The 576,716-nt window shown below is 40.1% G+C and overlaps 1 protein-coding gene across 2 annotated transcripts; it reads left to right on the top strand.

Moving 5' to 3' along the window:
• Window positions 1-164,896: 164,896 nt before the first annotated feature.
• Window positions 164,897-512,865, top strand: LOC136885288 (inter-alpha-trypsin inhibitor heavy chain H4). Of its 2 annotated transcripts, none has more exons than XM_067157795.2 (13): window positions 164,897-165,072; window positions 196,603-196,772; window positions 199,379-199,489; window positions 206,544-206,682; window positions 216,625-216,733; window positions 231,460-231,620; window positions 249,635-249,835; window positions 442,575-442,698; window positions 477,607-477,989; window positions 485,167-485,475; window positions 491,154-491,235; window positions 504,081-504,137; window positions 512,343-512,865. In XM_067157795.2, exons 1-13 carry the CDS (start codon window positions 164,929-164,931, stop codon window positions 512,423-512,425), a joined length of 2,073 nt encoding a protein of 690 aa, XP_067013896.2. In that variant the 5' UTR covers window positions 164,897-164,928; the 3' UTR covers window positions 512,426-512,865. The 2 variants fall into 2 exon arrangements, with proteins under 2 accessions (XP_067013896.2, XP_068086508.1); XM_068230407.1 differs by lacking the exon at window positions 512,343-512,865 and adding an exon at window positions 504,773-504,890 and having other exon boundaries at window positions 504,081-504,141.
• The last annotated feature ends 63,851 nt before the right edge of the window (window positions 512,866-576,716 follow it).

Raw genomic sequence — 576,716 nt, 5'->3', positions numbered from 1 at the left:
TATTAATATAATTTATTCAGAAGAAGAGTTTAAATAAATGTTGCCAATTAAGAAGATAAGGTAAACATTCGAAGGGATTTCGTCTTTATCTTGTGTGTTTTTGGTTCGGATTTATTTTATGATATTAAATTCGGGAAGGAAAAACAGATGAATCTAATGAATCAGCCTCGTACAGTATTTCGTTAGTAATAAGCGTTGAGTAATACAGGTTTTATTTAGAAAAATATTAGAGGGTTGACTGAAGTATATTACATGAAATTCACGTTCATAACCCACAAAACATTCTGTAATATCTCCAGAGAATTCCTTATTCTTGATTCCCATCTCGTCACTAATTCAAATCATAATGCCATTCATTTATTCACAGTCTAGTCTGTATTCATCCATCGCTCCATTATTTTACATTGCGGAAAACATTGGTCTAGTGCCCTTTGTTTACCAACGCTGTAGAAATGTGGTGAAAGGGGAAGTGTTATTTAGAAATACGCTTGGAGGGATCGTACGTTCAGTGATTCTAGCTATGTTAGTCTTTGGTGGAATGGTCTACAATCTTGTGTCGGAAATAGACAACAATTTCTCTTTTGCACACAGCACCCTTAAAGGAATAATTGCATGCTTTTTAGCCAGTGGAATATATATCATTGCCCTTGTGTCTATAACATCCAATTCGACAGTGAATGTGAGAAAGTACTCGGACACCTTTCAGAAATTATTACGTGTGGACACTTCATTGCCCAGTACAGATGTTTCTAATGAGTACAGCAATTTAAAACATCGCATAATCTTACAATATGTGGCCATGTTCTCCTTCCTCGGCTCACTTTACATTGCGAGCTCTCTTCTAATTCACGGTGGAAGCAGAAGATACGATTTTATCTTTAACTACTTTGCGCACTTTGTATCCTGCATCGTATATTTGCATTTCATGAACTTGGTGATGTGTCTAAAGAATCGCTTCGAGATTTTGAATCAGCATCTGAGTTTTAAAGAAGAAGAAATTGAAATTAGAAAGGTAACTGTGTCAGTTGAGACATTATTAGAAGAAGTATCTGGGCAATACCATGCATTTCGTAATCATTTAGGTAAGATGATTTATGAGAAATCATTGAGAGAAAATAGACTGTCTATTAGGACATTGAGGACTGTGTATAATAACTTATATCTTACTGGAACTATCATCAATTCTATTTTTGATGTGGATATTTTATTACGATTGTTATATTACTTTGTTTCCATCCTAGCTGATGTTCAAGGCCTGTCAGTGATGATAGGAAACAGTGCGAAAGAGGAAACAGGACGCATTATCACAGTTTTAATGTGGGACTGTCTCCATGTATTTCAGCTAATTTCTATCATGGCAGTTTGTCATCTCACCGTCTCCGAGTCTCAGAAGACAGCATATATCGTCACAAATCTGACACTACAGCAACCTTCAGAAGGAGTTCTTGTTAAAGAACTGGCTTCGTTCTCTGCTCAGTTACTCCATAGCAAATTGAAATTCACTGCTCTCGGGTTCTTCAACCTGAATTTAAATGCTTTGTGTGCCTTTGTTGGTGCTGCTACCACTTACCTCGTGCTAGTTATGCAGAACTGACTGATGCTGACATGCTATTGGACATTAGCGGCGATTGGGAATAACAAGTGGAGGGGCAAACAGTATTTTTAATTTATAACTTCCCTAATTATAAGGTTGCGATTAGGACAAAGAATAGGCTACTTCACTTTTCAATACACAACTTACCATCACTGCCTAAAAGGTTATTTTAAAAAATCCACCCTTCTAGCCCTTCAGGCAAGCAACTCAATGTTGAAAACATCCTAGGGATATGAGTTACGAATTTTAGGTAAATAAAATATAATAAAGTATGAGAATATATTCTTTATTTATTCCTAAAAGTTAGTCCTTTTCTTAATCGTTATCCGGTCGATTTGCCTTTTTCTACCACTGCGAGCGCTAATGTGAGTCAATTCATTGTTTCACTTAAGCACCACTACGAGCGCTAATGCGAGTCAATGCATTGTTTCACTTAAGCACCACTACGAGCGCTAACGCGAGTCAATGCATTGTTTCACTTAAGCACCACTACGAGCGCTAATGCGAGTCAATGCACTGTTTCACTTAAGCACCACTACGAGCGCTAATGCGAGTCAATGCATTGTTTCACTTAAGCACCACTACGAGCGCTTATCTGAGTCATTGCATTGTTTCACTTAAGCACCACTACGAGCGCTAATGCGAGTTAATGCATTGTTTCACTTAAGCACCACTACGAGCGCTAATCTGAGTTTATGCGTTGTTTCACTTAAGTACCACTACGAGCGCTAATCTGAGTCTATGCGTTGTTTCACTTAAGTACCACTACGAGCGCTAATCTGAGTCAATGCGTTGTTTCACTCAAGTACCACTACGAGCGCTAATGCGAGCCAATGTATTGGTTCACTTAAGCACCACTACGAGCGCTAATCTGAGTCTATGCGTTGTTTCACTTAAGTACCACTACGAGCGCTAATCTGAGTCTATGCGTTGTTTCACTTAAGTACCACTACGAGCGCTAATCTGAGTCAATGCGTTGTTTCACTCAAGTACCACTACGAGCGCTAATGCGAGCCAATGTATTGTTTCACTTAAGCACCACTACGAGCGCTAATATGAGTCACGCACAGTTTCACCTAAGCCCTTATTATTACATTCGGTGTGGACATTTTTCTATTTTACATATTTCGTAGTATGGGGACCCCTACTTTGTCTGCTAAAAATGTTTTCAGCATTAAAAACAAGGCTCTACAAGACATAAGGTTATATTTTAAGCCAGTTAAAATATGGGTCCCGCAGCTCGGACGTTTAGGACGTACTATAAAAATCATTTTGCCACTGGAAGAATCGATATCTACTTACATTTTCTTGTCACGAGGGAAACGGAAGAAAGACCGCGAATTTTTCTGCACTTCATAATTATTGCAGCCAAACACAGAACATATCTTTTCACTCATTATGCGAAGGGATGTAAATGAATAGCCCACGCTATTATTTACTGGTTTTAACGTACTACAAACGAATAAATATCACTAAAAATTTCAAAAACTAATGCACGTGCTCTTATGACAAGTTATGTAATTCCAGGTCACACCACTAGACGGAGCTATAATCGCAGTTCCTCGATAATTCTCAGGCTGCCCTGTATTATCTCTGCTGTATTTGGTATCGCAAACGCCCCTCACGTAAATAATTTTCTGGTAGACGAGGAGACCAAGCGAAAATGAACGGGCGTTGGGGTAAAGGTCAAAGAAGAGGGTGGTCCCCGGTAAAATCACACTACTGTTTTCAACAGTTCCTTCATAATCTCTGCGTCCAGGTAATGGATTTTTTTACTGTACCTGCAAACATTAGGGGATCGTTCCCTCTCATCTTAAGTTTATAGTGGCTTGCTTGCTGAGTGGATCTACTATTGCTAAGATGTTTTCATTCCTGCCCTGAAGGGAGAGGTGGTCCACTTAGACCGTAGCGCCATCTCTCAGACCGGGAGATTTGTTACAGGGAAGGAGATGTTCGGAGAAGTTGAGGGGGTTGGTGGCCGTGGCCTATAGTAGGAACTGTCCCGACATTCGTCTTAGTGCAGGAGAGTGGAAAACCGCAGAAAGCCATTCTCAGGACAGCCGACGATTGGGATCAGCCGTGAGGTCCAGCTTTGTCCCGTCTCCCGAATGCAGAGGTGCAGAGCCACGGTAGAGCCATGGCCACCCCTCCTCTGCTCGGTTGGCCGGTCAGATTGCAGAAGAGTTTCATTCCCCTCCCAGAAGGGGAGGGGCGGGCCAACTAGAAGGTAACGCCTTCTCTCTGGGCAGGAGATTCGGCGGATTTGGTGGTTTGATGGAGTTGGTAGAGGGGGGATGGAGGTTTGATTCGGTGAAAGAGCTGGGAGGGTGTCTCGACCTCTTGGCTAAGTGTTTTATTGAATGTTTCAAATTTGTACATTGAATTTTACATGAATTTTCAGTTTACATCATTGTGTTTTCATTTTTACAATGGGTTATAATTGTGTTTTTTACATTTTGTTTCATTTTCTGAGCCGGATTCCGTTTTACATTTACATGGTTACAACAAGGTTACAGTTTGATCTTTTACAGTGTTGTTACAATTTACAGTTGAATTTTACTCCCCTTCTTCTTCTCCTTGTTAATACTTTATTGGGGTTTTTCCGCTATTTACAATATTTACAATTTTACAGTATACACGGGTGCATGCCAGATTACCGACATTATACAATTTAACAATATTTACCAATTTTTACATTTAGATACATATTTTTTACAATATTTACATTGTTTCGAGGCTAGGTATTTACAGCTTTCGGGATACAATTGCTTACGTGTTGTCAAAGGATATTTACAATTTTTCTTGTATTTGTTTGCCATATTTTTATGAGTTTTTGACATGATTATGGTTAGTAATACATTGTACATTGCGAATCTTGGGCTATGCACCCTAGGACCTAAGGAAGGTTTTCATTTCCCTCCCCGAAGAGGAGGGGCGGGCCAACTAGGAGATTCGGCGGGTTTGGTGGAGTTGGGAGAGGGGCGATGGAGGTTTGATTCGGTGAAGGAGCTGAGGAGGGGGTTCTCTACCTCTTGGCTAAGTGCTTTATTGAATGCTTTAAATTGTAAAATTTGTTTTTACATGATTTTTCAATTTCAGTTTACATTGCGTTTTTGTTTGTACAAGAGGTTATAATTGTGATTTTTACATGTGTTTCATTTTCTTAGTTGGTTTCCATTTTACATTTAGATGGTTAAATAAAGATTATATTTGGACTTTTACACTGTCGTTACAATTGTAGTTTGACTTTTATCCCTTATATATATAAATATATACGTACTTTATTGAGGGTTTTTATAGTATATTTACAATAATTGCAGTATACATTAGTACATGCGTGATTACCGGCAGGGAAATGTGACCTTTTACAACATTTACATTGTTTAGCAGCTAGACGCATCATATTTTGCATATATTCTTGGTTTTGAGGCTAGGTATTTCAGTGTGTGATTTTTGAGTTGCTACATAATTGGATTCAGGAGGTCAAATGGACTGTACCACTATTACCTATCCAAAGCTATTTATACGGTAGATCATGGGAGATTACTGACAAAAATGAGAGCGATTGGTATAGACAAAATAGTGGTTGAATGGGTGGCCACATTTCTAGCTCTTTCCGGTCTAACTGCGAGCAACACTCCGTAGTAAGGTTTGTCAATTGACTAAAAGTCTTTAACGAGCTATGCACGCATTCTGATGGCTATATCGTGTTTCTTCATGTATTAGTTACGAGAGTATTTAAGCAGATGGCAGTATTATCTGTTTAAGTCAGAGAATTTACGATCTTTTCGACGAGTGTGCATTAGTAGATGTTGTCACTCAATATGCTCTAATACATAGCTTCCCTCGGCAAACAAGTGTTTGATGAAAGTGATAATTTCGATATTTTATGTGACGATAGTGGCTCGGAGGGTTATGTTAGCGCAGATAATCAGAGTGAAGATGATATTAAACGTATGTAATTATCATTTTTTGTGCAAAAATGTTCGACTTTACATGTCGGATTGTTTTGAAATTTACCACACAAAGACAAATTATGTTTAGAAGACTGTATTCTCACTTGAAAAGAAGTCTTTTATGGTAAATGGAACAATAACTTACTGACAAGTGAGTGCAACTTTTGATAAACTTTATCAATATAAATAAAATTTCGTAAGAGCTCCCATTTTCGGTATTTTTATTACTATTTTTATTTAACAATTATTATTTTTATATCGTTTCATTATTATTGTTGTTTTCTAATAGCAATGAACATTTTATATTATCAAAAATAGGGTAAATATAACAGTACTTCAGAAAAGTGTACTTGCGTAGTAATCCCTCAGACTTTTTTTTCATTCGCAAAACATGGTATAACACACTGAGTTTCCCTCATCGGTCGGCCGGCAGGCGCGCTCAGCTTGTCTGCCTCCCGTTGACTCATCACTTCCCCGTTACACAGCGCAGCGACAGCACGGGAAAGCCCGCACTTCGCAGTTCAGGTCCGTGCTTAGAACGTGTATTAATTGTTGATCTGTCGCTCCAACTGTTCTCGAGTTGTGAAGTGTTACTTCGGGGCGTAATTCTCATAATGCCTCCACGTGTGTATACGGTAGAGGAAAGGGTATTTATGTACGATAATTATGTGAAAACAGAGTCTTGAAGGAAAGTTGTTAGGCGATTTGTAACATAATTTCCAGGTGGACGCCCTCTACACAGAGAGACCGTGCGGAAATTTGTTAACAAATTGAGAGGAAGTGGTTCTTTACTCGATAAGAAGCGAAGTGTTAAGAGCGTATACTTAACGAGGAAAAGTAAATGAAATCGCAGAAAGATTAGAACATACAGTACGCCTACAAAATCCCTAAGACGACTTGGAGAAGAAGTCGGGGTTTCAAAATGCTCAGGATGGCGGGCTACAAAAGTGGTACAATTTTACTTTCTTAATTCTTATTTTCTTAATTTTAATTGTTATCTCATGTCATGAACGGGTAAAGTGAGCGAAGTTCCGTCCTTGTTGCTACTCCGCGGAGCGGGCAGTGATGAGTCAAAGGGAGACAGATAAGCTGGGCCCACCTGCCGGCCAACCCATGAGAGAAACTCACTCTAGATAAACAGTTTGAAAATCTCAAGTGATAGCTGATGTGAAACAAACAACACGCTTTTAAACTAGATGCTCAAACAAGCACTAAGAAGAAACGAATCATGCACATGTGGAAATAGCAATTCTCCTCTCAGAAGTTACGCTCCGACCTCAGAAGTTACGCTGCGAAATCGAGTGGCCATAGAAGTGTTGCTAATGTGGAATAATTATCTGCCGTCATTACGAAGCCTCTGTGGCTCAGGCGGCAGCTCGCCGACCTCTCACCGCTGGGTTCCGTGGTTCAAATCCCGGTCACACCATGTGAGATTTGTGCTGGACTAAGTGGAGGCGGGACAGGTTTTTCTCCGGGTACTCTGGTTTTCCCTGCCATCTTTCATTCCCGCAAACACTCTCCAGTATTATATCATTTCTTCTGTCGGTCATTAATCATTGCCCCAGAGGACTGCGACAGGCTTCGGCAGCCAGCATAATTCGTATCCTCGCCGCTAGATGGGGGCTTCATTCATTCCATTCCTGAGTTGGTCAAATGACTGCAAACAGGCTGTGGATTTTCATTTTTCATTTTTATCTCCTATAGGTAGAGATATAATATTTTTTAAATCCTTAAAAATGTCCAGTCCAGAACATTTGTTAGGGATATTCAAGCTCAGACGGGAATGGGCTAGAAAATAGAACTGAGAGAATTATAATAATAATAATTTCGTGTGGCTATTTCTAGCCGAGTGCAGCCCTTGTAAGGCAGACCCTCCGATGAGGGTGGGCGGCATCTGCCATGTGTAGGTAACTGCGTGTTATTGTGGCGGAGGATAGTGTTATGTGTGGTGTGTGAGTTGCAGGAATGTTGGGGACAGCACAAACACCCAGCCCCCGGTCCATTGGAATTAACCAATTAAGGTTAAAATCCCCGACCCGACCGGGAATCGAACCCGGGACCCTCTGAACCGAAGGCCAGTACGCTGACCATTCAGCCAACGAGTCGGACACTGAGAGAATTAGAGTAGCTTATCTGATCTTGTAATGATTAAGGGGGTTGTCCCCTTTATGTTTTCTTATATATACAGAGTTGTCTGAAACGACGTGAACCGGGTATTTGAGCGTTAGAAAGCTGGTCATACTGATAAAAATCTGAAAGAAATAATTCGATGTCTCGCACCATTGTCATTTTATCATATGCTGCAATTAGCCAATCAGATCACTTCGCGGGGGAATTCAAATGGGCTTTGCGCGGCATTGTTCCTAAATCTGTACGTGGCTTAAAACCGGCTTGAGGGCAGCAGTCGAAGATTAAATCTCCGCCAGTGGAGGGGTTTGAATACAGATCTCCGAGCTGACATGATCAAGCTGTTCTTAAGTCACGTATAGATTTGGCAACAACGCCGCGCAAAGCCCATATGAATTCGCCCGCGAAGTGATCTGACTGGCTAACTCACCAGCTGATAAAATGGCAACAGCGCGAGATATCGAATTATTTATTTCAGATTATGTATCAATATGACCCACGGTAGGTGTCATGCGCAGCCGGCCAGGAGCATGCGACGTCAGTGGACTCCAGTCTTCCAGGCGCTCTAACTTACTGCAAATCAGTGTGCCGAACGCCCCGTTTAGTTTCCTTATCACAAACATGTTTACGTCGTAACACAATATCTTCACATGAAAACCACTAAGATATTGCATAAAACAACTCCGTCCTATTATTTTTATATGCTTTCGTAAATATTGCAGACCTACTTTGAAAGCCAGAATGATGAAACCTTTTTTCTAATATGTTTAATATCATTTTAAGTGTTCTAATGCACCGAAAATTTTAGTATTTACAGTTCCCAGTGACTTGAAAGAATTTAAAACAAGTGCCCTACGCACTTGTATTTTTCTGTGACTTCTTTGTTGATGCAGAAAGTGTAGGAATGTTTAGGGAAGGAACTGTTCTTTTTCAATCAGGGGGGAGAAAATGTTCGGAGGATATACGTAGCGATTTTAGAGTTTAAAATCATGTCTTATTTTACAAAAATCTACTCCCTTGCACAAAGTTGTATCTTTTGGGAACTATAAATGGACAATTTACCGTTCCTTTGCGTTGTTAGGATGGTTTGTACAGCCTGCAACCTCACATCACAGAATTTTAACAGCACAAACATGACATATGCACTGAAATTCACTACACTCATGAACGATACGCACGGGTTCACGACTTTTAAATCAGTCGTAAACTTTGAGAGTAATCAAATAATACAGATCGCAGACAAACAGCAATGCACCGAACTTCGCTGTTTATAATGAAAACACCGACACAAGAGAGTATATAGCCTGACATAAACGCGCAAAACAATGCGTACTGTAATGGGAGGGAGAGTCCAATGACGTCACGACTGCGCATCCGTCTCTTTTCTAGTTAATGACCAACACTCTAACGTTCATATAACCGGTTCACGTTGTTTTCGACCATCCATTATACACTGACTGACAGAGCAAATGCAACACCAAGAAGGAGTGGTTCGAAAGGGATGAAAGTTGGGGAAAAAACAGAGACGGCACGGACGAATAATTGATGTTTATTTCAAACCGATATGCAGGTTACACAATGCGCACGGCATCGACTCAGTAGGATGTAGGACCACCGCGAGCGGCGATGCACGCAGAAACACGTCGAAGTACAGAGTCAATAAGAGTGCGGATGGTGTCCTGAGGGATGGTTCTCCATTCTCTGTCAACCATTTGCCACAGTTGGTCGTCCGTACGAGGCTGGGGCAGAGTTTGCAAACGGCGTCCAATGAGATCCCACACGTGTTCGATTGGTGAGAGATCCGGAGAGTACGCTGGCCACGGAAGCATCTGTACACCTCGTAGAGCCTGTTGGGAGATGCGAGCAGTGTGTGGGCGGGCATTATCCTGCTGAAACAGAGCATTGGGCAGCCCCTGAAGGTACGGGAGTGCCACCGGCCGCAACACATGCTGCACGTAGCGGTGGGCATTTAACGTGCTTTGAATACGCACTAGAGGTGACGTGGAATCATACGCAATAGCGCCCCAAACCATGATGCCGCTTTGTCTAGCGGTAGGGCGCTCCACAGTTACTGCCGGATTTGACCTTTCTCCACGCCGACGCCACACTCGTCTGCGGTGACTATCACTGACAGAACAGAAGCGTGACTCGTCGGAGAACACGACGTTCCCCCATTCCCTCATCCAAGTCGCTCTAGCCCGGCACCATGCCAGGCGTGCACGTCTATGCTGTGGAGTCAATGGTAGTCTTCTGAGCGGACGCCGGGAGTGCAGGCCTCCTTCAACCAATCGACGGGAAATTGTTCTGGTCGATATTGGAACAGCCAGGGTGTCTTGCACATGCTGAAGAATGGCGGTTGACGTGGCGTGCGGGGCTGCCACCGCTTGGCGGCGGATGCGCCGATCCTCGCGTGCTGACGTCACTCGGGCTGCGCCTGGACCCCTCGCACGTGCCACATATCCCTGCGCCAACCATCTTCGCCACAGGCGCTGCACCGTGGACACATCCCTATGGGTATCGGCTGCGATTTGACGAAGCGACCAACCTGCCCTTCTCAGCCCGATCACCATACCCCTCGTAAAGTCGTCTGTCTGCTGGAAATGCCTCCGTTGACGGCGGCCTGGCATTCTTAGCTATACACGTGTCCTGTGGCACACGACAACACGTTCTACAATGACTGTCGGCTGAGAAATCACGGTACGAAGTGGGCCATTCGCCAACGCCGTGTCCCATTTATCGTTCGCTACGTGCGCAGCACAGCGGCGCATTTCACATCATGATCATACCTCAGTGACGTCAGTCTACCCTGCAATTGGCATAAAGTTCTGACTACTCCTTCTTGGTGTTGCATTTGCTCTGTCAGTCAGTGTAAATGACAAAGAACAGGAATCACAGATAAGGCTATTTGCGGAAGATGTTATACTGTATACAGTAGTAAATAAAATACAGGTTTGTAAGCGAATGCAGGGGGACCTAGACAATGAAGTGAGATGGACAGCGGGCAATGGTATGATGGTAAACTGGATGAAATGTCAGGATTTAAGTTTCACCGAAAGAAAAAACCTCTCATTTTTAATTACTGCGTTGATGGGCTGATAGTACCTCATGGGAGCAAAGTACCTAGGTGTTAATATAAGGAATGATATTCACAATATGACGTTACTGCAGTAGCGGCGCCAAGAAGCTCGGGGCTCCGCCGCAATAACTGAAAATGGGCCCCTCGTTTCCTGACAAAGAAACAAGTTAATTTCGAAGTACAGGGTTGTTTATTATTACAACGCCATAACGATAATAATAATAACATAACTTAGTTTTCAAATCCGAAGGAATTAAAATAATTCACTTATATGTTACGAACACACACAAGCAATGCACATTCGAATTATAGTAACCAAAACACGCTGACCGTCACAATATTAAGAAATAATCTAGATCCTAGGACCAATAATTTACAACTCAATCGTCCATCGTACGCCTACTTGGCTACACTGACTGCCGAGAGTTATAAACAGACTCTAAACTTCAGTATTTAGAGTTTAGATAAGGAGGATGTCTTTGTTATCGCATATTCGCTGACTACTGCGTTCTCAGAACTGGCTAACTACTTCAGAAGCCTTGTATATTGTTGCGAGTGGCAGCAAGGGATGGTTATTATTGAAACAGATTGGGAAACACACATTCTTTCAGAAATAACTACCGTACTCCTAATGATGAAAGAAGCTCTGCACTGCGACGGCCAAAGTTTGGAATAACCCTCTGTAATACAAATAATGTTGTGTTGTGTGCTGTAGCTTTTGTTGTTGTTTGAGTCATCAGTCCAAAGACTGATTTGATGCAGCTGTCCATGCTACCCTATGCTGCGCTAACCTTTTCAATTCTATATAACTGCTGCATCCTACATCTGCTCTGATCTGCTTGTCATATTCATACCTTGGTCTACCCCTACCGTTCTTACCTAATAAACTTCCCTCAACAACCAACTGCACAAGTCCTGGTTGTCTTAAGATGTGCCCTATCATTCTATCCCTTCTTCTCGTCAAATTTAGCCACAACGATCTCCTTTTACCAATACGATTCAGCATCTCTTCATTCGTGATTCGATCTATCCATCTCACCTTCAACATTCTTCTGTAACACCACATTTCAAAACCTTGTATTCTCTTTCTGAGCGAGTTATCGTCCGTTTCACTTCCATACAATTCCATGCTCCAAACGAAAATCTTCAAAAACATTTTTCTTTTTCCTATATCAATATTCGAAATGAACAAATTTCTTTTCTTAAGAAAGGTCTTCCTTTTTTTGTGTAGCTTTATCAATATCCAAAATCACTCTTCAGCTACCGAATAAAGAAACAGTCATGGGTCTCTCACAAGTCATGGGCCGCACCGCCCCGTGGAGTCTGCGGGGTCCTTATCGCCGTCACTGCGTCACCGTGTATAAGGTTTGGGCTTTGCTCTGATCTAGACGAAACACCAGTCAAAGACGAGTGGAAACTCATTTAAAACACGGCGCTATTTGTACCTACTGTATATAGAAGGCAGTGTTATGCAGTGGCGTATACTGAAGGCTACCGAGGCTATCGGTGAAGCCCTAACCTCAAATGAGAACAAAGGAAATCTAAAGCACATTATAATATAAGCATCTGACACATTGCTCCATTTACAAAACTTGAACGCAGTGAGATAAAATGTCGCTCGTATTTCTGAGTGCAAGGAATGTGAGAAAGATATTGCAGCCCAGATACTGCGTCCCTCTCCCCTCGCCTCACCTCAAACGGGTTGCTGCTGAATGGCGGAAAGGTGCGGGAGTTATATTCCTTACCCGAAATATTACCTGTATCTAATATTCCTGCTAATTCACAGGAATATTCATTTTAATGTATTGTAGGAAAGGTACCAAATTGTAAGATATGACTAAGATCTGTATATATTGATCACAAATAAGATGACTCTCCCTGTGAGTGAGGACAAGCTTTGTAAGGTCAGTTATGAGGTGGTTACTCACTGGAGAACCAATATTATGACTCGCACTGACCATTGTACCCCATGCGTATATTAGTCATGAGGCCTAATGCTGTTATGACTGTATTCATCTTTGTACATCAAGATAATATGAAAGAAGAAAGGAATCCCTACTCGAGGTTCATTCTCTTCACCACTGTTCTGTACAGTACACGACGGTCACAAATGTGCACACTGCTGGTCTTACGCTATAAGCAGACCATGTAAGCAACTCTGTATCCACACCTTTCTACTTATAATAAAAAGTTATGCTACAAAACATTTTTCATTCCTTTCTGAGTTAAGGAACACGCAGGCACGGTCTGATCTCGGGGGACCGTTAGGCGTAAAAAGTTAAAAACATAACTCGGGGACCGGAGGGATAGGTGTGCTAGGCTTCGGTCCGTGAGATCGCCACTGCTAACGAGGGAGAGATAGCTTAAAGACTCCCAAGTTCTCCGGAAGATTCCGAATTGACACATGCGTTCCTCATCGTATATACTTCCTCACCTCATACTTCTGACTTAATTATATAGATAACAGAGTGCTGGTATTTCACTCGCTTTTGCTTCTATATCCTTGTAGAAAGAAACTGCAGGCTACTGTTATAGGTTGATCTGCTAAAATGAAATCCAATATTTCAAGTTTAGTGTTTTCTTTGGTTCGTTGGAACAAAACCCGGGATCACGGGTTGGACACCACCGCTGATCTCTCAAGGATGCTAATAAACCAGTGGACGATGAGTACGACTGCTGGAAATGCTGTAAACTTCAAATATTTAATTTAATAATAATCATAATAATAATAATAATGGCGTATGGCATGTGTATAGGCTTGGTGTTGACCTAATGAGGATTAAATGAATGGCGAAGACGCGATAAACACCCAGTCCCCAAGCCAGGGGAATTAGCAGTGTGAGGGGTTGATTCTGAGAATTGAGCCGGGGATCGGACCAAAGGCAAGCATTTTATCCATTTCGCCACAAAGCCGGACTTCAATTTGCTAAACCTTAGGCTACCATCTCCACTGTTCAGCTGTTGAGTATTGACCATAGCAGAGGCCAGGGCAGTAGCTAGTGAGACAGCACTGACAACACAGCAGGCTATTGACTGCAGCTCAGAACGCTTAGGGCTTGACATTCACTAAACAAACTAAAAAAGCGGTAACCTAAGTCTAGTGGTAGATCACATCTTGTTCCCACCATACGCCACTGATGTTCTGGTAATAACGTGAGGGAGAAGATGACAAACACTGGTTGTCCGGTTTCCACATTGTTACCAAGCAACCATGCTCACGCAAAATTGTCTACGCTGAATTGATGACGGTAATTCCACATAGATCCTAGTCCAAAAACATATCTATCTTAATAAATGCAATGACGAAATTAAAACTGAAACTACTTTTTCCTTTGAGAACATGAAATTATCATAAATATGTCTCCCGGTCATGGTCAAGTCTCAACGGCTGCTAATGTCGATGACAACCAGCCATAAAACATACATACTCTGCACGGTTGCTTGGTAACAGTGTCTGGCCACCCATCCAAATTTTACAGCAGGGCCTGTCAGGGTGCACGCACCGGTGCATTGCGCGGCGCTAGGTGCAAAAGATGACTTCGATAGGTTGACCAGAGTGCAGACCCTCATTTCTGGATTGTAAGCCATAGTGCTGTCTCTCTCGTTCCCTACGCCTGTCTCGCTCACTCCGCCTATTTCTCCCTTCCTTACCTATTCTGCAGCGCTCCACCATCCGAGCAGAGTTGAGCCGAGTTTAGCCGAGCCGCCCCGAGACAAAACGTTGGTCCGAACGAGTTGGACCGATGTGCGGTGCACAGAACCTTTGCGCCTCGGTTTTCACGCGTGAGATTTTGGGCGTTTGAGAGGCCCTGCTTTACAACATAGCGTGCACAGTTGCTGGGGTTCAACTTCAGTCACAAATTTTGTAATGCTGCTAATTTTCAGACGAACCCCAGCCATAAAACATATTATTTATGTCAATATTAACGTAGACTTGTGTTCCTCGAAGGACGGGTGAAACCGAGATGGCCATACAGATAAAGCGGCGGAAATGGAAATGGATAGGGCATGCGTTGAGGAAAGGGAATGAAGCCATTGAGCGAGAGAGGCACTGGATTGGAAGCCGCAGGGTAAAAGGAGAAGAGGAAGGCCCAAACAAACGTGCCGAAGGTCTGTACACATGGAGGCAATGGAAGAAGGCAAGACCTGGGGAGAGGTGAAGAGGTTGGCTGGCAACAGGATCAGATGGAGATGCTTTGTTGATGCCCTATGTTCCACAAGGAACAACAGGAATTAAGTCAATCCAAGTATTCCTCGATAACGGGTGCTTGGAAAGAAAACTATTAAGATGGTTTTAGTGTTTCGGTAGAACGTGGCGGCTGTCCAAAACCACTCCAGGCAAATCCTTAGATGGTAGCCGATGCAGACACTGCACCGAGAACGAATCGCTTGGACATGTCTTAGGGTTCTGTGATAGAGGAACATTACTACGTAATTCACGGCATCACATATTGAGGTCTATGATCGCTAATGGTTTGGGACGGAAAGAATAACAAGTTCACGAAGAAATCCCATGCGTTTGCTTAGATGGATCTACTAGAAGAGTTGATAATATTGCATATTCTAGCACCTCTAGGCATGTCATAATAATTGACACTTCTCTCCGGTTCGAGGTTTGTCTTCAACAAGCTGAGGAGTTGGATAAAGAAAGCTATCTACCGTTAATTATTTCAAAGACAGGTATAAGCTCAACTGCGTTGATGTAATAGGTCTACTGACAGGGGCACGAGGTGCTACACCTCTATTTTTTTAGGAATTTCGAATAAAATATCACATTCCAACTTCCGTACGAGATGAGGTAATCATCATAGTACTAAAAAAGAGTTGTCAAATCCTGAATCATCATCTTAATCCACACCTCTAGGAGTTGTTTGAAATTTTACATCATATTATTATATTTTAGTATTGTAATTGTAATTGCAATGCTAATTAATATTGCCGTGTGGGTACACTGAGTCTTTTGGGGCTATCTCCATTGGGAGGCAGTTTTGCAAATTAATAAAATAGGAGGCTAACTATTGCCAACAAAAAGCAGCATATATCTGGAACGTAGTTTTCATTGAATAGCGCTTCAAAGAAAGGCAAAATTTGTGCTAAATATGTGACGTCACAAGCATACTCTGTTACAAGATGGCGCTGTGTTGACTCGCGCGCTCAGTTGGAGGTTAGCTGTCATTGTGAATACATCGTGGTCAGTTGTACAGAATAATACATTTAATAATTGAAAAGAAAGATTTGATTATGAAGAGCAACTATCCGAACACAACAGACAATTCATTTGTTGATCTTACTTTTACTCGTAATATTACTCCCGAACTGTTACGTTATGTCTCTCGTTGTTGATATCACAGCCCCATATACACCGAGTTGTTACCTATATTCCAAGTGTACCACGTTCTATTGAATACAATTTATTATCCATATAATATTTGTCTTTTATTTTTAATAAGTAAATCTATGGAAACCTCAACACCCTGCGGTCGTTAGAATAATCACAACCTACCGCCAAGTTTTTAAATGTTGAAAAACTTTCTTAGCAGATAAAGTAGGAGTCCACATACTACTAAAAACGTAACATTAAGCAATTTCCTCAGTTGTGCCGAAAGTCGAAGATCTAAAGGACCCGAAAGTTTTCAAACTATGAGTCATGGATAGTTCTATCAAACTAAAAAACAAATTTTGACAATCACTTCCGCCTAAATGCAGTTCCGGACAAACAGCCTAAACTCGCTTGTTTCTTTACTCATTTTCTTTTTGATTCAAATTCTAGCCAAATTAAGTTATTTACATAATTCTTTCTGCAATGTGCTCCTTGGTTCCATACCCTTAAGTGTTTTTTTTTCATTTTTTCAAAAGTGTGCACAGCGAATTTAATTATAAGGCCTTAAGTCAAACCATCGCCCTCTACTATGACTGCGCTAATACGCCTTCCCAATACAGTTATATGAGCGATATGGGCCTAGTTCCCATTTTTACCACCGAGCGCTGTTTCGCTGGCATTAAAACACGATTGTTCATTACAGCACACGTTAAGTGTTTTGTATATTTCTGTTCAAATATAAAGCCAATCAGTCAATAATTATATTCGAATCACACCTTATACCTTAATAAAGAAATTCAGTGAAGAACGTACCCCTCCGCAGCGGAAAAACCGTACAAAATAATGTTAACTGTAGGTAGTAAATACTGTAGAAAATAATTTCACACACTTTTCTGTTTAGGTGTTTCGCGTTTTTGCGTTCAAATCTTTCAAAGATATCGATTATGTATGTGGCTATGTTATTTAACCTCCTCAGTCCTGAGGGTAGGTTTGAATTTAATTTTTTTGTTTTTTATACTTATTCTGGTGCTAAATAATGTTCATAACACTAGGAAAATGATAAAAAAAATCTTTGACCAAATCTTCATTCGAAACTTTAGTGTATCCTACAGGAGACATTAGGTCTTAGTCACTTAAAATCTGGTGTTCGTACATAATTATATTTTTATTATCATTGACATTCAATGAGCCTTGTTTACAAGAAAATTCAGGGAGAAGATAATCTAATAAACACTTTTCTTAAAATATGAAGTACTGTCTGTACTTTTATTTCTGTACTTGATGAATTGAAGTCCATTTTCTTAGCACTTGACACCTGTCATTACACACACTCTTGGTGACTAAATTAATGCTTCTTACATTTACAATTCGTGAAACAACTTGAAGCACTGTCTTTCTTCTTGCACACAGAGATAGACTGCACATGTTGAACATTTTATTCTTTCAGAATTGGCTTTACATCCTGGCATTCTGCATCTATTTTTGGATGATGGTGTAGGGATCTCTGGAAGATGCAAGACGTTTTTCGTCCTCAGATGACGAGAAGGTAGTGGTGTCCTTGCGTTGTACCTCATTTTCTTGAGAGAAGGTTCACTGGGCTCGTATTCTGAGGTATCCTGTTCATTAACTGATTTACAAATTAAATAATCTGCCAAACCCATTCGAAAACCCAAGTAGTCGAGTACATCCTTCTTTGGAGTTTTCAAGGCAAGTTGGTGTCTTTTATATTCTATCCAACTTGCTGCTATCACAAAATCAATAAAATGCATCATCATTCTGATGGTCCATTTTCTAGTTCTTGCAAAAATTCTGTAATAACTAATTATCCTGTCCAAGAGGTCGACTCCTCCCATGAAAGCATTATAATTTTTTACAGCAAGAGGACGATTTACTAGAATATATTCTTTATCCTTCTTCGACTACCGACGGCAAACATCTTGCGGATCCTTTCCTTCAACAGAGGATGCTAATATAACTGGCTTGTTATCAAACCATTTTAAAATACAAATTTGGCCATCATTTCTCACTTTCTCATCTACAGAACCTCGACCAAGTCTTTTCAGCTCTGCATCAGACTTGAAACTGATGTTTGAAGGGATCTGGAACTTCTTCAGTGTCCCTGTTGCTTGACATTGAGCCTTGCAATGGAGAACATCTAGTAATTGAACTGACGTAAAATACCGATCCATATACAAAGTACAACCTGGAGGCATATGTTTAGCCAGTCTCACGACTACTCTTCCACCAAGATCTAAATTACTAATGTCAGGATCATTATGATCAGTGATTGGGTGTCCATGTCCTGCATAAACAAAAAAATCCAGCGGTAGACCATCCGGGGCAGTTGCCACAAAACATTTGAGACCACATGGGTTTGGCTTCCCTTTCACATACTGCCTTGCGGGTGCATGGCCGTAGAAGGGAATAATCTGCTCATCGATGGCAACATTAGAAGATCTTTCATTCAGCAAGCACGCCGCTTCAATGTATTTCAGAAGAGGTCTCACTTTCCAAAATTTATCTTCAGTACGTTCGTCAGAAACCAGTAAATCATCCCTTAATTTTAAATTTCTCCTAATCAAGAAGTATCTATCCCTCGACATGTTATCTGCGATTTCAGGAACTTAAGTTTTCCGGGCCCAGTACATGCGGATCCTGGGATACTTCAGATAGGACATAACTATTGTAATTCCTAAGAAAGTTGTTGTTTCTGTTTCTGTTAGACCTAAGTTCCTGCCGGTGTCTCTTAGATATCTCTGGTTTGTGTGTTGTGTTAGTGTTTTTATGAGATCGTCTGGAATGTATTTATGGAAGTATTCCTGTGGCTGTAATTCTATGCCGATAACAGCGTTTTCTTCAAAACGAGGAGCTGGGGGTAAAGAATTGAATGCACCTGATGCAACATTCTTCCAGTAATGTATTCTAGATGTATTAGTATCCATAGCTGGAGAAACAGAGTCTGCAGGAGGAGATGTTTCTTGTGGAAATGTTAGTTTCCTTTGTGAGGTCCTGAGGGATGAAGAAGGACAAGAATTTGATGACTCAGGACATATCCGAAATGCATCCTTCGATAGTGAACTGTGTGTGGTAGTCGGAGTTATGGAAATGATAGATGTCTCACAAGAATCTAGATCATCTTCACTTTCGTCAGTGATAAAGCGTCGTCCTGAGGAATGTAAGCTGGATCTATTGCATCCTCGTCATCGGAAAATAGATCACAGTCAGAGACATCTCCATTCAGGTTTTCCATCACAAACTCACTGAAGTGTGGGTCGTCTGCAAAGTAAAGTCAGACTTTGTCAATTGTTGACAGCTGTTTGTTTGCAATTCCTATAATTCTATTAATAACATAATAAAGCAATGTTAATATAACTATTATAAAATAATAAGGGGAATAAGTATAGTTAATAGGCAAATTATCGCATAATTTCCTGCTCATATTCAGAATGTAAAGAAAGGAGTAATATATCAAACATAACAGTACTAATAATATTGGAATTATTGTTGCCTCTGTAACTTCAGTCGTGCCCATTATTACTATTATTACTGTTGATGGAATTATTGTTGCCTATAATAACGTATTCTTCAATGTATGTTATTGTTGAGGACCAAATGATAGACACACAACTTACATTCATGAATGTCAAACCGTACTAGCTTATGGCCTAATGTCTCCTACAGGATACACAAGACAAAAGTGAATGTTTCTAGCCTAGAGGATAAGACTAACGCCGAAGTAATATGGTGTTTATAACTATCAATATCTTAAGTTAAATATTTGGTGGAAATCAGATCTTATGAACAGAAATTGCCAACAAAATAATTACATACCAGCACGAACTTCTGCTCCATCCTTCCTCCTAGAAACCGCCATTTTCAAACAGTTGGCATCACTTCATCAGTACCTCCAGGATGTCCAACTCACTCTCAGAATATAGCGCCAACTGTTGTTAATATCACGCAGTGGTACCAAACTATTATAATAATTATTTGATGGTCTACCGCTAATTTCAAAAGTACATTGTTAGTGTCTCCTAGAGGAGACATCAGGTTAAGAATACAGGAATACCACACTCGCAAGTAACTTCACTCAACTATGAATGTCCGATTTCAGGACAACTTAAGTGAGGAAAATCACGCAACAAAGACACTAAATGGTCACTCATAAACGCAACAGGATTTTTATGTACAAATGGTTGTGCTCTCAATACAAAATCGTGAATAACTTTCAAAATCCATAGTGGCAAATCAGGCCTGCTGTTTTGATCTCTGTTATAAATCAAGTCCATTAGCACTGTTGAACACCTTGGTCTTGTCATAAGAATCAAGCATCTTGTCCGGCTGCAATGTTGCTACATTTGTGCTACTGACACGTATGTCGAATCATTTTTTTTATCGATAACTTGTATTTGACAGTGGTACCTGCATTAAAAAAATCGTGCATATCTGTGTAGGAATGGTCTTTTAAATATCATAGGGCTGTTATTACTTCAGTCGCGAAAATATCATTCGCGTCCAGCACATTCATTTCTTAAACTTAGACGGCTCGATGTTTTTTCATGTAAGAAAAATGAACCCGTTTCGCAGTTTCATTTGATTGCATCTGATACAGTTCCTTGATAAAATCACCATTTATATCCTGGGAACTATCAAACATAGATTTTTTGAGTAAAGAATTTCTTACTTTTCAGAATGTGCCATTTGTCGAAAGCAAGAAGAGGCATTTCACTACCAACAGAATGACAGATCTTCGGTTTAATGTGTTTTGAAGAAGACATTCTTCTTATCCTGCTAACATTAGTCTTATGATTGTCACTCAAAATGCGCAATACGAAAAAACAGCAAGCTTCGATTTCCTTTATTGCTTTGAGTGTTAAACTATGTAGCTCTGTGCCTAAAAGCCTCTTAAAGAACAAAAATGCTGCTGTAACCTTTATTTTGTAGTCACAGCAGAAATTATAAAACAGAAAATGTTATTGACTAGGGTAATTCGATTTCTACTTTCGTTTGGATGACGGTCATCTTCAGTAGATTTTATTCGCTCAACATGGAATGAAGCGTCTTTCTGTTGAAAGAAGGTGCCGAATTTCTTGTCAGATAACGTCTGCTGTTCGATGGACTACCAACAATCACAACCTCTGTGCTTCACTTAGGCACTGACTTTCTGCTATGATGCGTTCCTTATTAAGAGTGTTATTCCAGTCACGCAGTTCATATCTCCTACGTAGCATGAAAGTGTAGATTTATTCGGCGTGGCAAACATATCGTTAGGATGATCTTGAATTGAAATTCGGCGAGAAATGTTTCTTGAAATAACATTTAGCCATTTATGACGTTGTAGCTCGTTGAGAGGAAATTCATGAAACGAAATCCCACTTCCAGATCTGCTTTTCATCATACATTAAGGCACACAGCAGTAAACAATATTATATACTGTATATAAACACTAAAACGGTTCACGGCCAAAGAAATAACGAAATAAGGTAAATACAGGCTCAAATTACACCAGCACTCTTAGCAATGATTACTGAGCGTGCCTCGTCAAGCAGACTAATGCCAGCTTCTCAGCGCTCCAAGCGCCTGAACTGGTAACTACACCGTGTTCGCTCGTTTACATGTGAAACTGGGCGAATGAGAAGGCGTATTAGCGCAGTCATAGTAGAGGGCGATGGTCAAACTCTGCATTGACCCACATTAGCGCTCGTAGTGGTGCTTAAGTGAAACTCTGCATTGACTCACACACTGCCTGCTCGATCTGCATCCGATGGCTGCTTATACTGCCTGCTCATTACATTTTAACATGGCACTAAATGAAACACTCCGTTTACAAATACCCACAGCAGGTGGCAGCACCAACCGGCACCAGACCTGTCGGAATGAAATAACGGGAAACAGGGTAGTACTGGACTTGTTTTCTGTGAAAATGGTGTACTGCTGAGTGCCTTTCTGCAAATCAAAGAAAGGGAAAACCAGATTGGCGTGGTATTTCATTCCATGACACGGGCTTTTTCAGGAGATCCAGTTGAAGCCATGTTTAGTTCTATAAGAATGGGAGGAGGGTGCAATGACATGACTGACTCCCGGGCAACTCAAAATTCCATAAAGGGAATTCTGAAATCCGGTATTTTAATGTCCACCGATGGTGCTAACGTTATCCACAAGCAAAATTCAAAATTTTCTGCCTCAGTATCCTCTCCCGGACTTGACGAAACAGAACCAGTGATGCCCGCTGAGTCAGTGTGTGTCACTTTGGAAACCGCTTCCAATGCATTAGTGTGTGGTTATTTAGTGCGTGTAATCGAAAAAAAAAACAATGCGGCACGTGCTTGAGTAACGTTTCCACCTCAGTTAATGCATCCCCATTGATGAACTTAATCAGACAGTCGATAGAGGAGGCCTGCGCTATCCCCAGCAACGATTTATTGGCCTAATTATGGGGCTACAGAAATTTGTTGAGGCGGCTCTACCGTACTGCAAGAAATCTACAAGTCTGTTCCAAACTATAAAAAACTATGTTATACCCTCTTTGTGCCACTGTAAGATTTTAAAGTGCTTTAGTAACAATAAGCACCAAGAACTTGTGTCAGAAACTGTGGTGGCCAAATTCGTGAAACCTCTACTTAGTAATGTAGGGAAGTACCATATAAAGTTTCCAGGTTTTCTTGTTCGTCGAAATCTCTTTCTCGAAAAGTCCTGAAGCAGTCGCTCTCTAGAGCACCACTTTATGCGTACAATTCTTTAATTTTTCTGTTACTTTCAGATTATACATTTTGCTTGTATGCTTATCTAGCTGTAGTATTCACGCGATAACTGGGCACGTCTGGTGCTGCGATCTAGCGGCAGATTGCTCGTAAGCCGTGTTACACGTTTGAATATGGAATGAGCAGGCAGTATAAGCAGCCATCGGATGCAGATCGAGCAGGCAGTGGACTCACATTACCGCTTGTAGTAATGCCACCGCCGTCTCAATCTCTATATACTGCCCGTTGCCTACGTTATAATACAAGGCCTGGAAATAAAGCCCGTAAAACGCTATCGAAGTGGTCACACTAAAGTTCAATGCCGGACCGCTATGATCGCTTTCTTGCCCCCTGTCTATCAGGTTCGCGCCTTTAAACGTGGTTATTAACTGAGTTGGTTGTGAATGAATTATGTATTCGTCCGATGTTAAGCATTCGCAGTTCCAGTCATGGTTTATTCACGAGAAATTAAAGGTAGTGGAATTTCGTTTCACAACTTTCCAGTGAATGTTCGAAACGTTATACAGAGGAAGTATTACGCATGAGATACGACTTCAAGCTGATCGAAGTAGGCCTCTGTTCCTAAGTTTTGATCCGAGTTACGTCATAAGAATCGGGCGATCCCAAAATTTGTCACTGGACTTTTTTGTAAACAATGCTACCGTGACCGGCGAAATTTAAGAGGCCTCTTCAAACTCAGAAATCTTAAATTAGGAAACCCACCAGAAAAATAATTTGCCCAACAAATTTGGAGAAAATGAATGCAGCAAGTGCTAAAAATATTGCAGGCTATTTTCCCCTGAAACAATCTCTGGTTTGCAAAGTATGGAGGTAGTTTGTCTCGAGAGCATTAAATACGGTTTAAAATAAACCATTTGTTTTATGGAGCATTTTATGACATTGTTCGATGCGCAAGGCGTCTGCAACACCAAACCAAACTCCACGGCACTTAATGCCCTTAAAAGGGCTTTGGCTTGCCCAGCGACCACTGCTCAGCCCGAAGGCCTGCAGATTACGAGGAGCCGTGTGATCAGCACGACGCATCCTCTCGGCCGTTATTCTGGGCTTTCGAGACCGGGGCCACCATCTCACCGACAGATAGATCCTCAATTCTAATCACGTAGACTGAGAGGACCTCGAACCAGCCCTCAGGTCGAGGGAAAAATCCCTGAGCTGACCGGGAATCGAACTCGGGTCCTCCGGGCGAGAGGAAGGAACGCTCCCACTACACCACGGGGCAGGCCTGCAACACCTCACATGGGACATATTCCAGAAATGAGAACAAAAGAGCATCTTTTAGTAGCTACTGAAGATGAACGCCTCAGTTGGTTAATTAATGATTTCCTGTCATGTATTAAGAAAATTCAAATGCATTCAGAGAAAGTAAAAAAGATTCACGAGGGAAATGTATCAGGCATAGATCTTGACTACCCAATCCACTGTGGCCTGCGTAAAATACCTCATAAGTGGCCTATACATTTGCATTATGCATTGACGAAGAACCTAACAAGCGATGACATCGAGCTCTTCTTCAGCTATCTAAGACGCCAAGTGGAATAAAATGACATGGCTCGTGTGGAAAAAGAACAGACAGACTGTAAAGGCTGTTTAGAACATAGCTACTCAAAGTCCAACATTGTGTCTTACTCGTTTTCAAGATCGAGGAGCCCTCAGATACCGAAAATCATCGTCTGTGGCACTTCGGCAGTGAACGACGGAATTTGTCACCTCCGCTACGCAGTACTTGCCCCGAAGAGAGTTACTAAAAGGTGTACAGTTTTTTGAAAGACGTGTTCAACAGTGAAATTAAGTGTAGCAAGTGTAAAGACGACAAACCACCTCTATTTCTACTATGAAAATTTCTTAGACCTTTTTAGGCAACATTGCTTCGAGCCACTCAAGTAGAAGAAAGTTTTAAACTTGATAAGAAGCCCCTCAAAAGGAAAGTTTTGAAACTTCAGTGACATATCCAAGCCAATCCAGCACCGCTCTATAAATAAAGTACCGTCAGTACTCGCAAAAACATTCAGTGCTTTTTATTTAGGATATAATTTACTTATTGACATATACGGCCATGCGAATACAAGGGGGCAAGAACGCGATCCTAGCGGCTGAATAGTGAACTAGGATGCCACCCGTTTCCATGAGTGCATTTCAAGGCCTTGTATTATAGCGTAGGCAACGATACTGCATGCTAGACAATGCAGATGGCAGCACTTACCGCGCCTAGAACACATGCTGCAGTTCGTCCGCAACACCAATATAAAATGAAAATAATCCTTTATATGTTATTAATTGAGAAGATAATGCACACACAGAAACTAACATTTCACATTTGAGTTTGGCTTAAGATATAGAAACGTAAAATATATAAAATATTACCAGTTACAATAGATATGTTAGACCATCCCACTGCTACATGCCACATAAAAATTTCAGAATTTTCTCGACACGAATAACGGAGCAACTTTTCAGTCCTTTTCTTACTGTTATTTACCAGTAGTGGACGAACACATTTTTCTATCACTATTTCGCTGACCCTTTGTTCATGACCAGATTTCAGGATACGCTTTATAGCACACATACTGCAGTGCGTGCGACCGTCATGTCATTATGTACCCCATCCAATCTCGTTGTGATAAATAGAGCTTCCATTGCGTCTTCAGAAAATCATCTAGTGAGAACATAAAAGAACCCATTTTGCAATAGATAATACACCTATTGCACTATAGATTTCACAGTTAGCGAGACAGCATCTGCCGTCTCTTTAGTCAGACACTTCATTTTTACACATTTTGATTGCAACCGAATTATTTTAACGTACTCGATGACATAATCATTCAACTGTTGTATTTTATATGCTGGTGAACAGAAATGCACACACACTGGATTGTTTTGCCGAATGTGCTGAGTTCTGTCAATGACGTCGTGGAATGTGAAAATTTTGTAAATAGATTCCATGAAGCGCACCATCGATTCCACGTATGAAAAGTCTAAACCTGTGTTTATAAACGGGCATGGTTTTCTTTCATGGACTGAATAGCAGTAGTAACCACTGGGGAAATATTTGTACAGCAGAACACTAATCTTTCCTAAATTCCTCTGTTTATTTCGTAATACCGAACAGGCTTGAATGTCAAGTCTCTCTGCAGGCGATAAACTTATCTCACATATTTGGAGGTGATGATGCCACTGCTGTCTTTTCTTGTTCTAGGAACTAGGATCTCACATTTTCTATCAAATGGTAAGAGTCAAAACTGAAAAGAAGTTTACGACTGGGGTAACATGGATGAGTCACACAGGTTCTCACTTTTACCTCTCCAAAATGTTTAAACATAGAAACATTGTTTCTATGATTGTCAGTCAACGGCATTTATCATTTCTGAACTAGAAGGAATAGATGGGAGTCTTCTAAGCCTTTAACGAGGAAGTAGGCAGCACGAATAAGGAACTTTTTTGAAAGTCCATTTACAAGAAAATACAAAAATTTATTCGAGATAGCAGATTTCCAATATCTGTGCCGCATACACCTTCAACATTGACCACGTAAACGAACTTCGATCGCAGAGGAGCCGTACCTAACTAGCCGTTTAATCGGTAATCACTGTTACAATCCTCTCTGTTCGTCTGAGAGTTCTACATTCAGCTCTAAGTCTTTCCTTCATTAGTTGGGAAATCCAGACATCACTCAACATTTCCCATTTAGGCTACCCGTCCAGAGTACTTTGTGATGGAGCTGATATTAGACCAGGAGTCGTTCCCATATCAGTGACCGTTTAGGATACTATTCTCCACGCCATGGATTTGATCTAAAAGATAAACGGTATGTTTATCTTATTATATTTAGCTGCTTTCTTTACTTTATTCAGACGATCAATTTCTGGGTTGTCTTCGAATTTCCTTTGTAGTCTTTTTAAGTTCATTATGGTTACTATAGTCATCAGTTTTTATCGCAGTCTCAGAATTCTCTACCGGAGCCTCTAATGTACGCTGTCATTCGTACTCCTTGGAATATTGATTGCATTGAGAAATCATTGTTCAAATAAATTCTTACTCGTAATGCAATGTATTTCCTGTGACTGAAGAGCTTGTTTCATCGTAGATTTGTTCCGAAGAAATATCTTACCGCTGTCTGGTCTTTCCTGGAGCTATTTTTCTGGTTTGAAGGGAATGCGGATAACCGACTTTGGCTTCAATATATTTTTCTTTCAGTTTTATCTTTTATCTTCGTCTTTAAAATTCCGTCTATACACACGAGAATAATCGTATGGATTCCACTGACTATTGATCCCTGCATTGATATAGCGTTAAGCCAATTTCCCCAAAGTTTTTTACTTGGGGGATTTCAGCAAGCCTTACACCTGAACAATTTGGATTCCTTGTTATGATTTACAGAGAGGAACACAACAATTCATTATTTTACAACCAGAGACACACACACGAATACTCGATGCAAACGTACGGGAACACAACAACGTGGGTAAGGAGATGAACTGGGTGCGTTAACTGGCGCCCCTAGCGGAGGTTTGTGACACTAAGAGCTCACGCTGAGCTCATATCCCTGGATGTTTTCAACATTGTGTTGTTTGTCTGAAGTACTAGAACGGTGGATTTTTAAATTTTAGACGTTATTGCGCGCAAAACTAAATCACTATTGTGTCAACAGAACCACATACGTTACTGCGGCACCAGTAAACGCACTCAGCACATTCAGATCAACTGTAAAGAAACCGCATGCTGTGAAATTTAATGTAGAATGTAGCAACTGCATTGCAAACAATTTCAGTTCCCGCATGTTATAACCACGTCCAGGTTCTTGGAGGATGAGATCAGTGACAATTGATGCTGAACTGTTCGCTTCTTGGCACGCCAAGGTACAGCCACCTGTAATAGTCACCAATTGAAACAGATGAAAACAGTCCCACAAGAGTGTGGCACCTATACCGAAAGCATTTCCCACCGAGTCTTTGGAGTAGAAAGAAATAATGTATTGCACGTCATAGAGAATACACGTAAGAAAATACACCATAAATAACAGGGTTGATGGTCCATAGATAGAACTCACTGATAATGATATATCATATAATGCTTTGTGAATTCTTCTGATTTTAGATAGCGGTATAAGATATTTCCCTCTAACAAAAGGTTCTCTTCGGTCCTTTAGTACACATTTACAACATTTTAGTTGAATGTCAACATTGTTGTGGAAAGTTTCATCTTCGCATAATCGCTGGACGCACCAACGATACCTCCTTAACTGTTCGTTTAGGAGGAAAAACCTTCTCTTTATGAAATATATAAAATTCATAAATTGTACATAAACTAAGCAAGAAATGAAGTGGGCAGAATAGTGGGTTATAAAGTAGTACTTCCCCTCAGGGATGTACCACTTTAAACTGGACAAAGTATATACGATTGTGAGGAAACCTACCAGAAGAATAATCTGTATTACAATATTCCTCCTAAGCCTTTTGTTCTCTACTTCATTGAAACCAATCAGAAACATGTCCACCTCTATAGCAGTCTCAAATATAGTTTTGAACTTATCGAAATGTACGAAAGAATTCACAATCATGGATAAAATAGCGACAGAAAATATCAGGGTTATTAATACTCCTCGAACAATCTGGGACATCGTGCTTCCATAAGATCCAAAACCTTCTCTTACGTCATATATTCCATGATATATGAATCCAGAGAATAAAGTTACACACAGTATTATAGTCCAAACTGATCCAGCCTTGCTCTTACATACATATATTCGTCCGCCGTTTACATTGTTTCTGAAATTCCGTTTAAGATTTGTTAAGCCAAACATTCTCGATGCGTAGTACAATGGAGAAATTGCATGAAGAATGTCACAATGTTGTAGCCTTGAGTCCTTCATGTCTGAATTATACGAACATCCTAAGTTGTTAACAGAGTTAAGAGAGTATTCTCTTCCAGAAAATGGCGCAATCATGGTGTGTGTCTCCTGATGTGATACAATCTACCACTTTAAAATAAATTTCCGCTGCTATCGTGTGTTTCTCACACGTATTGTAAACGCACGTTTAATAAAAATTGAGCTTCATTTCTTCTCGTAAGTTTTGACGTTATTTGGTCTCAAAATGTTCATTTATTTGATAACAAGACACTACGATGATTGGTTAGAATTATTTAGTATAACAGAAACTAAGAATTAACGTGAAGACTGCAAATCAGTCTCTGCATATAATTTATATTAAAGAAACGCTGAGAACATGAAAAGTTTGTTTCTGCCTAGAGTTCTGATACAACTCTATTTCTGATCAAGTGAATGTTTCCTTACAGTGGATTAGAAACAGGAGAACTGCACCCCCACACATAAAAAAAAAAGAAACAGAACTCCACACAATCGTACTATCAAAGTACACCAGCTATGTATAGACTTGATAGGGTGTACAAACACTTTAAGTTAAAATCACTCTTTTGTTACTAATCGTTATACCAGATTTGAATACACACGATTATGGTTTTCTTCCACAAAAGAGACTGTATCGAGATGATAAAAATATGATTCAGGAAGTACTCCATAAACCATTAGTTTTCTTGGTGCTTATACGAATTTGAGGCAGAACATAAGCATGTTATAAGCCCCTCAATATTAATAAAGAAACCATAACGTTAAAGAGAACCGGAGATGTCTAAGATATCCACATAAATTTGGTGAACTTTGAGTAAATGTCACTTGTTCACGGAGTAAGATATTGTAAGGAAATTCCTTTAGGAGTATAAAACAATGTTCTTTTTATGTTTAACTTCGTAGCTGTTCACACACTGAAAATTTCCCTCAGGCAAAACTACCAATGTTTCCTTCTGAATATTATGCAGAAAACGCAATTTTTGTATTTATCAAAAGCGACATCAAACCACAACTCCGGTTTTTCATCGCTGTTAATTTTATAAGATAGTCGGTGTTTTCACACAGTATGTTTTACTTCACAGAAACATGAAACAGACTACTTGTTTCCTTCCAATTACGACGGCTATAAACACATAGCTAGAAAACATTAACTACAGAGGAAATTGGAGTATTTTTCTGAAAGTGAATGATCAGCCATACTATCCTACAATGATAGAACATTTGCCCAGATTATCTGATGAAAGTGGTTGATAACGAACGCTACAAGACAGGTTCACTGACGTGTTCAGTATCTCTGCCATGTTACAAACGTTATCTCAACCCTAGCAATCAATCACGAAAGTGGGGGAATTACATTGTTTGCGAACATTAATTCTAATATCGCATGTGTTACCTTTGAGTCAGGAGCGTAAGCAGTGCGGTGGTTGGGGTGGGGGAGTTGGCGGCTTACTGGAGGTTAGCCGCAGGGGCTCTGAACTTTGGAGCGTGGGTTGGCGACCACGGGGCCCTCTGTTGAGACCTGGCATTGTTTCCATTTCCTTGTGCCAGGCTCCTCACCGTCATCTATGTTATATAGAGGATGGTTGCCTAGTTGTACTTCCTCTTAAAACAATAATCACCACCACCACCACCACTTACTGGAGGTTAGAAACACCCATGGAATTTTAATGTTGAAAACCTTTCTTAACAGACAAAGGAGGGGTCCCCGTACGACGAAAAACGTAATGTAGCAGTATAATTTAAAGGGGGTTTAGTATAACTACTGCCATCTATGACTGTTTGTATGTGTGGAATTCAAAATGTATCGTTTAACAATGCCCCATGAACTGCTAGACAGCAATTGGCTGCAGTTTGGCACATCTAATATCTTGATTGGACGACGTGGAGTAATTTCTACTGCTTTTATTCCTTGACTCCGCTGTGCGTTTGTCAACTGTCGACGTGCGTTGACTTGTGGACCCAACGACATTAAAAACATAGATTGCTAATCTGATGGCCATCTTTGAATCTACTTGAACCACTGGCAGCCATGACACTTGCAGGCAAAACATGCTCTTATTTCCTCTGAATCTGCCATAGAAAGGGTTTGGAGAAATTGTTGTGTGATGAAGTACGGTCTTTGAGAAGGCGTGCAATCTTAAACTAAATAAATAAATAAATAAATAAATAAATAAATAAATAAATAAATAAATAAATGTAGGCTATGAATTCAGTAGAATGAAGTCAGGCGAGGTTTAACCAAGAGAGGTCCGGTAGAAATACTAAAGTGATAAAGCTGGTAGGATACCGTGTGTGGAAGGAAGGATATGCTCAACCAGGGGTCCGGTGGTCTGAACTTTACAATTTGAGGTTACCCCATTTAGTGGCCCCTTACGACAGGCAGAGGATGCCGTAGAGATATTCTTCACCGCAACCAACGGACGTATGCTAGAGGCTTTACTAGGGGCTTTACGTCGCACCGACACAGATAGGTCTTATGGCGACGATGGGATAGGAAAGGCCTAGGAGTTGGAAGGAAGCGGCCGTGGCCTTAATTATGGTACAGCCCAAGCATTTGCCTGGTGTGAAAATGGGAAACCACGGGAAACCATCTTCAGGGCTGCCGATAGTGGGATTCGAACCTACTATCTCCCGGATGCAAGCTCACAGCCGCGCGCCTCTACGCGCGCGGCCAACTCGCCCGGTAACGGACGTATGTGCTGCATGTTGCACAGCAGTTCTTAGAAAGTAGCCATAAGTAGCAAAAAGCATAAAACATAACAAACCAGACCAAGAAACAAAATTAAAAAATTATACCAGAATGACACTGAAGGTATGTCATGAAAAGGTAGTGGTACCTTTCTCTACGCGTGTGAGTTCCTCAATGAACTGCTGTACGTATAGCGTGTCTTTCTGTAGAGATTTACTTTATTGTTAGTGTATGATGCCGAATTATCCATCCTTCAACATACATAATTCTTGTTTTAACCAAGCAAATGCTCACCATATTCACTGCACTTATTTCATTATAACATCAATGCAGCATTAAGCACGTGTTTATTTTTAAATAAATCTTTAATTGGCAATAACATATAATCTCATCAATTCATTGAACTGCTAAGGGCTAACTGTCAAGACCAAGAAGTGGCAGGCGCCATGACAGTTACAGGCAAAAGTAAGTTCGCTGTGCTTCAACCAGGGGCGCTGTAACGAGTATGTCAAGGATCATATAAGAGAAATAGATCCGTCACTCCTGTATAATAAATTCAACTGAGAAAACAGGTCATGGAAGCTATAGTGGCGTCTGTATCTCCGCCAACATAAGGAAATAAGTACCTCGATAATACCTCGTAATAAACTTCATAATGACAGTTGTTAATTTGTTAAAATTTGAATTGTGATAAAGAGATAATCATTGCATTTCGGTAGGAAAGTTGTATCTAAAGCTTCTCTCGTGTCTTTTACTTGAAAAGTATATTGCAATTACCGAATTTGTATGTTGGCGATACTGTTATAACGCTAGCTTGTATCGTTGTTTCACTGTTCGCATTTTAATGTAAATTTACATATATTAAATAATAAATGCAACATTGATTACTGAAAATGTTAATGGAATGCATATAAAACCCCAAAACGCCCATACTTGCCTAAATCACGACCTAACATAACCTCATTCTTTCGTTCGTTGAACCCTTCCCACGACTTTTATGTATGGGAATGGAAAACACGAGAAGGAAAGGAAGAAGTAAAACACAGCATAATGCACACAGTTTATATTTTGAATTTATTTATTCCAAACAGCAGGTAAGAAGCACAATCACACAGACGTTTACTCGCAACAGCTAGGTAGTTCAATGTGAAGTACGTTCATGATCATAATACTAATTCTTCACACTAAGGACGCGTATAATTATAATTTCACACCATACTCTCAAAAAACTGGATCAAAAATCTCGTTCAGTGCGAAAGAATCTCAACAAATTTTCGTCTAACAAGCACTATTACATACCGTACGACCAAGGTCCCTTCGCGCGCAACGATAACGGTGTTGTGTTTTGAATTTGCTGTACCACACAACTGAATGTGTAATGCCAACCTCTGCATTCTAAATTAACCCTCTAAAAGAGAATTTTAGTTCTCACTAGTTGGCGGAGATTGAGTGGCACATCTCGGAAGTGCTTCGGACGCTCCCTATGAAGTGTCACCCCCCTGGAGTATGTTTAGCAGTCTATATCTTTTATGTCGTTGTGTGGACCTGCTCTGTGAACAGGGAGTCAGCAGCTGATCGTCTCCAAAATAGCTGTATTTGAAGAGACACTCTGTCTAGCATTTATGGCTAAGGAAAATGATTATCTTCCACCCTAGGTAAGGGACTGAAGAGGCTGTGGAGCCTCTTACTTACCAGGTGGTGATGGTGATTATTGTTTTAAGAGGAAGTACAACTAGGCAACCATCCTCTATATAACATAAATCAGAGAGAAAACATGGAAAAATGAGGGTATCGACCAAAGGAAGACAAGGGGCACGAAGGCCATGAAAATGAAAGACTCCCTAGGCCTCCATACGTAATACAGTCGGGGTATGAAAAGAACAAGAGTTGACCAAGGAAGGTCGGATAAGATAGATGAAAGTGAGGAGCCTGATACAAGTATGTGGAAGCAATGCCAGGACTCAGCTGAGGGCCCCGTGGACGCCAACCACGCTCCAAAGCTCAAAGCCCCTGAGGCCCCTTTTAGTCGCCTCTTACGACAGGCAGGGGATACCGTGAGTGTTATTCTACCGACCCCACCCACAGGGGGATTACTTATCAGAACCGACCGTGATAAGTCATCTGGTTGTTTTAATTTACTCTTAAAGTGGCTGATTAGTGCTGTGTAATACATATTCTTTCTGTAAGCTATCAATACGTGGTAATACTATTTAATAAAATGTGTCGAAAAGGATTATTACGGACCTCTTCGTCGGTAAGTTTTGTAAACTTCATACCTTGGATAAGGTGTTAGCACAAGGAGTTTCCACGAATTTAAACATGTATGACTGAAATATTTGCTATACAGTGCAAAGGCGATGAATTGATAGTTCCTGTGGTATTGTGTGAAAATGCCTCAAATTTGGTATGCAACGATCGAAATAATATTTGAAGCAGTTTAATAGTGTTCTCCTCTAAATTTCAAGGTGATATCCGATATGTACTTTGACAGCCTTAAAACCAAAACAAATCTGAAGTGTTCTAGTATTATATTTAAAGACTGTTCTAGGCTCAGCTAAGGCCTAATCGCATATTATTATCATTGTTAATATTTAAATTTAACGTTCTCAGATGTGTTATATTTAACTTAATTGTCTTGGTTTTTTTATTATTGTACCCGCGGCTTTGCCCGCGTTTATTAATTCAACTGTTTTATATAATAAAAAACCCATTTTTTCCTTTTAGAGCTCCCGGTTGAACTATATGGAGCTAAGATATATAGTGCGTTCGACTTTCCAACTCGTGAACAAACCACGTACAGTTGACAATGGGAGAAGCAGCTTTTTCTAAGATGGAGTCCTACAACTTTAAGAGATTGTTTATGTGCCTTGTTGATGTTGATAGCGAAAATAAAACAAACGGAGAACTGAAGACATCTAAACTTAAGCTGTATATCCGAATAAATGATTCGAATCCGAGGAATGAATATTACTTCGCTCGCGGCAAGCCCAATCATGAGAGTGGCTTCAATAATATTAGTCATCAGTTTCAGAGTCGTGTTCGTTGCAGAGGGCAGGATTCTTATTCTTAAGAAGGATAATCGTCCGCTCTAAGATGTTCGAGGATACTCCAGGTGACTCCAAGTCTTTCAAAAGCTGTGCCGTGTAGTCGATAGACTTGTAACTTTGTAGAACCAAGACCGATTAGAAGGAAAATGGCGACTTCGTGGGCGAGCGTTTGAGACATGTGGTTGGTTCATATCTGTGTTTACATTCTGTTAAAGAGTGTTATTTTGATCGAGTTATTGAAGTATTAAGTATATGTTTGGTAAAATAGTAATCTACACTGACTGACAGAGCAAATGCAACACCAAGAAGGAGTGGTTCGAAAGGGATGAAAGTTGGGGAAAAAACAGAGACGGCACGGACGAATAATTGATGTTTATTTCAAACCGATATGCAGGTTACACAATGCGCACTGCATCGACTCAGTAGGATGTAGGACCACCGCGAGCGGCGATGCACGCAGAAACACGTCGAGGTACAGAGTCAATAAGAGTGCGGATGGTGTCCTGAGGGATGGTTCTCTATTCTCTGTCAACCATTTGCCACAGTTGGTCGTCCGTACGAGGCTGGGGCAGAGTTTGCAAACGGCGTCCAATGAGATCCCACACGTGTTCGATTGGTGAGAGATCCGGAGAGTACGTTGGCCACGGAAGCATCTGTACACCTCGTAGAGCCTGTTGGGAGATGCGAGCAGTGTGTGGGCGGGCATTATCCTGCTGAAACAGAGCATTGGGCAGCCCCTGAAGGTACGGGAGTGCCACCGGCCGCAGCACATGCTGCACGTAGCGGTGGGCATTTAACGTGCCATGAATACGCACTAGAGGTGACGTGGAATCATACGCAATAGCGCCCCAAACCATGATGCCGCGTTGTCTAGCGGTAGGGCGCTCCACAGTTACTGCCGGATTTGACCTTTCTCCACGCCGACGCCACACTCGTCTGCGGTGACTATCACTGACAGAACAGAAGCGTGACTCATCGGAGAACACGACGTTCCGCCATTCCCTCATCCAAGTCGCTCTAGCCCGGCACCATGCCAGGCGTGCACGTCTATGCTGTGGAGTCAATGGTAGTCTTCTGAGCGGACGCCGGGAGTGCAGGCCTCCTTCAACCAATCGACGGGAAATTGTTCTGGTCGATATTGGAACAGCTAGGGTGTCTTGCACATGCTGAAGAATGGCGGTTGACGTGGCGTGCGGGGCTGCCACCGCTTGGCGGCGGATGCGCCGATCCTCGCCGATCCTCGCGTGCTGACGTCACTCGGGCTGCGCCTGGACCCCTCGCACGTGCCACATGTCCCTGCGCCAACCATCTTCGCCACAGGCGCTGCACCGTGGACACATCCCTATGGGTATCGGCTGCGATTTGACGAAGCGACCAACCTGCCCTTCTCAGCCCGATCACCATACCCCTCGTAAAGTCGTCTGTCTGCTGGAAATGCCTCCGTTGACGGCGGCCTGGCATTCTTAGCTATACACGTGTCCTGTGGCACACGACAACACGTTCTACAATGACTGTCGGCTGAGAAATCACGGTACGAAGTGGGCCATTCGCCAACTCCGTGTCCCATTTATCGTTCGCTACGTGCGCAGCACAGCGGCGCATTTCACATCATGAGCATACCTCAGTGACGTCAGTCTACCCTGCAATTGGCATAAAGTTCTGACTACTCCTTCTTCGTGTTGCATTTGCTCTGTCAGTCAGTGTATAACGGTTTATCAGTATGGTGTTTTGTTAGAAATTTATATGATGGTAGTTTTGATGTATAATAGTGTTTGTATTGTCGTGCTGTAACGTAGCACAAAATGGGTCGTTCCTGCTGCGTTCGTGGTTGTAGATCTAATTATACCGTTGCTGAAGCTTTTAAATTCCCTGAAGATAGATCTCTACAGGAGAAATGGATAAGGAATATTCACCGGGAAAATTTGGAAGTCAAAGACCAAACTATCGTACTAGGCTATGTGTGTAACCAAAATTTGTGGTTAGGGAAGATCTCTTTCCAACCGATAACGGTGAGCCTATTCGTTTTAGTTTTCTCATTCAGTCGGAATAATTTCATGTAAGTTGACGATAAGTATTAGTTTCTATGTAGAATATAAGTGTGTGAGTGTATTTATATGGGTCACTGGTCACTAGGATACGGAATTATACGCAGTCATGTGAGAATATATTAGTTTTGATCTTGTTGTGAACCGGATTTAAATCGAACTATGGCAGTGCCTCTCATACATCTATTCTTAAGTTCTCTACGGAATAAAACATTAAGAGAGAAGTGGATTAGGAACATACATCGTGAATATTTCTACAAAACAGTAGGATGCATATGTCATCTGAGAGTAAGTCTGAGATTAGGGAAGACTATTTTTTCTAATTCTAAATGGTTGACCTATTCGTATTCCTCAAAAAACAATTCATTTAGATATTGATAACTGATATGGTGATGTTCCCTCAGTGTCTATGTGCTTCAGAGTGTCGTGTGATTTAGATGCAATTGTATTTTGAAAGAATCTGTGCTTGCCTGCGGGAACATTTGGCTAGATCTTGGTGTATGACAAAACTTATAGTGTGTTAGATGGAGCAATCTGAAAACTGTTACACAGAAGAAATAGTGATTTGCAGGGATGGTGTTGGTGGTGATTATTGTTTTAAGAGGAAATACAACTAGGCAACCATCCTCTATATAACATTAATCACAGAGAAAGAATGGAAGGGGTCCGACACTTCGAAAAATGAAGGTATCGGCCGAAGGAAGACAAGGGCCACGAAGGGCATGAAAATGAAAGACTCCCTAGGCATCCATACGTAATACCATCGGGGTCAGAAAAGAACAAGTGTTGACCAAGGGATGCCGGATATGATAGATGAAAGTGAGGAGCCTGGCACAAGTAAGTGGAAGCAGTGCCAGGACTCAGCTGAGGGCCCCGTGGTCGCTTCAGAGTTCAGAGCCCCTGGGGCCCCTTTTAGTCGCCTCTTACGACAGGCAGGGGATACCGTGGGTGTTATCTACCGCCCCCACCCACAGGGGGGATTTGCAGGGATTAGATTTGTTTGTAACTCAGGGGTTTTATTGTACCAATACCTTCCGATTCATGCTGCGGATATCTGTTATCAAGCAGTCTACACCAAATTGTAGCTCGTCCATGTAGGTTAAAGACATCATGGTTTAGAGTCAATAGAGCTGTTTTACTCATGTTCTTCAATGGGAAAAATCCTGTTATATATTTCGTGTCTGAACTCTTCATTGCTAAGTTTAACACCATGGTTGGAAGTGCTACTATATCATATGTCAACATATGATATAAGAGTTTCCAGTAAGGAAGGCTTAACATCACCGGGGCTGTCCATTGGGCTGGCATAATCATTTCGGGTGTAGTTCATTTTCGTCATCTTCATTTTCATTTTCATCGAGTGCTGAACATTAGAAATTGTCCACCACTGCGAAACTAAGACAACACGTTATGTTTCATAGTTCTTATGAGAGTGAATAAATCGAGGAATTTCGCACCTTAAATTATTTTTAAACATTCAAAATAATGTTATAAATATCATTTTAACAGTTTTATAATGTATTTCCAGCTATCCAGCGAAGTGTAATCTAAGAGAAAACGTTATTTGACTAAGTAACATTTCGAAATAATCAGCTTGTTGTTCTCTTTTGCTGTGGGGCTGTCCATCAATTCTAGCAGAATATGCGTGATTCTAGTTGATCATATGTGATGAGTACTTGTTCGCGAAGTGTTTTCATAGGTGCAAGAGTGGTTTTCCTTATGATGTTACATTTATCATGTTAAATTACCTACCACCGTTTGCAAAATATGTACGCGATCGTTTCTTAATTTCTGGCGGATTGAACCAAGATATTGTGTAGCTCTTTCAGTGGTATCATCACAAGTAATTTAATGTGACGCCGGGCTGAGTGGCTCAGGTGGTTGAAGCTCTGGCCTTCTGACCCCAACTTCGCGGGTTTGATCCCGGCTCAGTCCGGTAGAATTTGAAGGTGCTCAAATACGTCAGCCTCGTGTCAGTAAATTTACTGGCAGGTAAAAGAACTTCTTTGGGACGAAATTCCGACATCTCCGAAAATCGTGAGTTGGTTTATCGTCGAAATGAAGTTATTGCCTGCTACCCTAACCTTCATCAGTCGGCAGCTACTGCACCCACGACGTCCACCATCTTGGTTTTGATATTGCGGTCTGATATATATATTGTAGTCGGTCTTGGTAGAACATCGGGTAATTCTTGTAAAAGTTGCTTGTTGATGACGTCGACAGCTTCACTTCTTGGAGCAAGAATTGCTCTTCGACATAGCCATGCGTAATTGGCGAAATGCTGTGGCCAAGAATGTTAAAAGTTTCAGATCTGTGCGTGTTTATTATAATCTAATATTCTTTACTATAGCCTATGTTAGTTCTAAATGAAATAATAAAACATGAGATTCAGTTAGTTGAAAGAAAACATGGTAATCGGACAATTCTTGTGAATGCTGCTTCATGTCTTGGTGCAAGAATTGCTCTTAGACACAGCCATGCGTCTTAGGTGAAAACCTGTGCCCACCTATGACAAACATTTCAGATCTTTGTTTGCCGTAGATTTGGATGGGGATCGCACACAGACAGACAGACAGACAGACAGACAGACAGACAGACAGACAGACAGACAGACAGACAGACAGACACACACTTCCTTTTATTATTATATATAATATTGAAGGTGTTATCATCCTTTTAAAGCTTCTTTTTTTCTTAACGTTATGGTTTTGTTCTGTTTCTTGTAACTTTATTTCTTGCTATTGTTGTTGTTGCATCATCTTACAATGGTTGTCATAGTTATGTCAAGCTAATGTGTATTGATAATATATGATATAATTTGGTAAGCACTGCGTCACCGTTACGAGTTCATTGTCCTTCCGGAAGCGTTGTGGTTCGGCCGCTTGTGTGGTGTAGTGGTCAAGCAAGACCTGATTGATGATGATTATTAAGTAACACTAGCTGACCCGACTGACGTCGTTTCGTTCTGTCAAAAATAAGTGACAATGGAACGAACTCAAATTCAGTCTGTACTGCACGCAAAATCAGAACAATGCAAATTACTACATTATCAACATCAAATGAGTTAATTTTCTACTGCTACCAAACGTTAGTACGAAACTACTGGGAAAACGTGTTTTCACTACCTGCAATATTAATATCTTGATTGTGAATAACGTCACAGCTTATCACTACCCAGAAATAACCCTGACTGACTGTAACGTAGATGGGAACTGTTCAGCAGGTCTTCAAATCCCTCACAGAGCCATAATTATCCACCGTTGCAAATCAAGTAATTTGATAAGTTGATGGCGTGAAGATAATGTGGCAAAACTTACTCCTCTTTCTTCGTAGGAAATAACTATCATAGAAAACACTGATTCCAATCAACACTATGAAGATATTTTTCATTGTAAAACTTTAAGGTATACGATATTTTTTGTTTGATTACCTGGCGCGTAAACAAACAAAGTTGATGGTTTTCCAACACGGGAACAGGCAACATACAATTGGCAATGTGAGAAACATGGGTTTTCAAGATAATTGCCACAAACACTCAATGACTGCCCTTGGGATTTATTTATGGTCATAGCAAAAGCGAGTTTTACTGGAAACTGCAGTCGTTTAAATTCAAATGGTATGTCAGTCAGAATTATAGGGATGCGTGGTATCAAAACCTCTTTTCCTGTATACTTCCCCGTTAGAATGGTTGCTTCGATCACGTTGTTCAGTAATGTTTTCACCGCTAGCCATGTGGCTGGCAAACTGAGTTCATAGATCCAATAGCAACGCATTGGTAGGCACTGTAGTTCAATTGTGTAACCGCGGTTTCCAGCGTGTACATAAATAAAAATAAGATAGGAAAATGACGCAGTGGCGGAGAATTCATATAAACCAAATACAGGGAACTCTTACAGGCCTAAAAATGACAACTAAGACAGGAAGTGGAACGTGCTGGGAAGCCCTACTGAGGTCCATGGAAACGTATGACGTTATGGGGGAGAAAAGACTTATAAGAAACACCCTCTAGCTCAACTATATTAAAAATGACTAAGTTTTACAGAATACAGTTCCACGACACGGAAACAAGACATACTTAAGTAACTTAACATACAATTTGATTTAACAATGAAGGTGATGCTACATTAAAGGTATAGTTTAAAACTAAAGTATTTAATGGATGAAAGACTTGAAACTACGGCAATTGGAACCTAGGGTAAACTCGGACACATCAAATTAAACTTTAAAATGACATTAAGCGAAGAAATAATGAAACACAAAAGGAATTAAACTAAATGAAACGAAACCAGAAAACATTGCAAAAACACTGAAATAACACATACCTCGGAAAGGCAGGAGCTCGCGAGGGTAGCCCTCGAGCGCGAACGCTCGCTAGGGCGGTCGGATGGAAAAGACGCCGAGCTCACGCATCATTTTTCGAAGCCGGCCACAAGGCCGGAAATGGCCCGATTACAATTAGCCAATAAGATCAAACTTACCCTAGATTCCTGGACCTTTTTGCCAATAGGAAATCTCGTTACCATATATGGTAATTTTAACATCGTTAGCAATTGCACAAGTTCTGGAACATTACGATTACAACACCCAAAATTTCATCATAGGAAACCACACTTGCAGTACAGGTACAGGATGCTCCAAAACAAATCACCTTACAAATTTTACATCAGATTACATAAAAACTACATTTAAAAAAAATCACTTCAAAACACTTTTGCATGTTGAAATGTTCATACAGTTCAATGTTTCTTGATGTTTCCATAATTTTAAAAAAATTTACAAACATATTTCAGTTACACAAAATTCCAGTAGAGTCCAGAGTTGCAAAAAAAATTAAATCCTTCAGACAAATAAAAAAAATTAAAATTTACATTTCCAAACACACAGTAGTTTCAGTTCTCTGTCCCACCAACCGGTGACAAATTGAAACATCGTAACTGAAAGCAGCTCGATTCAAACCTGGAAGATTATTAGCTGAACGAAGCGCTGCATGGTTATGTGATATCCGAATCCTTTCAGTTTCATTTCGCTCTTCACGTTGTTGTGTCCGATTAGACTGGAAATTAGCATTTCGAGTTCTTCGACCGAAGTTGCTCCGCCCGCGTCTTAAAGGCGGCATGAGTCTTGAAATGAGTATACTGTATTTGGAAGCACACACACAAAATAAACCAATCAACCAAAGAAATCGATGAACTTGTTTGTTGAGAAGCGAAGATTAAAAACAATCGGGGTAGACAAAGGTCTCCAACCATAACAAAACACGACACTGCATGTGACTGTCTGGAGAGTGTATGTTTGGGAGATCCGTACCGGCAGTCGAGGCAGCCAGACAGCAAGTCAGGCAGCAGAGTCACGCGCAAAACCAAAACCCAAGGAGACATTCTTCCTGTCACAAAATGAGAACTAAGCGAGATAAGAACTTGGGGTTTGTTTCAAAAATAACTTCCATATCTGAAGACCATTTGCCTCGCTTTGATACCCCATGCAAATTCAATAGCAAAGAAGTTGGCCAGCGACTGACTTTTTCGTGCCTGCATATAAAATCTCTGAACATGACTGAAAAGAAACACAAATTGTGCATGTTCTTATTTAAATTTAAAAGCAAACTTGTCTACGTCGAGCTGAAATATTCCTTTACCAGCAGTGAAAAAATTACAAATATAGCGAATATAAAAGAGGAGTTATGACATGATAAGTTCTATGCAATGAAGATTTTGCATTTGGGGCAACATTCCATTATATTAACTTTTTCACAGTCAATTATTTTGTTAACCTTTCTTTTGTTAACGGCATCAAATGCGGCTCGAAGTTTTGTACATAATCCGATATTCACTCATTTTAACCGATAACATTGAGATTTACGGACATTTGGCAAACGCGCTTGATTAGAGGAGGACAGCGCTAAGCGCAAACGTGGGAGAAGGCAAGAGAGACGAACAGTTTGAATGGAAAAAGAGAAATGGGGCTTTTACGTTTTTCCTGGATTTATTCCAATTTTTCTCTTCGTAAAAACCTTACTCGGACTTCGGCGAATATTTGAAAAGAAGAATTAGCCAAATTGGTCCAGCCGTTCCCGAGTTTTGTGCTCAGCAACACATTTACCGATTCATTTATATTTATATAGATCGGCGAATATTTGAAAAAAAGAATTAGCCAAATTGGTCCAGCCGTTCCCGAGTTTTGTGCTTAGCAACACATTTAGCGATTCATTTTTATTTATATAGATTGGCGATGTGATTTAAGGAATGTTATCTTTACGATATTTCTTCGGTTTAATTTGCGATGTGAATTTATCTTTTTTTATGTGAATATCTCGTGTTTTGACATGTCACCGACTTGTCAATTTTCTAGTTTCCTTCTTTGCCTTCTACCAGTTGTGGTATTTTGAATTTGTTGGTGGGATGTGTCTTCTTCCCTTCTGCTTTATCTTCTTAATTTCATTTCTTGTGTGATCTTTAAATGGTGTTGTTATTTTTAATGCAATTCTATATTTTAGTAGACAAATTTTGTCTACTAAAAGGGGTACCCCATTCTTAAAAAATTAAATGAGAGCTCTCAAACTAATATAGTCATATGACCATTGATTAAAGGTTTCCTTTTTAAAATGAACTGCAGTTCGTGTGTAAACTATTTTTAATAAAAGGTATTACACGATTTGCGATTTAAAATGGTTTCAGTGAATGAATTTTATTTAATTTACTTAGTTAAATTTCGTTGGTTTCTTAAATTTTATGAATTATTTATGGGTGTTACTCTCCTTTTTTTAAATATTCTTATTTATTAAATGTTTATGGAGTTAAGACGATTCAGTGTTTCATGGTATTTCACATGAATTGCTCTATCCTACTCCACTGGAACAACCCTGTGTTGAGGTTCTTTTTTACCCTTGGGTTCTGCCCAGATTCCACCGCTTCCCAGTCCTGTGCCTTGTGTTTTGATCGAGGCCTACCCTAAGTAGTTGGCAGGATTTCGCGTTGGGATGGCCTCTTGTCTCTCTTGTGGTAGTACTGGCAATCGAAACTGAGTTGTTGCGGTCTTGTGTCGTCAGTTGTTTTGTCGTCCTTGTGTTCGATTGTCGGTACGTCACAGTAAAATTAAGCAATTTCCTTAATTGTGCCGAAAGTTGAAGCGTTAAGGGGACCGGAAAGATTTCAATTTGTGATTTTTGAATAGAGCTATCAAACTATAAAAACAAATTTCGAAAATCACTTCTAGCCTAAATGCAGTTCCAAAAAAACTGCCTAAAATCGCTTGTTTCTTTACTCGTTTCCTTTTTGAATCAAATATTAACCAAAGTAATTAGATAATTCATTCTGTAATGTGTTCCTTGGATCAATTCCCTTAGGCGTTTTTTTATTTTTGAAAAATTCCAAAGCGAATGTTTATAAGGGCTTAAGTGAAACTCTGCATTGACTCACATTGGCGCTCGTAGAAAAAGGCAAACTGCTAATCTAATCAATCGGATAACGATGATTAAGGAAAGGATTGTAATTTTTAGGAATAAATAAAGAATATATTCTCATGCTTTGTTATATTTTATTTACCTAACATTTGTAGCTCATGTCTCTGGGATGTTTTCAATATTGAGTTACTTGCCTAAAGGTCTGTGTATTCTTGTCAAATTCAAAACTTCACAAGACTTCACAAGAAATGTCAATACTTCACATCTTTACTTGTCAAATCGCTTGCAATACTTGAAAAGTCTTGTGAAGTCTTCAAAATTCTTGAAAGTGAATTAGAACATGTTCTAAACGATCACATAATAGCCAAATCTTTGACAGAATTGACTAATGGAATTTGGGTATTAACGCTGAGCACTATGCCGCTAGGCACAATGAGATTGCCGGGACGGAGATCAGAACAACAACAACAAATGGCCGAGGGATGTCGTGTGTGTGTGTGAATTGCTAAGTATGAGGCACATCGCTGGCTACATTCAGTGGACTCCTTAGAATGCCACACTAAAATGAATAAAATGGCAACGTACAAGATTTCAAGAGAAATATCTCAAATTTATTACCGTATGATAACTGTAAGTAAACACTATCAGTGAACATCGATTTATGTCGACCTTTGCATATTATTATTATTATTATTATTATTATTATTATTATTATTATTATTATTATTATTATTATTATTATTATTATTTATTATGGAATTCCTAGTATGTTTTCATATAATAAGATATGCATTTCCGTTGCATTGTTGTCATTTTTATTCAATTAACGAAAGTAAATGCAATATAACATAATCTCTGCAAATGATGTTTTGGCAGAAAGTACATTGCAAAAATTATGTTGAAGATAATCACATTAATCTTTTCCCCATGTAACTTGTGGTTTATTGCGCGTTTCTCTTTTTTAAAGAAAGTATCCCATTGCTAGTCCAAGGATCACAACTGCTGTTTGGCTCAGGGATCATTTGGCTTTTCTCCATGTTAAAACAAAATGCTATCTTCTTCTTCTAGAAAGGTGTGGTTGGACTCATGTGTTATCGTCCAGACACAAACACAGGTTATTAAAGTCAACACTTCCACATATATCACTCACAATTAACAGAAATAGTGTGGTTGTCAGAAAAACACGCCACATGAATCATACGAGACATGATGACCTCACATGATAAGGGGAGGAAGGAGATCTATATACCACCAAAGAGTATGATAGACATTTTGCAATGGAAAAGATGACACAAAAATAGTTGTTAGAGGTTTATAAAATAATACGTGCATCACCAAGAAACTGATTTAAGCTGTTAACAAGAGTAGGAGTGAGGGAGGATAATAAACACGAAACACTTGTAAGAAAGGGGATGTTAATTTGAACCAAAGAGGATAGAAAGCGCTGTCGGGGAACAGCCTAAGTAAAACAGTGAAAAAAGAGGTGATTACTTTCAGCACCAGGCAAGCCACAAACACAGGAAGTTGGGGGAGAAAGATGAAAAAGATTTTTATATTAGGGGTGTAAGAGCATGATTAAAACGTAGACGTATAATAGATGTGATATGGCGCCGAGAGCATATGCCAAAAAAATCCACGATTTAGGAGGAATAACAGCATATAATTGATGATAAAAACGTCCCTTTTCTCGTGACAATTCATTCCAATCGGACTGCCATTGTTGGTACGATATAGCCCGCACTTCGTGAATGAGATCAGAAGGAGAGATCGCTAGAGAAAGAGGGGAGGGGGGTGGTTGTTAACAAAATGCTATCGAACCTTGCGAAATCATTGCAAATATTGTCCTACCTTCAGCAATGTTGAACACTCTTTGACAAGATTTGACAACTTTTCTTGTGAAGTATTGAATTTGAAAGAAACAGTTGATGGTGTACAACAGGCGTAATCAGCTTCGAAAGTTGGATTTTAGATTGTAAACTGAAGATATCTTTCGCTGTATAACTGTTGACCTTGTTATGTATTTTAATGTAATATTTTGTAGTGTACTGCAATCTGAATGTCAACATGATTCATTTGTTATCAGTGTCCTTATAATGACAAGACATGGATGCGCGCAATACACACGCACAAGTACCTTCATTATATAAGTAACTGTAACACCCCCCATCGGCCGATCATGGCTACGCTACTGGTTCTAGAGTTTGATGAAGTGATACAAGAACTGCGAATCATATACATCAGAGATTGAATGTACACAAAGCAAGCGGCACATAAAGAGAACGGGTTGGTTTTACTTCACCAGATGGTAACATTATTATTTAAGTCAGAAGCGTTTATAGATTCATGTCTAGAGCTCTTGAAGAACATTGCATTCATTTCAAAGTGAACTTTCTCAAGTTTTTATCCATGACACTGCAGAAAGGTTCTGACTAAAATTTAGCTTTATATTAATGCTGAAATGTTTTCCTTATTCTACCTTCTTATATAGTATCCATTTCTGAACTCAGCATGGCTTTTCTATAAGTATGTGAAGATAGGACGTTTCAGACAACACATTTTCAGTATTCGAACCTCTGTTTCAACTTGAAGTCACAGATTTAAAGCTTTGAATAACGATATTCTTCGTCAGACTATTGTGCTTCGAGTGTGGTGTAAATTGGTCATCCACCTATAAAAGATCTCGGATGTTCTTCGTTGAGTTTAAACATCGTAGAGGATTGTCTACGCAGCCAGCTTTGTAAAACAGGTGGACACAGGGGCTATTTAGGATCAGGTAACCTGTCCAGTTTCGTGGATCGATCAAAGATTTTAGCGATAACCTTCGAACCTATAAAAAATCACGCTGGTCTTGCCCATTACGGAACAGTTTAAACATTGTAGAAGACTGTTTACGCAGTCAGTTTTCATTAAATAGGTGTGTACGTATGTCATATAAGTGGACTGATTAGTTCAAGTGTTCGGTCCAGTTTCTTGGATCTCAACGAAATGTCTATTAGTAACCTTCGCAGCTGTAATACAGCGTACAACATCCTGCTCTATAGTGACATCCATTGGAGGATGAATTTTCTTTTGAAATATTTTAGACATAGAATTGATAGTCAGGATAGTCCAGCTACAATATTGATACGTGCACTGGTAAATAATTATGTACATAACTAGAAATAAGTTGGTGTGTTTATGGTGGAAAAGTAGTCGGGTGATTATGAATGGATCCGCGAAGACTTAAGCAAGCAAATGTTGAAATTTAAGCGCACGTATAACACTAAAACTGCTTGTTTATATTAGTAGCTTCCTTCCATCCTTCTGACTTGAAAGTACAGTCTTCAAATATAAATAATATTGGCTAAGTTCAATTGAAGCTCCAGTATATGCGTGTACATATTTTACATAATTCTTGCAGTCTCTATACAGTACATTTAAGAATCTATTTCTTAAGGTTTAAGTTTGCAAGGTATTGACGAGTATTTTACCTACCATATAATGCAGCCATGAATCTTGTCTAGCGAAGGTCGCATTATTCTAACTTATCCTATCATAAGTTGAATTTGTTACCGTCGCCTTGCACGTACAATGCACACACAAAAGAACACTCTCCACTCCTTAAATGTTCGCGTTGTCGAGTTGGCGTGTCTGCGTTACCAGACTGTTAACACAAAGCACGTGAACTGAATGAAACATTCTACTGACGTTTAAAAATAACTGACTATCGATAGCGCGCTTCGAGGTTTACATTTCTTCGTCGTGTGATGCTTCATATCCCTTTATATCAGGCGAACAGATTTGCAGAGAGCACTCCTCGCATTTTCCGGGTGCTGGTATAATTAATTCTTTATTAACAAGTGCATTGCAACTGGATGATAATCCTTTATCAGTGTCCGCTTGCAATGGTAGAAATTAAAACTATAATTACATAAGAACAAATATACCCCAAACATTTACATGAAACAAAATACTAAAAGGAATTATATCAAAGTCACATTATTGTATTACTAGTTGTGTACCACAAGAATACAATAAGCAATTAAGAAATATGTTGCTCACAATTCGGAATGAATTGCGACACATGGAGACGGACCTAAATAGGTACATTTCTGTAAGTAGCAGTAGCGGCCGGTCAGTACGTGCTACCGGGCTCCAGCACGTAGCTTGGAACTGTAAGGAATATTATTTATGTACAGTACAATTATCCTGGTGCCTTTTCATTGTTTTGAGTACGATATGAATTTGTGTTTTGTGAAAATCAGGACGAGATCTGTCGAACACCTAGCGCCGTTCTCCCGGGGAACAAGGCTCGTGCTCATGTGAAGTGAGCCCTTGCCTGTAGCCTGAAGGAAGCAATACGCAGGCGCAGCCAAGCTTGCAACACTCCCCCTAGCCGGCGGAGTATACCGTAAACCGGGATCAACTTTCACTGACCCCGTTTATAGTTACTTCTTCTCCCGCAAGGGGGTAGAATTACTCGATGTCTCCTGCTACCCAGAGCGCAGCGAGGGATCCAGTCGGCCGTGCTTATGTTGAACGTGGTAAGCGAATCTGCCACTAGAGAGTAGCATCGTCTGGGTTCGAAAGTAAAGCGTAAGTGGAGGCAATCTATCTCACACATGCTTATTAAAATATCCATCTTCCTTTTGTGTCAAAAATAAGGAATTCGTAGGTGAGTCAAAGAATCTTTGACTGACCCTAAATGTTATCCCGCATTACAATGTAATTTACTCTGGTGAAATGAAATAGCGTATGGCGTTTAGTGCCGGAAGTATCCGAGGACATGTTCGACTCGCCAGATGCAGATCTTTTGATTTGACACCCGTAGGCGACCTGCGAGTCGTGATGAGGATGAAATGATGATGACGACAACACGTACACCCAATGATGGTTAAAATTCCAGACCCTGCCGGGAATCGAACCCGGGATTCCTGTGACCAAAAAGGCCAGCGCGCTAACCATTTAGCCATGGAGCCGGACATTTACTCTGGTAACCTAATAGGGGAGGTCTCAATGAATCAGTTGGCAGCTCTTTCAGTTGCTTTGTGCAGTTTTTAATCTCGCGGTTATATTACTGGTGCGTGTTTTTCCTGTCATTGTGTTAGTGCTAAAGTTTATACGAAGATTTATCAAATTATTTATCCACTGCAGTGTATATAAGGTGAAATTAAATTAGTGTTCTTAGTGGGGATCTATATTCCCACGATTCTATTTGCACTGATGTAAGTTGCGCCATTAGGTTAGTAAAAACAATATTTCTTCAATGAATTATTTATCTCGTAGACAGTTGTCGAAGAATTCATCTGCTTCCAAATTAATGTTGTTTTTGTTTGTTCTGAGTAATAAATTGCGAGAAAAGTTGTATTATTATTATTATTATTATTATTATTATTATTATTATTATTATTATTATTATTATTATTATTATTATTATTATTATTATTATTTCTATTATGATTATTAGTAGTAGTAGTATTATTACGAAGTTTGAAGTATGCGTTGTTCATCATGGCAATATGCAGATTTAAAACAGCGTATTTAGCTTGTTTTTTGTAGCACGAAAGACGATTTTTTCACGAGCCGCCACTGGTAAGTAGTGAACTATTTTCAGTTATTTCACCCTTATGGAAAGTATCTAAATTAATGCCATGTGCGCATCTGTGAAACTAAAATACTCTACACTAGGAGTCATTTGTTCTGCCATGATGGCAATACTTTTGTTTGGAGGAGGTTGTTACAGTGTCCTTTACGTAGTGAATAGGCAGGAAACAGAAGAGCGATCTATCATTGGCGTCATGGAGATCGCACAACTTTTTCAAGTGCTCTCTTTACCTCTCATTTTAATCGTGTCACACGCTTCAGTATAAAGAAAAAGTATGAGAAATGTTTCAGTGCAATCACTGAAATAGACCGCGTAATAATCTTGGAAAATGTTGGTAACGTTAATGAAAAAAATTATATGAATAGTTTTAACATCCATCAGCACAAAAGAAAACTAATTTTACCGAGCTCGATAGCTGCAGTCAGTTAAGTGCGGCCAGTATCCAGTAATCGGGAGATAGTGGGTTCGAGCCCCACTGTCGGCAGCCCTGAAGATGGTTTTCCGTGGTTTCCCATTTTCACACCTTAATTAAGGCCACGGCCGCTTCCTTCCACTTCCTAGGTCTTTCCCATCCCATCGTCGCCATAAGACATATCTATGTCGGTGCGACGTAAAACAAATAGAAAAAAATCTAATTTTGCAATTAATGCTTGTATGTTGTGCATTAATGAGTGGATTCATAGCTGAATGGGTTCTCATTGTCTCAAAAACTGAGTATTGTTATTGTATATTACTGGATGTATCTTATTTTGTGTAAGCTATTTCCCACATTCAGTTCGTAAATACGGTGCTTTTACTAAAACACCGATTTGCAATGCTGAACAAATATCTTTTCTCGTGGAATTACTCTAACAAGTGCAACTATGATAATTTCTTCATAACATCACACACTCTTTCTGCACCATGTTTGAGTAGAATTGCTCCTACTGTAAAACATCAGGAAGGCAGGATGCTCACGAGTTTGAGTAACTGCAGATATGTGCAAGATACTTTGTGTGTTGTGGGAGAAGAAGTTAATTCTATATTTGGTGTAGAATTATTACTTAGGTTTGCCGGTAGTTTTCTCAATCTTCTATGTGATGCTTACGGTATTATGAAAAGCTTTACTGGCGAAGCTGTTGACGGGTTGCAGTTGTATATCTTGTTGGATTTAACCGTTCTGGCTCAGGCAATGAGCATCAAAGCTTCTTGTTACACAACAACACGCGAGGCAGAAAACACATCTTATATCGTGACGAGCCTGATTCTAAGTCACAAAAATGAAAGACGTGTTCTCAATGAATTGTCGTCATTTTCTCTGCAACTCGTTCATGTCAAAGTCACATTCACGGCCGGGTTTGGTTTGCTTACTCTTGATAATTTCTTTTGTGCTTATCTTGCCACTACACTCACATATCTCATCATCGTACTCAACTGATGCTTTCGGATGAGGGTCGAGGTTACTTAACGCCCCGCCGCTAAGAGTGAGCGGCGAGGTAATTACGTTTCTCCCAGGGTATTTTTTACTGTCCATGAATATTCCAAGGTGTTTAAGGCACACATTAGTTTTAGTAAAGTTTCATGCGCAGTGGCGTATCCAGGATTTTCCACTGAGGCATGCAAATAGTTACCATGCTGTAGCACAATATATTAAATAAATTGCAATTCTATTCATCCTTATTACATGTAGGTGAGCTCGATCCTGCGATTCGTTTCTTAAACATTCCTTTGTGACATCACTGTAAAAGCCCCCACGTGCTTTCGTCTCAACAAGAAGTTCCTTTCTCGAAAGATTTTCTTCGCTTTAGGGCTGAGAAAGAGCGTTCTACAGATGATTATGTAGAATGGTTGTAACCAATATTCACAATTTATACAGCTCAGGAAGACCACTATCGGGATCACTAAAAAAAAATGTCGTATGGCTTTTAGTGCCGGGATATCCCAGGACGGGTTCGGCTCGCCAGGTGCAGATCTTTCTAGTTGACTCCCGTAGGCGACCTGCGCGTCGTGATGAGGATGAAATGATGATGAAGACAACACATACACCCAGCCCCCGTGCCATTGGAATTAACCAATTAAGGTTAAAATCCCCGACCCGGCCGGGAATCGAACCCGGCACCCTCTGAACCGAAGGCCAGTATGCTGACCGTTCAGCCAACGAGTCGGACATCGAGATCACTGATCAATAGGAACTTCTGGATTTGAGCCACAGTCTTATCTTTGATGTGTTCAGAAGTGAACATTGCCTTCGATTCCGATTTAAGTCGTACTATATCAAAATATTCAATTAGAGGAATGCTCTATCCTCAGTTGGTGGTTATCCGGGACTGAGAGGGGAGTGTTTATTCATTCATGCATGCATGCTCTAATACAATTCAGTCACGCAATCATTCATTAATTCATTCATTCATGCATTCATGTAGCCATTCAGTTATTCAGTTCATGCATAGCGTCTGTTGAATGTGGAGGAGAACTACGTACAGACTTATGACAAAATATTTTCCATAGACTTCAATCAATTTACCGAATTGCTCTTTAGAAAGATCGCCAGGAAAGAAAACCAAAAATATCTATCACAATCAAGCATTTCAATGAACAGAAGCGATATTTTAACCGTGCTTGAATAATATCACGTATTTCCAGGCAAAGCCTCCTATACTCATCTTTATCCGAAAATGAAATTTCTTCCTTTCTTCTTTTCCGTGGTTGATCGAATTTTTTTTCTCTTCTGTCCCAGACGTTTGCAAATCCACTGTTTCGCATTATTGATACTTTGGTTTCTAAAGAATTCACTTCTCTGGTGTGTAATGCAATGTCTAGTGTCTTAGGTTGAAGTAACATCAATACAATTATGTAACATCAGTCAATGAAAAAATATTTCCTTAAAACATTCAGATGAAAATTGTGCTGAAATTCAGTTAACTTCGCAAGATTGCCTCATTGACTGTAATGTTATCCCAATTCTCGGGTTACTTCAAAAAACTTTGGTAAAGCTCTTGGAAAGGAGCACGAAATTCCGCAATGGTCTGTACTAAACGGCTAGTTGGAGCTAGCTTTGGAAACCTTCTCTTGTGGACGCTGTCCAGAAGAACTGCTAAAAATTGCCGCTAAGCCACTCATCGTTGCGAAGAATATAGGACGTTCTTTCATGCATGTCACGGCTTGAGAGAGAAATAAATTAAGTTTGTGCGCGTATCAGTGTGTGAATACAGCCTCAGGAACCATTTCTTTTAATTGAGCTTGCACACCATTCACCTGTCCTGCAAGCACTATTGAAAGTCAGCGCAGTCATTGATCCAGATACTCAATCGCAAGTGTGACCAAGACATTCGCTTTCCTAACAGAACTCACATTATAGAAATCAACAAATCATTTAACATCACCATTACGTACATATCTGAGGACAGTGGACAACTGTGAAAAATCTATGAATTTACCTTCCCAAACCTGGCCGTTAGTTTCAGTTTCAGCGGTCATTACACTGCAAATGCTTTGAATTAAATCGTTCTGTATGAGTCTAGAAAGCCCTGTAAATACACTCGCTATTGTGAAGTGACTGTCTCATTTTCATTAAATTCTGCTAACAGTTTAATTAGTTCAGTGTAATTTTCCCCATTGTTGGACTCACTAGGCTTATTGTGCCCACGGATTGATAAGTCTTGCTTTCCCAAAAACCATTTCACCACATTTAGCCGTTTCAGAACTTCCCCATTTTTTTAGGGCTTCGTTTACCTTAACACACTTTCCTGCTTCTGCCAATCCAACTGTAAATCTATCCTAGTTTTACCAAAGGCACCTAAGGATATCCATGCGTGGATACGAGAATCTGATAGCATTGCTCAGATTGTTTAGATCTTCATATCTACTCGTATGTTTCTTGCTGTTCCAAGGGGAATTTTCACCAACAAACAATAAGTAAGGCCAAAAGAATAATTTGTTTAGTGATTCAGAGCCGAAGAGCCAAATAGTTTTACTGTAATTTCTAGATTGAACGCGCGAACACAATTCCTGGATTCTATTTTTAAATTTCAAACAGATTTGCAATGATATGTGTTTTAGACTAACACTTTGTTAAGGCAACGTATACACAAACGAGAATCAAATATCGAACACGAGGAATAGCACAGCAACAACACACAATGAATGAACTCAGGAGTCAATAAAACACTACTCAAGCACTGGAGGTAAATCACCCCAATGGTATTGGTCACTTCCGTCACTCTGGGTTCTCGCCAAGGTTAATCCGTGGTTCCCGCTCGCTGTATAATCTTGATCATTCCAACTTTCTCCAAGTTAGTTGTAGATGGCAGAGGGTAACACGTGGATGGTAATCAAGTTTCAATTGCAGTGACACCATTCGGGGGGTTTCAGAGCTAGTCCTGCCACCGAATGCAATGTTAAGATTGAATGCATTTCTCTTTAACTTCTCCATTTATTCTCTCTTTCTTTGTACAGTCAATTATATAGTGAGACTACACCAGCACCATACGTAGTCAAGCAACAGAACTGCTGCAGTTGCGCGGAAGTTTTGAACTTCTGAGTGATAAAATTATTAATACTTGAAACAACCAAAAATCGTACTTCGAACAGTTCTCTGGGCTATCTTAACGCAAGCAATGAATGCCTTTTACGCAAGGAAAATACGTCCCTCTTCATGCGTATTTGTATCTTAAACTGAAGATCATGATGGTTTGAGGCTAAACAAAGAGTAAATTTGGTTGACCTTTAATAAATATTATTATTGGAACGTGAAAAGTCTATATATAGGCCTACATATCCATACGACTTTCTTTACCAGGACACTACTCTTTATCATGTCTTATGTTAAAATTTTCGTAAGATAGTGCCTATCTCTTATGAAGTTGTACCAATGACGACATCCATAGGGTGCATTCGCTTTATCAACACAGTAATTAAAACTGAGCGGAATTTTTGTCTTCGTGAAACATACAACGTGACTTTTCACCCCGTTTTTCAAAATACCATCTCACCACTTGGGCCGAGGTCGTTTTGCAGACGGTCACAATACTGTAACGTGTATTCCATACAGTATCAAATCATCCGCAAAGGAACCTTATCTGTGTTTCCAGTTCTTTATATGCACATACGAATTAAGGTAATCATAGAGTGTTTCCTCATACCTATGGTGACAACGCTGTGACATTAGCTGCACAATACTATACGTCGTCTACATTCTTGTAAACACTGTGATATTGTACACTACTTTCTTAATACACTGAAGAAAATGGAAATTGCAGCACCCAGAAGGAGTAGTGCTGCATTGCTGCAATTGAACATGCAGGACGAGTGTTCGGTTGTGATTCGATGATTACACTTTCAGGTCCCTCTGACCGCACGTTTGGACAACAATCAATACAGGATGTGCCCACCACGAGCTGCAATACATTGATGAATTCGTCGAGGCATGGAGTCAATAAGGCCCTGGATCGCTTCCTGAGGAATTGTGGCCCATGCTTGCTGTACTGCACGGGTCAGTTGTTCCAGAGTTGTGGGTGGCTGAGGACGGTTGGCCAGATGTCGACCCATTATGTCCCACACATGCTCAATAGGACTGAGGTTCGGGGATCTGGCGGGCCATTCTAAGGTTGTGATGTCGTGGAGAGCTTCTCTGGAGATGCGTGCAGTGTGAACCCGGGCATTGTCCTGCTGAAACATCCCATTAGCAATGTTCGCCATCATAGAGAAAACCACTGGATTGAGTACCCTATCAACGTACCGTCGAGCAGTCATAGTGCCCTCAACAAGCACTGATTGTGATTCCACATTAAAGCCAATAGCTCCCCAGACCATAATGCTTGGTGTTTGCCCTGTGTGCCTCTCGACAAAACGATGTGGGCGGCCCCTCTCCACGGTACGTCGGCGCACACGATTCCGGCGATCACTGCGGGCAAGACAGAAGCGCCATTCATCACTAAAGACGACCCTATGCCATTCGTCGACAGCTGGGGATGACTCAGCGCCTAGCGTGCTCCGAGAGCAGGGAACGAAAAGTGCAGGAGCTGAGAGCAGACTTTACCCCTGACTCACAGCTAATAAACCTGACGGGAAACGTTTACCTGACGGGGCAAGCTATGCGCAACTATGCGTGCACCACCACCACCATCACTACCACCACCACGACATCTCCAATAACCACCCCGTCAGCACAGGCCAGCTCGCACATACCAGTGCAGCCGCTCGTCATATGTAGCCGGATCGCTTCATGTGCGTCTACTCTCGGCCTGGAGAAGTAATATTTTCTCTCTTCATGCGGCAGCTTTTTGAGGAGCTCCATTTCAAGTGTCTTCGTGTCTTTGGTGTATACCGTAAGGGGTGGGGGGGTTGACCCCTTACGGGTGACCTGTTTCTTTTGTTGTGGTGGTGGAGGTGGGCTCTGACGAGTCTGCCTCTTGTGTGTGGAGTGCTGGGGTTGGGTTGAGCCGATAGATGTTTCGGTGCTACTATCGACTCGGGTACTTGGCTTATTTCTCCCACCTGCCTGGGCCTTGCGGCTCGCGGGCTGGGTTACTTTCCCTTTCCCTTTCCCCTTCCCCCTCTTCCTCCCCTTTGCCTCCCTGAAGCCGTCGCCCTGGTTTCCCGGCTGGGTGGCTGGGACCTCGGGTTCGGTCACCCCGTGCTGGCTGGGTCTCTCTCCCTCGGAGCTCTCAGATTCGGCCTCCTGGGATGCGCCTGTAAGGTCGATCACAAGTGAGGCCTCGTCCGACTCCGAGTCCGAGTTTCCCGCTCGCCCGGGTGGGGGTTGGACTTTAATTGGCGCCATTCGCCGAGTCCGCTTCTTCATCCTCCTCCCTCCCTTGTGCGCTGATGCCTCTACGCTCAGGTTGGCGGAACTCGTCGACCCACGTCAATCTTTCTCGACACCAGGCCAGCCTTACACGTCGCTGTTGTGGGGTCAATGGAACACCTTCTGCAGGGACACGGGCTCGTAAGCCAGCTGCACGCAGGCGATTGCCAACTGTTTGTTGTGTAACGTGGGGTGCCACAGCTGCTCGAATTTGCGCTGCTGTTGCATGGAGTTCCATCCGGGCCATCCGAATGATGCGGCGATCCTCTCTCACAGTTGTCTGTCGCGTTGGGCCCGTGCCAGGGTTCAACACTACCAGCGCGCATAGCGTCACGCTACCGGCCCTCGCTCCGGTCAATGACCCGGCCGAGCTTTGAGAGCTATGAAACCGCTATCGAGGTGCTAAGACGGTTAAATATTAACTTCGTAAGAGTATTGCCCAATAGCACTATGAGGCGGTTCGTAGTGAGGACCCCCATTAACGGAAGCAATGCGGACGAAATCCAGCTAGCCTTGAAGGCTCAGGATATCCCCGCATTCTCCGTTGTGCGGATGAGAGCAGGGAATAGGCCAGCCAAGGGCAACCTATTCCTAGTTGCCGTGGCGGACACCCCAGGCGCGGACAATCTGCGGAAAATGCGGATGCTCGCGAACATGCTGGTGTCGGTCGAGCCATACCGCCCCCCAGCCGCTGGCCCCCAATGTGGAGTGTGTCAGAGGCATGGCCATCCAGGGGCGGCGTGCCGACTGGAGCCCAGATGCCGCAGATGCGCCGCCTCCCACTTGTCCCGCGACTGCCCCCACGGCAACGACCCCGCGTACTCCAAGTGCGCTAACTGCGGGGGAAAACACGCGGCCAATTTTAAAGACTGTCCTAGCCGCAAGGACTACGAAGCCGCCCATCAAGGCAAAGGACCAAGGGGTAACAAGCGTGGCAACCCTAAGGCCCAAGCAGGCCCTTCAGGCTCAGGCGCTTCACGCAAAAAGAACCTAGGCCCCTCAGGTAAAAAGGACCCTTCAGGTCCCACAGGCCCGTCAGGCACACAGGGCCGAAAACTAGGTCCTTCAGACAACCAGCGCCCATCAGGCGGAGGCATCTTAAATTTCAAGCCCGTACGGACGGTAGGTAAACACAACCCCGGGCCCTCAGCCCAACCAGTCTCCACCACCGTCCGAACTAAGACCTCAAATAACAACAATAACAGGAAGGCCCAGCCCCACGAAAATAAACAAAGGCAGGTTAAGTCCACGCCAGCACCTCCCGAGCTGCTAGAGGGCCCGCCCCAAGCCAGCTCCACCCCCCGCAGAGAACCTGCCGATAGTCAGCCGTCATCCGCACCACCACCCCCCTCGCCCCCCCCTCTCACCACACCAATCTCACCAACTACACAGCTACAAGCACAACAGCCAGCGGGGAACATGGCAGTGAAGGCGTTCAGGGAAAGGATAGAAGAAATCCTGAAAACCTTCTTTCCGAACCTGAACCTCTCGGTAGCCATAACCACTGGTGTTATGATGGCCAACATGCTCCCCTACCCCTGGCTAAGGGACCTGGCTAATGCAATCTCCGAACTCCTAACCCCGGATGGCTGAAGAACCCAACGAAGATATAATAATAATAATAATAATAATAATAATAATAATAATAATAATAATAATAATAATAATAATAATAACAACACGCAGGAGCTTCGAGTTCTAATATGGAACTGCCAGGGCGTCAGGTCTAGGAAATATGAACTCGAAGCATTCCTAGCCGCGAACACCATACACGTAGCCCTCCTAACTGAAACCTTCCTCCCACCGGGGAAGAAGTTCACCATAAGAGGCTATAAAATACACCGTAGCGACAAGGCAAACAAAGTCGGAGGAGTGGCAGTTCTGGTAAGGAAGGACATTAAACATATGGAAATTGACTTACCAGAACTGGTCGAGCTGGAGGCATGCGGAATTGCCATGCCAGTGCGAGGAACACTCGTTAATGTCATATCGGCATACTCCAGACCTAAACATCTAAACACACAAGACATAGAATCAGTATTAAGGCTAAATCGAAACACGATACTAGGAGGCGACCTAAACACGAAACACGCCAGCTGGGGATGCCTGAAACCTAACCCAGACGGCACAAGGCTGTATAACCACATGCTATCCCAGGACTATGTGGTAACAGCCCCCAGCGAACCCACGTTCCTAGCGCCAAACGAACAGGTCGATGATATTCTAGACATAGCCCTACTGCGAAATATTCCTCAAAGACACACCATAAAGGTCATTAACGACCTAGGGTCGAGGCATCAACCAGTAATATTTACACTGGAAGCGAACGCGGAGGAATATGAGAATAACCCCAAGCGCCGACTCAACTATAAAGCAGCCAAATGGGGTAAATTTGAAAGAAAACTCGATACACTCCTACAGGGGACTGAGGACATACAAATAGTAAACCCAGCCCAAACGGATGAATCCCTAAAAACACTCATAAATGCGATCCAGGCAGCCACAACTGCGAGTATTCCGGTTCACAAACCTAGACAAAACACTAACATCGAATTACCGGCCCACATTAAAGATCTAATACGACAGCGCAACAGACACAAGCGCAACTGGGCCCGATACCACCGCGATGAAGACCGGATACGCAAAAATGAACTCAGGGTCGAAATCGAAACCGGAATAGTGGAGTATAGGTCTCAGATCTGGAATAACAAACTGAGTACGTTTGACACTAATACCAGACCGGTGTGGAACCTAGCGAGATATTTCACGCGAGAACCACACGTGATCCCAACAATTAAGGGACCTAACGGACCAGTATACGAAAACCAAGATAAAGCCGAGGTGATAGCCGACTCACTGGAAGAAGCCTTTTCGCCCAATGACGAACCATCAGATCCCGCCTTCATTAGGCAAACAGAGGCCAAGGTAGCGGAATTCCTAGCAAACGCACCTAAGCCCGAGGTTAAGAAGACTAATATCCACGAAATTAAGTGGATAATAGACCACCTTAACCCGAAGAAGGCACCCGGCCCAGACGAGATACAGAACATAATTTTAAAAAAGCTAACTCCGAAAGCCCTCGCACTACTCACTAAAATATACAACGCAATGTTCCAATTGCAGTATTATCCAGAACAATGGAAAAAGGCGAGAATCCTTGTATTTGGCAAACCAGGCAAGGACAAATCTAACCCTAATAACTACAGGCCCATCAGTCTCCTGGACGCCCTCAGCAAAGTATTCGAGAAAATACTGCTGAAAAGGCTAATAGCACATATCAAGGAAAGAGGAATCATTCGAAACGAACAATTCGGTTTCAGGAACGGCCACTCCGCCCCGCAACTGCTTACCCGGGTCCTAGAACAAGCGACCATCGGACTAAACAAGCGGAGGGACACAGGCACGGTATTCCTTGATATCCAGAAGGCATTCGATAAAGTTTGGCACGAAGGCCTATTAGCGAAATTAATAGACCTCGAATTCCACCCAGGGTACATAAGATTAATTAAATCATACCTGGAAGGCCGAGAGTTCCAAGTAGACGTTCATAACACACTGTCAAGCACGCGACCGATCAGGGCGGGCGTAGCCCAAGGGTCACTAATAGGACCAATCCTGTTCATTCTATTTACGAATGACATGCCGACAGCGGAACTCACTACCACGCACCTCTACGCGGATGACACTGCTATCACAGTACAACACTTTCAACTAGCATGCACCCGAAAGAGACTACAAGTAGCACTGCGAACCCTCGAGCCCTGGCTAACCAAATGGCGTATCAAGGTCAATGTAGACAAATGCCAAGCTGTAATGTTCACTAGGAAGAACAGACGCACACACATGCCAGCCAATATAAAACCGCTCAAACTGTTCAATCGAGATATAGCATGGCACGACAAGGTCAAATATCTAGGTGTAGTCCTAGATAGAAAACTAACCATGCTATATCACATTAAAGAGATCCAGCGGAAAACACACGCACGACTGTCACAGCTCTATCCCATACTGAACAAAAGATCCAGTATTAACAAAAGAGTAGCAATCAACATGTACAAGGCCCTAATTAGGCCAATAATAACGTACGCAGCCCCCGCCTGGGGCTACACTGCTAAGACAAATCTGGATAAGCTGGAGCTAATACAAAACAAATGCATTCGAGCAGCGGCTAGACTCCCGTACGACACGCCAATACGCCAACTACGCTCTATTGCGAAAGTCAGCTCGATAAGGCAACACATTCGAAAGCAAACACTCCGAATGTACAAGAAGTCATGGGGTAGTAAGGTCAACCCACTTGTTAGTGGAATCGGACGCTATGACGTCGACCTATACACAAAATACCCCACGCCGAAACACATTCTGTTCAGCCACAGGGTTGGGAGGCCGGGGGGCCAAAGCCGCCCTCGCCCCTAAGCTGACACCTACCCACTACACCGCTCCACTTAACACTACGCCCACACACCACACTGCAGCACCTGTATATATGTACATACCTGATCACCTATATCCTAGATTAAGCTATACTAATAATATTTGCTATGCTATGTTATGTTTTTGCTATGTTATGTTACAGACCTAGCCACCACCGGTAATCAAGCGAGGGAGGATTGAGATAAGAAATACATCTAGACGAAGGCAACTCAGCCTTAATAAGGGACGACCCAATCCACCCCCGCCCCCAGCCAGCGACAAGGGAGTGGACAGATAACCCACCCCTGATAATATCATTTAATTTACGATGTACATGTTTCACAGTACACGAGAGCGGAGGAGAGCGGCCCGCACTCTAAAGTTTTAAATTTTAAATGTATATATGTACAAATTGTTGCAGAGACAAGTGTGTTCCAATAACACCGCATAGAGGGACATCGACAGGCGGAAGAAGATAGCCCCTTGCATTACGTAAGGCTTGGCTTTATTCCCCCCTCTCCAAAAGGAGACTTGGCACCAGGGACTGCTGGCTGCTGGGCAATGGGACGAACCTGTGGCCCAGAGCCCAGACGCTACCAGACCCGAGCCGCACCAGGCAGTGACAAGAAGGACTGATCCCCTCAATAACAGAAAATGGCAAGGAAATGGTTATGTTTGCATGACACATAATCCTAACTAACACAACCTCTGGTCTATCTCCAGCCCACATCCTTGCATGTGCTATCAAAAGAAGTCAGGTTTTACATGTAGGCTCTTTCTTCTTTCTGCCTATGTGGTTTTTCCCTGACCCTTCAATACCATACTTCAACACCATATACCTAACACAATCTCGCCTGGTAACGTGTCTGACATGGAAACAGGCAGATACTCCTTGTATCACTTCCCACTCTACCCAGCTATCTCTTTTCTACTTAGAAATTAATAGCATGTCGGAGGCCATGTAGATTGAGTCGATGGTCACGGCGGGGGAGCGGGCTACGGGGGCCCCCCGTAAATAAAAAAAAATAAAAAAAAGCCATACACGTTGTACCGTAGATGTCTGTCGGCCAACACGTGCAGCGATAATCCAGCCTCACACAGCCCAATTATCCGAGCCCTCTCAAACGGCGACAGTTGTTGATAGCGTGCTCTTCTCTGTCGTCGAGGCATGTTTGACGGGGAACACTTCACTGCACAGACTGCAAGTCAACTACGCTACACCAGAGTCCGTATACTGGAGTTGATTCCTCCGCGACCAATCACATGGAGAGACCTGTAGCAACAATCCAATGGGTCTGAAACTTTGATCGTTTACATACCTACATGGCACGGTTCCATATCTTGAAAATCAACACAAACGACCAATGCCTTCATGGTGTTGCAATTTCCATTTTCTTAAGTGTATTAATGTTGTGGATATTAACCTCTAATACTGCAGTAAAATTACATTTTTGATATATAATAAAATATTTTACTAAAAAAACAGCTTTGTCAAATGCGTCCGTCCGTTCTACTGGACCGATTTGCTTCTTTTTTGTTGTATTCTCTCCGCAGTAAACTGCCGGTGAATTACGAGACATTGATAGGTCTCTAAATTCCGTCAACTTTGATTAATCATAAAATAAATCAGTAAATGATCACGCCGATAATTTCAGGCGAAGATTTACCCTAACCCACAATACATACTCTAGTTGTCAGGTTGCTAAGCGACTAACCCTTTCATTAATGTTCTGATACATGTGAATTTTCATCCTTAGTATTGTCATTGCATATACAGTAGTCATGTTTGATTACAAGCCAGATAATATACACTTTCCTCCCCCTGTGGGTGGGGGCGGTAGAATAGCACACACGGTATCCCCTGTCTGTCGTAAGAGGCGACTAAAAGGGGCCCCAGGGCTCTCTCCCCCTGTGGGTGGGGGCGGTAGAATAACACCCACGGTATCCCGTGCCTGTCGTAAAAGGCGACTAAAAGGGGCCTCAGAGACTCTGAACTTTGGAGCGTGGGTTGGCGACCACGGGTCCCTCAGCTGAATCCTGGCATTGCTTCCACTTACTTGTGCCAGGCTCCTCAGTTTCATCTATCCTATCCGACCTCCCTTGGTCAACTCTTGTTCTTTTCCGACCCCGACATTATTAGGGCTGGGGAGTCTTTTATTTTCACGCCCTTCGTGGCCTTTGTCTTACTTTGGCCGATATCTTCATTTTCCGAAGTGTCGGATCCCTTCCATTTTTCCCTCTGATTAGTGTTATATAGAGGATGGTTGCCCAGTTGTACTTCCTCTTATAACAATAATCACCACCACCACCACCACCCCAGGGCTCTCTCCTTCGGAGGGTGGGCTGGCGACCACGGGGCCCTTAGCTGAGCCCTGGCATTGCTTCCACTTGCTTGTGCCAGGCTCCTCACTTTCATTTATCCTATCTGACCTCTCTTCGTCAACTCTTGTTCTTTTCCGACCCCGACTGTGTTAGAGCATTCGAGGCCTAGGGAGTCTTTAATTTTCACGCCCTTCGTGGCACTTGCCTTCCTTTGGCCGATACCTTCATTTCTCGAAGTGTCGGATCACTTCCAATTTTTCTCTCTGATTAGTGTTAATAGAGGATCGTTGCCTAGTTGTACTTCCTCTTAAAACAATATTCACCACCACAATCAACCCTCTAACCTTTCCCAGATTCCAAGTATATCGAACAGATGGCAGGGCGTTCCTAAAAACTTACATGCTGCTAAGAGAAAAAGTCTACGTACAAACAGACGCCATTCTGCCATACGCCCTAGACATTATCTGGAACACCTGTCGAAGGATAGCCGAGCTACACTACAAAGAATGAAGGCCATGTATCTTGAAAAAATTCTCTGCCCGGCAAAAGACACTCCTTTCAGACTAACCAATGAGCTAACGAGACAACCGTTCTATATAAAAGAGCTGCGATTCAAAGTACCGTTGCCCTCTACGGCACAATACCAAGCTTTACATCAGGAACTGCAGGATTTAGAAAGAGCGATAATATTGATAGATTTTTACCAAACAGACGGCATGTTGACGTCAGAATGGATGAATTCTGACTAAGAACTGCGGCATATCATAACGCGCTTCTAATTAAATATTCATAAAACTATTGAAATGGGCAGGGAAAACAATATGAGTACTACAGGCATATCAATACGAGTTATCTGATCTATTTATAACAAATGCTGCGGAAGAGCTCGGGTCCACTTGTATAGTATTAAAGCATCGATATTTCTTTAACGACATCCAGCATCAAATTCAGTGGAAAATGTTTGTGTCAAACTTTGTGCTTACTCAGTTCTTATCTGACCGGGCCATGGTAAATTTAACTCATGCTTTGACTGCTTTATGGTCAATATTCCAGATGATTATCCATGCTTTCGTGGATCCCTTCAAACTGTACATCACTTGGTTTTTCACCGTTCTGTATTTGAAAGAGCAAGTCATAGACTATCGTTGTCTGTCACCTGAACTCTGGTGTGTGACAAACTGCTGAAAACATTTGGGATTGTTGCACAAGTCATGGCAACTAGTGTTTTTCAGAAAAATGCAGGATCTATCAGACAAATGGAAATAAACTGTTGGGATTGGCGAGCGTAATGTGCAGTGGAATGTAGGCCTATGAATAATGTCGAGTAGCTTTTCTAGGTGTAGGATATACAGCAGGGGTGTCCAATTCGTAGGGGCTCGAAGCCCATACTGGTTCGCGGGCCGCGATTCAATAATAGGCCAATGTTCGTAAAATTCTGCAAGTAACTTAGTACAGAAGTCCCCTTATGAAATAATATGCAGAGTTCAATTGAAATGAAGGTTTGGTTATTTTAATTGATTCAAACACTATTTACAACTTCAGAAAGAGTGAAATTTGGAGCCGGACTGGGTGGCCTTCTGGACCCACCTTGGCAAGGTCGATCCTGGCTCAGTCCGATGGTATTTGATCAGATATGTCAGCCTCGTGTCAGTAGATTTACTGGCACGTAAAAGAACTCCTGTGGGACAAAATTCCGGCACCTCAGCGTCTCTGAAAACCATCAAAAGTAGTAAGTGGGAAGTAAAAACAATATTATTTGAAATTTTTATTTCAGCTTCCTTAAAGTCAGAAATAACTTATTCAGATCAGGTGAATACTTAAAACGATGAAATAATATTACTGAATGAATTACCACAGTTCTGATTTGGGTCTATAAGGGGTATACAATTAATACGCATTTGAAGGATGTATGGAATCATTTTTGTAACTTTTCTTCGCGTATTTCTTAAAATGCCCTCGCAGCGAGATATGATTTCGCTGGCCTTGTTCGGCCCGCGGGATGCCATTTGGAAACCCCTGATACACAGCGACGTTAAATGTCAGCCATCGTGTCGGTAGATTTACTGGCACGTAAAATAACTCCTGCGGGACTAAATTCCGGCACCTCGGCGTCTCCGAAAACCGAAACAGTAGTTAGTGGGACGTAAAGCCAATTAACATTATTTAAATGTCAGCCACGAAATCCTTGTGCCACATATTGTTTATTCTCAGAGAGTACAGTAACTTTTACCTTGAAGGTAGTCCCATAGGTTGTTCACAACACGTTGCCAGCGATGTGGGAGACGTCGGAAACCAGCCGCCTCACCATGTGTGAATTTCTCATTCTCACATTTCACAGCGTTGACCATGTCCTCGCGAGTCCCAAGCCGTCTCCCAAGCCGTTGTACTTTCACTTTGGGGATGAAGCCAAAATTGCACGGAGACATGTCCGGTGAGTATGGCGGATGTCCTTGTACTTACCACTTCTTCACGGAACGTGACTCACTACTGTAGTCCCATCGCACTGCCATCTCGTGTTGTGTCCATGTACTGGGAATGTCATGTTTTCCAGGCCATATAACCATTGTATTGCAGCATCGTACAACTATGATGAAAACAATATTTGCCATGAATTACGGACCAACCCACGTATATTCAAAAAACAATGTTGTTGATTCCCTCAAAAACTCATTCAACTCATCTTTAATAAGCTTTCATTATAATGTTCTATACATGACGAATCTTACCCAATTGTTAAACTATAATCCTTAATAGGCTATATAAAATAGGGTGTATTTTCTATATTGGAATTCATTAAAATAATAATAAAACCAATAATTTTAATAACAATGCATCCACTTTGAACTATTTCTACTTAATTTATTAACAATTATTATTCGGCATCGCGAAGTTGCAGTGGTTTAAAGAAGTTAAATGTTTTGGACTAATAATTTATGGCGCACTCTGCTGGACACCTCATATATTACACTTAAAAAAAGTAAAATCTCTGCCTTGCTTGGTATCGTCTAATTTTTATCACAATGTTTCAATCTCGACTTTCATACATGTGTTTTATTTGGGGCAACGGAACCCAAAAATAACTTAAATAATTACAAATAAATACCGTACTGTTTTATTTTCGTCTACATATTTTACTATTTGTCCTAAAGAGGAAGACAATGAAAGTAAGTTATGAATCAGGTTATGAGAAGCGATGGAGAATGAAAAAAGAAAAGGATGAACGTATTCAATACCAGAAGGACACTTCTACACAAACCGAAGCAGTAATTTAAATATTATAGGAAATATATGAAGGAATATAAGTCAAAGGGCCCCCAAACTGTTCAGTGAGAAAACCCTCTACGCTCCTAATCCTACCTTGACGCGGCCAACTAATATTAATTCTGCTATTTGTAAGGTATTTGACAAGTGAATAAATAAAACAGGACTTGACGTATCTAGGGAATATTGTGAACACACTGGTTCTAATTGAAATGTTACCTCATGAACGCAATTATCTAAGTGACTGTCTAGACATAGCAGTGGTTTTATCGTAACGAAGTAGAGTTTGATGGAGTGATCGGAGAACAGCGGATAATACACCAGGGACTGAATGCAGGCATAGCACGGGACACGTTAAGGGAACGCATAGGTATACGTTTAATGGTAATATTTTATCAGTTGTGTCTAAGGCTTTGTAGTTTCAAGTCTAGTACTCTTGAAGACACTGAAGTCATTTCAAAGTGAAGTTTCTCAAGTTCCTATCCATGTCACCGAAGAATGTTTCTGACTAAAATGTAGCTTTATATTTATTTACCAAGGCACCTCAGCTAAAGCTCACTGTGATACAGTACATTACAATATTATCAAAGCTACAGAGTATTTATAAATACACTCCAGTAATATAAGTCTGTAACATCTAATCAGTTTAACAATAATAATAATAATTATTAGTTTAACAATAATTTTCGTTACATGAATGGATCTGTGTACTACATATCACACGTAAGTTACTATCTGCATCTCACAAGAAGGTCAGCAGCACGGCACGACTAACAGATCCTACACTAAGCAACAAAGATTAGTTGTGATAAAGATAGCGAGCTCTCTGTGAGATACATGTGTTCATTATTAAACTGTTCATTGTGCAGTACTCACCGTAAATGTGTAACTAAAGCGCAATTTCACTACCAATTTGAAACTTCACAGCCGCACCGTAGTTCACAAGAATCACCGCGGACGGAACAGATGTTTGTTGTCAGGTCTTGAGACCTGAGACTGGCACATGCGCAGCAGTGTGCTTACCCTCCGCACTTCTTACCCCGCATGCACGCGACGACCATAGTACGTTAGTATCATAAAATGTTAATATAATGTATCATAGAAATATAATCACATGTATATGTTTTATTTTATATAATTGAATTATTTCATACTGATACACTGTAGGAGTAAACAAGCAGGCAAACAAACAACTAAATATACAAGAAAGAAAATGTAACAGTCAATTTCAAAATGTATTAACTCTACAATTTTCCTACTCAAGATGACTCCTTAACTTCTTTTTGAACTTTTGTATTGAAGAGGGGTTTCTTTATATCTTCTGGCAGTATTTTTCCTGCTTTATCTACTTATGAAGCATCCATCCTTAAACTGATCATTGGTAACTGTATGTATTCTGCAAGTCGGACTGTGTGACGACAGGAAGATTCAGACAGGACATTTTCAGAATCCAAAGATTAAGAATAATATGAACAGCTTTGTTCAAGTTGAAATTACAGTTCTAATGCTTTGACTAACGATATTCTTCGTCAGACTATTGTCTTTGGAGTGTGGTGTAAATTAATCGTCATTATATATTAGACCTCGGTTGTTCTTCGTTGAGTTTAAACATCGCAGAGGATTGTCTTACATAGCCATCTTTGTTAAATAGGTGGACACGTTAGTCGACAGCGAAACTATTTAGGTCCAAGAGTTAAGTTTGTCGCTTAACAAGTTTGTGGTTAGCTTGTTGGGTTGTTAAGCTAGCTCCTCACAGGTTCTCCACGAGTCTGAGTATATCTTATTCCAAATGAAACGAAGATGTCCAATATTGTATTTATTAATTTACTAACACTTATTACATTTGAAGATTTAAAGTCTATTTACAAGTTCTGAGGCCTGACGCCTAACAGCCAACTCAATTAGTTGGTAGTTCTTAACTGACTACATTCCAAGATACCTTTTCCATCTGGAGTCCAGGGTTTTATATGAATTAGGGCAGTCACGTGTCAATCCCTCTGGGTGGGATACATTGTCTTCGTACTGGTTGATTACCAGGGAAGAGGGGGATATGTGTAGCAAAGAGTTAGGAGTTTAGGAAGGGGTTTCTGATGGCACCAGGGAGTGGGGCACATACGTCACGGAAAGGTTTGGGCTGATTCTGCCAAGCCTGAGGATATGTGTCAGGATATGTGTCATCCTGGACTCTGAGTTGTTATTGAAACTTACTCACATCTTGACTCACCAGTATTGGTCACTAGTTTACCTAAGGTCTGTTGAAACTGCTTGACACTCATACAGTATGCCAGCAACAGTAATAATAATAATAAAAGTAGCTTTTAGAAGCCGAATACACTAGTATTAATGGGTGAGGGTTCTATTCCCGGTGAGGGATATAACTCCTCCCCCCTTATTTTCATGTTACTGCCCTCAGTAACATTTACATTTTTCTTATTCCTAATTTTTACAGTTTTACATAATTTATACATTTTCTTTCTGAACATGATTGTAATACTTCCTATTATTAGTAAAACAAGGATGACATTAGTAGACACAAATGTTTTTATATCAATAGAGGTTGTACGGATGGGTTTTAAGTCCAGTTTCATTTTCTTTACATCTAAATGAGAAATATGAAACGTAATTTCATTCTTAATTAAAGGTTCCTTCTGGATACCTAGGAAAGGATAAGTATGGATGTAATTAGTAGGTTTTTGTTGTAAAGTTATTCCCATACTGGAGATAGGGCAAGATTCATTGGAATAAATTACCTGTGGTCCAGAAATCTGGATGGATTTCTGGGATTCTGGACATGTTTGTAAGATTACCTCTGGGTTTCTTGTAAAGAACAGAATATGTTCTTTGTTTAGCGGTCTAAATAATTTTACATCATTCTTTACAGAAGCAAATTCACATCCTGCAGTATTTGTTAAGTTGCAGTTTGTGATTCTGGTGTTATAATATAAACATACGTATGATAGGGTATTCTTAACACATGGTACGGTAGACCATTTCATAATTGGACCTTGTAGGTAGTATTTTTCAGATGGGACAAGTATAACATTATTAATGGTGGGTACAGGGGTTACATCATATAATTTATATTGATTTCCATCCGTGATTGGCATGGAAAGGATTATTATCATTTCTTCGTCCAGCACAAGGACTTGAGTTTTTGACATTTTTAGGTTTTCATACTGATTATATTGATCGGTATGGATCATACTCTGTGTAGGATAGATTGATAACAAATGTTTGACAATGTTAGTTAAGTCTTTTCTTGATAGCATTTTTACATTTGTCATCTCGTGAAATGAAAGACTAATGGTTTCTTGAAGCACTCGTATGATATTTCGGAATTTGTTAATACACAGTAACACGTATTGGATGTTTTCTAGTAGATTTATCTTGAAGTTTTCTGTTCGAAGTATACCTTGAATTACCTTCATATTGTCATTAACATGATTCATTTCATCATAAAATTTTTGAGCAATTGAATTTGTAAATGATACTAGTTTATTTATATGCTTAATTTCATTAGAATGACTTTGTTTTAAAGTGTTTAATTGATTTTGTAAATTATCTGAATCGTCCTGGTCTAGATTGCCAGAGATGAACTTAATTACTTTTCCTAGTCCGTTTATTAAACCTCGTTTAGTTCTGTTAGAAGTATTGGGTATTAGCTTATTTAATTCCTTTTTGGTATCTTTGGTTATTTCAGTTAACTCGTATATTAAGTGAGGAAAAGTATTATTGCTTTTCAATACAAGACTAGAGACAGTATCATCAATAATTTTATATGATTCTTTTAAGGTAGTAAGATTGAAATGAACCATGAATTTATGGTACTTATCGATTACCAATACAGATCCCATGGGGTCTGCATAAAATCCTGATGTGGTTATGGGTTTGGTGTAGATGGTGGCATATCCTGGTAGGAATCTGGAACAGGAAGAGATTTCCTTTCAGGTTTAATGTCACGGAAATTTCTGACATGGGTCTTGCCATTTTTCATTTTACAATATACTCGGTTCTTTTCGATTTTGGTTATTGTGCCTTCATTATATAGGTTTTTGGACTTCCTATTTCTGGTTAGAGTGTCTAGGACATATACCTTTTCACCTATTTGATAGGAGTGTTTGAAAATGGGGTTTGCTGGGTCAGATTTATTCTCATTTAAGATTTTCATCTGGTTTCCTTGTCTCTCAATATATTCATTAATTTTTGGAGACGAGGAGAAGATATGATTTAGTGCTTTGTAATACGGGCCGTATAGAACATTGAATGGTGGATGTTTGGTTGTGGAGTGAATTGAAGAATTATAATTTGTGATCGCAGTGGTTATTAGCTGTGGGAGTGGAGTGAATTTATCATGATCTCTCGAGATTCTCAGTTTTTCGAGGAGGGTTGAGTTCAGTCTTTCTACCGGGGAGTTAGACGATGAATTCAGAGGTGTAGTGGCATGATATTCAATGTTAGTAGCTTTACAGTATTCTGTAATTAAGCTATTCTCAAATTCTCCTCCCTGATCATGGGTAATTCTCTTGGGATATCCATGGTGTGAGAAATACACTTGCAGTTGATTCAGAACTGCCATGGCTGTGCCATTGGATAGTAAATACGCTTGTCCGTATTTAGAGAATACGTCTAGTATAGTTAAAATGCGGTTCTGTTCAAAATGAAAAGTATCAATATGAATCAGAGCGAACGGGTGGTCGGCTGTAATAGGGCCTTGGTTTGGTACTTCGTTAGGGTGTCTTTCATATTTATTTCTCTGACATAAGTTACATTGGTTAATTAGATTTCTAATTTGTTCTTTCAAATGTGGCCAATAGTACTTGGTTCGAAAATGTTCAAATGTTTCAATGATACCATTGTGTTTTATTGAATGGTATTGTAATATCAACTGTTTCTGAGTCTCTGAGCTTTCAATATCTTCTAGAAATTTAGATGTCCTAATGATTATTAATTCTGACGTAAATAATTTCTGACATACCCTGATGAATGGGATTTCGAGTGTTACGTCGTCAAAGTAGGCGGCATATCTGTTTGACGTGTTAATAATTTTGAGTAGGTGACTATTCAAATCTTGTTGGAGGTTCTTCTCTGTCACTATCATGATATGGCGGGTATATTTCTTGAATAGTTTTTGTTCAAGGATTTTGGGAAAGTTACCATATTTTATGATAAGTTGGTTACGGTTTTGATTCAAATTTCTCTCTGATGTTTTTAGAGTGAAAATGGGATCTTCTTGATTTGAATGTACAGTTTCATTGTCCATTTCATTCTGGTATGTATCATCTCCGGGGATGGGTACATTAGAAACTGTTTCATCATTTACATTTACTTGTATTCTGGAAAGAGCATCTGCGACATAGTTTTCCCTTTAACATATTTTATGTCAAAGTCAAATTCTCCTAATTTCATTTTCCAGCGGTAGAGTCTTGAACTGGGATCCTTTAGGGTGAAAAGCCATTGCAGTGGACGGTGGTCACTTTCCACATGAAAGTGTCGTCCCCATAAGTAAGGTTTAAAATGCTTACTACTTTCTACGATGGCAAGCAATTCTCTCTCTATGGTGGAGTAGTTTCTTTCGGCGGGGTTTAGGGTTTTGGAATAATAGGCAATAGGGTGTCCCTTCTGTGTGAGAACAGTCCCTATGGCAAAGTCTGAACTGTCTGTGGTTAACACGAATAGTTCTTCGAAATCTGGGTAAGCTAAGACTGGAGCATTTATTAGAAGGGTCTTTAGTGTTTCAAATGCAGATTTGTACTCAGGGTTTTCTGCATCGATTTTTGATCCCTTCTTTAGGCAACGGGTCATTGGATATGCTACTTTAGCAAAGTCCTTTATAAATTTCCTATAGAAACCCGCTAGTCCTAAGAATTGTTTGATTTCTTTGGTGGTCTTGGGAATAGGGTAACTTTTGACTGCCTTGATTTTTTCGGGATTAGGTTTTACTCCGTTCTGTGAAACAACATGATCTAGGAAGGCTACTTCCTTGTGGAGAGATTCTTGAATATCGTGGTCTGAGATAGAATTTATTTCTAGTGGCTGTATTGTAATGTTCTCTAAAGGTTCAACTAACACTGGTTTGTTAAATTCTTGTTTTAGCTGTGTTTCAGTGGGGTACAGGACCTGGTAGTTTTCTGCATGCAAAATTGCATCTGCAAAATATATTCCTTCATGTTCAAGCTTTGGAATATATACATTCGCTTGTTTGATATTGACAGGAATCGCAATTTTCTGCATGTCTGGTGAAGGTTGAAAATTTACTTGCTTGTTGTTCGAGTGGAAATAGAATGGTATGTCTTTATTGTCTAATGTAACTAGGTTTGATTTATAATCTATTTTTGCACCTAGTTTAACAAAATCAGCTGTTCCGATTAGCGCGTCGAAATATTCGTGCCATTTCATGACTCGAAAATCTACGGGCGTGTCAATTTCATATTCTGAAAAAATGGGGAATTGTATGTTTTCTTCACCCATTGTTTCCGAATGAACAGATTGTATGCAGAATGGTTCTCGGAACAAATATTCTGCAAAATATTCATGTGCTATCGATGGGTTCATTATTGAATGACAAGCACCACTGTCTATCAAGATTTTGAATCCAAATAGAGTGATGAACGGCAGTTTGGGAGCGTTCCTTATGTTATTTAGGTCTTCGCTTGAGATGACGGGACCAAGTGAAAATCCTGACTCTGTTCTTGGTTTTCATAATTATTCTGAGGTAGTGATGAATCGACTGTATCGTATTCGAACTCGTATTCGTGGGGTTGAGTTTCCTGAGTATAGTCTGATGACTGTGCCTCCTGAAAATATTCTGGTGGTACATAGTCACATTCGTTAGACTCCTCTGCGTGTGTATTTACATTCCGTCTGATGGTAGATACCCCTGACATAGGTGTTGGGTACCTTTGATTATTGGTCGTGAAACGTCGGGCAAGGTTATTTGGTGTAGGATAAGGTCGGTTCATTGGCTTAAAAGGTTGTTGGTTCTGTGGTCTGGCAGTAGGTGGGTTCGGACCTTGGAAGGGTCTGAAGTTTGGTTGTTGGTTAGGATTTATGAATTGTTGGTTTGATTGGGTAGCGAAAGGTCGCATTTGAGGAAAGTAATGGTTCTGTAGTCTTGGATACATAAATGGATTGTGAGTGGCATTGTTTAGTGGTTGTGTCGTTTGATTGTTCCTGTTAGGTGGTGTCTGCATGAATGGCTTGTGACTGGCACTGTTATTGAGAGGATATTTCGGTGTCCCTCTCAATTGATCCATGTAATTTTCGTGCGCTCTATCATTGTCATAGGCCCTACAGTGTCTTAATGCTTGACTTAAGTCTGTAACTTGAGCATACCGTAGGTACGCTCGGTACGATTCTAAAATACCTGCTTTAAAAGTGTTCAGACTCAGATCATCTAGCTCTCTCAACTTGAGCTCCAAGATCTGGTCTCTGTAGTTCAATTTGCATAAACTTTTACATTGGAGGACTAAAGTGTCCAACCTGTCATGATAATCTGTGTAACTCTCGTTTCTCTTTTGGAAACAGTTGGAAATTTCCTGTACTAATAATCTCTCATCTTTGACATCACCAAATTTTCTAATTAATTTCTCCTTAAACTTCTCATAACTAGAGTTCGCAACGAGATCCAAAATACTACTAGCTTCTCCTTTTAATTTGGATTTAACGACATTAAATAAAAATTCGTTAATAACATTTGCGTTGGGAACTGTAAGGGTTCTCTTGTGAGTATTTATAAAACTATCGCATCTCGCTATGAAATAGTCTAAACTACAAGATGCGCTTCCGTTAAATTCAGGTAGGTAGCAACTGAATTTGGGCATATTCAAATTTTGAAAGCATTTCTGTCTCAGTCATTGTAGTGAATTTTATTTGACTGATTAGTTGAAATAATTGAAAATGATTATTATTATTATTATTATTATTATTATTATTATTATTATTATTATTATTATTATTGCTCTTGCTCAACTAAAAGAGATGAATGATGTTATTACTGGCAATATTCAGGCATTACAAATAGGTACTTTAAATGTAACTCACAGGCAGGAAATGATGATCAGCATGGACTGCATTCTCCTTGAGCTGTGTAGTCGGTTGGACTTCCTTCTGCGTTGTCGTGCTATCGAAAGGCCCCTCTGCGGAGTTGTCGGTACGCACGTACAGCGATGGCGGTTGGTTGCTGTCGAAAGGCGCTTCTGGAGCGTTGTCGGCTAGCTTCCTTCCTTCAAGCTGGCGTAGTCGGTTGTGGTCGAAAGGCCTCCAGTGAGGTTGTCAGTTCCACTTCCTTCTAGCTGGCTGGTTCAAATGGAATAGATGACTTCAGTATTTTGCGGGAAGATACTGGCTTGACGGACAAGTAGCGAAAGGCGATTCTGGATCGTTGTCTGAATACTTTGTCCAACTAGCACGTAGATCTTGTGGCGATCGTGTATCAAATCCCGGCCACAGGCCCCCAGTTAAGTTTGTCGCTTAACAAGTTCGTGGTTAGCTTGTTGGGTTGTTAAGCTAGGTCCTCACAGGTTCTCCACGAGTCTGAGTATATCTTATTCCAAATGAAACGAAGATGTCCAATATTGTATTTATTAATTTACTAACACTTATTACATTTGAAGATTTAAAGTCTATTTACAAGTTCTGAGGCCTGACGCCTAACAGCCAACTCAATTAGTTGGTAGTTCTTAACTGACTACATTCCAAGATACCTTTTCCATCTGGAGTCCAGGGTTTTATATGAATTAGGGCAGTCACGTGTCAATCCCTCTGGGTGGGATACATTGTCTTCGTACTGGTTGATTACCAGGGAAGAGGGGGATATGTGTAGCAAAGAGTTAGGAGTTTAGGAAGGGGTTTCTGATGGCACCAGGGAGTGGGGCACATACGTCACGGAAAGGTTTGGGCTGATTCTGCCAAGCCTGAGGATATGTGTCAGGATATGTGTCATCCTGGACTCTGAGTTGTTATTGAAACTTACTCACATTTTGACTCACCAGTATTGGTCACTAGTTTACCTAAGGTCTGTTGAAACTGCTTGACACTCATACAATATGACAGCAACAGTAATAATAATAATAAAAGTAGCTTTTAGAAGCCGAATACACTAGTATTAATGGGTGAGGGTTCTATTCCCGGTGAGGGATATAACTCAAGTACCTGGTCCACTTTCTTGGATCTAACGAAGTTTTAGAGATAAATTTCGCACCTATAATATATCGTCCCGTTTTTGAAGACTGTTTAGTTCAAGTGACCGGTCAAATTTCATGAATCTCACGAAATTTCTAGTAATAATCTTCCCACCTGTAATATATCATCCTATTTTTGATCAGGGTAGAACTGAAGTAGTGGCTTCCAATGCAGGCTAAGTTACGTTTTTGAAATATTTTATGGACATAATTTATAGTCGAGCCATTGAGTGGTGAGATTTGTCTGTGCGCTGGTGAAAAATGGAGAAAAGGTAAACTTTTATCACACGGGTAACTAGAAATGAGGTGCTGTGTTGATGGTGCAGAAAATGTCAGGTGATTAAGAGTGGATCGAGGATGCACACTCTCAATGAAAACGAAACCTTTAAGCAAGAGCACCTCTGACCCTAAACCGCAAAATATAAACATTTTTGTTTACGTTTGTAGCTTCCTCCGTCTTGCAACTTAAATGTACCGTCTCCAAATATAAACACTGTTAGTTAAGTTAAGCATAGGCGTGTATGTGTTTAACATAATTCTTGGAGTCTCCGTACAGAACACTTAAGAATTCATATTTCAGTTCTTATATTTGCAAGGTGCTGATGTCTTATCTTGTTTACTCAACATAACATTCAGCCTTGTAGCTTGACTACCAAAAGTCGCTTTATAGTAACCATACTATCACACACCTGACTATCGATAGCACCTTCAAGATTTCAATTTCTTGGTCTCGACGCGCTTCAAATCCCTTTACTTCAGGCAAATATTATTTCCAGAGAGCGCTTCACGGATTCCTCGAGTGATTATATATTTAACTATTTATTTACTAACAAATACATTGCAATTGGTCGATAGTTCTTCAGCAGTGTTTACTTGGAGGGGCAGGGCAAAGAAGTGAAATTAACACATTGCTGTCCGGCCCATCTGACGTATAACTGGCCCCTGTGGCCGAAAGGTTTTGGCAGAGACATGGAGTTATTACAGGTATCATAATTTAATAATTTTAGGTTCATTCACAGTTATATCTGTCCGCTTTAAAAAATTTTGGTGAGATTTTATATTTCGGTTCATTCTGGTATTGATATCTGTTTGATTCCTCCACCATATACGCCAACAAATCATTACAAATGAACAACTTGACATCATAACCTATATTTTCAGGTTCACTTAGCGAAATTTTAACGCCAGGCGTCCAGGAGAAAGACTCTAAAAACAGTATAATATCCTGTTAGGCCACACACTGCCAGAAATAGGGAAAATATTATCAACAGTACCTACATCTAAGACCATCTTTGCTATCTGAAACATCAGGTCATTGCTCACATGGTGCAATAAACGTGTCATTCAACGCATCACTTCCACATAAATGCATGACACTAGCACTAGAATTATCATTAGACAATTCATCTTCAATCTCCTCACAATCACGGGAAACATATGACAAATTATCAGCGTATAATTCATGTATAATATCACCAGAAGTCAGTCCACTGTTTTTGTTTACCGGGGCTGCCATTTTTGTTTACTAGCATTGATGGATACATGGAAGATATTCGAAGGAAAAACAAATGCAACTGACGCACTAAAACGGGCAAACCCAGTACTAAAAGAAGCGTAGTTTTTCTACCATTTAGGCACATCAACGATAATCTCCAAATAGTTCCTCAATAACCGTTAGATGGCATCAGAAGACAGACTTGCACAAACACGTATTTATACGTGATCGGCTGCGGAGCACCGTGCTTGGAAACACGTATTGATACGTGAGCGGACAGCATTGTGTTAAAACGTTAATTACATAACAGCAAATCATACGGCAAGCATATATATGAAACAGGATGTTAAAATAAACTATATCAAAATCAAGAAGACGATTAAGAAAGGAAATGCATTGAAATGGAAAAGCAACTATGAATGATAATTAAAAGGTTATTACGAGTAATGTAACGTAAATATTAGAAGTAGGCTATTCTCATAGAAATTGAAACGAAATTTGAAGATATTCCATTACGTGAAGCGTAAGATGATTACAATGCAGTCATTCGTAAATACACTTACTGTACAATACTCTATTACTAGTTGTGTAATACAAGAAGTGCAATAAGCAATTAATAAATATGTTGACAATTCCGAATGAAGTGCGGAACTTGGAGACAAATACTAAGAAATATTCTTCTATAAGTAATGAACTATTTTCAGTAATTTCACCCTTATGGAAAATATCGAAATTGATTGGTTTAGCACCATACAATATCCCTACGGATGCCGTGCCTGGATCTGTGAAATTGGAATATTCTACACTTGGAGTCATTTGTTCTGTCATGATGGCAATATTTCTGTTTTGCGGTGGTTGTTTCACTGTCTTTTATGTAGGAAGTAGCGAGGAAATTGAACAGCAAGGCCAATTTTACCTTTGCGCATTGGAAATCGCACAACTTGTTCAGACGTTTTCCTTACCGCTCACTTTAATTTTGCCGAATGCTACAGTAAACAGAAAAAAGTACGAGAAATTTTTCGATGCAATCACTGAAATAGATCGCGTATTTTTCATGGAAGATATTGGTAACATTAATGAAAATAATAATATGAATACTTTTAAAATTCATCAGCACAAAAGAAATATCATTTTACAATTAATAATTGTATGTTCTCTATTAATGGGTGGATACATAGCTGAATGGATTTTGATTGTCATAGGAAATGAGTATTATTATGTTACATTACTCAATCTAGCTTATTTTGTGTCCTATATTTCCCACATTCAATTCGTGAATACTGTGCTTTTACTAAAACACCGATTTGCAATGCTAAACAAATATATTTCCTCGTTGAATTACTCTGGCAAGTACACCTATAATAATTTCTTCATATCTTCACACGCCTCTTGTGCACCGTGTTTGAGTCGAATTTCTCCTGTTGTACATCGTCAGGAGGACAGGATGCTCGCGAGTTTGAGTAACTACACATACGTACACCATACTTTGTGCGATGTTGTAGAAGGAGTGAATTATATATTTGGTTTAGAATTGCCGGAAGTTTTATCGATCTTCTGTATAATACCTATCACATTGCGAAGAACATCACTGGCGAATCTAATGAAGACTCCCAGTTGTATATCTTATGGGACTTAATGGTTCTAGCTCAGATAATGAGCATCACAGCTTCTTGTTACACAACAACCCGCGAGGTAGAAAACACATCTTCTATCGTGACCAGCCTGATTCTAAGTCACAAAAATGAAAAACGTATTCTCAATGAATTGTCGTCATTTTCTCTGCAACTCTTTCATGCCAAAGTCACTTTCACGGCCGGGTTTGGTTTGTTTACTATTGATTACAGCTTATTTTGTGCTTTTCTTGCCACTACACTCACATATCTCATCATCGTACTTAATTGATGTGCTTTTGGAGAAGGCTACATTTTACTTAACGCCCAGTTTCTTCCCAGGGTATTTCACACTCTCCAGAATTTATTACGCCACACATTAGTGTTAATAAAATTTCATGTGAATTTTTGTCTTAAATACAGGTTTGAAGCTGAAACAAATGTAAATTTCGGTGACCACTATTAAATTATTATTATTCTCGTTTAGGTTTATTTGAGACCACGTTAAGCAAATATCACACATTACTGCGAACCTTCTTTGCAGTCCAAAGCCTTTTACGTGCTTTCTCTGGCAGCCTGTCTTCTTTCGCCTGTCCCGTCGCCTATTCTTTTTCTGTTCTTCATGGAAGTCTCTGAAATTGTCGATCACTGATTTATACTTTGTTCGGTTTAGGATGTTTTCCCGATTTGATCCAGACTTCTCAAGGTTATTTCTTATCTCCCTTAACCATTTGTCGGAAACTTTAGGTTTACTGTCAAGTATTTAAAAAATCTGTTTTGTTAACCTCTTGTCCTCCATTCTAAACAGATGTCCATAACATTTGAGCCTTCTTTTTCTTCATCGACTCAATAATTCTCCCTTTCCTCGTAACCTATGCAGGCCATCTACGATTTTTGGACCCATTATCTTGTGGAGGGTCTTCCTCTCCAATTTCTCAGCTTCTTTTAGTCCAGGCATTCGCTATCATACAGACACTCTGTTTTGATTACTGCATTGTATTGTCTTAGTTTAGCTCGCCTTGATATGGCTTTCCTCTTGCATAGAGCATGTCCTACGAAACGCAGCGGCCATCTTCTCTCGCCTGGTGTAGTTTACAATTCTCTCGCTAGTTTTCACTTGCACGACTTCTACTACTCTAGTATAATCACATTTTTCTTTTATGTAGTATTAAATCATGGACATCTCTTTCCTGAGATTCAGCATCGAATTCAGTATAAAATATTTGTCAAACTTTGTGCTTATTCAATTCTTATCCGAGCAGGCCATTGTAAATTTAAGTCAGACTGCTTTATGACCAATATTCCGGATATAATAGAAATGGCCTCCGGAGAGGCCTGGTGAAGGTCTTTCGAATTGACTCCGTATGGGCGACCTGCGCATCTATGAGGATGAAATGTAATGCTGAAGACGTTAAAAACCAAGCTCCAGAGCCGTAGGAATTAACTGATGAAAGTTAAAATACCCGACCCGAGAGGGAATTGAACCCGGGACTCACTGAACCAAAGACCAGGCCTGCTAAACACTTAGCCGTGGAGCCGGACAATATTCCAGATGATTATTTATGCTTTCGTGGATCTCCTCAAACTGTACATCACTTGCTTTTTCACCGTCCTGTATTTGCAAGAGCAAAACATATTGTAGTCTGTCACTTGAACTCTCGTGACAATAAACTGGTGAAAGCTGAATTTGACACATACGTCAGTATGTTCGTCTGATATTAACCTACCAACACACACAAGTTGTGTCCGCCAAATACTAGGGTCTGTGTTGTATCGTTCAGCGATCATGACGACGTTTGTGCCTGAAAAACATCATTTGCGGCACGCTTTGGTTTTTCTTATTTAACCGAAAGGAAAAGGCTGTGGAAAATCATCGTTTGCCGGTAGAAACATATGGTGAACACGCTCCATCGATTAGAACATGTGAGACAATTTAACATGGTGATTTCAATGTGAAAGGCAGTGCGCTCTGGTAGAGCACAAAAATACGAAGACGAGCAATTGCAGGTGTTACTGGATGATGGCCCAACTCTAACTCAACGCTATCGCCTTCAAACGGTTAATTTAAATCACGCACTGATCGAAGGACGACCGGAATGGGTCAGAAGACATGGCAAAGTGATTTTGTTACACGACAATGCGCCGTCTTACACAGCAAAACCAGTGAAAGACACCTTGAAATTATTTCTCTAATATTTTTTTAAATTTTCAAAATCACCTTAAAAGTCGAAGGGGTTGTTCTTCCTGTATAGTTACTTTGATGATTATCCACTTACTTAAAATGATGTAATCATCTCCATTAGATAAATAATGATAGTCAAAGCATATGTAAAACCAATATGATTACTCTTTCCCTTTTAGACCTTAGACCTTAATCCGCCATTGTTGTGATTATCTATGTACTGTTCCTGTTGACAGAGCTCTCTGGAACCCTGTTTATAAATAAAATAAATAAAATAAATACTGTTTTATTTTCGGCTACACATTTTACTATTTGTCCTAAAGGTGAAGGATTTGAAAGTTATGAATCAGGTTATGAGAAGCGGGGGAGAAGAAAAAGTAAAAAACGAACGTGTTCAAAACCCAAATGACACTTCTACAAAAACTTGAGCAATAATTTAAAAATTATAGCAAATATATGAAGGAATTTAAGACAAAAGGCCCCAAACAGTTCAGTGAGAAACCCCCCCTTACGCTCTTAATTCTCACTTGACGCAGCCAACTAATAGTAATTCTACTCTTTGTAAGGTTTTTGATAAGTGAAGAAATAAACCAACACTTGACATATCTATACCTCATTCCACGTTAAGAAAACAGTATTGCTCTTGACCTACAGGGAGTGAACACACCCCCCTCTGAGACACCCATAATTCCTCGTGATTAAGGGATATTATATTGTAGTTGGTAATGTATTATGAAAGGTAGATAAAAAGGATGAGGCATTTTGCCCGTGAGTTATTAAAATAACTACATTACATTTTCTTTTTCTAAATACATTTGTAGGGAGGCAGCACTATGGCGGGAACAGGCATCGCTTCGTTGCCTTCCTTCATTTCCTTTGCTCTGGTACAGTCCTCGTGTAGTCCCACACTCTGTGAACCAACGGCGGCCCACTTATATAGTGAAGTCATCTTGTGGCACACCAACAATCGAAGAAGCGGGCAATCAAACGATAGGCGGCGCAACGCCGTAACCCAGGTCTTCGATTGTTAGCACAACCACCAAAGAGGTAAGAGGCGCCTCCCAGCGTGGAATCACGCCAACGAGTGAGGGAAGGGCCTCGATAAAAACACAAGCACAGGATAGGGAGGCGATGGAATCTGGGAAACACCAATAGGTCGATGACCATAACAGAGGGTGGAAGGAGTTAAAGGATAGAGCAGTTCATTAAAATAACACTTACCGTCACACTTAAGGACCAAATTTTAATACTATTTAAGAAATTCAGGAAGTAGAGTGGGTGGTCCAGCATAAATATGTAAAACAAATTGAAATCAATTAAATTTTAAAAAGAAAAATTAATGACAAGGCTCATTTTCAAAAGAACTACCACACCAAGCGTGGTCACCAAGCTAGAATGTCTACAGCCTCAACCAATTAATAAGGTACAATAGGATTTTCTAAAAGAAATAAACTTGAGTTGACATTTAAATTTGAACTCCATCACAAAATACTGTTCGAGTTCGTTTTATACCTTAGATGCACCTTCCTGGGTACGCGCGTTCCTTCCATTTACCCATTTACAATTTATCAATTTGTTATTAAACAATTAAAAGCCAACAGGCATAACTACCATAAATAATTACATGGTTTGAGATACCTCAGTGAAGACGGAAGCGTTTAAATGAAAACATCTATCCGCGTCCCCAAACAGAACGATAATGTCGTGAAGTAACATAAGGGTAGGCTAAAATTTAAATAAGAAAAGAGTCCACGTCAAAGAAAAAAAAATGACTGAAAGAAAACAATCAAAAGGTAACACAATAATATTAAAGGCCGTGACCCAGTTCATCACACCAACGGCATAAGTTCACCACACAACAAGCAGCGTCAGAACATCTCGAGTATTGTTACAACACTCACTCACACTGCGACAATGCGCGCTTATCAAACCGTTATCAAGATAACAAACGACGGAAGCATATGCCAACAATACAATAAAATGGAGGGCACCTTCTGGAACAGTTGTCATCAATCGAAATTTAAAGGAAGGAAAATTTAGTAATATTAATAATAATAATAATAGAAAATGAAGAAATTGAATAAATAAAATGGAATTTAGTAATATTAATAATAATAATAATAATAATAGAAAATGAAGAAATTGAATAAATAAAAGAAAATTGAATTAAATTCAACCCAACGCACATTTCAGTGTTCACTTGGGTGTAAAATTTATAAACATTACATAAATTTAAATATTCAGTAGCCTTTATGAGGCTAATTATACATACGGACTATACACGTTGTAAAACGGTTACCTAGTTTCTTTTCTTTCCACCAGGAGAAATTTTAAATTAATAACCTCAAATACAGCAAGTAAATTTATCACAGCTCCTGTAAAGAGTAGATCGTTTGAAACCACACGTAGAAGTACGTCCCTTCAGTGGAAATTATTCACTCGCCCAAATATAACCTAACAGGTTGGGCATGGTTCAAACCTGCGGAATTAATTAATTTCAACCACGAAACATTCACTTGATATGCTTTCATATGGTCGGAAGGCGAATGGATTTTCAGTCCAAAACATAATATAATTAATACTACATGCCGAGCCGACATATTGAATGCGTATAGCAGCAACTTGAACGAAGTGACGCCGTACAATCTGGCCGAAATAGTTTATATAACATATAAGTTGGACTTACCAAGGTGCTGAAGCAGTTTCGCAATGTAAATATTTTACAACTTACAACCGTGGCGACATTATATGCATGCTCCGATGGTGAAAGGAACGGTCGCATAAAACTTGTCTTTTAAAAGAAAAACTGCACACAAATAATTTTCTTTCGACCACTAAAAGTAATTTAATTCTCGACGAAATCACACGTTAGGGTGGTTTGAAGATACACACGGACCGCTTGCTGGCCATTGTAATAGCAGTCCACAGTACAGACATGGTGTCGGGTGCGAAGCTGGCACACAACTATAACAGTTGCAGCGGCTTACACCAGGGCGCGCTGTGGAAAAAATAGTTGACAGTCAGTTGGCGAGCCAACCAATACCAATAGGGATGTAGGCTGAGATAGTTCGCGCCAGATAGCGCTCGTGTACTACTGGGTAAGCGCAAGGAGATCGTTTTATGTTTATCCCAGTCAGCTGCGAGTAATGTATCGAATGTGACCGACATTTCTGAGCTAAAGCCGATTGTACAGTACCTTCTCTAGTTTTACTCCAAGACTATATTAATTAATTGTGTACGGTAGGTATATTACGGACGATTTTCAGCGTTTAAGCTTTAAACAGCTGCAAAATGAGCTACGGACCAGAAACGCTAAAACTAGCGAGAGGAAGGAAGAATTAGTACCGGTACAGCGGTAATTAGAGAATTCTAACACGCTTTATTATCCAAATAATGAATAGGAGTCAGCATGCCTTTTCCTTAAGATAACAATTACTTGAGTATTGTACATTGATAAATATATAAATGTACCTCCACAAGACTTAAATCATAAATAGATATTTAAACATCCACTTGCTCCCCTTGCTAATAGACTTCGATTCATGTATTTTTTAAGGTTGATGGCTTACATGAAACTGCAGATACAGCCTCTGTCCACCACCAAAGGCATGTGAATATTCTTGAGTTTTCCAGTGCCGGTTCCTTTGAATATTTGACCAACAGCCATAAGGTGAAGATAACTATCACAAATTTGCATCTGATGGATTATTTCGCATTTAGAAAATCGGAAATAGATGGAACACCTGTTTCCAACTACAAATCATTGTGTTATGTTGGATACAGACTTTTCAGTGGAGAGTTTGTTTTGTTTATAAAAGGTTGAAATTCTAAAATGCAGTGCTGTGAAATCTGAGTACACAAAACATAAGACCTATGATGTGAAGTTTATTTTAGGATTACCTGGTGATATTATAGGAGGGGAATGTGAACGTTTTGCTGGAGCAGGCCCCAAGGCATGTTGTAAGCATATTGCTGCTGTAAGCTTCTCATTAGAGCACTTGCCCAAGACTGGTATTATTCAGTGTTCAGAAACACGCAGCCAAAATTTATAAACTTTTCAGCATCGCCCTACCAAACGGTTGAGGCCAGTTAGCCCTATGAAAGTGGAATGTTTGCCCTTAGAACAAGTTTTGCTATATGTAATCTCAGTTGCACCAGCTATAACTCTAGTCGAGGGGCATTTCTGTCTAAAAGCAAGGGGGCTGTTTTCAAGGATATTTTCTCTATCAGGCCAAATGTTCAACTCTTTAAATTGGCAGTACATGAAATTAATCCAAACATTAAATTTCTTCCAACAGTAGTTTTATGGATTCCGAATTTAAGGCCTACTTCTTTGTCAAATTTGTTGTCCTTAGCTTCCATAAGGGTCAAGAAGAAACACAGTCTGGGTTCAGGAGGGAATATCTGTAAATTATATCTGTTTTCTCCCAGAACAGCAAACACCAAATTACGATGTTGGACGTCTACAAACACTGTATAAACCAATATGGCATCACGATTACTCATTGGTTGCTCTTACAACCAAATTACCTGTAGAATTTTTTGAGTGCTGGTGTCTTTGAAAATGGGAGTCACAAATGTAACATTCACATCTTCAGGGATATTGACGATTTCTTCCCGTACTTCAAGGGAAGTTATTTCTGCATATTCCGATATTGTAGGCTTATCGTGGTAATCAGGCAAATTTCTGGTGTATGGTCATCACTGTTTTCGTTGTGTTCATGGTCGACGGAAAAAGCGATGGAAGAGCCCTGTTTTAATCTTGCTCTCTCACCTTTAAATTCAAAGGCATAAATTCGGCGGTTGTTATCAAAATGCCTAATCAGTTTAACAGTAGAAAATAGGAATTATTTCCCTTCGTAAATCGCACTTGCCCAACAAAATTTTCGTGATGTCACCGGGTTGAAAATTATGGGAACATCCTTTAATACTTTCGGTCAGATTTTTCTCACCGAAATTTTTCCTTCTAATAGCATGTAACCATTTCTTCCTCATTTCTTTATTTTGTGGAAACTGGTGAAACGAAAATGGGATTCCCTGATATTTTCAAAGAGGAACACTGCAACTCGACATAGTCACGAAAATAACAATTTAAGCAACTTAAATTCGTGGATATTTAGCGGTATGAGTACACAGGAGATAAATGAAGAGCGCATTGCGCTTACCCAGTAAAACAACAGTGCGCTCTATCGGTGCTAGTTCTATACATCCCTATTTAATAACAATAAAGGAAACAGCCCACCGTTATTTTACAATTTATTCCAATAAGGCCTTCAAATGCACAACAGTTAGCTATCGATGTGTTGCCTTACATGGCACAAAGTAAAATAATAGTTTACATTGTTTTCTTTTAAATTCCACACGAACAGATTTCAGGTGTAGCTGTAATTCCACATAGTCCCCGTAATTATACCGCTACAATCTATAGTGGTATGTATTTGTTGCGTGTGTGTTATAAGGTATACTTGTGTTGGGTGAGAGTTATGCGATAAGCCTAAGTCTACGTGAGTGATTTATTTCTTTAATATTAATACTGTGATCTTTTTAGTGTCATCTAAAGTGTTTATTTGTTGCGTCTGTTTTCTAGCCTTTATTGGCTGGAGAACCTTATTAAATGCAATTAAATGCATCCCTCACCCCTAGATCCCATAAAAATTATCTGCTAATTTTCTCCCCCGATTTGCCTTACACTTCAATGCTGGGGGTTTTTGTGCCGTAGTTTACCTCTGACTCTCTACAAAGCAAATGTAGCCACTGTAAACTCACCATCCCCTTAAGTTCATAACAGAAATCTGCACCTTAGTTTCTTCCGCTTTTTGTCTTCAACCTTAATACTGAATTTCACAAATTAATGTGCCACCGTTTAACCGTGATGGTGTTGAGCAGAGACGATCGATAAGGCAACTCTGTTGTCACAAGAGCAATACTGTTTTATTAACATGGAATTAGTTATAGGGAATATTGAGAGCAGTTCTATTTCTAATTGAAATGTTACCTCATGAACGCAATTACTTAAGTGACTGTCTAGACATAACAGTAGTTTCATCGTAACGAAATAGAGTTTGATGGAGTGATAGGAGAACAATCGATCATACACAAGGGACTGAACGCAGGAATAGGACGTGACACGTTAAGGAAACTAATAGGTTTTACTTTAATTGGAAATATTTTATCAGTTGTGTCTGAGGCTTTGCGGTGTCATGTCTCGTGCTCTTGAAGAACACTGAACTCATTTGAAAGTGAAGTTTCTCAAGTTCCTATCCACGTCACTGAAGACTGTTTTTGACTAAAATGTAGCTTTGTATTTATTTGCCAAGGCACCTCAGCTAAAGCTCACTGTGGTGTAGTACATTCTAATATTATCAAGGCTACTGAGTATTTATAAATTAAATTAATATACTCCAGTAATATAAGTTTGTAATATAAAATCTATTTAACAATAATTTTGGTTACATGAACAGATCTAAGTATTACATATCATACATAAGAAGTCGCGGCAGCTTGTAGGTACGGCGCGAGTAACAGATACTACACTAAGCCACAAACATTAGCCGTGATAAACAGTGCGGACTCTCTAGAAGAGGTGTGTGTTCATTGTGCAGTACTTAGAGTAAATGTGTAACTAAAGCGCAATTCCACTAACAATTTGAAACTTCACAGCAGCATCTCAGTTCACAAGAATCACCAGTGACGGAATCGATGTTTATTGTCAGGCCTTGAGACTTGAGACGGGCGCATGCGCAACGATCATGCTTGTCCTCCACACTCCTTACCCCGCATGCATGTGACGACCATAGTACGTTAGTATCATAAAATATTAAGATACTGTATCACAGAAATATAATCATATGTGTATGTTTCATTTTATATAATTGAATTATTTCATACTGATACACCGAAGGAGTTAACAAGCAGACAAACAAACAAACAACTAAATATACAAGAAAGAAAATGTAACAGTTAATTTCAAATTGTATTAACTCTGCAGTTTTTCTACTTAAGATAATTCTTTAACTTCTTTTTGAACATTTGTATTGAAGAGGCGTTGTTTATATCTTCTGGCAGTATTTTTCCTGTTTTACCTACTTATGAAGCAACCGATCTTGAACTGATCATTGCTTAGTGTAGGTATTCTAAAATTCGGATTGTGTGATGACAGGACGATTCAGGCAAGACATTTTCAGAATTCAAAGATTAAAAATAATGTGCATAGCTTTCTTTCAACTTGAAATTACAATTTTAAGGCTTTGATTAACGATATTCTTAGTCAGACTATTGTCTTTCGAGTGTGGTGTAAATTGATCGTCAAGCTATATTAGATTTCAGTTGTCCTTGCTTGAGTTCAAACATCGCAGAGGATTGTATTACCCAGCCATCATTGTTAAATAGATGGACACGTTAGTGGACAGCGAGACTATTTAGGTTCAAGTACCTGGTCCACTTTCTTGGATCTAACAATGTTTTAGCGATACCATTCGCACCGATAATACATCAGTCCATTTTTGACCATTTGGAAACATATTTCATATTGAATAAGATTGTGTTCACTTAAATAGTTGTGTGCATATGTTAAATAAGTGGCCAGGCAGACTGTTTAGTTCAAGTGACAGGTCCAATTTCTTGAATACTAATAACCTTCGTAGTTGTGATACATCAGCTTGTTCTTCATCAAGTGGGAACAACTGGTTTGAACTGAAATAGTGGCCTCTAATGGATACTAAATTCATTTTTGAAATATTTAGGCACAGAATTGATAGTCCAGATATTCATCCGTGAGATTTTACTGTGCGCAGGTATGGGGGAATGAATCATGTATAATCATTTAGCACACTCATAACTAGAAATAAGTTGCTGTATTGACGATGCAGGAAAAGACAGGTTATTATGAGTGGATCACGATGCGCATATTCAATAAAAACCAAACGTTTAAATAAACTACAGTTGAAAATTTTAGAGGCACGTATAGACCCTAAATCGTAAGTAAATCGAAAAAGCAGCATATGTGTGTATGTGTTTAACATAAATTTTGCAGTCTCTATACAGAACACTTAAGAATTTATATGTAAGCTCTTACATTTGCAAGGTACTGATGTCTTATCTGTTTTACCCAACAAAAAATTCAGCCTTGTAGTATGCCTGACAAAACGCGCAGTGTTATAACTATCCTGTCACTCATCCGACTATCGACAGTGCCTTCAAGATATACATTTCTGATCGCAAGGCACTTCAAATACCTTTACATCAGGCAAACAGTATTTCCGGAGAGCGCTTCACGAATTCCTCGAGTGATTATATAATTAATTATTTATTTACTAACAAATACATTGCAATTGGTCGATAGTTCTTTAGCAGTGTTTGCTTGGAGTGGCAGGGCAGACAAATTAAGTTAAATTAAAACTTTAATTACATAACAACAAAACATACGGCAAGTACTTATATGAAACCGGATGTTAAAAGGAACACTATCGAAATCAAGAATTCTCTTAAAAATGAAGGAAGACGAATAAGAAAGGAAATGCATTGAAACGAAACGCAAATATAAATGATAATTAAGATTTTATTGCGAGTAATTTAACGTAATTATTAGAAGTGTTCCTGTAGAAATTGATACGAATTTAAAGATATTCCATTACGTGAAGCGTAAGACGATTGCAATGCATTCATTCGCAAATATACTTACAATATTCTATTACTAGTTGTGTAACACAAGACATTCAATATGCAATTAACAAATATGGTGAAAGTTCAGAATGAAGGGCGAAGCATGGAAACAGATACTAATGCATATTCCTCTATAAGTAATGAACTATTTTCAGTAATTTCACCCTTATGGAAACTATCGAAATTCATTGGTTTAGCACCATATAATATCCCTACGGATGCCGTACCCGGATCTGTAAAACTAGAATACTCTACACTAGGAGTCATTTGTTCTGCCATGATGGCAATATGTTTGTTTTGCGGTGGTTGTTTCAGTGTATTTTATGTAGGGAATAGCGAGAAAATTGAAGAGCAAAACAAATTTTATCTTCGTGCATTGGGAATCGCACAACTTGTTCAGACGTTTTCTTCGCCGCTCGTTTTAATCATGTCGCATTATACAGTAAACAGGAAAAAGTACGAGAAAATTTTCAATGCAGTCACAGAAGTAGATCGCGTACTTTTCTCGGAAAATATTAGTAATATTAATGAAAAAAATAATATGCATACTTTTAAAATTCATCAGCACAAAAGAAATCTCATTTTACAATTAATACTTGTGTGTTGTGTATTAATGAGCGGATACATAGCTGAATGCGTTCTGGTTGTCATAAGGAATGAGTATTATTATTTTATATTACTCAATGTAGCTTATTTTGTGTCCTGTATTTCCCACATTCAATTCGTGAATACTGTGCTTTTACTAAAACACCGATATTCACTGCTGAACAAATATCTTTCATCGTGGAAATACTCTAGCAATTGCAACTATAATAATTTCTTCATATCTCCACACACCTATTCTGCACCATATTTGATTCGAATTTCTCCTTCAGTGAAAGGCCGGGAAGACAGGATGGTCGCGAGCTTGAGTAACTTCAGGTACGTGCACCATACTTTGTGTTCTGTAGTAGAAGAAGTTAATTCTATATTTGGTTTAGAGTTACTACTTAGGTTTGCCAGTAGTTTTTTAGATCTTCTAAATGATACCTACTACATTGCGAAGAACATTGCTGGCGAATCTGATGATGGTTGCCAGTTGTATATCTTGTGGAACTTACTCACTTTAGCTCAGATATTGTGCATCACAGCTTCTTGTTACACAACAACGCGCGAGGCAGAAAACACATCTTCTATCGTGACGAGCCTGATTCTAAGAAACAAAAATGAAAAATGTATTGTCAATGAATTATCGTCATTTTCTCTACAGCTCGTTCATGTCAAAGTCACTTTCACGGCCGGGTTTGGTTTGTTTACTCTTGATAACAGTTTCTTTTGTGCTTTTCTTGCCACTACTCTCACATATCTCATCATCGTACTTAATTGATGAGCTTTTCCTTCTGTTGCCACTCATCTCCGATAGATAGGTTATTGCTGCTTACCGAGTTTTGTTTTTTAATTTGCCTTACGTCACACCGACACAGTTAGATCTTATGGCGACGATGGGGTAATAAAGGGCTATGAGTGTGAAGGAAGCGGAAGTACAGCCCCAGCATTTGCCTGGTGTGGAAATTGGAATCCACGGGATAACATCTTTAAGGCTGCCGATAGTGGGGTTCGAATCCCTTTCTCCCGGATGCAAGCTCACAGCTGTGCGCCCCTAACCACACGGCCAACTCGCCCAGTCGTACAAGTGTAACAGTCTGCCTAAATATTGGCGGGAAGTAGCTGGGGAGTTAGATAACTTTCTTCTTTAACATGCCATTCCTCTGTTTCATAAATTTTCCGACACTACTGGTACGCAACACACTGGTTCATCATAGCATTCTAGCTATTCAATCCCTAATCTGAGGCACTGATTGGAATGAAAAGTGTGCATATTTAACGGAATAATGGCAAAGGAGTGTTCACGGCTGTTTGCGGCCTGGTCATTCCAGCTTGGAACTTTGGACTGTTTGATCGGCACCGTAGTACTGTTCATTAAAAGTGAGAAAATGTGCAGTTTTTCGTTTGATCGAATATTTTATAAGATGGCATTGCTTTTAATCACTTCATTCCTTTTTTTTTGTAAAGACCTAGGCCTATGTTGACTTCAGTTAGGAAAACTACGAAAATCAGTCTTTCTGAGAATCCCGTAGCGAAGCACGGGTATATCAGCTAGTTATAAAATATTATTATTAGGACATGAACTAATATATGCAGGAGGTCCAATAATACAATGTTGGTTCATCAACGACAATTATTGTGAAATTTGGTGAAAAGGTGGTTTAAATGATTAGTTTTATGTGGCCTTGGGTTGATAACTCTTGTTTTTAGTTTATTTATAGATAGAATTACAATATGGCGGATGCAAGGCTATATCATTCGAAGTAAAGGATGGTGATTTTGAAGTGGCGAAGTCTTTTTTGTAGTACAGAGACAGTGGAGAGTGGAATTTCGGACAACCTTCGATATGCCAATTTAGTGCACCTTAATGAGTGGTGTGGTTTGTCCTCTCAGGGCTTGATTGAACCGTTCTTCTTTGAAGGAACAGTTACAGTGAGATTTATCTCGATAAACTTCTAACTCCAATCGGAGAGGTTTGTATGGAGACGAGAGTTGCCCCAGCTCACTGTCACTGAGACGTCAGAGAGTGCCTTGATGAAATCTTCCTTGAACTATGGACAGGCTGAAGAGGTGCTATCGAATTTCCAGCGTGGTCCCCAGACCTTACACTTCTTACGCCCGGATGCACATTCTGGGTAAACATCAGGTGTGGTAAAACTCTTTCCGTGGTATTGCCAATAACGTGTTGCACCATTGCTAATCCTTGGTTTAAACCACGGTTTCTGGACGCTCGTTTCTCCCGTTGTTATTCGGCTCGGAACTAGTTCACAATAATATTCAGAAGGCGGTGATGAGTTCGACAGTCACTTGTCTTTAATTTGTCCAGAAGGCAGTGATATTTTTGACAGTCATGTGTCTCTAACTTATCCAATTCCCAGTTTTTTAATGTTTTGTCTGGAATCGCCAGCTATCTTTTTATTTCTAGGACGAATATTCTTTTACACTTGTATAAACATATAATCATTTTCCTCCTTGTCAGCATCATTTTAGTCATTTTTATCATATCTTCTTATATAGCCCTTTATTTATAAGATGAATGAGTTTTGTTTCGTTAGGTTAAGTTATCAGTATTAGCAGATATGAGAAAGGAAGGGCGATCGAGAATGCCAAATTTTAGTGCACTTGAAACTGAAATGCTGACTGACCAGCGCGCTTCGAGGTTTATATTTCCTCGTCATGTGATGATTCGTGCCCCAAGGCAAACAATTTTACAGAGGGCACTCTGCGCATTCCCCGGACGACTATGTAATTAATAATCAAAAATGCATTGCAGTTGGGTGATAATCCTTTCGCAGTGTCTGCTTGCAGCGGTAGAAATTATAAACGTTAAATAATAATAATCGTATGGCCTCAGCTACCGTGGGCAGACATTTCAATTTGACGCCATTAAATTATTAGCTTTATGTGGCCTCGGTTTGATAACTCATGTCTGCTCGTCAATTTCGACATTCCGTTTTACTCTAGGTCCGCTAGATGGCAGACAGAGTAAACCGGATCTCTCTTGGGCGTCTATGGCTGAGATTTAATTAATTTTGTCGGGTAAATACCAAATTTATCTCCAGAGAACTTTTACATGCTGATATCGTACGACATGGAGTGTCGAATGGACGTTAATTACATAACAACAAAATACGCCAAGCATTTACATGAAACAGAATAATTAAAGGAATTATGTGAACATCAAGAATTTTCGTGTTCATGAAAGTAGAACCATAAAAGGATATAGACTAAAACAAGAAGCAAAAAAGAAATGAAAATTAAAACTTTCTTACGAGTAATGTAATGTAATAATTAGAGGTATTCGCACAGAATTTAATAAGGTATTTAAAGATACTGCCTTATATGTAGCGTAAGATGAGTAGAATGCAGCCGTTCCGAAATACACTTACAATATTCTGTTACTAGTTGTGTACCACAAGAGTAAAAAAAGCAATTACCAAATGTGTTGACAATCCCGAATGAAGGATGGTACATGGAGACGGACACAAACAGTTATTTTTCTATAAGTAATCAAATATTTTCAGTAATTTCTCCCTGATGAAAACTATCTAAATTAATTGGTCTAGCACCATATAATATCCCTACGGATGCTGTGTGCGGATCTGTGAAACTGAAATATTCTACTCTAGGAGTAATTTGTTCTGTCATGATGACAATATTTTTGTGTGTCGGTTGTTGTTACAGTGTCATCTGCGTAGTGAGTAAGGAGGAAATGGCAGATCAAGGCCATCCTTTTCTTAGTGTCATCGATATCGCTCAAGTTGTTCAGATGTTTACATTACCGCACATATTAATCGCATCGCATGCTACAATAAACAGAAAGAAATATGAGAAATTTTTCAGTGAAATCACTGAAATAGATCGCGTATTTTTCTTGCGAAATATTGGTAATATTAATGAAAAACATAACACGAATACTTCTAAAATTCATCAGCAAAAATTGTATATAATTTTGCAATTAGTACTTGTATGTTCTGTACTAATATGTGGAATCGTAGCTGAATCGGTTCTAATGATCACAAGAGATGGGTATTACTATTGTACATTGCTGGAAGCAGCTTATTTTGTGTCCTGTATCCCTCACATTCAATTCGTGAATACGGTGCTTTTACTAAAACACAGATTTGAAATGCTGAACAGGTACCTTTCCTCGTGGAATTACTCTAGTATGTGCAACTATAATAATTCCTTCATATCTTCACACAGTTCTTCTGCATCATATTTGCGTCGAATATCTCCTCTTGTAAATCGTCATGAGGACAGAATGCTCACGAGCCTGAGTAACTACAGATACGTTCGTCATACTTTGTGTCTTGTGGGTGAAGAAGTTAGTTCTATATTTGGCTTAGAATTGTTACTTAGATTTGCCAGTAGTTTTATCAATGTTCTATCTGATACATACGCCATTACGAAAAGTGTTACTGGCGAATATCATGATGGGTTCCAGTTGTGCATCTTGTGGGATTTAATTGTTCTGGCTCAGACAATAAGCATCACAGCTTCTTGTTATACAACAACTCGCGAGGCAGGAAAAACATCTTCTATCGTGACCGGCCTAATTCTAAGCCACAAAAGTGAAAGACGTATTTTCAGTGAATTGTCATCATTTTCTGTACAACTCGTTCATGCCAAAGTGACTTTCATGGCCGGGTTTGGTTTGTTTACTCTTGATTACCGTTTCTTTTGTGCTTTTCTTGCCACTACACTCACATATCTCATCATCGTACTTAACTGACGTGTTTTGGATGAGGCTCGATATTCCTTAACGCCCGGTCCCTCGGAGTGAGCGGCGAGGTAATTACGTTTCTCCTGGGGTATTTCCACAGTGTCCATCAATATGCCGAGATGGTTAAGGCACATATTAATTTTAGTAAACTTTCATGTGCAGTGATGTACCCTGGATTCTCCACCGAGGCATGCAACTAGGAACGATGCTGTAGCACAATGTATTAAATAAATTGTAATTCTACCCATCCTAATTACATGTCGGTTAACTCGACCCTACGATCGTTTTTCAAATATTCCTTGGTGACATCACTGTAAAATCCCTCACGTCCTTTTATCTCAACAAGAAGATCCTTCTCTATAGATAGCATTTTAATGCAGAGAGACGACTCTTGACTTCGAAAATTGTGGACGAAAGATTTTATTCGCTTTAGGGCTGAGAAAGAGCAATCTACACATGTTGGTGTAGCGTCAATGGTTGTAACTAATGCGCACAATTTATAAAGCTCAGGACGACCACAATGGAGACCACTGTTCAATAGGAACTTCTGTATTTGAGCCACAGTCTTGATCTATGAGGTGTTCAGAAGTGACCATTGCCCTCAATTCCGATTTGAGTCGTACTATATCAAAATCATTTCCATAGACATCAATCAATTTACTGAACTGCCCTTCAGGAACATGGCCAGAAAATTTCTTACAAGTAAGCATTTCATTGAAGGATATTCTCCTAATGAACGGAAGCGATATTTTAACTGTACTACAAGGATATCGTGTATTTTCAAGCAAACGCTCCTATATTCTTTTTTATCCGAAAATGAAATTTCTTCCTTTTTTTCCCTTGGTGGGTCAAATTTCACTTCTGTTCTGTCCCAGACAGGGTTGCCAGACCGTCCCGCATTTTACGGGACAGTTCCGTATTTGTGTTTAATGTCCCGCGTTCCGGACAGTTCCTATCTGGGACGGCAATTGTTCCGTATTTTGAACCGCAGGAAAAATACGCCAGTGTTTCCACCTCTGATAAGTACCAAGAGCTTTTCTTACTTCTTTCTAAGAGGACAAATTTCTTCACTCATGGTGTGAGTTCGTAGATATATGCTATTGTTTGCTGTTCTCGGGTTGTCCACCCTGGCGAATAAGACGCATAATAGCGAACAGTCACCTGAGGTAATCCGAGTTCACCGCATGTACGTGTGAAATTGTCAGCTGTGAGAATTGTTATGTTGTATTGACCTGATTATGTCTGAGCTGTTCCTTTCTGTAAATGTTTCTTCAATTTTTCTATCGTGTACTTGCTAGCACGTGGATGGTGATCAATTTTCAATTGCAGTTGTACCATTCGGGGGGTTTCAGAACTATATCTGCCACCGAATGCAATGTTAAGATTGAATACGTTACGTCTTTAACTTCTCCATTTGCCCCCTCTTTTTACAGTGAATTAGATGGCGAGATTACACCAGGACCATATGTACTCAAGCAACAGAAATACTGCAGATGCTCGGAAATTATTGAAATTATTAATACCTGACATGAAACAACAAACTTTCGTACTTCGAACAGATCATTGCCCTATTATAACGCATGCAATGAATGCCTTGTACGCAAGGGAAATAAGGCCCTGTTCATCCGTTTTTGTATATTAAATTTATCATAATTGTTTGAAGCTAAACAAAGCGTAAATTTGGTTGATCATTAGTAAGAACCTTATATGTGTTTTCAGTTCTTCATGCGCATATGCGAATTATAGTGTTTCCGTATATGCATTGTGAAAACACTGTGACAGCAGCACAAAACTAAACGTCGTATGCATTCTTGTAAACACTGTGCTATTGCACACTACTTTCTTAATATTAATACCGTTCTTGTCGCCGTCTAACTACTCCAGTAAAATCACATTTTTGTCTTCTCTATATAATAAAAGAGTTTACCGTTCTACTGGACGGATTTGCTTCATTTTTGTTTTATTCTCTCCGGAATTACCAGCCGGTGAATCATGAGCCATTGATAAGTCTCTAAATTAAGCCAAATTTGAGTCATCATCAAAGATATCATTAAATGTTCACTCCAATAATTGCAGACAAAGGCTACCCTCCCCGCAGTACATACTGTACTTAGCAGGTTTCTAAGCGACTAACTCTTTCATTAATATTCTGATATGTGTGATTTTCATCCTTAGTAATGGCATTGTATGCAGCCATGATTGGTTACTACCTGTGAAGCTAGAGAGTATACAATTCCTCCTGATCACGGAAGAATACCATTCCCTGCTAGAAACTCTTTGGTTCTGTAACCTTTCCCAGCTTCCAAATATATTCAACAGATGGCAGAGCGTTCCTTATAACTAGAGGCATGATTTTTTCGCATTAATGATAATCGCGAAAACAAATATTTTGAAGCGATTTGAAAATATATTTACGAATCGTATGATTCTGGTTAAGAAATTAGTAATTTTGTTTTCGTGAATTAGAGCGAATTAAAGCGACAAGACCAGTTTAAGACGACATTTACTTATTTTGCGATAAAAGTGAAAATGCAGCGAAATTCATGTAAAATAAATCTTGAAATTGTATTCCAGTATTGCGTGTGTGAAGGGAAACAGAATGAGGATATCTCATTTCGACAGAAGTATCTCTTGATGTTAATATTCTATAAAATCCATTAATAATATGTCCATATAGGGTGAAAGCTACGTCCATGTAGGTTATAATAATGGCTTTTGGCCTCCGGGGAGGCCTGGTGCAGGTCTTTTTCTCGTATATGACCTATTAGGCGACCTGCATGTCTGTGAAGATGAGAGACCCCGAGCCATTGAAATTAACCAATTAAGTTTAAAATCCCCGACCCTGCCAGGAATCGAACCGGGTACGCTCTGAACCGAAGGCCAGTACGCTGACCATTCAGCCAACGAGTCGGGTTCCAAATTAAATGTTAATGAATAATTTTAGGAAATGATTAACGCGGAATTAAAGCGATAGGGTCAGCCGTATTTCGCGAAATAAATGTGTTTCCTTTTCGCGAAATCGAACATAAATTAATGCGAAAAAATCATGCCTCTACTTATAACTTACATGCTGCTAAGAGAAAATAGTCTACGTACAAACAGACCCCATCATGATATATGCCTTAGACGTTATCTGGTAACACCTATCAAAGGCTAACCTAGCTACACTAGAAAGAACGAAGGCCATGTATCTTGAAAAGGTTCTCTGCCTGGCAAAAGACACTCCTTTCAGACTAAACTATGAGCTCACGAGACAACCGTTCTGTTTAGAAGAACTACAATTAAAAATATCATTGCCTTCTACGACACAATACCGAGGGTTACATCAGGAACTGCAAGATTTAAAAAAAGCGAAAATATGGATAGAATTTTACCAAAGAGACGGCATGATGACGTCAGACTGGATGAATTCTGACTACGAACTGCGGCATACCATAACACGCTTCTTATTAAATGTTCGTAAAACATTGAAATAGGCAGGGAAAGCAATATGACTATGACTGGCATATCAAGACCAGTTATCTGATCTATTTAAAAGGAATGCTGCGGAACAGTTCGGGTCAGCTAGGATAGTATTAAAGCATCGATATTTCTTTACCGACATTCAGCATTGAATTCAGTGGAAAATGTTTGTGTCAAACTTTGTGCTTACTCAGTTCTTACCCGAGCAGGCCACGGTAAATTTAAGTGACCGCTGCATGGTCAGTATACCAGGTATAATAATAATGGCCACCGGAGAGGCCTGGTGCAGGCGTCGTATAGGAGACCTGCACGTCTGTGAGGATGGGGCCCTGCCTAAGATGAAATCTAATGCTGAAAACATCACAAACACTCAGCCCCCGAGCCATAGGAATTAACTGATGAATCGAACGCGGAACTCAATGAACCAAAGGCCAGTACACTAACGATTTAGTCATGGAGCCAGACAATGTTCCAGATGACTATTTATGCTTTCGTGGATCCCCTCAAACTGTACATCACTTGCTTTTTCACCGTCCCGTATTTGGAAGAGCAAGACACATTGTAGTCTGTCACCTGAACTCTTGTGACAATAAACTGGTGAAAGCTCTGTATCATTTGAGGTTGTTGCATAAATCATGGCAGCTAGTAATTTCCGCACTTCTGCACATTGTATGGGACAAATGGAAACGTACATGAGAGCGTGAGTTGCAGTGGCATGTATAAATAATGTCAAGTAGGTTTTTCTAAATACATTTGTAGGGAGGCAGCACTATGGCGGGAACAGCCATCGCTTCGTTGACTTCCGTAATTTTCCTTGCTCTGGTACAATCCTCGTGTAGTCCCTCACTCTGTGAACCAACGGCAGCTCATTTATATAGTGAAGTCATCTACAGTATTTATTTGTTGCGTGTGTGTTTTAAGGTGTAATTGTGTTGAGTGAGAGTTATGCAATGTAAGTCTTTTCCGGTTTCATAAGAGATGGCGCCAGCGAACAGTACCCAGCGTATGAATTTGACGCATACGTCAGTTTGTTCGTCTGACATCAAGCTACCAACACACACAAGTTGAGTGCGCCAAACACTAGCGTCTGTGTTGTATCATTCAGGATCATGTCGACGTTTGTGCCTGAAAAAGAACATTTGCGGCACGCATTGCTTTTCTTACTTAATCTGAAGAAAAAGGCTATGGAAAATCATCGTTTACTGGTAGAAACATACGTTGAACACGCTCCATCGATTACAACATGTGAGACATTGTTTTGACAATTAAAACGTGCGAAAGGCAGTGCGCTCCGGTCGACCACAAAAGTACGAAGACGAGCAATTGCAGGCGTTACTGCATGATGGCCCAACTCCAACTCAACGCTATCGCCAATATATGATTAATTTAAATCACGAATTGATCGAAAGACGAGTGGAATGGGCCAGAAGACATGGCGAAGTGATTTTTTGACGCGACAATGCGGTGTCTCACATATCAAAACCAGTGAAAGACACCTTGAAATCACTTGGATGGGACATCCTTCCGCACCCGCCTGGCGCCATCTGACTATCACCTCTTTACATCAATGGGGCACGCGCTCGCAGAGCAGCACTTCCGCAATTTCGAAGAAGTAATTATCTTGGACTAATAATTGATAGCGTACTCTCCTGTAAACCTGATATATTACACTTGAAGAATAAATCTCTGCCTAGGTTGGTATCATTGGCAAGATTAAGTACCTACTCAGAATTGACACTCTTTGTCTAATTTATTTCACAATGATACAATCTCGACTTTCTTACTTGTGTTTCATTTGCGCCAACGCATCCCAAAAGCACTTAAATACTTTGAAGGTCTTACAAAAGCCCGCCTGATGGCTATGGTCGTTAAGGCGTTGAAGTGTAAACGGTCTGACACCGTGGTTAGCCGGTTAGAGTCCCGTTGGTCGAAGAAATTTTCACCATCAGAATGTTGGCCGGCAGGGTAGGGGAGGTGGTGGTAGACAATTTCTAATCACTAGATTGCGCGCCAAAAGCCTGGATTAAATTCCAAACCTCTCCGCAGTGCTCATATGGAATGAGGGCATATGACGCTATTGATGGTGATTAGTCCGTCGGACGGGGACTTGAAGCCTTGAGCAGACCCCTTGGTGCTATTCTAGAGGAGTAGGCTATGTGCCGGTACCGGCTATCACCCTCACCCTTCCTACTATCATAAATCACGTCATTCATTTCATCTCATTTACTCCTCTGATGAGGTTGACGTCAGGAAGGGCATCCGGTCATAAGAACCCGCCACGGCAGATTCATCTCACCTCATACCCGGCCCCGTAGGGAAACGGGACAAGGGTTAGACAAACACACTTTGGAGGTCTTACAAAATAAGGTTATCAAATTTATGTATGGATTCCTTCAATTATATTCTCGAAATAAAATGTACTCTGTAACCAATATATTACCACTTAAGCAATCAATCTCATTAAGTGCATCACTTGTTATTCATAAAGTCTTGCATAATAAAATATTCACCAACTCTGAATTTCCTAAAGTCACTGACATCCATTCATATAAGTCAATGCAAAAAAAAGAATTAACAAAATAATAAAAAAACTTGCACGTTTTTCAAAATTATACAACAAAGTTTGGCACTGAGGGAGTGCAGCACTGAATATAACAGTGTTCCTAACATTATAGCAATAATCTCTGAAACTGTGCTATTTCGTAATAAGCTTACGAACTCACCTTAAAAGTCGAAACAGTTGTTCCTCCTGTATAGTTACTCTGGTTGTAATCCAGTTACTTATAGTAATGTAATCCTCCCCATTAGATAAATAATGATAGTCAAAGCACATGTAAAACCACTATTATTACTCTTTCACTTTTAGACCTTAGACATTAATCCGCCATTGTTGTGATTATCTATGTACAGTTCCTCTTGACAGAGCTTTCTGGAACCCTGATCACCAATAAAATAAATAAAAAATATATATACTGTTTTCTTTTCGTCTACACATTTTACTATTTGTCCTATAGTCGAAGGTATGAATGTAAGTTATGAATCAGGTTATGAGAAGCGATGGAGAAGAAAAAGAGAAAATACGAACGTCTTCAAATCCAAAAGGACACTACTACACGAATCTAAGCAGTAATTCAAAAATTGTAGCAAATGTATGAAGGAATTTAAGACTAAGGGCCCCCAAACAGATCAGTGAGAAAATCCCCCCTACGCTCTTAATTCTCACTTGATGCAGCCAACTAATAGTAATTCTACTCTTTGTAAGGGTTTTGCTATGTGAGGAAATAAACCAACACTTGACATATCTATTCCTTATTCGACGTTAAGAAAACAGTATTGCTCTTGACCTACAAGGAGTGAACACACTCCCTCTGAGACACCCATAATTCGTCGTTATTAAGGGTATTATATTGCAGTTTGTACGGTATTATGAAATATAAATAAACAGGATGAGGCATTTTCCCCGTGAGTAATTAAAATAACTGCCTTACATTTCCTTTTTCTAAATACATTTGTAGGGAGGCAGCACTATGGCGGGAACAGCCATCGCTTCGTTGACTTCCTTCATTTCCCTTGCTCTGGTACAAGCCTCGAGTGGTCCCTCACTCTGTGAACCAACGGCAGCTCATTTATATAGTGAAGTCATCTACAGTATTTATTTGTTGCGTGTGTGTTTTAAGGTGTAATTGTGTTGAGTGAGGGTTATGCTATAAGCCTACGTGTGCGATTTATATCTTTAACATTAATACTGTGATCTTTTGTAGTGTCATCTACAGTATTTATTTGTTGCGTGTGTTTTCTAATCTTTATTGCCTGGAGAAAGTTATTAAATGCAATTAAACGAATCCCTCACCCCTCGAGCCCATAAATATTTTTGGTCTATTTTCTCCCCCAATTTGCCTTACACTTTCATGGTGAAGATTTTTTTATGTGTCGTAGTTTACCTCTGACACTCTACAAACCAAATGTAGCCCTTGTAAACCCACCGTCCTCTTAAGTTCATAATATAAATGTGTAGCTTAGTTTCTTCCGCCTTTTGCCTTCAACTTAAATAGTCCGCTAGTATCATAAAATATTAATATACTGCGCCGTTCCCGCGTCCAGGCATGGACACAAGAGATCCTGACTAGCTCTAAATTCAATTGATCCAGTGACTAAGTTTTATGGGTGTGAGTTCCGTAATAGAAAAACGTCCAGGTCGGTTAATGGTAGACTCTAACTAACGCAGAAAGACGTCTCTTACTCGTAACTAGTTAGATACCATACTCTCATTAGCTCTTAGAGAAATTGTCGCCAATTGAAACTACTATAGTCTTACCACTAATTCTTATCCTAAGAACACAGAGAAAGAATGTTTAGGTTTCACTATCCCATATTTATTGTAAATATTAAATCAAACATTCAAGAAAATTATCTCAAATTTTGCCAATGAAATAGTTCTTGAGGTGAGTGACTCATTGTCATCCCTATAGTCTATATCCGTCATCAAACATTTCAGAAACATTACCTCTTCCGAATTCTTCCTATATAAATATCTTCTCAGATTACATTATTTCCTTTCATAAGTCCATTGATCTCAAAATCGTAGATTATTAGAATAAATACTATGTAACATCTGGGGAACCTTTGAAAAATATATGTTTTCATTCGTATGCAACTCACTTACGAAGTTGGGCGACTATGAAATAAATTAATGTGAACGCAGTTAATTATTTACATGTGCCGTACTGGCAAGAAAATAAACATTAAAGTCAAAAATACTAAGAGTATAGGATGCATCCTCAAAGAAAAAAAAATAAAATTTGTATCAATTATTATTTACAATATTTCTAGCGATACTCTCTTGAGAAATAAAGAACGCTTGTGGAATTGCCGAGTTAATGTTCAGTTAAGAATTGGAGTTCAAGTTGTCTGAATATCAGTTATTCTTGGAATAAGTATCAGATTCTGTTCGTTACCACCTATTCCTTACTCTTTAAACTGCTACATTATTTAATTTTCATTAACTGTCTGTCTGGATGCAGGTTTAAAAATTCTCAATAAAAGTTATCACAAAGTTCTTCTGACTTTGATCTGACAAGTACTCTCTTGTATGTTTTACAGTTAAATATTCACTTTCGTATGCTTAGTTGCCTCTTAGTTACTCATATTTCCCTGTGTCACACACCATAAGCTAAGCTACGTCCATTGTAAGTCGTAATCACCCTTCAAGTAACGTTATCGTAAGATTTAATTTGTGAACTTAAGGTAATGTGACCTTAGCTTATTGATTATTAGACTACGTGCGTATTTGGTTGCAAGAAACGTCACCACACTTATCATATGTAGTTATCATCACACATACTACAACGGAAAATCTACTCGGTCAGATGACACTATCTCCGACTAAAATATAATTCTCTTTTGAAAATCTATGTCACCAGTGATTAGTCTAGTAGGTTGAAGTTTGTCCAGAATATAGATATACACAGTGAGAGTTTCCAAGATCATCCTAAATAAATCAGTGAAGGCTTAAATCTTATCATGACTACATATATGATTCTCTAGGCAATCCTAACATGGATAAAAACATTGCTCTACCCGTCTCGAGATCATATCCTAAGCTATGTAAAAATGCGTAGGATCCAGAATTACTACATGGAATTGGCGAGAATTCAGTGACACTCTCAGAAACATCATTTGAGATCACGAGATCTCACTTCGCACAACTATGACTGTCTTTCTCGAAGAAAACAATAAATACGACCATCATAAATCATTATCATCCTTATATCATATCTATAACGCGTTAATTATTACTCACATTTCACGTATACCAACTCCTTTACTTCATCATATGTAAATCACTTCCTTAACTTGCACATCAACGTGCCGTAACAGTCACAAAATGCCTACTTTACTTCCTACTGTCATAGTGCCAAATTTAACATCACAACTCGGAGTAGTCTACTGCCTTATTCCTTCATAAAACACTTCCTATATACGATCTCGAACTGATTGTCATTGATTAAAATAGGACACACTAGTATTAATGCCAATTTCACTCTTTACTCTTCACTGATAATAATAATAACTCTAACTATCTCTCCTCGCATATCACTGGAAAACATTACGATCGGAAAATCACTTGGTGACCACGCCTACAAATGGAATTGACATTTCATATGGATGAATACCTACTTCCAATCATCTCAGCTATACGTTTATCTACGCACTGTCTTCGCACAAAACAAACATCAACATACAATAAAGAAAATAATATTCTCTTACTTACGAAAACGACTTGGATAATGGACTTAGCTTTGCTCAAGATGGTCTCGATGTCTCCTCATCTCCGGTCATCTGAGATTAGGATCTCGTCATCTGGTTCCTCCACAAGTGATCGGGTACATCGTAGCTTCTCAACACTGATTACTGGTCATCCGGGATAGCCAACATCGTATCGCCTCATCAGAATCCAAATAGCGTTGCCTTGCTTCTTTACAGGCTCATGGTGGAATCTCGTACGTATGCAACAGAACAATAACAAAATATTTGATTCATTGCTAACATTCTTCAACTAATATATCTCTTGTGAAGCTCTGATTGTATAGATTTCGTTATGGTACAGTTGATCCAATACACTAGCTTCAAATCGACTGAGACAGATGTTCTATATATATATTCCAATTTGAAGATGAATTTCTTTCCTCTATATTTTTGTTGGTGTAAATGCACTCAACAGCTGATCAGTAAGTGTCCTTCAACATTCAGCGGTATCGGATACATTTATTGAAGCTCTGCGCCAGTTCGTGACGTAGTTCTATTGTAATCTGTTTATCTCCTTTTTTTACGTATTTAACCTTCCGCGCAGCGATTAAATCTTGATATCAGCTGATTGGCGTGTAGTCACGAATTATCTTTCGTTTCCAACTTATAATATTTAGCTCAGCTGGATAATCCCTTTCAATCTAGTCTTGCGTCTTCTTACTGCTTCGAGGTCAGATTATATAATACATGATGAGCACATTTTTCTTGAATAATGGATTTAAATAATGTCCATCTGTCATTCTTTTCCTGCGCCTTCTATACGCGGTTATTTCCGTAACCGACTGATGAAAGTACTTACATTTCGGCCCGTACTGACGTTAAATGCATTTTATTTAACATTTAGATCGCAGAGACTCCATCTTTGTTCCTACAGCTCTTATAAAGAACTGTGAAACGGCACATTAACTTCCCCTACGTTGAATGAAATATATAGCTTGCTATATATTTATTGTATTAGCCTTCCTTCTTATAATGGGACTTTTCACCGTTCTTTATAAATTCTCATTTATATCATTACTCCTTTCTTCGGAATAATCTGTTCATTCATGATGTAAGTGGCTTCAATCCATACTTCTTTGCTTCGTCATAACATGAGATGGTCTGTCTCTTCTCTATTCCTTGAAATACAACTTGATGTTGGAACTGTTATGTACTCCCTTACTTTTTCCATTTAAATCGTGTATTTCATATGCATTATTTCTTTTACCGCGAATTTTGAAAAAAAAAATAAACTGCGTTCTTCATTCTCTGAGTTTTTCTACAGCTAAGCTAACATTCCTTTTCTTCTTCCGGGTACTCTTGACGTCCATTTTCATTCATCTTCTTTTCTTCTTGCCTTCATCTTCTCCTTCGAAAATGGTTTGTTTTTCTCACAATTGTTTATGTAGTAATCCTCTGAAATAACCTTATTTCTTCCCGAAGTTCGTTTGGTGAGTATCATGTTAGTCTCAAGTAAATGCATTTCTTTGTCTTCTTCATGCATATCTGCTTGATGCATATTTATGTAGTTCTGCATTCGCAAGGTTCCTACATAGTTTGCCTTGGTTTGCATTCTTCTTCTCTTTATTTGTCTCTCCTCCATTCTTACTATCTTCTTCAGCAGCTCTCGCTGCCATTCTTCTCGTATACCTGGTTCTCTTGGTCTTCCACTTCTGCTTTCTTCTCGGAGTAGCTCTCGTCGATTCTTCTCTGGTTGTACATTTATGCTCTGTACCTTTCCTTCTCTCTTCTCCCCGGTTTCTTCTTTCTTCTCCTCCAGTTTCTCAGCTTCTCCTTGTGATAGTTCGTGTTGTCTTTCATGCTCTTCACTTTCCGTTCTCATTTCCTGAGTGACTTCTTGTTTTCCCTCACTTCTTGCTCCTCTCAATTCTTTCAGAATCATTTTACAGTTTTCATCCATTTTGTTTTTGATCTCTTCTTTCATCTCCTCCATCATTATCTTGTGTCCTTCTTCCATCCTTTCCTGACATTTATTCATTTCTTCCTTTTGTTCTTGTTGACCTCTCCTTATTTCCTCCATCATTTCTCTATGTTTTTCTTCCTGCATCTCCCCCATTTTTCTCTCCAAATCTTCCATGAATCTCTGGTATCGTTCCTCTTGTTCTTGCTTCTCTCTCTTCTTCTCTTCTTCCTGCCTCTTCTCCTTCTCCTCACGTTCCTGTCTCTCTTTATTTTTATCTTCTTCCTGCTTCTTCTCTTTCTCCTCTCGTTCCTGTCTCTCTTTCTTAGATTCTTCATCACGTTTATCCATCTTTTCCATAATCTCCTTTAACCTTTCCTCTTACTTTCTCATTTCTTCCTGCCTCTCTTTCTTAGCTTCCTCGTCGCGTCTTCTAGCTTCTTCATCCCGTTTTTCATCACGCTTTCTAGCTTCTTCATCCCGTTTTTCATCACGCTTTCTAGCTTCTTCATCCCGTTTTTCATCACGCTTTCTAGCTTCTTCATCGCGTTTTTCATCACGCTTTCTAGCTTCTTCATCGCGCTTTTCATCACGCTTTCTAGCTTCTTCATCGCGCTTTCTGTTCTCTTCCAACCTCTCCTTTTTAGCTTCTTCCATCATTTCTTTTATAGCCTGCAACATTCCCCGTTGTTCTTCTTTCTGTCTTCTTTCTTTCTCTTCCTGTTCTTTTTGATATTTCTCTTGTTTCTCTTCTTGGTCTTTTCGATACTGTTCTTGTTCTTCTCGTTGTTCCCTTTGATACTCCTCAAATTGAGCTTTCAAATGGCTTAACGTCGTCATATCGATATTCAATTAGTATTCTAAATTCTAAAAATCCTGATAAACTCTATATTTTCCCTAAGTTCTCCACAACTCAAGTTCTCCAGCAATGTTTCTACCACTACTTCAATCAACAATATATATATTCAGTAAATAAACAGACAGGCTTCACTACTTGGATCTGACTCAGCTCACGATGTTGACCCAATCACACTAGGAAATATGAGGTACTTGTTCATGTAATTATGACCCCAATTCTTAACTGAAAATAACTCAAATAACCTCTTACAATCTATCTCTTATACCTAAGTTACATCTAAATAAATTAATATATTAGCGGTAATCTTTCCTTCCTTCCGAGTTCTGACTGCTATCAGCCATTTTCTGCTATTCTCTTCAGAGCAATCATCCATCTCTTCTTTCTCCTATTCCCTTATCTATACTGGGCATCTACTCGTTCTCACAGTCTAATATCTTGCTGTGTCCACTTCGATCCCATAAATAATAATGCATAACAGTCCAGTAAAGAAATTACCATACGACATCTCCATCTCCATGCAATCACCTTGCTGTTACATTCAATAACTCCTCATCCATTAATTCCTAAAATATCTCCTTTATCTTACCCACTTCTTTTGAGTAAATTCTCCCCTTTTACTCTAATATTGCACCAAAGATCCGTCATTCGACTATCATCTCTGTTATCTTCTTAACAAGTTTCCCGATGTTTTCCTCATTCTTATTGCTACCTATGGGAATCAACCTCTTCACCGTTCTATGTCGTATTCTTTCTCTTGGAATTCCCACGATGACTTTCTCTTGAATTTCCACATGCATGAGTATCCCAAAAATTCTACTTGGTTTGCGACCAACAGTTCCCGAGGCGTTTTTCTCCATTCGCAACACGTTGAGGCGCCATTTTCTACTTGCGCCGTCCCCGCGTCCAGGCATGGACACAAGAGATCCTGACTAGCTCTAAATTCAATTGATCCAGTGACTAAGTTTTATGGGTGTGAGTTCCGTAATAGAAAAACGTCCAGGTCGGTTAATGGTAGACTCTAACTAACGCAGAAAGACGTCTCTTACTCGTAACTAGTTAGATACCATACTCTCATTAGCTCTTAGAGAAATTGTCGTCAATTGAAACTACTATAGTCTTACCACTAATTCTTATCCTAAGAACACAGAGAAAGAATGTTTAGGTTTCACTATCCCATATTTATTGTAAATATTAAATCAAACATTCAAGAAAATTATCTCAAATTTTGCCAATGAAATAGTTCTTGAGGTGAGTGACTCATTGTCATCCCTATAGTCTATATCCGTCATCAAACATTTCAGAAACATTACCTCTTCCGAATTCTTCCTATATAAATATCTTCTCAGATTACATTATTTCCTTTCATAAGTCCATTGATCTCAAAATCGTAGATTATTAGAATAAATACTATGTAACATCTGGGGAACCTTTGAAAAATATATGTTTTCATTCGTATGCAACTCACTTACGAAGTTGGGCGACTATGAAATAAATTAATGTGAACGCAGTTAATTATTTACATGTGCCGTACTGGCAAGAAAATAAACATTAAAGTCAAAAATACTAAGAGTATAGGATGCATCCTCAAAGAAAATAAAATAAAATTTGTATCAATTATTATTTACAATATTTCTAGCGATACTCTCTTGAGAAATAAAGAACGCTTGTGGAATTGCCGAGTTAATGTTCAGTTAAGAATTGGAGTTCAAGTTGTCTGAATATCAGTTATTCTTGGAATAAGTATCAGATTCTGTTCGTTACCACCTATTCCTTACTCTTTAAACTGCTACATTATTTAATTTTCATTAACTGTCTGTCTGGATGCAGGTTTAAAAATTCTCAATAAAAGTTATCACAAAGTTCTTCTGACTTTGATCTGACAAGTACTCTCTTGTATGTTTTACAGTTAAATATTCACTTTCGTATGCTTAGTTGCCTCTTAGTTACTCATATTTCCCTGTGTCACACACCATAAGCTAAGCTACGTCCATTGTAAGTCGTAATCACCCTTCAAGTAACGTTATCGTAAGATTTAATTTGTGAACTTAAGGTAATGTGACCTTAGCTTATTGATTATTAGACTACGTGCGTATTTGGTTGCAAGAAACGTCACCACACTTATCATATGTAGTTATCATCACACATACTACAACGGAAAATCTACTCGGTCAGATGACACTATCTCCGACTAAAATATAATTCTCTTTTGAAAATCTATGTCACCAGTGATTAGTCTAGTAGGTTGAAGTTTGTCCAGAATATAGATATACACAGTGAGAGTTTCCAAGATCATCCTAAATAAATCAGTGAAGGCTTAAATCTTATCATGACTACATATATGATTCTCTAGGCAATCCTAACATGGATAAAAACATTGCTCTACCCGTCTCGAGATCATATCCTAAGCTATGTAAAAATGCGTAGGATCCAGAATTACTACATGGAATTGGCGAGAATTCAGTGACACTCTCAGAAACATCATTTGAGATCACGAGATCTCACTTCGCACAACTATGACTGTCTTTCTCGAAGAAAACAATAAATACGACCATCATAAATCATTATCATCCTTATATCATATCTATAACGCGTTAATTATTACTCACATTTCACGTATACCAACTCCTTTACTTCATCATATGTAAATCACTTCCTTAACTTGCACATCAACGTGCCGTAACAGTCACAAAATGCCTACTTTACTTCCTACTGTCATAGTGCCAAATTTAACATCACAACTCGGAGTAGTCTACTGCCTTATTCCTTCATAAAACACTTCCTATATACGATCTCGAACTGATTGTCATTGATTAAAATAGGACACACTAGTATTAATGCCAATTTCACTCTTTACTCTTCACTGATAATAATAATAACTCTAACTATCTCTCCTCGCATATCACTGGAAAACATTACGATCGGAAAATCACTTGGTGACCACGCCTACAAATGGAATTGACATTTCATATGGATGAATACCTACTTCCAATCATCTCAGCTATACGTTTATCTACGCACTGTCTTCGCACAAAACAAACATCAACATACAATAAAGAAAATAATATTCTCTTACTTACGAAAACGACTTGGATAATGGACTTAGCTTTGCTCAAGATGGTCTCGATGTCTCCTCATCTCCGGTCATCTGAGATTAGGATCTCGTCATCTGGTTCCTCCACAAGTGATCGGGTACATCGTAGCTTCTCAACACTGATTACTGGTCATCCGGGATAGCCAACATCGTATCGCCTCATCAGAATCCAAATAGCGTTGCCTTGCTTCTTTACAGGCTCATGGTGGAATCTCGTACGTATGTAACAGAACAATAACAAAATATTTGATTCATTGCTAACATTCTTCAACTAATATATCTCTTGTGAAGCTCTGATTGTATAGATTTCGTTATGGTACAGTTGATCCAATACACTAGCTCCAAATCGACTAAGACAGATGTTCTATATATATTCCAATTTGAAGATGAATTTCTTTCCTCTATATTTTTGTTGGTGTAAATGCACTCAACAGCTGATCAGTAAGTGTCCTTCAACATTCAGCGGTATCGGACAAATTTATTGAAGCTCTGCGCCAGTTCGTGACGTAGTTCTATTGTAATCTGTTTATGTCCTTTTTTTACGTATTTAACCTTCCGCGCAGCGATTAAATCTTGATATCAGCTGATTGGCGTGTAGTCACGAATTATCTTTCGTTTCCAACTTATAATATTTAGCTCAGCTGGATAATCCCTTTCAATCTAGTCTTGCGTCTTCTTACTGCTTCGAGGTCAGATTATATAATAAATGATGAGCACATTTTTCTTGAATAATGGTTTTAAATAATGTCCATCTGTCATTTTCCTGCGCCTTCTATACGCGGTTATTTCCGTAACCGACTGATGAAAGTACTTACATTTCGGCCCGTACTGACGTTAAATGCATTTTATTTAATATTTAGATCGCAGAGACTCCATCTTTGTTCCTACAGCTCTTATAAAAAACTGTGAAACGGCACAATACTGTATCATAGAAATAAGTTTTGTTTTATGTGAATTTCACAAATTTACGTGTCGCCGTTTCCCCGTTGTGGTGTGGAGCAAAGCCGATCGATAACGCAACTCTGTTGTCACAAGAGCAATATTGTTTTCTTAACATGCAATAAGTCATAGGGAACATTTGAGAGCACTTCTGGTTCTAATTGAAATGTTACCTCATGAACGCAATTACTTAAGTGACTAGGCTGGACGCGCAGTAGTTTTATCGTAACGAAATAGAGTTTGAAGGAGTGATAGAACAGCGGATCAAACACCAGGGACTGGATGCATGCATAGCACATGGCACGTTAAGGAAACGAATAGGTTTTACTTTTTTTGGTAATATTTTATCAGTTGTGTCTGAGGATTTGCAGTGCCATGTCTCGTGCTCTTGAGGAACACTGAAGTCAGTTCAAAGTGAAGTTTCTCAAGTTCCTATCCATGTCACTGAAGACTGTTTCTGACTAAAATGTAGTTTTGTATTTATTTTCCAAGGCAACTCAGCAAAAGCTCACTGTGGTGTAGTACATTCTAATATTATCAAGGCTACTGAGTATTTATAAATTAAATTAATATACTCCAGTAATATAAGTTTGTAATATCAAATCTGTATAACAATAATTTTGGTTACATGAACAGATCTAAGTATTACACATCATACATAAGAAGTCGCGGCAGCTTGTAGGTACGGGGCGAGTAACAGATACTACACTAAGCTACAAACATTAGTCGTGATAAACAGTGCGAGCTCTCTAGAAGAGATGTGTGTCCATTGTGCAGTACTCACAATAATGTGTAACTAAAGCGCAATTCCACTACCAATTTGAAACTTCACAGCCGGATCTCAGTTCACAAGAATCACCACTGACGGAATCGATGTTTATTGTCAGGCCTTGAGACTTGAGACTGGCACATGCGCAACGATCATGCTTGTCCTCCGCACTCCTTGCCCCGCATGCACGTGACGACCATAGTCCGCTGGTATCATAAAATATTAATATACTGTATCACAGAAATATAATAATTTGTATAAGTTCTCTTTTATATAATTGAATTATTTCATACTGATACACTGTAGGAGTAAACAAGCAGACAAACAACTAAATAGATAAGAAAGAAAATGTAACAGTTAATTTCAAAATGTATTAACACTACAATTCTTCTACATAAGATAATTCTTAAACTTCCTTTTGAACATTTGTATTACAGAGGTGTTCGTCATATCTTCCGGCAGTATTTTTCCTGTTTTATCTACTTATGAAGCATCCGTTCTTGAACTGATCATTGGTAACTGTATGTATTCTACAAGTCAGACTATGTGACGACAGGAAGATTCAGACAGGACATTTTCAGAATCCAAAGATTAATGTGAATAGATTTGTTTCAACTTGAAATTACAGTTTTAATGTTTTGATTAACGATATTGTCTTTCGAGTGTGGTGTAAATTGAACGTCAAGCTATATTAGATCTCAGTTGTCCTTCCTTGAGTTCAAACATCGCAGAGGGTTGCATTACCCAGCCATCTTTGTTAAATAGATGGACACGTTAGTGGACAGCGAGACTATTTAGGTTCAAGTACCTGGTCCACTTTCTTGGATCTAACAATGTTTTAGCGATAACTTTAGCACCGATAATACATCAGTCCATTTTTGACCATTTGGGAACATATTTAATATTGAATAAGACTGTGTTCGCTTAAATAGTTGTGTGCATATGTTAAATAAGTGGACAGGCAGACTGTTTAGTTCAAGTGACGGGTCCAATTTCTTGAATACTAATAACCTTCGTAGTTGTGATACATCAGCTTGTTCTTCATCAAGTGGGAGCAACTGGTTGGAACTGAAATAGTGGCCTCCAGTGGTGACTAAATTCATTTTTTAAATATTTTAGGCACAGAATTGATAGACCAGATATTCATCGGTGAGATTTGTCTGTGCGCAGGTATGGGGAAATGAATTATGTATAAACATTTAGCACACTTATAACTCGAAATAAGTTGCTGTGTTGACGATGCAGAAAAAGACAGGTTTTTATGAATCGATCACGATGCGTACATACAATTGGAACGAAAAGTTTAAGCAAATTACAGTTGAAAATTTTAGACGCACGTATAGACTCTAAATTGCGAGGTAATATACACGTGTGTTTACATAAGTAGCTCCCCTCCATCCTGTAACTTGGAAGTACCGCCTACAAATATAAACACTGTTAGTTAACTGCAATTGAAACAGCAGCATATGCGTGTATTTGTTTAACATAAATTGTGCAGTCTCTATAGAGAACACTTAAGAATTTATATGTCAGCTCTTACATTTGCAAGGTACTGATGTCTTATCTGTGTTACCCAACATAAAATTCAGCCTTGTAGTATGCCTGACAAAACGCGCAGTGTTATAACTATCCTGTCACTCATCCGACCATCAACAGTGCCTTGAAGATATACATTTCTGGTCGCAAGGCACTTGAAATCCCTTTACATCAGGCAAACAGTATTTCCAGAGAGTGCTTCACGAATTCCTCGAGTGATTATATAATTAATTATTTATTTACTAACAAATACATTGCAATTGGTCGATAGTTCTTTAGCAGTGTTTGCTTGGAGTGGCAGGGCAGAGAAATTAAGTTAAATTAAAACTTTAATTACATAACAACAAAACATACGGCAAGTACTTATATGAAACCGGATGTTAAAAGGAACACTATCGAAATCAAGAATTCTCTTAAAAATGAAGGAAGACGAATAAGAAAGGAAATGCATTGAAACGAAACGCAAATATAAATGATAATTAAGATTTTATTGCGAGTAATTTAACGTAATTATTAGAAGTGTTCCTGTAGAAATTGATACGAAATTTAAAGATATTCCATTACGTGAAGCGTAAGACGATTGCAATGCATTCATTCGCAAATACACTTACAATATTCTATTACTAGTTGTGTAACACAAATATGGTGAAAGTTCCGAATGAAGGGCGAAGCATGGAAACAGATACTAATGAATATTCGTCAATAAGTAATGAACTATTTTCAGTAATTTCACCCTTATGGAAACTATCTACATTAATTGGTTTAGCGCCATATAATATCCCTACGGATGCCGTACCCGGATCTGTAAAACTAGAATACTCTACAGTAGGAGTCATTTGTTCAGTCATGATGGCAATATTTTTGTTTTGCGGTGGTTGTTTCAGTGTATTTCATGTAGGGAATAGCTTGGAAATGGAAGAGCAAAGCAAATTTTATCTTCGTGCATTGGAAATCGCACAACTTGTTCAGACGTTTTCTTCGCCGCTCGTTTTAATCATGTCGCATTATACAGTAAACAGGAAAAAGTACGAGAAAATTTTCAATGCAATCACTGAAGTAGATCGCGTATTTTTCTTGGAAAATATTAGTAGTATTAATGAAAAATATAACATGCATACTTTTAAAATTCATCAGCACAAAAGAAATCTCATTTTACAATTAATACTTGTGTGTTGTGTATTAATGAGTGGATACATAGCTGAATGCATTCTGGTTGTCATAAGGAATGAGTATTATTATTTTATATTACTCGATGTAGCTAATTTTGTGTCCTGTATTTCCCACATTCAATTCGTGAATACTGTGCTTTTACTAAAACACCGATATTCAATGCTGAACAAATATCTTTCATCGTGGAAATACTCTAGCAATTGCAACTATAATAATTTCTTCATATCTCCACACACCTATTCTGCACCATATTTGAGTCGAATTTCTCCTTCAGTGAAAGGCCTGGAAGACAGGATGGTGGCGAGCTTGAGTAACTTCAGGTACGTGCACCATACTTTGTGTGATGTAGTAGAAGAAGTTAATTCTATATTTGGTTTAGAATTACTACTTAGGTTTGCCAGTAGTCTTTTAGATCTTGTAAATGATACCTACTACATTGCGAAGAACATTGCTGGCGAATCTGATGATGGTTGCCAGTTGTATATCTTGTGGAACTTACTCACTTTAGCTCAGATATTGTGCATCATAGCTTCTTGTTACACAACAACGCGCGAGGCAGAAAAAACATCTTCTATCGTGACGACCCTGATTCTAAGAAACAAAAATGAAAAATGTATTGTCAATGAATTATCGTCATTTTCTCTACAGCTCGTCCATGTCAAAGTCACTTTCACGGCCGGGTTTGGTTTGTTTACTCTTGATAACAGTTTCTTTTGTGCATTTCTTGCCACTACTCTCACATATCTCATCATCGTACTTAATTGATGAGCTTTTCCTTCTGTTGCCACTCATCTCCGATAGATAGGATTATTGCTGCTTACCGAGTATTTTTTTAATTTGCCTTACGTCACACTGACACAGTTAGATCTTATGGCGACGACGGGGTAGGAAAGGGCTATGAGTGTGAAGGAAGTGGAGGTACAGCCCCAGCATTTGCCTGGTGTGGAAATTGGAATCCACGGGATAACATCTTCAGGGCTGCCGATAGTGGGGTTCGAATCCACTTTCTCCCGGATGCAAGCTCACAGCTGTGCGCCCCTAACCACACGGCGAACTCGCCCAGTCGTACAAGTGTAACAGTCTGCCTAAATATTGGCGATAAGTAGCTGGGGAGTTAGATAACTTTCTTCTTTAACATGCCATTCTTCTGTTTCATAAATTTTCCGACACTACTGGTACGCAACACACTGGTTCATCATAGCATTCTAGCTATTCAATCCCTAATCTGAGGCACTGATTGGAATGAAAAGTGTGCATATTTAACGGAATAATGGCAAAGGAGTGTTCACGGCTGTTTGCGGCCTGGTCATTCCAGCTTGGAACTTTGGACTGTTTGATCTGTACCGTAGTACTGTTCGTTAAAAGTGAGAAAAGGTGCAGTTTTTCATTTGATCGAGTATTTTATAAGATGGCATTGCTTTTAATCACTACATTCCTACTGACGTTGTTGTAATGGACTAGGCCCATGTTGACTTCAGTTAGGAAAACTACAAAGTCAGTCTTTCTGAGAATCCCGTAGCGAAGCACGGGTATATCAGCTAGTTATTAAATGAGTTATTAATGAGTGGTGTGGTTTGTCCTCTCAGGGCTTGATTGAACCGTTCTTCTTTGAAGGAACAGTTACAGTGAGATTTATCTCGGTAAACTTGTAACTCCAATCGGAGAGGTTTGTATGGAGTCGAGAGTTGCCCCAGCTGACTGTCACTGAGACGTCCGAGAGTGCCTTGATGAAATCTTCCTTGAACTATGGACAGGCTGAAGAGGTGCTATCGAATTTCCAGCGTGGTCCCCAGACCTTACACTTCTTACGCCCGAATGCACATTCTGGGTAAACATCAGGTGTTACGAAACCGTGGTAAAACTCTTTCCGTGGTATTGCCAATAACGTGTTGCACCATTGCTAATCCTTGGTTTAAACCACGGTTTCTTGTCGCTCGTTTCCCTCGCTGTTATTCAGCTCGGAACTAGTTCAAAATAATATTCAGAAGGCGGTGATGAGTTCGACAGTCACTTGTCTTTAATTTGTCCAGAAGGCAGTGATATTTTTGACAGTCATGTGTCTCTAACTTATCCAATTCCCAGTTTTTTATGTTTTGTCTGGAATCGCCAGCTATCTTTTACACTTGTATAAACATATAAACATTTTCCTCCTTGTCAGCATCATTTTAGTAATTTTTATCATATCTTCTTATATAGCCCTTTATTTATAAGATGAATGAGTTTTGTTTCGTTAGGTTAAGTTATCAGTATTAGCAGATATGGGAAAGGAAGGGCGATCGAGAATGCCAAATTTTAGTGCACTTGAAACTGAAATGCTGACTGACTAGCGCACTTCGAGGTTTATATTTCCTCGTCATGTGATGCTTCGTGCCCCAAGGCAAACAATTTTACAGAGGGCACTCTGCGCGTTCCCCGGACGACTATGTAATTAATAATCAAAAAATGCATTGCAGTTGGGTGATAATTCTTTCGCAGTGTCTGCTTGCTGCGGTAGAAATTATAAACGAATAATAATAATAATAATAATAATAATAATAATAATAATAATAATAATAATAATAATCGTATGGCCTCAGCTACAGTGTGCAGACATATCGATTTGACGCCATCTGGCTGTCTGCTCGTCAATTTCGACGTTCCGTTTTACTCTAGGTCCGCTAGATGGCAGACAGAGTAAACCGGATCTCTCTTGGGCGTCTATGGCTGAGATTTAATTAATTTTGTCGGGTAAATACCAAATTTATCACCAGAGAACTTTTACATGCTGACATCGTACGACATGGAGTGTCGAATGGACGTTAATTACATAACAACAAAATACGCCAAGCATTTACATGAAACAGAATAATTAAAGGAATTATGTGAACATCAAGAATTTTCGTGTTCATGAAAGTAGAACCATAAAAGGATATAGACTAAAACAAGAAGCAAAAAAGAAATGAAAATTAAAACTTTCTTACGAGTAATTTAATGTAATAATTAGAGGTATTCGCACAGAAATTAATAAGGTATTTAAAGATACTGCCTTGTATGTAGCGTAAGATGAGTAGAATGCAGCCGTTCGGAAAATTCTATCCTAATTTTTGCTTTTTTATCCTGCAGTTCCTGATGTAACCCTTGGTATTGTGTCGTAGAAGACAATGTTATTTTTAATTGCAATTCTTCTATATAGAACGGTTGTCTCGTGAGCTCACAGGTTAGTCTGAAGGGAGCGTCTTTTGCCAGGCGGAGAACCTTTTCAAGATACATGCATGGCCTTCGTTCTTTCTAAGCGTAGCTAGGTAATCCTTCGATAGGTGTTACCAGATAACGTCTAAGGCGTATATCATGATGGGGTCTGTTTGTTCGTAGACTTTTTTCTCCTAGCAGCATGTAAGTGATAAGGAATGTTCTGCCATCTGTTGAATATATTGGGTTGCTGGGAATGGTTTCAGAATCAAAGAGTTTCTAGCAGGGATTAGGAGGAATTGTGTTTAGGAGGAATTGTATACTGCATGGCTTCACAGGTAGTAACTAAACATGGTTGCATACAATGCCATTACTAAGGATGAAAATCACACATATCAGAATATTAATGAAAGAAACCTGGACAATACAGACGCTAGTGTTTGGTGGACTCAACTTGTGTGTGTTGGTAGGTTGATGTCAGGTTGATGTATCGTTCAGGATCATGTCGACGTTTGTGCCTGAAAAAGAACATTTGCGACAAGCATAGCTTTTCTTACTTAATCTGAAGAAAAAGGCTATAGAAAGTCATCGTTTACTGGTAGAAAATATGATGAACACGCTCCACCGATTACAACGTGTGAGACATTGTTTTGACAATTAAAACGTGCGAAAGGCAGTGCGCTCTGGTAGACCACAAAAGTACGAAGACGAGCAATTGCAGGTGTTACTGCATGATGACCCAACTCTATCTCAACGCTATCGCCAATATATGATTAATTTAAATCACGAATTGATCGAAAGACGAGTGGAATGGTTCAGAAGACATGGCGAAGTGATTTTTTGACGCGACAGTGCGGCGTCTCAAATATCAAAACCAGTGAAAGACACATTGAAATCACTTGAATGGGACATCCTTCCGCACCCGCCTGGCGCCATCTGACTTTCATCTCTTTACACCAATGGGGCACGCGCTCGCAGAGCAGCACTTCCGCAATTTCGAAGAAGTAAGTATCTTGGACTAATAATTGATAGCGTACTCTCCTGTAAGCCTGATATATTACACTTGAAGAATAAATCTCTGCCTAGGTTGGTAACATTGGCAAGATTAAGTACCTACTCCGAATTGATACTCTTTGTCTAATTTATTTCACAGTGATACAATCTCGACTTCCTTACTTGTGTTTCATTTGGGCCAACGCATCCCAAAAGCACTTAAATATTTTGAAGGTCTTACAAAAGCCCGCCTGGTGGCTATGGTCGTTAAGGCGTTGAAGTGTAAACGGTCTGACACCGTGGTTAGCCGATTCGAGTCCCGTTGGTCGAAGAAGTTTCACCATCAGATTTTTGGTCGCCAGGGTAGAGGAGATGGTGGTATATAATTTCTAATCACTAGATTGTGCGCCAAAAGCCTGGATTAAATTCCAAACCTCATATGGAGTGAGGGCATATGACGCTGTTGATGGTGATTCGTCCGTCGGACGGGGACTTTAAACCTTGAGCAGACCCCTTAGTGTTATTCCAGAGGAATAGGCTATGTGCCGGTACCGGCTATCACCCTCACCCTTCCTACTATCATAAATCACGTCTTCATTTCATCTCATTTACTCCTCTGATGAAGTTGACGTCAGGAAGGGCATCCGGTCATAAGAACCCTCCACGGCAGATTCATCTCACCTCATACCCGACCCCGTAGGGAAACGGGACAAGGGTTAGACAAACACACTTTGGAGGTCTTACAAAATAGGGTTATCAGATTTATGTATGGATTCCTTCCGTTATATTCTCGAAATAAAATGTACTCTGTAAGCAATATATTACCACTTAAGCAATCAATCTCATTAAATGCATCACTTGTTATTCATAAAGTCTTGCATAATAAAATGTTCACCAACTCTGAATTTCCTAAAGTCACTGACATCCATTCATATAAGTCAAGGCAAAAAAAGTAATAAACTAATAAAAACTTGCACATTTTTCAAAACTATACAACAAAGTTTGGCACCGAGGGAGTGCAGCACTTACTAATATCTGAATATGTGTTCCTAACATTATAGCAACAATCTCTTAAACTGTGCTATTTCGTAATAAGTTTACGAAGTCACCTTAAAATTCGAAACAGTTGTTCCTCCTCTATAGTTACTCTGGTTATAATCCAGTTACTTATAGTAATGTAATCCTCTCGATTAGGTAAATAGTGATAGTCAAAGCACATGTAAAACCACTATTATTACTCTTTCACTTTTAGACCTTAGATCTTAATCCGCCATTGTTGTGATTATCTATGTACAGTTCCTCTTGACAAAGCTCTCTGGAACCATGTTCACCAATAACATAAATAAAAAAATAAATACTGTTTTATTTTCGTCTACACGTTTTACTATTTGTCCTATAGTCGAAGGTATGAATGTAAGTTATGAATCAGGTTATGAGAAGCGATGGAGAAGAAAAATAGAAAAGACGAACGTCTTCAAAACCAAAAAGACACTACTACACGAATCTAAGCAGTAATTCAAAAATTATAGCAAATGTATGAAGGAGTTTTAGACTAAGGGCCCCCAAACAGTTCAGTGAAACCCCCCCCTCTTCGCTCTTAATTCTCACTTGACGCAGCCAACTAATAGTAATTCCACTCTTTGTAAGGGTTTTGCTAAGTGAAGAAATAAACCGACACTTGACATATTTATACCTCATTCCACGTTAAGAAAACAGTATTGGTCTTGAAATACGAGGAGTGAATACACTCCCTCTGAGACACGCATAATTCTTCGTGATTAAGGGACATTATCTTGTAGTTTGTAATGTATTATGAAATATAGATAAAAAGGATGAGGCATTTGGCCCGTGAGTTATTAACATAATTACATAACATCTTATATATTTAAATACATTTGCAGGGAGGCAACACTATGAAGGGAACAGCCATCGCTTCGTTGACTTCCTTCATTTTCCTTGCTCTGATACAAGCTTCGAGTAGTCCCTCACTCTGTGAACCGCCGGCAGCTCACTTATATAGTGAAGTCATCTACAGTATTTATTTGTTGCGTGTGTGTTTTAAGGTTAATTGTGTTGAGTGAGATTTTTGCAATACGCCTACGTGTGTGATTTATTTCTTTAACATTAATACTGTGATCTTTTGTAGTGTCATCTATAGTATTTATTTGTTGCGTTTTTTATAGCCTTTATTGCATGGAGAAAGTTATTAAATGCAATTAAACGAATCCCTCACCCCTCGAACCCATAAATATTATTTGTCTATTTTCTCCCCCAGTTTGCCTTACACTTCAATGCTGAGGATTTTTATGTGCCGTAGTTTACCTTTGACTCTCTACAAACCAAATGTAGCCCCTGTAAACCCACCGTCCTCTTAAGTTCATAATATAAATGTGTACCCTAGTTTCTTCCGCCTCTTGTCTTCAACTTAAATACTGAATTTCACAAATGTACGTGTCGCCGTTTCTCCGTGATGGTGTTGAGCAGAGCCGATCGATAAGGCAACTCTGTTGTCACAAGAGCAATATTGTTTTCTTAACATGGAATAAGTCATACGGAATATTGAGAGCACTTCTGGTTCTAATTGAAATGTTACCTCATGAACGCAATTACTTAAGTGACTAGGCTGGGCGCGCAGTAGTTTTATCGTAACGAGGTAGAGTTTGAAGCAGTGACAGGAGAACAGCGGATAATACACCAGGGACTGAATGCAGGCATAGCACGTGACACGTTAAGGAAATGAATAGGTTATACTTTTAATGATAATATTTTATCAGTTGTGTCTGAGGCTTTGCAGTGTCATGTCTCGTGCTATTGAAGAACACTGAACTCATATCAAAGTGAAGTTTCTCAAGTTCCTATCCATGTCACTGAAGACTGTTTCTCACTAAAATGTAGTTTAGTACTTATTTGCCAAGGCACCTCAGCTAAAGCTCACTGTGGTGCAGTTAATTATAATATTGTCAAGGCTACAAAGTATTTATAAATACACTCCAGTGATATGAGTTGGTAACATCTAATCAGTTTAACAATAATTTTGGTTACATGAAGAGATCTGTGTACTACCTATCAACACATTAGTTACTATCTGAATCTCAGAAGAATATCAGCAGCACGGCACGACTAACAGATACTACACTACGCAACAAACATTAGTTATGATGAATAGTGCGAGCTCTCTGGAAGAGATGTGTATCCATTATGCAGTACTCACAGTAAATGTGTAACAAAAGCGCAATTCCACTATCAGTTTGAAACTTCACAGCCGCACCGTAGTTCAAAAGAACCACCGCGGACGGAACCGGTGTTTATGGTCAGGCCTTGAGATATGAGACTCTCGCATGCGCAACAGTGTGCTTACTCTCCGCATTTCTTACTCCTCATGCACGCGACGACCATAGTACGTTAGTATCATAAAATGTTAATATAAGGTATCATAGAAATATAATCGTATGTATATGTTTTATTTTATATTATTGAATTATTTCATACTGATACACTGTAGGAGTAAACAAGCAGACAAACAAACAACTAAACATACAAGGAAGAAAATGCAACAGTCAATTTCAAAATGCATTAACTCTACAATTTTTCTACTCAAGATAACTCCTTAACTTCTGTTTGAACTTTTGTATTGAAGAGAGGTTCTTTATATCTTCTGGCAGTATTTTTCCTGCTTTATCTACTTATGAATCATCTGTTCTTGAACCGATCATTGCTTACCGTATGTATTCTACAAGTCGGACTGTGTGACGACAGGACTATTCAGGCAGGATATTTTCAGAATCCAAAGATTAAGAATAATATGAACAGCCTTGTTTCAACTTCAAATTAAAGTTTTGAGGCTTTGATTAATTATATTCTTCGTTGGAGTGTTGTCTTTCGAGTGTGGTGTAAATTGATCGTCAAGCTACATTAGACCTCTGTTGTCCTTCGTCGAGTTTAAACATCCAGCGGATTTTCTTTCACAGCCATCTTTGTTAAATAGTTGGGTGCATTAGTGGAGAGCGAGACTATTTAGGTTCAAGTACCTGGTCCACTTTTTTGGATCGAACAAAGTTTTAGCGATAAGTTTCGCACCGATAATACATCAGTCCATTTTTGACCATTTGGAAACATGTTTAATATTGAATAAGACTGTGTTCGCTTAAATAGTTGTGTGCATATGTTAAATAAGTGGACATGCAGGCTGTTTAGTTCAAGTGACGGGTCCATTTTCTTGAATACTAATAGGCTTCGTAGTTGTGATACATCAGCTTGTTCTTCATCAAGTGGGAACAATTGGCTGGAACTGAAATAGTGGCCTCTAATAGAGACTAAATTCATTTTTAAAATATTTTAGGCACAGAATTGATAGTCCAGATATTCATCGGTGAGATTTGTCTGTGCGCAGGTATGGGGAAATGAATTATGTATAAACATTTAGCACACTGATAACTAGAAATAAGTTGCTGTATTGACGATGCAGGAAAAGACAGGTTATTATGAGTGGATCAACGATGCCTACATACAATTGAAACGGAACGTTTAAGCAAACTACAGTTGAAAATGTTAGACGCACGTATAGACTCTAAATCGTAAGGTAATATACACGCGTGTTTACATAAGTAGCTCCCCTCCATCCTGGAACTTGAAAGTACCGCCTACAAATATAAGCACTGTTAGTTAACTGCATTTGAAACAGCAGCATATGCGTGTATGTGTTTAACATAAATTTCGCAGTCTCTATACAGTACACTGAAGAATTTATATGTAAGCTCTTACATTTGCAAGGTACTGATGTCTTATCTGCTTTACCCAACAAAAAATTCAGCCTTGTAGTATGCCTGACAAAAGTAGCATTATAATAACCATCCTATCATTCATCTGACTAACGACAGTGCCTTCAAGATATACATTTCTGATCGCAAGGCACTTCAAATACCTTTACATCAGGCAAACAATTTTTCCGGAGAGCGCTTCACGAATTCCTCGAGTGATTATATAATTAATTATTTATTTACTAACGAATACATTGCAATTGGTCGATAGTTCTTTAGCAGTGTTTGCTTGGAGTGGCAGGGCAGAGAAATTAAGTTAAATTAAAACTTTAATTACATAACAACAAAACATACGGCAAGTACTTATATGAAACCGGATGTTAAAAGGAACACTATTGAAATCAAGAATTCTCTTAAAAATGAAGGAAGACGAATAAGAAAGGAAATGCATTAAAACGAAAAGCAAATATAAATGATAATTACGATTTTATTGCGAGTAATGTAACGCAATTATTAGAAGTGTTCCTGTAGAAACTGATGCGAAATTTAAAGATATTCCATTACGTGAAACGTAAGACAACTTCAATGCATTCATTCGCAAATACACTTACAATATTCTATTACTAGTTGTGTAACACAAGACATTCAATATGCAATTAACAAATATGGTGAAAGTTCCGAATGAAGGGCGAAGCATGGAAACAGATACTAATGAATATTCCTCTATAAGTAATGAACTATTTTCAGTAATTTCACCCTTATGGAAACTATCGAAATTCATTGGTTTAGCGCCATATGATATCCCTACGGATGCCGTACCCGGATCTGTAAAACTAGAATACTCTACACTAGGAGTCATTTGTTCTGCCATGATGGCAATATTTTTGTTTTGCGGTGGTTGTTTCAGTGTATTTTATGTAGGGAATAGCGAAAAAATGGAAGAGCAAAGCAAATTTTACCTTCGTGCATTGGAAATCGCACAACTTGTTCAGACGTTTTCTTCGCCGCTCGTTTTAATCGTGTCGCATTATACAGTAAACAGGAAAAAGTACGAGAACTTTTTCAATGCAATCACTGAAGTAGATCGCGTATTTTTCTTGGAAAATGTTAGTAACATTAATGAACAAAATAATATGCAAACATTTAAAATTCATCAGCACAAAAGAAATCTTATTTTACAATTAATACTTATATGTTCTGTATTAATAAGTGGATGCATAGCTGAATGGGTTCTGATTGTCATAAGAAATGAGTTTTATTATTTCATATTACTCTACGTTGCTCATTTTGTGACCTGTATTTCCCACATTCAATTCGTGAATACTGTGCTTTTACTAAAACACCGATATTCACTGCTGAACAAATATCTTTCCTCGTGGAATTACTGTAGCAATTGCAACTATAATAATTTCTTCATATCTCCACACACCTATTCTGCACCATATTTGAGTCGAATTTCTCCTTCAGTGAAAGGCCGGGAAGACAGGATGGTGGCGAGCTTGAGTAACTTCAGGTACGTGCACCATACTTTGTGTTCTGTAGTAGAAGAAGTTAATTCTATATTTGGTTTAGAATTACTACTTAGGTTTGCCAGTAGTTTTTTAGATCTTCTAAATGATACCTACTACATTGCGAAGGACATTGCTGGTGAATCTGATGATGGTTGCCAGTTGTATATCTTGTGGAACTTACTCACTTTAGCTCAGATATTGTGCATCATAGCTTCTTGTTACACAACAACACGCGAGGCAGAAAACACATCTTCTATCGTGACCAGTCTGATTCTAAGAAACAAAAATGAAAAATGTATTGTCAATGAATTATCGTCATTTTCTCTGCAACTCGTTCATGTCAAAGTTACATTCACGGCCGGGTTTGGTTTGTTTACTCTTGATAACAGTTTCTTTTGTGCATTTCTTGCCACTACACTCACATATCTCATCATCGTACTTAATTGATGTGCTTTTGGAGAAGGCTAGAATTTACTTAACGCCCGATCCCTGAGACTGAAGGGTGAAATTATTCAGTTTTTCCCGGGGTATTTCGCACTCTTCAGAAATACGCAGATATTGTTACGCCACACATTAGTGTTAATAAAATTTCATGCGAGTTTTTGTCTTAAATAGAAGATAATATTGGTTTGAAGCTAAAACAAAAGCAAATTTCGCTGACCATTATTATATATTATTATTAGAACATGAAATAATATATGGAGAAGGTCCAATAATACAATGTTTGTTCATCAATAACGTTTTAAGAAATTGAGCGATAATTATTGTGATATTTGGTGAAGCGGTAGCTTAAATTGTTAGTTTTATGTGGCCTTGGGTTGGTAACTCTTGTTTTTAGTTTGTTTATATGTAGAATTACAATATGGCGGATGCAATGCTATATCATTCGAAGTAAAGGATGGTGATTTTGAAGTGGCGAAGTCATTTCTGTAGTACAGAGACAGTGGAGAGTGGAATTTCGGACAACCATCGATATGTCAATTTAGCGGGTCTTAATGAGTGGCGAGGTTTGTCCTCTCAGGGCTTGATTGAACCATTCTTCTTTGAAGGAACAGTTACCAGTGAGATTTATCTCGATAAGCTTCTAACTCTAATCGGGGAATTTTGTGTGGGGACGAGAGTTTCCCCAGCTCACTGTCACTGAAATCTTCCTTGAACGGTGGATAGGCTGAAGAGGTGCTATCGAAATTCCAGCCTGTGCACAGACCTGCCACTTCTACACGTCTTATGCACCATTCTCGGTAAACACCAGGTTTTAGGAAACTGTGGTATTGCCATTAATCTGTTGCACCACTGCTAATACTTGCTTTTGAAACCACGGTTTCTTGTCGCTCGTTTCCTTCGCTGTTATTCAGCTCGGAACTAATTCAAAATAATATTCAGAAGGCGGTGATGAGCTCGACTGTCACTTGTCTTTAATTTGTCCAGAAGGCAGTGATATTTTTGACAGTCATGTGTCTCTAATTTATCCAATTCCCAGTTGTTTACGTTTTGTATGGAATCGCCAGCTATAGACGGCAAACTATCGATAGTAATCGTCATCGATATTTTCCGATATTATGAGCTCTACTATCGATAGTAATCGATAGTTTTAAAAAAGTGGAACGAATCATATCATTATGCCCGAAAATAGAAAATTGAACACGATCCACAAAAAATCAGTAGAAAGCACAACTATTTCATGCTATGTAATTTCTGAAATTCAAATCGGAATCACTCATAAATCTCTTCAGTGGCACGTCCGAGACATTCTTGGGCTGCACTTGCTTGCCCATTACGTGACCGCCCAAGAAACTCTCGTTCAGCTGCAGTGTTCGTTTTGCGATCGCCCGACATTTTCTCAGGTATTGTAATATCTTTGGAAAAATGTTTTACAGCGTTCTCAACAGATAGCAGAAGAGTTTTCAGTTGCTTTCATGAAGTCTTTGACCTAAAATGTGCCTTATATTCTCTCGCCTACATACAGTCTCTGACAACATATAAGATACTTTTTTTTTCCGTATTGGCATCAACTCAACTGTCCGACTCGTTGGCTGAATGGTCAGTGTACTGGCCTTCGGTTCAGAGGGTCCCGGGTTCGATTACGGCCGGGTCGGGGATTTTAACCTTAATTGGTTAATTCAAATGGCCCGGGGGCTGGGTGTTTGTACTGTTCCCAACATCCCTGCAACTCACACACCACACATAACACTATCCTCCACCACAATAACACGCAGTTACTTACACATGGCAGATGCCGCCCACCCTCATCGGAGGGTCTGCCTTACAAGGGCTGCACTCGGCTAGAAATAGCCACACGAAATTATTATTATCAACTCAAGTAAGGTTAGGCTGAATGGAGAATCCCACCTTCCAAAATGCTAAATAGTCTTTCTGCCGGCTCTGAAGTCGCAGGTACGCAGAGATACCTATGAATTGAAAGAAACTCCTCACCAGTTAACCGCAAACAGCTGTACAATTTCTTTTAGCGTGAAAAAAACTATCGTTGACTATCGATAATAGGCAACTGACTATCGATGTATGTTGATAGTGGTCGCTATCGATAACTATCATTTGATTTCTAGGACGAATATTATTTTACACATGTACATATAATCATTTTCGTCCTTGTCAGCATCATTGTAGTCATTTTATCATATCTTCTATTACAGCCCTTTATTTATAAAATTAGTTAATTTTGTTTCGTTAGGTTAAGTTATAAGTATTAGCCGGTATGGAAAAGGAAGGGCGATCGAGAACACCAAACTTTTGTGCACTTGAAATTGAAATGATGACTAAGGGGATTATTTCTTTGAGTTCGTCATCTATTAATTGCAGCAAGGATGCCACAGTCTCCTTCTCCCTGTTCATCATCCTCAAGATATTGTAGACACACAATATGTGGTGCCAAATCCATTTTAACGATAACACGGCACCTGGGATGCACGCAATGTGAGATTATGTCGCTCACTCAGGACTGATCAACTTTTAAATCGGATCACGACACTTTTGATGCACGTAATATGCAATTTACTCGTGAGGTTATGTAGCGTACGTACTTCTTACGGCCTCCGTTAGCTGCTTAACCGCTCGCTCAGGACCGGTTAACTTCTAACCGCGGTAAAACGTCACAAATTTCAAAAACGGGCTTGATGCAACAGAAATTCAACTTAACCATTAATAATAATAATAATAATAATAATAATAATAATAATAATAATAATCATCATCATCATCATCATCGTATGGCTTCAGCTACCGTGTGCAGACATTTCAATTTGACGCCACCTGGCTGTCTGCTCGTCAATTTCAACGTTCCGTTTTACTCTAGGCCCTCACTAGATGGCAGACCGAGTAAACCGAAACGCTCTATGGCTGAGATTTAATGAATTTTGTCGGGTAAACACCAAATGTGTCACCAGAGATCTTTTACATGCCGACATCGTACGATATGGAGTGTCGAATGGACATTTTTCCGCCCTTCAAAAATCCGACTACCTCTGCCGGGTTTGAACCCGCTATCTTGGGATCCAGAGGCGGACACTCTACCGCTGATCCACAGAGGCAGCTGACTTAACCATTGTAAGGTATCCATTTTACCCCGATTACGTCGTAACCGAATTTAACGCAACCGGGTATAACTCTGAGGGATCCTGACCGATCGGGCAAAGCCTTCTACACTGGCTGCACTACGTGTATTGTGCACAGCAGTTCCATTGGTCACGTCACAGAATGTTGTTCATGGCATAGACTGTGTTTGCCTGATCACGGTAGCCGCTTCGAACACCTCAAGTACTTCCAATAAGTTGAAGATTAAGCTACATCTTCATTAAATTTCAGATTTGTATCTCGATTTGATGAAAAAATCCACAGTTCTAGGCAAGCAACTCTATGTTGAAAACATCCTAGGGATATGAGCTACGAATTTTAGGTAAATAAAATATAATAAAGTATGAGAATATATTTTTTAGTCTATTTTTATTCCTAAAATTTCAATCCTTTTCTTAATCATCGTTATGCGGTCGATTAGATTAGCAGTTTGCCTTTTTTTTATCACTACGAATGCTAATGTGAGTCAGTGCATTGTTTCACTTAAGCCCTTAGAACTACATTCGGTGTGGATATTTTTTTAAAAAAATAAGGAAGGCCTGAGGGTACTGAACCAAGGAACACACTACAGAAAGAATTATGTTCAAAGTGAATTTTGACTTGGATTTAAAGACATATAAGGAAACGAGTAAAGAGACAAGCCATTTTAGGATTTTTCCAGAACTGCATTTCGGCCGGAAATTATTTTCGAAATTTTTTTCTTTTTTGGTTTGATAGAACTATCCATGACTCAAAATTTGAAACCTTTCCGGGCCCTTTAGCGATTCAACTTTCGGCACATTTGAGGAAATAGCAGCACCGTACAACTATGAGGAAACCAATACCTGCCATGACTTATGCTTCAACCCTCGTATATTAAAAAAAAATGTTTTTTTATCAAATACTTATTTTGCACCTCTTTAATAAGCTTTCAATATAAATATTTTATCTGTAGGGAAACTTATCTAATTGTTAAACTATTTGTTTCTTGTATTGTAAATAAAATAATAATATAAGGGGTGATCAAAAAGTTTCCGTTCGACGGCCATGCCGTCCTGAATCGGGATGCCAATCAGGCAAAACCGCCCCGAGCATTGACGTACTCTTCCCACCGTCGCACCAGATCCCCGTGTGGTAAAACACTGTGACCTGCTGCACATGCTCGTCCGGCAGGAAGCATCCACTCTTCAAGGCCTTTTTGAGGGGTCGGAAGACGAGATCCATTGCTAGCACAAGAATGGTTATGCATCGGTCCGCCTTAAACGCCTCATTCTTCACCCGCTTGTTGTTGTCCGTAATGGATGAGGCTGTCTCCCAGATCGAACGGCGTCTTGTTCGAAAGACGACCTGCACGGAACTTGGTGCACCATTCCACAACGGTGGTTTTCGACAGACATGCTGCCCCATGCACAGTCTTCATTCTCCGATGCATGTCCACCGGTGTTTGTCCTTCGACTGCACAGAATAGAATAACGGCACGTTGGTCCTGTTTGGACGCATTTGGTAATAACGTCGCTATAGTTCATGTGCCAGCACGACACGACTGCTACAGTAATCCCTTTGTCTACATGTCCTTGCTTCGGAGTCACGCTACGTTGTATGTGCGTTGCAGCAACGCCCTCAAACGAAAACTTTTTGATCACGTCTTGTATATCAACATCGCAACAATTATTGTTTTATTTTCCTTCACACCTTTTACTAATTCTTCTAAAGATGAAGGCAGTTAAATCAAGTTATTGAATCAGGTTATGAGAAGCGAAAGGAGAAAACAAAGAATTATGAACGTCTTCAAAGGGAAAATAACACTTCTACAGAAACCTAAGCAATCATTTAAAAATTACAGCAAATGTATGCTGAGTTCCTTAAGACAAGAGGTTACCGAAAAAATCAGTGGGAAAGATTCCCTACACAATGCCTCGTTCGTGGACGTAGCCAAGTTGCGTGAAAATGTAATAAATAGCAATTAAATGGCTCCGCCTCCGCGGTGTAGTGGTTAGTGTGATTAGCTGCCACCCCCGGGGATGATACGAGGGCTGTAACAGGGTCCACTCAGGCCTCGGTAAGTCAACTGAGTTCGATTCCCACCTCAGCCATTCCCGAAATGGTTTTGCGTGGTTTCCCACTTCTCCTCCAGGCAAATGCCGGGATGATACCTAACTTAAGACCACGGCCACTCCCTTGCCTCTTCCTTCCGATCTTCCTATTCCCCACAAGGCCCCCGTTCAGCATTACAGCTGAGACTATCTGGGCGAGGTATGGCCCTCCTCCCAAGTTTTATCCTCCGACCCAATGTCTCGCGCTCCAGGTGGAATCCCAAGGGGAAAACCAGTCCTGGAGGATAAACGGATTAAGAAAGAAGGAAAGAAAGAAAGGAAAAGAAAAGAAAAGAAAAGAAAAGAAAAGAAAAGAAAAGAAAAGAAAAGAAAAGAAAAGAAAAGAAAAGAAAAGAAAAAATATTAAATAGTAATTGCTAAAGCTCGGAATTTGAAAAGCTATACATTAGCTAAGGAACACCTGTAAAAATAACTACAAATATCCAGAAAGAAGTAAAAAACGCGAACCAAATTCATTCATAATTTTAGTTTAATTACACTTTTAATGAAGGAATAACATGTTTTAATATGCAACATACTGTGTAAAACTATATATGTGTTTACTTGATGGTTTTCAAAGTGAGTCCCCTCCTACTTCAATGCACTTTTTATAGCGTCTCTGCCAGTCCTTGAGAATCACCTCACTTTTTTGAGCACTGCTTTAGAGTTCTCAAATCAAATGCGCCTAAGATTTGCCTTTAGTGATGGGGAAAAACAAATCACAGGGTGCAAGATCAGGCCTATAAGGTGGATGCGGTACACAGGTAATGTTGAATCGAGCCAGAAACTGCATGACTTGATTTGCGACGTGAGGCCGTGCATTGTCATGATGAAGTCGCCACCAGATAACTCTGGTCGTTTCATTGCAATGTGCTTATCAGTGTAGCCAATACTGACGTGTAGTAACAGTAGTGAGAGGGGGAACTGCATGCTGGTAAATCATTCCATTGCAGTAAAAAAGTGTGATCACCATCTCTTTCCCTGCAGATGGAACAAATTTTGCCTTTTTTGGCGATTTCCACACTGTGCTGGCTTGTTTTCCTTCAGGATCATAATGATGCTTCAGCTTTTCGTAAGTTTCAGTAGCTGTATGGTTAAACGAAACCAGAATTTGATTACGCTGTACTGCTTCTCTCGCGTAACCTCCATTGTCTGGTGTGCGAAATGCACGTAGCATCTAGAAAATAGAGCATTACTACCAACCTACCGATACGGGAGTGCTGCCGCCTACGTACATTATACATAAAAACCCTACCTTTTCAAATATTTATGTTACAGATAGGAAACTATCACGGAAGCTACAGGAAAAAGATCAGTCTCAGTCTTTGTTGATCATCCCTTGTACTTCTTCCTTCGGAGATCGTATGTTTTTAGATCAAGCTAATAAAAAAAGGGGGGACGATGACCTTCGATGTTAGGCCCCTTAAAACAACAAGCATCAATTAAGAAAAGGAATTCCGTGTTTGTTAAAAGAAAGTACTTGAAGAATTTAGAACGAAATGCTTTTTCCTTCTAGAATGAATTCAGTGAACCTGCATTGGGCATCCTGATGAGAGATATTGAAATTAGTATAACTATAATCATATTCTAGGGGCTGCCTGGCCGAGGCGGTAAAGGCGTGCTCGGTTCGCCCGGAAGGACGTGGGTTCGAATCCCCGTCAGGAAGTCGTAAAATTTAAGAAACGAGATTTCCACTTCCGGAGGTGCATATGGCCCTGACGTTCACTCAGCCTACACCAAAAATGAGTACCAGATGAATTCATGGGGGCAAAGGCGGCCGAGCATAGAGCTAACCACTCTACCCCATCACGTGCCGAGGTTAACAATGGTGGAAGCCTTTACCTTCCACTCCTCCAAGGGCATTCATGGCCTGTACGGAGGTGACTTTGCTTTGCTTTATAATCATATTCTCCTTTCAGTATTTCACTTACCTTGTACATCATTTGATATTCTCGGTTTTGCAAGGATTACTTTCATTTGTCATTTAATTTAATTTTCATTTCTTACCTTTTCACATATGGTTTAAACATATGTGTTTACTAGAGAAAAGATAATAATAATAATAATAATAATAATAATAATAATCGTATTGAGTCCATAATTCTACCTTGCTGAAATTTCAACCACATGATAGAGTGCATCCATATTTTTATTGCAAGCTCATCTCGCGTTCCATGGTATGACAACTCACAGCGGGAGGCGACCCACCAAAACATTCGAAAGAGGTCGGAACATTTCGGAAGACCTCGGGTAATTAATAATAACATTCTGGCTAATAACCCTCATTGTGAGATATTTCAGCACTGTCATTAACAAAAGAAATAAGTAATTAAGAATTTGGGAAATATTTGATGTAGCTTAATTTTATTTTCTCTCTTTCTATAGAAAGGATGTTTAAGAGATGATGGATGAACTAATGATGATTCGAATTGAGAATGGGCAGTACAAATGTAGTCAAGAAATGTTGAATTTTCAAAAAAAAAAAAAAAAACATTAAAACCAATAAAAAAGGGCTAAATAGGACTTAGAAGCCAGAAAACGCCGAAAAAGGCAAAAAGGGACAAATAAGCCCTTCATTTTCTGGCCTACAAAGACCCAGAATGAGCATACATTGGGACTCGTCTTCGGACACTCGGGATATCAAAAAAAGAAAAAAAAAAGAAAGAAAAAAAAGGGATCTTTCCTGAACTTCCGACTCTAGTAATTACACTCTTTGGAAGTTTTTGTTAAGTTCATCAATACAATGGGACAGAAAAGGGCTAGGAGTGGGAAGGAAGCGTCCGAGGCCTTAATTGAGGTACAGCTCCAGCATTTGCCTGGAATAAAATGGGAAACCACGAAAAACCATCTTCAAGGCTGTCGACAGTGGGGAGTTCATAAATAAAACGAAAGCAAAGCAAAGCAAAGCAAAGTCACCTCCGTACAGGCCATAAAGGCCCTTGGAGGAGTGGAAGGTAAAGGCTTCCACCATTGTTAACCTCGGCACGTGATGGGGTAGAGTGGTTAGCTCTACGCCCGGCCGCCTTTGCCCCCAGGAATTAACCTGATACTCATTTTGGTGTAGGCTGAGTGAACCTCAGGGCAATATGCACCTCCGGAAGTGGAAATCTCGTTTCTTAAATTTTACGACTTCCTGACGGGGATTCGAACCCACGTCCTTCCGGGCGTCATAAATAAAACACAACTTGAAATTTAGAGAACTAATTTCAACTAAAATGGTACTTCATGAATTCTATTACCTAATCTTGTTAGGCTACACTCAGCAATAGAGTTGCCTCTACGGAACATGGTTAGTATGGTTGCCACCTGTCCCGTATTGCACGGGGCATCCCGTATTTAAGATGAAAATTTTTGCGTCCCGAATTATGAACTGTTGTCCCGTAGAAATGAGCTTTTGTGTTTTGAAGTTCAGAGTAGCTCCATTACATTTTTCTCTTTGGAACCTCAGAAGGAAAGCTCGTGATATCTCGACATTTGCTGGTAAAGCTGAGCATGCTGGGTTATTTACCTCGGCTTCTATTCCAATTTCTAACGTGGTTGTTCATGCTGTTTGAGACTAAATTGTGACTTTATCAAAGCTCTGTGAAGACATCAGATTCTGATGAATCATAAAGGACAACAGAAACTAACAAAACTAGAAAAACTTGTGTCTTTCGTAATGAGTATTCCTGGCTCAAATGCATTTGCTGAACGCATTTTGTCTAACAAGTGGCCAGACAGAAGAAACAGGAAAATGCATGCGAAAACCTGTTGATAGGCAGATGATGTTGATGCTTGGAAACATGTTGAAAACACTGTTATGCAACCATTTTGCTACATAGACACTCTTTATCTCCGCCTCTATGGTGTAGTGGTTAGTTCGATTAACTGCAATCCCCGGGTTCGATTCCCGGCTCTGCCACGAAATTTGAAAAGTGGTACAAGGGCTGGAACGGGGTCCACTGAGCCTCGGGAGGTCAACTGAGTATAGGGGGGTTCGATTCCCACCTCATCCATCCTCGAAGTGGTTTTCCGTGGTTTCCCACTTCTCCTACAAGCAAATACCAGGATGGTACCTAACTTAAGGCCACGGCCGCTTCCTTCCCTCTTCCTTGTCAATCCCTTCTAATCTTCCCATCCCTTCACAAGGCTCCTGTTCAGCATAGCAGGTGAGAACGCCTGGGTGAGGTACTGGTCCTGCTCCCCCAGTTGTATCCCCTACCCAAAGTCTCACTCTCCAGGACACTGTCCCTTGAGGCCGTAGATGTGGGATCCCTCGCTGAGTCCTAAGGAAAACCCGACCCTGGGGAGTAAACAGATTAAAAACGAAAGAAAGATTATTATTATTATTATTATTATTATTATTATTATTATTATTATTATTATTATTATTATTATCTAGCCCTGCAGTGTAGATATAGGATGCCTATCTGTTATTCCATTTCTCTGGGTTCATTTTCCGGCCAGTTGAAATATTTTAATTCTGGATTGTGGAGTGGAACGGGGTTCAATTGATATGATGTTTTTTCAAGCTCTTGGTTACAGGAAGAAAGAGCAAATGAGAAGATGGCGCTACAGACCTTAGTGTACATAGACGAACACTGGTTGGCAGTGGTTTCGAGAAAATATCTCCACGCTAAAAATGTTCCTTCTAATACAAGACAGGTTTTTTGATAGTTGCTTTACGTCGCACCGACACAGATAGGTCTTATGGCGACGATGGGACAGGGAAGGGCTAGGAGTGGGAAGGAAGCGGCCGTGGCCTTAATTAAGGTACAGCCCCAGCATTTGCCTGGTGTGAAAATGGGAAACCACGGAAAACCATTTTCAGGGCTGCCGACAGTGGGGTTCGAACCTACTATCTCCCGAATACTGGATACTGGCCGCACTTAAGCGACTGCAGCTATCGAGCTCGGTTCAAGCGAGGTTACAGCCTTGTTGATGCCGTTAAGAAAAAAGAGAACTCAACTTATTAGCCACCTGATAAGACACTGCCATTCGCCGGGCTGAGTGGCTCAGACGGCTGAGGCGCTGGCCTTCTGACCCCTACTTGGCAGGTTCGATCCTGATTCAGTCCGGTGATATTAGAAGGTGCTCAAAAGCGACAGCCTCATGTCGGTAGATTTACTGGCACGTAAAAAGAACTCCTGTGGGACTAAATTCTGGCACCTCGGCGTCTCGGAAAACTGTAAAATGAGTTAATGGGACGTAAAGCCAGGAACATTATTAAGATACTCTCATTGGTGTATCACACTACTGGAAGGACGTGTTGAAGACAAGACACAGAGGAAGTCCTACAACAGTATTTCACAAGGATTATCTTATCAACAACAACAAAAAGCCAGCCAATACGCTATTTCCATGTTTCCCCACGAACGTTTGGGTTGAGCAGGTACAAAGTAGGTCTCGGCCCACAAATGCTCACGGTTGGTCCGTGGTCCAACAGCTCTGCACTCCGACCGGCCAACCGAGCAGAGGAGTGGTGCTCACGGCTCTACCGTAGATCTACACCTCTGTATTCGGGAGACGGAGAGGGACTGGTACTAGTGACGGGACTATCGAATGAAAACTACCGAATTATTCGATAGTCGTCAACTACCGATACAACCGATTATTTCCGTTTGCATTCGGTTTTTCATTCGGATCGCAAATTCCAATTGTTTCCACTAGTCAGCTCTGAAATCAACCTCCTCTTTCGTTATGGAGAGAAGTCAGAGTCATTTATTATAAATGAACACATATCTGACTCAAAGTTGTATAATGATAAATGCAATTTTATTGTGTACTTTATCAATATATACCGATAATCATGTTATATTTTTATAAATACTTTCCATATATTAACCATGCACCTCTAATGATTGAACATTAACCTTAAATTGTTTTTTTTTTTTTAAATTAATTTGTGTAGTATTAGTTGGTTCTAAGAAAATATGTTTTTTTTTTCATTTAGTTTAGTTTGCAGTATTCTCATTACTTTAATATGTGGTGTCATTAACAATAAGGTGTAAACCTAATCTTCGTCTTACATTCATTAACTTGTGGCTAGGTACACACACACAAAAAGATGCATTTTATTTAAAATGAAACGTAATGACCACAATTACTTTAATCGGGATATTTATCTTATTTTACAAACCAACGTAGGTATTTCCGTTTCCAATCACTTCACTCGAACATTGTGTAACGTTTGTTACTAGTCTTAATATTTCCGCCAGAGTAAAGTGTAGCTTCCACTGAAGTTCCAGTCTCATCCATGGCTGTGACAATATGGAAGTTGCTGGGGGTATGTGTGGTGCTGAGTAATGACATTCAGAGCACGACTAGTGCATCTGAGTGTTATGAAAGGTGTTGCTCATAGGGTCAGTCGTGCTGCAATAGCACTTTCTGACCCAGTGAGGAAAGCAATGGCAAACTACCTCACTCGTCTTGCCTAGTACGCCTCATTTTGGTGCTGCCATTGGTTTTTGCGGTTTCCTTATAACCGCATAACCTTTGGTGGTGCTATTTGAGGATCCAACCAGCCTCTGGGCTGATGACCTAACAGACAGACATATCATTAGCAAGAAAAGAAACACGTTATAAAAGTCGGTAGTATAATACAACAATCCACATTTCGGTCATTACTAGCAAATGACTTCTTACTAGTTACTAGTACTACCGCAGTACAAAACGTATATTACTGCTTTATAAGCAAGTTTTCATTCGATAGTCACGCTTTACAATCGGTAGTCTACCGATAGTTTAAAACCTTCGATATTCCCATTGCTAGCTGGTACCCACCGTCGGCTGTCCTTAGAATGGTTTTCCGTGGTTTCCCATTCCCCTGCACCAAGGCGAATGCCGGGACAGTTCCTAGTATAGGTCACGATCGTCAACCCTCTCACCTTCTCCACACATTTCCTTCTCCGATACAAATCTCCTGGCCTGAGAGGCGGCGACACCGTCTACGAGGCCCGCCTTCCCCTTCACGGGAGGAAAGAAAATATTTATTATCAGTAGTAGTATTCGTAAAATATGTTGCTACTGATGATGATGATTATCTCTCAGAGAATTCTACTTATTTTCTCGTAAGCTCTGTTACACCATCGTTTAGGCTGACAGATGTAAATCTCTCAATAACCTACTTATTCCCACGCATTCTCGAGTGGTGGTGTTTTATTTGTTTGTTTTAAGAATAAAATCAATAGAGCTGCTGCATCTGCAGTAAAACTCTTCGACCGACACCCGCTGAACTGACGAGACAGAAATCTACACTAACGAATGTCCTAAAGTTCAATTCCCATTGCTTGGATTCAGGGTTTAAATTAAACATTTAAACAGTTAAATATTAGAGCAGTCTTTACGATTATACTTTTGAATTTTTAAACAATACAAACAGTCCGCCTCTGTGGTGCAGTGGTTAGTGTGATTAGCTGCCACCCCCAGAGGTCCGGGTTCGATTCCAGGCTCTGTCACGAAATTTGAAAAGTGGTACGAGGGCTGGAACGGGGTCCAGTCAGCCTCAGGAGGTCAACTGAGTAGAGGTGGGTTCGATTTCCACCTCAACCATCCTAGAAGTGGTTTTCCGTGGTTTCGCACTTCTCTTCCTTGCCTGTCCTATCCAATCTTCCCATCCCTCCACAAGGCCCCTGTTGAGCATAGCAGGTGAGGCCGCCTGGGCAAGGTACTGGTCATTCTCCCCAGTTCTATCCCCGACCCAATGTCTGAAGCTCCAGGACACTGCCCTTAGGCAGTAGAGGTAGGATCCCTCGCTGAGGCCGAGGGAAAAACCAAGCCTGGAGGGTAAGCAGATTAAGAAGAAGAAGAAGAAGACAAACACGTGACATCTCTGGTACTGGTTCAGTGTCCTTCTGCATGGCTAAATGGTTAGCGTGCTAACCTTTGGTATAGGGGTTCCCGGGTATAATTCCCGGTCGCTTCGGGTATTTTGACCGTCATTGGTTAATTCTGATGGCTTGGAGGTGTGCGTGCCGTCATCACCATAAAAATACACCATAGATAGGGCATGATCATCATAGACGCGCAGGTCGCCCAGTAGCGTCAACTCGAAACACCTGCACCAGACCTCTTTGGAGGTCACACGCAATGAAGGCCGAGGGCGATTAGCTTTCCCAATTTTGAAATTTCGTTTCTGCTAGCATTCCCTGACTAGGCTATCGCACTTAATCTCGCAGTCACCATTTAATTACCACAATACCACTTGCTTGACCCTTGATACTTCGATGAACTATTCAATTCCGTTACTGGAACCCACATTTTGATGCAAAGTAATCTCCTTTTGGGTAGTTAGAGAAGATGAAACTGAGTAATTTCTGCAATAAAACTTATTGTTCCTGGTTTTAACGTAGACTAACATTCCTCAACAATGGGTACATGGACAGAAAAATTTTAAGACGCTTTTAGTGTTTGGGTAGGACGCGTATATCGCCGAGAGAATTTACCTTACGGTTATGTTTAATGTCTCAATTGACAGATAAAAGAGTAGGCTTCCTGTCGCAAAAAATAAAAATCCACGATTCCGATTCTATCTCTCCAGGCAAGCAACTCAAAATTGAAAACATCCTAGAGATATAAGCTACGGATTTTAGGCAAATAAAGTATGATAATATATTCTTTACTTATTCATAAAAATAATCGATATCCGGTCGATTAGATCACGGCCGACTTGATGCGTCGCTCTAGGTAGCTCCTGCGAACACATTGCCAAGATTTACGACAGCAAAACCATATACTGTAAATAAAACTGGAAATGCGGCAATTTGCGGTATACAGCTTCCTGTCAGTGGGTAGTAGGCCAGCGCTCCAGCGGCATAACGGTGAAACTTTCCAATTACAGCTTTATGCTGGGCTCCACAAGCGATTGTCAAGGCCGGTATAAGGAGCGTAGCGAGGGATCCAGTCGGCCGTGATTAGATTAGCATTTTGTTTTTTTTAACCACTACGAGCGCTAATGTGAGTTAACGCAGAGTTTCACTTAAGCACCACTACGAGCGCTAATGTGAGTCAACGCAGAGTTTCACTTAAGCACCACTATGAGCGCTAATGTGAGTCAACGCAGAGTTTCACTTAAGCACCACTACGAGCGCTAATGTGAGTCATTGCAGAGTTTCACTTAAGCACCACTACGAGCGCTAATGTGAGTCAACGCAGAGTTTCACTTATAAGTTGGGATTTTAAAAGTTGGGTGGGGGTGGCGGTAGGCTGTCACTACCGTAACGACTCCAGGGTTATGAAAGATTCGTAGACTTACTCACAGGTCCTACCAAAAGTTTAAGGACACCTGCATATTTCATAAATATTATTCATGTCCTTAAACTTTTGGTCTCAGGCAGAAGAATTTTTTTACAGGGAAATAGTACATATTTAGAGGAACTTTTGTTAAAATTGTCATTAAAATGCCACTCTTTGTTTTGAAGTTACAAAAATATTAATTTTTAATGGTTGGAAAGAAAATAGCTATTTTTTTAACACTTGAGGAGATCTGAAGAAAGACGTGTGGGGGTTACATTAATAATCCTTGTTATGGAGAAACACAGATACGTGTGGAATATTTGTAATTGTAACAGACTAACAGAATATGTTTGAATTTAAAAATATCGCCTGTTTTATAGCTCGCAATAGAACCACAAAAGTGGTAAATAGAAGGCGTTACTTGACCTTGGCTGGACAGGGCGCTATTGTGATCGTTTTAATGTTGCATTTTATTGTAAATATCCCGCTATATCGTGCAGTTAGGGGCGCGCATCTGTGAGCTTGAATCCGGGAGATAGTGGGTTCGAACCCCACTGTTGGCAGCCCAGAAGATCGTTTTTCCGTGGTTTCCCATTTTCATACTTGGCGCTATTTCTTGAAAACTATGTTTCAGATTTTGTTTTCTTTGAATGTTGAAAACAATTCTTAGCAGACAACGTAGGGGTCCCCATACTACGAAAAACGTAGCATTAAGCAATTTCCTCAATTGTGCCGAAAGTTGAAGGGATAAAAGGTCTGGAAAGCTTTCCAATTGTGAATCTTGGAGAGATCTGTCGAACTAAAAACACAAAATTTCCAAAATGATTTCCGGCGTAAACGCAGTTCTGGAAAGACAGCCTAAAATCGCGTGTTTCTTTACTCGTTTTCTTTTGCATTTAAATCCTAGTCAAATTAACTTATTTACATAATTATTTCTGTAATGTGTTCTTGGTCCAATACCCTCAGGCGTTTTTTAGATTGTTTCAAAAATGTCCACACCGAATGTAGTTATAAGGGCTTAAGTGAAACTCGGTAATGACTCACATTAGCGCTCGTAGTGGTGCTTAAGTGAAACTCGGTAATGACTCACATTAGCGCTCGTAGTGGTGCTTAAGTGAAACTCTGCAATGACTCACATTAGCGCTCGTAGTGGTGCTTAAGTGAAACTCAGTAATGACTCACATTAGCGCTCGTAGTAGGGCTTAAGTGAAACTCGGTAATGACTCACATTAGCGCTCGTAGTGGTGCTTAAGTGAAACTCTGTAACGACTCACATTAGCGCTCGTAGTAGGGCTTAAGTGAAACTCTGTAATGACTCACATTAGCGCTCGTAGTAGTGCTTAAGTGAAACTCGGTAATGACTCACATTAGCGCTCGTAGTGGTGCTTAAGTGAAACTCTGTAACGACTCACATTAGCGCTCGTAGTAGTGCTTAAGTGAAACTCTGTAATGACTCACATTAGCGCTCGTAGTAGTGCTTAAGTGAAACTCTGTAATGACTCACATTAGCGCTCGTAGTAGTGCTGAAGTGAAACTCGGTAATGACTCACATTATCGCTCGGAGTAGTGCTTAAGTGAAACTCTGTAATGACTCACATTAGCGCTCGTAGTGATGCTTAAGTGAAACTCTGCAATGACTCACATTAGCGCTCGTAGTGGTGCTTAAGTGAAACTCTGTAATGACTCACATTAGCGCTCGTAGTGGTGCTTAAGTGAAACTCTGTAATGACACATTAGCGCTCGTAGTGGTGCTTAAGTGAAACTCTGCAATGACTCACACTAGCGCTCGTAGTGGTGCTTAAGTGAAACTCTGTAACGACTCACATTAGCGCTCGTAGTGGTGCTTAAGTGAAACTCTGTAATGACTCACATTAGCGCTCGTAGTGATGCTTAAGTGAAACTCTGTAATGACTCACATTAGCGCTCGTAGTGGTGCTTAAGTGAAACTCTGTAATGACTCACATTAGCGCTCGTAGTGGTGCTTAAGTGAAACTCTGCGTTGACTCACATTAGCGCTCGTAGTAGTGCTTAAGTGAAACTCCGCATTGACTCACATTAGCGCTCGTAGTAGTGCTTAAGTGAAACTCTGCGTTGACTCACATTAGCGCTCGTAGTGATGCTTAAGTGAAACTCTGCGTCGACTCACATTAGCGCTCGTAGTAGTGCTTAAGTGAAACTCGGTAATGACTCACATTAGCGCTCGTAGTGGTGCCTAAGTGAAACTCTGTAATGACTCACATTAGCGCTCGTAGTGATGCTTAAGTGAAACTCTGCGTTGACTCACATTAGCGCTCGTAGTGATGCTTAAGTGAAACTCTGTAATGACTCACATTAGCGCTCGTAGTGGTGCTTAAGTGAAACTCTGTAATAACTCACATTAGCGCTCGTAGTGGTGCTTAAGTGAAACTCTGTAATGACTCACATTAGCGCTCGTAGTGGTGCTTAAGTGAAACTCTGCAATGACTCACATTAGCGCTCGTGGTGGTGCTTAATCGGGTCAGCAATTGATCTAACTTGGCCTTATTTTACGGGATGAGGTGGTGGTGGTGGTGGTTATTGTTCTAAGAGTAAGTACAACTGGACAGCCATTAAACGCTATCTATTAACACTAATCACATAGAAGTATTTGAAGAGATCCGGCACGTCGAAAAATGAAGTTATCAGCCAGGAAAAACTGGGCTACCAAGGGCGTGAAAATGAAAGACGCTCTAGGCCTCGACTGCTCTATTACCGTCGGGGTCGGAAAAGAACAAGATTTGACCAAGGGAGGCCGGATTGAATAGACGTAAGTCAGAAGCTTGGTACAAGTAAGTAGAAGCGAGCCAGGGTCGCGTGGTTGCCAGCCCACACTTCCTGGGATCCCTTTTAATCAACTCCTACGCCAGGCAGGGGACACCGTGATTTTGTTCTGCCTCCCCAACCAGCAGGGCCAACTTTCTTCTGAAGCGTGGCATAACTAGCTCTAGTTGAAATGTGGTGTTACAAAGGAATGCTGAAGGTGAGATCGGTAGATCGAATCGTGAATAAAGACATACTAAATCGAATTGGTGAGGGGAAATAAATTTGGCCCAGTTTTTACGAGAAGAAAAGACAGAATGATGGGGCGCATCTTAAAACACCCTTGCCTCGAGCTTTTCAGGTGATTCTTGAGGAAATTGTGGGTGGTAAGAACGTGTCCGACTCCTTGGTTGAATGGTCAGTGTTGAGGCCTTCAATTAAGAGGGTCCCGGGTTTTATTCCCGGCGTTATTATGGATTTTAATCGTTCTGATAATTTTTGTGGCTCGAGGACTGGGCGTTTGTGTTTGTCCCAACACTCTCCTCTTCATATTCAGACAACACACTACCAACCACCGCAGAAACACGCAATACTGATTACATCCCTCCATATATGGTCAGCGTCAGGAAGACCATCCGGTCGTAAAACAGTACCAAATCCACATATGCGACACAGTTCGCACCCGCGACCCACAAGGTGTGGGAAAAGCGTTAGAAGAAGAAGAAGAAGAAAATAATAATGTTAGTGCTTTACGTTCCACTAATTACTTTTGACCGTTTTCGCAGTTCGTTTACGTGCCAGTAAATCTACCTACACGAGGCTGACATATTTGAACACCTCAAATACCCTCGGATTGATCCAGGATCAGAAGGCCAGCGCCTCCACTGTCTGAGCTATTCAGCCCGGCAGAAGAAGAAGAAGCAGAAGAAGAATGCTGTGTGAACTGCAGGGGTAGACCAATGCGTGAATATGACAAACATATTAGAGTAGATGTAGGATGTAGTAGTTATGTAGATATGAAAAATGTTAGCCTAGGGTAGGGTGGCATGGAAGGGTGCATCCAATGGAGTGATGATTCAAACAACATAAAATCCCCATTCCGTCTGTAATTCACAGCGATATTGAAGAAAAACGAGAATCTTTCAAAAGTTTGGACTTAAATGCCATATGGAGTGCCATTATTTATTTTTTGTTTTTTGTTTTTTTTGCTAGGGGCTTTACGTCGCACCGACACAGATAGGTCTTATGGCGACGATGGGATAGGAAGGGCTTAGGAGTTGGAAGGAAGCGGCCGTGGCCTTAATTAAGGTACAGCCCCAGCATTTGCCTGGTGTGAAAATGGGAAACCACGGAAAACCATTTTCAGGGCTGCCGATAGTGGGATTCGAACCTACTATCTCCCGGATGCAAGCTCACAGCCGCGCGCCTCTACGCGCACGGCCAACTCGCCCGGTCATTATTTATTTCATCATCATCATCATCATCATCTGTTTACCCTCCAGGTTCGGCTTTTCCCTCGGACTCGGCGAGGGATCCCACCTCTACCGCCTCAAAGGCAGTGTCCTGGAGCTTCAGACTCTTGGTCGGGGGATACAACTGGGGAGAATGACCAGTACCTCACCCAGGCGGCCTCACCTGCGAAGCTGAACAGGGGCCTTGTGGAGGGATGGGAAGATCGGAAGGGATAGGCAAGGAAGAGGGAAGGAAGCGGCCGTGGCCTTAAGTTAGGTACCATCCCGGCATTCGCCTGGAGGAGAAGTGGGAAACCACGGAAAACCACTTCCAGGATGGCTGAGGTGGGAATCGAACCCACCTCTACTCATTTGACCTCACGAGGCTGAGTGGACCCCGTTCCAGCCCTCGTACCACTTTTCAAATTTCGTGGCAGAGCCGGGAATCGAACCCGGACCTCCGGGGGTGGCAGCTAATCACGCTAACCACTACACCACAGAGGCGGACTATTATTTATTTCAGCGACCCCGAAAATGATGGATTCAACACTCAAGTTGACTGAAATTGGAGCGCTATCAATGAGAGAATATCCGGAGAGAATAAAAAAATAATGAAGGAAATCCGTCCAGTAGAACGGACTGACAGACTGGAAAAAGATGATATAAAAAAAGACAAAGTCACCTCCGTACAGGCCATGAAGGCCCTGGGAGGAGTGGAAGGTAACCGCGGCACGTGATGGGGTAGAGGGGTTAGCTGTACGCCCGGCAGCCTTGGCCCCCAGGAATTAACCTGGTACTCATTTTCGGTGTAGGCTGGGTGAACCTCAGGGCCATATGCACCTCCGGAAGTGGAAATCTCGTTTCTTAAATTTTACGACTTCCTGGCGGGGATTCGAACCAACGTCCTTCCGGGCGAACCGAGCACGCATTTACCGCCTCGGCCAGGTAGCCCCTAAAAGATGATATAGATTATCTAATTATTACAGACGCTCTCATCCTTACAGCAACTGCTGTTGTTAATGGCTCTGTCTAAAGGCTGAGAAAAGAAACATATGAGTATGGAATCGATAAGCAGAAAATCACATTTAGGATGCCCTGCAACCTTACTGAAGAATATATTGTAGAATACGTAAGAACCTAAAAAAAACCTAACTCTATATCTCAATGTGTTATTTTGTAAACGTTCAATAAACCATGCGTAAGAAAATCTTTGATCAGTTCTGCAATTTCAAATAATTCCTGAATGAGAATAGCAATGAGCCCAAATATAGCAAGTTACCATGTAGTTAGAAATGAGCAGATCGTAGTTCAGAGTTATTAAAACTTCCAGGATACTATTTTTTATACCAGGGCACAATGCAAATGTAGACAGAGTATTTTCATTGATCTCAACACAATTCACTGATAATAGGAACCGCTTCAAAGTTCAACATTATCTAAAGGGATTTACATGTGTATCTTTTAATATGTTAGACAAGACAGAACTCGTAAAGGCAACTGAATCTTCAAAACAGTACCAGAAAGACGTGTAAATTAGTTTCATTGTTTAAATTTTATAAGGATTTACTGTTTAATACTGTGACCGTTCATCGCATCGTTCTAAGCATGTTATGGTACCCTGCTGTGTGATTATGCCGTTTTCCGTGTGAATTTACGATAAATAGAGCCCCAAACAGCGCATTTTACCCGTCCCAGGATGCGAGCGGCTGGCCGCTAGCCCGAGAGGCCGAGCTCTCATTGCGCGCACTTAGCCAAAATAGGTCTTGTGCTAGCAAGTAATTGAACGGCGATTCTTTTCTCAGCGACGAAGAAAGAAAGAGCCACGCCGAGGGAAGCAGCAAATCTCTGCAAACTTCCCTGCATATTCACTCGTACTAACCCACAATCTTAATTAGTTTATTGCCACTTTTCCGAACGTTCCATTGCCCGATTTGCTCTCCTGAGCCCAGGCGCGGACACACTCTACTAGGGGAGATGGGACTTCGACTCCGGGCTCGTTCGAAGGTCACATCGAAGATATTATATTCAGCCACAACATCTGACATCTACGCCAATTTGATTATGTACTGGAGCCCTAGACAGGTGCAATTTGGAAATAGATACATTTTGTTTATGTATGTGAAAATTAGAATACGAAGTATGTATCTAAATTAAGACTCTCAGTGGGGGAAATTTGTCCTCTCTGTTTTTCGGCATTTTTCTCCTTTTTAAATAGTTTTGTCTTCTTTTTTTTATCTATTTGCATCTGCTCACCCTATTCTGAATTACTTCCCAACTCTGCTCATAAGGAAATTTCATAATACCGGTTACGATTCTATTCAACTGACAACTTTTATTCCTAAGATACAGGGAGTGTAATTAAAGACTTCGCACTTCTTGCCACAGGCCACGGGAATCCCCAAGCGAGCGCCATATGGCTTGTGTCAAGACCAACTACAATATATCAGACCTTAATGCAGCTATCGATATTAGCTAAAATGGCAGCCCGATCGGTTTGTTCAAATGTAAACATGAGCATGTGCGAAGCATCTGTTTATTTCTTTCTGTTGGTTTGGATTGATTAGGAAACGTTAGTGTAGTCATGTTTTTTTGAAATATGGTTTTAAAACTATTTTGATATATTAGGACGTGTCGATCGTATTCTATGCCTGGATGTAATTCATATTACAGGAGATACACTCGCATTTAGATCAAGTGTACTTAATGTATCGTGACGATTTCGTAGTTACAAGTAATTTATTACGGTGCATTAAAACATTCGAGGATAAATTTGTCAATAGAGAGGATGTGTTCCGTGTTCTTGATGAGCTGTTTTTTTCTGGATAAGACCAAAACTCTGTGTTGGTGCCAATCGTAGTACATTTCTCAATTACTATACATTTTGAGGATTTTAAAAGTGAGGTTATAAAAAGTGATAAAGCTATTTATTTATCTGTGAATGGAGATTATATTCTCCTCGTTAAATAAGAGGACAAGGTATCAATTGATGTACTGTCCCTTATAGTACGTATTTACGTTACCAACGATGTGGGTGTTAAAGTGCTTTAAACGAAAATAAATATGCTACCAGAGAATTTCAAGTTCATTCTCCTATAGATTCTCTAAAGTGAACAGATGTAGCAGTTTGGTGGATCATTAGGCCCTATCAGAATCATTGTTATGAGAGAATTGAAATTCGCGACAAGGTCATGTTTCTAAAAAAATTCTTGAACGAGGTAGGCTATTATAGGCCTACTTAAAACATATGGTAATAGAAAGGTCATTCAAATAAATGTATTTCTAAAACAAGTATTGATTTGTAGGAAGAAGAATTACAGTCTGGAATAATTTACCAAGGGTGCTCCCTACTATATCTACACCAATTCGATAAATTTCCAATTTCTTTGAAATCACTTAAGAAAGTACTAAGTAGACAATTGATACGTAATCTGCCACTTGGTTGACAGCCCTAAATTCAGATCATAGGTGAGTTATTAATTAATTGACTGAATTGAAACGTATCAAATATTCCCCCAGGACTGTTATTTTAGAATGCAATCCTATATTAACTATTTCCTTTACCATACTAGTTCAAACAAAATATGTACCGTATATTTTGAATTATCCACATATTGCTTAGCTAAACAGAGGCTATTTCTAGATAGTGTTGGTCTATTACCCAAAGTAGAGTCTCTGTTCGTTATTATTGACAGCTTAGCAATTCAGTACGATAATCAAAAGGTTATGTTTATGTATCACAGGCGTGTTTACATGGAACCGATGCGTCGGCCATGTTGTTTTTGTATTAAGGTCTGATATTATTGTAGATGGTCTTGCTTGTGTTAAGCTTGGCTGCATAAAGAGAGTTGACGAGGCCGACGAGAAAGACAGGCCGCGGCACGCACGTCATACACTGAATGTCACGTGACTCAACCGGTCTTACTGTAGAGAATGCATCCTAAGGCTCACGCGAGAGACTATTGCAGCTTGGTAAATAAAATACATTTCAGCGCATTTCAACCTACTAAAAGAACACTACTGAACTACAGATCAAATGAAACATAGTGTCTCTTACTATCCTTAGTTGAACAAAAACTAAAAATCTTACTGAGGTAAAGATATGGACACTCAGATAATGTTAATGGTTAATGTACAAGTAAGCCTATATTCAAAATAACATTCATGTAAGAAATATCTTATTGAATCCAAGATGAAAGGTTTTACAAGTCTTACATTTGTTCCACTCCATACCTGGCTTCAGCATCATATCTAATACTTAAATTTTGCTGCCTTCCTGGAAGGTATGTTGGAACCACCCTGTTCAGTTAGAAATTAAATGAAATAGAGTGTATGTTACTAGCCTTGGTTGACAAAATCTAAAAATCTTACTGAAGTAAATATATGCACACTCAGATAAATCAGATGTTGCTAATGAAACTGGCTAATGTACAATTAAGCCTATGTTTACAATAACATTCATGTAAGGAATATCTTATTGAATCCAGGATGAAAGGTAGCCTCCTGTAAGCTATTTACAAGTCTTACATTTGTTCCACTCCATACCTGCTATTCTACCAAGTGAGTGACCACGTGGTTTGGGGCACGTAGCTGCCAACTTACAATAGGGAGATAGTGGGCTCGAACCCCACTGTCGACAGCCCTGAAGATGGTCTTCCGTGGTTTCCCATTTTCACACCAGACAAATGCTGGGGCTGTATCTTAATTAAGGCCACGGCCGCTTCTTCCAACTCCTAGCCCTTTCCTGTCCCATCGTTGACCTTAAGACCTATATGTGCCGGTGTGATGTAAAACAAATTCTTCTAACTACTACTAGTAGTAGTATTTCATGTTGTTTACGCGTAGATATTTACAGTACTCTGTTTCTTATATACATAACCATTGGCACCGACTTGGGGCGGGGGCTGGGGGGGGCAAGGCGTTTTCTGCCCCTCCAAAAATGATCTTGGGGGCAAAATGCCACGTTGCCCCCCCCCCCAAAAGGAAATCTCCTCCTAGATGTTAAGTCCCCTTAAAGCGTGGAGTTTCGTAGCCTTCGGAGGCCGCTAAGGCGTTCAATCAGGAGAAGGTGGTGGATGTTTTTATATCAAGAAATGAGATTAGAAAACGGGCATTCCTTCAGAGAACTACATTTCCCAATGGAGACTGTTCAAGCGGTACGTCTGGTGGTAGAGCTTTTCACATTTCATATCGTGAAATGAACATGATATACGATAATAGGACATTTATTAAGAAAATGTATTTATGAATCAAGTTCTATTTTTCTGTTTTCTTATGAATATTATTGAAAACTCCGTATACGAGTATAAGATTTGTTCCAATATCTGCTTGAGAAACAAGCTCTATTATTGTTCTGTTTTTTAAATATTATTATTATATAGGAATGTTTGCTTTAATAGTTGTTCCTCATTTCACATGCCTGTCCCCCCTCTCCGCAATAATTAGCCTACACGAAGTCAGTGCGAACTCTTCTAATAACATTAATACTTTTTAAGAAAATTCATTCACAAATTCCCTAAATCACACTACCGTTCTCAAGTCAATACGTCAGTGAAAAAATTCCGTAGAACTTCCCAATAAAATTAAGGATATCAATTTATTAAAACACGACACACTTTATTTCTTTTATATTATCAATGTATATATGCTAATGTGCCCGTTAACAAAACCATACAATTAATTAACACCTCAAGCCGGCAATTTAATCCAGAGCTGCTCACTTCTCAGGCGGTAACTAAGTCTTACATATATTACAGTACCGGTAGAAGTGAAAATGAAAATCCACAGCCTGTTTCCAGTCATTCGACCGAGTCAGGAATGGAATGAATGAAGCTCCCATCTAGCGGTGAGGATAGGAAACGTGCCGGCTGCCGAAGCCCATCGCACTCCCCTGGGGCAATGATAAGTCACTAACAGATGAAATGTTAATGGGGAGTGTTTGTCTGAATGAAAGATGACAGGGAAAACCGGAGTACCCGGAGAAAAACCTGTCCCGCCTCAGCTTTATACAGCACAAATCTCGCATGGAGTGACGGGAATTTGAACCACAGTATCCAGCGTTGAGAGTTCGACGCGCTGCCATGGGTCTGCTAGTATCGGTAGTAGTATTATTGCCATATTACTACTTAAAATTAATTAAACTTTTAACTATGCCTTTCACTCATCAAATATATTATTAGTATTATTATTGTTATGGTGTTTGCGTGTAACAGAGATGTGAAAGAAGGTGCTGGCTGGATTGGGTCTATCTACGACAGTCAAAAGATTTATTTAAAACTTTAAAAAATTAAGGTTATGTTTCTTTTCAGATATTAAATTTTAACAAAACGATTCGCTTGGCGAGATAACAAGATTTCAGGTACAGAGCTAGTTTCGTACAAACTAGAAAAAAGACAGGAAACCCCAGTAAGGTTAGTTACAAATTTGAGCTTCAAGCTCCCAATTTACACAAGTCCCTACATCACTACTGTTGCGTTTATATAGATAGTCAAGGAGACGATGCTCCTAATTTATTTTACAGGATTCTAAATTACACTTTGCTCCAAAGGTTACAAGTTACGGCCTTCCAAAGGCACCCTTCAATATTTACACAAATATCTCTTACATTACAAGAAAATAGCCTCAATGCTCTATAATTCAACCAAGGAGACTGCGCTTCCAAACCCTACCTTTTACACTAGAGATTAGAGCGTCTTTCTTCAATAAGATTAATAAGATTTACACTTTCAGGCCTCTCCAGGCACAACCTACAAGTTACAAGACCTTATCAGTCGTCTTTTAATTGAAAAGTAATACAGGGATGTCGAGTACCCATTCTACTGGGCCTTTGTGGAAAGCAACAGGTTCAATTACTGGCCCAAAACTCAAAAATGCATGTAGGCGGAAACTTGCGCTCCTTGAAATCAAAGATTAAAACCCTACTTGGGATTGTGCCCCGACGATACAGAGGCTAATCCTAAACTACTGAGGTGACTAGATGGACGAGTTAAGTTACAAGTTACAACAGTAAAAACAGTTACAAAATCGTAGTCACCTCAAGATTAAGTTAAACGGGAATTCGAGAGGGTAACGCACTCTCTATCCCCGGTTTTCAGTTTGGACTTACTTGAACTTTTATATGAGAATAAAGAAAAGTTTACATTTTAGGAAATTTGACAGTTACATTGTTCAAGATTATAAACCTTCCCCTCGAGTCAGCTGTTATACCCTAGAGGAAGGTTCGAGAAGGCTCTGGACTAAATCCAGACACACCCTCTCATTTTATTGGTAGATAAAATAGGTACAAGACAAATATAATTAACTGAAAAATAAATACACAAAATTTCTGATTGGCCAGAATCCAAAGTTGGCGGGGTGAGTAAGAAGTGTTGCAAACTTTGAAGTATCAAAAACAAAGAAAAATCAATTCAGTTCAGAAAACCTATAAATCCAAAATTTCTTTAAATTTTTAGTTGTTCCACTTTGCACCAGAGTGCATGACATCCATTTTTTTAATAGGGACATCTATGGAGAAAAGTTCTAAATTCTTGAAATAGCTGTTGCAGACTTTAATTGTTAGATAGCGTTCTTCAAGGCGCTTCATTTAAATGCACGAGGTTGAGTTGTATCTCCCGGTACAATTCTTCTTCTTCTTGTTTCGTTATGCCCATTCGTAGAGCCCGTTGGGATTTGTTCATTGGCTTTCGCCTTCCTGTTCTTCCAAAATCTCTTCATGAACTCGCTGTTCTTCTGACCACCCCCGGTGGGTGGGGGACGCAGAAAACGAATACACCCACGGTATCCTCTGTCTGTCGTAAGAGGCTACTAAAAGGGGTGACCAAGGCATGATCAAATTAGAACTATGAAACTACTTGTGATTAGTACCACCACACCGGGAACAGCATGGGTCGCTTTTACTTGCGCGTAGTACCACTCTGTTGGGTACCAAATATGTTTGTGATTAGTAGCAAACGAGGGCTCGACGGCTTTTACAGTACCTGTTATTAGTAGCGACACCATGGGACGAATGAACCCATGGTTCTGGCTTGCCTATGATTAGTACCCACTATATGAGGAACACCACGGGATAGTACGAGTCCCTGTGGTTAGTACACTTAGGTGATGAACACCATAGGTTTGCGTTGCCTGTCAATGGCGCCGCAATGTGCGAAACACAGTAGGTCTGTAATACATGTGCGAATTTCATTACCTGTGAGTAGTACCATAATGTGTGGAATACCGCGAGTCTTTCGATTAGTACCGCAACATGGCAAATGCCATGGTTCTACTTTTCTAGCGATAAATACCATCATGAGGGGCGGATGACATAGAGTTTGGACCCGTTTTGACAACGAGCATATTCTAATCGATTCAGCATCGTGTTATAGAGGCAGTCCCTTGGTCCACACTACTGTTTTGAGCCAGCTTCTGTGAATGTGAGGCACTGTGGGTCGGATCCACTGATCGTTTTAAATTCATATTAATCCATCCATTCATTCTTCGTCCTCACGCTTTGAATTCTAGTCAGTGGAGGATTTGGACTTTTAATTTGTCATCACATTTTGTCTAATTTCGTACCATTAGGGTCTGATGACCTCGATGTTAGGCCCTTTTAAACAACAAACATCAATCAATCAATTTTGTTCTTCTGACCACTTTGTACCAGTCCTGTGTGTTCGCGATTTCTCACATTGTTTTCCCCGATGTTCAATTCATTCAGGTCCCCTCTTGTTCCTTCCAAGCAATTTATCTCCTGTTTTGGGAATTTATTACATTGAGTAACCATTTTGGGAGTCTATTAATATCCATCCCAAAAATGTGTCCAAAAAATTTCAAACGTCAGTACAGTATCGGTGAAACTATCTGTGTAACTATAGAGGTCTGCAGTTCGCCTTTTGATCCAAATTTCTTTTTCTTGTCTGAGGCCGAACATTTTTCTAAGAATTTTTACCTTCTTGTTTTTCATTATCTGAAATTTTAGGATGATGTCCTGAAGTTAAGGTTTCTGATGTATATAGAGCAGGGCCTCTCAAACGCCCAAAATATCACACGTGCAAACTGGGGCACAGAGTTCCTGTGCACAGTGCATCGGTCCCATTCGGCTCGGCTCGGACCAACGCTTCGTCTCTGGGCTACTCGGCTAAGCTCTGCTCAACTCGGCTCGGAAGTGGAACGCTACGGAGCAAGTGAGGAAGAGGGAGACAGGCGTGGGGAAAGAGAGAGACAGCGCTATTGCTCCAAATCGAGGAGTGGGGGTCTGCACTCTGGTCAACCAAGCGAAGTCGTCTTTTTCACCGTGCATTCTGAGAGGCCCTGATATAGAGATTCCGGTAGAATAACTGTTTTGTAATGTTTCAAATTAGTATTACGTGGCATTGTTTATTGCAGTGATCCCATGTCAGTCTAGATGCCGTCTGAAGTTTTGAGGCCCTTTCTGTATTGGCCAAACTGTCTAATTCCGAAGGAAGAAATATTTCTCCGAGGTATTTAAAATAAGATAGCTGTGAAATTGTCCCATATGCTGTTTCAATTTGATCTTTCTTGTACTTTTGCTGAAAATTCTGCATACACTTGGTTTTCTCGAATGATATATGAAGGCCTGCCTATGATGCTATGTCCTTATAGCATACCTAGTTTCCTCCCTGTTCTTAGTGATGATAACCAGGTCATCTGCGAAAGCCAAGCATTTCACTTTAATTTTGTTTCCACCAGTCCCGATGGTTATGCCTGTGATATCCTTTTCTCACTCTCTGATTACTTTATCTAAAACCAAGTTATTATTATTATTATTATTATTATTATTATTATTATTATTATTATTATTATTATTCATAACAAAATCACACCAACCTTAACAGAGCCGAGTGAGGATATCCGTAACACTACGTAAGGTGAAACCTTGTGTCTGGTAACTTAGAATGTTACTAATAAAGAATAATAATAATAATAATAATAATAATAATAATAATAATAATAATAATAATAATAATAATAATAATAATAATAATAATGGTATATGGCTTTTATTACCGGGAGTGTCTGAGGACATGTTCGGCTCGCCAGGCGCAGGTCTTTTGATTTGACTCCCGTAGGCGACCTGTGCGTCGTAATGAGGATGAAATTATTATGAAGACGACACATACACCCAGCCCTCGTGCCAGCGAAATCAACCAATGATGCTAACCATTTAGCCATACAGCCAGACACAATTATGAAGAAAGAAATATATTTAAGAATGATGCCTGAAGTACGATTATGGGTATGAGTGTATGATGAGTATGAGTGTGTGATGGGTATGAGTGTATGATGGGTATGAGTGTGTGATGGGTATGAGTGTATGATGGGTATGAGTGTGTGATGGGTATGAGTGTATGATGGGTATGAGTGTGTGATGGGTATGAGTGTATGATGGGTATGACTGTATGATGGGTATGAGTGTGTGATGGGTATGAGTGTATGATGGGTATGAGTGTATTATGGGTATGAGTGTATGATGGGTATGAGTGTGTGATGGGTATGAGTGTATGATGGGTATGAGTGTGTGATGGGTATGAGTGTATTATGGGTATGAGTGTATGATGGGTATGAGTGTATGATGGGTATGATCAACAACGCACGGTGGAGCATCGAATAGAAACTGAATATGATGACGTGATATTTTCATTTAGTTATATCTTCAATAACTGTTTTGTTATCTCTGACAAAGGATTTTAGACGCTTCAGACTCATTTTCTGACTTAAGGAAGTAGTTTGTAAAGAACCTTAAAGGACATTAAAGAAGTTTGAAATAAAGTACAAGAAATTGCCTTTTGTTATGCTAAGTTTGGTTTTGTATACCATACAACGGTGCTAGATCTTATTGCATTTGAATATTCATGTTTAATGTTCTCAATTTTATTTTTGTTAATACATTTCAGGAGCATAGAGCTGCTTTACTTTAAATATATTTGCTTCAGCATAAAATTGACTATTTTTGTACAAAGGGCACTAGGAAAGTTTTGCAATACGCAAAAACGGTTGGCTGGACACGCCTGTTATGGTGAGGGATGAAAAGAGGGGTGAAAACAGGTCTAGACGACAGCAAGGCGCGACCTTCACACCAGTTGTTACCAAGCAGTGGGATTGAAAGCAAGTTAAGATGTCAGTGTGGTCTAAAGGTGAATATCGCGCAATTAGACGCTACAATTTTGCTCATGGATTAACTGTTGACCAGTGCCTGGAGGAAATGACTCCTGTGCTGGAGAAAGACTGTTCACATCCTACAACAATTTTCCGCTGGTACGACGGGTTCCAGAGGGGAAATTTTGAGGATGAAAAGATCCTCGTTCTGGGCGACCGCCTGAATCAGTGACTGAGGGAAACATTGAAGCTGTGAGGAAAATGTTGCAGCAAGAGGGGCAGGTAGAAGAGACCCACATTCCTGCACCAGCTATTCATTCAATTCTACACGACCATCTCCATGTTACAAATATTTGTTTCCTTTGGGTACATCATTCACTTTCAGAGGAACAACTGGCACATTGGGCGAAATGATGCCGAGAAATGCTAAAACAGTTTGAAAATGGGACTTCGCGTAACGTCAATAGCATGGTTACAGATGACGAAACTTGGCTTTATTATTACCATGTCCCAACAAAATCCCAGAACAAGGTGTGGCTGATTGAAGATGAGGGTACTCCTGTGATTGTGCGAAAGTCAAGGTCAGTGAAAAAAAGGATGATTGCAGTATTCTTCACTAAACGGGGCATCCTGACTCGGGTTATGCTAAAAACACAAAGAACAGTTATTGCGAAGTGGTACAGTGAGACTCGTCTGCCTCAGGTCATCCAGGCTCTCCAGCAGCTCTGTCAAAGGTCACGGCTCAACACTTGGCTCTTGCATCATGACAATGCTCCATCACATCGTGCTAATGTAACAATGGATTTTCTTGCCAGATCAGGGCTGACTGTGCTTGATCACCCTCCATACAGTCCTGATCTTGCCCCATGTGACTTCGCACTCTTCCCAGAAGTGAAGATGAAGCTGAAAGGGCGGCGTTTTGCATCCGACGAGGAGCTTCTGGCAGCATGGGATCAAGAGTGTGAAAATGTAACCAAAGGAAGGTGGCAGAGTTGGTTCAGTGACCGGTTTCGACATAAGGAGAAGTGTATTGAGTGTGGTGGAAATTATTTTGAAAAAGTCTAAAGCGTGCACTCACATTGCAAAACTTTCCTAGCGCCCTTTGTGCAATCTTTCATTATGGTACATTATTCCTAATATAATGTTTTGAACAATTTTTATTTTATTGATTACGTTTTTGCAAGCTCCTCCCCATGCCAATATTTCGTAGCTAAGAACAGACTGAACCAAAGTGTAAAAAATCTCTCTTAACAATTTCATACTAGATATGCATTTCAAATTGTGAAATATATAAACAGTTCTTCTGAGTTTCTTTCTTGAATCGATCATGTAATCCTCATATTTTCAATCAAGAATCCGGGAGCATCTTGCATTTAAAAGTGTTGATAGGGTGAACCTATTAGAATTTGTACCGTGGAAGTCTGTAGCTTTCAGAGCCCTTAATGGCTTGTGAGGAGGAAAGGTTACGTCATATTAAAGTGCAAGTGCACAGTATTATGTAATTAACTCGGACGAGGACTGGAGTGCTGCGGCATAATTAAAGTGCTCAGTTACGAAGGTCAGTTTCATGATGAATTCGAAGTGTTTTAGTGGAATAAGGAAAATTGACACGCCCATGTGAATACTGTACAATGTGGAAAGCAGCAAGATCGTCCGCAGGGACACCAGAAAATAAACAACATGTATTCACTTACATTATAAACTGAGACGTCGCACGAGCTGTTGTTATGTCAAATGGTTGAAATCCTTTCTTCTTTCTGTCCTTAACCCGAAGGTTGGTGAGCAGCATGATCTTCTCCCAATGACTTCTGCTATTGAGCCAGATGTTTAATTAGCTGCTAGGGGCGCCTCCTTTTTATTTCATCTAGAAATTCTGTACTTGATCTCCCTTCCACGCTTCCTTCGATTAGTGAGATACACCAGGGCGATGACCAATTGAGTTGTTCCGTTGACTTTCAGTAGCATTTCTCTTCCACTCTATTAAAAAAAGTCATCATTTGTTACCTTACTTGTCCACGGTATTCGTAGGATTCGGCGCCAACACCATGTTCCAAAAGCTCTTATTCTTGCCTTGTCCCTCTTCGACAGAGTCCAGGTTTCTGAGGCGTAGGTTGCAATGCTCCAAACAAAGCTTTTATTTTAGTTAAATGTTTCCTCACTGAAAGTGAGGTAGCCTTTGATGTTAGTAGACTTCTCTTCTTATTGAAGGCTTCTTTAGCCTGAGCACTACGAGAGCGGACATCATTTTCATATCTTCCATCTGACAAGATGAGACTTCCCAAGTATTTGAACCGAGCTCGATAGCAGCAGTCGCTTAAGTGCGGCCAGTATCCAGTAATCGGGAGATAGTGGGTTCGAGCCCTACTGTCGGCAACCCTGAAGATGGTTTTCCGTGGTTTCCCATTTTCACACCAGCCAAATGCCGGGGCTGTACCTTAATTAAGGCCACGGCCGCTTCCTTCCACTTCCTAGACCTTTCCTATCCCATCGTCGCCATAACACATATCTGTGTCGTTGCGATGTTAAGCAAAAAAAAAAATAATAATAATAAAAAAATACCAAGTATATGAACTGTTTCACTTGGGTATGTCTTTCTCTGTGCCTTTGCTGGCAGGACCTAGTGTTTACAGTGCACTATGTCTTCTGGTATGGGCTAGAGCAATTTTGTTACTTTCATTGATCTGTCTCAGCTTTATCCTTGGCTTTGACAATATGAAAGTGACTGAGGTATGAGTGATGCTAGTAATGCCATTACTTCTGCAGCCAGTCCCTGCTATGAATGGCATGAAAATATCGCTCATAGGGTTGGTTGGTGCATGCATTTCAGTGGGCTTGGCAGACTGATATGTAATAGCAACCTCTGGCTCGGTGAGGAAAGCAACGGGAAACTACCTCACTCCTCATTTCCCTAGTACGCCTCTTCGGTGATGCCTAGGCCATCTATGACAGCTGACGGTGGAGCTGTTGAGGATCCAACCAGCCTTCGGGTTGAAGACTAAACATACATACATACATACATACATACATACATACATACATACATACATACATACATACATACATACATACATACATGCGTGTCGTTCTCTATCCAAACAGACATTTGCAGTCTGATTTCCGTCACGTGTTCACAACATTATCTTCGTTTTTTAATTTGTTTATTTCCATGTTGCTGATATTTCTTAAGTGAACATCTAGTTTCTTTAGAGCAGTGGCGTATGCTGGGATCAATACTAGACTTAGCTTACCCCTTTTCGACGGGTGGTTCAGTGAATGTCTAGCCTTCAGCGTTTTGAGCTGCAGCCAGTACCAACGGAGAAGCCTGTTGCTTCACAAGCTACTGCCCTGGCCTCTGCTACTGCCAGTGTTCAACCCCTGATCAGTGGGGATGGTAGCCTAAGGTTTAGCAAAATTAAGTCCGGCTTTGTGGCTAAATGGATAGAATGATTGCCTTTGGTCCGATGGCCCCGGATTATTTGTCAGAATCAAACTCCTCGTACTGTTCATTCCCCTGGATCGGGCGAGTTGGCTGTGCGGTTAGGAGCGCGCAGCTGTGAGCTTGCATCCGGGAGATAGTGGGTTCTTTTTTTTTTTTTTTTTTTTTTGCTAGTTGCTTTACGTCGCACCGACACAGATAGGTCTTATGGCGACGATGGGACAGGGAAGGGCTTGGTGTGGGAAGGAAGCGGCCGTGGCCTTAATTAAGGTACAGCCCCAGCATTTGCCTGGTGTGAAAATGGGAAACCACGGAAAACCATCTTCAGGGCTGCCGACAGTGGGGTTCGAACCTACTATCTCCCGAATACTGGATACTGGATTTATAAATGGAACAACGTGTCAGATGCTTGCATTATAATGTGCTTTAGATTTCAATCGTTCACAATTGAGGTTTGGGCTTCATCGATAGCCCTCGGTATTCGTCACTGCTTTAGATAGATCTCTAGATCTTGTTCATTTTCCGCAAACAGAGCAATGTCGTCAGTAAAGCGTATTGTTTTATATGTTTCACCATTGATTTTAATCTTATGTATGCATTCAGATGAGAACTCATTCATTACTTCATAAATGTATAAATTAAAAAGTAGAGGTGACAGACCGCATCCTTGCTTTATTCCTTTTGTGATTTTAGCTTTCTTTTCTCTCCGCCCTATTAGTGCATTTTGGTTCTTGTATAATTGGAAGGTGATTCTTCGATCTCCATAATCACTTTTAAATTTTTAAGGACTTAAACGCCGCCTCTGTGGTGTAGTGGTTAGTGTGATTAGCTGCCACCCCCGGAGGCCCGGGTTCGATTCCCGGCTCTGCCACGAAATTTAAAAAGTGGTACGAGGGCTGGAACGGGGTCCACTCAGCCTCCGGAGGTCCACTGAGTAAAGGAGGGTTCGATTCCCTCCACAGCCTCCTGGAAGTGGTTTTCCGTGGTTTCCCACTTTTCCTCCAGGCAAATACCGGGATGGTACCTAACTTAAGGCTACGGCCGCTTCCTTCCCTCTTCCTTCCAAACTTCCCATCCCCCACAAAGCCTCTGTTCTGCATAGAAGGTGAGGCCACCTGGGTGAGGTACTGGTCCTCCTTCCTAGTCGTATTCCCCGGCCGAAAGTCTCGCGCTCCTGGACGCTGCCCTTAAGGGGTTAGAAGTGGGATACCTGGCTGAGTCCGAGGGCAAAAAAGAAGTCTGGAGGGTTTCTGTTTTTGTTTTTTCTTTTTCTGTATTTCTACTTTTTAATTCATTTTTAGATATTAAGTATTTTAGGTCATAAGTCCACTTCGAACCTGAAAAATTCTACTTTTTAAATTAATTTTTAGATATTACAGTAAGTATATTTAAACTTGAAAAAGTATTAATGTGCTGTAAATTCCGTTTGCTACTCTACTTGTTAATAATGTTGTATAGTTTTATTTTTAGATATTAAGTTCTTTCTAACAATTGTTATTTTTAATAATTAATGCATAATGACTAAGTCACCTGTAATTGGAGAAATATCTCTGTTGGTGGTATGAAATAAATAAATAAAATAAATAAACGGATTAAGAAATAAATAATAATAATAATAATAATAATAATAATAATAGTTAGACTCTCTGGTGTAGTGGTGTTTGTGATTTGCTGCCACACCCGGAGGCCCGGGTTCGATTCCAGGCTCTGTCACAAAATTTGAAGAGTGATACAAGGGCCGGAACGGCGTCCACTAGGCCTCGGGGGGTCAACTGAGTAGAGGGGTTTGATTCTCATCTCAGCCATTCTCGAAGTAGTTTTCTGTGGTTTCCCACTTCTCCTCCGGGTAAATGCCGGGATGGTACCTAACTTAAGTCCACAGCCGCTTCCTTCCTTATTCCTTGTCTATCCCTTCCAATCTCCCATCACCCACAAGGCCCCTGTTGAGTATAGCTGGTAAGGCCGCTTGGCGAGGTACTGGTCCTGCTCTCCAGTTGTATCCCCGGCCTATGATTCTATGGTCTTCCGTGTAACGGAGAATATTGTACTCGGGCGATTTTTATATTCAATTTGTGTTTTAATATGTATATCATTCTATTATTTTAACACATTCACGCCCATCATCTGAACGGCTATTTAAAGGGCTGGCCCAGCTATTCCAGCTGTTAGTGGCAGAGAAAACAACAACGAATTCTTTTCACAATAAGTTCTAAACGGAACAAGATATGGAAACAAAATTTTCCACATACCTTAATGAAGTCCTCTAGTATCTCTGTAGGGCATGGTAGGTAATGTCACATTTTTCTGGGTGAATGGGAACACTAAACATTCCAAAAAATAGCGTGCTTCGCTAATAATTTTATTTTTGAAGCACACTTTGCACCTTCTTCAGGGGAACTTGTCTATATTTGATGGTGGAAACTTTAAGGGAATATACTCTTTTCTCTTCGCATCTCACCTAAATGAAGGATCCTTGGCCGGTGCCATTTTTGGCGGCAAAATTGCAGGACGTTGACTTGGAGCTGATGACGTAGATGGAGCTGAGATTTCGGAGAGAGGTGATTGTACTTGTATGTCGGGTTCACTTTTTACCCCGTTTGAGAATTGCCTGGTGGTCCTTTAGATCTTTTGGTGTACCCCTATTCGACCGTATTGTTCCACATACGGCAGTGTTCTGTTCCCGTAATTGTTTCGCGAGTCAAACGCTATTTGTAATAATTGTCCATATAGACTGTATACCCCTGGCCAAGATAATTTTCAAGCAGCTGATAAACTGTGCTTTGTAAACTTGCATCACTTGCATCATTTATGTTGTCCCTACACGCCATGGTTATACTTCAGAACGCGACTATACACACGCTTGTGCAATCACAAACCAACTACGCAGCTAGTTGTGCGAGCGTTAGGCTACCTTCAGAAACAAAACAAAGAAAGTGCATTGGGAGGGAAAATCGCCGTGGCCATGTGGTTTTCGGTGAGTAGAAACATTCATAAGGGTATTACTTTCATCTCTCTCGCACATATTTGTGACCAAAATAGATCCCAGCTGCGTAGGAACGGCTCGAGTTCAAGGTTGCGCTTATCCGGGCTAACTCGGATACGGTCCACAGCATGGTCACGCGCTATAGGCTCCGTGCGTTGCTGGGAAAAATGCACCGCTACGCTGCGAGTGGCGAACATTGTAAGTTAATGCGATCACCGCGCACATATCTCTGTCGTTCCACAGCGTGTTGCTATGGCCGACTAAATAATAACAGTGGGATTTCAGAGTGTTTTATGCAACAACAATCGGCCAAATTATTCCAAACTTCAAGAAAGTGGTCATGTATTAAATTTACAAGAAAAACTGTTCGCAGGAAATGGCAATAGAGCGAATAACTGCAAATATGATAAGAGAAAAACGTTGGTTCACTAGAGAGAGTACCATTTCACGATAGAGGCAACATAGTATTTTATGTATTATTTGTGGTGATAACGAAATTAATTTTCATGTACACATTCAATAATGCTGTCGTCAGAAAAATATATTTGGCCCATCTCTAATACGATATCATGTTAGCGTAGGTTAACGTTGAGAGGGAGGCCTTGGTAAAATAATAAAAATATTTCCATGAAATGCAAGCATATTTCTGCTGTTATTTATACAGTTTACTCAGAACATGTCACCTTGTGTACTGATGAACCCTGTGAATTGTCTGGACCTCTCATCTAAAAAGCGCGGAAAGAGAAATACAACAAGGAGGAGAGCTTATAGAGGAACTTTTTCCGATAAAAAGGCACAGGTTTGATGTTGGACCAGTTGAAAATATCAGAATATCTTAACGTTGCCAATAAATGATTGTGTCTGTATTTATAATATGATCGCGACCACCTCTGTAATATACCAGTTTCCTTCGTCAGGGGCCCGGGTTTGATTCCCGATACAGACAGAAATTTAAGATTGACATGAGGGTACATGCAGCTCATGTTCACTAGGGGTTGCTTGAAAAGAGTTGCACCACCTTGAGGCGAAAACAGAACTTTACTTATGTAAAATGCGGTATTTCTGTGAGCTATTGATATTGTGTAATGGAGGCCAATTTCTATAATTACAGTATATTTGTCCACTGCCTTTTTAAATCCATTTCGTGAGGTTGTGACAGAATACTCTAAAATTTCATATTGTGATCTGTCGTACGGTATGTTATTATTATTATTATTATTATTATTATTATTATTATTATTATTATTATTATTTTGCACACTTTCGTGGTAATGATATTCAAGCAATTGTACAGATTTTAGGAAATCAAAGCTGAATAAACCTTAATGTAAACTACAGTTCTACGTAGAATTTGAACCCATAAATTTCCGTACAATTCCAGTCGTGGCAATGACCACCGTCTTCTGCATAGTCTTGTAGATGTTGGTGTTGACATCCAACTTCTTCAATAATTTGTTTGTAATTGTTAACCTTTGCATTGTGTTAAGAGTAACTGTGTATTAAATACTGTAAATGTACAAATCCGGAATCACTTCCTGCGATTTACTACTAACATCCACCGTATTTTCAAATCCATTTCGTGAGGTCGTGAATGAAAGCTCTGTATTACTGTATCTATTAATCAGTGGCGGCGCGTGACTCTCATCACTGGGGGTTCAAAAGAAGAAAAAATTGCCTCCCCCCAACCTCTCCTCTTCCCATCTCCGCCAGCTTCTCTTCCATCGTGGGCCGTAACCTCCTAAACTAAGATGCCATAAGTTCTAGAAAGTGATCAAATACAAGAGGAGCAGAAAATACGGTAGGCCTACATGCCGAGTTTTACCACATGCAAAATAAGAAATAACTGCTTCATTGAAGTCCGCAGAGTCTCGAACAAAGTTCCTTTCAATTGACAACATAGCAAGAGCAATAAGTCTATCCTCGGTCATTGTGCTGCGCTAGAAAGTTTTTATTCTCTTCAGGGTAGAGAAACACCTTTCTGCTTCCGATGTCATGGGAACAGTAACAACTATATTTAAAAGTTTTCATTGGTATTACCTTGCCGCTATTCTTTGCCTCAATGATTTTTGAGTTAAGTTTCTCTCCAAAAGGTAATTATTCCAAAGAAGCCAAATTAATAGGTGTTTAGTAAGTAATAATATATTTGGGACAAGATATTAATTGGAATTTGACAGTTTAATGCGACTTTTGGTAGTAACGATGCTTTTCAACACTAGCGCTAGTTACGTGTTGTATTCTCTGTTGCCTAGTCAAATTCCCGTAAGGCCAACAGATGGCAGGCACATACCCCAACCCCAACAACACGACTAGCTAGTCTTGAGACAGTGGCCTATTGCGCATGCGTAAAGAACAGAGATCCGTTTCTGCGATATCCTGGTCTTGCCTTAGTGCTGGCTTTCGTCCCCCCGCACCTCGCCGCTCCCTTCGCCTATGTACGGACGGAGAGATCGTCTTTGCAAGGGGGTTCATTCCAGACAAGTATCCAGCCACAGACCTTGCGCAGCTCACATGAATTGAAAGCCAGTACGAGTATATTACGGATAGAGGGACTTAGCAAGAGCTTCGAGATTGACAAGGGAGTTATGAAAATTACGTAGTTGAGTACAATTTGATATAAACTGGAGGTTCATTGCTCCATTGCGCTATACCAGAAACCGCCACTGCTATTAATACAGCCAAGAACAAGCACATCATTCTCTCGTAACGTTGTGACATTAAAAAATTATCATCTGAAGACAGCACTGGAAAATAATTGAATAAATGCATGTAAACGCACACATATTCCAGCTTCTTATGGCGAGCTGTTGATGAAGATGACTCTAAGTAATTCACGTAGTATCCACACGCAGCAGCACAGTGCTATACGCACGGAGCCTATAGGCAATAACTCGGATACGGGCGTGAATGTGTTAAAAAGCGGATTTATCTGCTCGAAACATGATTTACTCTGTTTTAAATGTATATGGAATTAATATAATATTCGGTTTCCTTCCTTAAAGTTATTTAATGTTGTGATTTCGATGAAGCCCCTCTCATCGTACAGAAAAACAAGTTGTTGACCTTGCTAAGTGCAGCGACTGCGCGTGGTCTAGTGGTGACATCATATCAGCTGAGGGCGAGGAGTTAGTTGGTTGCGTTGTGCGAAGCAAGATAGAACAAGGCCCCCTTCAACTATGGCTTACTGGGGGTTTAGCGCAGCCCTCTCGCTTTTCGTGCTGTTACACTTGTACCAGGAGGCCAAGACACAAGCGGCTGGCACTCTGGTTGCTATCGCTACAGCACCCGTTCAACACAGGCACAGAAGGGACACCACACAGGTAACTGAATAAAAAGACAACTCTGTACCTGAAGCTAAACCAACGTAAGTCACATTTTATTCATTTTATGCAGCTTGGAGCGAATATAAACTTTAGTCCACTGTCATTTTATTTTTTATGACAATAACATAATAATTAAAACATTTAAGCTCTTAAGGCTTTTTCAATCCTAAAGAGCCTAAAGATCTTAAAGAGCTTCAAAGATTTTAACATTGCAATCGATGAAATTAAATTATGGTTTCCTTCTAGGAATCTTATATTTTTATGAAACAAAAATTAACCATTTCAGAGTGTAAATTATAATAAATGCATATGTTCAGTGATCAAAATTACACAAAGTTTATCAAGAATAATGATGAACATTTATTGCCTAAGTCAAATTCAGCAAAATGCTCTACAACTGGCGTTTGTCCTCTCTCCTGTAAAATGACTAAATGTCACTTACGTTGATTTAGCTCTGAGGTACAGAATCTACAGATCTGCCGACAGTGGGGTTCGAACCTACTATCTCTCGAATACAAGCTGACAGCTACATGATCCAAACACTATTCTTATTCTTATGTCCGTCTCTGTGGTGTAGTGGTTACTGTGATTAGCTGCCACCCCGGAGCCCCGGGTTCGATTCCCGGCTACGCCACGAAATTTGAAAAGTCGTACAAGGTCTGGAACGACGTCCACTCAGCCTCTGGAGGCCAACTGAGTAGAGATGGGGTTCGATTTCCACCTCAGCCATCCTCGAAGTGGTTTCCCACTTCTCCTCCAGGCAAATGCCGGGATGGTACCTACAGTAACTTAAGGCCACGGCCGCTTCTTTCCCTCCTCCTTGTTTATCCCTTCCAATCTTCCCATCCCTCCACCTCCAAAAGGCCCCTGTTCAGCATAGGTGGTGGGGCCCCACCTGGGCGAGGTACTGGTCCTCGTCCTCAGTTGTATCCCCGACCCAAAGTCTCACGCTCCAGGGCACTTTTCTTGAGGCGGTAGAGGTGGGATCCCTCGCTGAGTCCGAGGGAGAAACAGATGAAGAAGGAAATTATTTTTATTATTATTATTATTATTATTATTATTATTAGACTATTATTATTATTTATTGCCATGAAAATAAAATGACAGTGGACTTACGTTTATATGTCGTTTATATAGTTTCATAAAATGTGACACGTTGATTTGGCTCTCCGCTACAGAACTAGTATTCAAAATACTCTACTCTTTTTAGTTCGTCGTCCTTAGCTACTAAACAATGCGTTTAATTTTAGAAGTGTTGTATGTTGGGTATTCAGCCCGAAGGCTGGGTTGATTCTCTACAGGTCCACCAACAGCTGTCATAGATAGCCTAGGTGTCACTGAAGAGGCATACTAAGGAAATGAGGAGTGAGACAGTTTCCCGTTGCTTTCCTCACTGACCGAGCGAGTTGGCCGTGCGGTTAGGGGCGCGCAGCTGTGATCTCGCATCCGGAAGATAGTGGGTTCCAACCCCACTGTCGGCAGCTGTGAAGATGATTTTCCGTGGTTTCCCATTTTCACACCAGGCAAATGCGTGGGATGTACCTTAATTAAGGCCACGGCCGCTTCCTTCCGATTCCTAGGCCTTTCCTATCCCATCGTCGCCATACGACCTATCTGTGTCGGTGAGACGTAAAGCAGATAGCAAACAAACAAAAACACTTTCCTCACTGAGCCAGAAGGTGCTATTACATATCAGTCTGCATGAGCGATATTTTCACACCATTCATAATAGGGACTGGCTGCATAAGGAATGGTATTACTAGCATCGCTCATACCTCAGTCACTTTCATATTGTCAAGGCCAAGGATGAGACTGAGACAGGTCAATGAATGTAAGAAATTTATTCTAGCCCATACCAGAAGACACAGTACACTGTAAACACTACATCCTGCCAGCAAAGGCGTTAGAAGTGAATTGAGAGGGTTTAATTCACAATTCTATTTAATTCACTCCTAAAACTGTAGTCCAATTAGAATGATGTTGTTTGAATCATCAATTCAAAGACTGGTTTGATGCAGCCCTCCATGCGACCCTATCCTGTGCTAATCTTTTCATTTCTACATCCTACATCTGCTTGTCATATTCAATCGTTGCTCTATCCCTACCGTTCTTACCGCCCGCAGTTCCCTCTGAAACCAACTGAACAACCCCTGGGTGTCTTTAAGATGTGCCCCATCACTCTATCTCTTCTCTTCAAATTTAACCAAATCGATGTCCTCTCACAAATTCGATTCAGTATATCTTCATATGAGATTCAATCTATTCATTTCACCTTCAGCATTCTCATGCAACACCACATTTCAAAAGCTTCTATTCCCTTTCTTTCAGAGATAGTTATCGTCCAGGTTTCACTTCCAAAGAAACCCTGGATGGTAAAGGGAATAATAATAATAATTCTTCTTCTTTTCCTGCCGCTTTTCCCACACCTGTGGGGTCGCGGGTGGGAACTGCGTCGCACATGTGGATTTGGCCCTGTTTTACAGCCGGATGCCCTTCCTGACACCAACCCTCTATGGAGGGATGTAAGCACTATTGCGTGGTTCTGTGGTGGTTGGTAGTGTAGTATGTTGTCTGAATATGATGAGGAGAGTGTTGGGACGGACGTATACACCCAGTCCCCGGGCCAGAAGAATTAATCAGAAGCGATTAAAATCCCCGACCCGGCCGGGAATCGAACCCGGGACCCTCTGAACCGAAGGCCAGTACGCTGACCATTCAGCCAACGAGTCGGACAATAATAATAATAATAATAATAATAATAATAATAATAATAATAATAATAATAATAATAAGTACGCCTTTTATGGACACTGCTATGTAAACGTATTTTACCGCCCACACCACTGCCTTCATAATGTACGTACATCACGAAGTTAGTGATCATTTTCTGTCCATATACAGAGACAGGGTAACAAACTTTTATTTTGTTATAACCAGGGCTCATATTTTGATGGCCTAAAAAATGCAGAAAAATTATCTATAAAATTACTTTAAAATCCTCAAAAATGACTTAAAATGTGCGAGAAAATTACTGAAAGTAGTAAATATTTGCACTGTCTGCATTATCTTTAACTCGCAATGAGGTGAATACAATTAATATATTACATCAGTATAATAATGATAATAATAATAATAACCTCATATTAGTTAAAAGAAACAGCAATGTTGTTCAGCTGTACGGTAAAATGGCAATGTTACTAACCTGCCTAGTACCTGTCACCAAACACACAACCTATTATACGTCACCAAACACACGAAACAAGCAGCGACATTCAACAGGTAATATCTGCGTGCAGTCCTAAATTTTGATAAAGAGATGTAATCGAACTTCACTGGTACAAGAACGACGAAATTCTCTTGCCATTATTTATACTAAATATGTATTTTCTTTTTTTTCAAAATTGCTTTACGTCGCACCGACACAAATAGGTCTTATGGCGACGAAGGGATAGGAAAGGGGTAGGAGTGGGAAGGAAGTTTCCGTGGCCTTAATTAAGGTACAGCCCCAGCATTTGCCTGGTGTGAAAATGGTAAACCATGAAAAACCATTTTTAGGGCTGCCGACAGTGGGGTTCGAACCCACTATCTCCCGAATACTGGATACTGGCCGCACTTAAGTGACTGCAGCTATCGAGCTCGGTGTACTGAATATCAAAACTTGTGGTAAGAAAATAGACTTTCGAAATAATCCCAATAATTCAATAATTTCATTACACACACACACACACACACACACACACACACACACACACACACACACACACACACACACACACAACACGCGCGCTCGTAAGGAATGGCAATGTTTAAAGTGATGTTTGTTTATTTATATTCAACATGTGCTTTTCTATTTTCTAGTGCTGTATTAGGTATTGTCTGGCTGCATGGCTAATTGGTTTACGGCTGGCCTTTGGTCACAGGGGCCCCGGGTTAGATTCATGACAGGGTTGGGAATTTTAACCATCATTGTTAATTTCGTTAATTTCGCTGGCACTCATTTCATACACATGACGACGCGCAAGTCGCCTACGGATGTCAAATCAAAAGACCTGCACCTGGCGACCCGAACATGTCCGCGGACACTCCCGGCACTAAAAGCCATACGCCATTTCACTTTACCAGTGGTATTCAAACTTTTTGGTTGAAGTACCCCCAAAATCCAATTGTCTTACCTTCGTACCTCGAATTACGAGTATTTTGCGATTATATCAGAATTAACGAATTATGGTGGCTGGATGCCAGCGTTAATAATAATAATAATAATAATAATAATAATAATAATAATAATAATAATAATAATAATGTTCGCCTCTGTGGTTAGCGTAATTAGATGCCACCCCCGGAGGCCCGGGTTCGATTCCCGGCTCTGCCACGAAATTTGAAAAATGGCACGAGGGCTGGAACCGGGTCCACTCAGCCTCGGAAGGTCAGCTGGAAGTGGTTTTTCCGTGGTTTCCCACTTCTCCTCCAGGCAAATGCCGGGATGGTACCTAACTTAAGGCCACGGCCGCTTCCTTCTCTCTTCCTTGTCTATCCCTTCTAATCTTTCCATCCCCCACCATAGCAGGTGAGACCGTCTGGGCGAGGTACTGGTCATATTCCCCAGTTGTATCCCCCGACCCAATGTCTCACGCTCCAGGACACTGCCCTTGAGGTGGTAGAGGTGAAATCCCTCGCTGAGTCCCAGGCAAAAACCAACCCTGGAGGGTAAACAGATTAAGAAAGAAAGAAAGAATTAATAATAATAATAATAATAATAATAATAATAATAATACTCTTCCGCAGGTTTTCCCGCTTGGTGAGGGTCCGACCACACACTGAGCCATGAAAGAATTGTGGCCGCGGATTTATGGTCGCATGCACTTCCTGACACCACGGGATTTTCATTTGCAAATCTCACCCCAGTAACCCCAGGAATCAAACCAGGGTCGTCGGGATGACATTGTTAAGACCGAAAGCCAAAAATTACAAACAAAAGCAATGGTCGGAGAACTCCCCGCATTTTAATTCCTTAACGATAGGCCCTGGAATATATCATACACCTGTCTATGTTATAAGTTACGCAAACACGTTATCTGAACCGCTTAGTCTGATTGTGATGGTTCCGTCAACTGCCGCTTCGAACGCTAGTCCTGGGGGCCATCTGGTGGCGAATGAACGTACCATTTCCACTACTATAATAACGTCCACATTTAAAAGTGTCATTGTATAAGCAGCCTTTCTGGTGATCAGTCGAGATTTCTTCTGAGGAAGCAGAGCACAGTTTTCTGCGAAATGTTAAGAATTTCACCTTGTTTTCTTGACACGGCATAACCCCAAAAGCCTATACAGTATCATGTCTATAAGTTCGGGCCGTGAAAGCTTTAATGGCAATCTTGTAACCTGTTTATTACTCCATACTGTATAACACCACCCATGCCACGAGAAGCCTTATCTCTGATTCCAGCTCTTTATTCATATATATATATATATATATATATATATATATATATATATATATATATGTTGGGTATTCAGCCTGAAGGCTGGTTTGATTCTCCACAGCTCCACCAACAGCTGTCATAGATAGTCTAGGCATCACTGAAGAGGCGTACTAGGGAAATGAGGAGTGAGGTAGTTTCCTGTTGCTTTCCTCACCGAGCCAGAAGTTGCTATTACATATCAGTCTGCCAAGCCCACTAAAATGCATGCACCAACTGACCCTATGAGCAACATTGTCACACCATTCATAGCAGGGACTGGCTGCATAAGGAATGGCATTACTAGCATCGCTCATACCTCAGTCTACCAGAAGAAGTAGTGCACTTTAAACATTACATCTCACCAGCAAAGGCGGTTACTCATATATATAGTGGAATCTAGTTATCTCGAATCACCTCGAGAGCTAAATTTTATTTCGACTTATAGAAAATTCGAGATAATAGAATACCATTTTTGAGCATGTATAGCACACAATTGGATCATGTGTATCTACGAGCTTATACTCAATACACCGAGCTCGATAGCTGCAGTCGCTTAAGTGCGGCCAGTATCCAGTATTCGGGAGATAGTTGGTTGGAACCCCACTGTCGGCAGCCCTGAAGTTGGTTTTCCGTGGTTTCCCATTTTCACACCAGGCAAATGCTGGGGCTGTACCTTAATTAAGGCCACGGCCGCTTCCTTCCCACTCCTAGCCCTTTCCTGTCCCATCGTCGCCATAAGACCTATCTGTGTCGGTGCGACGTAAAACAACTAGCAAAAAAAATACTCAATACATTATTTTTACCCCTGCTAAAAATATAGTGACAAACTGTATTTTACTGTATCATTTTAATTATAACCCTTATTATAGTAACTTTTTAGAAGACAGGGTACAGTACGTACAGTAGTGAAACAAGAAACATACCTCGGTTAATAGCATTGGAAAAAGTTCCGTTAGTCTCTTCTGTTTGTTACGGTTAACCTTTCCTTCCTTCGCGTTGAAACTTCTCGCGAAAACCACGCAGCCGAGATTCGTAAATGGAGCTTGTCTTCCGGGACTTCCGCGGTTGCTTTCGTATGTGATCGGTAATTAATTCACACCCAAGAAACAGCGATCATTAGAAGATTTAGTTTTTCGGTTCTCGTCATATTAGCTCCCAGCATCAATAAACCTTTCTTCACTTGTTAACTGTTCCTCACAGTTAATATTGCACAACATTCGAGTTAGAGTATTTTTTGCCTCAAGGGACGAAATGTTTACTTCGAGAAATAAAGAAATAAGTACACGTGAAGAATAGGACAAACGGAAATTTAAGTTACTTGGACATACTGAAAATTCGAGAGATGGAGGTTCGACTGTATTATATCCGGGGTGAAGCATTACGTTTGGTTTGTTCCCCAGTTAGCTTTCTGACTGTATGTTATTTGTTTTACGTCCGTCCTAAATGTTAGTCCCGCAGTAGTTGTTTGACGTGCCGGAAGCCAATGACACGGAATTGTCACCCGTAAGGGAACAGTTCTCCATGTGTTACTTACTGAACAGTATACTGATGGAACGCGTCCGCACACACTAGCGACACAGAGGCACCTCTCTGCATTAAGGACTACGAAACTCCACAGCAGCTCCAAATATTTTTGCTCGGCCGGATGGTGCTCATCTTTATTTCGCTACCTAGCCGACTTGATAAAGCATATCGGCGTGACACCCAATAGGAAGTCGGCCTCCCTAACAATGATGTCTACCTGTCTCTTCCCCGATGTTGATCTGGACGTCTCTGAAGACGACATTTTCATCGACCTCCGCACATCCGGCATTCCAGTTCACAACATCTACAGACTGGAGGATGGTGTAGCTTCCACACCATTGCAGATTCTAGTATATCTAGGCAATGAGGATGACCTACGCCGACTGCAAGCCTCCGGCGCGACTAATAACCATAGAACCTACGCAGTGGCGCCAACTTCTTCGTACATCCTAGCTCAGATATCCGCAAACCCCTCTATTGTTCCCTTCGCCAACGTGTCTCAACCGCGGACATCGAATCCACAATCATCGCCTTCCTTCTCTACAACTACAACCACCAGGACCATTACCACGTCCGCCTACACCCCTTCCCAACCTCCAGTTACTACTGTTACGACCTGTCACCCTTTCCACATAATGTCATCTTCCCTGCCAATTTCCTCGACTACTCCACCCAAACAACCCTCTACCACCTCACTGACTTCGACTTCAACCGCCACCGCTTCGCCGCTGCCACCTACACAGGACAACATCACGGCCGCCTCCACCAGCCTTCCACACTATGTCAAGTTGTGTTCTCCGTGGGATAGCACCGGACATCTCAGAACGGGACATCATACAGGCACTCCAAGCAGAAGGCGTTCCAGTTTAACGCGCATTCCGGATTCACGTCAACGGCCCCATATATATGGTGCGACTCCATCTTCCCACTCCAGATGACGTCCACCACCGTATTAGCACCAGCGTCCGAATCCATGGACATCGTTAACGAGTGGAGCCTTCTCGCTCCCCACACTCTACAGTTCGACACAACAACACACATCGTCCCCCCGGCCTGGCCCTCCACCTGTTCCACTCCCTCAACCCCTTTGTCCACCCCCTCCCCAATTTAGTCACTTCCTCCTACCCCTTCCAACATTAGATATAATCAGCCTTCTCACCACATCTCTCAATAATATCACCGCTACTCTCCACCTGCTTTTCATGCATCTTCCCCCTGGCGTTTCCTTCTAATCTTCTCCCATCGCATACACACATCTCCCGTCATTTCTCACTTCGTCTACCCACCTTTCTTCTCCCTCACGTCTCACAGTGTGTCGAATCCCATATCTAGGTGGAAAAAATTCACTGTCGCCAATCAAAGCGCAACCTGGCTTATTCGATAGTAAACAAACCAGATGTTGACCTTCAGTCTTTCTTTTCGCTTTCTGGTACGTAGGATGGAGGGGACAGGTGCTGAAACATCTTCCTTGCAGTTATTAACTCAGTTGATAGGAGGTGTCGGAGAGAACCGAACGTTGTGTTTCTAGTAAGTTCAACGAGGTGTTGTATTCTGTGGTTCATGGAATAGTGAAAAGAGGTATGTGTTCTCATTTTAAGCGTAATACAAGCGTTCTGTAGTAAACAAGTTATTTACAGTGCGTTGTAAAAGGAAGCAGTTGTAGAAAATTAGATTGTTTTTACGATTTGCTCGAAAAAAACTTTATGAGTGCCTCATAGTGCCACTTTACTTTAAACGTCATTCGATGGGAAATTTAATGTAGATTCAGGATCTGTAGTGGTTTGGTTGCGCACGAATGTGCATGATGGTTTATTTCCTTATTTTCAGTGACTATGTGGGCGTTACCGCGAGAAGAATATTTCAACGCGTGGCGGTCCTGTCGTAAAAAGGGGCATTTAGAAATCATATTTCAATATGTTATGGATAAATTAGAGCCTACAAATCTTACTGACACTCAATTTCTGGAGCTAAGAAACAAAATTAAATTGATATCCCGTAATATCAACAAAAATGGGAGAGTGCAGGAAGAAGAGAACAACGATTCCGAGAAAAATTCGGTGATTAGGGAAATGTGACGGATTTCATCGTGTTAAGTGAACAAGACGACATTGATCCAGCGTATGATCCAAAAACAAGTTGTGTACCTAACAAAGCCGGCCGTCACCCTAAGGAATTTAAGGACTCTTCCATAAAGACGAAGAAGCAAAATGTTTGTGATATTACCGAATCGCGTAGTTTGGAGGAAGTCGCGTTTGCTGCTGAAGATTCTTTTCGATCAAGCGGGAAAAGATAAAGGCTTAATAAAAAGATATCGTGTATTACTAGCTGCTCTTTCTTCTGGCTCTGAAATAAATGTGAATAAATTCAAAGAATTTCGTGCGCAAACTGCGGCTTTGTATGTCAAACTATATCCATGGAATTATATGCCCGTAACTGTGCATACCATATTAGTACACATTACTCAAGTAATTAAACATTTTCTTGTGCCAATAGGAACTTTATCTGAAGAAGCTCAAGAAGCTAGAAATAAAGATTGTCGGAGGTTTCGTAAACTTCATACTCGAAAATGTAGCAGCTTAAGATGTTGTTGATTACATCAAATCCCTTAATAAACAAGTACCGAACAATGCCACGTAAAACTCCTGGTAATCTACCTATGGAAGCTATTGAATTACTTACTGACTCCCAAGATCCTTTCACATCAAATGAAGAAGACCAGTATAGCAACGACTACGATTCTCTGGACTCTACAGACGAATCAGGGGACGATTGAACATTGGACATGTTGTTATTATGAACAGGATGAGATTGATGAGACAATTACTTGCAAATACTGTAATATGATCCTTTCACGTTTTTTATGAAATGTTTCTGAGTGTAATCTTAACCTTTTTTATATGGAAATATAATGTATATAATATTGTTTTCGTGTGTAAGGCGTGTTTTACTAAAACGACGTATTTAAAATACGTTTTCAATCTGGAAGAATTTACATACAATGCCTTCGTCTATTCCCTCAAATAAGGTGTAACAAGAATACTGGACTGAAATTCTCATTGTTATTCATATTTTATCCAGTTTTAAATAGTATGTTTACCACTGTTATAAACTATAATATACACATCCAAATCGTGTTTTTACTCCAGTAAATGGACGATTCTTTTGTTGCTTTCGGTCATTTTTTAAATCTCCCCTTGCCCCTCACCCCTATATATTTACCCCCGAACATCGTACACCTTAGACGATGCCAGATATGAATTTAGCGACCTCGAAAACGGTATAGTGCCAACTTTTAATAGGATCCCAGGACTATTAACGACGTTATTAATTTTTTCCACCTAGATCGGGGATTCGGCACACTGTGCGTCTCCTCGACCGCTCCAATCTCTTGGTCCGAGAGATCGCGTACCGATCTAGGGGGCCCGCCCCACTCTTCAGGCGGGCAATGAAAAAATGGGGGGGGGGGGGAAGATGGAACACATTGAACAAAACGTGACATAAGTGTACATGTTTCATCCGAGGGTTGTTCCATGACTGTGTTTTGTGTTGCACGTTTTGGTTATTGCATATTACAGGCTTTTTCACTGAAATGAAATGGCGCATGCCGTTTAGTGCCGGGATGTATCCGATGACTTCGGCTTGCCACGTGCAGATCTTTTGATTTGACTCCCGTAGGCAACCTGCGCGTCGTGATGAGGATGAAATAATAATGAAGACGATACTTAGACCCAGTCCCCGTGCCAGCGAAATTAACCAATTAAGGTTAAAATTCCCGACCCTGCCGGGAATCGAACCCGGGACCCCTGTGACCGAAGGCCAGCACGCTAACTATTTGGCCATGGAGCCGGACTAAAATGAAGGTAACTTCACAGAAACAAGGATGATTGGAGTAACAGACCGAAAAAATCGTAGTTACATAATTACTCTGTTTTGAGCCACCGGAGACCACGGGTCCCTTACACCAATATACTCAGAAGGTATCCCTGAACACCCTCCGAAAGTTTATCGGTGGAATTCGGCTTCATCCTTTATGCAGGGTATCTCAGAAGGAATGGTTTTTGCTTTACGTCGCACAGACACAGATATGTCTTATGGCGACGATGGGATAGGAAGGGCCTAGGCAGTGGAAGGAAGCGGCCGTGGCCTTAATTAAGGTACAGCCCCGGCATTTGCCTGGTGTGAAAATGGGAAATCACGGAAAACCATCTTCAGGGCTGTGGAGAGTGGGGCTCGAACCCACCATCTCCCGATTACTGGATATTGGCCGCATTTAATCGACTGCAGCTATCGAGCTCGGTGAAGGAATGTTCAATATTCAAGAATATGACATGAACGGTTATTTGCAGCAAAAAAAAAAAAAAAAAACCCTCCATATGGACATATGCCTTAATCCAAATTGTTTCCGAGATAGACCGCATTTAATGTAGGCCTACATTTGTTTCTGGGCTAGTGGCATGCATGAATATGTCTTACCCAACCAACCTCTTGACGTTCTGAAAGGTGGTGGTGATTATTGTTTTAAGAGGAAGTACAACTAGGCAAGCCATCCTCTATGTAACACTAATCAGAGAGAAAAATGGAAGGGATCTGACACTTCGAAAAATGAAGATATCTGCCAAAGGAAAACAAGGGTCACGAAGGCCGTGAAAATAAAAGACTCCCTAGACCTCAATTGCTCTAATACCGCTGGGGTCGGAAAAGAACAAGAATTGACCAAGGGAGGCCGGATAGGATAGGTAAAAGTGAGGAGCCTGGCACAAATAAATGGAAGCAATGCCAGGACTCTGCTAAGGGCCCCGTGGCCGCCAACCCACACTCCAAAGTTCAGAGCCCCTGGGACCACTTCTAGTTGTCTCTTAAGACAGGTAGGGGATACCGTGGGTATTATTCTACCGCCCCTACCCACAACGGGGGGGGGGGATGTTTTGAAATGGGCACAAGTTTTCCGTATATAATGTTCGTCATAGACTACGCGTGTTCGTGGGACATTGATACGTGTGTCCGGCTCCATGGCTAAATGGTTAGCGTGCTGTCCTTTGGTCACAGGTGTCCCGGGTTCGATTCCCGGCAGGGTTGGGAATTTTAACGTTAATTGGTTAATTTCGCTGGCACGGGGGCTGGGTGTATGTATCGTCTTCATCATCATTTCATCCTCATCTTGACGCGCAGGTTGCCTACAGGTGTCAAATCAAAAGATCTGCAACTGGCGAGCCGAACTTGTCCTCGGACACTCCCGGCACTAAAAGCCATACGCCATGCTGGTAGTAGGACTACACTGCACAGTTTCAACAATGTGTTGCTGTTCTGCACAGGCTGTTGAACTACTCGTAAAAGGGGAACTTTGAAGAATACCTCTTTAATGCAATGCGCTGAATACTCTTGTAAACACTCTACTATCAGGAATTCGACGTGTGGCAAAGCGCCGACGGTGTTCCTCGACAGCAGGAGGAGCACTACCATCGCAGAAGTCGTAAACATACAGCATATCTGCATATTCTTCATCAGTGTAGAAGGGTGGCATTTTAGTCAGCGCGTATATAAACACAGTTAACCGGCGTTTCTCTCTAATACACTCTCAATTCCTCGCACTATATCACTCACAACACACTGCGGGTTCATCGGGCTACTTTAATGGCGCAGAGAGGTTGGATGGGTAACACAGATACGTGCGTGCCACTAGCCCAAAAACAAATGTACAATAAATGTGTTCTATATCAGAAACCATTCGGAAAAGGACATATGTCCATATCAAGTTTTTTTTTTTTGCTTCAAATGATTGTTCTTGTCATGTCCTTGAATAGTGACCATTCCTCCTGGGTAACTCTGCATAAGAACTGAATGGTTCAATAATACTGCCTTGAGGAATTCCTCACGTGCATGAAGGACTAGTTGAAATATTAAACTTACATCTTAACTTACAAGTTTTTAATTGTACAAAAAATACAAAAACGAAAATAATATGGTACGGTATTATTGTCTGGTGACATGATCAACCCATTTTAAATTAACAGCTATTATTTTAATTTAATGAAATACAATTAAGTTCTAGGAAGCCAGTGGTAATACTCAGTTGCAATTACTTAAGCGATATTGGGCGTGGTCAATACCCAGATGGAATTGACGTCAAGGTTACCACTAGTCTTCAGTTTATTTTATTTTTGCGCGTTCATTGTTTTGACATGAGACTATAACTTGCCTGAATGTATAAGGGATTCGTTAACACGTTCCTTTATTTATTTATTTATTTATTTATTTATTTATTTATTTATTTATTTATTTATTTATTTATTTATTTATTTATTTATTTATTGACTTTATCAGTGGCGAAGTTAGGGCTCATGGCTCTCCCTTACACTTAACCACGTAAATTACAAGATAATAATAATAATAATAATAATAATAATAATAATAATAATAATAATAATAATAATAATAATAATAATAATAATAATAATTGTTCCGAGGTATCTGTGGAACAGCAGAGGTGAAAGAAGGTGCGGGGGTGAGCGGGTCTCAAAATACGAAATTAACGTTAAGATAAAATTTAACAAGGTTATATTTTCTTTTCAAAATCAAGAAATAACAAGCATAGCAGGTACAGAGTAGCAAGGCAACAAAGTACAATTACAGTATTTACAGGATTTGGGCTTCGAGCCCCGAACTCACAATTCTTGAGCAATTAGCCCAGTTTTACCCCAACACAAGTTTCAACAGAGGGGCAGAAAACCCCATTCATGCCCAGGAGCACTTGCTCCAAATTACACAGCAAAGCCTCCTTGAGGCGCGCAGAAAACAAAATTTTCAAGAAAGAGCAACTCGCTCTCAAAATTTAAGCCTGTCAAAGGCCACACCAAATTCCACCTTCAAGCTGTCCTCTAAGGACATAAACACAGGGGTAAAATACCCAACCTACTGAGGCCTATTAAGTGAGAAAAGGTTAATTACATGGCCTCTAAAATACCAATTTGAGAGGAGGTGATCTGCACTCCTAATACATTTGTTTAAAACCTATTTGGCACTAGGCCGTTAATGCAAGGGCTAATCCCATACTAAAGAGGTGACTTTAGAAAGAAACAATTTACATTACGTTAAGGAAGAAACGGTTGTGAAAAATAAGTTCACCTCAATGCAATATGAGTGGGAGCTCGAGAGGGTTAAGCACTCTCTATCCCAATATGTGGCTAAAACAGAAAGAATTGACACCGAGTGTCTTTACATTATTAAAGGAAAGTTACATGGAAAAGGCTTCGGACCTGCCCCGAGAGTTAAACTGCTGAGCTAGCAAGAAAAGAAGTTATTAAAAGGCCATTACCTTGTGGATGAACTGCTGCCCGAAGAAAGAGGCGCTTCCCGCCCCCTGCTACGTACTTTACACACTGAAAGATGTTACAGAAGTGGCCCGGAGACCCGAAAATCAGCAGTTTATATACTCTCGCGGAAAGTTCGAGGCGTTTCAGGAATGAGAACACCCTCCCACAAGAACTTTATTGGCTAGGGTTAAGCAAGCCCCTTTGGAGAAGATACACCTCATTGGTCAGAAATTAATTAAAGAAATTCGGGATTGGCTAAAATCAAAACAAGGGGAAAGAAAGGGTTATACAGCCAACTTAAACAATAACAGAAAGAAATTTAACAAGGAACAAACTTTTGAAATAAAAATTTCTCCAAAAAACAGTTCTTTCACTTCGCACTAGGGTGCACCATTGTAGTTCTTCAGTAGTGTCCTCTAGAAGAGAAAGTTCACACTTCTTACTATAGGTGAAACAAAAATACATCGAAAACGACCCAGTTCAGAAACTTCAAAATTTCCAAGTAGTGACATCTTCTGAGAAACTTGAAAATTAACACCTTAGATAAAGTTCAGACTTCCTCCAGTAGGGGAGTTTCAACAGGCGCAAAGTTTGAATTAGCGACGTGGAGGTGTACCACCCGGTACAATAATAATAATAATAATAATAATAATAATAATAATAATAATAATAATAATAATAATAATATTTACCTGTGGCTATTTCTAGCCGGGTGCAGCCCTTGTAAGGCAGACCCTCCAATGAGGGTGGGTGGCATCTGCCATCTGTAGGTAACTGCGTGTTATTGCGTTGGAGGATAGTGTTGTGTGTTGTGTTTGAGTTGCAGGGATATTGGGGACAGCACAAACACAGAATCCTGGGCCACTGGAATTAACCAATGAAGGTTAACATCCCCGACTTGGGAATCGAACCCGGAACCCTCTGAACTGAAGGCCAGTACGCTGACCATTCAGCCAATGAGTCGGACATTACAAGATAATAGGAAATGCACTGTTCTATTATAAAATCAAAGATAATTCAGTTAAATAACAGATGTGGAGAATATATAAGGGCCATTCAAATAAAAACGAGCTGGAGGCTATAAAAGGAAAACCTCTGGCGACAAAGTACTGCCCAGCACTGTTGAGGCTCTTGTCTCACCGTGACACAAGGCGGCGAATGGCCGTCTCGTAAAATTCCTGGGGCTGCGTTGTGAACCAGTTCCGAACGTACTGCTTGACATTGGTGTCCGAGGTAAATCGTTTGCCTGTCAGAGCCGTCTTTGACTCACCTTACGTTTTTTGGGGTCGCGGTGACCCGGCATGCTTCCAGTGAAGACTTTGTCGCTTTGAGTTGGGTTCAAAGTGATGACACCATGTCTCGTTTCCAGCGACCAATCGTGTCAGGAACTCATTCCCTTCCTTGGCACAGCACAGCAGATGTTCAAGAGAGAGGTCTATTCGACATGCTTCCTGAATACTGAGAGTCACCCATTGGGCGCACTTTTAGCGAAATTTAAATCTGTCCTTAATGATGGCGTGAACATTTCCGACGTTCACTCTGACCTCTGCAGCAATGGCTGTTACCGTAACTCGCCCATCTTGCATAATGAGGGCACCCACTTGCTAGACAATGGCATCGGCAATGTGGCGTGACGTTCCAAACCGTGCATCATCGGCCAACGACATCCGCCCTTCCTTGAATCGCTTGACACTTGCAATGAACATGCAGCGTTCTCCGTACACTTGTGCCACTCTTCAATGAATTTTCGTTCCCTTACTCCTTCTGCTGTCAGGAAACTCTCTACACCCCTTTGCTCTTCCTTTGAAGCCTCCATTCAACGAATTTGAACACGACTTGGCGGCAGTGGACTATCAACGCGTGGCTATGCTCGCTCTGTCGTCACGTGGTGTGCACCCTAGTCCCTCCAGCGGCGAGGTGGGTCCGATTACCACCTCAGCCATCCTGGAAGTGGTTTTCCGTGGTTTACCACTTCTCCTCCAGGCAACTGCCGGGATGCTATCTAACTTAAGGCCACGGCCACTTCCTTCCCTCTTCCTTGTCTATCCCTTCCAATCTTCCCACCCCCCTAGGAAGCCACTGTTGAACATAGCAGGTGAGGGCGCCTGGGCGAGGTACTGGTCATCCTCCCCAGTCGTATCCACCGACCCAGAGTCTGAAGCTTCAGGACATTGCCCTCGAGGCGGTAGAGGTGGGATCCCTTGCTGAGTCCGAGGGAAAACCGAACCTGGAGGGTAAGCAGATTAAGAAGACGAAGAAGAAGAAGAAGAAGAAGAGGAAGAAGAAGAAGAGGAAGAAGAAGAAGAAGAAGAAGAAGAAGAAGAAGAAGAAGAAGAAGAAGAAGAAGAAACGTTTACATTGTTGTTGTATTTTAATCTTGTAGAGTAAATATCAATGTCCTCACTCGTGATGAAACTACCTCGTATTTAGAGGCTAGAATTAGCATCGGACGTTGATAAGTTTTAAATTCTATTTTCAAAATCATTGAACAGGGAAATTCACACAATACAACAGATGTGCAAAATCAGGCAGTAAACTTGTCGAATTATGTAAATATATTACTTTTTGATGAATGAATAGCAGGAATGTTACTGTTTAAGAAATGGAAATACTGTCATTCCCATCCAAGGAATTGTAAATTTTAGGTTCTACGCTTAAAACCTGTACATTTATAAAACGAAGCACAAAAATTATAACGTGTTAGTTTTCTTTTAATGTGTGAACATAAGAAAATAAAACTAATCGTTTGCATCAAGCGTAGCATAAATCAAACCGTAATATTTTGAAAAGGTCGGTTTTCTTGCAATTGCAGCGGCGTTTTCTTTTCTTAAATACTGTCCCTATTCAGCATTTCACTGAGTAATGACAATCGAACGTCACCGTTCCCTTCTTGCAAAGTGGTGTGTTCGGTCTCCCGCTTCACTGTGACGTATGCTGCCCGCATTGACGTCACGCCAGCCCGGCCGCATTGGGCTACCTTTAACGGGCGTCCAGCCGAGCACCTTTGGTACATACCTACCATTGTTTTAAGATAGTTTCTGGGAAGGAGGGGCATTTCAGGTCGTATCCACTGATTGTTTTAAGTTCATAATCATTGTTCATCGACGTCTGTTTGAATTCTAGTCAGTGGACTGATTTTGGAATTATTTTTAACTTTGAATATTGTGAGTTGGATCCGTTGATTATTTTATTTTCCATTCTTCCTTAACCATCTAATTTTGAATTCTGGTCAGTGGATGAAGTTTTGAGTGTTAAATTGATATTACATTTAGTCTCATTTCGTACCATTAGCGGCCGATGACCTAGATGTTAGGCCCTCTTAATCAACAAGCATCATCATCAATAATATGAGAAGATCGTTATAAATCGAACATTGATGATAGTGTTTTCTTATTGGTTACTACACGGAAGTGAACTTTTTTTTTTTTTGCTTTACGTCGCACCGACACAGATATGTCTTATGGCGACGATGGGATAGGGAAGGCCCAGGAATTGGAAGGAAGCGGCCGTGGCCTTAATTAAGGTGCAGCCCCGGCATTTGCCTGGTGTGAAAATGGGAAACCACGGAAACCCATCTTCAGGGCTGCCAACAGTGGGGCTCGAACCCACTATTTCCCGATTACTGGATACTGGCCTCACTTAAGCGACTGCACGAAGTGAACATAACAGCTGCCCACTTCTTTGAGATTCTCTTGTAATCTCCTCGTACGCTAGCTTTTTCTTCCCTCTACGGAGCGCACTGAATATAGGCAGGGATGTATCTCACGCTTAACATTAAAACCCTACACTGCATGGTGGGACGATTCGCGCACATGATAAATATTTCTCTGTAACTACAGTTACAGTCCGCCTCCGTGGTGTAGTGGTTAGTGTGATTAGCTGCCACCCCGGAGGTCCAGATTCGATTCTCGGCTCTGCCACGGAATTTGAAAACTGGTACGAGGGCTGGAACGGGATCCACTCAGCCTCGGGAAGCCATCCTGGAAGTGGTTTTCCGTGGTTTCCCACTTCTCCTCCAGGCAAATGCCGGGATGGTACCTAACTTACGGCCACGGCCGCTTCCTTCCCTCTTCCTTGTCTATCCCTTCCAATCTTCCCATCCCCCCGCAAGGCCCCTGTTCAGCAAAGCACGTGAGGCCGCATGGGCGAGGTACTGGGCATCCTCCCCAGTTGTATCCCCAGACCCAGAGTCTGAAGCTTCAGGACACTGCCCTTGAGGCGGTAGAGGTGGGATCCCTCGCTGAGTCCGGGGGAAAAACCTACCCTGCAGGGTAAGAAGAAGAAGAACTATAGTTACGCAAGAAAAAATGATCCCTCGTCCATGATAAGACGAAACGGGTGGGAATTATTTTTCATAAAGTTGGCAGCACTTTAGTGGGAGGAAACATTTGACTGTACTTTTATCGTATAAGTACAGGGTGTAATTGAAATAAGGTATCAGTCTAATAAGTGACTGAAAAGACAAATAATAATATTAATAATAATAATAATAATAATAATAATAATAATAATAATAATAATAATAATAATAATAATAATAATAATATGGGTTCAGCTACCCTGTTGAAGCATTTTTATTTCCTGCCATCTTGTTGTCTGCTCGTCAATTTCGACGTTCCATTTGACTCTAGGCCTACCATAGAGCACAGTAAACCGAATCTCTCTTGGGCCTCTATGGCTAAGTTGTCCGACTCGTTGGCTGAATGGTCAGCGTACTGGCCTTCGAATCAGAGGGTCCTGGGTTCGATTCCCGTCCGGGTCTGGGATTTTAACCTTCATTGGTTAATTCCAGTGGCTCGGGGGCTAGGTGTTTGTGCTATCCCCAACATCCCTGCAACTCACACATCGCATCACGCAGTTACCTACACATGGTAGATGCCGCCCACCCTCATCGGAGGGTCTGTCTTACAAGGGCTGCACCCGGCAAGAAATAGCCACACGGAATTATTGTTATATGGCTGTTTTAATGATTTTTTTCGGGTAAACACCATGTATCACCAGAGATCTTTTACATGCCGACATCGTACGATATGGAGTGTCGAATGGACTTTTTTTTCCGACCATCAAAAATCCGACAACCTCTGCCGGCTTTAAACCCACTATCTTAGGATCTGGAGGTCGACACTTTGTCACTGATCCACAAGGCAGCTAATTTAAAATTAAATGTCAAAAAGTCAATGTTTTTAGGTTTTCAGTAACTCTTCAGGTAGCAGTGATGAAGTAAGTCTGCTGTAGCTAGATGGGGTTGAGACGGGGCAAATACAGTAGAGAGAATACGCGACACTTCAATTTTGCCTTGTTAAAATGGAAGACAATTCGCAAGTGGCGCTCCTAGTGGCGTGACCTAAAAATTCGCGCTAAATTCAAATATCAATAGAAATGAGTATGCGGAAATGGATAAATTAATTACGTCTAGAAAGAAAGTGTCACCAAGATATTAACAAAGTTGCTAAAGCAATTCTGGATAAATAAATGAATATTTATTTAACAGGTTATTATTTAAAGACTGAAATTAGACATATAACCATAACATATAACATTCAAGATTTCCCTATAAGCAATACTTGCCATTACATTGGGTAAAGCAAATTTGCATCGTCATATTGTTTCAACAAAATATGTACATTTCTTAAATCACCCATATTTCCTTCAGTGCTTGACAGCGCATTACGGCATTCCAGATGGGGTAACTTGGAACACAACCAGCCATACACATATGCATAAGCATTTTCTTGAATTAAATCAAAACCCACAGACCACACTTACAACAACACATCGGTATTGAAGGTTAACTGCTGCACTATACAAAAATAAGATCATATTTTAAACCAGATAAAATATGTATCGCGCAGGTCAGAAATGTTGGAAGTACTATACAAATCTGTATGTAACTGGAAGAATATATATGCTAACACAAAATTTATTTACATTTCCTTGTCACGAGGGAAACGGAAGAAAGACCGCGAATCCTTCTCTACCTCATAGTCATTGCAGTCAAACACAGCATATATCTTTCCTCTCATATTGAGAGGAGATATAAAGGAATGACACACGCTACTATTTACTTACGTCAACTTAATGCAAACGCAGGAACAACGCCAAAAACTTCATAAACAAATACACGTGCTTTTATGACAGAATCAGTAACTCCCAGGTCACTCCGCTAGACAGGGCTCTAATCGCTGACCCTCGATATCTCGCAGTATGTCGCATATTGTCTCTACTGTATTTGGAGGCGGCAAGGTCGGAGAGGGAAAAATGTTGCGCAAACCAGCATGACTGCCTGCAGGCAGGAGTGAGGAGGGGAGGGAGGTTCTGACTAGAGAACAGGGATGCTTGTCTTGTAAAATCCATGGCGGGGGCTGCCCACTTCGAAAGGCCTGACCTACTGGCTCATCTACAGTACCTGAGCGCACCTTGTCTCCATTACACTGACATCCGTACTGGCAAGCATCTGGCGGACAAATTTATCAATGAAGTTGCACAGGGAGCTCTAGTCTTGGAAGGAATGCCGGAACGGTGTTAATGGAGCAACCTCGCAGGAATGGCGCCAACGTCGACGGCGGCTCCAGGCTGACCAGACACTGGAGTAGATCGATAAACTTTATTCCTCTTCATATCATCTCGCTCTGCGACACACACACACACACACTCTCTCTCTCTCTCTTAACCTAGTTCTTTCTGCATTAACCGTTCCTCTTGTCTCGTACGTCAAGCTCTCTCTACATCTCCATTCCTAGTTCATCTTAAGCTCTTTGTACGTCACCTCTAATAGTTATCTTTAAACTCTTTCTACATCTCCTCTCCTAGTTCTCTTTAAGCTCTTTCTGCATCTCCTCTCCTAGTTCTCTTTAAGCTCTTTTATATCTCCTTTCATAGTTCTCTTTAAGCTCTTTCTAAATGTCCTTTCTGATCTTCTTAATCTCTTTGTACATTTCCTCTCCTAGTTCTCTTTAAGCTCTTTCTATATCTCATCTCCTAGTTCTCTTTAAGCTCTTTCTATATCTCCTCTCCTAGTTCTCTTTAAGCTCTTTCTAAATGTCCTTTCTGTTCTTCTTAATCTATTTGCACATTTCCTCTCCTAGTTCTCTTTACGCTCTTTCTACGTCTCCTTTCCTAGTTCACTTTAAGTTTTCCTTCTCCTACCACCTGAGGAAGGGGGATGCAGACGAAGACCACACACGGAATCACCTGCCTGTCATAAGAGGCGACTAAAAGAGGCAACCAAGGGATGGTGACATTAGAACCATGAGGCTATTTGTGATTAGAGCCATTACGGAGATTTGGCCGTGCGGTTAGGAGCGCGCAGCTGTGAGTTCGCATCCGCGAGATAGTGGGTTCTAATCCCACTGTCGACAGCCCTGAAGATGGTTTTTCAGTGGTTTCCCATTTTCACACCAGGCAAATGCTAGGGCTGTACCTTAATTTAGGCCACGGCCGCTTCCTTCCCATTTCTAGGCCTTTCCTGTCCCATCGTCGCCATAAGACCTATCTATGTCGGTGCGACGTAAAGCAAAATAGCAAGAAAATAGCATTACGTGCGGAACACCATTGGTCGACGTTACTTGCGATTAGTATCACGTTGCGATGAAAACCATGAGTCTACGTTACATAGGAGCAGTACGGTTATGTGAGGAACACTACGGGTCTGGGCGTTAGTAGTGTAAGTCAGGGATTCTGCAGCTTCCATCTCCACAGGCCCTCCGCAGAGTCCTCCTCCGCCTCCACCTCCACCTCCACAGGGCCCTCCGCAGATGCCTCCATCGCTTTGGTATGCTGGCTAAGAGGGCGAGGATAATCTCACATCCACCATCTTGGAGGGGCTTAACCTAACTTTTGACGCGCAAGAGAGCAAGACGAACCTCATGGAAGGGCCTAACCTCATTTTTACGGCCGATGCCCTTCCCGACGCCAATTGCACAAGATGGCGGCTGAGACGCCATAAGGGTGCTTGCGCAAGATGGCTGCTATACATAGGCTCTTATGAGACTCCCTAGGGACGCTTGCGCAAGATGCGGCCACAAGATGGGGCTATACACAGCTCCTTATGGCACGGCTTAAGGGCGCTTGCGCAAGATGACTGCTGTTCTTATGAAGAAAGCTAGCTTAGAGGCTAACGTGCCGTGATAGAAACAACGGTTCGATTAATTCAATTTGGGGCTTAAATGCAAAATTTTAAATATCTCGAAAATGGTGCGTCGTAGAGCAAAACGGACAAAATTTTTCTGCCTAATACCGAGGTACGCTTTGTCGGGAACATGCGGGCAATTTGAAAAACATTCTGCGTGGTTTTGCCAGCTGTCATCACCATCTTTAAACAACAACGCATCGTGCTGCTATCTTTACGGCACTAAACCTCATCCTTATACTTGTGGTGGAGGGTAATTTGAAAAATTCTACGTGCCTTTTTGACAGCTGTCATCTTTAAACAATAGCGGCTATACATAGGCTGTTAAGGTCTTCTTCTCCTCCTCCTCCTCCTCCTCCTCCTCCTCCTCCTCCTCCGACTCCTCCTCCTCTGTCAAGGCATAGCTCTATCGAACATGCATCTCGAAGGCAAGAGTGTGCAAGTGTTGCAGCGATAACATCATTGTGCATGTTTAGACTTGCAGATTACAAAAGAAGTGATTGAAACATAACAAGACTAGAATCAAACACTGTACGCGATGTCGTTAACTTCAACATTCGTTCAGAACATTGTTTGATGTGTTCAGATTACTAAATAACTGATTAAAACATTACAAGACTAGAATCGAACACTGTACTCGATGTCGTTACTTACAACATGTGTTCAGAACATGTCGGGAGATACCTTTGTTCTAAGAAGATCAGATCATAAAAGAAGTGATTGAAACATAACAAGACTAGAATCGAACACTGTACTCGATATCATTAACTTCAACATGTGATCAGAACATTGATAGATGTGTTCAGATCACAAAAGAAGCGAATAAAACATAACAAGACTAGAATCGAACACGATACTCGATACAACATGTGTTCAGAACATGTCTAGGGATACGTTTGTTCTAAGAAGATGGATTCGAACAGAGAAAAAAATAATAAGACTGGAATTCTGAACAGCCTGTGAAAGATAGCGGCTGTTATAACGTCCTCCTCCTCTTCCCGCTCGGTTAAGGCATATCTCTGCCGAACATACAACGCGATCTTGTGCATAAGGCAGTGCACATACTGCGTATCCAACTTGCCCGGTAAACGATAATATGAATACAACAAAAGTACAACTTCAAATGATTTGCCTTCTATCATTTGTCTGGTGCGAAAATAAAAAACTACAGGAGAAACCATACTGCGTAGCCACCTCGCTCGGTAAACTATAATAGGAATATATCAAACGTACAACTTCAAATGATTTGCTTTCTATCATTTATCTTGTGCGAAAATAAAAAAGTACAGAAGAAAAACCATACTGCGTAGCCAACTCGCTCGGTAAATGCTAATCTGATTTAGTTACAATAGAAAAAACATAGTTTCAGACCCTGTTCTCTTATAGCAAACACGGAAAGTGAAATTAAACATAACGCTTAGTGCTATAAGAAATACATTGATTACATTTAAGCCCCCTAGCAGTCGGGCAAGTTATCGCATAAACATGTAACATGAAATATCAGTTCGGAAACATATTGTTTCAATCTGTTGGCATGGGTTACAAGCATGTAGCTCACGCGGAAAATACAATTAAACAGAACGCCAGTGCTATAAGAAACACACTGCTTACATTTAAGTCCCTAGCAGTTGAACAAGTTATCACATAAACATGTAACATGAAATATCGGTTCGGAAACATATTGCTTCAATCTGTTAGCATGGTTACAAGCATGTAGCTTGTGCAGGAGAGGGCTACTATGCAAAATGCTGAACCGAAAAATAAGTGTGCTACACACATAATACAGAATAGGACCTGAGGGGTCTATCTTATTAGAAGGGCGAAAGGATGAAAGGACTCTTCCTGCTCCTCCTCCTTGTGAGTAGCACCATAATGTTTGGAACACCGTGAGTTTACGCTACCTTTGATTAGTACCACAACTTGAGAAATACCATGGTTCTACATTTTTCAAGCGGGAGGTACTATTATGAGGGGCCGTTGACCTGGATTTTGGACCCCTTTAGGCAACAAGCATCTTCGATTCAGGATTGTGCTGTGGAAGCAGTCCCTTGGTCAGTAATATAGTTCCTGGGAAGGTGAGGCATTGCGCGTCGGATCCGCTGATTGTTTTATTTTCATATTCATCCATTCATTCTTCATCATCACGTTTTGAATTCTGGTCAGAGGATGAATTTGGGACTTTCAAATTGTCATTGCATTTCGTCTCATTTCGTACCATTAGGGGCCGATGACGTAGATGTTAGGTCCCTTTAAACGATGAGCATCATCATCATCAATAATAATAATAATAATAATAATAATAATAATAATAATAATAATGCAAAACTGAAGTTAAAGAAAAAATTGAACAAATACTTTAAAATAACCATCATCCTTTAAACTTCTCGAAAATTTCATTTGGTCTGGTGGAATCGACTGACTGACAAGTTTTCATTCCCCACCGCGAAGGGGTGGGGCGGGCCACCTAGAGAGCTACGCCCTGTCTCTGGCCAAGAGATGCTGGCGGGTTGGGGAGATTCGATGGATGAGGGGGTGGTAGAAGGATGTGAAAAATGGAGGAGATGGTAGTGGGGTTGGGCCTCTTTACTAAGTGTTATTGAACCTGCATTTCTAAAAGTTACAAAGCAGAATTAATAAATAAAACATAAACATTACTTTCATTATGAGATATTTTTAAAGGGCAGTATGCAAACATTCACACGATAATATAAGAAGGTTTCTGATATTAATGCTCATCTTTTCGATAATATTTCCGGATTTCTTTGTTCAATTTTTTCGTTTTCTTTTCCCATCCTACACCAAATGATACATAAGAAATATCGAGTTATAAATATATGTAGGAATAAAGAGGTTTAAAATGCAAGAATGAGGTGGTTCTGATTGCATGACATCCTTAAATGATTCTAAATCTGGTCGTACATTGTGCATTACTGTTAGTCATTGTGATATGATATTATTGTCCATTTCTTGATGCCGAGAGTAGTATGAAGAGGTTTATGCAAGAGGTTTTAAGAGTGTGAAGTAGATATTAGTATTTTAGACTGAATGGGTAGTGAGAAAATGGAGACTGAGTGTCTGATTAGCTGCAGCCTGAACCAGAAATCCATTGCATGGATGGACATTAGCAAGGAGTTTGTAACAAATCTGACTATATCTTCAATTGTAGGGTGGGGAAAAAGTGGACGGGTGGCGTGGTTCGTGGGTCGATATTGCGAACCGGAGCTATTAATTATTGTGGGTGATTTGAGGAAGGTGTCGGACGTCATCTACAACAGCGAGAATAGACTGGATGGTTGCCCCGCAAGTGTTTCAGCGGGCGGTTTCAAGGGTATTGGGACACTTGGTGGTGACAATGACCGCAGATGGGATGATTTGCTATGCACTGGGCTGATGTATGATTGTTATAGATGAGGTATCTTTCACATCTGATTGACTGTGGAGGTGAAGCACGATAAGGTTCGACTTTGTGATGGTGGCGATGTATGTACATACCACTGGTAAGCAGTCTGTCCACTTCGGCTGGTGTTGGCGGAAGAATTCGCATCATGAATGTTGGACCCGCCGCATTCCGGATGCGAATGGCCTTCCGAGCTGGCACTCTCTCTGTATTGAGCTCGGCGAGAATCATCTCTTCTGAGACTGAAGGATCCACACCATGGATGGCCCAACTTAGTAGATTAAAACGTGATGGTCGAGGTGGTGGTTGAATGGGTGGTGGTGAGAGGGGTTGAAGAGGGATAGCTGATCCGAACGAACTTTCTTCGATTGTGATGGCGAGTTGGTTTGCTGCTGTTTCCCCGTTCACTTGAATGATGATTCCTCTTGAAGTCTTCCTGATATTAGCGAGGTCCTGTCGGCGCATATTGTAGGGAAGAAGCGTGGAAAAGATGGCTTGAGGTGTATGAAATTCTGGGGACGGATTAAGGAGGGGAAATTCATGTGTGCCGGAGGTGGTTTGCTGGAGAAATCGGAGATGGTGGATGGGTCGTCTAGTGCCAGAAGTGGAGGAATATTCCAGCCGGAAGGAGGTGGGGGTAGTGGTGGTATTAGATGGGGGAATGTGCTGTATAGTGGAGTCAATTGGAAGAGATGTTGCGGCGGTGGCGCTGAGTCCACTGCCAGGCGATGTTGATCGCGCGCCCCCTCGCGGCATCCTCTAGTACTGCGTTCGTGGGTTGTCGGGATACTTAGCTGGATATGCTGGCTGTGGAGCTGAACATGAGAGCCGTGTGGAAGGCGTCCACGGCGAACTGTCCGAAACTGGAGGTGGAGGTGGTAGCTGTGGTAGTAGCAGGAGAATATGACGTGTAGGGGTACACGATTGTTATTTACTTCAGAACCCGGAGCGATGTAGGTAAGAAAGATTTGTTAGAAGCGGATCCATGCTAAGTTGCCGACTGATCCTTACTGATTTGCGTTCGTCCACGTGGCTAGTCTACAATTTTCAAGTGGCAATAAAACTCCGTGGCTGCTTTCAGTGTTGCAAACAGTCGGACGGCGAAGGATGTTTTTTGGTGGAATCATCAGAGGCGGGGGAGAAATATTATAATTGAAGTCGAGAATGATAAGGAACTACTATGCTGCGATCTATCTGAACTCGGAGGTTCTCGTTGTACTTTACGTTGATTATAACAGACTTACGATGAAGAGTCCAAAAAAAAAAAAAAAAAAAAAAAAAAACGATATCGCTTATTGCCTTTTCAGCGAAAACTGTTTGTCTGGTCTCAAAAACCAGCAAAATTCTCCCCAAGCTTTAGCAATGGCCGAAATATTGCTCTCAGGGTTCGATGAGGTTTCCAAACCTTTACATCAGGGCCTCTCAGGGTGCATGCGCCTGGTGCATGCACTGTGCACGGTGCAAAAGACGACTTCGCTTGGTTGACCAGGGTGCAGACACCCACTCCTCGATTTGGAGCAATAGCGCGGTCTCTCTCTTTCCCTACGCCTGTCTCGCTCGCTCCCCCTGTCTCCCTCTTCCTTCCTTGCTCCGTAGCGCTCCAAATCCGAGCTGAGTTGAACCGAGTTGAGCCGAGCTTAGCCGATTAGCCCAGAGACGAAGCATTGGTCCGAGCCGAGCCGAGCGGGACCGATGCACTGCGCACAGGAATTCTGCGCTGCATTTTGCACGCGTGCGATTTTGGGCGTTTGAGAGGCTCTGCTTTACATGCTTTTTTGTAAAACGTTCGTTTAGCTTTGAGATCGAACATTGCATTCTTGATTTTGTTTGTTCCGAGGGTGAACTTAACTGAGGATTGGTGGAAATATTGACGCTCACCCCTACACGTTCAATAATATTGACAATATTCCCTCCCCTTTCCAGTATTGATGCTCGAAGAACAGAAAATCCGGATTTCCGTCAATATTGATCGTCAGTCAATTTTTTCACGTCTGGTTGTTGTTTCAGACATCAGACCATATACTGGTTTAATGTAGCCCTCCATGCCACCCTATACTGTGTTAATCTTTTCATTTCAACGTAAGTACTACATCCTACATCTACTGCACTCTAATTTGTTTGATACTTTCATACCTTGGTCTGCCATTGATGTTCTTACTGCCTACACTTCCCTCAAACACAAACTGAACAAGATCTATGTGTCTTAAGATGTGCCCTAAAATTCTGTCTCTCCTTATTTCCTGTTGCTCCCTCTGGAACGTAGGGCCTCGGCAAAATTTCTCCACACAGTACGATTCCTGGCGATTTTGTTAACTTCACTCCAGGTCGTGTCCACTTCTGCGATTTCCTTTTAGATTGTCCTCTTCCAGGTCTTATTGGGTCGACCTCTAAACAGCTCCATCCGTCTTCCTTAATGTGTGCCCTATCTAGCGCATTTTCCTCTCCTTGATCTCGATGCCAATTGGCTGCTGTAATAATAATTTCGTGTGGTTGTTTCTAGCCGAGTGCAGCCCTTGTAAGGCAGACCCTGCGATGAGGGTGGGCGGCATCTGCCATTTGTAGGTAACTGCGTGTTATTCTGGTGGAGGATAGTGTTATGTGTGGTGTGTGAGTTGCAGGGATGTTGGGGACAGCACAAAAAGGTTAAAATCCCCGACCCGGCCGGGAATCGAACCCGGGACCCTATGAACCGAAGGCCAGTACGCTGACCATTCAGCCAACGAGTCTGACAATTGGCTGCTGATTGGTCATGATCCATAGATCTTCATTTAAGATTATGTCCGGCCGCCTACATATTTTTATGTGACACAGACATCTGTTAATGAACACCTGCAGCTGGTTATTGATCTGTTTTGTAACTTTCCATGTTTCACAGCCGTATACAAGAATCGACTTTACATTGTGGTTGAAGAGGCGAGCTTAATCTTCCTGGAGATGTTTCTATTCTTCCACACGGGGTAGAGCTGGAAAAACGCACCATTTGCCTTTCGGTTACGGCTTTGAACATCTTCATCTGCTCCCTCATCCGTTGTAAATATACTTTAAAGGTAGAGGAAGGTTCCAACTCGCTCAATTCCTTTTTCCATTGACTGTCAAGCTGGTCATGCCTTAATCCTCATCTCTTTGGTCTTGTTTGTGTTGACCTTCTGCAGCCTATCCAGTTTGTCCTCTATGTCCCATAAGGAAGATGTCATGTGCGAAGTCAAGATCTTCAAGCCTGTCTCTCATCCGCTATTGAACACCCCTCTTCCGTCCTCCCTTACCTTGTTCATCACCCTATCCAGGACCAGCGGAACAGAGTGGGACAACGCCAAATCATTCTGCTCTCACCAATTCAATTATCTCTTCGTTTGTGATTCGATCTCTTCATCCCATCTTCAGCATTCTTCTGTAACCCCACATTTCAGGTTCTCCTATGCTCCTTGTTTCTGAGATAGTTGTTGTCCAGGCTTCACTTTCATACAGTGCCACTTCTAACTCCCACATTGATGTTCAAAGTGAGCAAGTTTTCTTAAGAAATGTATTCCTTACTTCTGCCATTATTAGTTATTTTACTACCCAAGTAACAATATCCATCTACTTTCTTTTCTAACCCAATATTTCGTGCATCATTTGATTGCACTCCATTACTTTTGTTTTGGACTTATTTATTTTCAGCAATTTCTCCAGATCTTCTGAAGACTCAGATAAAATAAGAGCATCATCAATAAATCTCAAGAGTTTCTATTTCCTCTCCTTGGATTGTTACTTTACTTTACCACCTGTTCTATGTACACATTGAAAAGGAGTGGGAAGAAACTGCAACCTTGTCTCACTCCTTTATAAGATAAGGTAAGGTAAGGTAAGGGTCTATTCTGCCCGAAGGCTGGTCCGAACCTCCGTAGAGGTGTGCCTGAGCGGGAGTTTACGTACGGTACGGTGGCCAGTTCCTTTCCGCTCCTCCATTCCCTTATCCCCACCAACAGCGCGTGGCAACCCATCCAAATCTTGACCACGTCCAATGCTGCTTAACTTCGGAGGTCTCACAGGATCCGGTGTTTCAACAAGGCTACGGCCGTTAGCTCACTCCTTTATACAAGATGAACTTTAATAAAACCGACAAACTGCAGGGACTTATTCCTGACTGGAAATGGAGGAAACAAATGCCCTATGAACATGTGTCCGGAAATGCATCGTTGCGACGAATGGCACTGACGAATGAAATTTGTTTCTGAATACTTGCAGTGTGTTTCTTCTGTTGCAGATAGTGTGATTGAAGCAGCGTACTGTTGGAAGCAGAATGGTCCAGTGTTCATGTCGGGAACAAGCCGAGATGTGTTTGTGTACTTCCAAGCCAATTGAAACAGTCGAGAGGCAGCACGGCTATGCTAATACAAGTACCCTCACAGACACGAAATACATCACACAACGTTTCAAGCCATTCTGGGCATTTGTGTGATCACGGGTCCTTTCAGAGAGACGAACGTGCAGGGAGGCGTGGACTGTGCGTACACCAGATCTGGAGGAACAGGTTCTACAGGACATTAAGACGAACCCTAGTACAAGCTCCAGGCAAGTGGCCCGCCAACATGGTGTAAGCCAGACTACGATTATGTGTATCCTGCATGACAACCGCTATTATCCCTATCACCTGCAACGAGTGCAAGGATTTCCCTCTACGGGAAGGATTTTGTCGATGGTTTTTGCACCAGACCATCACAGTTATGGGATTTCTGTAGTCAGTTCTCTGTACCGATGAAGCAACCTTTACCAGAAATGGCATCGTGAATCTGCATAATCTTCATCTGTGGGCTACAGAAAATCCCCGGGGAATGGTTGAAGCATCTCACCAGCATCGGTTCACCTTCAATGTTTGGGCAGGGATTCTTGGCGACCACATACCTGGACCAGTTATTATTATACAACCCCTCAACGGAGCAACGTACTTGGACTTCCTACAGAATAATCTGCATGGATTCCTTGAGAATGTGCCTTTGGCAATAAGACAGGTTTTGTGGTTTCTGCATGATGGAGCACCACCCCACTTAAGCATTACAGTTCGACAACACCTCAACAACATCTTTCCCAGCCGCTGGATAGGACGCGGAGGCCCTGTTGCATGGCCTCCTAGATCACCGGACTTAAACCCCCTGGATTTTTACCTTTGGGAATATCTGAAAAGCGTTGTGTATACTGAACCAGTTCCCGATGTGCAGACCCTTCAACAGCGTGTTCACGACTCCTGTGACGCTATTCGGCGAGAGGCCGGAACGTGCGAAAGAGTGAGGCAATCCATGATACGACGTCTTAACGCGTGTACTGGAGGCCACTTTGAACACTTACTATGATGTGGATGCGATTCAGCTATGTACTGTGTCCTTGGACTATTATTGTCGTTACACGCACACCGTCCATTTCCGGACACATGTTTGTAGGACATTTTCCCCTCCATTTCCAGTCAGGAATCATTCCCTGCAGTGTCTCGGTTTTATTAAAGTTCACCCTGTAGATTGTGCTTATTTTTTCGTAGCCTTTGACTCCTATCACTTCAGACTGATTTTTCACTTTACACGGTCAATTCCACCTGAAGAAGTTATTCTTTTCTTTCGATCAGTCTGTACTTGAAATGCTTCTGTCTTGTTTTTCCTACCTTTTCAGTTGGGCCTCTTCCCAACTGACATCACTTTAGTCTTAGAAATGCTAATTTAATGTTATACATTCTTTCAGAACGACAATCCGAAACCAGACGTTCAGTCTCTCCATGTCGATTCTGTCGTCTTGTATCGATATGCCAATACAGAAGTCTACAGCAGGATATCAAATGAGGCAGGAGTTGCTCAGCAAGTTTACTTCACAGCCTTGCTGCCGGATAATGCCTTCATCTCTGGATTCGCCATGTAAGTATCTAATAGACATGCATTTTAAAGAATTTTCTTCTTCAAAAATAATGTTCCTACAAGGAAACTATAATTTAATATCATCGATTGAAAATATTAAAAGAATTTAAGTTCTTCAGGCTTTTCCAATGTGAAATTACCAGCGTTTCGCCCCAGTGCAGCAGTGGGCTCATCAGTTGGAATGCTACACCTTTCCATGCCTCTTACGTAGGACAATGCAGTAATGGTGCTCTGGGGCTGGGCCTCTTAGGGTGCATGCACTGTGCACGGTGCAAAAGACGATTTCGCTTGGTTGACCAGAGTGCAGACCCCCACTCCTCGATTTGGAGCAATAGCGCTCTCTCTCTCTTTCTCCACGGCTGTCTCGCTCGCTCCCCCTGTCTCCCTCTTCCTCAATTACTCCGTAGCGCTCCAAATCCGAGCCGAGTTGAGCCGAGCTTAGCCGAGTAGCTCAGAGACGAAGCGTTGGTCCGGCCCGAGCTGAGCCGAGCGGGACCGATACACAGTGCACGGAGTTCTTGCGCCTCGATTTGCACGCGTGAGATTTTGGGCGTTTGAGAGGCCCTACTCTAGGGGAAGTATGTGCCTCCACTTGTATCTACATGCCTTACTTAACGGCTGAATTATGAATAGAAGATAATGACATGACAAGACAACAATTTATATCTTACTATATTTGATATTATATTTAACTTACTAGTAATTACATTCATGCCACTTATCCATCTTACACTTATCCTTTATTATTCTCGTTTGTATTTGTTTTCATATTTTTAATTTCTTTTTCTTTCTTTCTTTCTCCCTTTCTTTCTTTCTTTCTTTCTTTCTTTCTTTCTTACTTAATCTGTTTACCCTCCAGGGTTGGATTTTTCGTCAGACTCGGTGAGCGATCCCACCTCTGCCGCCTCAAGTGTAGTGTCCTGGGGCATGAGACATTAGGTCGGAGGACACAACTGGGAAGGGGGACAAACACCTCGCCCAGACGGCCTCACCTGCTATGCTGAGCAGGGGCCTTGTGGGGGGGATGGGAAGAGAGAAGGCAGCGGCCGGTGCCATCCCGGCATTTGCCTGGAGGAGAACTAGGCAACCACGGAAAACCACTTCCAGGATGGCTGAGGTGCGAATCGAACAACTCTCTACTCAGTTGACCTCCCGAGGCTGATTGGACCCCGTTCCAGCCCTCGTACCACTTTTCAAATTTTCGTGGCAGAGCCGGGAATCGAACTCGGACCTCCGGGGTTGGCAGCTAATCATGCTAACCACTTCACCACAGAGGTGGAATTTTAATTTCTTTTTTTCTGCTTGCTTTTCAGAATATAAAAATGTTTCTATTCTTTCTGGTGTAACCCAATCTTTATTTAATATTTTATCAATTGTATAAAATTTCCTCTCTCTCTCTCTCTCTCTTTCCATTTTTAATTTATATTCACTTCTCAGATATTTGACTCTCCGTGCTTCGGTTGCCCTACAAACTCTTAATAGATGCGCTTCTTCCATTTCTTCCCCACAGAGTAGACACTGATTTTCGTTATTTCTCCCTCTCTGACCCTTAGTTTTGTTAATTCCCTTTTGGCTCTACAACATACCTCTCACTTCTTTGTTAGCTGCCCACAGAATACAATATTATTGCACAAAAATCCGGTTTGTGCAATAAATAGAATCGTGTGGAGATAATATTACTGATTGTGCAATATATTGTTAGCTGCCCACAGACATACAATATTATTGCACAAAAATCCGGTTTGTGCAATAAATAGAATCGTGTGGAGATAATATTACTGATTGTGCAATATATTGTTAGCTGCCCATAGACATACAATATTATTGCACAAAAATCCGGTTTGTGCAATAAATAGAATCGTGTGGAGATAATATTACTGATTGTGCAATATATTGTTAGCTGCCCACAGACATACAATATTATTACACAAAAATTTGGATTGTGCAATAAATAGAATCGTGTGGAGATAATATTGCTGATTGTGCAATATATTGTGCAAAAGCGGTCATAGACGTACAATATGCGTGGCAATATATAGTCATTCCATGCCGGTATTTTGTTTGGTGAACACTCTTTTCTGTATCACGAAGCCACTTCACTTTCTTCCGGAGTTTGTACGCAGAGAACTTCTTGCTTGTCGGCGTTCGGGTATTTTTCGCGATATTTCTTAATAAGCAGCTCGTTCTGTTCACCTTTTTTTAACGCGATTACTGTAATCTTAGCTCTTAACGTCCCATAGAGCCGGAAGACTTCGATAAACTCCAAAATAAGCTTTTTCACCACCTGTTTGTCTGCCATCACGATACGTTCTCCCCCACTTGTTGATACTAACTTGTGGGAGGACGCGATATTGCACAATATTGCCAACACACGGCACAGTATTTTGCGATTTGCGCAATATATTTAAAACATTTTTGCACAACCCTTCAATATTTAATACACACTATCAGTTATTATATTGCACAAACCCCAATATTTCGCAATAATATTGCATATCTACGGGCCCCTTTAGGAAGCCTTTCTCTCCTTATTGTCATATTGTGTTTGGTTTTACAAAATTCCAGTTTATAAGGAGCTAAAATGAAAGTTAATTTCTTTGTTCCAGAACAACGGGTCAAACCGTATACAAAGGCTATGTGACGGAGAAAGGAAGGGCACGAATAGTATATGAAGATGCTATAATCCACGGCAGGACGGCTGGACATGTGGAACTCAGGTGAGTAACACAGTGTGTTAGGAAAGGACTGTCGGTTTTATTTGATTAAAGAATTAGGTAAAGAAAATTACGACAAACGGAAACATATTCTCAATATTTGTAAATGTTATCGCTAAATCCTTCGCGAATTCGCATCTTTCCTCCATTATGTTGCTTAATGCAAAAATTAAATCAACATTATTATTATTTCTCCGTTAGGATCTTCAAGGGACCACGTGACAATTTTAATGCTTCATCCTTTGTTGTTACTTCTTCTTCCTCCAATACTCCTTCACCTGCTAACTATGTCTCCATTTCCTCTCCTCGGAGCATTTTGAACCCGTTTCTTTCCCTGCCGACCTTAGAATCCTTCCACTTTTAATACTTTCTTCCTAAGACTTTCTCTCTCTCTTGCTTCTTCTTCTCTTATGTTGTTGCTTTCCAAATATTTCTTGATTTCATGAATCTAGGTTGTTCCTGACTTCTTGTTCCAAAGATACTTGAAGATCTGTTTGGTTAACCTGTTCTCATTCATTCTGTATAGATGTCAAAAAATATCAATCGCCTCTTCCGCATTGTTTCTGTTATGCTTTCTATGTTCCGGTATATTGCATCATTACTTCTTGATTTCTGTAGTTCTTAGCGGACCGAGTATTTTCTCTATATTTTTTCTTTTCAGTACTTGTAATTTATTCAACTTGTAGACATTCACTCGCGTGTAGGCATTCCGGTTTGACTACTGTGTTGTAGTGTTATATTTGGAGGTTTTTAGATAAACTATTTTATTTTCATTATGAGGCATAGAAGTTATTATGAGGTCATCAGGTACTACAACAAATATGGATCCAGAACACTACAAGCTGTATGTAGTTCCTAAATATTTGAACAGGTTGCCCTCAGAATTGACACACTTACAAACAAAATATTAACTAAAAATGTGAAACTATCAATCCTAGAAAATAAAATTACAGTTTAAATATTTGTTCATGAATGAAAAATGTACCATAGACTTATCTATTTTGAATGATACTTTCAGGGATTGAGAAAAACCCACACCACAGGACAAAATTATAATGCTAATTTAAATGTACAAACCTTATTAATGTTGTAAATAGTAAAGATTGCAACAATGTATACACATATGAAAGAACTTCACCGGCAGATAAGCACATCAAGTGCTTTACAGGTGCAAATAATAGCAAAAGATAGTGTATAATATTCTACTGCATATTTGCAAACGTATTTAAAAAAGCTATAAATAAATAAATAAATAAATAAATAAATAAATAAATAAATAAATAAATAAATAAATAAATAAATAAATAAATAAATAAATAAATAAATAAATAAATAAATAAATAAATAAATAAATAAATAAATAAATAAATAAATAAATAAATAAATAAATAAATAAATAAATAAATAAATAAATAAATAAATAAATAAATAAATAAATAAATAAATAAATAAATAAATAAATAAATAAATAAATAAATAAATAAATAAATAAATAAATAAATAAATAAATAAATAAATAAATAAATAAATAAATAAATAAATAAATAAATAAATAAATAAATAAATAAATAAATAAATAAATAAATAAATAAATAAATAAATAAATAAATAAATAAATAAATAAATAAATAAATAAATAAATAAATAAATAAATAAATATTATTATTATTTTGCCATCGTCGAAGTTTAATATTTACATTAATGCATTTATTTTTTTGATCATAGCACGCCTTTAACAGAGTTTAATGGACCTTAAATATCAATTTTATGGATACTCGGCTGTGGAATATAATATGGATATTGAGTTAACCTCCTGATCCCTGGCGTCCTTTAAAACGACACTGTTCAAATATGGATCATTTATTTATATTTATATTTTAAAAATTAAATAATTAAAAATTTAGCAAAAGTTTGTGTTACCAATTTTCGGAAATTCATTGACCTTGGTGTCGTATGCTTCTCACTTCACTATCACCCACCAAGGCACTGTTAGGGAAGTAAACACTTTTATATTGATTTGACCAAACGAAAAATGGTCTGGGTCTCAGGAGGATAATACTCCAGTTCTAAAATAATTACATTTCACACACAATTCTTATAAATCTATGGCAAGGACATAAAACAACCACCTTCTTCGCTGATATCAATATTAAAGAACACAAATGGGAAAGTAAATGCCAAGCAGGCAGTCATGTTGCCCCCGTTGTCTCACAAGATTCCAGCCAGTGATATTTGTTCCCAGCTGAGGCATTTCATTATATCCCATTGGATGATGAAGTTGTAGGTCATCCCTCTCATAACAAGCTGAGGGCGATAAAAGGAACTCCAAAGGCATAGAAGACTTCCCTTTGTGTTTCTAGGAGAGACGCAGTGGTATCGTGTAGTCTTCGGTCTTGTCTAGTAAAATCTGAAGGATTTCTACCTTTTCCATACCACCCAACACAATATGTTTCACAAGGTTCAATTCTAGGCCCCCTTCATTTTGGTGATTAATAATTTGCCTTCTATCTTTCAGTCGGGCAAGTGTCTGTTATACGATGATGATTTTGAAATATTTAAGGTAATAGAATCTGAAAACTTTTGGAATCAGATACCCTTCGTCTGAGCGAGTGATGTAAGAAGTGGATGTTGCAGGTCTGTGTTTCGAAATGCAATGTAATCAGCTACACAGTGTAGCCGTCCAGGCTTCTCCAGCCCTATTAAATTAGTGTACAATCCTTTTACGCGACATCACTCGATATCAAGATTATCCGCCATCGGAAATTATTCATAATGAGATATTAATTTAACTTCATGTGTAAGTAAGGCTTTTGGAATCATATTGTATATATTAGAACATCATTTATTATTTAAATTATTATATTATGTAGGATAGGAATTCATTATGTACTGTATATATGCCCAATGTTGAGACAGAGTTGGTGTCATTTCATCTCATACTTGTGTACACGGAAAAGTTATTCTTGAAGCGGGGAAGTTGGATGACTCACGGGTTTAACCCATGAGCAAAGTAGTATACATCGACCCGCGTGCGAGGCTAACAAGCCACGCATCTACATCATCGCCACGCCTACTGTTTACTTGTGAAGAATGAAGAGAGGGAGATGATAATGCGATCTACGAATCAGATGCTTCGTTGTATAGAGATTTGGTATTCAGCTGTTACCAAGAGTGGGGAGAGCCCGGGTATATTATCTAGCGCGGAGCAACCCTCAACTCACGACACTACCAGAACCACAATTACTTTATTGATTTTTGAGACAGTGAGTGGTCGCTTCGAGACGTGGTTATTTTTCGTACAGTGTGTTGTCGCTTCGACACAGTACTTAGCTGCTGTGATGCTGTCGGATCAGGGTGAGACGAAACCAGCTTACGGCTTGTGATATATTCAGTAATTATTCTGGACGAAGAACTACGTGTATTTGGATTGAGGTTTTCTGCTAACATGGAAAAATTCATATCTGTGAATTTTCTCCCCCTACGATCAACGGTGATCAATTTTCATAAGTGCAGGGCCAATGTCTAATTTAAAGACTAGGCAATTAGGGAGTGCTAGTCCAGATAGCCCAAACCATATCACAGAAGGAAGGACGGATGTCCATGGAGTCAATTCTACAACGAGAAGAGGGGAACGAGTAACCACGGAATCCGGATGACCTCAACGGAAGCTGTAATTGGTGAGCCTCAATTAGATAAAACAAGAAACAGTTAATTTCAGTAACGTAAATTCTAAAATCCCTCCAGGCTTTAAGGAACTTTTCCGATTCATCTCATTTTTGTGTAATAAATTCATTTTATTTTATATTGCGTTAATTTTCTTTCTCAAGCGATACTTAATGGTTAATTATTTAAAATCCTACCCCTGTGATTTAAGTATAAGTCTCTATGCTAGTAAATATAAATTTTGCTGTACAGTTTTGTTTAAAACTGTAAAGCTGGCGCCCAAACATTACATAGAGAAATGGGAAACCATGGAATGATAATTGATTCTATTTACGTGGCAATTTGCGGGCAAGCCACATATAGTTTATATTTATAGTCATGTGTCCCCAGGTATTAACTTTCGTCTCCCCAAGTGTTAAGATGAGGAGAGCGAAGAGTTACAACTGATAAGATATCCCCTGTCGAGTACAATTATGCTTTAAATGGTGTATGTTTAGACCGTGGCGATATGATCAATGTTTTTTTTTTTTTTTTTTGCTAGTTGCTTTACGTCGCACCGACACAGATATGTCTTATGGCGACGATGGGACAAGGAAGGGCTAGGAGTGGGAAGGAAGCGGCCGTGGCCTTAATTAAGGTACAGCCCCAGCATTTGCCTGGTGTGAAAATGGGAAACCACGGAAAACCATTTTCAGGGCTGCCGACAGTGGGGTTCGAACCTACTATCTCCCGAATACTGGATACTGGCCGCGCTTAAGCGACTGCAGCTATCGAGCTCGGTGATCAATGGTTTAGGTATCACACTAAGCAATACAAATAGCCTCTCCTTCCAGGTCCATATAGATTTTATAACAAGGAAATCTCTTAGGATTTTGGGTTTTGTTAAGAGAAATTGCAGGAATTTTGTTTCTGTTCGAATCCTGCAAGCTGTATATATTTCCTATATTAGGTCAGGTTTGGAATATTGTACCGAGATCTGGATATCATTCGAACAATATTATTTGACTCACTGGAGAGAGTGCAGGTAAAATTTATGAAGTGGGTGAGTTACAGAGGCTTCGGAATTAAGATGACGTCTTCATTTTATGATGAGTTTTGCCAACTGCTGCAAGTGGAGAATTTACTGCTGCGTCACAAATGTGTTAACGCAGTGTTCGCAGTAAAATGCATAACAAATAGCATAGATTGTCCGGAGCTCCTGCAGCTACCATCACTTCATGTTCCGGCACGAAACACATGACAAGGAGTCACCATTCATGAGATCAAGTGTAGAACTGAAAACCACCGGAGTTGGTAGTTAATACAGTCACTGCGGGCACTGAACAGTGTTAGGAGATCTGTGGATTGCTTCACTTCTGATAAAAACACCATTCGAAAGGCAGTAATACATATGGAAAAATTTTAGATCTCTATGGAGTATTGTAAGACGTTAATATTCTTAACATTGCAGTTTGTAATTATTTGTAAATTAGGAAATAGATGATAGGTGCAGTACACCATCTGTAATTGGGAATAGCCTGTTGGTGGTTAATAAATCTTGCTATCTATCTTCGGATCGGTTACGGTATAGCAACGCACACCTCCCCCCACCGCGATGTATACTTGAGGCGGTCGTCTTACTGTGGTACTACACTTCTTTACGGCCTGTGCCGTAGTCTAAAACTTCCGAGTGCCATCTCTGTCATCTTGTAAGATCACGAGTTGTCAGCAGACCTTTTCATCCGTTTTATGAGGGATCGTGCGCTGTATTTATCGTGTATGAAAGTGTATTTTCTATTTGTTTTACGTTTTACTCTCTTGACACTCTTCTGGTTAGTTTTGTTTTAACTTCTACTTTGAATGATATACCTTATACCGAGCGAGTTGGACGTGCGGTTAGGAGCCCGTAACTGTAAGCATGCATTCGGGAGATGGTGGGTTCGAACCCCACTGTTGCCTGCCCTTAAGATGGTTTTCCGTGGTTTCCCATCTTCACACCAGGCAAATACTGGGGCTGTACCTTAATTAAGGCCACGGCCGCTTCCTTCACACTCGTAGGCCTTTCCTATCCCATCGTCACCATTAGACTTACCTGTGTCGATATGACGCAAAACAAATTAAACCCCCCTTGTGGGTGGGGCCGCTGCCTGTCGTAAGAGGTGACTAAGAGGGGTTCCAGGGGCTCCGAACTTGGGAGCGTGGGTTGGCGATCACGAGACTGTTAGCTGAGTCCTGGCATTGCTTCTTCTTACTTGTGCCAGGCTCCTCACTGTCATCTATCCTGTTCGACCTCTCTTGGTCAACTCTTCTTCCTTTCCGACCCCGATGGTATTAGAGCGTTCGAGGCCTAGGGAGTCTTTCATTTTCACGCCCTTCTTGGCCCTTGACTTTCTTCGTCCGTTATTTTTCGAAGTGACTAATACCTTAATTTTTTATTTTTATCTCTCTTTCTCTACCCCGTGTGGGGATGTAGACGAAGAATACAACCACGGCATCCCCTGCCTGTCGTCTTTTTGAAATATAGTCACTTGATCGATTTTGGACTAGTTTTAAACTTTCAGTGTTGTTAGTTGGATCCAGTGATTATTTTAAATTCATAATCATCCATTCATTCATCATCACGTTTCAAATTTTGGTTAGTGCATGAGTTTTGGACTTTTAAATTGTCATCACATGTCATACCACTAGGGGCCGATGACCTAGATGTCAAGTCCCTTTAAACAACAAACACTATCACCATCAAAACAAGTTGTAAAAAAGAACGAATGATATATATGATTTCATTTATTCTGTTTTAATCTATTTGTTCTATCATTTCGTAAGGAAATAAGGCATTGAAAATTAGATCCGCTGATTATTTTAAATTCATAATAATTATCTGATCATGGTTTTGCTTTGAATTGTAGTCAGTGGATGCATTTTAAAATGGTATTGTTATTAAATTTCATACCACCTCGTAGCATTAGAGACCGATGACCTAGATATTAGGCCCCTTTAAATAAAAAGCATCTTCATCATCATCATAATCATCATCAAAATAAATCTCCTCAACAATCTGCCTTTCCTAATCTGACAATGTTCACATCATCAGATGTTACTTAATATAAAAATCACGGGAATAGAACCAGCTTTTGGGTGGTTAGGCCGTGCGCGTTTTCTGAGTTTCGCACAGACCTGTCAGAGTCTTGAAGGGGCGTGCCAATCCAACTGATGAGCACAAACGGCACGTCTGGGCGAAACTCTGCAAACACACACGGCCTAACTACCCCAAAATTGGTTCTATTCCCGTGATTTTTAAGTCTGTAGCCGTGGAAGCCATTGTTGAAGTTACTTAGTATGCTGGCTATTGTTTAGGACTTGGAATATTTTACCAAAGTGGCTTCTTATCGGCAATGTAATGTCATGTGTGTTCCAGTGCTCGCGACTCCAATATGTTCAGAGTGTCTATGAACGTGGAAGCGTACGGTAGAGTGTCCTTCAACATGACGTACGAAGAGCTTCTGGTCCGCGAGCTTGGAGCTTACAGTCTCAAGATCAACGTCGTGGCCGAGCAGGTAAACTTATTGTCGTTATTAGTAGTCTGCTTTACTACTCTAATTAATTCCAGGATGATCCAGTAAATACACACACATAATTCTATTCATTGCAAATAATCAGCTTCATTCCCCTTATCAAATCTTATGTACATTTGAAGGTTTAAACTAAAGACTGAGTTAAACTGTAAGTTGAGTTTAAACCGATGTTGAGTCTCATAATGGCCGGTCTAAGTTAAACTGAGGTGAAGAAGGAAATATACGATCTTGATAGCAGTGGCTTGCGAGGAAAGATGACTATTGATAATGTTTTGTTTACTTCTTGTAGGTAAAATGGCGGATAAAAACAAACGTTGTCCTTGTAAGGAAATAGAATTGCTTGTGCAATTAGTAAAGAAATGTTTATATAGTCCGTGAAACAGTGGCCTTATGAATTCCTCTGAAATATCCCATTGTAATAAACGTACTACCGGAGGCATAAAACCGCAAAGCTATTAGTAGCTGACTGAGGGGTTCTACAGCATGATTTCTGAAATAGAAGGAAGTTACTTTATTTTCTAAAATTTACACCTTTGACATTCAAACAGTTCAAAAAGTCATTTTTACATTCTTACCTTTTCGTTGCATGATTTATTCTAGCGCCAGTTTGGTGAAATGGGGTTATGACAGTCTATTTTGTAAGCCTAAAGCTATTTAAAAACTCTGTTTAGTTCCATATATGAAAGTGACGTGCCCTTGCTCAAAAAACTGGTGGTGCCCGTGGAAGTTCAATAATTTAAACCACTTCTTCATCATCGCTTCTTCAAGCACCTCAAAAATATCTTCGAGATCCATTCGTTCTGCCATGTTGTAAGATTATGTATTCTTAAACTTCAGTTTAAACGGGAGATGAGTGGCAGTAAAATTAATCTCTAGATAAACTTAAGATTAAGTTTTATAATACGCGAACAGATAAACCGAAGTTTAAACTGAAGCAACAGTTTAAAGCTCTATTATAATACCGGCCCTAAATCAATCAAAGTAAACTTCCACTGGTTTGATCCTATATATATGTTTTAAGAAAATTAATTATTTGTAGAACATGTTTCATTCCTTCAGCTACATAACATTGCTTAGGTGAAATTAAATGGAATTTTCTCCTTCTCATAAAACCATCTTAAAAAAGTACCTTTGCTATACTTAAAACAAAACTAATTTAAATAGATTGAAATATGTGGGGAAGGTTGAGTGGAGCGGTGAAATGGAAAGAGAAGATAAATATGCTTATGTTCTAACCTAATTGAAAACAATTTCCTATTCACTTAAATAGATGTAAAAAATTTGGTAGTATACTGAACTTTTGTTCATACGAGAACGGATTTGACCCTAAAATTGCAGCACGACTCCCCTTCTCCTTATGATTCTTCTTAATTGCTGTAATCTTTCTTATATTTGATGTAGAAATTGATCTCCTACTACCAGTCATCGTTATTATAAATTGATCAAATATTACGTCACGAAAAATTATTACCACGTTCTTCTTATTCATTTTATTATTAGGTTTACACCATGAATGAAATCAAGGGGCCTTACAGTGATCCTATTAGGGCTGTAGTTAATTATAATATTTGATTTGCACTCAGAAAGTGTTGATTTTCAATCTACCTTAAATAATAAGCTAAATATTGTAATACATTTTCATTGTCTTCATGTTATTATTGGTAATACTTTACTTTTAACATGTTTAATACGGGATTTAATGTGTCATTTCTCTATTAATCATCATTTCGAATTTGAATCTGCCGCATGATACTGACATGTTGTTGACGTAGTATGATTATTCTTATATATTTATTGATGAGGAAGATAACCTATTTATTTAGTATACAAGTACATTTGACTTCGAATCAAAAAGACTGATTTATTCAAAATAAATAATCTGAATCGTATGTGATGTGTAATGTTTCTCTTAGTTGTTCATTTTTAAAAAAGTTTTCGAAAAGGACTTTTTCATGTCGATGTTACTTCTTAATTAAAAAACTAACTCTTAAGTTGCTCTTCTTTTCCGTAGTGAGTATTGTCGTTTGATTTAACTTGATGAAAATGGGTCTCCTGAAGTTTTGGTTATTAAGGGATCCTGTGAAGCGGTTTGCTGTTTTATTGATGTTATAAAAAAGCTTTCCCCAAAGTCTTGTTATGTCGTCAACCTACTGTGTCCTTGGATGGAGGGGTCTAGCAGCAACTGGTCGTCGCCATGACATATCTGTGTCGGTGTGACGTAAAGCAAATAGAAAAAAAAACCTGATGCGGCTTTCCGTAGAGAACAGTGATACGAGGACGCTGGAACGGGGTCCACTCAGTCTCTGAAGATTAGCTGAGTAGAGGGGGGTTCGATTCCCTCCTCAGCCATGCTCGAAGTGGTTTTCCGTGGTTTCCCACTTCTCCTCCAGGCAAATGCCGGGAAGGTACCCAACTTAATGCCACGGCCGCTTCCTTCCCTCTTCCTTGTCCATCCCTTCCAAACTTTCCATCATCCCACCAGTTCCCTGTTCAGCATGGCAGGTGAGGCCACCTGGACGGAGTACTGGTCCTCCTTCCCAGCTGTATTCCTCGACCCAAAGTCTCATGCTCCAGGATGCTGCCCTTGAGGCGGTGGAGGTGGGATCCCTCGCTGAGTCCGAAGGAAAAACTAACCCTGGAGGATAAAGAGATTAAGAAACAAAGAAATAAAAAGAAAATAAAAATAATATTTATTCTTAGCGACGCAAATCATCCATGTTTGATCCATGCATTGACGTTCTCTTATTCTGGTTTTCGTGTCTTTCTATGAAATATATATGAGAGGTGTGTACAGACTGTCTCATATAAACTAAGATCGAACGCACAATACTCTGCACTGCAGCAGCTGCCTCAGCCGTATTTATTTATTTATTTATTTATTTATTTGTTTATTTGTTTATTTATTTATTTATTTATTTATTTATTTATTTATTTATTACAATACATTGAACAACTGCCAGAGTTACAATATTAAAGACAAACTGAATGATTCATAATATGGAGCGGATACAACTTTATAATAATTTAAACTTAAAATAGAAAATTTTTCAAGGATATAATTATGTGTTTATAAGTTTATATGAACAGAACCATATAACCCGAAATTAAACCTCTTAATAAGTTCATCTAAACAGCTAAACCCGAGAGTATTAAATTGTGTCCTTAAATGTTTCTTAATATTTCTTTTGAACTTGTTGAAATTGTGCAAGTTTTTAAGGAGTCTGGAATGGAATTAAATGCTATCATAAGCCTATACAATACAGCATTAGTTCCATACTTAAGTGTATTCATTCTAGAGATATGTAACTTTCCAGATTGCCGCGTTGCATGATCGTGAATAGATAGATTTCTGATGAATTTGAGTTTTATTTTTCCCCGACCCAAAGTACGTTTAATTTTGAAGGCAAGTGTTACCAAAGAGTATTCAATAGATAACCTAAGCGGAAGAATGCTCGTTGATGAGTATATTATTTATCTGTTCTTTAGGAATAGAAAACTATAAAGAGCTCTGTCTGCTTTACTTTGAATAATTTGAAGTTCTGCTATTTGAACTTGAGTGCAGCAACTCCATATAACATTAGTGTATTGCAGGTGGCTATGAATTAAAGCATAGTAGACACACTTTAAGTTAGAATCAGGAATCATTCTACGTAGTCTGTTGAATGCACCTACCATAGGTAGTGTTTTCCTCTTAATAAATTGAAAATGATGATCCAAGTCTAGTGTGACAGGGCCGCGATACTTTAAGCGTGTATTACGTTATAAAGGATGCTGGAAATGTCGCCCTTCCTGGGTTGTACAGGTATTGTATCTGGTAACCACATTCTGGCTGACGTGAGTGAGTTCTGCCACTGTAATGTTTTCTTTCACTTCCTCCAATGTGTGAAGATTTGTTCGACAGCTTTTTCACTTTACCCCACAAGTAAAAGTCATACACTGTTAGATGTGGAGAACGAAAGGAAAATAGACCAGCACTGATCACTCTGTCTGCAAACACTTCCGAGATTGTAAGAAGGGACTGAATGCTGTTGAAACCACCCACGCGCTTTTTCTTCATCCGTTAGCTGATGAAGAACGGTGTCAAACTGTCATCTTGGTACCACTCTGCATTTACTGTCGTCTCGAAAGAAATATGCCCAACTATTCGTCTTGCAGTAACAGCACACCAAACACCAGTCTTCCTATCGTAATACGGGACTTCTTGAATACCATTAGGATTTTCTGTACATCCATAGCGAGAGTTATGACTGTTCACACGACCATTAAGATGAAATCAGAGTGTTGCAATGATAACTGTCTCACTATGTCAACAGCTGAGATTCAGACTGGCGACTGATGCTTGCCAGGTCGAACATGTCCAGGCTGCGCGCCTCCCATACTGCAACTTATAGATCAGGGAGTAAAAACACCGCTTCGACGATCTTAATTTATACGAGAGATGGTATTCATGGGTTTATGTTGTAATAAAACGTAAAAGTAATGTTACTTGAAACATTGAACAATCCACTAAGCTACCAGAGCCGTAAACATGGTCCTGTAATCCTGGATTAATGAAGCTAATACGAAATGTATGATATACTGTGATATTTATCCGTTGGACATGGATTGTGATGGCTGGTGCAACTTGAGCTGGCAATGCAGAAACGCCAGCTTTTGTGTAGACGGTTTCGGAACCACAGTGCTGCAATCAGGCGGATAAACAATACAACAAGGTTAAAATGGTGTTCGCTGTTTCATAATCTCTCCGTTTGCCTTGGTGACTCTGAATAACTTTGGAGTGATCGCACGGTCCTCGTACTGGCGACGTATTTTTCAAATGTCTGCCTTATCAACTGTCGATGGTAGGTTATCCGCCTACCATGGTTGTAACGAGTAACGGGAATCAGGGTTAGATTCCGGAGAGGAAGTCTGAGGAACGGCTACCACATCCAAGGAAGGCAGCAGGCACGCAAATTACCCACTCCCGGCACGGAGAAGTAGCGACGAAAAATAACGATACGGGACTCATCCGAGGCCCCAAAATCGGAATGCGTTCACTTTAAATCCTTTAACGAGTATCCATTGGACGGCAACTCTGGTGCCAGCAGCCACGGTAATTCCAGCTCCAATAGCGTATATTAAAGTTGTTGCAGTTAGTTGGATTTGTATCCCACGCTGTCGGTTCATCGCTCGTCTGGCATGGTTCGTGGGACGTCCTGCTGGTGGTGGCGAGTCGGAAGCGCGCGGCCGCCATGATTCATCCACGTGCGGTTCCCGCGCTCCGTAAGTGGCGCCGATTCAATGCTACCGTGGTGCTCTTCATCCAGTATCGAGGTGGGCCGGCACGTGAACTTCGAACAAATTAGAGTGCTGCCCCTGAATACTGTGTGCATGGAATAACGGAATAGGACCTCGGTTGTATTTTGTTCTTTTTCCAAACCCGAAGTAATGGTTAATAGGAACGGCGAAAGCATTCGTATTGCGGCGTTACAGGTGAAACTCTTGGACCGTCATAAGACGGGCCGAATTGAAAGCATTTGCCAAGTATGTTTTCATTAATCAAGAACTAAATTTAGAGGTTCGAAGACGATCGGATACCGCCCTAGTTCTAACCATAAACGATACCAGCTAGTGATCCATCGAAGTTCCTCGGATTACTCGGCGGGCAGCTCCCGGGAAACCAAAGCTTTTGAGTTCTGGACGAAGTATGGTTACAAAGCTGAAACTTAAAGGAACTGACGGAAGGACGCCACCAGGAGTGGAGCCTGTGCCTTAAGTTAACTCAACATGGGAAACCTCACCAGGCCCGGACACCGGAAGGATTGACAGACTGACAGCTCTTTCTTGATTTGGTGGGTGGTGGTGCATGGTCCTTCTTAGTTGGTGGAGCGAATTGTCTGGTCAATTCCGCTAACGAACGAATTGCTGTTACCCAGAGTTCAATGGTAGGGACACGGGGTACAATAAGTGGATTTTTTATAAACTTCTGCAATAGATTTGGCTTACAAAAATCTTTTGGTAGTCGCCACTCTACGGAGTTCTTAGTCTATTTTAAAATCGCATCTTTATCCTCAGTAGTTACCTTGAAGTTCCCGTCAATATCCTAAGATCGAATGTGCAGCAGTTTGACTTGTTAAATATTTTCAGTGTTTTAACGTTTCCTTTATTAGTCTTTGAACTTTTGGAGTTATTTATCTGAAGACCACACGGAAAGAACGTGTTTAGTCCAGCCTGCTCACACTGCCAGTGTTACATTATATTGTTCAATTACTTTATCCACGAAAATCTCTGCACTATCTTTTCCACTGCCCCCTTCCATTTTTTTGTTTATAGCGCCACATTCCCAAGTTTCTGATGACTCGATAATAAAATATGAACTAATTTGGTTTACTGGTTCAGGAACTGCAGCAGTCCAGCTCCTAGCTGCATGGTCAGCGTCGTGGCCTTCATTTCAGAAGGTCCCGGGTTCGATTCCTGGTCGTCCCGGGACTTTAATTTCGTCTCGTTAATTCCCCTGGCTCAGGGACTAGGTGTTTGTGGTTGCCCGAATACTCTCTCATACACACACATTACCCACACTACTAAGTACCACAGAAACATGCAATAGTTAATATATCCCCCTACGTAGGGTTGGTGTCAGCAAGGGCGTCTGACCGCAAAACAAGGCCTAATCCACAGGCATGACAGTTCATTCAGCAGAAGAAGAAAAGAAGGATGAGTTCTAGAATTACAACAATCTGAATGAAAAATGAACAGAAAGACAGGAAGAAACAATGACTGATAAACATACACACAGTGTCTAATTTCCATAGTAATTATGTATTGCCGGGCGAGTTGGCCGTGCGGTTAGGGCCGCGCAACTGTGAGCTTGCATCCGGGAGATAGTGGGTTCGAATCACACTGTCAGCAGCTCTGAAGACGGTTTTCCGTGGTTTCGCATTTTCACACGGGGCAAATGCTGGGGCTGTACCTTAATTAAGGCACGGCCACTTCTTTCTCATCTCGCATTAAGAACTATCTGTGCCGGTGCGACGTAAAGCCATTTGTATAAAAAAATGTAATTATGTACCAAGTGCATAGATTGGATAACAATACAAGCAGAGTGTTGTGTAGAATTTTGGAAACGATTTGGGAGCAGGTGTGGAAGTTTTCACGTTTGAAGGTTAAAAAAAATGCTCAACTGAAACTGTTATAAATTGGACTTAGCCCGTTCTTTTCATGTGGTCTTCATATGTGAGATTTTTCTTTATGTACTTAAACATTTTCGTTGTGACAGTCCAGAATGTGTGGAAAGTCGTAGAGTTTCTCATTAAATAAACACGGTGTATCATAACTAAAGCCCGGATTTTTATGCAGTAACAGGTTAGATTGCAAACTAATTTGGTTAGCAGGGAGTGTCGGCCACCCGCTCTTCCATAATGTAGCAAGAGTAACATAAATTATAGGGGTTCTGATCGGCGGTAGCCCTAATGTTTATGCAACCCACATAGCATAGTCGTTGTGAACGTAGACTATACTTGCTACTCGCTTCAGTAAGTTTGCATTCTAACCTATTAATGCATAAAAATCTGGGCTCTAATCATAACTCTACTGACAAAATAAAAATCAGGGATGCTCTGTGTGGTATGTTAGGAACAATGATGCAATCGAGAAAATGAGGTTACTTTGTTACTTCCGGGTGCATGATTCCATTGACGAACTTGCCGTATTTGCTGTGTGTCAAAGTAGGGAGGGTAAGAGGGTGACAGAGGTAATGCTCAAGTTTCTCGTTAGTTTCGCATGGTCGTTTCCCAGCCTCAGAAAGCAGTGTAGAGTTTGTTCTGCCAAAAGTTAACCACTATATGAACCCGGTACAAAGAGAAGGTGAACTTGTACCAAGAATACAGACAGCTTTCCAGGTCGATCGCGACACACCACACATCCTGAACAGAGAGAAAAGGTCACTACTACACCGTTGTGAACTGTGAATCGAAATAGGAGGAGGGAGTATTGTTTCCTTCGTTCAGCATTTGATTCCATTTAGAATGTTGTGAGTGAAGAAATACAAAATCGTGGAGCGGCAACGTTGTAAATAACGTTACTCCTATTAGGAGACGAGAGGAGAAACGATCTGGTTGATTCCTTGACTGACAAGTGTGTCTTAATTACAGTGTGTTCTTTTACTGCGTGTGCAGTTACGGCTGTTTAATAAATGAACTGTGGATATTGCCTGTAAGAGACGAGGACAATCCTGTGCGAGTCGAACGAGGAAACTTGTGCATTATCTCTGTCTTCATCATACACACCACTTCCCCTCCCTCTCCTTCTCTTCCCTTCCTGTACGAGTCGAACGAGGAAACTTGTGCATTATCTCTGTCTCCATCATACACACCACTTCCCCTCCCTCTCCTTCTCTTCCCTTCCTGTACGAGTCGAACGAGGAAACTTGTGCATTATCTCTGTCTCCATCATACACACCACTTCCCCTCCCTCTCCTTCTCTTCCCTTCCTGTACGAGTCGAACGAGGAAACTTGTGCATTATCTCTGTCTCGATCATACACCCCACTTCCCCTCCCTCTCCTTCTCTTCCCTTCCTGTACGAGTCGAACGAGGAAACTTGTGCATTATCTCTGTCTCCACCATACACCCCACTTCCCCTCCCTCCCCTTCTCTTCCCTTCATGTGCGAGTCGAACGAGGAAACTTCTGCATTATCTCTGTCTCCACCATACACCCCACTTCCCCTCCCTCCCCTTCTCTTCCCTTCATGTGCGAGTCGAACGAGGAAACTTCTGCATTATCTCTGTCTCCACCATACATCCCACTTCCCCTCCCTCCCCTTCTCTTCCCTTCATGTGCGAGTCGAACGAGGAAACTTCTGCATTATCTCTGTCTCCACCATACACCCCACTTCCCCTCCCTCCCCTTCTCTTCCCTTCATGTGCGAGTCGAACGAGGAAACTTCTGCATTATCTCTGTCTCCACCATACATCCCACTTCCCCTCCCTCCCCTTCTCTTCCCTTCATGTGCGAGTCGAACGAGGAAACTTCTGCATTATCTCTGTCTTCATCATACACCCCACTTCCCCTCCCTCCCCTTCTCTTCCCTGAAGTACGGCAGTGACTTGTGCTTTGGCATAGTATATACGGCAAATTCGTCAATTGAATCACGCATCCGGAAATAACAAATTAACCTAATTTTCTTGTAAAGAAGAATTTTCTCTGACAATTTGACTGCACCATCGTTCTTAATATAACACGTAGAGCATCGCTGACTTTTTGTCGGTATAGTTATGATACACCCTGAGCCGCGCTGAGTGGCCTTCTGACCCCAACTTGGCAGGTTCGATTCTGGCTCAGTCCGGTGGTAATTTAAAGCTGCACAAATACGCCAGTCTCGCGTTAGTAGATTTACTGGCATGTAAAAGATCTCCTGCGGGACTAGATTTCGGCACCTCAGCGTCCCTGAAAACCGTAAAAATGTAGTTTGTGAGACGTAAAGCGAATAACATTATTGTTATTATTGATACAGTCAGTATCCAGTAATCGGGAGATAGTGGGCTCGAGCTCCACTGTCGGCAGCCCTGAAGATGGTTTTCCGTGGTTTCCCATTTTCACACCAGGCAAATGCCGTGACTGTACCTTAATTAAGGCCACGACCGCTTCCTTCCACTTCCTTGGCCTTTCCTATCCCATCGTCGCCATAAGACGTATCTATGTCGGTGCGACGTAAAGCAAATAAAAAGAGATACAGTCTACATACATGTTATCGACAAAAAAAACACAAAACTGAAAATTGATTTTAAGCGCCAGTTAAACAAAAATTTTAAAAATGGAAGCAAATGTGGCTCAAAAAATCTAAAAGAAATCGTTAATAACATTCTTTCACGTCATACTCCATTGTCTGAACTTATTCCTATGATTATGTCTGAGAGAGTGATTACCTGTAATTTTCTTATGTTCCAGATTATTAAGGAAATGCAGGTCCAGATACGAATTCAGGACAACGCTAACATCACGCTGCTCGAGGTGTTTGATCTTCGTACCAGCAACGAGATTGAGGAACATCCTTCTGGTGAGGTATACTTAATTTGTAGAATTCCATTTATATAAAGAAAGTGATTTTCTTTTTCTGTACAATTCAAAAGTTTGCCCCATACTTCGTACTTATCGGGTTTAGGTATACAGATGTAAAAAAAAAACCGGTGAGCGGAGGGTGCAGACGAATAACAACACCCACGGTACCCCCCGCTTATCATAAGAGGCGACTAAAAGGGGCGATCAAGGGATGATGGATTTGGAACCATGAGATTACCTGTGATTAGTACTATTACTTGAGGAAAACCATGGGTCTGTGTTATCTATGAGTAGTACCACTATGTGAGATACACCATGGGTCTGCGTTATCTATGAGTAGTACCATTATGTGAGGTACACCATGGGTCTGCGTTATCTATGAGTAGTACCACTATGTGAGATACACCATGGGTCTGTGTTATCTATGAGCAGTACCACTATGTGAGATACACCATGGGTCTGCGTTATCTATGAGTAGTACCACTATGTGAGATACACCATGGGTCTGTGTTACCTGTGAGTAGTACCATTATGTGATGTACACCATGGGTCTGCATTATCTATGAGCAGTACCACTATGTGAGATACACCATGGGTCTGCGTTATCTATGAGCAGTACCATTATGTGAGATACACCATGGGTCTGCGTTATCTATGAGCAGTACCACTATGTGAGATACACCATGGGTCTGCGTTATCTATGAGTAGTACCACTATGTGAGATACACCATGGGTCTGTGTTACCTGTGAGTAGTACCATTATGTGATGTACACCATGGGTCTGCGTTATCTATGAGCAGTACCACTATGTGAGATACACCATGGGTCTGCGTTATCTATGAGCAGTACCACTATGTGAGATACACCATGGGTCTGCGTTATCTATGAGCAGTACCACTATGTGAGATACACCATGGGTCTGCGTTATCTATGAGTAGTACCACTATGTGAGATACACCATGGGTCTGTGTTATCTATGAGCAGTACCACTATGTGATGTACACCATGGGTCTGCGTTATCTATGAGCAGTACCACTATGTGAGATACACCATGGGTCTGCGTTATCTATGAGCAGTACCACTATGTGAGATACACCATGGGTCTGCGTTATCTATGAGTAGTACCACTATGTGAGATACACCATGGGTCTGCGTTATCTATGAGTAGTACCACTATGTGATGTACACCATGGGTCTGCGTTATCTATGAGTAGTACCACTATGTGATGTACACCATGGGTCTGCGTTATCTATGAGCAGTACCACTATGTGATGTACACCATGGGTCTGCGTTATCTATGAGTAGTACCACTATGTGATGTACACCATGGGTCTGCGTTATCTATGAGCAGTACCACTATGTGAGATACACCATGGGTCTGTGCTATCTATGAGCAGTACCACTATGTGAGATACACCATGGGTCTGCGTTATCTATGAGCAGTACCACTATGTGAGATACACCATGGGTCTGCGTTATCTATGAGTAGTACCACTATGTGAGATACACCATGGGTCTGCGTTATCTATGAGTAGTACCATTATGTGAGATACACCATGGGTCTGCGTTATCTATGAGCAGTACCACTATGTGAGATACACCATGGATCTGCGTTATCTATGAGTAGTACCATTATGTGAGGTACACCATGGGTCTGCGTTATCTATGAGTAGTACCACTATGTGAGATACACCATGGGTCTGCGTTATCTATGAGCAGTACCACTATGTGAGATACACCATGGGTCTGCGTTATCTATGAGTAGTACCATTTTGTGTGGTACACTATGGGTCTGCGTTATCTATGAGCAGTACCACTATGTGAGGTACACCATGGGTCTGCGTTATCTATGAGCAGTACCACTATGTGAGATACACCATGGGTCTGTGTTACCTGTCAGTAGTACCATTATGTGAGGTACACCATGGGTCTGCGTTATCTATGAGCAGTACCACTATGTGAGATACACCATGGGTCTGCGTTATCTATGAGTAGTACCATTATGTGAGATACACCATGGGTCTGCGTTATCTATGAGTAGTACCATTATGTGAGGTACACCATGGGTCTGCGTTATCTATGAGTAGTACCATTATGTGAGATACACCATGGGTCTGTTTTATCTATGAGCAGTACCACTATGTGAGGTACACCATGGGTCTGCGTTATCTATGAGCAGTACCGTTATGTGAAGTACACCATGGATCTGCGTTATCTATGAGTAGTACCATTATGTGAGGTACACCATGGGTCTGCGTTATCTATGAGCAGTACCGTTATGTGAAGTACACCATGGGTCTGCGTTATCTATGAGCAGTACCGTTATGTGAAGTACACCAAGGATCTGCGTTACCTGTAAGCAATAGCACTATATGAGGAACATCATGGGTATACATCATCTGTCATTAGTGCCAGTATGTAAGGAATACCAGGAGTCTCATGAAGCTATGGATCATGCGTGTCAACAAGGTTGTGTCCAGGTGGGAGGTGGCTGACCTCTGGTCTGGGCGGCGTCCTCATGGTCGCAATTCGGCACCATTCTCGGGCTGTAGGGAGCGCTGACAGGTGCACTTTATGTGGACATTTTTTCAGACCATCTGCATCCCTTTCTGGCCCTAGAGTTCCCTGGTGGAAATACCATGTTTCAATAGGACAATGCGCCATGTCACCGCTCTGTAGTGGCACACAGGTGGTTAGAGGAGCACTCCAGTGAAGTTACGACCATGGATTGGCCCTCTAGATCCACCGATCTTAATCCAATCGAGCATTTGTGGGTAGCAGTGCAAGATGCGTGGATCCAAATCCCTCCAGAACGATCCCAACACATTGTAGAGTCGATGTCTCGCCGTATTGCTGTCGTTCTGAGGGCTCGCGGAGGAGCAACTCGTTATTAACATTGTTACCGAGTTTTTGTGGTAGTTAAGCATGAAAGAAGGTGCTGGGTGGTGAATAGGTCTCAAGCTACTAAAGAGAAATTAAATTTTAAAATTTAACAAGGTTATATTTTCTTTTCAAAATTAGGTAACAACAAATAGAACAGGTACTTAGTAGCCGAAATACAACTTGAAATGTACAATTACAGGGATTAAAGAATTTGGGCTTCGAGCCCTGAAACACAATTCTTGAGCAACTAGCTCAACTTTACGATATACCAATTTCAACAAAAGGGGCAGAAGACCCCACTCAAACCCTGGAGCCCTTGCTCCAAATTACACAGCAAAGCCTCCTCGAGGCATACAACTCCCAGTTTTAGAAAAGAGCCACTCGCTCTTAAAGTTAAGCCTCTCCCAGGCCACACCAAACTCAACTTTCAAGTTGTCCTCAAAGGACATATACACAGGGGTAAAATACCCAACCTACTGAGGTCTATTAGGTGAGAAAAGATTAATACGTGACCTCTAAAATACAACTTGAGAGGAGGCGAACTTGCACTCCTAATACACTTTGCTTTTAAAACCTAATCTGGCTCTGGGCCACTAACGCAAGGGCTAATCCCATACTACAGAGGTGACTTAGAGAAGAACACTTTACATTACATAAACGAAGAAAAGTTTGAGAAAATAAGTTCACCTCAAAACAAATGTGAGTGGGAGCTCGAGAGGGTTAGCACTCTCTATCCCAATATGTAACTTTACAAGAAAAAGATGAAAAGAGTAATTACATTTTAGGAAAAGGTTACATGATGGAAATGCTTCGAACCCGCCGCGAGTGTTAAACTGCCGACCTAGCAAGAAAAGAAGTTATTAAAAGGCCATTACCTGGTGTTGAACGGCTGAAGAAGAAAGAGGCGCTTCCCGCCTCCTGCTATGTACTTAATACACTGAAAGATGGAACAGAAGTGGCCCGGAGACCCCAAAATCAGCAGTTTATATCCTCTCGCGGAAGATTCTAGGCGTTAGGGGAAATAAAACACCCTCCCTCAAAGTTTTTATTGGTTCGGGAAAAGAAACCCCTACATAGAGGAAAAAGAAACACATTATTGGTGGAAAATTAATTAAAGAAATTCGGGATTGGCTAGATCCAAACTAAGGGGAAAAAGAGGGGTATACAGCCAACTTAAACGATAACAGAAAGAAATTTAACAAGAAACAAACTTTTGAAATAAAAATTTCTCCAACAAAATAGTTCTTTAACTCCGCACTAGGTCGCACTATTGTTGATCTTCAGTAGTGTCCTCTAGAAGAGAAAGTTCACACTTCTTACTTCAAGCGAAACAAAAACACATCAAAAGTGACACAGTTCAAAAACTCAAAATTTTCCACGTGGTGACATCTTCTGAGAAAGTAGAGAATTAATAGAATAGATAAAGTTCAACCTTCCTCCAGAAGAGGAGTTTCAACTGGCGCAACTTTTAAATAAACAGAGTAGAGGTGTACCGCCCGGTACAGACCTCCCCCCCCAAAAGTTCCTCCAAGGGGTAACACAGAAGAACATAAGCTTTGTTTCCAAAATAAAGTCCAAGTTTTGATGTTGATATTAAGATTAATTGCGGAAGCATTTATAAGATTTTAGTAATTTGGTTGGTTGCAATTTCAAAATTTTGTTGTTGCAGGTGCAGTAAAGTTTTTCTGTTGTAGTAGTTGAATTTCTGAAGATAAACCTTTAATGCTTAAAAGGTGAAGAAAAGTTTTGCAATGTCCACCAAATATTGTTGTTAACTTCCCAAATGTAATTATTGCTTATGGTGACTGTCCATGTAGTTGATGTAGATTGAGTCGGATGTCCAGACCGGCCGTAGCAGCTTGCGTCCAACGGAGGCCGCTCGGACCCCTCAAGTACCCTGAGATACCGCTCGCCCGCACTATGAGGGGAGCAGAGGTGTTGAAGTACGCCGCGCCCGCGGTGAACAGATACAGGCTGCGGGCATGTAGCAGGTCGTGCGCCGCACATCAGCCTTGGCCGGGAGGTGAGCTCCGGCTCGCCGTGCACATGTCGCCTTCGCTGGAGAGGAGGGGGCCCATCCCCCTCCCCAGTCGCTGCACGGCGCTGCGCGGCTGCGGGGGCGCTGAAACATTAAAGCTAGGCGGCAGAATTGTGTTGGACAATCATTTCCTTTGAGGGTACAGGCTTGTGGAGAGGTTGAGGGGCCAGCGGCGTGTAGATATCCATAGCATTTACTATTATGAAGCCACAGTGTAAGGTGGAGCAGGAGACGGGAGCGTGGTAATGGCCGTGGCAAAGACAGGATGGCAGTTTAATGGGTCGGGGCAGGTTTCACAAACATGCTTACATCTAAAACCAAAATATTACAGAAGGGGCAGAATGCCTTAAAAGTGAAACTCAAAAAAAAAGAAAAAATATAACCTTCCTATCCTTTCAAAATAATATGAAGCAAGTTAACACAGAAATTACACCGGTTTCACCTGGGACAGGTGAACTCTAAATATCCTCTCGGTGGCTGGATTACTTAGCAATAAGGTAACCGGCGTAAGAAAATCGAGAATGATACAAGGCCCATGAAATCTGGGGGCAAGCTTGCCCGCGGGAACAAAATTTTTGACCATAACCTGGTCGCCTACCTTCAAAGGGGTGGGTCTCCGTCCACGATCATACCTTTCCCTAACCTTTTCATGAGACACTTTAAGATTGGCTTTAGCCTTCTTCCAAAGATCTTTAATGTTGTCCGGATCTATTGTCTCGGGCAGAATGTCATTCAGAGACCAGAGGTTAGAGAGCGGCGTGTTGGGAACAAACTTAAACATCAAAGAAGCTGGAGTAAATTTGTGAGATTCATGAACCGCCGAATTCAAAGCAAAAGCTAACCAATGCAGGGACGTGTCCCACCTAGAATGATCTTCATGATGATAGGCAATAAGTGCGGACCTGAGATTACGGTTAACCCGTTCAGCCAGAGATGGTTGAGGGTAATAAGCAGATGTAGTTACATGAGAGATGGACAAGTCAAAACAGAATTTACGAAACAGATTTGATGTAAAAGCTTTAGCATTATCAGATACAATGTATTGGCACGGACCAAAAGAAGCAAAAATGGAATTTAGGCAAGTAATTGTGGACTGAGCGGTAGCCAGCTTAGTCGGAAATAACCAGGAAAATCTTGTAAAACCATCTACACACACAAAGATGAACTTGTTGGCATTACCCTTTGACTGGGGGAAGGGTCCCACATAATCGATATACAGGCGTTCCATGGGGCGCGACGCTTGATGAGAAGACAAAAGGCCTACTTTAGTGGACATGGTGGGTTTACTGATCAAACAAGATTTACAAGCTTTTACAAGTTCACGGATTTCACCGTCCATACCTTTCCAGATGAACATTTCACGAATCTTTTCACGAGTTTTAAAGATACCCAGATGCCCCCCCAATGGGGTCTCATGATAGTATTTGAAGATCATAGGTACAAGAACCGCTGGAACAACAACTTTCATCAACTTATCATGCCTCGAAGGGCAACATAGAACACCATTCCTAAGAACATAAGGGACAGCATGTTCCCCAGAAGAAAGGGTTTCCATTATCGGAGCCAGCGTCGGATCTTCACGTTGGTATTTCTCAATATCCCTAAAAAGCATGGGAGCATCAGTTAAGATGGCATTAACATCAGATAGCATGGACTCGGGAGGTGATGAACTGTCTACCGGTTCATGGGTCTCGACGTCGTTAGAAAACATACGGCTGAGTCCATCAGCAACAACATTTTCAGTACCTCTGATATGTCGTACATCAAATTGGAAGGCCGAAATACGGATGGCCCAACGGGCTATACGACCAGTACGACGCGGCCTACCTAAGACCCAGCTTAAGGCTTGATTATCTGTCTCCAGGTCGAATTTGACATGTTCCAGATAGAGACGGAACTTTTCTAAGGCGAATAAGACTGCCAAACCTTCAAGCTCATATATGGAGTACTTTGCTTCTAGAGCTGACAATGTCCTAGACGCATAGGCGATGGGTCGCCTCCCTAGTTCAGTCTCTTGAAGAAGAACTGCGGCTACTGCTGACGACGATGCGTCGGTTTGGACGATGAATTTCTTCGAGAAATCAGGCATAGCAAGTACAGGGGCATTACAGAGAGCTAATTTTAGATCTTCAAAAGCGGCTTGTTGAGAAGGTCCCCACTCGAATTTGATGCCTTTCCTACGAAGAAGGTTTAAGGGCGCCGCTCTATTAGCGAAGTTAGGAATAAACTTCCTGAAGAAATTCACCATACCAATGAATCTAGCGATACCTTTAATGTCCTTGGGAGGTTTAAAATCACGGATGGCCTGTGTTCTAGAATGATCGACTGCTACACCATCAGGTGACACAATATGCCCTAGGAATGACATAGAGGGCTTAGCAAAGGCAACCTTGGACAACTTAACAGTTAACCCAGCCTTACGAAGGCGATTGAGAACTTCTCGCAAATGATCTAGATGTTCTTCAAAGGTTTCGGAAAATACGACGACATCATCCAAGTAGTGATATAAGTACTCAAATTTGATGTCGGAAAAGACCCTATCTAGTAGCCTAGTGAGCACAGCTGCCCCCGTGGGGAGCCCGAAAGGCACGCGGTTGTATTCATATAAATTCCAGTCCGTGGCAAACGCTGTAAGATGTTTAGACTCTTCGGCAAGGGGAATTTGATTATAGGCCTGATTCAAGTCCAAGATGGTGAAGAACTTGGCCTTACGAAACCATGAAAAGCAAGAATGAAGGTCGGGAAGGGGCACAGATTGCAACACCACCTTCCGATTGAGAGCCCTGTAATCAATGACAGGCCTGAAGCCTCCTTGGGGTTTCGGGACTAGAAAAATAGGCGATGAATACGCTGACTTAGAGGGCCTAATAATACCATCCTTCAACATCTGATCGATGATTTCTTTCAGAGCCTTCATTTTAGGTGGAGATAGCCTATACGGTGGAAAACGGACAGGAATTGAATCCGTGACCTCAATTTTGTATTCAATAAGGTCAGTAACACCAAGAGTATCAGAGAACACCTCGGGAAACGACTGACACAGTTTCCGAATACTATCAGCCTGCTCCTCAGGTAGATGTCTAAGGTCTAACAACATCTCATCCTGGGTAGGCGAAATAGATGAACATGATACAGAATTACACTTTAACAAGGGAATTCTACAATTGGACGCAAATTTGAATATGCACGACCTACTCTGGAGATCGAGCACAAGACCAGTGTGAGAAATGAAGTCCGCTCCCAATATGATGGGGCAAGACAAACGCTTGGCCACAAACAATTTAATTTTCCAGGTAAATTTAAAAATACGAATTTTGACATGTATGGAACCTAGAATTTCTAATGGAGATGAATTAGCCGAAACATATTGAACAGGAGAAGAGACATGGTCAGGGAGTTTACAAACAGATTTCAATTTAGAATACCAATCAGCCGAAATAATGGAACAAACACTGCCTGAATCTAAGAGAGCTGTTATAGGCTCGTTATTTAACTCAATCTTAAGAAAAGGAACAGGTGCGGGGGTATCCGCCGCAATCCTAAGACACTCTTTAGGGCATTCAAAAGATGAATTTGAAGGCTGGTCGTTCTCTGCATTTACAACCTGTTTACTAGGGGCTGAGTCTCGGGAATATGGATTAGTCGGCTCAGCCGACGCCACTAGTCACTTTTTATTATTGGCATAGCTGGAATTTGCACCAGAAGTTGAGCAGGAGGGGGTGCTATTTGAGTTTGGGCAATTCTTGGCGATATGTGAGAAGGCCCCACACTTAAAACAGCCTTGTGATGACCCTGCTCCATTCCTTGTCCCACTTGACTTGATCAGAGGACACTTATTCCGCAGATGGTCAGGCGACCCACAAGCATAACATTTACGGGGATTGACTGGTCGGCGAGGTGGAGGCCGAGTGTTACTGAAGGAAGGCGGGGGTTCTTTCGCGACACGCAAAGAATCGGCGTATCTAACTCCTTCCGCTGAGACGGCCAATGCTTCAAGTTCAGAGAAGGTTTGCGGACACGCCGCGAAACACAAATATGACCTGTAGGATGGCGAAATACCTTCTACAATAGCCTGCACAATCTGATCCTCAGGGAAGTGGAGAGCAAACACCCTAGTATAAAACTTAATATCTTGGATGAAGTCTGCCAGGTTTTCATCCAAGCGCTGTACCCGATAATAGTATTTCTGAATAAGGGAGGACCTGGCCCTAGCCGGGATGAAGTTAGCTAGCAAATGGGCGTGGAAATCCTCAATAGAAGATTGCTCGGCAATGGCTCTAACTATTTTGTCAGATAGAACACCAATAGCATAAGGATAGATAATTTGCAAAATTTGACATGGGGAAAGAGAAAACACAAGGGCATGATCCTGAAATTCCACTAGAAATCTTAAAAATGAAATTACGTCACTGGTGGTGTTGACGGAAAACTTAGAGATACCTCTAAGCAACATTGCCAATGGATGAGGCAAGCTGCTGAACCCAGGTGACATGGTCGTTAAAGGTTTCAATGGCAAAGAAGTTAATTCAGAGCGGATGTTACTCAATGACGCACGGTGTTCAGATTCGTTGTTCGATGGGGCAGAGATAGTTTGAGCAGCAGCGGTTATCCTATTGACTTCTCCCTGAGGAGGCTCTTCCTCGTTACCTACATTCACCGTGGCGGGTTGATCAGTTTTGGGAGGAGCTTCGCCGGTTAGCAATTGAGTGACCTTATTAGACAATTCAGAAATAGTTTCAAGGAGCGTATTAGCGTCCTTCCTCTGAACGTCATTCACCTTTAGAGACAACAGATCATTAACTCTATTTGCAAAGTGATACAGCCTGCCTTGCACACGCTTAATTTGATTAGGAGACGGATCGTTTTCATCAAAAAAGCTGACTACAGATGCTAGCCCAGTAATATTCTCGACGATCGTGGAAAGAGAGTCATCAATTTCTTTCTCTCCCAAATTGGGGATGGAAATGGGCAAATCAAGGGACTCTCTAAGCTTGTTGGTGTCGATTGCAACCGTGCCTCCAGATTGCACATTTCTGATAGTTAACTCATATATCAACTCCTCTTTGCGCAAGTAGTTAAGGAGGAGAACATCGCGAGGGCCGGGCATGATGACAGAACAATTTAGAAAAACTCAAAAAATTCCAGCAACTGAGAAAATTGTTAGAGTTCGAATCAAAGCAATATTTAGCCGTCAAAAGGGGCTAAATTGAGACCCATTCAACCACGCTCTGCTACCACTTGTTACCGAGTTTTTGTGGTAGTTAAGCATGAAAGAAGGTGCTGGGTGGTGAATAGGTCTCAAGCTACTAAAGAGAAATTAAATTTTAAAATTTAACAAGGTTATATTTTCTTTTCAAAATTAGGTAACAACAAATAGAACAGGTACTTAGTAGCCGAAATACAACTTGAAATGTACAATTACAGGGATTAAAGAATTTGGGCTTCGAGCCCTGAAACACAATTCTTGAGCAACTAGCTCAACTTTACGATATACCAATTTCAACAAAGGGGCAGAAGACCCCACTCAAACCCTGGAGCCCTTGCTCCAAATTACACAGCAAAGCCTCCTCGAGGCATACAACTCCCAGTTTTAGAAAAGAGCCACTCGCTCTTAAAGTTAAGCCTCTCCCAGGCCACACCAAACTCAACTTTCAAGTTGTCCTCAAAGGACATATACACAGGGGTAAAATACCCAACCTACTGAGGTCTATTAGGTGAGAAAAGATTAATACGTGACCTCTAAAATACAACTTGAGAGGAGGCGAACTTGCACTCCTAATACACTTTGCTTTTAAAACCTAATCTGGCTCTGGGCCACTAACGCAAGGGCTAATCCCATACTACAGAGGTGACTTAGAGAAGAACACTTTACATTACATAAACGAAGAAAAGTTTGAGAAAATAAGTTCACCTCAAAACAAATGTGAGTGGGAGCTCGAGAGGGTTAGCACTCTCTATCCCAATATGTAACTTTACAAGAAAAAGATGAAAAGAGTAATTACATTTTAGGAAAAGGTTACATGATGGAAATGCTTCGAACCCGCCGCGAGTGTTAAACTGCCGACCTAGCAAGAAAAGAAGTTATTAAAAGGCCATTACCTGGTGTTGAACGGCTGAAGAAGAAAGAGGCGCTTCCCGCCTCCTGCTATGTACTTAATACACTGAAAGATGGAACAGAAGTGGCCCGGAGACCCCAAAATCAGCAGTTTATATCCTCTCGCGGAAGATTCTAGGCGTTAGGGGAAATAAAACACCCTCCCTCAAAGTTTTTATTGGTTCGGGAAAAGAAACCCCTACATAGAGGAAAAAGAAACACATTATTGGTGGAAAATTAATTAAAGAAATTCGGGATTGGCTAGATCCAAACTAAGGGGAAAAAGAGGGGTATACAGCCAACTTAAACGATAACAGAAAGAAATTTAACAAGAAACAAACTTTTGAAATAAAAATTTCTCCAACAAAATAGTTCTTTAACTCCGCACTAGGTCGCACTATTGTTGATCTTCAGTAGTGTCCTCTAGAAGAGAAAGTTCACACTTCTTACTTCAAGCGAAACAAAAACACATCAAAAGTGACACAGTTCAAAAACTCAAAATTTTCCACGTGGTGACATCTTCTGAGAAAGTAGAGAATTAATAGAATAGATAAAGTTCAACCTTCCTCCAGAAGAGGAGTTTCAACTGGCGCAACTTTTAAATAAACAGAGTAGAGGTGTACCGCCCGGTACAAACATCACACTCAGTGTCTTGCCATGACTTTTACCACTCAGTATATCACTCAATAAGGTTTATCAATTATTGTGCTTAACTTCGCAATAGGGCTAATTAACTCTTGTTAATGTCATAATATTTGATTTTTACAGGGTTTCAAATGAACTATCATTACGTTGTTTCTGAAACACGTACTGTTTCGCTTTTTCTGCCGATGTGTATGTTTTGTTCGAACGCGAGGAATTAAGAGGAAATGAGGCAATCTTCATTAAAAACATAGTAAAGTGATTCGTGTTTAATTAAAATATTCATTTTCGAATATGATGCCACGCTCTTTTCTTAATATAATTATGGGAAATGAGAGAAAAATTACTGTAAATGGTATGAAGTGCCGTATACAAGCAAAAGGCAGACTCATTGCTTTCACCCTCTTTTTAGGTGCTTCCGTCTCAGTTATAAATCAAAATTTCGACGTTTTCCGTTGGTTGGCAACATAATGATGAGCTGTCCACACATTTTTGGAACTTCACAAATTTGGTTTTTGACATGAGTGTTGGACAATATTTTTTTAAAAATGAACATCAACTCTGGAGAACTTTTTATTACATCTCACACAAGGTATTTTATGGATTTTAAGGACATCTTAGATTTTTTTGATCATTCCACATTTGTGATTCATTCTTCCTCTTGATGTGTATAATGCAACATTTTAAATTAATTTTTTAATTATATAAGAATGTAAGACTCACTATGTGACATTCAGATATTTCACAGGTTTGGGTATATTGTATAATCTAATGCAACTGAAGATGGCCAAAGTAAGCCGAAACGTGTTCTGATCACTAATTTTGTAATGTTTTTTTAACTTTTAAATGGAAAAAACCAAACCCCATGGCACTACAGCCCTCGAAGGGCCTTGGCCTGCCAAGCGACCGCTGCTCAGCCCGAAGATATGCAGATTACGAGGTGGTCAGCACGACGAATCCTCTCGGCGGTTATTCTTGGCTTTCTAGACCGGGACCGCTATCTCACCGTCAGATAGCTCCTCAATTCTAATCATGTAGGCTGAGTGGACCTCGAACCAGCCCTCAGGTCCAGGTAAAAATCCCTGATCTGGCAGGGAATCGAACCCGGGGCCTCCGGGTAAGAGGCAGGCACGCTACCCCTACACCACGGGGCCAAGAATAACGGCCGAGAGGATTCATCGTGCTGACCACAGGACACCTCGTAATCTGCAGGCCTTCGGGCTGAGAAGCGGTCTCTTGGTAAGCCAAGGCCCTTCAAGGGCTGTAGTTCCATGGGGTTTGGCGGGGTTTCCTTCACTCGAGCAATGTTTTCTTGTGCTTGCACTCTTTTAGGATAGTTTCGTTTTTTGTTCACTGCAGAGCCCGTTTCACGCTATTTTGCCACTAAGTTTTGCATTGTAGACTTTGCTGAAGATTTTGCCCGATCTTGCGCATACAGTTTTTCCAAGAATCCTGCTTCGCATAACACTCGACAATGAACATGTGCTGTTTTATCGCTAGCAACATTTTGTTTTGTGTTACATTCAACTGGTCACTAAAGACGTCTCACCGAGCTCGATAGCTGCAGTCGCTTAAGTGCGGCCAGTATCCAGTAATCGGGAGATCGTGGGTTCGAGCCCCACTGTCGGCAGCGCTGAAGATGGTTTTCCGTGGTTTCCCATTTTCACACCAGGCAAATGCCGGGGCTGTGCCTTAGTTAAGGCCACGGCCGCTTCCTTCCAATTCCTAGGCCTTTTTTATCCCATCGTCGCCGTAAGACATATCTGTGTCGGTGCGACGTAAAGCAAAGAAAAAAGAAAAAAAAGACGTCTCATCTTCTTACTCACACGTAATGACACAGTGACGTATGCTCAGACATGTGGAAGGAACCGATTGGTGCAACGTAATCACTGTTTCCAGAGTTCCTAAAGTAACTGTGAAAAGTAACAGTTAAAAGTAACGTCCAACGTTACTCACCTTTTATTGGTCACAGCCTGCTTACGGCTTCAAGCTTGTCTGTGTAGTGAAGTCCCATTCATTCCCTCGCTCATGCGCGCACGGATCACTACACTGTTGAAAGTCGGTGCAGCAAAACACGCATTCCTGTTTGCTATAAAGTTAACGAGAGGCAGGCATCGGGTGAAATGAGAAGACAACATAGCGTCTTTTCTGGAATCTAGAAGAGTGAGTTTGACAATACCCCGATCAAGGATAGAAGACAAGAAAACATTATCTGTCTGCCAAACCTCGACACAAACCGGTACAAGAGGATCGATTACGTAAAATGAAGTAATGTTATGTTATTTATAACATCAATATGGAAAGTTAGCATACTAATTTGTTTATGGTACAAGAAAAATTATACGGGTGTAACTTACAATACTATTATAAAGTAGGTAGCCCTGCGCGATGTCTGAGTCAACGATTACCTCTGAGCAGTTGAATATGTCATAACAGTTTACAATTTAATTACCAGATGACAGCAGCAACTTAAAGACACTATACAGTGTATTCGACTTAAAGCAATCTCCTACGAAAGCGCTCTCACTTGGAAGACATGCGTACTATCTAAACTCTGAAGGTCACATTCTGTGTCTGTAAGCTGCTACTAGTGACAGTTCCCACTTCCCAGTTACTGTTTTCACTAGTACATTATTCTGTTGTCGTTACTCGGTAACCTGTTATTTTCTGTTCTCGTTACATTTGTAACAGGGATAGGCATGTAACTGTGGCAAAGCAACTGTTACGTTATTTTTCAGCCATCTCTACTGTAATGCGAAGTTTTTCCGTTCATTATCAAGGGTCAGTTCCGAGTCAGTTTTGTAAATATTTTCTGGGCAAGTTTTATTTTGTCCACCTTGTATATACCATGCTACCAAACTGTTACTGTACATGTTACTCTTCCCGCTTCAGGCGTGGTCATAATACAATGGATCATCGGTGTTGTTCTGAGGGCCCTGATAACCCCACAATATCTGCGTAGAGGGTTTTTTAAAACAAACTCGTCACTGAATTTTGTGTTATTATTTTCTGCCTACAAACAAGTAATACCAAACCTCTCTGTAATGACGTCTTCTGTGATTGCAGTCAACCCTCAGACCTCAGTCTGGCGGCCATCTGGTAACAGCGCCCTTATCAAGTGGGTTCCCACACCTGAGCAGCAGACCGCCATCAGCGAGGACGGTGTTCGAGGCCTGCTGGAGGTGCGGTACGATGTGGACAGGACGAAACACTCCAATGAGATCTTGGTAAGTGGAAAATATCAAACCAGGATTTTTTTTTGGATCTTTCCTTTTACCTATGAGTTTGTGGTTCTAACTATACTAGACGTTGTTAAATGGACATGTATTAGAACAATGTTGCACAATAAACACGCAAAATTAATTTTGTTACCATTATTATTATTATTATTATTATTATACTCGATTCAAAAATATACAGATTGTAAGTTAATGGACAAGTCAGTTTGAAGCACACAAAACATCACATGTGAGATCATATTACACATGCCAGTATTTTGCAATGTCCAATGCACTCTGTGTGGCTTGTAGGAGCTCATCCTCTGTGCAAGATGTTGGGCATAGAGGGTACAGAAGCATGTGTCTCCTGGTTTGTTTTTGTCTACATTATCATCTTGTATCAGTTGTGCTGAACCCCCATTTCTTCAAGTTATCCCCGGATCTCCCCACTCCTGATTGTAGCCTGTTCAAGGACTTTCACACCGGCCAGCATTCATTATGTCCAGCTGGTAGGCTTTAATTATCGGCTTTATATTCATCACCCTTTCCGTTGTGCATTGGGGCTACTAAAGCAACTCTCTATTCATTCTGTGTTTATCTTTCATGTAAACAGAAATCAGAGTTTCGTATGGAGTGAGGGCATATAACTCTTTGAATCGTGATTTGTCCATCGGATCAGGACTTCAAGCATTCATCAGACACCTTTGTGTTATTTGACAGGAGTAGCCTTGCGAAAAATCTTGGATTTCGTATCATGCAATGAAATTGCTATGTTTTTGTCAAAAGTAAGCGATTTTTGAAGTAATTACCGAACAGTATGCGCGGAATTTTTATTTGAAGCAATTTAATGGATTTTCGATAGTAATGAATTTCGTGCTGAACAATGGATCGTTTGATGAATGCAGATCGTTAATATCAATATTAATCGCTGGTTGAAGGAAGATCGAACGTTGTGAGATTCTGACGTCATAACGAAAATTACCTCCTCTGAGTGCGTTGCTGACAATTAAGGGGTAATCCCTAGAATCTCGCACATGAAAGGAAGCGCTGACAAACGCAAGAAAGTTTTACACCTATCCCTAATATAATGTGCACTTAGCGGGTTGCATACCGCAAAGGAGCAAAAGCCGTTCCGAAAAAGACTGGCACAGCTACGGAATGCAAAATGGCAGGTGACGATAGGCACACCTGCAGCACAAACTTGACCAAGCGGGTTGCCTAACTACCTATAAATTTAAATACACATATAGAACCAACAAGGTGAAATAAATGCAAATCTAAAAAAGCACACACACAAAAACATCCAAACCACTTTCATTAAGAAGATTTTCGCTGCCCCCACTCCCAATTGCAATGGGACAAAGGACTACAATTAGGTCGGTGGTCCCACCAATCACTAACACTTGTGTGTCTCCATTTGGGGACAATCTTTTAAAAATATTCCGGAAGCTTTATTTTAATGTAATCCGCTGCAGAAGCTGGAGATATTCCATGTGCCCAGGTTAGGTTACCAGAAAAAAGGACGAATTCCAGCAATGATGAATGAGAGGGTGGGAGAAATTAAGAACAACCTTTCAGGACAGAAATAATGGTGATGTATTTTGATGAAACCACAAACAAATGCGAAGAATGTACTTTTGATGTCATATTTACTGCAGTAAAGCCTTCAGTTTCAATGGAAGTATTTGTCCGCGATACACACGCTCGAAACAGCGGATTTAAAAACCTGCTCTAGAGCTATTTTGAGCACACAGAAAAAACAAATCTGACATCCAGTTTGATATCAGCAACCAGAACTTTATTAGGACTTCCCATCTAATCAACACTATACATATATGATTGACTTTTTATTCTACCTCATTAAAAGCATGACAAGTTTCGGTGCGCTATTGGACCGTAGGACAGTAGAATAAACTTAAAAACACGGAAAATGAAAATCTTAAATTATGATCCAGATTGATGATGTTGTAGTCTTTGGGTCGGACGGATTCAGCACGTTATATGGAAAAATGATTTGATACACTTGGAAATATTCTAATTGATGATGTGATCATCCAATGTTGAGTATACAAGCTCATTTTAATGCTGAATGTGTTAGGTAAACCCTTCCAAGACTTTGCAGCTTCTTGTGTTTAAAGCGAAGTCTACATTTTTGAATAGGCGGAAACGAAAGAATTTCTTCAGGAAGTTTTTAGATAAATACCACACTTCCCATGCCCGTTCTCACAAGTTGGTCATCTTGGTAGGAATCGACGGTATATCTTGCATAACACATCATATTAAAAACGTGAGAAATTTGGTGGGCAAAATTCCCCAGTTGATTTTCTTCAGCCCGATGAAGCCGACGAAGAAAAGAATATTCACAGACCATTTCCTATTACTTCAATAAGTACAACCTTGAGGACATCGAGGGCATAGGCTTCATGCTGGGTGCAAGGGGCACCATACCTCAACTATTGGTCACCTACTTGTGATGCTTTGGCGCGCTGAATGAAACCATTGTGAGGTGGGACATATATTGAAAGCCTTCCTAATTAAATCAGTTAAAGCAGGCCATGACAATTTTTTTATATGTAAGAGCCAGAACTCAAAACCTAGGAGCCATATAATGTTTCTAGTACTCGCATCGCTAACATACTGGCGTCTAGTCGTCCGAAAAATAAAACATGGTAGTGATAGCAATATGGATTGTGATTTTATAGTTTTATACACTACAATAGATTACCACAAAATGTAAAGACAGAAGGATACTGAACTAAATAAACCATAAAAAATTATCAAACTAGCCCATTGTTGCATGATCCAAGACACATACGTATGTCTGTCTACTATGGTGAAAACAAATGCAGGTCTTTCAGATAGTTTCCGTGTTGATGTCGATGTTCATCAGGGGTTGGCAGTGATCCCGGCACTGTTCACTATTATCATCAACTACCTGACGGAGCAGCTGATGATAGACTTACCGTGGACCATACTTTATGCAGACGATATTGTTTTGGTTAGTGAGTCATGTCAGGAGGTTGAGGCTGTCTTGGAACGATGGCGAGTAATACTGGAGGCAAATAGATTACGAATAAGTCGCAAGAAAACAGAGTATATCCTCTTCAACTTTGCGCAGCTAGGGCAAGCGTGTCCGCACAATACCGTCTTCCTTGACGATATTGTTTTGGTTAGTGAGTCATGTCAGGAGGTTGAGGCTGTCTTGGAACGATGGCGAGTAATACTGGAGGCAAATAGATTACGAATAAATCGCAAGAAAACAGAGTATATCCTCTTCAACTTTGCGCAGCCAGGGCAAGCGTGCCCGCACAATACTGTCTTCCTTGCTGGGAAACCACTGATGATGACCGACAAGTTCAAATATCTTGGATCAGTCATCGCAACTGATGGTAATATCGATGCAGATGTCAAGTACTGCGTCAGTGTTGGTTGGATGAAATGGCGCACTCTTGCTGGTGTTCTGTGTGATAAGCCAGTGAAATTAAAGGGCACAGTGTACAAAAGTACTGTCCGGCCTGCCCTCATGTACGGCTCCGAATGTTGGGCAAGCCAGAAAAAGCATGACCAGCAAATGAATGTCACAGAGATGCGGATGTTGCGATGATTGGCGGGAGTCACTCTACGTGACAAAGTGCTCAATGAACATGTGCGAGGATTCTTTAAAGTTGTGCCCACAAGATGGAGAAAAAAACCAGCTCCTCTGGTATGGTCACATCAGAAGAACAAATGAATACCATTTGGTACAGAAATCTCTTGCCATCGAAGAGAAGAAGAGCGGTCGTAAGGCAACATGGAAACGAACTGCTGAGACTGCCTTAAAGAAAAGTGAAGTGCCATTAGATCTGGTACAAGAACGTCGAACAAACTCTCTCCGAGCTAGACGAGCCGACACTGTGTGAGTTCGGGAGTGCCCGTTTTATGGATTAATATACGGCCAGGAAATAAGAAGAAGAAGAAGAAGAAGCGAATTATTGCATACTTAATATTTTGATCCTGTTCTAACAAACTTGTAAATAGAAAATGTTAATATGGTTTTCCATGGTTTCCCATTTTCACACCAGGCAAATGCTGGGGCTGTACCTTAATTAAGGCCACGGCCGCTTCCTTCCCACTCCTAGCCCTTCCCTGTCCAATCGTCGCCGTAAGACCTATCTGTGTCGGTGCGACGTAAAGCAACTAGCAAAAAAATGAAAATGTAAATAGCAAAGTGGATGTTGTCATCAACAACACCAGATTATGCAATTCCTATGCGTGTATTAGTCTGATATGTTAAAGGATTAATAACCTAAAGCTTAATCATTATTTATCTACCTATATATAAAAAATATGATACAAGGAACATCCCATACTTTACAAGACATCCTTATTGTTCCTTTAATGTACATGCACATGCCTAAGAGCTTCATATGCTGTCAACATACGGAAATAAATTCCACGAGAGTATATTCTGTTTCACTTTACCATAACAGCTCTGTTAAAATAATCAATTTAATACCAAAACAGATTTATTCTATATTGATCGTAAAGGAGCATTGCAAGATATGATTCATGTCATTTACATGAGAAGTATATTTGAGTTATTTCTGTGTCGGTAATACTTTCTTTACGAGAAGCTTCTTCGACACCCAAACGTTCGTACTTAACATACTTAACATTAATGCTTCTTCTGTTCCTTATACAATGCGGCCTCAAAATGGTAATAACATTAACATCAAGGTAGAAATCGCCCATACTTGTCAAAATTCCCGCCATTACCTAATCTCATTCACTTGTTCTACCGAGTTCGATAAATCGTATGGAGTATTAAGAGTATGTGTATTATTACATGCGAACTGCAACAGTTCAGCGACACCAAACCTGGAATTTAATATGTAAAGGGAGAAATTATACTGAGCTCGAAAAAGAAGGGGCCACAGTAAGAATTTTAGGCGCCATTTCGCTCAGGATTTGTAGTGCGCTGAATTAAAGTATTTTATCTCCTGATTCTTTGTCACTAAGAATTGCTTTGTATACTTTATCATTATAATTATTGTTTATCTTCTATTCTGTACTGTAATTAGATTAGGTAGTAAATTAATATTTCATAATACTCTTTGTAGGTTTGGAAACCTAAATCATTTGAAAAAACATCTATCTATATATATATATATAAAATAAGAGTTTTGTCTGTACATTGCTCAGAATTTAAAAAGGATGGTATTTCTGTATCAGTCGTGTCCACAGTAACAAGGAGATGCATTCTTTTTATTTTCCCTCATCTCTGACTGTTTCTATGTATGTATGTACGCGCATCACGAGATAATGGCTGAAGGGAATTTAATGAAAATCGGTATGTACAGTCGGAAAATGGTACACTACAATCTAGGCTGTAAATAATTTCATTCACGCTGAGTGAAATTGTAGTTTAGGGGAAGGCCTAACATTTAATTCGCGAATATTTGTTATTAGTGGTCCTATCGATAAATACTACATGACTAAAGTTATATTGAATTAAATTTACGATCTTTTCTGTCGTATACATTTTTATCGTACCGGATATGATAACAGATATTCATGAATTTCGATTTTGTTCTTACGTCCATATGAACTCCGAACCACGAGAAAATGGGTGAGCAGAATTTAATGAAAATTGGTAGTAAAGTATGGAAATAAGATAATTTTATTCAAGCCGGAAGAAATGCTAGTTTAGGGGAATGTGCCTAAAATGTATTTTTTAAATTACCTAGACGTATGTTATTGGTTCTATCGGATAGTATTACAAAACTAAAGTATGGAGAATACAAGTTCCTATCATTTATGTCTTATACAGTTTTAGAAATAATGTTATGTAGTCCATATAACTCCGAGCATTGCTGACATGGAAATATTATTGAATCGTGTTTACTGGCGATGGTTTTGTTATCATTGCCTTAAGGTGTAAAACCACACGATAATAAAATATCAGAAAAATCATAAAGGAATGATCTCTGGAGCAATAAGACAAGGCGGGGTCATGAGGAAGGAAGGGTTGCCTTTACACTAGATGCCCTAATATCATATACTTTGAATAAAACTAAATGTGAAGGCCTTCAAAATCGAAAGCTTATAAAACTGATCAACAAAGAACATTACATTGACCATTGTTTGTTGTGATGTGATTTGTCTCTTCTGTTGCTACTCATCTCCGATGGATGGGATTCATATGCTATATGATTGTTCCGTCAGCACGGGTCTACTACAGCTAGTCCGTGCTAAAAAATTGCAGATTGTGAACAATTTCTCTCATATTACAATAATGTATTGACTGACAGGCGCCATCAATTGTCTACATCAAACATCAGTATCTTTTTTCTGAAATATATTTTATGAACCAGTCAAAGGACTCCTTGTAAACAACTTTGCGAACGAAATGGAATTCGATGGGGAGCCATCAACATTTATGGGGCAAACATGGCTTAGCTATGTTGATACCGCTACACGGCTGAAAGCAACGGGAAACTACAGCCGTAACTAACTCCCGAGGACCTGCAGCTCTTTCTGTATGAATTATGTACTGATGATGGCTTCCTCCCGGGTAAAATATCCGGAGGTAAACTAGTCCCCCATTCGGATCTCCGGGTGGGGACTGCACGAGAGGGGGCGATCATCAGGAAGATGGATACTGACATTCTGCGAGTCGGAGCGTGGTGTGTTAGAAGTTTGAATCGTTGTGGTAGGTTAGAGAATCTGAAAAGGGAGATGGATAGGCTAAAGTTAGATGTAGTTGGTATAAGTGAAGTACGTTGGCAGGAAGAACAGGATTTCTGGTCAGGCGACTACCGAATTATCAACACAAAATCAAACAGGGGAAATGCAGGAGTTGGTTTAATAATGAATAAGAAAATAGGGCAGCGGGTAAGCTACTACGACTAGCATAGTGAAAGAATTATTGTTGTCAACATAGATACCAAACCAATGCCCACCACAATAGTGCAGATCTATATGCCTACTAGTTCAGCGGATGGTGAAGAAATCGAAAGAATATATGAGGAGATAGAAGATTTAATACAATATGTAAAAGGTGACGGGAATCGAATTGTGATGGGAGACTGGAACGCAGTGGTAGGCCAAGGAAGAGAAGGTAGTACAGTAGGAGAATTTGGATTGGGACAAAGGAAAGAAAGAGGAAGTCGGCTGGTTGAATTCTGCACTGATCATAATTTAGTCCTTGCCAATACTTGGTTCAAACACCACAAACGACGGCTGTATACGTGGACGAGACCTGGAAACACTGGAAGGTATCAAATAGACTTCATTTTGATTAGGCAGAGATTCAGAAACCAGGTGTTGGATTGCAAAAGTTTCCCAGGAGCAGACGTGGACTCTGACCACAACTTGTAGGACATGAAATGCCATCTGAAGTTGAATAAATTGAAGAAAGGAAAGAATGCAAAAAGATGGGATCTAGACAAGTTGAGAAAAAAGAGTGTGAGGGATTGTTTCAAGGAACATGTTGCACAAGGACTAAATGAAAAGGCTGAAGGAAACACTATAGAGGAAGAGTGGAGAGTCATGAAAAATGAAGTCAGCAGGGCTGCTGAAGAAATGTTAGGAAGGAAGAAAAGATCAACTAAGAATCAGTGGATAACTCAGCAGATACTAGACCTGATTGATGAACGACGAAAATACAAGAATGCTAGAAATGAAGAGGGCAGAAAAGAATACAGGCGATTAAAGAATCAAGTGGATAGAAAGTGCAAGGTAGCTAAGGAAGAATGGCTGAAGGAGAAATGCAAGGATGTCGAAGGCTGTATGGTCCTGGGAAAGGTAGATGCTGCGTACAGGAAAATCAAGGAAACCTTTGGAGAAAGGAAATCTAGGTGTATGAATATTAAGAGCTCAGATGGAAAGCCACTTCTAGGGAAAGAAGGCAAAGCAGAAGATGGCAGGAGCATATCCAACAGTTGTATCAAGGTAAAGATGTAGATAATTTGGTTCTGGAACATGAAGAGGCTGTTGATGCTGATGAAATGGGAGACCCAATTTTGAGGTCAGAGTTTGACAGAGCTGTGAGTGACCTCAATAGGAACAAGGCACCTGGAATTGATGACATTCCCTCTGAATTACTGACTGCCTTAGGAGAAACCAGCATGGCAAGGTTATTTCATTTAGTGTGCAAGATGTATGGGACAGGAGAAGTCCCATCCGATTTTCGGCAGAATGTTGTTATACCTTTTCCCAAGAAAGCCGGTGCTAACAGGTGTGAAAACTACCGCACCATTAGTTTAGTATCTCATGCCTGCAAAATTTTAACACGTATTAATTACAGAAGAATGGAAAAACAAGTTTGAAGCTGAGTTGGGAGAAGATCAATTTGGCTTCAGACGAAATGTAGGAACACGTGAAGCAATCCTGACTTTACGTCTGATCTTAAAGGATCGAATCAAGGAGGATAAGCCCACGTACATGGCATTCGTAGATCTAGAAAAGGCATTCGATAATGTTGATTGGACTAAGCTATTTATGATTCTGAAGATGATAGGGATCAGATACCGAGAACGAAGAATTATCTACAATCTGTATAAAAATCAGTCTGCAGTGATAAGAATCGAGGGCTTTGAAAAAGAAGCAGCAATCCAGAAAGGAGTGAGGCAAAGCTACAGTTTGTCACCTCTCCTTTTCAATGTTTACATAGAACAGGCAGTAAAGGAAATCAAAGAGAAATTTGGAAAGGGAATCACAGTCCAAGGAGAGGAAATCAAAACCTTGAGATTTTCCGATGATATTGTTATTTTATCTGAGACTGCAGAAGATCTCGAGAAGTTGCTGAATGGTATGGATGAAGTCTTGGGTAAGGAGTACAAGATGAAAATAAATAAGTCCAAAACAAAAGTAATGGAGTGCAGTCGAACGAAGGCAGGTGATGTAGGAAATATTAGATTAGGAAATGAAGTCTTAAAGGAAGTAGATTAATATTGTTACTTGGGTAGTAAAATAACTAACGATGGCAGAAGTAAGGAGGACATAAAATGCAGACTAGCACAAGCAAGGAAGAGCTTTCTTAAGAAAAGAAATTTGCTCACTTCAAACATTGATATCGGAATTAGAAAGATGTTTTTGAAGACTTTCGTGTGGAGCGTGGCATTGTATGGAAGTGAAACATGGACGATAACTAGCTCAGAAAGAAAGAGAATAGAAGTTTTTGAAATGTGGTGTTACAGAAGAATGCTGAAGTTGAGATGGATAGATCGAATCACGAATGAAGAGATACTGAATCGAATTGGTGAGAGGAGATCGATTTGGCTACATTTGACGAGAAGAAGGGGTAGAATGATAGGACACATCTTAAGACACCCAGGACTTGTTCAGTTGGTTTGTGAAGGAAGTGTAGGTGGCAAGAACGGTAGGGGTAGACCAAGGTATGAATATGACAAGCAGATCAGAGCAGATGTAGGATGCAATAGTTACGTAGAAATGAAAAGGTTAGCACAGGATAGGGTGGCATGGAGAGCTGCGTCAAACCAGTCTGTGGACTGATGACTCAAACAACAACATGAAGGATAGACAGAAGAACTGGCTGATTCAGTAAAGAGGATGCATCTGGATGTGTCAGGAGTTAATGATATTCGGGTAAGGGGAGATAACGACGAAGAGATAGGAGATTATATAGTGAACTTGATGGGTGTTAAAAAGGGAAGGGCAGAGTGTGGGGTAGGGCTGTTCATCAGGAACACTATTGCACGCAACATAGTTTCTGTTAGTTTAGATTTCGAAAATACTGTGAAGGTAAATTGAAAACACCAATTGCGCTTCTGGCACTTCCAACTCAACAAAGAATTCCAATCTCTAGTTATGGGTGATTTCCGACGTAAGAGTTACGAAAATGTTGCTAAATTTCGGCTGGGAATATTTTTGGAGTAAGGAGACAAGCTGCTCGACTACGTGGTATATGCCGAGCTGTCCGTGGAGATTTGGCGTGCAATGACATTAGTAGATGAATAAGGTTGGGTGGTGCATTTATAAATAATAAAAACCGAGCTCGATAACTGCAGTAGCTTATGTGCGGTCAGTATCCAGTATTCGGGAGATAGTGGGTTCGAACCCCACTGTCCGCAGCCCTGAAAATGGTTTTCCGTGGTTTCCCATTTTCACGCCACGCAAATGCTGGGGCTGTACCTTAATTAAGGCCACGGCCGCTTCCTTCCCACTCCTAACCCTTTCCTGTCCCATCGTCGCCGTAAGACCTATCTGTGTCGGTGCGACGTAAAACAACTAGCAAAAAAAAACCGCAATGTACTGATAAGAAATTGTATACCAGGACGTCACCTACCCTGCCGGCCAACATTCTGATTTTTCCAACAACAGGATTCGAACCGGTGAATCATCGTGTTAGACCATCAACACTTGGCACCTTGACAATCATGGTGGTCAGATGAGCCAATAATAATAATAATAATAATAATAATAATAATAATAATAATAATAATAATAATAATAATAATAATAATAATAATAATAATGAAGATCAGGCCATGAACAGCAGATGCATCAAATTGGAAAATGCCTACCACCTATGTAAGAGTATGTACAAATCCAAATCCCTCTCCCTTAACCTCAAAATCAGGCATTACACTACTGTAGTGAGACCGTCAGTACTATATGCCTCAGAATGCCTAAACATGGTAAGAAAAGGGCAACTTAGAAAACTGGAGCTGAAGGAAAGGAAGATCCTGAGAAAAATCATGGGCCCCATTAAAGAAGAAGGCAAGTACAGAATCAGGCACAACAACGAACTGTACCAACAATTGGAGAGCATTACAACATCTATGAGGAAGAGGAGATTGAACTTCTACGGTCATGTCATGAGAATGGACAATCAGAGGCTCACCTCCAGAATCTTTCACACCATCTCTAGAGGGAAAGCGACTAATGCCAAGTGGGCAAGACTCGTCAGAAAAGACCTTCAAGAATTGGACATTGCTCCCAGTGAAATTTATGACAGGAATAGGTACAGAACGTTGATCAGAACATCAAACTCTCTCCAGTCACTAACAGAAAAAACAGTACGTCCGGGAGGAGGTGTGAAATGGACTCAGGAGCGAAAAGACATTCACAGTGCAAGAATGAAGGAGTACTGGTCAAAGAAGAAAGCTGCTAGAGATAAGAACCACGTGGTCCATAGCAGGCCCAAACGGAACTAAAAAAAAAAAAAAATAATAATGTGTAAAATATAACGGAACATAGAAAACATAACAGAAACAATATGGAAGGATCGATTGATACTTTTTGGCCATTTATACAGAATGGATGACAACGGGTTAACGAAACAGATCTTCCAATATCTTTGGAACAAGAAGTCAACAACAACAACAACAACAACAACGTGTATTCTTGAAGTCAAGAAAGATTTGGAAAGAAACAATGCAAGAGAAGAAGAAGCAACACAGAGAGAGAGAGAGAGAGAGAGAGAGAGACTTTTGCGGGAGACTTTTCAATAGAAACTGATAAAGGGGAAGGATTCCAAGTCGTAAGGGAAAGGAAACAGGCTTAAAATGGTCCGAAGAGAAGAAAAGGAGGCATAGTGAGAAAATGGAGGAGTATTGGAGGAAGAAGAAGGAACGAAATGGCCACGTGGTCCCTATAAGACCCCAACGGGAAAGTAATGATGTTAATAATAATAATAATAATAATAATAATAATAATAATAATAATAATAGTTACAACTATGAATTCTGAACCTTTCCCTATCAATGAAAGTAAAAGACAATTGTCTGCTCGAAGTAGGAAAAGATCTTCGGGAAATATGCATCACAGATGACATTGTGTTAGACAGACTTATGATCATAAAATTAGTCGACAATCGCCGCTTTGCAGACCATCCCAGCACCATCACCAACAAAATCTGGCCGGAAGATTGCAAGAAAAGCCACAGCGAGAATATAAAGAGATTTTGGGGGGAAGGAAAAGGCAACGTCATCAACTAAATAAGTTGGGCATAACGAATAATAATAATAATAATAATAACAAGAAGACAGAGCGACTTGTCTGTGGTAGCAGAGGCTTTGTTTTACGTCTCGCTGACACAGACGATGGCTTTTCATGGAGGCGAAACATGAACAATAACCAGCTCAGACAGAAAGAGAATAGAAGCTTTCGAAATGGGAAGGAAGTGACTCTGGCCTTAATTTTTTTTTTTCTATTTGCTTTACGTCGCACCGACACAGATATGTCTTATGGCGACGATGGGATGGGAAAGGCCTAGGAAGTGGAAGGAAGCGGCCGTGGCCTTAATTAAGGTACAGCCCCGGCATTTGCCTGGTGTGAAAATGGAAAACCACGGAAAACCATCTTCAGGGCTGCCGACAGTGGGGCTCGAACCCACGATCTCCCGATTACTGGATACTGGCCGCACTTAAGCGACCGCAGCTATCGAGCTCGGTTGGCCTTAATTTAACTCGTCAAAACCATCTTTCTAATTCCCGTATAATTTGTCGAAGTAAACAAATTTATTTTCTTAAGAATGTTTCTGTGAAAGCTAGAATTCGTTGATATACTGTACATTTGAAAAAAAAATCAATTATTCACCAGAATTATTATATTGTTCTATTGAATGATAATGTTCACTCACCACTGATCTGCATTTAAGGCAGTCGCCCAGGTGGCAGATTCCCTATCTGTTGTTTTCCTAGCCTTTTCTTAAATAACTGAAAATAATTTCGGAAATCTATTGAACATTTCCTTTGGTAAATTATCCCAATCCCTAACTCCTCTTCCTGTAAACGAATATTTGCTCCAATTTGTCCTCTTGAATTTCAACTTTATCTTCATATTGTCATCTTTCCTACTTAAAAAACACCACTCAAACTTATTCGTCTACTTATGTCATTCCACGCCGTCCCTCCACTGACAGCTCGGAACATACCATTTGGTCAAGCAGCTGTTCTCTTTCTCCCAAGGTTACCGAGCCCAAACTTTGCAAGATTTTCATAACGCCACTCTTTTATCGAAAATCATCCAGAACAAATCGAGCTGCTTTTCTTTGGATATTTTCTAGTTTTCGAATCAAGTAATCCTGGTGAGGGTCCCGTACTGTCGAACCATACAATAGTTGGGGTCTTACCAGAGACTTTACGTCATCTCCTTTACATCCTTACTATAAACCCTAAACCCTAAAAACCCTTAATCCTTAATCCCGTTTAGGTGATTACTCCAATGAAGATATTTCCTTATATTAACACCTAGGTATTTACAATGATCCCCCAAAGGAACTTTCACCCCATCAACGCAGTAATTAAAACTGAGAGGACTTTTTCTATTAGTGAAACTCAGAACCTGACTTTTAGCCCGTCTATTATCATACCATTGCCTGCTGTCCATCTTTTCTGTAGTTTCTCAAAACCTTGTAACTTATTAATTACTCTATACAGTATAATATCATTCTAAAAATCCCTATCTCTGATTCCAGTTATTTACTTTATACTTTATTTATGTACCGTATATAAGAAAACATAATGGTCCAGTAATACTACCTTGAGGAACTCCTCCCTTAATTATTACATGGTCAGATAAAGCTTCTCCTACTCAAATTCTCTGAGTTCTATTACCTATTACCCATGTTATATTAAGCACGAAACCAGTGATCATAACTGGTCACATCAACTCTAAAGACAACTCCTGGGGAAGTCCTGTTGAAGATGTTCGTGGATGGAATTTTTACGATTTCTACAGTGCCAACAGTTTGATCATACTCAATAATGGTGTACAACCAACATATGTACGTAGGAATTCCAAGAGTTATTTAGACGTTAGTAATCAATCGCTTCTTCCATGTACATTTGAATGGAGAGATAGTGATGTACCTACGCTTTCCGATCATGCATTGATAACAATAACTCACAACAGTAACTTCCACCAATTATGTAACAAGACTGAAAGAAGTCTACAGAAAATAATGGAAGACATAGTATCCTGCAGTACAACATACGAGGTAGATCAAGTAGTAATCGGCATTATAATGAAACTTGCTGAAGACAATTTACCCAAAATCTCTCCGAAACCTAGTAACAACGTCTGGTGGAATGAGAAGCTGGATCTGGTACTAGCTTATCGTCGACGATACAGACGAAGTCGTTGTCCGTTGTTATGTGGCAGCCAAACAAGAATATAAGAACTGAATGTTAAAAAGGAAAATAGAAGTCTGGAAGGAATTGTGCTCTATTCCAACAAATAGTAATCCTTGGGGTATGATTTACAAAGTCTCAAATAAACCAGAAAATCTGAATAATAATCTCAGCACAATCAAGACTGAAAATGGATTTACTAAATAATTCAATGATACTGCTGAGTCTTAATCAACGCACCGCCGATTCTGTCTCACAGAGAGCTTTTAGGAACTTCTCTTAATTTCCTCCTGACACTACTGATGACTTGCCCTTCTCATATGAAGAGGTTGAGTACATTATACTATCACAAGATGATAAGAAAGCTCCACGTTGGGATGTACTATCTGCTAACATCATTAAAATGTTCATTTCTGCTTGCCACTCCTATTTGTGACTCTATTTAACAAATGTCTAACCTTGAATTTTTTCCTACCTTATGGAAACTAACTATTGTCCAAAGACAGTCTCCTTACAGAATTAACTGTTAAATCTTTTCGATCGATTTTTTTCCTTCCAGTGCTTAGGGAAGATTTTGGAGAAGTTGATGATTGATCATGTTATGTATTACTATCATCATCTAAGCTCAAAACAATATGGCTTCACGCCACAAAAATCGACTGAGGATGCTGTTCTTGCAGTGGTTGAACGTATTCAGGATGTATTCTCTGGAAAGAAAATAGGTGTACTGATTTCACTTGATATAACCGGCGCCTTTGATAACTCCTGGTGGCCAAAACTTCTTTCTAAGTTGAAGAAAAACAATGCCCTAAGAACTTATTTCAGCTAATACAAGCTTATTTCAGCAATCGGAAAGTAAAACTTCAGATTGGAACTGCAGTCACTTCGAAAAGTATCAATAGAGGATGCCTGCAGTCCTGGTCTTTGGAATGAGCTTCTACAGTTGCCCCTTCCGACTGGCTGCAAAGTCGTAGCTTATGCTGATGATGCTCTTCTTTTAACTGAAGCTGATAGCGCACAGGATTTGGGCAACCGAGCTAGCTCAGCCTCAGATATTCTATTTCAGTGGGGGCACTGAAAATAAACTGCAGTTAATCCTTTAACCCTCTACTGCATGAATTATTTTTCGTTTCCGTTTGGTGAAGAAAATTTCAAGCTTTAATGTTCAACATACGCTCATTGGTTTAGATATACCAGCAATTCTTAACTGGGCCTAGTAGCTTAACACTCGTATGTGATGTGGATTGCCACATTGGAATATATATATATATACGATTTTCCACGATTTTACGCTAAGCTTTTAACATTCAAAGACTGAACATTACTGCCTACTGGCAGGTTGAGCGAGAGGTACTCCTGAAGCCTGTGGTAATGTGATGGGGAGGGCCCACGTAAAATAAACGGTGGTTGGTTCGCGTGGATGTTGACGGGGTGGAAAGAGTACCTTTGGCTGTAGGGCTGTTTTGTCTTATGTTATGTAAAAGAAAAAAGGCATCACTGGGATGTGTGTTTAATTGACTGTACAGTTGAAGGTGTGCCGTAAAACTACCTCTGTCTATAATATTTATCCATTTTCACAGGTGAAAAGTTATTTGTTGCCTAATGGCAACAGTATGCAGTAGAGGGTTAAAAACCAAAACTATGCTCACCACGAGAATAAGAAAACTAGAAAAACCAAACATTATGTTGAATGGTCATAATATACGTTTGGATGATCAGCCAACATACTTGCTTGTCATACTAGACAAACACTTAACCTTTAGAGCACACTTGAACAAACTGCAACTGAAATGCAGTAAATTATTACAATGTCTATCGATGGTTTGCAGACCATCTTGGGGTCTTAACTGGGAGTTTCTACGAGTAATTTATTACACAGCGTACGTTCCACTAATTTTCTACTGTGTTTCCGGTTTTCTAAGTATTTTCGAAATGAAATGGGGTCAGGTTAAACTGCTACAGATTCAAAGGGGCTTTGCTCTTGGAATCACGGGCCTACCGTACAACATCTACCGAAGCTGCTCTGGTAATTGCGGGAATTGAGCCATTATTTCTAACTGGAATAGGTATAGCTGAATTGACTCTGTGCAAGAAAAACAAATTATCACTTCTACCAGTTTTAAACACTCTTGTTGAGAGAAAGTGTCATTTTCTGCAGTCTGGCCATCCTAGCTATTTCAAGAAACTTCTTTGCAACAATTGCTCACATTTTTATGACTGTAATCTATACAGACGGCTCACGCATACTTCATACGGATGAAATTCATAAATTGTATGTGCCTATTTAGACTATCAGGATGGTGTTGAAATTTTTTCATCCCAGTATAGGCTTTCAAATAGCAGCTCAATTTTTCTGGCTGAACTCTGGGTCATACAGATTGCAGTGCTGTGGTGTAAAACTAACAGCAAGAATGTGAAGACCGGGCGAGTTGGCCGTGCGCGTAGAGGCGCGCGGCTGTGAGCTTGCATCCGGGAGATAGTAGGTTCGAATCCCACTATCGGCAGCCCTGAAGATGGCTTTCCGTGGTTTCCCATTTTCACACCAGGCAAATGCTGGGGCTGTACCTTAATTAAGGCCACGGCCGCTTTCTTCCAACTCCTAGGCCTTTCCTATCCCATCGTCGCCATAAGACCTATCTGTGTCGGTGCGACGTAAACCCCTAGCAAAAAAAAAAAAAAAAAAAAAAAAAAAGAATGTGAAGGCACTCAGTGATTCGCAAGCAGCGTTCAGCTCCATTAACAAGTACAACATTAATCCGATAGCCGCTAGTACAAGATCAGAAGCTGAAGAATGTCCTCACATCTGTATGTCTTGGATTCGTGGTCATACAGGATTTGATGTAAATGAAAGAGCAGATACTTTAGCAAAATTAGTCGCGATATCAAACATCGGAATTACATATGATGAACCTCCAGTGTTCTATGTTAAGCGACAAATCAAGAAATATATTATACATCAACGGAGCAATAGCTGGACTTCTAGCTTGAAAGGATCTGTTACAAGAGAACTATTCTTCCCCGAAGTTAAATATCGACTTCAGAGTAAAACCCCAACGCAATTTCTATCGGGACATGGAAGATTAAAATCTTACCTTGAACGATTTAAAACCCAAATTACAGATGGATATTTATGCGTGTGTAGTTCTCCTCAGAGAGTGGATCGTCTACTTTTTTTCCTGGCCCGTGTTTGGAATGAAAAGACTTATATTTGAGTACCACCTTAACGCTGTGATCTTGTATTTTCTAAACTATTGCCTGATATTTTCAAGATGCCTTATTGTTATAAGCAATTCTTAACATTCATTCAGCACATCTTTAACAAATTGAACTCTTGATCTTCCGATTTGATTTTTTTTTAAAGATTATAAACTACATCCGTAATGTACTCACCGGGCGAGTTGGCCGTGCGCGTAGAGGCGCGCGGCTGTGAGCTTGCATCCGGGAGATAGTAGGTTCGAAACCCACTATCGGCAGCCCTGAAGATGGTTTTCCGTGCTTTCCCATTTTCACACCAGGCAAATGCTGGGGCTGTACCTTAATTAAGGCCACGGCCGTTTCCTCCCAACTCCTAGGCCTTTCCTATCCCATCGTCGCCATAAGATCTATCTGTGTCGGTGCGACGTAAAGCCCCTAGCAAAAAAAACCTAATGTACTCTTGTGAAATAGGGCTCCATGCTGTACTGGATATTCAGTCATAATAATAAATTAAGCACGAGAAATTTTATTGAAATATTATGGCATAGATATATTTGTTTCTCGGTGATGAAAAGATCTAATTCACTGAATTTAGGAAAGTGTAAGGGGTATTTCTAATTTGTTTGTTCATTCGTTTGAAACTGTTTGTTTTTTGGCAGAAGCCGCTTCTTTTACTTGTCGCCTGTGTCCTTTCTTTGTATTTTCTCCTCAGATTTCGTCTGTTATTAATACATCCTCGCCTTCTTTCAGATGAACAACGGCTACTTTGTCCACTTCTTCGCCCCACAGAACCTGGCACCCTTGAAAAAACATGTTGTCTTCGTTCTCGATCGGAGTAACTCCATGGAGGGGCGTAAACTGAAGCAGCTCAAGGCGGCCATGATGAGTATTATAGATGATCTTGCTTTTGAAGATACATTCTCCTTGATTGTATTCGCCAGCGAAATTAAAGTAAGTTGAAATGTTCCGTACATTATACCACTAAGATTTCCAGAGACTTGCTTGTGTTCATTATTTGTCATATTTAACTCGAAGGCTTAGATCAATACTTACCAAACTCTCTCCAGCACAGGTACCGCTGCTTGATGTTCATTTGTCGCTAGGGACGTACTCAGACGTAGGCTTTTAGTGCCGGGAGTGTCCGAGGACAAATTCGGCTCGCCAGGTGCAGGTCTTTTGAATTGACTCCTGCAGGCGACCTGCGCGCCGTGATGATGAAGAGGATGGAGCTGAATTAACTAATTATGGTTAAAATCGAACCCGGGACCTCTGTGACCAAAAGTTAGCACGCTAACCATTTAGCCATAGAGCAGGACATGGTAAGCAATAATTTAGTTGTTAAATGTGAATGTAGTATGCCTCTGTGGTGTAGTGGTTTGTGTGATTAGCTGCCTTCCTCGGAGGTCCGAGTTCGATTCCCGGCTCTGTCACGAATTTTAAAAAGTGGTACGAGGGTTGGAACGGGGTCCCCTCTGCCTCGGCAGGTCAACTGAGTAGAGGGGGTGGTTCGATTCCTAATTCAGCCATCCTCACAGTGGTTTTCCATGGTTTCCCACTTCTCCTCCAAGCAAATGCCGGGATGGTACCTAACTTAAGGCCACGTCTGCTTTCTTCCCTCTTCCTTGTACATCTCTTCCGATCTTCTCATCCCCCCCCCCCACCAAAAAAAGGCCACTGTTGAGCATAGCAGTTGAGGCAGCCTAGCCACCTTCTCAGTTGTATCCCCCGACCCAAAGTCTCACGCTCCAGGACACTGCTCTTGAGGTGGTAGAGGTGAGTCCGAGGAAAAACCAACCGTGGTGGGTAAACGGATTAAGAAAGTTTATTGACGTGTTACGTTAATCATGGCCTAATAACCAGGCAAAAATAAACGCAAAAAATGCGAGCATATTATAAAATTGAGTATTAGACGACGAAACACCTCACCTTTAAGCCATTAAGAAATGTACAATTTTGCTACAATGTTTTTTTTCTGCATACGTTAAGACTTTGTTTACGTGTCTGTATGAAAATATTTTCAACGTTTTTAAAGTGGCAATAGCGCAATCTATGTTACACACTGGTGAAATTTCTAGTTAATTATTTCTCCCGTGAAAAACTAAAGCCTGCTGCTAATTAAAAATTATGGCTAGCCCTGGACAATTTAAAAATTCCAGCAGCGCAATCTGTGCTTTGCAGCGTTCAGTTTTTTAATTATTTAAGAAAACAACACTTTATTTGTGAATGTATGATAATTCATATGATTATTATTTCATCCGTAAAATGTAACAAATTATTATAAGAGTGACAGCCGCGCAATCTATAATTTTATCTCCCGTATAGCATTATGGTGATGATGTATAAAGTATAGCATCGAGATTGATGCTGAAAAATTCAGTTTGTCTTTAGAATGTTCAATATTTCAAGAAGAACTCTGTGTTAAATAACGGGCAGTTGAATAGATTGTCACATTTGTAATGCACATATTGGCCGGTTTTTGAATGCAATTCAAGACAAATGTAATTTACCTGCGATAGCTGTTACTAAAAGATCAATATATATTAGAGTCAGTGGCGGCGTGTGACTTTCAGCGGGGGTTCCCCCCACTCCCGCACAGAGCACCATCCCCCACTACCCTCCGACTTTGGTCCAAGTCCGTTCGCTTTCATCACTCACGAAACATAAACAAGAAAAACAAAACAACCTGTTAGTAATTTCGCACCCACAGATCCACTCGGTTCTTTTGTATATATCCATTCTGAATTTACACACCATTTCTTTACTTTTAGTCTGCTTCGTTATATCAAGATCAGACATTGGGCGCCCGGCATTCTTAATCTAAGTTTGCGCTTGAGAGAGAGAGAGAGAGAGAGAGAGAGAGAGAGAAGAAAAGTTTGTCTTCTTAAGTATCTGGACACTGTTCAAACTCACTTTGTAGCTCCTTAGCTATCCCGGGCACGAAGATTGTGGACACAGCTACAATGCAAAAAAAAAAGACATACGGGCAAAATATTGTAACTTCTTTATGTTCTAAAAATTAAGTTCCTGTATGGCACAACAGTGCAGGAAAATACTGACACGCTTGCATAGCGTACAATAATATAACGAATTTTTATGAGTAGTGCAAACATTTGTAAACACTAATATCACATTTGAAAAACGCGAGGAAACTTTGATGTGTGTTCGCATTGTTGACAACGTTGGTAACTTTTTTTTTTTTTTGACCGGGCGAGTTGGCCGTGCGCGTAGAGGCGCGCGGCTGTGAGCTTGCATCCGGGAGATAGTAGGTTCGAATCCCACTATCGGCAGCCCTGAAGATGGTTTTCCGTGGTTTCCCATTTTCACACCAGGCAAATGCTGGGGCTGTACCTTAATTAAGGCCACGGCCGCTTCCTTCCAACTCCTAGGCCTTTCCTATCCCATCGTCGCCATAAGACCTGTCTGTGTCGGTGCGACGTAAAGCCCCTAGCAAAAAAAAAAAACTTATTTTGAGAACTCGTGTTGGCTAGGCAATTAGCATTTTCGTTGGTATTACCTTCCCGCATTCTTTGCCTCAATGATTTTTAAGTTAAGTTTCTCTCCAAAAAGTAATTACGCCAAAGAAGGCAAATGAATAGATGTTTAGTAAGTATTGATATATTTGGGACAAATTATCAATCGGAATTTGTCAGTTTAATGTGACTTTTGTAATTAACGATGCTTTCTATTCTCCGGACCACCTTTTGAGCAGACTAAAGCGGAAGTGAGTGTATAGACCAGGGGATGGCGCGGGCGACAGGGGCAGCGCCTATGGTGTTGTCACACGGTTGGTGAGGGGGCAAGGGGGGTGCGCTACTCAGAGCGAGTTTTGGCAATGGTGCAGTCAATGCGGAGCTGCCATACTTACTCACTCAGTGGATGTCCTGAACACGTGGGTGCAGTTCCTAACATAGTCTGTTTAAAACAGCAGTGAGAGAATTTTATCAATGTGCTTCGCTTTCACAAAAACAGTGTATGTGCGTATTGTGCGCTAATTCATAATTCTTGTAGTCTCTTGTACGTTTGTAGGTTTCTTCTTACTCGTTATTGGATATTATTGTGTAATGGATCCGAACAAATATTCACCAGACTGTTATCAGTTGAAGAAGAAACGCAAGATTTTTACGTGCGGCGAGAGAAATATAATTCTCTCTGTTTATAACCATTTCCGAGCGAATAGTATTGACGGCGGGATTAGTTTACCTCGTGCGCTGACCCCGGCTCTGATTCCGACTTGGGTGTGTAGCCACTCGATAGTGACACAGATTAATTACTACCGCACAAGGTAAGCTGACGCTGAAACGTCCTGCATGACGATTATGATAATAATAATAATAATAATAATAATAATAATAATAATAATAATAATAATAATAATAATAATAATAATAACTCTCACTTCTCTCGCTTATTCATAAATCGCCCGTGAGTAGCAGCTCATTTCAATCAGGAATCAGGCCATATATTTAGATAATAATAGTGAATAATAATTAATAAAATATAATATATATATATATATATATACTCACAAATAATAATAATAGTAATAATTTAATAATGTAATGCTTACTGTTTATGTCAAAATAATTCGTTCAACATGCTTTAAGCGTGAAATTGTAGTTAGTACATTAAAATTGTGAAAGCCTCCATGGCTCAGGTGGCAGCGCGTCGGCCTCTCAACGCTGGGTTCCGTGGTTCAAATCCCGGTCACTCCATTTGAGATTTGTGTTGGACAAAGCGGAGGCGGGACAGGGTTTCCTTCGGGTACTCCGGTTTTCCCTGTCATCTTTCATTCCAGCATCACTCTCCAGTATCATTTAATCTCATCTGCCAGTCATTAATCATTGCCTCAGAGGAGTGAGACAGGCTCCGGCAGCCGGCTCAATTCCATCCCTGACCCGTTCATTGACTGGCCAACAAATAGTAAGTTTTCACGTAAGATTGTCTACATATTAGTAAAGTTGTCGGTTTAGAAGACTGTATTTTCTTCTTCTCAGAAGTCTTTTGTGGTAAATGGAACAATATTTTTACACTTGAGTAACTTTTGACAAAATTTATCAATTAAAATAAAATTTCATAACAATTCCCATTTTCATTAGTGTAATTATTACTATTATTGAAAAATTATTATTTTTATACCGTACTCATTATTGTTGTTGTTTTGTTATTGCAATGCACATTTTATATTAGCAAAATGGGGTAAATATAACAGTATTTCAGAAAACTGTATTTGCTTAGTTATCCGTCAGATATTTTTCCATTCGCAAACAACGGTATAATATATAAACAATTTTAAAATCTCAAGTGGTAGTTGACATAATACGAACAGCGTTTTTTGAAACTAGATGCTCAAACAAGCACAAAGAAAAAAGAATCATGCAAATATCTCCTACAGGTACAGAGATATAATGTTTTAAATATCCTTAAAAATGCCCAGTCCAGTACGTTTGTTAGGGATATTACGGCCCAGAATGGAATGAGTTAAATGCTGGAATTATTAGCACGAGCTTAGGAACGGGTCAATGTATATTGAGTTGCATTAGGCTAACATATTTGATTGAATATTCAGCCCGCATGAAGTGGTGCTATGCCGCAGATGGAGGTAGCTATGACAACGCAGCGTACTTCGCCGTTTGAATGTCAGACTCCAACTGACGTGGGCCCAACCACGGCCAACTCGAGGTAGTTCCGACCTGCTATACTTGACAGTTCCAAGGAATGACGTCACACTTTAGTGCTTGGATATATGTAGGTATGAGTTGTTTACATGGTGGTTTAGTAGCACGTCATTGTTATTGCGTGTATGCAAGTGATAAGTGTACGAAAAATGATCAGTAAAAGATGTACTTTCAGCAATAGTAGACCTACGAGTTGACCACCGGTATTATAGCATTGTAATTTGAGCAGCCTGATGTTAGGATATATTGTTAGGTCATGTAATTAGATTACATGAACCCATTGAACAATTATGAACTGTCTAGTGTACTTTAAAGTGTATTATTCAATTATTATTATTATTATTATTATTATTATTATTATTATTATTATTATTATTATTATTATTATTGGTTACTGTAATGTAGACTGTGCCGGCCCCGTGGTGTAGGGGTAGCGTGCCTGCCTCTTACCCGGAGGCCCCGGGTTCGATTCCCGGCCAGGTCAGGGATTTTTACCTGGACCTGAGGGCTGGTTCGAGGTCCACTCAGCCTACGTGATTATAATTGAGGAGCTATCTGACGGTGAGATGGCGGCCCCGGTCTAGAAAGCCAAGAATAACGGCCGAGAGGATTCGTCGTGCTGACCACACGACACCTCGTAATCTGCAGGTCTTCGGGCTGAGCAGCGGTCGCTTGGTAGGCCAAGGCCCTTCAAGGGCTGTAGTGCCATGTGGTTTGTTTGTTTTTTGTAGTGTAGACTCCTCTTTGCAACATGGGACGAACGTGTAGTGTACCTGGTTGTGCGTCTAATTACCGTTCAAATAAGGAAGAGGCTATCTCAACATTTGCCTTTTCTAGAGATAAGGAGCAGCGAGATATTTTTGGGAAATGCTTTTTTGATCAGTTATTCATAAATAATTAATTAATAATTAATGCATTCTTTTAATGTAATGAAAATGAAAGTTCAAGAATTCGTAATTTCTGTGACAAGCGTGAATGTGTGGTATACAGTTAATGAGGGTTGTTCTCAAGATCTGTCATATTTCGGAAAATGCATTATTTAACAGTTATTCATAAATAATCATCAACAGCAACAACAACATATGCTGAAGCTAACATACAAGAATGGCATTATTTCCTATAAACTACAATTCGCCTAGTGACCATCAGCGCACAATCCAGGTGAGTAGCCTTCGGTCGAGCATATTACAATATGTGATATACCTTGAGGGGATATATTTGTCGATTTGTATGTAATTTCTTCTTATACTGTTTCTTCTATGTTATGTTTTATAGGCTTATTATTACATTTCTTTTGTCATAGTATGGTATAAAGTATCGTATCAATAATATAGCAATTACACACTCACAAGGCCGTGAAAGAACCGTTTTGAAAAGCGGCCCGGCGTTGTTTGAGAATGCACCGCTAGATCGCATTGTTTAGACCTGTTCAACTGTAGGGTTTTATTAGGCAGGGATACGTAATGAATCAAATTTGAATTGAATTAATGCATATGACACATTTATGGGAATAAGAAAACATTAACTTCACCTTTTAATAAATAACTGTTTTAATAACAGGCGTTAAATACTTGTAAATACTCTGCTGAAGTTTACGACTTATAGGCTTTGTTATGAAATTATTCACGAAATCAGTGTCATTTCTGACTTTTCTTGCATGATTGTAAAGTATTGGTTTGAGGGTCTTCCTTACAATAATGCTAATTACATTCCTCGCATATAAATATTTGTATGAATTTGGGAACAACAAACACTTTCAGTTTTTAAAGTACATTTGCGTTTTGTACATATTTTATGACATACGAAGTGAATTTTAAAACATTTCTTAAGAAGAAAACAAAATTTCTACTTCGAAGAATATTACTTTTTCAGAAATTTGTGAAATGAACGACTGTTTTATGGTACAGACTTCGTGTATGTCATGCCAATTGCGGACTATGTATAACTTATAAAAGGCAATTGTTTTCTGGAGATCGGCTAAGGATAGCTTTTCCCAAATAATTTAAATGCCAAAGGTTGCAACACGGTTGGCTGCAGCGGTAAGTAGCGTTAGTGCTGCTCTTATAGACAGTTTATGGAGGTTTTAAATTTTATATATTACTCTGATGGATGCTCCCTCATGTGTATCCCGAGGTAACTGAAGGGATTAATTCTAGCTTCTTTACATTTTAGAAGACAGGAAGGACCCTGGAGCTATCTCCACAATGTTAATTCTCGGCAAGGACAGGAATAAAAACTGCCCCCTAGCGGCAGAAAGACGTAATAGCTGTGCCCGCATTTTGGCTTGAAAAGACTTGCATTTTACGACCTTGTGAGATATAACGTAGGCAACGCGTAGACTTAGCGTGTGACATCACAACTATTGGATATCAAGATGGCTGTGGCCCAACTATAGGAGCGGGTACATATGTCATGCAAACACACACTCCTACAGAACGGTACATTAAGGTTCATTTTCCTTTACATCTTAGGATAGGAAACTGAACTCAATGAAATTTGTTCTGATGGACTGAATAGCTATTTGTGGCTGGGAGGCGTAACCACCCTTAATGGAAATATTGGATAGGAAGAGCATTGTCACATTCGCGGTTTTGACATAGGAGCGATGATATGACAAGTGCCATATGCCATTAGTCAACAAGAAACTGAAAATGTATACGGAGAATATGTGGAATAATCTATGGATAGCTAGCTCAAGAGGTCAGCTTACAAGGAACTAGTTCTTCCCGCAGATTCAGGATAGACTGAAAACTAGATTAAAACACGACCATATTTTAACACAGTTTATATCGGGATATGGAAATTTTGGATCACAATTTTTTTTTTTTTTTGCTAGCGGCTTTACGTCGCACCGACACAGATAGGTCTTATGGCGACGATGGGATAGGAAAGGCCTAGGAGTTGGAAGGAAGCGGCCGTGGCCTTAATTAAGGTACAGCCCCAGCATTTGCCTGGTGTGAAAATGGGAAACCACGGAAAACCATCTTCAGGGCTGCCGATAGTGGGATTCGAACCTACTATCTCCCGGATGCAAGCTCACAGCCGCGCGCCTCTACGCGCACGGCCAACTCGCCCGGTAGGATCACAATTTGAGAGGTTTAGAATCAATATCCAGAAACCCTACACTTGTATCTATGAAATACCATGACCTTTTTAACATCTTTTATTTGAATATCCCTTTTTGAAAGAGGTAGATATGAATTAGAAACACGCTTAAATAGTTGTATGTGTGGTATACAGTATCAGGTAACTTTTAATGCTTTATTTCAAAAAATTGTTAAATTTCTGTAGTTTATTTACAAGTCGCCTCAGTTTAAAATTTTAGTTGTTATTGTATGTGTTAATCTAGTTTTGTTGTTTATAGCCCCTAATATACCATCAGTGAAATAAAGGTTGTACTTGGATAATTAATAATAATACCTTCTCTGAATTTACGCAGCTTCTTAGCCACTCTAGACGTTTTATTAGGTAATCATTTATCACTAAAATAATGTCGAACAAGATTCTCTTTAACTCAGTTTCATACTTTTATTTCAGCACTCATTAACTTACATTTATTACTTAATAATGTTATTATAATAAGGATACTTATAATAAAACACCAAATGCATTTCTACGAATGGCGATGACGGCACAGGAAATTGCACCAGAAAAGTGACGTAACGGGAAGCCAGTTGTACTCACGCCAATGACAGAGACTAGCAAGGAGAGAGGTCGTAATACTGAAGCATTTCATTAAGATAGGTTCTAACTTCTTTGAAGTATTAAAAGGTATAAACAAAATTTAAACGAAATTGTTGCTATATTTCCAAATATTTTCGTCAATTAAATAAAGGAGTCATTTGATAGAATCTGATGATATTCTTACATGAACGAAATATGCCATTCATTTCCTTAATACAGCTTTTGTTTGCAGATTATTATAGTGTTATAGGTGTTATATTTGGTTTAAAGTCACATTATAATATAACTTATCATGAAAAATACTAATTTTACTTTATTGCTAAATTATAACACTACCACAAGTGCGAACACTAGAATACAGTTTAGTGACCTCGGTCTGTCACACCAGGATGCTCAATAACTCTCAACATAGACAAAATGCACAATCAGGAGATAAAAAATAATCTATTTAAAACACAAATACACAAGAAACTTTATTACATCTAGTGTGTGCCCTAATCGTCTCCAGAGTGTGAAATACCCTGCCGCATTTAAGCGAACTCCGGATTCCTCCAAAAGCACGTCAGTTAAGCACGATGATGAGGTATGTGAGTGTAGTGGCAAGAAAAGCACAAAAGAAACTGTTATCAAGGTCAAACAAACCAAACCCGGCCGTGAAAGTGACTTTGGCATGAATGAGTTGCAGAGAAAATGACGACAATTCATTGAGAACGCGTTTATCATTTTTGTGGTTAAGAATCAGGCTGGTCACGATAGATGATGTGTTACCTGCCTCGCGAGTTGTTGTGTGACAAGAAGCTGTGATGCACAATATCTGAGCTAGGGCGATTAAGTCCCAAAATATATATAATTCTGACCCATCATTGCTCTCCGCAGTCTGGCACGTGTCAAACAGAATATTGATAAAACTATTCGAAAACCTAAGTAATAATTCTAAACCAAATATAGAATTAACTTCTTCTACTGCAGCACACAAAGTGTGGTGCACGTACCTGTAGTTATTCAAACTCGCAAGCATCCTGTCTTCCTCACGTTTTACAACAGGAGAAATTCTACTCAAACTTGGTACAGAAGATGTGTGTGAAGATATGAATAAGTTATTATAGTTGCACTTGCTCGAGAAATTCCACAGTGAAAGATGCTTGTTCAGCATTGAAAATCTGTGCTTCAGTAAAAGCACAGTATTAATGAATTGAATGTGGGAAATATAGGACACAAAACAAGCTACTTCGAGTAATATAAAATAATAATACTCATTTTTTATGACGATCATAAACCATTCGGCTACGTTTGCTGTCATATATATAGAACATACAAGTATTAATTGCAAAATGAGATTTCTTTTGTGCAGATGAATATTAGAGGTACTCATATTACTTTTTTCATTAACGTTACCAATATTTTCCATGAAAAATACGCGATCTATTTCGGTGATTGCACTGAAAAACTTTTCATACTTCTTTCTGTTAAGTGTAGCATGTGACAGGATTAAAATGAGCGGCAAGGAAAACGTCTGAACAAGTTGTACGATTTCCAATGCGCAAAGATAAAATTGGCTTTGCTGTTCCATTTCCTCGCTACTTCCTACATAAAAGACACTGAAACAACCACCGCAAAACAAAAATATTGCCATCATGACAGAACAAATCACTCCTACTGTAGAGTATTCGAGTTTCACAGATCCGTACGCAGCATCCGTAGGGATAGCATATGGCGCTAAACCAATTAATTGCGATAGTTTCCATAAGGGTGAAATTACTGAAAATAGTTCATAACTTATAGAAGGATGTTTCTTGGTATGTGTATCCATGTTCCGCACTTCATTCGGAACATTCAACATATTTGTTAATTACTTATTGTATTTCTTGTACTACACTACTAGTATATTGTATTTGCGAATGAATGCATTGTAACCATCTTACGTAAGGGAATATCTTTAAATTTCGTATCAATTTCTATGGGGACACTTCTATTTATAAAGTTACATTAATTGTAATAACCTTTTAATTATCATTTGTATTTGCTTTTAGTTTTAATGTATTTTCGTTGTTATTCGTCTTCCTTCATTTTTACGAGTATTCTTGATTTTGATAGAATTCTTTTTAATAGTTTCATATAAATACTTGCCGTATGTTTAGTTGTTATGTAATTAAATTCTCTCCCGGTCAATGCAAGCAAACACTGCTAAAGCACTATCTACCAATTGCAATTTATTTGTTAGTAAATACCCGAGGAATCCGTGAAGCGCTCTCTACAAAAATTGTTTGCCTGACGTAAAGGAATTTGAGGTGTCTCACGACCAAATAATATAAACCTTGAAGGCGCTGACGATAGTCAGGTGTATGATAGTATGGTTACAATAATGCTGCTTTTGTTAGACATGGCTCATGGCTGCAATATATGATGGGTACAATAGACTTCAGTACCTTGCACATGTAAGACCTGACATAAATTCTTAAGTGTTCTGTATAGAGACTGCAAGAATTATGTTAAACACATACACGCATATGGTGCTGCTTCAGTTGAACTTAACTAACAGTGTTTATGTTTGGAGACGGTACTTTCAAGTTGCAGGATGGAGGGACGCTAACATGTATATTGCTTGCGCTTTAGGGTCTGTACGTGCGCTTAAAATTTTGTACTTTAGTTTGCTTAAATTTTTTTTTCTAATTGAAAATGCGCATCGCGGATCCACTCATAATAACCTGACATTTCCTGCATCATCAACACAGCAACTTATTTCTAGTTAAATGTGTGCTAAAAGTTTATAAATAAGTTAATTCATTTCCCCACTTTTTTTTACCAGCGCATAGACAAATCTCACAACCGAATATCTGGACTATCAATTATGTACATAAAATATTTCGAAAAGGAGATTAGTCTCCATTGGAGGCCACTATTTCAGTTCCAATCATTTGTTCCCACTTGATGAATAACAGGATTATGTATCCTAGCTACGAAGTTTATTTCTAGAAATTGTGTGGGATTCAAGAAATCGGAACTATATACTCTCTCTGTCCACTTATGTGTCCGCCCATTTAACAAAGATGGTGCGGCGTAGACAATCGTGTACGATTTTTAAACTCAACGAAGAATATCTCAGATCTAATGTAGCTTGAAGATCAATTTACACCACACTCGAAATACAATAGTCCAACGAAGAATACCGTTAATCGAAGCCTTAAAACTGCAATTTCAAGTTGAAAGAAATTTATTCATATAATTTTTAACCTTTGGATTCTGATGTTGTCCTATCTGAATCGTCTTACGGTCACGTACTTGGACTTGTAGAATACACACAGTAAGGAATGATCAGATGCGTGATTAGATAGAACAGGAATAATACACCGGCATCGACATAAATCCACATTTTAGTCAGAACAATTCTGCAGTGACATTGGTAGGGATTTGAAAAACTTCACTTTGAAATTAATTCAGTGTACTTCAGGAGCACTAGACATTAATCTACAGAGTCTCTGACACAACTGATAAAATATTACCATTTACTGCAGTAAAACCAACTCTTCTTCACGTGTCGCATGCTATGCATGCATTCAGTCCCTGGTGTATTATCCGCTATCACTTCATCAAACTCTATTTCGTGGCGAAAAAGCTGTTGCTGCGTCTAGCCTAGTCATTTAAGTAATTGCGTTCGTGAGGCAACATTTCAGTTAGAACCATAAGTGCTTTAAATACTCCCGGGATATATCAGGGGGCGTTTTATTTATTAACTTAGTAAAAAGCTTACAAAGAGTATAATTACTATTAGATCTTCCGGAAACTTGGCTACGTTAAGCGAGGATTCAAGCCGTAGGGGCTTTTCTCCCTGAATTTTTTGAGAGCCCTTTGACCTAAATTCTTTCATACATTTGCTATAACTTTGAAATGACTGTTTATGTTTCTGTAGAAGTATAATTCTGCTTTCGAAGACGTTCGTCTTTCTGTTTTTTTCTTCTTTCGTTTCCCATAACCTAATTCCTAACTTGGTTTCATTGCCTTCGTCTTTAGGACAACTATTAAACAGTGAAGACGAAAATAAAACAGTAATTTGTTACGGTGTAGATTATTATTATTATTATTTTCATCTACAATAACAAGAGTTCTACCGGACCGATTTGCTTCACTTTGTTTTATTCTCTCCGAAATTACCTGCCGGTGAATCATGAGACATTGCCAGGTCTCAAAGTTGAGCCAATTTCGAGTAACTATACAATAAAATCATTAAATGATCGCTGCAATAATTAGAGGCGAAGGCTTAACCTAGCCCGCAATAGATTCTGCAGTTAGCGGGTTGTTAAGCGACTAACACTGTCATTAATATTCTCATATATGTGATTTTAATCCTTAGTAACATTGCATGCAGCCATGTTTGATTACCACCTGTCAGGCAGAGAGTATACACTTCCTCTGATCACGGAAGCATACTATTCCCTGTTGTATACTCTTTGATTCCCTTACTTTTCCCAGCTTCTAAATAAATTCAACAGATGGCAGAGCGTACTGACATACTGCTAAGACATAACAGTCTACGTACAAACAAAGCAGACCCCATCATGACATACCCCTTAGATATTATCTGGGAACACCTATTGAAGGATAACCTAGCTGCATTAGAAAGAGTGAAGGCCATGTATCTTAAAAAGTTCTCTGGCTGGCAAAGACGTACAGTAGATACCTGCGATGTTTGACCAATATAAACCGCTCCACAGGAGCAAGGAATCATATATATTCCAGCACAGTCTAAACCAATAGAATCTTTGACAGATCGCAAGCAATTGCCTGTGATGATGTTTGTTTGTTTGTTTGTTTGTTTGTTTGTTTGTTTGTTTGTTTGTCCAACCCTTGTCCCGTTTCTCCACGTGGTCGGGCATGGGGTGAGATGAATCTCTCGTGCCGGGTTTCTATGACCGGATGCCCTTCCTGACGTCAACCTCATCAGAGGAGTTAATGAGATGAAATGAATGACGCGATATATGATAGTAGGAAGGGAGAAGGTGAAACTCGGTGCCGGCACATAGCCTACTCCTGTTGAATAGCACCAAGGGGTCTGCTCAAGGCTTAACGTCCCCATCCGACGGACGAATCATCTTCAACAGCGTCATATGCCCTCACTCCATATGAGCACTGCGGAGAAGTTTCGAATTTATCCAGGCTTTTGGCACGCAATCTAGTGATTAGAAATTGAATACCACCACATCCTCTACCCTGCCAGCCAAAATTCTGATGGTGAAATTTTTTTCAACCAACGGGACTCGAACCGGCTAACCTCGATGTCAGACCGTTTAGCCTTCAACGCCTTAACGATCATGGCCACCGGGCGAAACAATTGGCTATGATGATATTAGGCTTAAAAATGGTTTTGATATTATGACTTCTGAGAATATTGCCAATCCTATCCCGACAGATTTACGTATGGCAAGGAGGCCAGACTCAAAGGACGACAGTCACGTGATAGTCTGTCTTTTGGCTTAGGATGTAGCACTTCGTCAATCTGTTTCCTTGTATAGCCATTGCTCAGGAATGTTCTAGTTAGGAACTCAAGTTCATCCTTAAATTATCCTCCCCACGAACCTCCCTTGCTCGGCTGATAAGGGTGTTAAGCACAGCACGCTTTTGGCAACGATGGTGATGAGAGGACCCATGAAGGTACGAAGGTTTTTTTCAACCTCCGATGGGCTATTAAAAAAAGACACATTGACATAACAAAATGATTTTATCACTAAACGTTTGGTTGTTTCATGCTTATTTTTCCACATGATCGTCAAAATGTTTCATGCATTTGTCGTATCGTGACACCACATTTCCGATGCCCTCTGCAAAAAGTCATCCGCCAGTAAGGAAATGTGCGTCTGGACCGTTGCCTACGCTATAATAATAATTCTGCAGGGGGAATATAGGCAACCTGAATACAGATAGCCTATGTCTAAGGGGGCGAATATTTGTGCAGGGGGAACATAGGCAACCTGAATTCAGGTGGCCTATGTCTATGGGGGAGAATATTTCTGCAAGGGGATTATAGGCAACCTGGATCAAGGTGGCCTATGTCTAAGGTGGAGAATATTTCTGCAGGGGGGTCATAGGGAACCTGAAAACAGATGGCCTATGTCTAAGGGGAGAGTATTTCTGCAGGGGGAATATAGGCAACCTTAATACAGATGGCCTATGTGTAAGGGGGAGAATATTTTTGCAGGGGGGAAATAGGCAACCTGCATTCAGTTGGCCTATGTCTAAGGGGAGAGTATTTCTGCAAGGGGAATATAGGCAACCTGGATCAAGGTGGCCTATGTCTAAGGGGAGAATATTTCTGCAGGGGGGTCATAGGCAACCTGTATATAGGTGGCCTATGTCTAAAGCGTTGCCTACGCTATAATACAAGGCATTGAAATGCACTCGTGGAAACGGGTGGCATCCTAGTTCACCATTCAGCCGCTGGGATCGCGGACTTGCCCCCTTGTATTCGCATGGCCGTATTATGTCAATAAGTAAAGTATATCCTAAATAAAAAGAACTGAATGTTTTTGCGAGTATTGACAGTACTTTATTTATAGAGCGGTGCTGCATTGGCTTGGATATGTCATTGAAGTTTCAAACTTTCCTTCTGAGGGGCTTCTTATCAAGTTTCAAAACTTTCTATCTTCTACTTGAGTGGCTCAAAGCAATGTTGTCTAACAGAGGTCTCAGAAATTTTCATAGTAGAAAAAGAGGTGGTTTGTCGCCCTTACACTTTCCACACTTAATTTCACTGTTGAACATGTCTTTCGAAAAAATAAACGTACACCTTTTAGTAACTCTCTTCGGGACAAGTACTGCGTAGCGGAAATGACAAATTCCGTCGTTCACTGCAGAAGTGCCACAGACGATTTTCGGTATCTGATGGCTCCTCAATCTTGAAAACGAATAAGACACAATGTTGGACTTTGAGTAGCTGGAGAATAGATATGTTCTAAATAGCCCCTACAGTCTGTTTGTTCTTTTGCCACACGAACCATAATGTCATTGTATTCCGCTTGGCGTCTTAGGTAGCTGAAGAAGAGCTCGATGCCATAGCTCGTTAGGTTCCTCGTCAATGCATAATGCAAATGTATACTTATGAGGTATTTTACGCAGGCCACAGTGGACTGGGTAGTCAAGATCTATGCCTGATACATTTCTCTCATGATTCTTTTTTACTTTGTCTGAATGCATTTTAAGTTTCTTAATATATGACAGGAAATCATTAATTAACCAACTGAGGAGTTCAACTTCAGTACTAAAAGATGCTTTTTTTTTGCTAGTGACTTTACATCGCACCGACACAGATAGGTATTATGGCGACGATGGGATAGGAAAGGCCTAGGAGTTGGAAGGAAGCGGCCGTGGACTTAATTAAGGTACAGCCCCACCATTTGTCTGGTGTCAAAATGGGAAACCACGGAAAACCATCTTCAGGGCTGCCGACAGTGGGATTCGAACCCACTATCTCCCGGATGCAAGCTCACAGCCGTGCGCCCCTACCCGTACGACCAACTCGCCCGGTTAAAAGATGCTCGTTTGTTCTCGTTCCTGAATATGTCCATGTGAGGTGTTGCAGACGTTATGCGCATTGAACAATTTAATAAAATGCTCCATAAAACAAATGGCTTATTTTAAACTGTATTTTATGCTCTCGGGACAAAACCACCTACATAGTTTTCAAACCAGAGTTTGTTTCAGGGGAAAATACAATATTTTTAGCTCTTGCTACATTCATTTTCGTTAAATTTGTTGGGCAAATTATTTTCCTCGTTGGTTTCCTAATTTAATATTTCTGAGTTTGAAGATACCTCTCAAATGATTGCCGGTCACGGTAGCATAGTTTAAAAAATGTCCAGTGACAAATTTTGGGATCGTTCGATTCTTATGACGTAACTCGGATCAAAACTTAGGAACAGAGGCCTACTTCGATCAGCTTGAAGTCGTATCTCATGCGTAATACTTCCTCTGTATAATGTTTCGAACATTGAACATTCACTGGAAACTTGTGAAACGAAATTCCACTACCTTTAATTTCTCGTGAATAAACCATGACTGGAACTGCGAATGCTTAACATCAGACAAATACATAATACATTCACAACCAACTCAATTAATGAACACGTTTAAAAGCGCGAGCCTGGTAGACAGGGGGCAAGAAAGCGATCCTAGCGGGCCGGCATTGAACTTCAGTGTAACCACTTCCATAGCGTTTTACGGGCTCTATTTCTAGGCCTTGTATTACAACGTAGGCAACGGTCTAAAGGGAGAATTTTTCTGCAGCGGGAATATAGGCAGCCTTTATGCACCTGGCCTCTGTCTAAGGGGGAGAATATTTCTCGTTACCTACGAGATATACAAGGCCGGGAAGTATGCGCTAGTTCCGAGCATAAAAACAGTCCCCAACCAGGTTTCTCAGTACCGCCGCCAAATGTCTCGACATCGTGTTATAGTTTGCATATGCTGTAGTGAATTAACATATGGAGAAAAGTGTTTCTAATACGTTTACGTATAAATTTCGCTTATTGTTAGTGTTCAAATGAACTCCAAGTAGATTTAATATACACTATAAAATATTGTATGTCGTACTGTAAGTCCAGTTCGTCAAAGAAAGGAGAACATTGGAGTTTTCAATCGTTTTCTGCCGATCCAGTTTTAAAGGAGAAGTGGAGAATTAATATATCCATACAGGGGGCAAATTAGGTTCCCTTTGGTCGCCTAGGATGTCATCCATATTCTGTAATTTACATTTTAAATATTGAGACTTCAGTTTATGGGCAACAGATTCATTAGATCACTTCACTGTCTCCGACTTCCGCATCAAAATACACTTAAGAATTATGTCGGCTTTTCGAATGGAGAAACTGGAATAACATCCCTCATTAAAGGAAGGCTTCATTACGAAACCATGAATTTGACATGCGCGGAGGAAACGTTAGGATCCCTTATCGTAGATGAAATGGCTATCAAGCCCAGAGTATACTATAATCGTAATCTTGACCAACAACAGTTTTGGAATTATTTGATGAGACACTCGAAGGTAAGCTAACTAATCAATACGCGATTATTGTATTTCCTTTCAGATGTACTATTTTAATAGGCCTAAGATATCTGCAAGTTTTATATTTTCCTACTTGCTTTACGTCGCATCGACACAGATAGGTCTTGTGGCGACGATGGGACAGGGAAGGGCTAGGAGTAGGAAAGGAGCGGCCGTGGCCTTAATTAAGGTATAGCCCCAGCATTTGCCTGGTGTGAAAATGGGAAACCACGGGAAACCATTTTCCGAGCTGCCGACAGTGGGGTTCGAACCTACTATCTCCCGAATACTGGATACTGGCCGCACTTAAGTGACTGCAGCTATCGAGCTCGTTAAGTTTTATATTATCTTAGACGCTATTGATATTAAGAATGGCACCATGCCTTTCCAGGGAAACCTGTCACTCTGGAGTTGTCTTCCTCGGCCATGATAGGTGGATATCTTGCTCGAGTTGCGGAAGAAAATTCCAATATTGTTAATCATGCTTGGGACAGATATCCTCGGCCACTACGGACAGTGCGCTGATGTGCCTCATAAGGATGAAAGATCGTGGAGCATTACGCTACCCCTCAAGAAAATTTGTTTACTTTCTGCAAAATAAGTTGAATTTTACGCGTTACTCCTTACGTTATCTGAGAAAAACGAATTTAGTTTAAAAACCTTAACGTTTTCGTCGTTCCAAAGTACATTGGGGAATTCAAGTGTAACGGGTGTGATCAGAGAGCACTGACCGTAACTCTCATTACAAAACTTTTAAAACCGAAACTCGACAAGAAAACTCTTAAAATTACAGATGCCCATGACTTGGAAAATAATTTCAGGACAAAGCGTTTAAGTTAGAAGGTCTTAAAAATGTGAGTGATTTGAGCTGTGATCATGGTAAGTCATTTTAATGTATTGCTTTTATTATGAATTGCACTTGACTTCACCTAAAATAATTCCAAATATGACTTAAATGTGCTTTACTTTACATCTAATCACTCTAAATAACATTTAGGTGGTCTTAATTTTCATTATTTGTAGTTTTTAAGTCTTTAAAAACCAACATGTACTGTTAATTGAATGTACTTCGCGCGAGCAGCGTAGCACAATGTCGAGACCTCTAGCGGACATTCGTAAAACTACTTGCGACCCGCATTTCTATCGGTCCACTTCCCGGCCTTGTACATCTCGTAGGCAACGGCCAGGTTCACGCCTTAAAAGAGTTTGTTAACCGAGTTGGTTGTGAATGTATTGTGTATTCGTCTGATGTTAAGCATTCGCAGTTCCAGTCATGGTTTATTCACGAGAAATTAAAGGTAGTGGAATTTCGTTTCACAAGTTTCCAGTGAATGTTCAATGTTCGAAACATTATACAGAGGAAGTATTACGCATGAGATACGACTTCAAGCTGATGAAATTAGGCCTCTGTTCCTAAGTTTTGATCCGACTTACGTCATAAGAATCGGGCGATCCCAAAATTTGTCGCTGAACTTTTTTGTAAACAATGCTACCGTGACCGGCGATCATTTGAGAGGCTTCTTCAAACTCAGAAATCTTAAATTAGGAAATCAACCAGAAAAATAATTTGCCCAACAAGTTTGGAGTAATGAATGTAGCAAGAGCTAAAAATATTGTATTTTCCTCTGAAACAATCTCTGGTTTGAAAAGTGTAAAGGTGGTTTGTCCCGAGAGCATGAAATATAGTTTGAAATAAGCCATTTGTTTTATGGAGCATTTTATGAAATTCTTCGATGCGCATAACGTCTGCAACACCTCACATGGGACATATTCAGGAACGAGAACAAACGAGCACCTTTTAGTATTGAAGATGAACGCCTCGGTTAGTTAATTAATGATTTGCTGTCATATATTAAGAAAATTGAAATGCATTTAGAGAAAGTAAAAAAAAGATTCATGAGGGAAATGTATCAGGCATAGATCTTGACTACCCAATCCACTGTGGCCTGCGTAAAATACCTCATAAGTATACATTTGCATTATGCATTGACGAGGAACCTAACACGCGATGACATCGAGCTCTTCTTCAGCTACCTAAGACGCCAAGCGGAATACAATGACATTATGGTTCGTGTGCCAAAAGAACAAACAGACTGTAGGGGCTGTTTAGAACATATCTCTTGCCCAGCTACTCAAAGTCCAACATTGTGTCTTATTCGTTTTCAAGATCGAGGAGCCCTCAGATACCGAAAATCATCGTCTGTTGCACTTCTGCACTGAACGACGGAATTTGTCACTTCCGCTACGCAGTACTTGTCCCGAAGAGAGTTACTAAAATGCGTACGGTTTTTTCTTTTTTTTCGAAAGACACGTTGAACAGTGAAATTAAGTGCAGAAAGTGTAAAGACGACAAACCACCTCTTTTTCTTCTTTGAAAATTTGTGAGACCTCTATTAGAAAACATTGCCTCAAGCCACTCAAGTAAAAGACAAAGTTTTGAAACTTCAATGACATATCCAATCCAATGCAGCACCGCTCTATAAATAAAGTACTGTCAATACTCGCAAAAACATTCAGTTCTTTTTATTTAGGATATACAGTACTTTACTTATTGACATATGCGGCCATGCGAATACAAGGGGGCAATGACGCGATCCTAGCGGCTGAATGGTAAACTAGGAAGCAACCCGTTTCCATGAGTGCATTTCAAGGCCTTGTATTATAGCGTAGGCAACGGTCTGGACAGCCTCCTGAAGTTCTTCGTTTCTCCGCCACAAATGGAGGTTTACGATCAGTGAACTTTCTACAGCAATCCCAGACATTTCAAAGTCTTTTCTGTGTACAATTGTGAGTCAACACTCAGGATACTGGAAACTTTGTTCACCTTGGATCCCAACAATTCTGAACTGACGATCACAAAACTCAGCGAATAACTTCAGTCATAACGTTTCTCACGCGTTACCATAGTTCGGGGGAAGAGTTTTAAAGTCTATCGTTACCGGCGATGAAACTTGGTTCTTGTATGACACTCCAGGAACTAAAGGACAGTTTAAGCAGTGGACATATCCTTCTTCTTCAAACAAGCCAAAAAGTTAAAACTGACAATGAGCAACAGGAAAACAATGGCTACCGTTTTGGGGAGCACAGAGGTGTCTTGGTGGACACACTTTACCTCACTGGCGGGAGACTTCTTTGCAGTAGACATCGGAATGCTGGTGTCACGATACGACAAATCCCTAAAACGTTGTGGCGATTATTTGGAATAATAAGAATTAAACAACTAAACATTTAGCGATAAAATAATTTTGTTGTGTCAATGTGTTTTTTATAGCTCATCGGAGGTTGAAAAGAACAGCCCTCGTATCTGTTAGTATGAGTGTGTTTACGGTAAACCGAATGACCTACAGTTCCATCTGATTTCCCAGAAACCAAAACATCCAAGAACGGCAAACATCCCCCACGTTCAGTCTCCACGGTAAATGTAATGTTTGGACGTATGCTGTTGAGGTGATCCGAAAATATAGATAATTCATGCTCACCATGGGGCCGGATAACAGATTAGACATTTAATATTGGAGTACACAAGAACCTCGGACTAAGAGGGACCGGAACTGATCGGGATAATCCGAAAAATACAAAAAATAAAGTACATGTTATATGATCTATTAACATAAGTTCAGTAATACCTTTTTTCAGTTGCACAAACATATAAGAATACTTTTCTTGCATTTACGACTCTGCTTTATTCACTAAAATAGTGTGAGCCTTTTCTGTTTTACATTTGTATAGCGTTTGCGCGCAGCAGATCACGAAGACGTTTTACTAACAACAGTTCTGCGGGTGTAGTTTCAGTCAAGGATTCTAAATAGACCACCAGTTTGTCCAGCTGCATTGTTGCCTCTCCATGAGTCATTCTTTCTTCTGATGGAGCGCCGTTTGATTTTAGAACTCACGATCAGTGAATTTCTAGTGCTTTGCATTCAGAAGAGCGTGGGCTCGAATCCCACCTGGGTCGTCCTGCTGGGAATGGTTTTCCACGGTATCTCGTTATGTATTCCAGTCGAACGCGCGGACGGTACCTTTGATAGACCGTGGGCGAATTGTTTCCAGTTCCTGTCCTTAACTATCCTCGGCGGAAAAGACATTCAAGAAGAGTCGACGTCGTAAAAGGAATACTGTACAAGTAACTTTTTTTAAAATTTTCGATCCGGATTAACCGGAGATCCGAATTAATGAGGGCCGGATAAACGAGGTTTTTATGTATGTATAATCTCATGAAAGAATTATCTCATAGAAGTCCACCTTTTCAATACAATTTGTGATTTATTAAAAGTCAAAGGAACACACTGCAGCACCTACGCAGTTAGCCAAATTGAGAACGTCAAGCGGGTATGCTTAACGCTTATTCTCCGGACTCCATCATATCTCCCCCCACACACTTTTATTGCCCTAGATCTTATAACTAAGGGATGTTCCTTTTCTTTTTTCATTTCAGACCATTCTCCCGCCATAACGGGAATTTCTTTTGCATTAAAACATATCCAGCCACAGGAAGAACTTTCTCTCGAAGTCCCCTTTTCTACTCTAGCCGCATAGGGCTGCTCTGTCTTCATGATGCATACAAACAATAAATCAATCAATCAATCAATCAATCAATCAGTCAATCAATCAATCAATACTGATCTGCATTTAGGGCAGTCGCCCAGGTGACAGATTCCCTATCTGTTGCTTTCCTAGCCTTTTCCTAAATGATTTCAAGGAAATTGGAAATTTATTGAACGTCTCCCTTGGTAAGTTATTCCAATCCCTAACTCCCCTTCCTATAAATGAATATTTGCCCCAGTTTGTCCTCTTGAATTCCAACTTTATCTTCATATTATTATCTTTCCTACTTCTATAAACGCCATTCAAACTTATTCGTCTACTAATGTCATTCCACGCCATCTCTCCACTGACAGCTCGGAACATACCACTTAGTCGAGCAGCTTTTCTTCTTTCTCTCAATTCTTCCCAACCCAAACTTTGCAACATTTTTGTAACGCTACTCTTTTGTCGGAAATCACCCAGAACAAATCGAGCTGCTTTTCTTTGGATTTTTTCCAGTTCTTGAATCAGGTAATTCTGGTGAGGGTCCCATACACTGGAACCATACTCTAGTTGGGGTCTTACCAGAGACTTATACATCTTTACATCCTTACTACAACCCCTAAACACCCTCATAACCATGCGCAGAGATCTGTACCCTTTATTTACAATCATATTTATGTGATTACCCCAAGGAAAGATATATTAACACCTAGAAACTTAGAATGATCCCCAAAAGGAACTTTGACCCCATCAACGCAGTAATTAACACTGAGAGGACTTTTCCTATTTGTGAAACTCACAACCTGACTTTTAATACCGTTTATCAACATACCATTGCCCACTGTCCATCTCACAACATTTTCGAGGTCACGTTGCAGTTGCTCATAATCTTATAAATTATTTATCACTCTATAGAGAATAACATCATCCGCAAGAAGCCTTACCTCCGATTCCACTCCTTTACTCAAAGCCCAGCTACCATGAATCACAAGTTCACGACCTTAAATTGCCACAATCACAACCTAAATCAGCAGTGGCAGATTTTATCCTAAGAGGATACAAGCTTTAGAAATACATATACAAGTGTACGTGAGAGCTTTCAAACGTTAAACCACAAACCTACTACGCTGGCGTAGCAGGGGGACTGCCATGTGGCGCGTACCAGCTGGCGGATAGGGGAGTCCTAACCGGCTTGCCGGCGGACTTCAGGGAATAAAACTACCTCTCGCGGACCAAACACACAACTCCCTGTGGGGGGGGGGGAGAGGACACAGTCGAAGAATACCCCCACGGTTTCCCCTGCCTGTCATAATAGGCGACTAAAAGGGACGACCAAGGGATGATTGAATTAGAACTATGAAACTATTTGTGATCAGTTCCACCACGCGGGGAAGACCATGGGATCCTTTTACATGCGCGTGGTACCACTATGTTAGGTACAAAATAGGTTTGTGATTAGTAGCAAGAGAGTAAGGTGCCGGCTTTTACATTACCCGTGATTAGTACCACTTTAAGAGCGACACCATGGTTCTGGCTTCCTATGATTAGTACCCACTATATGAGGAACACCACGGGATAGCGCGAGTCCCTATGTTTAGTAAACTTATGTGATGAACACCATAGGTTGTGTTGCCTGTAAATGGCGCCGCAATGTGATAAACACTATTACATGTGCGAATTTCATTACCTGAGAGTTGTACCATAATGTGTGGGATGCCGGGAGTTTACGCTACTTTTGATTAGTACCGCAACATGGCAAATATTATGGTTCTACTTTCCTAATGATAAGTACCATTATGATGGGCCGATGACTTGGATTTTGGACTCCTTGCGACTAAAATCATCATCGATTCAGTATTATGCTATAGACGCAGTCCCTTGGTCAGTAATACTATTATTTCATGTAAGTTTCTGTGAACGCGAGACATTGCGGGTCGGATCCCCTGATTGTTTTAAATTCATATCCACCCATTAATTCTTCGTCCTCACGTCTTGAATTCTGGTCAGTGGAGGATTTTGGACTTGTAATTAGTCATTCCATTTTGTCTCATTTCGTACCATTAAGGACCGATGCCCTCGATGTTAGGCCCCTTCAAACAACAAGCATCATCATCATCAAATGTCACACACGACCAACAAAAACATTATTTTACCCACTACGAAGTTTTAATAACACAAATGCTCATTGTATATAAATAAATGTGTTCTTGTAATAATTCCTTTAGGCTGCCTTCACACGTACCACTTTGCAACAACACGCCAACATCGTGACACCCACTCCCTTCAGTCGTTTCCTTCGTTTCTAGCCGATGATACGTATTTCCGCTCTATTAATTAATTATTATTATTAATTAATTAAAAACTTGTCGTCTTACATTCTCAGTGACTGATGCAAAAGCCGGGCGGAGTGGCTCAGACGGTTGAGGAGCTGACTCTGTGACACAAACTTGGCAAGTTCGATCCTGGATCAAATACGTCAGCATCGTGTCTGTAAATTAACTCCTGCGGGACTAAATTCCGGCACCTCGGCGTCTCCGGAAACTGTAAAAGTAGTTTGTGGCACGTAAAGAAAATTATCGTTATTTATTATTATTATTATTACTGATCAGTAAATGAAACTGACTTTCGCTCCTGTTTTCTATAATATGATGGATCCAATAAACTCTATTTCGTTGACGCCGTCTTTGACGTAACAAAAGCAACACCAATGCTTCCACTTCGAAATCCATTTCAGTACGGTGTACCACGTAATTGTGGCTAAGAGGGGTCGATTGTAACCACAGCTGAACCACTCAAGAACCACAGTTTTTCAGTTGCAAAGTGGTAGGTGTGAAGGCAGCCTTAATGTTATAAGCCATTTTAAGTTTAGCCTGATGTCTAGATACCAATGTAATTTTAATTTTAATGTTAAGGACAATACGTCTGAAGATGCCTATTATATTATATTTTAGGCGAAACATGTCCCATTATTTTAACATGTAACATCGATTTTGATTTTTAATAAGTCACAAAGTGTATTGTAAAGGTGGACTTCTATGAGATCATTCTTTCATTGGCTTAAATGTGTCATTGACATTTCTCAACCAGATGGAAGACTTGAGGGTGCAAGATTGAAGACAACTCTCTTCTACATATAGAGATTAGCAATGACTGGTGCCAATGGCGACCCCACGGCAACACCATCCAATTGTTCATATATCGCACCATGAAAACTGAAATATGTGGTGGTGAGGACAAGGTGAAACAGATTAACAATGTCGCCAGGAAATATTTTATCCAATAGAGACAAGGTGTCCACGATTGCAACTCAGTGAGCAGAGACAAAATACGAATATGTGTTCAGTGAGTGAGAAAAACCAACATTGTTTTTAAAATATACGAGGGTTGAGGCTGAAGTTATGAGAATCTCACTTGAACGGTGCTACCAGAGAGCATAGCACATAGACACAGCGCGAGTTGGCGGTGTATTGGACCGGTACCTCGCACAGGGCGATATATTATTATTATTATTATTATTATTATTATTATTATTATTATTATTATTATCTATTTGCTTTACGTCGCACCGACACAGATATGTCTTTTGGCGACGATGGGATGGGAAAGGCCTAGGAAGTGGAAGGAAGCGGCCGTGGCCTTAATTAAGGTTCAGCCCCGGCATTTGCCTGGTGTGAAAATGGGAAACCACGGAAAACCATCATATTATTATTATTATTATTATTATTATTATTATTATTATTATTATTATTATTATTATTATTATTATTATATACACTTTCTTTATTGTGCGGAGGAAGTAAGGAAGAGGGAGCAGTTTTACCTCAGATGGGAGAAGATTCCAGATACGAGCAGACCGTGCGTTGACTCCATTTAAATATGAGGTTTGTTCTGGCGAGGTGTGGAGCAGGAGTAACTCCTTGGCCTCTCTTAACAGAGCGGTAATTAAGCTGCAAGCGGTAGAAAGGAGAGGGGTGTGTGTTGTCTGTCAGTGATTTCTTAAGGAAGGCTACATGTATTTGTTTACATAACGAGTTCTACAATCTGTATACAAATATGTCTGCAGTGATAAAAACTGAGGGCTTTGAAAAAGAAGCAGCAATTCAGAAAGGGGCAGGCAAGGTTGCAGTTTGTTCTTCCTCCTTTTCAACAGTAAAGGACATCAAAGATGAATTTGGGAAAGGAATCACAATCCAAGGAGAGGAAAGGAAAACCCTCAGATTTGCAGATGATATTGTTATTTTATTTGAAACTGCCGAAGATCTGGACAAATTGCTGAATGGTGTGGGCAGAGTCTTGGGTAAGGAGTACAAGATGAAAACCAAAGTAATGGAGTGCAGTCGAATGAAGTCAGGTGATGCAGGAAATATTAGATTAGGAAATGAAGTCGTAAAGGAACTAGATGAATATTGTTACTTGGGTAGTAAAATAACTAACGATAGTAGAAGTACGGACATAAAATGCGGTCTAGCACAAGCAAAGAAGACATATTTTAAGGAAAGAAATTTGCTTACTCCGAATATTGAAATAGGAACTAGAAAGGCGTTTTTTGAATACTTTCGTATTGAGCGTGGCATTGTATGGAAGTGAAATATTGACGATAACTGGCTCAGAAAGAAAGAGAATAGAAGCTTTAGAAATGTATTGTCACAGAAGAAAGCTGAAGGTGAGATCGATAGATCGAATCACTAATGAAGAGATACTGAATCGAATAGGTGAGAGGAGTTCGATTTGGCTAAATTTGACCAGAAGAAGGGACAGAATCATAGGGACCGAGCTCGATAGCTGCAATCGCATAAGTGCGGCCAGTATCCAGTATTCGGGAGATAGTAGGTTCGAACCCCACTGTCGGCAGCCCTGAAGATGGTTTTCCGTGGTTTCCCATTTTCACACCAGGCAAATGCTGGGGCTGTACCTTAATTAAGGCCACGGCCGCTTCCTTCCCACTCCTAGGCCTTTCCTGTCCCATCGTCGCCATAAGACCTATCTGTGTCGGTGCGACATAAAGCAACTAGCAAAAAAAAAAAAAAAAATGACAGGGCACATCTTAAGACACCCAGAACTAGTTCAGTTGGTTTTTGAGGGAAGTTTGCGCAGTATAAATGGTAGGGGTAGACTAAGGAGGTATGAATATGACAAGCAGATTAGATCAGATGTAGGATGCAGCAGTTACGTAGAAATAAAAAGGTTAGCAAACATAGGGTGGCGCGGAGAACTGCATCAAACCAGTCCAATGACTGATTATTTAAACAACAACAACAACCAGAAGTTCACTGATGGCAATGACCAGTGTGACACATGGTGAGGCGAATGGTATCCGATGGCTGCTGCATTGTTGGAAACGTGTTGTGGACAATCTAGGGACTATGAGGGTTTACTGCACTCTCTGAGGGTAAACATTATATAGCACAAGGGCTTCATGGCTGATAATTTCCTACACTTCGTAAAGCCGCTCGGTATTATTCTTACATCACACAGCGCCTGATCCTCCTTACTCCAAACATGTACCTCATTATTCCGGACTAATTGAGGCTCTAGGTTGTCCGAATTAATGAAAGTCTGAATTAAACAGAATAACTTATGAAAAGAGCCAAGACAGATATTTAAACCCTCTGGTCAGTAAAAACACCGTGTACAGTAGAGAAATACAAACGTTAATACAGTATTAGGCCCTACAGAATACAGAATAACTAGTCCAGTACAGACATGGCAATCGAGGCACACATTCACTGACCACAACTGACACGCTTACTGGTTTGAAGAGTCTTATTTAATTTTTTTTGTCTTCCTTTGACATTAATTTTTTTAATGATCAATTCATGCAGATCCCTCAAATGTTCGTAATATGCAGATTTTTCATAGTTGTCATCTTCAACGTATTTAATGGCAATGTTTAGATGGTCTTTCATTTCACTAAGTTTCGGCTTAAGGTTAATAATATCACCTGCTTCATCCTGGTGATATTCATACGTTTCAGACAGCAGTCACACTTTCAACGATCTCCTGCGTAGTTTACAACATCGCTTTCGTAACTCAGCTTCAGTGGCGAAGCTATTAGTTAATTAATGGGTAGGCAGGAAATCTTAACTTAAAGTTTCTTGTTGAGGAGTTCCATAAGTCGAGTTTTCTTGGTCGTAAAATGGTCAGTCACACGTCCCTTCAATACTTGATCGCTCATCAATTCCTTCACAAGCATTTTCTCGATAGAAATGGTACTAAGACTGCTGAGTCTTTCATTGTTCATTGAATTACTCAAAAATGTTTTTATCCTCTTCAGAGTGATCATACTCCTTACAGAGGAAGCCGTGGCCACAGGAAATGTTTTTTGCTAGCGGCTTTACGCCGCACCGACACAGATAGGTCTTATGGCGACGATGGGATAGGAAAGGCCTAGGAGTTGGAAGTAAGCGGCCGTGCCTGGTGTGAAAATGGGAAACCACGGAAAACCATCTTCAGGGCTGCCGACATTGGGATTCGAACCCACTATCTCCCGGATGCAAACTCACAGCCGCGCGCGCCTAACCGTACGGCCAACTCGCCCGGTACAGAAAATGTTAATATTAAATGAATCAATTTTAACACTTCCTCATACACTGGTTCGAGGTCATTGAGGACAATATAATGTAAATGTTTTGAGGGGACAAATGTTTTTCTATATCGGAATAAATGTTAAGCAATTCATTTTCCAATCTTTCCCTATTAAAAAGGGATAAATGTTCATAAGACTGCTCAGTTCAATAGCAGGGAAGCTCTCTTTGTAAACTATGAACTGATTTGCATCTAACAACTCAACAAACCGGATGCTATCAAAATCGCCAAACCGTATTTCCATTTGCATAATTAAGGTGTCACCACCAAACAAAACGCACGTATAACAAAAGAAAGGTTCTTACTTTCGGAACAGGCTCTTAACCACGAGTATCGTGTATACGAAGAAAATTGAAATTTACTCGCTACTTTACCGTCAAAATACGGTACTTCATAAGTCCAAGATGAGAACGGTTTACGTTTTAAAGAGTTCAAAAGACTCGTTAATTTCCCGAAGGGGGCCTACATTACATATCATTTCAACGCGATTTTCAACCGGATGATGTCAGTCTCCTTTTACGCAACTAACAGTCCATGTCCGAATTGTTACAAATAAAGCCAATAACCTAATGCACGGATTTCTCACTAATTCCAAAGGAAAACACACACTTAACAATAGCGTACCGGTACTTCATTGTCACCTTCGCGCTGGGAGTTACTACGCTCTCAAATAACACAGGAGGCTTGCCTCTCTGGGGTCTAGACCTTGCGGAGAGCGGAGTGCGGGCGGTAAACCTAACTTCCATCCACCACCCGGCGCCAGTCTACAAGCTGACTGAAGGGTAGGGATGGGTCCAGTCAGTTCATTTGCTTGAACTAGTTCATTCGATACCGTTCATCGCCTTGAGTCGTTCAAATGAATTAGTTCAAATGAACGAGGTAGTTCATATGCAGGTGAGAAACGTTGCCTACGGTGAGAAATGGGCTGTCACGTGACCATTAACATGGCACGCCATTGGCCATTTTTGAGCGACCTTATTTTGTCGTTCAAATGAACGAGGCAGTTCATTTGTGCTCTCGAGGCATTTCGTTCAAATAAACGAAGTCATTCAAACGAACGAAGTCGTTCAAATGAACGAGGTAGTTTATTATGAGCTCTCTTGGCAACAGCACAAGCGGCGTGAGGAGAGGTAGTTTACCGTACCGCACGCGAGCTAGTACGTAAATTTTACAACAGATGGTACTTGCGTACGTCTTCGTCTTCCTTTAATTGAATGGCAAACCATACAGCCTTGACCCCACCCCACCTCCTACGTTGTTTAAAGCTCGGTGGTTTTAAGGGGCGTATGAATCAGCTGTTTGAGAGAGAAGAAGCTACTGTATTTACTGCCTTTATACATTGCACTAAGGTGATAACTGTTCTTTTTATCTGTTAAAGAGCTGGGAGGACGAACCGTATGAAACGTCCTGTTAATAAGGGATGTTCCTGAATAGCTAACTAATAAAATGTCAGATGTAAGTCCTTTAAGGCGTTTGCTGTATAAAACTAGAGTTTCGTCTTAGGCCTGACATTACACTCATCAGAGTGGAATGCGTCAGGCCCTATCCACTGACGATGATAGGGTGTATGCACGTGAATTTATCAGAAGCCCATTAACTTTTGATATATTCTATTGGTATGAAAAATCTAATTCCCTCATCGATAAACATTTTCCATTAATATTACAACATATTACAGTGAGTTGTGACTGACATTATGAACTTGAAATGCGGTCAGCTGATTCTTAACCCAGACGTAATTAATAGTTTCTTTGTCAGGGAAGAAATGTAGGAGATACACAATTTCATTTTGTCTTCATCACACCATTGTAAAAGCGTAGTTCTTTGCTCTATTCACTTGATCATAAGAATGTATGGTAATTTCGAAGGAATATGATATAAAAACATTTTGTATACGACAAAGTGACGAAAAATACGTACATAGGTTAATGGGAATGAAAAACTCCCTTTGTAGATCAGTAGTCTGCTTCCGATCCGCAAGATTGGGGGTTCAAACCCGGCAGAAGTACTCGGATGTTTGAAGGGCGGAAAGAAATCCGTTCGAAACTATATCGTGAGATATCGGCATGTAAAATATCTCTGGTAACACATATGGTGTTTACCTTAAGTCGGTCAGATCACCCACCTGGTGAAATAAAGCAGAACGTCAAATCAAAATGCCTGTACATGGTAGCTGAGGCGTACTTAAAATAATAATATTAATAATAATAATATTATTAATAATAATAATAATAAATTTTATTTATCTGTTTACCCTCCAGGGTTGATTTTCCCCTCGGACTCAGCGAGGGATCCCACCTCTACCGCCTCAGGGCAGTGTTCCGGAGCTTGCGACTTTTGGTCGGGGGATACAACTGGGGAGGAAGACCAGACCTCGCCTAGGCGGCTTCACCTGCTATGCTGAACAGGGGCCTTGGGGGGGGAGGGGAGATCAAAAGGGATAGACAAGGAGGAGGGAAGGAAGCGGCCGTGGCCTTAAGTTAGGTACCATCCCGGCATTTGCCTGGAGGAGAAGTGGGGAAAACACGGAAAACCACTTCGAGGATAGCTGAGGTGGGAATCGAACTCACCTCTACTCAGCTGACCTCCCGAGGCTGAGTGGACCCCGTTCCAGCCCTTGTACCACTCTTCAAATTTCGTGGCAGAGCAGGGAATTGAATCCGGGCCTCCGGGGGTGGCAGCTAATCACGTTAAGCACTACACCACAGAGGTGGACATTTATTATTATTATTATGATTATTATTATTATTATTATTATTATATTTTTGCTAGTTGCTTTACGTCGCACCGACACAGATATGTCTTATGGCGACGATGGGACAGGAAAGGGCTAGGAGTGGGAAGGAAGCGGCCGTTGCCTTAATTAAGCTACAGCCCCAGCATTTGCCTGGTGTGAAAATGGGAAACCACGGAAAAACATCTTCAGGGCTGCCGACAGTGGGATTCGAACCTACTATCTCCCGAATACTGGATACTGGCCACACTTAAGCGACTGCAGCTATCGAGCTCGGTATTATTATTATTATTATTATTTTATTATTATTATTATTATTATTATTATTATTATTATTATTATTATTATTATTATTATTATTATACAGCAATTGAATGAGTGCACTTGTTACACACATGACCACTTCCTTTTAAAATTTAAAATTTGTGCTTGGAGCTTTAAAATCGGTGGTAGGGTGATAGTAATTATATTTTTATACAAGAAAAACTGAACAGTTTTTAAAGCCCGAAATTGAAATATTGATAGGCCTATTTGAACGGAAATAGCCAAATTTTCACTTCTGATTCACCTTAGCGTAGTTTACGGTATTATTTGGTTAATATGTATTTGTTTAGAGAAAATATTCTTAAGGCTTTTTTTTATGTGGTTTATGATAGTGAAAATGATGAAAACTTTCGCGTATTCTGTGTCAATCGCAGAATCTGAAGTGTAATTCTGTCCCTCGGTAGGAACTTCCCTTTAATTATTTGTATACCAAGCGAGTTGGCCGAGTGGTTAGGGGCGCGCAGCTGTAAGCTTGCATTCGGGAGATAGTGGGTTGGAACCCCTCTGTCGGCAGCCCTGAATATATGTTTTTCCGAAGTTTCCCATTTTCACATCAGGTAAATGCTGGGACTAAACCTTAATTAAAGCCGCTTCCTTCTCACTCTTAGCCCTTTCCTATCCCATCGTAAAGCAAATTGTACAAAAAAATTTCATACATCACTTCCCCTGATTTTGGGTTCCCCAACACAAACTAGCTCATTCAAATCAGTACTAGGTCTACTGATTTTGCCGTAATTTTTCCGTAAATCAATAGGAACACCCTTTCCTATACCATCACCTTGAACTTATTCGCCCTGGCTACTACTGACAAAAATGAGTGCAATTGGACTGGACAAAAGCGTGACTATAGATGGAGAAAAGGCATCTACGTGAGACAGAGAAACAGGTAAACTTTCTAATTTTTTATAACTCTTCTCCCTGCTCCATCACCAGTTGAGAAATGTGCTGTCATGTGATCATTAACACGGCACGCCATTGGCCATTTGCGTGCGTGCTTATTTTGTCGTTCAAATGAACGAGGTAGTTCATTTGTGCTCCTGCGGCATTTCGTTCAAATGAACGAAGTCGTTCAAATGAACTAGGTAAAGCTATCTTAGCAACAGCACCAGCGGCGCAAGACGCGCCGGATGTGAGCTAGTATGTACGTTTTTCAGTAGATGGTGCTTGCTTATGTCTTCGTCCTCCTTTAATATGCTGTATGCTCGCGTGAACGACTCGTTCAAAATATTTGAACGAACTCGTACTAGTTCAAATAAACGAGTCGTTCAAATGAACTAGATAGTTCATGAACTCTACTGAAGGGAAATGAAACAAAAAATCATGGGTAAGACAACTTACAGACTGCCTCCCTGTCACGCTGTCGCCATCTAGCGGGGCGATAAGCGAAGCACATCTGCTGTCATCATGTAGCACATATCAAAGAGATTATTGTTGATTTAACACAATAACAACAGCAGATAAATTTGTTACGATATTTATGTTTAACCATATTTCTTGGGGGTAGGCATTGCCTCAAATGACTCCAAGTAGTTTCGCCACTGCTCAGCTTTATACTGTAATTGCATTTAAGGGGATCGGTGACTAAAGTTTTCAACTTCTAAAGTTTTACAAATATCAGGATGAGATTTTGTGAGCACATTCATCAAATAAATATGACCTATTATACCAAGTTTTAAAGCACTGGGTTGTTCAATTTTTTTTCAATTATTATTTTTCGTATTTAATTATAAATTACTGAAAAAATTACCTGAGACACAATTTTTTTTGCTAGTGGCTTTACGTCGCGGCGACACAGGTAGGTCTTATGGCGACGATGGGATAGGAAAGGCCTAGGAGTTGGAAGGAAGCGGCCGTGGCCTTAATTAAGGTACAGCCCCAGCATTTGCCTGGTGTGAAAATGGGAAACCACGGAAAACCATTTTCAGGGCTGCCGATAGTGGGATTCGAACCTACTATCTCCCGGATGCAAGCTCACAGCCGCGCGCCTCTACGCGCACGGCCAACTCGCCCGGTGAGACACAATTTTAGTTTCTATGACTTCAAAATTTGATAATGCTGTTTGCATACATATATAAACAATACTTACTATACAATGCATTTGTCTTAAACTATGCATCAGACTAGAAATTTTTGAATTCTGGTTTGCTAATTTCGATAGAAATATAATGTACTGTCGTAATCAAGTGCATGTAATGTTGCTTCTAATTAACAAATAACATTCTTTATAAGTATGTTTTGTTACTTAAAGATATTACTATAACTCCAGAAAGTTTCATATCAATCAGAAAAGAATTGCAGCACGTGCAGCTTTTCGCACGAAGCAAAGCACTGACTAAAATGAAAGCTGAGAAAGACATGTGAAGTTCTGAATGCAGAATGAATGAGATACACAGTTTAACATCGTAAAGCGCTGACGCCATACCACTGTCATTTGTCAAACCTTGGAGACAAATTCAAACGGAAAAGGCAAAATACTGTCAAAATATACGATAAAGTGCCACCTGTGTGAGGTGGGGGTGCCCGAGACACCTACACGGCAGCCAATTAAAATGTCCGTACGGCCTTTAAAATGGCGGAACTTAAAATATTCTGCTATTTTCTCATAATAGAAGGATGGATGTAATTTTTAACAATAATTCCGAAAGTAGATTTTTGTAAGGAAATCACGAAATTTCAGTCACCTGTCCCCTTACGTATTATTATTAAACGGGTGTCCGGATCAAGTGTAGTCCGGGCTAATGAGGTTCTACTATATTTGCACTTTCGATTTTTTGTGAGAAAAATAATGCAACAATTATGCAACAGCCCTCGAAGGATACAGAGGTTTTGCCAGTTCATTGCCGTAAGAGTTCAGGTGACAGTCTAGAATACGTCTTGTTCTTTCGAATACAGAACAGCCAAACACGCAAGTGATGTGCTGTTTCAGAGGACCCATAAAAGCATATATAATCATCTGGAGTAGGCCTACTCGTCATAAAGCGGTCAAGGTATGACTTAAATTTAGCATGGCCTGATCGGATAAGAACTGGGTGAGTGCAATCTTTGACACAAGCATTTTACACTGTAGTCGATAATGAACCTCGGGAAAGAGATATCGATGCTTTAATATTATGTACATAACAGAAAAGTGTGATTTTATTTTTTAAAAATATTGTACAATACCACAATGTTTACAAAAATGGTGACGTCGTTTATGCTGCTAAAGTGACAGTGTTGTCACCATGCGTGTACAGACACATTCTATAGTCACAGTAAACTGGAAACACAGATAAGGTTTTGGCTGATGATTTTATACTTTATTATGCTCATAAATAAGTTACAGGAATGTGAGCGATTGCAAAAATATCTGGCCAATTTCTGAGACGATATTTTGATAAACAGTGTGAACAGTCTAATAGTATGTTTCACCAAGACAAAATATTCTTTTCAGTTCTAACTGAAGAGTGTTTGTTCAAAAGGTAGATTCCACTTTCAAACAATAAGTCAGTATGTCGTCCACATGCCTTACAATATTACCTATTACTGTGAGAAATCCAGACCAGGAAGATGTAATTCTTTCAAATTTGTGACCAACCCGACCATGGGTACGTTACATATATCTTTTTTTTTTACGTTTCTTGAGCTTTTTACACAACTATCTTAAGGTCGAAGTAGCGCCATTCTCAACAGAGACTCCACATTACTCAGTTGATGAAGTGCATGTATCTTGGATGTCGCCATTTCGAGAATTGGTTAACAAAACTAAAACGAAGATCTTCATAAGAGATAGAGACTATCTTACGAAAAGAGTAACGAAAGACATGATAAAGCGAAGTGTCCTAGTAAAGAAATCATCGTGCGATGTATACATGTATGTTTTCATGTTATAATAATAATACGAGGTATTTGGAAAAATCCGCTGTAGAAGAAAGGATACACAAGATGGAAAGAGCATACGATACAACTAGGAAAATCTACAACAAAAAGTGTTTATCTAAAAGCCTCAAAATACAACACTACAACACAGTAGTCATACCAAAACGCCTATACGCAAGTGAATGTATAGTACTGAATTACAAGCTGTAAAAGATGCTCGGTCCGTTAAGAGCAACAGAACTCTGTAAATCAAGAAGTAATGATGAAATATACCGGAACATAGAAACGTAACTGATACAATGCGGAAGATGCGACTGATAATTTTTGGACATTAATACAGAATGGATGAGAACAGGTTAAGCAAACAGATATTAAAATACCTTTGGAACAAGAAGTCAACAACAACCTGGAGTCATGAAGTCAAGAAAGATTTCAAAAGAAACAACACAAGGGAAGATGAGATTTTTTAGAAAAGACAAGTGTTAAAAATGGAAGAATTCCAAGGTCGAGAGGGAAAGAAAACAGGCTCAAAATGGTCTGAGGAAAGGAAAAGAAGACATAGCGAGCAGATGGATGAGTATTGGAGGTAGAAGAAGGAATAGCAAAGGATGAAGTATTGAGACTGTCACGTGGTCCCTAGATGATCCTAACGGAGAAAGAAGATAAAGAAGAAGATTTACTAATGATCACCCTAATTTGCACTTGTTGTAGCTTTAAACCAATATGTTACTTAAGACAAAAATACGTAAGAAATTTTTGTAATACTAACGTGTGCCTTAACTAATTCGGCTTATTTCTGGACAGCCTGAAATACCCTGGGATTAACGGAATGACCTCCCCTTTCGGTCTGAGAGACCGGGCGTTATTAACAATGTGTTAAGGGATCTCCTGGCTCCTCCAAAAGCATATCAGTTCAGTACGATGATGAGATATGTGAGTGTAGTGGCAAGAAAAGCACAAAAGAAACTGTAATCAAGAGTAAACAAACCAAACCCAGCCGTGAAAGTGACTTTAACATGAACGAGTTGCAGAGAAAATGACGACAATTCATTGAGAACACGACTTTCACCTTTGTGATTCAGAATCAGGCTGGTCACGATAGAAGATGTGTTTCCTGCCTCGCGTGTTGTTGTGTAACAAGAAGTTGCAATGCTCATTATCTGAACAACAACGACTAAGTCCCACAAGATGAACAACATGGACCCATCATCAGATTCACCAGTAATGTTTTTCACAATATGGTACGTGTCAAATAGAAGACTGATAAAATTACCGGCAAACCTAAGTAGTAATTCTAAACCAAATATAGAATTTACTTCTTCTACGACAACACACAAAGTATGGTGGACGGACCTGTAATTGTTCAAACTTGCGAGCATGCTGTCCTCCCGCCCTTTGGCAGCGGGAGAAATGCGACTCAAATACGGTGCAGAAGAGGTGTGTGAAGATGCGGAGAAATAATTATAGTTGCAATTGCTAGAATAATTCCAGGAGGAAAGATATTTGTTCAGCATAGCAAATCGGTGTTTTAGTAACAGCACCGTATTCACGAATTGAATGTGAGAAATACAGGACACAAAATAAGCTACTTCGAATAATATATAATAGTAATACCCATTCCTTGTCGCAATCAAAACCCATTCAGCTACGTTTCCACTCATTAATACAGCAGTTGCAAGTATTAATTGCAAAATAAGATTCCTTTTGTGCGGATGAATATTAGTGTTATTAATGTCACAAACATTTTGCAAGAAAAATATGCGATCTATTTCAGTGACTGCACTGAAACATTTCTCGTATTTTTTTCTGTTTACTGTAGCGTGTGACACGATTAATATGAGCGGCAAAGAAAACGTCAGAACAAGTTGGGCGACTTTTATGACGCTAACAAAGGATTGGCCTTGGTCTTCCATTTTCTCGCTTCTCACTACGCAAAGGACACTGTAACAACAACCACCACACAAAAATGTTGCCATGACTACAGAACAAATGACTCCTAGTGCAGAGTATTCCAGTTTCACAGATCCGGGGATGGCATGCGTAGGGATATTATATGGCGCTAAACCAATTAATTTAGATACTTTCCATAAGGGTGAAATGACTGAAAATAGTTCATTACTTATCGAAATATACCTATTTGGATCTGTCTCCATTTTCCGCACTGCATTCCGTATTTTAAACATATTTATTAATGTCTTATTGCAACTCATATGGTACACAACTAGTAATGGGATATTGTAAGTGTATTTCCGAATGACTGCATTGTCATCATATTTCGCTACATGTAAGTGAATACCTTAAAATTCTGTGCGAACATTTATTAGTATTACTCGTATTACGAGTATTTCTTATCATTACTCGTAATGAACATTTAATTATCATGGTTTTTTTGCTCCCCTTCTTTCATTATCATGACATTTATTGATTTTGATATATTTGTCTTTAATATTTTGTATATGCCTGTCGTATCTTGTTGATATGTAATTAACGTTTGAATATGATTTCTCTGCTCTATACAGCAAGCAGACACTGCTACAGGATGATCCCTCAAATTCGATATATTTGCTAATACATAATTAAATATATAACATTTCGGAGAATTCGCGAATCGCTCTCTGGAAAATTGTTTGGCAAAAGAAAAGCTTTCTGAAGGCGCTGTCGATTGTAATTATCTTACGCTGTACGTAATGAAATATCTTTAAATTTCGTATTGATTTCTATGCGAACATTTATTATTATTGTATTACATTACTCGTAATCTTCATTTAATTATTATGTGTTTTCGCTATTTGCATTAATTTATTTCCTTTTTTATACTTCTCCTTTCATTATCACGAAACTTATTGACTTTGATGTATTTCCTCTTAATATTCTGCCTCATGTAAATGCTTGTTGTATGTTTTGTTATCTATTTAAAGTTCTAATTTAATATCACTTCTCTGTCATTGCAGGCAGACACTGGCGCAGTGTATTTGTTTATAAATAAATAAATAATTAATTTTATAATCACCCGGGGAATCCGCGAAGCGCTCTCTGCAAAATTGTTTGCCTGAAGCAAAAGGATTTGAAGTGTTTCGCGCCCAAGAAACATAAACCTTGAAGGTGCTATCGATTGTCAGGTGTGTAATAGGATAGTTAAACTAACACGACTTTTGTGAGGCAAGCTTCATGCCTGGATGATAACATCATCATCATCATCATCATCATCATCATCAATGTCCCACTCCAGTCACCCGGGTGCGGTTCCTGGATGATTTGATGGGTGAAATAGACTTCAGTAGCCTGTAAAAGTAATACTTGTGACAGTATAGAGTGCAGAGATAGAGTGATCTCAGTTCAATACGGAAACAATAATGAAGCTTATGTCTTTGAAGAAACAGTATAGAGTGTGCAAGAATTATGTAAAAAGCATACAGGTATATACTGAGACTTCAGTTGAACTTTACTGATGTTGTTTGCATTTGGAGACGGTATCTTCATCTCCTGAGGATGAAGTGAAGCTACTGATTTAAACAAACATGCTTATTGCTTGCACTTTAGGGTCAAGCGAGCACTTTAAGTTTAAACTTTAGTTTACTTAGAGGTTTCGTTTAAATTGAGAGTGCGCTTCGAGGATCCAATAATGATCACCTGATTTTTTTCTGCACCATAAAAACTGCAACTTATTTCTAGTTACGAGTGTGCTAAATGTTTGTACATAATTCATTTCCCCATTTTTAACCAACGCACTGACAAATCTCACCAATAAATATCTGGACTATCAATTAAATGTCTGAAATATTTAAAAAAAAGTAATTTAACCTCCATTGGAGGCCACTATTTCAGTTCCAACTGTTCGTTCTCACTTGATCAAGAACAAAATAATCTAATGAAACTCGAAGGTTATTACTAGAAACATTGTGAAATCCAAGCAATTGGATCAGTCACTTGAACTAAATAGTCCACACACCTACTTAACCAAAACTGACCGCGAAAACAGTCTTCTACACTGCTCAAACTATTCCCACACGGTCAAGAACAAGATGACATATTACAGGCGGGAAGGTTATCGCTTAAATCTTGTTAAATCCAAGAAATTGGACCAGTACTTGTACCTAAATAGTCTCTCAGTCTACTTGTAAGTTCTCGTATTTAACAACGCTGGCTGCGTAGACAATCTTCTATGATGAACATCCGAGGTCTTATATTGTTGAACTATCAATTTACATCACACTCGTAGCACAAGTATTCGACGAAGAGTATCGTTAATCAAAGCCTTAAAACTGTGATTTCAAGTTGAAACAGAGCTTTGAATTCTGAAAATATGTTGTATGAATTGTCCTATCGTCACATACTCCGACTTTCAAAAGATACATACATTACGCAATACTCAGTTTATAAACGAAGACTATATAAGTTGATAAAATAGAGAAAATTTGAGAAAATTCATTTTAAAATGACTTTAGTGATTTTTAAGACCACTATAAATGAGTCAACAAGCTCTACTGGCACAAAATGATAGAATGTTAGCATTTAGACCAGTAAAATAAACTCGATTTCCTTACGTGCCACATGCTATATAGATATTCAGTTCTCGGTGTGCGATCCGCTGTTCTCGTATCACTTCATCAAGTTCTATTTTTATATTTCGTAGCGATAAAAGTAGCGCTGCGTGGAGCCTAGTAATTTAGGCAATTACATTCATGATGTGACATTTCAGCCAGAACCGGAATCGCCCTAAATATTCCCAGAATATTTCAAGTGGTATTTTATCTATTAAATTATAAAAAAGTTACAAAGTGTATGATCCACGTGCAAGGAGGCCCTTCTCACTGAAATTTTTGGTGGCCCCTTGTCTTAATAATAATATCCCATAATATTTAAATGACTGCATAAGTTTCTGTACAAGTGTTAGTAACTGTCCTTTTGCTTTTGCAGACGTTAATATTTCTCTTTTTCCTTCTTTCGTTATAATAAACTGAATCATTCCTTGGGTTTACTGCCGTCACCTTTAGGAGAAATATGGCATGAAAATCAGTACAGATAAATGCAAGATTATGGTGATGCCGAGAGGGGAAAGGCAAGGAAAGGGCACTGTGAAAATTCGAAGTCAGAGTCTGGAAATTATGGACAGCTTTAACTACCTAGGAAGTGAATTAATGCAAAATGCTAGGGTGGACACGGAGATTAGCAGGAGGGTACAGTGCGGCGATGAATTCTATCAAAGTGTAAGAAAACTTGTTTGGAGCAAAGAAGTACCAAGGTAAAGTAAAGATATAATGTACAAACGCACTATGTACCCATACTGAATTCTGCAGCTGAGACTTGGACTTTGACTCGCAGGTAAGAGAGTAGAATTCAAGCCAGTGAGATGAAATTCCTAAGAAGTTTGATAGGAAAGACAAAGAAAGACAGAGTGAGAAGTAAAGACGTTAAGAAGGAAGTTGGGATAGAAAAGCTAAAAGAGAGAATGGAAAAAAATAAACTAAGGTGGTTTGGACATGTAAAGAGGATGGAGGAAAATAGAATTCCAAGACAGACGCTGGAGGCGAAGTGCGAGGGCAACAGATCAGGAGCAAGACAAGGTGGATTGAATCGGTGAAGAGTGGCATAGGGAGACGAAATTTAGACTAGTGCCATAAATACCCCGACTCAGCAGGAGCTGGATAAGGGGAAATGATGATGATGATGATGATGATGAAGACGATGATGAGTAAACATTGTAAACGAAAATAAAACAGTCATTGTTATGATGTTGATATATTATTATTGTATTTCCAATACAAAAAAAACCTGTTTTACAGAGCCTATTAAGATAACATTCATCACAGATAGAACTTTATAATGATTACTTACGTGTTTGATAAATACAACACTGTTTATTGAATAAACGCTATTTGGGTCATAAGTCATGGCAAGTATTGTTTTCCTCATAGTTTTACTTTGCTCCAATACAATGATCATATGCCCTGGAAAGTATGACACTTATAGTACATGGACACAGCATGAGATGGCAGACCGCTAGACAGATATCACGCACAGTGCTATGGGACTGCTGTAGTGAGTCAGACTCGGTGCAGAAGTGGGATGTGCTCGAAGACCCGCCATGTTCACCGGACATGTCTCCGTGCAATTTTGACTTCGTCCCCAAAGTGAAAGACCCATTACGTGGCAGATGAGAGACACGAATGGACATTGCCAACGCTGTGAAAAATGAGACTGCAAAATTCCCGCGTGGTGAGCCGAATGTTATCCGACGTCTCCCGCATCGCTGGTAACGTGTTGTGGGCAATCCAGGGGACTACTATGTGGGTTTACCGAGAATGTTACTGAATTCTCAGAAAATAAGCATTATGTAACACGACGACATCATGGCTGACAATTTCCTCGCTGTTTATCCTACACTTTGCAAACCTATTCGACAATATTCACACTTTCCACAGCACCTTACGATCCACGCTCCCATTTGTGCGGTAGAATCTGCAGTCGTGCGAAAAATAATAGTCCTTGTGACTTATTCGCAACCCTCGAATGATCCAGAGATCTTGCCAGTTTATTGCCGCAATAGTTCAGGCGACATTCGATAATATGTCTTGCTGTTCGAAGTAAAGGGCAGTTAAAATGCAAGTGATGTACAGTTTGAGAGAATTCTCAGACGCTGGAATATTGATGATGAAGCGGTCAAAGTATGACTTAAATTTACCTTGGCACGATAAGAATTGAGTAAGCACATTGTTTGACACAAGCATTTGACACTGAAATCGATGGTGAATCTCGAGTAAAAAATGTCGATGATTTTTTTATTATTAACAAATACATCGCAATTGGAAAATGTCTCGGTGACAATGATCACTTACAGTAGTGTGATAAAAAGTAAAGTTAAAACGTAATTACACAACAACAACAACAAGCAATTCCATAGAAAGAAAATATTACAAGAAATACTACTAGTTTAACATTCTAAATCCAATATCATCATATACAAATTCACACACAACTTAAGTACACTGACTGACAGAGCAAATGCAACACCAAGAAGGAGTGGTCAGAACTTTATGCCAATTGCAGGGTAGACTGACGTCACTGAGGTATGCTCATGATGTGAAATGCGCCGCTGTGCTGCGCACGTAGCGAACGATAAATGGGACGCGGCGTTGGCGAATGGCCCACTTCGTACCGTGATTTCTCAGCCGACAGTCATTGTAGAACGTGTTGTCGTGTGCCACAGGACACGTGTATAGCTAAGAATGCCAGGCCGCCGTCAACGGAGGCATTTCCAACAGACAGACGACTTTACGAGGGGTATGGTGATCGGGCTGAGAAGGGCAGGTTGGTCGCTTCGTCAAATCGCAGCCGATACCCATAGGGATGTGTCCACGGTGCAGCGCCTGTGGCGAAGATGGTTGGCGCAGGGACATGTGGCACGTGCGAGGGGTCCAGGCGCAGCCCGAGTGACGTCAGCACGCGAGGATCGGCGCATCCGCCGCCAAGCGGTGGCAGCCCCGCACGCCACGTCAACCGCCATTCTTCAGCATGTGCACGACACCCTGGCTGTTCCAATATCGACCAGAACAATTTCCCGTCGATTGGTTGAAGGAGGCCTGCACTCCCGGCGTCCGCTCAGAAGACTACCATTGACTCCACAGCATAGACGTGCACGCCTGGCATGGTGCTGGGCTAGAGCGACTTGGATGAGGGAATGGCGGAACGTCGTGTTCTCCGATGAGCCACGCTTCTGTTCTGTCAGTGATAGTCACCGCAGACGAGTGTGGCGTCGGCGTGGAGAAAGGTCAAATCCGACAGTAACTGTGGAGCGCCCTACCGCTAGACAACGCGGCATCCTGGTTTGGGGCGCTATTGCGAATGATTCCACGTCACCTCTAGTGCGTATTCAAGGCACGTTAAATGCCCACCGCTACGTGCAGCATGTGCTGCGGCCGGTGGCACTCCCGTACCTTCAGGGGTTGCTCAATGCTCTGTTTCAGCAGGATAATGCCCGCCCACACACTGCTCACATCTCCCAACAGGCTCTACGAGGTGTACAGATGCTTCCGTGGCCAGCGTACTCTCCGGATCTCTCACCAATCGAACACGTGTGGGATCTCATTGGACGCCGTTTGCAAACTCTGCCCCAGCCTCGTACGGACGACCAACTGTGGCAAATGGTTGACAGAGAATGGAGAACCATCCCTCAGGACACCATCCGCACTCTTATTGACTCTGTACCTCGACGTGTTTCTGCGTGCATCGCCGCTCGCGGTGGTCCTACATCCTACTGAGTGGATGCCGTGCGCATTGTGTAACCTGCATATCGGTTTGAAATAAACATCAATTATTCGTCCGTGCCGTCTCTGTTTTTTCCCCAACTTTCATCCCTTTCGAACCACTCCTTCTTGGTGTTGCATTTGCTCTGTCAGTCAGTGTATTTGCAGTGCTTAACACTACGGATTACAATACTATAAGTTGAGACTAGCTTAGTATTACAACTCCGTCACCTGTTCATATACAAATTCTCACAGACCTTAAATAATTCAGATGCCTCGTACAATTTACAGGGTACTGGGCGTTGTATTAAAATGACACCATCACGTAGATTTTACACACAATTTACAGAATGCTGGAGTCTATTCTTGAATCATCTTACATTTTTCGGAAAAGGCTCCAAGAAAGCCGCATTCCAATCATCATTTCCCCGAATTACAAAGTAATATTAACCATAGTTTGTTTTCTGCAATCTACCTTTTACTTTAATACTACACAACAGAAAAGTATGATTTTATTGGAGTAGTAAGACGTTAACATCCACAGCATTAATATTTATAGAGTAGTGTACAATACCATAACGAGTCAAAAATTTAGACAATATTTAACATTGTGCTGCTAATGTTGTCACAATGTATGTACCGTACTGAAATACTCTATAATTACCGTAACTCCTATGTATTAGTGTTATTTATTTAAACATGACAGGCGATTAGCCCCGATACATGTTTACACAGCCCCTTTCCATGCACAGACAACTAACGACCAAAAGAAAAGAAACACGAGACTCCATGGGCATGCCATGGGGCCCGTCAGATACTCCCGCGTCACCACGGCAGTCATCCTCAGTCCCCCGTGCCACGTCCATCGTCCCCATTTAATATTAAGAAACAAAATCAATAATAAAATCAATAATATCAGCTAATGGTGAGAAAAAGGCCACCCTCCGTGCGATGGACGACCGGCACTGCCCAAAAGAGGACCCCCCCTCTACCTCTACCAGATGTCAGCGCAGTTCTCTCACCATTCCATTTACGGCCGGCCACTTGGGGCTGAAACCGCTCTCGTCCTGTTCCTCCTCACTCCTCATTCCACATTTATCTTCATCATTTTTTTTTTCTTATGGGTAGGCCCGTCCCACCCCATCCTCTTACGAGCATGCCTTCCTCGCCCTTGCCCATCTACTATACATAAATAGTAGTTACTCCTGTGTGTAAATAAAGAACGGGAATCACAGATAGGTATTTTGCGAATGATTTTATAATGAGTAGAGTAATAAAAGGTTGCGTGATTGTGGGCGACTGCAAAAATACCTCGAACAAGTTATGAGATGGTATTTTGATAAACGGGGTGAAAAATCTGATTGTAAGTTCCACAAAGACAAAAAATCCTCCCAGTTTTATTTACTGTGTTGGAGTGAATGTACTCCATGAGGACTGCTGAGGCTGTTAAATGTTGGATGTCATCATTTCGAGAATCGCTTAACGAAACTATAACAAAGAACTTCAGAAGAGATAGACACTATGTCCTAGTAAAGAAAGTCGTGTGCGATTGATACATTTATCTTTCATGTTACCGAGCTCGATAGCTGCAGTCGCTTAAGTGCGGCAAGTATCCAGTATTCGGGAGATAATGGGTTCGAACCCCACTGTCGGCAGCCCTGAAGATGGTTTTCCGTGGTTTCCCATTTTCACACCAGGCAAATGCTGGGGCTGTACCTTAATAAAGGCCACGGCCGCTTCCTTCCCACTCCTAGCCCTTCCCTGTCCTATCGTCGCCATAAGACCTATCTGTGTCGATGCGACGTAAAGCAACTAGCAAAAAAAAAAAAGTTCATGTTATAATAATTGTGCTTACTAATGGTCACCCAAACTTATTCTTCTTTCAGCTTCAGACCATTAGGATCTTCAATTTAAGACACAAATACGCATGGCAAATGAAATTTTACTAACACTAACATGTGCGGTAAATATCGCGACATATTCCTGGACAGCGTAAAATTAACCTCGTCTTTCGGTCTAAGTGACCGGGAGTAATTAACACAGGGTTAACAGAAATCCAGTCTCGTCCAAAAGCACGTCAGTTAAGTACGATGATGAGATATGTGAGTGTAGTGGCAAGAAAAGCACAAAGTAAACTATAATCAATGGAAAACAAACCAAACCCGGCCGTGAAAGTGACTTTGACATGAACGAGTTGCAGAGATAATGGCGACAATTCGTTGAGGACCCGTGTTTCACTCTTGTGACTTAAAATCAGGCTGTTCACGATAGAAGATGTGTTTTCTGCCTCGCGTGTTGTTGTGTAACAACAAGCTGTGACACACAATATCTGAGCTAGCACCAACAAGGTGTTCAACAGGAACCCATCAGGATAATCACCAGTAATGCTCTTCATAATACAGTATGTAACAGATAGAACATTGGTAAAACTACTGGCGAATCTAAGTAACAATTCTAAACCAAATATAGAATTAACCTCTTCTCCCATAGCACACAAAGTATGGTGAACGTATCTGTAGTTACTCAAATTCGCGAGCATGCTGTCCTCCTGACGGTTTACAGCGGGAGAAATTCGACTCAAACGTGGTGCAGAAGAGGTGTGTGAAGATATAAATAAATTATTATAGTTGCACTTGCTAGAGTAATTCCACGAGGAAAGATACTTGTTCAGCATTGCAAATCGGTGTTTTAGTAAAAGCACCGTATTCACGAATTGGATGTGGGAAATACAGGACACAAAATAAGCTGCTTCCAGCAATATATAATAGTAATCCCCATCCCTTGTGACCATCAGAACCGATTCAGCTATGATTCCACATATTAACAGTGATTTCACTGAAAAATTTCTCATATTTCTGTTTATTGTCACATGCGACACGATTAATGTGAGTGGTAAAGTAAATAACTGAACAATTTGAGCGATTTCGATGACACCAAGAAAAGAATGCCTTAGCTCTTCCATTTCCTCGCTACTCACTACGCAAAGGACACTGTAAAAACAACCACCACACAAAAATGTTGCAATCACGACAGAACAAATGACTCCTAGTTTAGAGTATTTCAATTTCACAGACCCGCACACGGCATCCGTGGGGATATAATATGGCGCTAAACCAATTAATTTGGATAGTTTCCATTACTGAAAATAGCTCATTACTTATAGAGATATATCCGTTTGTAAGTTATCTAACTCTTCATTCGGAAATGTCAACATATTTGGTAATTGAATATTGTATTCTTGTGATGCACTTCTAGTAATATAATATTGTAAGTGTATTTCTGAATGACTGCATTGTAATCATCTTACGCTACAGGTAGGGCAATTTCTTTGAATTTCACAGTAATTTGTATGCGGATTTTTTTAAAATTATTATATTATCTTAGGGCCGATGACCTCGATGTTAGGCCCCTTTAAACAACAAGCATCATCATCATCATCATATATTACCTTAGTTGTAAGAAAGTTGAAATTATCATGTGTTATTGCTTTTTGTTTTAATGCATATCCATTTCTTTCATTATCGTGAAAATTCTAGATTTTGACACATTTTCTTTTCACATTCTCTTTCATGTAAATGCTCGGTGTATTTTTGTTGTTGTGTATTTAACGTATCAATTTAATTTTCCTTCTCTACCATTGCAATATATTTGTTAATAAATAATTATATAATTACCCGGGGAATCCGCGAGCGCTATTTGTCTGAAATAAAGGAACATACGCCGAGGTGTGCTATCGATAGTCGGTTATCTTTAGCTTTAAACGTCAGTAGAACCTTTCGTTCAGTTCACGTGCGTTGAGTTAATAGCCTGCTATCGGCCACGTGATCTAGACACGACAAGCAATTAAAGTATTATAATAGACAATTATTATTCTCGAGAATGCAGAAATGTTTAAATTGGAGAGTGTTTCTTGAGTTGTGTCTATCGTAAGTGCAGTGTGACAGTACACAAATTCAGTGTGTGATAGGATAAGTTACAATAATTCGACCTTTGTTAGGCATGCTTCAAGGCTGGATTATATGATAGATAAAATAGACTTCAGTAACTTGCAAATATAAGACTTTAGAAATCGATTCTTATGTGTATTGAGGAGAGACTGCTAGAAGTATGTAAAACACACACACACACACACACACACGCACGCATATACTGGATCTCCAATTGAACTTTACAAATATTGTTTATGTTTGGAGGTTGTACTTTCAAGTCAAAATGATGGAGGGAAGCTAATATTATGAACAAAATCGCTCATTGCTTGCGGTTCACGGTCAAACATGCGCTTAAAAGTTCAACTTTACTTTCCTTAGAGGTTTGGTTTTAATAGAAACTTCGATTCGTGTATCCACAAATAATCCTGCTCCAGCAACACATCAACCAAATTGTTGCCGTTGATGCTTTCACGGTCAGCTTCCGCTTCGAACGCTAGCGCTGTGCCACGTCCGGGGAGCCATCTGGTGACGAATGAACGAACCATTTCCACTTTTATTATAACGTCTAAATTTCAAACACTCATTGTTTAAGAAGCCTTTCTCGTGGACAGTCAAGATTTTCTTCTGATGACGCAGAGCACAGTTCTCTGCGAAACGTAAAGAATTTCACCTTATTTTCTTGACACGGCATAAGCCCAAAAGCCTATACAATATCATGTCAATCAACCAAATTATTTCTAGCTACGTGTGCTCTAAACGTTTATACACAATCCACTTCCCCCTTTTTAAATATCCCACAGACAAATCTCACAGCTGAATATCTGTCCTATAAATTCTACGTCTGAAATATTTCAAAGACGAATTTAGCCACCATTGGAAGTCACATCGAACACTTGGTCAAGAACAGGATGATGTATTATAGGTGCGAAGGTTATAGCTAATACCTTGTTAGACCCAAGAAATTGGACCGGCTACTTGAACTTTAAAAGTCCATCTGTCCACTTAGAACACACACATATAATTAACTAAAACTGAATGTGAAACAGTCTTCTAAAACGTATAAACAATTCCAACATGGTCTCGAACACGACGATGTTTTGTAGGTGCGAAGGTTATCGTTAAAATCCAAAAAATTGGACCAACCTCAACGAAGAACATTCAAGATCTTATATTGGCTGACGATCAATTTACACCAGGTACGAAACACGAGAGTCGGACGAAAAAATCGTTAAACAAAGCCTTAAAACTGTGATTTCAAATTGAAACAGAGCTTTGAATTCTGAAAATGTGTTATCTGAATTGTCCTATCGTCATATGCGCCGACTTTTAGAATGTATACAGTAACCAATGCTCAGTTCAGAATAGGATGCTGTGTAAGTACATAGGTAGAATAAGTAAACTACACCAACATCTGTATAAAGCTAAATGTTAGTGAGAAACATTCTTCAGTGACATGGATAGGAATTTGAGAAACTTTACTTTGAAATGACTTGAGTGTTCTTTAAGAGCACTAGACATGAGTCAACAAACTCCTCTGACACAAAATAAAAAAATGTTATCATTTACAGATGGAAAACAAATTCAATTTCTTTAAGTGCCGCACGCTGTATATACACTGAGTCCTCGGTGAATTATCCGCTGTTTTCATATCACTCCATCAATCTATATTATTGCGTTCATGGGTTAACATTTCAATAAGAACCGGAATCGCCCTAAATATTCCCAGAATATTACAAGCCGCACTTCATCCATTAACTTATCATAAAGTTACAAATTGTGTGATTTCTATTTATTAGATTGTCCCGAATCTTTGCTACGTCAAGGGAGGATTCACGGTGTACGGGATCTTAACGCGATAGTCGACGAAGAATAGACCTAGTGGCGCCATTATGACCTTGCAAAGTAATTTTTCTTTAAATACGTGGTGTAAACTTCATGGGTGTTATTCATCTTCCGATGTTGGCGTTGTGAAGTATACTCATGTTCATAAAAAACAGAACACCTTGAAAGACTAGAGATACGAAGTTCACATTCACAGGACATATTCATTAGTATGTTCTGCAGAAACGTTTAGCATTTCAGTCACCTAGGTTCAGCATGTGTCCTCTTGCCTAGTAGTCACTGGGGCCTCCATGTGCACTGATAACTTGTTCCATGCGTGATGGCATCGACGCGTATAAGGCGCGATTTGCGTCCTGGGGTATGGCCATTTCAGTGGCGAAGCTAAGAGTTAATGAATGGGTAGGCAGGAAACCTTACCTTAAAGTTTTTTGTAGAGCAGTTCAAAACGTCGAGTTTTCTTGGTTGCAAAATGGTCAATCGCACGGTCATTCAATACTTGATCACTCATCAATTACTTCCCAAGTATTTTTTCGATGGAAATGGTACTAAGTCTGCAGTCTCCCATTGTTCGTTGCATTGCGCAAGTATGTCTTTATCCTCTTCAGAATGCTCATACTCTTTTCAGAGGAAGGCGTATTCTCAGGAAATGTTAATACTAAACGAATAAATTTTGACACTCGAGGTCACTGAGGACAATATAATGTAAACATTTTTGAGGGGACAGATGTTCTTATATTTTGGAATAAATGCCAATTCATTTTCCAATCTTTCTCTATTAAAACAGGGGTAAATGTTCATAAGACTGTTCAGTTTAATCGCAGGGAAGCTCTCTTTGTAAACTATGAAGAGAGTTGGATCCAACAACTCAACAAACTGGTTTTTTTCAAAATCACCAAACCGTATTTAACTAACCCCATGGCACTAGAGCCCTGATGGGCCTTGCCCTACCAAGCGACCGCTGCTCAGCCCGAAGGCCTGCAGATTACGAGGTGTCATGTGGTAAGCACGACGAATCCTTTCGGCCGTTATTCTTGACTTTCTAGACCGGAGCCGCTATCTCAACGTCAGATTGCTCATCAATTCTAATCACGTAGGCTGAGTGGACCTCGAACCAGCCCTCAGATCGAGGTAAAAAAAACCCTGACCTGGCCGGGAATCGAACCCGGGGCCTCCGAGTAAGAGGCAGGCACGCTAACCCTACACCACGGGGGCGGCCCGATTTTTTTTTCACGACTTCGTTATGTGTGCGCCTTCGTGGTGTAGTGGTTAGCTTGATTAGCTGCCACCCCCGGAGTCCGGGTTTGATTCTCGGCTCTGCCACAAATTTGAAAAGTGGTACGAGGACTGGAACGGGGTCCACTCAGTCTCGGGAGGTCAACTGAGTAGAGATGGGTTCGATTCCCACCTCAGCCATCCTCGAAGTGGTTTTCCGTGGTTTCCCACTTCTCCTCCAGGCAAATGCCGGGATGGTACCTAACTTAAGGCCACGGCCGCTTCCTTCCCTCTTCCTTGCCTTTCTCATCCAATCTTCCCATCCCTCCACAAGGCCCCTGTTCAGCATAGCAGGTAAGACCGCCTGGGCGAGGTACTGGTTATTCTCCCTAGTTGTATCCCTCGACCCAAAGTCTGAAACTCCAGGACACTGCCTTGATTCGGTAGAGGTGGGATCCCTCGCTGAATCCGAGAGAAAAATCGACCTTGGAGGGTAAACAGATTAAGAAGAAGAAGAAGAAGACTGAGTTATGTTTAACGGCTTGAATTCTTGCCCCTTCAGATATCCTCCTGCGCCCCAGTAAACGGAATCTCTTAATTCTGAATATATTTATTTGAATTTTGATACTTCTCTGTTTCTTTAAGAAAGTTTTTTTTGTAACGATTACCCCATTTAGAGTCCATTCCTTTTCACCACCAAATAAAACACTCTCATAACATAAAAGCTTCTTGCTTTCGGAACAGGCTGTTAACCATGAATATCGTGTATAGCAAGAATATTGAAATTTCCTCGCTACTTTACCGTCAAAATACTCAATATTCAAATTAGGCATACATCTTTTGCTTTTGGCTTCACAGTTCTCTTCGTTAGTCCAAGATAAGAACGGTTTACGTTTTAAAGAGTTTAAAAGACTCGTTAAGTTCCCGAAGGGGCCTACTTCACTCTAAAGAGTTTCAACCGGATGATGTCAGTCTTGCTTTACTAAAAGTCCATGTCTGAATTGTCACAAATAAAGCCAATGGTGCATTGATTGCCTACTAATTCAAAAGAATCACTATCACTATCAGCCATATTCAATCGTTTTTACGATGCGGCCTCTTTAAGTCCGAAGCAAGGTAGGTTTTCATGAGGTCTCTCCATCTGGGACGGTCTTGAGCGATGTTCTGCCAATTGATCCCTGTAATCTTCCGGATGTCTTTATCCCATCTGTCCGGTGGTCTTCCCCTTGGTCTGAGATGATCTTTCGGACACCACTCAAGCACAAGCTTTGTCCACCTACCATCAGTTCTCCGAGCAACATGGCCTGTCCACTGCCATTTTAGGGTAAATACCCTTTCTAAAATGTCACTGACCTTTGTGACTGACCTGATGTAATCTGCTCTCTTCCTGTCTTTCTTCGTCAAGCCTAGCATGAACCGTTCCATAGCTCTTTGGGTTGTTCTGAGTTTTTGCTTAACAAACTCGCTCAATGTCCAGGTTTCACAACCGTAAGTCAGTACGGGGAGAACACTCTGGTCAAAGACTATCTTCTTTTGTGGGGTGGCATGTTGGATTTGAAGACTGAAGAATTTCTTCCGTAGGCTTGCCATCCTAGTTTGATACGTCGGAAGATTTCCGGTCTTAAGTCGCCTTTCATGTTTACAAGTTGCCCAAGATAGACAAATTCATTGACCTGTTGTAATGTGGTGTTTCCCACATGCAGCTTTCCTGCTGGGGCCCATTTGTTAAGCATTACTTTGGTTTTAGAAAGGTTCATGGATAGTCCCACTTTTTGACAGGCTGAGACAAGATCTTGTATTAGAGTTTGTAGTTCATCGATGTCGTTGGCCAAAAGTTTAATGTCGTCTGCAAACCTTAAATTGTTCAGCCTTTTCCCATTGATTTTGATTCCTATGCTTTGCCAGTTGATTTTTGACATGGCCATTTCTAATACGGCTGAGAACAGCTTGGGAGATATGGGGTCGCCTTGCTTAACACCTCTTTGAATGGGAAAATCCGTGGTTGGCACATTGATGTTCACGAAGGCTGAAGAGGTTTCGTAGATATGCTGGAGAACTCTTATGTAGGCAGCATCGACGCAATTAATAATACGATATTTCATTGTCACCTTCGCGCGGGGAGTTGCTGCACTCTCAAATAACAGACGAGACATGCCTCTCTGGCGTCAAGACCGTGCGGAGAGAGGAGCGCGGGCGGTAATCTATCTTTCCTCCACCACCCCGCTACAGTCGTCAAGCTGAAGGAAGAGAAACAAAAGAAAAAGTCCTGGGTGAGACAAGTTACAGACTGCCTCCCTGTTAGAACATTGTTAGAACAAGTAGTCTGCTGTCGCCATCTAGCGCGTGATCAGCGAAGCACATGTAGCACATATCAAATAGAGAGTATTGTTGATTTAACACAATAACAACAGCAGATACATTTGTTACGATATTTGTGTTTAATCGCATTTCTTAGGGTAGGCATTGCCTCGAATGACTCCAAGTAGTTTCGCCAATGGGCCATTCATGGTGCATTCGCCTGGTTCCGCACTCCATTTGTGGTGGTTGGCATTGGCTCACAGCGCCGCACCCATCGATCCACCATATCCCATACAGTTTCGATTGGCGACAAGTCCGGTGATCGTGAGGGCCAAGGCAACAGTCTGACATCTCGTGACAACAAGAAGGCATGTGTTCATGCAGCAACATGTGGTCGTGCATTGTCCTGTTGAAATATGGCGTCTGGGGTGTCGTGCAGAAAGGGTATGGCTACGGGTCGCATGATGTCATTCACGTGGGTGTCCGACTCGTTGGCTGAACGGTCAGCGTACCGGCCTTCGGTTCAGAGGGTCCCGGGTTCCATTCACGGTCGGTTCGGGATTTTAACCTTAAATTGGTTAATTCCAATTGGATGGGGGCTGGGTGCATGTGTTGTCTTCATCCATCATTTCATCCTCATCACGACGCGCAGGTCGCCTACGGGTGTCAAATAGAAAGACCTGAACCTGGCGAGCCGAACCCGTCCTGGGATATCCCGGCACTAAAAGCCATACGACATTTCATTCACGTAGGTCCAACTGGTCGCAGTGCCCTGGACACGCACCAACTGTGATTTGTGGTTGTATGCAATAGCACATCACAACATAAGGCCTGGAGTTGGCGCTGTATGTCTTGCGCAAATGCAATGTGATGCCTCTCCCCCTGTTTCTGGCGAGCCAAAATGCGGCATCATTTTAAAACAAACAGAACCTGGATTTGTCCAAAAATACTGTCTGATGCCAATCCTGTCCCCAATGACGTCGTTCCATACACCATTGCAGTCTAGCATGTTTATGCACATTAGTCAAAGGTAGGTGGAGAAGTGGACGTCGCGCCGGTAATCCAGACCGTAATAAACGGCGACGGACTGCCACTCCTGATAGTGTACGATGTGTTATACTGTTCCACTGTTGCGCCACAATGAGGACGCACATCCATCCTGCAATGCCACTCAGAGGTGGTGGTGGTGATGGTGATTATTGTTTTAAGAGGAAGTACAACAGGGTAACCATCCTCTATATAACACTAATCAGAGAGAAAAAATTGAAGGGGTCCGACACTTCGAAAAATGAACATATCGGCCAAAGGAAGGCAAGGGCCACGAAGGGCGTGAAAATGAAAGATTCCCTACGCCTCCATACGTAATACCGTCGGGGTTGGAAAAGAACAAGAGTTGACGAAGGGAGGTTGGATAGGATAGATGAAAGTGAGGAGCCTGGCACAAGTAAGTGGAAGCAATGCCAGGACTCAGCTAAGGGCCCCGTGGTCGCCAACCTACACTACGAAGTTCAGAGCCCCTGGTGCCCCTTTTAGTCGCCCCTTACGACTGGGAGGGGATACCGTGGGTGTTATTCTACCGCCCCCACCCACAGGGGTTGCCTCTCAGATGAAGTGTCGATCTTCTCGGGGGTGGTCTGGGTGTTATGACCGGACCAATCTCGTCGTGTTCTACGGCCTTTTGTGAACCATTCTGTACACATCCGTTGCACTGCCGACACACTTCGTCCCATAAGAGCAGCAATTTCCCGAATGGAAGCATCACGTTCTCTCATGCAAAGAATGCGCCGTCTTTCAAACGTACTCATTTGACGGTACGGTTGTCGCATACGTCTGCGAGGCATTCTGCACGTCTGCTCAACTCACACTGATCAATTACCTTCGGGTTATAGCGACAATGTGAGCAGCAGGCACATTTTACTAGTCGGTGGTGGTGGGCCTTGAACCTGAGGGTCGACATTGTTCAAATGCTAATCATTTCTTCAGAACATAATATTGCACATGTCCTGTGAATATGAACTTTCTATCTCTAGTCTTTGAAGGTGTTTTGTTTTTAAGAACATGAGTGTAGTTTTGAGTTGAGCATGCCTTTAAGGAGATGGGGAAGGTAGTGTCAGCAGCTTACTGAGTTTAAATGAGGTCGTATAATACCGGTACGTCTACGAGTGGTATATATTCTTTCAGCGTTTATTGCGGAATGATTGAATTAAACTTGCTATTAACCTGCTCTCTTCCTTGTATCATGATCACTTCTTCTTTCAGTTCCTTTATTTAGTGATCGACCTGCGTCTGGAGATCATTCACTTTTAACTTGGCCTTCAGCTCGGTAAACCTTTCGTTAATTTCCGTTCTATTTTCATTAATGGCCATAGTTACTTCGTCTCTTAAGTTCTTCGTTTCTCCCTGTACTTCAGACATCCTAACTGTACTATTTCCTCCTGCATCGCCTTTAAATTCTGTTGAACAACTTCGGCGGTAACTCCGCGTAAATTTTCCTGCATTTCATTCTTCATTCCCTCTAGCATCTTATTCCGAATAAATTCTTGACTTTCTTTAATTTCTCTACTGGTAGCCTCTCGCATTTCCTGATTTTCCTTTCTCATAGCATCTTGAGCCTCACGAATCTCTCTTGCAGTAGCCTCCTGCCTTTCCTGATTTTCTTTTGTAACGGCTTCTTGAGCATCACGAATCTCTCCTGTAGTGGTTTCTTGCGATTCTCGCATTTCCTTTGTGGTAGCTTCTTGTGACTCTTGCATTTTTGTCATTCTCCCTGCTAACTCTTCTAACAAAATCTTAATTTGCGAAAGTGATGCCATATTTATCTCGTTATCCAATACTTGTTATTGACAGAAATATTTCTAAAATGTCTCTATACCTTCTCCTATAAGTTCCTCAAATGTTGAACCTATACACTATCTATCTAACTCCTCAGCTATTATCAATCCAAATGTTAATTGCCTAGGTCCTTGATGGGCCCGAAATTCATGCTGGAACGACCAACAACCAAGATGACAGACATGAATAAACAAATTTGCATATATCTAATTTAAATTATCCACAACTCTTAACCAACAAAGTTTAAAATTATTGGTTTATCCTTCCAATTTCTCATTTAACTAACTGAACCTTATTATTATTATCATCATCTCCATTTCGTACTTATAGGCTTTCGAATCATGTATGCGAGCCTATCATCATGTTAAATGATTGCATCAAAGTCTGAGCTCGTATATTCTCATTGTCTGTATTCCTGTTCCCTCGGAGGACGTAAGAAATATGTTCTGGTTTACACGTTGTGCATCAATTCACATGTAACCATGCAAAATGTACTCTTCCCTTCACGTTGGGCGACCAATAGATCCTCTTGGTTGCGGTAGCCGTGGGCATTCATTTCCATATCATTGCGGTAATTCCAACTGAACTCGGACCCATCAAGACACCAGTCTTGACTTAGGCCCACGTTTCCGCCTTGATTGGATTCATTATAATAATAACAACCAGGTTCGTCGTCCTTCCACCCTGGAACTTGTACAAATGATATTAATACAGTGCAAAATAAATTTTAAATTATCTCAATTTTGTTTACGACACTCGTTATATGTTATCGAATTCTTAAAACGTTACAATATCTTTAAATTCTTTATAATCTCATCTGTTCCTTCTCAACGTGTACCAGAGCTGTTCTTTAGTCAACCTTCTTCGATGTTTTTTTTATTCATTGTCATAAAAACACAATCTTACTTTTATAATATTACAATAATACGTAATTTCGCGTTTCATGATTCCTACTTAAACTACTATGCTGTAATCTCCCTTACATCTGTATTTGACATTTGAGGAACATTTTGTCTAACACAGTCGCTCTCTTCATTCAAGAAGATACGCAAAGGAATACACTTTGCCATTCATTCACCTTCTTAATGCATACAATCCATTACTCCGCATACGCCTTCTTGATGATTAAACTTGCACCATTCCAAACCGTCCCATGGCCTCCGCCACATGAAGTTCTTGCACCTGAATGTTACATTTGAGATTTAACTTCTTCACAGCTGTTGATGTGATCTTTTATTTGCTGCTGTCTATTCGTATCCCAACTCAGTTTTCTTAACTCAATCATCCGAATACTACGGGCTTCTGAGCTTATGAATTTCTCCTGATTTTATTCCATTAAATTTCCTCTTAAATGAGCGAGTTATCTCGGTTTACGTACGTAGTTGGACGTATTCCTGCTGGACGTGTACTTCTGCATAGTTTCTGTTGATCTATTCTTATTATAACTTTCAATGGTTCCTTCACACTCGACCTAGAGACCATTGAAAGGTTATAATATATTCTTTCGATATCTTCATCGTCTGCTGAACTAGTGGGCACATAGACCTTCACTATCGTGTTGGGCATTGGTTTGGTGTTTATCTTGACAACAATAATCGGTTCACTATGCTGGTCCTAGTAGCTTACCCGCTGCCCTATTTTCTTATTCATTATTAGACCAACTCCTGCATTTCCCCTGTTTGATTTTTGCCATCGCCAGACCAAAAATCCTGCTCTTCCTGCCAACGTACCGTACTTCACTTTTACCAACTACATCTAACTTTAGTCTATCCATCTCCCTTTTCAGATTCTCTCACCTACCACAACGATTCAAACTTCTAACATTCCACGCTCCAACTCGCAGAATGTCAGTATCCATCTTCCTGATGGACCCGGAAATCCGAATGGGGACTATTTTACCTCCGAAACATTTTACCCGGGAAGAAGCATTCATCAGTACATAATTAATAAAGAGAGAGCTGCATGTCCTCGGGAGTTACTTACGGCTGTAGTTTCCCGTTGCTTTCAGGCGTACCGGGCGAGTTGGCCGTGCGCGTAGAGGCGCACGGCTGTGAGCTTGCATCCGGGAGATAGTATGTTCGAATCCCACTATCGGCAGCCCTGAAGATGGTTTTCCGTGGTTTTCCATTTTCACACCAGGCAAATGCTGGGGCTGTACCTTAATTAAGGCCACGGCCGCTTCCTTCCAACTCCTAGGCCTTTCCTATCCCATCGTCGCCATAAGACCTATCTGTGTCGGTGCGACGTAAAGCCCATAGCTTTCAGGCGTGCAGCATTATCAACACAGACAAGCCATGTTGATTATTATTACAAGGCCATATCAGTTCATCATCTAGACTGCCGCCTTTGCAATTTCCGGAAGGCTCCTATCCCCCTTTTGATGAACCATTCGTTAGTCTGATCTCTCACGACAGATACCCATCCGATATGGTTGCACCTTCGGCTCGGCTGTTTCATTGGGCCACACAAGCCTCCCCACCGCGGCAAGGTCACGTGGTTCGCATGGGAGGAAATTAAAGCTATTTCAAATAGTACTATGGTTGAATACGCCTTGTCATTACACTTGTTATTACTGAAACTATTTATTCATCGAACATGTTTCGAGAGCAGAATACATTCTCTTCATCAGCGATCCAAGTCGAACTTAACTTGAACATCAAAGAATAAGAAACAACATAACAATTTTCATTTGCCTAGCTTATCAACGAATAAAAAAATGAGAATGAGAATAACTTCTTAAATAAACTGAAGAATTTGAAATCTTACCTCTTTCTTCTTTTCTTCCCTAAATTATTAAATGTTAGTTTACATAATGGATTGTCATCTGTACTTTTCATTTAAATTTGAATGAATTCTCTGCATGGTAAATTTTCGAAAACATTCATGAATTTACCTTTTCGAGCCGCGTGAATTACTTCCATGCCGCAATTAATGTCTGTGAATTTATGATAATTTTTACCACGCGTTCTCCTATTGCTGAATATCTCTTCTGTTTAACAATATTAACATGTTCCTTATAACTTTTATCAAAACTTCTTCCTAATTGTCCAATATATTGCTGCTTAAATGAATGAATGTCAATTTTAAATTGTATTTGAACCTAGAAGCTGCAAATGTTAATCAAATAAATATGTTACCTTTACAATTGTTTTATCTAAATTGCGTTCCTCTATCCTAATATATTCTTGGTGTTGAGATTTCCTTTTCGCCAGAGTAATTGTATCACTAAAAATAATGTGTAACTAGAAACTCGTTCATTCAAATTCATACATTTATTTCAGCAACCATTTACTGCCTAATGATAATAATAATAATAATAATAATTGCAATGACGTTGATGGTGCAGGAAATATAATGAGGAAATGAGGTAACCGGTAATGCCCGGCAAACTAGTCAGCCCGTTCAATGCTCACTAAGAACCCCTACATAATTTCCGAACCAATTAAAGTAAGATAATAACATCAGTAATAATAATGGTAATAACAACAATAACATTAACAATATACCTAAAATTACAATTAAAAGTAGCTTTGGACATCAACCAGAGCATGAGGTAACGGAGAGTTAGCGACAACTAGCCAGCTGACTCCACCTCGCACTTTTTGTTAGACTAGCAAGGAGGGAGACGTACTCCTGGAGCACTTCACTAAAACAAGTTCACACTCTCATGTATGAAAGGGTATAAACAGAATTAAAATAAGAATATATCTACATTTCTAGCATTTTTATCGATTAAATAATGAGTAATTTGGTAGTATCTGATGAAATCCTTACCATAACTAAATATGTCATTCTTCGTTCAACAGTGCGATTTTTTGCAGGTGTGTTATATTCTGTTATATTTAGTGCTCGTAGGATTCAAAAATTTTAAAGATATATCAGAATTTAACTTACCATGCAAAACGCTAAGTTTACTTAGTTGTTTCTAAAACTGCCACAAAAGCAAACAGTGGAATAGAGTTTATTGAGCTCTGTCTCTCACGCCAGGATGCTTAATAGCTCTCAACACAGAGGAAATGCGCAATTATGAACCTATATTAGCACAACTATTGCAGGAAGGTACATTGCAGGTCATCGCTCCAAAGATTCTATATTTTGAGATGTTAACTTGATGGGTAAGGTAGAGTGTGTTCTGTAAGTATAATTATTAGTTTGAAGATTTGTGTAGGTGTCCTGGAACTCGAAATAAGCTCCTATCACAGCAGGTTGCGGTACACATTAGCATCAGTAAAATTTCATGCGTATTTGTGTCGGAAATAGCAGATCAAAATAGATTCGAGGTAAGTCCAAAGTAAATTTGGTGAAATATTTGCAAACCTCAAAATATACATGTACATATCCTATTCGCTGCCCAAACTTCTTCCTTCTTTGGCGTTGCCCGTTAATATATAGTCTCCTGTTTCACAGCAGATATATCATTAATCTGCACCAAACAAGTGGAAGGCTCCTAGTCAAGGCCTAAACACTATGCGAAGAGGTTGGATGTATTGAACTCTAAATTCCTCCCCAACCATATCGACCAATTCATGTGGCTCACATTGTTCGTAACAACTACGAAAAGCCCTTCGATAACATAGTAATACACATTACAGAGAGAGATCGTAAGTAGCACAGGTATTTATATGCTTGTATACTGAACATCTCATTACCTTTATTGAAAGTGCATTATTTCATAAAAAGAATAAAAAACATGAGTCCTGGATCAATAGTTCCAGTAATTAACAAATTATTGTCTATGCGATATTCAGGCTTGTATGTAATCGTTTCGAGAATCAATTTAACAGAACTAAAGTAAAGAACACTATCTTGTAACAAAAGTTGTTTGAGAAGTATGTACTTGTTTCCATCGTCTAATGATAACATTTACTAATGGTCATCCATACTTACTGAAACCATTATGATATTCTATTTCAGACACAAATACACGCGCAATTTTACTAACCATCTCCGTATATTCCTGGACAGTGAGGAATACCCTGGGAGGAACCGGGCGTAATTAACGGCGGGTTAAGTGAACTCCAGCCTCCTCCAAGCACGTCAGTTAAGTACGATGATGAGATATGTGACTGTAGTGGCAAGAAACGCACAAAAGAAACTGTTATGAAGAGTAAACAAGCCAAACCCGGCCGTGAAAGTGATTTTGACATGAACTAGTTGCAGAGAAAATGATGACAGTTCATTAAGAACACGTCGTTCATTATTGTGACTTAGAATCAGGCTGGTCACGATAGAAGATGTGTTTCCTGCCTCCCGTGTTGTTGTGTAACAAGAAGCTGTGATGCTTATTGTCTGAGTCAGAACGATTAAATCCCACAAGAAGTTCAGCTGGAAGCCATCATGATATTCGCCAGTAATGCTTTTCATATAAGAGTAGGTATCAGATAGAACATTAATAAAACTACTGGCAAATCTGAGTAACAATTCTAAACCAAATATAGAATTAACTTCTTCTACTACAACACATAAAGTATGATGAACGTATCTGTAGTTACTCAATCTCGTGAACATGCTGTCCTCCTGACGATTTACAGCAGGAGGAATTCGACTAAAATGTGATGCAGAAGAGGTGTGTGAAGATATGAAGGTATGATTGTAGTTGCACTTGTCAGAGTAATTCCACAAGGAAAGATATTTGTTTAGCATTGCAAATCGGTGTTTCACCAAAAGCACCATATTCACGAATTGAATGTGGGAAATACAGGACACAAAATAAGCTACATCAAGTAAAATATAATAGTAATTCCCATCTCTTGTGACCATCAGAACCGATTCAGTTATGTTTCCACACAATAATACAGAACATACAAGCATTAATTGCAAAATTACATATATTTTGTGCTGCTGAGTATTAAACGTATGTTTTTCAATCACGTTACCAAAATTGTCCACGAAAAATATGCGATCTATTTCAGTGATTTCACTGAAGAATTTCTCATATTTCTTTCTGTTTACTGTAGCATGCGACACGATTAATATGAGCGGTAATGTAAACATCAGAACAATTTGAGCGATTTCGATGACACTAAGAAATGAATAGCCTTGCTCTTCCATTTCTTCGCTACTCACTACGCAAAGGACACTGTAACAACAACCGACACACAAAAATATTGCCATCATGACAGAACAAATAACTCCTAGTTTAGAGTATTTCAGTTTCACAGACCCGCACACGGCATCTGTGGGGATATCATATGGCGCTAAACCAATTAATTTAGATAGTTTCCATAAGGGTGAAATAACTGAAAATAGTTCGTTACTTATAGAGAAATTTCTGTTTGAGTCTAACTCTGTGCGCCGTCCTTGATTCGGAATTGCTAACATATTTGTTAATTGCTCATTCTATTCTTGTTGTGCACGACTAGTAATAGAATATTGTAAGCGCATTTGTGAATAACTGCTTGTAATCATCTTGCGCTTCATGTGGGGCAATATCTTTAATTTGCATATTAATTTGTATGCGAAAACTTCTAATTATTATATTACATTTCACGTAAGGATGTTTTAACCACCATGTGTTATTGCTTCTTGTTTAATGCATATCCTCTTATTATTCCTCCTCTTCTTTAATTATCACGAAAATCTTAGATTTTGTTTTAATTCCCTTTAATAATCTGTAAATGCTTGGTGTACTTTTCTTGTTATATTATTAACCTTTTGATTTCATATCTCTGCTCTACTACTGCAAGCAGGCACTGCTAAAAGATTATCTCTTAAGTGCATTGTATTTGTTAATAAATAATTATTATGTAATCACCAGGGGAATCCTAGGATCGCACTCTGCTAAATTGTTTGTTGAAAAAAGAAAGGATTTGTAGAGCCACACGACGGGGAAATGTAAACCTCGATCTGCGCTATCGATAGTCGAACGTGCAAGGTGCCCATAACAAATTCAGCTTATGGTAGAATTAGTTACAATTATGCGACAATTGTGAGTCATGCTTCATGGTTGGATTGTATGGTAGTTAAAATAGACTACAATGCTTTTCAAATGTAAGACTTGAGAAATAGATTCTTAAGTGTACTGGATGGATACTGCAAGCATTATATAAAACGCATATATTGGAGCTTCAGTTGAACTTAACTACTATTTTTTCTATTTAGGGATGGTACTTCCAAGTCTGGAGGATGGATGCAAGTTGCTAATGTAAACAGACATGCTTATTCCTTGCTGTTTAGGATCAAATGTGCACTAATCGTCCAATTTTAGTTTACTTAAATGTTTCGCGTACCGTATCTACTAATAATCACGTTACGTCTTAACAGGGAAGAGCTTTCTCTGCACCACCAACACAGCAACTTATTTCTAGTTACGTTTGTGCTTAAAGTTTATACATATTACACTGTCACCGTTTTTATCCAGCGCACAGGCGCTGCTGAATATCTGGACTATGAATTCTATGTCTAAGATATTTCTAACAGGAACTTGTCTTCTTTTGGAGGTCACTATTACAGTCCCCACACTTTCTTTACATTTGGTCAAGAACAGGATGACGTGCTGTGGCTGCGAAGGCTATCATTAGAAATTTCATAAGATCCAAGAATTTAGATCAGGAGCATGAAACTTAATATTCTCCCTGTCCGTTTACGTGACATATGCACAAGCCAAGTTAAATAAATATGACGGCGTAAGCAGACTTCGATAATGTTCAAAATGTTTCCACATGGTCAATATCAGGATGATGTACTGTGCTGCGAAGATTGTCACTAAAACTTTGCGAGATCCATGAAACTGGGCTGGTACTTGAACCAAAATTATATGTCCCTGTATTTAAGAACGCTGGCTGGATAAACAGTCCTCTACGACGTTTAAACTCAACGAAGAACATCCATAATCTAATGTAGTTGGACGATAGATGTACACCAGACTCGAATCTCAAGATTACGACGAAGAATATTGTTCATTAAAGCCTTAAAGCTGTTAATTCAAGTTGAAACAGTGCTATTTATATTATTTTTAAGCTTTGAATTATCGTATGTTTTATCTGAATCGTCCTACTGCCACATACTCCAACTTTTAAAAAGTATAGAGTAAGCAATGCTAAGTTCAAAAACGAATGCTACATAAGTTGATAGAACTATACAAATAAATAGAATAGGTAAAATACTCCAGCATCAATATAATGCTACATTTTAGACAGAACCATTCTTCAGTGACATGGTTAGGAATTTGAGAAACTTCACTTTGAATTCAGTGTTCTGCAAAAGCACTAATGTAGAGATGAGTCGACATACTCCTCTGACGCAATTGATAAAATGTTACCATTTAGTATTGTTTATTTACGTGGCACATGCTATGTATACATTCAGTCCTCGATGGAAGACTCGCTGTTATCGTATCACTTCATCAAGCTCTATTATATATATAATTGCGATAATAATGTTGCTGCTGGAAGCCAAGTCATTTAGGTAATTGCATTCATGAGGTAATATTTCAATTACAACCGGAATTGTCCTAAATATTCCCAGAATATTTCAAGTGGTGGTTTATCGATTAACTTAGCAAAACATTACAAAATGGTGTAATTACTATTGTGTCCTTTATTATTTATTTAGCGTATGATGAATACAATATTATATACAATATATACAACTACCATCTCAAGTTCATAACTAAAGTTCCATGTCAAAATTTAATAGCCAGAGAAGAGCTTCGTTTGAGACACAGCTTAAGTCCTCTATAGAGCCTCTGTAACCACGCAAAGGACACTAAAATGCAATGTGATCCACTGTCTGCTCCCCTTGTCCGCAGTCATATTGCGGTGATGTCTTCCATCCCCATTTGAAAGAGTGGCTCCACATCTACCTTGGCCGGTCCTAATTCGATTTAGCATCCTCCACTGCCGTCTGGGAAGAGAAAAACCATCTGGGCACTTGCATGGGTTCTCAATGATGTGATGATGTGGTAATGAGGATTGCTGTTGCCACTGTTCTTTCCAGGCGTCCGATACATTAAAGGAGGAGTCCTATAAATTCATTGCAGTACGCCAAGAAGGGTGTCTGGATTTCAGTCGTTTAGCTGGGGAAGCTGCTATGTCAGAATGGAATTGTATCCTTTAATGTAATAAATATACATTGTATCCTTTAATGTATATTTATTACATTTCCGAATCTTAACCCTTTTTCTTCAGAAGCTTCTGCTTACATTTGCTATATTTTTCAAAACGTTTAAGTTTCTGTGGAATTGTTAATAACTGTTTTTGGTTTTGCAGATGTTAATCATTCTTTCTCTTTCCCTTCTTTCGCTCCTGATAAACTGATTCATTATTAGGATTTACTGCCTTCATCTTTAGGAGAAACAATGAAATAGTAAACTAAAATAAAAACAGTAATTATTATGATGTTGATTTATTATCGTTACTTATTTTACTGCCCAAGTAAACTACTTAATTTACTTCCTTTAAGACTTAATTTCCTAATCTGATATTTCCTGCATCACCTCACTTCGTTCGACTGCACTCCATTAATTTTCTTTGGACTCATTTATTGTCATCATGTAAACTTTCCTCACCGCAAAACTCTGTCTATGCCATTCTGAAATTTATCTAGTTCTTCTGCAGTCTCAGATAAAATACCAATATAATCGGCAAATTTCAAAGTTTTGATTCCCTATCCTTGGGTTGCGATTCCCTTTCCAAATTCCTCTTTGATTTCCTTTACCGTCTGTTCTATATAAACATTGAAAAGTAGGGGGGACAAACTGCAGCCTTGTCTCACTCCTTTCAGGATTGCTGCTTCTTTTTCAAAGCCCTCGATTCGTATCACTGCACATTGCTCTTTATACAGATTTTAGATAATTCTTCGTTCCCGGTACCTGATCCCGATCATCTTCGGGATCTCGCATAGCTTGGTCCAATCATCATTATCTAATGCCTTTTCTAGATCTGCGAATGCCATGCACGTGGGCGTGTCCTTCTTAATCCTGTCCTCCAGGATCAGACGTGAAGTCACACTTGTCACCACAGGCTTTGTTGGGAATAGGTATCACAACATTCTGCCGAAAATCGGATGACACTTCTCCTGTCTCATACATCTTACACACTAAATTTGGTAACCTCGCCATGCTGGTTTCCCCTAAGCCAGTCACTAATCCTGAGGGTATATCGTCAATTTCAGGTGCCTTGTTCCTATTTAGGTCTCTCAAATCTTTGTCGAATTCTGACCTCAAAATTGGGTCTTCCATTTCATCAGCATCAACAGCCACTTCTTGTTCCAGAGCCATATCATTTTCATAATTACCTTGACACAACCGTTGAATATGTTCCTGCCACTTTTCCGCCTTGTTTTCTTTCTAAGAAGTAGTTTTCCCTCTGAGCTCTTAATTTCATACACTTAGGTTTCCTTTCTCCAAATATTTCCTTGATTTTCCTGTATGCAGCCTCTACCTTTCCTAGGACCATGCAACCTTCAACAACCTTGCACTTCTTTTTCAGTCATTCTTATGAGCTGTCCTGCACTTTCTGCCCACTTCATTCTTTAATCGTGTGCATTTTTCCTGCTCTCCTCATTTTTTTCATTCTTGTACTTTCGTCGTTCATCAGTCAGGTCTACTATCTCCTGGGGGTTCCATTGATTCTTACTTGATCTTCCCTTTCTTTCTACCCTTTCTTCGGCAGGTATACTGACCTCATTCTTCACGATTTCCCATTCTTACTCTGTTGTGTTTCCTTCAGCCTTTTCACTTATTCCTTGTGCAACACTTTTTTGGAAACAATCCCTCACAGTTTTTTTCTTTCAATTTATCAGGATCCTATCTCCTTTCATTCCTTTTTTCAATTTCTTCAACTTCATATGGCATTTCATATGTGATCAGAGTCCACCTCTGCTCCTGGGAAAGTCTTGCAATCCAACACCTGGTTTGTGAATCTCTGCCTAATCATAACGAAATCTATTTTCGATACCTTCCAGTGTCTCCAGGTCTCGTCGACGTATACAGCCGTTGTTTGTGGTGTTCGAACCAAGTTCTAGCAAAGACTAAATTATGATCGATGCACAATTCAACCAGACAACTTCCTCTTTCATTCCTTTGTCCCAATCCGAATTCTTCTACTGTATTACCTCTTCTTCCCTGGCTTACCACTGCATTCAGTCTCCCATCACAATTAGATTTCATCATCCTATTAAATATTCCATCTCTTCATATATTCTTTCGATTTCGTCATCATCCGCTGAACTAGTAGTCATATAGACCTGTACTAGTGTGGTTTAACATTGGTTTGGTGTATATCTTCTCCGAAATAATCCTGTCACTATGCTGGTCGTAGTAGCTTACCCGCTACCCTATTTTCTTATTCATGATTAAACCAACTCCTGAATTTCCCCTGCTTTATTTTGTGTTGACCAAAAATCCTGGTCTTCCTGCCAATATACTTCACTTACACCAACTACCTCTAGCTTTAATATATCCATCCTTGTTTTCAGATTCTCCAACCTACCAAATTATTCAAACTTCTAACATTTCACGCTCCGACTCGCAGAATGTCATTATCCAGACTCGTACGGGCGAATATTTTACCTCCGGAGTATTTTACCCGGGAGGAAGCCATCATTAGTACATCGTATAAACAGAGAGAGCAACAATTGTTTTTCTCACATTTTCTCAGTGCTGCCATACAATCGTGATATGTTCTAGAAAGAATGTCCACGGCCGACTTGATGCGTCACTCTAGCTAGACCTTACAAGGAACGCAGCGAGGTATCCAGTCGGCCGTGGAATTCCTCTCACAGTTCATGGACACAGCACGAGATGGCAGTGCGCTGGACAGGTACAACGCACAGGGCGATGGGACTGCAGTAGTGAGTCAGACTCTGTACAGAATGGGTGTGCCGAGGAAATAACAGCGAGAGAAATACTGGAAAACCGCCTAACTCACCGGACCTGTCTCCATCCAATTTTGACCTCATCCCCAAAGTGAAATGTCCATTGCGTGGAAGACGGCTTTGGATACGAGGGACTTGGCCAACGCTGTGAAACGTGAGATTACAAAGTTCACACTTGGTGAGACCACTGATGTCCGATGTCTCACACATTTAAAGAAACTACTGCAAGACATGTCGGACTTTTTGCTTTAGCGATTAATGAATCCCACACGAGGTTACTCTGCCTTACACCTATGAATTGTGAGTTAGGATATTAGTATCTGTAGCAATTCTGTGAATTTGCGCATTGTCAGGGCCACTCCAGACGTTTTAGTATGTTGGGCGAATAATGACATCCCAACAGCAAGAAGCGGTTGTGCTAGATAGACTGTTTGAACATCTAAAAAATGATACCTATTCAGATTTGCATGCTAGTCGACGAAGAATATTGCTAGTAGCGCTGCTATCTCCCTGCGAAACAAGATTGCTTTAAATACAAGCTCTATAATTCGTGAGTGTTATTAACCTGTGCATGGATCGTACTGCGCCTGCAGAAACCATTAGAGCGCCTTTTGGAACTAGAGTGACACAGAGAACTGTAAGAAATCAACTACTTGATACTGTAGGTTGGTACGGAGGAGGTCAGGTCAGCGATTAGAACCAAGCTATATGCGGTGTCGTCACATTGGACCTAATGTTGTGGTCTGGGGAGCGATTTCCTCTGACAGCAGGAGCACGCTCGTCGTTATACCAAAAATCTGACTGCAGATTTGTACGTCAGACTGGTGAGTGAAACGGTTGTGCTGTCATTCTTACACAGCCTTCAAGAGGGTGCCTTCCAATAGGATAATGCTCGTCCTCATAACGCCTCTGCGCTGTCACCCAACGTGCTCTACAGAGTGTCGGAGAGTTGTCTTGGCCTGCGAGATCACCAAACCTTTCAATCATTGAGCACGTATTTCACATAATGGGTTAAAAAATCAAGCGCCATCCAATACCAGCATTAACCATTGCTGATTCGACTGTCCATGTGCAACAGGTTTGAAACTCCATACCACAAACTAATATATCATCATCATCACCCTTATCTAAAGGCTTCGCCTTGTCGCTGCAACCATTGATCTCTTCTCTCTGCGATCCTTTTCATCTCTCCATAACCTTGGCATCCCATCGTCTCAACTACCTCTTCAATGATCTTCTTCCGTGGTTTCCCTATGCCTTTCTTTCCCATCACCTTGCCTTCGAACAAGTTCTTTATAAAGTTATTATGCCGGAGAATGTGACCGAAAACTGACGCTTTTCTCCTTTTTATCGTTGTTATTAAATGTCTCTGGGTGTTTATTTCTTTGAGCACTGCTTCATTAGTTTTCTTCTCAATCCAACTAGTTCTTGTCATCTTCCTCCATAGCCACATTTCCACTGCCTCTAGTGGCTTTACGACGCACCGACAGAGATAGGTTTTATGGCGACGATGGGATAGGAATGGCCTACGAGTTGGAAGGAAGCGGCCGTGGCCTTAATTAAGGTACAGCCCCAGCATTTGCCTGGTGTGCAAATGGGAAACCACGGAAAACCATCTTCAGGGCTGCCGACAGTGGGGTTCGAACCCACCATCTCCCGGATGCAAGCTCACAGACGCGCGCTCCTGATCATACGGCCAACTCGCCCGGTACAAAATGATATAGGGCACCTGTATGACACAATGCATGCATGTTTACACAGTTGTTAATGTATGACAATATCGCATGTCTCCTTACGCATACTTGAACCTGTTACCTGGAAACTTTAATCAGATAAATATGTTACCCAGACTAATTGCTTAGCCAAAATTGTATACTTCGAAACCAGTGTCTTCAAGGTATTTGAATTTAATTTTCCGCCAGTGAATTTATCGCAAAACTTAATGCCTAACAAGAAACTTTTAAATTCAAATTCATACTTTTAATTTAATATTTTACACACCGATGATAATAATAATAATAATAAATAAACTACAATATATATTATACTTCAGTGGAAGGCGTTGACGGAACCGGAAAATGCTCCAGAAAATGGCATAATGGAAAATTACCAGTAAGTTAGCCTTCCCACTGAATGGTCACTAAGAACACCTATATAATTTCCAAACAATTAAAATACGTCAACATAGCAATAAAAATAATTTTAATTATAAATCTAGAGAGGAAAGCAACGGGAAACTAACTCACTCCTCATTTCCCTAGTACGCCTCTTCAGTACTATTTATGACAGCTGTTGGCGGAGCTGCAGAGGATAAAACCAGCCTTCGGGCTGACTACCCAACATACATACATACATAAATCTAGAAGTACAATTCAAAGTAGCAGACCACACCAACCGAAGCGTGACATAAAGGAAAGTAAGTGACAAACAAGCCAGCTAACACCACCTCGCACTCTAGCATGGAGAGAGGACGTGCTAATGAAGCACTCCATTACGCTAAGTTGCAACTTCTACGTCTCTAACAATTTTCATTGAATACACAATTGGTGTGACTTTATAGCATATGATGATATTCTTACAAGAACGAATTTCATATTGTCATTCATGTTGGCTGCCATACTGAATATAGTCGGAAGACAAACAAGCTCCTCAAATAAATACCAAAACTAAGTAATTACGAAAACTAATCTTGTGAAAATAACTTTCCAACATCCTTAACATCTAGACACGGTTGTGCTGTGCTCGCTTTGCTTTCTAGAGCTCGCTATCACCTCGTGCCCGTGTTTACAGAACTGTGTGACTGTATTGAATAATAGTATTATATAGACACGTGCACATAAGGGATTAGTGTTACCTGTGAGTGGGAACGAGGGTCCCCGGGACTTCGTGAGGATGGAGGAATCATCAGACGGTGGCCTAGGTACTCTATCTAACCATAATTCACTTAGCTCAGCTATAGGTACCGCATTAAACTTGTGCTATTCAGACGGACCGTTAAGTGATGTAGACCAAATACCTTCTCAAATATTTACACTACGTAAACGTGGTCTCCCGGACGAGCGTCCTGATTACTGGAATGAAGAGGGCCTAAGTGTGAAGAAGCTATCAGTGTCAATAAGTGCCAGTGAAAATTCTCATGAACATCGAACTAGCTGCCCAATTCCGCCAGCCCCATCTGTGCAGCCTGAGCATACAGCTAGCCAGCTTGCTCCAAGTCAACAGGTACGAAGCAGCGCTCAGCATGAGTCATACCTCTATAAGTTTGATGATGAAGGTTCGTTCATAGTGTATGCTGAACATAAACCCGATGAGGCAGGTGCGGTAACTAAACATATCGGCCGGTTACATCCAATGTCCGTGGGAAAGTGTATTAGGGCCTTAATTCCAGACATGCGTACTTCTATAATGAACATTACTACAAAGGGACGTAATAGGGTTCAAATAGAACTTTCTTCCGCTACCTGTGCAAACAGGCTTGCTCAGTTACAATCCCCCTCACTCAGTCTTTACATACCAAGGCATCTAACGGTGAAGACAGGTCTTATTCGTGCAGTAGATACGTCCTTCTCGGAAGAAGAATTACTTTCAGAAATTCAGTCAGATAAGAAAATATTAGAAGTACATCGCTTTCACCGTAAACTTGTACGAGACGGACAGACTGTACTAGTGCCTCGGCAACTGTTGCGTGTTGTATTTGAAGGTCGCACTTTACCTCCTTACGTGTATATATTTAACACTCGGTGTGGTGTAGAACCTTACGTCCAGAATGTAACCCTTTGCTACCAATGTCTTAAATACGGCCACGTAAATAAACAGTGTCGTAGCAAAGCACGCTGTGCATGCTGCGGCGACAGTCACATCACTGCAGATTGCCTTACTCCAGATCCACATAAATGTATTTACTGCTTTGGACCTCATCGTGCAGATGATCGATCCTGTCCAGAATACGAACGACAGCGTAGGATTAAATATAATATGGCCCATTTAAATATCACCATTGAGCAAGCACTCGAAATGGAATCTACAAGCTCATATGCTAATACTGTACTGTGATGCAAAATAACACTCCTCCAGCAAGTACATCTTATCACAAGGAATTTCCATCCCTTCCTTTCCCTGCACGTGGGCCACTTCCCACCAATAACCTTTCCAACTCTTCTTTCCCTAGTACCTCTAAGGTGTCCTCTCGTTTTACAGCCAAACGTTCTTCCACCCCAAAGTCTAGAGTTCCAGTTCACAACCAGTGGAAAACATACTACAATGGACAGCGTTCTCCTGTCAACTCCACTGGACCTATATACCCTACACAACAAGTTAAACCAAGTCAACAGCCTCAAACAACACCACAGGCTCTACCTTCAACTCCACTGGTTGAAAACATTGTCCAGTTTATTTTGACGCTTAAAAACACGGCCTCCTCGGAAATTGATCCCTCTCATATACGTGACGTTATTTCATCACTTTTGAATCAGAATAACCATGGATACCGCACATCAACTGAATAAAATAATACAGTGGAACTGTCACTCAATACGAGCGCATAAACTTAGCCTTCAGACTCTACTGCGAGATTACTCCGTTTCAATGTGTGTAGTTAGTGAGACCTGGCTGAAGGATACTACCCCCTTTCAGCTTCCAGGCTACAATTTTATAAGAAGTGATCGTGGTGATGGTTATGGAGGGGTAGGAATTCTCCTCCAGAAGAACATCATTTATGATCAAGTAACTCTTAATCTTCGAGGGTCGAAATTGGAAACATGTGCCATCAAAGTTAACTACAGGGGTTCACCGTTAACTATTGTTTCCGTATACCGATCACCTAACCAACTGGTATCTGTACACGAACTGCGTCGACTCTTTTCCCAACTTTCACAGCCTGTACTTATCTTCGGAGACTTCAACTCACACCACTTGAATTGGGGAAGTTCTTCTACTGACTCACATGGAATACAACTCATGGGTGTAGCTGAAGAAGAAAACTTAGTGCTACTGAATGATGGGTCCCCTACCCGAATTTCCCGACGTAATCAAGCTCCTTCGGCAGTAGATGTTACTTTTGCATCTCCTTCAATAGCACTCGACTTCTCCTGGCAGGTTCTACAGGACACTCTAGGATCTGACCACTTTCCAATATTATTAACATCGACTAATACATCAACCATTCCTCACACCATCTACCCAACATATCGTTGGAAAATTCGACAAGCTGACTGGGCAAGTTACAAGGAGGCAATAGATCTCATCCTGGAAGAATACTACGAAACGAATGACATTGTCAGAGACTACGAAACATTCTGCGATTCCATTAATCGAGCAGCCTGCCTTACAATTCCACAAAACAGACCATATGCATACAGCAAACGACCTCCAACTCCCTGGTGGGATAACGAATGTCAAGCTGCGTTGCATGACAGGCGTGTGGCACTCCATCATTATAAACAGGATGCTTCTGAAGCTAATTTCCTCACCGTACAACAAACTCAAACGAAAGCAAAACGCTTATTCAAGCTTAAAAAGCGTCAGGGTTGGCGCCAATATTGTACTTCTCTCAACTCATCTATCTCTCCTGCTACGATGTGGCGGAATATTCGTCGTTTCCGAAACTCACAGAACTGCCCTCAGTTTACATCTACATGTACGATACCAATAAAAGAGGACATCCTGAGAAAAATGGCCCCTCCTTCAGCTCATATAGGTTATTTACCACGCAATGGCCATGAAGATAATTTCCATCCACTACTTCGTCCATTTGAATTTCAAGAACTTATTAAAGCCTTGAAAACGAGTAATAATACTTCCCCAGGCCCAGATAACATCCATTACCCAATGTTACTCAACATGTCTAGTGATGGACATAAGAAACTACTTAAGCTGATGAACAGGATGTGGTTTCAAAGAGTGCATCCTCCGTCATTTAAACTTATTCGTCTGGTACCATTATTGAAGAATGGGAAAAATCCACGACTGTCTTCATCCTATCGCTCACTGTCCTTGATATCCTGCTTGTACAAGACTATGGAAAGGATGATTAAGCATCGATTAGAATGGCGGGTAGAACATCACAAGCTGCTACCACCTCAACAAATGGGTTTTCGACGTGGGAAAGGTACAATAGATACAATTGTACATCTAATTACAGACATACAACTTGGTCTGAGCAATAACAATTACGTTGTGGCATTGTACACTGATCTGTCTTCTGCGTATGACAGCGTGCTTATTCCCGTCTTAGAAGACAAATTACGTTTCCTACATCTCCTAGAGGACTTTATTGGGAACCTCAGTTGCCTTCTACAAGATAGACATCTCATCATGTTTCACAATGGCACGACAATTGGTCCTCGAATGACATCCCAAGGTCTTCCACAAGGCTCTATCTTGTTTCCGTTGCTTTTTAACATATACACAGCAGACCTCATATCTATATTTTCTCCTGAGATTCAAGTTCTTCAGTATGCTGATGATATTTGCATTTATACAGAAACTGAATCCTTGGACAAGTGTCAAGAACAGATGACGGTTGCCATGAGGACTTTCACTCCTTGGCTTCATAACCATGGATTAACGATATCTGCAGGAAAATCAGCAGTCTCTATCTACACTCGACATTCGAGACCCCCACTGGACACGATTCATCCGGGTTCCTACTTATTTCCCTACAAGGTGGTGGTGCCGTATCTAGGACTTCTCATCGATCACAAATTGACATGGTCTCCACATATTCATCATGTGCTCCGTAAGTGTGATATTTCAGTCAATATCTTACGAGCCATTAGCGGCTCTTGGTGGGGCTGTGACCCGAAAATTGCGCTACAACTGTACAGAAGTTTGATTCGACCTCTCCTGGATTATGGAAGTGGATGCTTTGCTACGGCTTCCAAAACATTGTTAACTTAACTAGACAAATGTCAGTATAAGGCCCTTAGACTCTGCATAGGAGCAGTGCAGACTACACCTACAAATGCTCTGCTACTTGAAACACTCGAACCTCCTCTCCATCTACGAAGGCAATATCTAGCGGGGAAATATATTTTCAAACTTTTTCAATACAGGGAGTCTCCAATACTTCACAAGATATCCAAGCTGACTACCCTAGTACTGACTTCACGCTACTGGAGAAAGAAACGTCAACCGATCCTAGTGGATGAATTTACCAATCTCAGTGGTTGCAGGCGTATTATAAGCACTACAGATACCCATCCCAGTTTTAACTGTTCTTTTGAAACTACTGTTAAGAAACTGGATATTCGACTAGAAACATCATTTGAGATCACTGTGAACTGTAACGATGTCAGCCTGAAACGTTATCTGGCAGAATGGCCACACGCCCGACACATCTACACAGATGGATCAAAGGACTGTAATACAGTGGGTAGCGCCTATATCAATGTTCAGTCCGGCAGTTGTGGTAAGTTCAAGCTACCTCCGACAGCATCTATATTTACGGCTGAGCTTACAGCCATTTTGGGGGCCCTCGAATACGCTGCAAATCTTCCTGAGCGGTTGATTGTGGTGTTGTCTGATTCTCTAGATCAGCACTGCAGAGTCTACAAACCATTAACTCACGGACATCATCCTTGATTCTCGTACACGAGATTATTGCACAGGTGCATCGACTTGAGACACAGGGGAAGAAAGTTTCATTTGTGTGGGTAAAAGTCCATGTAGGAATCCCAGGCAATGAGCTAGCAGACAAAGCAGCACGATCTGCTGCCACTGAAGGCCAACAGACTTACACGACAGTTCCAGCATCGGATTACACCTCCTTGCTTCGTCGACGGCAATTGACGGCGTGGAACAACGAGTGGCATGATACCTCCCAACAACGCGGAAAACACTATGCCACTATCCGTCCAGATATTCCAAACGTTCTTTGGCACCATCAGCGTCCCTATTCGCGTCAATTCATCAGAGCAATCGCAAGAATGAAGTTTCATCATGGTTGTTTCCCTCAGCATCTGCACAAAATCCAAGTACTACGATCTCCCTTCTGTTCATGTTCAGCTGATACAGTTGCCGATCTTAATCATATATTCTTTGGATGTCCACACCACTTTGTACGTACTACTTGCCTACTTCAAAATTTATTGGCATTAGGATACCAATTACCCGCTATTCTTTCGTCAATTCTCCACAAAAGTGATCAATCTGCTTACTTTGAGTTATATGCATTTCTTTCTGACATAGGACTGCGAATCTAAGTCCTTCACCTAGCATCGAACTTACCCTATAGTACTACAACACTCCTACCTTCTTCTGATCCACGGCCTAGTCACGCGTACCACTGGATGTCCTCATAGGCATTATGATGAGAAGACGAATCCATCTCTCCTGTCTCCGAGCAACAAATAAATTAAAACATAAGTTCCTATAAAACTCCCTTCCATTCATAATTCACTGGCTGAGTGGGCTTTGACCCGAATGCCAAAAAAAAAAAAAAAAAAAAAAAAAATCATATTGTCTTCTTGTAATGCACTTCTAGTAATATAATATTGTAAGTCTATTCCTGAAAGACTGCATTGTAAACATTTTACGCTATGGGAAAGGCAAAGTCTTTAAACTTCAATCAATTTGTGTGCGAAAACTTAATTATTATATTATATTACTCGTAAGATAGTTTAAATTGTCATGTGTTATTGCTTGTTGTTTTAATGCATATCCTTTTATTATTCCTTTACTTCTTTCATTATCACGAAAATTGTAGATTTTGATATAACTTCTTATCATATTCTATTTCATATAAATGCCTGGTGTATGTTTGTTGTTATGTATTTAATGTTTCAATTTTATTTCTCACCTCTACCACTGTAAACAGACTCTGCTAAGGGATTATCCCCTAATTGCAATGTATTTGTTAAAAATAATTATACAATCAACCCCAGAAGGCTATACGCAAATTTGCTTGAAATGAAATAATATGAAACACCATGTATGTATGTTTAGTCCTCAGCCCGAAGGCTGGTTGGATCCTCAACAGCTCCGCCATTAGCTGTCATAGATGGCCTAGGCATCACTGAAGAGGCGTACGAGGGAAATGAGGAGTGAGGTAGTTTCCCGTTGCTTTCCTCACCGAACCAGAAGTTGCTATTACATATCAGTTTACCAAGCCCACTGAAATGCATGTACCAACCAGCCCTATGAACAATATTTTCACACCATTCATAGTAGGGACTGACTGCAGAAGGAATGGCATTACTAGCATCACTCATACCTCAGTCACTTTCATTTTGTCAAAGCCAAGGATAAAGCTAAGACAGATCAATGAAAGTAACAAAATTGCTCTAACCCATACCAGAAGACATAGTGCACTGTAAACACTAGGTCCCGCCAGCAAAGGCACATGAAGCACCATATGTCGAAGAAATGTAAACTTTGAAGTGTGCTATCGATAGTTGAATATCTTTAAATATCAATAGGAAGTTTCATTCAGTTCATGGGCGTTGTGTTAAGAGCTTCCTATCGGCTAAGTAAAGGAGACACGACAAAGAAATTAAATTATTATAATGGTCAATTATTATTCTAGAGAATGTGAAAATTTGTATACTGGAGATTGTTCCTTGCGTTTTATCTATCGTACGTGCAGTGTGACATTACACAAATTCAGTGTGTGATAGGATAAGTTACAATAATACGACCTTTGTTAAGCATGTTTCGCGGGTGGATTATATGATGGGTAAAATACACTTCAATACCTTGCAAATGTAAGACTTGAGATTTAAATTTCGTACATGTACTGAGGAGGGACACTAAGGATTGTATAAAACACACACACGCACATATACTGGATCTCCAATTGAATTTTACTAATATTGTTTATATTTGGAGACGGTAACTTCAAGTCAAAATGATGGAGGGAAGCTAATAATGTGAACCAAATTGCTCATCGCTTGCGGTTTAGGTCAAACTTGCGCTTAAAGGTTCAGCTTTAGTTTACTTAGAGGTTTCGTTTTAATAGAAACTCCACTTCACGTATCCACTAATAATCACGTGACTTCGTATTGGAGAAGTTTTCTTTGCACCATCAACACATCAACCAACCTATTTCTAGTTACGTGTGCACTATACGTTTATACATAGTCCGCATTTATAAATAGAGCACAGACAAATCTCACAGCTGAATATCTATCCTATGAATTCTATGTCTGAAATATTTCAAAAACGACTTTAGCCACCATTGAGGCCACTGTTTCTGTTCGAAAGTTTTGTTTCCACTTGGTCTCGAACACGACAATGTATTACAGGTGGGAAGGTTATCGCTAAAATACAAGAAAAAGCACCAGTATTTGAATCTATAAAGACTTTCTGTTTATTTCAGGATATATTCACGTATTTAACAAAGTTGTCAGCGTAGACAGTCCTCTACGATGTTTAACCTCAACGAAGAACATTCGAGGTAGGATGGTCGATCATTTTACACCAGATTCGAAGCTAAAGGGTACGACTAACATCATCATTAATCAAAGCTTTAAAACTGTGATTTCAAATTGAAACAGAGCTTTGAATTCTGAAAATATGTTGTCTGACTTGTCTTATCGTCATATACACTGAATTTTAGAATACAGTTAGCAATGCTCAGTTCAGAAAAGCATGCTATGTAAGTAGATAGAACAGGTAAAATACACCACCATCAATTTGAGAAACTTAACTTTGAAATGACTTGAGTGTTCTTCAAGAGCGCTAGACATGAGTCAAATAAATTCGATTTTCTCTAAGTGCCGCACGCTATATATACATTGAGTCCTCGTTTAATTATCCGCTGCTTCCATATCACTTCATCAATTTTTATTATTAAATTTCCTTGCTGTAAAAATATTACTGCATGTAGCCTACTCGTTCAGGTAATTAGGTTCACGAGTTAAAACTTCAATAAGAACCAGAATTGCACTAAATATTCCCAGAATATTAAAAGCCGCACTTCATCTATTAACTTATCACAAAGTTACAAAAGGTGTGATTAATATTTTATCCTTTAATTTATATTTATTGGATTTCCCGAATCTTTGCTACGTCAAGGGAGGATTCACGGTGTACGGGATCTTAACGGGGTAGTCGAGGGAGAGTAGTGCTAATGGTGCCACTATGACTTTGCAAATCAATTTTCCTTTAAATACGTGCTGTAAACTTTGTGGATGTTATTCATCTTCCGATGTTGGCGTTGTGAAGTACACTCATGTTAAAAAAAAACAGAACACCTTGAAAGAGTAGAGATACTAAGTTCATATTCACAGGCACATGTTCATTAGTATGTTCTGTAGAAACGATAAGCATTTCAGTCACCTAGGTGCAGCATGTGTCCTGTTATCTAGTAATCACTGGATCCTCCATGGGTACTGATAACTTGTTCCATGCATGATGGCATCGGCGCGTATAATGCGTCCTGGGGTATAGCCATCCATGCTGCATACACCTGCCTCCGCAGTTCATCTTTGGTGTTTGGCATTGGGACACAGCGCCGCACCCATCGATCCACCATATCCCACACCGTTTCTATTGGCGACACGTCCGGTGATCGGGAAGGCCAGGGCAACAGCCTGACATCCCGTGACAACAAGAAGGCACGTGTTCATGCAACAACATGTGGTCGCGCATTGTCCTGCTAATATATGGCGTCTGGGGTGTTGTTCAGAAAGGGTATGGCTACGAGTCGCAGGATGTCATTCCCGTCGGTGCAACTGGTCACAGTGCCCTGGCCACTCACCAACTGTGATTTGTGGTTGTACCCAATAGCACCTCACAACATAAGGCCTTGAGTTGGCGCTGTATGTCTCGTGCTAATACGGTCAGTGAGAGGCCTCTACCACTGTCTGTGGCGAACCAAAATGCGACCATCATTTTAAAACAAACAGAACCTGGATTCGTCCGAAAACACTATCTGCTGCCATCCCTGTCCCCAGTGACGTCGTTCCATACACCATTGAGTCTAGCATGTTTATGCACATTAGTTAAACGCAGGCGGAGAATTGGACGACGCGCCGGTAACCCAGATCGTAAGAAAAAACGACGGACTGTCACTCCTGATGGTGTACAATGTGTTACACTGCTCCACTGTTGCGCCAGAGGCGAGGAGTACGGAGATCTGTCCTGCAATGCCATTCGAATGGGGTGTAAATATTCTCGGGGGGTTGTCTGGAGGTGCCGTTGCACTGCCGACACACTTCGTCCCATACGAGCAGCAATCTCCCGGATGAATGCATCACGTTCTTGCATACAAATGATGCGCCCTCTTTCAAACTCACTCATTTGACCCGACGGTTCTCGCATACGTCTGCGAGGCATTCTGCACGTCTGCTCAAGTCACACTGATCCATTACCTTCGGTTTTTGTGACAACAGGAACTGCAGGCACATTTTACCAGTCGGTGGTGTTGCGCCATGATATCGAACCTGAGGTCCGACATGGTCCAAATGCTAATCATTTCTTGAGAACATATTAATGCACATGGCCTGTGCATATGAACTTCCTATCTTTAGTCTTTCGAGGTGTTCTGGTTTTTATGAACATGTGTGTAGTTATGAGTTAAACATGCCTTTGAGGAGACGAGGAAGGTAGTGTCAGCAGCTTACTGAGTTTGAACGAGGCCGTATAATACGGCTACGCGGGGTAGATATTCTTTCAGCGTTTATTGGAGAAAGACTTGACAAATTGTATCCACAGTGCATCGGTGTTAGCAACAATGGTCACGGGAAGGCTCTGTCACAAGAAGACCAGAGTCCGGCCGCACACTACGGAGAGGGAGACCGCCATATTTGCCGCATGGCTGTGTTGGATTGTACTACATCTGCAGGAGCCTTTAGATCTTCAGTTGGCACCAGAGTGACACAGCGGAATGTAAAAAATCGATTACTACAGGTAAAGTTTCAAACCTGACGTCCTGTAGTGTTCATGCCTCTAACTCCGAATCACTGCCATCTGCGGCTTCATTTGTGCCAAGGTACACGTCATTTTTTTTTTGCTATGGGCTTTACGTCGCACCGACACAGATAGGTCTTATGGCGACGATGGGATAGGAAAGGCCTAGGAGTTGGAAGGAAGCGGCCGTGGCCTTAATTAAGGTACAGCCCCAGCATTTGCCTGGTGTGAAAATGGGAAACCACGGAAAACCATTTTCAGGGCTGCCGATAGTGGGATTCGAACCTACTATCTCCCGGATGCAAGCTCACAGCCGCGCGCCTCTACGCGCACGGCCAACTCGCCCGGTGTACACGTCATTGGAGGGTGGAGAAGAGATCTGTTGTTTTCTCAGATGAGAGCCGTTTCTGTCTAGCTGCCGTTGATGGCCGTAGTTTGGTAAAAAGGAGGCCAGGTGAACGTTTGGAACCAAGCTGTCTGCGGCGTCGACACCCTGGAACTATGCCAGGAGTTATGGTCTGGTAAGCGATTTCTTATGGCAGGAGGAGCACTCTCGTCGTTATCCCAAGAACTTCGGCAGCAGATCTATACGTCAGACTGGCTACTGAATCTGTAGTGCTGTCGTTCATTGGCAGTATTCACGGGAATGTTTTCCATCAGGTTGGCGCTCCTCCTCATACCGCTGCTGTCACCCAACGTAATCGACATTGTGTCAACCAGTTGCCTTGGCCTGCGAGATCACTAGACCTTCCTCCCATTGAGCACGTATGACACAACATGGGGCAACAAATCCAATACCAGCATTATCCGTTGCTGATATGAGTGACCAAGAGCAACAAGCGTGGAACTCCACTCCACAAAATGACACATGTCACATGTCTTGTCGCACCTACTTGAACATGTGACCTGGAAATTTTACTCAAATGAATGGACAGTCAGACATAAAGATCCAGAATATTTACAATGTTTTGAAATGTGGTTATAGAGAAGCATGGAGAAAGTGAAATGGACCGATAGAGTGAGAAATGAGGAGGTGCTGAGCAGGGCAGGAGATGAGGGAAAAACATCTTGGATTGGTCACATATTACACAGAAATTGTCTACTACAGGGAATCATGGAGGGAAAAGTTGAAGGAAACAAAGAGGGAGAGGAAGAAGACAGTTCGGAATGCTGACAGATGTGAAGAGAGGAAGAAGTTAAAAGCAAATGAAGGAAGATTTTCAGGACGGAGAGAAATGGAGGACATCCAGTTGATACCTGTCTATGGACAGATTTACCGAAAGAGAAGAAATATATTACCCAGGCAATTGTTTGGCCTAATTTCATTTCTCTAAACTAATGTTCTCTTGTTCTTGGGAATTCATTTTCCGCCAGTGAATATATCACTAAAGATAATTTACACCCTAATAATAATAATAATAATAATAATAATAATAATAATAATAATAATAATAATAATAATAATAATAATAATAATTCACAGAAAAAATCACAGATACCATCAGAAAGAGACGACTAAAATTCTACGGACACCTACACAGAATGGATAACAACAGGCTGACAAAGAAAATTCTAAATCTAGCTCTAACCCTGAAAATCCGCAACAATTGGTTAGCAGAAATTCATGAAGATCTAAAAGAAATGGGTATTGAGGACAAAACCATTCAAGATAGAATGAAATTTAGAAGCTTAGTAAACAAACATAAATTTGCAGAGAAACCAACAAGAAAAAATACAGGCTGGACAGAAACACGCAGAAAGGAATACAGTGAAAAAATTAAGAGATATTGGGAAGAAAAGAAGAAACATTGTGCAAAATAAGTTCAAACGCGCTCCACAGTTGGGGACAACGAATCAAATAATAATAATAATAATAATAATAATAATAATAATAATAATAATAATAATAATAAACTACAGTTTATTATATTTCCATGAATGGCGTTGATGCCTCCGAAAAATTAAATAACGTAACATTACCAGTAAAAGAGCCTGTTTTCTGAATGGTCACTAAGAACTCCTATATTACATTATTAGAATACGATAAAATAACAAAAATAACTTTAATTATTAAGCTACCAGTTGTTTGCATAATTTACCGGGTTTTGTGTTAAAGAAATCACGTAATTTTCAAGCGAAATTCATTTTGTTTTGTTCAAAATATTGGCTTCTACACACTTCGCCCATCGTCCATGTAAGTTATGAATACCATGCCAGAAAAACTGCTTCTACTTTGCGGCAAACCAATCGTCAAGCCATTTTTCAACATCCTAAAAATTGCTGAAGTGCCATTCCACTCCCTTTTCCTTTTCATTTAAGCAATGCGTGCCGCAAATGTTCTTTTTCAGGCACAAACGTCGACATGATCACTGAACGACACAACACAGACGCTAGTGTTTGGCGGACTCAGCTTGTGTGTGTTGGTGGGTTAATGTCAGACGAACAAACTGGCGTATGTGTCAAATTAACACGCTGCGTACTGTTCGCTGTCGCCATCTCTTAGTGGAACCGGAAAAAAACTTATGCATAAACCTGGTAAAAATAAAAAATAAAAGTAGCCGTTTACATCAACAAGAGCTGACGTAACAAGCCGCTGAACTCATGCCAATGACAGAGTATTTCTCTCTCCCCTAGACCAACAAAGGGACAGGAATACTCAAGCATTTGATTAAGACAAGTTCAAACGTATTTAAATTATTAAATGTAAACAGAATTTAAACAATCATTGCTCTATATTTCTAACAATTTTCATGAATAAAAATAGGAGTGATTTGATGATATTCTTTTAACAACGAAATATGTCATTCTTTGTTTAACAGTGCAGTTTTTGCAGATATGTTACAGTGTTACAGGTGTCATAATTACTGTTCGAAAGACAAAAAAATGTTTAAAGTTACATTATAATATAGCTTACCATGAAAATTACTAACCACACTGAATTATAACACTGCCACAAATGCAATCAGTAGACTAAAGTCGGCCTATCACACCAGGATGTTAAATAATACTCAACACAGAGAAAATGCACAATATTATGAGATGGAGCAGTTGTTCTCACAACTATTGAAGGAAGGTAAATGAATGTACAGCATCCGCAATTTGGTGCGTCGTATGGGGCTTAGGACGTTACACGCCATCCCTCCTAAGAACATCAGATGTTAAAGTGGTGAACAAAGTAGTGTGTTCTCTAAGTGTAATTATTAGGATTCTGAAGTTCTAATGATAATCTTTACTAATGCTCAACCAAACTTACTCTTGTTTTGGCTTCAAACCATTATGATATTGTATTTAAGACACAAATTCACACTCAATTTTACTAACACTAACGTGTGCTCTAACCGTCTCCACAAGTTGATGGAGAGTGTGAAATACCCTGGGAGCTACTGAATCTCACATTTCTGTCTGAGAGACAGGACGTAATTAACAGAGCGTTAATCCAAATCCAGCCTCCCACAAAAGCACATCAGTTAAGTACGATGATGAGATATGTGAGTGTAGTGGCAAGAAATGCACAAAAGAAACTGTTATCAAGAGTAAACAAACCAAACCTGGCCGTGAAAGTGACTTTGCCAATGACAAGTTGTAGAGAAAATGACGATAGTTCATTGAGAACACGTCTTTCACTTTTGTGATCTAGAATCAGACTGGTCACGATATAAGATGTTTTTCCTGCCTCACGAGTTGTTGTGTGATAAGAAGCTGTGATGCAGACTATCTGAGCTAGAACGAATATGTTCCACAAGATATACAACTGGAACCCATTATCAGATTCACCAGCAATGTTCTTCGCAATGTGGTAGGTATCACATATCAAATTGATAAGCAATAATTCTAAACCAAACATAGAGTTAACTTCTTTACTTACAACAGCCAGTGTATGGTGGACGTACCTGTAGTTACTCAAACTCATGAGCATGCTACCTTCCCCACGTTTTACAGCAGGGGAAATGCTACTCAGACAATGTGCAGGAGAGGTGTGTTATGATATGAAGAAATGATTATAATTGCACTTGCTAGAGTAATTCCACGAGGAAAGATATTTGTTCAGCATTGCAAATCGGCGTTTTATTAAAAGTACAGCATTAACGAATTGAATGCGGAAAATACCGGACACAGAATGAGCTACATCCAGTAATATAAAATAGTAATACCCATTCCTTGAGAGAATCAGAACCCATTTAGCTATATATCCATTCATTAATACAGAACATACAATATTAATTCTAAAATTACATTTCGTTTGTGCTGATGAATGTTAAAAGTATTCATATAATATTTTTCACTAAAGTTCGCAACATTTTCCAAGAAAAGTATGCGATCTATTTTAGTGCTTGCGATGAAAAATTTCTCAAACTTCATTCTTTTTAGTGTAGCATGCGACACCATTAACACGAGCGGTAAAGAAAACATCTGAACAAGTTGAGAGATTCCCGTGGTAGTAAGAAAAGGATGGCCTTGCTCTTCCATTTCCTCGCTACTCATTACGCAAAGGACACTGTAACAACAGCCGACACACAAAAATATTGCCGTCATGATAGAACAAATAACTCCTAGAGTAGAGTATTCCAATTTCACAGATCTGGGCACGGCACACGTAGGACTCTTATATGGAGCTAAACTAATTAATGTAGATAGTTTCCATAAAGGTGAAATTACTGAAAATAGTAAATTACATTCGCAATTTGAAACATATTTGTTAATTTCTTATTGTATACTTGAGGTACACGGAACTTTGAAGTAAATAGTCCACATATATGACATACGCACACGCGTATTTAACCAAACTTCCCCTCGTAAAATGTCTTCTATAATATTTAAACTGTACCCAAATGTTCAAGAACACGTTGTTGAATTATAGAAGCAAAATATATCGCTAAGGCAGTTAATTAATCGAAGAAACTGGACCAATTAGATGAATTAAACAGTAAACCTGTGCACTTATATAACATATGCACACAACTATTTAACAAAACTGAAAGCGAAAAATGTCTTATACATTGCTAAATCTGTACCTAAATGCTGAAGAACAGGATGTTGTATTATTGGTGCGAAGATTATCCTCAAAATCAATGATTGCTCGAAGAAACTGCACCAGTTCTTGAACCTAAAATGTCTCCCTGTTTACTTATAATATATTCCCAGCTATTTAAAAACGCTGGCTGTATAAGATATTCCTCTACGATGTTCAAACTCAACGAAGAATATCCGTGATCTTATATAGCTGGACGATCAGTTTACAACAGTTTCGAAGCACAATAATCCGTCGAAGAATACATCGTTAATGAAAGGTTTAAAACTGTGAATCGATGTTGAAACCGCGCTCGTCATGTTAACCTTAATATTTGGATTATTAAAATGTATTGTCTGAATCGTCGTATCGTCACATCCTAAGGATTTCAAAACACATACAGTATGGAATGATCAATTCAGAAACGGATGCCAGTAGATAGAATAGGAAGAAATCCCAACATCAAAACATAAACTACATTTCAGTCAGAAACATTCTTCAGTGACATGGGTAGGAACTCGAGAAACTTCTCCTTGAAATTGAATCAGTGCATTTCAGGAGCACTAGACAAAGCCTCAGACACAACTGAAAAAGTATTACCATTTACTGCATTAAATCCAACTCTTCTCCTTTCATGCCGCAAGCTATGTATGCATACAGTGCCCGGTGCATGGCCCGCTGTTATCATATCACTCCATCAAACTCGAGTAATTCTCACTTTGCATCGTTGCGATAAAACTATTGCTGCGTGTAACCTAGCCATATAGGTAATTGCGTTCATGAAGTATCATTTAAATTAGGACAAGTCCTCGAAATGTATCCTGAATAAGACAAGCGTTGTTTTATTCATTTAATCAACAAAAACATACAAAACGGTGAAATTATGTTCAAAAACATTCCAAAATATGTATGTGTAAATGATTTTATACTATATAGAAATAATAAGTTAGTGTACTGTGAGCATCTGCAAAATGGTGTGAGCGAAGTTTTGAGATGGCACTTTGATAAACGGGGTGGAAAGCATTTTGTAAGTTTTATTTATCTTATGAAAAGCGAGGTGTCGTAGTGAAAAACGTTGTTTGTTTTGTATACATGTAACTTTTGATGTTATAATAATAGTAATTACTAATGGTAACACAAATTTACTCTTTTTTTCATTCAAACCATTATGATTTTCAATATAAGACATTAATAAATATCCCCAGGAAATTTTACTAACACCAATGTCTGCTTTAACCAATTCGGCATATTCATGGACAGTGTGAATACCATTCCAGAAACGGAATTACGTCGCCGTTCGGTCTGATGGACCGGGCATTACGAACAGAGCGTTAATCGAACTCCAACCACCACCAACAGCACGTCAGTTAAGTACGATGATGAGATATGTGACTGTAGTGGCAATAAAAGCACAAAAGAAACTGTTATCAAGAGTAAACAAACCAAACCCGGCCGTGAAAGTGGCTTTAACATGAACGAGTTGCTGAGAAAATGCCGACAATTCATTGAGAACACGTCTTTCAGGTTTGTGACTTAGAATCAGGCTGGTCACGATAGAAGATGTGTTTACTGCCTCGACTGTTGTTGTATAACAAGAAGCTGCGATGCACAATATCTGAGCTAGAGCTATTGAGTCCCACAAGATGTACAACTGGGACCCATCTTCAGATTCGCCAGCAATGCTCTTCGCAATGTTGTACGTATCACATAGAAGAGTGATAAAACCACCGGAAATCCTAAGTAATAATTCTAAACCAAATAATGAGTTAACTTCTACCACAACACACAATGTATGGTGCGCGTGCCTATAATTACTCAATTTCGTGAGCATGCTGTGTTCCCCGCGTTCTACAGTAGGAGAAATTCTACTCAGACAGTGTGCAGAAGTGTGTGAAGATGTGAATAAATTATTATAGTTCCCTTTTCTAGAGTAATTTCACGAGGAAAGATATTTGTTCACCACTGCAAATCGGTGTTTTAGTAAAAGCACTGTATTGACGTACTGAATGTGGGAAATACAGGACACAAAATGAGCTACATCCAGCAATATAAAATAGTAATACCCGTTTCTTGTGAAAATCAGAACCCATTCTGCTATGTTTCCACATATTAATACAGAACATAAAAGTATTAATTGTAAAATTAGACTGCGTTTGTGCTGATGAATGTTAAAAGTATTCGTATAATATTTTTCATTAACGTTAACATCATTTTCCAAGAAAAGTAAGCGATCTATTTCAGTGATCGCAGTGAAAAATTTCTCAAATTTATTTCTGTTTACTGTAGCATGCGATACGATTAATACGAACGGTAAAGAAAACATCTGAACTAGTTGAGCCATTTCCATGACAGTAGGAAAATAATGGCCTTGATCTTCCATTTCCCCGCTACACACTACGCAAAGGACGCTGTAACAACAACCGCCGCACAAAAATGTTGCCATGACGACAGAACAAATAACTCCTAGAGTAGAGTATTCCAATTTCACAGATCCGGGCATGGCACCCGTAGGGATATAATATGGCGCTAAACCAATTAATGTAGATAATTTCCATAAAGGTGAATTTACTGAAAATAGTTCATTACTTATAGAGGGATATCTGTTTGTATCTGTCTCAATTTGCCGCACATCATTCCGAAATTTCAACATATTTGTTAACTGCTTATTATTCTTGTGGTACACTGATCGTTGAATTAAATAGTCCACATACGTGACATACGTACACACATATTTAACTAAAACAACCCTCGTAAAAACTTCTACAATATTTAAACTTTTACCAAATATTCAAAAACACTATGATGTAGAATAACTCTGAAATTCGTCGCTGTAATATTTGAATGATCGAAGAAACCAGGCCGGTTAGTTGAATTAAACAGTGTATCTGTCCACTTATATAACATATGCACACACCTATTTAACCAAAATTAATGCGAAGAATGTCTTATACAATGTTAACTCTGTTCCCTAACGGTCAAGAACAGGATGTCGTACTATAGGTGCGTAAGTTATTCCCCAAATCTATGATCGATCGAAGAAACTGCACCATAGTCTCTTTGTCTACTTATATTGTATGTCCAGCTTTTTAACCACGCTTGCTGAGTAAGACAGTCTTCTACGATGTCCAGCGTCAACGAAGTACATCCATGATGTTATATAGCTACACGACCAATTTACACCAGACTCGTAGCTCGATGGTCCACCGACGAATATCGTTAAAAAATTAAAACTATGAATTGATGTTTAAGCAGGACAATTCATGTTAATCTTTGCATTCTGGAAATGTCCTGTATGAATCGTCGTATCGTCACATAGTAAGGATTTCAGAATACATACAGTAAACAATGATCAGCTCAGAAACGGATGCTAGTAGATAGAATAGGAAGAAATCCTAGCATCAAGATTAACTACATTTCAGCCAGAAACATTCTTCAGAGACAAGCGTAAGAACTCGAGAGAAACGTCAAATTGAAGTTAATTCGGTGCACTTCAGGAGTGCTCGACAATAATCTACAAAGCCTCAGACACAAGTGATGTAATATTACCATTTACTGCAGTAAAACCAACTCGTCTCCTTACGTGCCGCATGCTATGTATGCATACAGTGCCCGGTGTATGGCCCACTGTTATCGTATCACTCCATCAAAGTATAGCTCTCTCTTCGTTTCGTTGCGATATAATTAATGGTAAGCGTAGCCTAGCTATATAGATGATTGCGTTCATGAAGTATCATTAAATTTGGACGAGAAGTGCTCGAAATGTATCTTGACAAATTCAAGCGATGTTTTAATTATTACGTTAGCACAAACATACAAAACGGTATAATGACATACAAACACACTCTATAATTCCTATGTGTAAATAAAGAACTGCAGATAATTTTATACTCCATGAGTAATAAGCAACTTAGAGGATTTTGAGTATCTGCAAAAAAAAAAAAATGTGGTTGAAGTTGTGAGATGGTATTTTGGTAAACGGTGTTAAAGTCCGTTTGTAAGTTTTACTTATCTTACGAAACTTGTATGAAAAAGCAAGGTGTCCTAGTGAAAAACGTTGTGTGCATTGCATACATATACGTTTTGATGTTCTAATAATAATAATAATAATAATAATAATAATAATAATAATAATAATAATAATAATAATTACTAATGGTAACTCAAATTTACTCTTGTTTTATTTAGCTTCAAAACCTTACGATTTTCGATAGAGGTATAAGGCATTAACGCACCGATATCAACTTTTACTATCACCAATATGCGCTTTAATCATTTCGGAATGTTCCTGGACAGGGTGAATACCCTTCTAGAAACAGAATTACGTCACATTTCGGTCTTATGGGCCAAGCATTACTAACAGAGCGTTAATGGAAATCCAACCTCATCCAAAAGCACGTCAGTTAAGAACGATAATGAGGTATCTGAGTATAGTGGCAAGAAACTGACAAGAAAAAAACAAATCCAACCCGGCCGTGAAAATGACATTAATATGAACGAGTTGCAGAGAAAATTACGGCAATTCATTGAGAACACGTCTTTCAGTTTTGTGATTTTGAATCAGGCTGGTCACAATAGATGTTTTTTTCCTGCCTCGTGAAATGTTTTGTAACAAGAAGCTGTGATGCACAATATTTGAGCTTACAACGATTACGTCCCACAACATGTTCAACAGGAACCCATCATGATAATCGCCAGTAATGCCCTTATCAATACAGTATGTATCAGATAGAATATTGATAAAACTACTGGTGAATCTTACGAGGGAACACATACATGTGTTACACTCGGATTCGGTTGAAATTTGGTAGTAATATTCGTGGGAGGCAGTATAATGCTAAGGTGAAAACTGTATGTGCCCACCGCACGTTTAAACGCCAAAATTGAACAAATAAGTAGTCGTAAAATTAGAAGTGCCACGGGAGTATCGGGGTGTGGCGGAGAGGTAGGGAGGAGCCAAACAGCGGACGTGAACCAACCGGGCTGCGTCGAGCTGCGCCAGCAGCCAGGCAGCGTATAGTTAGCGCGTTCCCCTTAACTTCCCGATGAGATCTGCAAAACGTAAATACGAAAACAGCACATAAAACAAGTGTACAAAGGACGATGTTTGAACAACGATGCCAATAGGGTTTGAAAAATTACAGTGAGTAACAAGAACTCGGACGTGACTTGTCGTCTTTCTACGTTTCATTGTCCATTTAGCACCAAGAAAGGCCATTCGTATGATGTTGGTTCGTATTAAGGGCATCTCTCCATCTATTAGCCCCGTGTACGAACGAGTGCGTAAATCAGATTTTAATGGGTGTCTATACAAGTGATTTCTAATTATTGGTAAATTACGTTGAAATGAGTCGAATTCGTAAAAGTACGACTGTCCACTTTTGATACGGAGATTTTCGACTGGAAACATTCGAATGTTTTTCATGGACTGACTACTTGCGTTATATGAATACTTTCATTCGACTGTTCAATCTTCCCGGCAGGAAGTAATGAATACTTTTGTTCGACTGAAAACATTCGACTTTTTAGTCGATAGTGCCCATCTCTAAGTCACAGATACGCCTGTCACCGATATTCTAAAATATTGGTTAAGCTCATCTCTACAGTAGCAATTAATTATGCCACCAGTTACAATAACTGTGGCTTACCAAAAATTACATTTAACGTGGTCTGCGATTGCAACGATAATTTATGGTAGGACTTAAAGATATATATAGAGATCAGAATGTTTATCAACGATGGGTACCTCGAAAAAATTAAATATAATCAGATTTTAAGAGAAACATCTTATAACTCGATGTATACCACGTGAATGAAAATATTGATATTCACCAAACACATTGAATAATTTTAACAGGAATGAGTAAATGATCCAGCATTGAAGAGTATAAGTTGCACAATATACAGATCCATTCACACTGTTCAATATAAGTAAGCGACTTCGAAGTGTAAGTTTCTCCTGTTACCTTGTTTTCTTTCGGAATTTGTCACGGTTTGGATGAGACGGCAGTGTTGAGATACGGCTTAACGGTGGAGGAATTTCTGTTTCTATAAAATCAGCATTATTTTAATACAGAAAACTTCGACAAGGAGACTCACGCCTAACATATGATAGTCCTGGTATCTAGCGGTGAACGCTGGAACTGGCTGCTACGTTGCGCTGCGTCGGGGCGTTGCCTACGAGATATACAAGGCCGGGAAGTGGACCGATAGAAATGCGGGTCGCAAGTAGTTTTACAAACGTCCGCTAGAGGTCTCGACATCTTGCTATGCTGATCGCGCGAAATACATTCAATTAATAGTACATGTTGGTTTCTAAACACGTAAAAATCTACAAATAATGAAGTTAGGATCACCTAAATGTGATTTCGAGTGATTGGATGTAAAATAAAGCACATTTAAGTGGTATTTGGAATATTTTAGACGAAGTCAAGTGCAATAAATAATAAAAGTAATACATTAAAATGACTTACCAAGATTATTGCTCGTATCACTCACATTATTAAGATCTTCCAACTTAAAGGCTTTGCGCTGAAGTTCTTTTCCAAATCATGAGCATCTGTAATTGTATGAGTCGAGTATTGGTTTTAAAAGTTTTGTAATGAGAGTTGCAGTCAGTACTCTCTGATCACACTCGTCACATTTGAATGCCTCAATGAACTTTGGAACAACAAAAACGTTAAGTTTTTTAAACTAAACTCGTATTTCCCAGATAACGTAATGAGTGACGCGTAAAATTCAACACATTTTGCGGGAAGTAAACAAATTCTTTTGAGGGGTAGCGTAATGCTCCACGATCTTTCATCCTAATGAGGCACCTCAATGGACTGTCAGTAGTGGCCGAGGATATCTGTCCCAAGCATGATTCACAGTTGGAATTTTCTTCCGCAACTCGAGCATATCATGGCCAAGGAAGACAACTCCAGAGTGACAGGTGTTTCTGAAAAGGCATCTTATCATTCTTAATATCAATAGCATCTAAGATAATATAAAACTACCTGGCGAATTGGCCATGCGGTTAGGAGCGCGCAGCTGTGAGCTTGCATCCGGGAGATAGTGGGTTCAAATCCTACTGTCGGCAGCCCTGAAGATGGTTTTCCGTGGTTTCCCATTTTCATACCAGGAAAATGCCGGGGCTGTACCTTAATTAAGGCCACGGCCGATTCCTTCCCACTGCTAGCCCTTTCCTATGCTATCGTCAACATAAGACCTATCTGTGTCGATGCGACGTAAAACCAATAGCAAAAAAGACTTGCAGATATTTTAGGCCTATTAAAAATAGTACATCTGAAAGAAAATAGAATAAAATCGCAAACACTAATCTGAGGGGAAAAAATGGACGTATTCGACACTTTGAAAAATGAAGATATCGGCCAAAGGAAGACAGGGGCCACGTGAAAATGAAAGGCTCCCTAGGCCTGGGGAACCTAATACCGTCGAGGTCGGAAAAAACAAGAGTTGACCAAGAGGAGTCGGATAGGATAGATGAAAGTGAGAAGTCTAGCAGAAATCAGTTGAAGCAATGCCAGGACTCAGCTAAGGACCCGTGGTCGCTAACCGACGCTCCAAAGTTTAGAGCCCCTGTAGCCCCTTTTAGTCGCCTCTAACGACAGGCTGAGGATACCGTGGGTTTTATTCTACCGCCCCCACCCACAGGGGGATTTTTAATGAGGGATGTTATTCTAGTTTTTTTTTTCCATTCGGAAAGCCAACATAGGCCTAATTCGTGTCTTTTGATGCGGTAGTCGGAGGCAGTGAAGTGATCTAATGAATCTGTAACCCATCAACTGAAGTCTCAATATTTAAAATGTAAATTACAGACTCTGGATGACGTCCCAGGCGACCAAAGCGAACCTAATTTGCACCCCCCCCCCCCCTCCCCCGTCCCGACGTAGCAATTGTCCACTTCTCCTTTATAACTGGATCGGCTAGAAACGATTGAAAACTCCAATTGTTCTTTTTTTTTATGACGAATTGGACTTACAGTACGATATATCATATTTTATAGAGTAAATTAAATTTACTTGGAGTTCATTTGAACACTAACAGTAAGTAAAATCTATAAGTAAACATATTAAAAACACTTTTCTCCATATGTTAATACACTACAGCACATGCAAACTATAGCACGATGTCGAGACATCTGGCGGCGGTACTGCGAACCTGGTTGGGGACGGTTTTTATGCTCAGAACTAGCGCACACTTCCCGGCCTTGTATATCTCGTAGGCAACGGTCGGGGCTGCTAGGCGAAGCGAATGTATAGTTTTAATACAATAGCATTGTACTACGCAAACTTTTGCCGCTAGATGGCACGAGAGTACTAATCGGACTAGAATGGAAGTGTTTTCAATAACCCACCTGAGGTAGGCAGGACATCAGCTACTCGGAAAGCTTTTACGCTACCTCTTAATCTAATGATTTTATATCAGAGACGTGTATGTGTTCAACATTCGTAATTCAGGAGTTATTTTGATATCTTAGCGAAGGGATTAAGCAACCACAAGGGGCCGGTATACCACCCCCCGATAGTGGAACTACGGTACCAATCAATCAATCAATCAATCAATCAATCAATCAATCAATCAATCAATCAATCAATCAATCAATCAATCAATCAATCAATCAATCAATCAATCAATCGCTATTGATCTGCATTTAGGGCAGTCACCCAGGTAGCAGATTCCCTATCTGTTGTTTTCCTAGCCTTTTCTTAAATGATTGCAAAGAAATTGGAAATTTATCGAACATCTGCCTTGGTAAGTTATTCCAATCCCTGACCCCCCTTCCTTTAAACGAATATTTGCCCCAATTTGTCCTCTTGAATTCCGACTCTATCTTCAAATTGCGATCTTTCCTACTTTTAAAGACACCACTCAAACTTATTCGTCAGATGACGTCATTCCACGCCATCTCTCCACTGACAGCTCGGAATGGAACTACTTAATCGAACAGCTCCTCTCCTTTCTCCCAAGTCTTCCCAGCCCAAATTTTTCAACATTTTTGTAACGCTACTCTTTTGTCGGAAATCACCCAGAACAAATCGAGCTGCCTTTCTTTGGATTTTTTCCAGTTCTTGAAGCAAGTAATCCTGCTGAGTGTCCCTCACACCACAGTCCAATATATACAGTCGCGGCTCTGATGATATTTTTCATCCGAGGAGACTACAGCGCTCCAAGCGGCGAGATAGAGACAGCTTTCTAGCAGACAACAGGGAACGAATTACCACTACAGTCTAAAATGGTCGTAACTTCTGAACCATTCATGCAAATAATGTCCTGATAAGGTTATTTTAATCTTTATGAAATAGTGGAGGAGGTCAAACAATTTATTTTGATGAGGAGTTCGAGGATAATATAGAAATATTTATTTAATCTTAAAGGAGTCACTTTTTTCCCGCGGACTATAACATAAAAGTGCTTTTAGAGGGCAACCGGTTGGAAATAGGTGTATACCATCGCGGAGTTTTTTGTAGAGGTTTCTATGCTCTGCAATCCGTACGCTTACACTTGGGGTCTATCGTTGACGGTTTACGCAGCGTAAGCCAAGAAAGCAAGTGACCGACCGACAGACAGTAATATTAAAGTCTTTGCATCGAACCTGCCAAGTTGGGCTAAGAAGGCCAGCGCTGTACCGTGGCCGGTCACTTATTTATTACTCTGTACACAATAACATCATTTGTCAGAAGCCTTATCTCTGATTCCACTTCTTTACGTATATCATTGATATATATATATATATATATATATATATATATATATATATATAAGAAAACATAAAGGTCCAATAATACTGTGTTGAGGAATTCCCCTCTTAATTATTACAGGGAGAGATAAAGCTTCGCCTATTCAAATTCTCTTTGTTCTATTTTCTAGAAACATAGCCACCAATTCAGTCACTCTTTTGTTAAGTCAAATTGCACTCAATTTTTCCAGTCGTCTCCCATGATCTACCCTATCAAATGTCTTAGATAGGTCAATCACTATACAGACCATTTGACCTCCTGAATCCAAGGTATCTGCTATATCTTGCTGGAATCCTACAAGTTCAGCTTCAGTGGAATAACATTTCCTAAAGCCAAACTGCCTTCTACCAAACCAGTTATTATTTTCGCAAATATGTCTAATATAATCAAAAACAATGATTTCCCAAAACTGACATGCAATGCATTTCAAATTGACTGGCCTGTAATTTTCATCTTTATGTCTATCACCCTTTCCTTTATACACAGGGGCTACTATAGCAACTCTCCATTCACTTGGCATAGCTCCTTCATGCAAACAATATTCAAAGCTTTCATAAGCTTAATAACTAGTTTACTAGGTAATCTCAAATATAAAAGATTAAAGGGTTTAAGATGTTCCCCAGAAACCTTATCAATTTCAGCTGCTTTTCTAGTTTTCAACTTTTGCATCTTACTGTAAATGTCATTGTTGTCATAGATAAATGTTAATACTTCTTTAGTATTAGTCGGAGCCTCCGTGGCTCAGATGGCAGCGCGTCGGCCTGTCACCGCTGGATACCGTGGTTCAAGTCCCGGTCACTCCATGTGAGATTTGTGCTGGACAAAGCGGAGGTGGGACAGGTTTTTCTCCGGGTACTCCGGTTTTCCCTGTCATCTTTCATTCCAGCAACACACTCCATTATCATTTCATAGCATTTATTACTCATTAATATCACCTCGGGAGTGGCGACCCCATTGTAATAATAGCCTATATGGTTCATTCATGACATCCCTGACCCGGTCAAAGACTGGAAAACAGGTTGTAGGTTTTAATTTTTTTTTTTTTCAGTGTTAGTCACGTCTTCTATCTGGACATTATCCTTGTAACCAACAATCTTTACATACTGCTGACTGAATACTTCTGCCGTTTGAAGATCCTCCCGTACACAATCCTCCTTGTGTTCTAATAAAGTATACAGTAGTGAAAATGAATTCAAAGACAGATTGAAATAAATATACTCTTATAGGTTTGGTAGAGGTTACAGGCGACAATTTGCGTTCTGTGACAAATAATTTTGCATTGTCCCCTGTTGATCAATTATTAATTACGATACCCTTTAAGATTCAGTACTACTGAGTCTTATCATATTTGTATCTGTGACTGCATTCGTGACCATAAAAGCACTGGTACCAGTAACTGAGCTTGACAGATAATTACACATTTATCGTAGTAGACCTACTGTAGGCCTACTTGCATTGGCAGTGAATGTATAATTTTATCGTGGGATTGTTTTTAATTAGCGATATTACATTACAAGGAACTAACAGGTTATATAATTATGTTAATTACCCGATATATATCGTTATACTGTGATCAAACAATGTTCATAGTTTGTAATAACAGAGAAGAGATACGATATACTGGATTGCGTGTGACATGTGCCACTCGTGTGCATATTTAATTAGAAATCCTCAAACAATGTAAAATTCTTCTGACAGTCCTTAAACACCACGAAACTGTCACCCACGTCTGCAAGAACTAGTCGAATACCCATTTCTTGCTTCATGGCAAAGATTGGATTATAGGAGCTGCATAGAAAGCTCAATTACTTGTGCGCATGCGCCTGACAATCTAGGGAACACACCTAATGCACAAAAACAAAGCAGTACGAGGGGGTGGGATCTAGTGTGTATTTATGAAAGTTGCTTAACGAGCCAATAGTTGACAGTTCGATAAGTTAGCTGCTATTTTGCTGTGCAACGCAGCGGAGATTTATCGAGTCAACAGCTGTAACAAAGCAATAGCTATCGGAAAGATATCTCACCATTCCAGAAACCGAGCATAAGGATTGTGTAACACACACACACACACGCGCGCGCGCGCGCGTGTACTGAGGAGGGACCCTAAGGATTGTATAACACACACGCATATACTGGATCTCCAATTGAACTTTACTAATATTGTTTATACTTGATGTGCCCGTGCTTGGCTACGGAATTCCACATTGTAAACAGAATTCTGGACTAGCTAGTGTACATGTTGTGAGCAAGATTGTATTCAATTGCATAGCTCTTAACGTTACCCTAGAAACGTGACGGGGAAGTCACCTAACGTCTTTCCTCATATCAAGACTGGGTTAGGGAATTTTCATTGTAATGGTAGGCCGCTTACCTACCATCAATCACAATCAGGTTGGGGAGTTTTCATAAAAATAATAATAATCGTATGGCCTCAGCTACCGTGTGCAGACATTTCAATTTGACGCCATCTGGCTGTCTGCTCATCAATTTCGACGTTCCGTTTTACTCTAGGCCCCCACTAGATGGCAGACCGAGTAAACCGAAACTCTCTTGGGCGTCTATGGCTGAGATTTAATGAATTTTGTCGGGTAAACACCAAATGTGTCACCAGAGATCTTTTACATGCCGACATTGTACGACATGGAGTGTCGAATGGACTTTTTTCCGCCCTTCAAAAATCCGACTACCTCTGCCGGGTTTGAACCCGCTATCTTGGGATCCGGAGGCCGACACTCTACCGCTGATCCACAGAGGCAGCTGGGGAGTTTCCATTATAATGGCAGATACTCACTCTCCACCTGCCATTTTTACATCCTCAGAAAGTCTTAGCGGTTTTCCCAACTGAAATGAACATATGTCATCAGTAGGAATGGCGCGATTAAAAGCAATGCTTTCATTTGAAATACTCGATCAAACGAAAACCACACATTTTCTCACTTTTAACGAACTGTACTACGCTGCCGATCTAACAGTCCAAAGAAAGTTCCAGAGCTGGAATGACCACGCCGCAGACAACCGTGATCCGTGAACACTCTTCGTCGTTTTTCGGCCGGGCGTCGAATAGTGGAGAGTCCCAGCTGTTTCCTATGAGTACCCGATGAGTCGGAAAATCTCAATTCACTATACTGGAGGCGAAAAAATCTATCTGACTTCGTGGCAAATTTTTCTCCCAAACCAGAGAACAAACCCGCTGTTCGCTGCTAATTTGGAATAAAATTAATGTAGAATTTAATGAAAGTGAAGAGGAAGAAGCTTTTCTTAAGACACGGCTCTTTTCAGGGTAAGATTTTGAGTTATTTAGTGAATTATGGTGCTATAATTTAAGTAGGCCTAGATTGTAATAATAGACCAGGTCATACTACTACCACTAGGTGAGCCTCTGCCTTAAGTGTGCACACTGCTCATTCAAAATAGCGCGTCGGAGTAGGGATCGAATAGCTGGGATATTATGATGAACCAGTGTGTTACGTACCAGCGGTATCAGAATATGTATAAACCAGAGGAATGGAATGCTAAATAAGAACGTTTTCTAACTGCCTAGCTATTTGCCGCCAATATTCAAACAGGCTGTTATACTCGGTCAAGGTCTGTCTAGGGAGGTCAAGTCACGAATGCTACTTATGGAGCCGCCATATTGGGTCTTTAAGCGAGCGTAACCAAAGGCAAGTGTATTCGAATTTAGAGGATTTCGGTACCGTACATTGAAATAAAAACAAAATACCAACAAATTCTGATAAAGAATTTAATTGGGCATCTCCTGGCCATGTATATATAACTGTATAACACTTAAATGATATGAATACATTCACAGCTATTTGAATAGGAAAATAATTAACAGAGCCTGAAATTCTTTTTTTTTTCTTTTTTGAGAAACAAGAATCAACAGAAAAGCTCATGTTCTTCTCTTTTACTTCCTTACAACTTGGTCTTACTGTGTTTCTTATTAATATCATCTGTCAAATACGCAATCTTATTGATAGAAACATAGAAATCTGTACAATACCTGTGTCATATTATGATTACCGGTACATGAAATACTGAACTTGAAGTACTGTATTTAAAGTACTAAACGACGGTTGTAATAAATTACCTTCAGCGTTTTCTTTATTAAGAGAGTAATTTCCGATACTGCGTTTCTAAAAGGTTACCCCAGTATGTTGACAAACACTGAATGCCTATTGAGTTGAGTGCATTAAATTATGTATGGTAACTGTTGTTATCCATTCGTGTGGTATAACTTTCGGTTCTAAGGCAAAAATATTCTGCACGTATACAACAAGAGTGATGTTCTTATCTACTCTTAACTAGTTTTTTGATAACCCATGCAGCTATATAGTACAAAGTGGTGGTGGTGATTATTGTTTTAAGAGGAAGTACAACTGGACAACCATCATCTATAAACACTAATCAGAAGAAAACAAATGGAAGGGGACAAAAACTTCGAAAAATGAAGGCATCGGCAAAAGAAAGATGAAGGCCACAAAGTGCGTGGAAATGAAAAAACTTCCCAGGCCTCGAATGCGCTAATGCCGTCGAGGTCGGAAAAGAACAAGTGTTGACCAGGGGAGGTCGGATGGGCTAGAATAGTGAAAGTAATGTCAAGACTCAGCTAAGGGCGTCGTAGTCACAACCCAAATTAGATTTCCCTCCGTGGGTGGGGGCAATAGAACACCAACTACGGTATCCCCTGCCTGTCATAAGAGGCGACTGAAAGGGGCGTCAGGCTCTCCTAACCAGGGAGCGTGAGTTGACCACCACGGGGCTCTTAGCTGAATCCTGATATTTGTGCATATAATAATAATAATAATAATAATAATAATAATAATAATAATAATAATAATCATAATGGTTAAGAAAATTAAAGCCAATGGTAGACACGATTTCATAAGAAATAGAAATTCAGTCACTATTAAGTTGAGTTAACCTAGGTTAGGCTTTTTTAGGGATTACATTAGGATATTATGTTAGGCTATGGTACATTCAATTACAGTAGTTGGTTAGTGCGAGTGAAGCGAGTGTTGTGATCTTTAAGTATTTGTCCAGCCATATAATGTACTCTATAGAGCATTTAAGATGAATGAAATTTAGCTGTAAATAATAACTACAGTACAGTATAAGACTGCTATTATCAATGCAATTGTTGTAATGATGGCCAGCTGGACATAAATTGTTGGTTTGAAGTGATAGGCCTATTGTTTGTTGTGATTATAATTGGTAACTGAACAGGAACAAGCATTTCAAATATCTGTGAAACATTTCTACGTTGCATGTAGGGTTAGAATGATACTGTCTGTAGTTTACATGAAAAGGAATGGAATGAAATGGCGTTTGGCTTTTAGTGCCAGGAGCGTCAAGTTCGGCACGCCAGGTGCAGGTCTTTTGATCTGACTCCCGTAGGCGACCTGCGCGTCGTGATGAGGATGAAATGAAGATGAAGACGACACATACACCCAGCTCCCGTGCCAGCGAAATTGACCAATTTTTGTCAAAATACCTGAACCTGCCGAGAATCGAACCTGCGACCCCTGTGACCAAAGGCCAGCACACTAACCATTTAACCATGGAGCCGGACACTTGACAAGGAAATTTTCATAAACATGAATACTAGTATTACACATTTCCTGTTACTTTTCTTGCTTGTTTTGAAAGACAATTCTCTTTCTTGGGAGGTTTCCTATTATATGTCAAAGACATAGGTGGATTAGGGACTTTGAAAATTGTTGGGATGGAATTCCACTTGAGTAGTTTCCGTCCATCTGCCCTCTTTAGTTCAAATTGCTATTCTTCAAAATTATGCTAGAAGAAAGTACATCGGGCGAGCTGGCCGTGCGGTTTGAGGCGCGCTGCTGTGAGCTTGCATCCGGGAGATAGTGGGTTCGAACCTCACTGTCGGCATCCCTGAAGATGGCTTTCCGTGGTTTCCCATTTTCACACCAGGAAAATGCTGGGGCTGTGCTTTAATTAAGGCCACGGCCGCTTCCTTCCAACTCCTAGGCCTTTCCTCTCCCATCGTCGCCATAAGACCTATCTGTGTCGGTGCGACGTAAAGCCACTAGCAAAAAAGACATAATAAGACCTATAAATATAAAACAACGTTCATATAAACATACTGTTATTCAGGAATAATACGAATGTATAATTTCACTAACCTCGCACAAGAAGTAATTATCTGTAGGTTGCCATTTGTCACGCCTACAGTTTTGTACCCACTGAGCTCCCCTTTGCTTATCTCTTGGGAAGCGAAACACTCTAATTCCGTCAGTTGTCTTATTTTGACAATTTGGTGCGGCGCAGTATCCCGTTTTCCTTCAAAATACAAGTAATAACTCACATCATTATATCGGGCACGCCCACTTAACAACGATATTTGAGACCCAATATGGCCGCCATCGCAAAGGATTGTGGTAGCGTGACCAGACCTCCCTAGACAGACCTTGTACTCGGTGTGCAGCAATGATCCCATCTATCGGAGTTGAATGGCAGCGTAAGAGACAATGAACATCACAACAAACAATGGCCAGTGTAATGCTATTGTTGATCAGTATTGTAGGCCTTCACATTTAGTTTTCTTCCGACTCTGAAATACCATAGTCGGTACGGTAAACGTGAATAAAACATAAATGATCAGAAATTGTTTTCTTTATAACATTTGTTATGTAGTACTTTTCGGTAGGACCAATAACATAGGTATTTAAAAATTAAATTTTAGGCGCCTTCCCCTAAACTACAATTTTATCCAGGGTGAATAGAATTGTTTATAGCTTAGACTGTATTTTCTTATTCCCCGACTCTATATACCGATTTTCATTAAATTCTGTTAACCCATTTTCTCGTGGGTAGGCGTTGATATGGACTTAGCAACAAAAATACAAATTCATGAATATATTATGTTAACATAGCCGGTCCTGTAAAAATGTATGACATAAATGATCGAACATTTAATTCTAAATAACTTCAGTTATGTAGTTTCATCGATAGAACACTAATAATATAAATATTTGAGAATTAAATTTTAGGCCTTCCCTTAAACTACCATTTCACTCAGCGTGAATAAAACGATTTATAGCCTAGATTGTAGTGGCCCATCCCTCAACTTTTCATACCAGTTTTTATTAAATTCTCTTCAGCCGTTTTCTCGTGATGCGTGTACAGACAGACAGACAGACAGACAGACAGACAGACAGACAGACAGACAGACAGACAGACAGACAGACAGACAGACAGACATTAGGGAAAAGTAAAAAGTGCATTTCCTGGTTACAGTGGACATGACCGATACAGAAATACCATTCTTTTCAAATTCTGAGCAATGTACAGACAAAACTCTTATTTTATATAGATAGATTTGGAGACGGTACCTTCAAGTGAAAATAATGGAGGGAAGCTAATAATGTGAATAAAATTGCTCATTGCTTGCGGTTTAGTGTCAAACATGCTATTAAAGTTTCAACTATAGTTTCCTTTGAGGTTTCGTTTTAATAGAAGCTGCGCTTCGCGTTTCCACAAATAATAACCTGACTTCTTAACAGAGAAGTTCTTTTCTGCACCATCAACACATCACCAACTTCTTTCCAGTTACGTCCTCTAAAAGGTTATACATAATCCACTTCCCCCGTTTTAAAACAGCGCACAGATAAATCTCACAGCTGAATAACTGTCCTATGAATTCTACATTTGAAATAGATCAAAAATGAACTATTTGTGTTCGAACTTTTTGTTTCCACTTGGTCAAGGACAGGATGATGTATTATATGCAGGTGCGAAGGTTATCGCTAATGCTTTCTAAGATCCAAGAAATTGGAACGGCTACTTGAACCTAAATAAACCGTGTGTCCACGTATAATACACACACACACAAACACGTAATTAACTAAAACTGAATGTATAAACTGTTCCTACACGGTCTCGAACACGACGATGTGTATAGGTGCGATGGTTATCGCTAAAATGCAAGAAATAGCATCAGTATTTGAACCAAAAGACTTTCTGTTTATTTCAGGGTGTATTCACGTATTTAACAAAGCTGGCAGCATGGACAGTCCTTTACGATGTTTAACCTCAACGAAGAACATTCCAGATCTTTTGTAGGATGGACGACCAATTTACACCAGCCTCGAAGCTAAAGAGTACGACGAAAAATATCGTTAATCAAAGGTTTAAAACTATGATGTCAATTTGAAACTCAGCTTTAAATTGTGAAAATTTGTTGTCTGATCACCGATTTCTGGAATATACACCGTAACCAATGCTCAGTTCAGAAAACGATGCTATATAAGTAGATAGAATACGCAAAATACACCAGCATCTATATAAAGCTCATTTTAGTCAGATACAGTGACATGGATAGGAATTTGAGAAACTTCACTTTGAAATTACTTGAGTATTCTTCAAGAGCACTGGACATGATTCAACAATCTCCTCTGATACAAAATGATAAAATGTGACCATTTAGAGCAATAAAATAAATTATATTCCTTTACGTGCCGCACGCTATATATACATTGAGTCCTCGGTGAATTATCCGCTGTTCTCGTATCACTCCATCGATCTCTATTAATATATTTCGTTGCGATAAAAGTATTTCTACATATAGCCTACACGTTCACGTAATTGCGTTCGTGAGTTAACATTTCAATAAGAACCAGACTTGCCCTAAATATTCCCAGAATATTATAAGACGCATTTTACCCATTAACTTGTCACAAAGTTACAAAGGATGTGATTAATATTTTATCCTTTAATTTCTATTTATTAGATTTCCCGAATCTTTGCTACGTCAAGGGAGGATCTTAACGGGATAGTCGACGAAAAGTAGTGCTAGTGGAGCCGCTATGAACTTGCAAATCAATTTTCCTTTAAATACGTGCTGTAAACTTCGTGGGTGCTATTCATCTTCCGATGCTGGCGTTGTGAAGTACACTCATGTTCATAAACAACAGAACACCTTGAAAGACGAGAGATAGGAGGTTCCTATTCACACGATATGTTCATTAATATATTCTGCACCGAGCTCGACAGCTGCAGTCGCTTAAGTGCGGCCAGTATCCAGTATTCGGGAGATAGTAGGTTCGAACCCCACTGTCGGCAGCCCTGAAAATGGTTTTCCGTGGTTTCCCATTTTCACACCAGGCAAATGCTGGGGCTGTACCTCAATTAAGGCCACGGTCGCTTCCTTCCTACTCCTAGCCCTTTACTGTCCCATCGTCGCCGTAAGACCTATCTGTGTCGGTGCGACGTAAAACAACTAGGAAAATATATATATATATATATTCTGTTGAAACGATTAGCATTTCAGTCACGTAGGTTCAGCATGTGTCCTATTGCCTAGAAGTCACTGGATTCTCCATGGGCACTGATAACTTGTTCCATGCATGATCCATCATATCCCACACAGTTTCGATTGGCGACAAGTCCGGTGATCGGGCGGGCCAGGGCGTCAGTCTGACATCCTGTAACAACAAAAAGGCACCTGTTCGTACATTAACATGTGGTCGCGCATTGTCCTGCTGAAATATGGCGTTTGGGGTTGTCGTTCAGAAAGGGTATGGCCCTGAATGTTTGTGCGAATGCAGTCAGTGTGATGCATCTGCCCCTGTCTCTGGCGAACCAAAATGCGGCCATTATTTTCAAAGAAACAGAACGTGGATTCGTCCGAAAACACTATCCGCTGCCATTCCTGTCCCCAGTGACGTTGTCCCATACACCATTGCAGTCTAACTTGTTTATGCACATTAGTCAAAGGTAGGTGGAGAAGTGGACGATGCGCCGGTAACCCTGCCGTAATGAACGGCAACGGACTGTCACTCCTGATAGTGTACGATGTGTTACACTATTCCACTGTTGCGCCAGAGCTGAGTAGGACGCAGATCTGTCCTGCAATGCCATTCGTATGAGGTGCCGATCTTCTCAGTGGGGGGGAGGGGGTTGGGTGGTGCGACCATACCCCATCTCATCGTGTTTTACGGCCTTCTGTGAACCATTCTATGCACTGCCGACACAGTTCGTACCATACGAGCAGCAGTTTCCCAGATATGGATGCATCACGCTCTCTCATGCCAATAATGCGCCCTCTTTCAAACCAAGTATTTTGACGGTACGGTTCTCGCACACGTCTGCGAGGCATTCTGCACGTCAGTTCAAGTCACACTCATCCATTACCTTCGGTTTATAGCGACAACGAGAACCACAGGCACATTTTACCAGTAGGTGGTGTTGCGCCGGGATATCGAACCTGCGGGCCGACATGGTCCGAATGCTAATCATATCTTCAGGGCATACTAATGCACATATCCTGTGAATATGAACTTCCTATCTCCAATCCTTCAAGGTGTTCTGCATTTTTGAACATGAGTGTAGTTGAGAGTTAAAGAGGAAGGTAGTACAGCAGCTTACTGAGTTGGAACGAGACCGTATAATACGGCTACGAGAAGTGGATGTTCTTTCAGCGTTTATCGCAGAAAGACTTGACAGGATTGTATCCATAGTGGATCGGTGTTAGAAATATGGTCACGGGAAGGTACTGTCACAAGAAGAGCGGCGTCCAGCCACACACGAGCCACTACGGAGGGGGAAGACCGCCATATTCGCCGCATGGCTGTGTTGGATCGTACTGCACCTGCAGCAGCCTTTAGGTCGCTATTAGCCGTGGGTGACTAGTGGCGCAACTAGTTGCTCAGGCGAGTTGCGGACCATTGAATCAAATGGGACCTATTAGCCGTGGGCGACTAGTGGCGCAGCTGAGCAACTAGTCGCCGGCCGTCATCCGAGCCAGCAACTGCTCTGGCAACGTTTAGTTGCTCAAATGCGTGATGGGGCATTGCAGTAAATGTAGCCTATTAGCCGTGGGCAACTAGTGGCGCAGCTAGTCGCCTGATGTACCTGCCCGCACATACGGAAACGTCACTCAAGTTCGTGTTGTCACACCAGCTTCACGTAATGCGCAAGATGGAACGCAATTGAGTCAGCGATCCGCCTAATCATTAACTTCCTTCATTACCTTGTTTGGTCTCGTCCTGTGGTAGAATGAATATTTTACCTATTGTGATATTTTATTTATTGAACATGCAGACATCAAACAAACTACAACAGCAAATGAAGGATATGGCAAAATTATTTGAAAGTCGAATAAACACTGAAGACTTCATTTTTGGGGTAGAAAGAAAACCGGCCATTTGGGGTTCCAGAACTGAAGCTTACACTGACAAAATAGAAAAACTGAATTCTTGGAACAGCATTTTAAAGAACATTTTTCCAGAATTCGAAGCAAAACCCGTAGGCGAGAAGAATACTCTAGGTATTATAAAACGTTTACCACTCTGATATAGAAATATGTAATACCCATAAAAATTCTATAATCGTTTACATTTACAAGTACCATTGGTCGATTATATGGCCATATTAGTGAATTACAGTTCAGTTGGGAAACACTCGTTTAGTCCAGTGTCGTTTCCCGTTATTTCTTCATTTATGAAGCCGATCAATTCGTAAAATGACGACCTTGACATGCGCAGGTAATTGAAAATTTACTGTCGTCCTCATTTAGATCGTCAAACAATGTATAATATAATCCTCTATTTAGTCGAAAAACAAATATAGGATGTTTCCGCACTTTCCTAACCCTTCCGTTTTCCTTTCTCAATAGAAGAGCAAGGAGAAGAAGTTCTTCGTAGGACGCCATTCTCTCAACTGACTATTCCCCGGTGTGAACTGAGCAATTATTCACAAGTTGCGCCACTGATCGCCCGGTATTTAAATCCTCTGGCACAACTAGTTGCGCCACTAGTCGCTCACGGTTAACAGCGGTCTTAGATCTTCAGTTGGCACCAGAGTGACACAGTGAACTGTAACAAATCGATCACTCCAGGTGCAGTTTCAAACCTGACGTCCTGTAGTGTTCATGCCACTAACACCGAATCACTGCCATCTGCGACTTCAGTTGTGCCAAGCTAGATGCCATTGGAGGGCGGAGTAGAGATTTGTAGTGCTTTCAGATGAGAGCCATTTCTGAACTAGAACGATTAAGTTCCACAAGATGTTCAACTGGAACCCGTCAGCAGATACGCCTGTAATACTTTTCATAATGTCGTATGTATCAGATAGAACATTGATAAAACTGCTGGCAAACCTAAGTAATAATTCTAAACCAAATATAGAATTAACTTCTTTAACTGCAACACACAAAGTATGGTGCATGCATCTGTAGTTACTCAAACTTGCGAGCATCCCGTCTTCTTGATCCTTTACAGCAAGAGAAATTCTACTCAGAAAAGGTGCATAGGAGGTGTGTGAATGTATGAAGATATTAGTATAGTTGCAATTGCTAGAGTAATTCCACGATGAAAGATATTTGTTCATCATTGCAAATCGATGCTTTAGTAAAAGCACAGTATAAACGAATTATATGTGGGAAATACAAGACACAAAGTAGGCTACATTGAGTAATATATAATAGTAACACCCGTTTCTTGTTACTACCATAATATATTCAGCTATATATCCACTAATTAATACACAACATACAAGTATTAACTGAAGAATTATATTTATTTTGTGCTCATGAATATTAAATGTATTCAAATCATTTTTCTCATTAAGGTGACCAACATTTTCCAACAGAAATACGCGATCTATTTCAGTGACCACACTGAAACATTTCTCATATTTCTTTCTGTTTACTGTAGCATGCAACACTATTAATGTGACCGGTAAAGAAAACGTGAGAACAAGTTAAGCGATTAGTATGAGGTTAAAAATAGAATGGCTTTGCTCATCCATTTCCTCACTATTCACTACGACCATGACACTGTAAAACCCCCCGCCACACAGGAATGTTGCCATGACTACAGAACAAATGACTCGTAGTGTAGAATATTCCACTTTCACAGATCCTGGCACGGCATCCGTAGGGATACCATATTAATTTAGTTTCCATAAGGGTGAAATTATTGAAAATAGTCCATTATTTATAGAGGAATAGCTATTTGTATCCGTGTCTGTGCGTCATCTTTCATTCGGAATTGTTACCATATTTGTTATTTGCTTATTGTACTTGTTGTGCTACTCAACTAGTAATGGAATATTTTAAGTGGTTTTTCAGAAAGACTGCATTAGAAACAGTCTTCGTATCAATTTCTATGCGAAGACTTGATTTAGATAAAACTCCTCTTAACCCGGCAGTTGTCGCGTGGTCGGTGGCACATAAATGGTCGCATGTGAGGGTTTCCCTCACCCAGTAATTTTTATGTTTTTGTGATAAGTAGTTTACTTAAATGCATCTGTTAATGATATGGAAGTGTTCACGGACATGCCTCATCCCGTAATGTGAACGAAAATAGTCCACAAATTATTTACGGTGTTAGTTTCCAGCATAATATTCTAGTCTGAGAATTATGATGTCATTCTGATACGAAAGTGGTCGCGTGGTGAGCATTTCGCTCTCTTCAAAACCAATACTTAAATAGGTTTTGTTTATTGTTTATCCTTTCTTTGGTTTTATAATTATCTTCAAGTGGACTTTTAATGTATTTATTTTACAAATGTAAATAATACATAACTACAATATAAAGCAATACAAAGTTTTTAATATGTGTCATCGAAACTATGCCATGTAACGTTTCACAAGGAAAGAATAAATTCCAGGACTCAAGTTGTGATCTGACAAACTTGGCATTTCCTTTCACGCCTAGTAACTTAAGGACAAGGTTGATGTGTCTTGTCCTTGACGTGCTGGGTGCACAATAGATGTCCCACACCGTGCAGTTGTCCTTTCCAATATAACGAGGTACTGGTACACGCTGCTCCTCTTCCAGCTCTTCCCTCGATACCTCTGAATCAGTATTATGATCACTGTTTTCCACGTGGTCACTCTCACCCTAATATTCACCGTCATAAGGATCACCAAACTGTGCCAAATCATCTTCACCAACCGTATTTCTTACTTGCTTTAGTTCCTGTTCCACTTCGTCCATCCATTGCAGGATTCACTGTTCTTGTGGATGAGCCATTGAATAACTACACAATGTTCAGAACTCGGTAAATCACTAATGAAAGAACACCCTAACAAATTAAACAATACATTGTCGTGTTATAATAAAACAGTAACAGTAGTGCTCGCGTGCTGAGCAAATCCCTCACCGAGCGCACTGCATACTAGGAAGAAAAATAACTCTTCTCGCTACGGGCTTTACGTCGCACCGACACAGATAGGTCTTATGGCGACGATGAGATAGGAAAGGCCTAGGAGTTGGAAGGAAGCGGCCGTGGCCTTAATTAAGGTACAGCCCTAGCATTTGCCTGGTGTGAAAATGGGAAACCACGGAAAACCATCTTCAGGGCTGCCGACAGTGGGATTCGAACCCACGATCTCCCGGATGCAAGCTCACAGCCGCGCGCCTCTACGCACACGGCCAATAACTCTTCTCTAGTGAACGGCTAACTCATACTGAACATCCTGATTGTGATTGATGGTAGGCAAGCAGGCCTATCATTACAATGAAAATTCCCTAACCCAGTCTTCATACTGTATGAGACGTTTGGTCACTTCCCCGTCGCATTTCTAGGGTAATGTTAAGAGCTATACAATTTAACACAATCTTGCTCACAACGAGTACACTACTTAAAATAGAGTTGTGTATACAATGTAAAATTCCGTAGCGAAGCACGGGTACATCAGCTAGTCTTATCTAATTATTAAACAATGACCCTAATATGCTATGAAAAATAGGGACTATTTTCTGTTTTGGAAATTCAATATAATAATAATAATAATAATAATAATAATAATAATACATCACCATCGAAACAAATTCTGCTTTTTCTTAACAGATTTTAACTAGTTCCTATAAAGATGAAGGCAGTGAAACCGAATAATGAAACAGGTTGAAGCGATACAAGAAAAAAAGGAGAAATACGAACATATTCGAAAGTAAAAGGACATTACTAACAATTCTACAGAAACTTACGCACATACCGAAAAATTATCACAATTAGATGAAGGAGTTTCCTAAGACAAGGGGCCCTCCGTGCGATAAACCCTCCCTTGATGTAGTTATTATTATTATTATTATTATTATTATTATTATTATTATTATTATTATTATTATTATTATTATTTAATCTCCAAAGGGTTGAGAACCCTATTTTACCATAAGGTATATTCTGGTTGTAGTTTATACAAAATATACAATTTCTCTGATAAAATTCAATAAATAAACAGCAAAATAGATATGAACAGAAATGGAAAGATAAAAGTATATGTACAATCCTTAATACTAGAGTACTAATATTTAAAATACCAGATCGTAATATTTATAATACATTTGTTAAACAGCTAATGAGTAGACTATATCAAATTATATGTGTTTAAATACATAATCAATAAATTCCGAAAATTGAAAAGAGCAGCAATTTTTTTTATAATATATGAAATTTAGTGGTTTTTCGAAATAGCAACTGCATGTTAACAAATGCATCTTAAGTTCGAAACGTGCTCTCTCAAAACCACGACAGCTCAACAGAATGTGTTCTACAGTTTGAATGTCTTCAGTGCAAAAGCACAGTGAGCCTTTTTGTGTTGGAATTTTGAATCGCTCGAAGTATTACAAGTTGTCCACTTCATGACCGTATCGATGTTTAATCAAGAAGTAAGTATAAATAACCACCTAATCGATACTTTATTAATGCCTCAGGCAAAATTGAATAAAATTAAAACTTACAGGACATGTTTAGACCACTTAGTGGTCCTCTTCAGCTGTATAAATAAAGAAATGAAAAGAAAAACATTGACAATAAGCACAAATAAACGTTCTTTGGAGACTCCTTTGATAAAAATGGAGGTCATCAGAATAGGTCATCTTGCCTCTCGTTCTTGTTTGGAAAAGATGTTTATTCTGCGCTGTCTAGAGGGTCTGTCTTTGAGGGCGACCTGGTGAAGTAACGATGTGATACAGTTTGACAATTCATGGAAAGCTCTGGAGAGAAGGGAAGTAGAGTTTCATCGCCATCTAAAATAACATGTGAGGGAGGAGGGAGATTGGGCTGTGCTTCTGCGATGTCGTGTTTGATTAAATCTCTTGTTCGTCTAGTCTGTTTCATGTCTACCCATTCTAAGTATTTGCTAATATTCTCATATAAGATGTTTTTATGCTCGTTGTTTTCGTTGAGATTCTCTTCACCGTTTTCCAATTTATCAAGAACGATGTGGATGTTTTCCAGGTTGTTCATAAGATTACCTTTATTAATCATACAGATAATTTGAAGGTCCTGTTTTATATTGGTGAATTTGTGGTTGGACTCTTTCATATGGGATCCCATGGCAGAGAATCTTTTGTATCTTTCAGCATTGACGTGTTCTTGATATCTAATTGAGAAGTTCCTTCCAGATTGTCCCACGTAAGTTTTTTTACATTCAGCACAAGTCAGCTTATAAATACCCGATTCCTGGAATTCGTCATCTTTAAGTTTATTAGCTTTATTATTACTAAAGAATCTATGTTTCGTGTTGTTGTTTGTAGAGAAGGCTACCTTGGTATTGTGTTTCTTGAGTTAAATAAAAGTTGCACACTATATATTTACATCCCAGCCTATTATATACATTTGGAAAAACAAGTCTGTGGTTACTAAGCCATTTGTGCTCGCTAACCACAGTTCATTCGAACGAGAGATCATGTCATCCTTTACGGTTCTTTTGGAAAAAGAAATTGGGCATTTAGTATAACTCTCTGACAAGTTAGAATTACATATTTCTTTGACCAATTGGTCAGCTCTTTCGTTCCCTTTTATGGCGGAATGAACTCGCACCCAACCGAAACATATGTGGTTATTGTACTTCGATACATTCTCTCTCACATGTACTGCCAAATTATGTAAATTGTATTTTTAAAATATTTATCTGACATAGTTAGATTCGGGAGAAGCTAACACATAAAAATTAAATGATATAATCATACCTTTCGTAAGTTTAGCTTCGTGAATAATTAAAATAACGCTTGAAATATTCTGGGAATATTAAGCCCAATTGTGGTTTTAATTGAAATTTTACCTCATGAACGTAATTACCTAAATTATTAGGCTACAAGCAGAAATATTTTTATCGCATCGAAATATAATAATAGAGTTTGATGAAGAGAGACGACAACAGCGGATCGTACACCGGGCTCAATGTACTGTATACATAGCATGCGGCACGTAAAGGAATAGAGCTCTTTTACTGCTCTAAACATAACATTTTATCAGATTTTTCACAGGACTCATGTTTAGTGCACTTCATGAACACTGAATTCATATCAAAATGAAGTTTCTCAAGTTCCCAACAATGTCACTGAAGAACGGTTCTGACTAAAAAAGTAGCTGCATATTGATTCTGGAGTGATGTTCCTATTCTATCTAATTGTATACCTTATCTGAACTTAGCTTTGCTGAGTAACGATATTCTAAACGTCAGTGAATGTGAATAGGACATCTCAAACAATACAGTTTCGCATTCAAAGCTCTGCTCCATATTGAAATCATCTGAGAACACAACAGGTCTCTACTCCACCCTCCAATGACATCTAGATTCGTATAACTGAAGTCACAGATGGCAGTGATTCGGAGTTAGTGGCATGAACGCTACAGGATGTCGGTCTTGATGAATAACGATATATTTCGTTGGACCCTTTTTCTTCGAGTCGGATGTAAATGGATTGTCCAAATAATACCGGTATATAATATCTCGGATGTTCTTCGTTGAGTTTAAACGTCGTAGCGAAATGTCTAAGCAGCCAGTGTCGTTAAATACGTGGACATATAAGTAGACAGAGAGACTATTTAGTTTCAAGTAGTGGTCCTATTTCTTGGATGTAACAAAGTATTAACCCTAACTTTCGCAACTATAATATGTCTATCTGTTCTTGACCGAGTGAGAAAAACGATGTTGGAACTGAAATTATGGCCTGTAATGGACACTAAATTTATTTTTAAAATATTTCACACATAGAATACTTAGGTCAGATATTTAACTATGAGATTTGTCTGTGCGCTGTTAAAATACTTGTAGAGAACACGTAAATAGAAATAAGTTGGTTGATGTGTTGATGAAACAGCTGTTAAGATGACAGGTGATTATGTGTGGATCAGCGAAGCGCAATTTCTATAAAAATGAAACCTCTAAGGAAACTAAAGTTGAACCTTTAAGCGCATGTTTGCTCACATTAGTAGCATCCTTCCATCCTGCACACTTGACATTACTGTCCTGAAATACAGGCTTAAAGAATATCAGTTAAGTTCAATTGCTGCTCCAGTATATGTGTGTATGTGTATTACATAATAGCAGTCCCTATACGGTACCTGTAAGAGTCTATTTACAAGATAGTGAAGCCTATTTTACTAATTATATAACTTAGTACAACTATGAAGCTTGGCTAGCAAAGGTCACATTATTGTAACTTATTCTATCGCAAGCTGAGATTGTTACTGTCATCTTGCATACACGGTAGATACAGTGAAAGGAACACTCTCCACTTATTAAATTTTTGCATTTTCGGGAATAATTATTTTCTATACTAATACTTATATTTGTTTGCCATGTGTCCATTACGTGGCGTATGGTGGTCTATTCACCCTGACTGAATGACGTTTGAAGATAATCGACTATTGATAGAGCACATGGAAGTTTTATATTTCCTCGTCGAGTGGCGCTTTTTATCCCTTAATTGCAAGCAACCAATTTTACAGTAGCGCTTCGCTAATTCCCCGGGTTATTACATAATTATTTATTAATATATACATTGCAATTGGGAGATACTCATTTAGCAGTGTCTGCTTGCAGTGCTAGAACAGAGGAACTGAATTAAAACGTTAAAAACGTAACAAGAAAATACAATATGTATTTACATAAAACAGAATATTAAAAGGAATTATATAAAAATGAGTTATTCTTGATAATGAAAGAAGGGAATAAAATAACGAAATACATTAAAACAAGAAGAAATAATACGTGATAATTAAAAGTTTCTAACGAGTAAAGTAATAATGAGAAATGTTCGCATATAAATCAATATGAAATTTGAAGATATTTCCAATCATGTAGCGCAAGATGATTACAATGCGGTCAATCACAAATACACCTAGAATATTCCATTACTTCTTGAGTACCACAAGAATACAATAAGCAATTAACAAACATGTTGACAGTTCCGGATGAAGGACAGTATACGGAGACGGATACAATCAATTATTTATATATAAGTAATGAACTACTTTCAGTAATTTCACCCTTATGGAAATTATCTAAATTGATTGGTCTAGCGCCATACAATATCCCTACCGATGGCGTGTGCGGATCTGTTAAACTGAAATACTCTACATTTGTTCTGTCATGATGGGAATGATTTTGTTTGTCGGTTGTTGTTACAGTGTCCTTTGCGTAGTGAGTAGCGAGGAAATGGCAGAGCAAAGCCATCCTTTTCTTAGTGTCATCGAAATCGCTCAACTTGTTCTGATGTTTACATTACCGCTCATATTAATCGTGTCGCATGTGACAATAAACAGAAAGAAATATGAGAAATTTTTCAGTGAAATCACTGAAATAGATCGCGTATTTTTCTTGAAAAATGTTGGTAACATTAATGGAAAACATAATACGAAAATTGCTAATATGCAGCAGCACAAAATATATATAATTTTTCAATTCATACTTGTATGTTCTGTATTAATATGTGGAATCATAGCTGAATCCTTCTATGTTTACAGAAATAATTGTAATGATTGGCTCTGATACGAGCCCTTCCCGATTGTTGGAAAACATGTTACTCATCTTGTATGAATTGTATTGTTTCTGGAATGCTGACGTTCAGTTAGGTAACGGAAATTAAATTTCCGACTACCTATGCAGGGGCACCACGAGCAGGAATCAGCTTAAATCACATCGTTACCTGCCATCATCAGAAATGATTAATGATTATAGTACCAGATTTGTTATTGTCCTATTATTATTATTGTAAGTATAATGTATGTTTCTGACATGATTAAATAAATAAATAAATAAATAAATAAATAAATAGCTGAATCGGCTCTGATGGTCTCAAGAGATGGGGATTACTATTACATATTACTGGAGGCAACTTATTTTGTGTCTTGCGTAAGATGTTACTCTGCTCTTCCTAGACATAAGGAAGGCTTTTGACAACGTGGGTCATTTACACTTAAGGAAAACGTCAACTGCGCCAAGCAAGCTGAGCAATATAATTTGCAAGCTTCAGGAGAATAGTAAAACTCACATCCAGGCCAATTTCAAGAAAAACAATTCCCATTAAATTACGCCGTGGTTTTATACAATCTCACAACAGATCACATTTTTAGAGAAATCGGTGAAAAAGAACTATGTGGCATGCATGGTTATTGTCTTGCCAACGGACTGCAACCTTTAACAATATAAGGCTTCGCAGATGATACGGTCATTGTAGGAAAGAACCGAGACTCGAGAACCGAGTAGAACTGACGAAAATACGTAGCTTTACAAATGTTTCGTGATTTTGGGCTAACAATAAACCCTGAAGAATCTGAAGTTATTAAAATTAGTAGAGGAGAAATAAACGAAGGGCTCATTACAATCGAAGAAGGTATGGATATTAAATGTATTTCTAGGAACAAATTGTCAAATACTTAAGGGTAAATTATGCAGATACTATGTTATTTGATTCCAAGAAATCAATGACACTCCTTCAGTAGAAACTCACCTCGTTATCATCCTATCCCTGGCTTCATGCGGATCAGAAGTTTTCAATTCTAAATTGATCAGTTTGCCCTGCGTTGACTTACCATTTCCTCTGCGTTCCTGCAGGTAAACTACCACGGCGATTTTTGGAAGATGCTGATAAATTTATTAAGAGTACACTAAAGGGGATCTTATCCCTTCCTACTGACACTCCGGATTCTATGATTTACTCAGATAAACGGTACAAAGGGTTAGGTGTTTTTACGGCAAGCTGGGAAGCCTTGATTCAGAATATAACAGCTGCAACATTCTGAAACGGGAGGGGAACCAATATATTGAAGCCACTGGAAATTTAGATGAAGAAATGAACAGATACTTGACTGAGTTAAACGTAAATGGTAAAACTGAGGATATGAAGAACAGGCACAGTGAGTATGACACCAAGAAACTCAGAAATAAATTACGAGAATCTAAATTTGAGAAATGGTGCCAGTTGAGAAGTAAAGGTCAGGGAGTGTGTCTGTACAAGGAGTTCCCTCCTGCAAACCACTGGGTTAGATACCACGCTGGCCTTTCTAGCACGGAGTGGAGAGATGCGCTGGAAATGGCATGAAACATTGCATCTGTAAGAGTTGTACCAGGAAGGTCCCTTGATGGTAACCGCTGCAGAAGATGTAGTGAGACTGAAACATTACCGCACGTCTTGGGTTCCTGTGCCTTCGGTGAAGCTCTTCGAAACACCACACATCACAACATCAGGTCATCCATAGCACAGACGCTCTGTGAGAAAGGATTTCAAGTTCATGAGGAAGTCCATGGCATTGGAGTAAATGGCAGCACGTGAAGGATTGATATGATCGCAGTTAAAGGGAAGAAAGGATATAAGACCCTACAGTAAGACACTACGACCAACCAGACGAAGTGGACCGAGAAAAGAAGTCAATCTACCTGCCTACAATGCCGTGTTATAAGAACAAATACGAACTGGACGACATAGAAGTGAGGAGTCTCATGATCGGTGCGAGAGAGACAGTCCGTAAGAAGACGATAAAACTGATGAAGACCTTCAACCTCAATACCAAGGAGTTCATCGACTGGGGGCTGAAAGCGCTCAGGGGTTCTCTTTTGATACTCAGACACCATAATAAACCGTAAGAATCACTATTCTTTTCCTTTACAATTTTTATATTCGTCGTGAGGAGGAAAATAAGATAAAATAGACGGGCGAGCGTTTTGAAAAGCAAAAAAAGGACAGTCACTAACACTTCCACAGAAACCTGTCCAGTCAGTAGAAAATTAAAGCTAATGCATACAGGAGTTTCTTAAGACAAGAGGCTCATGAAAATTTCAGAGACGAAGGCCCTCTTCGCCATGAATCCTCCCTTGACGTAGCTAGTTTATAACATTTAGTAAGCTATTTCTAGTTAAGAAAAATAATACATCGCTTGAATTATTCAGGATATATTTCGAGCATTTCTAGTTGTAATTTAAATGATACTTCGCGAGCGCAGTTACCTAAATGACTTGGCTATGCACAGCAATAGTTTCATTGCAACGAAACAGAAGTTTTGTCTAGAGTTTGATGGAGTGATATGACAACAGCGGGTCCTACACCGAGCACTGTATGCATACATAGCATGCATACACCCCAGCATCAGTGGGTGGGGTCTGACACATCCCACTCTGAAGAGTCTAGTGTCAGACCTAAGACGAAATGCTGGTTAATAGAGCAAACGCTTGAAAAGCCATACATCTAATTTTTGATCTGATTTTGATATGCTCTATTGGTTGAAAAATATCTAATTCCCTCCATGGGAACTTAGAATTTCCACATAGCATGCGGCACGTAAGGAGACGAGTTGTTTTCACTGCAGTAAATGGTAATATTTGATCGGTTGTGTCTGAGGCTTTGTATATTATTGTTTCCTGAAGAACACAAAGACTAAGTTTCTCAAGTTCCTTCCAATGTCACTGATGTACGTATTCTGAAAGCCTGAGTATGTGACGATACGAACATACCGACAGAATATTTCCAGAATCCAAATCTGAAGAGAAATATGAATAGCTCCCTTGCAACATTCACTGTTTTAAAGCTTTGATTAATGGTATTATTCGGTGGACTATTGTGCTTTGAGTCTGGTGTAAATTTCTCGTTCAACTACATAAGATCCCGGATGTTCTTAGTTGAGTTTGAACATCGTAGAGGAGTGCCTTACGAAGCCAGCGTTGTTCAATAGGTGGATATATAAGTAGACAGAGAGACTATTTTGTTTCACGTTCCGGTCCAGTTTCTTCAATCGATCAAACATTTTAGGGATACCATTTGCACCTATAATGTTCTCGACCATTTGGGAACATATTTAACACTGTATAAGACATTCTTCACATTCATTTTTTGTTAGATAGGTGTGTGATTATGTTATATAAGTGGTAAGGTAGACCGTTTTTTCAAGTAACCGGTCCAGTTTCTTCGAAGGATCAAATATTTTAGCGATAACTTTCACATGTATAATACAGCATCCCGTCGTTGATAATGTGGGAACAGTTTAAACATTGTATAAGAATGTTTAAGCAGTCAATATGGTTAAATAGGTGTGTATCTATGTCATAAGAATGGCGTGTTTGGTTCAAGGGTCTGGTCCACATTTTTGGATGTAAGAAAAGTTTTACCGATAACCTTCGCAGCTATAACAAAATCATCCTGTTCTTGACCATTTGTAAAAAGTTCAAACATTGTAGAAGACTGTTGACGCAGTCAGATTTGGTTAAATAAGTGTGGTGTCCGTACGTCATCAGAGTGGTGTATTTAGTTCAAGGGTCCGGTCCACTTTCCTGAACCTTTCGAAGTTTTAGCGATAACTTTAGCAGCTATTATACAGTATCCTATTCTTGATCAAGTGGAAGCAAACGGTTGGAACTGAAATAATGGCCTCTACTGGAATATAAATTCCCTTTTCAAATATTTTAGACATAGAATGTATAGTCCACGTACTCAGTTGTGAGATTTGTTTGCGGGCTGGTTAAAAATGGGGAAATGAAATAAGTACAAAGTTTTAGCACAAACGTAACTGGAAATAGGTTCGTGTGCTGATGGTGCAGAAAAAGTCAGTGATTATGAATGGATTATGAATGGATTCGCAAAGCACACTATCAAACTTAAACGAAACCTTTAAGCAAACTAAGTTGAAAACTTAAGCGCAGGAGGAGCCGGGCCTTTAAGGAGCCCCGCAGTCTTGTAATAATAATAATAATAATAATAATAATAATAATAATAATAATAATAATAATAATAATAATAATAATAATATGGAGCGTGATTACCTCAATGGCTTAGCTGCTGGCTTCCCATCCAGAAGGCCGAGGTTCAAATCCCAGTCGATCCTGAGTCGATATTTTCATCTCTAGAATCACGTGGCGTCAGGTAGGGCATCTGGCATGTAACCCCGGTCAAAACCAAAATAAACGTGGGTGGATCCAGCGACCCCGAAAATAACTGGGGTAAGCTGAAGTAAGTTTAAGTTAATAATAATAATAATAATAATAATAATAATAATAATAATAATAATAATAATAGTACTAGTAATAATAATTGTACCGCGAGATACACCCGTCCCGTTCATTCAAATGAACCGCCTAGAAGAAAGCCATATTCAAAATAAATTTGCAACAACTTGCGCAAGAAGTGTCTACAAAAAACGTATTGTTATGCCCTCTAGTGTGAAGGGGAACGATTTAGACTGCAAAGTAATTTGTTATTTTTAGGTTTCGTAGACTGAGTTGATTTGTCCTTGCTTTTTTTGTGTATCACAGTTGTCAACACTTCGATCTCTTTCCGCCAACTTCGAAATTGACCAATAGGATATTTTGTATATGTATTTTTCCACCAATAATGTTCATCTTCTACTTATTTGATTATCCAATAAAATTGGGGTGGGAGGGGAGTGTCGGGCCTTAGCCCAGATCTCTCTAGAACCTTCCTCTCGGGTATAAAAGCTGGCACCTCTTCGAGCAACCTTGTCTTATTGATCGTCCAGTTTATTGAGTGTGTGCTAAGAGAGGAGGCGGGGGCGTCTCGCCCTTCATCGAGCTTTACTGCAGATTAAGGTAATGGCAGCTATTTAATATCTATGTGATAGCCTCTGAAAGCTAGCACGAGGGGAACGTTTCCTATCTTTACAAATGTAACCTTAAATTTCCAATCTTTCAAAATGAAAATTTCTACTGTAAATTTCAAACAAGTCTAAAAGCACTTAGCCGCAATTCGGGAATAGAGTGTGTGACACCCTCTCGAGTTCCCTATCAATTCGACCTCGATGTGACTATGATTTTGTAACAGTTTTGCTTTCTGTAATAAAAATTTTCTCCATCTAGTCACCTCAGTAGTATAGGATTAGCCTCTGTAACGTCCGGGTAGTGAACCCAACTAGGGTTTTAATCTTGTAAGTGCAAGTTTCAACCACGAACCTACTACGCAGGCGTAGCAGGGGGAGAGGTGATACTCCCACGTGGCGCGTCCCAGGTGGCGGATAGGGGTGTCCTAACCGGCTTGCCGGCGGACTTGAGGGAAATAAAATACCTCTCTCGGACCAAACACACTACCCCTGCGGGTGGGGGACGCACATGCAGAATACACCCGCGGTATCCCCTGCCTGTCGTAAGAGGCGACTACAAGGGGCGACCAAGGGATGATTGAATTAGAACCATGAAACTACTCCTGATTCGTACCATCATGCGGGGAACACCATGGGTTGCCTGTACTTGCGAGTAGTACCACTAAATTGGTACCAAATATGTTTGTGATTAGTTGCAGTAAAAAGCCTGGCCTGGTGGATTCCAGTACCCGTGCGTTGTACCCATGTGAGCAACACCGCGGGTCTGGGCGTAGCCTGTGAGTTGTACCGCTATATGAGCGGCACCGTGGGTCAGCGTTGCCCGTGATTGGTACCCACTATGTGACTAATACACCTCGGTGAGGAGCCTTATCGGTTTGCGTTGGCTATGAGTGGCGCCATTGTGTGAGAAACACCATAGGTCTGCGTTCCCTATACGAATTGCAATACTTGTGAGTAGTACCATCTTGTGTGGACCACCGTGAGTCTTCGCTACTTTTGATCAGTACCCCAAAATGACAAATACCATGGTTCTACTTTACTCGCGACATGTACCATTCTGTGGGGCCTTAGACGTGAATTTAGCACCCATTCAGACATCAAGCATCATTGTGCTTTATAAATGGTCCCTTGGTCAGTAATACTCTAACTACCTTCTTTTTGAGTCTGATCCACTGTCTTTGTTTGTTTGTTTGTTTGTTTGTTTGTTTGTTTGTTTTTGTTTTTTGTAGGGTTCATGTCCATCCATCCATTCATTCTTCATGACATTTTTTTATTTTGGTCAGTGGATGAATTTGAATTTTTTTGTTATTTCATTTCGTACTATTAGGGGCCGATGACCTCGATGTTAGGCCCCTTTAAACAACAAGCATCATCATCATGTAAGTTTCAAGGAGTGCAAGTGTCCGCCTCTGCATCATTTTAATTTTTGAGCCAGTAACTTTAACCTGTATCTTAGAAGTGAAGCTTCCACGGTATGAAGAATTATTTAATTTAATTTCCGGGTTGAACCGTCTGCACGTCACGTACAGTTGGCCGAAGTTTCGAATACATTGCAGTAGTCTTTGTCAAGGCGACTGAAATACCCCTACTCGATCCGAGGTAATCAGTCTCCCAGGCAGAAATTTACACTACCCCTGGGCAAACTGTACGTGATGTGCAGAGAAGTACAACACGGTTCAACTCGGAAATTAAATTAAATAACTTTAACCTCTGTTTATTTCTTCCCTCTAAGGCCCGGTAGAATGAGTATTCGATACTCCTATAAAATTCAATCATTAGTGTTAAGTGGTTAGACTGTTCAGTGTTTCGAATTCTGTTTGAATTTTAAAATGTAGCTTGTGCCTCGAGAGGCCTGGAAAGTGTAAATTTTAGTGAGCAAAGATGCTCTGGTTGTAAACGTGGAAGGAGGCAGTAAGAGTGTAAGGTTTCTGAGCATTCATAGAGCGTAGATGCTCTTTCTATTCTCGTAGAGGTGTTAGTATACTCTGTGAAGGAAATTGGGAGACCTGTCTCCTTGACTCTTGAGCGGATGGAGCAATAGTGCTCAAGTAACATTTGTACAATTGGGAGCTTTTAAGTTCAGATGATTAATTGACAAATTGTGTTGATTTCCTGATTTCTCCTATTTTGTATTTAAACTACTGTACCTGAAATCTTGTTCTGTCGCTGAGCGACGGGTTTTGTTAAAATTTGGCATTTAAAAAAAACAGTAGAAAAGAAATATAACTCCGATTTTAAAACTTTTAATTAATATTTTGATTGTAATAGGTGACCCATTCAAGCCCGCACATTCTCTCACATTTGTCCATCACGGAACCACGGTAATAATAATAATAATAATATGTATCTAGCCTAATGCCAATCTGCACATAAATGGTCAGGGAAGTTTGGTAGAATCTGTCTAAAGACTTTGTGTTATACTTTGTACGTAGAGGAATTCCCATGTGGTTACATCTAGCAACAGTTATTATAACTCACAAATACACGACACGCTCTTAACAAAAGACCTGTTATTTAAAAATGAAACCTGATACCAATATACCTGAGTGGCCAGAAGACCTTGGAATTGGTGTCCCATAGGAAAATGCGCCGTGTATGACCCCTGAGCATTGCGGCGAAGCTGAGCAGACTGTCACAGACACCAGTGTCGTGAAGACGGCGAAACGTCGTGAGTTAACTGACTTTGAACGTGGAATGATCACTGGTGCACGGCGCATGGGTCATAGCATTGCAGAGATCACACGCGAATTTCGGTTTCCGAGGTCAACAACGTCGAGGGCGGATCTTCAATACTACAGAAACAATGTTACCACACGCGTAAACCGCCGCACGGGAAGACCAAAGGTGTTTAAGGAACAGACATCACTTCGCCTTCGCAGAACCATACTGGGCGCTCGACGAGCTACTGTGAGTCAGATCACCGCCCAGTTGAATGTTGAGTCAGGAACCTATTTCTACTAGGACTGGAAGGAGGCAGCTGTACCGCATAGGCTTCACCAGCCGACGACCAACTCGTGTCCCTTTGCTGACACCTCGACACAGAACTGAACGACGTGCATGGGCCCGGCAGTGGACCATGGAACAGTGGCGGCGTATGGTGTGGTCCGATAAATCCCAGTTTCATTTGTATTGAGAGTGTGAGGCATGCCCCATGAAGCTATGGGTTCTCCGTGTCAACAAGGTTGTGTCCAGGTGGGAGGTGGCACAGTTCTGGTCTGAGCGCCATTCTCATGGTCACAATTAGGCCCCATTGTCCCGCTTCAGGAAGCGCTGACAGGTGCACGTTATGTGGACATTCTTTCAGACCATATGTACCACTATCTGGCCCTAGAGCACGCTGATGGAGACGGCATGTTTCAACAGGACAATGCGCCATGTCACCGCTCTGTGGTGGCACACAACGGTTGGAGAAGCACTCCAGTGATGTTATGACCACGGATTGGCCCTCCAGATCACCCGATCTTAATCCAATCGACCATTATTGCACGTGTACCCCGCACCAACTACACAAGACCAATAGTGGGTAGCAGTGCAAGACGCGTAGGTCCAGATCCCAACCGCTACAGAGCCGATGCCTCGCCGTACGGCTGCCGTTTTGAGGGCTCGCGTAGGAGCAACTCGTTATTAACATCACATGCAGCGCCTTTTGGCCACTCACTGTATATAGCCCAGTAGAATTATAGGTAAGATTAATCACAGATAGAACATTGTATACTTAATTAAAGATCTGCTGAATGAGTGTTTGAGGAAAACAGCTATTGATTTCCTCATATACGTACGGTCCTGCATTACAATGATCTTTTGTCCTGGAAAGCTTGGTTCTCATAGTACATGGATACAGCACGGGATGGCAGTGCGCTGGACAGGTAGCACGCATAGGGCGATGGGACTGCAGTAGTGAGCAACGCTCCATGCAGAATGGATTTGTCGTAGAAAGAGCTGCTGGAAAATAATGGAAAACCCGCCAAACTCACCAGACCTCTCTCCGTGCAATTTTGTGCTCATTTCCAAAGTGAAAGATCTATTGCGTGTGACACGAGAGGACATTGTCAACTCTGTGAAACATAAGACTAAAAAGTTCACACATGGTGAGGCGACTGGTATCCGCAGACTCGCGCATTAGTTACTTCCTCCCCATGTTTGCACTACTTAATTTCCCACTTTTTTTGCTTTAGCGCTCAGTGAATTCCACAGGAGGTCACTCTGACTTAAAGGTCTGGACTATGATTAGGATATTATTATCTGTAGTAAACTGTCTGAATTTCTGCATTGACTTAGCCACTCCAAACGTTTCAGTATGCTAGGGGTAAAATGAAATCACAGCAAAAAGGAAGAGTTGCACTAGATAAATGAAATTTTGGAGACGTGTTTGCATATCTAAGAAATTACACCTATTCAAATCTGCCTGCTAGTCCACGAAGAGTATTGCTAATAGCGCCACTATGCCCTTGCAAAGCAGGTTTGCTTTAAATACGCGCTCTACTTCCTGAACGTTATTGACCGGCGCTTGGCTCCGGTGGATGCCACTGCATTTGCAGGAAGCTCATTTGGAACTAGAGTGACACAGCGAACCGTAAGACGTGGATTGCTTTAGAACGTAGCTTGGTATGAAGAGGGGCAGGAGAGCGCGTTGAACCAAGCTAAAAGTGGCGTCGACACACTGGACCTACACCAGGAGTTATGGTGTGGGGTGTGATTTTCTTTGAAACAGGAGCACTCTCGGCGTCATGCAAATAAACCTTGACAGCGGATTAGTACGTCAGACTGATAATCGAATCGGTTGCGCAGTCATTCATTCAAAATGTTCAAGTAGGTCTTTCCTAACAAGATAACACTCGTCCTCACATCGCTTCCGTCACCCAACGAGCGCTACAGAGTGTCGGCCTGTCGTCTTGGCCTGCGAGATCACCAGACCTTTCCCTTATTGAGCACGTATGGGACAACAAACGCAGCATAATCCAATCCCAGCATTAACCGTTGCTGATATGACTGACCAAGTAAGACAGGTGTGGAACTCCATCCACAAACTGACACAAGGAAGCTGTACGACACAACGTTTGGACGTGATTCTTGCAAACAAAATCCTGCCGAATGGAGCCGTTATTATTATAATACTTTGGCGGAATCGAGTATTAATATATGGATATAAACTTCTTGAACTTTGTTTATGTTTTGAAGACTTCTAATGTTATCTCTATGATAATTATTCATTATTCATGTTGTTGTACGGTCTTTCCCACGATAACTGGAGGGTTCATTGAACACATAAATACATCACCCCTTTCCTATTATTGGTTTTCCATAAACATCATCAATAACATGTCTTATCGCTCATAACTGAAATTGTGATCTGGAAGTTTTAATAAAATAAATACGTTTCTTAGACTATCGCCTTTCCTAAATTGCATTTTCCTAAACTGAAGTTTTCTTATTGATATGATCTTATTTTCCGCCAATGGAATTATTACTAAAAATAATGTCTAACAAGAATTTTTAATTCAAATTCACATTTTTATTTCATCATTATTTACTCGCTAATAATGACAATAGTAATTAAATTCATGATGAAAACTACAAATACTATTCTAAAAATAGCGTTGGTTGCACCAGGAAGTTACGTAACTTCGAAATACCGGTCAGCAAACCAGCGTATTAACTGCTCACTCGAAGGCCCTTTTAATTTCCAAAACAATGAAAATACGAGGATAGTTGACATCGACCACTGCGTGACGTAACGGAAAGTTAGCGACAAACAAGCTAGCTGACACCACCTCGCACTCCTTGTTGGACTAGCAGGGAGGGAGGACGTGCAACTAAAGCACTTCCATAAGATAGGTTCTAATTTATTTCAAATGGAAAACGCCTGAAAAGCCTTACATCTGATATGTTTTTGACATAATTTATTTCAAATACTAAAGTGCTTAAAAAGAATTTTTAAAAACGTTTCTATATTTCTAACAATGTACATCGATTCAAAGAAGTGTGTTTTTATAGAATCTGATGATATGCATTCATGAAAGAAATATGTCACTCCTTGTTTAATAGTGTGCGTTTTTACAGGCTGTTATAGAGTTATACACTGACTGGCCAAAAGTCACAGAAAGGGGTGTCCCATTAGAAAATGTGCCGGAAATGGCCACTGAGCGTTGCGGCTAGCTGCGGCGTAGCTGAGCAGTCTGCCACGTCGCGAGTTAACCGACTTTGAACGTGGGATGATCACTGGTGCACGGCGCATGGGTCATAGCAATGCGGAGATTACACGCGAATTCGGGTTTCTGAGGTCAACAGCGTCGAGGGAGGACCTTCAATATTACAATAACAATGTTACCACCCGCGTAAACCGCCACATGGGAAGACTACAGGTGTTTAACGAACAGACATCACGTCACCTCCGCAGAACCATACTGGGCGTTCGACGGGCTACTGTGAGTCAGATCACCACCCATTTGAATGTAGGGAGTAAGGAACCCATTTCTACCAGGACTGTAAGGAGGCAATTGCACCGCTTAGGTTTCACCAGCCGACGACCAACTCGTGTCACTTTGCTGACACCTCGACACAGAACTCAACGACCTGCATGGGCCCGGCAATGGACCATGGAACAGTGGCGGCGTGTGCTATGGTGCGATGAATCCCGGTTCCAGCTGTACCGAGCTGATGGGCGCGTGAGAGTGTGGCGTATGTCCCATGAAGCTTTGGATCCTGCGTGTCAATTAGGTTGTGTCCAGGCGGGATATGGCTCAGTTCTGGTCTGGGTGGCGTTCTCACGGCCGCAATTTGGCCCCATTGTCCGACTGCAGGCAGCGCTGACAGTTGCACGTTATTTGGACATTCCTTCAGACCATCTGCATCCCTTTCTGGCCCTAGAGCGAGTTCCTGATGGAGATGCCATGTTTCAGCAGGACAATGCGTCATGTCACCGCTCTTTGGTGACACGCAGGTGATTGGAAGAGCACTCCAGAGAAGATACGACCCTGGATTGGCCACCCAGATCCCCCGATCTTAATCCAATCGAGCAGTTATGGGATGCTGTCGGTGCTGGTGCACGCTCCACAAATCCCGTACCAACCACACAAGGCCAGTTCTAGATCTCTCCAGAACGATTCTAACACGTTGTGGAGTCGATGCCTCGTCGTTTTGCTGCCGTTTTGAGGGCTCTCGGAGGAGCAACTCTTTATTAACATCACATTCAGTGTCTTCCCATGAATTTTGGCCACTCTGTGTATGTGTTATATTTAGTGTTCAAGAGTCTGAAAACTTTTGGTGCATTACAATATAATCTTCAACGATAATCAATAGTTTCTCCACTCACACACGAAACCGCAAACCACAGTAGAATTTACATCGATCTGTTTACTGGTCCCTACTACCGGTCAAGGTTTAAACGCTATGCGAGGTGTTTTCGGTTGTTGTATATTAAATTGCTCTGCAAACACATCGGTCAATTCATGTGGCTCGAACTATTTGTAAAAGCAAGGAAAGAGGCCTTCGACATCTTAGTGATACAGATTTCAGAGTGATATCGTAAGTAACACAGATATTTATCTGCCATACATTTCATTTATTAAAAATTCCTTATTTCATAGGAACAAAATAAATTAAAAACGATTTTATCACAGTTTATAATATCAATGAATAAATAATGATTAGTGGTACATTAGGAAATTATAATCTCATAAAATATGCAATATTATGACGATGCTAAATGGGAATATTTTTCAAATAAACTGTACTATTGCAAATCTTATATTTTCTTCTGTTTTCTTTTTTCCATAAAAGATTAAATGCTAGTTTATATAATGGATTGTCATCCGTATTGTTTTCATTTAACCTGAATCAAAATTATTCTTCTGTGCATGATAAATTTCTAGATTTTTGAGCACATTATTGCATTTACCTTTTCGGACCGAATCAATTAATTCCTTGCCACTATTGATGCCTCTGAATTTATGATTCTTTCAACCATGTGTTCTCCCATTGCTGAATATCTCTTATGTTTAGCAGTATTAATATATTGCTTAAGCCTATTGACCACGGTAAAATGTTTCGTAAAATTTGTTGTACAATTAATTTTATAAAAATTTGGTAAAAAGAAGTTGTGTTGCTCACGGTAAAATTATTTTATACAATCTATGAACTCACTCCTGAACTAGGAAGTGCATGTGCTGCCATCTCTCGAGAAACTTTTAAACCAAGAATCACCTGTTCAACTTACAGTGTGTTTGAGAGTGTTGCTCCAACAAGCAAAGCAAAACTTGCTGCTTTCGCTGCAATTACATGTTGTGCAGTGGTAAAAAGGAAGAAAAGAATTGCCAGGAAATGCTGGACTCGGGATTGTATCAAAGGAAGAGAAGAAGGTAGAGGATTGCTGTCCTAGGTCGAAAATTAGTTGAGGTTAGAAGACCAGCATCATATAGGAATTCGGCGATTGTGTTTTCTGCCTCTCTTCTTGCATTTCTGTTGTGGTAAAGTGGTGTTTTAACTTCGTGCAAACAAGGATATTTCTGGTATTCGTCAGTAAAACACTAACAACTTCCTTAGTCCACCCGGATCCTGCCACTTTAGAAAGAAATGTTTGTTTACAATCGAGCTTCACAATCTTCTCACGACGTAGCACCAGTATCATCGTGATGTCAGCTTCGCTGATTGGTTCGTTTCATAAAATTAATTTTACGGAATAGAGCACGTCCTATTTTACAAAAAGTTTTATAAATTGTTTTATAAAACTTGAATTTGACCGTGAGCAACAGAAATTTTATAAAATTAAATTATTGTACAATAAATTTGACAGAAAATTTTACCGTGAGCAATAGGCATTATATCTTATAGCAAAATATCTGCCTGATTGTCCAGTGTATTGCTGCTTAAATGCTTGGCATGTTAATTTGTAAATGCCTGATTTATTAGTTACTAGCTGATGTACCCGTGCTTCGCTACGGAATTCTAAATTTTATACAGAATTCTTGGTTAGGTAGTGTAAACGTTGTGAGCAAGATTGTATTAAGTTGCATAGCTCTTAAAGTTGCCCTAGAAACATGACGGGGAAGTCACCAACTTCTTTTCTCATATGAAGACTGGGTTAGGGAATTTTCATTGTAATGGTGGGCTAGCTTGCCTACCGTCAGTCACAATCAGGTTCGGGAGTTTTCATTATAATGGCAGACACTCACTCTCCGCTGCCTTTATAGATTGTCAGAAAGGCTCTCTTAGTGGTTTTCCCAACTGAAATGAACATGGGTCATTACAATGACGTCAGTAGGAATGGCGCGATTCAAAGCAATGCTTTCATATGAAATACTCGATCAAATGAAAAACCACACATTTTCTCACTTTTAACGAACAGTACTATGCTGCCGAACTAACAGTCCAAAGCTACAGAGCTGGAATGACCAAAACGCAGACATCCGTGAACAATCTTCGTCTTTCTTTCGGTGGGGGGATTCGAATAGTGGATAGTCCCAGGGCAAAAACTATGCCCGTTTACTTATCTGTTTCCTGGGAGTGCCCGATGAGTCGGAAAATCTCAATTCCCTACACTGGCGGGGGAAATAACTATCTGACGTGGAGGCAATTTTTCCTCCAAGCCAGAGAAGAAACCACATCTTCGCTGCTAATTTGGAATAAAATTAATGTAGATTTAATAAAAGTGAAGAGGAAGAAGCTTTTCTTAAGAAACGGCTCATTTCAGGGTTGATTGTGGTACTATAATTTGGAATACACCTAAATTGTAATTCTAGACCAGTTCATACTGCTACTCCTACTACTACTAACTGAGCCTCTGACTTAAGTGCGCACACTGCTCATTCAAAACAGCGCGTCAGAGTAGGTATCGAATAGCTGGCACAGTGTTACGTACCAGCCGTATCAGAAAATGTATGAACCATAGGATTGGCATGCTAAAGAAGAAAGTTATCTAACTCCTCAACTATTTCTAGCCAATATTCAGTTAGGCTGTTATACTCGGTACGCAGCAGTAATTCCATCTATCGGAGTTGAGTGTCAGCATAAGAGACAAAGAGCATTACAATAAACAACGGTCAGTGTAATGTTATTGTTGATCCATGTTACGCGCTTTCGATATTGTAGGCCTTCACATTTTGTATTCTGGTTCTGAAATACCACTCTTATCATAGTCGGTACGGTAAAACTGAATTAAACACAAATGATCGGAAATTGTATTCTCTATAACTTTCCTTATGTAGTACTTTTCCATAGGACGAAGAACATAGGTATTTAAAAATTAAATTTTAGGTGCCTTCCCCTAAACTACCATTTCACCCAGGGTGAATAACATTGTTTATAGCTTAACCTGTAGCTTCTTATTCCCCGACTCTATATACCGATTTTCATTAAATTCTGTTTACCCATTTTGTTGGGGCTCGGCGTTGATATGGACTTGGCAACAAAAATACAGATTCATGAATATCTGTGTTGTCATAGCCGGTACGGTAAAAATGCATAAGACATAAATGATCAGAAATTTAATTATATATAAATTTATATTATTAGTGGTCATATCGATAAATACTACATAACTAAATATTTGAGAATTGAATTTTAGGCCTTCCCCTAAACTATCATTTCACTCAGCGTGAATAAAATGATTTATAACCTAGATTGTAGCGGCTCACCCCCCGACATTACATACCGATTTTTATTAAATTCTCTTCAGCCGTTTCCTCGTGATGCGAGTACATACATACATACATACATACATACATACATACATACATACATACATACATACATACATACATACATACATACATACATACATACATACATACATACATACATACATACATACATACATACATACATACATACAGACAGACAGAAATTACGGAAAAGTAAAAACTGCATTTTCTTGTTACTGTGGACATGATCGATAAAGAAATACAATTCTTTTCAAATTCTGAGCAATGTACAGACAAAACTCTTATTTTATATATATAGATATACTCAATATTATTTGAAATCAGTAATATCCTATTAGCAAAGCCCGGATTTTCATGTCGTAACAGATTATATTGCAAACTAAATTTGGTTAATAGGAAGTGTCGGCCACCCGCTATTCCATAATGTAGCAAGAGTAACATAAATTATAGGAGTTCTGATGGGCCATACCCCTAATGTTTATACAAACTCCATAGCATAATCGTTGTGAAGGTAGACTAACTATACTTGCTGCTCGCTTCAGAAACTTTTCATTCTAACCTATTAATGCATAAAAATCCGGGCTCTACTAATGAGAGTCAGTGGATGAGCGCTAATGTGAGTCAACGCTGTGTTTCACTTAAGCCCTTATAACGACATTCGGTGTGGACATTTTTCAATAAATCAAAAAAGCATATCGGGGTATTGAAAAAAAAGGAACAGAAAAATTCAAGAAACAAAGATATTGTGTAAATAAGTTAATTTTGCTAGGATTTTATTTAAAAAGCTATTTTAGGCTGTTTTTTCGGAACTGCATTCAGGTCGGAAAATGTTTGCTATTTTTTAAAGTTTGATACAGATATCCAAGACTCACAATCTGAAACATTTCTGGATCCGTATCCCTTCAACTTTCAGCACAATTGAGGAAATTGCTTAATTTTACGTTTTCTGCGGTATGGGGGCCAATACTTTGTGTGCTAAGAAAAGTTTTCGTCATTAAAAGATACACATGTGAGTTCCTTCAGATTATACTGAAGCATTTAAGAGGATGTTCACAAATTCTACTTTTAAACGATTCCTAATCTCAGTGCATTGTACTTATATCAATGAAAATAGTCTTTCTACCTTTGCATTGTGCCCTGGTATAGAAGAAAGGTAAGTCAACTGACTTCTGTGAATTGAAATACTTTGCCCATTACTCCGACTTGTTGACTGAATGGTCAGCGTACTGGCCTTCGGTTCAGAGAGTCCCGGGTTCGGTTCCCGGCCGGGTCGGGGATTTTAACCTTCATTGGTTAATTCCAGTGGCCCGGGGGCTGGGTGTTTGTGTTGTTCCCAACATCCCTGCAACTCACACACCACACATAACACTATCCTCCACCACAATAACACGCAGTTACCTACACATGGCAGATGCCGCCCACCCTCATCGGAAGGTCTGCCTTACAAGGGTTGCACTCTCTAGAAAGAGCCACACGGAATTATTATACTGACTACAAAGTAACTTGTTAAGTTCAGAGTCCTTACTGCTCTCATTCAGGAATTGTTTGAAATTGCAGAACTGATCAAAATATTTCAAATTAGTTTAAGAACATGTAAACTTAGTTTGCAAATACAGAATACAATTTTCATCATCATAATAATCAACATTATTTTCCAAAGCAATCCATTTAAAACAGGGTTCATTCAAATCCCGGTTATCTCCAGTCGCTTGTCACGTTGTCACACATTAACACAGCAGTGTTCTGACGGGGTATTCTTGACAGAGAAACATGCAGTATACACAGTGGTAAATACAGAACGCGCAACTTTTAGTAATACCTGGGCTACCTAGTGCTAAATCGGTAGACCTCGGTTATCTTCGAGATTTGTATTTGGCATCCTTTGAAACACAAACTTATGAATCGATCATGCATCGCCGTGGGACATCTGGCGTACACTTTAGGTACTAGTACTGTTGTTGCACGGCCAACTTGATGCGTAGCTAGCTCCTTACCGGCCTTGACAGTCGGGTCCACGCACTGTAATCGGAGTAGTTACATAGCTCGACACGTGAAGCTGGCGCCTAACTATTTGCGGTAGAAATGCATACTTCTTTAAGGAAAATATATTGACTTTGATTGCAGATTTATCATAATTTAGAGTTACGGAGAATGTTACATGGGTTAATACTGTTAACAGGATTAATACTAAAGGCTACTTTCGTTGATATGTGCCAAAATAACGTCGTGAAATGAAACTGCGGAGAGATGGATTAGTCGAACTGACGTTTGAGGAATAATAGTAATCGCTTATAGCAGAACTTATCACAATACTTTTGCCTTATGATGTTAATATTGAGATTAAGAGTCATTGTTCAATTTGAGTTTTAAAATTCTTCAAGTGCTGCTCTCAGAAAGGAGGCTGGACAAAACATAGAAGTACCGGGCGAGTTGGCCGTGCGCGTAGAGGCGCGCGGCTGTGAGCTTGCATCCGGGAGATAGTAGGTTCGAATCCCACTATCGGCAGCCCTGAAGATGGTTTTCCGTGGTTTCCCATTTTCACACCAGGCAAATGCTGGGGCTGTACCTTAATTAAGGCCACGGCCGCTTCCTTCCAACTCCTAGGCCTGTCCTATCCCATCGTCGCCATAAGACCTTTCTGTGTCGGTGCGACGTAAAGCCCCTAGCAAAAAAAAAAAAAAGTCTTGCGTTTTTCTATATTCGTTGTATGGATAACATAAATATTTGGCTGAAACATGTTTAAAACAAAATTTCAATATAAATATAGTTTAAGATTACATTCCATTCATACCTTGCACTAGAATTTTAAATATTGAGCGAGTTGGCCGTGCGGTTAGGGGTGCGCAGATATGAGCTTGAATCCGGGAAATAGTGGGTTCGAACCCCACTGTCGGCAGCCATGAAGATGGTCTTTCGTGGTTTTCAACTTCCACATCAGGCCACGGCCGCTACCTTCCCTCTTCCTTGTCTATCCCTTCCAATCTTCCAATCCCTAACACAAGGCCTCTGTTCAGCATAGCATTTGCGGCCGCCTGGGCGAGGTGCTGGTCATTGATCCCAGTTGTGTCCCTAGACCCGAAGTCTCACGCTCAAGGACACTACCCTCAAGGTGGTAGAGATGGCGTCCCTCGCTGAGTCCGAGGGAAAAGTCAACCCTGGAGGGGTAAACAGATTAAGAAAGAAAGAAAGTAAGTAAGAAGACAAATACCCGAAATAGAAACGGAAAATTAAGATGAAAGTGCTAAGTGCTTTGAGCAACTCCGTAGTTTTGTCCTCGTCTACAGAGATGTCGTGAAATGATAGTGTCCCTTTGCTCCTTTTATTCCTGTTCAAAATAAAAAAGGTACACGGCAATACATATTCGAATATTTCCAAGCACAGTTAAAGAAAAGTGAATCACTACACCATTAAAAAAAACGAATTAGTGCATAAATTAAAATTCTTGTTTAGGACGAAGTTACGAGGAATCACTTTGAGCCACTCATTACATTTGTCCTTGTTTGCAGAAAATTTCGGCTCGAAGTACAACAAAAGGGGCACAATAATGTCACAAATTTCAAGATTTGTAAACACAATTTAAAAAATATAATCACCACACTACACAATAAAAAATTAAACTCACTAGCGGATAACTATCAGCTCTCAATATCAGGCCAACAGTCACCCCATTAAGAACATACTGCCATCATTACGACAGAAAAACAATATAAATAAAGCTGGAAATGCGGCATTTTGTGGTATAGAGCTTTCCTGTCAGTGACTAGGAGGCGAGCGCTCCAGCGGCATTATGGTGAAACTTTCCTTCCAAGTACAGTTTTATGCTGGGCTTCACAAGCGATTGTCAAGGCCGGTGTAAGGAGCGCAGCGAGGGATCCAGTGGGCCGTGGTTGTTGTTTACACAGCAAAGCCAAAATATAGGTTAGGATTGAACATGAGTTGGGGAAAATCCAAGTACAGCACAGGAACCACCTAAAACTCCTACAGGGAAACGACGATCAAGGGCTATAAACAGCGAGTTCATGTTACAGAGTGCTGTGCTATGGAGAAACAGCTGCTCTTCCCCCTCAGCAAGTCTATTCAACGAGGCACGACGGTGTCATGGAAACAGCCATGGACGAGATTGTAATTAATAGTACTGCAGATAGCAGTGACGATTGCGGAAGTGATATTTCAGAGAATTCATGCTAAGATAATAAAGGTTTAGAAAATTCATATCGATCTATCATACTGTCGATTAAATTCAGATTTCATTTCCATTCAGTTGGTAGTATTATCGGAAGCGGAAGAGCTTCGTCCTTACTCGTCACTCCCGTAAAACCAGGTATCACTAAAAGTTGCGCGTAATGTAGCGTCTGTTATCACGATACAAGACATGCATAGAATAACTGCCTGTACTCTAAAACCATAATCACATTTCTATATATCGATACGATTTCGATTATGCCATCGCGTAATGAAGTACACTTGTAAAAAGGAATCAGTAAAACAAATCACCCCAAAATAAGCAGATTCACTAAAAAGGATATTTTGTGTATTTTAAATAATCCATCCAGATCCCGGACAGTGGTCAAAGAACGAGGACATGTCCGGATAAAATATAATGTCTGGTCACTCTACGTAAGACTAAACACTAGACATGAAATATCACGTGCTATTCTCTTGTTTTTAATGGTTTTCACTGTTACCAACTTGATTAGTTACATACTGAAATCATCAGATATAACCATAACAAACTATAACCCCAATGTAAGCATCAATGATGGAGGTTCCCTTACCCAAGTAAAGGATATTCACAGTTAAGTCGGTTTTCTAGCTCAATGAGGAATTAAGGAAAAAAGATTCTCTCACTCTCTCTCTCCAGTCATGTTATCTGTCTTTATTTTGACATAAACATTACTATAACACTACTCTTCCGATGTTTGACTGGTCTTAATATTATTATTATTAGCGTATGGTAACGTACACAAAACAATACAAAGATTAAATATGCATGAACAGTAAGCACAAACTATTATATACATAATTATAAGATACACACATTATAACATTGAAAACAATCATGCAAGCAAAGAGTTAGATCTAAATTATCTAGCCATTGTATGGCCTCAGCAGAAGTCACCACAAAGTCCTGGCTGGATCCAGCGAATGCCCTTCCAATGCATTCAGTGACAATGTGGTCGATAGTCTGTTTAACTGCACCACAGTCACAGGGTGGGGAAGATCTCATACCCCATTTAAACATCATTGATCCACATCTCCCGTGGTTAGTACGGACTCTGTTGAGGGATTTTTGTTTGCTTTCACTGACAGTGATTATAACAGTCCACCACTGACAATTGTTTCGTCCAATGTGAAGGTAAAACCTAAACGTAATCTCATAATGCTTTCAACCCAACACACAGGAGAAGATTTAAGTGACGTGGACAGGTAGAAACCTGATATGATCTTATTTTACAACAGAACTAAATGAGGGGTTGACAAAGTTGAGCAGATGGCTCGGAACTACTCCGTGAACAACAAGATGGCCGCTGTCTGTTTTCTTCAGAATAATTGACATTCTTTGCAAAAACATCTTCACACGGTTCATTTTGAACATCCCACAATGGAAAGAGAAATATCCTAATCGCAGGATTCAATTCTTGCGACAGCTATCACTGGATCTAATACAACCTCAGACTGGAAGCTAGAAAGTGCACCAAAAGTTAAGGCAGCACCGCCAAGTGATGTCAAGCGAGGAGAATGCTACTGCTGTGTCCAAATTGTGACAAAAAAGAGCGAAAAGTGATAAATTAGGGGAGTCCAAGATTGTTTGTGTAAAGTGTTCGAAACATGTTTGTGGCAAACAGAGCAAGAAAACTGAAATATGTTCACAATGTGAGCCTGGAAATGACATTAACATTGTGTTTGTGATTGATATTTGGGTCAATTAAACATTTTATACTGAAGTTTTACTTAAATTTATTTATGAAATGGTGTTTCATAATTTATTTATTTATTTTAACTTTTTAGCTAACATAGGACTACATAGCCAGGTTTATGGAGGTATTTCTTCTTTTCGTCAGCCCAATACTGTTTCATCCTTTCTGAACGTAATTTTATTTCTCCTTTTGTCAATAATCAATCAATCATTACTGATCTGCAGTTAGGGCAGTCGCCCAGGTGATCTGTTGCTTTCCTAGCCTTTTCTTAAATGATTTCAATGACATTGGGAATTTATTGAACATCTCTCTTGGTAAGTTATTCCAATCCCTAACTCCCCTTGCTATAAATGAATTTTTGCACCAATTTGTCCTCTTGTATTCCAACTTTATCTTCATAATGTGATCTTTCCTACTTTTAAAGACGTCACTCAATCTTATACGTCTACTAATGTCATTCCATGCCATTTCTCCGCTGACAGCTCGGAACATACCACTCAGTCGAGCAGCTCGTCTTCTTTCTCCCAAGATTTCCCAGCCCGAACTTTGCAACATTTTTTGTAATAACTACTCTTTTGTCGGATATCACCCAGAACAAATGGAGTTGCTTTTCTTTGAATTTTTTCCAGTTCTTGAATCAAGTAATCGTGGTGAGGGTCCGTACACCGGAACCATACTCTAGTTGGGGTCTTACCAGAGACTTATAAGCCCTCTCTTTTACATCGTTACTACAACTCCTAAACACCCTCATAACCATGTGCAGAGATCGGCACTCTTTATTCACAATCCCATTTATGTGATTACCCCAAAGAAGATCTTTCCTTAACACCCAGATACTTACAATGATCCCCAAAACGAACTTTCACCCCATCAACGCAGTAATTAAAATTCAGAGGACTTTTACTATTTGTGAAACTCTTCCTATTCTCTGCTAGTTGATATTTGCCTGTAGTCTAGTGTGTTTATCTTTCAATATATTGAGTGTATTTATTTTGTCTTCTTTAAGTTCTGTATCCATCTAATATTATTCTTACTCTTACTCTTCCATTACTTTTCTGTTATTTTTCTACTGATTCTGATATGATATTTGTTTCTTCTTCATTGTGCTAGTCACAGATTGTATTTCTTCATAAACTGTCTCATTGGAAGATAGTCTCCAGACTCCGTTTACTTTATAATTTTTATTTAAACAGGTTCTCAGTAATTTCCTTTCTGGCTTGAGTCCTCTGTCCATTGCAACTCTGTTTGTTGTTTTGAATAATGTTTCACATGCATATGCAATTTTTGGCTGGGTGACTGTTTTGTAGTGTTTCAAGTTGGTTGCTATTGAGAGACACATCTTATTATATGTGTACCGAAAAGTACACCTCATCCCCGTGCAATTAAAAGGAAGCGCTTTGAAGAACGCTATCTAAGATACAAAACTTGAAACACGTAGTGCAAGAAGTTGATCAACAGATGTCACTACTATAGTGATAGAGTAATGTGTTATTTTAAAGTTTAATAAACTGACTGGATTTCTTTCTTTTTTTGGTGTACTACAGGTTGCAACAACTATTTCACGAAGTGTGGACTTTTCTCCGTAGATATCTCCACTTAAGAACTGATGACATGCACTCTGGTGCAAAGTGGAATAAGTAGAAATTTAATGAAACTTTGTGTTCATAAATATCTGAACATAATGAACTTTCCTTATAGTAGTAGGGCTATGAGAGTTCTAAATCCTCTGACTCAGCACCCGAGGTCTAGTAGTGTAATTAGGCCGATTACAGACCAAGGCCATTGACTCCTACTATAGTAGGTGTGCAATGTCGTTTTGCGGATTTTGCATAAGTGAGCGAGCCTAACCTCACAGTCGCCATCTTGAATGGCTTAACCTTACTTTAACGGCTAGTTGCCCTTCCCGACGTCAATTGAACAAGATGGCTGCTATGAGACGGCCTAGGGCCACTTGGGCGAGATGGCGGCTGCTCTTATGAGACTGCCGAAGTGTGCTTGCGCAAGATGGCGGCTGCTCTTATGAGACGGCCTAAGGGCGCTTGCGCAAGATGGCGGCTGCTCTTATGAGACGGCCTAAGGGCGCTTGCGCAAGATGGCGGCTGCTCTTATGAGACGGCCTAGGGCCACTTGCGCAAGATGGCGGCTGCTCTTATGAGACAGCCTGTGGGCGCTTGCGCAAGGTGGCGGCTGCTCTTATGAGACGGCCCAAGGGCGCTTTCGCAGGATGGCGGCTGCTCTTATGAGACGGCCTAAGGGCGCTTGCGCAAGATGGCGGCTGCTCTTATGAGACGGCCTAAGGGCGCTTGCGCAAGATGGTGGCTGCTCTTATGAGACGGCCTAAGGGCGCTTGCGCAAGATGGCGGGTGCTCCTATGAGGCGGCCTAAGGGCGCTTGCGCAAGATGGCGGATGCTCTTATGAGACGGCCTAAGGGCGCTTGCGCAAGATGGCGGCTGCTCTTATGAGACGGCCTAAGGGCGCTTGCGCAAGATGGCGGCTGCTCTTATGAGACGGCCTAAGGGCGCTTGCGCAAGATGGCGGCTGCTCTTATGAGGCGGCCTAAGGGCGCTTGCTCAAGATGGCGGCTGCTCTTATGAGACGACCTAAGGGCGTTTGCCCAAGGTGGCGGCTGCTTTTATGAGATGCCTAGGGGCGCTTGGGCAGGATGGCGGCTATACACAAGCTCTTATGAGACGGCGCAGGGGCGCTTGCGCAAAATGGCGCCTGTACATAGGCACTTATGAGACGGCGTTGGGGCGCTTGCGCAAGATGGTGGCTATATATAGGCTCTTATGAGACGGCCTAAGGACGCTTGCGAAAGATGGCGGGTATACAAAGACGGTTTAAGGGCGCTTGCGCAAATGGCGGCTATACATAGGCTCTTATGAGACGGCGCAGGGGCGCTTGCGCAAAATGGCGGCTATACATATGCTCTTATGAGACGGCGTTGGGGCGCTTGCGCAGGATGGCGGCTATACATAGGCTCTTATGGGACGGCCTAAGGGCGCTTGCGCATGATGGCGGCTGCTCTTATGAGACGGCCTAAGGGCGCTTTCGCTAGATTGCGGCTGTTCTTATGAGACGGCCTAAGGGCGCTTGCGCAAGATGGCGGCTATACATAGGCTCTTATGAGACGGCATATGGACGCTTGCGAAAGATGGCGTTTATACAAATACGGTTAAGGGCGCTTGCGCAAATGGCGGCTTTACATAGGCTCTTATGAGACGGCCTACGGGCTTACTGCGCAAGATGGTAGATATACAAATGCTCTTTTGGGACGGCCTAAGTACGCTTCTGCAAGATGGCGGGTATACACAGGCTCTTATGGGACGGCCTAAGGGCGCTTGCGCAAGATGGCGGCTGCTCTTATGAGATGGCCTAAGGGCGCTTGCGCAAGATGGCGGCTATACATAGGCTGTTATGGCCTTTTCCTCCTCGCCCCTCTTATCTTCTCTGACGGGGCATAGCTTTATGTCGCTATCCGACAAGTCTAAACAGGCATAACTATATCGACGCGATCTTATGCTTAAGGCTAGAGTGAGCACGTGTTATTATTCTGTTTTTAACGTTGCAGTGATAACATCATTATAGTTATGCATGTTTCGACTTGTTCGTTATCAAGGTTACTTACCCAAGCCTTTATAGATAGAATAAGTAGGTGTATGGAGGCAAAGGAATGCTATTAGTACAACATTTTGAATGCAATGAAATATTTATTTACAAAATTAAAACAATGTACTACAACAGTCTTTGTTTTAGTGCTGACAAGGTTACTGTGCTCCTTAAGAGCTTTCTGCGAAGACGTAGTAATGCCTCCTGCAACATTCAAATTAAACAAAACATTTAGTGTTTATGAAATATATTACACTACGTATGTCATGCTTTACAAAGAAAATAACGCAGATCTTACCTTGTTGTTATTCATGTGGTTTGTTCCTTTTCTGAATCATCGTCATCATGTACTGAAATGAATAGCTGCCTCTGTGGATCAGTGGTAGAGTGTCGGCCTCCGGATCCCAAGATAGCGGGTTCAAACCCGTCAGAGGTAGTCGGATTTTTGAAGGGCGGAAAAAAGTCCATTCGACACTCCATGTCGTACGATGTCGGCATGTAAAAGATCTTTGGTGACACATTTGGTGTTTACCCGTCAAAATTAATTAAATCTCAGCCACAGACGCCCAAGAGAGTTTCGGTTTACTCGGTCTGCCATCTAGTGGGGGCCTAGAGTAAAACGGAACGTCGAAATTGACGAGCAGTCAGCCAGATGGCGTCAAATTGAAATGTCTGCACACGGTAGCTGAGGCCATACGATTATTTTATTATTATTATTATTATTATTATTATTATTATTATTATTATTATTATTATTTTACTGAAATGAATGAAAAACGTTCATTCAAACACTGTGTACAGTGTTCAATCCTCGGATTTGGTCTATCCCAATCATAATCACCATTTTAACCTCGATGCTTGTAATGACGTTGACAGGTTCTGCATAAAGCTACCTCGATTGACATCTTACTGTGTAGATTAAGGATGTCCCAAAAATCATTTACGTAAGGGGCAGCGTACGTAGATAAAAATCCTCGCGGTAAATATTGAATGAGGTGTTTTGGCACCTCATATAAGGTTCTATTTTTATGGAACATCTTAATGGCCTCACTTACTCGTGTAAGATAAATAAGATGTTGCGTATGAGCATGCGAACAGCATGCGCATTCATAGTTTTGTCTGTTATTAACCGTAACCGTGTACTCTTTCCGTTCCATAGCGTACGATGTCGAAGCACACACTAATGTTGGTGATAAAGGGCTATCATTATTTAAGGTCTTGCAACAATATTCGTTAGTGGATGGTAAGTAACATCGTTAATACGAATAATAAGACAATAGGCTGTTGTGTTAGCAGGAATGTTTTCAGATGTTTCAAATTCTAAACGAATATCAACAGGAGAATCTTTTATAGATTCTTCATGGTAAGAGCAGTCTATAACTACAATCGTTGCTTTATTGTAAATTCTTCAGGAGGAAATAGCGGGTGATCTTCTTTCTGATAATACGAGAATCAGAATTTACAAAACAAGTCTAATCTTATCTTAGCGCAATAGAAATCGCTCATATTGTTCAGACGTTTACTTTATCGCTCATGTAAGTCGTGTCACATGCTACAGTGAACAGAAAGAAATATGGGAATTTTTAGTGCAATCACTGAGATAGATCACGTGCTTTTCTCGGAAAATTTTGGTAAAGTTATTGGAAAACATAAAAAACAAAATTTCTAATATTCATCAGCACAAAATATACCTAATATACCTAATTTTGCAATTATATTCTGTATTAACGAGTGGAAACATAGCCAAATGGATGTTGATTGTCACAAGAGATGAGCAGCTTATTTTATATTACTACAAGCAGCTTATTTTGTGCCCGGTATTTCCCACATTCAATTCGTGAATACGGTGCGTTTGCTAAAACATCGATTTGCAATGCTGAACAAATATCTTTCATCGTGTAAATACTCTAGCAAGTGGAAATATAATGATTTCTTCATATCTTCACACACCTCTTCTGCTCCACGTTTCTCCTACTGTCAAAGTCTGGGAGGACTGCATGCTCGCGAGGTTGAGCAACTGTAGATATGCCAACCATACTTTGTATGTTGTCGTAGAAGAAGTTAATTCTATATTTGGTTTAGATTTGCGAGTAGTTTTATGAATGTTCTGTCTGATACATACTACATTGTGAAGAGCTTTGCGAACGAATCCGATGATGGGGCCCAGTTGTTCATCTTGTGGGATTTAATCGTTCTAGCTCAGATAGTGAGAATCACAGCTTCTTGTTAGACTACAACGCACGAGACAGGAAACACTCTTCTATCGCCAACAGCCTAATTTTAAGTCACAAAAATGAAAAACATGTTTTCGATGAATTGTCGTCATTTTCTCTACAACTCGTTCATGCCAAAGTCACTTTCACGGCCGGGTTTGGTTTGTTTACTCTTGACTACAGTTTCTTTTGTGCTTTTTTGCCACGACACTCACATATCTCATCATTGTACTTAACTGAATTGCTATTGGAGGAGGTTGGAGTTGTCCCAACCCTGCGTTAATGGTATTTCACACTCTCGAGCAGTTTGTGTAGACATTATTATCAGTAAAATTTCATGTGTATTTGTGTGTTAAATGCAAGATCATAATGGCTTGAATCTAAATTAGGATGAAATTTTGGTGACCATTTAGTAAATATCATCATTAGAACTTAAAAACTTATATGAATTATACGTCGCAAATGACTTACTTTACCAGAACACTGCCCTTTATCATAATTTTGGTGTCAATTTTCGGGAGACAGTGTCTATCTCTTACAAATTTCTTTGCTTTGTTTTTAAAACAGATTCTCAAAATGACGATATACAACCCTAGAAGTCATGGACATAATTTGTTAATAACTCGTACTATTGATCAAGGACTCATATTTTTTGTGAAATAAAGAGTTTTCAATACATTTACTGAGATATTTGGTAGTTACTTACGATCCGTCTCTGAAATCTGGATCATTAATTTGTCCGAGATCTCGCTTTTTTTTACAAACAATTCGAGCAGCATAAATTGGTCGATGTGCTTGGGGAGCAATTTAGTGGTTAATAATCCCAATATGCTCATTCGTTGCGTATATTAATAATTCAGAACTTTTGAATGCGTGACACAGGTTTGTACCTTCTACCACCATTTTTCAAGCAGAACTGTTTGCTATAAAAAGGCAGTAAGAGAGTGCTTTCACTGTAAGTATTGTGCTGAAATATCGAGTGATTCTAATACTTCCTTCCCCGCCATAACTGCCAATCAGAACTAAGAGTAGCTCATTTAATTTGTCTGTCGTCCACTACATGCTATCAAAAGGAACAAATTGTTAGGACACCTGAATTACTGCAATGTCATCTTTTCACCGCTAGTTTCATATATATTTGTGAAAAGACGTTGCACAAAAGTTGTTATCTGCTTCTTAGATAATATTTTTAACTCACTGTAATATTCTTTGCAGTATTTTGTTCTACTAGGTAATATGTTAATAACATGTAGTATTGTATCCTTTTAAACTACCCTCTAACATACTTTTAGGTAGAAAAGGGTACCTTCTTTCGAGAGTAAATAACAATATCAAATAATAATAAGTCATTTGCGACGTATAATTCATATAAGTTTTTAAGTTCTAATGATGATATTTACTAAATGGTCACCAAAATTTCATCCTAATTTAGATTCAAGCCATTATGATCTTGCATTTAACACACAAATACACAAAAATTTTACTGATAATAATGTCTACACAAACTGCTCGAGAGTGTGAAATACCATTAACGCAGGGTTGGGACAACTCCAACCTCCTCCAATAGCAATTCAGTTAAGTACAATGATGAGATATGTGAGTGTCGTGGCAAAAAAGCACAAAAGAAACTGTAGTCAAGAGTAAACAAACCAAACCCGGCCGTGAAAGTGACTTTGGCATGAACGAGTTGCTGAGAAAATGACGACAATTCATCGAAAACATGTTTTTCATTTTTGTGAATTAAAATTAGGCTGTTGGCGACAGAAGAGTGTTTCCTGTCTCGTGCGTTGTAGTATAACAGGAAGCTGTGATGCTCATTATCTGTGCTAGAACGATTAAATCCCACAAGATGAACAACTGGGACCCATCATCGGATTCGTTCGCAAAGCTCTTCACAATGTAGTATGTATCAGACAGAACATTCATAAAACTACTCGCAAATCTAAACCAAATATAGAATTAACTTCTTCTACGACAACATACAAAGTATGGTTGGCATATCTATAGTTGCTCAACCTCGCGAGCATGCAGTCCTCCCAGGCTTTGACAGTAGGAGAGACGTGGAGCAGAAGAGGTGTGTGAAGATATGAAGAAATCATTATATTTGCACTTGTTAGAGTATTTACACGATGAAATATATTTGTTCAGCATTGCAAATCGATGTTTTAGCAAACGCACCGTATTCACGAATTGAATGTGGGAAATACCGGGCACAAAATAAGCTGCTTGTAGTAATATAAAATAAGCTGCTCATCTCTTGTGACAATCAACATCCATTTGGCTATGTTTCCACTCATTAAGACAGAATATAATTGCAAAATTAGGTATATTAGGTATATTTTGTGCTGATGAATATTAGAAATTTTCTTTTTTATGTTTTCCAAATACTTTACCAATATTTTCCGAGAAAAGGACGTGATCTATCTCAGTGATTGCACTAAAAATTCCCATATTTCTTTCTGTTCACTGTAGCATGTGACACGACTTAAAAGAGCGATAAAGAAAACGTCTGAACAATATGAGCGATTTCTATTGCGCTAAGATAAGATTGGACTTGTTTTGTAAATTCCGATTCTCGTATTATCAGAAAGAAAATCGCCCGCTATTTTCTCCTGAATAATTTACAATAAAGCAACGATTGTAGTTATAGACTGCTCTTACCATGAAGAATCTATAAAAGAATCTCCTGTTGATATTCGTTTAGAATTTGAAACATCTGAAAACATTCCTGCTAACACAACAGCCTATTGTCTTATTATTCATATTAGCGATGGTACTTACCATCCACTAACGAATATTGTTACAAGACCTTAAATAATGATAGCCCTTTATCACCAACATTAGTGTGTGCTTCGACATCGTACGCTATGGAACGGAAAGAGTACACGGTTACGGTTAATAACAGACAAAACCTTGAATGCGCATGCTGTTCGCATGCTCATACGCAACATTTTATTTATCTTACACGAGTAAGTGAGGCCATTAAGATGTTCCATAAAAATAGAACCTTATATGAGGTGCCAAAACATCGCATTCAATATTTACCGCGAGGATTTTTGTCTACGTACGCTGCCCCTTACGTAAATGATTTTGGGGACATCCTTAATCTACACAGTAAGATGTCAATCGAGGTAGCTTTATGCAGAACCTGTCAACGTCATTACAAGCATCGAGGTCAAAATGGTGATTATGATTGGGATAGACCAAATCCGAGGATTGAACACTGTACACAGTGTTTGAATGAACTTTTTTCATTCATCTCAGTAAAATAATAATAATAATAATAATCGTATGGCCTCAGCTACCGTTTGCAGACATTTCAATTTGACGCAATCTGGCTGTCTGCTCGTCAATTTCGACGTTCCGTTTTACTCTAGGCCCCCACTAGATGGCAGACCGAGTAAACCGAAACTTTCTTGGGCGTCTATGGCTGAGATTTAATTAATTTTGTCGGGTAAACACCAAATGTGTCACCAGAGATCTTTTACATGCCGACATCGTACGACATGGAGTGTCGAATGGACTTTTTTCCGCCCCTCAAAAATCCGACTACGTCTGCCGTGTTTGAACCCGCTATCTTGGTATCCGGAGGCCGACACTCTACCACTGATCCACAGAGGCAGCTATTCATTTCAGTACATGATGACGATGATTCAGAAAAGGAACAAACCACATGAATAACAACAAGGTAAGATCTGCATTATTTTCTTTGTAAAGAATGACATACGTAGTGTAATATATTTCGTAAACACTAAATGTTTTGTTTAATTTGAATGTTGCAGGAGGCATTACTACGTCTTCGCAGAAAGCTCTTAAGGAGCACAGTAACCTTGTCAGCAGCGAAACGAAGACTGTTGTAGTACATTGTTTTAATTTTGTAAATAAATATTTCATTGCATTCAAAATGTTGTACTAATAGCATTGCTTTGCCTCCATACACCTACTTATTCTATCTATAAAGGCTTGGGTAAGTAACCTTGATAACGAACAAGTCGAAACATGCATAACTATAATGATGTTATCACTGCAACGTTAAAAACAGAATAATAACACGTGCTCACTCTAGCCTTAAGCATAAGATCGCGTCGATATAGTTATGCCTGTTTAGACTTGTCGGATAGCGACATAAATCTATGCCCCGTCAGAGAAGATAAGAGGGACGAGGAGGAAAAGGCCATAACAGCCTATGTATAGCCGCCATCTTGCGCAAGCGCCCTTAGGCCGTCTCATAAGAGCAGCCGCCATCTTGCGCAAGCGCCCTTAGGCCGTCCCATAAGAGCCTGTGTATACCCGCCATCTTGCAGAAGCGTCCTTAGGCCGTCCCATAAGAGCATTTTTATAGCCGCCATTTGCGCAAGCGCACTTAAGCCGTCTTTGTATACCCGCCATCTTTCGCAAGCGTCCTTAGGCCGTCTCATAAGAGCCTATGTATAGCCGCCATCTTGCGCAAGCGCCCTTAGGCCGTCTCATAAGAGCAGCCGCCATCTTGCGCAAGCGCCGTTAGGCCGTCTCATAAGAGCAGCCGCCATCTTGCGCAAGTGCCCTTAGGCCGTCTCATAAGAGCAGCCGCCATCTTGCGCAAGCGCCCTTAGGCCGTCTCATAAGAGCAGCCGCCATCTTGCGTAGGCGCCCCTATGCCGTACCATAAGAGCCTATGTATAGCCGCCATCTTGCGCAAGCTCCCTTAGGCCGTCTCATAAAATCAGCCACCATCTTGCGCAAGCACACTTTGGCAGTCTCATAAGAGCAGCCGCCATCTCGCGCAAGTGCCCCTAAGCCGTCTCATAAGGAGCTGTGTACAGCAGCCATCCTGTTCAATTGGCGTCGGGAAGGGCATCTTGCCACAGAACTTATGGCCCGTCAAGGTAGCTTATGTGAGGTTAGGCTCGCTCACTTATGCAAAATCCGCAAAACGACATTGCACACCTACTATACTAGGAGTCAATGGCCTTGGTCTGTAATCGGCCTAGTTACACTACTAGACCTCGGGTGCTGAGTCAGAGGATTTAGAACTCTCATAGCCATACTACTATAAGGAAAGTTAATTAAGTTCAGATATTTATGAACACAAAATTTCATTAAATTTCTACTTATTCCACTTTGCACCAGAGTGCATGTCATCAGTTCTTAAGTGGAGATATCTACGGAGAAAAGTCCACACTTCGTGAAATAGTTGTTGCAACCTGTAGTACACCAAAAAAAGAAAGAAATCCAGTCAGTTCATGAAACCTTAAAATAACGCATTACTCTATCACTATAGTAGTGGCATCTGTTGATCAACGTCCCAACTTCTTGCACCAGGTGTTTCAAGTTTTGTATGTTAGATAGCGTTCTTCAAAGCGCTTCCTTTTAAATGCACGGGGATGAGGTGTACCTTTCGGTACACATATTATAAGAAGTGTCTCTCAATAGCAACCAACTTGAAACACTACAAAACAGTCACCCAGCCAAAAATTACATATTCATGTGAAACATTATTCAAAACAACACAGTTGCAATAGACAGAGGACTCAAGTCAGAAAGGAAAATAGTGAGAACCTGTTTAAATAAAAATTATAAAGTAAACGGAGTCTGGAGACTATCTTCCTATGAGACAGTTTATAAAGAAATACAATCTGTGACTAGCACAATGAAGAAGAAACAAATATCATATCAGAATCAGTAGAAAAATAACAGAAAAGTAATGGAAGAGTAAGAGTAAGAATAATATTAGATGGATACAGAATTTAAAGAAGACAAAATAAATACACTCAATATATTGAAAGATAAACACACTAGACTACAGGCAAAAATCAACTAGCAGAGAATAGGAAGAGTTTCACAAATAGTAAAAGTCCTCTGAATTTTAATTACTGCGTTGATGGGGTGAAAGTTCGTTTTGTGGATCATTGTAAGTATCTGGGTGTTAAGGAAAGATCTTCTTTGGGGTAATCACATAAATGGGATTATGAATAAAGGGTACCGATCTCTGCACATGGTTATGTTTAGGGGTTGTAGTAAGGATGTAAAAGAGAGGGCTTATAAGTCTCTGGTAAGACCCCAACTAGAGTATGGTTCCAGTGTATGGACCCTCACCAGGATTATCTGATTCAAGAACTGGAAAACATTCAAAGAAAAGGAGCTCGATTTGTTCTGGGTGATTTCCGACAAAAGAGTAGCGTTACAAACAGAGACAAACGGAGTGTTACAAGGAGAACCCCTTAGTCCCCTTCTGTTCAATGTAGCCACACATGACGTGGTCCAAGCTATAAGAACTTCCGCTCCGTCCCTCAAGATTTATATATACACGCAGACGGCATGGTGATGGGTTCTCACGATTCTAACGAACTCCAGAAAGGAATAAATGCTCTAGGAACATGGGCTGAATACAACGGACAGAAAATAAACGCAGAAAAGACAGTACACATGGTCTTCAGGAAAGGAGGACGCTTATCCGCAAGGGACAAAATTTACCTCAAACATGAACCTCTACAAACTACGAACAGCTTCAAATATCTGGGCGTAACGGTCCAGACAACAGCACACTCATACAGAATCCACACAACACAACGAGCAGCTGCCGCAACCAAAGCCATCTACGACATCATGCCATAAAGCAAACTTTCCCTGGAGACCGCTATAGCCCTCTTTGAACCCAAAATCGTTCCTATTCTAACATACGGAATAGAGATAACATGGGAAAAGTTAAGCTATAAAGACCTAATAGGAATGGAAAAAGTGGAAGCCAGATTCTTGAAAGCAGCCCTCGGAATTTCAAAGTACACCAAGTCAAGACTAGCGTACGAACTTGCGAGAGAAACATTTCTAATAGAGGAGCTGAGATGGAAATTCAATCTGCCCTGTACAGAGAACTGGAAGAAACTGCGGTTAGAGAGGGAGAAGAAAAAGAAGGAGATATGGCCAGAGTTCTACTCTTCAGAGGCCATGCTGAACAGAGCATGGACCGGCACAAACCAGGAGCTGAGACAATTCCATGGCTACCATCACAAAATCTGTAGGTCGAAGACATACCACGACCCGGACTCGGTGTGCATATGTGAACTCTGTGATAAACATTGTGACCGATATCACGTACTGTCGTGTAAAAATCGTGTGAAATCAATCATAGACCTCTGTATTGATTAATTATCCTAATACTGCACAACTTGTGCGCAATACAGTTTATATAAAAATGTTGCAAAGCTTGGGCTGGGAAGACTTGGGAGAAAGGAGACGAGCTGCTCGACTGAGTGGTATGTTCCGAGCTGTCAGCGGAGAAATGGCGTGGAATGACATTAGTAGACAAATAAGTTTGAGTGGCGTCTTTAAAAGTAGGATATATCACAATATGAAGATAAAGTTGGAATTCAAGAGGACAAATTGGGCCAAATTTTCATTTTTAGGAAGGGGAGTTAGGGATTGGAATAATTTACCAAGAGAGATGTTCAATAAATTCCCAATGTCATTGAAATCATTTAAGAAAAGGCTAGGAAAACAACAGATCACCTGGGCGACTGCCCTAACTGCAGATCAGTAATGATTGGTTGATTATTGACAAAAGGAGAAAGAAAATTACGTTCAGAAAGGATGAAATAGTATTGGGCTGACGAAAAGAAGAAATACCTCCATAAACCTGGCTATGTAGTACTATGTTACCTAAAAAGTTTAAAAATAAATAAATTCCGAAATAAATTATGAAACACCATTTCGTAAATAAATTTAAGTAAAACTTCAGTGTAAAATATTTAATTGACCCAGATATCAATTACAAACACAATGTAAATGTCTTTTCCAGGCTCACATTGTGAACATATTTCAGTTTTCTTGCTCTGTTTGCCACAAACATGTTTCGAACACTTTACACAAACAATCTTGGACTCCCCTAATTTATCACTTTTCACTCTTTTTTGTCACAATTTGGACACAGCAGTAGCATCCTCCTCGCTTGACATCACTTGGCGGTGCTGCCTTAACTTTTGGTGCACTTGCTAGCTTCCAGTCTGAGGTTTTATTAGATCCAGTGATAGCTGTCGCAAGAATTGAATCCTGGATTAGGATATTTCTCTTTCCATTGTGGGAAGTTCAAAATGAACCGTGTGAAGATGTTTTTGCAAAGAATGTCAATTATTGTGAAGAAAACAGAGAGCGGCCATCTTGTTGTTCCTCTCCAGCCATCTGGTCAACTTTGTCAATCCCTCATTTAGTTCTGTTGTAAAATAAGATCATATCAGGTTTCTACCTTTCCCCGTCACTTAAATCTTCTTCTTTGTGTTGGGTTGAAAGCATGATGAGATTACGTTTAGGTTTTTCCTTCACAGTGGACGAAACAATTGTCAGAGGTGGACTGTTATAATCACTGTCAGTGATAGCAAACAAAAATGAATAAAGCGGTATATTTTCTGCTTTGTTCAGTTCCTTGGGTATACGCTTCGGATTTGCCTACAAAGTTCCTAATAAAGTGAGGTGAAGGTCATTCCGTAACGTCTCAGTAAGTTCAACAGATGTCTAGTACCTCTCTGTTGTCACATTTCTACCAGAATTCGTTATAGGCTCTACAAGCCTAATGACCAGTGCCATAGGACGCCTTTCAGTTTTGGGTTCATTTTCCTTTTTCCCAGCGTACGCTTACACTTTCAGGTGTACAGTACCTAATATCCGCAACGCACAATATTCTTATCAAAATTCCTTGTTTCCCTTCATAAAATCTTTAAATGGATATCTCCCCTGAAGCAAAGACAACATTTCTTGAATGGTCACATTCACTCCAGGGGAATAAAATTTCGGCAACATTTATTCACCTTCTCAAATAGTTTTCGTAGAGCTGAAAATTTGTCGGTGGCTCTACGTTTTTCCCTTGTTGATTTATCATCAAATCTAAATTGTTTGGTGATTTCTTTGAATCTACTCCAGCTCATAGTACAAGAAAACGGGGCGGCCATACAGTGTAGGCCACATATCATCCTAACTAACCTTATTACCTTTGTTAGCCCTTATCATAATAAGAAGCCCTGTATACGCTAACATTTCCTTCTCAGTAACTGGTGACAAATTTCTGAAAACAGCCTTTAATTAGTATGCCGTAGAATATGTGATATTCCTTAAGCAAAAAAATCGTATCATAGAATTCTTTAGCGCCATTTGCTCTACCATTTCTTCTTAGCTTCTAGCTATGTTTGTCACACGTCTCCTAGTATTATGTCCAGGGCTCCCTGTATATAACATCTTCCACTTTATCAAATATACGTAGGACCAATAGAATGATGAGACACGGTGTTATCACTTGACTCTTGGGAAACAAATGTAGACTGATTCTCGTCACTGTCCTGTTCAGATGCAGTTTGTTTCACATTGTCTCCACATTCATTTTCTTCATCTGAAGAATCAAAAATATTTAGCTGAACATCGTCCTCCTTTTCCAACATTTTGTTTATATCTTCGTCACTAAGTTCATGTCGACTATGTTGATTCACTGTATACACATCGCCTAATGAACAACATGTAAACAGACTATTTTATCTGTAACATTACAGGCGTACTCAAAGCTAAAATACAACAAGTCTCCTTGCTTCAACAATCTGATTGTTGTCTTTATTGATTACATTTCCATTGTTGTGCACTATTTCCATTATCTGTGCATTATTGGAACCTATATGGGAAAGGCTGACGTAAACAATCATAGTATTTATAAGTAGACAAATTCGTCTTCAGCTGGACCAAGGGAGGTCCTCACCGGCCCATGGCGGTTTTGATTACCTTTTTAAGGCAACAAAAATGCATTAAAATTATTACAGTTAACTTATGACTCAAATAACAACATCATTAATTATCAAAAATTTAAAACAACATATTTCATTACAAAAAAGCAATTTATTCTGACTGTGGGTCCTCCAAGACCCTTCCCCAACCCTGGTCTTTGTAGGTTTAAGGTAAGAAATGTTCCCATGCCAAGAAGCAGGATCCATATTTATGTAATCTGAATTTAGCTTAACTTCTTCATCAAGTCCAAACTTTTGACTAAAATGAACTCGTCAATTCCGTTTCCTGTTTTAAAGAATTTACATGAAATCCGTTAATATAGATCTTGATATATTCTGAATAGCTCACTTTTATGGCCATACTTATATTTTCACTTACTTTGTTACTTATTGTGTTCTCTTTATGCGTTGCTTATTTTTTCAGTTTGTATCTTACCTTTCATTATAAATTTGTCTCTTTCTGATTATCTTTACACTCCGAATGTTATTCTATTTTATTTGTTGAACTCTGCTTCCTTTCTTGATTATATGTTGTCCAAATTTGTACATTTTAGCTTATCTTTCATTTTATAATTGAATAGTTAATTTCTTTTATATATGTATTATCTGTAAACTAATTATGTGGTGAAGTGTAAGAGAGGGCCACGAGCTCTAACTTCGCCACTGCTAAAATAAATAAATAAATAAATAAATAAATAAATAAATAAATAAATAAAAACCGATACATTTACAGAATTATATACATGAAAAAATTTACCCAAGGTTTTCCGCTTCAGATTTCTATCCATACCGTACATATGTTTGTGTCATTGCTAACGTTTGTCATCAAACAGTGACATCATACAAATCTCTTCATTTAAAAACTTTAAGTGCTGACAGAACGTCTTTGGAGTACTTGAACACAGCCTTGCAATTACATTTTTCATACTACTTTAAGCCTTTCAACAAGTGTAAGTCATTGTAAGGTGTCCTAATGGTTGATGAACTCACAAATCACCATTTTGATTATACTTTTACCGCATACAAGCAAACAAATATTCTTTGAGCCATCCAGTTCATGATACTGTCGGACAACTGAGAAGCAAAGACCAACATCTGCAATGAATAAATTCCTTAGGCCATCCATCCATATTGCATAATGCAAAGCTCCAGGAGGCCTTAGTTTTAGATTTAATAATAATAATAATGTTATTTGCTTTACGTCTCACTAACTACTTTTACGGTTTTCGGAGACGCCGAGGTGCCGGAATTTAGTCCCGCAGGAGTTCTTTTACGTGCCAGTAAATCTACCGACACGAGCACCTTCAAATACCACTGGACTGAGCCAGGATTGAACCTGCCAAGTTGGGGTCAGAAGGCAAGCGTCTCAACCGTCTGAGCCACTCGGCCCGACACTTTTAGAGTGAAGTCCACAGTTGCCCCCCCAAAATCATAATGCATAATTGAACGAGTTCACCTCTTTTAGTGGTTTTCGGGAAAAGATAAGTGCTTATTCAATTTCGACACCACTAAAAGCTTCCTATAAATGTTCATGCCTATGTTCATAATTTATTGTTCCCATTTTTCTCTAAGTTGTTTGGACTGCCACATGGGGTAACTCATTTTCGAACACACTCCGTATCACTAACTCGTACATGTGATAACGGGAAGGGAATAAGTACATCCCTCTTCCTGCACCTGTTCCAGCAAAGTAGCAGCTCCACTCAAACGACCTGTGTTGAATGCAGCGGAGTCGCAATAAAGTATTTGAACTTTCTCGTCCAATCCACAAAGTTTTGTAACATTCCAAACTGCCCATGATTTTTCTTTCCCACTAGTATTCCTTAATATAAGCACACCAGTTATTTGTTCCTGATTTTCGTAAGTTATGATGATTGGTAGTCTTTTATTATTCTTGAAAACCCGACATTTAACGCCGATACCAGTTTACCGTCACAGCGAACATTCTCAAACGTTGTAATTTTCTCTTCAAACAAATATTTTATGCCCGTTTCTCTCTGAATTGTTATTGATATCTTTGAATTGAACTATGATTGCTATTTCATCAACATTATGTCCTAAGGCCCCAGCTATAGCTTCAAAAACGAACACAGCATCTCTCTGATTTAACTGACATCTGTCTAAAACATCCACTGTTTTTATATAAAACACTTTCATGCACGTTTCTTCTCCTTTTCTGAATTTGCCTTCCTTCGATCCACAGTTACATCACAACAAGAACCTGAAATTGAGATCATGGAGTGTTCTGTAAAAACGGGATCGGTATCAGTGGCAGTCACTTCCGTTGATTCGTCAGACGAATCGTTACTAATCTCCAGAAACGGTGAACTCTTTCTTATCAATAGAGCCCGGATTTTTATGCATTAATATGTTAGAATGCAAACTTACTGAAGCGAGTAGCAAGTATAGTCTACCTTCACAACGACCGTGCTATGAGGCTTGCATAAATATTAGGGGTACGGCCCATCAGAACCCCTATTATTTATGTTACTCTTGCTACATTATGGATGAGCGGATGGCCGACACTTTCTACTAACCAAATTAGTTTGCAATCTAACCTGTTACTGCATGAAAATGCGGGCTTTACTTAACAGCCTTCACGTTCATCTTTATTTCCTCCTCTTTCATAACTCTAATGCTTGTCTTTTCCTCACTCGCTGCCGACTTCCGGCCAACTCCTCCAAGATAACCTCTATCGGCCGGGCTCTCATGTGCAAAGCAGTAGCATGGGCAACATCGAAGAGATTATTTAGATGTGAAACCAACTTTCGCGCCCGTTCTTTATCAGTATTTGTGATTTTATGGGCACTTTCTGCAAACGGGGCCACTCTGAATAGCGATTTAAAATTGTAAATGTTGACAAACTAGGAGTCCCCATACTACGAAAAACGTAAAATTGAGCAATTTCCTCAATTGTGAAGGGCTAAAGGGCCCAGAAAGGTTTCAAATGGTGAGTCTTGGACAGCTTTATCAAACTAAAAAAATTCGAAAATCACTTCCGGCCTAAATGCATTTTCGCAAAAACAGCCTAAAATCGCTTGATCTTTGATCGTTTTCTTTCTTATTCAATTGCTAGCCAAATTAACTTATTTACGTAATTCTTTCTGTAATGTGTTCCTTGGTTCAATACCCTCAGGAATTCTTTTTCATTTTTGAAACATTTCCACACTGAACGCAGTTATAAGGGCTTAAGTGAAACCCTGCATTGACTCATACTAGCGCTTGTAGTGGTAGAAAGAGGCAAACTGCTAATCTAATCGACCGGATAACGGTGATTAAGGAAAGTATTGTAATTTTTAGGAATAAATGAAGCATATATTCTCTTACCATGTTGTTGTTTGAGTCATCAGTCCATAGACTGGTTTGATGCAGCTCTCCACGCCACCCTATCCTGTGCTAACCTTTTTCATTTCTACGTAACTATTGCATCCTACATCTGCTCTAATCTGCTTGTCATATTCATACCTTGGTCTACCCCTACCGTTCTTCACCTACACTTCCTTCAAAAACCAACTGAACAAGTCCTGGGTGTCTTAAGATGTGTCCGATCATTCTATCTCTTCTTCTCGTCAAATTTAGCCAAATCGATCTCCTCTCACCAATTCGATTCAGTATCTCTTCATTCGTGATTCGATCTATCCATCTCACCTTCAGCATTCTTCTGTAACACCACATTTCAAAAGCTTCTATTCTCTTTCTTTCTGAGCTAGTTATCGTCCATGTTTCACTTCCATACAATGCCACGCTCAAGACGAAAGTCTTCATAAACATCTTTCTATTTCCGATATCAATGTTTGAAGTGAGCACATTTCTTTTCTTAAGAAAACTCTTCCTTGCTTGTGCTAGTCTGTATTTCTTGTCCTCCTTACTTCTGCCATCGTTAGTTATTTTACTACCCAAGTAACAATATTCATCTACTTCCTTTAAGACCTCATTTTTAATCTAATATTTCCTGCATCACCTGCCTTCGTTCGACTGCATTCCATTACTTTTGTTTTGGACTTATTTATTTTCATCTTGTACTCCTTACCCAAGACTTCATCCATACCATTCAGCAACTGCTCGAGATCTTCTGCAGTCTCAGATAAAATAACAAGATCATCGGCATACCATATTATATTTTGTTTACCTAAAATTCGTAGCTCATAATCCTAGGACATTTTCAACAGTGAGTTCCTTGCCTGAACCGTGGATTTTTTCCACAGTGAAGTAAAGCTCTTTTGTAAATCCCAAAATATTATACATTCACTCGCAATTAAATTCGTTTTTTCACTGACAGTAAATTTCACCTTTCGTATATTATAAAACATGACCGACAAAACTTGTCGATTATATGGTAATGCGTGCCCTCTGATCTGGTGTTTAACGTCACCAACTAAATACATTACTTTGCCACTACTTCTTAAACTGCTCGCTGTGATGTTAATTAACATTGATAACATTACCGGATGGAAGGTGACACTTAACGTAGACAGCACTCGAGTACACGCGTGTGCGGGAATAGCTAAAATGACACAAATTCCCGTCCACTGCCGTACGGGTTCCTTCTTTTCAATTTCAGCAAAAATAGCTATTAAAATTCTCTTATATCCGAAGGAAAGAGAAGAAATTCTAAAATTTCAATATAATTATCGCCCTAATGCCCATGCAAAACAAGTTTGCTTTAAATACGCGTACTGTATTTCGTGAGTCCTTTTCACCGGTGCATGGCTGTGGTGGACCGCACTGCATCTGCAGCAAGTGTTAGAAATCGATTAGTTGAGACCGTACGTTGGTATGAAGCAGGTGAGCGCTAGGAACCAAGCTTTCTGCGGCGTCGACACACTGGAGTTATGGTCCGGGAAGTGATTTACGTTGACAGCAGGAGCACTCTCGACCTTGACAGCGGAATTGTTCGTCAGAATGGTGATTCGACCGTTTGTGCTGTCATTCCAATAAGATAACGCTCGTCACCCAGCGTGCGCTACAAAGTGTCGGCCTCTTGCTTTGGCCTCCGAGATCACCAGACCTTTCTCTTATTGAGCATGCATGGGACGACAAATCCAGCATAATCCTATACCACCATTAACTGTTGATGATTTGACTGACCAAGAAGAACAGGCGTAGAACTCCATCCACAAACTGACACAAGGCACTTGTACGACACAACGTATGGACGTTTTCGCAATCAAAATCCTGCCGACTACAGCAGTTATTAATGTACCACCATGAAAATTGCTTTGTCTAAATTATATTCCTCTAAACTAAAATATTCTTGGTGTTGGTATTTCATTTTCTACGGCTGTAAGTTTCAGAAATTGCTCACTAAGTTATTGAAAGTTTGTGCAATAATTTAATAAATTCTTGTCGTTTTCAGCAATAATTTTCAAAATACTGATATTTTTAGCAATAATATACCAAAAGATTCTACTTTCAGGAGTAATTTCCTATATCCTTACATAACACTGCTGCTTTCATGGAATCATTTACTAAATACTAGAACTATTTGACAATAATACACTAAATATTGGTAATTTAACACAATTTTACTGCATACACGAACAGCAATAATTTACTAAATTCTTGCACGTTTATGCAATAATTTACTAAATTATTGTCTTTTTCGTCAATAATTTTCAGCATACTAGTATAAGAATCTGGTAAATTTTCGATAAAAATCGCGTATTCGGGAAATTTTTTCTAAAATTCTAGAATAAATTATTCCTAAAAATTAGTAGTATTATGTAAATTTTCACCAAAAATAATGTCTTACATTCATTTGCACACTTTTATTTCAACAATCATTTACTTCCAAATGATAACAATTAAAATAGTAATAATAAAAATAACAAATACACTTCCAAGGACTCGATGACGGCAGCGGGAAATGCACCAGGAAATGACGTAATTATTAGGAGTCAACAAGCCAGCGTATTAAATGCTCGCTAAGAAGCCCATTATAATTTCCAAAACAATTAAAATACGACAATAATAATAAGAAATAGTATATCAATAATATAGCTAAAAGTAAAAAATCAAAGTAGCTGTTGACATCGACAACTGCATGACATAAAGGAAATTTATTGACAAAACAGCCAGCTGACGTCACCTCGCACTCTGTGGTGGACTAGCTAGGAAAGAGGACCCGCTACTGACGAACTTTATTAAGATAACTTTTCCCTTTCAAATATTAAAGGCAATAAAGAGAATTAAACAAACGTGTTTCTACATTTATAACAATTTTTATTGATTAAAATAAAGTGCAATTTTAATATAATCTGATGAAGTTAATTCAAGAAGTAAATATGTCACACTCTATTTGCTAGTGGTGTGATCAGTTGTTATAATGTTACATAAGGACTGAAACATTTGCTTTATAGTACATCTTCAAATAATTATGATCTTTAAGAGTTACTATTTTTGTGGGGGACTGTACATTTGCCATTCACACACGAAACCATTGCAGAAATTTCACCAACCAAGTGTGAAGCTTAAACGCTATGTGAAGAAGTTGGTATTATTGAACACTAAATTGCTCCTCAAACACATCGACCAGTTCATGTGACTTACAATGTTTATAAAAACAAGGAAAGAGGTCTCCGACAAAATAATGATGGAGATTTCAGAGATAGATCGTAAGTAACACAGATATTTATATACCTTTCATCTCCTTAAATGTATTGAAACATTTTTATTTCACAACACAAGAAAACGTGAGTCTTGGACCAATAGCACGATTAATCAAGAAATAAATTAAAGCTTTTATGTCGTAATTTAGAGAATCGGTTAAAGAAACAAAAACAAAGAACTTTGGAAGAGGAGGACACTGCTTCCGAAAAATTGTAACAAAAGACATGAAATTTGTTTGCGATTTATACATAAAAGGTTTTATGTTCAAATGTTAATATTTCCTGTGCTGGTCACACACGTATACACTTGATTTAGCTCGACACAATTTTGATCTTCTATTTAACACACAAATACAAATGAAATTTTACTAACATTAATGTGTACCCTAACCATCTCGGCATATTCCTCGAAAATGTGAAATACGCTGTCATTCCTAGGAACCGAGCATTATTAATGCAGGGTCGGGACAACTCCAGCCTCCTCCAAAAGCACGTTAATTAAATACAATGATGAGATATGTGAGTGTAGTGGCAATAAAAGCACAAAAGAAATTGCTGTCAAGAGTAAACAAACCAAACCCGGCCGTGAAAGTGACTTTGGCATGAACGAGTTGCAGAGAAAATGACGACAATTCATTGAGAACACGTCTTTCGTCTTTTTTGCGACGTAGGATCAGGCTGGTGACGATAGGAGATGTGTTTTATGCCTCGCGTGTTGTTTTACAACAGGAACCTATAATGCCAATTGTCTGAGCTAGAATGACGAAGTCCCACAAGAAGAACAACAGGGACGCATCATGAGATCCGACCGCTATGTTCTTCACAATGTGGTACGTATGAAATAGAGCACCGATGAAGCTACCGATAAATCTAAGTAGCAAATCTAAACCAAATATAGAATTAACCTCTTCAACTACAACACACAAAGTGTGGTGAACGAATCTGTAGTTACTCAAACTCGTGAGCATGCTGTCCTCCTGGTCTTTGACTGTAAGGGAAATTCTTCTCAGATATGGCGCAGAAGAGGTGTGTGGAGATATAAAGATATTATTAGAGTCACCCCTGCTAGAGTAATTCCAGGATGAAAGATATTTGTTCAGCACTGAAAATCGGTGTTTTAGTAAAAGAACTGTATTCACGAATTGAGTGTAGGAAATATAGGACACAGAATAAGCTATTTCGACTAATAAAAGATAGTAATGCCCTACTGTTGCTACAATCAGAACCCATTCAGCTATGTATACACATGTTAATACACAACATACCAGTATTAATTGCAGAACTAGATTTCGTTTGTGCCGGTGAATGTATGAAGTACTTACATTAATATTTCCATTCATGTTACGAACATTTTCGAAGTGAAGTACACGATCTATTTCAGTGATTGCACTGAAATATTTCTCGTACTTTCTTCTGTTTACTGTAGCATGCGACACGACTAATATGAGCGGTAAACAAAACAGATGAAGAAATTGTGCGATTAATATGGCGTTAAGAATAAATTGGGCGTGCTCTGCACTTTCTTCGCTATTCACTATCTGAGAAACACTGTAAAAACAACCGCCACACAAAAATACTGCCATCATGACAGAACAAATAACTCCTAGTGTAGCGTATTCCAGTTTCACAAATCCGGGCACGGCGTCCGCGGGGATTTTATATGGCGCTAAACCAATTAATTTTGATAGTTTCCATAAGGGGGATATTACTAAAAATAGTTCATTACTTATAGAGGAATATCTGTTTGTATTTGGCACTGTGCGCCACCTTTCATTCGGTATATTCAACATATTTGTTAATTGATTATTGTGATTATTGTGGTACACAACTAGTAATTAAATAGTGTAAGTGTATTTGAGAATGACTGCATTGTTATCATCCTACGTTACATGTAAGGAATATCTTTAAATTTCTTATTAATTTGTATGTAAACACTTTCAATTATTATATTACGTTACTCGGAAGAAACCTTTAAACATCATGTGTTACTGCTTCTTGATTTAGTGTATCTCCTTTTTTATTCCTCTTGTTTCATTATAACGAAAATTCTTCATTTTAAAATGTTCTTCGTCATGTATATGCTTGGCGGGTTTTTTGTTATTTATTTAACGCTTTAATTTAATTTCTCGGCTCTACCACTGCAAGCAGATACTACTAAAGGATTATCTCCCAATTGCAAAGTATTTGTTCATAAATGATTAATTATATAATTACAGGGGAGTACACTCTGCATAACAATTATTTGCCTGAAATAAGGGATATGAAGAGCCACACGAAGAGGAAATATAAACTTCGAAGCGCGCTGTCGGTAGTCAGTTATCTCTAATCTAAGTCATTCATTTCCCGCACGTTGTATTAACAGTCTGCCATAGACCACGTAACGGAGACACAGAAAAGAAATAAAAGTATTATAATAGAACATCTTTATCTCGACGATTCGAACATTTATAAGGTGGAGAGGGTTCTTTCGCTGTGTCTATCGTACGCGCAAGGTGACAGTGACGAATTGAGGTTATGATAGGATAAGTTACTATAATTCGACTTTAGTTAGGCAAGCTTCATGGCTGGATCATACGGTAGGTAAAATAGATTTCAATACCGTGCAAATATAATACTTGAAAAATAGATTCCTAAGTGTGCTGTATAGAGACTGCAATGATTACGTAAAATACATACTTACAGCCATATACTGGACATTCAATAGAACTTTAGTAATAGTGTTTATGATTGGAGACATTACCTTAAAGTCAGAGGGATGGAGGGAATCTACTAGAGTAAAAGAAAAAAAGCATTATTATTGCTTGCGCTTTAGGGCCTGGACGTATGCTTAGTATTTAAACTTGTTTGCTTTGTGGTTTCGTTTTAATTGAAAGTGCGCATCGCGGATCCACTGATAATCACCTGAAGATCTCTGCACCATCAACACAGCAACTTATTTCTAGTTACGTGTGTACTAAAAGTTTATACATAATTCATTACCCTGGTTTTTTAACACTTGGGCTATCCTGACTATCAGTTCAAAGTCTAAAATATCAAAAACAATAGTTTAACCTCCATTGGATTCCACTGCTTCAGTTTCAACTTTTTTTCCCCAATTTGATCAAGAACAGAATGATGAATTGCAGCTGCGAAGGTTATTAGAAATGTCATGAGTAGAGTCCGGATTATTAGGTACTGATAGGTTAGATTGAAAGTAACAAGTATACCCTACATTGTACAACGGTTATGCTGTGGGATTTGCATAGATATTAGGGGTACAGCCTATAGAACTCCTTGAATTTATGCTACTCTTCCAACATTATGGTACAACGGGATGCTTGACACTTCCTACGAACCACATTACTTTGCATTCTAACCTATTACCACCTACAAATCCGAGGTATAGTCATGAGATCCTTGAAATGAGACAGGACACTTGAACTAAACAGTCCACTTATATAACATATGCGCGTATCTATTTGACCGAAACTGACTGCGTAAACAGTCTTCTATACGATGATTAAGCTTTCGGCACGCGGTCAAGAACTGGATGATGTATTAGCGGTACGATAGCTGTCATTAAAATCTTTGATGCGTCCAAGAAATTGGACCCGGTACTTGAACCTAAATAATTTCTCTGTCCATTTATATGTCCACTTTTTTAAGAAAGCTGACTGCACACACAACGATGTTTAAACTAACCGAAGAAAGTTCGAGTGTTTATATAATTGGACTATCAATTTGCACCACACTCGAAGCACATTAGTCCGACCGAAATATCGCCAATTAAAGCTTTAAAACTTTGATTTCAAGTTGAAACAGAGCTATTCATATTCTTTTTAAGCTTTGCTATCTAAATTGCGTTGTCCGAATCATCCTATCTTCACATACACCGACTTGCAGAGTGTTTCAGAGCTGCGTTCAGAAATGATAGGAGTAGGAAAAACACTTCAGAATTAATATAAAGCTACATTTTCGTCAGAGCCTTCTGCAGTGACATGGATAAAAACTTGAAAAACTTCACTTTGAAATGACTGCAGTGTTCTTCAAGTGCACTAGACATGAATCTACAAACGCTTCTGCAGTAAAACCAACCTGTCCTCTTCGCGTGCCGCATGTCATGTTTACAATCACTCCCCGATTTATGAACCGCTGTTATCAGTTCATCAAACTCTGGGTCTAGACACGTTTCGTTCCGGAAACCCTACTGCTGCATGTAGCGTAATCAGATAGCATTCATGAAGTGACATTTTAACGGCAATTAGAAGTGCTCTATATAATCTCGGAATATTTCAAGTGGTGTTTTTTATTAACTTAGCAAAAACTTCCAAAGAGTATAATTGCTACTTTATCACTTAATTTCTACTTATTATATTTTTCCGAAACCTGGCTACGTCAAGGTAGGATTCATGGTGAAGGGAACGTTTCTCACTCATATTGTCGGGGGAACTCCTGCATATATTTGCTATAATTTTTAAATGAAGGCACTGGTTTCTGTAGATGTGTTAGTAATTGTTCTTTGGCTTTTGAAGACGTTTAGATCCCTCTTTTTTCTTTCCTTCTTTCGCTTCTGATAACCTGAATCATAACTTGGCTTCACTGCCTTCATCTTTAAGAGAAATAGGAACATCTGTAAACGAAAACTTTAGTTTGCTTTGTGGTTTCGTTTTAATTGAAAGTGCGCATAATGGATCTACTGATAATCACCTGAAGTTTCCTGCACCATCAACACAGCAACAAATAATAATAATAATAATAATAATAATAATAATAATAATAATAATAATAATTTATATTCTATGACCTACACTGGACCACTCTAGTCAATTATACAAAGGATTGTTTTATATCCTATCAGCCCAATGTTCATTCTGAGAGATGCTGCCTTAATTTTTTCAATTGAAAACACCCTCCCATTAGACTTTTTATTGATCTGTAGCCTCGTGTGTGTGTCTTGAAGTGTCTTAATTTTGTCTACTTTGTTCTTAAAATCATCTAATGTTATTTGTAGTTCTTTAATATCATCCTTAATTTCCGTAACCCATTTAATCTTGGTCTTGCTATCCTATGATTTTTCAATTATTCCCCTGCTAATTCTGGTGTCAGATGTTCTGATAAGATGTCCAAGGAATGATATACATTTTTTCATGGTCGTGCTCAATACCAGTTCAATTTCCTTACAAACTCCTTTACTTGTTGTTATTCTCCATTATCCATTAATTTTATATTATTTATTTTATCATGTTCTAATTATTATTCTTTCTGTCTTCAGTATTTTGTCTATTTCAGCAGTATTAGTAGTTTTTAAAATAGTTTCATGATGATAAGTTATTTCTGGCTGTGTGACTTTTATAATGTGTTAATATTGCTGTTATCAATAAGTTTTTGTTGTATTAGTCTTGGTAATATAATTTTCATTGTTGAATTTATTTATTCTAGTATGCCAAGCTGGTTTTTCATTAAAATAAGTTAAAATTTCTCCTAAATACTTAACAATTTTAATTTAATGTCTATTATTGTCATTATTATTGATTTATTGAATTTCTAGTACAGAAAAGGAACCCTATTTTAGACAGCATATTAGGGTTATAGTTTAAATATTAGATAAGATCCAACAGATTCTGTAGGTAGGTTTGGGCACTATCGACTGATAACTATCGAACTAGTCGATAGTTTTAACTATCGTAACAGTCGACTACTTTAAAAAACAAGTCGACTGAATTCAGTCGCATTCACCGTCAAGGATCTCTCCACGCTTTGCTCTCCAGTCACAGCACAAAACAAGTCGACTGAATTCAGTCGCCTTCCCGTCACGGATCTCTCCACGTTCGCGAAAGCGAATGGAACTATCGGTGTATGGTCATTTCGGATATGTAATAAATAATAATAATAATAATAATAATAATAATAATAATAATAATAATAATATGTTAACTTTATAGGTACATACTTAATGTGGCGATTTTCTCTTGTCGTTTATGTGCTCTTTATTTCGTTGCATATTATTACGTTATTCATAAATAAGGCATAACTATAAAAATCTGCATAACAATAATAATAATCTAGAAAATACAGTAGTGGTGTGTTTGGCTAGTCTCATATATATCTTGATTGTGTACTACAGCAACAAATTTTACATATTATTATTGTTAGCACTGTTCGGAAATAGAGCCTCATTGTCGTCTTTTTACGTTTCACTGTCCATTTAGCACCAAGAAAGACCATTCCTATGATGCTGATTCGTATTAAGGGCATCTCCCTATTTATTAGCCCCGTGTACGGACGAGTGCGTAAATAGGATTTTAACCTGCGCAACTGTGAATTCCTCGATAGTGTGATTATATAATCCGGGATTGGGGTATGCGCCCAAGGTGGCATTTGCCAGGAATTAATGTAGAATACCCCATGTAAAACTGGTATTCGCTGTCCGTGAATGGAATACAGACCTGGGATATCCAGGTGGTGCAGCTTCTTGTTCCTAATGTGGAGTGGTGTGACTCCTCGGCTGCGAACGTGGGTCCCTTTGAATAAATTTGTAAGTCACTCAATATAACAATTATTATGTTCTAATGCGTGTCTATACAACTGATTTCTAATTATTGGTAAATTGCGTTAAAATTAGTCGAATTCGTAAAAGCACGACTCTCCACTTTTGATACGGAGAGTTTCGACTGGAAACATTCGAATGTTTTTCATGGACTGACTACTTGCGTTAGATGAATACATTCTTTCGACTGAAATAATTCGACTGTTCAGTCTTCTCAACAGGAAGTAATGAATACTTTTGTTCGACTGAAAACATTCGACTATTCAGTCGATAGTTTGAAGGGACTATCACCCGACTAGTCGATAATGGTTTTCAGTCGATAGTGCCCAACTCGAGCGGACGTTGTTCAATTATAAGAATCTTCCAGCTGGCTTTGATTTGCCCCGCAAGACATGGGTAGCCCTCAACAGAGTCCGTACTAACCACGGGAGATGTGGATCAATGATGTTTAAATGGGGTATGAGATCTTCCCCAGCCTGTGCAGTTAAACAGACTATCGACCACATTGTCACTGAATGCATTGGAAGGGCATTCGCTGGATCCAGCCAGGACTTTGTGGTGGCTTCTGCTGAGGCCATACAATGGCTAGAGAATTTAGATCTAACTCTTTGCTTGCACGATTGTTTTCAATGTTATAATGTGTATCTTGTAATTATGTATATAATAGTTTGTGCTTACTGTTCATGAATATTTAATCTTTGTATTGTTTTGTGTACGTTACCATACGCTAATAATAATAATATTAATACCAGTCAAACATCGGAAGAGTAGTGTTATAGTAATGTTTATGTCAAAATAAAGACAGATATATACATAACATGACTGGAGGGAGACTGAGAGAATGTTTTTATTTCCTTAATTACTCATTGAGCTAGCAAACCGACTTAACTGTGAATATCCTTTACTTGGGCAAGGGAACCTCCATTATTGATGCTTACATTGGGGTTATAGTTTGTTATGGTTATATCTGATGATTTCAATGTGTGACTAATCAAGTTGGTAACAGTGAAAACCATTAAAACAGGAGAATAGCACGTGATATTTCATGTCTAGTGTTTAGTCTTACGTAGAGTGACCAGACATTATATTTTATCCGGACATGTCCTCGTTCTTAGACCACTGTCCGGGGTCTGGATGGATTATTTAAAAGACACAAAATATCCTTTTTAGTGAATCTGCTTATTTTGGGGTGATTTGTTTCACTGCTTCCTTTTTACAAGTGTACTTCATTACGCGATGGCATAATCGAAATCGTATCGATATCTAGAAATGTGATTATGGGTATAGAGTACAGGCAGTTATTCTATGCATGTCTTGTATCGTGATAACAGACGCTACATTACGCGCAACTTTTAGTGATACCTGGTTTTACGGAAGTGAGGAGTAAGGACGAAGCTCTTCCGCTTCCGATAATACTACCAAATGAATGGAAATTAAATCTGAATTTAATCGATAGTATGATCGATATGAATTTTCTAAACCTTTATTATCTTAGCATGAATTCTCTGAAATATCACTTCCGCAATCGTCACTGCTATCTGCAGTACTATTAATTACAATCTCGTCCATGGCTGTTTCCATGACACCGTCGTGCCTCGTTGAATAGACTTGCTGAGGGGGAAGAGCAGCTGTTTCTCCCTAGCACAGCACTCTGTAACATGAACTCGCTGTTTATAGCCCTTGATCGTCGTTTCCCTGTAGGAGTTTTAGGTGGTTCCTGTGATGTACTTGGATTTTCCCAACGAGCTAGAAAGAGGACTATAGAGTGGCTAACATGGCTGCTACAGTGCTCTGGGTGGTGCCAAGGCGAAATAGCGACTCCATAGTTTAAGCGCCATTCATATAATTTCTCCGCATACGGTGCGATACTTCTAATAGATTAGATCGAAGAAAATATGCTCTCTACGTGTGTGGCATGCAATTGCATAAATTGTAGAGAAAACACGAAGAATAAATATCATATTTTAGATAAGATTCTTTTTTTACTAAAGTACACAGTTTTGGGCGATTAGCAGAATTACGTTGCCTGTGTAGCACAATCCAGCACGTGTACATTAGGACTACTTTTATTTTCTTGTATTTGGTATTTGAAGGTGCTCAGATAGGTTACCTTTGTGTCAGTAGATTTACCGGCCCGTAAGGGAACTCCACCGGGGGAAATCTCCGGCACTTCAGCTTCTCCGAAAACCGTACTAAGTAGTCGGTAGGACGAAAAACCAATACCACTATTTATTATTACATTGTATCCTACAGAGCACATTTCCCCAGCATTTTGAAAATAAATATAAAGTGAACAACGATGTTACAAGACGCCTGCTGTCCAACGCCACACCTACAATATTTAGAATTTCCTAGTCACCTCATCCCCTTTGCCAACGATACGGAGTAATATGAGGACTTTCAGTCCTATATCACCACTACTACTGAGCGAGTTGGCTACGCGGTTCGCGGTATATAGCTCTTAGCTTGCATTCGGGATATAGTGAGTTCTAATCCCACTGCCGACAGCACTGATAGCTGGTTTTCCGTGGTTCCCATTTTCACATCAGGCAAATACGGGGGCTGCTGTGCCTTAATGCCACTGACACTTCCTTCGCAGTCCTAGCCTTTTCCTATCCCATCGTAGCTATAAGGCGTGTCTGAGTAGGTGCTACATAAGGCAAATAAAAAATCGGCGTTACCATAATCTTCTTCCAAAGATAATCGAAGTGAATTATTCAGGAAAGTTAACTTATGTGATTTAAGATCATTATCACAAGAAGAACTGTTCTCTTTTTTAGCAATTATTTCAAACTGTTTATCCTACAAATTTTTGTTCTTATTTTATTGTTATTATTATTATTATTATGATTATTATTATTATTAAGGGATACTTTATTACACCATTGTTCACTTCAAACCTTGTACCCCACGGCTCTAGAATACTTATTTTTCGTAAATTATTATTAGTTTTACGCCCTACTAACTACTTTTTCGGATAAGCCGAGGTGCCGGAATGTTGTCCCGCAGGAGTTCTGAGGGATTTGAGCACCTAAATACTATCGTACTGAGCCAGGATCTAACCTGCCAAGTTGTTTAGTGTCCGGCTTCTTGGCTGAATGATCAGCATGCTGGCCTTTGGTTCAGAGAGCACCAGATTCGACCGGGTTGAGCATTTTAACCGGGTAGTCGACAGTTAATTCCTCTGGATCCGGGACTGGATAACCTTCTTCATTTACACACAACAGAACATTCTACAAACCACTACAGAAGCACGCAATAGTAAATACATCATCCACCTAGGGTTGGCGTCGTCAGTAAGGGCATCCGGTCGTAAAATTAGGGTAAATCCATACAAAATGCCAATTCCAGGTAAATGGAAAGATATCAGGATTTATTATTATTATTATTATTATTATTATTATTATTATTATTATTATTAATAAAGTTATATGAATTATTTCTCGATGTTGTTATATTGCTTTGCTCAAGGTTTTCTGTTCTATATTTTCATTCCCTGTAAGTGGGTCTAAATTTTTGGCAATGTCTTGTGATTTGTTTTGTAATTCGGACTAGTGGAAATGCGCTAATTTTCTTTCTTTATACAATATGTAAGTACGTAGCCTGTATCTTGTATTTTTTAATGTCTTTTTAAACAGACATTGCGCATCTTTGAGTGCTTCCCTAATAAAGAAAACTGTGAAACGGTATTTATTCCCGCAGCCTCTGTACTTGCTTCATCACAAGCCCACTCGATGTGGTCGCTTACAATATGGCGGACGTGGCTTTCAAGTAGATTCAAATATGGCGGTCCAATAGCCACTCTATAGTCCTCTTTCTAGCTCGTTGGATTTTCCTCAACTCATGTTCAATCCTAACCTATATTTTGGCTTTGCTGTGTAAACAACAACCACGGCCCACTGGATCCCTCGCTGCGCTCTTTATATTGGCCTTGACAATCGCTTGTGAAGCCCAGCATAAAGCTGTAATTGGAAGGAAAGTTTCACCATAATGCCGCTGGAGCGCTCGCCTCCTACTCACTGACAGGAAAGCTCTATACCACAAAATGCCGCATTTCCAGCTTTATTTATATTGTTTTTCTGTCGTAATGATGGCAGTATGTTCTTAATGGGGTGATTGTTGACCTGATATTGAGAGCTGATAGTTATCCGCTAGTGAGTTTAATTTTTTATTGTGTAGTGTGGTGATTATATTTTTTAAATTGTGTTTACAAATCTTGGAATTTGTGACATTATTGTGCCCCTTTTGTTGTACTTCGAGCAGAAATTATCTGCAAACAAGAACAAATGTAATGAGTAGCTCAAAGTGATTCCTCGTAACTTCGTCCTAAACAAGAATTTTAATTTATGCGCTAATTCGTTTTGTTTTTATGGTGTAGTGATTTACTATTCTTTAACTGTGTTTGGAAATATTAGAATATGTATTGCCGCGTACCTTTTTTGTTTTGGACAGAAAAAAAAGAGCAAAGGGACACTATCATTTCACGAATTCTCTGTAGACGAGGACAAAACTACGGAGTGGCTCAAAGCACTTAGCACGTTCATCTTAATTTTCCGTTTCTATTTCGGGTATTTGTCTTCTTTCTTTCTTTCTTTCTTTCTTTCTTTCTTAATCTGTTTACCCCTCCAGGGTTGACTTTTCCCTCGAACTCAGCGAGGGACGCCATCTCTACCACCTTGAGGGTAGTGTCCTTGAGCGTGAGACTTCGGGTCTGGGGACACAACTACGAACAATGACCAGTACCTCGCCCAGGTGGCCGCAAATGCTATGCTGAACAGGGGCCTTGTGTTAGGGATTTGAAGATTGGGAGGGATAGACAAGAAAGAGGGGAGGAAGCGGCACTGGCCTGATGTGAAAGTTGAAAACCACGAAAAACCATCTTCATGGCTGCCGACAGTGGGGTTCGAATCGCTATCTCCCGGATTCAAGCTCATATCTGCGCGCCCCTAACCGCACGGCCAGCTCACTCAATATTTAAAATTCTAGTGCAAGGTATGAATGAAATGTAATCTTAAACTATATTTATATTGAAATTATGTTTTAAACATATTTCAGCCAAATATTTATGTTATCCATACAACGAATATAGAAAAACGCAAGACTTTTATGTTTTGTCCAGCCTCCTTTCTGAGAGCAGCACTTGAAGAATTTTAAAACTCAAATTGAACAATGACTCTTAATCTCAAGATTAACATCAGAAGACAAAAGTATTGTGATAAGTTCTGCTATAAGCGATTACTATTATTCCTCACAGCTAAGGAACGCCAGTTGGACTTCTCCATCCTCCGCAGTTTCATTTCACGACGTTATTTTGGCACATATCAACGAAAGTAGCCTTTAGTATTAATCATGTTAACAGTATTAACCTATGTAACATTCTCCGTAACTCTAAATTATGATAAATCTGCAATCAAAGTCAATATCTTTTCCGTAAAGAAGTATGCATTTCTACCGCAAATAGTTAGGCCACCAGCGCCACGTGTCGAGCTGTGTAACTACTCCGATTACAGTGCGTGGACCCGATTGTCAAGTCCGGTAAGAAGATAGCTAGAGCGACGCATCAAGTCGGCCGTGCAACAACAGTACTAGTGAGCTGTGAGCTTGCATCCGGGAGATGGTTTTCCGTGGTTTCCCATTTTCACATCAGGCTGTACCTTAATTAAGTCTACGGCCTATTCCTTCCCACTGCTAGCCCTTCCCTATTCCACCGGCGTCATAAGACCTATCGTTCTCAGTGCGACGAAAAAAATAGCGAAAAAAGAAGAAGAAGAAGAATTTAAATAAAAATTCACTGAGAGAAAAGTATTTTGAGTAAATTAATTGTAAACTGTTCTCTGCTCGATGATGATGCTTGTTGTCTAAAGGGGCCTAACATCTAGGTCATCGGCCCCATTGCTCACGTAACAACACTTCATACGTTGGCCTTACCGTCATAGCAATAGTGATTCTTACTTGTCAATGTTAAAATGCTAAAGTTCAGATTATCTTGGATAAAAATGTGTTGTGTTGCTGTCATATGGCAAATACGACACAGCCTAAATGATTATTTAATGAAAAAAAATTCATCGGTAAATATACCTGATTAGCGGGATTAGCTGCCACTCCCGGAGGCCCGGGTTCGATTCCTGGCCCTGCCACAAAATTTTAAAAGTGGTACGAAGGCTGGAACGGGGTCCACTCAGCCTTGGGAGGTCAACTGTTTAGAGGGGGGTATCGATTCCCACCTCAGATATCCTCGAAGTTGTTTTCTATAGTTTCCCACTTCTCCTCCAAGCAAATGCCGGGATGGTAACAAACTTAAGGCCACGGCTGCTTCGTTCACTCTTCCTTGTCTATGCCTTCCAATCTTCCCATCCCCAACACAAGGCCCCTGTTCTGCATAGAAGTTGCAGCCGCCTGGCGAGGTACTGGTCATCCTTCCCAGTTGTATCCCCCGATCCGCAGTCTCACGCTCCAGGACACTACCCTTGAGGTGGTAGAGGTGGGATCCCTCAATGAGTCCGAGAGAAAAGCCAATCCGAAGAGTAAACAGAGTAAGAAAGAAAGAAAGAAAGAAAGAAAGAAAGAAAGAAAGAAAGAAAGAACGAAGGTAAATGCCCGAAATAGAAGCGGAAAACTAAGATGAGAGTGCTACCTGCTTTTAGCCACTCCGTAGTTTTGTCCTGGTCTACAGAGAATTCGTGAAATGACGGTGTCCCTTTGCTCTTTTCTTCCTGTTTGGAATACAAAAAAGGCACACAGCAATATACAGTATATTCGAATATTTCCTAACAAAGTTAAAGAAAAGCAAATCACCACACTATTAAAAAACGAATTAGCGCATAAATTAAAATCCTTGTTCAGGACGAAGTTACACTGAGAAATCACTTTGTTCTTGTTTCCATAACATTTCTGTCTGAAGTACCGTAAGAAAAGGTGCACAAGAAGGTCACAAATTCCAAGATTTGTAAACACAATTTTTTTAAAAATATTACTACACTACACAATAAAAAATAAACTCACTAATGCATAACTATCAGATCTCAATATCAAGCCAACAAGCACCTCATTGCGAACACATTGCCAACATTTACGACAGCAAAACCATATAAATAAAACTGGAAATGCGGCAAATTGCGGTATACAGCTTCCTGTGAGTGGGTAGTAGGCCAGCGCTCCAGCGGCATTACGGTGAAACTTTCCAATTACAGCTTTATGCTGGGCTCACCGCCGTCTCGATCCTCCTATACTGCCTGCTCTATGCGAGCCTTTTTGTGACTACGCTGCGACAAAATTTCTCCGCTAGATGGCAGACATAGACGCACAATGTTCTAAACTTATTCTAATGACGACAGCCTACAAAACACCATGCAGTCTGGTCATATTTTCATTGAAGCTGGTAAATTACATCAGTAATATTAAATACCGGCAACATTACCTGTATGAAGTCGCAGTAGGCCTCTTCATGCACAATTTAAAGATTTTCCTGGACGAAGGCTTGGAGTGGTACCGTACTTTTTGTGTTCTTGCCAACGCAATATCAAATACCATAATAGAGGTCTTACGAACTTGGTTAGGATAATATAACTAACAGTTTGCTGATGTTCTTTGACCTCACACTGTACAAAACACATTCGGAAAGGGTTTTTTTTTCTATTTGTTTTACGTCGCACTGACACAGACAGGTCTTATGGCGACGATGGGATAGGAAAGGCCTAGGAATGGGAAAGAAGCGGCCGTGGCCTTAATTAAGGTACAGCCCCAGCATTTGCTCTGGTTGAAAATGAGAAACCACGGAAAACCATCTTCGGGGCTGCCGACAGTGGGGTTCGAACCCACTATCTCCCGGATGCAAGCTCACAGCTGCACGCTCCTAACTGCACGGCCAACTCGCCCGATATTCTGAAAGGAAAGACGTCGCAAGTCCTCGTATTACGCTCGTACGTTCGAAGGACTTCGACAGTAGAGCACAGCAGCGTAAACGAACTCCTGCAGATGCTTGACCAGAGCAACAAAACAAGGTTTTGGGTATCAAACTCCTCCCGTGTCCTGATGCATAATCAGTAGTATAATTGGATGGTTCTGCGGCCACCTCCACCTCAGGCTCCCAGAGGCCACCTCCACCTCCACCTCAGCCAGAGGCCTCCCAGATGCCTCCTCCACCTCCACCTCAGCCAGAGGCCTCCCAGAGGTCTCCTCCACCTCCCGCGGGAAATTTGAATTTGTAAACAAAGCCACGTGCTTTTTGACAGCTGTCATCGACAACAACGCATCGCTAACCTCAGTACTGCCATCTTGACGGGCCTAAACCTCAGTAGTGCCAACTTAACCTAACTAGCGCGAGGTAAACAAAGCCACGTGCTTTTTGACAGCCACGTGCTTTTTGACAGATTTGTAAACAAAGCCATGTGCTTTTTGACAGCTCTCATCAACAACAACGCATCGCAAACCTCAGTACTACCATCTTGACGGGCCTAAACCTTAGTGGTACCAACTTAACCTAACTAGCATGAGGTAAACAAAGCCACGTGTTTTCTTTTGACAGCCACGTGCTTTTTGACAGATTTGTAAACAAAGCCACGTGCTTTTTGACAGCTCTCATCAACAACAACGCATCGCAAACCTCAGTACTACCATCTTGACGGGCCTAAACCTTAGTGGTACCAACTTAACCTAACTAGCATGAGGTAAACAAAGCCACGTGTTTTTTTGACAGCCACGTGCTTTTCGACAGATTTGTAAACAAAGCCACGTGCTTTTTGACAGCTGTCATCGACAACAACGCATCGCTAACCCCAGTACTGCTATCTTGACGGGCCTAAACCTCAGTAGTACCAACTTAACCTAACTAGCGCGAGATAAACAAAGCCACGTGCTTTTTGACAGCCACGTGCTTTTTTGACAGCTGTCATCCGCCATCTTTAAACTACAGAGCACCGTGCTGCCCTCTTTCGTCACCTGTCATCGGCAGTGCTGCCATCTTGACGGGCCTAAACCTTAGTGCTACCAACTTAACCTCACTAGCTCGAGATAAACAAATCCACGTGCTTTTTGACAGCTACGTGCTTTTTTGATAGCTGTCATCCGCCATCTTTAATCTATAGAGCACAGTGCTGCCCTCTTTAGCTACTTACCTTTGAAATGTGGTGGCGGATAATTTGAAAAATGCTTTTCGACAAGCAGCCATCTTTAATCCAGAGAGAACAGTGCTGCCCTCTATGTGGTGGCGGTAAATTGAAAAATTCCACATGCTCTTGTTTGAAAACAAACTCACGTGCTTTTTTGACAGCTGTCATCTGCCATCTTTAATCTATAGAGCACAGTGCTGCCCTCTTTAGTTTGAAATGTGGTGGTGGTAAATTCCACGTGCTCTTGTTTGGAAACAAAGCCACGTGCAGCTGTCATCCGCCATCTTTAATCAACAGAGCACTGTGCTACTATCATGCGGGCAATTTCATCACCTGTCATCCGCCATCTTTAATCCACAGAACACCGTGCTGCCCTCTTTATGGCTACTACCTTAAGCACGTAGTAGCGGACAATTTGAAAAGTTCTGTTAGCTATCATCCGCCATCTTTAATCAAGAGAGCACCGTGCTGCCATCTTTAGCTAGATACCTTTGAAATGTGGTGGCGGCAAATTGAAAAATTCCACGTGCTCTTGTTTGGAAACAAACTCACGTGCTTTTTCGACAGCTACCATCCGCCATCTTTAATCAACAGAGCATAGTGCTGCCCTCTTTAGTTTGAAATGTGATGGCGGCAAATTCCACGTGCTCTTGTTTGGTAAACATAGCCATGTGCTTTTTTGACAGCTGTCATCCGCCATCTTTAATACAGAGAGCACCGTGCTGCCCTCTTTATCGTAGTAGATGTAAATTCGTCACCTGTCATCCGCGGTGCTGCCATCTTTAGCTAGATACCTTTGAAAAGTGGTGGCGGATAATTTAAAAAGAAAAATTCTACAGCAGCCCTCTCTCGACGCTAATTGCATAAGATGCTGGCTATACATGACTCCTTAAGGGTGCTTACGCAAGATGGCTGCTATACACAGGTTCTTATGAGACGCCCTTGGGATGCTTGCGCAAGATGGCAGTTATACATGGCTCCTTATGAGGGATGCTTGCGCAAGATAGCGGCTGATCTTATGGGACGGCTTAAGGGTCCTTGGACAAGATGGCTTGAGACGCCCTAAGGATGCTTGCGCAAGATGGCGGACACAAGATGGCAGCTATACATAACTCCTTATGAGACGCTTTAAGGGTGCTTGCGCAAGATAGTTGCTACTCTTAGCTTAGAGGCTAACGTGTCGTGCTAGTTCGATTCATTAAATTTAGGGCTTAAATGCAAAATGTTAAATATATCGAAAACGGTGCACCGTAGAGCAAAACGGACAAAATTTTTCTGCCTAATACGTAGGTTCGCAGTATGAGGAACAAGAAAATCATAGTCTAATGATGGGACCAACGGTTCGGTTCCTACTTAGGCCCTTTGGCATTTGCTCTGTTTTAGCTTGTATTGAAGCGAGTCTTCGTAACATGATCAGGTCTAGCTATGGTAGAGAGTATAACGTACCGTGCAGGTTCGATTCATTAAATTTGGAGGCTTAAATGCAAAATGTTAAATATCTCGAAAACGATGCATCGTAGAGCAAAACGGACAAAATTTTTCCGCCTAATACGTAGGTTCGTAGTATCAGGAACAAGAAAAAACATAGTCTAATGATGAGATCAACGGTTCGATTCCTACTTAAGCCCTTTGGCATTCGCAGCTATCTATTTCTACAAGATGGTGGCTGCTCTTATGAGAAACAAGATGCCTTGAGACGTCCTAGGGATGCTTACGCAAGATGGCAGACACACAATGGTGACTATACATAGCTCCTTATGAGACGGCCTAGGGGTGCTCGCACAAGATGGCGGCTACTCTTATGAAGAAAGCTAGCTTAGAGGCTACTGCGCAAGATAACAGCTGCTGTTATGCATGTGGTGGAGGGCAATTTGAAATTCTATGTGCTTAATCAACAGAGCACCCTGCTGCTCTCTTTAGCTGAAATGTGGTGGTGGATAATTTGAAAAATTCTTTTGACAGCTATCACCTTTAAAAACAATGGCGACTATACATAGGCTGTTAAGGTCTTATCATTCTCCTCCTCCTCCTCCTCCTCCTCCTCCTTCTCTACCTCCTCCTCCGCCTCTTATGTCAAGGCATAGCTTTATATCGAACAAGTTTAAACCTGCATCGCGAAGGCAAGCGTGTGCAGCGATAACATTATTGTGCATGTTTAGACTTTCGAAACATAAGAAGAGTAGAATCAAACGCTGTACTCGATACGACATGTGATCAGAACATTGATTGATGCGTTCAGAAAAACAAAATAAGTGATCAAGACTAGAATCGAACAATGTACTCAATACATCATGTGTTTAGAATATGTCAGGGGATACGCTTGTTCTAAGAAGATCAGATTGAAACATAACAAGACTAGAATAGAACACTGTAATCGATGTTGTTAACTTCAACATGTGATCAGAACATTGATTGATGTGTTCAGAACACAAAATAAGTGATCATGACTAGAATCGAACACTGTACTCGATACAACATGTGATCAGAACATTGATCGATGTGTTCAGAACACGAAATAAGTGATCAAGACTAGAATCGAACACTGTACTCAATACAACATGTGTTTAGAACATGTTAGGGGGTACCCTTGTTCTAAGAAGATCAGAATGAAACATAACAAGACTAGAATCGAACACTGTAATCGATGTTGTTAACCTCAACATATGATCAGAACATTGTTTGATGTGTTCAGAGCAAAAGTACAATTTTGATGATTTGCTTAGTGTAAAATCAAAAACTATGGAAACACACTGTGCACATATCGCGTAGCTAACTCGCTCAGTAAGCAATATTGCAAAACTACAACTTCAATGATTTGCATAGTGTAAAAATCAAAAACACACTGTACCCATACTGCGCAGCTAACTCGCTCGGTAAACGATATAGCCAAAGTATAACTTCAAATTATTTACCTTCCATCATTCGTCTTGTGTGTAAAAATCAGTCGAACAAGTTATCGCATAAACATGGCTGAAAAAAAATCGTGATAGGGTATGGAACCCAGGGGTTACATCTTATCAGAAGGGCAAAAAGGATGAAAGGACTCTTCCTCCTCCTTACCGCACATTCCTTGAAGGGCTAATTGGCTGAAGGGCTAATGGGCTAAAGGGCTAAAGGGCTAATGGGCTAAAGGGCTAATAGGCTAAAGGGCTAAAGGAGCAACAACCTCGTCGATCGCTATCAGCAAGAACGCTTGTACTTTGTTAAGTGTAGAAAATTAATCTTTATTTGTAAATGGTTTCATGTTCAGAACAAGGAATGGAAAATCCCCGAGGTGCGATGAGTTACGTTTTTCGAACTAGTGTTTGGAACACTGAACTTTTCAAGATGATAGCAGAGAGTTTAGCAATGTTCTGTTGTTGGATTTTAAATTCCGCGCTACAACATGCATAAGGTGGTAGCCTTGAGGTTTACCGCCGTAAAGATGGCAAGAGTGAGGTTAACAATGTTCTGTTGTTGGATTTTAAATTCCGCGCTACAACATGCATAAGGTGGTAGCCTTGAGGTTTACCGCCGTAAAGATGGCAGCAGTGAGGTTAGCGACGCTCTATTGTCCTTCAAAGTGAGGTTAGGGTTCGTCAAGAAGACAGCTGTCAAAAAAGCACGTGGCTATGTTTACCAAACAAGAGCACGTGGTCGTGACGTCACGGTCACGTAATCAATCCTTAGCTCGACGTCGTTAAGAGCAGTATTAGGGTTAGCTATGCTTAAAAGTCTTGGGAACAGAGCAGCAGTATGAATTGCTATGTTTCAAAGCGTGTACACATGACCTATCGATTTTACATGCATCGACCATCGAACTAAACTTCATCCGCTAGATCGTGCTGCTATCTTAGCATAACCTATACCCATAAAATTAAAGTACAATGAATAGCCATGTTTCAAAGCGTGTACACATCACCTATCGATTTTGCACACATCGACTCTCGTACTAAACTTCTTCCGCTAGATTGTGCTGCTATCTTAGCATAACCTATACGCGTGACCTTAAGGTACAAAGAATAGCCATGTTTCAAAGCGTGTACACATTACCTATCGACTTTGCATGCAACAAATATCGTACTAAATTTCTTCCGCTAGATTTTGCTGCTATCTTAGCATAACCTATACCCATGAACTTAAAGTATAATGAATAGTCATGTTTCAAAGCGTGTACACATCAACTATCGAATTTGCATGTATCGACTCTCGTACTAAAGTTCTGCAGGTAGATTGTGCTGCTATCTCAGCATAACTAAGACGCATGAACTTAAAGAACAAAGAAGAGCTATGTCTCAAAACGTGTACACATTACCTATCGATTTTGCAAGCATCGACTCTCGTACTAAACTTCTTCCGCTAGATTGTGCTGCTATCTTAGCGTAACCTATACGCATGACCTTAAGGTACAAAGAATAGCCATGTTTCAAAGCGTGTACACTTTACCTATCGACTTTGCATGCAACAAATATCGTACTAAACTTCTTCCGCTAGGTTGTGCTGCTATCTTAGCATAACTTATACACATGAACTTAAAGTACGAAGAATAGCCATGTTTCAAAGCGTGTACACATTACTTATTGATTTTGCATTCATCGAATCTCGTACTAAATTTCTTCCGCTAGATTGTGCTGCTATCTTAGCATAACCTATACCCATGAACTTAAAGTACAATGAATAGTCATGTTTTAAAGCGTGTACGCATCAACTATCGATTTTGCATGTATCGACTCTCGTGCAAAACTTCTTCAGGTAGATTGTGCTGCTATCTTAGCATAACTAAGACGCATGAACTTAAAGTACAAAGAATAGCCTTGTTTCAAAGCGTGTACACATTACCTAATGATTTTGCAAGCATCGACTCTCGTACTAAACTTCTTCCACTAGATTGTGCTAAAATCGTGTAAGTGTGCTGCTATCTTAGCATAACCTATCGATTTTACATGCATCGACTATCGCAAGCATAACTAAGACGCATGAACTTAAAGTACAAAGAATAGCCCTGTTTCAAAGCGTGTACAGATCACCCTGAACTTCTTCCGCCAGATTGTGCTGCTATCTTAGCATAACCTATACGTATGACTTTAAGGTACAAAGAATAGCCATGTTTCAAAGCGTGTACACATTACCTATCGACTTTGCATGTATCGACTCTCGTACAAAACTTCTTCCGCTAGGTTGTGCTGCTATCTTAGCATAACTCATACACATGAACTTAAAGTACAAAGAATAGCCTTGTTTCAAAGCGTTTACACATTACCTAATGATTTTGCACGAAACGACTATCATACTAAACATTTTCCACTAGATTGTGCTAAAATCATGTAAGTGTGCTGCTATCTTAGCATAACCTATCGATTTTACATGCATCGACTATCGTACTAGACTTCTTCCGCTAGAGCATGTAGCAATCGCTTTTGTGTATCCCAAACCCCTGTGCACGAACTTAAAGCATAAAGATGAGCTATGTTCTAAAGCGCGTACACATCACCTATCGATAATGTATGTATCGAATATCGTACTAAACTTCTCCTGCTAGAGCGTACGAGTATCGCTTGTGCGTGCACGAACTTAAAGCATAAAGAATAGCAATGTATAAAAATCTTGTAAACAAAGCAGCAGCATTACGTATAGTCAAGATTAAATGCGTGCACACATCATGTATCCATGATGCACAGAGTACTAAACTTATTCCATTAGAATGTACAAAGTTCGCATGTGTTTGTACTGCTATCTTAGCATAGCCTATGTGCATGAACTTAAAGCATAAAGAATAGTTATGTGTAAAAAATCTTGTGAACATAGCAGAGTGTTAACTAAGTAGGTGTAGACATTGAACTTTACATGCTGAGGCAACATACTACGTGACCGTGACGTCACGACCACGTGCTCTTGTTTGGTAAACATAGCCACGTGCTTTTTTGACAGCTGTCTTCTTGACGAACCCTAACCTCACTTTGAAGGACAATAGAGCGTCGCTAACCTCACTGCTGCCATCTTTACGGCGGTAAACCTCAAGGCTGCCACCTTATGCATGTTATAGCGCGGAATTTAAAATCCAACAGCAGAACATTGTTAACCTCACTCTTGCCATCTTTACGGCGGTAAACCTCAAGGCTACCACCTTATGCATGTTGTAGCGCGGAATTTAAAATCCAACAACAGAACATTGTTAACCTCACTCTTGCCATCTTTACGGCGGTAAACCTCAAGGCTACCACCTTATGCATGTTGTAGCGCGGAATTTAAAATCCAACAACAGAACATTGCTAAACTCTCTGCTATCATCTTGAAAAGTTCAGTGTTCCAAACACTAGTTCGAAAAACGTAACTCATCGCACCTCGGGGATTTTCCATTCCTTGTTCTGAACATGAAACCATTTACAAATAAAGATTAATTTTCTACAATTAACAAAGTACAAGCGTTCTTGCTGATAGCGATCGACGAGGTTGTTGCTCCTTTAGCCCTTTAGCCTATTAGCCCTTTAGCCCATTAGCCCTTTAGCCCTTTAGCCCATTAGCCCTTCAGCCAATTAGCCCTTCAAGGAATGTGCGGTAAGGAGGAGGAAGAGTCCTTTCATCCTTTTTGCCCTTCTGATAAGATGTAACCCCTGGGTTCCATACCCTATCACGATTTTTTTCAGCCATGTTTATGCGATAACTTGTTCGACTGATTTTTACACACAAGACGAATGATGGAAGGTAAATAATTTGAAGTTATACTTTGGCTATATCGTTTACCGAGCGAGTTAGCTGCGCAGTATGGGTACAGTGTGTTTTTGATTTTTACACTATGCAAATCATTGAAGTTGTAGTTTTGCAATATTGCTTACTGAGCGAGTTAGCTACGCGATATGTGCACAGTGTGTTTCCATAGTTTTTGATTTTACACTAAGCAAATCATCAAAATTGTACTTTTGCTCTGAACACATCAAACAATGTTCTGATCATATGTTGAGGTTAACAACATCGATTACAGTGTTCGATTCTAGTCTTGTTATGTTTCATTCTGATCTTCTTAGAACAAGGGTACCCCCTAACATGTTCTAAACACATGTTGTATTGAGTACAGTGTTCGATTCTAGTCTTGATCACTTATTTCGTGTTCTGAACACATCGATCAATGTTCTGATCACATGTTGTATCGAGTACAGTGTTCGATTCTAGTCATGATCACTTATTTTGTGTTCTGAACACATCAATCAATGTTCTGATCACATGTTGAAGTTAACAACATCGATTACAGTGTTCTATTCTAGTCTTGTTATGTTTCAATCTGATCTTCTTAGAACAAGCGTATCCCCTGACATATTCTAAACACATGATGTATTGAGTACATTGTTCGATTCTAGTCTTGATCACTTATTTTGTTTTTCTGAACGCATCAATCAATGTTCTGATCACATGTCGTATCGAGTACAGCGTTTGATTCTACTCTTCTTATGTTTCGAAAGTCTAAACATGCACAATAATGTTATCGCTGCACACGCTTGCCTTCGCGATGCAGGTTTAAACTTGTTCGATATAAAGCTATGCCTTGACATAAGAGGCGGAGGAGGAGGTAGAGAAGGAGGAGGAGGAGGAGGAGGAGGAGGAGAATGATAAGACCTTAACAGCCTATGTATAGTCGCCATTGTTTTTAAAGGTGATAGCTGTCAAAAGAATTTTTCAAATTATCCACCACCACATTTCAGCTAAAGAGAGCAGCAGGGTGCTCTGTTGATTAAGCACATAGAATTTCAAATTGCCCTCCACCACATGCATAACAGCAGCTGTTATCTTGCGCAGTAGCCTCTAAGCTAGCTTTCTTCATAAGAGTAGCCGCCATCTTGTGCGAGCACCCCTAGGCCGTCTCATAAGGAGCTATGTATAGTCACCATTGTGTGTCTGCCATCTTGCGTAAGCATCCCTAGGACGTCTCAAGGCATCTTGTTTCTCATAAGAGCAGCCACCATCTTGTAGAAATAGATAGCTGCGAATGCCAAAGGGCTTAAGTAGGAATCGAACCGTTGATCTCATCATTAGACTATGTTTTTTCTTGTTCCTGATACTACGAACCTACGTATTAGGCGGAAAAATTTTGTCCGTTTTACTCTACGATGCATCGTTTTCGAGATATTTAACATTTTGCATTTAAGCCTCCAAATTTAATGAATCGAACCTGCACGGTACGTTATACTCTCTACCATAGCTAGACCTGATCATGTTACGAAGACTCGCTTCAATACAAGCTAAAACAGAGCAAATGCCAAAGGGCCTAAGTAGGAACCGAACCGTTGATCCCATCATTAGACTATGATTTTCTTGTTCCTCATACTGCGAACCTACGTATTAGGCAGAAAAATTTTGTCCGTTTTGCTCTACGGTGCACCGTTTTCGATATATTTAACATTTTGCATTTAAGCCCTAAATTTAATGAATCGAACTAGCACGACACGTTAGCCTCTAAGCTAAGAGTAGCAACTATCTTGCGCAAGCACCCTTAAAGCGTCTCATAAGGAGTTATGTATAGCTGCCATCTTGTGTCCGCCATCTTGCGCAAGCATCCTTAGGGCGTCTCAAGCCATCTTGTCCAAGGACCCTTAAGCCGTCCCATAAGATCAGCCGCTATCTTGCGCAAGCATCCCTCATAAGGAGCCATGTATAACTGCCATCTTGCGCAAGCATCCCAAGGGCGTCTCATAAGAACCTGTGTATAGCAGCCATCTTGCGTAAGCACCCTTAAGGTATGTTTTAACGTTTCGAAGGAAAATCCAAAATTCTTAACCGATTTTTTTGAGTTTCGTACCATAAAACAAAAAATATTAAACTAACAGTTTTGTATAATGCAATCAAAATTTTGTGCCTTATCTTCACCCAAAAAATTAGTTTAATGAAAAAAACACATAAATTTTCAAAATGTCATAAAATTTCCAAAAATGTTATAATCTTGAAATTGTTTTCACCAAGTTGAAGTATTTCATTCATAGAATGTTGTGAACTAGGATCTTCTATTTATCAAAAACAGAAAGTGAGCTAGACATAATTTTTGACAAAAGTTTAAAAATAATTAATCACCCGTGTTACAATGGCTATAAAAATAATAAAAACAATAACAATATTCACAATATTAACAAAGTACTAGTTTACAACATTCCCACATTCATTAGCTTTAATTTAATCTATCATTGAATTTTCTATCTCAGTTTTAAGGATATTTAAATTTATTTGAAATGTGGGAAGGTGTGCAAAAAATTACATTCAAGAAAAACAGCACTGAAGTTCTAGGACTAAGTTATGAACATAACCCACTTATTTGGGCACCTAGAAACTTGCCAGCTCCATTGGTTGGACCCTCTTTTAGAAATTTATTGTTTTCTTTTAGTTTTCTTCTGCCTCTCAAGTACTGCCTCCTCTGCTTTTGTTCTGCAGTACTTTGATTTGCACCTTTGTGTAATGGTACTGCATCAGCTTCAAGTACACCAGATGATGTGTACTTGCCAGGAGCAATTCCCATCTTATTCAGTATTTCTATTTCCACTCCGTTCTCCCAGTTGAAATGGCAAACAGCATCTATCACTCCTAATTTTAAGGTATCAAGCCCCACATTTATGTCTCCTTAGGACACCTTCTCCATACCATGGTATTGAATGACTCATTATTTTGAGTCAATCCATGCAAGGACTTAGCATTTCTGGGTCAGTGAGTCGCTCATATATAGGCTTCACTGCTTGAAGAATGCCAAAGGACAGGCCTGGTTTGAATTAAAACTGTTCTATCTCATTATTTGCTTTAGCTCACTGATATGAGCACAAGCTGTCAGTTCCTACAGGACACCAATGGTGGGTGGGACGGTCCTTTGTTGCTGTCAAATGGTACAATGTGGCCCATATGCCATTTGACATGACGTGAATACCGCTTGTGTTGGAACGTAAAGCAATTTCAAATAATTTTGCATCTTATCGGTGAGTGCTCCTGTCAGTTGGGGAATTCATAATCACAGTTGCTGCAAAACAATGCAAGGGACATTCACTAACCAAATCTCAGAATTTCTAGGTTTTTTTACAAAAACTGTATTACAGATGAAGCAACTAGGGAAAGCTAATGCAAATAATATACGTGTAAAGCACTCTATGTCAATAATGGTATTGTAAATGTCACTAACACTATCAGATTCAATATTTACAGATGAAAGTTTGGACTGAGAATCACTAGCAAATGATTCCCTTACATTAGGCCTACCTTCCGTCTCACTATTTATACTGATAGCACAAGTAACACTGACATTCACCATGCTATGTCCGTTTCCATGAAATTTTCTCTTTTTCTTTGCTCTACATTGGCTTTTAGAACCCATTTTATACACACTCTCACAGAGAAACAAACTCTTTGGTCACAATATGAAAGACCACTTGGCCACAAGGAAGATTTGTTTATATCCGTTGCCTATCAATGGAATAAAAGTCTTTGGAATATACAAGTATTGACATCTGTTAGTCAGAACTATGAACTATGTACTCAGGAGGCATGTCACACCAAATAGGTAAATTTGAATAAGAAAATCTGACAAGATGTTTACATGTAAGCAGGACACTGCAGCCACGCCCCTTATCACGCACGCACGTGGCTATTTAAATCTTATTTTCGGATACTTACAGTTGGAATGTATGTATGAATTATATCTCATTTTGAAGTAGAGACTTCAAGCTTTCGTTTCCAGTGAAAAAATTAAAATGGCATTTTTGGGCGAAAAAGGCGATTTCGAACGTTAATACATACCTTAAGGAGTCATGTATAGCCACCATCTTATGCAATTAGCGTCGAGAGAGGGCTGCTGTAGAATTTTTCTTTTTAAATTATCCGCCATCACTTTTCAAAGGTATCTAGCTAAAGATGGCAGCACCGCGGATGACAGGTGACGAATTTACATCTACTACGATAAAGAGGGCAGCACGGTGCTCTCTGTATTAAAGATGGCGGATGACAGCTGTCAAAAAAGCACATGGCTATGTTTACCAAACAAGAGCACGTGGAATTTGCCGCCATCACATTTCAAACTAAAGAGGGCAGCACTATGCTCTGTTGATTAAAGATGGCGGATGGTAGCTGTCGAAAAAGCACGTGAGTTTGTTTCCAAACAAGAGCACGTGGAATTTTTCAATTTGCCGCCACCACATTTCAAAGGTATCTAGCTAAAGATGGCAGCACGGTGCTCTCTTGATTAAAGATGGCGGATGATAGCTAACAGAACTTTTCAAATTGTCCGCTACTACGTGCTTAAGGTAGTAGCCATAAAGAGGGCAGCACGGTGTTCTGTGGATTAAAGATGGCGGATGACAGGTGATGAAATTGCCCGCATGATAGTAGCACAGTGCTCTGTTGATTAAAGATGGCGGATGACAGCTGCACGTGGCTTTGTTTCCAAATAAGAGCACGTGGAATTTACCACCACCACATTTCAAACTAAAGAGGGCAGCACTGTGCTCTATAGATTAAAGATGGCAGATGACAGCTGTCAAAAAAGCACGTGAGTTTGTTTTCAAACAAGAGCATGTGGAATTTTTCAATTTGCCGCCACCACATAGAGGGCAGCACTGTTCTCTCTGGATTAAAGATGGCTGCTTGTCGAAAAGCATTTTTCAAATTATCCGCCACCACATTTCAAAGGTAAGTAGCTAAAGGGGGCAGCACTGTGCTCTATAGATTAAAGATGGCGGATGACAGCTATCAAAAAAGCACGTAGCTGTCAAAAAGCACGTGGATTTGTTTATCTCGAGCTAGTGAGGTTAAGTTGGTAGCACTAAGGTTTAGGCCCGTCAAGATGGCAGCACTGCCGATGACAGGTGACGAAAGAGGGCAGCACGGTGCTCTGTAGTTTAAAGATGGCGGATGACAGCTGTCAAAAAAGCACGTGGCTGTCAAAAAGCACGTGGCTTTGTTTATCTCGCGCTAGTTAGGTTAAGTTGGTACTACTGAGGTTTAGGCCCGTCAAGATAGCAGTACTGGGGTTAGCGATGCGTTGTTGTCGATGACAGCTGTCAAAAAGCACGTGGCTTTGTTTACAAATCTGTCGAAAAGCACGTGGCTGTCAAAAAAACACGTGGCTTTGTTTACCTCATGCTAGTTAGGTTAAGTTGGTACCACTAAGGTTTAGGCCCGTCAAGATGGTAGTACTGAGGTTTGCGATGCGTTGTTGTTGATGAGAGCTGTCAAAAAGCACGTGGCTTTGTTTACAAATCTGTCAAAAAGCACGTGGCTGTCAAAAAAAAAACACGTGGCTTTGTTTACCTCATGCTAGTTAGGTTAAGTTGGTACCACTAAAGTTTAGGCCCGTCAAGATGGTAGTACTGAGGTTTGCGATGCGTTGTTGTTGATGAGAGCTGTCAAAAAGCACGTGGCTTTGTTTACAAATCTGTCAAAAAGCACGTGGCTGTCAAAAAGCACGTGGCTTTGTTTACCTCGCGCTAGTTAGGTTAAGTTGGCACTACTGAGGTTTAGGCCCGTCAAGATGGCAGTACTGAGGTTAGCGATGCGTTGTTGTCGATGACAGCTGTCAAAAAGCACGTGGCTTTGTTTACAAATTCAAATTTCCCGCGGGAGGTGGAGGAGACCTCTGGGAGGCCTCTGGCTGAGGTGGAGGTGGAGGAGGCATCTGGGAGGCATCTGGGAGGCCTCTGGCTGAGGTGGAGGTGGAGGTGGCCTCTGGGAGCCTGAGGTGGGGGTGGCCGCAGAACCATCCAATTATACTACTATAATCAATTCCATTTAGCGGTGTCTAGGCATTGAGATGTTGCTGACACAAATGTCACACTCCATCCTCTCTTCAACAACACGAACCTAGTACCCGCATATTAGGATCTGATTTCCTGTTTCTAGTTTGATTGGAATATTATCGTCTGGATATCTGAGGTTGTCCAAAATGTGATTGTCCGTTACTATTCTTATCACAAGGAATCCACTATCCTCCACGGCTTTAATCACTTTCTGGAAAAAAAAAAATCCTCAGCCTGTTTCCAGTCATTCGACCGGGTCTGGAATGGAATGAATGAAGCCCCATCTAGCAGCGAGGATAGGAATTGTGGCAGCTGTCGAAGCCTGTCCCACTCCTCCGGGGCAATAATTAATGAATGACAGATAAAATGAAATGATATTCGAGAGTGTTGATGGAATGAAATATGACAGGGAAAACCGGAGTATTCGAAGAAAAACTTGTCCCGCCTCCGCTTTGTCCAGCACAAATCTCAATGGAGTGACCGGGATTTGAACCACAGAACCCAGCGGTGAGAGGCCGGCGCGCTGCCGCCTGAGCCACGGAGGCTCCATCACCTTCTGAAATAAGGTGAAAAGGCACAGATGCAGGAGTAATCTGAGGATATCCGAGGCCGGTATAAGGAGGGCAGCGAGGGATCCAGTCGGCCGTGGCAACAACAGTACTAGTACGTAAACTGTACGCCAGATGTCCCACCACTCCCACGGCGATGCATAATCGATTCATAAGTTTGTGTTTCAAAGGTTGCCAAATACAAATCTCGAAGATAACCGACGTCTACCAATTCAGCACTAAGTAGCCGAGGTATCACTAAAAGTTGCGCGTCCTGTATTTACCACTGTGTATACTGCATGCTTCTCTGTCAACAATACCCCGTCAGAGCACTGCTATGTTGATGTGTGACAATGTGACAAGCGACTGGAGATAACCTGGATATGAACAAAACCTGTTTTAAATGGATGGCTTTGGAAAATAATGTTGATTATTATGATGATGAAAATTGTATTCTGTATTTGCAAACTAAGTCTAAATGTTCTCAAACTAATGTGAAATATTTTGATCATTTCTGCAATTTCAAACAATTCCTGAACGAGCGCAGTAAGGACCCTGAACTTAACAAGTTACCTTGTAGTCAGTAATGGGCAAAGTATTTCAATTCACATAAGTCAGTTGACTTACCTTTCTTGTATACCAGGGCACAATGCAAAGGTAGAAAGACTATTTTCATTGACATAAGTGCAATGGACTGATAATAAGAACCGTTTAAAAGTAGATTCTGTGAATATACTCTTAAATGCTTCAGTATAATCTAAAGCAGGGCTGGCCACAACGAGGCTCGCGGGCCGCATGCGGCTCTTGAGTCAGTCTTGTGCGGCTCTTGAAACCAACCTCTGATTTAAATTAAATGATATAATTAATGGAATCTAACGACATCTCGCGGCTGGCGTCAGTCAGTAGCAGTGGTGTGCGGCTTAACGTTATTAGCGCTGTAGGTCAGTGGTAAGACATGGGAGGTGAAGATAGTTCCGGCGCCTTCCATTTGGTAGTGCTTTGGGCGGGAGAGTGTGTCAGTGAGCCAGTGTCGTGAGGTGAAGCCAGTCGCGTTCACGTATAAGCAGTAGCGAGTGTCGATAATGAAGCCAGTCGCGTTCACGTCAGTACAGTATCGACACTCGCTACTGCCTATACGTGAACGCGACTGGCTTCACCTCACGACACTGGATCACTGACTCACTCTCCCGCTCAAAATCAATATCTTCCTTGTAAAGATATTTCTGAATTGGCCCAGACTGCATTTGGCTTTCATAGCAGGTTGAAGCTTTTTGGGAAAAACCTTCAGACTAAAACATTTTCTCACTTCAAATGTTTGAAGAAAATTCCTGAAAGCCTTCCTGACGTTCAGATGGAAAGTGAAGATTACATGAGTAAAATGTCTGGCCTTGCTGAAGAAAACAAGGGCAGATTTAATGATTTGAGATCATTCCTGGAAAATCCTTTTTCTGTTGATGTTGTGAGCGATGGCTGTCCTGTTTCATCACCAATAACAAAGGATACAGCAGCTGTAGAGTTGGAGCTACAAGAACTGCAAGAGGACGAAGGATTAAAAGGACTCAACCGAAGTGGCACTTCTACCATAGAAATTTGGAAGAATGTTCCAGAAGAAAAATACGCACTAACAAAACAGTGTGCAAAAGACTAATCTCAATCTTTGGGACTACTTATGTGTGTGAATCACTGTACTCAACGATTAAATTCATTAAATCTACATATCGATCTGAACGAACTGATGAACATTTAAGTGAAATTGTGCGAACTGCGCTTACCAATTATCAGGCAGATTAAAAAACTAACAGCAAAAATGAACACTCAGAAAAATCACTTCTCAACAATAAAATCTCGTTCCTTGATGTGAACCTGAAAAATAATGTTCTGTGTAGTGTAGAAAATAAACGCTCCTTCATTTGTTATAAAATGAAAAACATGTCTTCATTTTATACATCATTTTCTAAACATGTTCCCAATTTTTTGTCTCCTAAATTTGCGGCTCCCAGAAGGAAGGTTAGTGGCCACCCCTGATCTAAAGGAACTCACATGTGTATCTTTTAATGACGAAAGCGTTTTTTAGCACACAAAGTATTGGTCCCCATACTGCAGAAAACGTAAAATTAAGCACTTTCCTCAGTTGTGCTGAAAGTTGAAGGGATATGGATCCAGAAATGTTTCAGATTGTGAGTCTTTGATATCTGTACCAAACTTTAAAAAATCGCAAATATTATCCGACCTAAATGCAGTTCCGGAAAAACAGCCTAAATCGCTTTTTTTTAAATAAAATCCTAGCCAAATTAACTTATTTACACAATTCTTGCTTTCTTGAATTCTTCTGGTTTTTTTCAATACCCCTGATATTCTTTTATTCATTTTTTTGAAAAAATGTCCACACCGAATGTCATTATAAGGGCTTAAGTGAAACTCAGCGTAGACTCACATTAGCGCTCATAGTGGTGCTTAAGTGAAGTAATCCATTGACTCTGATTAGCGTTCGTAGTGGTAGAACAAGACCGACTCCAATCCTCAGACCGTAATATAAAAGAAACATGGCGGCCAAAGTAGCCGGATTGCTGATATTGGCTAACACGAAAATACCACGTACATATTATATTAACGGCGGTAAATTAACATGATAAATGTAACATCACTGGGAAAATCACTTTTACAGGTATAAAAACGCTTCGCGAACAAGAATCACATATATTCTACTAGAAAAGAGACCAACAAGGTCGGTGGATGCAGAGTGGGTTTCGGCCCTTGGGTTTCGTCCCTTAAGAGGCCACGGCTCTACCGTGACTCTACGTTTCTGCATTCGGGAGACGGGCCTGAGGCACAGCGCCGGACTTCACGCCTGGCCCCACCCGTCGGCTGTCCTGAGAATGGTTTTCCGTGGTTTTCTATTATCCTGCCTAAGGCGAATGCTGGGACAGTGCTTAGTATAGGCCACGGCCGCCCACCCCCTCACCTTCTCCGCACATCTTCACCGTAACAAATCTCCTGGCCTGAGAGACGGCGTCACCGTCTAAGAGGCCCGCCTCCCCCTTTAGGGGAGGAATGGAAACGTTTAGTAGTAGTAGACCAACAAGCTGATTATTTAGAAATTTCAATTCGTCAATTAACGCTTTTTCTTAGACTTCACTTCGCTGGATAGATGAAAATACACGATAAAACTGTTAAAATGATACTTCTAACATCATTTTGAATGTTTCAAAATAAATTAAGGTACGAAATTCCTCGATTTATTCGCTCTCGTGAGAACTGTGAAACATAATTTGTTGCCTTAGTTTTGAAGTGGTGGACAATTTCTTAAAATCAGCACCCAACGAATAAGAAGTACACCCGAAATAATAATGTTATTGGCTTTACGTCCCACTAACTACATTTGTTACGGTTTTTGGAGACGTCGAAGTGCCGAAATTTAGTCCTGAAGTACTTTTTTTCATGCCAGTAAATCTACCGACACGAGGCTGACATATTTGAGCACCTTCAAATACCACCGGACTGAGCCAGGATCGAACCTGCCAACTTGGGGTCAGAAGGCCAGCGCCTTAACCGTCTGAGTCACTCAGCCCAAGTACACCCGAAATGATTATGTTAACCCAATGAACAGCCCTGGTAATGTTAACATAATGTTGACATATGGCATAACAGCACTTCACACAATGATAGTAACCTTAGTAATGAAACGTTCAGTTCGGCGTATTCTGCTTGATAACAGGTAACCAAAGCATGAATCTGAAGGTGTTGGTAGTGTAAAACCCTACATTACAAACCCAGATAGCCCCTCTAAGTCACTATTTCTTCTGTGTAACAGTATACAGATTGCTCCGACTGTCACACTTATAAGTTTTGCTATACTCCAACATCCAGCCAAACATTTCCGCAGGCAAAACACAGATTATTGTAAAATAAACTTGCATCTAAATCACTCGACACTTTGAAGCACATAGACACTGACGGAATATCACAATATCAATTATATTCTATCTAAATTAATATTTTTCGAGGAACACGAATAGTTTGGAAGTATAGAAATGTATTCCCTAACCTCAGACTTATTCTCAAAAATGATGTATGCACGCTACAGTTTTGTCATGGGCTTCCAAATAATCACGATGTATATTCCTAATGCATTTCTATCTTAATGTTCTATTCCGTAGGAATATTAAGAATAGTTGTTGAGAGGCATTGCCATAGTTAGATTAAAACCTGGTCCACCTAGTGCATTCATGTTCTTTAATGGGTAAAAACATGAGCAAAACAAGCACATTCTCACATTACTGCGTATAATTACAGATCGTATGTGTCCACTGACTCATGTAAATACACTCGCACACTTATATACTGCAATGAAACTAACATTTATCGTCAACTTTCATAAAATTACACAGACTACATACGATAACAACAAACCAAAACAAACCCAGATTTCCAACAATTCCGGCTACTCGATTCGCCATCTTTGAACGATCGAGAGTAGCATTAAGGTCTGAGGAGTGGAGTCGGTCTTGGGGAGAAAAATACAAACTGCTAATCTAATCGATCGGATCAAGATGATGAAGAAAAGGACTGGAATTTTTAGGAATAAATAAAGAATATATTCTCATAATTTATTATATTTTATTTACGTAAAATTCGTAGCTCATATCCCTAGGATGTTTGCAACATTGAGTTGCTTGCCTGAAGGGCTACAACTGCGGATTTTGTATGTTAGACACGCCAAAACTCCTGAAGGTAACTGAATCTTCAGAACAGTACCAGCAAGGCATGTCAATTAGTTTCTTTGTGAAAATTTTGAAAGAATTTACTGTATAATAAGTAAATGAAGAATTGTAGTTTATGTATGTGAAAATTAGAATATATAAGTCAAAATTTAGACTCTCAATGAGGATTTTTGTTTCCTCCTTTTTCAGCACATTGTCCTCCTTTTTAAATAGTTTTGTCCTCTCTGTTTTATCTATTTGCATCGGGTCACGTACCGAGAACTATATTGTATTGATTTCTCTCTTCAGTGAACTTTCCCTGAAAGCTGTAATGTTTATCCTCTTCAGGTGTGGACTACGTCAGGAGATCTTGTCGATATCCCGAACATAAACAGGTTGGCGATAGCTTCGGCTACCATAGAGAATAGAGAGGCAGCCAAGAATATGATAAACGTACTGAATGTTGATGGAGGTGAGTATTGTGCAGTTACTACTACGTATGCAAGTCAATAAGTGTCCGCAATTGTGCTCTAATTATCTTTAGGTTGGCTCTATGATGTTGTGTGCTCACCAGCCGCTAGATGGCACCGTTGTCTATGTTTGTGGCAGGTTTCAGATTTATGAGATCAGTACAGCTTGCGCTGTTGCCACTCTCTGTTTGCACCAAGGAAGAACAGTGTTCCGTAATCCGTTTTGTTTGTGGTCTGAGGGTGTACGAGGAACGGAAATCCATAAAAGATTCTCAGCACAATACGGGGACAATGTTTTGCCACAGCGAAGTGTTTACCAGTGGATTGAACAGTTCAAAATGGGTCGCACGAGCGTGAAGGATGAGGAAGGATCCGAGCGTCCATCTGCAGCCGTAACTGAACAAGTATGATCCTGAATAACAGGCGAGTGACTTTTGATGATGTATATTAGCCATGGTTCTGCATATGAAATCATGTATAACAGGCTAAACTTTCACAAAGTCTGTGCGAGATGGGATCCAAAACAACCCAATGAAGAGCAGAAGCGCAATCGTGTGAGAATCTGTCAGCACCTACTGGACCGTCATGCTAATAAAGGTGAAGCATTTGTGAAACGGATCATCACTGGAGATGAAACATGGGTTCAACATTTCAAACCAGAGAGCAAACGTCAGAGAATGGAATGGAAACAATTAGAGCAAAATTGGTTTTCAGGCGGCTCATTGCCCGTAGAAAGTCAGTCACCTTTTCCTCACACACGTGACTATATCTTCCTGATGTTCGTAGAGCTCGTTGTTGTGCCTGATCCTATAGGTGCCACCCTCCTCTCTTATAGTATCCTCCTCAAGATCTTCCTCTCTTAAGATCTAGTTTCCTCAGTGGGCACTTTCGACTCATCAAGAGACAATCAGAGCCATAGAGTACAGGAGGTCTTACTACTGAGTGCTTCAGCTTTAGGTTCTTGGAGGTGTAGATGCTTTTACATGAATGATAGGCCCACTCTAACTTGGTGAACCTGGTGTCAATGACCGGTGTTTCGCTCTCGCTTGCAGAGATCCATTCTCCTAAGTACTTGACTGCAGGAACTTTTTGTATTTGTTCCTAGTGGTATTGTAGAAGGAGCTTGCTTTATGTTAGCGATAAACTCCATCTTCTGTAGGTTAACCCTCAAGCCGGTTTTTGCTACAATACAGTAGAGATTCTGTAGTTGGTGAGTAGACTCCTCCATGCTGTTAGCTACTAAGGTGAGATCATCAGCAAAGGGTAGACAGGGTACACTGAGGTGGTTGTGCTTGTACCCGAGCTTCAGTTCTGTTTCTTAAGACAATGTGGCAGTCCGTTCCCTGATGATCTTCTCTAGTACACATTTGAAGAGGCTGCTAGAGAGACCATCTCCTTGTTTGACCCCTGTCTGGATGGGAAAGCTCTCAGAGAGCTCACCCCTGAACTTATTATGATTATGATTATTATTATTAGTAGTGGTAGTAGTATTAGTAGTAGTATGGAATTCCTAATGAGGGTTCATGCAAAGAGATATGAATTTCCGTTGCATTGCTAACACGTTTATTCAGTTAATGTGAGTAAATGCAATATAACATAACCTATGCAAATGATGTTATGGCAGTAAATACGTTGCAAAAATGATGTTGAAGATAACCACATTAATTTCCCCATGTAAATTATGGTTTATTGTGCGTTTCTCTTCTTTATAAGAATGTTGTTTGTCCAACCCTTGTCCCGTTTCCCTACGGGGTCGGGTATGAGGTGAGATGAATTTGTCGTGGCGGTTTTTTATGACCGGATGCCCTTCCTGACGTCAACCTCATCAGAGGAGTTAATGGGAGATGAAATGAATGACGTGATATATGATAGTAGGGAGAGGGTGAAACCCGGTGCCGGCACATAGCCTACTCCTGTCGAATAGCACCAAGGGGTCTGCTCAAGGCTTAACGTCCCCGTCCGACGGACGAATCACCATCAACAGCGTCATATGCCCTCACTCCATATGAGCACTGCGGAGAGGTTTGGAATTTAATCCAGGCTTTTGGCACGCAATCTAGTGATTAGAAATTGTATACCACCACCTCCCCTACCCTGCCGGCCAACATTCTGATGGTGAAAATTTTTTCGACCAACGGGACTCGAACCGGCTAACCTCGGTGTTAGACCGTCTTAGACTTCAGCGCCTTAACGATCATGGCCACCAGGCGGGCTGTCTTCTTTATAAGAATGTGTCCCACTGTATGTCCCACAACTGTTGTTTGCCTTTCCTCCATGTTGAAACAAAATGCTATCAAACCTTGACAAAGCTTTTCAAATTTTGTCTAACCTTCAGCAATGCTGAACTATCTTTGATAAGATTTGACAACTTTTCGTGTGAAATATTGAATTGAAAGGAAACGTTGTCCTTCTAACGTGAATTGGAGCTCTACCTGTATAAGATCCATATATTTTAACTGGTCAAATCCTCACTGTTCTATACTATATACTGTCCTTTACTATATTCTCAACCCACTGACCTTCTACATTTGAGATAATTTAGTAAATTAGTTATTAAGCTTATGAAAGCATATGTTTTGAAAACATAAGACAGAAGTGCAATTCTTCTATTAACTTTACTAAATAGAATACATTAAATAAGTAGAGAAAACATAAAAATCTAAACATAAAAACAGGCTTAAGTTTTGAAGTGGTGGACAGTTTGTAATGTTTTGTACACACGAAATGATCATGCTAACTCAATTAATGGCCCTGGTGATGCTAAGCTTTCCTTTCTGGAAACTCTTAAAACATATGTTGATATATGACATAGCGGCACCTTACACCATTATGGTAACCTTAGAGATGGAACGTTCAAACACTGGACACCCTGAAGTTTATATTTTAATTCTTCCAGGATTTGGGATAGTCTTTGGTACTCTAGGTATAATTTATGCAATAATAGCAATTGGTATTTTAGGATTTGTTGTATGAGCACACCATATGTTTACTATAGGAATAGACGTAGACACACGAGATTATTTTACCTCCGCCACTATAATCATTGCTGTTCCTACAGGAATTACAATTTTTACTTGATTAGCCACACTACACGGAACCCAATTAACTTACAGTCCAGCCTTACTTTGAGTATTGGGATATGTTTTCCTCTTCACTATTGGTGGATTAACAGGAGTAGTATTAGCTAATTCCTCGATTGGTGTTAGTTTACATGATACATACTATGTTGTTGCCCATTTCCACTATGTTCTACCTATAGGAGCAGTATTTGCAATTATAGCTGGATTTATTCAATGATATCCTTTATTTTCAGGATTAACATTAAACCCTAAATGATTAAAAATTCAATTTACAACTATATTTGTAGGGGTAAATTTAACATTCTTCCCCCAACACTTCTTAGGGTTAGCTGGTATGCCACGTCGATATTCTGATTACCCAGACAGTTATACATGTTGAAATGTTGTTTCAAGACTAGGATCAACTATCTCATTTATTGAATTATCTTCCATATTTTCATTATTTGAGGAAGTATAATTTCAAATCGAACTGTATTATTTCCTATAAATATGGTAAGTTCATTAGAATGATATCAATCCCATCCTCCTGTTGAACATTCATATTCTGAGTTACCTATACTAACTAACTTCTAATATGGAAGAATAGTGCGATAGATTGAGAAGCATGAGTCCAAAAACTCTATTGACTCTAATTATTCTTATTTTAACGTACATGGACAAGCTTCAGTTTTCTTGTTAACAGATAACCACAACATGAATAGAAAGATGTTGATATTGTAAAAACCCTGTATTACAAACCCAGCTAATCCCTCCAAGTCACTATTTCCTCTGTGTAAGAGTATACATTTATCAATCAAGTTATTCTTTCGGAGGTAGTATTACATCTTTATAATTGGCAAGACAGTTCCCGTAGGTAAGCATAGATTCTTGTAAAATCACTTCCATCCAAATCACTCCACACTTAGAATTGCGTAGACACTGACGAAACGTCATCATATCAATTATCTAGATGAAGCTTTTTCGAGGAAAACGACTAAAGCAGGTTCACCATTTATAATTACAGTATAACCTAAGCGCTTGACAAGCGAGGACGTGTTGAGTAGACGGTCCCGGTAGTGAAGGAGAGGAGTGCCGGAGGGGAGTGTAAGAAAGAAGTGAGGAATTTTAAGAAGATGATTGGTGTTGAACAATACAGGGCAGTAATAGGAATATGGCTGGGGAGAAAAAAGAAAAGAGAAGTGATATTAAGAGGAAGTAGAATGGTATTGGGAATGAAGGGAGAGATGATGCTGCCAGCGGCGCTGAGTATAGTTATGTTATGGATCGGAGGAGTTGAATTGAACCCAGGGCCGAACTCCAGCGGAAGTTTGAGTTGGGAACACGTGGAGCTAATCAAAATAGTTGTAAAAGAGATGATTGAAGAAGTGTGCCCATTTGAGCAACTTAAAAATTTGATTCAAGAGCAAATGAAGTAGTTCGAGAAAATGAAGAAATGGTTTCGAGAGAAGGCAGATGACACAACAGCCAAAGTGACAAACAACACCAAAGAAGTGGCATCAATAAGTGAGAAAATAAGAAGACTAGAAGAGGAAACGCTGAAGCTGAAATCAGAAGTGGAAATCTGTATACCAAATCAGAGAAAGAAATGCCTATTTATATATGGTGTGCCCGAGGAGAAGAGGGAGTACAAACTGCTTACAATTTATAAAGTGGTGGACCTAATTCAGCGGAAAATGAAAATTAATTTCAGTGAAGTAGACATAAACGATGTGGCGAGAATAGGGAAAGTAAAAAGACATAGGCCGATTAAAGTGCAACTGTTTTCCACGTTGATGGCCGATGTACTGATGGGAAATGCGGGTAATATACAGAGGGAAAAAATATGGATCAGGAGAGACATGGGAAGTGAAGGGATCAGGAATGCCAAAATTCTTAAGAAGCATCTGATTCGGGCCAGACACCTAGGTTTGGGAGCTTCTATCAGGGGACAAGGAACTTGCAGTGACAAATCGCTGCTGGAGAAGGATTTGGACGGTGACCAAATTACTAGACCTGGAGGAAAAGATGACACAGGAAGAAGATAAGGAGATAAGTATGGGGAAGAGAGTGGTTGAAAGGCCAGATATACACAGCAATGTTGGAGAAGACGGACAAGGTGATAAGGATACCAAGGGAATCAGGGAGTTGAATGAAGAAAGGCAGGGAGAGGTGCATAGTGAAAGTGTGATCATGAACAGTGAAGAGGAAAGGCAGAGAAATGAAAGCAGTGAAGCAAGGGAAGTGCAGGGTAAAAGGTTAAGTCAGAGGCAACCTGGGAGAGACTCGAACAAAATATGAGCAGAGGGAGGAGCAGAAGCTTAAGAAACCTGTGGGGAGTAAAAAAATGATGAGAGTATTGTGACAAGAAGCAAAAACTATAATAAAATTAGTAAGTAAATTTAGCAAGTAATTAAGGGCATGGTTGTCGAAGAAGTGTGTTTATGGGGAGGAGTTGGAAGTAGGTGTCTGTATAGTGAATTTGACGGTGACGGGGGTAGTATTTGATAGGTAATGAAGTGTGTTTATTTATTTCTAAAGTAATGAGGAGTTGATTATTAGAAAGTAGTTTTAGTCAATATGTTTTGGAGGAGAGATTATAGTGGTTATGATGGTGTGATTATAGTGGATAAGCTGGATTTGGTATGTAATCACTTACATACCAACTTCTTACTCATGGTATGTCCAAGGAGAATCATGTTTCCTTTTCCTTGATTATTATTATTATTATTATTATTATTTTGTTTATTTAACCTGTTTTTTCCTCCTCTGCGAACCATGTAACCTTACCGCGGTGGGGAGACTTGCGTGCTCCAAAGATGCAGATAGGCGAGCCGCAGGTGCAACCATATCGGATGGGTATCTGTTGAGAGACCAGACTAACGAATGGTTCATCGAAAGGGGAGTAGCAGCCTTTCGGTAGTTGCAAGGGCGGCAGTCTAGATGATTGACTGATGCGGCCTTGTGATAGTACTCAACATGGCTTAGCTGTGTTGATACTGCTACACGGCTGAAAGCAACGGGAACCTACAGCCATAACTACCTCCCGAGTACATGCAGCTCTCTCTGTATGAATGATGTACTGATGATGGCTTCCTCCCGGGTAAAATATACCGGAGGTAAACTAGTCCCCCATTCGGATCTCCGGGTGGGGACTACACGAGAGGGGGCGATCATCAGGAAGATGGACACTAACATTCTGCGAGTCGGAGCGTGGAATGTTAGAAGTTCGAATCGTTGTGGTAGGTTAGACAATCTGAAAAGGGAGATGGATAGGCTAAAGTTAGATGTAGTTGGTATAAGTGAAGTACGTTGGTAGGAAGAAAAAGATTTTTGGTCAGGCGACTACCGAATTATCAACACAAAATCAAACAGGGGAAATGCAGGAGTTGATTTAATAATGAATAAGAAAATAGGGCAGCGGGTGAGGTACTACGACCAGCATAGTGAACGAATTATTGTCGTCAAGATAGACACCAAACCAATGCCCACCATAATAGTGCAGGTCTATATGCCTACTAGTTCAGCGGATGATGAAGAAATCGAAAGAATATATGCGGAGGTAGAAGATTTAATACAATATGTAAAAGGTGACGAGAATCTAATTGTGATGGGAGACTGGAATGCAGTGGTAGGCCAAGGAAAAGAAGGTAGTACAGTAGGAGAATTTGGATTGGGACAAAGGAACGAAAGAGGAAGTCGTCTGGTTGAATTCTGCACTGATCACAATTTAGTCCTTGCCAATACTTGGTTCAAACACCACAAACGACGGCTGTGTACGTGGACGAGACCTGGAGACACTGGAAGGTATCAAATAGACTTCATTATGATTAGGCAGAGATTCAGAAACCAGGTGTTGGATTGCAAAACTTTCCCAGGAGCAGACGTGGACTCTGACCACAACTTGTTGGTCATGAAATGCCATCTGAAGTTGAAGAAATTGAAGAAAGGAAAGAATGCAAAAAGATGGGATCTAGACAAGTTGAAAGAAAAGAGTGTGAGGGATTGTTTCAAGGAATATGTTGCACAAGGACTAAATGAAAAGGCTGAAGGAAACACTACAAAGGAAGAGTGTAGAGTCGTAAAAAAGGAAGTCAGTAGGGCTGCTGAAGAAATGTTAGGAAGGAAGAAAAGATCAACTAAGAATCAGTGGATAACTCAGGAGATACTAGACCTGATTGACGAACAACGAAAATAGAAGAATGCTAGAAATGAAGAGGGCAGAAAAGAATACAGGCGATTAAAGAATCAAGTGGATAGAACGTGCAAGGTAGCTGAGGAAGAATGGCTGAAGGAGAAGTGCAAGGATGTCGAAGGCTGTATTGTCCTGGGAAAGTAGATGCTGCATACAGGAAAATCAAGGAAACCTTTGGAGAAAGGAAATCTAGGTGTATGAATATTAAGAGCTTAGATAGAAAGCCACTTCTAGGGAAAGAAGACAAAGCAGAAAGATGGCAGGAGCATATCCAACAGTTGTATCAAGGTAAAGATGTAGATAATTTGGTTCTGGAACATGAAGAGGCTGTTGATGCTGATGAAATGGGAGACCCAATTTTGAAGTCAGAGTTCGACAGAGCTGTGAGTGACCTAAAGAGGAACAAGGCACCTGGAATTGATGACATTCCCTATGAATTACCGACTGCCTTAGGAGAAACCAGCATGGCAAGGTTATTTCATTTAGTGTGCAAGATGTATGAGACAGGAGAAGTCCCTTCCGATTTTCGACATAATGTTGTTATACCTATTCCCAAGAAAGCCGGTGCTGACAGGTGTGAAAACTACTGCACCATTAGTTTAGTATCTCATGCCTGCAAAATGTTAACACGTATTATTTACAGAAGAATGGAAAAACAAGTTGAAGCTGAGTTGGGAGAAGATCAATTTGGCTTCAGAAGAAATGTAGGAACACGTGAAGCAATTCTGACTTTACATCTGATCTTAGAGGATCGAATCAAGAAAGACAAGCCCACGTACATGGCATTCGTAGTTCTAGGAAATGCATTCGACAATGTTGATTGGACCAAGCTATTTATGATTCTGAAGATGACAGGGATCAGATACCGAGAACGAAGAATTATCTACAATCTGTATAAAAATCAGTCTGCAGTGATAAGAATCGAGGCCTTTGAAAAAGAAGCATCAATCCAGAAAGGAGTGAGGTAAGGCTGCAGTTTGTCCCCTCTCCTTTTCACTGTTTACATAGAACAGGCAGTAAAGGAAATCAAAGGAGAAATTTGGAAAGGGAATCACAGTCCAAGGAGAGGAAATCAAAACCTTGAGGTTTGCCAATGATATTGTTATTTTATCAGAGACTGCAGATGATCTCGAGAAGTTTCTGAATGGTATGGATGAAGTCTTGGGTAAGGAGTACAAGATGAAAATAAATAAGTCCAAAACAAAACTAATGGAGTGCAGTCGAATGAATGCAGGTAATGCAGGAAATATTAGAATAGGAAATGGAGTCGTAAAGGAAGTAGATGAATATTATTACTTGGGTAGTAAAATAACTAACGATGCCAGAAGTACGGAGGACATAAAATACAGACTAGCACAAGCAAGGAAGAGCTTTCTTAAGAAAAGAAATATGCTCACTTCAAACATTGATATCGGAAATAGAAAGATATTTTTGAAGACTTTCGTGTGGAGCGTGGCATTGTATGGAAGTGAAACATGGACGGTAACTAGCTCAGAAAGAAAGAGAATAGAAGCTTTTGAAATGTGGTGTTACAGAAGAATGCTGAAGGTGAGATAGATAGATCGAATCACGAATGAAGAGATACTGAATCGAATTGGTGAGAGGAGATCGATTTGGCTAAATTTGACGAGAAGAAGAGATAGAATGATAGGACACATCTTAAGACACCCAGGACTTGTTCAGTTGATTTTTGAAGGAAGTGTAGGTAGTAAGAACGGTAGAGGTAGAGCAAGGTATGAATATGACAAGCAGATTAGAGCAGATGTAGGATGCAATAGTTACGTAGAAATGAAAAGGTTAGCGCAGGATAGGGTGGCATGGAGAGCTGCATCAAACCAGTCTATGGACTGATGACTCAAACAACAACACCCTGTTTTTGATCGTTTACGCCCATTGCATGCCAAGGTCTATGGATCACTAATAAGGGTTGATCTTGGCCATATGGCAGTGAATGGGAATGTTTGCCCTTTATTGTCAGTTTAATTTATTTCGATGGTGTTTTATTGTATGTCGTTTAGGGTATACCAAATTTGAACCATGTATTGGATGGAATCCTGTGAGGTTCAATAAATTCAAAATTCATTAAATTCATTTATAATTAGAGAAATGCCCTCCCTAACATCAGACTTATTCTCAAAATGATCTATGCACACTACTGTTTTGTTATCGACCTCAAAGTAGTGAAGATGTACGAGGGCGAATCAAACAGTGAGTTACACCTCCAAGTTATGGCCATTTATGAAACCACCTACATATAGGCAATATGGCTATGACAATATACAATGTAAGTTCACTTTTCCCCATAGTCCCCAAGACACTGTAAACATTTCTCAGAAGGTCAACCAACTTTTCGACTCCGGATGCGTAGAAATCACCTCCAGCTCTATGTAACCACCTGGGGACAGCTGCTTTCATCTCCTCATCGTTTCGGAATCGTCGTCCATCAAGGTCCTTTTTCAGCTTACCGAACACACGATAATCGCAAGGCGCTAAGTCTGGACTGTATGGAGGATGTTGCCATACCTCCCGCTTGAATTGGTGCAACATTTCGGACGTTTTGCGGGCCGTGTGAGGTGTTGCGTTATCGTGCAACAAAATCATACGGCGCTAAATTCACCCCACCGCTTTTCTTTAATTGCCTTACGCAACCGGTTCAACGTTTCACAATACGAAGCCGGGATAAATTTCACGTGCACCACACCCTCCATGTCAAGGAATATTGTCGCCATTACCGTTCTTGGCCTTCTTTCGTGGTGGTGATGTGGTGTGCACCCATTCTCTTTGTTTCGAGGGTGAAGTGGTGGACCCACGTTTCATCCCCTGTGATGATTCGCCGCAAAAAATCGTTGCCCTCCACAGAATACCGTCGCAAAATTGACAGTGACGATTGGAAACGCTGTCCCTTGTGAACATCTGTGAGCAGACGTGGGACCAATCTTTGACACAGTTTACGAAATCCAAGGTGCTGGTGAACAATAGAGAGCACACACTGCCATACGAAATATTCAGCATGCTGGCAATTTGTTGCAGTGTTATGCGCTGATTCTCTCTAATGATCCCACCCAGACGGTCAACATTTGCAACGGTACTGGACGTTGCACAGTGCGTAATTTCGGGAATCTAGCCGGCCAAAAATTGTATCTCGGAAACTAATGGACCGATTTACATGAAACTTGGTATGTAACTGCTATTATTGGAGATAATTAAGTGTCTGGAAAATCAAGTACAAAGAACAAATTACTACGCCAGGAATAGAATTAGTAATCTTTGTAATTTTAATCATTTTTCGTTATAGCTTTAAGAAATTAAATAGATGTTAATAGTGGGACATGCTGCTTAGAATTTTTAAAAACAGATACATGTATATATGTACTTAGTCATTAGATGCAGTTACACCAGAATCGCCAACTTCACTGTAATTATCTCCTTCGGCAGAACCACATACAGAAGACTCAGACAGTAAGTTGAGTACTTCTCGTGAAATCGGAATCAACTTTCTCCTCCCTGATTTCCTTAATCTGGTAATGTAAGGGTCCGATGATATAAGCAGCCTATGGAAAAGGTCTGTATTTGTGTCCTTTCTGGAAGGTTTCCTGTTATCTTTATTCCTGTTCTCCTGGGATTGCACGGAGAGTTGTCTAATAGGTATAATACAGTGCCTAATTACCTCCTCTCCATGAACCAAGAGTTTGTTCAAAGTTACAGGCATGTCGTACGATTTGTATTTTTGAAAGTACAATTGTATAGTTTCCTTTGCGTACATTCCAAATTTCACTTTATCAATGGCAAACCCACACGAAAGAGTTTCTAAGATACACGTAGATGGTTTATTAAATTTATATCTACTCCAGTAATATCTGCAGAATTGAAAGCCTCTCTGAAGAATCTTCTAGCGGTTTCCATCATTGGTATTTCCAGCACTTTGCTTCGGATATCAACCAATAGACCCGCTTCCTCCCTGAAACGAACCTGTGTATTCTTCTTTCCTCAACCAGTTTCTTCTCCTCGGTATCTCTTATTTACCACTTTCTTACGTCAAGTATGTACGCTATATGTAAAAGGCATTCGAAACGTCGAATCCGTGCATTATGTGGTCATAACCCAAACTTAAGCGTTGTTGGGTTAATTACTCTTTCAGTCACTTCAGGAATATTATTCATCCCTTTGGGGGACGCGCCACATATATAGCACCTTTGGGAAGACTGATAGGAAAACAATGCACTGCAGACTTTTCCATCCATCACAGTGAAGTGTAACTCATATTCAACCGCTCTGTAAACCGCTGGCACCTCACTTCTGTAGTGAAGTCATCTACAGTATTTATTTTATTACGTGTGTATTTTAGGCTTTAAATCAGTGCGTAATTGTATTGTGTTGAGTGAGAGTTATGCGATAAGCCTACGTGTACGATTTCTTTCTTCAACATTGATACTGTGATCTTTTATTGTCACCTGCAGTATTTGTTTATTGCGTCTTTTTTCTAGCTTTTATTGTCTGGATCAAACCAAACCAAAACCAAACCAAACCCCATGGCACTACAGCCCTTGAAGGGCCTTGTCCTACCAAGCGACCGCTGCTCAGCCCGAAGGCCTGCAGATTACGAGATGACGTGTGGTCAGCACGACGAATCCTCTCGGCCGTTATTCTTGGCTTTCTAGACCGGGGCCGCCATCTCACTGTCAGATAGCTCCTCAATTCTAATCACGTAGGCTGAGTTGACCTCGAACCAGCCCTCAGGTCCAGGTAAAAATCCCTGACCTGGCTGGGAATCGAACCCGGGGCCTCCGGGTAACAGGCAGGCACGCTACCCCTACACCACGGGGCCGGCTTATTGTCTGGATACATTTATTAAATGCAATTAAACACATCCCCGTTCCTCGACCCCATAAAATTATTTGTCTATTTTCTCCCTCAATTTGCCTTATATTTCAGTGCCGAGGTTTTTTATGTGCCGTAGTTTTCCTCTGATTCTGTACAAACCAAAAGTGGCCCCTGTAAAACACGCGTCCCTTTTAGTTCATAAAAATAATTTGTAGCTTAGTTTCTTGAGCCTTTTGTCTTGAACTTACATAGTGAATTTCACAAATTTATGTGCCACCGTTTTCCCGTATGGCGTTGAGAAAAGTCATTCTATAAGGCAACCCTGTTGTTATAAGAGCAATACTGTTTTCTTAACATGGAATGAGCTATAGTACTGACAGGCTCATCCTGACATTGCTGTGATGCACGTCCTTCTGCAAGGCTGATTCTCTGGTCGAACCAACTTTTATTGTACTTCAGCAATTTGTCCCTTTTTCTACTATATTTTGTCCAGCGTGATCGAATTTTAGCACACAAAATACTGACAGACTTCCTTATTGACTTGAATATATCCTCGGAACAATCCTCAAAGCCTAAATGTTCAATTACAACATTCGCAATATCATCGTTCCGCTTATATTCCCTGCTGTTCCTCAACAGCTCGAAAACCGACCTCCGGGTTACAGATCACATGGCTTCTGAAAAAAATTAATTACTCTCATGGTCGCAGCAAAAAGTCACAGTTTTCTATTCATTAAAGTATATATAACTCCTCTAAATACTTTCATTGCGGAAATCAAAGGCAATCCATTTTGAAAGTCAGCTCAAATTTGTATAATTAGATAGCTCTTTGACAGCCCTGTACCTGAATTTTAAGTACATATTCCGGACAAAAATATAGTAATTTTCAGAAAAATGCTACACACTATATAAAATACATACCTTCATCTAATTTAATAACATTTCAAGCTAAAGAAATATTTAGTTCTGACGTCCTTACTGAGCCCTCACATAATAATAACTGCGCGCTCGCCTCGCCAGAATATGATGCCCTAACGGAAGAGAGCCACTTTAAGCCTTCGGTGAGATTAGATACTCAGACAGCGCGACTTTTCAATACTTAATTACTGTACCCAAGAGTCTTATAAACACGACTCACAGAAAATGCGCACCAAAGAAAAGGGTTGAAAATCTTATTTTTGGCCGGCTGGATGCTAGAAATTACCCACTGTGCGTTGTGGGCCTGCCTTCCCGATATTCGTTCGTGAGATCCGTGCGTGCGACATCAAATTGCTCACACCACTTTACAATACCTGGGCGAGAAACTGCACGCTCACCATATGCAGCAGTCATTTCAGATGAATATCGGTGCAATTGATCCGTTTAGCCCATAGAAATCTGATCGTTGCACGCACCTCCAATTTGGAGCGAACATTCAGTTGACGCGCGATTGAATCTAGCCCACTCTGCTCACACACAACACGACGGGATACCACGCCAACTTTCCTGTCGGATGAGTCAGCACTTGTTGTTGTTGTTGTTGTTGGAGAGGTTATGGGCTCTATTATTTCACCCAGCCACTACATTTATTATCGTGATATTACACTTATAATGCGAAATCACACGCAATGAGTCTCACTACAAAGGTCACAAGAACAAAGTTGGGCATCATGTCTATGTACACATCTTAAATAGCGCGTAACATAACAAAGGAAGTGCATAGAAGTAAAAAACAGTGGAAGCAGGAGTATGTAACCGTGCGAACAAAAAAAGGACAGTAATTTACAAATGAATATGAGAGTCATCCAAATATTGATTGATAGCATGTATTATAGCAGGAGACATATCGGTAAGCAAGCAGGAGACCTTGGTGGGGAGAGCTTTCTGAAGACTGACAAGACGAGAAATAAAAGCCGGACGAAAACAATCATACACAGGGCATTGGAATAATAAATGATTTACATCAGCACTCGGAGTACCACATAGACAGGAGGAGTGGGGGGGGGGGAGGTTAAAACGATGTTTATACAGAGGAGTAAGGGCATGATTAAAGCGAAGACGAATAATGTTGGTAATGTGGCGGCGAGAATAGTTACCCTTCAAATATCAAGGATAGGGAGGAATACAAGGCTGAATATTGTAATAATAGCGACCTTTATAAGAAGCTGATCGAGTCCAATCTTCTTGCCACTGACGATAAGCGGAATGTTTAATAACAGGGTAAAAATCGGGTAGAGGAACTGCAAGTTTAAGTAGGGATTTTCCATCACGAGCAGCTCGCTTAGCGAATAAATCCGCCTGTTCATTCCCATAGATACCTATATGACTAGGGATCCAGACAAAAGTGAGAACCACCCCAGATTGATGCAAGGAATAAATTAGACTTTTAACATGATACAAATACCAGTTAAAAGAAAGATGAGAGGACATGAGCGACTGAACGGCACTGAGAGAATCCGTATAAATAGCTGCTTTAGGTATAGAATGATGCTTAATGTACATGAGAGCTTGACGAATAGCAAAAAATTCCGCAGTGTAGATAGAAATTCACTGGGTAAACGATAGAGTTCAGCAACATTGGTATTGACAATATAGAACGCTGCTCCAACACCAAACGAGTTTTTTGAACCGTCTGTATACATGTTGACGCCAGAATCACTTACAGCAACACGTAGTTTTTTAAAAGGAGGGCCAGTCAACGAAGAACCAGGAATAGAAGAGGAAAAAGAAGATGTAGGGGAGATAATGCTAGAAGGGACAAAAAAAAGTCAAAATGTACTGAATAAAATGGAGAAGAAGCAGTGCGTAAGATAGTATTTTTATAGGAGAGAAGAAATTGATATGCATACAACAAAGCAGGCATCTTACGACGGCCGGCCTGTGAAAGAAGAGAGTATTCATCTAATAACTGCAATTTAGGAAGCAATGAGTGTTGAGCCAGGGCAAATCTTTTAAGTAAATATTTAGATGTTATCATTTTACGGCGAATTGGAAGAGGGAGCTCACCGGTCTCGACAAGGAGAGCATTAGTAGGGGTAGACAACAATGCTCCAACACAAGTTCTCAGGGCTTTAAATTGTAAGGTATTTAAGTGGTTAAGAAAAGAATCCGGCGCAGTATCTATAACATGCGCACAGTAGTCGAATCTAGAGCGAATAGTAGCGGAATATAACAACTGAGCTGTGCCAGGGTCAGCACCCCATGATCGTCTAGTAACCGCTTGGAGAATTTTAATATGCGTATCAGAAGAATTACGTAACTGAGTAATATGATGTTTCCAAGATAACGAGCGGTCTAGCATGACACCAAGGTATTTATGGGAGGAACAAAAAGGAATGACATGAGAATCGAAAACAAGTGGCTCAGAGTTAAACCTACGCTTAGAGGTAAAAAACATTGCACAGCATTTGGAGGTGGAAAGTTGAAGACCATGGAAAGTAAGCCATGTAATGACTTGCTCCATTAGCTGATATATATGATGACGACACACATCGACATTACTATGAAAATAATAAACAACTATATCATCAGCATAAAAGAGAATGCGAGCTTTTTGTGTAACCAATTGTTCAAGATTACCGTACTCATATACAGGACGAACAGCAGACCACTTAAAATGTCTCCCTGAGGAACACCGACAGATGACAGACGACAAGGAAGAGAAGAATAAGCGGATTTAAGTGAAAGTTTCCGATACGTAAACAAATTACGCAAGATGTGGAGAAAATGAGCAGGAAAACCTTTCTGTGCGAGATTAGTCCTGAGAAGATGAAGTGGTATGGATTCAAAAGCTCCTCGTATGTCCAAAAAAATAGCAATAAGACAATCCTTACGAACTTGCGCTAATACGATATCTATAATTAAAATGTTAATAGCATCTTGAGCACAACGACCTTTAAAGTAGGCGAATTGATATTTGGGAACCAAATTATAATATTCAAGAGACCACAGGATTCGTTGAAGGAGAATTTTTAAAAACGTCTTGCGGATACACGAACCAAGGACAATCCCTCGAAAGCTGTTAGCGTCAGTGTGAAGTTGACCAGGTTTGGGGATAGGCACAAAAAAAATCATTCCAAGAGGTAGGAACAGAAGTAGTGAGAAGTATGTTATTATAGAGAGCTAATAAAGCTTGTTTAGCACGTAGAGGGAGAATCCGGAGCATATCGTATGATATATAATCAGGGCCTGGAGACGAACTCTTTGCGTTACACAAGGTGGCCTCAAGTTCAGAAAGGTGTATAGGTTGGAGTAATACAGAAAAGCGGGAAGAGCATGGAGACAGGGGGATGGTAAAGTCGGACACAACATAATCAGGAATGAGTGAGTTAAGAAAGATAGATAGAATCTGTGGAGGGGTGACAGAGGGTGGAATGTATTGAGAAGCTCGGATAAGTGAGCGAATTGCACTCCATAAATGAGAAGACGAAGTACGAGCGTTTAGGGAGGAAATAAAGGATCGCCAGGCAGCACGGCGTTTAGAAAGAAAAACTCGTCTAGCGTAAGCAATATGTTGTTTAAGACAGAAATAATGATGCGGGGGCTAGTGTTTTCCTATATATCCGGAATAAGCGACGTCGCTTAAGAACCAGATTATGGCACTCTGAGTCCCACCATCATAAAAAGGAAGAGGGAAGATAAGAGTCAGAAATAGGTTTATAGGGATGGTAAAGATCGAGATAATCTTGTATAAATTGAAAGAGAGTAGAAAAGGACAAAATAGTATCCGAAATAAGCTCAATACGATGGGTAACATAAGAAATAAAAGATACTCTATCAAAGTGACGGAGGGAGCGAACATTACTGATACATGTAGGAGCGGAAGAAGAACTAGGAAACCTACCAAGACCATACGTAAGAATAATAGGGAAATGGTCGCTAGAATATGTATCAGAAAGATGATACCAAGTTACAACCGAAGCCATTTCAGGACGGCATAATGATAAATCCACAGCACTGGGAGGAGACCCGGGGGTTGTGAGGCGCGTGGGAGAACCATCGTTTAAAATGACAAAGTCGTGCGATTGGGAAGCAGTGAGGAAATAAGAACCCAGGGAAGTATCACTACTGCTTCCCCACATAGAATGATGAAGATTGAAGTCCCCTAAGAGGAGAAGCTCGTTATGAGAAGAAAATTGCTGCAAGACTCGACACCATTGAATATGAGAAATAGAAATATCTGGAGGGCAGTAAAGGTTAATAATGGAAAGGCGATTATATGAGATACCGATAACAAACGTGTTTGGTAGACAATACGAGATATGAAGACGTTAATAGGATAAACTATGGTGAATAAATAAAGCAACACCACCGTGACCAACACCATAACAACGCTCAACATTAAAGCCATTTAAATAAAACTCAGAGGATGGAGAAAACCAAGTCTCCTGTAAGGCTATAATGAAAGGGGAAATTTCGTTTATCAAAAATTGTAACTCATACCGTTTAGAAGGAATACTCCTAGCATTCCACTGCAGGATACGTAGCATCTAAAGAGAACATAGTGTTCACACAGTCACGAAGCTTATAAAGTGTATGTGCAACATGTGGCTGGTCCCCTAGTAATTGAATAAGTTGTAGAAATAGTTGATGAATACCACTTTGGAGATGCGCCTTTTGGCGTAGCACAGGGGAACTAGATGATTGAGAAGAAGCTGAAGGTAAACAGTGAGAATTACGGGTCGTAGACGGAATTGGGGACGGGGAGGATGAAGATGAAGTAGATGGAAAGACCGAGGTATGTGAAGACACTGGAGTGGGTCTGATGAGATTAAGATACCCAGACTTATCAAAACCAGGTTTTGGAATGGGACGGGACTCTTTCATAACCACCAGAGTAAATTTACGTTTCTTGGGGGTTTCCACAGGTGAAGAGGAACTAGTAGAATGAAGAGGTGGAAAATGATGGGTATTATTGGACATGTCAAATTCGGTCGAGGGTTTTCTAGCAGACGCCTCGGAAAAGGATAGATTTTCTGTACACATAAGCTTTTTAAGAGCAGTTTGCTGTTGATGAGTAGGGCAGTTTGATGAACCAGTATAATGTTCCTGCTGACAGTGAACACATCGGCGAATATTTTCCTTACTCAGACGTAAGGTGATGTAACGCACAATGCCCACATCGGGGTGACTTAGCCTGACAGTTTTTGATCGTGTGTCCATATCGCTGACATTTTGAACATATAATCGGAGAGAATATGAAAGGGTGAACCTCTAAATGCACTTGAAACAAAGAGACGTATTGAGGAAGAGTCTGAGAGCGAAAAACAATCTTAACTGTTCCAGTAGGAACGTACGTCACTCCACTGGACTCCACAACCTTACGGTTAAGCCGCTTGACCGATTTGACCCGAACATCAGATTTGAGGTATTTAAGAATGTCAAAATCAGAAATATTCTTTTCCACACCGCGTATAAGTCCAACACGAAAGATATTGGAACTGGGAATATATGCTTTCAAAGAGTGAGTTGCAAGTATTGAATGACGTAGAAAGGAATTAGCTTGGATCGCGGAACTAAATTCCACCAATAATCTATTTCGTCCTTTGGGCGTTATACCTCTCACAAAAATAGCATTATCGTAAAACAATCGCCCAAGCGCCATGGGATGTAGCCCACCAGTATTTTTCGACTTAGTTGATTCAACAAAGACAGTAAATGGACCAAAATGAGCCTGTTGATAAACCTCCAACTCTTCAGGAGGTGGAGGAGGTGGCTGAGCGTCATTAGACTGTTGAGGTTGTAAAGGCTGCTGTAATGAATTCATATGTGAAGTGAGATTAATCAAATTGGTTTGCATCGGCACAGTTTCTTCACGACCAACATTGGCATTGGATGAGGGATCCGGTGCCTCATCTCCTCCACTATCAGTACCCATCGCCAAAGCTTACACAGACACACACTCGCCAAACGTTCACACACTACTTATCACAGCAGGCAAACACCAGACTGCAACCAAAGAACGATCCGCACCGTACGAGACAGGCACTTGTATGAGTTATTGCTAAATGGACACGGATCAGCGACAGGGTGAGATTGGTTCAAGTATTTTCGAGTTGTTGACGAGTCAGCACTTACTCTCGATAGCTCTGCCTTGGCCATGGTCACGACACACAGCGTGCTCTCGCGGCGAGATAGTGTAACTTAATTTTTGATTCGCCTCGTATATTACTAACTAGCATGTACCCCCGGCTTTGCCCGCGTTTATTAATTGAACTGTTTCATACAATATAAACTAATTTTTCCTTATAGAGCTTCCGGTTGAACTATATGAGTGTCCTTCCAAATGGAGCTGAGATATATAGTACGTTTGCCTTTTACAACTCTTGAACAAACCACGTACAATTGAGAATGGGAGAAGCAGCCTTTTCGAAGTTGGAGCCCTGCAACTTTAAGAGATTGTTCTTCTGCCTTGTTGATGTTCATAGCGAAACCGAAACAAACGGGGAACTGCAGACATCTAAACTTAAACTTATATCCGAAGAAATTATTCGAATCCGAAGAATGAATATTATTTCACTCGCGGCATGTCCAATCATGAGAGTGGCTTCAATAATATTAGTCATCAGTTTCAGAGTCGTGTTCGTTGCAGAGGGCAGGATTCTTATTCTTAAGAAGGATGATCGTCCGCTGTAAGATGTTCGAGGATACTCCAGGTGACTCCAAGTCTTTCAAAAGCTCTGCCGTGTAGTCGATAGACTTGTAACTTTGTAGAACATCGGGTAATTTTTGTAAAAGTTGCTTGTTGATGACGTCGACAGCTTCACTTCTTGGAGCAAGATTTGCTCTTCAACATAGCCATGCGTAATTGGTGAAATCCTGTGGCCACGAATGTTAAAAATTTCATATCTGTGCGTGTGTATTATAATCTAATCGTCTTTACTGTAGCCTATGTTTTCTCTAAATGAAATAATAAAACATGAGATTGAGTTAGTTGAAAGAAAACATGGTAACCGGATAATTCTTGTGAGTGTTGCTTATTGATGACGTTAACAGCTTCACGTCTTGGTGCAAGAATTGCTCTTAGACACAGCCATGCGTCTTACGTGAAAACCTGTGCCCACCTATGACAAACATTTCACATCTTTGTTTGCCGTAGGTTTGGCTGGGGATCGCACACAGACAGACATCATGGACCGAAGGAAAATGGCTTCCTATTCCACGGACTTAAAATGGCATCTTGAGTGATATATGTATTATTCCTTGTTTATTTTTATCGTCTATCTGGTGTCATATATGTTTCATCTAAATGTATAAGTGTCCAACCGTTGTCCCCTTTCTCTACGCGGTTTGGGTATGAAGTGAGATGAATCTTCGTAGCGAGTTTTTACGACCGGATATCTTTCATGACGTCAACCTAATCAGGTGAATTAATGAGATGAAATGAATGACATAATATATGATAGTAAGAATGAAGAAGATGAAACCCCGCGCCGGCACATAGCCCACTCCTCTCGAATAGTTCAAGACTTTACGTCCCCATCCGACAGGGTCATATGCCCTGACACCACATAAGACCAAAAACGGCTTCCTACGCCCTGGACGTAAAATGGCTCCTTGAATTGTGTTCTCTACCTAGCTTATGTACGTTGCCCAGCGACAGTGACTCAATGCGTATAATCTTGGTGACAGCACGTTGGATTGTCATATCCCAATACACGTTTTCCGATGGTTTTTCGTTCATAACTCACCAACGAAAGCGAAAATGAAAATTCCCGCTTCGAGATGCATTCAGACCCCATTCCATCTCACTATGTTCAAAATTTCAGATCTCTGCGCGCTGTAAATTTTGCTGGGCATCGCGCACAGACAGATAGACAAACACTTCCTTTTATTATTATAGAGAGAAGACGATAGATAGATAGATAGATAGATAGATAGATAGATAGATAGATAGATGCACTTATTTTTTAATAATCTATACCTTAGAAAACATAAGAATAGCAAGATTGAAACGACAAATGTTGCATGTCAAAACTGATATAAATATGAAACCAAATACTGATTTTTGCTTTGTTCTACTATGAAAGTTCATTGTTATACTCATAGAAACAATGAAACTCAATAATAATAATAATAATAATAATAACAATAATAATTTCATTTTATCTGAATCCTTGCCTGAAAGGTCAGCGTTGAGGCATTCTCTTCAGAAGGTCACGGATTTGATTCCCGGTGGGATCGGCGACTTCAATCGCATCTAATTAATTCTTCACCGAGCTCGATAGCTGCAGTCGCTTAAGTGCGACCAGTGTCCAGTATTCGGGAGATAGTAGGTTCGAACCCTACTGTCGGCAGCCCTGAAAATGGTTTTCCGTGGTTTCCCATTTTCACACCAGGCAAATGCTGGGGCTGTACCTTAATTAAGTCCACGGCCGCTTCCTTCCCACTCCTAGCCCTTTCCTGTCCCATCGTCGCCATAAGACCTATCTGTGTCGGTGCGACGTAAAGCAACTAGCAAAACTGCAACCTTACCAATCAGAAAACCAAACATTCAAAAGGAAAGCACAAACATCAAGAAGAAAACAAGCACAATACTTACCGAACGGCAGTAGCATAAAATATGAAGCGTGGAAGGCAAAGCGAGAATTAAAAAGGCCAGGATCTTACATAACTTTGACAGGTTGCCAGGTAAATATTGCTAGCTACTAAATGACACACCAGATAAATTTGAAATGAAGAAAATTTACTAAGCAAATGTAATTTGAAAATGGTATAAAATAAGAACAATAATAAAAAAATATATATATATATAATTCTTTTTCTAAAATTTAAAAATGCAATCAAACTAGATGAGGAAAACAGTACTTTAAAATAAAGTTGAAATTAAGGAGAAATGAAGCTCACATTAACATAGGCTTCCGCCGAATTAAGGTTTGAAAATTCATTAATAACTCATTACCTTACATACAGGAAATAATATTATTTTAAAATTGGTTGCAACCGATATGCGGGCCCGCGATATAAAATCACTTTAAAACTGAAATTTGCTACACTACAAGATACTAAGTTACAAGACGCACACAAGGACACACGAAAAAGAAGAAAATTTAGTGGCTCCAACCGCGAATAAACATTACACAAAAGAAACGAGCTAGATGAAAACACAATAAAATAATAGTGCACAGCAATCCCAACAAAATGAAGTATATAAGGAAATTTACAATTAACGGTGCACTCATAAAAATAATAAAGGACACCGAAAACCAAACAGAAGCTACCCGTTACCGACGCGAAGCCAAGATCCCATCATAATCATCAAAGCCACCCAAAATATTAACGTATCATCAGATTAGATAAGAAGGGGTGACATGACGTAATAAAGACAAAAGCAAGGAACCCAAACAATGGGAGAAAAGATAATAAGACAACGAAAGAAAAGTCCCATTATTAAACTTAATTTCGACCAGCAAATTTCAATTTTAAGATTTTAAGTTATTAAAATAATAATAATAATAATTATCATTTATCCAAGAGGTGATAGTGCCAGTTTACATTAGCCTTACTTAATTAAATCACCAGCGATTTACATACTTTAGAACAGAGGGGGCCGTGGAATGCGCTACGATGCGAATATGAGGTGTCATTAATTGAGGCCCGTAACAATGCGATAATCATTACGTACAGATAACCAGCCACGAAGGCAATAGGACAAAATTAGACAGCAATATCAACCAAACAGGACAACACTAAGGGAGAAAACACGCACCGAAATGAATTACCAAAAAAAATAAAAGTAATAATAATAATAATAATAATAATAATCGCCATCATAATGAATATCAAGAAACACAGTTGGCAAAAATGCACCCCGACAAAAACGTAAGATAAAATCACTTACACAAAATATCACCTCATAGATGCATAACTAGCGATCCTCGAGCTCCCTACATTACATTAAATTTTCTTTTTCAAATGCATTCACTTCAAATATATATCAGATTTTGCTTACAAGGTTAACCAATACCAAAATAGTCGTTTATAATGTTGCTCATGTCCAAGATGAAATTACTCACACTAGTGTCTGAACGACTGGGATCCCTTCAATAAATTATAATTTTCAGTACTTACTTGAGTTAAGGTTTCCAAACTTACAAGACACTTAAAACATTTCATGCCGATAACGGTTACTCACTGCACCAAGTTTACATGTTACATTAAGAACAAAAAAAGGGTTGGAGCACACTGGATAACTTTGAAGGAATAATAGGGCCTAGCCCTCACATTATGTTTAACCGCCGGAGTCAAGCTCCATTATAATAGCTTTCCCTTCTCGCCAAACCGTCTGCTTGGGAGCTCCATACAACACAGCCATCTTGGAGAGTAACGGCAAGCTGACTACTGCAGACTACTGAGCTCACACCGAGCTAGCCGAGAGGCAGTCCCATAATTCAATGCGTGCACCGCGAAAATGCGCAGAAGTTACAAATGGTAATTCGGCGCATTACAGAGTCCAGTCAAATGCCTGACAATAATGGATAGATAACTTGAATTAAATTGGTCTGGTAACTTCCACAGTTAGGAAACAGTTCCAACAATGGCCGATAATACAGATAACGGCTGGATACACAAGTCGACATGACAGATGAATAAATAAATACACTTAGATGCTTTGATGTAATAATTCAGTTATGTCCAGTAAATATTAGTTCCCATTTTCACATTACAGTTCTCCCCTCCCGAAGCTAGAACACAGGGGAGGCGCAAGTCCAAAACAATGGATAACATGCCAATGGTATAATTTCAATGTCCAAACAAATCTTCATACGTTGGATACAGGAAGAGAGACACCAAAATTTTTTTTTTCAGGTTCAAATAACAAGGAATGGTCTTATTTGGTTGCAGGAATGTTGACCTTCACACAATACTAGCAGATTACATGTTGAGTGTGAGCAGAATGGGATGCAACGTGGCCAGCGTCTCATCACACACCACACAAGTTGACAGTACATGACACAGAGTAGGATTATCATACCAGTACAGAGCGTAGTAGGCAACCATAGGTATCATACATTCTTGCTCTCTTAAGGTAGTTGCATGGTTGGAAAAGCGCGCGCAACACAAACTGCAACATAATATGTCGGAGCACAGAATAATGTTCCAAAGACCGTAAATAATTTTGCAGGTCGAAATACACAACACAGGCATTAATGGCGTCGTGGCATGGCACATAACTAATCACTCGAACAGCCGAAACGAAGTAGCACTCGAAAATGTCTGATGGAGGATACCGTTGAAAATTTAGATGTATAAGTTTTGATGTCACTTGAAGTTTATAATCATAATAATTTACATAGTCTGTCATCGATAGTAATATCTGACAATGTATCTTCCGTGTGAGTAAGTTACATAATTTTGAAGAAAATAATAAACGCTATTTTTAAGGAATTCAGTTTACATGACCATAAATATGTTTACAAAATTTTGTTGATCAAGTAGGCTTAATTTGACTCAAGTGTACACGTCTAATGCGTTTGGCAATAGGGTCGTTAACTAACAAGGATACTGGAGTTAAGAACTCTAATACGGTACAAGGACCGTGATAACGAGCTGCTAATTTAGCAGAAAATTTATTTACAGCTTTACTACTAGGATAAGACTTGACAAAAACAGTGTCACCCACAGATAGATTGGTAGGCCTGCGTCCTTTGTCATACTTCTTTTGCACATTATCATAGGAAACAACAAGTTTTGCTCTAGCTCTGTTCCACATTTTACGAATCTCCTCCGGATCTGGATCATCAGGGAGGAGAGAATCAATGTTAAGCACATTAGAGATGGGGGAAAATGGGGTAAATCCAAGCATTAAAGACATGGGTGTTTGGCCATGAGACTCGTGAACTGATGAATTAAACGCATAAGTAAGCCAATGAATACAAGAATCCCATTTAGATTGTTGGTTATGATGGTATGCAATGAGGGCAGCACGTAAGTTGCGGTTAACTCTTTCAGCAAAACTGGGGTTGGGATAGTAAGGAGTAGTGGTGACGTGAGATATCGAGAGATCAAAACAGAACTTCCTAAACAGGTTACATGCAAAGGATCTAGCATTGTCAGACACAATAAACTTAGGAGGACCAAATACAGAAAAGATCGAATTGAGACAAGATATAGTGGTCTGAGCATCCATCTTTCTCGTCGGGAAAATCCAAGTAAAACGGGTAAAACCGTCAACACACACTAGTGCAAATCGATTTCCTTTAGAGCTTAATGGGAACGCTCCGACATAATCAATGAACAGTCTCTCCATTGGTTTAGTAGGGTGAGATGAGGACAACAACCCAACACGGGTATTCAAACTAGGTTTACTTATACTGCACAGTCTACAAGCTTTGACCATTTCCCTAATGTGAAAATCCATATTCTTCCATATGAAATGCGTGCGTATCTTTTGTCGAGTTTTGAAAACACCTAAATGTCCTCCCATGGGGGAGTCATGGTAATACTTAAAGATTTCAGGGATGAGGATTTGAGGAGACACAATTTTGTACTTATTGTCATGTCTGGCCTTGCAACATAGGACATTGTTAACAAGCTCATAAGGTTTAACAACGTTACCATCTTCAAGTTGTTTAACAATAGAACTAATTTCAGGATCACTAGCTTGCAATTTTGACATATCATGGAACAGCAACGGAGAGTCAGTCAAGATAGCATTAATGCAATTGGATTGGCATGCAGAATGGTTAGGAAGGGAATTGACATCAAAATCAGGAGGGTGAAGAGGCTTTTCACCAAACATCCTACTCAATCCATCAGCTACAACATTTTCAGTACCACGGATGTGGCGAACATCAAAATTAAAGGCGGAGATGCGAATTGCCCAACGGGTCAACCTACCCGTGCGCTTAGGTCTATTTAATACCCAACTAAGTGCCATATTGTCAGTTTCAAGAAGAAATTTAGAGTGTTCTACATACATGCGGAACTTTTCAAGGGAAAAAATAACGGCCAAACATTCAAGTTCGTATATGGAATACTTCATTTCATCAGAATTCAGGGTACGCGAGGCATAAGCAATGGGTCTTCTACCTAGCTCATCTTCTTGGAGGAGGACACCAGCAACGGCAGAGCCAGAAGCATCAGTTTGAATAATGAAAGGTTTTGAGAAGTTAGGAATAGCCAGGACAGGTGCGTTTGCCAGAGCAGATTTAAGTTTATCAAAAGCAATTTGTTGAGGTTCCTTCCAGACAAATTTAACATCCTTACGCCGAAGGGCATTAAGGGGAGCAGCAATTTGGGCAAAATTTGGGATAAATTTTCAGAAAAAATTGGCCATACCAACGAAGCGGGCTATTCCCTTCTGATCCTTAGGTACTGGAAAATCATAGATGGCTTGGGTTCTACTCTGGTCCACAGCTACACCATTAGGTGATACGATATGACCCAGGAAAGACATACGAGGCTGCGCAAAGGAAACTTTAGATCGCTTGACAGTGAGACCAGCTTGCTTAAAGCGACGAACCACTTCCCTGATATGAGAGAGGTGTTCCTCAAAGGTTTCCGAGTACACGACGACATCGTCAAGATAATTGTACACAAACCTGAACTTAATGTCAGACAATATGGAATCTAGTAGTCTCGACAACACAGCTGCGCCCGTACTGAGGCCAAACGGGATTCGTTCGTACTCGTATAAGTTCCAGTCCGTGATGAATGCGGTTAAATGCTTACTTTCCTCGGCCAGAGGGATCTGGTGATACGCCTGATTGAGATCAAATACAGAATAAAATTTAGCACCATAGAAGAATGAAAAGCAAGTATGCAAGTCAGGTAGTGGAATAGATTGCAAGATAATCTTCTTATTGAGAGATCGGTAGTCGATCACAGGCCTGAAGCCACCTTGGGGCTTAGGGACTAGGAAGATGGGGGACGCATAAGCAGAAGTTGAAGGCCTGATAACTCCTTCCTCAAGCATCTTATCAATAATTTCTTTCAGAACCTTCATACGTGGGGGAGATAGACGATAGGGAGGAGATCGAACAGGGATGGTGTCACTCACATCAATTTTATACTCAAGCACATTAGTTACCCCTAGCTTATCCGTGAATACCTCAGGAAATTCATCACACAATTCATGTATCAGTTGAGCTTGTTCACTAGTTAAATGACTCAGGTCACATTTTTCCTCAGTAACTTGGTCGTGTGCATCAATAGAAGAGAGATGTTTACCAGAACAAGGGAGATAATTGACCAATGGCAGAGCATAGTCTGTACAAAACTTGAAAGACAGACAACGATTATGGGCATCAAGAATTAATCCTACGTGAACAGCAAAGTCGTAACCAAGAATTACATCATGCGATAACCCTTCGACCACAATGAATTTAAATTTCCAGGTGAAATGATTAATACGAATTTTGACCTTTACATAACCTTTAACATCCAAGACAGAGCCGTTTGCGGCATGAAACACAGTTGAAAGGGGCTCAAGGTTCGGAAATTTACAGACAGATTGATTTTTAGAAAACCAAGACCAATTAATAGCAGAGGTAACACTGCCAGAGTCCACTAGTGCAAATGTAGGCTCATTATTGATTTCTACAGGAATAATCGGAATTTTAGAATGGACACTCCCTGAAATACTTTTACAGTCACCAGGACAAACAACATCATTATCATAGACATAAGTATTATCATGGTCATTCAAATTACTCATGGAGGGGCTTGCGTTATCAGTACTTTCACCTAGTCAGATGCGCTGATTAGTATTACTCAAGTTGAAATTAGCAGAGGGAGGTGGATAATTTGGCACCGGGTAAGCAACGCCTTGAAATTGGGGGCTAGGAAAATTACTAGTAGGCAAATTCTTCCTCTTTACCAATGGGCATTTGTTCCTCAGATGGTCTTTAGACCCACAAGCAAAACATTTTTTTGAAACAGCACCTAAACTACTGGCGTTCAGGCCAGACGACTGCCTAGGAGAAGGACCAGTTGGAGGGGGTACATTAACAGGTCTACAACTATCACCATGTTTGGCTTCTTCAGCCTTAATACAAGCCACTTTCAGCTCACTAAAGGTTTCAGGACATTTCCTAAAGGACAGGTATGAACGGTACTCAGGGGATACACCACTCATTATACTATCTACCATATTTGCCTCATCAATAGATAGCCTGAACACATTACAATAAAACTTAAGGTCATTGACATAGTTAAACAGGCTTTCAGAATACAACTGTACCCGAAAACAATATTTCGCTGTTAAATCCTTGAGCGCTCTGAAAGGTATAAACTTCCTTAAAATTCCATCATGAAATTGGTCCAAGGTAGTATCACCCGAACAAGCTTCTAAGATCTCAGATTTAAGGATACCAACACAATGGGAAAATAGGGTTCGGAATACACTGGAGGAGCTAAGTTTAAAACAATTTGCGGTCTCTTTTACCTCGACCAGTAATCTCAAAAAGGACACTGTTTCCTCAATTGAATCAGTGGACAACTTGTTAACCCCTTTAAGCAAATCACAAACAGGGTTCACATTATCGCACCTTAGCATGCCAGGATTATCAACCAATAATACAGGTTGGCCATGAAAAGCAGCTAATGAGTGATTACCCAAAACAGAGCTAGAAATGGGTTGGTTAAAATCATGAGCAGCAGAAATATTGGGGTCATTATCTTGAGAACCAGCATTAATATTAATACTTCCCAATTTAAGAGTTTGCATGATGACGTTCAAATCAGCAGATATGTTAACAGCCCTAGTTAGCAACACAGTACATTGGTTCAGAGTGGACCGATCCATTTTTAAGGTAAACAGATCCTGGAGGCGACTCGTGTAATGCGTTACACGAGCTATTTGTCTCTGTACCTGGTACTCTGAAGGTTGAGATGTTTTAAAGGCTTCAGTTAATTCACTTATTTCATCTAAGGCATCAGTAATGAACAAAACAGACTCACCAATCTCTGCTTCTGACATGTCAGGTACAACAATGGGGAGATCAGCAATTTCTGAAAGCAATTCTACGTCACCCTGGATAGTACCGGATGGCTTCCTACCACGAATCTGCACCTCATAGCTTAACTCCAGCTTCCGCAACATTCTAGGAACTGGCAAGGGGCGAGACTCCATGATTGACATGAAACAGACAACAGTTAGATTAGACTTTACACTTGGTCTTACAAATACAAGTTTAAATACCAGTTATTTTATTTTGAGCAACTAGCAATGTTGGCCTGGGCAACTTATCAAGGTGTTAGAATAACAATAACAGAAACCACGCTCTGCTACCACTCACTACTGCAACCTTACCAATCAGAAAACCAAACATTCAAAAGGAAAGCACAAACATCAAGAAGAAAACAAGCACAATACTTACCGAACGGCAGTAGCATAAAATATGAAGCGTGGAAGGCAAAGCGAGAATTAAAAAGGCCAGGATCTTACATAACTTTGACAGGTTGCCAGGTAAATATTGCTAGCTACTAAATGACACACCAGATAAATTTGAAATGAAGAAAATTTACTAAGCAAATGTAATTTGAAAATGGTATAAAATAAGAACAATAATAAAAAAATATATATATAATTCTTTTTCTAAAATTTAAAAATGCAATCAAACTAGATGAGGAAAACAGTACTTTAAAATAAAGTTGAAATTAAGGAGAAATGAAGCTCACATTAACATAGGCTTCCGCCGAATTAAGGTTTGAAAATTCATTAATAACTCATTACCTTACATACAGGAAATAATATTATTTTAAAATTGGTTGCAACCGATATGCGGGCCCGCGATATAAAATCACTTTAAAACTGAAATTTGCTACACTACAAGATACTAAGTTACAAGACGCACACAAGGACACACGAAAAAGAAGAAAATTTAGTGGCTCCAACCGCGAATAAACATTACACAAAAGAAACGAGCTAGATGAAAACACAATAAAATAATAGTGCACAGCAATCCCAACAAAATGAAGTATATAAGGAAATTTACAATTAACGGTGCACTCATAAAAATAATAAAGGACACCGAAAACCAAACAGAAGCTACCCGTTACCGACGCGAAGCCAAGATCCCATCATAATCATCAAAGCCACCCAAAATATTAACGTATCATCAGATTAGATAAGAAGGGGTGACATGACGTAATAAAGACAAAAGCAAGGAACCCAAACAATGGGAGAAAAGATAATAAGACAACGAAAGAAAAGTCCCATTATTAAACTTAATTTCGACCAGCAAATTTCAATTTTAAGATTTTAAGTTATTAAAATAATAATAATAATAATTATCATTTATCCAAGAGGTGATAGTGCCAGTTTACATTAGCCTTACTTAATTAAATCACCAGCGATTTACATACTTTAGAACAGAGGGGGCCGTGGAATGCGCTACGATGCGAATATGAGGTGTCATTAATTGAGGCCCGTAACAATGCGATAATCATTACGTACAGATAACCAGCCACGAAGGCAATAGGACAAAATTAGACAGCAATATCAACCAAACAGGACAACACTAAGGGAGAAAACACGCACCGAAATGAATTACCAAAAAAATAAAAGTAATAATAATAATAATAATAATAATAATAATAATAATAATAATAATAATCGCCATCATAATGAATATCAAGAAACACAGTTGGCAAAAATGCACCCCGACAAAAACGTAAGATAAAATCACTTACACAAAATATCACCTCATAGATGCATAACTAGCGATCCTCGAGCTCCCTACATTACATTAAATTTTCTTTTTCAAATGCATTCACTTCAAATATATATCAGATTTTGCTTACAAGGTTAACCAATACCAAAATAGTCGTTTATAATGTTGCTCATGTCCAAGATGAAATTACTCACACTAGTGTCTGAACGACTGGGATCCCTTCAATAAATTATAATTTTCAGTACTTACTTGAGTTAAGGTTTCCAAACTTACAAGACACTTAAAACATTTCATGCCGATAACGGTTACTCACTGCACCAAGTTTACATGTCACATTAAGAACAAAAAAAGGGTTGGAGCACACTGGATAACTTTGAAGGAATAATAGGGCCTAGCCCTCACATTATGTTTAACCGCCGGAGTCAAGCTCCATTATAATAGCTTTCCCTTCTCGCCAAACCGTCTGCTTGGGAGCTCCATACAACACAGCCATCTTGGAGAGTAACGGCAAGCTGACTACTGCAGACTACTGAGCTCACACCGAGCTAGCCGAGAGGCAGTCCCATAATTCAATGCGTGCACCGCGAAAATGCGCAGAAGTTACAAATGATAATTCGGCGCATTACAGAGTCCAGTCAAATGCCTGACAATAATGGATAGATAACTTGAATTAAATTGGTCTGGTAACTTCCACAGTTAGGAAACAGTTCCAACAATGGCCGATAATACAGATAACGGCTGGATACACAAGTCGACATGACAGATGAATAAATAAATACACTTAGATGCTTTGATGTAATAATTCAGTTATGTCCAGTAAATATTAGTTCCCATTTTCACATTACAAAAACAAAAAATTAATTCTTCTGGCTAGGGGATTTGGTGTTTGTATTTGTTCCAACACTTCTTCTTCATATTCAGACAACACACTACACTTCCAACCACCACAGAAACATCCAATAGTGATTACTAGCCCTCGGATATTTTGGTGCTTAAATGTTATTTTAGCTGTCTAAAATAGACTCTCAAATATTTTCTAAAATGTTTAGGCAGCTTTAATGTCATTTATTTTAATTGGCATCAATTAGAATACCGTATTTATTTTGCTAAATTCATAAAAACTTGCTAGGGGTAAATATAAAACAAGTTTCACCCACCTCTTTGCTGCAAACATCAGAGAATATACTTTTACCATCCGATGTGAAATGGAGAAACTCATGTAACCATTTTTTAATTAAAGACGACTTGGAACCTCACACTTTCGGCATGATTCACAGACTGAACAAACTGGAATACCGAAATGTTCTCACAGAATGAAATGGAAGTTTTGTTTCCTTTTTGCCAGGAGGACAATGGATACTGTCTCCTGCCTGGTGGCAGGCTACGGGAGTGTTTGCTGTGGGAGGTTCTTACGGTTTTTCTGGGGAGTGTGGTTTACAGCTTTCTGATATTAATATTTCGTTTAAGATACTGAAAACGAGTAGGCAAATAGTTTGTTTGCTCGGAATATATTAAAAGCATTTTATACGATTTAGGGAGAAAATTAGAAATATAGGCAAATATAGGTTCCAACATCAATTCAGGCAATTTTAGGCACTATATGACCACCGTTTCAAACTTTATAAATACATAAAACGTGTAAATACAGCGTCATTTTAAGTTCTCTCTTCAAGAACACAATAGGCCTTGCTCTAAAATCGAGGCTTAGTGATAACATCCCTCCATATAGGGTTGGCGTCAGGAAGGGAATCCGTCCGTAAAATATTGCTAAATCCACATGTGCGACACAGTTCGTACCCGCGAGTTCACTGATCTGGTAAAAGTGGTAGAAGAAGATTTTTTGTTTTATTAGTTTTGTTTCATTTTTCTTAATGTAATTAATCTAAGATGGGAATACTTCTTGACAACTACTGTACAGCAAATGTTAAGCCTAATGTGATTTGTACGCTAATATTTTACAATATTGGAATTTACCTTCAATGTTTTGTCTCGAGGAAAGTGGAAGAAATATTTCGATACCTGAACAAGTTCAAAACTATTGCAGTCCAAAACAGCATAAACCTTACGAAACATAGTTCATTGCTTGTATGATTGTAATTCCAAAAACGTTTGTCACCGGATAAATTTAGTTTGTACGAAAATCTTCTTCTTAACGCAAATCCGAGACCAATATTTCACACTGTATCAGCTGATCGATATTACTACTAACTCATTTTCAAGGCCGTTCCGCTAGGTGCTCTAGCAATCAATATCTTGCGATATCTCGCAAAGTCAAATGCACTATAGAGAATACGTGCCACTTTGCGAGATATCGCAAGACAATGATTGCCAGCGCACCTAGCGGGATGGCCTTGAAACTGAGTGTAATAATACACTATACACTATGAATTATGCCGAAAGTGTTAGGTTCCAATTCGTCTGTAATTAAAAAGCGGTTACGGGAGTTTCTCCTTTTCACATCGGATGGTAACGTTATATTACGTGACGTTTGAAGCAAAAGAGGTGAGTGAAACTTGTTTTCTTTTCCCCCCTAACGAGTTATCATTCAATTTAGCATGATATTATAATTGATGCCTGTTAAAATACTTAAACTTTAAGCTGCCTAAAAATATTTTAGAACCCATTTGAGAGTCCATTTTAGGGAGCTAAAAACCATTTAAGCCCCTAAAATTCAATGTCTAGTGATCAATATTGCATGTTCCTGTGATGGTGGGAAGTGCAGTTTGTTGTCTGAATATGAAGAGAAACGTGTTGGAACAAACACTAACACCCAGTCCCAGAGCCTGTAGAATTAATTAGACGTGATTGAAATCCCTGATCCGGCCGGGACTCGAATCCGGGACCTTTCGAACCGAAGGCTTCAACGCTGAGCATTCAACCAAGGATTCGGACAAAACGAAATCATTATTGAGTTCCATTATTTCTATCAGCATTAACATTCAACTTTCGTAGTAAAACAAAGAAAAAATCATTATTTAGTTTCAGTATTTATATCAGCTTTAACATGCAGTTTCAATCTTGCAGCCTGATGTTTAAGGTCAGACCGCCAGGTGTGCCACTGTCAATATGTCTCTCAGTTTAGTACGGGGGAATACTGAAGTGTCCAGTATTGTCTATAGTGCAGCGTTCCCATGGGGCGCGACACGCTTTAGCCGATTACGATTTCGTGGTTGCTCCACACTGGTTCATGCTTCATGGAAAGCGTGATCCGTTCACACGGAAAGAACGAAGTAGTCAAGTTGAGACTTGGCCATGGACGAGTTAGTTGCTGAAGGGTGAGTGGTTGTGTGTTCAATTTTAGCGAATGAAGTCTTTTGCATCCTGCAGCGAAGAAAAAACAGTCGAAAAAGATGTTGGGCAGTGCAGTGGATATTGCAGTTTTAGTGAGTGTACCTCTGTTGCACGTAAGGTCGAATTGAAAGAGTTCATTTTCATCATCAACCGAGCAACTTTAATGTTGTAGACTTTCCTGAACTCTCACTATGAGAAATTTTCTTCAATTCCAGACAAAAGACCGTCTCAGCTTTTAAAATGTCACTACCCCTTCTTTTGGTCCAGAGTTTGGAATGCTTAGGGTATTCGTTTATCCGCTGCTGCCTGCTTATGACGATTTCGATACTCATCTAATGTTGGATTGTACAGAACAGTTTCCTTTTGGTAGAGTTTAAAAAATCGTATAGTGCCATTGTCACTAAATCTAAAAACAAGCTTACTAGACATCTTGCTTCACGAAATCCAAGTGGCTCACAACTGAACATATTTGATCCCGTCACGACCGAATCGTGAGCTGCTTGATGTCATAGCCAATCTTACTACACCGCGTTCACACAGGTGGTATCTTACGAAAGCGTAATAGACTCAAGCGTGTCACACTCCATTGGATCACGACATAGTGTTTTTTTATACTACATAAACTGGCTGGAAGAGCTCATACAATGCTCCTAGCTGATGAAAGTTGCAGCACGTCCACAATGTTTCCTGCGGGCACTCATCGACTGTTAGTTGTCAACAAGGAAAGATGTCTAAGTTGTGTTCTGCAGTTAATTGCACGAATAGAGTGAATACAAGAAAAATATATAATTTTATAAGTTAATATTTATTCCTTTATGCCTCCAGAGAACATCGCGGAGCAGCTTTCAACTTTCTTCAGAGATGGCGGGTCTTTCGCCAGTATATATGGTAAAATATAGGTTGTTGCATGCAATGCAATCATGCTGTCTGATTGTGTTCTTTTCTCTACAGCAACTTACATCTACGATGCCCTCCAGGCAGCTTTGCAAGTCGTCGTGCAAGGCAAGCATTTGGCTTTGGAACTGGAAGATTCTATGAGACAGCCAATGATAATCTTCTTGACCGATGGACAACCTACCGGAAAGAACGCGAAACTGGATAAAATTCTGAATGTAACCTCGACAAAGAATAAAGAAATAGGTGCAGTGATACATTCCCTTGCCTTCGGGAAAGACGCCGATTTCAAGTTCTTGAAGAAGTTATCTCTTCAGAACAATGGCTTCGCAAGGAAGATCTACGAAGATGCGGATGCGTCTCTTCAGCTGACCAACTTCTACAAGTCTGTGGCCTCGCCTCTGTTGGCGAATGTCACCTTCCACTACATCGGCAGGGAGGTAAGCTTATTCTGTTCATATAACATTGTAGCCTACTTTGTCTGTGCATTTTTCATAGACTTCTAAATATGTTCGACCCCTGGCGTAATGGAACCCTAGGGGCTCTCAACCTGGGAGTATGAGTTTGTGGACACAGGGTCCAAATTTTCTTATTATTTTTATGTATCGTGTATCTTGTGTTTGAATATCGTGATCTCATGCTTACTTTACTACTCAAAGAATTTCACCAGCAGTCACCATTATCTATGGTTTTCTGCTTTCTGGGTTGTCACTTAGAAAGTCTTTGATATGGTTTACTCACCTCGGAGATCTTCCACGCGGCCTGATCCGATTTACATTTCCTCGCACAGTGAGATTTTCACGACTGTTTTAATGTTAAAAGCATTTCTTAGCAAACAAAGAAGGAATCACCATACTGCAAAAGACGTAAAATTAAGCAATTTTCTCAATTATGCCGAAAGTTGAAGGGCTAAAGGCCCAGAAAGATTTCAATTTGTGTCTTAGATAGCTCTATCAAACTGAAAACACAAATTTCGAAAATCAGTTCCGGCGTAAATACAGATCCGAAAAAACAGCCTAAAATGGCTTGTTTCTTAACTCTTTTTTTTTTTTGCTAGAGGATTTACGTCGCACCGACTCAGATAGGTCTCATGGCGACGATGGGATAGGAAAGGCCTAGGAGTTGGAAGGAATCGGCCGTGGCCTTAATTAAGGTACAGCTCCAGCATTTGCCTGGTGTGAAAATGGGAAACCACGGAAAACCATCTTCAGAGCTGCCGACAGTGGGATTCGAACCCGCTATCTCCCGGATGCAAGCTCACAGACGCGTGCCTCTAACCGCGTAGCCAACTCGCCTGGTGTTTCCTTTTTTATTCAAATCCTAGCCAAATTAACTTATTTACATCATTATTTCTATATTGTATTCCTTGGTTCAATATCCTCAGACATTTATTGATTTTTTAAATGTCCACACTGAATGTAGTTATAAGGGCTTAAGTGAAATTCTGCACTGACTCACATTAGCGCTCATCGTGGTGCTTAAGTGAAACAATGCATTGACTCACATTAGCGCTCATCGTGGTGCTTAAGTGAAACAATGCATTGACTCACATTAGCGCTCATCGTGGTGCTTAAGTGAAACAATGTATTGACTCACATTAGCGCTCGTAGTGGTGCTTAAGTAAAACTCTGCATTAACTCACATTAGAGCTCGTAGTGATGGTTAAGTGAAACAATGCATAATTCATATTAGAGCTCGTAGTGGTGCTTAAATGAAACAATGCTATGATTCACGATTCACGTTAGTGCTAGTAGTGGTGCTTAAGCGAAACAATGCATTGATTCATATTAGCGCTTGTAGTGGTGTTTAACTGAAACAATGCATTGACTCATATTAGTGCTCGTGGTGGTGCTTAAGTGAAACTCTGCATTGACTGACACTAGCGCTCGTAGTGGTGCTTAAGTGAAACAATGCATTGACTCACGTTAGAGCTCGTAGTGATGCCTAAGTGAAACAATGCATTGATTCATATTAGCGCTCGTAGTGGTGCTTAAGTGAAACAATGCATTGACTCACGTTAGAGCTCGTAGTGATGCTTAAGTGAAACAATGCATTGACTCACATTAGCGCTCGCAGAGGCAGAAAATTTCTAACTGCTAATCTAATCACGGCCGACTTGATGCGTCGTTCTAGTTGGCTCCTTACGGAGCGCAGGGAGGGATCCAGTCGGCTGTGATCTAACCGACCGGATAATGATGATTAAGAAACTGATTTTCAGTTTTAGGAATAAATGAAGAATATATTATTCTCATACTTTATTATACTCTATTTGCCTAAAATTCGTAGCTTGTATCTCTAGAATGTACTGAGCATTGAGTTGCTTGCCTGAAGGGATTTTTCACTCTTTAATGCTTGTCCAAAGAACTTCAGGTTTCTCCGTCTAAAACGTGTTGAAAGTCGATTCAAAACACTAAGCTCTTCGATTATGGAGGAGTTACATCTTTTCTCCGTCCACGGTACTCGTAATATTCTCCGCCAACACCACATGTCAAATGCATCGATGCGTTTTTTGTTCTTGGCCTTCAGCTTCCATGATTCACAGCATAGAAAATGACTAAAAAATACCAAGACAAAAAACATATGTTTATTTGTATTTGTACTTATTGTTTGGTCACGCCAGAGCATGTTCGTAGAAACTAGACCAATTCTTCTTCTGATCACTCTCTCATAGCTGCCAGCATTGTTCATCTACGAGCCAAGATTAACAATTCCTTTACAACATCTACCCCTACTAGACGTCCACTATATAGAAGCTTCTTTCCTCTGTCAACAACCGTTACCTTGGTTTTGCTGAGATACACTTCCAATCCTAGGGGCTGCCTGGCTGAGGCGGTAAAGGCGTGCTCGGTTCGCCCGGAAGGACGTGGGTCCGAATCCCCGTCAGGAAGTCGTAAAATTTAAGAAACGAGATTTCCACTTCCGGAGGTGCACATGGCCCTGAGGTTCACTCAGCCTACACCGAAAATGAGTACCAGGTTAATTCCTGGGGGCAAAGGCGGCCGGGCGTAGAGCTAACCAGTCTCCTCCGTCAAGTGCTGAAGTTACGGATAGTGGAAGCCTTTACCTTCCACCCCTCCAAGGGCCTTCATGGCCTGAACGGAGATGACTTTGCTTTGCTTTTACAGTTCCAATACTAGTTGAATAGTTTCGCTTTCTACCAGCTGCGACAAGAGAGGAAGTTCATCTTCACTGTTTGCCAATAGAATAGTATCTTTCCTGAATGACATTCCATAATGCTGCAGTTGCTAAATGTTTATTTGCTTGAACAGGCCAACCCATTCAAGTGAATAAGACTATGGTAGCACGGTGATTAAAGATGGCGGATGACAGCTGTCAAAAAAAGCATATTGATTTGTTTCCAAACAAGAGCACGTGGAATTTGCCGCCACCACATTTCAACTAAAGATTGCAGCACTGTTCTCTCTGGATTAAAGATAGCGGATGACAGCTGTCAGAAAAGCATATAGGTTTGTAAAGCACGTGGAATTTACCGCCAGCACATTTCAAAGGTAGGTAGCTAAAGAGGGCAGCACGGTGCTTAAAGATGGCTGCTGTCAAAAAAGCATTTTTCAAATTATGCGCCACCACATTTCAAAGGTAAGTAGCTAAAGAGGGCAGCACGGTGCTCTATGGATTAAAGATGGCTGGTGACAGCTGCGCGTGGCTTTGTTTATCTCACGCTAGTGAGGTTAAGTTGGTAGCACTAAGGTTTATTCCCGCCACGATAGCAGCACTGCCGATGACAGGTGACGAATTTGCGGCTACTGTGATAAAGGGGCAGCACGGTGCTCTGTAGTTTAAAGATGGCGGATGACAGCTGTCAAAAAAGCACGTGGCTGTCAAAAAGCACGTGGCTTTGTTTATCTCGCGCTTGTGAGGTTAAGTTGGTACTACTGAGGTTTAGGCCCGTCAAGATGGTAGTACTGAGGTTAGCGATGCGTTGTTGTCTAAAGAGGGCAGCACGGTGCTCTGTAGTTTAAAGATGGCGGATGACAGCTGTCATAAAAGCACGTGGCTGTCAAAGAAAGCACGTGGCTTTGTTTATCTCGAGCTTGTGAGGTTAAGTTGGTACCACTGAGGTTTAGGCCCGTCAAGATGGCAGCAGTGAGGTTAGCGATGTGTTGTTGTCTGTCAAAAAGCACGTGGCTGTCAAAAAACACGTGGCTTTGTTTACCTCGCGCTAGTTAGGTTAAGTTGGCACTACTGAGGTTTAGGCCCGTCAAGATGGCAGCAGTGAGGTTAGCGATGCGTTGTTGTCGATGACAGCTTTCAAAAAGCACGTTGCTTTGTTTACAAATTCAATCTCCCGCCAAAATTCAAATTTACCGCCAAAATTCAAATTTCCCGCCAAATTTAAAATGTCCCGCGGGAGGCGGAGGGGCCCCTGGGAGCCCGGAGGAGGAGGCGGCGACGGCCGAACCATCCAATTATACTACTGTTGGCGTCCACGGGACCATTAGCTGAGTCCTGGCGTTGCTTCCACTTACTTGCATCAGGCTCATCACTTTCATCTTTCCTATCCGACCTCCCTTGACCATGTCTTGTTCTTTTTCGACCCCGACGGTATTAGAGCACTCGAGGCCCAGGGAGTGTTTCATTTTCACGCCCTTCGTGGCCTTTGTCTCTCTTTGGTCGACACCTTCATTTTCGAAGTGTAGGATACCTTCGATTTTTTCTCTATGATTAGTGTTATATAGAGGATAGTTTCCTAGTTGTACTTCCTCTTAAAACAATAATCACCATCACCACTTACTAATGAAACGTTTGATTAATTACATAAACTTAAGGTACGATTTGGAACCTCGCCGCTGTGGCCGCGCTCTGCCGCTGCCAGAGGCGGCCCGACACTGGCGGCGCCGCCTGAGCAGTTGTGGTGTATTCGTTCCTCTCTTCCTCGGCAGCGCAGTTGGTGTGATTCACCCGTTCAGTACACAAATCATGTCCGAACTGCAAACAAAAAGAAGACTATTCCAGGAAGAAGAAGACGATGACAACTTGATGCTTCTAGCTTTATTGCTTCGCAAAAGGAAAAGAAAAGTGAAGAACGATATCTACAAAAACCGAGAGGAAGAAGGGTGCTTTAAAATATTGATTGAAAGACATCTAGAAAGAGATGAAGATCTGTTTAGACAATACTGCAGACTCAACTATGACCAATTGGAGATGGTATTGACGTTGGTTGCTGAGGATTTGAAGCCTTCTACACAGTGGAAGTGCATCAATGCCCAAGAAAAACTTTTCCTATCCCTGCGGTAAGTAATAGTTATTACGTTCAAGAAAACAGTTGAAAAATAAGTGTGAATGTCTCTAAAATTGTAATAAACAAGTAAGAATGAAATTCACATTTTATTGCATTTGTCTCTGTAACTACATTCCATTTTATATCACCTGTATCCACATTGATTTAATAACCAAAAGAGTGTACAATTTCAATGATTAGGTATTTCGAAATAGTAAACAAGAGAATCTTTGTCCGTATTAGCATGAAGGTGTACAGGCACAGATTCATTGTAGGTATTGTTGCCGTGTGACGATGTTGTGCTCTGAGGAGAGGAGAGTTGCATAAAATCCTCGGAGACTGATGTTGACTGAGAGTTTATTCCGGCGTGCTGAAGTTCAAACTTCGTCAAAATATTAAATATTTCAGTTTTTGCCTGTATTATCGATGTTGGAGAAAGAGTACTTAACACTGCTTTAACATGTTCCCCGAAACTTTCTATTGGAGAGCTGTATCTTGTGGAATTCAAGTTCTCCATTTATTTCTGCTGCTGCTGCTGCTCCTCCCTTCATTTCATGAGCTTGATGAGTTCACTGTGTTGACCATCGTCACTGTTTGTTTTCCTTTTGAGATATCTGCGTGTATTTGTTATTTCACTGGAAATGCTCGGTATAGGTTGGTCTTCAGTACTCGGTGTTCGGGTGTCTGAAATACACTGCGTGGGTATTTCTGAACCGAGGGATGGTGTCACATCATTACTGCTCTCTTGTGATGGCTCATGTATGTTAGAAATGCTTATTCGCTCTCTTTGTACCGCATTTAGAAATATCAGTCGGTCGTAAAGATGCCATTTTGGTACTTGTTCGGCGGCGCGCGACCGAGCTGCCAGACTGCTACTGGCGCGGCTGGGCAGCCCCGCTCCAAACGCGGCGCTGCGAAGGTGGCACTGCTTTGGCAGCGGCGGAGGCGTTCCAAATGTATCCCGGAGGGATACATGTGAAGCGGTAGTGAACTTTCGCCGCCATGGCAGCGTACAGCATTGGCAGCGGCAGCGCGCGGCCACGGCGGCGAGGTTCCAAAACGTACCTTTAGGCTACGTACGCCTATTGATGCTATACAAAACGTAGTTACCAAAATATCCTGGCTCATTGCGGTTAATTACATCAGAATTTCAAAATCGTCAAATTAAAACCCCTCCAAAACATACCATATAGCCTACGGCAAACTTTAACCGCGCGCTCTGACAGTGTTTCGGTTAATTTCGGAACTGCTCGATGTTACTCGTGTCTATCGCTAGTCCAGTCACCAGCGATTCCTGGGGTATGTTTTCCCTGCTCCTCACAGCCCCTCGCCTTGTGCACCCTCCTTACGTCTCACTGCCCCGCTCCCACAGACCTGAAATTGAACCTCTTCGCTGGTTCCGAAGAGCAACAGTGTGTTGATGTCAAAAATACCGCAACGCGCATGGATATACAGAGCTTATTAAAGGAACAGGCTTTAATCAACCATTTTACATAGACTTATCTGTTTCTAGGGGGTTCACTGAACCACTGAACATATAGAACGCACCGCCACTGGTTGGGAGACAACGAAGACCTAACGAGTTATACAAAGAAACTGCGGGAATTATAGGGTCGTTGAACAAGAGACGAATATAATTTTATGGACATCTCCTACGTATGAATCAAAAAACTCGTAACACATTTCGAAGAGAAAAAAATTGTTCCCAGGTGGTTTATGGAGATACATGCTGTTATGGATGGTATGGGCATTAGTCATGAAGACGTCCAGAACGGGAGCCACTTTCGACAATTAGTTTCAGACTTCAAAGGCTTCCGAGGAGAAAGAGAAAATAAATCTTCAAAAGTGATTTTTATCAGAAAAAAGAAGGAAGCAGATAAGCCAATGAATGAAGCTATATTGGTGAAAGATCAAAGCCAGGGAAAGGGAAAGATGATTTAGGATACCATAGTTGTCACTCCCGTGGTCCATGGTGGCCAAAACCGAACAGGAGAGGAATAGTATAATCAGCAAAACGTAGATTCCCCTAGCTCCTTCCTCCAATTGACACTCCAGCATCTCGAATAGACTATCAACTCGTTTTAGACATAGTCGTTTGCATGATGTATTCCCCGTATATGTTGAATATAAATATAACGTAGATAAAGTTGCCATTCAAGTGGATAAATTGCTGTACATATTCATTTATAGGACGAAGACTAAAGGATTGGAATCATTTATCAAGGGAAATGCATTCAATCCGTCCTCCAAGAATAGTGATACCTCTTTCCCGATCCAAGCACAAATCTACAATCTCTTTATAAAGCGTGCTGTTGAAGAAAAGCGCAATCATGTCGAATTAAAAGCGCAAAAAGTTAACATGTTTTTCTTTCATCCAGGTTAATCTGAGTTCGTTGACGATGACGCACTTCCCGCTACTGTACAACGGGTCCGAGTTGGCCGTGGCGGGCCACTACCAGCCGCTGGTGGAGTGGAATGGAGAGGTCTCCAGCACTTCCCAGTTCTTCCGAGCCAAGCCCGTGGTGTTGGATGGTGGTTGGTACCCTGAACGTCTATCCCTGGTGCAGAACGGTTCAGAAGCTACCTTCATGGAGAGACTGTGGGCGTACCTCACGATACGTCAGCTGCTGGACCAGGCTGAACAAGATGAGACTTCTAAGCACCGAGCATTGGAGATTGCTCTAAAGGTAAGTCTCGGCCAGGGGCGGAGATGGCTTCGAAAAATAACTTCTTCAAATTTATTGCTACTTCATTTAAAATAGTGACATTGATTGCTTAGCATCGAGACTGTGCTGTAAGGCACACGACTGCGGCTCGATAAAGTTACCAAAACAATAAGAAAAAAAGGGAGAGAATATGAGCTGGGAATATAAGCCAGGGCCTCTCAAACGCCCAAAATCTCACGCGTGCAGAGCGAGGCGCAAGAGCTCCGTGCACTGTGCATCGGTGCCGCTCGGTGCCGCTCGGTATGGCTCGGATCAACGCTTCGTCTCTGGGCTACTCGGCTATGCTCGGCTCTACTCGGCTATACTCGGTTCAACTCAGCCAGGATTTGGAGCGCTACGGCGTAAGTGGGGGAGAGGGAGACAGGCGGAGCGAGCGAGACAGGCGTGGGGAAAGAGAGAGACAGCGCTATTGCTCCAAATCGAGGAGTGGGGGTCTGCACTCTGGTCAACCAAGCCAAGTCGTCTCTTGCACCGTGCACAGTGCATGCACCACGCGCATGCACCCTGAGAGGCCCTGATATAAGCTGACCCAGTTTCCTTTGACGTTGTGCTGGCGTAGGAACAAACTGCATCAAGAACGTGTTAAGGCCGGTCCACACGCTGTGATTTATCAAGCAAGTCGTTCGTCAAGACGTACGTCTTGTCGTTCAAACCCTCCTTCAACGTACCCATCTGTTCCGCGGCACCATCATGGAGGAATTAATTCTATGGTCTATCTATGCTATTTACTATGCAAAACAAAATGAGTGTCGAAGTAAACGGTTAATAAGGAAACTTAGATAAAGATGAACCAGAAAATGGCTTTCAACCCTTCAGCACTGGTGCCTATAGCTCATTCCACGTTAAGAAAACAGTAGATATTGCAGTTATAGACCTACAAGGAGTGAACACACCCCTCTTAGACACTCACAAATCCTCCTCATTAAGGAATATTATAATGTACTTTATATTGTACTATGAAAGAAAGAAAGAAAGTGTATGGGGTATGTTTTTGCTCGTGAGTTATCCAAATAACTTCCGAAGCTCTTATATTTCATAAATACATTCGCAGGGAGGAATCATAATGACGGGAACAGCCATCGCTTTGTTGCCTTCCTTTATTTTTCCTTCCCCTGTGGGTGGGGGCGGTAGAATAACACCCACGGTATCCCCTGCCTGTCGTAAGAGGCGACTAAAAGGGGCTCCATGGGATCTGTACTTTGGAGCGTGGGTTGGCGACCACGGGGCCCATAGCTGAGTCCTGGCATTGCTTCCACTTACTTGTGCCAGGCTCCTCCCTTTCATCTATCCTATCCGACTTCTCTTGGTCAACTCTTGTTCTTTTCCGACCCCGACGCTAGTAGGTTTGCGAGGGCTAGGGAGTCTTTCATTTTCATGCCCTTCGTGGCCCTTGTCTTCCTTTGGCCGATATCTTCATATTTCGAAGTGTCTGATCCCTTCCATTTTTCCCTCTGATTAGTGTTACATAGAGGATGGTTGCCTGGTTGTACTTCCTCTTAAAACAATAATCACCACCACCTTTATTTTTCCTTCTGAGTTGCTCTGGTACATGTAACGCGTAATCCGTTACGCTGTGAATCGCCGGCAACGTATCACTGTTGAAGAGAAGACATCTATTTATTTTGTGTGTGTGTTTTTCTGATGTTATCATACTTTACAGCAGTTGTTACTGAAGATTTTGATGCTGTGGTGTGCAACGGTACATCACGGCATGACTTGTTCTTGTTTCTTAAAAGCTTTTTATTTTTGCCACATTTTTACCATTTTTTCACACCCACATTTAATTGTTACCATTCTTTTCGTGGGGCGATATGACGGCACAGTAGTACTCGGTGTTGCCTGGACAAATTTATTAAATGCAAATAACTGCATCCCCCAACCCCGAGCCTATAAAACATATATGTTGTCTATTTTCTCCCAGTTTGCCTTAAACTTCCGTACTGATGTTTTGTATGCGCAGTAGTTTACCCATGTTGCTGTAAAAACATAAAAAGCCGCCTCCAACCCCTCCCCCACCTCCTTTCAAACCCATGATTAGCATTTGAAACATGTCGCCCCTCAGGTTCAAGGTCCACATCGATATCTCGGCGCACTACAACCAACTGGCAAAATGTGCCTGCGGCTCTCGTTTTCACTATAAACCGAAGGTAATGGATCTGTGTGACCTCAGCAGACGTGCAGGATGCCCCGCAGACGTACGCGAGAATCGTACCGTGGAATGAGTGAGTTTGAAAGAGGGCGCATTATTGGATATTTACTGCAGTAGATACTATTCACGGGTTCGGCCACCGTCGCCGCCACGCGCCACCGGACGAGGCCTGGTCCGCTGGATGACGTCACAGCGCGGTGCGGACTGCTAGCTAAAAGAGCGCGCCCGTGACCTCACATGACGTAACGCTAGCTACGTGTCTAGGCTTAACCTTGCAGGCCCCGGATTCCACTCCAGACCTAAGGGAGTTAACCGTACAGACCATAGTTCGAAGCTTAAGAGTATAAGCTTCATCTAACTGACTCAAAGGTAAGCTTAACCAACAGACTTCAAGTTCGATAGCTGGGTTAACTGCATGAAAATACAGGCATAACGTAACGCTGACCACGCATTAACCTAACCTAACCCCCAGACTAACCGCATAAGAGTGTAAGCTTAACTTAATAAAATTTAAGTTCGATACCCAGACTAATCGCATAAAAGTGCAGGCTTAACCTTACGCTGACCAGGCATTAATCTAACCGGTTGCCCTTCCCTACACGCTGGTTAAAGTGCAGGCTTAATCTTATACTGACCAGGCGTTAACCTAACAGGCTGCCTTTCCCTACACTAGCTTAGTGGCTACACGTACTAATAGGACTAGGGAGATGGTGTAAGTCTTAATACATATGCTCTATTCATAGGGGCGCATCGTTGGAAGGTAACCTCAGGGGTTTGGAGTTGAACTTTAAACAAAATGGCGGCTACAGACATTGTATTAATGGTAATAGGGAGCTGGTGTTAGGCGTAATACATATGCTTAATTCATAGGGGTGTAACATTGAGAAGCATCTTTGGGGCTCGAATTTGAGTGACTGCAAAGGCATTCCTGCTCCCCCTCCCCCTCCTCCTACTTCGCCTCCTCATAGACTTAGACTTCCTCCTCCCCATCCTCTGAAACTCTTCACTGTTTCCATAGAGCAACCGAGTGTTGATGTCAAAATTATCGCTAAGTGCGCGAATATACAGAGCCAATTAAAGGAATAGACTCTTGATAAACCATTTTACTAAAAGTTACCTATTTCTATGGGGTTCGCTGAATATATAGAACGCGCCGCGCCTGGTCCAGACGCACGTTGAGACTCAGTTGGCGGCAGAGAAGGGCAAAGTAGGGCAGGACAGTGTAGCGTTGATGAAACTGCAAAGTGTACGTGAGGGCACATTGCCAGGCAGAGTCTCGTCGGATTTCAGAAAGACAGAAAGGAAGAAAGAAAGAACAATGTTTACTTCCGTCTCTGCCCCCAGTGGGCGGGAGACGTAGAAGAAGAATACACGCAGGGTATCATTTGTTTGTCGTAAGGAGCGACTAAAAGGGGAGACACAGGGATGACTGATTTGGAACCATGATATTACCTGTAATTAGTACCATCGTGTGAGGAACAGCATGAGTCTACGTTACCAGTCTTCTTAGACCCTTCCATTGTGGTTAGTCATTTCTAAAGAAAGTCCTCACATTAAGGAACCAACGCAGCATCTACTTTTCCAAGCACCGTTCTCGACAGGAACTTACCTATATAGTACAGATCTATCACAATGGGAATTTTTATTTTATGTTATGGGTGTATAACAATATACTCATGTTCATTAAACCAGAACACCTTGAAAGACTAGAGACAGGAAGTTAATATTCGCGGGACATGTGCCTTAGTATGTTCTGAAAAATGATTAGCATTTGAAACATGTCGCCCCTCAGGTTCAAGGTCCACATCGATATCTCGGCGCACCACAACCAACTGGCAAAATGTGCCTGCGGCTCTCGTTTTCACTATAAACCGAAGGTAATGGATCTGTGTGACCTCAGCAGACGTGCAGGATGCCCCGCAGACGTACGCGAGAATCGTACCGTGGAATGAGTGAGTTTGAAAGAGGGCGCATTATTGACATGAGAGAACGTGATGCATCCATCCGGGAAATTGCTACTCGTGTGGGACGAAGTGTGTCGGAAGTGCAACCGGTGTGTACAGAATGGTTCACAGAAGGCCGTAGAACACTACGAGATGGGTCTGGTCGTACCACTCAGACCACCCCCCGACAAGATCGACACCTCATTCGAATGGCATTGCGGGACAGATTTGCGTCCTTCTCGGCTCTGGCGCAACGGTAGAACAGTGTAACACATCGTAGACTATCAGAAGTGACAGTCCGTCGCCGTTTATTACAGTCTGGGTTACCGGCGCGTCGTCCTCTTTTCCGGCTACCTTTGACTAATGTGCATAAACATCCTAGACTGCAATGGTATACAGAACGTCACTGGGGACAGGAATGGCAGCAGATAGTGTTTTCGGACTAATCCAGGTTCTGTTGTTTGAAAAAGATGGCCGCCATTCGGTTCACCGCAAACAGGAGGAGGGGAATCACGTTGACTGCATTCGCACACGACATACAGCGCCAACGCAAAGCCTTATGGTGTGGAGTGCGCGACCCGTAGCCTTACCCTTTCTGCACGACACCTCAGACGCCATATTTCAGCAGGACAATGTGCGACCACATGTTGCTGCACGAACACATGTCTTCTTGTTGTCACAGAATATTAGACTCTTGCCTTGGCCCGCTCGATCACCGGACTTGTCGTCAATGGAAAATGTGTGCGATATAGTGAAACGACGGGTGCGACGATGTAACCCAATGCCAACCACCAAAGATCAACTGTAGAAGCAGGTGAATGCAGCCATTCGCGCTTTATACCTGTCGACGCCATCACGCATGGAACAAGTTATCAGTACCCATGGAGGACCCAATGTCTACTAGGCAACACGACACATGCTGAACCTAGGTGACTAAAATGCTAATCGTTTCTGCAGAACATACTAATGAACGTGTCCTGTGAATATGAACTTCCTATCCGTCGTCTTTCGAGGTGTTCTGTTTTTTATGAATATGAGTTTATATTTGTCTTTTGGTTGTACAGTTTATATGTATGTATTAGTGCTACTGATACGATAAATAATAGCATGGAAATAACTTTGATGTACTTTAAATCGTTATTTTATCTTTATTTGTATTTTATTTTTCTTTCCATTCTTCTTCCTTGTTTTTATTTCCATTATTTTTAATTTTTATTTATTTTTTACTTTTATATGTCGAATAATTAATGTTGTGTTAAGAAGGTACTGTACTGAGCCTACTGCCTGTGTACTTTCAAATAGGCAAATAAACATGTAAATAAATAATTTACTATATGGGGTCTAAATTGATTTGCTGTCGTAGCGCTCATAGCAGCGCAGGGCCCCTAGGCAGCAGCCTACTCTGCCTATTAGGTAATCCGTCACTACTTCAGATCCTGGGCTTCATGGTATATCATACAGTATGCAAAACTATCGCTTTATAAAAAAAAGAAACCCTTATAATGATCAAATGAGCCGCCACTGACTTCTTAATTTGTTTGTTTCAGTATGGATTCGTGACCCCAGTTACATCTCTTGTCGTTGTGAAGCCTGACTCCACGAGTAAGGTAGACCTGCGAGAAGTACGAAGTAAGTAAAAAGTTGCTTTTCTTTAGAAAACAAAATTATTTCTTTTACCTAGGAGCTCTATACTGTGGATTAAACATTATTTTAGATTTTACATGACGTCAAAATTTCAAATTTAAAATCATCTCTTTTTGCACTCTACGGTAAATAAGTAATACAAGTCAGAAAATTCAGTCTACCATGTAAAATTACAGAATTAGTTACTAGCAACAGCCACAAAAAGTGAACTTGTACGTTACCATTGAGATGTTCGCGGAATCTCGAAATGAGTGACGTAATTTATCACTTTAGTGGTTGTTGTATGCAATATTTTCCCCCCATACTATGGTCAATTTACTTATTTTAAATTACATGAATTTAGTTATAAATAATTTTTATTCCTCTTGGCTCATATCGTCCTTGTTTGATCCATCTTCTTTCGTTGTTTGTTTCCTGCTATGCTGATCCTAGATCAATGAATATAATACGAAATTCATGATATACTGTGGTATTTATCTGTTGGAAATGGATTAAGCTATGAATTATTGTGATGGAGGCAGATTATTTGAGCTGAAAATGCAGAGACGCAATTTTTGCAATTGATGGGTACGGAACGATGGTGCTGCAATCATGCGGACAAACAATTCAACAACGTTGAAAAATGAAATGGCGTATGGCTTTTAGTGCCGGGAGTGTCCGAGGACAAGTTCGGCTCGCCAGATGCAGATCTTTTGATTTGACTCCCGTAGGCGACCTGCGCGTCGTGAGGAGGATGAAATGATGATGAAGGCGACACATACACCCAGCCCCCGTGCCAGCGAAATTAACCAATTATGGTTAAAATTCCCGACCCTGTCGGGAATCGAACCCGGGGCCCCTGTGACCAAAGGCCAGCACGCTAACCATTTAGCCATGGAGCCGGACTTCAACAACGTTAAGTTTGGTGTTCTCTGATTTATAATCTCCCCGACAATCCGTGTTTACAAATGTTGAAGTTCAATCAATCAGATACGATGTCCTGGTTTATTCAGTCTCAGTTAAACGAACACTAACGCACTGTTTGTTAACATAGAGTTAAAAATTTGGCAGTGCGTTAAGATTCTGTCGTTTATCCAAACATTTCCTGGGAACTGTTATCTAACACGGCGGTAACTCTCACAAGAGTCACGATCCTAGAAGAATCTAGAAGGCAGTGGAAGAACGATGCAGTTTCTGAACGCGCTCCTATGTACTTTTATTTGAATACAGCTGTAAACCAAGACGCGCGAAGTCAACATTTATTAGAAATGTTTGTCTTGACCGTGAATTTTCTGATGTTCTATGACAGGGCGTCTCAGCGTGCATGGGCCGGTGCATTGCGCGGCGCAAGGTGCGTAAGACAACTTCGCTAGGTTGACCAGAGTGCAGATTCCCCCAGTCCTCAATTTTCAGCAATAGCTTTGTCTCTCTCTCTCTCTTTTCCTACGCCTGTCTCTCTCGCTCCGCGTTTTCCCCTTCCTCACTCACTCTGCAATGCTCCACCATTCGAGCGGAGTTGAGCCGAGTTTAGCCGAGCTTAGCAGAGTTGTCCCGAGACAAAACGCTCGTCCGAACCGAAGCCGAGTCGGACCGATGCACGGTGCACAGAACCTCTGCTCTTCGTTTTGCACGCGTGAGATTTTGGGCGTTTGAGAGACCCTGTTCTATATACAAATATGAAAATAGCTTGGAAGAAAAGGCGTGGTTCAAACTTCTCTTCTTTTGTAAATTACTTCCAAGTATGTACCTATTACACAAAGTGAGCAAACTAATGCATCCGTGCTCAAAGCTAAAAGTGACACTTGGCAGAAAATTTGAAGTGAATTCAATGTGCATACGTGCGATCAAGCAACTGAAACGACTGTATGGAAATCATCTTTTCTGTTTCTACCTCTTTCTGGAAAAGGCCTATCATATTCCAAATATTGAAGATACAGAAGTTCTGCATCCAATCCACCTGCTATATGTTGAACTAACAGAGTATTTAACTGCTTGAACCTGGACAGTTAGGTTAACTGAGAGTTTAGCAGTTTGTTAGTCTTAAACAATGTTGATTAATTGCTAATTTGGTTAAGTTCACTGTTAAATTAGTTTAACATTCGTTTAAATGTCAACTGAGGTTGAATAAATCGGGCCGATATCTAACAAAACAGTGTGATAAGTAATAACACCAGGTTAAGCTGCCATTTACCGCCCTCTTATGTGTACGGAAAGAAGGCAATTACGTCATAGTAGGTGTGTAAAATGCACGCAACGACCAGACAAAGACATGATTTACGTTACGAGTGACATGAGGCAATACTTCACGGAATATTGGAAGTAGAGAGGTAATAATTGACACCAAAATAAAGTACATAGATTGACTAATAGATGGCGGTGGATGGCAACACGTCAGGTACAATTGGCCACACATGACATGGAGCATGGCCGGACTACACTATAAGACCGTGGCAGTAGAGATCCGATAACGTCGCTTGGAGTAATTTGCAAACAAGTCTAACGAGGCATATCATAATATTTTGTGTTGTGCGTGAATTAACTTCATGGCACTGTTTGAAATTCAGAGTATACTGAAGATATTTTATGTGTTATAGTTTTAAAAATTAACCTACACGCTATTTGGTATTCTGGAATGACATTAATTTACGGCAAAGATGAGCTTTCCCATGTTGCAGTATGTATAAAGGGCCCCATACACGCGCAGACTTCTGGAATACTTACCTGCACAGCAGTAATACTCTTTGGTAATGGCAGCTTCCATGGTTTCCATAACTGCATGTTTTGAGTGAAAACATTGTCGCTAGGGATGGAAAAAAATTGTTAAATACCGATATATTGATATTGCGATATACTGAAAACTTATATTCGATAATCGATATTTATTGCACATAATATATCGGTTTATTTATTTATTTATTTATTCGTATCAGAAGCATACATTTTACATAGCATAATGGTACTTAATGACATACTTATCAAATAGTGTCTGCCCAGAATTTTGCCAAATCATGGGCATTAGGTGTCGCAGCCATCAAGTCCTCTATTGTGCAACTTAAAGGGCATTTACTACAGTTCATGAAATGGTCTGTGGTTTGGTCTTCGCCACATTCACATTGTCTGGATGTGTCAGGAAAGCCCCACTTTACCATATTGATTCTTGATCTGCCAATCCCAGTGCGAAGCCTGTTCAACGATTTCCACGTAGACCAATGTTCCTCGTGTCCTGGAGGGAGATGTTCAATTGGTAGCATCCAACCAGCAAGTTGAAGATTTCTAGTTCTCCATAATCTCAACCTTGTGGATTGAGCAGATTCGTTTAAATCTTCGGTTGTATTCAGGAAACTCCTCCTAGACCTCAATCTTCGGTGGGCATGTTCATATCCATTCAATGGGTGTGCACATGAGGCAAGTGCTTTAGTTCTCTCATTCATGGATGCAACTTCTCTTCTTATATCTGGTGGGGCGATTCCAGCCAAACAGTAGATTCTATCTCGTGGAGTTGGTCTCAAGCAGCTAGTAATGAGTCGACATGTTTCATTTAGAGAAATGTCAACTTGTTTAGCATGACTGGATCTGTACCAAACAGGGCAAGCGTACTCTGCAGCGGAGTAACACAGAGCCAGGGTATATTCAAACGATATCGATATGTCGTTAATGATAACCCAAGAGTCCAAGACCAACAACAATATCATCAGACCTCAATGTATACATATATATATCAATATTGGTATTCTGCCTGTGCACGCGACTGGTTGGTTGAGTTTATCTTGCTACTGGAATTCGCGGTTTAATTATCCATGGAATATATCCATCAACGGCTGCTAATTTCAGATGAGCACCAGCCTGCACGGTTGCTAGGGTTATACTTCCGAAATACAAGTTTTCATTGACCCTCAGCCACAAGATATACTTATGTCAATAAGCGCCAGCAGTCGAGGCATAGATCCTGAATAATTAGCTTTTTGAAAGAACTAAGTACACCTGTGAAAGCGAATGAAGAAATAGTGTCAGTAATGCTTGATGAACTTCGTATAAACCTCGTAAATTAGTGGGAATGGCCGGTAATAGTTAAGAATATGATGCAGAATATACCATGCAAGTATTTACGGCTTTATCATTGCATACTGGGAATAAAGATATCATTGGTCTTTTTTTTCTGGTGAATAACAATAACTCAGACACTTAAGGTGTTAGAATTCATGGTCGAATTAGGTTTTGATGTTTTGTACTTTACTGCTGATACCATTTTACACAAAATATTTTGGTCATTATATTTGATTCTCTTGGAACTGCCGTGATCCCCGTTTTACAGAACTTCGATAAAATTTCAGATCCTTGTATTTTGGAAAAAATATGATATTGAGATATATCGATATTTTGTTTTGATAGTAGGATAATATCGGCATGTCGATATCGAAGGAAATATCTATATTTTAGTACGGTATATCGGAACGTCCCTAGGTGTTATCGTTGCCTACGAGATAAGTAAAGGCCTCTGCATGGACGGTCTCTTCAAGTACTAAATTGGCAGAGTAGCAGCAGTTCAAATAGCGCCGCTGGATGTCAGGTTTTCCCTCCATTCCTCAGCACGATTCCAATTGGCATTACGAGAATAACTTGCACATAAAAATATAAAACATTGCGTTTTGAGTAGGAAAGTGATATTTCTATGACGTTCAATGAAGAAAAATAAATGTATCACCCAGTAATTCAAGATGAGCTCATACGAATCAGGTAGTATCATTGCAACCGGAAAGTTCACGTCCTAATATAAATGAAAATACGCCATAGTATATTTTAAAACACTGAGGTATTCACATAACCTACGTCGATGAATGCAGAGTGGGTCTCGGTCCACAAGTGGCCACGGCTGGTCCGGGGTCCCACAGCTCTACACTCCGACCGGCCAACCGAACAGAGGAGGGGTGGCCACGGCTCTACCGTGGCTCTTCACCTCAGTATTCGGAAGACGGGACAGGGCTGGATCTCATGGCTGGTCCCCACTGTCGACTGCCCTGAGAAAGGTTTTCCGTGGTGTTCCATTCTCCTGCACTAAGGCGAATGCCGGAACAATTCCTAGTATAGGCCACGGCCACCAACCCCCTCACCTTCTCCGAGCATCTCCTTCAACGTGACGAATCCCCCGGCCTGAGAGACGGCGCATCGTCTAAGAGGCCCGCCTCCTCCTTCAGGGAAGGAATGAGAACATTTTAGTAGTAGTACATAGCCCAGCTTGCCATGGAAATATGATGGATACCCTGAAAAAGTGTTGACATCGATTGCGGCTAGTTTTTGTAGAAATGCTAAAGCGTGTTCTTTCAAAATGTTCACTACATACTACAGACTTCGAGGAAGGTTGCCACTTGCTATTCTTCTCGTCACCCCGACATGATATTTTTTGACCCATTTTTCTCGTAGTTCTGCATTTGCTCATGGAAAGAAATGCCACTACCTTTCTGAAGTTTACTTTGGCAGAATGGTACACAGCAATAAACCATTGTTTATCACGCGCAAATAAACATCCTGTGAATATAATGTTTACAATAAATTCTCTCTCGGATCTTGTATATTTATCAATATGCACAAAACATTTTCTTAATGTAAATCCTCAGCTTGTTTTGTCATTTGACCGGGTCAGGAATGGAACGAATGAAGCCGCATCTAGCGGCGAGGACGGGAACTGTGCTGGCTGCCGAAGCCTGTCGCACTTCTCTGGGGCAATTAGTAATGACTGACAGATGAAATGAAATGATAGCGGAGAGTGTTGCTTAAATTAAAGATGACAGGGAAAAAAGGAGTACCCGGAGAAAAACCTGTCCTGCCTCCGCTTTGTGCAGCAAAAATCTCACATGGAGTGGCCGGGATTTGAACCACGAAACCCAGCGGTGAGAGGCTGGCGCGCTGCCACCTGAGTCACGGAGGCTTCTATTTTCTTAATCTTACGTTTAAATATAAACCATAATACTCACCACAAGCTGAATACACAAATCAATGCCTCTTATAATTAATTTTAAGGCTTATCTCACCTAAAAACTCACTAATTTATCTTTTTGCTTCACAGTTTTCTTATACGTCTGTGTTGTTAAACAGCGGAGGGCTAACACGAAGTCTAGCGGCGACTCTAGAACTAGAGCGTATTTCGTGCTGTGTAAACTGCCATGCGGAGGCCTTATTACTAATCACGTAGGCAATGATGTTACGTATTGCACCGTTTGAAGTCGAATTATAGTCCAGCCTACCCAGCAAGGTATTGATTAGATTGAATATTTCCAGGTTGCAGTTCCACCTTCACTAGCACCATCTCTTACAGAATTATCGGCGTTCTCTACTGCGGATGTTGTTAATGCAAATAATAATTCAAAGAAAAACGATACATTTATGGAAAAACCGATATATTATGCGATAAATTGAATCAAAATTTCGGTATCGATATATCGATAAATCGAAAGGAAAATATCGGTATTTCGTAAAAACCGATATATCGTTGCCATCCCTAATTGTCGCGTTGCCTATTTACCTGTATGCATTTGGATGTATATTCGGTGTTAAGATGATGTCCAGAAACTGTATTCGATGTAAGAAGCATTCAAATGATAACCATTCCCCATCCTATTTAAGTTGGAAGGCTGATAATGCTACAGTCTGTACCAAAAATTACAGTGGGTCTTCGCCTAATCTGGAGCAGTAAAAATATTGTCTCGCTCAATACTGTACTGTAAATGTAATGAAAATAAACAAGCATATGGTTACAACTAGAAAAACAATACAATCCTATCTCCATCAAAATACAATTTTAACAATGGGAATCAGCTTACAACATTGTCACTCCAGGGTCATCAGTTTTCTATCCTTGCCAGGAATTTCAACCATAGCATCAGCATCATTAAAATGTTTTGTGTAGCTGTTGATTAAAATATTTGCAAAATAGGGCAAAGATAGGCAGAGAAGTTCATATAGAGGTTTTTCACTATATGAGCAGCACTCCCTTGTATCAATTACACTTTGTCTTGTAAGCTGAATTAGTACACACTTCTCATTCTTACTCCGAAAGAATGCTACTTCATATTCCTTAGAGATTAAAATCTGCATAATCTTATATACACTTGTACACACATTTAAGAGCAATTCTGATGGGACCGATACCCCACCTCTCTTTAAGCTATTAAACATGTCATTTTCCACTGTTTCATTTGATATGTTTGGGATACATATCTCAAGTGAGAGTAGAGGTCTGGAGTATGTAGATTTCTATGGGGATGGGGATTCCAAAGTTACAAGGCAGTGTGTGATTCCAATACATACAATGGTAAAGAAGTCAATAAACTGGAATGTGTGGGCCACTACCGAAAGCGTTTAGGAACAGCTCTTAGAAAAATTGTACAACATAACAAAAAGATGGGTGGTAGAGGCAAATTAACTGGGGCACTGACAGACGAGTGTCAGAATTATTTTGGAATTGCTTTGCGTTCCAACTGCTGTTCCATAAAAGATATAACAAATGCTATATGGGCAACATTGTAACATTTGACTGCCCATAAAGACAGGCCCTATAGGAACAGACAGTTTGGTGTTCATACCAACGAGCCAAAGCTGGCAATCTACTTTACAATTATAAGTCCTACATGCAATGAAGCCTGTGTATGAAAGGCTCTCTGATCCAAAAATGTTATCAAAATGTCTTTATGGTTTGACTCAAAATACCAATGAGTCATTCAACGTTACGGTATGGAAGAGGTGTAGAAAAGATACATATGCGGGGCTGTCCACTCCCAAACTGGGTATAATGGATGCGGTTTTACACTTTAATTGTGAAAACAAGATTGAAATAGAGATTTAAAATTTTGCATTTTTGAAATAATGTGTTATAATTCTTTGTGTAATTGTGATAAACTAATACATTTAGTAGGGGACATCAAGAACACTAATTATAATAGTTACTCCAAAGAGTGCGGAAAATGACACTTCACCGAACTGTAATTACATTCCGCACTGTTTAATAACAAAACATCTCTGACTGGTTGAACTCCGCTTCACAGTAAAGTAAACACGGATAGTCAGAGAGATCAAGAATCCAGGTACATAAAAATAAACCTTGTTGGATTGTTTCTCTGCCTGATTAAAGCACCGTGGTTCCATACTCTTCTACACAAAATGTGGCGTCTCTGGATCCCCATCTCTAGTAATCTGTCGCCATTAGAACACTGACTAATGTATAGGATAATCCACTTCCAACAGATAAATATCACAGTATATCATATTCCTATTACCTTCCTTAATCCAGGACCATGTTCACGACTCTGGTAGCTTAATGGACTGTTCTCTGCTTCAATTAATAAGAACGTTTAGGTTTTATCACAACGTAATCCCATGTACTGCCTGCGAAACGTTTAGTGACACGTCGGCTCCCTAAGTGCTAAATCGGTAGACCTCAGTTATCTACGAGGTACGGAATGGCAGCATACGACACCAAAAATGAATCCATTATGCATCGCCGTAAGACATTTGCCGATACTATTGTTACTATTGTTACTTTTAATGTAAAGCAAAGAAATATAGGTGAAAACAGATCTTTTGAAACCTATTGCAATGCCTGAGGAAAATCCAATTACATCACATGAACACCTTGGAACTCATCGTCATCATCTGGAGCAGTTTTCAACCACACACTGGGTCTGCTTGGAACATAAGCCTCTCCTTCGTCTACTGTCCATCCATCATTTCTCTTCTATCACTGTCGTCCAGTCCCCTCCTCTTGCCTCGATGCTCTTCTTTAGACCTTTCAGCCGTATGTCCCTCGGTCTTCCTCTAGGTGTCCTTCCTTTCAACTCCATTTCTAACGTCTTTCTTGGTATCCTCTTTTCTTCCATTCTCTGAACATGTCCATAGCACTGAAGCCTTGATTTTTCTATCTTTTCCCGTTAGGGTACCTCATTTACCATTTCCCGAACTCACCTTTGAGCTCCTACTCGGAAAATAACATCACAGTCTACACACAGTGAGGCCAGAAAGATAATAGCACACATAGAAGGCATCTGTGATGTAGAATAAAATAAACCGTTGTTATTCCTCCTCAGTAGCCTCCCGTAAGTCCTCTTCCACGTCATGAGAGGTGGGCAACGGCATGATGTAGGGAATTGTATGTGGGGGTGATGTACAGCGGGTACTGTGTGTGCCCTAGGATCGCTACGGTAGCTGTGAAGGCCCTTCAGGAAACCTGAAAAGTGACGGCTAACGGGGCTCTAGCCAAGTCCACAATGGCAGATGCGGCGAAGGAGATCTTTGGAATGGGAAATCTGGCAGACGAGGCAACACTCTTCTCGTGGGGTTAAAGAAATTGGGGAAACCACTGTCTTGCAGTGAAGAAGGATTTTCAAAGGCTAAGGGAGACAACCCCTACAGAAAACAGCAGGCTTGGAGGCTTAGGTGGCAGCCCCAGCACAAAGTTCAGGTTGCTGTGGAATAATAACTTGCACATCTTAAATTCAATTATTAAAGGAACTGAAGTAAAACAAAAGTGGATGATTACCTCGATGACGAACTTTGGCCCGAAACGGAAAATGAGAATTGGTTGTTGGAATGTTAGTACTTTGTCACCGAGCGAGTTGGCCGTACGGTTAGGGGCGCGCGGCTGTGAGCTTGCATCCGGGAGATAGTGGGTTCGAATCTCACTGTCGGTAGCCCTGAGATGGTTTTCTGTGGCTTCCCATTTTCACACCAGGTAAATGCTGGGGCTGTACCTTAATTAAGGCCACGGCCGCTTCCTTCCAACTTCTAGACCTTTCCTATCCCATCGTCGCCACAGGACTCATCTCTGTCGGTGCGACGTAAAGCCACTAGCAAAAAAAAAAAAATGAACTTTGTCTGAGGAAGGTGACTCCGCAAGGTGCACGGAGGAGAGGTCGTCCTAGGAAGACCTGGGGTAGGACTGTAGAGGAGGAGGCCATTGGAGCAGAGAAGACTTGGAAGGAAGGTGAAGCATTGGGAAGTTGACCAGCACAGTGGAGACGTTTCACAGATGCCGTGTGTTCCAGTAAAAACGAGAGGAATTAATTCAAGTAAATCGTCCCCTTATTAACTCGATTGAACGTTCTGCCGAATATACGGAGAGATCTGTTTCCACAATTAAAAGAATTAAAAAAACATGCCCTGCCTCTCTCTCTGGTGAATCTCCAGTAAAAACAAGGTAGGGCAGTCTGACTATTATGATTGCTATGCTTGTTTCGTCGAGGACCCTTGGACCACGTGATTCCTAACTCTGGTGAGCCCAGTATTCTTTCATCTTTGTGCTGTGAATTGCTTTCCTCTCCTGAGTCCACTTTACTCCCACTCCATGCCGCAGTGTTTCAAATGTCAGTGACTAGAGAATGTAAGATGTTATGATCAGCATTATAATCCCTGTTGAATATACCTTTGGGATCAATTTAAAAAAATTCTAGGTCTTTTCGAACCGGTTGCGTCCATTTAGCATTTGTCCCCTTCCCTCTAGAAATGGCGTTGAAGATTCTTGAGGCCAGCTTTTTCTTGTCCATTCTGACTATGTGACCGGTAGAAGATAAATCTTCAATTTCTCATGCTCTCTAAATGTTGGTAAAGCTCGTTATTACACCTAATTCTGTATTTACCTCCCTCTTTAATGGGGCCCATGATTTTTCTCACAAGGGAACATCCACAATGGTGAAGTCGCTGATCGCGATGAAACTTAGCAAACACATTGAGGTACATGTAAAAACAATGCCAGCATCAATTTTAGGCGCCAACATTCATTAGCGCGTTAACATTTTACAAATTTATTTAATGTTTCACGGTCTTCTATTAGTTTTATCCACATTAGTGGATTGAGATACATGTATAGAGCTAGGTGTTCACGAACACGGAACAACGTTAAGTAAAATCACAACTGTGACAAATCACAGGTTCTCGTCACAGTAACTTTCCTGGAGCAGAGCAGTTCGGAGTAGTGACTAGAAATCCGTGTCACAATCCATACCTAAGGGAAACTAGAATTCTCAGAATGAACATATATTAGAAGACAAGACGATCCTAACGAAAGATTTTTTAAAGAACTCTGTACAGAACAATTAAATCCACAGCACTACAGCATTCCTATGTACGTTTCTTTCCGTTTTCCGTGAACATGAAATAGTACAAACATTCAGAAAGAATTCCCGTATGTTTGCATAATGATATTAAGTGAGTGAGAATGACAGAGCCCTGTGTAAAGAAATTTTCCTGGAACGCATAAAATAACTTCTTAAGGCAAGTGGACGAAACTAATGGGGTTGTCCGTTGTCCGAAATTCGAGGTGTCCGCTTAAATGAGGCTTATTTAACACGTGCCTTATGTAAAATAGTATCGGTTTCATGGGAAAATTTCCGTATAGGAAGGTGTCCGTTAGAGCAGGTTGGACTGTACCATCATGGGAGATACGGTACTTGAAATGATCCACCTGTTCCATTTTTGTATTCCCGACCTGACATTCAAATCACTTACTTTCTTCCATGTTGACATCAAATTAGTGTTGGAAATGTATTATTCTTATGCTCATCTTATCTTCTTTTCTCTTCCCTTTATGGCCTGCTGCTAGAGACTACCAGCAGATTTTAATTCCTCAGACTTTGATGTTTCCTCTTCCTCCCATTCCAACAATCCTTCATCCCTTCGCTGTGTTTCTTTTTTCATTCCTCAAACAACTTTGTACCAGTTTTATTTTCACTGTCCGCCTCCGTAGCGTAACGGTAAGTGTAATTAGCTGCCGTCCTCGGGGGCCCGGGTTCGATTCCCGGTACTGCCAGGAATTTAAGAATGGCAGGAGGGCTGGTATGTGGTTGAAATTGTACATGCGGCTCACCTCCAATGGGGGTGTGCCTGAAAAGAGCTGCACTACCTCGGGATGAGGACACGAGTTTAGTTTATTTTCACTTTGCCTTCGAATACTTCCATGTTTAACGATTTATTTAAAAAATACTTCTTTTCTTGATTTATTCATCTCTTATATTACTTTTGTTATCCCAAGTGAGGTTCCAAACTATATACATATTGAATACAATAAGTAACATACAAAGGGAGTTCAATATAAAATGCAACACATTTTTTTCTAAAAGTAAGGTGGTTTTATTGAGAATTAAAATACACTGTGTTATTCTCCAATCCTTTCACTACAATATCCTATATTTCAACATAATCTCCGTTCAATGTTACGGCCCTACGCCACCGTAATGTAAGGACCTGTGGGTCTGCATGGTACCACTCAACTGGTGAATGTCGGAGCCAACGTCGTGCTGCATCGATAACTTCCCTATCATCCACGTATTGCTTCCCGCGGAGTACATCCTTCATGAGCCAAACAGATGGGGATCCGGGCTGTAGGGTGGATGAGGAAGAACAGTCCACTGAAGTTTTGTGAGCTCCGCCGGGTGCGCAGACTTGTGTGAGGTCTTGCATTGTCGTGAAGAAGGCTCACCGTGCTTTACACCACTACCAGGTCTCCGCAGACATTCTGCAAGTGCCTATGAATATCTGTGATGACCTGGTTTTCCGCCAAAAGGAAGTCAATAACTGCTCCCTGTTTGGTACGCATCTACGTTACAGACGCCATGTTGAAGGCTAGTTATAGCGCTGCCACATATCGGAAATTAATGAAACTACGAGACGAAGCGGGAATATTCAAAGATGTCTCAAGCAAAATCACAATTTTTAAAACCGAAATTGACCGAGAAATAAAATGTGTTGCATTATATATTGAGCGTCCCTCGTATTACATGCATCTCAGAATAGACAATTATTTTACTGTTTCTTTCTCACGCATCTGAATCTAGTTTAGAATTGTATTTCGTGTTGTGTTCTGTTTCCAGATCAATACATACACTCCTTCGCATTCCATCCGTCGCACAGCGCCGCTGCAAATAATGGTAAGTGTTAAATTTGGTATCGTAACTCAGGTGAGAATGAAGTAATTAAGCGTCTGTTCCTACTCAGTATGTGGTCCGCCAAGTATTGAAGGAATCTTGGCCGCATGGAGATCGCACCCTTGCTACGGGCTCTTCAGTTATGTTTGAAATATATTTGCATATTCTTGTGTTATCGAAGTAGATTATGTGCGGTTCCAATATTTTCAGGTGTTCCAAGTTGTAAGAAGTTTGAAATAAATAGATAGATAGATAGATAGATAGATAGATAGATAGATAGATAGATAATGCCTTTATTGTTGGTGAAGTTAGGGCGCAAGGCCCTCTCTTGCATTTAACCACTAGAAGAGTATACATTTACATGGCTTATAATTACGAATACAAATAAAACTAGTAATATTAATAGCAATAATAATAATAATAATAATAATAATAATGAGAGAATCCTTAATTTTAAAATACACAAAATAAAGTACACTTAAATGACATAACTACAGTAATCCATTCATTCATATCATTCATTCCTTGATTTACTCATCAATTATACACCAAGTCAGTGAGATCTACTCAGTAAATAATCGCGGCAAACCACTTTAAACTTGCGATGAGAGGGATTGTCTTTTAATGTTCGCAGATAGCGAATTTCAAGAACTGGACGCAGAGATTATGAAGGAACGGTTGTACACAGCAGTGCGGTTTACAGGTATGGCAAGAGAGGAGCCCTGATCTTGTATTGTGTTCGTGATAGGACAAGAGGTAAGAAAAAGATGAAGACAGGTAGTCGGGAGTATTACTGGAATGTATTTTGTGCAAAAGTGATAACATGTGAAGTTCACGGCGCTGGTGCACTCGAAGCCACGACACCTCCTTATAATAAGTTGATACATGAGTATCATATCGCGGACTAAAGCTATATCTTACGCAGCTGTTCAGGCTCCGCTCCAGTTTCTTTTTACTGTCACAGGTGAAATGTCGTATGGCTTTTAGTGCCGGGATATCCCAGGACGGGTTCGGCTCGCCAGGTGCAAGTCTTTCGATTTGACGCCCGTAGGTGACCTGCGCGTAGTGATGAGGATGAAATGATGATGAAGACAACACATACACCCAGCCCCCGTGCCATTGGAATTAACCAATTAAGGTTAAAATCCCCGACCCGGCCGGGAATCGAACCCGGAACCCTCTGAACCGAAGGCCAGTACGCTGACCGTTCAGCCAACGAGTAGGACACTGTCGCAGATTATTTCAGTCAACATAGTGTCACAGTAGTCAAATATAGGTAGTATCAAAGAGCGAATTAGTTGTATTTTAGATAATTATATAAATATAATTTAATACCTAAGTTCGAATATGCACGAGATTTCTGAGGATTCGAACAGTTATCACAAGGTCATTGTTTGAATTATAAAGTGACAAGAACTTGTGGCATTTGATAACCGGTGCTGGGCTACGGCATCGTACATTATCATTAAGGGATGTTATTGCGAGTGAGTATTTGTCAAACATCGGTCAAAAATTCCAAATTTGCTTTCTGTCAGGAATCGAAAAAGACAAGTCGACCAGTTAATTAAAAGAGAACGCACCGGGCGAGTTGGCCGTGCGGGTAGGAGAGCCCAGCTGTGAGCTCGCATCTGGGAGATAGTGGGTTCGAACCCCACTGTCGGCAGCCCTGAGGATGGTTTTCCGTGGTTTCCCATTTTCACACCAAGAAAATGCTGGGGCATACCTTAATTAGGGCCACGACCGCTTCCTTCCGATTCCTAGACTTTTCCTGCCCCGTCGTCGCGATAAGACTACTGTATCTGTGTCGGTGTGACGTAAAGAAAATAGAAAAAAAGTTAAAAGAGAACCCAGCCTACTACGAAAGTTGGGTTGAATGGTAGGTTCCATTAAGATCCAACAAAGCAATGTAGATCCAATAACACCAATTAAAAAGAGAAGACCGCTATTCTACGGGCACAATATATTCCGTATGAACAACGAGCGGATCACACACACACAAAAAAATGGAATTTTCTGAATCTTAAGCCATGCAGTTTCTATCAATCAATCAATCAATCAATCAATCAATCAATCAATCAATCAATCAATCAATGATCTGCATTTAGGTCTGTTGTCCAGATGGCAGAGTCTCTACCAATTGTTTGCCTTGCTTTTTCTTAAATATTTTCAAGCAAATTGGACTTTTATCGAACTTTTCCATTCATAATTTATTACAATCCCTTACTCCTCATCCTGTAAATGAATATTTGTCCCAATTTGTCCTCTTGAATTCCGACTTTATCTTCATATTATGATCTTCCCTACTTTTAGAAGCTCCACTAAAGCTTATTAGTCTACTAATGTAATTCCCCGGTATCTCTCCACTGACAGCTCGGAACATACCACTTAATCAAGCAGCTCGTCTCCTTACTTCCCAGCCCGAAGTTTTTAGCACTTTCGTAACATTGCTATTTTATCGAAAATCAACCAGAACAAATTGTGCTGTTTCCTTTGGATCTTTTTCAATTTTCATATCAAGTAGTCCTGGTCAGGATCCCATACACTGGAACCATACTCTAACTGCGGTCTTGCCAGAGACTTATGTGCCCTCTTCTTTACATCCTTACTACAACCCCTAACTATGTGAAAAGATATGTAACTTTTCTTAACAACCTCGTTAATATGATTACCCCAGTGAAGATCATTCCTTATATTAACACCTAGGTACTTACATTATTCCCAGCCCATGAATTAGAACTGAGAGGATTTTTCCTCTTGGTAAAACTTACAACCCGACTTGTCACCTCGTTTACCATCATACCATTGTTCGCTGTCCATATCACAACATTGTCTAGGCCCCATTGCAGCCTGCAGCGGCTCACAATCCTGCACTAATTTACTACCTGTACAGTATAACATCATCCGCCTATCTATGGTTTCAGTTCCTTACTTATAGTATCATTTATATTTACAAGAAAAAAAATGAAATAAGAATTATCAGAACTTGTATAAATAAAAAGTACCAGGTTGAAGGAGTCTGGAGAATCCTCCCTAATGAAACTGTCTATCGAGAGATTCACCCAGTTACGAGTACGATGAAGAAGAAAAGAATCTCTTATTTCTTTCACATCTTGCGATTACCAGAAAACAGGATTTTACGACAACTAGTCATGAGAAATCTGGGAAAGAAGAAAGGAAGGCACTGGATCAAAGAAATTCAAGACGATCTCAAAACTGCTGCACTCGGAATTACAGATGCAGAGAAGAAGAATAAAATTACCACCCTTCTTGAGAATCACAAATTTTCAACTTAAATGTCTGACTCCATGGCTAAATGGTTAGCGTGCTGGCCTTTGCTTACAGGGGTACCGGGTTCGATTCCCGACAGGGTCGGGAATTTTAACCATTATTGGTTAATTTCTCTGGCACGGGGGCTGGGTGTATGTGTCGTCTTCATCATCATTTCATCCTCATCACGACGCGCAGGTCGCCTACGAGTACCAATTTCACGTTAAGAATATCATGTTTCTGGTTTCGTATTGAATCAAGATTCACAATAAACAAAGAAAATGATAAGATCCACCTTTTAATACTATATATTACGTGAAAAATTATAGATTTTTGTTAAATCATCAAGTTTATGAACTTTTGGTACCGGTTTCGACAAAACTATATGTCATCATCAGCCTAGGACAAATTATACAAAGACAATAAAATACATTAATCGTGACTCTTGTAGTAATATCATAATCGTAATTTAGGAAATATATATGTTAAAACTAAAATAATATTTACATATATAAGCGGATAGTTATTAATATAATGGTGGTCGTTTTTATAAGGTCTACACCTTAGTAATTATAATTAAAAAGAACGACATGTTAAAGGAAAATTCGGTTTTTGTACTGTATATTTGTATTAAAATATAATTATCAGCTTTTGATGTCGTATTTTATCTTTTTTCTTCGTTTATTACGAGTGCTAAATCAAAAGACCTGCACCTGGTGAACCGAAAATGTCTTCGGACAGTCCCGGCACTAAAAGGCATACGCCATTTCATTTCAATTCAACTGAAATGATGCACAGAGGGCCTGTCAAGAGTTCAGACGAATTGAGAACACTGCGATCAGCACGAATGAAGAAGTACTGTACAGATAAGAAGAATCAAACAGTACAACCTTCAAAGGAAAAGTGTACATGGAAGACTCAAGTGGTCCAATGTGGCCAGTAAAGTTAATAATATTAATAATAAAAAGCATAAAGGTCCAAGAATATTAAGATGGTTCCAAGAGTGTGACAGAGATCTGCAAGAGATGTACATTGCGGAGGATGAGATCAGTGATTGGAATAGTTTCAGGAGGATTGTAAAAGTCTCCATGGCTCTACGGTAGAGTTAAAGCCACCACACGCAGAAATCTAAACTAATCTGTTCATGAAGAAGACTTTTACAATAATGAGAGTTTCTTTCTTCTGAATGCGTGGAGCAAAGTTTTCTGCGAAACGTAAGTCCATACTTTTATTTCCGTTCTTCAGCTCTGTTCTATTCTATCCTGTTGTCTTTCATTGTACTTTATTTTATTAGTTTCCATGTATTTTTTTCTACCTCATTCGCCCCTGATTAGCCTGGTGCCCCTCTCTGTTACTTCTCTCTCTCATACGCACGCACGCACACACACACATCTTAATTGAAGCTTAAAGTTTCATCAGCTCCCGCTTGGAGCGCTGCGCCAACATACATTACAGGGAGCCACCTGGTGACGAATGAGGATACCACTACACCTCCAATGGTAAACCATTGGCATTGACATGATACTGTGTAGGCTTGTGGGCTTATGCCGTGTCAAGAATAAAAGGTGAAAATCTTTACGTTTTGCAGAGAACTGTGCTCTGCGTCATCAGAAGAAATCTCGACTGTCCACGAGAAAGGCTTCTTGAACTCGTGGACTCGTGGACCTTACTTTCTTGACACGGCATAAGCCTAAAAGCTTATACAGTATCATGTCTGTAAGTACGTGCCGTGAAATCATCAATGGCAACCATTGTATTGTAGAAGTCCTCCTCGTGAACACTCCAGATTTCCATCTGAAGACGCAGAGCAAAGTTCTCTGCAAAACGTTAAGAGTTTCACCTTCTTTTCATGACACGGCATAAACCCAAAAGCCCACCCGTATCATGCCTAAAATGTAACGGTCGTTCATGGAGGAAAGAAGCTCCTATTTAGTGGACTTCTAGTAGGCATAGATGTTGTTAATGAATGTGTTTATCTTTCCTCCTTGCTGAACAATACTGGCGGCTTCGAAACAGTGATCACAAGAAGAATTGCCCTTGGAATAGTTGCTATGGATTCGAATCTGACGTAAATGACAAATCAGTAAAACACAAACAAACGTCTGTTTTGTGTCCTGGTATTTTTCAATCTTCTACGGCTACGAATCATGGACGGTGAAGGCCACGTGAAGTATGGTGCTGGTGGAGAATGTTACGAATACCTCGAAACGGATCGACTTTCAACTCTTGTTAGACACAGAAAGCTGCAGTTCTTTGGACATTTATTAAGTCCACCAGACACAGACTGCTATGCTAAGTTACTCTAACCTAAGTCATGTCAAGCTAAATTTTAAGATCGCTAAGGAGGCGATTTTCAGAGCAGTACATTTCTAAATATTTTGAGTTTGATTTGATGGAATCCGATTATGTTCTTTCAAGAACGAATTGTAAGTCATTCTATTTTAACCATAAATCAATCTCTGTTAAGAAAAGAGTTTTGCTCTTATGGACCTACAAGGAGTGAACACACCCCCTCTTAGACACCCATATTCCTCGAGATTAAGTAATATTTTAATGCGCTTTATACTATATTATGAAAGAAAAAAAGGACAACCCTTTTCCCTTTGTTCGTGAGTTATTAAAATAACGACGGCATTTAACATTCTCTATTCCATAAATATATTCGTAGGGAGGAAGCACTATTGTGGGAACAGCCTTCGCTTTGTTGCCTTCCGTCATTTTCCTTGTACGTCGTTCTGATACATGTAAAGCGTATTCCGTTACGCTGTGAACTGCTGGCAACTTTTCACTGTTGAAAAGAAGTCATCTATTTATTTTTCACTGTTGAAAAGAAGTCATCTATTTATTTTTGTGTGTGGTCTAATATTCCCACACTGTACAGCAGTTGTTAATGAAGATTTTGATGCTGTGGTGTGCAGCGGTACATGACAGTGATACTGATACAGAAATTCGCTGATTTTTATCTGTGCTTGGTTTTGTTATTTAACTGTTGTTTCTTAAATACATTTTATTTTGCCTTTCCCGTGCTGTTTTTAAAACCAAAAGAAGCCGCTTTTAAAACACGAGTCCCCCTTGAGTTCCTAAAAATAATTTTCAGCCTAGTTTCTTCCTACTTTTATGTTTAAGTTAAATACTCACTTGTTTCGCCAGTATTTGTGCTGCCAAATTTCTCGTCATGTTGTTGAGCAGAACCGTTCGAAATGGCAAACCTTGTTATCATAAGAGCAATACCTTTTCCTTAACATGGAATGACCTACAGTAGCGCCCTGTCGCAGCATTAGCTAGGACTAAAAATGAAACTGATGATAAAGGAAGCGTGAAAAAAATTAACGGAAAATATACTGAACTTCAGAACACCATTTATTTTTCTTTAAACGTACACTTCCGTTGTGACTATACATATGGATTTTTTTTAAGCTTGGCATTTTATAGAAGTTTCACAACGAATTCTGTTCGCAAGACTTGAATCTATCAAATAGCTGGCCATACAATTCATACCAATTTTTAGTTGGCAGTAAATGTGAAATGTATCTATGAATCATCCCCTCAAGATTAAAACAGTAAGGATCTAATCCTGGAATGTGGCTGCGGTTAGCCGAGAAGGTTGCAAAGGACACTGTATTATTATACTGCCTTACATGGTTCATGAAATCATTATCACGTAGCAGCATGCTTTATTTAAGTACGTCGTTTACTTGAGGTTGTGGGAAATAAACCAAACCATTGTGGCAACACGAATTAAAATGTCCATTTACCATTCCCGCAGCGAAATGACGTGCTTGCCAGTGCATACATGTTTCATTTAATAATCCTAAACCGAATAATTCAATGTAAGTTTCATAATAAAGGCATTTTCGAACTATAATATCGTGAGATGCAGTTCTTCTGTTCCTATCTTATTAGAACTAACATGGAGCAACAAATAACATTCTGGTGATAACTTGATTTCACAGAGCTATCTATCGGACTAACATAGAAAGATCAGGGGAAACAAATTTCTACCGGTGAACTGCAATACCTAATCATCGCATTATTTGAAGAAATCTTTATTTTACGCAAATTAAGAACTTAATTAAATAAATAACATTTTCTACCTGAGGTATAAGACATAGGCGTTAGTATTGAAGTTTCTCACAATTTAGCGTTATACGTTTAAATAATATTTATAGATAGTTACTTTATAAATTTACCCATTTAAAATTAGTTTCGGCTGTCTGAACAACCTAACAGTTGTAAATTAATGAAAACTATGAATTTCTATATTTCTTATTTAAATAGAAACGTTCAATTTATTAAACCTGCAAATCATTGTTAAAAGGAGCTAATTGAGAACTACCCCTTTTTTTAACTTATAGAAAAATAACAGAAACAAAACACGTCTTCCCTGAATAATATTGTCATGGCGAGTAATGCTTACACAGGAAAACAAGGAATGTTTACAGTTAAGCGAGAAAAACGTTTTATTTCTATGATGCCAAGAGAGAAAAGAAATGACTTCGTGGATCAGTGGTAGAGAGTTGGCCTCCGGATCCCAAGATAGTGGGGTCAAACCCGGCAGAGGAAGTCGGATTTTTGAAGGGCAGACAAAAGTGCATTCGACACTCCATGCCGTACGATGTCGGCATGTAAAAGATCTCTGGTGACACATCTGGTGTTTACCCGACAAAATTCATTAAATCTCAGCCATAGACGCCCAAGCGAGTTTCGGTTTACTCGGTCTGCCATCTAGTGGGCCTAGAGTAAAACGGAACGTCGAAATTGACGAGCAGACAGCCAGATGGTGTCAAATTGAAATGTCTGCACACAGTAGCTGAGGCCATACGATTATTATTATTATTATTATTATTATTATTATTATTATTATTATTATTATTAGTGACTTTCAACAATGCCTGATTAAATAGGACTTATGATTCGTTTAATAACATTTTTCTGTTACAGATTCCAAATGGTGGCACGTATTATTATTTGCAGTTATCCAGCGACTGAAGGCGAATACGTTCTACGTATCTCACACCGGCTGATGAAGGAGTTGAAAACTCGCTTTACTTCTACATCAACGCTTTAAGAAAATAATGTATTCTTCCTGTAATTTCAAAAGCGGTTAGCTATTCTTCTAACTGTTGAAATTGCCTTCTTTCTGCCACTAGTTGCATTCACTTGTTGACTTATCAGAAGACCTTCAGCGTGATTTGAAAGGTAGTGGATATATTGCCAATAAATAAATAAATAAATAAATAAATAAATAAATAAATAAATAAATAAATAAATAAATAAATAAATAAATAAATAATAAGCATGAGATGATGTATGTCCACTTGGTTGTCTGTTTGTTTATTGAGGATTGGCTATAAAACTACTAGACGGATTGATTTGAAATTTGATGAGAATATAGGCTGAAAACCCGAATCACGCAAGGGGGACTTTAGATTTTGATTTATTTCAGTGTTTCGAACTAGTAGGGGATTTTGGTAAATTTTCCCCTATATAAACGAAAATAACACGTAAACGGTCAGCCCTATTGAAAAATGAAGGTACCATTTGGGATTAAAATTACAGTTTCTACAAGAAACGTCAAATGCATTTACTTCGTAACTCTAACGGTTTTCGAAAAAATCAGCTTGCCACTCCATATTAAAAATGTCATATATGTTATTGCAATCCAATTGTTATTGTGTAAACTTGAAGGGTCCAAGGCGTAACCGAATCACTTTTATATTACACTGAGTGGCCAAAATTCATGGGAAGACATTGAAGGTGATGTTATTAACGAGTTGTTCCTCTGCGACCCCTCAAAACGGCAGCAATGCGGCGAGGTATCGACTCTACAAGGTGCTGGAATCGTTCTGGAGGGATCTGGACCCACGCATCTTGCACTGCTGCCCACAATATTGACCTTGTGTAGTTGGTGCGGAGTTTATGGAGCATACACCAGCATCGACAGCATCCCATAAATGCTCGAATGGATTAAGATCGGGGGATCTGGTGGGCCAATCCATGGTCGTAACTTCACTGGATTGCTCCTCCAAGAATTTGCGTGCAACTACAGAGCGGTAACATGAAGTATTCTCATGTTGAAACATCGCATCTGCATCAGGGTACTCTAAGACCAGAAATGGACGCAGATGGTCTGAGAGAATGTCCACATAACGTGCACCTGTCAGCACTGTCTGCAGTCGATAAAGGGGGCCTAATTGCGTCCATGAGCACGCCGCCCACACCAGAATCAAGCCACCTCCCGCGTGGACACAACCCTGTTGACACGCAGGATCCAAAGCTTCATGGGGCATACACCACACTGTCACGCGCCCATCAGCTCGATACAACTGGAACCGGGATTTATCGGACCATACCACACGCCAACACTGTTCCATGGTCCATTGCCGATGATCGCGGGCCCATGCACATCGTTGAGCTCTGTGTCGAGGTGTCAGCAAAGGGACACGAGGTGGTCGTCGGCTGGTGAAGCCTGTGCGGTGCAGTTGCCTCCTTACAGTCCTCATAGAAATGTTTTCTTCACTCCCAACCTTGGCGGTGATCTGACTCACAGTAGTTTGTCGAGTGCCCAGTATGGTTCTGTGTAGTCCGTTTGTTAAACACCTTGGTCTACCCGTGCGACGGTTTACGCTGGTGGTAACATCCTCTCTGCGATATTGAAGATCCACCCTCGACGCTATTCACCTGGGAAACTCGAATTCGTGTGTAATCTTCTCAATGCTATGACCCATGCGCCGTGCGCCGATGATCATCCCACGATCAAAGTAGGTTAACTGGCGACGTGTTGCCATCTTCACGACACTGGTGTCTGTGATAGACTGCTCAGCTACGCCGCAGTTAGCCGCAATGCTTCAGGGGTCATATAGGGCACATTTTCTAATGAAACACCCCTTCCCGTGAGTTTTAGCCACTCAGTGTCTATCAAGTGTCAAACATGATAAAATTAGCTTCCTGATTTGCCCTCCAACCTCGACCCACAAAAAAATCCATGTGTGGGCCTGGATACTATTTTACCTCGTGGCTGCTAATATTGTATGTAACTGTAAACTGTATTATGCGATTTGTCGGATAATTCCAAGCTTACAACATAGCCTGCAAGGTTGCTATGGTTACACTTCCGTCAAACATTTTGTGACGCTAATATCTGTAACGCAACTTTTCAGATAAAGCCCAGCCATAAGGCATACAGTGAGTGGGGTCCAATAAAATATGTACAGTGTTTGTTCATCAATAACTTTCTAATAGACTGAGATAAGAGCCTGTGACTTGGTGAAGACGTAGCTTAATTTCAACTTCTTAAAAGCATTTTGAGGTGTTCAAAGTTGCTGCCATCAGCAGTCGAACACTGTCGAGGCCATGAGCAACATTCTTTAACGTGTCCAGTGGAACTGCTGCACACGATACCCGTAGTGCAGCCAGTGTAGGAGGCTTTGCCCGATACACAACACTCTTTAGGACTTTCCAGGGGTAGAAGTCTGGAGGTGATAGGTCTAGGAGTAATGCTGGATATTCGACAACACCTCTTCAGCCTATCCGTCGTTCAAGGAAAGTTCCAACACGGTACTCTCTGACGTCTCAGTGAGAGTGAGCTGGGGCTACTCTCGTCCCCAAACAGATCTCGCATTGCAGGTAAAATTGATGCCTGCACCTCATCGAGATAAACCGCAAGGATACGAAACAAACTTCGCATTCCGCTTGTTAGATCTCAGATAAACAAAATAGTAAAGTTGACCAAAGATTTTCTGTAGCGCCTCCTCAGTTCAAGGGAATGTTCCCGCTTTCTGGTCCGTCCTAAACCAAGAACAAGTCGTTCACTTTGAGATGTTGGACATTCCGCGCAAGAAGCGAGTATAGATTTCCCCTTACAGGCAACTTTTATTTGGAGCGATGCTTAAGAAACACTGTATACGCTGATGTTTCGTGGAACAAAATATATTTTGTAATATGAAATATTAAATATTGTTGTACAACTTATATATTTTATGTGTTAGAAATGAGATGATGACTGCCATAAATTAAATAAATTATGTAGTGGAATATCTGTGTCTTCTTCTCTTTCTCCTTTATCTGAAGCCGCCTGCTCACAGAAGGTAATGAGTAATCAGTGTTGCCAGGTCACCCGAAATTTCAGGTGATCTCCCGGTATTTTAGCGACACACCAGAAAACCCGATAAAACAAAAATCTCTTGAAATTTCTTCTAATCCAAATTTAAGGGAAATGAATAATAATCATGAATGGTTCATATTATATTTGTGCCGAAAACTCCTTCCTCGTGTCACTCCGTGACGTTTTATTGACATCACTCGTTAGGTACTTCCCCGCATTCATTTTAGGCTCGAATTACGTAATCTCTCCCCTCTTATTGAACTCATAACTCATGCTTGACTGCAACATTCGAGGGGAAATCACCGACCCGCACATAGAATACAAAATCTGCATGCTTCAAAATTGGCACACAATTACTACGCCTGATGAATAACTACTTCTACAGGAAGAGCGGAAGAGAAGAAGAAGAAGAAGCATAGAGTGGCCAGAAAGTATGGGTGAGGGGTGAGTGAAATTGTATATTTTACTCATAATAACTTCAAACGGCTATTGCATTCTTTAATTTAATTATAATATAACATTTCAGGGCTCGACAAACTACCGAAATTTTCACTAACATTTCCGAAATATTTACATTCAATCTACCGATTTTGAATTTTTAGACCTGGCAACACTGTAGTTTCTCCTGTTTTGTGTTTCCCGTGTCTCTAACCACTGACGGAGGTTAAGTGTCGTCCAGGATAATATCCTCCGCTCGCATCTACAGGCTGAAGCGAAATTCGCGCATTGGGCATCGCATCGCGACTCCTCACATGCCAGCATTAAAAAATGTATCTCACAAAAGTTCGTCCTGCGAGTATTTTCGGGAGAAAAAGGTCGTTGAAGAGTGGCAATCTAGCAACAGTGTAACCACATGTAGGTAACTACCTCTGTCAGCACACATTAGTCGTACTGTACAGTTGGAGCAATAGGTAGAGTTTTGGGTTAACATGCAGAAGGTCGAGGGGTCGATCCTGGGTTGAGGCATTTTTTTATTTCGTAAATGTAGTCCAGGTGGTATAGTATCTGGCATCTTAATCGTCAACAGCGATTGCAGCGGGTTCTCTGGAAATGGACGAACATTCGTTTTCATTGGTCAGCTTTGAAAGACGCCCTTTCCACGTCGTGGGCGTGAATTTATTCGCACCATTTCATCTACTAGACGCGTTACAACGTGTTCAGCGTTACAAAATTTTGTAAATGTAGGATACATGAGACATAAAAAACGGTGTCTTACTATGTTACAGTATGTAATGTCCGATGGAAATTAGAAAAGAAAAACACCTCAACCCAGGATCGAACCCTCGACCTCATACATGCTAACCCAAAACTCTATCCCCTGCACCAACTGCACAGCACTACTAATACGTGCTGACAGAAGTAGTTACCCTACATGTGGTACAGTGTTGCCAGATTGCCACTCTTAAACGTTCTTTTTCTGCCGGATATACTCGCAGGACGAACTTTTGTGAGAGCCATTTTTTATTGCTGGCATGTGAGGAGTCGCGCTGCGACGCCCGAGTGCGCGAATTTCGCTTCACCCTGTATATTTACTTTCTGCCTTACATTTAAGTAATAAATTTCGATTTTCTCAGCATTCTTAACAGTAATTTGACCTATTTTCAGATGTTCACATAACCTCTCCATGGAAACAATGTTAATTACTTGAACTGTATTTTCAAACCAGTAAACTTTTTTTCCTAAACTGTGGTTCGCGTGCCACTACTGGTACGCGAACTTTCGAATACTGGTAAGCACGACTGGTAGAAAAATATTGTATAATCAGCTGTACATACAAAATAATAATTATATTTGTATATATTTCGGTCACTTCAAAATTCACAGCCATATTATTATTATTATTATTATTATTATTATTATTATTATTATTACCGAGCGAGTAGGCCGTGCGTTTCAGGTCGTGCGGCTGTGAGCTTGTATATGGAATTTACTGCGTTCGAGCCCTACCGTCGGCAGCCTAGATGATGGTCTCCGTGGTTTCACATTTTCACATCACTTAAATGCTTGGATTGTACCATAATTAAGGCCATGGCGGCTTCCTTTCCACTCTTAGCCCTGCCCTATCCCATCGTCGCCAAAAGAACTATGTGTGTTGGTGCGACGTAAAGTAAATTCTAAATCATTATTATTATTATTATTATTATTATTATTATTATTATTATTATTATTATTATTATTATTATTATTATTAGCCTGCCCCGCCTCCACTTCGTCCAACACTAATCTCATGGAGTGACCAAATTTTGCGTTCTGTGGTTCAAATCTTGGTCGCACGGTGTGAGATTTGTCCTGGACAAAGCGGTGGCGGGACAGGACGTTTTTTCTGGTACTCCGGTTTTCCCTGTGGTCTTTCATTCCAGCAACACTGTCCAAAATCATTTCATTTTTTCTGTCACTCATGAATCATTGCCCCAGTTGAGTACGACAGGCTTCGGCTGCCGGCACGGTTTCTATCCTCGCTGCTAGATGGGAGCTTCATTCATTCCAGTCCTGACCGGTTGAAAGTGGAAACAGGCTGTGGATTTTCATTATTATTATCTTTAACCCTTTTTCTGAAGTAGTGGTGGTGGTGGTGGTGGTGGTGGCAATCATCCTGTATATAACACTTACCAGAGGGTAAAATGGAAGGCATCCGACACTTCGAGAAATGTAGGTATCGGCCAAAGAAAGACAAGTACCACGAAGGGCGTGAAAATGAAAGACTCCCTAGGTTTCGAATGATCTACTGTAATACCGTCGGAGTCGGAAAAGAAAAAGAGTTGACCAAGGGAGGTCGGATAGGATAGATGAAAGTGAGGAGCTTAGCACAAGTAAGTGGAAGCAATGCGAGGACTCAGGTAAGGGTGCCGTGGTCATCAACCCACGCTCCAAAGTTAAGAGCCCTTCGGGCGCCTTTTAGTCGCTTCTTACGACAGGCAGCACACTTTCAGTCCTGAGGAAGTGCCTCAGAACGAAGGGACGACATTGCCACAGCACATTCTAATAGTACCAGAGGCTTGAGAGGGCCTTCTAGGTAGCCCGCCCCATCCCTTCAAGGTGGGGGATGGAAACCTTTTCTAGACAGACAGGCTTCGTTCAGAAGTGCAAATATTTCTCTCCCACAGTTCTTCAGACTTAAAGAACCGTTTGCTTGATGAACTCTGGCTTTACCAACTGGCATACTTGAGAAATATATTTTTTTCTGCTGAATTCAAATCCGATGATCTTATCGGCCACAAGTTCGTGGAGTTTATGAGATCATCGAAGTAAAAAAAAAAATCAAAAATTCTAAAAGCAGAAATCTGAGCCAGAAATCCCTTCTCTGTTCAAGACACGTTGCAACAATCTGTGACAACAGAGCAAAAATCTGAAATTATCCATTGACGGAATTGTTGAGAAAATTTGAAGAGGATGACTTTAACGTTAGTTTGGTCGACGAGGTGAAAGAAATATCTTCTGTAAAATTTCTACTTGTGTTCAGCACAACTTATCTGCAATATGTGAGAGTGCGTTTTCTCTACTTGTGTATATCAAAAGCAAATACAGGAATAAATTCAGTATCGATCAGACTTAGGGCTGAACTAACCAACATTCGTCAGATAGGACAACGCTTCACATAAACAAGTCACGAATTCTTGCAAGAAAAATCATTACTGTAATGATTCTGCACTGCATCATTTACCAATAATTAATTTCACTGTAATGATTGTGCCAAACAGAAGATAATAATTGCTTTTACTCTAATAAAGTGTAAAATCTGCGGTAAATTAAGAACTACCGTCTTTACTAGAGAAATATCAATACGTACTTACGGGCTGTAGACAGAACTCCTTTATTTTGCATTCCGCTGCTCGTGCCATCTTTTGTTTCGTTCTTGAGGTCCAGGACTGGCACCGACGATTGGGAGTGCTATGTCTGTGAATTCTCATTATCTTTGTCCATAAGACTAGCGCGGGCAGTTCAAACAGCAAAACAGCATGATCACTGGACTTAATGAATGAGTTAGGACACAAAAACGAATGAGCAACATAAAGAAAACGACACCGAATTAATTCAGATAACTTCAGTGAGCAAAGACATCACACTCGAAAGTGTTAGACAAACAAAACACACACGGAAGCGCTGCAGAAGAAATAGTTGTAAAGGTAGTAAAGTATATATCCATATCATTCTCTACAAGTAAAATATTTCGTACTATTTCTTAATTTGCCGCAGATTTTATATTTTATTTGAGTAAAAGCAATTATTATCTTCCGTTTGGCACAAACATTACAGTGAAATTTCGTGGATACGATTCGTTCACGTATTGTGTGTGTACTGTGTAGATATTATTAATGCATAATAAGAATGTTATTGGTTACAATGTTGCTTTCACGGCCCGAACGTATAGACACGACATGGGCTTTTGGGCTTGTGCCGTGTCTAGAAAACAAGGTGAAACTCATTATTGTAGAAGTCTTCCTCATAAACAGTCGAGATTTTCTTCTGAAGTCGCGGGGCGAAGTTCTATGGCAAACGTAAATGAGTTTCACCTGGTTTACTTGACACGAAATAAGTCCAAATGTCCATATCATATGTGCTAGAATATTATTTATTATTTTAATACCAATAAAAGAAGATGACCTGAACACTATTGACAAATCAGTAAATGCATTTTTTTCTTTTTCCCAATGCTCTAAATTCTAAAATGTCTGCATAATCTTCCTAAGAAACCTCGGATTCAATACACAGTAGTGATGAGAATATTGAATGTTTTAAACTATCGGTAGACCACCGACGGTGAAGCGTGACTATCGATTGAAAACATTCGATAGTTTTCATTCGGTTTGAAATTGATTATAAAGTAGTAAAATAGGCTATGTTTTGTACTGCGGTAGTACTAGTAACTAGTAATAAGTCATTTGTTAGTAACTGCCGAAACGTTGATTGTTGTATTATACTACCGATTTTCATAGCGTGATTTTTGTTGCGGAAATATTGAGACTAACGTTACAAAATGTTCGAATGAAGTGATTGGAAACTGAAATACCTACGTTGGTCTATAACATAAGATAAAATGTCCCGATTAAAGTAATTGTGGTCATTACGTTTCATTTTAAATAAAATGCTTTTTGTGTCCCTAACCTCAAGTTAGTGAATGTAAGATCGTCTGTTCATAAAACAACAGATGTTAGGCAATTTCAGACGATGGTTAGGTTTACTCCTTATTTTAATGACACCACATAGACTAATAAAGTAATGTCAATACAGCAAACTAAACTAAATGAAAAAACAACATATTTTCTTTGGACCAATTAATAGCGCACATATTAATTTAAGAAGTAATTCCATTAATTTAAGGTTAATGTTCAATCATTAGAGGTTCATGGTTAGTATATGGAACGTATTTATAAAAAGTATAACATGATTATCTATTGATAAAGTGCACAATAATAAAATTGCATTTATCATTATACAACTTTGAGTCAGATATCTATTCATTTATAATAAATGACTCTGACTTCACTCCATAACGAAAGAGGAGGTCGATTTCAGCGCTGACTAGTGGCGATAATTGGAATTTGCGATCCGAATGAAAAAGCGAATGCAAACGGAAACAATAGGTTGTAACGTTAGTTGACGAATATCGAATAATTTGTCAGTTTTCATTCGAGTCCGCGTCTGTGGTGTAGTGGTTAGCTGCCACCCCCGGAGGCCCGGGTTCGATTTCCGGCTCTGCCACGAAATTTGAAAAGTGGTACGAGGGCTGGAACGGGGTCCACTCAGCCTCGGGAGGTCAACTGAGTAGAGGTGGGTTCGATTCCCACCTTAGCCAACCTGGAAGTGGTATTCCGTGGTTTCGCACTTCTCCTCCAGGCAAATGCCGGGATGGTACCAAACTTAAGGCCACGGCCGCCTCCTTCCATCTCCCTTGCCTACCCTTTCCAATCTTTCCATCCCCCACCAAGGCATTGCAGGTTAGGCTGCCTGGGCGAGGTACTGGTCATCCTCCCCAGTTGTATCCCCCGACCCAATGTCTCACGCTCCAGGACACTGTCGTTGAGGTGAGATCCCTCTCTGAGTCCGAGGGAAAAACCAACCCTGGGGAGTAAGCAGACTAAGAAGAAGAAGAAGAAGTTTTCATTCGATAGTCCCGTTACTAATATACATGTCTACGAAGAGGGTAAGGTTCTGCCCGAAGGCAGGTCCGAAACTCCGAAGAGGTTCGCCTGAGGCGGAGTTTACGTACGGTAGGGTGGCCAGTTTTTTCCCGCTCCTCCATTCCCTTACCCCTACCAACAGCGCGTGGCAACCCATCCAAATCTTGTCCACGCCCCATGTTGCTTAACTTCGGAGATCTGACGGGATCCAGTGTTTCAACGAAGATATAGAGCAGTGGTTCCCAACCTTTGCCAGCTGACGTTCAGATACGGGTGGTCATCGCCCCCCCCCCCCCGCCCCCCCTCTCGGTCGCTTCTATAACCTCTCCGATATACTGACGTGGAGGATAGTGACCTAACCTAATGACACTAGAAAATGAATAATTCCATTATTCAATTCTTTATGAAAAATAATATGAAGTACGCGCTTTATATCTACGACATACTAACTTCATTCTAGCACAATACAAAGAACACACTTCTTTTACAATAAATCCTTCAGTTAGTCAACAAATGTCAGTTAGAGGGTTGACACTGTTTTCTCTTGGTAAGATTCGGTATGTTTGGTTTGATATTTGACAGAGCACCGCGGAGATCACTTGCAACATCAAGCCGACAGCGCTGCTTTGTCTTTATGAAACTCAGCGTTGAAAATCCTGACTCGCATAAATATGTCGTTGAAAATGAGACAATGACACGCAATGCTACTTGGGCTATTTCAGGATACACTGCAAGACAGTTTACCCAAAAGTCGCCCAGTCCTAATATTTTGTAATCATCTTTTAGCTTTGAATCACACTTCAAATCCATGGCTTCTTCTTGAAGTTGTGCTGGCAGTGCTTCAATGTCAATGGCAAATGGATTTCTTGTTAACATCCAGGACCATTCATCTGACGAGATATCAGGAAAGTAGGAATTGAATTCTTGTGCCAGAGAATCCAAATGTGACTGAATTTGCATCTTAAGTTTATTACGATCGCGTTCATTTTCCGGCAAAATTTCATTAAGGCGGTGAAAGGATGAGAAGTTGTTCAACTGAAGCCGGCGTTTCCATAACTGTATTTTTTCCAGGAAAGCTCTGATGGCATCATAAGCAAGCATAATATTGGAGTTTTTGCCTTGGAGCTTTAAGTTCAAACTGTTCAAAGCTTCAAAAAAATCGTAAAGATATGCCGATGAGACGATAAAATTGGCATCAGTAAACACTTCATACAGATCGTTCTTACCTTCACCAAGAAGAAAAATCTCAACTTCAGACTTTAATTCAAACAGCCGAGCCAACATGTTCCCTTTTGATAGCCAGCGAACCTCTGTGTGGAAAAGGAGAGTTTTGTGATCGGCTTGAAGGTCAACACAAAGGGCTTCAAACAATCTTGTCTGTAAAGAACTTGTCTTCACAGAGTTCACAATTCTTATAGCGACTTTTAGAGTGTTATTAAAATCTTGCGGCAAGGTTTTGGCCGCCAAAGCCTGTCTGTGAATCATACAGTGGGTTCCCATGATGTTTGGATTTTTATCTTTGGCCAATTTGAGAAACCCAGAACGTGACCCGATCATAGCAGGTGCACCATCCGTACATATACCCACTACATTTTCCCAGGAATGTCCATGTTCTTGGAAAAAACTATCGATGGCAGAAAACACATCACAAGCTTTCGAAGTTGTTTTCAAACATTGGGAGAATAACATTTCTTCTCTTTAAATTCCACTGTCGACAAATCGACAATATACAATCAGTTGACAACAATGGGCCACATCGGTTGTTTCATCACACTGAATTGAAAAGACTGGAGATGCTTTCACCTTCTCCAAAATTTGCATTTTAATGTCTTCTGACAGTTCTTGAAGTCTGCACTTCACTGTGTTATCGGAAAGAGAAATTTTAGACAATTTCTGCCGATTCCCTTCACCCAAAACTATATTTGCAGCTAATAACATACACGGCTTTACTAATGTTTCCCCAATTGTGTGTGCTTTTTTGTCTTTGGCAATCAGAAGAGCTAGTTCATATGATGCTTCCACTGCTTTCTCATTTTCTTGGTTAAAAGTGCCCGATGAATCTAATTTCATACGTTTTAGTGAGTTTAGTTGCAAAAAATTCTGTGGGTTTGTCTTTTAAGCCTGAATGATTCGTGTTTAAATGTCTCTCCAAACGCACGGGCCTCATCGCATCGTTACTCAGAACACAGTGGACGATTACGCATTGAGGCTGTAGTATTCCGTTCCGTTCAACGACTGTGAAGCCATATTTAATGTAGTCATCATTGTACAGTCTCTTCTTGGACATCGTTATCAATTTGAAAAAGTCACAGTATTAAATAACACAATTCACACAGTCGCACTTTTACAGCGAAGCGTACGCAACACTCACAATAAACAACTTGACAGACACGTCCACTGCGAAAGTATGCGAGGCACAGAATCAACAGTCGAAGGGCCTGGCCACTGATGGTCTATCGGCGATGTGTTGTCATGGCCATTACTGCGCCATCTCTGATGGGACAGTTGTACTACGTAGCTCTCACCAATTTGACTGCAAGGGAAGAATAAGAATTGTGTAGGGGTGGGAACAGAGCATTCAAGGACGAGCTACCCACAAAACGAGTCTATATGCCGCAGGGTGAGAGGGAAGGAGGAACTTCCACTAGATTTGTTGCTTCTGAAACACCGATTTTCTTTGTTCTTCAGAGTTAATATCGACTCCTGACTGTAGTAACTCATTGCCACTTAAGATCTTTGGTGAGAAAATGTCACTGTTTCATTAATTGCTGTGGTTAAACATTAATTAGTTGTAGCCCAAAATACCAGTAGGCCTACATAGAATTTCACGCTAGCCGTGAAAGCCAGACATGTCATATTAAATAAATGTATTATAATTAAGCCTACTATTATTGCCTTATCTCCTGTTGTTCTCGCTACTAGATCAATTTGATATAATACCGACATTTATACGATTATCTCCTTGATGTAATATATTTTGTTTATGAGAAAAACCTTGTACAGTATTGTAACAATAATACTGGAAAATGAAAGCAACTACTACATTGTTGATGAGTTGAAACAGGTCGCGTATGGTCATAGTTTACATTCACGCAGGTAGGTCCACAAAGTGTGCAATTAAACGTGCGTTGAGTGGTCTTGTTCCCGCACCTGCTCTCAGGCTACATTTTGATTCTCACAACACAGCAAATTCCTTATTTCACCTCCAACCTCGCGGCTCCGCAGAGGTTTGTGCCGACAGATGGCAATTACCAGTGCTTTTGAACGATTGACTTGGCGCGACAATCACTTGGAGAGATTCGAAAAATGTTTATTACACAAAATTGTAATATTCGAGTTAAAATCACTTCACGCCCCCCCCCCCCTGATAAAGCCCCACGCCTCCCTAGGGGAGCGCGCCCCCCAGGTTGGGAACCCCTGATATAGAGTATGTAAACCTAAGTAAGGAATAGTATTGTCAACAGTGAAATATGACTGAAAGACTGTATGAAAAACACAGAAAACACGAGTCCTCACCGTCGTGCCCTTAAGCCAGTGGCGGCGCGTTCTATATGTTCAGTGGTTCAGTGAACCCCCTAGAAATAGATAAGTCTAGGTAAAATGATTTGTCAGAGCTTATTCCTTAAATTTGCTCTGTATATCAGCGCGCGTAGCGGTATTTTTGACATCAACACTCGGTTGCTCTCCGGAACCAGCGAAGAGGTTCAATTTCAGGACTGAACGCGTGGGGCCGTGAGACGGAAGGAGGGTGCGCATGGCGAGGGGTTGTGAGGAGCAGGGAAAACATAGCCCAGGAATCGCTGGCAACCGGACCAGCGATAGACACGAGTTACATCGAGCAGTTCCGAAATTAGCCGAAGCATTGTCAGAGCGCGCGGTTAAAATTTGCCGTATGTGGTAGGTTTTGAAGGGAATTTAATTTGGCGAATTAGCCTTTCTGATGTAATTAACCGCAATGAGCCAGAATATTTTGCTAACTACGGTTTGTATAGCATCAATAGGCGTAAGTAGCCTAAGTTTATGTAATCAAATGAAACTGTTCATTAGTAATACGTGTTTTATGAAAAGTAAACAGCAAAATACGTCAACAAATAAATAACAGTAGTCTGCCTAAGACGTTCTTGAAGAAGTTATTCCTACGTAAGCAACGTCTTCAAAATGAGGGGAAATTGGATCAGCTTAAAGTAATTGCACCTCATATCCTCTGCCTTTCATTCTTCATTGTTTTGGTAACTTCTTCGAGCTGTAGCCGTGTCTCTGCAAAGCAAAGTCATGTTTCTAATCAAGCAGTGTCACTATTTTACAACTATGTAAACATCAAGTAACAATAATAATTTGAACACGTAATTTTCCACAGCAGTGAACCCCCAGACGTTTTATCCACGCGCCGCCACTGCCTTAAGCTATCTTGTGAAACGAAAATATCAACACGAAAAGTGATTTTATTCCTGTAGTTCAAACGTTACAACGATGGGAATAAAGGGCTATGCTTGACTTGCCTCCAATTTATATCCAAAGTACGGCATGAAGTCTGAGTGCTCTTCGAAATAAATATTTTCTTCATTGTACGAGGTGCACATCGGCGCACGGTGCATGGGTCATAGCATTGCGGAGATTACAAGCGAGTTCGAGTTTCTGATGTCAGCAACGTACTTCTGGATTCACCACACACTTGCTGCTCATTAGCTCAACTCAGCAAAGATTGTGTGGGATATTTTTTTTTCTAGTGAGATGAAGTATATGGGAGCCCCAGGGCGAAAAAATATGCCCTCTTACTCATCTGTTTCCATGGTTACCTGATGAGACAGAAAAAGTCGCGAGTTACCTACACTGGCGAGGGAAAATCACTCGTTCCTACCGGAGAGGGTAGGGCAGAATTGAAACCCCTTATCGCCGGGCCATAACATGATTTCAACTAGGAGTTGGGTCAGTCTTATAGAAACAGAATTTTGTACCTTTTAGTGATTACCTGAAATATTGTCAAATTTGGAAAAGGCCGAAACTACAATTTGGAATACAGGAGCCAAGGGCTGCGGATTCGGTAACGTGTTGTTGGCTTCTTGGTCCTGATGACCCGTTTAAGCAAGGAAATACCCTCATCATTCGATTGCGCCAGGATGATCCGAGATCCCGTCATCCTAACCTGTTTGAAAATCTGCTGCTGAACAGTGGGTATTTGAAGATTCTGACTGCGTGGGATAAATTGAAGAAGGCTGTTTATGGACTCAACGATCCACCAACCACTCTCCGAGATCTATACCGAATTACTGTTGAGGAGTGGGAAAGTTTGGACCTTGATGAACTAGTGGACTGTACGCCAAGAAATTTTCAGGAATGTATGAATGCAAGATGTGATGTGTTCAATAACTCATTTTGAAAAAGCAAAGCTGTATTATTTTAGAGGTTCTCATTCGTTCGGCAATAAATAACGGTGCTGTCCCTCTCTTTCTTTATAATGTGAATCGGTCACATGAATATCACAAACAGCGGTTTCTCAGTGCGTTAGATCATTATGTCCAAGATAGATGCCATGTTGAAACCGAACTGATAATAGGGGACACAAATATTGACCCTTTTAAATGAACACGACTGTGACGAATATCTCAACATGGTACAAGAAAGTAATTTTCAGTCCTTATTAAATAATCCTACTAGAGTGTCTGGTACAAGTAAATCCTGTATTGATCATTCTTTGATTAAAAGTAGGTTGAGAAATGACGACATTCTGTCTATCATCTCTCAAAGTAAAATTTCAGATCAATATCCTATAATAGTAAGTGTCAACATTCAAAATGCCTCGGTCCCTAATAATATACCCAATTTTCGACGTAACTGTTTTAAAACAGATCATTTTGAGCTTAAAAATGATTTAAGTAAAATAAATTGGGGAGACATCTTGAACAGCAGTGATTTAGATATCAAACTTGATAAATTCGTGAATACGATTAAAAGCTGCATGAGCCTGTCCACTGTTAAATTGAAATCAAAGGAAGTTAAAAGAACAGAATGGATTTCTTACGGTTTGCTGAAATCTATTCACACAAGAGACCGACTTTATCAACAATACTTAAAAAATAAGAATAATTTGGAAATTAAAGAACAGTACAGGAAATATAGGAACAATGTAATGATCTAATTATGAAAACGAAAACTGAGTACTATAGGAATCTGATCAATCGCAATTCAAATAACCGGGGTAAGGTCTGGGGCATAGTCAATGAAATAACACAAAGGTCAGTTAGGAATGAAGAAATCAAGGAAATCAGATATTAAGGTGAAATCTGTAAAGATGACATAAATATTTCTAATATATTTAACAATTATTTCATTAACGAAACCACTGAGAAAGCAAAGCATCACAGACAGATTTCCGACTCCACATTAAATATCGCTCGCAACCCTCATACTTGCTTCCTTGCACCGGTAACAGAATACGATCTGAAGAGATGTTTGAGTGAAGTACATGAAAACAAAGCTGTAGGAATAGACAATATATCGGCTCGAATTATTAAAGAAAATATAGAGTCATTAAAGAAACCGTTGCTGAATATTATCAATGATTCCTTCACCTTATGTTATTTTCCAAAGCAGCTTAAAACAACAATAGTAAAACCTCTTCACAAGTCTGGAAATATTTATGACATTAGAAATTACAGACCCATTTCGATAACTACAAAAATATCAAAAATATTCGAGAAATGCTTAAAGAACAATATTTACCAATTTTTAGAAAAACACCAAATACATTCGCCCAGACAGTTTGGATTCATTAAAAATCGCGGAACGACTGATGCTATATCCACATTAACAAAGAGAATATATGAAAATCTTAATTCTTCTGTGCTCTCCACAGGGATATTTCTCGACCTTGAAAAGGCATTCGATAGTGTGTCACACCGCTTGCTCCTCCAGAAATTGGAAAAATACGGCTTTAGGGGTAATGTGCTGGAATTGCTTGAGAGTTACTTGACAGATCGAATACAGTATGTCAAAATTAATCAACATCTAAGCACACCGATGAAGATAATAAAGGGTGTCCCACAAGCCACGGTATTAGGTCCACAATAGCAAATACCGAACATACGCACATCGTAACATATGCAGATGATCAGTCATTTATGTAGAGGGTGATAGCTGGAATCTCGTCAGACAGAGAGCAACTCGAGCACTGCTTAAAGTTAAAGCAAGGTTAGATAATAATGAATTATTTTTAAACATCAAAAAGACAAAATTTATGAATTTTTCAGTAACAGATACACAGAACGATTTTAATGAATTAACTGTACACAACATCAACTGTAAATTTAATTGTAACTGCTACAAAATTTATAAAGTAAGTAATGTTAAGTATTTGGGATTATTAATTGATTCGAACATGAAATTGAAAAGTCACATTACCGATTTAAGAAAGAAAGTCAGAAGAACTGTTTATATATTTCACAATTTAAAATACACATCCAGTATGAAATTGTTTAGAGAGGTTTATTTCGCTTTAGTTCAGTCTATTCTTAGCTACGGAATATTAGCATGGGGAGGAGCCTACAAGAATGTTATCAATAAAATACAACCGGGCGAGTTGGCCGTGCGCGTAGAGGCGCGCGGCTGTGAGCTTGCATCCGGGAGATAGTAGGTTCGAATCCCACTATCGGCAGCCCTGAAAATGGTTTTCCGTGGTTTCCCATTTTCACACCAGGCAAATGCTGGGACTGTACCTTAATTAAGGCCACGGCCGCTTCCTTCCAACTCCTAGGCCTTTCCTATCCCATCGTCGCCATAAGACCTATCTGTGTCGGTGGACGTAAAGCCCATAGCAAAGCAATAAAATACAGGTTGTTCAAAACCTTATATTACGAATAATGTACCAAAAAGGAAGACTATACCCAGTAGTCAATTATATGCTGAAGCAAATATATTTAATGTAAAACAGCTCTATGCCCTTGAAATATACAAATATATTGACAAAATCAAAAATATAATTGTGAACATTAAGCATGAATATTCAACACGCAGTAAGATGAACCACCGTTGTATGTTATACAAACCCAAACTTAGCATAACAAAGCGCAATTTCTTGTACTTCATTCCAAAATTCTTTAATGTCCTTTCCGGTTCTTTACAAACTACTTTATTAAGTCAGAAAATGAGTCTGAAGTGTCTTAAATCCATTGTCCGGGATAATAAAACTGTTATTGAAGAAATAACTAAATGAGACCATCACGTCACCATATTAAATTTCTATTCGATGCTCCACCATGTGCTGTTGATCATATCCATCATTCACTCATACCCATACTCGTATTTCAGGCATCATTTAAAAATATATTTCTCTCTATGTAATTAATATTCTAAATTACCACACACAAGGTTTCACCTTACGTGGTATTTTAATGGTATCTACTCGACTCTGTTGAGGTTGGTGTGATTTTATTATGTATAATAATAGTAATAATAATAATAATAATTTATTTAATGTGTGCAAGAGATAGTTAGAAGTTCAATTTATTTTAAGTATTAATATGTTAAGAATAATACTACTACTTCTCTAATATATGTCGTTTAGTTACAAGATTAATTTTTCTCAAGTAATAATGTTATTAGAAGAGTTATGTATATAAGAAACAGAGTCCTGTAAATATGTAAACTACATAATGAGTGAGTAAATACTACTACTACTACTACTAAAACATTTGCTAGCAGGCATACTACGAAAATCGTAAAATTAAGTAATTTCCTCAACTGTGTCGGAAGTTGAAGGGCCAAAGGGGCTGCCCTTGGCCGAACCTAAAATTGTATAAAAAGGCCTGCTGCTCCACCTTCGTGGATGTATATGAATATTTACGCTCGCAAAATATCGAACACGCACTCTTCCTTCCTTCCTTCCTTCCTTCCTTCTTATCAGCTGTCGGCGTTAGTATTTCATCACTGCTAGAATCAATTACCGTCCGGAGACACGAATCCTCGCTACTTACGCATTGTAATTATTGTAAAGGTTATTGTTGACGAAAATTTTAATCTGGCAGCTTGCGAGTACGGGCAGAGGGGGAATGAGGAAGAGGTCTAGGAAGTGAGCGGGAGGGGACAAGGGAAGCACGGTGGAATGCCCATGCTATACTATATCTTTGAATCAGGAAGAGAACTTCCAGTTCACCTCTGATTATTGAACCATTCGTAAGTTACAACTGTAATGTTGTCCGACTCGTTGGCTGTACGGTCAGCGTACTGGCCTTCAGTTCAGAGGGTCCCGGGTTCGATTCCCGGCCGGGTCGGGGATTTTAACCTTAATTGGTTAATTCCAATAGCCCGGGGGCTGGGTGTTTGTGTTGTCTTCATCATCATTTCATCCTCATCACGACGCGCAGGTCGCCTACAAGCGTCAAATAGAAAGACCTGCACCTGGCGAGCCGAACCCGTCCTGGGATATCCCGGCACTAAAAGCCATACGACATTTCATTTCACTGTAATGCTCTTGTAAAATGGATAGAAAATATCCTAGGGGTGCCAAAAAACGTAAGTTATGTTTTGTATATCGATTTGATAGCGTTGATGAGACAAATGTAAAGTATGTTTTGGCATTATGAAATATTAACATGAAAAAGAGAGAAAAATTGTAGTCTATTTCAACACTTCCCTATTCATCAATTTAAGTGGAAGTAGTTCTATAAGGACTTCAGTATGCTAGTCTTACGTGATGTTACGAAGAAGGGGCCCCAGATTTTTAAATAGCCCAGGGCCCCCAAACACTGTGGATAGCTCTATCAAACTCAAAAAACCAAATTTCGAAAATGACTTCCGGCCTAAATCTAGTTTTGAAAATACAGCCTAAAATAGCTTGTTTCTTTAATTGTTTCCTTTTTCATTCAAATCCTACCTAAATTAAAACTTATTTACTGTAATGTGTTCCTTTATTCAATACCCTGATGCGTTTATTTTAATTTTTTGAAAAATGTGCAACTCTGCGTTGAATCACATTAGCGCTCCTATCCCTTCCACTTTTTCTCTTTGATTGGTGTTATATAGAGGATGGTTACCTAGTTGTACTTCCTCTTAAAACAATAATCACCACCACCATCTTCTATTTTCCTTGCGATTAGTGTTAATAGAGGATGATTATCCACTTGTAATTCCTGTTAAGACAACAATCAACACGTTCACATTCAGTAGAGATGCAAAAAGATCTTCAGTCTTCTTTTTCATATCGTATCTGTAATCCTCTCCACCTTCTTTTATAGTTGTCTTTCTGTCTTGCCTTCTTTCTTCTCTAGTTCTTTCTCACTTTCCCCTATCTTGTTCACTACCTCAAGCTTTCTGAACTATTGGCTCCCTCTAGCTTATTATTATTATTATTATTATTATTATTTCTAGATGTTTACGGCCATCAGAGACCACAATAAGCAACATTTACACATTTTTAGAAGCTTTCTTTGCAGCCTGGTATCGTCGTATTCTCTCTGTCTACCCGCAGTTCTGCTGTTCTTCTTCACGAAATCCCTCGAAGTGATTGATCCGGTGTCGGTACTTGGTTCTGTTAGCAATGTCTTCACGATTTAGTCCTTTCCTTTCAGATCTTTCCTTGCATCAATGAACCACTTATCACATGTGTTAGCTCTACTATCGAGTATGGTAAAAATGTTCTTAGGCAACCGATTGTCATCCATTCTAAATAGTTGGCCATAGAACTTCAGTTGTCGCTTCTTCATGGATTTCATCAGTCGTTCGGTTTTCTGATACAGTTCATCTCGTCCTTGCGACCTGCCACGAACTATGGGCCAATTATCTTTCGAAGGATCTTCCTCTCAAACTTCTCAGCTCCTTTCAGACCAGCCTTTCCAGTAATTCGATGGCATTCACTTCCACAGAGGCATTGGGGTTTAATCACTGTGTTTTAATGTCTGAGTTTGGCTTCCATAGAAATTGCCTTTCTCTTGTACAGGTCGTGTATTATTATTATTATTATTATTATTATTATTATTATTATTATTATTATTATTATTATTATTATCACCGTGCAACTTGGTCGTGCGATTAGGATCACGCAGCTGTGAGTTTGCATTCGGCAGATAGTGGGTTCGAATCCCACTGTCGGCAGCCCCGAAGATAACCATCGTGTTTTCCCATTTTCACACCAGGAAGTACTTAATTAAGGACATCGTCGTTTCCTTCCCACTCCTAGCCCTTTTCTATCCTATCGTCGCCATAAGACCCATCAGTGTCGATGCGACATAAAGCAACTTGTAAAATATATTATTATTTTTATTATTATTATTTTTTTGATTCGTTGTGCCCATCTGTGGAGCGCGTTTAAACTTATTTTGCACAATGTTTCTTCTTCTTTTCTTCCCAATATCTCTTCATTTTTTCACTGTGTTCCTTTCTGCGTGTTTCTGTCCAGCCTGTATTTGTTCTTTTTGGTTTCTCTACAAATTTATGTTTGTTTACTAAGCTTCTAAATTTCATTCTATCTTGAATGGTTTCGTCCTCAATACCCATTTCTTGTAGATCTTCATGAATTTCTGCCAACCAATTGTTGCGGATTTTCAGGGTTATTATTATTATTATTATTATTATTATTATTATTATTATTATTATTATTATTATTATTATTATTATGGTACTGCACTTAAACAGATACTTTCTCTTCTAGCCAGTATAGCAGTACATCTCAGACCCAATATGACTTGTTTACTCAGGCACGTCGTAAAAACTACCACTAGTGTTAAGAAAAGAAACAAAATTGCTTTGTTGTGCTGGCAGTTCTGTCTGTTTATGATGGCCAATCACACGTGATAATTTCTGCTGACAGTTTGACGTTCCATTAAAGAAAAGAAATACTCAAATGAAGGAAGGTGATGTTGACATTCTCTACAGGTACAATGGAACAATTATGCATTTTTCCGACCTTGTTTGAATTCGTATCTCCTACTCTTGTGAACTTGTCTGTCAGCGTCCGTCCATTAATTTTTAAAAAGAATTCGGGTGAAAGAAGCCGTCTGTGCAAATACACCAGAAGAACTGCATTTACTACTGAGTGAAGTGCGTTTAGAACCATTAAGTATTTGGCAGGGATAAAATGTGTTGAAGACTGTATATTTTTGTTAGTAACGAAATATTAGGCAAACACTTACTACAAGAAAATATTAAGTGTAATATTGTGGCTGAAAAATACACACTCTCAGATATAAACTTCCGATATACTGAAGGTAACTGCCAAACAAATTCATATTATTAAGTTATATAGAGAAGACAAAATAAACCTAATGCGTGATTGAACAAAAAATTCACAAAATTAAGAGTTCTCTAGTTTTGTTAATATGGAGTAGGACTTTGTACAACTCCTTTTCATTCTTCATTTGGCTCGTTTGCAATGGACGTTCGTGGTGATGATGTACCACTCCACTTTGTCAGACAGGCGTACTTCCCGTTTCGAATTATGTTTTAAAAATAGCTCATTTTTGTCATAAATGTCACAAGTCCATGGCTAAATGGTTAGCGTGCGGGCTCACAGACGTCCCGTGCCCGATCTCGGCAGGGTCGGGAATATTTACCATAATTGGTTAAATTCGCTGGTACGGGGTCTGGGTGTATGTGCTGTCTTCATCATAATTTCATCCTTATCAAGATGCGCAGGTCGCTTACAGGAGTCAAATCGAAAGACCTGCGCCTGTCGAGACAAACATGTCCTCGGACACTCCCGGCACTAAAAGCCATACGCCATTTCGCCATTTCATTTGTCATAAATATGTCTTATGGCTGGAGTTCATCCTAAATTTGCGTCACATAATGAGTTATAGAAAATGTGTAACGCCATGTTACCTGGCAACCGTGCAAGCTGTGATGTGGAGTATTGATGGATGGCCATGACTGAGTGACATTATCAAAGAGGGGCAGTATTACCTTGCAGGCTGTGATGTCAAGTACTGATGGATGGCCATGACTGAAAGGCATATTATCAAAGAAGTGCATTAGAGTAGAGACGGTCGATGTCATCTTGTAGGCTGTGATGTGAAGTATTGATGGATGGCCATGACTGAGAGATAAATTATCAAGATGGGAGTTAAAGTACAAATGGTCGATGTGATCTTGCAGGCTTTGATGCAATGTATTGACGGATGCCTTGACTGAGAGACATGTTACCAATGACGAGCGTTGAAGACTGATGGGCGATGTGATCTTGCAGGCTGTGATGTGACGTATATATGGGATCCCTGCTGAGCTCGGGTCTTGATGTGAATGAAGTGTGGGCGGAAGGCTAGATATTCGTCTATGATAATTCCGAGGTATTTAAGGAATGGTTGGCAGGGGGTGGGGGTGGGGGCGGATAGCAGTTTTGTGGATGGTGAGCTTAAGTTCTTCAGGATTCCGTGTAATGGTGAAGCGGCCTTTGCAGGTAAGGGTAAAGGTGGACTGGGTTTTAGTAGGATTGAGCCTCAGATACCAGAGATTACACCATAGTACAAAGGCTTTAAGTAAGGGTTGGAGACGCTGGTTTATGTTTTGGACAGGTGGAAACGGAGCGAGGACTGCTTTGTCGTCTGCGAAATGTTGTAAAAATGTGGGGGTGGGGCTGAGGAATGTTCGCGACGAATAGAATGACTAGAAGTGGAGAGAGTGGAGAACCTTGGGGTAAACCAATACTCATGTGGAAGGATCGGGAATGCTTGCCTTAAATGAAATGGTTAGGAACGGTCAGTGAGATACGATGAAAGGAGACGGATGTAGGATTGAGAATTGAGAAGAGCGAAATGGTGTAACTTGAAACTGATAGCTTCTTGCCATACGGAGTCGAAAGCTAATTTGAAATCAAACGTTATCACGAGTGTAGGGCTGTCTTGGTTACAGTTATTGGAGGTGAACTGGATGACATGGAAGAGTTGGTGGTGGATGGAGAGTCAGATCGAAAACCGCATTAGGAGGCTGGGATGAGATGCATGGAGTGAATATAGTTGGATGACGGACGAGGACTTTGTCAAGGATCTTGACTATAACTATGATAGAGCAGATGGGACGATAGGAATCGAGGTTAGTGGGTCCTTATCATGTTTGGGGAAGAGCAGCATAATAGCCTTTTTCCACTGGGGAAGGGAAGTAGCCGGAACTGACATGGAAGGTGAAAAATTGAGCTAGTAAGGGTATAAAAATACGTGCGGGGCTTTTTTGAGGTGGCGGTACTGGAGTTAATCGGATCCTCGGGCGGTATTCCTTGTCCGGCGGAGGGAGTCCAGTATGTCATTGTTTGTGACGGGGCTATCGATGATGTGATTAGTTATCTTGCCATTTCGTTGATTCTATGGTGAACGTATTTCCATCGCACACTGTTTACGAGGGCCAACAAGCCTGATTTTAGCATGTTCTCATCATACAATATACCACGTACTCGAAACCAGGTTCTCTTTCTTCCATGCCTTCGTATGCAGAACTTCTTTCTTGCGGCTGTGGTAGGAGCCATTTTCAAGAACGGCGGAGTTTGGTGGCAGGTTTGTTAGCAGATGTTATTTTAAAGCATTCCTCAGAACAGTCACCGTCCGTAGTTGGTGTTAAAAGACGAACGCATCATTTTAATAATACGGTTTTATTTCGTCCAATTCGTATGTATAGAATTCAATTAGGATGCGTAAGAAGCAAGAAAAATCTGCAAAAACTCTTCCAAAAAGGAAAGCAACATTACCTCCTCTATAAATATCAGTTCAGTTGAAATGGAAGGGAATTTCGTTATCAATCGAACTTAACCTAACCTTGTTGCCATTGATGCTGTCACGGCCCGTTCTTATAGACATGACACTGTACAGGATTTTGGGCTTATGCCATGTCAAGAAAATAAGGTGAAATTCTTTACGTTTCGCAAAGAACTGTGCTCGGGTACGATGCGCATTGGTATCACCCAAATATCACTATAAAATTTGTCACAAATGGAACATAATAATTGCTTTTACACATATCAAGTGAAAAATCTGCGGCAAATTAAGAAATACCGTCGTTATTTGAGAAATATGAAAACATACTTAAGGCTTGTAGACAGGACTGGTTTATGTCGTACTCCGCTGCTGGTGCCGTCTTTTGTTACTTTCTTCAGGTCCAGGCCTAGACCGTGGAATGGGAGTGCTATGTCTGTGGATTCTCATTATCTTTGTCCATATGACTAGAGCGGCCAGTTCAAACAGCAAAATGGAGGTCAACAGAAAAATAGCATGATCCCTGGACCAATAAATATTTTTATTTCTGTTCGAGTGAAAGTAGCTCGATCCCTGGACCAATAAATCGCTAGTCCACTGAATTTTTCTTATGTACATTGGCCATACCATTTTGTCGCCTATTAAATATTGCATATCGCGATACAATTCATGAAATGATGATGTTTGACAAGTGAAGCAATGAAACGAAAGCAAAGAACTTCAGTGAACACAGGCATCACACACGAAATTGTTGAAAGTGTAAGACAAACGACATACATGTGTCACTGTGAGCGCAACATCAAATGTACTTGTAAAGTGGTAAAGTACGTATACATAATATTCTCCAAAAATCAAATATTTCTTAATTTGCCGCAGATTTTTCACTTAATATGTGTAAAAGCAATTATTATGTTTCATTTGTGACAAATTTTATAGTGATATTTGGGTGATACCAATGCGCACTATACCCCTGTGCTCTTCGTGCTCAGAAGAAATCTCGACTGCCCACGAGAAAGGCTTCTTAAACAATGAATCTTTAAAATTTAGACGTTATAATAGAAGTAGAAATGGTACGCTCATTCGCCACCAGATGGCTCCCAGGTCGTGGCACAACGCTAGCGTTCGAAGCGGAAGCTGACCGAATCATCAGAAACCTTACCTTGTTCTGTCACGGCTTTGGTACGATTTGCAGACTTAGCCTTTGTGTATTATTATTGAATTATGGCATTTGTGCATGTAATATACAGTATTTGCTTTGTATATTATTACAGCGTGGTTTCGCGTAAGTTCGACAAGTAATAGCATATTTCAAGAAGGGAGCTGAATTATTTACACCAGGCAAACATCGAAAAGTACGGTTATCGTAATGCGGACATCAAACTATAGGCTGAAATGTAAAAAACATTAAATTAAGTGAGGATGAGAAGATTTATTCCCTTAATTCCTCATTGAGTTTGAAAACCGTCTTAATTATGAATATCTTGATTGATCATTTACTTGGTTAAGGGAACCTCCATTAGGCCTATATTACACTATCACATCTCTGTGTCACAGAAGTTTGATAATGTTTATGTGATAAAATATTTTACAATGTAATACAGCATCTTTGATCACATCTAGCTGTGACACAGTTGTGTTATAAAAGTTATACTCACGATCATATCTTTGATCAAATCTGTGACAAGGCAGAAAGAAAATGGCGGGTAATAAGTCCACATGGTCTGTGGTAACCACAAAACTTCTTATTTCACATTATGAATCACATGAAATGTTGTACAATTCGAAGCATAAAGATTATAAAAACAGGAACAGAAGACTGAAAATTAACAAAACCATTGTCTCTCTCTCGTTCTCCTCAACCTGATGATTGGTGGGTAGCATGACTGTCCTCGTCCAACAACCTTCTATCCTGAGCCAGCTGCTTGATTAGTTGATGTGGACGTCACCATTTAATGCCATCGAGGAACCCTGCTCTTGGTCGTCCTCTTCTAGTCTTTCCTTCCAGTTTCCCTTCAAGCAGTGTGGTGTACCATGATGAATGCCGGAGTAAATGACCTATCCAACTGCATCTCCTTTTCGCGAACATTTTCTCTAGACTGATAGTCTCTTCAGCTCTCTTGAGAACGTCTTCATTTGTTAGCCTGTGAGTCCAGGGTATTCGTAATATTCGACGCCAGCACCACATTTCGAATGCATCTATTCTTTTCTTATCAGCCTTTAATACAGTCCAGGTTTCAGAGCCATAGGTCGCAATGAAGATCCTAATGAAATGCTTTCGTACTGGTAGGGATATTGCCTTTCAGGTCAACAGGCTTCTTTTTTATTGAAAGCTTCTTTAGCCTGGGCTATTCGAGAACGGACGTCCTTTTCACACCTCCGATAAGATGTAATGATGCTTCCCAAGTAAATGAACTGATTTACTTGAGTCCATTTTTCTCCTTCCAACCAAACATTAACATCCTGTTTACCAACCGGAGTACATTTCTTTATCTGGTTTTTGTCTTGTTAACATTCATGTTACACTTTAGTATTAGTAGATCATTCAATTTCTTTAGTGATGTCTGTATCTCTTTCTCAGTTTCAGCTATGAGAGCAATATCATCTGTAAAACGGTATTTGGTATAGTTGGCCATTTATTTCTATTCCATGGGTGGAGGTGGCTGAAAACTCTTTCATTGCTTCTTTTAAATACACATTGAATAATAGAGATGACAGACCACATCCTTGCCGTACTCCTTTCTTATTTTCTCGTTGATATGCTCCTTTCCTATAAGCTCTGTCTGGTTCTTGTACAGCTGATAAATGATTTTCCGATCGCTGTAGTCCACTTTCATACTTCTAAGGGCTTTAAGCATAATATTCCAGTTAACATTATCAAAAGCTTTCTCTATATCAATGAAAGCAATTAGGACATTCTTATTGATTCTTAGTGCTTGTTCAATAATTGTTCTAAGGCTCAGAATTGCTTCTCTTGCTCCTGTGTTTGTTCTAAACCCGAATTGATCCTCTGGGAGATTTTCTTCTGTTATTTTCTCCATGCGATGGTAAGCAAGTCTTGTAATAATTTTGGAGGCATGTGTTACCAAGCTTAACGTTCTATAATCTTGACATCTCTTTCGATGATTACTTTTATAACGTCGAGTTCAGTTGCACCGTTCTTCTGATATATTTATCCATAATTTTCTCCATTGTTTCAGCGTGAAGGAGGTTAAACGCAATGGTCAGTGTGCTTCGGTTTGGGCATAGTTTGCCCTTCCAGGTTTAGATATGAATACTGCTTTAGCTTCAGACCATGATTTAGGGCCGTACCCTAAAGCTAGACTAGCTCTGAAGAGGTCCGTTAGGGCATTGACGAGTATCTTCCGTCCTTCCTGTAGGAGTATCGGAGGTATCTCATCTGGCCCCGGAGCCTGGATTCATCATTATAGTACTGTGACATAACATATGATAAAAGCTTTGACATAGTGTAATATACCGTACTCAAGAAGTCTCTAATGAGCAAATTTGATCACATTCATGTGATCAAAGATTTTATCATATTCTGTGACACAGATATGTGATAGTGTAATATAGGCCTTACTGATGCATTGAGGTTAGTTTTCTGATGGTTAACTCTCGTGATTTCAATACGTAACTAGTCATGTTGGTAACAGTGATAAGTCATTAAAAAAAAGAGAATAGGGTGGCGATATTTGCTTTATAGTGTAGACCCTTACGTCACAAGCACATTTTGAAATAGGACATGTTGTATGCCGTAAAATTAATTTTACATTTTTGTATTACATTTTTGTGGAGTTCAGTCATATAGTCTTCCATAGTGGACGCTGAAAGGTATAAATAATGTATAAGGAAATGTTTATAATATTTGTAATAATAAGTAACTATATTATTATTATTATTATTATTATTATTATTATTATTATTATTATATCTTTTTCAGTCCACATCATGCCACATGCCGACGGAGCTGGAATAAATTGATGAAATCTTCAGGAATGTTTGCGAACTAATCTCTGTTGACATCACAGCTTTTATCAATCAGCAATTAACCTACAGTATGCCACAGCACTGTCCGCCGCTCTAAAAATAACCACCAGCGTCATCGAAAATCATTTGTATATCATTCGAGCGCGATCGAATTTGGTTTTTTATCAAGAGCAATAATTCGTTGATACGTTTTTCGTACGTGACTTCCATATAAAACAACGAACACTTCAACACATGAAGTAGAGAGTTTTGCCGTGCATAATGATTCAGTGTAATTCATTAAACTGATAACATCATACATGCAATATTGACTAGATATTGCAGTGTGGACTCTGTCTGTTTCTAACTTTCTAGCATGCAGCATCATATTGTTCTCATATTCATTAGATTTCTAGTAACGATACGATTCGATTGACTGTTTATCACTATCCATGCATCAAACATTTGAAAAAAATCTGGTTATGTTCATTTAAGAGCAGTAAACGTCGAAGTAGCATCAGTCAGTGTGTTACTGGATTGTGAGTGTAGATGGTAAGGCAGTAAAGAGAAGAGTTTAAAGAAAATTGTCCAAGTGACATCGTTTCGGTTTCAATATCAAAGTGCATGTTATCTGTGCGAGACGTTTGGAAGCGTTTCTAGTAGAAAGAACGTGTCCTAGAGAAGAAGTCTTTCTTTCTTGTAATATAGAAGGCAGTGCTTTCTTTTCCTCACCCAGCCATCTGCCCGGGTCGTACAGGACCGGCTTTTGCATTCCCTACCAACGTGCTACAACTACAACAAACTAGATCTGCTGCCAAGGCCATCTAAACTCCGCACCTATTGCTCTGTCATGGCCTCCTAAATTCTCCTCCTCCTGTATTACCTAAAGAGAAGTAAAGCTTCAATCCTTCCACAGTTAAGTAATAATAAAAACTTTAAAGAAGTTTATTTTCGTAGTGTCCCTCTATATCCTACAAAACTTGGACTTCGAAGTATTAACATAGCAAAATTACGACCAGACAAATTATTGTTCGAGAGTTGAATTTTAAACACGATTTTAGTTAATGTTATTAGCAGTGTGCTTCAGTGTCGAAAAATCAGATACGAGAATTTAGCAGCTATTGTCCCCTTAAACACAATTATCTGGATATAACAACGGTTTTCACTGTTGGAAAATTTAAGCAACAACTACGTCCGTAGTAAATAGTATTGTCAGTGTGCTTCAATGTCGAATAATTTTCGCTGATTCTACAGTAACAAGAATTAAAAGAATTAGCATCAAAATGTTACAGCGAAGTTCAATTTCGGCAGTTTAGTGATAAAACTATTGAATTCTGAAACATGCCGTTGTCACCCAAATTCAACAATTATTGTGTCATTTAAATCCATTACTTGAAGAAAACGCAACTTTCTGCTGTCGAAGATCAAAGCAAAAATTACGTCTTTAGTTAATGTTATTTGCTGTGTGCTTCGATGTCGCCTAATTTTGGCTCATTCTGCAGTAACAGCGTTAAATGTTACAACGAATTCTGGCAGTTGGTAATAAAAAAATTGGCGCTGAATCTGACAAATTTATCATGGTCATCTGAATTCTTCAGCAACGGTTTGTCCATGAAACGCTATTGTAATATTTGTGCTTCATGAGTTAAACGGGAAACACAACCCCTTTAATTCGCGATATAAAATACGCGAGTGAATTTTTTCTTAAGAGTATCAGAATCAAAGAACATAAAAGTACCTGATTTTTCACTCCAGCTGAATTCGAGTGTTTTCATGTTTGAATTACTTTAATTTTAATTTCAGCGAGTTTCTCACAGAATTCACATGACAAAAAATCCTCTAGTGCTATGATTACTTGAAATCATAACTCATTGTGTTTTACAAAGCATTTCGTGAAGGAAAACTGCTTTGATGAATCATTTAATCATTTGTACTTTTTTACTTCACAACGATACCGTTGATTTCCAGAACAAACCATAACTTCGGTACAACACGCTATAAGACTGCCATGACCATATGAACGCAGGAACTACAAAAGGAATACTGTCCATTTATTTTCCAGTACCTCAGTTACAATCTGGGCGCGCTTTGCACGTAATTTGTAAGAAATATTATAGAACGTTTAAATTCATTATAGCTTAGGTAGTTGTTCGTACAGAATATATTAGGCACATCTCATAACACCGTGTACTAGACTAAACATTGAATATTTTACCTTATGAAATGCAGTAAGAGGTAAATGAAGACAATCCTGCTCTACTCTCCCTTGGTTATCAACAACTTCTAGTAATAATTACACTGGAGCTTTCCAATGGAGGTATTTTCAGCTTACCGCGTTCTTGTCACTTATTTCTAAGACAAGACTGCTGCACAAAATACCAGCAAACTTCGATTGTCGTACGAACAGAATTCTTGAGATGCATCTCATTAAAAAAAATCCTAAGACAGAATGGAATATTGCATTTACAAACAAGACTAAATGATTAAGATAATTCTATCCTGCCACATCTTCTGGATTTGCGACCGGAAAACTCTCTGAGTCACCACAGAGTAACTGCTCCTTGGTACGCTAATGTGCTGAGCCCAAGGAGTCTTGAATATAATGCGATACATCGATAATTCTAAGGCCTGACGAATCCTTCCGTATCCATCGTTTGACTTCGTAAAATATTCCTTGTGTTATTTTGTGTGAATTCTCCATCAAAGTAAAGAAAAAAATCATGAAGGCCTTAAACGTACCATCTTCTGACCTATTTTCTGCACTCTCTCCGCTTTATTATGCTTCTAGAATTTTTGGCCTGACCAACCTGGAATACGTCAGAACTAAGGATTCGAGAAATGAAAGAGTATTAGTGAGCAAGTCCAAATCTGCTACAGTATGGACCATAATATTGTGTATATCCCTCCTTATTGGATTCATATACCATTCGATTTGTGACACCATGGGGGGATTTGCATCGCTTGGAAACACTCTCTCGCAAATTTTCAGGTGCATTCTGGTAACACAGGCATTTTCTGTGGCACTGTCTTCGATGATATTGAATTCTTTCGTGCACGATGTTAAATTTCAAAATATCTTTGAGATTCTGATAGGAGTGGATTCGTGTTTGCTGGCTTCAAGTGGGGAATATAAAAGACAGAAGCGGATAGTTGTGTTCCAATTTGTGGTAATGTTCTGCTTCCTTAGCGCACTCTACATTACATCCGCTATCATCTGGTACATTCCCTACGGAAAATACTATTTTATCGCTCATTATTGTGCACACTTGACGTCCACCCTTGTGTACGTGCAGTACATACATTTAATATATTTAATAAAAAGGAGATATTTCCTTTTGAATGAGCAACTTCGAGGCTTCTTGTGGGGTAAAAGACGCGTATGGTACGGCGAAGAACACAACCTGTATTCTTGTGGCAGGTTCCAACAGTCTCGTAACCATTCTGTTCCAAAATCTTGCAGAGAAATCCAACCAAGACTAGAGACGCTCATACCTCTTGCAATGTTCCGGAAAATTCACAAGGACTTGTATAATGTGGCTCTTTCTGTGAATTATATCTACGGTCCATTAGTCTTCTTCTTGATGATGTATTTCCTGATGTGTATTCTCTATGATGTGCACTACATCATCCTTTACTACACAGAGAACATCTCTGGCAATCTCTTACATACTGGCGTCACCATGCTGTGGGACTTCATGCATTTGTTTCAGTTGCTAACGATTACAGGAGGCTGTTCCTTGGCCTGTACTGAAGCCAACAGTTCTGGTTCCATTGTCGCTGATCTGATTCTCCAAGAAACTGCACGAGGTATCAACATCAGAGAACTGAAATTGTTTTCTCTACAGCTACTGCATACAAAGTTATCGTTCAGCGCTTTCGGTTTCTTTGCAATCGACTTGAATGTTTTGTGCGCATTCACTGGATCAGCTGCCACATATGTTGTGCTGCTTATGCAGAAGTAACACATTCCGGCCGCGCCAGCACGCAGGCATTAAATGTCGAGAACGGACTGTGCACGTCCTTAGGCTACTACAATATAATTATAAGATACCATGGAGCTTTAGTATTGAGCCCGTCTCGCCATCAGGAGTTATGAGGATCCACATGGATGCATTGTTCATGAACCCGATGCTTGAAATAGGGATAGGAGGTTATTTGGATTTGCCAAGGTAAAACATATAACTAAAATAAAATAAAATGTGAAATGACAAACCAAGTGTATTAACATTAAAGCAAAAAAGAATATTTGTAGGCAAGAAAATCCACATTAACAGACATCATCATTCCAGCTCTTGATGTTCAAAATAAATAAGTCCTGATAACACATTTCTCTCGATATTATTGACAATTGCATTTAAGATTTCATGAATAATGAACTTGTTTACACTCGTCTGTAATGTAAAAAGTTTCTAATCTCACATTCAATCACTCTCATTTTAATTCACAAATATACACACGGTTCCTAGATTAATTAGTATTAAGATGCAGATAACACTGACATCTCTCAAATTTAATTTTATGGTAAATAGAGTTTTAGATTATTTGTTAATCTTCCTTGCTCAAATGTTGTTAAGTCTAATTAATTCTTAATGCACCCCTAAATTTTTGACTAAGGAAGCAATTAGATCTGTGGTTAAATTGTCCTATTGGAACAGAATTACATCTTCATAATTAAACAAAATTAAATATTTTCTATTGAAAATGAAATACGAGGCTACGAACCCGCTTTAATTGCTCTCAACAAATTCAAAGTTAACACAAAAATCCTGCTAGAGAAATTAATGCAAATCCACCCACTACTGAAGATAAAGTTATTTAACGCTGCCAATACACATTTAAGCATCAGAAAGTCATTACAGAAAACGAGCAAATACAACCAATACAAATTTTACATACTGTCAACGATGCGTTGAAAAAAAGTAATATAAGGTACAAATTGCGCAAATATCAAATAGCAATAAGTATGCTACACATTATTTAAAAGATCATTTAACTCCAGGCTATTCACTTATTATTATTAATGTACCGGTACTTTATATTTTCTTGTGGATAATGCTGTAAGTTCGAATACACACGTCCCATGTGAAGAATATTATAAATCTCACGCCGTCATCATAACATAACTTAATTAACTGTGGCCGAAAATGTAAATCATTCATTTAAAGATGTAATTTGACTGGAAACCCTGCGAGAAAATCCACATGAACAAAAAAGAGTACCAGCCTGGTAAATCAGGGAAATTTAGGAATGCAATTACACCATCACATGTCTCTAACCCTGACGATTTCTATCAGAAAATATGGGCAAACCCCATCTTTGACCTCGGCAGGAATAGTCCTACTAATATCATAATCAATCGAGTGCATCAAAATATTTAATTGGTGCTTCACAAATTCATTACACCGATCTTGCGCAAAAGTATATCACAAATCGTCCCATTCTCAAGGTTCGACGACATTAGAAATGGATTTTACACCAGTGCAGAACAAAATGATTAATCTGAGCACATCCTGCAAATCTAAAGCACATGCAAATACTCGATTCCACATTAATGGCATGAGGCTGTGCTAAGCTTAATTAAATAGGTGAGTTATATGACCATTATAAAATATCAAAGACATTACCTATGGTAAAACTGCTGATGGTTGTATATTTTTATTATTATTAAAATCAAACATAACCGGGTTTCGAACACTGAGATCCATCATCAATGATCAAGAAATTATTTAAAACATGCTAATGTGTCAAGATAGAAAGGAGCCCAGATGAAATAAACTGTAAAAATAAAGAAGGAGAAACAAATGACAGAGAGTATGAACCTAAACCTACACCTTAAACATGTTGTTTTATGATATAACATACTATTAGAAGTGCTGGCTGGACATGCTGTTAAAGCTGTTAGACGGATGTTCAGGTGGTGGTGGTGACCACTGCTTCAAGAGGAAGTACAAGTTGGCAACCATCCTCTATTAACACTAATCAGAGGGAAGGTTCTGACCAAAGAGAGACAAGGCTATTTATTTTTTTCCTATTTGTTTACGTCGTACCGACACAGATAGGTCTTATGGCGACGATGGGACAGGAAAGGCCTAGGAATGGGAAGGAATCGGCCGTGGTCTCAACTAACGTACAGCCCCAGCATTTGCCTGGCGTAAAAATGGGAAACCACGGAAAACCATCTTCAGGGCTGCCGACAGTGGGGTTCGAACCCACTATCTCCCGGATGCGAGCTCACAGCTGAGCGCTCCTAATCGCACAGCCAACTCGCCCGGTGAGGGACAAGGTACACCAAGGGCGTGAAAATGAAAGACTCCCTAGGCCTCCGTACGTAGTACGGTCGGGATCTAAAAAGAACAAGAGTTGACCAAGGAAGATCGGATAAGATAATGAGAGTGAGGGGCCTGACACAAGTAACTGGAAGCAATTTCAGGACTCATCTAAGGGCTCCATGGTCGCAATCCACACTTCCAACTTACGAGTCCCTGGGGCAGGGGATACCATGGGGAAAACGAACGTTCCGTTTCGATCACTGAGTGTGCTAGAAGCACGTGACATTGCGCCATCTCTAGGTTGTAAACAATATATTACTAGTAGTGTTTTCTATTAAAATATTATCAGGTTCATTTTTTCTGTCCCAAGTTCAATAATTTTCTGGGTATTTAACTCTATATCATAATTACATCATTTATATTTCACTTACGCTATTGCAGCAAGTAAGACACTGAAGACAAAGCATCAAGTATTTTACCATACATTTCTCATTTGCCGCAATTGACTCGGTGAAGGTCAGGGTAGGTATGAATTTAGATGTTTTTTTTCCTCATCCCCCTGTAGTCATAGTTGGTATGTAACTTCGCGCTTGCTCGCTGTTGCTGTTAGTTTCTGTTAATACTATTCGTTATCTTTCGACCAATTATTGAGATTATTTCCATATTGTTTCTTTTGAAGAGTAAATGTGGGGTGCAGCACTTCTGAGGCCTCACAGGAGAAGAAAACTCTCTGGGAATGACTCCGAGTAGTGGTCGGCGACTGAAGAAACTGTGTGCAGCTCGGAACTGTTAATCCATTTTTGGTTTTGTTTCTGTGTTTAACTTTGAGAATTTAATATATTTTAAACTAGAAAAATTTTGCTTGTCTTGTATGCAGCGATTGTTTAAAATGAGTACTATGTATTATTAAAGCTGAACTTGAAAGTACAAAAAGAACTTATTTAGTTTTCAAAAATTTGATCCCCTGATACTCACCACATAAGTAAGTAAATTATCTAACACTTACATGAGCATGTTAAATTATGCTTTCTGAGTAATACGGTGTGCTGCGTGTGTAACTTTTCTCTTTCTAAGCATGCTTAAATTTGTTTAAAATGTAAATGTGCAATGCATAATTAAATGGTCTGGCATTCCGGAAAAATCACTCGGCACTTCCAGGGTTAAGAATTAAATTGATTTCTTTCTCAGTGCCATGTTACCAGGGTGACTAAGTGAAGAAGATATTGAAGTCCGACAACAGGAAGAAGAATTTAGAAATATTGAATATCTTAATCACCCAAAACAGAAATTAGAAGTAGAGGACGAGGGTAAGCACTCGTGCTTCCTTATAGTTTACATTTTATTATTATTATTATTATTATTATTATTATAAAGATGTTTTGCAAAAGCTGAATATCTGTTGTATTTTACAGTCTTAAAATATTCTTGGTATAGTTGAGTTAGTGTAACCCAGTCCTTCGGATGTAGATCATTTTACAGTCACTACAAGTGAACTGGTATAAACATAATTTATTGCAGATTTGTTCTGATATTTTGGTTCTAGTTTAAAAGCTATGTCTGCCTTAATTTTCTTGAAGGTAATATCTTAAATAAAAATATAATGAAATAGTGAATAGAATAAAATAGCCCCATCCCCTAGTTCCGCCACACTTACTTGTGCCAGACTCCTGCCTTTCGTCTCTCACATTTCCATTCTGTTTAACTCCTGCACTGATCAAGCTGGTGATGATGGGATAGGACATAGCTAGAAAGTGACCTATGAGCCACATTTTTTGTCCATAAACAGGATATAATTTGTTTCAAAAATATAAACAAATAAGGGTATGTTAAAACTGCAATGTTGAAACCCGTGCCTGTTCTGTAAGTTTCATTTGAGTACACTGAGTACCTAGAGACGAGACTTTCTTAAGACGCCGAGAAAAGTTCTTTGCGAAACCGAAAGAATTCCACCCTCTTTTCTTGACAAGCTGAATAGCTTATTATCATATTTAGAATTGAAGACCTTCCCGCAGTAAGGATGTAACCCACAATATTCGAAAATGAGATTTCTCTGGAAATAGGGGGTATCATGATGCCTCTGTGCTGCAGTTTCATCTTATGTCTTACATTTGAACTTGGAGCAGAACTTAGTCCTCCGCAGTGAACGTCACTCAACATGGTGGAGAGTGCCTGTGTTGGCTCATCACCAGGTGTAATAGATCATTTAGAAAAGGCCATAGACGAAATCACATCTATATTTTGAAATATTTTCTTGGCCTTATTGTTGTTGTTATTTTTATTGTTACTCTAATATTATGTGCTATAATTTGTGCTCCAAGTGCACGTACAGAAATTCTTTTCTGTTATACAGTCTCTGTCCGTGATGATGGCAAATGGATTCATTTGAGATAAGGAACTGTAGTCCGGAAACGTTTGAATCATGCGTTATTAAATATCCAAGTTCTTTAACGTTTTTCTGTTCTTAATAGATGCACCGGAAGCCAACGATATGGGGCTGTCACCTTGAAACACCCTTAAAAGCCAGCGACCTCAGTCGGGTTTGAACCCGTTAACTTGGGATTAGTATACAAACGCCGTGTTCACTACACTACTGCGACCGGCAGTCAAAAGTTAAAGCAAAAATCAGTCTGATACCTCTGATTTCTTCTTCTGGGGCCATGTAGAAAGCCTTGAGTATGAGACACCTGTCGAGACTGACGAAGATCTCTTGGCAAGAATTCTCGCTGTTCAAAGGACACCGAGGATATTCGAAAAGGAACGACAGAATTTTGTGCGACGCAGGTGGACGCCTTTTCGAACATTTGCTGTAAATGGAACAGCTTGTGAGACTTGTGCAGGTAAACGGACTTAAATGAGTAGAATTTTGCGTAACTTTTGACTCGATCGTTTCCAGACTAAGGTTCCTTATCTCAAACTGATCAATTTGCCATCCCCCATCATCGCTGAAAGCTTTTAACATCAGCACGGATACACTCTGCATAGATGGACACATTTGTACACTTGCAAATGCAATTGTTTCGAGTAGTGTATTCCATGAAATAAATCCCAAAAATAATTGTCTGCTCTCCTGAATATTTACTAATGTGTTCGTTATAGTGATGGGAATATCAAATGTTTTAAACTACTGCTAGACTATCGGTTGTGAAGCGTGACTAACGAATGAAAACTTCCGGTATTTTTCATTCGGTTTGAAATTACTTAGAGAGTAGTAAAATACGTTTTGTACTGGAGTGCTCGACTGCTAGTAACTAGTAATTAGTTATTTGCTAGTAACTACAAAGATCGAATGTTGGAATGTGGGTTGTTGTATTATACATGGTTATCTATTGATGAAGTACACAATAATAAAATTTCATTGACCATTATATAAATTGGAGTCAGATTCTGCGAGGGGGAAATAAATCAGAACATACTTTTCGCTTCATTCGTTTATGTTTACTTCGTAATTCGCGCCAGTCAATAGGTTCATGCCAATTCTGCTGACTTTACTCCATGGCGAAAGAGGAGACCGATTTCAGCGCCGACAGTTGGAAACAATTGGAATTTGCGATCCGAACTGAAAACCGAATGCAAACGGAAACAATCGGTTGTAACGGTTGTTGACGACTATCGAATTAAGATCGATTCACACATCTCCGGGACGTGACGGCATCTTCCGTGAAAATAAAATATCGTCACCATGTAAATGAAGGGATGAGGTCCAACACTTCCGTTGACGTCATTCGCCGTGATCTTCAGTGCTTCTCCGTGATCCGTGCCGGCAATACGTATTCGATGGCAACAATATTTTCTTGTTTTCACGGACGTGATTTCTCTCTTCCCGCCTTCCTGCTTCTCTGCTGTATTCGAGTACTGAGGTTATTATCTGTGTACATTTGAATTGTTCTTTACCTCCCAAAATGAAGGACGAAATGCTGATTGAATTAGTGAAGGCACACTTTTTTCTATATAATTTAGCTGATTCGAAATATCTGGATAGTGGTTTGAAGAAGCGTGTATGGGACGAAATTGGCGAGAAAATGGAAGCTGAAGGTAGTTAACTAACATTTTTTGCTTATAAGATTACGAAAATCAGTCTGTCTGTACATAGGCACCGACTTTGGCGCGGTAAGGCACTTTCTGCCCCTAACCTTCAAAGTCAGGGGTATTAAAATTAATCAACAATTTCATTTATTTAATTTTTCAAGTAATTGAAAGCAAATGTAGTGTATCCGTGAAATTTTACTTCGTCGTCCTTCAAACACTTATATAGAGTAGAAAACTCTCCTTCCTTACCCCTGCGTTTTCATATAGGATGAACCTACTGATTCTTCCCCTCTTTCTCCTCTTCATCCAAGATTATAGCTATCATTAACAGTTCATCATCACTAAAAACCTCATCATGGAACATGGATTGCCGACGTATAACTGCACGGAACTGAAGTGTGGGAACAGACGTGAAATATTCGTGTCGGAAAGGACGGATACAGACACGGAGAGCGCCGTCACGTCCCGGAGGTTTGTGAATCGACCTTTATTCTGAAGTTTTCATACAATAGTCCCTTCATTGGTTGGTTACATGCTTATTGCGGGGATGTCTTCAATTACATTTTAAACAAATAAGCAAACAAACAAACAAAAAGAAATGAGCAGTTAGATACGAAACCCCTTCCGGCTCTCCTCAAAACTGGCAGAAAAACAAAGCCCAAAATACCAAAAATGAGATATTACAGCAGTAAAATGGGAATAGCAGGATACTCGTCTCTCAATGTACAGCACATATTCTAAAAAATTAGCCATAGTCACCGAATTACAGAGGCATGGAATATTGGTACTTATGTAAAAACAACCTGTGTCAGTTGGGTTTCCAGCAGGAATAACCGCATTCAAATGAAACTGGTTGTTTTTGACTGCAAGCAAAAAAAAAATTCCGCCATCTTGCGTTCGGCCCATCAGTTTTGTACCAAATGACAGCGATGAAGTGATAAGTAGTTGCCGCAGTAGGCCATCTCCATTCGATGTCGTAGTTGTGACCCAGGACATGTGGTTTCAAACTTGAAAGGTTTGTGTGCATTCCTTCAGAAGCCAGAAGGTGGACCGTTAAACGTACAGCTGGAGGAGAGCCCAGAATATACTGATGATCGTGATCATTGTAGCGGCGATTAGGTGTCAATAAAACAATTATAAAATAAAAACATCTGGAACATAAAATAAAATTCAGAATCGTTAAAGCCTTATGTTTAAATCAAAATTAAACAAGGTAAAATACACGGAAACTAACGGCGGGTTGTGGACAGCGGAAGGAACCCTACGAGGATATGGATCGAAGGACTTTTCTGGCGGAAACTTCAAAAAAGTATGATTTAATTTTTACCTATTTATTATTATTAAAAAACATCAAAGAAAAGGAAATAAGGAACACTACCAGTAGCATAAAAACCATATATAGTTATACCAACCCAGATGAAATGAAGTTGCAGTCTTACAATCTTACCGATACTGGTCTTCATGAAAAATACTTGTAATGTGAATCAACCTCCTTCACCAAAAAAAAAAAAAAAAAAACACACAGGTCATAGGAAAATAATTCCAAATGAAGCAGATTTACTGAGGTCAAACTTAGCGAGAAACTGAATTTAAATTACAAAACTGCTAGAAAAGCTCACCTCGTGCCAACGTGAAAATAGATGTAAGACGACTTTACACGATAATAAATTATAATTGTTTTCTGAAGGAAAGATCGACGGGTAAACTCCCGTGAAAAAGTAAACCGTGAAATTTAAGATCTGCTTACCCCAAAAGAAGCCAGGGCTCCCATAGAGCACAGAGCTCCCGGACAACAGGTCCGCTCTACATGATCCCGAAAACGGAGAATGAAGCTCCCCTGCGACGCGCTTCCCGAAGGTAGCCGGTGGTGGGTGGTGCAACAGGAAATGGCGCAGAAAAATGAATGACCAATGACCACACAGAAGTTACCCTTCGATTTATTTAAACAAATCAAGTTTAAATTTTTAATTGGACGCTTCTTGACTCGTCCTTGAAAACTTCTCGAAGCTTGTATCTTGTGCAAGTCCCAGAAAAATCGGACACGTGCAGTACAAGGTGCACCACAAATTACAATTATAAAATTTAATACAATTTTTAAATGATCCAAAATTTCTTTGAAGAAGGCCAAATATGTAAACTCTCGCAGCAGTGTCACAATAATGATGTACAGTGGATGAAGATGATAACAGTGATGGATGCACCGAATGAACAATGATTCTACTGTGTTATATTCATCCGACTTTTTTCTTATTTGGCAACAGAAATAACATTAAAACACTATATTTAGCCTATAACTTAAATTATTAACGTAAGTTACATCATCATATTTTTATTTCGTGCGTAACAATTGGTCAAAACACAACCCGAGACTTGCTAGATACACTTTTATTACATCCGTTCTTACAGATGGCCCAATATCATTAAGCCTTCATTAAATAAAGACAAGTTGAACGCGGCATTTAAAATCCCATCAGTTTGCTACACAGTGTGATGCAAGAAGAGCAAGAAAAACTGCCGAATTTCTGTGATAAAAAGTAGACTATCATAAAGTTTTGTTGAATAAACTATGATAATGTAGGCATTGACTTATATGCATATGTAATGACAAATTCTACTGCTCGTAAAGTGAATGTAAGGAATATTATGTATTCTTCGTAACAATTTCGGACAAAAATAACCAAAAGTCAGAAAGGTTTTTTTTAAGAGGACAATTTTAAACTTTCGATATCAAAAAGTTCAACAAACTGTTTATTCCCTTCGAGGAGATGCATGAAAATTTTGCCTGGTTTCATTACAACACAAAACCACATTTAGGTAGTTAATTGTTTCTCCTGAGAGTCTGCCTGACCGAGGCGGTCAAGGCGTGATCGGTTCACCCGAAAGGGCGTAGGTTCGATTCCCAGTCAGGAAGTTGAAAAATTAAGAAACGAGATTTTCATTCCGTAGATGCATATGGTCTTGGTGTTTACACTACCTACATCAAAATGAGTGGGAGGTTAATTCCTGAGGTCAAAGGTGGCCGGGCGTACAGCTAACCACTCTACCCCATCAAGTGCCGAGGTTATGGATAGTGGAAGTCTTTTCCTCCCATCCCTCTAAGGACCTTCGTGGACTCTACGGAGATGACTTTGTTTACTTTATTGTTTCTCCTGATCATTTCATAATTTGACATTGGTTGTTTTTGTCAGAAACTCTTCAATTGCTGAAACATTGTTCCATATCTACAGCAAGAACTTTGAAATCTTTAGGTCTACTTTTTTCATCTGATGTGTAAGTTACATTATTTTATGGTTTATGTATGAACACTACTTGTTCAACAATATTTGAAAAGAAAACTATTGTATAATTTTACTTAGTTCAATAAATGAGTTACTTTTTCCTAAAAATGTATTGGTTCTGTTACCTTATCGTAACTAAATATATATTTTTTAAAATAATTGATAGGTAAGTACCATAGGAAATTTCGTATTACAGCTTGTGTATTATATTTGTAAGGGGCTACAAATTGTGGAAGTTGTTTTATTTTGAGACGTCGGAAGTACTGAGCACTTGGGGTATCACATATCTTTTATGCAAAATATGTTTTCTGCCTATTCCCTATTCCCTTCTGGTTAGTGTTAATCGAGGACGTTTGTCCAGTTATACACCACTATCAGATCAACCACTATCAGTTCAACTCTTATGTCCGTTGCTCACGGTCAAATTCAAGTTTTATAAAACCTTTGATAAAACTCTCCATAAAATAGGACACGGCCTATCCTGTAAAATTAATTTTGCGGAACGAACCAATTAGCAGATCTAAAATCACGATGATGCTGGCGCTACACCGTGAGAAGATTGTGAAGCTTGTTTGTAAACATAAACAAACACTTCTAGAATGGCAGGATCCGAGTGGACTAAGGAAGCTCTTAGTGCTTGTATGAGGTTAAAACGCCAATGTATCACAACAGAAATGCTAAAAAGGGACGCAGAAACACAAACCAGGCTGATGTAAAGGCGAAGATAAATGGGCTTCGAACTCAATATTCTTGGCAGCACATACAGATCTTAGCTAAAAATTTGTTTCGGAGATGACCTACCTGATGTTTCCACGGATTTTATAAAATATTTTTACAGTGGGCAACACAATTTGTTTTCGTCATATTTTTATACCATTAGTTGTACAACGAATTTTACGAAACATTTTACCGCATTCTCTTCCGATAGCGACTATATTATATTTTTTGTGGAGTTTAGTTACATAGTCTTCCATAGTGGGCGCTGAAAGATACAGCAATGTGTAAAGAATTTTTTATAATATTTGTAATAATAATAATAATAATAATAATAATAATCGTATGGCCTCAGCTACCGTGTGCAGACATTTCGATTTGACGCCATCTGGCTGTCTGCTCGTCAATTTCGACGTTCCGTTTTACTGTAGGTCCGCTAGATGGCAGACCGAGCAAACCTGATCTCTCTTGGGCGTCTATGGCTGAGATTTAATTAATTTTGTCGGGTAAATACCAAATGTATCACCAGAGATCTTTTACATGCCGACATCGTACGACATGGAGTGTCGAATGGACTTTTTTCCGCCCTTCAAAAATCCGACTACCTCTGCCGGGTTTGAACCCGCTATCTTGGGATTCGGAGGCCGACACTCTACCACGGATTATTATTATTATTATTATTATTATTATTATCTCTTTTTGAGTCCACATCATGTCATATGCCGACGGAGCTGGAAAAAATCGATCAGATCTTCAGGAATGTTTGGGAACTTAACTCTGTAGACTTCACAACTTTTACCAATCAGCAATTATCCTACAGAATGCCTCAACACAGTCCCCCACTTTAAAAATAGCTATCAGCGTCATCAAATATCAAACATTATAACATTGGAGGTAATTGGGTGGTTTATCAAGAACAATAATCTTGTTACCTTCTTCGTACATAACTTCCATATAAAACAAAGAAAACTTCAACACATGAAGTACAGAATATATGTTTTGCCGTGCATAATATTCATAACATCACACTTCATACATGAAATATTGACTAGATATTGCAGTGTGGACTTATTTCTTTTTTCTATTTTACTTTCTGGCATGTAACGTTATATTGTTCTCATATGCATTGTATTTCCAGTACCGATACTAATCGTTTGACTGTTTATCAATATCCATACATCAAGCATTTAGTAATATTGATTATGTTATGAAAATCTCAATCGTTTTGAAGTTGTTGACAATCAGGTAATGTTTTAATAGATTTGTATATTTTAATGTAATCAGCAAAAATAAGAATTTCAGATGATGTTATAGGTTCCGGTAATGCCATTAACAAAGATGAGAAATAACAAAAGCCCCAAGTTAGAACCTTGAGGAACGCCAGAAATCACATTAAATTTGGAAGATATATGACGTTTGTAACATGCTACCTGATTTCTGTTCTTTAAATACGATACCAATAAGTTTTGTAATTTAGTTGAAAATCCAAATGAAGAAAATTTATTTATTAAGCAATCTTGATTAACTTTGTCAAGAGCTTTTTTTAAATCCGTGTAAATTAAATCAACCTGTGCATATTCATCTAAACTGGCAGATACATATTCAGTAAAGTTGCAAAGATTTGTTGCTGCGGATCTTCTAGCCATGAATCCATGTTGTCTCGGTGGGATACTATTTCTAACATGGTCATAAATTTGTTTGTACAATATAATTTCAAAAATTTTGACTGGGGCACAAACAATAGTAACAGGCCTATAAATACTGAACAATTTCATATCTCCAGTTTTATATATAGGAGTAGCCTTGGTATGTTTCCAGAAGTAAGGGAATGTCTCTGTTTAAACAATTAGGTCAAAGAGTTATACTAATACTTCTCTAAAACCTTTCAAATTATATGAGGGAAAATCATCTGATCATACTGATTTCTTCGGTTTTAGGTGATCATTTTCTTTAAGAAATTCTTCTACAGTTATATTTCTGTACATTAGGTACACCTATTTCATTTAAATGATCATTATTCCAAAATTCCATATTATATTTAGCTTATTCCTGAGAGTGTGTAGTTTTGACATAGTCTGCAAATCCATTAGCTATGTCATCTGGTGATTGTAACAAACAACCGTGAAATTCAAAGTGTAGGTTATTTTCTAAGTATCTCCTCTTGTTATTAATAAAGTTCCAGAATATATTACAATCGTTACTCAAGTTCTTTTCAATCTTCTGGACAAATTGCTTGTATGCAATAGTTATATCTCTTTTTATTTTTGCTCTGAGAGTTTTAAATAAATGCATGCAATATTCAAAGATTGTTTTTCTTCTTTCTATTTTTTCTTTTAATTTAATATTACTTATAATATCCTTTGTAAACCAAATGGGATATTTATTCTTGTAGCTTTTCATTTTCGGAACACATTGATCCAGTGTAAAGTCTATAAATAAATACGTTCAAGCTTTTAAAATCTAACCTGCGAACATACGATATTTTACGGATTTATTTAATGTTTCATGGTCTTCTATTAGTTTCATCCACATTAGTGGATTGAGGTACATGTTTAGAACTAGGTGTTTACGAGCACGGACCAACGTTAAGTAAAATCACAACTGTGACAAAATCACAGGTTCTCGTCACAGTAACTTTCCTGGAGCAGAGCAGTTCGGAGTAGTGACTAGAAATCCGTGTCACAATCCATACCTAAGGGAAACTAGAATTCTCAGAATGAATATATATTAGAAGACAAGACGATCCTAACGAAAGATTTTTGAAGGAGCTCTCCACAGAATAATTAAATCCACAGCACTACAGCATTCCCTTGTACGTTTCTTTCCGTTTTCCATGAACGTGAAATAGTACAAACATTCATAAAGAATTCCCGTATGTTTGCAAAATGTTATTAAGAAAGAGAGAATGACAGAGCCCTGTGTAAAGGAGTTTCCTGGAACGAGTAGTGACCGCTTAAGGCAAGTGGACGAAACTAATGGGGATGTCCGTTTTCGGAAATTCGAGGTGTCCGCTTAGATGAGGCTTATTTAACACGTGCCTTATGTAAAATAAAATCGGTTCCGTGGAAAAATTTCCGTATAGGGAGGTGTCCGTTAGATTAGGTTGGACTGTACCATCATGGGAGATACTTGAAATGGTCTACCTATTCCATTTTTGTATTCCCGACCTGACATTCAAATCACTTACTTTCTTCCCTGTTGACATCACTTTAGTCTTGGAAATGTATTATTCTTATGCTTATCTTCTCTTCTCTTTTCTCTTCACTTTATGGCCTGCTGCTAGAGGCCACCAGCCAATTTCATTTCCTCAGACTTTGATGTTTCCTCTTACTTCCATTCCAATAATCCTTCACCCCTTCACTGTGTTTCTTTTATCATTCCTCAAACAACTTTGTACCAGTTCTATATTCAGTTTTGCTTTCGAATCCTTCCATGTTTAACGATTTATTTAAATAATACTTCTTTCCTTGATTTTTTCTTCTCTTATATTATTTTGTGTTATCCCAAGTGACGTTCCACACTATATTCATGTTGAATACAATAAGTAACACACGAAGAGAGTTCAATATAAAATGCAACACATTTTTTTCTAAAAGCAGGTTGGTTTCATTGAGAACTAAAATACACTGTGTTATACCCCAATCCCTTTGCTACAATACCCTATTTTTAACATAAACTCCGTTCAGTGCTACGGTCTTACGCCACCGTAATGTGAGGGCCTGTATGCCTGCATGGTACCACTCGACTGGTCGATGTCGGAGCCAACGTCGTACTGCATCGATAACTTCCACAACATCCACGTAGTGCTTCCCGCGGAGTGCATCCTTAATTAGGCCAAACAGATGGAGATCCGGGCTGTAGGGTGGATGAGGAAGAACAGTCCACTGAAGTTTTGTGAGCTCCTGTCGGGTGCGCAGACTTGTGTGAGGTCTTGCGTTGTCGTGAAGAAGGCTCACCGTGCTTTACACCACTGCCAGGTCTCCGTAGACATTCTGCAAGTGCCTATGAATATCTGTGATGCCCTGGTTTTCCGCCAAAAGGAACTCAATGACTGCTCCCTGTTTGGTACGCACCTACGTTACAGACGCCATCTTGAAGGCTAGTTATAGCGCTGCCACCTATCGGAAATTAATGAAACTACGAGACGAAGCGGGAATACTCAAAGATCTCCCAAGCAAAATCACAATTTTGTTAAACCGAAATTGGCCGAGAAATAAAGTGTGTTGCATTATATATTGAACGTCCCTCGTATTACATGCATATCAGAATAAACAATTATTTCACTCTTTCCCTCTCACGCATCTGAAACTAGTTTAGAATTGTATTTCGTGTTGTATTCTGTTTCCAGATCAATACATACACTCCTTCGCATTCCATCCGTCGCACAGCGCCGCTGCAAATAATGGTAAGTGTTAAATTTGGTATCGTAACTCAGGTGAGAATGAAGTAATTAAGCGTCTTTTCCTACTCAGTATGTGGTCCGCCAAGTATTGAAGGAATCTTGGCCGCATGGAGATCGCACACTTGCTACGGGCTCTTCAGCTATGTTAGTAATATATTTGCATGTGTTATTGAAGTAGATTATGTGCGGTTCCAATACTTTCAGGCGTTCCAATTTGCAAGAAGTTTGAAATAGATAGATAGATAGATAGATAGATAGATAGATAGATAGATAGATAGATAGATAGATAGATAGATAGATAGATAGATAATGCCTTTATTGGTGGTGAAGTTAGGGCTCAAGGCCCAATCTTTCACTTAACCACTAGAAGAGTATACATTTACATGACTTATAATTACGAATACAAATAAAACTAGTAATATTAATAGCAATAATAATAATAATAATAATAATAATAATAATAATAATAATAATAATAATAATAATAATAATAATAATAATAATAATAATAATGAGAGAATCCTTAATTTTAAAATACACAAAATAAAGTACACTTAAATGAAGTAACTACAGTAAGCCATTCATTCATGTCATTCATTCCTTGATTCACTCATCAATTATACACCGAGTCAGCGGGATCTACTCAGCAAATGTTCGCGGCAACCCACTTTAAACTAACTATGAGAGGGATTGTCTCTAATGTTCGCAGGTAGCAAATTCCATGACCTGGACATAGATATTATGAAGGAGCGGTTGTACACAGCAGTGCGGTTTATAGGTATGGTAAGAGAGGAGCCAGATCTTGTATTGTGTTCGAGATAGGACAAGAGGTAAGAAAAAGATGAAAACAGGTAGTCGGGAGTATTAATGGAAAGTATTTTGTGCAGAAGTGATAACATGTGAAGTTCACGGCGCTGGTGTACTCGAAGCCACGGCACCTCCTTATAATAAGTTGATACATGAGTATCATATCGCGGATTGAAAAAAAAAAAGAAATGGCGTATGGCTTTTAGTGCCGGGAGTGTCCGAGGACATGTTCGGCTCGCCAGGTGCAGGTCTTTTGATTTGACACCCGTAGGCGACCTGCGCGTCGTGATGAGGATGATATGATGATGAAGACGACACATACACCCAGCCCCCGTGCCAGCGAAATTCACCAATTATGGTTAAAATTCCCGACCCTGCCGGGAATTGAACCCGGGACTCCTGTGGCCAAAGGCCAGCACGCTAACCATTTAGCCATGGAGCCGGACATATCGCGGATTAAAAATATATCTTACGCAGCTGTTCATGCTCCGCTTCAGTTTCTTGTTACTGTCACAGGTGATTTCAGTCAGCACAGTGTCACTGTAGTCGAATATAGGGAGTATCAAAGAGCGAATTAGTTGTATTTTAGATAATTATATAAATATAAAAATAATTTAATACCTAAGTTCGAATATAAACGAGATTTCTGAGGATTCGAACAGTTATCACAAGGTCATTGTTTGAATTATGAAGTGACAAGAACTTGTGGCATTTGACAACCGCTGCTGGGCTACGGCACCTTACATTATCATTAAGGGATGTTATTGCGAGTGAGTATTTGTCAAACATAAGTCAAAAGATTCCAAATTTGCCTTCTGTCAGAAATCGAAAAGGACAAGTCGACCAGTTAATTAAAAGAGAACGCACCGGGCGAGTTGGCCGTGCGGGTAGGAGCGCCCAGCTGTGAGCTCGCATCTGGGAGATAGTGGGTTCGAACCCCACTGTCGGCAGCCCTGAGGATGGTTTTCCGTGGTTTCCCATTCACACACCAAGAAAATGCTGGGGCATATCTTAATTAAGGCCACGGCCGCTTCCTTCCGATTCCTAGCCTTTCCTGCCCCATCGTCGCGATAAGATCTACTGTATCTGTGTCGGTGTGACGTAAAGAAACTAGAAAAAAGTTAAAAGAGAACGCAGCCTACTACGAAAGATATTGGGCAATAGTTGGGTTGAATGACAGGTTCCATTAAGGTCCAACAAAGCAATGTAGATCCAATAACACCAATTAAAAAGAGAAGACCGCTGTTCTACGGGCACAATATATTCCGTATGAACAACGAGCGGATCACGAAAAAAAAATCTGGAATTTTCTGAATCTTAAGCCATGCAGTTTCTATCTATCAATCAATCAATCAATCAATCAATCAATCAATCAATGATCTACATTTAGGTCTGTTGTCCAGGTGGCAGAGTCTCTACCAATTGTTTGCCTTGCTTTTTCTTAAATATTTTCAAGCAAATTGGACTTTTATCGAACTTTTCCATTCATAACTTATTACAATCCCTTACTCCTCATCCTGTAAATGAATATTTGTCCCAATTTTTCCTCTTGAATTCCGACTTTATCTTCATATTATGATCTTCCCTACTATTAGAAGCTCCACTCAAGCTTATTAGTCTACCAATGTAATTCCCCGGTATCTCTCCACTGATAGCTCGGAACATACCACTTAGTCGAGCAGCTCGTCTCCTTACTTCCCAGCCCGAAGTTTCTAGCACTTTCGTAACATTGCTATTTTATCGAAAATCAACCAGAACAAATTGTGCTGTTTCCTTTGGATCTTTTCTAGCTTTCATATCAAGTAGTCCTGGTCAGGGTCCCATACACTGGAACCATACTCTAACTGCGGTCTTGCCAGAGACTTATGTGCCCTCTCTTTTACATCCTTACTACAACCCCTAACTATGTGAAAAGATATGTAACTTTTCTTAACAACCCCGTTAATATGATTACCCCAGTGAAGATCATTCCTTATATTAACACCTAGGTACTTACATTATTCCCAACCCATGAATTAGAACTGAGAGGATTTTTCCTCTTGGTAAAACTTACAACCCGACTTGTCACCTCGTTTACCATCATACCATTGTTCGCTGTCCATATCACAACATTGTCTAGGCCCCCCTGCAGCCTGCAGCGGCTCACAATCCTGCACTAATTTACTACCTGTACAGTATAACATCATCCGCCTATCTATGGTTTCAGTTCCTTACTTATAGTATCATTTATATTTACAAGAAAACATATGAAATAAGAATTATCAGAACTTGTATAAATAAAAAGTACCGGGTTGAAGGAGTCTGGAGAATCCTACCCAATGAAACGGTCTATCGAGAGACTGACCCAGTTACCAGCAAGATGAAGAAGAAAATAATCTCTTATTTCTTTCACATCTTACGATTACCAGAAAACAGGATTTTACGACAACTAGTGATGAGAAATCTGGGAAAGAAGACATGAAGGCATTGGATCAAAAAATGCAACAAGAGGATCTCAAAACAGCTGGACTCGAAATTACAGATGCAGAGAACAAGAATAAAATTACCACCCTTCTTGAGAATCACAAATTTTCAACTGAAATGTCCGTCTCCACGGCTAAATGGTTAGCGTGCTGGCCTTTGGTCACAGGTTTCCCGGGTTCGATTCCTGGGAGGGTCGGGAATTTTAACCATCATTGGTTAATTTCTTTGGCACGGTGGCTGGGTGTATGTGTCGCCTTCATCATCATTTTATCCTCACCACGACCCGCAGGTCGCCTACGGACATAAAATCAAAAGAACTGCACCTGCCTGGCCGAACATATCTTCGGACAGTCCCGGCAGTAAAAGCCATACGCCATTTCATTTCATTTCAACTGAAATGATTTACAGAAGGCATATTTCAAACGAATTGAGAACACTGCGATCAGAACTAATGAAGAAGTACTCTGCAGATAAGAATAATCAAACAGTACAGCTTTCAAAGGAAAAATGTACATGGAAGACTCAAGTGGTCCAATGTGGCCAATAAAGATTTTTGTTTTAAAAAAAGCTGTTTGTTCAGGGCGTCGACCTATAGAGATCTTTTGCCTCTACTTGCACCATGTGATATGAAACTGCGGGTAATTGGAATGGAGGAAGTGTAGAGTGTTGAATGTGAGGAAAGGAGCGTTAAGGACGACACAAACACCTAGTCTCCACGCCAGGGATATTAATCAGTTACAATTAAAAGTCCCTGGCCCAGCCGGGAATCGAAACCAGGGCCCCTATACTGTGGGACCGGACGGCTAATAAAGTTAATAATAATAAACATAAAGGTCCAATAATATTAAGATGGTTCCATGAGTGTGACAGAGATCTGCGAGAGATGTACATTGCGGAGAATTGGAATAGTTTCAGGAGGATCGTGAAAGTCGTCATGGCTCTATGGTAGAGTTAAGGCCACTTCACGCAGAAATCTAAACTAAGCTGTTCATGAAAAATACTTCTACGATAATGAGGGTTTCTTTCTTCTGAAGGCGCGGTGCACAGTTCTCTGCGAAACGTAAGTCCATACTTTTACGAAGGTTGGAACTTAAATAGTGGCAACTATTTATTTACAACAGATACAAAAGAGTTACATGTTAGCAACCTTTACTGCCCTTCAAGATAGTCACCAGCATTGTGTATAACCCGTTGCTAGCGATGTGGAAGTCATAGTATACCTTTAGCAGAGCCTGTTCTGTTGATGGCGCGAGTGGACCGGTCTACTGCCTGTCGAATCTCTGTGGTCAAATGTGGTCAAATGAAGCGAATGCTCACGAATCGTCTGGTCCGCCAAAGTTTGCTGAAGGCTTTTACCCAACGTTCTGTAAGACAATGCAGATTCCCGGCAAGCCTCTTGAAGACCTTGATGTACTGTCGTGCTGTACGACCTCTGGCAAACTTCGTTGTTCCCGTTTAGAAAACATAGTGACAACGTTACGTTAGACCGTTAGCTCACAAGAGACTGTGTTTCTCTCGCTTGTGCGCACGCAGGTGATGTGGGAAGGGCGAGTTCATTTGCTCTGAGGTAAGGTAGGTATGTAACCAACTTGTGCTATCAGCGACAATATAAGATTCCGTTGCATAGCGTCTCCACAGCAGTGTTGCCACTATTTAAGTTCCAACTCTCATATTTCCAATCTTCAGCTCTGTTCTATTCTAACCTTATGTCTTTCATTGTATGTTATTTTATTAGTTTCTATGTATTTCTTCTACCTCATTTGCCCCTGATTCGCCTGATGTCCTCTCTGTTACTTCTCACGCACACACATCTTAACTGGAGTTTAAAGTTTTTGTCAGCTCCCGCTTGGAATGCCAGCGCTGCGCCAGCAGACAGCGAGCCACCTGGTGACGAATGAGCATACCACTACACCTCCAATAACGGCCGATTGGATCCCTCGCTGCGCTCTTTATACCGGCCTTGACAAGGGAATGTTCCCGCTTTCTGGTCCGTCCTAAACCAAGAACAAGTCGTTCACTTTGAGATGTTGGACATTCCGCACAAGAAGCGCCCGTAGCAAGTGTGCGATCTCCATGCGGCCAAGATTCCTTCAATACTTGGCGGACCACATACTGAGTAGGAACAGACGCTTAATTACTCCATTCTCACCTGAGTTACGATACCAAATTTAACACTTACCATTATTTGCAGCGGCGCTGTGCGACGGATGGAATGCGAAGGAGTGTATGTATTGATCTGGAAACAGAATACAACACGAAATACAATTCTAGTATACATTTCCCCTTACAGGCAACTTTTATTTGGAGCGATGCTGTATACGCTGATGTTTCGTGGAACAAAATATATTTTGTAATATGAATTATTAAAGATTGTTGTACAAGTAATATATTTTATTTGTTAAAAATGAGACGATGACTGCCATAAATTAAATAAATTATGTAATGGAATATTTGTGTCTTCTTCCTTTTCTCCTTATTCTGATGCCGCCTGCTCACAGAAGGTAATGCGTAATCAGTGTTGCCAGGTCTCCCGAAATTTCAGGAGATCTCCCGATATTTTTGCAACAGACCAGAAAACCCGATAAAAGAAAAAAGAAAAAATCCCGAAATTTCTTCTAATCCAAATTTAAGGAAAATGAATAATAATGTTTAATGGTAAATAAATATATTTGTGCTGGAAAACTCTTTCCTCGTCTCACTGCATGATATTTATCAATGCCTGTCTGTTAGGTCATCAGCCCAGAGGCTGGTTGGATCCTCAAATAGCACCACCAAAAGTTATGTGGTTATAAGAAAGTCCCAAAAACCAATGGCAACGCCAAAATGAGGCGTACTAGGCAAGATGAGGAGTGAGGTAGTTTGCCATTGCTTTCCTCACTGGGTCAGAAAGTACTATTGCAGCACGACTGACCCTATGGGCAGCACCTTTCATAACACTCAGATGCACTAGTCGTGCTCTGAATGTCATTACTCAGCACTACCCAAACCCCAGCAACATCCATATTGTCACAGCCATGGATGTTGACTGGGACTTCGGTGGAAGCTACACTTTACTCTGGCCTGTGCTAAGAGATGGATGCAAAAGTACTGTATCCATCAGGAAATGACAGCAGGCAGGTTTTATCAATAACATCACTTATTAGGTTCTTACCCGCATGCATTTTAGGCCCGAATTACGTAATCTTTCCCCTCTTATTGAACTCAGAACTCATGCTTGACTGCATCATTCGAGGAGAATCACCGACCCGCACATAGAATACAAAATCTACATCCTGGTACGACTTCAAAATTGGCACACAATTACTACGCCTGATGAATAACTACATCTACAGGAAGAGTGGAGAAGAAGAAGATGAAGAAGAAGAAGAAGAAAAAGCATATAGAGTGGCCAGAAAGTACGGGTGAGTGAAATTGTATATTTTCCTCATAATAACTTCAAACGGATATTGCGTTCTTTAATTTAGTTAAAATGTAACATTTCAGTGCTCGAGAAACTACCAAACTTTTCACTAAAACTCCCGAAATATTTACGTACAATCTACCGATTTTGAATTTATAGACCTGGCAACACTGTAATTTCTCCTGTTTTGTGTTTCCCGTGTCTGGAACCGCTGACGGAGGTCATGTGTCATACAGAATAATATCCTCCGCTCGCGTCCATATTTACTTTCTGTCTTGTCTAACTAATAAACGTCGAGTTTCTCAGCATTCTTAACAGTAATTATATCTACGTGGAAGCCAGTACGATTGGTAGAAAAATATTGTATAACCTGGTGTACTTACAAAAAACTGTTTTTGTGTATATTTTTGTTACTTAAAAATTCACAGCCATATTATTACCACCGAGCGAGTAGGCCGTGCGGTTTGGGATCGAACCCCACTGTGGGAAGCCTTGAGGATGGTTTTCCGTGGTTTCCCATTTTCACATCACGCATAATTAAGGCCATGGACGCTTCCTTTCCACGCTTAGCCCTTTCCTATCCCATCGTCGCCAAAAGACCTATGCGTGTCGGTGCGACGTAAAGCTATTGTTATTAGTAGTAGTACTAGTAGCCACCTGCCCCGTCTCCACTTTGTCCAACATAAATATCACAAGGAGTGACCGAATTTGCGTTCTGTGGTTCAAATCCCAGTCGCACGATGTGAGATTTGTCCTGGACAAAGTGGAGGTGGGACAGACTTCTTTTTCGGGTTCTCCGGTTTTCCCTGTGATCTTTCATTCTAGCAACACTCTCCAGTATCTTTCAATTTCATCTGTCAGTCATTAATCATTGCCCCAGAGGAATACGACAGGCTTCGGCAGCCGGCACGGCTTCTATCCTCGCCGCTAGATGGGGCTTCATTCATTCCAGTCCTGATCACGTTGAAAGTGGAAACAGGCTATGAATTTTCATTATTGTTATTATTATTATTATTATTATTATTATTATTATTATTATTATTATTATCTTTAACCCCTTTCCTGAAGTGGTGGTGGTGGTGGTGGTGGTGGTGGAGGCAATTATCCTGTATATAACACTTATCAGAGGAGAAAATGGAAGGGATCCGACACTTCGAGAAATGAAGGTATCGTCCAAAGAAAGAAGAGTACCACGAAGGGCCTCGAGTGCTCTAATACCGTCGGAGAAAAAGAGTTGACCAAGGGATGTCGAATAGGATATATGAAACTGAGGAGCTTGGCACAAGTAGATTGAAGCAATGCCAGGACTCAGCTAAGGGGCACATGGTCACCAACCCACGCTCCAAAGTTGAGAGCACTTGGGGCACATTTTAGTCGCCTCTTAAGACAGGCAGCACACTTTCCGTCCTCGGAAAGTGCCTCACAATGAAGGGACGACACTTCCTCAGCACATTCTAATAGTAACAGTGGCCGTGTATTTCGTCTTGAGACGTGACCCGCCCCACCCCTTCAAGGTGGGGAATGGAAACTTCAGAGAGACAGGCTTGGTTCAGAAGTGCAAATACTTCTCACCCACAGTTCTTCAGACTTAAATGACCGTTTGCTTGGTGAACTCTGGCTTTGCCACCTACCATACTTGATAGATATATTTTGTCTGCTGAGGTCAAGTCCGATGATCTTGTCGGCCACAAGTTCGTGGAGTTTATGAGGTCATCGAAGTCGGGAACTTTTCAAAAATTCTAAAAGATGAATTCTGAGTCAGAAATCCCTTCTCTGTTCAAGACACGCTGCAACCATCTGTGACAACAAAGCAAAAATATGAACTTATCATGCTATTCTGTGACGGAATTGTTGAGAAAATTTGAAGAAGATGACTTTAACGTTGTTTTGGTTGACGAGGTGAAAGGAATATTTTCTGTAAAATTTCTACTTGTGTTCAGCACAACTTATCTGCAATATGTGAGAGTGAGTTTTCTCTACTTGTGTGTATCAAAAGCAAATTACAGGAATAAATTCAGTGTCGATCAGACTTACGGCTAAAACAACCAACATTGAACCAAATAAAAAGGAAGCTGTGCTTCATTAGATTGGACAACCCTTCACATTAACAAATCTTGCATTAAAAATCCTTACCGTAACGTTTCTGCACTGCTTCACTTACCAATAATTAATCACTAAGTTGTAGATTTTAGCCCAAATAATTGTACTGTGGGTTAGGTGAACGAATCGTATCCTCGAAATGTCACTGTAATGCTTGTACCAGACTGAAGATAATACTTGCTTTTACACGAATAAAGAGTAAAATCTGCGGTAAATTAAGAAATACCGTCGTTGCTAGAGAAATATCTATTCGTACTTGGGGCTGTAGAGGGGACTCCCCTATGTTGCATTCGGCTGCTCGTGCCATCTTTTGTTTCTTTCCTGAGGTCCAGAACTGGCACCGACGAATGGGAGTGCTATGTCTGTGAATTCTCATTATCTTTGTCCCTATGACTAGCGCGGGCAGTTCAAACAGCAAAATAGCATGATCCGTGAACAAAAATATATTACGTTTTTGTTGAAAGGAAAATAGCATATAGAGTATATCACTTAATGAATAAGTTAGGGCACAAAACGAATGAGCAACATGAAGAAAACAACACCTAATTAATTCAAACAACTTCAGTGAGCAAAGACATCACTCACGAAAGTGTTAGATAAACAAAACACGTACGTAAGCGCTGCGACGTATAGTTGTAAGGTAATAAAGTATGTATCCATATTATTCTCTATAAGTAAAATATTTCGTACTATTTCTTAATTTAACGCAGATTTTACACTCTATTTGAGTAAAAGCAATTATTATCTTCAGTTTTGCACAAATATTATAGTGAAATTTCGTGGATACAATTCGTTCACGTAACTTGTACTGCGTAGACATTATTGATGCAAAATAAGTATTATTGTTTACATTGATGCTTTCACGGCCCTTGCGTGAAGACATGATATGGGCTTTTGGGCTTATGCCGTGTCGAGAAAACAGGATGAAACTCGTTATTGTAGAAATCCTCCTCGTAAACAGTCGAGATTTTCTTCTGAAGACGTGGAACGAAGTTCTCTGCGAATCGTAAATGAGTTTCACCTTGTTTTCTTGACATGGCACAAGTCCAAAAGTCCATATCATATCTACAACAATATTATTTTAATGCCAATAAAAGAAGATTATCTAAGCACTATTGACAAATCAGTACATGCATTTTTCCTTTTTCCCAATGCTCTAAATTCTAACATTTCTGCATAATCTTCCTAAGAAACTTTGGATTCAATATACAGTAGTGATGAGAAGACCGAATGTTTAAACTATCGGTAGACTGTCGATTGTGTTCTCATTCGGTTTGAAATCGATTATAAAGTAGTATTAGGCCTATACGTTTTGTACTGCGGTAGTAGGTGTCTTTTATGTCATCCTACGCTGCCTTTTCATGCCTACTCCGGAAGCCCCAGTGACCTGTTTCATCTTTCAGAAAGTGCTGTAGAATGGCTGAAATACTTGGACCTGGACTTATAAATTTGTAGTTATAATCACCATACGATTAAATAAATAAATAAATAAATAAATAAATAAATAAATAAATAAATAAATAAATAAATAAATAAATAAATAAATAAGGTTCCTTTTTTCCTCACCAGGGTGGGACAGCACGCCCGGTCAGTAGTTAAAGGTGTGGCATCTCACATGTGGATTGGTTACCGCCTGTGTGAGAGGTCACAAGATTCAGTTAAGATGTTTAGAGTTATAGGGGTGGCGCTTATATAAGGCTCGGTTTTCCGGCCGTGTGAGTATCCACGTAGTATGGGGGTGGCGTTTACATGAGGCTTGGTGTACCGCCCATGTGAGTGCCCACATAGTAGATTTAGATTCTTATTTTTTAAATTTTTTAATTATTGGTTTGTATGGGAACATGTATTTGGGCGGAAGCCTGTAAAGTTCAGCAAATAAATCATATCAATTAGTAGGCTAAGTATTGCGGTAATACTAGTAACTAGTAATAAATCATATGATAGTTACTACCGACATGTGGATTGTTGTATTATACTACCGATTTTATAGCGTGTTTTTGTTGGTAGTGATATAAGCGGAAATATTGAGACTAGTAACAAACGTTACATAATGTTCGAGTGAAGTGTCCCGATTAAAGTAATTTTGGTCATTACGTTTTAGTTTAAATAAACTGCTTTTATTGTGTCCCTAACCACACGTTAACGAATGTTAGATCGTCTGTTCATAAAATAACAAATGTTAGGCAATTTCAGACGAAGGTTAGGTTAACACCTTATTTTAATGCCACCACATGGACTGTTAAAGTAATGTGCTTACAGCAAACTAAACTAAATGAAAAAACAGCATATTTTCTTAGGACCAATTAATAGTGCACATATTAATTTTTAAAAATAATTCCATTAATTTAAGGTTAATGCTCAGTCATTAGAGGTTCATGGTTAGAATACGGAAAGTATTTATAAAAATTATAACATGATTATCTATTGATAAAGTGCACAATAATGAAATTGAATTTATCATCAACTATTCATTTGTAATAAATGACTCTGACTTCACTCCATAAAGAAAGAGGAGGTCGATTTCAACGCTGACTAGTGGAAAAAATTGGAATTTGCGATCCGAATGAAAAACCGATTGCAAACGGACACAATCGGTTGTAACGGTAGTTTGACGAGTATCGAATAATTTGGGAGTTTTCATTCGATAGTCCCGTCATTAATATACAGGTCTACGAAGATGTGGGGTATGTAAATGTACATAAGGAAGAGTGTTGTCAACAGTGAAATATGACTAGAAGACTGCTTGAAAACCACAGAAAACACGAGTCGTCACTGTCGTGCCCTTAAGCTATCTTGTAAAACGAAAATGTCAACCCGAAAAGTGATTTCATGCCTGTAGTTCAAAAGTTAAAACGATGGAAATAAAAGAGTTATGGTTAACTTACCTCGAATTCATACCCAGAGCAGTCGAGTTCTCTTCGAAATAAATATATTCTTCATTTATACGAGGTGCACATCGGTGCACGATGCATGGGTCATAGCATTGCGGAGATTACAAGCGAATTCAAGTTTCCGAGGTCAACAGTGTACTTCTGGATTTACCACACACTTGCTACTCATTAGCTCAACTCAGCAGAGACTGCGTGGGATAAATTAAAGCAGGCAGTTTATAAACGCCACGATCCACCAACCACTCTGCGAGATCTACACCGAATTACAAACAGTTGAAGAGTGGGGAAGTTTGGACCAATATTACATTGATGAACTAGTGGACAGTACTCCAAGACGAATTCAGGAATGCATCAATGCAAGATGTGATGTGTTCAGTAACTCAGTTTGAAAAAGCAAAGCTGTATTCTTTTAGAGTCTCATTCATTCAGCAATAAATAACGCTGGTGTCTCTCTCTTTCTTTATAATGCTGCAATAATTTCTTAGCAGATAAATTAAGGGTCCCCACACTACGAAAAACGTGAAATTATGTAATTTTCTCAACTGTGATGGAAGTTGAAGGGCTAAATGCACCGGAAATTTTTCAAATAATGAGTATTGGATAGATCTATGAAACTTAAAAAAGACAAATCTTGTTGCGGAAATACAGCCTAAAATCGCTTGTGTCTTTATTTGCTTCCATTTTCATTCAAATCCTAGCTAAATTAAAACTTGCTGCACAATTATTTCTGCAATGTGCTCCTTTGTTCAATACCCTGATGCATGTTTTTTATTTTTGAAAAATGTTCGCACCAAATCTCCGCGTTGACACATTAGCGCTCATATCCCTTCCACTTTTTTTCTTTGATTGGTGTTATATAGAGGATGATTATCCACTTGTAGTTGCTGTTAAGACAACAATCAACATGTACACAGTCAGAAGAGATGCACAAACATCTTCAGTCTTGTTTTCCATATCGTCTCTGTAATCTGTCTTGCTGTCTTGCTTTCTTTCTTCTCTAGTTCTTTTTTACTATCCCCTATCTTCTTCACTACATCAAGCTTTCTGAACTATTGGCTCCATCTAGCTTATTATTGTTGTTGTTATTATTATTATTATTATTATTACCGTGCGAGTTCGCCTGCGGTTAGGGTCACGCAGCTGTGAGTTTACATTCGGCAGATAGTGGGTTCGAATCCCACTATCGGCAGGCCCGAAGATAACCATCGTGGTTTCCCATTTTCACACCAGGCAAGTGCTGGGGCTGTACCTTAATTAAGGACATGGTCGTTTCCTTCCCACTCCTAGCCCTTTCCTCTCCTACCGTCGCCATAAGACCCAGCACCGTCGATGCGACATAAAGCAACTTGTAAAATTTATTATTATTATTATTATTATTATTATTATTATTATTATTATTATTATTATTATTATTATTATTATTATTATTATTATTATAGTACTGTACTTAAACGTATACTTTCTCTTCTAGCCCGTATAGCAGTACATCTCAGTCCCAATATGACCTGTTTACTCAGGCGCGTAATTAAAACTACCACTAGTGTTAAGAAAAGAAACAAAATTGCTTTGTTGTGCTGGCAATTCTGTCTGTTGACCATGGCGAATCACACATGATAATTTCTGCTGACAGTTTGACGTTCCATTAAAGAAAATAAATACTCTAATGAAGGAAGGTGATGTTGACATTTCCTACAGGTATACTGGAACAATTATGCATTTTTCTGACCTTGTTTGCATTCGTATCTCCTACTTGTGAAATTGTCTGTCAGCGTTCGTCCATTAATTTTTAAAAAGAGTTCGGGTGAAAGAAGCCGCCTGTGTAAATACATCAGAACTGCATTTACCACAGAGTGAAGTGCGTGTAGAACCATTAAGTATTTGGCAGGGATAAAATGTGTTGAAGACTGTCTATTTTTGTTAGTAACGAAATATTAGGCAAACACTTACTACAGGTAAAAAATAAGTGTAATATTGTGGCTAAAAAATACACTCTCAGATATAAACATCCGATGTATTGAAGGTAACTGCCAAACAAATTAATATTATTAAGTTATATTGAGAAGACAAAATAATAATCTTAATGTGTGGTTGAACAATAAAAATCTCATAAAATTAGAAGTTCCCCAGTTTTTTAATATGGAGTAGGACTTTGTACAACTTCTTTTTCTTCTTCATATGCCTCGTCTGCAATGGACGTTCTTGGTGATGATGTTCCACACCACTTTGCCGGTGCTAGCTCAGACAGCCGTACTTCCCGGTTTGCATTATGATTTCAGAATAGTTCATTTTTGTCATAAATGTTTCCGTTCCATGACCTTTGGTCACAGGGGTCCCGGGTCCGATTCTCGGCAGGGTCGGGAATATTTACCATAATTGGTTAATCTCGCTGGTACGGGGGCTGGGTGTGTGTGCTGTCTTTATCATCATTTCATCGTTATCAAGACAAGCAGGTCGCCTACGGGTGTCAAATCGAAAGACCTGCATCTGGCTAGCCATACATATCCTCGGACACTCCCGGCACTTAAGCCATACGCCATTTCGCCATTTCTATTCCATACATATGTCTTATGGCTGGGCTTCATCTGAAATTCGCGTCACATAATTAGTTATACAAAATGTGTAACGCCATGTTACCTAGCAACCGTGCAAGCTGTGATGTGGAGTATTGATGGATGACCATGACTGAGAGACATATCAAATAGTATAGTGGTCGATGTGATATTGCAGGATGTGCTGTGAAGTATTGATGGATGGCCATGACTGAGAGACATATTATCAAACGGGGGTGTTAGCGTACAGATGGTCAGTGTGATCGTGCAGGCTGTGATGTGACGTATAGATGGGATCTCTGCTGAGCTCGGGTCTTGATGTGAATGAAGTGTGGGCCGAAGGTTAGATGTTCGTCTATGATAACTCCGATATATTTAAGGAATGGTTTGGGATGGATAGCAGTTTTGTGGATGATGAGCTTGAGTTCTTTAGTATTCCCTGTAATGGAGAAGAGGCCTTTGCGGGGACGGATACAGGTGGACTAGGTTTTAGTAGTATTGAGCCAAGATGCCGGAGATCACACCGTAGTACAAAGGATTTAAGTAAGGGTTGGAGACGCTGGTTTATGCTTTGCACAGATGGAAGCGGAGCGACGATTGCCGTGTCGTCTGCGAAATGTAGTAAACGTACGGAGGGTGGGGCTGAGGAATATCCGCCAGGAACAGAATGAATAGAACTGGAGAGAGTGGAGAACCTTGGGGTACACCAGTACTCGTGTGGAAGGATCAGGGGTGTTGGCCTTAAATGTAAATGGTTAGGAACGGTCGGTGATATACGATGAAAGGAGACGGATGTAGGATTGAGAATTGAGAAGAGCGGAATAGTGTAACTTGAAATTGATAGCTTCTTGCCATACGGAGTCGAAAGCTAATTTGAAATTAAACGTTATAACGAGTGTAGGACGGTCTTGGTTACAGTTATTGGAGGTGTACTGGATGACACGGAAGAGCTGGTAGCGGGTGGAGAGGCAGGTCGGAAACCGCAGTAGGAGGCTATGATAAAGCAGATGGGAAGATAGGAATCGAGGTTAGTGGGGTCCTTATCGGGTTTAGGGAAGAGCAGTATGATGGCGTTTTTCCAGATGGGAAGGAAAGTAGACGGAAGTGACAAGGAATGTGAAACATTGAGCTACTAAGGGTATAAAAATACGTGTGGGGCTTTTTTTGAGGTGGCGCTACTGGAGTTAATCGGATCCTCGGGCGGTGTTCCTTGTCCGGCGGAGGGCGTCCAGTATGTCATTATTTGTGATGGGTGTATCGACGATGTGATTAGTTATCTTGCCATTTCGTTGATTCTATGGTGAACGTATTTCCATCGCACACTGTTTACGAGGGCCATCAAGTCTGAATTTAGCATGTTCTCATCATACTATATACCACGTCCTCAAAACCAGGTTCTAATTCTTCCATGCCTCCGTATGCAGAACTTCTTTCTTGCGGCTGTGGTAGGAGGCATTTTCAATAACGGTGGAGTTTGGTGCCAGGTTTGTTAGCAGACGTTATTTTAAAGCATTCCTCAGAACAGTCACCGTCGGTAGTTGGTGTTAAAAGTCGAACGCATCATTTTAATAATACGGTTTTATTTCGTCCAATTCGTATGTATAGAATTCAGTTAGGATATATAAGAAGCAAGAAAAATCTGCAAGAACTCTTCCAAAAAGGAAAGCAACATTACCTCCTCTATAAAGATCAGTTCAGTTGAAATGGAAGGGAATTTCGTTATCAAACGAATTTAACCTAACCTAACCTAACCTAACCTAACCTAACCTAACCTAACCTTGTCTTGTCACGACTTTGGTACGGTTCGCAGACTTAGCCTTTGTGTATTCTTATTGAATTATGGCATTTGTGCATGTAATATACAGTATTTGCTTTGTATATTATTACAGCGTGGTTTCACGTAAGTTCGACATGTAATAGCATATTTCAAGATGGGAGCCGAATTATTTACACCAGGCAAACATCGAAAAATACGGTTTTCGTAATGCGGATATCAAAATATAGGCTGAAATGTAAAACATTAAATTAAGTGAGGATGAGAAGGTGTACCGTATTTTCTTAATTCCTCATTGAGCTTGAAAACCGACTAAATTATGAATATCTTGATTTATCATTTACTTGGTTATGGGAACCTCCACTATTGATACACTGAGGTTCGCTTTCTGATGGGTATCTCCCGTGATTTCAATATGCAACTAGTCAAGTTGGCAACAGTGATGAGCCGTTAAAAAGGAGAATAGGGCGGCAATATTTGCTTTTTAGTGTATACCCTTACGTGACAAGCACATTTTGAAATAGTGCAGGATCTATTCCGTAAAATTAATTTTTCGAAACGAACCACTTAGCGAAGCTGGCGCTACGACATGAGAAGATTGTGAAGCTCGTTTGTAAACGTAAACAAACACTTCTAATATGGCAGGATCTGGGTGGACTAAGGAAGCTGTTAGTGCTTGTATAAGATTAAAATGCCAATGTATCACAACAAAAATGCAAGAATGGGGGCAGAAAATTCAATCGCCGAATTTGTCCGGATTTCTCCACGGATTATATAAAATAATTTTACTGTGAACAACACAACTTTTTTCGTCATATTTTTTATAAAATTTGTTGTACAACAAATGTCACGAAACATTTTACCGTGATCAGCGGGCATACTCCTTTCTGGTCGCGACTGTATTACATTTTTGTGGAATTCAGTCATATAGCCTTCCAAATTGGGCGCTGAAAGGCATAAATAATGTATAAGGAAATGTGTATAATATTTTAAATAATAAAAAGCTATGTTATTATTATTATTATTATTATTATTATTATTATTATTATCTCTTTTTCAGTCCACATCATGCCACATGCCGATGGAGCTGGAATAAATTGATTAGATCTTCAGGAATGTTTGCGAACTAATCTCTGTTGACTTCACAGCTTTTATCAATCAGCAAACCGGCAGTGTCCCTCAACACCGTCCGCCGCTCTGTAAATAGCCAGCAGTGTCCTCGAAAATCATTTGTATATCATTCGAGCGTGATCGAATTTGCTTTTTTATCAAGAGCAATAATTTGTTGTTATGTTTTTCGGACGTGACTTCCATATAAAACAACCAACACTTCAACACATGAAGTAGAGAGTTTTGCCGTGCATAATGATTCAGTGTAATTCATTAAACTGATAACATCATACATGCAATATTGACTAGATATTGCAGTGTGGACTCTGTTTGTTTCTAACTTTCTAACACGCAACATCATATTGTCCTCATATTCATTAGATTTCTAGTAACGATACGATTCTATTGACTGTTTATCAATATCCATGCATCAAGCATTTAGAAAAAACTAGTTATCTTCATTTAAGAGCAGTAAGCGTCGAAGTAGCATCAGTCAGTGTGTTACTGGATTGTGAGTGTAGATGGTAAGGCAGTAAAGAGGAGACTTTAAAGAAAAATGTCCAAGTAACATCGTTTCGGTTTCAATAAAAAGTGCATGTTATCTGTGCGTGACGTTTGGAAGCGTTTCTAGTAGAAAGAACATGTCCTAGAGAAGAAGTCTTTCTTTATTGTAATAT

Source organism: Anabrus simplex, chromosome 14 (assembly GCF_040414725.1).
Source record: "Anabrus simplex isolate iqAnaSimp1 chromosome 14, ASM4041472v1, whole genome shotgun sequence".
Lineage (NCBI taxonomy): Eukaryota > Metazoa > Arthropoda > Insecta > Orthoptera > Tettigoniidae > Anabrus > Anabrus simplex.
This window is presented reverse-complemented; position numbering and strand designations above follow the sequence as displayed.

Excerpts from the sequence above, each read along its gene's own strand:
- LOC136885288 (XM_068230407.1), top strand. The coding sequence starts at position 164,929 with ATGGCTTACTGGGGGTTTAGCGCAGCCCTCTCGCTTTTCGTGCTGTTA. Across the intron at positions 216,734-231,459 it reads GATTGAGGAACATCCTTCTG|TCAACCCTCAGACCTCAGTC; the intron begins GTGAGGTATACT and ends CTGTGATTGCAG. Across the intron at positions 485,476-491,153 it reads CATTGGAGATTGCTCTAAAG|TATGGATTCGTGACCCCAGT; the intron begins GTAAGTCTCGGC and ends TGTTTGTTTCAG.